General features: G+C 35.0%; 48 protein-coding genes, 4 long non-coding RNA genes and 3 pseudogenes across 96 annotated transcripts; 30 read left to right on the top strand and 25 right to left on the bottom strand.

Moving 5' to 3' along the window:
- Positions 1–42,683: 42,683 nt before the first annotated feature.
- On the top strand, positions 42,684–107,596 carry LOC145726156 (limbic system-associated membrane protein-like). Of its 2 annotated transcripts, XM_081975121.1 has the most exons (11): positions 42,684–42,839; positions 47,095–47,277; positions 73,894–74,019; positions 75,019–75,219; positions 75,620–75,892; positions 93,821–93,918; positions 99,173–99,347; positions 99,404–99,621; positions 104,121–104,361; positions 106,405–106,440; positions 106,504–107,596. In XM_081975121.1, exons 2-11 carry the CDS (start codon positions 47,232–47,234, stop codon positions 106,626–106,628), a joined length of 1,539 nt encoding a protein of 512 aa, XP_081831247.1. In that variant the 5' UTR covers positions 42,684–42,839; positions 47,095–47,231; the 3' UTR covers positions 106,629–107,596. The 2 variants fall into 2 exon arrangements, with proteins under 2 accessions (XP_081831247.1, XP_081831248.1); XM_081975122.1 differs by lacking the exon at positions 106,405–106,440.
- On the bottom strand, positions 68,784–70,336 carry LOC145726725 (uncharacterized). The gene is made up of 2 exons (XR_014177651.1): positions 69,643–70,336; positions 68,784–69,157 (listed from the first exon to the last, which is right to left on the bottom strand). It is a non-coding gene; the product is annotated as an uncharacterized LOC145726725 (long non-coding RNA).
- Positions 107,597–127,450: 19,854 nt separating the features above from the next.
- LOC145725940 (uncharacterized) lies at positions 127,451–127,927 on the bottom strand. The gene has a single exon (XM_081974863.1). It carries the CDS (start codon positions 127,925–127,927, stop codon positions 127,451–127,453), a length of 477 nt encoding a protein of 158 aa, XP_081830989.1.
- A 9,143-nt stretch (positions 127,928–137,070) lies between these two features.
- On the top strand, positions 137,071–138,177 carry LOC145727080 (vesicle transport protein GOT1B). Of its 3 annotated transcripts, none has more exons than XM_081976506.1 (5): positions 137,071–137,389; positions 137,443–137,534; positions 137,591–137,769; positions 137,826–137,907; positions 137,987–138,177. In XM_081976506.1, the coding sequence occupies exons 1-5, from the start codon at positions 137,365–137,367 to the stop codon at positions 138,005–138,007; spliced, it is 399 nt and encodes a 132-aa protein (XP_081832632.1). In that variant the 5' UTR covers positions 137,071–137,364; the 3' UTR covers positions 138,008–138,177. The 3 variants fall into 3 exon arrangements, with proteins under 3 accessions (XP_081832632.1, XP_081832630.1, XP_081832631.1); XM_081976504.1 differs by having other exon boundaries at positions 137,072–137,389; positions 138,008–138,177; XM_081976505.1 differs by having other exon boundaries at positions 137,074–137,389; positions 137,826–137,911; positions 138,008–138,177.
- Positions 138,178–138,454: 277 nt separating this feature from the next.
- LOC145727069 (ELMO domain-containing protein 2) lies at positions 138,455–139,951 on the bottom strand. Its single transcript, XM_081976489.1, has 3 exons — positions 139,510–139,951; positions 139,227–139,448; positions 138,455–139,012 (listed from the first exon to the last, which is right to left on the bottom strand). The coding sequence occupies exons 1-3, from the start codon at positions 139,760–139,762 to the stop codon at positions 138,552–138,554; spliced, it is 936 nt and encodes a 311-aa protein (XP_081832615.1). The 5' UTR covers positions 139,763–139,951; the 3' UTR covers positions 138,455–138,551.
- A 218-nt stretch (positions 139,952–140,169) lies between these two features.
- LOC145727067 (46 kDa FK506-binding nuclear protein-like) lies at positions 140,170–142,103 on the top strand. Its single transcript, XM_081976485.1, has 6 exons — positions 140,170–140,330; positions 140,685–140,881; positions 140,937–141,129; positions 141,179–141,534; positions 141,593–141,765; positions 141,824–142,103. The coding sequence occupies exons 1-6, from the start codon at positions 140,321–140,323 to the stop codon at positions 141,903–141,905; spliced, it is 1,011 nt and encodes a 336-aa protein (XP_081832611.1). The 5' UTR covers positions 140,170–140,320; the 3' UTR covers positions 141,906–142,103.
- Positions 142,104–142,948: 845 nt separating this feature from the next.
- Positions 142,949–166,117, top strand: fax (failed axon connections). Of its 3 annotated transcripts, none has more exons than XM_081976480.1 (7): positions 142,949–143,401; positions 162,238–162,452; positions 162,875–162,998; positions 163,183–163,329; positions 163,389–163,549; positions 163,611–163,731; positions 164,954–166,117. In XM_081976480.1, the coding sequence occupies exons 1-7, from the start codon at positions 143,111–143,113 to the stop codon at positions 165,026–165,028; spliced, it is 1,134 nt and encodes a 377-aa protein (XP_081832606.1). In that variant the 5' UTR covers positions 142,949–143,110; the 3' UTR covers positions 165,029–166,117. The 3 variants fall into 3 exon arrangements, with proteins under 3 accessions (XP_081832606.1, XP_081832607.1, XP_081832608.1); XM_081976481.1 differs by having other exon boundaries at positions 142,950–143,401; positions 163,192–163,329; XM_081976482.1 differs by lacking the exon at positions 142,949–143,401 and adding an exon at positions 158,055–158,073.
- A 1,148-nt stretch (positions 166,118–167,265) lies between these two features.
- LOC145727073 (N(G),N(G)-dimethylarginine dimethylaminohydrolase 1) lies at positions 167,266–171,130 on the bottom strand. The gene is made up of 5 exons (XM_081976493.1): positions 170,776–171,130; positions 168,761–168,863; positions 168,536–168,633; positions 168,220–168,444; positions 167,266–168,000 (listed from the first exon to the last, which is right to left on the bottom strand). The coding sequence occupies exons 1-5, from the start codon at positions 171,031–171,033 to the stop codon at positions 167,875–167,877; spliced, it is 810 nt and encodes a 269-aa protein (XP_081832619.1). The 5' UTR covers positions 171,034–171,130; the 3' UTR covers positions 167,266–167,874.
- Positions 171,131–171,726: 596 nt separating this feature from the next.
- Positions 171,727–172,625, bottom strand: LOC145727076 (protein lethal(2)essential for life pseudogene; annotated as a pseudogene).
- Positions 172,626–173,815: 1,190 nt separating this feature from the next.
- On the top strand, positions 173,816–174,723 carry LOC145727075 (alpha-crystallin A chain-like). The gene is made up of 3 exons (XM_081976500.1): positions 173,816–174,073; positions 174,125–174,334; positions 174,385–174,723. The coding sequence occupies exons 1-3, from the start codon at positions 173,955–173,957 to the stop codon at positions 174,611–174,613; spliced, it is 558 nt and encodes a 185-aa protein (XP_081832626.1). The 5' UTR covers positions 173,816–173,954; the 3' UTR covers positions 174,614–174,723.
- Positions 174,719–175,492, bottom strand: LOC145727078 (heat shock protein 27-like). The gene has a single exon (XM_081976502.1). The coding sequence runs from the start codon at positions 175,376–175,378 to the stop codon at positions 174,890–174,892; it is 489 nt and encodes a 162-aa protein (XP_081832628.1). The 5' UTR covers positions 175,379–175,492; the 3' UTR covers positions 174,719–174,889.
- Positions 175,493–176,540: 1,048 nt separating this feature from the next.
- On the top strand, positions 176,541–178,690 carry LOC145727061 (odorant receptor 10-like). The gene is made up of 8 exons (XM_081976478.1): positions 176,541–176,934; positions 176,989–177,348; positions 177,406–177,609; positions 177,736–177,974; positions 178,033–178,132; positions 178,188–178,292; positions 178,344–178,499; positions 178,553–178,690. The coding sequence occupies exons 1-8, from the start codon at positions 176,902–176,904 to the stop codon at positions 178,604–178,606; spliced, it is 1,251 nt and encodes a 416-aa protein (XP_081832604.1). The 5' UTR covers positions 176,541–176,901; the 3' UTR covers positions 178,607–178,690.
- A 36-nt stretch (positions 178,691–178,726) lies between these two features.
- LOC145727046 (fatty acid synthase-like) lies at positions 178,727–191,397 on the bottom strand. The gene is made up of 32 exons (XM_081976436.1): positions 191,242–191,397; positions 191,013–191,186; positions 190,742–190,946; positions 190,483–190,686; positions 190,265–190,430; positions 190,028–190,145; positions 189,829–189,971; positions 189,609–189,750; positions 189,294–189,507; positions 189,046–189,237; positions 188,652–188,989; positions 188,319–188,601; positions 188,032–188,261; positions 187,657–187,857; positions 186,618–186,771; positions 186,304–186,561; positions 186,016–186,245; positions 185,788–185,957; positions 185,557–185,736; positions 185,366–185,507; positions 185,031–185,314; positions 184,851–184,981; positions 184,637–184,793; positions 184,419–184,584; positions 184,135–184,362; positions 181,030–181,270; positions 180,821–180,976; positions 180,518–180,769; positions 180,309–180,462; positions 180,049–180,256; positions 179,263–179,993; positions 178,727–179,187 (listed from the first exon to the last, which is right to left on the bottom strand). Exons 1-32 carry the CDS (start codon positions 191,345–191,347, stop codon positions 178,768–178,770), a joined length of 6,978 nt encoding a protein of 2,325 aa, XP_081832562.1. The 5' UTR covers positions 191,348–191,397; the 3' UTR covers positions 178,727–178,767.
- A 1,805-nt stretch (positions 191,398–193,202) lies between these two features.
- Positions 193,203–195,832, top strand: LOC145727070 (sex-lethal homolog). The gene is made up of 5 exons (XM_081976490.1): positions 193,203–193,418; positions 193,509–193,801; positions 193,855–194,052; positions 194,103–194,269; positions 194,997–195,832. The coding sequence occupies exons 1-5, from the start codon at positions 193,341–193,343 to the stop codon at positions 195,158–195,160; spliced, it is 900 nt and encodes a 299-aa protein (XP_081832616.1). The 5' UTR covers positions 193,203–193,340; the 3' UTR covers positions 195,161–195,832.
- A 95-nt stretch (positions 195,833–195,927) lies between these two features.
- On the bottom strand, positions 195,928–202,184 carry LOC145727055 (cyclin-L1). Of its 3 annotated transcripts, XM_081976463.1 has the most exons (9): positions 201,855–202,180; positions 201,394–201,578; positions 200,313–200,635; positions 198,001–198,088; positions 197,757–197,877; positions 197,430–197,699; positions 197,215–197,372; positions 196,509–196,715; positions 195,928–196,398 (listed from the first exon to the last, which is right to left on the bottom strand). In XM_081976463.1, the coding sequence occupies exons 1-9, from the start codon at positions 202,074–202,076 to the stop codon at positions 196,188–196,190; spliced, it is 1,785 nt and encodes a 594-aa protein (XP_081832589.1). In that variant the 5' UTR covers positions 202,077–202,180; the 3' UTR covers positions 195,928–196,187. The 3 variants fall into 3 exon arrangements, with proteins under 3 accessions (XP_081832589.1, XP_081832590.1, XP_081832591.1); XM_081976464.1 differs by lacking the exon at positions 196,509–196,715 and having other exon boundaries at positions 201,855–202,184; XM_081976465.1 differs by lacking the exons at positions 198,001–198,088; positions 200,313–200,635 and having other exon boundaries at positions 201,855–202,177.
- Positions 202,185–202,424: 240 nt separating this feature from the next.
- Positions 202,425–208,012, bottom strand: LOC145727049 (RRP12-like protein). Its single transcript, XM_081976454.1, has 4 exons — positions 207,821–208,012; positions 205,663–207,057; positions 205,360–205,604; positions 202,425–204,917 (listed from the first exon to the last, which is right to left on the bottom strand). The coding sequence occupies exons 2-4, from the start codon at positions 207,034–207,036 to the stop codon at positions 202,529–202,531; spliced, it is 4,008 nt and encodes a 1,335-aa protein (XP_081832580.1). The 5' UTR covers positions 207,037–207,057; positions 207,821–208,012; the 3' UTR covers positions 202,425–202,528.
- A 160-nt stretch (positions 208,013–208,172) lies between these two features.
- Positions 208,173–210,399, top strand: not (ubiquitin carboxyl-terminal hydrolase nonstop). The gene has a single exon (XM_081976467.1). It carries the CDS (start codon positions 208,297–208,299, stop codon positions 209,737–209,739), a length of 1,443 nt encoding a protein of 480 aa, XP_081832593.1. The 5' UTR covers positions 208,173–208,296; the 3' UTR covers positions 209,740–210,399.
- A 248-nt stretch (positions 210,400–210,647) lies between these two features.
- On the top strand, positions 210,648–212,551 carry LOC145727074 (platelet-activating factor acetylhydrolase IB subunit beta homolog). Of its 5 annotated transcripts, none has more exons than XM_081976497.1 (5): positions 210,648–210,835; positions 210,923–211,023; positions 211,629–211,777; positions 211,836–212,019; positions 212,077–212,551. In XM_081976497.1, exons 2-5 carry the CDS (start codon positions 210,958–210,960, stop codon positions 212,356–212,358), a joined length of 681 nt encoding a protein of 226 aa, XP_081832623.1. In that variant the 5' UTR covers positions 210,648–210,835; positions 210,923–210,957; the 3' UTR covers positions 212,359–212,551. The 5 variants fall into 5 exon arrangements, with proteins under 5 accessions (XP_081832623.1, XP_081832622.1, XP_081832621.1 ...); XM_081976496.1 differs by having other exon boundaries at positions 210,648–210,846; positions 210,914–211,023; XM_081976495.1 differs by having other exon boundaries at positions 210,649–210,835; positions 210,914–211,023.
- Positions 212,552–213,218: 667 nt separating this feature from the next.
- On the top strand, positions 213,219–216,403 carry LOC145727054 (uncharacterized). Its single transcript, XM_081976462.1, has 11 exons — positions 213,219–213,435; positions 213,484–213,688; positions 213,741–213,891; positions 213,953–214,422; positions 214,475–214,619; positions 214,677–214,815; positions 214,871–214,979; positions 215,039–215,259; positions 215,316–215,433; positions 215,492–215,644; positions 216,246–216,403. The coding sequence occupies exons 1-11, from the start codon at positions 213,289–213,291 to the stop codon at positions 216,347–216,349; spliced, it is 1,962 nt and encodes a 653-aa protein (XP_081832588.1). The 5' UTR covers positions 213,219–213,288; the 3' UTR covers positions 216,350–216,403.
- Positions 216,404–218,543: 2,140 nt separating this feature from the next.
- On the top strand, positions 218,544–227,007 carry LOC145727050 (anoctamin-4-like). Of its 2 annotated transcripts, none has more exons than XM_081976456.1 (23): positions 218,544–218,854; positions 220,321–220,601; positions 221,584–221,760; positions 222,301–222,435; positions 222,495–222,671; positions 222,732–222,877; positions 222,935–223,034; positions 223,117–223,224; positions 223,338–223,543; positions 223,709–223,875; positions 223,932–224,027; positions 224,089–224,210; positions 224,890–225,054; positions 225,163–225,306; positions 225,366–225,535; positions 225,588–225,727; positions 225,789–225,994; positions 226,047–226,152; positions 226,206–226,286; positions 226,350–226,447; positions 226,501–226,560; positions 226,615–226,756; positions 226,820–227,007. In XM_081976456.1, the coding sequence occupies exons 1-23, from the start codon at positions 218,731–218,733 to the stop codon at positions 226,942–226,944; spliced, it is 3,276 nt and encodes a 1,091-aa protein (XP_081832582.1). In that variant the 5' UTR covers positions 218,544–218,730; the 3' UTR covers positions 226,945–227,007. The 2 variants fall into 2 exon arrangements, with proteins under 2 accessions (XP_081832582.1, XP_081832581.1); XM_081976455.1 differs by having other exon boundaries at positions 222,720–222,877.
- Positions 227,008–227,169: 162 nt separating this feature from the next.
- Positions 227,170–228,998, bottom strand: LOC145727072 (purine nucleoside phosphorylase-like). Its single transcript, XM_081976492.1, has 5 exons — positions 228,615–228,998; positions 228,467–228,561; positions 228,220–228,381; positions 227,766–228,149; positions 227,170–227,429 (listed from the first exon to the last, which is right to left on the bottom strand). The coding sequence occupies exons 1-5, from the start codon at positions 228,635–228,637 to the stop codon at positions 227,218–227,220; spliced, it is 876 nt and encodes a 291-aa protein (XP_081832618.1). The 5' UTR covers positions 228,638–228,998; the 3' UTR covers positions 227,170–227,217.
- Positions 228,999–229,149: 151 nt separating this feature from the next.
- Positions 229,150–229,855, top strand: LOC145727079 (cytochrome c oxidase subunit 5A, mitochondrial-like). The gene has a single exon (XM_081976503.1). The coding sequence runs from the start codon at positions 229,228–229,230 to the stop codon at positions 229,684–229,686; it is 459 nt and encodes a 152-aa protein (XP_081832629.1). The 5' UTR covers positions 229,150–229,227; the 3' UTR covers positions 229,687–229,855.
- Positions 229,856–230,055: 200 nt separating this feature from the next.
- Positions 230,056–237,229, top strand: Pp2C1 (protein phosphatase 2C). The gene is made up of 9 exons (XM_081976457.1): positions 230,056–230,329; positions 230,460–230,667; positions 231,025–231,144; positions 231,454–231,576; positions 231,635–232,004; positions 232,065–232,202; positions 232,260–233,278; positions 233,998–234,270; positions 236,327–237,229. The coding sequence occupies exons 1-9, from the start codon at positions 230,234–230,236 to the stop codon at positions 236,422–236,424; spliced, it is 2,445 nt and encodes an 814-aa protein (XP_081832583.1). The 5' UTR covers positions 230,056–230,233; the 3' UTR covers positions 236,425–237,229.
- LOC145727071 (alpha-tocopherol transfer protein-like) lies at positions 237,152–238,663 on the bottom strand. The gene is made up of 6 exons (XM_081976491.1): positions 238,423–238,663; positions 238,211–238,370; positions 237,905–238,157; positions 237,736–237,846; positions 237,571–237,673; positions 237,152–237,512 (listed from the first exon to the last, which is right to left on the bottom strand). Exons 1-6 carry the CDS (start codon positions 238,538–238,540, stop codon positions 237,361–237,363), a joined length of 897 nt encoding a protein of 298 aa, XP_081832617.1. The 5' UTR covers positions 238,541–238,663; the 3' UTR covers positions 237,152–237,360.
- Positions 238,664–239,004: 341 nt separating this feature from the next.
- Positions 239,005–240,484, bottom strand: LOC145727066 (GPN-loop GTPase 1). The gene is made up of 5 exons (XM_081976484.1): positions 240,000–240,484; positions 239,707–239,940; positions 239,490–239,649; positions 239,230–239,435; positions 239,005–239,176 (listed from the first exon to the last, which is right to left on the bottom strand). The coding sequence occupies exons 1-5, from the start codon at positions 240,373–240,375 to the stop codon at positions 239,049–239,051; spliced, it is 1,104 nt and encodes a 367-aa protein (XP_081832610.1). The 5' UTR covers positions 240,376–240,484; the 3' UTR covers positions 239,005–239,048.
- A 417-nt stretch (positions 240,485–240,901) lies between these two features.
- On the bottom strand, positions 240,902–246,525 carry LOC145727058 (TRAF-type zinc finger domain-containing protein 1-like). 6 transcript variants are annotated; one of them, XM_081976468.1, is made up of 9 exons: positions 246,383–246,525; positions 245,914–246,166; positions 245,652–245,853; positions 245,289–245,598; positions 245,065–245,238; positions 244,184–244,414; positions 243,998–244,126; positions 241,566–241,722; positions 240,902–241,510 (listed from the first exon to the last, which is right to left on the bottom strand). In XM_081976468.1, the coding sequence occupies exons 2-9, from the start codon at positions 245,949–245,951 to the stop codon at positions 241,330–241,332; spliced, it is 1,422 nt and encodes a 473-aa protein (XP_081832594.1). In that variant the 5' UTR covers positions 245,952–246,166; positions 246,383–246,525; the 3' UTR covers positions 240,902–241,329. The 6 variants fall into 6 exon arrangements, with proteins under 6 accessions (XP_081832594.1, XP_081832597.1, XP_081832596.1 ...); XM_081976471.1 differs by having other exon boundaries at positions 245,914–245,996; positions 246,440–246,457; XM_081976470.1 differs by having other exon boundaries at positions 245,914–245,996; positions 246,383–246,449.
- Positions 246,526–247,329: 804 nt separating this feature from the next.
- LOC145727065 (arrestin domain-containing protein 3-like) lies at positions 247,330–253,612 on the bottom strand. Its single transcript, XM_081976483.1, has 9 exons — positions 253,044–253,612; positions 252,262–252,407; positions 252,032–252,212; positions 251,814–251,982; positions 251,594–251,763; positions 251,458–251,541; positions 251,164–251,402; positions 248,899–248,989; positions 247,330–248,836 (listed from the first exon to the last, which is right to left on the bottom strand). The coding sequence occupies exons 2-9, from the start codon at positions 252,371–252,373 to the stop codon at positions 248,776–248,778; spliced, it is 1,107 nt and encodes a 368-aa protein (XP_081832609.1). The 5' UTR covers positions 252,374–252,407; positions 253,044–253,612; the 3' UTR covers positions 247,330–248,775.
- Positions 253,613–253,690: 78 nt separating this feature from the next.
- Positions 253,691–286,835, bottom strand: LOC145727048 (uncharacterized). 14 transcript variants are annotated; one of them, XM_081976440.1, is made up of 24 exons: positions 286,549–286,835; positions 277,575–277,610; positions 267,244–267,351; positions 265,751–267,154; positions 263,743–263,853; positions 263,553–263,609; positions 263,222–263,290; positions 263,054–263,143; positions 262,763–262,825; positions 262,340–262,435; positions 262,141–262,274; positions 261,984–262,078; positions 261,780–261,851; positions 261,272–261,431; positions 260,895–261,020; positions 260,693–260,840; positions 260,437–260,638; positions 260,269–260,381; positions 258,369–258,548; positions 258,009–258,171; positions 257,561–257,906; positions 257,428–257,509; positions 254,307–254,440; positions 253,691–254,251 (listed from the first exon to the last, which is right to left on the bottom strand). In XM_081976440.1, exons 3-24 carry the CDS (start codon positions 267,349–267,351, stop codon positions 254,098–254,100), a joined length of 4,107 nt encoding a protein of 1,368 aa, XP_081832566.1. In that variant the 5' UTR covers positions 277,575–277,610; positions 286,549–286,835; the 3' UTR covers positions 253,691–254,097. The 14 variants fall into 14 exon arrangements, with proteins under 14 accessions (XP_081832566.1, XP_081832568.1, XP_081832569.1 ...); XM_081976442.1 differs by lacking the exon at positions 277,575–277,610 and having other exon boundaries at positions 257,561–257,703; positions 257,758–257,906; positions 258,351–258,548; positions 286,549–286,827; XM_081976443.1 differs by lacking the exon at positions 277,575–277,610 and having other exon boundaries at positions 257,561–257,703; positions 257,758–257,906; positions 286,549–286,824.
- Positions 283,710–285,455, top strand: LOC145727083 (uncharacterized). Its single transcript, XR_014177773.1, has 3 exons — positions 283,710–283,869; positions 284,678–285,036; positions 285,100–285,455. It is a non-coding gene; the product is annotated as an uncharacterized LOC145727083 (long non-coding RNA).
- Positions 286,836–287,241: 406 nt separating the features above from the next.
- On the top strand, positions 287,242–289,343 carry LOC145727077 (protein phosphatase inhibitor 2-like). Its single transcript, XM_081976501.1, has 4 exons — positions 287,242–287,401; positions 287,745–287,915; positions 288,012–288,131; positions 288,218–289,343. The coding sequence occupies exons 1-4, from the start codon at positions 287,313–287,315 to the stop codon at positions 288,342–288,344; spliced, it is 507 nt and encodes a 168-aa protein (XP_081832627.1). The 5' UTR covers positions 287,242–287,312; the 3' UTR covers positions 288,345–289,343.
- Positions 289,344–289,468: 125 nt separating this feature from the next.
- On the top strand, positions 289,469–292,045 carry LOC145727062 (peptidyl-prolyl cis-trans isomerase-like 4). Its single transcript, XM_081976479.1, has 3 exons — positions 289,469–289,832; positions 290,978–291,354; positions 291,408–292,045. Exons 1-3 carry the CDS (start codon positions 289,606–289,608, stop codon positions 291,959–291,961), a joined length of 1,158 nt encoding a protein of 385 aa, XP_081832605.1. The 5' UTR covers positions 289,469–289,605; the 3' UTR covers positions 291,962–292,045.
- Positions 292,046–292,174: 129 nt separating this feature from the next.
- On the top strand, positions 292,175–294,916 carry LOC145727056 (peptidyl-prolyl cis-trans isomerase sig-7-like). The gene is made up of 3 exons (XM_081976466.1): positions 292,175–292,533; positions 293,350–293,726; positions 293,780–294,916. Exons 1-3 carry the CDS (start codon positions 292,307–292,309, stop codon positions 294,796–294,798), a joined length of 1,623 nt encoding a protein of 540 aa, XP_081832592.1. The 5' UTR covers positions 292,175–292,306; the 3' UTR covers positions 294,799–294,916.
- A 414-nt stretch (positions 294,917–295,330) lies between these two features.
- Positions 295,331–308,855, top strand: Chc (clathrin heavy chain). The gene is made up of 18 exons (XM_081976438.1): positions 295,331–295,567; positions 297,126–297,333; positions 297,386–297,584; positions 297,641–297,776; positions 297,833–297,961; positions 298,011–298,263; positions 298,316–298,512; positions 300,804–300,943; positions 300,998–301,295; positions 302,081–303,794; positions 305,015–305,430; positions 305,484–305,670; positions 305,728–306,127; positions 306,196–306,328; positions 306,383–306,507; positions 306,575–306,731; positions 306,785–307,013; positions 307,971–308,855. The coding sequence occupies exons 1-18, from the start codon at positions 295,520–295,522 to the stop codon at positions 308,066–308,068; spliced, it is 5,067 nt and encodes a 1,688-aa protein (XP_081832564.1). The 5' UTR covers positions 295,331–295,519; the 3' UTR covers positions 308,069–308,855.
- A 635-nt stretch (positions 308,856–309,490) lies between these two features.
- On the bottom strand, positions 309,491–310,603 carry RpLP2 (ribosomal protein LP2). Its single transcript, XM_081976507.1, has 4 exons — positions 310,452–310,603; positions 310,094–310,265; positions 309,815–309,913; positions 309,491–309,622 (listed from the first exon to the last, which is right to left on the bottom strand). The coding sequence occupies exons 2-4, from the start codon at positions 310,263–310,265 to the stop codon at positions 309,549–309,551; spliced, it is 345 nt and encodes a 114-aa protein (XP_081832633.1). The 5' UTR covers positions 310,452–310,603; the 3' UTR covers positions 309,491–309,548.
- Positions 310,604–310,696: 93 nt separating this feature from the next.
- On the bottom strand, positions 310,697–312,972 carry LOC145727068 (coiled-coil domain-containing protein 42 homolog). 2 transcript variants are annotated; one of them, XM_081976488.1, is made up of 6 exons: positions 312,768–312,953; positions 312,514–312,715; positions 312,225–312,463; positions 312,075–312,162; positions 311,084–311,248; positions 310,697–311,029 (listed from the first exon to the last, which is right to left on the bottom strand). In XM_081976488.1, the coding sequence occupies exons 1-6, from the start codon at positions 312,878–312,880 to the stop codon at positions 310,856–310,858; spliced, it is 981 nt and encodes a 326-aa protein (XP_081832614.1). In that variant the 5' UTR covers positions 312,881–312,953; the 3' UTR covers positions 310,697–310,855. The 2 variants fall into 2 exon arrangements, with proteins under 2 accessions (XP_081832614.1, XP_081832613.1); XM_081976487.1 differs by lacking the exons at positions 310,697–311,029; positions 311,084–311,248 and adding exons at positions 311,331–311,675; positions 311,734–311,892 and having other exon boundaries at positions 312,768–312,972.
- A 338-nt stretch (positions 312,973–313,310) lies between these two features.
- Positions 313,311–315,331, bottom strand: Hat1 (histone acetyltransferase 1). Of its 2 annotated transcripts, XM_081976477.1 has the most exons (8): positions 315,070–315,331; positions 314,913–315,014; positions 314,783–314,861; positions 314,470–314,729; positions 314,240–314,393; positions 313,968–314,185; positions 313,649–313,914; positions 313,311–313,595 (listed from the first exon to the last, which is right to left on the bottom strand). In XM_081976477.1, exons 2-8 carry the CDS (start codon positions 314,959–314,961, stop codon positions 313,407–313,409), a joined length of 1,215 nt encoding a protein of 404 aa, XP_081832603.1. In that variant the 5' UTR covers positions 314,962–315,014; positions 315,070–315,331; the 3' UTR covers positions 313,311–313,406. The 2 variants fall into 2 exon arrangements, with proteins under 2 accessions (XP_081832603.1, XP_081832602.1); XM_081976476.1 differs by having other exon boundaries at positions 314,913–315,331.
- Positions 315,332–315,986: 655 nt separating this feature from the next.
- Cul2 (cullin 2) lies at positions 315,987–321,303 on the top strand. Of its 3 annotated transcripts, XM_081976459.1 has the most exons (15): positions 315,987–316,033; positions 316,089–316,232; positions 316,305–316,504; positions 316,594–316,756; positions 316,811–316,937; positions 316,991–317,376; positions 317,430–317,621; positions 317,676–317,836; positions 317,890–317,989; positions 318,044–318,202; positions 318,261–318,482; positions 318,928–319,009; positions 319,062–319,246; positions 320,512–320,730; positions 320,785–321,303. In XM_081976459.1, the coding sequence occupies exons 3-15, from the start codon at positions 316,386–316,388 to the stop codon at positions 320,914–320,916; spliced, it is 2,247 nt and encodes a 748-aa protein (XP_081832585.1). In that variant the 5' UTR covers positions 315,987–316,033; positions 316,089–316,232; positions 316,305–316,385; the 3' UTR covers positions 320,917–321,303. The 3 variants fall into 3 exon arrangements, with proteins under 3 accessions (XP_081832585.1, XP_081832586.1, XP_081832584.1); XM_081976460.1 differs by lacking the exon at positions 315,987–316,033 and having other exon boundaries at positions 316,040–316,232; positions 316,315–316,504; XM_081976458.1 differs by lacking the exon at positions 315,987–316,033 and having other exon boundaries at positions 316,040–316,232.
- Positions 321,304–321,472: 169 nt separating this feature from the next.
- On the bottom strand, positions 321,473–324,152 carry LOC145727059 (bleomycin hydrolase). Of its 2 annotated transcripts, XM_081976475.1 has the most exons (8): positions 323,942–324,152; positions 323,568–323,725; positions 323,099–323,344; positions 322,906–323,043; positions 322,687–322,807; positions 322,278–322,632; positions 322,105–322,225; positions 321,473–322,050 (listed from the first exon to the last, which is right to left on the bottom strand). In XM_081976475.1, the coding sequence occupies exons 1-8, from the start codon at positions 323,955–323,957 to the stop codon at positions 321,835–321,837; spliced, it is 1,371 nt and encodes a 456-aa protein (XP_081832601.1). In that variant the 5' UTR covers positions 323,958–324,152; the 3' UTR covers positions 321,473–321,834. The 2 variants fall into 2 exon arrangements, with proteins under 2 accessions (XP_081832601.1, XP_081832600.1); XM_081976474.1 differs by lacking the exon at positions 323,942–324,152 and having other exon boundaries at positions 323,568–323,768.
- A 2,091-nt stretch (positions 324,153–326,243) lies between these two features.
- Positions 326,244–348,985, top strand: Gld (Glucose dehydrogenase). Its single transcript, XM_081975726.1, has 11 exons — positions 326,244–326,402; positions 343,846–343,973; positions 344,030–344,187; positions 344,248–344,393; positions 344,771–344,861; positions 344,913–345,080; positions 345,827–346,090; positions 346,145–346,375; positions 346,432–346,752; positions 346,807–346,994; positions 348,514–348,985. The coding sequence occupies exons 2-11, from the start codon at positions 343,867–343,869 to the stop codon at positions 348,727–348,729; spliced, it is 1,890 nt and encodes a 629-aa protein (XP_081831852.1). The 5' UTR covers positions 326,244–326,402; positions 343,846–343,866; the 3' UTR covers positions 348,730–348,985.
- On the bottom strand, positions 333,106–335,787 carry LOC145726833 (uncharacterized). Its single transcript, XR_014177695.1, has 2 exons — positions 335,518–335,787; positions 333,106–333,282 (listed from the first exon to the last, which is right to left on the bottom strand). It is a non-coding gene; the product is annotated as an uncharacterized LOC145726833 (long non-coding RNA).
- A 640-nt stretch (positions 348,986–349,625) lies between the features above and the next one.
- LOC145726583 (uncharacterized) lies at positions 349,626–354,157 on the top strand. Its single transcript, XM_081975745.1, has 4 exons — positions 349,626–349,785; positions 352,242–352,448; positions 352,507–352,711; positions 353,825–354,157. The coding sequence occupies exons 1-4, from the start codon at positions 349,738–349,740 to the stop codon at positions 353,929–353,931; spliced, it is 567 nt and encodes a 188-aa protein (XP_081831871.1). The 5' UTR covers positions 349,626–349,737; the 3' UTR covers positions 353,932–354,157.
- A 664-nt stretch (positions 354,158–354,821) lies between these two features.
- On the bottom strand, positions 354,822–355,425 carry LOC145726584 (uncharacterized). The gene is made up of 3 exons (XM_081975746.1): positions 355,265–355,425; positions 355,066–355,206; positions 354,822–355,005 (listed from the first exon to the last, which is right to left on the bottom strand). Exons 1-3 carry the CDS (start codon positions 355,313–355,315, stop codon positions 354,886–354,888), a joined length of 312 nt encoding a protein of 103 aa, XP_081831872.1. The 5' UTR covers positions 355,316–355,425; the 3' UTR covers positions 354,822–354,885.
- Positions 355,426–357,098: 1,673 nt separating this feature from the next.
- On the top strand, positions 357,099–358,208 carry LOC145726760 (uncharacterized). Its single transcript, XM_081975990.1, has 3 exons — positions 357,099–357,309; positions 357,359–357,423; positions 357,523–358,208. The coding sequence occupies exons 1-3, from the start codon at positions 357,211–357,213 to the stop codon at positions 357,719–357,721; spliced, it is 363 nt and encodes a 120-aa protein (XP_081832116.1). The 5' UTR covers positions 357,099–357,210; the 3' UTR covers positions 357,722–358,208.
- Positions 358,159–359,065, top strand: LOC145726758 (uncharacterized). 2 transcript variants are annotated; one of them, XM_081975989.1, is made up of 4 exons: positions 358,159–358,293; positions 358,348–358,391; positions 358,443–358,680; positions 358,736–359,065. In XM_081975989.1, exons 1-4 carry the CDS (start codon positions 358,243–358,245, stop codon positions 358,925–358,927), a joined length of 525 nt encoding a protein of 174 aa, XP_081832115.1. In that variant the 5' UTR covers positions 358,159–358,242; the 3' UTR covers positions 358,928–359,065. The 2 variants fall into 2 exon arrangements, with proteins under 2 accessions (XP_081832115.1, XP_081832114.1); XM_081975988.1 differs by having other exon boundaries at positions 358,348–358,680.
- Positions 359,066–361,332: 2,267 nt separating this feature from the next.
- Positions 361,333–367,738, top strand: LOC145727038 (uncharacterized). Its single transcript, XM_081976423.1, has one exon. It carries the CDS (start codon positions 361,680–361,682, stop codon positions 364,185–364,187), a length of 2,508 nt encoding a protein of 835 aa, XP_081832549.1. The 5' UTR covers positions 361,333–361,679; the 3' UTR covers positions 364,188–367,738.
- A 1-nt stretch (position 367,739) lies between these two features.
- LOC145727041 (uncharacterized) lies at positions 367,740–369,706 on the top strand. Its single transcript, XM_081976426.1, has 4 exons — positions 367,740–368,159; positions 368,213–368,477; positions 368,535–368,813; positions 368,873–369,706. The coding sequence occupies exons 1-4, from the start codon at positions 368,103–368,105 to the stop codon at positions 369,649–369,651; spliced, it is 1,380 nt and encodes a 459-aa protein (XP_081832552.1). The 5' UTR covers positions 367,740–368,102; the 3' UTR covers positions 369,652–369,706.
- Positions 369,707–370,569: 863 nt separating this feature from the next.
- LOC145727042 (alpha-tocopherol transfer protein-like) lies at positions 370,570–396,844 on the bottom strand. Of its 2 annotated transcripts, none has more exons than XM_081976428.1 (6): positions 396,750–396,844; positions 372,728–372,870; positions 371,612–371,771; positions 371,270–371,525; positions 370,994–371,207; positions 370,570–370,941 (listed from the first exon to the last, which is right to left on the bottom strand). In XM_081976428.1, the coding sequence occupies exons 2-6, from the start codon at positions 372,864–372,866 to the stop codon at positions 370,790–370,792; spliced, it is 921 nt and encodes a 306-aa protein (XP_081832554.1). In that variant the 5' UTR covers positions 372,867–372,870; positions 396,750–396,844; the 3' UTR covers positions 370,570–370,789. The 2 variants fall into 2 exon arrangements, with proteins under 2 accessions (XP_081832554.1, XP_081832553.1); XM_081976427.1 differs by lacking the exon at positions 396,750–396,844 and adding an exon at positions 378,124–378,283.
- Orco (odorant receptor co-receptor) lies at positions 383,082–388,042 on the top strand. Its single transcript, XM_081976425.1, has 12 exons — positions 383,082–383,233; positions 383,292–383,467; positions 384,341–384,475; positions 384,525–384,661; positions 384,716–384,870; positions 384,922–385,050; positions 385,106–385,202; positions 385,258–385,459; positions 385,708–385,807; positions 386,518–386,622; positions 386,678–386,833; positions 386,889–388,042. The coding sequence occupies exons 2-12, from the start codon at positions 383,292–383,294 to the stop codon at positions 386,937–386,939; spliced, it is 1,443 nt and encodes a 480-aa protein (XP_081832551.1). The 5' UTR covers positions 383,082–383,233; the 3' UTR covers positions 386,940–388,042.
- LOC145727043 (ras-like protein family member 10B) lies at positions 388,308–414,836 on the top strand. 6 transcript variants are annotated; one of them, XM_081976432.1, is made up of 5 exons: positions 396,042–396,665; positions 398,293–398,532; positions 408,918–409,084; positions 413,601–413,767; positions 413,824–414,836. In XM_081976432.1, exons 3-5 carry the CDS (start codon positions 409,022–409,024, stop codon positions 414,242–414,244), a joined length of 651 nt encoding a protein of 216 aa, XP_081832558.1. In that variant the 5' UTR covers positions 396,042–396,665; positions 398,293–398,532; positions 408,918–409,021; the 3' UTR covers positions 414,245–414,836. The 6 variants fall into 6 exon arrangements, with proteins under 6 accessions (XP_081832560.1, XP_081832558.1, XP_081832557.1 ...); XM_081976431.1 differs by having other exon boundaries at positions 396,042–396,722; XM_081976434.1 differs by lacking the exons at positions 396,042–396,665; positions 398,293–398,532 and adding an exon at positions 388,308–388,708.
- LOC145727045 (uncharacterized) lies at positions 409,365–410,136 on the top strand. Its single transcript, XR_014177770.1, has 2 exons — positions 409,365–409,697; positions 409,915–410,136. It is a non-coding gene; the product is annotated as an uncharacterized LOC145727045 (long non-coding RNA).
- Positions 410,464–411,191, bottom strand: LOC145727044 (cytochrome b-c1 complex subunit 7 pseudogene; annotated as a pseudogene). Its single transcript, XR_014177769.1, has 2 exons — positions 410,783–411,191; positions 410,464–410,725 (listed from the first exon to the last, which is right to left on the bottom strand). The product of XR_014177769.1 is annotated as a cytochrome b-c1 complex subunit 7 pseudogene (transcript).
- A 249-nt stretch (positions 414,837–415,085) lies between the features above and the next one.
- On the bottom strand, positions 415,086–419,832 carry Es2 (ess-2 splicing factor homolog). The gene is made up of 7 exons (XM_081976424.1): positions 419,627–419,832; positions 419,418–419,571; positions 419,031–419,367; positions 416,059–416,242; positions 415,820–416,007; positions 415,627–415,764; positions 415,086–415,569 (listed from the first exon to the last, which is right to left on the bottom strand). The coding sequence occupies exons 1-7, from the start codon at positions 419,771–419,773 to the stop codon at positions 415,266–415,268; spliced, it is 1,452 nt and encodes a 483-aa protein (XP_081832550.1). The 5' UTR covers positions 419,774–419,832; the 3' UTR covers positions 415,086–415,265.
- A 7,563-nt stretch (positions 419,833–427,395) lies between these two features.
- Positions 427,396–445,833, bottom strand: org-1 (T-box transcription factor 1). 2 transcript variants are annotated; one of them, XM_081975734.1, is made up of 9 exons: positions 445,583–445,833; positions 442,516–442,722; positions 439,636–439,768; positions 438,366–438,614; positions 438,152–438,308; positions 437,940–438,098; positions 437,767–437,834; positions 429,772–429,854; positions 427,396–428,118 (listed from the first exon to the last, which is right to left on the bottom strand). In XM_081975734.1, the coding sequence occupies exons 2-9, from the start codon at positions 442,667–442,669 to the stop codon at positions 427,727–427,729; spliced, it is 1,395 nt and encodes a 464-aa protein (XP_081831860.1). In that variant the 5' UTR covers positions 442,670–442,722; positions 445,583–445,833; the 3' UTR covers positions 427,396–427,726. The 2 variants fall into 2 exon arrangements, with proteins under 2 accessions (XP_081831860.1, XP_081831861.1); XM_081975735.1 differs by having other exon boundaries at positions 438,366–438,602; positions 445,583–445,831.
- On the top strand, positions 429,079–432,198 carry LOC145726576 (N-acetyl-D-glucosamine kinase-like). Its single transcript, XM_081975737.1, has 4 exons — positions 429,079–429,233; positions 429,629–429,719; positions 430,703–430,806; positions 430,891–432,198. The coding sequence occupies exon 4, from the start codon at positions 431,099–431,101 to the stop codon at positions 432,143–432,145; it is 1,047 nt and encodes a 348-aa protein (XP_081831863.1). The 5' UTR covers positions 429,079–429,233; positions 429,629–429,719; positions 430,703–430,806; positions 430,891–431,098; the 3' UTR covers positions 432,146–432,198.
- Positions 432,335–433,989, top strand: LOC145726577 (N-acetyl-D-glucosamine kinase pseudogene; annotated as a pseudogene).
- Positions 445,834–446,404: the final 571 nt, after the last annotated feature.

Below are 446,404 nucleotides of genomic sequence, written 5' to 3'. Positions count from 1 at the left end.
GGATTTCAGCAAGGCAAGTATCGTAAGCTTGTTACCGAGAAAATGAGATATTCAGAGCACTTAGTAACAAATTAGCTTTATATTTATGAAGGGGACATTTTATTAAACCCTAATGATCATTAAACACTTTAACGACTGGAACGTGCCTTGGATGCCTAAAATTCACATCTGGAATTAAGTTTATTGAGTTTTTAATCAAAGCTGGACAAAAGTTTTTACGAAAAGTCATCAAATTGTTCAATCCAGTGATTTAATACAATTTCTTAACAAATTAAGTTGATCATTTTTTATGCTGTGGTTCTGATGGCAGTAAATTACAATTAGCCAGACGACGGGAGTCTGTTACTGGACGATTTATAAACTTTTCTTTCATTGTTTTCTAGACCTCCCATACACCACATAAATATCAGGATTCCGCTTTTATTGCTCCTTCTCCGACATAATTTAGGATTTCGCGTTGACTTTCTTTTCACTGAAAACTTTCTCCAAGATTTTATTGTTTGTTGAGGATTCACCAAGTCTCAAAAAGCAATCCGCCCTATTAGTCCTACTCGAATTAAAGTATCGTTTAAAAGCCTGGAAAGGAAATCATTTCGAATGGGAAAAGATTAAAAGGGTTTTCGTTCGTATGGGTCGTTTATTTTTAATAGGATGTACAACGTTTTATGTGACGAAGAGTGGATCTTGCAGCATTAGGTTTTATGTTGCTTTTTATTGCGGATTTTAGAACTATTGCCCAGTTCAAGAGATTTTCTCAAACCTTATAACTTAATTACACAATTAATGTAATTATTGTAAAGCATGAAATTATATTTTAAACTAGTATAGAATTAGTGAAATAAAGTTTTAAATTAAAGTCATAATCATAATGAACAAAGTGCTTTAGTTTCGTCTAATTACGCTTGCCATCGTTGTAGGTGAAAAGAAAGCACACACTTCCGGTAAAAATAGAAACTCGAAAGCTTTGTTAATTGGATTAAAGACATTCAATTTAGGTTCCTTTATTGGTCCTCGGAGACCCTTAATGAGATCTATTATTTGCCTTAAGGCTTTGTTAAAGCTTGACTCGTCTGGCACAGAAGCCAATTCTGGAAATCAAATATTGGATACGGATAAAATTTGGAAAAAAACGGATAGCATGAGTAGTAGAATGTTGCAACAATTAGTGAAAACTGAAATGGTTCGCCTTTGATTTCAACCACGATCAAAGAGTCGCAAATTAGCATTCGGATACCAGGTTATCAGCTTTCGATATCCATGTCCGAATAATTGGTGCTTCCCGGTCAAAAATCAAAGAACATTTCAAACATTTATCGCTTTTAAGTTGGAAACGTGGTCGATAGGCAAATTTCCTGTATCCAGCGACGCATTTAATTCCAATTAAAAGTGTAGAACCAAACTCAAAAAAAAAAGTTCTAACAATAAAAAACCCGCGACTGATCAGCGTCAATGCAATAATAAAATAACTGGTGAAAAAACTTTCTGGATTTCGATCCAGTGCTTAGGTTGGAGTGCAATTTGCATACTGTATTGTGTTCACACCACGTCATCATTAGTTTTACGCTCTCTTTGTTCACTGGTGATAATTAGTGCGTAGCACAAAACCGGGAAATGTATTAGCCAAATTATGATATTGCGTGCCGACAGAGGCTTATAAAGGAAAAACAGTTTTATGTAACCGGTCGAATTGAAAAGCTGTTTTCCTTTACGGTTGATAAATGTGTGTTAATGTTTCTAATATACTAAAACAAAGACTGTAGTGATTTAGTTTTTCTTTTTGTGCTAATCTGAATTATTTATTCATCATTCAATGGTTTCTGGATTAAAAAGTAGTTTGTAGAATAAACCAAGTTTGGTTCTAAATTGTTGCTCCTCCTTAGTCATTAATTTCATTAAAGTAATTTTGGGTCGATATTGTCAAAATAAAATCCTAAAAAGTAACACCGAATGAAAGGCTGTTTTGATTTGTTATTTATTGTTTTAGGGATTTTGATTTATCAATAATAAAATAAATGAAGTAAAACTCTTCTGACAAAGTGATTCTTGTACCAATCTTATGAATTTGTTATGAAAAAAAAATGTTTTCGAAAAAAATACCATTTTCATCTTTTTGTCACTTTTCTTTATTACCTCCTGTTTAAATTATGGCAAATATTATGTTTTTGAGATGGCAAAAATGACGCGAATATGAAGATGGATAATCAAGTTTATTTAAACAATTTGTAATTTACATTTACAAACTGAAAATTGTCAAAATAACTATCATAAATCTCAGAAACACGTCTTGTTTCGAAACTGTGTTAAACTGTAATTCTTGCAAATTTTGACTGTTTTATCTTTAGTGACAGATTCCACGTGGTTTTTGAAGAATCATTTTTTTAGGCACTTACGTCACCACTGTCAAAATAACTGCTATAAATCTCAGAGCGTTTTTGTGTCAAATACTGCAAGAAAACTTCTCTAAACCCAATTTTTGCAACTTTTCAACACAGTTTGACAGTCAGAAACAAAATTGCTTGTCAAACCAACTTGGAGTGAGAAATTGAGTGTTTTAAGCACATTTTTGGAATCCTTATTAAATTTCTTATTCAGTAACATGAAAAAATCAACAAAGAACCATCAACTCGATGAATGCCCAGGAAGAACTTAATAAAGCTGAAGAGGAGCTGAGAGCAAAGCTCTGGTAAAGACTTCCAGGACTGAGGGAGGCCAAAGAACTCCTCGTCAACTTTAACCGAGCAATATGGAAGACACTGATTCACCTCAGCAAAATTAGTCTCAAAGCATTAACGGGGTTTCTAACGGATCATTGTCGACTCAGAGAACACCTAAGGAAGCTAGGCCTAGAAGAGGACAGTACCTGCAGGTTCTGCGGAGAAGAACCAGAAACACCCCACCACATCTTGCTTGAGTGTTATGCTGTACGCCACAGAAGATTAAACACACTGGGATTACCCCAGCTGGCTGTGGAAGAAATACCTTATCGAACAGATCCACTCAAGATCCTGAAATTCCTAAAGAAATTAAATCTTGAAGGGCTGCTATGAACAAGGAAACCTTGAGATAGTGTCACAAGTAGATTTTCGTTAATTACTTAGTCAGCAAATAATCGGCCACTGACCGAAACAAGTCGTAAATAGCAGAAGAAGATGGGGTACTATACATCTAATCAAGTCACAGTACAGAAAAGTGGTGTCAAAATTTGAACTGCCAGAAACACAGTTTGAAAAGACAGTCAAAGACAAAATCGCACATAAAACCTACTTGAAGTGTGAAAATGACTGTTTTAGGCACATTTTGGGAATCCTTTTTATATTTCCTATTCAATAACATGAGAAAACTCTACAAAATTTGGTACAGTCAGGGAGAAAAGTGGTGTCAAAATTTCAACTGCCACAAACACTGTTTGAAAGTACAGTCGGAATTAAAATCACTTGTAAAACTCTCTTAAAAAGAGAAAATGATAGTTTTAAGTGCATTTTTGGAATCCTCATTAAATTTTCTATCCAATAACCTGAAAAAACTACAAAATTTGGTGCACTCATGGAGAAAATCGATGTCAAAATTTGAACTGCCAAAAAACAGTTTGAAAAGACAGTCAAAGGCAAAATCGCACATAAAACCTACTTGAAGTGTGAAAATGACTGTTTTAGGCACATTTTGGGAATCCTTATTATATTTCCTATTCAATAACATGAGAAAACTCTACAAAATTTGGTATAGTCAGGGAGAAAAGTGGTGTCAAAATTTCAACTGCCACAAACACTGTTTGAAAGTACAGTCGGAATTAAAATCACTTGTAAAACTCTTTTAAAATGAGAAAATGATAGTTTTAAGGGCATTTTTGGTATCTTCATTAAATTTTCTATCCAATAACCTGAAAAAAAACTACAAAATTTCGTATAGTCAGGGAGAAAAGTGGTGTCAAAATTTGAACTGCCAGAAACACACTTTGAAAAGACAGTTAAAGACAAAATCGCATGTAAAACCTACTTGAAGTGAGAAAATGACTGTTTTAAGCACATTTTGGGAATCCTTATTATATTTCCTATTCAATAACATGAAAAACCACTACAAAATTTGGTACAGTCAGGGAGAAAAGTGGCGTCAAAATTTCAACTGCCACTACCACTGTTTGAAAATACAGTCAGAATTAAAATCACTTGTAAAACTCTCTTAAAGTGAGAAAATAATAGTTTTAAGTGCATTTTTGGAATCCTCATTAAATTTTCTATCCAATAACATGAAAAAACTACAAAATTTGGTGCAGTCAGGGAGAAAAACGATGAAAAATTTGAACTGCCAGAAACACAGTTTGAAAAGACAGTCAAAGACAAAATCGCATGTAAAACCTACTTGAAGTGAGAAAATGACTGTTTTAAGCACATTTTTGGAATCCTTATTAGATTTCCTATTCAGTAACATAAAAAAACACTACAAAATTTGGTATAGTAAGGGAGAAAAGTGGTGTCAAAATTTGAACTGCCAGAAACACAGTTTGAAAAGACAGTCAGAATTAAAATCACTTGTAAAACTCTCTTAAAATGAGAAAATTATAGTTTTAAGTGCATTTTTGGAAACATTTTACTTTTACCTGAAAGTTTATATCGAAACACAATTTGTTACTCTTGTTATGTTTATAAATTTAACCATACGCCGCTCTTTCTACTATCGTAACTGTTTGAAAGCTTGTTCTAAACCAGGATATAATTAAGTTTAGCCCTAAATTAATTCGCGTGTCATACACGGTAGCAAAATGGTGAAATTCCGACCGAAACTAAAAGCTTACCAAAACACGAACTTACCGGTTTTTTGCATCCTGTAATTAATTCAAAAACATAAAACGCATCCCCCGCGTCGTTTCAATGTTTCCACAGAGGCTTAACAGGCCCGACATTATGCGGTTTAATTTTTTTAAAGCTTCGGATTTATTACCGTAGGTGACCGTTTTATTTATAACAACCACGTTTAATGTGACATACACTGAAAAACATTTGCAGATAAAAATTACGTTACCCATTTTGTTAAGCGAGAAGTTTGGCAGTCAGAAAGCATCTTCGACGCTCAATTTGGCTTGTCAAAGTTGCTAGCAGAGATTTACATACCCTTTGTTAGAAGACGTCGACGGAACTAGTAAAGTGGAACTAAAATTAACTGCGTAATATGCCAAACTAAAGTAAATTGCCCTGTCGAAATTCGGGGCCCCAGTTATGTTGATTAAGTCGTTAGCGTAACGGTTTAACCGCCCTAAGTAACTCTAATCAGCGTTTGCCTTAACTTGTTTGCCCGTACAGGTCCTTGCAAATTCAATTATTTCGCATTGTATGTAAAACTCGTTTTTTCCATCTCTCGAACGAAAAAGCCATAATATTCATGAGACCGGGAATAAAATAAACTATCGCGCACATACATCAGTAAAATTCAACTATTCCGGAACGCTCTTTTTTACTTTTCGGATCTCTTCTATTGCCCGACCTCAAGGAGAGTTTTATTGTTTTGTTTGTGAGCGGCGAATCGTTTCCTGGATTGTATTTTCACGAAACCCCCTCCTGAAAGATATTGGAACCGGCGGTTTCCGTTTAATAATATTAAATGCGTGTCGTAAACTAGCAAGTTATGTTGTTAAGGAAAACTGGAAAGCTTTAGAAGCATTTTATTATTCAAAATATATGAAAACTATTGTAATGTCATTGCAGTTAAGCAAATTTAACACCGCAGTATGAGGTCAGTTTATGAAAAAGCAATAATTCAAAATTTTAGCATCTCAAATTTCAGTGATATTAAATTAGTTAAAACGTATTTAGCATTAGCTAAAAGCTGCATAAAGCTACAAATTCGTTAATTTTTGGTCCTGGAAACAGGAATAATAATTGTTCCATCCGCTCAAAGTAGCACAAAAGATCCGGCACCTTAAATTTCAATTACCGCAAAATCGGAATTTATTAAATATTAAGCGTCGGTTTTACAAGCAATTATTTTGTATCCTGGATTATGCCAGGCGTTAAATTTTATTTTCTCTTAACGTAATATGCCGTTTCCGGTGAGCGTCAAAACTCAATCTCGCCAAATTAACGCGCGCTGCGCTAGATGTGGATATTTTCCGAACGCGGTTATTCCTTGCCCGAAAATTCAAAAGCACCGCGGATAATTTAATTTGCAAGTCGGAGAGCCCTGAAATGATTAAAATTCCTTTGTGCAGGTTTAAACGTGCAAATCTAGCCGATTGTTTGCAGCAATTATGATCTAGTGCCATTGAAAGTCGAGCGGCCAGAATAACGCTAATTCCAAGAGCGTTTCTGCTCCTACGACTTATATTGAAAATTAGCGTTCCATTGAATAGGTTTTTGCGTGCCCGCGAAAACTGCCGGCGTCCGTTATTCAATTGCGAAAAATTTAAATTAAAAAGAGCCCACCCTAAAGGCGCTAATTCAATTTCATGCAAGCATAAACACCCGGTTGGTGGATGTTCCAGTTGTAAATCAATTGTAATAATTAAGGAAACGCGCCAGGCACTGCAAATTTCAAATTTAGATTTAGTTGATTACCACTGAAAAAAGCCAGCAATTTTATTTTGCGAAATACGTTTTAATTTTATTAGTAACTTTTTCGATTAAGATACATTATGCTTTAAGATGGACGTGAAAAAAGTATTTTTTCTTTTGATGAGAGAAAAAAAAATAGGTTAAAAATGGCCTCTGTAGCTCCTCATGTTACCGAGATATTGAATTTCAAAAAGTACCTAAAAAACCTCTCTAGTACCCCCCCATTCTTTAAATTTTTTTGAAAAGTGAAAATTTTTTTGTGCTTATTTCACCTAATTTAAGGTTCTTTTGTATAAATATGCCCTTTGCTGTACATTGGAACCCTTATAGAGCAAAATAAAAATTTGCCAAAATTGCAATTTTGACAAAAATTTAATTTTTTGACTTTTTGAAAAATCGTAGCTCTTTTATTTAAATTCGCAGGGAATTCGTTCCTACGCCATTTCGTTCCGCGCATAATTCCATAATAGTGAAGTGGAGTTTCCATAAAAAGTGAAGTTTTTTGATTTTACGATTTTGTGATATTGGACCTAGATCAAAACTACTGACAGTTCTTCACAGTAACTTTTACAGCTCGTTAAACAGTTTTTAAATTAGAAAAAAGTACATCCAAGTAAATTGCAACTAATGAGAAAACGCTGAAAATACTCTTTAAATCTTGTCAGGCAAAATTTCACATATCTTGAGAACGGATAATTATTAATAGCTCGCTCAAGAGTTTTTTTATTTTCAACCAGGTATGTAATAACGTTATTTCTTATGTGAAAACCAGGTGGAAAGATGAAAATTAGAAAGTGGAAAGAAGTACTCACTTTCCACCCGGGTAAATGTCACTTTCCACCCGGGTGAATGACAATATGCGTTTTGTCATATCTGGGCTTACTTTTTATAGTTAAGAGACTGTGTCGTCATCTCTGCAATCTGCAACAGCTCGCAGCTCAGGTGATGATGAGTAACATCTGCGTCTTCAGAAATCTCCATGTTAAAAGCAGTTTAAGAAACGTTTTAGCTCAAAATATTAAAGACGAAATAGCACAATAATGACGTTGTCAAGATTGTAAACAAATCATCAGTCGTTTATTGTGGTTGAAGTCATAACTACTCGTATCTATACTACCTTATTGTTAGAGACTGTTAGCAATCAATATTTCAACTGAATGATTTATTAGAAGATCGATGAGATTTTGATAAATGGTTGAAAATAAAATAGTATACAAACCACGGTAGAAAGTTTAATTTCTGTCTGAAGATAAAGTTTACCTCGACTTCGTCTCGGCAAAAACCTAATCTCTCGACAGAAATCAAACACTTTCCACCTGAGTATGTAATATACTATTTTTGCTCTATTCTCTGTATTTGGTCCATTACGCAGTTTATTTTAGTTGACCGACTAACTGCTAGAGAGCGCTTTTTATATTGCAACTTTTAGTGCAATTTTCTAAATGATTTTTAAGTGAAACTTTAATATATAGTGTGACCCATTTAGAATGGAAACACCCCTATAAAATTTTAGGTTATTAACCGATTTCAATGATTTTTTTTTTTAAATAATTAGGAATGAAATGTCTATTACGGGAGAAAATTAATAAAAAAAAAATTAAAAATTAATTTTTTAATTTTGGTCACAGCTATTTGAAAGCACTATAGATCCAGTGGCGTAGTAATTTTTTCAATAAAAAAATCGCTAATAAAAATTCTCCATTTTCTATCAAGAAAAAGTATCGTAATATGACCTGAAAACTGAAATAAATATTTAAAATTTTTTCCCGTAATAGACATTTCATTCCTAATTATTTAAAAAACAAATCATTGAAATCGGTTAATAACCTAAAATTTTATAGGGGTGTTTCCATTCTAAATGGGTCACACTGTATATAATGAACGATTTTACTGCACTAGTGCATTAATTAAAGTATTTTACTCTGTAACAAATCGTGCAAGTCGTAAATAAACAACTAATATAATTTTCTTGCAGTTTAATCTTATTCAGTGACTTTCCAGATTTAAAAGTTCTTATTGGGAGCAACTTATTCTCTGTCAATGTTAAGCTAAATACAATTTAGCAATACGAATCCGTTCAATCGAATGCTAAATCTTTATCGCATTGTAGATTCATTTCCTTCAAATACGAGGGTGCCGTCGAAATCTGCTCAAAATACATTAACTTAGATTGGATTCTCGTATTGGTGTCTGCGAGCTAGTAAAATGTTGAATACGAGTCACGTGAAAGTTATTGAATTCGGGTGTGAACGGGGGGATTATTTGGTAATTTCGAGTTTCTCACTTTACGTCCCGCAAAACAAAGAGACACCACAGTAAACCAATTATTAGTTCAAAATCACAATAAAACATTTTGATTTTTGGTGATATATTCAAAAAGTGGTTGGAATTAGTCACCACTCTATTGTTTACAGCCACCATAAATGGTAAATTTGCTTTTTATCGCGCCCAACAAATCCCGAGCAAAATAATAAAAAGGAGCTCCATTTTGGCAAGTACAAGCATAGCTTGGCAATTTAAGTTTACGAGCATTATAAATCCATGCCATGCACTTTAAGGAGGATCGTAAAATCATTGTTCATAACTGTTATGTAACCTCTAAGGCGTTTTCGCCACTTGGAGGGGTGCCATTCTAATTACCAAACAACTATTCTGTGGCAAATATTTTGAAATTCACCCGATGTCGAAATAAAAGAAAATAATGAGATTTTGAAGGGTTCGCCTGGCCGCAGCTTAGTTAACTTGTCCGGTCCCGCCTAAAATCTGAAAAACATGGTTTAACCTGGAATTACGTTAGTTTAACCAGGAAACCACAGCGAGTTAATTAAATAAACTCTGTCTAGGATCTCAAGCGACCACTTATTTTCAACAGAAGACGATTGTTAAATTAATTTAGTCACGTTTATTTCATTTTTGGCTTTACACTCTTATTCAAAATATAGTAACATTTTGGTAAGTAAATCATCTTGAACAACACTAATAAGAGTATATATAATAAAACGTCTTAACTAACGGTTTTCAATTTTTTTTTTACTGAAAACTGAAGGTTGTTTTTCAAGGGTTTACAACATTTTGTCAAATCAAGTCACGTGAATATGACACTAAAAGTGTCATAGTCACGTGTTGATCCCAGTTGGTATCCAAAAAATGGCTTTTTAAAATGACCGAAACCCGCTTATTTAAACTCTATTTTTGTCTAAGAGTAAAGTCTCAGAAGCTTCTATTACATTGAAGTAACGTTTCAGAGGCTTCTGCTATCTTCAAGTGGCTTATGGCACTTTCAAGTGGCTTCTGTCACTTTTTAGTGACGTTTCAGAGGTTTCCGACACTTTTAAGTGTCTTTTGCCACCCTCAAAGTGGCTTCTGGCACTTTGCAGTGACTTATGTCACTTTTAAGTAACCTCTCAGAAGCTTCTATTACATTGAAGTAACGTTTCAGAGGCTTCTGCCATCTTTAAGTGGCTTATGGCACTTTTCAAGTGGCTTTTGCCAGCGCCAGGAGGCTTCTGTCACTTTCTAGTGACGTTTCAGAGGTTTCTGGCACTTTTAAGTGCCTTTTGCCACTCTCCAAGTGGCTTCTGGCACTTTGCAGTGACTCATAACACTTTCAAGTAACCTCTCAAAAGCTTCTATTACATTGAAGTAAAATTTCAGAGGCTTCTGCCATCTTCAAGTTGTTTATGGCACTTTTAAGTGTCGTTTGCCACCGTTAAAGTGGCTTCTGGCACTTTGCAGTGACTTATATCAATTTCAGGGGACGTCTCAGAAGCTTCTATTACATTGAAGTAACGTTTCAGAGGCTTCTGCCATCTTTAAGTGGCTTATGGCACTTTTCAAGTGGCTTTTGCCATCGCCAGGTGGCTTCTGTCACTTCCTAGTGACGTTTCAGAGGTTTCTGGCACTTTTAAGTGCCTTTTGCCACTCTCCAAGTGGCTTCTGGCACTTTGCAGTGACTCATGACACTTTCAAGTAACCTCTCAAAAGCTTCTATTACATTGAAGTAAAATTTCAGAGGCTTCTGCCATCTTCAAGTTGTTTATGGCACTTTTAAGTGTCGTTTGCCACCGTCAAAGTGGCTTCTGGCACTTTGCAGTGACTCATGACACTTTCAAGTAACCTCTCAAAAGCTTCTATTACATTGAAGTAACGTTTCAGAGGCTTCTGCCATCTTTAAGTGGCTTATGGCACTTTTCAAGTGGCTTTTGCCATCGCCAGGAGGCTTCTGTCACTTTCTAGTGACGTTTCAGAGGTTTCTGGCACTTTTAAGTGCCTTTTGCCACTCTCCAAGTGGCTTCTGGCACTTTGCAGTGACTCATGACACTTTCAAGTAACCTCTCAAAAGCTTCTATTACATTGAAGTAAAATTTCAGAGGCTTCTGCCATCTTCAAGTTGTTTATGGCACTTTTAAGTGTCGTTTGCCACCGTCAAAGTGGCTTCTGGCACTTTGCAGTGACTTATGTCAATTTCAGGGAACGTCTCAGAAGCTTCTATTACATTGAAGTAACGTTTCAGAGGCCTTTGCCATGTTCAAGTGGTTTTTGCCACCGCCAGGAGGCTTCTGTCACTTTCTAGTGACGTTTCAGAGGTTTCTGCCTCTTTTAAGTGCCTTCTGCCATCCTCAAAGAGGCGTCTGATATTTGAAGTGTTTTTACTTATTTATATGAAATGAACGCATGCTAAAAATAAAAAAAAAATTGAATAACTTTCAGTAATTTCCCATTTAATAGATAACGTCATTTCCAGTCGGTTTTTAAATTTGAGTTTGTTAATTTTAATTAATAATACACTTTTTTAAGCATAAATCTGCTGATATTTGCGGCCTAATAAACGGCAAAATAAAATTTATATCCTTCTTCTGCTTGAGTCAGCAGCAATTTTTCAAGGAAACCAGATAATTTATCGGCTTCATTATTTCGGAAACAATTCGTGGCCCAGAGCGCCATCTGGCGCCTAGGATCTCCCATCCCAATTAGAGGGTAGAGTTATGTAATGATGCGCACTTTATCATCGATTTCTCGGAATCCGCCAGAGAAATATAGGATTCTGGATAGATGGCCTATTGGATTTACGTATCCTTAAAAGGTTCGTGTCTAGGTATATATAAAAGGTGTCAATTAGGATCTCGTACCGTAATTTCGTTCAGAAAATATAACAAAACAATAAAGCTGCCTTGTAAATCCAGACCCAATTTGTGAAAATGGCCACATAATCTTGACAAATGTGAGCATTAATGGAGTTGCCCGGAACGCACAGTTAAGCAAACCTGTTTACTTGAATACGGTAAGTTTTTCGTGGAAGCTTTTTTGCAAACAAAAGAGCCCGTTGTGTATATACGACCCGTTTTTTCCCCCTTCGGTCGTTCCGTAACGGACTAAACCGAATTTAAATAAAAGTCCAAAAGAGCGTGCTATGCTTCTTTAATGAAACCTCCCGCAGAGGACCCAAAAATAAGCGAATCATATTAAATTTCATTTGGAAAAGTTTTCGTATACACACACAAAACACGGGCAAACTAAAACTTCTTTATAGTTGAGTGTGCCATTAGCTAGGTGGTATCAGTTACTGCACTAAGTAACGTTCAACTTGCTTAATCTTAATAGGGCAAGACGGCGTGTTTGCATTTCAAATTTTCAACGCTTTAAATCATATTTACTGAGCTTCAACTGGTTTTGTGTTAATAAGAAACGTCTCAATGTTACAAGGAAAAATTTTGGGTTTTCACTCCCCAAAAAAAATATTTGCATTTTTACGCTAGAAAGCCCACGCTTAAGTGAAATTTAATCAAGTTGAAATATTGTAATACAAACTGTTAACGGGAGTAACATTATCCAAATTTTTGGGATATTAAATAGCGTATTTAGCAAGAATACAGTATGTCCAGAATAATAAAAAGACCATTATGATGATCTTGGAAACGGTTAGAGTAATCATCGCCCTAATAAAATAACATTTGAAAAACTTGCGTTACTTGTGTATAATAACTTTTGTGACGTTAACCTAACCTAACCTAGCATAAACATTACCAGTTTTTAATTTCGACGTTTCGTCTTTGTATCAACCTCAGGTTTATAAATGCTTATTTTTTAATTTGATATTCTGAAAGCACTTTTTATTAGTTAACTCTTTTTTGCATCAAAAAAACCTCCTTGAATAAATGAGGTTTGCAAAATAAAAAGCCTCTTTAAAATAGATTTAATTAAGAAAAAAGTGTCGGTAAGGGCTGAATTTATTTACGTCCAGCTTAAGCGTCTTCAATTAAATACTCTCCGGCGGTAATCCATTAAATCCTGACTGGGAAACATGCCAGCAACAGCGCTAAGTAATGAGCTAGGAAACTGGAAATATAAAAAAGTTATGAAGTCATTACCTTTAGGATGGCGGAGTCGAAAGGGCACTTTAAGACACCAGCGTCCAATAAAAACGCTGACATTTTACTTAAGCCCGGAAAACATTCTACATATAACTGGAAACAGTGAATATTATTTTTAACAATGTTGTCCGTAATGGCGGAAAGAAAAGATTAAAGTTCTGGTCGTTAGTCAAATGGCCAGTCAAAAATGGTGTTTAAAGGCGATTTTATTGCTGGTAATAAACGCCATTTTGTCTTTGTGTTGCTGATTTACAACATGTTGTTTGCTATCGCAAAATTAGCATTTTTCCTCTCCAACCAGAAAAAAGTTTGGATAAAGTCCCAGATGGAAAATTCCAGACAAAAGCTTCAAACCGAACGAATAATTTTTCTAATGAACCTTCTCACGTCTCTTTTAGAGTCTCGGACTGAACAGACGGAAATCCAGGAAATATGATTAGAATTCCGTATTTCAGTCACATTGTTACCTTTGCAAGTCAAAAGGTTTTTCTTTTTATTTCCCGGTCGCATTTGTCTAAAATTATTACGCCGCCGATAAATTTCCGAATGTATTCTTTGTTCGAAGCTACCGGATAAAACGTTTTTTTTGGTCGCGAAGTAGGTAGAGTTTTCGTTTTGTTGAACTAATAATTTAAACGTGAACCTTTGCGCGTGTTATAAATTTTAAATTTTATAGTCACATAAGATATACTTTTTTGTATCGATTTATTTAACACAGTAAAAAAACAGTAATGATATGTTTGATTAACCAATAAAACAAATTTTAATGAAAAATTTTATACAAACAATCTACTTCAATTAGAGAGCAATCCAAAGAAAATAATGTATCAGGCAGAAACGATCAACAAAATTGACATAGGCCATAGTCGCTTACTTTTAACCATAATTTTGGATTTGATAGCCACGTGACACTATGATTATAAAATAACACGGAGGTCACGTGATCTTTGGTTCATTTCGTGCATGGATTACAAAATGAGCCGAAACTGGCCTCTCTAGCTCTTCATGTTACCGAAATAATGTATTTCAAAAAGCAGTAAAAATTTTTTTTTTTTTGGAAAAATGAAAATTTGTCAAAATTGCACTTTTTGCAAAAATGACATTTTCTCAGTTGTAAAATAATTGTAATTTTTTTATTTAAACTTTTATAGATTTTACTAAAACTCCATTAGAAAAAGGATAAAAAATACTACAAAATGAGCTGAAACTGGCCTCTCTAGCTCTTCATGTTACCGAGATATTGAATTTCAAAAAGTAGTAAAAAAAGATCCCTACTACTCCCCCCCATTCTTTCAATTTCTTTGAAAAATAAAAAATTTTAAGGTACTTTTTTTGTACTTATTTTACCTAATTTGAGGTTCTTTGGTATAAATATGCCCTTTGCTGTGCATTGGAACCCTCCTGGAGCAACATTAATAATTGACAATATTGTACTTTTTGCAAAAACAGCATTTTTTAATTAAACTCTTATAAATTTTACTAAAACGCCATCAGAAAAAGGAAAAAAAATAGTTTCTTCACGTTCGATACCTAAATACCAGATCATACAGAATTTTGACAGTCTTTGTTTCTTTTTCTTTTTTTTGCCTGGTGTTTTAACTTTTTAGTTACATTTTTGTCTCCAAGTACAAAAAAAAAAATTATTTTCAACTAGGTATGTAATAACGTTATTTCTTATGTGTAAACCCGGTGGAAAGATGAAAATTACCTGCTTTTACTTTCCACCCGGGTAGAAAGTACTCACTTTCCAGCCGGGTGAATGTCAATATGCGTTTTGTCATATCTGGGCTTACTTTTTATAGTTAAGAGACAGAAATCAGAAATCAGAAATCTCCATGTTAAAAGCACTTTAAGAAACGTTTCAGCTCAAAATATTAAAGACGAAATAGCACAATAATGACGTTGTCAAGATTGTCAACAAATCACCAGTCGTTTATTATGGTTGAAGTACTCGTACACCTATACTACCTTATTGTTAGAGACTATTAGCAATCAATATTTCAACTGAATGATTTATTAAAAGTTCGATGAGATTTTGATAATGGTTGAAAATAAAATAGTATACAAACCACGGTAGAAAGTTTAATTTCTGTCTCGAGATAAATTTCTACTATTAAACTACCTAATCTCTCGACAGGAATCAAACACTTTCCACCTGAGTATGTAGTAATACTATTAGTTCTATATAAATAAAAATTTTCTCACTTAGAAATAGGCAATATTAAGCACATTCCTAATACATTGCCGTTTTATTCACGTTTCGCGCCTAATAAACTCTAAGAGGAAATTTATATAACGGCCCCCTTTTTAGATAAACATCGTTATTATTCAACGCCCCCCGCATACAAACAAAGCGTTTTGGAACAGTATAGTAGAGGGGGTAAGGGAGGAAAACCCAACTTGATACATAATAAAACTTTTTGCAAAAAACAACTTTTATATTCATAGCTGAGAGCGTGATAATGTATCGCTTTTTGTGAAACTTTGAGGGTCGAATGTATTGTCAGATTTACGGTTTTGGAATTCAACTTTCTACACTGAAATCCAGAAATACGTGTATTACTAATAAAACAATTAAACTTATTTCTAAATAAAACACGAATGTTTTGCCAGTTATCATCACCTGATTCAGGCTGAAGAAGTTTTCTTAATCACTTACTACTGTCTTAAAAAGAGTAAAAGCAGAAATCTTTTCACTTAAATAATTCATAACTATATCGAACTGTGAACAATAAAACCTTTAAATTTCTTCGGTTCATTTCAGGCTGAATAGAGTAGCAAATAAAACGCAGCTTTAGCTACGAAACAATTTCTCCTCGAAATTTCTGCCGGTGAAAATGACGAACGGGCCCACATTACGGAAGCACGTGAAAGTATTGCAGCTTTTCGCACTTTCAAACCGTCGAATTCCAGCCAAGACCCCCTCGAGTATTTATGGGGCTACTTTTAACGATTATAAATCAACCGCGTTTTATTTGATATCTAGGAATTTAGTGGATTGGCAAAGTTATCGCTTTATGCAGATTCCAATTCTAATTAAACCGAAGCAGTTGTAAATTGAAAATATTTTGTCTTAAGTAAGAAAAAGTTATGAATTTAAAATTTACTATAAAAACAAACAAGGTTTGTTGCTTCGAGCTTAAAGATAAACTAAGGGCCCCAAGCAATAAAATCGCTGTAAATCTTTTTAAGTATCAGCACATTTGCAATTCAGTACATACGTACTGGAAATAATGGCGAAAGTTGTGAAAGCTACCGGAAGCTAAAACGTATAATAGGCGCCCTTTTTCCCCCTTAGCTAGAGATGTTCTAATTTCCGGTTCCCATATTTGGAATGTGATGCTAGGCTGGTGTGTATCCATCTATCTTTTTTTGCCGAAGCAATAAACATAACTTTTCTCCCGCACAAAATCCAAATAAACCTCCATCTAACTACTAAAACAAACCTATGAACAAATCTCCCGGCATCAATTTTGTTTCAAATGAGTTTAAATGGTATGGGATTTCCTGTATGTAATTTTCAATCGTTATAGAACGGAAACTTTGCTGGGAAGAAGAGGAAATCATTATTTGTTTCCGCTGCCTTCGTAGATACTGCTGAAAGATGCAGCAGTTAGTTCGTGTACCTAAAAGTTGTCTGAAATGTGCCCGAACTTTTAAATTATTTACAATGCGTGGGTTTGCTTGTATTCTTCGACTGCTTTAGGCATTGTTCTAGATTTCCACTTCTATTTATTATAAATTATTTACAGGTTGTCAAATATTAAAATCAAGAAAGTTTTATTGAACGTGTTAAAAGGAAGATTTATTTACGTTAGCAGTTACGACACACATTTTGTTTTTTCTCAACAATTTTAAGTGAATGAAGATTTTGTGACGTTTCTGTAAGTTTTCCAATGTTGGTTTAATATGCAAACTTGGACCAAACTATGGGTTCTGCCATCAACCACTAAATACGAAAATTCCACATCTAGCAGCATCACCGCATATTAAACCAGAATACATGAGAACGAAATCGAATTATTATCGAAGACTCAATAAGCGTTCCGCTTATATGAGAGCGCATTCCAAAGGGGCCGATTAGACCCAATATCGGATTTTTGAGTTCTAAATATCCAACGGGGAATGATGATGGCTTTATTTAATGCCGACAACCAGTTCAAAGGGAAGAGTTTTATTGAATGGCGAAACTGCCAAACCAGACGGTTTCCACATCGGTGACCGGCAAACAATGTGTGTTTGTTCTTGTTTCGACAAGAAAGAAAATCGTTAAACGCACAATATTTATATTCGTAAAAGGGAAAACTAATGAATGTTTTAGCAAATGTAAAATAGATATTTATGTATTATGCGCAAAAAGTATGACTTTTATGCTCTAAGAGAGTCAACTCGTAATCATTCGAGAGCATAAAAGTCACATTTTTCCTACAAACATCGCTAAATATCTAATACAACTAAACTTACTGGGTAGGTACTCAAAAACAGGATCAAAACTATACACAATTGAATACTGACATCAAACTGGTGACACTGACATTTCCAATAATGGCATGCATTGTGGCCGTTGCTCTGGACAGCAAGCGAAAAAAAATTTTCGATAAAGTAAACTCCTCAGTAAAGGGTAACGTTTCGTTGAGATTTGGAAGCGAAAAATGCATCATTATTGAATGTTTGTAGAAAAACAATATTATACTCTGTATAACTTGATGTTGGAGAACAAAGAACCTCGCGAGCAATATCCGGAAAAGTTGCAACAAAAGTGCTTTTCATGACTATTGAGAGCGTCCTGCTCAATAATCCTTCTAATATTGGAGAATAAGGACGAAAGCAAACAGAAAGTCCGTAAAAGTCTTTTATTGCCTCTGACAGGATGAAAAAACCGTCCCAGCTTTATTATCGTCAGCGCTAGCGTCGATTTGAATAACTTAATTTTAATCTAGTTTGAAAGTAGTTTTCTGTAAGTTGTTTGCCCCAAATCACGTCTGCAACTTGCCCGGAAAGTTTTACGGTAGTAGCACATCTTTACTACCATTAACCTTGAAAGGTTATGTTGAATCCGGCTTGTTTGGTCTAATATTGGATGAAATAAATAGAAACCAGTGTGGCCAACAACCCAGCAGTAAATGTTTCACGATGCGCCCTCTATTTACCCGGGGCTTAACGTTTTTTTTTTTTGTTTGGTCTGTGTCTGATTTACTTTGACGTTGGGATTGTTTTGAACGGCAAATAACACTATTTTAAGCGGGGAAAAATCACCCTGCGGAAAATAGTTGCCTGTCGTGCCAACACCAAGCCCGAATCGTTCTATTTAGAAAGGGATCCGAGATTTATTTAACCGTGAATATATTGTTATTTATGTTTTTGCCTATTTCTTCTCCAAATTGAAATTGAGATTGGACTAGGACTAGCTTAACGCAATCTAACCTAAATGTTTCTCTTATAGAGTATTATTCTATGGGGTATACAGTGTGAAACTTTCCAGTTTCGTTTCGCCTTTCAGAGATACAGAATTAGAGATTTATGGGAATTGTTCATTGGAAACAGAAGAAACCAAAAATATTCAGATTTTTTGCATGCGGAAAGCGTTATTCCCGCCCTTTAACTGCTTGCCCGAAAATACCACTTTCCGCACTTGTTAGGTTAGGTTAGGTTAGGTTACATAACCTACATTTTTTAATTTCAGACTTTTTTAAGTCAGCTATCATTTTAGTCCTATTTATTTCGTTTTTAAATGAAACAATTTTGATTTAAATTGTTAACTTTATGATGGACCAGTCCAAAACTAACTTCTGATCCGATCAACTAACCAGATTGAAACTGTTCGAGGTCTGAAATAAGTTTAGAAATCACTATTTTATATAACTCATGTTGTTTGCGCAACTTAACTCGTTTCTCATTCATTTTTCCTTTTATCTGTTCGTTATAGGAAATCCAACTTATCTAACTGGTTACTGACAGACGAGAAATATGATGAGTAAAATAGCGATACACAGTTTTGAAAAAAAAATCAAATTTCTGGTTGAGAAGACAATATGCCCCGGAATCTCATACACTCGCTAATTGCTCCATCCTCTTCTTTCTCCCCCTTGAGAGCCTTTTGCCAGCCAACACAGAATGGCATCTCAATTTAATATCCATTGGAATTGAGCCACATGCTCTCTCTCTTGTCTCGGCATCCATTAAGCCGCCGCACAGGTATTCGGGCGCCAACTTCATTATGCTTCGCAATGATAAAACTGCTGATCCGCTTTTTCCCTCATCTTTATCATATTTTATTCGTTTGTCGGTCACGTAACACCCCCAGCTGGCACACTTTTCGCCCGAAGTATTCGGCGCTAGTTGATGTAGGCCAAAAACGGGGAGGCTGTTTGGATTTATCACCTTTTAACAAGTTTATCCCCGCTAGGTTTCTTTCTTGGTATTGGAGGAACAGATAAAAATAAAATTTGGTTAGCTGAGTTGAAGGTATCAAATTGCCAGCAACTGTTTTTATCCCAGTTTATGAAAACTAATGTCCAGTCCCGTCAGGGATTTACCTATTAACTTTATATTGCGCTTAGAGAGAATGCATCACGTTGAAAGTGTTTTTAATTTTGATGTTTCAAATCCACCAGGGGATTATAAAATATGAAGTTTTTAAAATTAATTAAATTCAGTAAAATGTTAAGGTTTAAGTTTGAAACACACACTTAATTTCCAAAATTTCCGTAGCAGATCCGTATACATCGCATCCGAAAAGTTTAAATGGTTTTCCACTGTTACTTGCCTCAATGTCCACCAGATACTTAAACACTTCATCGCTCTCAGACCCCGCTACCTCTCCGAAACAGTTCAAAGTTAAAGGTTTCTATTTAAAGTTTATTCTACACTTGTAAAAGCCATTTGAAACCTTGAAGTTTGTCAGTAACAGCTTCGGCCAACTTTCCAATTGTCTTCGTTTCCGGTATTATTGCCGTGGAGCATATTTTCCGTGTCTCAAGACGACACCATTTTCAATCAATGAATATTTTGATGGGATGTTTCGCGGGCAAAGCTGAACGGAACGCAATCCACGTTTACCGATACAAGAGACGTCTGAATTGCCATCAATTATTACACGCACCCTTTGCCTGGAATACGTCGGAAGTTGATAGAAGGGCTAAAGTGGATCAATCCGGGCCAAATCATCATGTACGTGACGGGCCCGAATTTACAATGGGTGTCAAGATCTCGAATTCTCTCTCGTTTTGATTACGATAATACGTTAAACATTGATCGAACACGTCGATGTGGGACTGTTTAAGCCCCGATTTAACCGCACTTTCCACAATCCGGTTTGCGAAAAAGAACTGCACAAACCTGGAGATTCAGTTTATTTAAAGCTAATCCCGACTGCGCTTGTTTCCGAACAATTGCTCAATTTTGAGTGGATACACCATCCAGACAGAGCAAACCGGTAGAGTTTTCAATTATAAGGCAATCTCTACAAACACAGATGGGCCACAGTTAATGGGAATCCTTAAGTGGGCCAATTTCAGTCAGACTGCTAACGGATGCCATTGATTGATTGATGACGTGGCTTTGTTCGGACAATTATTGCTATTTTTGTTAGCAAATTTACCACAACCATCAATATCCATCAAAATTATTTCATTTAATCGTATTATCAATTGGAAGAGGCTATTTGTATGGAAATAATTTCTAGTTTTAAAAGCCAATATGGTAGTTTTTCTTTTAAATGGTTACCAAATACCAGATTTTCAACTGGAAGAATCATGGATTGCACATACTATGCTAGTTATTTAATGCATTTGAAATAATTAAACCAGACTTATTAATTTCCAAACGACATTCAGTTTAAATTGGGCTTTTCATTTGAACCAAAAAACTGTTCTGATAATTGGTTGCCAATATACGCCTGCACAATTTAGAACCAAATTTATGAAATATTATCAATGCTAATTGTAAAATATTCCTCACAGGTTGGGTTAAATTCAGTCCCTGGGCCTATTTAAAATGTGAAACTCTGTTTAGTTACATATATTTTATTAATAATAATTCCAGCCCTGGCGGACTGCATATAATGCCGCATTGTACATTTAATTGATATTCATCCCAACAAACGTAACAGGGAAATTTAAACATTTCCCTCACGACTTGCGCAACGCATTTATTGTAATGATATTTCAAAATATAAAGTTCATTATCGTCCTCAATCACTTTGCAGGAAATTATACGGATGTACGTTCTAATGAGATATTATATTTAAACGTTGATTAACTAACGTATTATCCATTGTGTGTTCTCTCCAAATAAATTCCTGCCATATTATTGCTGGAAAAACCTCGAAGTAAAAGTATGTTATTAATAAAAAGGCATGATCGAGCACATATAGAGATTTAATACCTCTAAAAGCCCCCACAAACTTTCCGAATTTAATAATGTATTAAACAGAAACTCGTTTTTGATGGAATCCTGAAAATGGCGGCAAAGGTTTTTGGAGGAGAGGAGGAAATTCGTGACGCTAAACTTTTTCTATAAATAAGGGTCATGAATAAAATTTGTATGAGCTGCGAAAGGGTTTTCGTTAGTTTTTGGGGGAGAAGTTTAAAGTAATGCGGCGATTTACGGCAGTTAGCTGAAAACCATGTTGCGCAAAACTGGCTATTACCTAACGAAAGTTTCTTTTAAAGCACCGTCGGGGGTCTTGTACACAATAGGGTTTTGTAATAAAAATTGAGGCTTCAAAAGTACAGGTTACGCTATTTGTACTAGACATTCATATGTCTAAACTCTGGTGGTTAACTGGGTAAAACTTTCTCAAGTTCAAAAGTTGTGTTAGAAATTACGTCCAGTTTTGGCCTCTGTAACATACAGTTTGTCTGTGGCATAGTACAAGAATGGAGTTTTTAACTTTTGGAGGTAATATTGTAAGGACTTTTGTTAACCTCAAATTTGATCTCTGGATTTTCCCTTAGTACTAGGGTAAGAGTTCACTTCTACAACCTAATTGGAAATCGATTAATTTCAGTAAATTTTTCCTATCAACCGAAACTAAACAAGCAACCGAACCGGATGTTGTTTACACGACCGGTTTATTCCTACTTTAGTAGCGGACAACATCAGGCGCTAGATGCCCTAATTGCATCAAAATCCGAGGCACAGAGTGTACACACACACCGACCAATCCGAATTAGCGAAACGGACCACTAAAAGTTTAATTCGACCCTGTTTGTCAACACAAGGAGAAAATTAAATGTGACCTAACCAAACCCGATTGTTATTAAGTATCAATCGGTCCCTGCGTTTGTAGGCTAGTTATTAGCTCTAAATATTTCATTGAGTGCTAGATTATTAGTTATTAACAAAGCAGGAAAATAGAACACATGTTATTTTAATATTATTTATGAATAAAGCGTTTTGGGGAAAAAATAAACTAGTCCTTAGTGTTCCCATTCTACTAAAAAAATTGCCTTATAAGCTCTGAATAATTGCTGGAAGTATTAAAGAATAACAAACAGATGTCGTAATGCTAGAGACTTATCCAGCCTTCCCAGCTCTAGTTCTTCAAAGTTTTTTAGTTTTAAATTTAAATTTAATTTTATGTCATAAATAGTTTTAGACCAAGAGCTAAACTAATTAAAAGTGCCATAGGTGTACGTGGTGGCGTGATTAAAAAATCAATCAGATTGAAAAAACTTGTCAAGAGAAAAAATAGTAAAAGGAAAAGAAAAACTTGGAAGAAGCTCTGAAGAGGTTGGGAAACGTGTTCGACTGGTGGTATCTGTCTCCAAGTTTCTACTTCTCCCAGTAATTCAGACATTTGGACCGAAACTGGAAGGGCGTTGTTTGAGATGTTTTCCAAAAGGAGGAAGTTCAGGAAATTTGTCCTGATTAGGCAACTGACTGTTTGGAGCGATTTTCACTGATGTTTGGGCACTGAATTGACAGCAGAGGAGAATTCGACACACAGGCAAAGAAAAGATCTACTAGAGGTGATCTGCACATAAAGACTTTCAAGTTTCGCTTCTGGCAAATAGAATATTATTAGTTTTAAGTTTTGTAAATAAGTTAGCGTAGAAGATTGTCAAATCTATTTTATTTTTGTAAATTTTTCAAGATAATTAATAAAAAGTTTAAGAAAACTTAAAAGGAAATCCTATAACATTATTTGATACTACAATAAATATTGCTTTGAATTATTCTGATTTAAAATTGGTATTTTACCGGTCACAATATGATAATGTTTTAATCAAAGCTGTTGTCCCAAATAATTAAACATTCCATCGAGTGCAGATATTAATAAAACAATTTCCTCGCAACTCTATGTTATATTCACGTGATTTAATTTTCATTAAATAAACGCCATACGTCAACCTTTTCGGCTCAAAATTCGGTTTGTCGCTTTTATTCTAATGACACTTAAAATGTCGAATCCACTAAAACCCCACCCAAACACCTAACGAAATATTGTTTGGGCATTAGAACGCGGAAATTTTGTTAAAACGTTTCTCTATCCGTTTCAGAGCGCAAAAAGTGCGCTTACGAAACTGGAATCGTAAAAACGAACACATTTCGAGCAGCAGCCCGTATTTCAACGGAACAGCCCGAATTTCCCAAGGCAGTAATGTTAACAATTTACGACGTAAATTATGGATGCCATGCCAATTCAACAAGTGGCTGCCAACAAATATTTTACCTTTTTTGAACCGACAGTTTTCCGAACTTATTGCTAGCGAAACGGATTTTCGCTAGGCCAATTATTATAAGTGATTAATCGGTTTGATTTGATTGATTTGAATTTGCTGAAATACATATCTACAAAACTATTAAATATCAAGAGCTGAAAGAAGATTATGCCTGTGGTCGAAGGTGTATTTGACGAACTAATACGGGCATTTATTACTTTACCGACCGTTGTCCTGAGAGATATGGGCAGTAAAAATGATCGAAAGCCTTAGGGCGTAAAGTCATGGTTTGCGCTTTGGAAACCTAGGCGTAATCAAACATTACGAAACCATTTATGCGTAATAAAAATTTGCAAAACAAATTGAGACACTGTTTTCTTTACGACTTTAGTATCAGGAAAAAAACTGATACTGTGACTCTTAATTTTACTTTATATAACTGACTTGAGACTCAAATTTGTAGTTTTTGTTTTTAGTATTAGTATTAATAGACTTGTTTTATAAAAAAAATTAAACATAAATGAGCTGAATACAATGTAATTACCAGTAACCTAACCTACTTTATCTAAAGTAAAGCTAATTTATTTATTGTTTCATTACAAGTGTTTGCCATTAAGTTTGTCCTTGGTCATTTTCATGTATTGTCGGGGTCAATTCTTCATTTATACTGTCCCCAAGCAGTGACAACAACCTTTATTTGTCCTCGTACCATGTTCCTGACGGTCAACAATACATTCATAACCATTATTGCAGTCGTTAGAACTAATGCGTCCACATTTTATGTGCTGCAGATATAACTCTCCTAAAAGCTTATACAATGGTCGTTAGGGCGTTGCTTGAGGAACGCATTTAGGGACTAAAAGGACTTTACGGACGAACGAATTAATCTCGCGAGTTTATCCCCAAGTCAAACAATATCTTTCCCCCCCCTTCTTCTCCTTGTCCCCATACACGAGGAATTTTTAAATATTAAAGCCGGAGCCATAAATTCTAATATTTCAGCGACTCTCGCGATGATAACAATGCATATTCGCCGCTGAATTATAAATACTTTTTCGTATTTCACCTGGCTCGAGTGCACAATATTCCTAAAGGTCTCTGAATGATTTATGCAGTAAATACTGGGAGCATTATTCATGCAAACACTCGGTAGCGTTCAGACGCGTGACCCGCATGGAACTTCTAAATGGGCCTTAACCCATGTCGCTTTTGTTATTCTCTATCAGAAATACGACAAGGATTGGTTAGTTTAACTCATCTTTCAACAAAGTTAAAAGTTCAAAGGATTGCAAAACTCGCAGCCCTGGTCCATCTATTAAATACATATTTAAAAAACACTTTCTCATTTGAGGGTTGAAATTGTAACTTTTACTCCCTAGGGAGTCTCAAAGAACAAAATTAGATGCGCAACTCTGGAGTAAACTGCTTTTTACCAGTTGCAGTTTTCTCCCTAGTTGCATAAATAAGTATTTTATTTTCAACCAGGTATGCAATAACGTTATTTCTTAGGTGTAAGCCAGGTGGAAAGATGAAAATTACCGGCTTTTACTTTCCACCCGGGTGGAAAGTGAGTACTTTCCACCCGGGTGAATGTCAATACGCGTTTTGTCATATCTGGGCTTACGTTTTATAGTTAAGAGACTGTGCCGCCACCTCTGCAACAGCTCGCAGCTCAGGTGATGATGAGTAACATCTACGTCTTCAGAAATCTCCATGTTAAAAGCACTTTAAGAAACGTTTTAGCTCAAAATATTAAAGACAAAATAGCACAATAATGACGTTGTCAAGATTGTAAACAAATCAGCAGTCGTTTATTGTGGTTGAAGTCATAACTACTTGTACATACTACCCTATTGTGAGAGACTATTAGCAATCAATATTTCAACTGAATGATATTTATTAAAAATTCGATGAGATTTTGATAAATATTTGAAAATAAAATAGTATACAAACCACGGTAGAAAGTTTAATTTCTGTCTCAAGATAAACTACCTAATCTCTCGACAGGAATCAAACACTTTCCACCTGAGTATGTAATATACTATTGTTCAAAGGTGAATGAAATATTTTTGTGACTATGTTTTGGCCTATTTCATTTTCTTGGATCCTTATGAGAGAGATATACTTCTAAAAATTCAAAGGGTGACTCGTAAAATTTATCTCCGGCATTCGACGAAATTTTTTATGTATCTCAGTAAAACGGGGACCATATTTTCTTTTCTACTTTCAGCACATAAATAATCTGCTTCACTGATTATTATGTATTTTTTTTCTTATAGGACTGTTTTGTTTAGGATAAGAGTTATTTTATTCCGATTCGCAATTCCAACAAAATAATTTACACGACAAAGCATTGTTACGAGTCGGAAATTTGCCCCTGTAAGGCGTAAATCCTCTTAGCAAATAAGCCCAAGATCTAAATAATATATTCATATATGCGAATGAGGTTTATCACGTAGAATCGTTTATAGTGCACATCTAAGTTCATAAACAGAAATTTCGCCTTATCGTTCCATCTACTGGAACACTAATTTATACAAACAAAATATTACAGCATCAGCTTCGAGCGATTTCCTGCTGCACCTAGAAGCGGGAAAATGTGTAATGTTTCTGCCACAAAACGTCTCTATTTACACTAACTTGGTTATGTAATAGTATATAGAATGCAACGTTACCACTTAAGAAAATTAAATATATAACCCCAATAAAATTTATAATTTAACACGCCGGAAACTCCTTCACCTTCACCGCTAGATTAGGGTTCAGAGTCGATTATTAATTAGCATAAACATCGTGAATCCTTTATCACATAGTTGTACGCCGATAGGTTTCCGCTAGTTGATTGGGGCCTCGGGGAAATATGTCGATGTTGTATTTTCCCTGGGAGAATTTCCAAAATGGCATACAGCTCTCCCGTGACATGTAAAGGCAACGAGATTGTTGTAATGCCGTATACGAACAATCCAATACTCGGAGCATTGTGTAATTAACAAACCAGAATCGAAATCTAACGCCGGTAAATGGCTTTATAACACAGATTTAGTCTTTAATTGTTTTACTGTGTTAAATTAACCTTAAGTCTTTATATGTAAAGAAAATATTTGTTTTACGTGGAACTAATGGGAGCAGAAAACAAAAACAAAAAACAGATGTTGAAGCTAAATTATCACGATGCCAATCACAACCAAACAAATTATGTCGTGGCCAATTAATTTTTCCGTTTAACTGGCCAAATCCGGCGGGACGGTGTTCAGCCTACTCCACTGAAAGGTTTTTGAGTGATTTATAAGATAAACAACCAACTCCATTATTCATGCAAACTGACCGTGACGTTCATATACGCGCCGGACCTCGCCAAAGTTTGAATGTCCACAGAGTATTCTGAATGTTCTCAGTCATAACGTTATCCGGAAAATATGGTAACACTTGTCATTGCGAACACAAAACAAAATCCATAATTTCCTCGAGCGTTTCTAAATGATAGTTAGAGCCTTCGACCATCATCATTACCCGTAATGGGTCTTTTAGGAAAGCCGGCTGGTCGGAATAATTTCAAATAATAACAATGGGAAATGCTTAAAAATGACCCGGGAGATAATAATTCCACCTGCGGCGATTCCCACGATTAATAAAGTTATCAGCAACTTGTGGGATTAGTTTGAAAGTTTTTAATTGAAAAACTTCACGGCGTCGTAAATAGATAGTGAAGGAAAAGAGAATGGGCGGTAATATTTACTAGGGGCTCAAAGTTTGACTTTAAAATTATGTAAACGACTCGCTATTATATTCTCTTTGGGTCTGGATGGCGTATATCAAGTCCATGGCAGCTTTCCTTTAATACACACATAATTAATATACTCTTATTGTTCAAACAATATGCAGCCAAAAAAAAACTTAGAATATGTACTATACAGTTAGGTTATTAGCTTATAAATCTACTGTTAAATATTATGTGTCCAAGTGAAAATAGAATATTGTATACAGCTGTGGTAAATCCAAAACAGACCATAGGAAAATAGTGTAACGGAGAGAGACACATAGATGATTGCATGCGCGTGTCAAAGACAAAACACCTCTAAAAATTTTAAGTAAGCCATTTGCAGTGTTGTCAAACTGATTATAATTATTTAGATAACTTTGTTATTAGAACATTTCTAAATATTTCCATAACATATTTAGTTCGGTTTCTGTGTAATTTGTTTTAAAACTTGAATAATAATAATTAGTTTACTATTAGAACTCCCTATTGTGGCAAACTTCAACTGTCAAATACAATTACAATCTAATCTCAAAATGAACCTGCTTGTTTATTGATAATAGTGCCAAACCTAACATGTGGAGAGTTCACACCACATTGAGGCATCACATTAAATTTGAGATTTGAGGTTAGATTTTAATCGCAGATGACAGAGGAAATTTTACTACAATAAGGACTAGAGCAATTCGAAAAAAGCTAAAGGAAAAATAAGTAATTTCATTCGAATCGTTAACCAAATAGACAGAAATTGGACTAAATACAGCTCGCTGACCAAATACAGATTATACAAATGAATGGACATAAATTAGGAAAAATCCAACAACAAAATTTTGTCGACGGTGTCGGATACTTGGCGTTTGGCAACAGCGCGCCGAAAATGTGGTTTACTTGATGTTTTTCTCGTTTTCTGTCTTTGTCCAGCGCACGCAATTATCTACGTTTCTCTGTCCGTTACATGGTTTTCCTATGGTCGGTTTTGGATTTACCACACCTGTATGTATAAAGGAATTAGTTCAAAGTTTGTGGACAATTAGCCCACAAGCATTTCAACACATTTAGCTCTTCTTTTTTGTCCTATAATATGTTGGTGCAATCGATCCTTAATTCTGCACTTGTTTATGTTGGCTTTAGAAATCGATCAAATGTTTTCCAAAATTCTGGCCAGTAAGCCAGTTTAATCATTTCAACACATTTTTCCAGTCTTCTTTTCTCATGCTAAAATAATGTAGGTAATCCTTTTTTAGTATACAGATGTTTCTCAATTACTGTACAAAGTTAAAGGATGAATCTTTCAACAATTTTAGGCAAAAAATTAGGTTAAAGTTTATACAGGGTGGTCCGTTTACCTTAATGATCCCCAATAAAATAAAATCCCCATAGTAACCCTACTTATCCTGGATACACTGTATATGGGGTTTTGAAATCGATCAGGCAATTAGAAATCATTTTGAAAAGATTTTTTCGTTATTTTTTCATTCAGTCTTTCTTCATATACCCACCGTTAAAAAAACACAATAACCGTTTATGATGTTAAGCTTGCGTTAACCGTGGTTTACGCCAAAACTCGATTTAGAATTTCAAATCTTCTATATTGGATAAAGCCGTGCCGTGTAGGTAAACTGCCCCAAAGTGCGGCCGTATATCTTGGCCTGTATAATTTAGTATTATTGCTAGCGTCGTAACGAGGCAAAATTCATATTTATACACTCAGAAGGTGGTGCACTTTGAATTATTTAATACGATAAACCCATTCACATATATGAATATATTTAGGAGAGTCTGCCTTTATTAGGTAAATGGGTATGGGGGTTTTCTTTACAAAGTGATGAAACTTTTTTAATTCCCAAACCATCTTAACAACCTTAATTAGTGTATCACACACACATACGAACATTTTAGGCCTAGTTCTACACCCCGCCTCGTAAACGGGATAATGTCTAAGATTTCGCATTTCCTTTACGGGGATGAGCCACGTGTGTGTGTGTATCTCCTGGGGGCGCATCAATCATCATACATCATACCCAAAAGCAGATCAGTTTCAAGGGTAGTTCGGCCTAAAGCGCGATCACGATTTTTTCTTTGTCAAATTACTTGCGCGTGTGGGTTAGTAGAACAGTTGCTGAAAGGGCTTTAAAGTTGTTGAGGCTTTTAGGTATCAGGCAATCTTGGGATTTGTTGAAAACACCGCGAGATAGGTTAGGTGGTTTAACTCCAGGCTTTATGAAAAATTCAGTGTAGTTTTGTGTAAGTAACTGAGTAATAAACTAGAATTCAACTTTTTAGAAAAACTTAAGCTTAATCTAAAAGTTCGAAGAACCTCTTCGATAACTTAGTTTTTGAAGAAGTGTATGTAACCTTCTTCTTGGAGCGCAAAAGGACTGACAACATACGTTATTCGCTTTTCTTAGTCAAAACAGTATTCGTCCCTTGACGATCTTTTATAAACTTCTCCACACTTTGCCCTCGGCCCATAAATTTCCCGGATTTTTTTCTTGGCCAAATATCAAAAAGGGCGCGTTGTTACACGATAACTTGCGACTACCCGGAGACCGAGTTAAATCTGTTTCTGCTAACTCTGGGGAATTAAGTCCTTAAAAATTCCCCGGTTGGCGTAAAAAGGGCTCAAACCGGTGGATTTAAATGTGTATAAAAATGTATTTTTACGCGCCGACCTTAGCTGTTAAGAACCTTCTTGGGTCTGCTAAACCAAATTTCTTTCGGAATTTATCGGTTACAGTCAGCACGGTGCGGGGAGAAGCGCGCTTTTAGTTTACGTTTATCAGTACAAGAATCGGACAAACAATTCAGGAAATTACTGTTTAAAAAATTTAACTTGTGCTGGTAATTTCGGACAAATTAATGCTGGAAAAGCGCCCGGCGTTATTTTCCTTGTCAAGCTAATCGCAATCAATCTTTTCCCCTTTCCAGTCACAACAAGAGCTTTATCTACAAAAGAGTCACTCTTAACGGTTTAACCGTTCCGAATAATATTGCCATTATCGCTCGTTACACCGTTAAAATGCGACAAATCAATTTCATGCAGATACAATTTCATTAAATTGAGTCGGGCGTTATCGGCGTGCGACGGTCCCCGGTTTTTATTTGCGAACACAATAAAAATCCGATTTCGGTTTTGTCGTTTTCATCGTTTCGCAAAACGCTAATTCTGTAGCTACGTTGTTTTGATCGATGCACCCAATATTTTGAATTAATAGCCGAGTTGAGTCCGGCCACGTAAAAAACTGCAAAAAAAAATACCTCAAAAAAATACAAAAAAATTGGTTATTCTGATAATCTGCGATTTTTAGTTTAGAATTAAATACTATGCATTTTTTAGGGTTAAGTAATTTTAGTTGACAAAATAGCAATTTGTGGAGGTACTTAAACCAAAAAAAATGTCATTTACTCGATAAATGCGTATTTTGTTTGATAGAGAAGAGTTCAGTCAATATTGTTCTATCGGTCAACAAGTAAAATTATTTTTATACACTTTCTCAAACATTTTGTTGCGTTTAATTTAAAACCTTGTCAGTTTCTCATAAATGCATAATAATACCAAACTAAAGGACCAGGCAACATTAAACTGCAATTTCAACTCGATCTCGTAACAGCAATAAACTTTCACGTAATTACTGCTATTAAATTCGGTAGTTGCTAATTGTCATTTGTTGCTTACATGCATGCAGCAGGAGGTGGATATCTCTAAGTAATAGTGTCTTTGTTCGCATTAATTCACAGGAAATAGTCAATTTCCGGAGCGGAATATAATTTACGCGATGGATAAATTTCCATTAACCGGGAGTTGTTCTGCTGGTCGCCCATTATGTCTAAAACTAGATATAACCTCTAAATGCGGGCGTGCAAAGAACTTTTCGTACATTTTTCCATCGCCCAACTTCGCAACGGGAAAGTTAGCCAATGATGTAAGTTTGCAAAACTTTCGCAAAACATAATCAAACTTCTGTTTTATTGTGAAATTCAGCGGGCGACAAAGGGAAAGGTGTCATCTTTAATTTTGTTTTGAGGATCTCTGGACGTGACAGAGCTGCCGATAGTCCCTTAGTAAAATTCAACAGGCGACAAACATCACAGAAACTTTTTTAATTTTCCCGCCGTATTCGTGATGTTTTCCTGTACAGTTTTTCATCTTACCTGCCTTTCTCTCAGTAATGTCGTTACTTTCATTTTTCGGTGGTAAAACATTATTTATTTTAGTTAAAACTTCAAACGAGTTTCGAACAGTCAAAATTTTGTAATGGAATCAGCAATAATTTTTTTTTGTGTTTTTTTCATAAAAAATTTTCTCGAAGAAAATAAGTACAGGCAAAGAATAGCTACTTAACAAGTCAACGTACGTCACTTAACTAATGATGGCGTTAATTTCACAAAACAATATATTGACCAACTGTCAAATTACGTCATTGTGACGTTCGGTCGCCTGTAAATTACATTTAGAAAGTTGGAAAAGCTGAAATTGTAAAAGCACGTCACGCGATCGTGACAATTTAAGTTTGCAACTGGCAATACTCTAAAGTTAAGTTGAAACTTATCAACAACAGTCACGTGATTCGGAAAATGTCGTCTTTAACCTTAAAAAGCTTGTAAATTACATTTAAAAAGTTTTCTAATCGTGACAGTTTACATTTTCAGCTGGCAATACTGTTAAGTTGACACCTGTCAATAACAGTCATGTGATTCAAAGATGTCGCAAGCCGTATTAAAAACTGTTTAGAATCAATAACCCAAACAAAGCTATTATTTTATTTTATGTACAGGGTGTCCGGATTTAATGTTTTGACAGGAAAACCCCATTTCCCGGCTAGATAGGAAAAAACTAGTATACATGTCTGGAGCTCAATTTTTGAAAAAAGTTTAATGGCAAAAACCGTATTTCGATATCTTGTCAGTTTGCGGCGCTAGAGGGCGTTTTTCGAATTTTGCCCATTTTGAAAACTCTTCAAAACTTTTTTGTTTATGAAAATATCGGAGTGAAACACAAACATTTTCAAGGCACTTAGTTTTTTGCTGCAACCTTCCTTTTTCTCAATAATTAACTCGTAATCCGTCCCGCATAACTTTAAAAAATGTCCATTTTTAAACTAAACTCTATAGCTAGAACCCAATAATAAATTACTTTTTTTCAAAGTATTTTTACCTCGATTTTCACGCACATTACAGTAACTAACGACTAAACAACTAATTTTTAAATTAATGGTAGAAGATAATTAAAAATAAAATAAAGAAAAAAAATTAAACTTTGACTACAAAGTTAAAAACGCAGTAATTTTGAGGATGATAATTATTTTTGTGATAAACTTTGGTAGAAACAAACTTTTCTATTATCGTATAAAATGGAGTAAATGATACCCAATAACGTTCATAAATATTTAAGGAGAATCGAAGTCACAAAAATAAATGTGGTCCATCTAAAAAGTTGGCATTTCTGTTCGATGTTCTCATAATAATCATGGCGAATTGATGATTTCCAGTTGAGAAAACGAGCCTTCGTCCCAAAATTTTCTGTGGCAGTTATTGCCTTTATATGTCATCCTGTCGATGACTTAATTTGAAACTGTTAGTTCCAGACATTAAAAGAGATGATAAATGTCCGGACCGGAGGGATGAAGCAAACACGGGATAAGACCTCGAGCAAAAAAAGGGTGGAATTAATCAAATTGTTTCCGTTAAATAATATTTCGGTAATTGATGTTTGGCCAGGTTTGGTTAATTATATGTAAAACGCGTTAACGAGATCGGTTTTCAAAGAGGGAACGTCCCGGAAAATTGTTTAAAGGACTGTTTGTTTTGGAAAATTCAATTAACTTTCAACTTCACTACACACAGAAAATATGGCAGCTACGGAAAATTATATTTACTCAATAGCGAGTTCGCAGTTTAAAAACATTAGGTGCTTGGGAAAATTGCGAGAATTTTTGTTTTAAATAAAAATAGCAGACTCGTATTTTTACACCGGAGGCACACGGACCAATTGGAACGTTTACATATTTTTTCTTTCAAAGGTACTGTTTGAATCTGTTTTATTCGAGTTTAATTACCATTGGTTTTTTCTCTATGAAAAACTGCGGTGTTAATGACGTCTTATGGCTCGTTTAACAATTGGGAAAAAGAAAACGAACACAAATCAAGAAGAACCGAAAACGGCGGTTTTTTAACACTCCTGAACCAACAAAAACAAGTCATTCCATTAGGGATACACGGAAAGGATAAACAAATAACAAAGGAATATCGAGCCCTATTCATCACGTGGCCCAATGGGAGACTGTCGGCCTGAGCAGTGCTTATATACTTGCTGAATGGACGTCTTATTTCTTTTTCGGACGAGCCGTTAACGCGCTATGGCCTCTCTTAGGATTTCCTTTATCTATTTCCATCAGAAATACGGCTTTCGGAGATTTACGGACGACGAAATATTATTAAAAGCTTGTAAGTAGCACGGGATCCCATCATCTTTCCATCCTATAAAAAAACACTTAACGACCAAATGAGACAAGTCTCTACTTTACAACATTAGGAAGAGAATGCTGGAGGAAAATATGAGGAAAACACACGTACAATGTGAGACAATGTTGCCAATTTTGTTTAGTTAAAGTCACATAAAAACTACTTTAATATTGATGGGGTGGTTTTAGTAAAAACGAGATAGTCAATTATTGTTGCAGAGTGTGTGTAAACATTCATATTTAATAAACAATGCAGCGGTTTCCATTTAAATTTGCATATTGTAAAAAGTTGTGTAATATTGTTTTTCGGTTTTTTTGCACTGAAACTAATGTATAGCTAAACTGACATGAATGGCCATCAAGATCACCAGACATAATCTACGGTTAAGCATTTTAGTTCTAATTAGGGCACAAAATAACGCCTTGGTAAACATTTCCCAACTGCACGTTCCAATTTGTGAACAGTTGAGTGTAGAAAACACGCAAAGGTTTTGACGTTGTTCCCGTTTCTTTGTACGCCGTTTTTCCAGCCTAACGAACAAAACTTTTGCATCGATTTAAGCGAGAAGAACAATAGCGACTCCCAAGAGCAATTACACTTTTTTCTCGTGTTTTTGCATTCGCCCCCTCTAAACGAGAATTCTTCGAGAATTCTTGAGGCAATGTACTACGTAACGCCCCGGTTTTTGGTTCAGTAAACAACGTTCTTAAATATACTACTTCACTCGCAAAATTGATCGAAATATGGTTGTGCGGAGGCAGGATAACTTCTTTCCCGGCCGGGTTAATTGATTCGTTGGGCCGTTTCAATTTAGGAAAACAACAACTCTAAGAAACTAACATAAAATGAATCTCGGGAGACCATCGATAACGGCCTTTGTGGCAAAGTAAGAGGCATCTATTGAGTGGTTAAACCCGCAACAAGCCGCCTTTAAATCCCGCAGGACCACGTGATGAATAGGACTCGATATTCGGCCGTTATTTGTGTACTACCTCACTGTATTCCTGATGGACCGACTAGTTTACGAGGTATCTTTTATGGGAATTTGTTTACGAGCTGCCTTTGTTCAGTGAAGGTTTTTTGCGCTATTATTAAAAATTCAGTTTTTGGAAAAATAGAAAATTTTAAAGTGCTTTTTTTATGCTTATTTCACCTAATTTGAGGTCTTTTGGTATAAATATACCGTTTGCTGTGCATTGGAACCCTTCTGGGACAAAATAAAAAATTTTCAAAATTGCACTTTTGAAAGTTTGAGCTCCTATCAATTTCACTAAACCGCCATTAGAAAAAGAATTAAAAAATAGTACAAAATGAGCCACCATTCGCCTCTATCTAGTATCTTACAGAGAATTTTTTTTAATTTTTGTATCTATTTAATGTTGTCAGGTGAATCTGGTTGGCAATATCACCTGAGTTACGACGTGCAACTAAAGTTGTACTAGACTTCAAATTACATTCTTTTATACAGGGTGGTCCAGTTTTAAGTGTCAATAATTCACCATTTGATAGCTAATCAAAAAATAAGTTGACTTGCATTATGTAATTTTTCTGAAAAACGTTTCCTAAGGAAGATACAGTCCTCCAAATTTCAATTTAAAAAATCGTTTTATAGTTTAAAACTGAACATTCAAGACTTCTGAAAATCCAAATTTGTACTGAATAGTCTAAAAACTTTTTTACTACTAGGAATGGTCTTATGATTCGCCATCCTGGTTGAGTGTCTGAAACTGGCATTCAAGAACTAAAAAAAGTCCGGAAATGAAGACAAAGATTGTATTGTGCATGAAACTCATTTTTTACTACTAAAAATAATATAAAAGTTGACTTTTAAGACTAGAAGTGACTTTACTAAGACTAAAGAGAGTCCAAAAGAATATTTTCAAAACTTTAATTGGTGTAGTACTCAATTTTCTGTACTGGACAACAAGTCTAGAAGTAAATTAAATTTTCGGACTATTTTATTTCTAAAAATTAGGTACCAACATTTTGGTACCAACATTTTTTACTTTTATTACTGAAGAAACTTGACTTTTGGAAATAGTCTTAAACTCGATTTTTCAGTCTTAAAAACAGCACTAAAAACAGTCTGATTTTTTTAGAGATGCTACAATTTATTGCACCTATGAGTGTAAAAGTCAATTTAATAGTGAAGAGGCTTGAAATAACATTTTCAAGACTATGGTCAGTGGACACACTGGCTTTTAGGCCTGATAAGTCAAAAACTTTGTAAAGATAGTCTTGAAACTCGATTTGAGGCACTGAAAACAGCCTTAAAACACTAAAAACAGTCTAGTTTATTAAGAAATACCCGAATTTTTAGCACTGAGGTGTCTAGAAGTCGATTTAATAGTGACAAAGCTTGGAATGCTATTTTAAGTCTATGAAGTGTCAATAACTTGGTGAAGATAGTCCGGAAACTCGATTTTCCAAGCTGAAAGCAGTTTTGAAGCCCTAAAAATAGTCCAGAATTCGAAGAAAATTAAAAACAAAGTAAAAAGCACGAAAAGGTCGTTTTCAAGACAATTTTCATGAATCTAATGTTAATGTCCTGCATCTAAGACTATTTTCAAGACTAAAATATTGAAATTTGTCTTCAAATTATGAAAACTTACTTCAAATGCAAATTTTAAGCTTCTGATGTCACTTTTCATTAGTTCAGTCACATTTTGGGGTTCAAGTCAATTTTTAATGTTTAAATGTATGAATTTGTAGTAACAAATTCTTGAAAAAGTAGTTTTTATGTCTACAAGTCAATTTTTAGTATTAAAGTCTCTCGATTTGCATGAAAACTGGTTACAAACACAATTTTTAAGTTTCTGAAATTTGTATCTTTTCTAAGTCAATTTTCAAAACTAAAGTCTTTTAGTTTGTCTGGAAACTATGAAAACTGGCTACAATAATATTTTTTAAACTTCTTAAGTGAATTTTCCGTTTCCAATTTTTAAGTTGGGTTGGGTTAGTTTTGGATCTTTGACCGTAATAACGTGTAATAAAGTGCTTGTTCCAAATTTGATCAATATTGCTCCAACGGTCTGACAGTTATGACAAAAAAAAAACGATTTTTTAAACAGAAATTTGAAGGACTGTATTTGCCTTAGGAAACACTTTTCAGGAAAATGACATAATGAATGTCAACTTATTTTTTAATTGGCTATGGATTGGTGAATTATTGACATTTAAAACTGGACCACCCTGTATAAACATAATATGGTACTTATCTCATTGTGACAAAGTGAGAAGGTCAAATGCAATTTTTGCAGAATTTACAATAAAACGCGATTAAACGCGAATGATTGTTGGGTGTCACTTTTGTTACATAGCTATTTACCAATAGAAGTTTGGAATTAATTTTTAATTCAAATTCATTCATTGAGTAAAAAACTACTGTAATAATAAATAATAATTATTACTTGTCTAAGAAGTTAGCTTATACATGATAGCAAAATTAACTAAGACAAAACAAAAATCGATCCGGGCAATTAATTCAAAAGCTTACCAGTCGCAAATAAGTCTAATAACTCTGGACATTGTATTCAGCTCATTCAGGACCTCTTCCTAAATAGAACCCGGCATAAGTGAAATTTCTGCTTTGAAACTGGTTATTTGTTGCCGACTATTTAAAGGATCTGGCTGGTCTAGAGCTTGGCTATTCCATCGATGTTTGCCCTTTGCTGATGGTTTTAACGAACTTGGCGTAGGAAGAACTACATCTTTCTGGATTTTGCTTTGATGCCGTCCTGACTTTAATTAAAATTCTCTACGGTGTGCTGCTTATTTAAAATCGTATATTCCGTTACGGTCCACGCCTCGGCTCTTATTAACTTATTCCGGCATATTTTCAAAAGGTAAATGGATCCGCTGAAATTTTACTTTATTTTAATTAGATAAATCACAACCAAAAAAAAATTGTTTAAGGATTTTTTGGCTTTTAAAATTGAATCAGGCAAAAAATTTAAAAGGACCAAAATAGAAAGGGCCACATCAAAGGAAAGGTAGGGCTTTGTGCTGGCCGGACTCTTATTACTTACACTGAGGCTTACGTCATTTTTATTGAAATAGATGTCTGCGCCGAATGGATATCCCGGAGCTCTTTCCACTCCCGATTATCGGGAATCTGGAAAATGTTTATGTTTCATACATGCCGTGTTTTCCAGATGCGACGTCGAAGATTGCTTTCCAGCTAAAAAACCGGGTCACACAGTGCGTAAAAAAAGCCAAGAGCGAAATCAGTCCAAAGGACCAATTCCGGAATTTAATAACCAATCAAACTGGCTCGGCATTAAGCCTTTTCAGTCGCAGATAGACTTTCGTATTCCGCTTGATGCGAATTGAACAAAAGGAATTCATAATAGTGTAAGATTAGGTTTTCTTTTCAGGTTTGTATGAATGGAAATTTTCTATGTGCATATGAAGCAACTGCCTGATGAGGAGACAGAAAATCCAATTTAACAGAACAAAAGCCGGCTCATATATGCGTCCTAATCTTCAACTCGATGGATTTTCATTTTCTTCTTCGACGCTTTTCTCCTTCAAAACGTAATTTTAAAACCGCGAGAGCTAAAAGTTGGGTAATTCCGTAAATATCGTCTTTGGATCGGAATGGACTTTGATAGGACGGCACTTACAAAGCCGGTAGATTATGTTTAAGTCATTTTTGTTCTATAAGCTAACTTGAAATCCAGACGGAATAAAACTTGAGAACATTTTACCAGTCAAGTATTAGTTCTTCAAAATTGCATTAAATCATTAGCACAAAAGTCAGATCTTTCAAGTTTTTCTAAAGTAGTTAATTAAACATTAAAAATGCAGATTTAAATATAAAGAGCAATGAACTTTCTGGAATCATCTTCAACGAGAAAAAACTGAGATTTAAGCCAGTTTCAGGGCATAGAATTAAAATGCTCCAACTCTCCCTCCTTAAAGCCGTTTTAACAAGATTTAATTTCTATGAAAATTTTTCATTAAGCTGCGACGGGCCTGGATATTGAGGCACTTACTTAAGTTATTCATGAAGCCATTATCTCCTTTATCTCTTAACAGCGCAAAATACTGGCCTGTGGAGTTATTAAGAAACCTAATAAGGAATGGATTATAGTGCAGCACTCTGGACTGGAATTATCCTTAATATTTAATTATCCATAAATGCCATATAAACGTCAATCCAGTATTGAAAAAAACCTATAGTATTATGGAATGCACGTCAAAATCACACTTTCAGTCAGACAATAATCCTTTATTGTAGTGCTCAAAATGTTTGCAAATACCGTAATTATTACACATGCTGATTTTGACACCCACTACTGATTTAATAGTTTCTTTGTGTTTGCTTTATACGTCTACCATTGTTGTCATCAACTCGCTGTTTGTTTAATGTCTCTCGAAACGAACTTAAACGCTTTATGGGGTGATTATAACCAATTTCAGATTTATACTAAAAAAGCCCTGAAAGTCCGCTTTTATTACCATATAAATTTTAACGGGCACATTTTATTGCTCTGGTGCCCAGTTCTTATTAAACATACAGAACGTTTGGAGCGTATTTACTAATAAATTTCAGTTATTCAAAAAATAAAAATGCTTTATCGATGAATTTATGAATGTATTAAAATAGTATTATAACGTTTGTTTATAGGAGAAGTCGGAACCAAGGGGACTGGTGGTGCTAGGTTAGTTTTAGAAGGATTGTATGTAGTTATTAAGAAAATTAACGGTATTACTTGATGAACTTCAAATGAGGTGAAAAAGGTGGTACGTGGAGGTTGAAGGTGGGAAAAAAGGTTTTTTTTGTTTTTGGTTGTTGATTGTCAAGAGAACCTTTTAGTGAGAGCTGGAAAGTCAGTTTTCTAAAAAATTCGAGTAAAAATCAGACTATTGAAGATCAGGGGATCTTAGAACGCTGTTTCCTTCCGGAACGGAAGTTACTGAGTGTAATACCGAGTGCTACCAGCGGTTGTGGTTAAAAATCCACCTCAACGGAAAAGAAGAAAATTGGTCAACTGACGGTTTATTTTGGACAATTTGGACTCTTTGACGAAGAGTATTAGTTGTAAGTAGTTTGTAATTTTTTGTATTAAAGACATTTGTAGTTTCAATGATATATTTAGAAGCAGGATTTTTAGGTAGAAAGTAAGTTAGATATGTTTAGTTATTTACCTTAAAAATAACTTGGCATCCCTATTATAGAATTTTTATTCAAGCTTATTTATTTAAATTTTCTTCATTTACTAGATTATTAGAATGAATGGTCAGGGTGAATCTGATGCCAGTTATGATGATATTATCATGCAACTAGAAGGTGAGGGAGATTTGAGTAAATCTCATCTTCAGGATGATAATAATCATGACATCTTATTTTACTTAAGTTTACGTTTTTTAAAATTTTTTATACACTCTTTTATTCATTCGTAAATATCTTATTTGACTTATAATGTATGGACTTTTATATGTCGATAGATAGCTAATAAAATGGGCTTTTCAACGATATTGTCACGTTTAAATTAAAAAGCCCTTTTGGCCCAACAAGTTAAACGCGACGTGCGTTTATTACTTTGATAAACGCCTTTACCGAGATTTTGAGGTAGAATCAAACCACTTGGTAGAAGAATATAATTTAATGACAAAATAACAGTTAAAATTAATTGACAAAATAATCAGTTGAGTAAATCAGAATAAAATCATCAACATAACTCCCAAAGTAACACTTCAAACAGTACCTTTTACATGCACAAAATATTACAATAATAAATCCATACTTACATTTGTTAAACAATGATGAGTGCAGCTTTCTGAAGGGTTTGGCACTAGCGATTTATTATAATTTAAGGAATGGTTTACTATTCAATTAATTTACGAACCCGTACAGGTTGCATAATTCGGGACGACTATTTAATGGTGTTATGAGGCGGAGTCTCTGACCGTCTCCCTTACCGACGCATGTCAAGCTTAATTTATACCCGATTGATTGGCTGACGTATGTGCATTCTGACTGTAACCTTGCCTCGCGCATTTTATTCTTTTGCCATCTCCGACTATCTGCTTTAAATTGAATGAATTTATACTTTTAAATAATAAGTCCATCTTATAAATTAATGGATTTTCCATTCGTGACAATATGGCAACACTGGTTGGTAGCCGTTTGGCCGCTATAGAGCTTCAAACGTAACTAATTTCTCTTTCAACGAAAATCTAAGCAACTGAAAACAGTTTTCAAACTTCTGGTGACATTTTAAAGGATCAGAATTCACTCATGCCATTTTAATGTTTCTGACCTGCAAAAACTGTTTGAACACCTCTTGTAATACTTTCTCTTCTCTTTTGAAAGTTTCTAGTGACTTTTTTAAAGATCAGAAAACTCGAGAGCAGAATAAAATTAGGGATTTCTATGTTGTTAAATTTTGTATTTGAAGCCATTTGTAGCTTTCTGCGTCGCTAATGATAAAGAAAATACGAGAGAGGTCATATTTTAAAAATCACCCTGCAGCTCAGAAACGGGGGCAGCTGTGGAAGGGACGACTGGTTCATCGGTTCTTTCACCAAAATCAAACAATGTGCAGGGTGTCCAATTTTGGGACTCCTCCTGTTTTCTGTGGTTATAGAGTGTTTCACACAGTCCTTGGTAAACTAATCTTTTATCAAGGACTGTGTGCTTTTTGTTAGTTGTCAAGCTATTAGGACTGACCAACCATTCTTAAGTTTAATATTGAATAAGCAGCAAATTTGCATTTTATGAAATCCCTTCATTCTGATGACTCACCATATTAATACTAAACCTTTATTCAATTACAAAGGCATTTCGGATACTAAAAGGGGAAGAAAAGTTGATCCATTTCCCCTATACAACAACATCCTTCTAGACTGAATTAAAAGATTTATGTAGGACAAGCGGGGGCCTAATATTGATTTAATCGCCTTAATCATAGATAATAGGCCACAAGACCCGATCGAATAGTAGTGTAGTTTTCAGTCGATAAATCAATTCAAATCGGTCGTAAATGTCGCCTGTGCTTGCATTAGTATAATAAACCCATACATAACAATGTAGAAGGCTTCAAAAATTTCACTTTGTCAATAAAAATTGATGGGGCGAATACAAGGGCGGCAACGAAAGAAAAAACTTTTCCCACTCCCCAAGTTGTTTGGTTCGGAAAGTTTTTCAGACAATCATTTCCGCCTTACATATTATATAAATTTCGTGTTTGTTGTCAAATTTCAATGTTTGTAGTCAAATTTTGAAAGGTCTAAAAATTTTCCACAAAAGTCTTGACAGCTTTAGTCTTCCGAAATAATTAAACAGTAAAGGAATTGTTTGATTCGAGATACAAGAAATTTTCCGCACGGGGATTAAATCAGAATGCAGCAAAATCCACAAGAAGTTCGGACTCGACATTAACTTGTTAAAGGTCCGCGTTAGTGGAGCGAAATAGTTTCGAGTTATAATTTATTAGTCACCTGCCAAAAGTTACCGAAACTTGGTTACAGAGTTGGTGACAATAATGGTTCGGGTAAATAATGCAAACTTGAAAGAGTTGGAAATCTTTGGAGACAATTTCGGTCAAAAGACAAAGGGAACCGTAATGAGAGTTTCAAACTTTCAAAAATTGATTTGTGTAAAGTTACTTAACTGATCAACTTAGTGCAATGAGCTAACATGCATTCATACGCAAAAATAACCTATTCCATTAGGAAATAATTCTACGTCACCTCAAAAATGCCATCCGACACAGACCCACACATCCGGATCTAAATCGTCCAATTAACAGAGGAATTCCAATTATTGTCAACGTTTCTTTTCTTCCTGCCTTCGGTATCCCTCTATAACTGGAGGAATCCCACAGTTAGTTAAAGGATAGGGAGCTTGCGCCCTTTAAACCCAAGTCCGTTTTACGGTGTCGGTCGCAGTTTACCCGCGTTTCTCGTCCGATTCGGAGTGCCGACCCTGTATAGTGTCGATTCGGGAACCGCGCGAAATTTGTTTCCAAAGTTTTTGAGTGACTGTATGGTGCGCTATGTTATGTGACTGTGACTAGAGTGGATTTTAAAGGTAAGTTTTAGTAACATTCAAAACTTTAATCATTCAAAATGCAATTTTTGTTTGATATTTACCCAAATTCATACTGTTTTTAATTTTTGGCAATATGAAAAAATGTAAATAACAAAAATGAGTTTCCTTGTTTTAAATGTTGATTGGAGAAAATCCCAAATTTAGAACAAATTTTGTAAATACTTGCTACTTCTGTGCTTTATTAAAAAATATAAAAAACAAAAATTTAACGCCTAACTTTAAGATTGAATCACCCTATAACTGCTTTAATGAATAATACTAAAACTAGTGTAGTTTGAACTTCTTAATGTTCTCGACGAAACGGTCTTAAAACGTCAATATCAACTCCTGTCATTTGCTGTCAATTTTGACATTTTTGTCCATCTTGGTTTCAGGGCGTTATTTGCAATAAATGTTTATCTAACCTAAGTCAAACAAATAAATTCACATTTAAACAATAATAATGAAATATGCATAAAACAGATATCATACAGATATTAGAAATTTTTTGAAATGACACAATTTGAATCTTTTTTAGAATCACCAAAATTAAAATGTGATGCTGTATGAGATTTTTTGACCTTTAAAGTCCCTTCTAAATTTAGACGATGAAAATGGAATTGTGATGTAGGGAAGACATTTGCTTGGGTTTGCTTTGGAATTATTTAAATCAGAATAGTTACAGATTTTTTATTCGCGACTAATGAGTTTGTGCTGTAATTTTGTGTTTCATTTATTTCTATTCAAGCCACAAAACCTAAGAATTGATCTCTGCTTATAGTTTCTGTAACTACTTGGATTAAAATTCATTTTTCATGTCCACCAATTGTCATTATATAATAGTTTGGACTAATCCATCATATTTCCGGTTAATTAATGATATTTGATGATGTCTACCTGTTGAACGTATTCAGATCGAACATGCATGTAAAGCCTGATAGAAATTTATTAATTCGTAAGTAGCTTTATTTAGTGCATTGACCGTATATTTCAATTTCCTAATTGACATTTCAATTCGGAGTATTTACAATAATTGCAAAGTATATTAAATTTAATTATAGATTTGAGTTAACCTTCACAAAGATTAAAAATTGATGGTAAACTCAAACAACTAAGCTACAACAAGCTATTTCCTAAAGTGGAGGTAAATTTAAACCGCCTACATAAACGATTGTTTTAAAATGGGGACGGTCAAAAAAAAAAACAACCACGGAGGAAATTGCGCTTTGAAAAAATCTCGGTAACTATTTTTATCACGACCGCAGAGAAAAGCTTTCATAAGCCTAAATAATATGCCGAAAACTAGGTTGTGGGCGACAAAGTGGCTGAATATTTTTGTAGGGGCTTGCATCCAACTAATTCCACGTAAACCTAAAATATTTTTAATTAAATAAAAAAATGTAGACGGGATGCCGCAAAACGTTAGATTCCAATCTCTTTATTCAACGTCTAGAAAGTGACGTTTCGAACATCTGGGTTAAATTAAAGAACACAAAATAGCGCCAGGATCAGTTGAGAAATGAGTTCAAAGGCATGCGGCAGTATATCTGTCGTTTTCGGATGTTTTTACAATTCCATTCGTTTAATGCAGGATCAGCTTTCAGAAGGAAATGGCAATTTTTATGGTAATTAAAACAGTCAAATTGAGTTACACGATTTGAACGAATTTTTACACGAAATGTTATAAGAATTAATGATAAAAAAAAGGACTTCCTCAGGTTACCTGATTGCTTTTCCAAATTTTGAAGACCCAAAAGTTTAAAACTCATTTTTTGTTAAAGTCACGTGACAATTTTTAGGTTAGGTGACAACATAAAGATTTTTCCAAATTTTTGACACTTGGATTTGACCTTGTGCCGAAAGCTTGAACTTGATTTTCTAAAGTCAGGTAACTGTTTTTTCAAATTCTAACAAACAAAAATATTTTTTGTACGGTTGTCTGAAATTACGGGTTATATTTTGACGTTTAAACGAATCTTCTAATGGTCATAGTAACCAAGTTAGCACGTGTCAAATAAAAACACCTATCATTTAAAAAAACAGTTGAAAAATTAAATAGGTATATAGTATTTTAAATTTAGACAGTGGTAAAATTGTAAGAACGACGTCACGTGACTATGATAATTCAATTTTGAGCTGTAAATAACAATTGACATTGTCAAAAAGAGTGATGTGAGCTTCAAAACGCAATTTAAACTTTGGAAAATTGATAAATAAAATTTAGACAGTTGTAAAAACTTAATTCGCAAAATACTCGTCACGTGATTTGGATAATTAAACTTTTGAGCTTGCAACACTGTAAAGACCAGTTGACATTGTCAAAAACAGTAACGTGACTTGCAAAACGCAGTTAAACTTTGGAAAATTGATATATAAAATTTAGACAGTTGTAAAAACTTAAATCCCAAAATACTCGTCACGTGACTTGGATAATTAAACTTTTGAGCTTGCAACACTGTAAAGACCAGTTGACATTGTCAAAAACAGTAACGTAACTTGCAAAACGCAGTTTAAACTTTGGAAAATTGATAAATAAAATTTAGACAGTTGTAAAAACTTAAATCGCAAAATACAAGTCACGTGACTTGGATAATTCAATTTTTGAGCTTGCAACACTGTAAAGGCCGGTTGATATCTGTGAAAATAAATCACGTGACCGTTAAAATGTGGTTGAAACTTTAAAAACTTGGTAAATTAAATTTTAGACTATCTTAGACAGTTGTAAAAGCTGAAATTGTAAGAGACACATCATGTGACTTTGATTATGCAATTTTAGAGCTTGCAACACTGTAAAATCCAGTTGACACTTGTCAAAAACAGTCACGTGACCTTAAAAATGTAGTTTAAATGTTGAAAAATTGGTAAATTATTATAATAATTTGTAATGAATATTGTTTCAACTTAATATCATGTAGCAAAGATTTTACCATAATAATTACATGTGCGGTCAATTTTGTTATATTGCTACACTATAGGTATTGTCTTTTGCTTGGTCTACTACAATGTATTCCTTAAAATATCGCAAAAGATTTTGAAATATACAGTAAATAACTCAAAATCCTACGAAATGCCTCGTAATACCTTATAATACCTCAAAATGCTGGTAATATTGGCAAAGTTCCTCATAATACTTTGAATTACCTCGAGTGTGTACACGGCTATCTACCCCTCGAACAGTTACGACAAATTTTGATTTCCAAACTGATCAAAATTTGAAAAATGCCCTCTAGTGCTGTGGACTGAAATATATCGAAAAACTGTCAATAATCTTTTCTCTGTACTAGTTTTCCTGGCAAAAAACTCTCTAAATCAGGACACCCCCTACACTGAAAGCCACAAAATAATTTGGCAAAGCAATAAATTCATTTTATTCCTCTACTAAAATTCATATTTCCAGATCCTCGCCCTTCACACTTAACCCTTCTTCCTTGATTAAATCCAGAAACCGCTCCACTCTTTCCAGGTAATTAAAGCCAAATGAAAAATGTTTTTTCCGGCTATCAACTTGCCGCAATCGCTTCAGTCCCTCTTTGTAATTGTTTTTGTTTTTTGGGGTGAGGAGGACTCGTCCCTCTCTAATGAAATGTCTAACGGTAACCACAAAAGGTTTTCAAACTTTCTAGAGTAAGTCGATATTAAAAAAAAATGAAACTTTATAGGTATTGATGAAAAACCAATCGAAGAACACTTGAGGCATTCAAAAGCGAATTAAAATTGCCAAGTGGCGAATTAGTTTTTCCTCCCTGTTAGTTGTTTGAGTTTACCCAGTTAATGAAACCGCAAAGTCCCGGAGTTTCCAACTTTCATGAAGTGGGTGAACGGTGGGAAAAGGGGGCGGTTGAATTTTTCGTTTTGCGAGTAGTGCTACGTGTTGCGTAGAAATTTGTTGATTAGTTACGATTGAAGTTTAATGAACTCAGAGTAAACACAATTGAAGACCTAATTAAAAATTGTATTATGTTTTTTCTTTGAATTAGGGATTATTGTGTACGTAAGGATCCAATTAAGTTGTTTACTTGCGCCAGAAAGAAACATGAAAAAATGTATTAGAATTTTTTGTTTTATTAACTTTTTTTAAATTTCCACTAAGTAAAGGCAAATTGCTTTGTTACTCTGAACCTAGCTATTCCTTATCGCCTTCTTAATGAATAAAACTTGATTCTGGATTATCCTATTCCATCAGTTCAAATAACATTTTCTCGAATCGTTAAAACTAAAACAAACATTTCGAGCTCAACAAGTGTATTTTTTCCAGGTGTTCAGTTCGAGCAGGGATAATTAAAGACTGGTACGTGTGTTAGTGGGTGCTCGTGATGTCCCCTAATTGACTTCGGCACGCCATCCGGAAAATCAACACCAATTAGCAGACAAACTGAAAGTTGTTGGTTCAAGATGAAGTTTCTGTTGTCGATATTGATTGGCACTTCTTTATTAAAAGGTAGGTGTCAACCCTTTTTAGGTGTTACAATAATAATTATTATTAAAAGCTCCCACCGTTTTTCTACTCAAAGATTTAAGGTGCAACAATTTGGAGTAATTTTTATGGGGGCGACAATATTCTCGTTAAATTTACGAGAGAGCGAGAGCTCAAAAAGCTGGAGACAATCTAATTAACACGACGGCGAAAAAGTTTTTTAATAAGATCATAACAGTAAATTTTATCTCGGAGCTTTAAATTTTAAGACCCCGACTTTCGAGAAAGGCCTATGTGGGAGCTATTTTGTTAATTAATTTATTGGGCTCTATCTAAATGGGGGAACGTGGTTGGGAAAATATAAGATTTCCTTTTTTTATTTGGGCTTGATAGCTTTTTTAACTTTCTTGTTAACCAGTTTTAAAGTAATTTTGTAACTATGCTTATCTCTAGCAATGGAACAGAGCTTTGTAAGTTGTAGGGACTCGTGTTTAGGCCTCATTAATGTTTAGGATTTGCAACGTCTCTGGAGTAATTTATTATCAAGTCTAAAAATACCGGGATATTTCTGGCAAATTTTTTTCACAAAGTTACTTGAGCACGCATATCAAAACTTACATGGTGAACAGAAAGAAGACGGATTATAAAATAATTAAGAGAAAAAAGCATTTAATTTATTCATCATGCCTACTGTAGAAACAAAACAAAAATGACACTTATCGACAAAACAACATAAACATCGTAGGAAAGTATAGTCATAAACATAACGGTCCTGCTTGGGTCCCATAATTGTAAGCAATTTTTTCCTATCCTTGTAATTTTCTTTTTATCACCATTTCCACCCTCAGTTACGTTTAATAGGAAAGAATGGCAGTACGTAGTGTTTAAGCCGGAGCTTTAAGGGAGTAGAAAAGCAGTATCTTAGAATTGTATTACGTCTTGTAAATGCGTTCAATGAGTTATTAGTTTATGAGATAATTTTGCAGGGCATTGAGTAGTAAAAATGATGCAGGTTGTCTGAAGAAAGTCTCTTCCCTAGATAATATTTTGAAGATAGTATCTTTTTCAGTTATACCGGAAGTAGCAACTTATATATATATAGGCCGGTTTAGAACGTCTTTCGACGTTGTCCGACACCTAATTTCCAGCCTCTTCGGTCTTCACAATCTTCAGGTGTTAGATTTCTCTCACTCATGCATTTATGCATGGTTTTCTGCCACTCCTGTTTTGGTCTTCCTCGTTTTCTTCTGCCTGTTGGTTGCCAATGAAGTACTCTTTTAGGCCATCGGGTATTTGACATTCTTTCCACGTGTCCGTACCACGTAAGTTGCTTGTTTTCAATATCCTGTGTTATTGCGTCTTCTATTCCCATCCGTTGTTTTATGATGTCGTTTCTTATTCTTTCTCTTCGTGAAATGCGCATCGATCTCCTAATTGCATCCATTTCAACTGCCTCAACTCTTTTCTTGTGTCTATCTGAAATTCTCCAGGTTTCTGATCCATATAGGAGGGTGCTTTTTACCATTGCCTCATAGATATTAAATTTCCGCTTTTTGGTTATTTCTTTGCTCCATAGGATTCCATTCAGAGCTCCGATTACTTTTTTGGCTTTGACTATTCGCTTTCCGATTTCTTTTACATCTGTTCCTGTGTTGTCGAATGTAATGCCCAGATATTCATATTCCTGACACTGAAGGATTTCTTGGCCATTGTCCAGTTCCAAATTTCCGTCCTGAGTTCCCACACATAGATACTTTGTCTTGGCTATGTTGACTGTTAAGCCCCATTCTCTGTATTCCTTTATTAGCTTTCGCATCATGTACTGCACATCCTCTTTATCATTGGCTACTATGACTTGGTCGTCTGCGAACTGTAGGGTAAACAAGCAACCATCATCAATTTCTATTCCCATTCCCTGGACCTTTCTTTTCCAGTTTTTTAGTGCCATCGCTATGTATATTTTAAAAAGAGTGGGAGAGACACAGCATCCTTGACGCAATCCTTTATTCACCATAAGCTCTTCAGTGACACATTTGCCTACCCTAATTCTTGATTTTGATTCCCTATATAGTTCTTTAAGGGCTGTTACGTAGGTGTGATTAATGTTGGATTGCTCTAAGACCCTCCATAGTTTTGATACTGGGACTGTATCGTAGGCTTTTTGTAGGTCAACAAATGATAGGTGCGTTTCCAAGTTTCTAGCACTTCTCTTCTCTATAACTTGTTTTAGAGTAAACACGTTGTCTGTACATGATCTTCCTGCTCTGAAACCGCATTGTTCTTCCTCTTCTTTTCCTTTATAATCCTCTTCAATGAGATCACGTAGAATTCTACCATATAGTCTGCTCAATGTGCTTGTAACCGAGATGCCCCGATAGTTATTGCAGTCCAGTTTATTTCCTTTTTTGTGAATGGAGGAGATGAGAGCCATTTTCCATTCCTTAGGGACGGAATGTCGCAACTTGCTTCTTTTAAATAGAACACTCTTTACATAGTATATTTTTGAATTTTTTTAATCAAAGCTTTGGCAGTCCAAAATATAAATACACTCTTTAACCCAATATCTCGAAAACAGTTGAATGAACCGTCAGTAGCCGTTTTCACTATGAAAGTTTTTTTTTTCTGAAGTTGTACGATTAATCGGTTCTTTAATGAAAACTACTTTGATTTAGACACTTTCTAGTATATGTCTTGAAATCTCGGTATAAAAGTCTTTTGGCTGTGTCGTTTTCCGGAAAATTTGGAAAACGTCAGAAACTGCATTATAAATATCTCTGGCTTCTTAACCTTAGCAAATGTGACCATCTAATAGGCTAGATAAGCTTAAATCAAGTTATTCTAGTATCATTTTTTTGGAACACACTAAAATTGTTATCTTTGGTTGGATTTCAAAGTGCTTTAGTCTTTAACATAATCTTGATCTTTAATGTTATATCCTATAAAATGTAAATCAATTTCAACGACTTGGTTGGACTACATGGTTGAAGGTTGTCGACCAGATTGATAGGGTATACGCCCGAAACAAAAATCAATCACCTTATCTAAACCACATAAAACAAATGTTCCGAACGTAATCGAATTCGAAAATCGCCATGCGACAAATTCGTTTTTCCTTTCGACATGAAAAGCATTTGTAACGCATACCGCGTAGTTACGGCCCTTTGCCAGCTAAGGAAATGGGCTTTATCACGCGAATCTGGCAAATGAACCACCCACAGCTGCCTGAATGATAAATATTAAACTTCCAAGTCGTGACAAGATTTTTTTGAAATTTGTATACAAAATTGATTTTCGTTTCCATCATTATCGTGTTTGTAACAACACAGCGACCTTATTTCAACTCCGGTAACACAAACAGCGCTGCATAAAAGAAACAGGATGAGCAAGCGACATAAAACGAAATTACGCTTCTCGAACTTTAAATGTCAATCCATTTGTTCGGTTTTTTTTTGCCCTTTAGTCGAACTTGAGCAGGGCAAGTTTTACGTTTATAGGTAGTATACGAGTGGCAAAGTAATCGAAAAGTTATGAATAAGCCAACAAAGGCCGGCGACAGTAATCACATCGGGCTTCCTGTAATGATGAATTTTTAAAGTAGATTTGCCGCATTATTCGCCGCCACTTTCCGATATCATTAGCAGCAACGGCATAATGGTTTGATGATGGTTATTGATTAGAAACATAACCTTTTGTTGTCACCGAAATGAACACGGCAATAATCAGCCGAAAATGCCAGAGAAGACTTTACAAGCGGCAGACGTTAAGCCAAACGACGTTCAACATAAATTCAGCAAATTTCAGAACATCTAATTACCAATTAATCCGGATTTCTACAGTTTACGTTAATGCCTGTCTCAAGCTGAAATGTGAATGCCAAATTTACGTTTCATCCAGTGATGCTTCATCTGGATTTTATGGCAATAATTTTGGAAATCGTCAAATTAGGATAACGTGGTTTAATTTTCACATCTCACCTTAACTGACTTTGAAACAAAAACTTGACTTAGTGCTTAACCTTTTTTTTCTTTGTTTAAGTTGTTATGTTTTCTTTTTGCCTGCTTTTTCACAGTAGTCTCTTTTTAGTTTCACATTTTGCAGCACTTCTTTGTTACTTTTGCTGATATAACATTAAAGCAACTAAATATTTCAATTAGTAACATACTTACATAAATATAAAAAAAGCAATTTTGATAGATTGTGTAGTTATTTATAAAATACTCACGTTTACAAAAATGAGTGTGTCGCGTGACTTTTACGTTTAGTTAAAGTTTTTAATTATAACATGTTAATTTGGAGGAAACTAACCAAGCACGAATCCAGCTTTTTTTTGTTTGTCGAACAAAAATCATTCAAATTTTAATAATAAATAACGAGATAAAAAATGCAAATTAGTTAGAGAAAATCGAAGAAAGTTCTTATGCGTTGTATATATTTTACTGCACATTATTCTGACAGTAAACTTTGAAATTTCTGTGTAGAGTGTGAGTCAAATTTTATTTATTTTCATACAAGATACTAAGTCGGTGTTTTTTCAGAAGAAGTCGACCTTGCATCCATCATCTGTTTGGTCTACCCTGTAAATCTATACAAGTTGGTAGCACAGTCAACGTCCCAGAAATGACAAAAAATCACCAAAGAGAAGTGCCTGACAAAGTTTTCATTTCAGTTACCAAAATAAATTTTTTTTCCGTTGAAATAGAAATCAACACTAAAAAACCAATGGAATGCATTTTATCTATCAAATTTATACTCAGAGAGTAGTGGCAGCAATTTCTCAATGTTTGAACTAAAAAAAAACTACCACTATGTCACAGTTAGTTAACTTCCAACGTTACTTTCAACTTTTCTGAACGCGTAAAACGCGAAAATCCCTTCCAGACTTAGGAGGAGGAGGTTTGTATTATAATTCCTCCCCAAGGTATATTTTTCGCTTAAAACTTTGAACGTCGAAGATATAGTACTCGCTTTAAATTATGTCTTGCCGAAATAAGCTTTCGGATTTTATGATTCTGATAAAGTGATTTATGACTCGGTGGTTTTTTTTTGTTGGTTGATTAGAAGTTCGAGAGACAATAGCCAATACCGGGACTTAACAAAGACTCCCCTCGTTCCACATACCTTTAGCGATGACGAGAAAAAGCTTTCGACAGATAAGGGACGCGAGTTTTGTAATTTATGCCATTAAGGATGATCGATGGTTTTGATGTTGTGATGTTTTTGGAGACACTTTTTGAAGGACTGTTTCTTCAAAAATGTCCACTCGGATAAATACAAAAGCGACGAGAAAAGTTGGCAAGGAATAAATCACTCCGGATTGCGATTTAATCTAAACAGCGTCATATTCCCAGATTCTTTCTAAATCTGGCCCGACCCACCCTTATAAATCAAACTTCCGGGGTGTCAAATTTATAATGAAGCTAACCAGGAATTCGCGATTTAGAGCATATTTTTGCGATAAGAAGGCGCCGTTTAGCGTCTACAATGAAATACCTCGGTTTTATTCCGACGTTGCAGATTGCATTCTCTGTGTTTTCTAGCCTGTTTTAATGCTCCCTTGTGCTTATATGCTGGGAAGTGCCCGTGTGTGTTTTCAACCAGCGGAACGGAGCTTATTGTGCAGTGTAATTATGCATAAATAACTTAGCTTGAACGGTTTCAGAATTTCAAACGTCCCCTGTATTTTTATAACTCACTTAGTTTCGAGGTTAGGTGCATTTAGGTCAAGTAAACAACGTAACTTTTCAAACCTACTTTTATTATCTTTTCCTTCGTTTCGTTTTATTTGGTATTTAAATTTTAGTTTAATTCGTATATTTTAATAAGCTGGAATAGCATGTTGAGTGTTTTCACAATTTTGTCAAGTATGATACACATTTTGTTACCGCCAAAACTCGATACTGGTTTGTTGACATTTATAACATTATTTGTTATTTTTTTGTGCCTTTAATGTTAATGTATAGGATTGGTTCGTATATTTAGGCAGCTTGTGATTAATTTTGCAGATAAAAACTGTTAATACAAAAGTTATAAGGCTAATCCTAAATCACCAAAAAGTCTAAACGAGTAAATAGACCACGGCAAAGTTAAAAAAATTGAAAGTAGAACAACTTGTATATTTTCTGATTTCTTCTGATTCCAAAAATAACCAGTTGACATTTGGTTTAGCCATTTTCGAATTATTGCCATGGATTTGAATGATTTCAAGATTAAAGACGACATTTTCCGGGTCACGTGACTGTTGTTGACAGGTGTCATTTTAACTTTACGGTATTTCCAGCTGCAAATTTAAATTACCACGATCACGTGACTTGCTGTTGCAATTCTTGTCCAACTGTTTAAATGTAATTTACAGACTTTTTAAGGGTAAAGATGATATCTCCGGGTCACATGACTGTTGACAAGTTTCTACTTAACTTTACAGTGTGTGCAAATTTAAATTGTCACGATCACGTTACGTGCCTTTACAATTTTAGGTTTTCCAGCTGTTTAAATGTAATATACAGACTTTTCAAGGTGGCATTTTCCGTCATTAAGGGACCGAACGTCACGATGACGTAATTTGACAATTGGTCAATATATGGTTTTGTTTAAAGTATCATAGCATTGGTTTTCACGCTCTATGAAGCGAGCAGAGCTTTTTTGACGTCACAATGACATAATTTGAAAAATTGGCTAAATTATGGTTTTGCCAAATTACGTCATCGTGACGTCAAATCTTCTCTGCACACTGACATTGATTCATGACACCAAAAATGACACCCACCTGTGATTTAAAAAAAAAATTAAATTACAATTTTTGGAATCATCTAATCAGAAAAAATACAGGGTGTTCCTTAAGAAATTTATCTTTATTTCATTGTAGTCATGGCCTATTGTTTTAATCATTAATATTTTCTGGTAATTTAGGCCCTATAACTTTTTTATTAATAATTTTTGTTGTATCTGCAAAAATAAAGTTGCCACAAGCTGTCTAAATGTACGTACAATGAAATAAAGTGTTTTTCTATGTTTTTCCCAAAGAATTACCATAAAAGAGTGCGTGGTGTATAATGTCTTTGTGAAATACAAAAATATGTCTGGAAACACAGTTATTGTTTACAAACCCTTAATTGCATAATACGTTATTGAAGTAATGAATTATAAGGGAATAACCATTGTGGTGGTTTTTAAGGGGATCGATTTCATTATAAGGTGAACATAGTCAAAGCACGAAAACCCCATTACCTCTGAAATAACGAGACCGCATTAAAGTTTATATGCAAAATTGCTCGCTCGTACTTACAACTTTGACAAGGCTCTCGCGTAATTGATATCTCCTTTATATTAGAGTTGGTGTTCCTTCTTTATTAATACCACCTAACGTTACGCTTTTCGCTTCAAAAGCTCGGCCTCATTTTGTTACAACACAAAGATCCTTATGAACCCGCCGGGGAGTGAGAGGATTAGCTTCTGCAAAAAATCCATAAATCTCGAGATTCTCCGGACAAAATGAATCGTGAAAAGTTTTACCAATTTTTTAACGTTAAGCTTTTGTTCCAGTCCGGAGCTTTTAGCATCGGGGCACCCGAAACATCTCTCCAGAAAACGTAATACGAATGCAAAAGTTCGAAAGACTTAATAGGAGGAGATTGTCGAAAGGGCAAACTTCCGTCTGAGAGTTGAGAAGCGATGCTAAAAACGCACTGGGAAATGACACCCACTCGTTTCCGTTTGGATTTATTTTACTTGGAAACCCCCAACTTTCTAGACGTTGTTTTGATATGGAGGGTTTTTTTCACTTTATATCTTCGGTGAAGGGTAAAAAGTTACAGTTTGGAATTTTCAACTTTCAAAGTTATTTAAATGTTGAGAAACTTTAGCGAAGCTTAGCATACTAATCAACGAATCGAAGAGAATTGCAATATAAATGAGGTTATTCCAAAGTTGTAATTGTAATCTGTATTTTTTTAAAATTATTTGTAAAATGAACAGAACTATCTCAATTTACCTAAAGAAGTGTTTCTTACTTCTAAAAATAAGTTTTAACAACTAAACATCAAAATTGAGTTAACATACAGAAATATCCACCATTATTACTCCTTGTTTAAGTATTATATTACTCACATTTTCATTCATCGTTAAACGAAATAATACATTCTCTTACAAAGTGTAAAAGCATTCTGAATCACCAAATAACAGAAATGAAACAGTATACTCTTGTATAAGGACGCCTGTAAACTATTATTACGATTATGGTAATATTTACCTCAACAAAAGCACAGGGTTTCACATTTGCAGACACAAAGGGCAAAGGTGGTTAATAGCCCTATAAACTGAAAAAAGAAGCGTCGTTTTTTTTTAGTGTTATCGATATTGCCCGACCTTTAATCGTTTTTCATAATTTGTGTCCGTACGATACACCGTTCTTCTCAACCAACACTGGATTATTTTTGGTTTTAGTGTAGAGTTCACTCAATTTCGATAAACTTGAGACTAGAACTTGAATTGCAAGACGGGAAAAACTTGCATAGGCACTCAAAAGTTTCCAGAAACCGCATTCCAAAAAGTAGAGGATTTTTCTTGCATGTTGGTTGGACTTATAACAAGCTGCAAACTTGTATTAAAACGAGTTGCTTGATGGGTATTGGTTTTCTTTTATGACACAAAAGTTTTGTGATGCATAAATACATATGAAAAGTTTTTTTACCAACTCAGTCAATGTGAGTTTGAAGCATCAAGGGGCTGAAATACAAACAAACTCAATTTGTTGTGTGTGTCATAACTCAAATTAGAAACTGTTAGGGACTAGAACGAGTCCGAAACTTATTCGGCAAAAGAGGAAATATTGAGCAATAAATTCGAGGACCATCCGAACAGGAAATTTACTTCGCGAACTTTTATCGAAACGGGTTAATAATTTAGAAGGGCTTTTGCTTCAATAATTTCTAATCCAGACTTTCCAACTCCGCATCACTTAAGCGTCCCAACAAATTGATTTTGTGCCCGAAGATAGATCTTTGGAGATTTGCGGGACTGCTTGATCGATTTAGATTTTAAAGGAAATTAACTCCCGTGAGGGTGTGCGTAACGTATTCCATACGTTCATTAATAATTGGGTTAAAAACAAATTTATTTTCAAATAGCTGCGGGGTAAATTAGAACCCATGTAAAATAAATCTCCCCAAAAAGAAAAAAAAATAATTTAATCTATAACGGCATAATTTTTCTGCTATTGAATTTATCGAAATGGGGTGCAATTTTCCGGCGATAGTTAAAGCGTTTCGATCGGATTGAATCGGGGTAAAATTTATAGTTTTGCAGCTGCAAAACTTTTCAAAACGGTTTCTAATTAAGTTTTGAAACACTTAAAACTTAAATTAATAATATCGCCAGTGGCTGTGTCGAGTATTTCTAAGGGTAAAACTAACACACTGAACACCAAATAAGTTTGAAACATTTTCTCGTATTTTGGATAAAGCATTTTATTGCTCTTGAGAAAACCTACAAATAGTATATTATTCAACGAGCATGTAATAATAGCTATTACTCACAGAGATGTTTGACACTTACTACAGGTTTAGGACTCATAACTTTCAAAATTCTAGTCATAAAGCTATAAAACACGTTTGGTATTGTCTTTACTGGATTTTAAGAATGTTTTGTGGTTTTACAGCTTTATGAAGAGGATTCTGACGGTTGACGTATTTAAAAATAGACTTAAATTAAGTCAGAAACAGACTAGCAAATGTTACAAAAAGCAAAAATGCACTGACGAAAGTATGAAATCCATTCAACTGATTTCGTTACTTTTCAAGTATGTTTCGTTGTTTTGTTCTTCTATGGGATTGAATTTGACAGTTTTCAGGTTTAGGACAGAACTGTAACTGACGGCCAAATGTCATAACTGTCAAAATTCCACTCATAACGCTATAAAATATCTTTGGTACTACTTATATTGATTTCACTGGATTTTAAGACTGTGTTATGGTTTTACAGTATTTAAAAATATACTTTATTAAGTCAGAAACTGATTTCGTTATTTTTCAAGTATGTTTCGTTGTTTTGTACTTCTATGGGATTGAATTTGACAGTTTTCAGGTTTAGGACAGAACTGTAACTGACGGCCAAATGTCATAACTGTCAAAATTCCACTCATAACGCTATAAAATATCTTTGGTACTACTTATATTGATTTCACTGGATTTTAAGACTGTGTTATGGTTTTACAGTATTTAAAAATATACTTTATTAAGTCAGAAACTGATTTCGTTACTTTTCAAGTATGTTTCGTTGTTTTGTACTTCTATGGCATTGAATTTGACAGTTTTCAGGTTTAGGACAGAACTGTAACTGACAGCCAAATGTCATAACTGTCAAAATTCCACTCATAAAGCTATAAAATATCTTTGGTACTACTTACATTGATTTCACTGGATTTTAAGACTGTGTTATGGTTTTACAGTATTTAAAAATATACTTTAAGTCAGAAACTGATTTCGTTATTTTTCAAGTATGTTTCGATGTTTTGTACTTCTATGGGATTGAATTTGACAGTTTTCAGGTTTAGGACAGAACTGTAACTGACAGCCAAATGTCATAACTGTCAAAGTTCCACTCATAAAGCTATAAAATATCTTTGGTACTACTTATATTGATTTCACTGGATTTTAAGAATTTAGTATGGTTTTACAGTATTTAAAAATATACTTTATTAAGTCAGAAACTGATTTCGTTACTTTTCAAGTATGTTTCGTTGTTTTGTTCTTCTATGGGATTGAATTTGACAGTTTCCAGGTTTAGGACAGAACTGTAACTAATAGCCAAATGTCATAACTGTCAAAGTTCCACTCATAAAGCTATAAAATATCTTTGGTACTACTTATATTGATTTCACTGGATTTTAAGAATTTGTTATGGTTTTACAGTATTTAAAAATATACTTTATTAAGTCAGAAACTGATTTCGTTACTTTTCAAGTATGTTTCGTTGTTTTGTACTTCTATGGGATTGAATTTGACAGTTTTCAGATTTAGGACAGAACTGTAACTGACGGCCAAATGTCATAACTGTCAAAGTTCCACTCATAAAGCTATAAAATATCTTTGGTACTACTTATATTGATTTCACTGGATTTTAAGAATTTGTTATGGTTTTACAGTATTTAAAAATATACTTTATTAAGTCAGAAACTGATTTCGTTATTTTTCAAGTATGTTTCGTTGTTTTGTACTTCTATGGGTTTGAATTTGACAGTTTTCAGGTTTAGGACAGAACTGTAACTGACAGCCAAATGTCATAACTGTCAAAGTTCCACTCATAAAGCTATAAAATATCTTTGGTACTACTTATATTGATTTCACTGGATTTTAAGAATTTGTTATGGTTTTACAGTATTTAAAAATATACTTTATTAAGTCAGAAACTGATTTCGTTATTTTTCAAGTATGTTTCGTTGTTTTGTACTTCTATGGGTTTGAATTTGACAGTTTTCAGGTTTAGGACAGAACTGTAACTGACGGCCAAATGTCATAACTGTCAGAATTCCACTCATAAAGCTATAAAATATCTTTGGTACTACTTATATTGATTTCACTGGATTTTAAGACTGTGTTATGGTTTTACAGTATTTAAAAATATACTTTATTAAGTCAGAAACTGATTTCGTTACTTTTCAAGTATGTTTTGTAGTTCTATGGGATTAAATTTGACAGTTTCCAGGTTTAAAACAGGACAAAAGAAAGCTGTACTGACAGTCAAATGTCATCTAACAAAATAAGAAGAAATAATGTAATAGAAAAGAAAATCAAGATTTAGGAGTATAACTATGGATTTGGTCGCCACAGAAAGGTAAATATCTTAAATTTGACAAATGTGTGGGGGTCTATGATGGTCGAAATAATAACGTGATGAATTAATTTTACTTGGATTTAATCATAATTCTTGAAATTGCATCAAACAGTAAAATTCGTAAAACATAAGTGTGGTAAAAATCAAAATCTATCTCCCCCAATGACAGTAATGACATTTCTCTGTCAGTCCGCAATTGACATGACATTTACATTTATATGTTGCCATACCTCATAAGCAAACGACTACAAATGAAAATGCAAACATTCATAAATCTTACATTCAAAACGCTTCATGTTTCTATTAACTGTTACGTCATTCCATTTTACTTTGATTTTTGCTATATATTGATGGTGTCCGCGGATGGACTGAACCAACGAGTAATAGTGAGTAATGACTCCTTACTCACGAGTAATGGGTCTTATTATCTATTCAAAACTAGTGAGTAAAAAGCAGTCATAGAAGAAAAAAATAAATCTCAAAAGTAAATCAGTTTATTTTAAGCTTAAATAAACTCAATGAATTCAGATAGAGCAGTTAACACGTATCAGACTGTAAACCGTAAAACCTCACGTAATTTCCTCTCTCGATCTAATAAAACAACACTAATTACAAAACTACTCACTCATACTGTAGAAACGTTGGAAAAAAAACGAGAAAAACTCATCAAACGCTGGAAAAAAATTAGCAATCCAAGTTAATCCTCTATCCAAAAGTAAATTACCCCGTAACTAATTTGCGCACAGCACGGAAAAAATATTCAAATGTGCCTCAAGGAAAAATAACCCCAATTAATTTCCCTCAGGTAATGATCGTTGTTACAGGTATTTTCTCGGGAGGCTCATTTATTATTCGAAGCAAGAAAATATCGTTATCGTTCAATTATAGAATCTGAAACTTTTATCAGTTTCTAGGGCTCGCAGCAAGAACTGTCAATCTCGGTGAATTTTTCATCATTAGACGCGTGATATTGCGGCAAAGAAACAAATCACATGTCCGGTCCGACGGTTGATATTAAAAAGTTAACACCGAACTGACCCATTAGTTTGTAAACTCGGAATTTAATATAAAGTTCGGTGGAAACTTTAAGCGGCCATGAAGTTTCGAGTCAACGTCAAGAAGCAGTACATAAATTCATATACGGGCCTGAAATTATTTGAGTCGAAAAGGCATTCACTCAGTGTGCCAAAGGCTGCAATAGAGTGGTAAAGTCGGTTATAAACGAGGTTAAACTATGATTTTAATGTTGAGAATTCCAGTTATAATACGCGGTAATGTGTAAATCAGTTATTCAAGTTTAACTTCGAGTTTTGCCCAAACTATTTGAATAACTCGAGTGAATTGTGTTCCTTTTTCTTTTGGGACTGTTTAATCAAAGGCTTGCTCAATATTAGAGTTATAGAAGTGATTGCCAAGAGTAAATTATCCTAACATTATGTCTCCCATTACAATTATTAAACCCCTAGCAAATGTGCAAATTTCTAATTTATCTACTTTGTATTAGTATATTATAAAACGTGTTGTAAGAAGCATTTTTGGGCACTAATGAAACGTAAGTGCGTAATTGCTTCGATACTATACTTTATCTATGGAAATAAGCGTTTTCTTTACGCACGTGTTGAATCATAAATTGAACACTATTTTTTTAAAGCTTTGACATGGTTTACTCCTGTTCATATTAATCTTGTGGAATTGCTACAACTTTGCATCATTTTAAATAAAACACCTTGTATATTTTAGGATCAGTTGATTCCACTTACCCAAAGCTGCATTATGACTTATGTGCCTCACAAAAGATGAACTGTTTATGAGCCGTTTCTAACTAGGACACTCTGTATATTTTAGAATCAATCGATTCTGCTTGTCAATTCCACTTTGTGGTGTACCAAAAATGTACCGTTTCTAAGCTATTTCAGATCAAATTTGCTCTTTACCTTTGACCGTGTAACGGTATTATTAAACTTGTACAACACAGTGGTGATTTTTGGTCACCTTGTATAATCGGTATAATTTCTTAAATATCTTTCAGGTACGGTTTTCACGGTCACGTGACCCAATTTTTTAATTTTCAGCGCACGCAATGCAATTCTGTTCTAGAGTCGCGTGATACCACAGTGTTTTGTAATATGTGGTGGTCAAAAAAAATTACCGGGCTTACTTAGACATTCTGACTGATATATTACGTCATATCCACTTTGCCAAACTAACACAAAATAAGCTATTTCTATTCCTGTCGAGACCATTGGTTTTGTAATAGTTTTTTCGTCTTACCGCTGATACTATTCGAAAATTGCGCAAGTTGTCAAAAAAAATATATTTTTGATGATTGTACTTGAACTAATCAAACTAGCTGGCCACTGAAGAGTAAGTTTATACATATTTAATCCTCCGATTACCTCCCTTATTCCCTATCAAATACATAATATATCTAAATTAATAGATAATAGAACAGGACCCATCTAACTATCGATTAATTTCCTATGAGCGTTCCAGGAAGTCCCCAAGCTCGTCAGGATATCTGTCAAGGATAACAAAGTTTGGAATTTGTTACTCAACTATTTCGATATGCTGACTGTTTGAGACTTTCCGGTTTCGAAGCCGTAACACAGTAACACTGGAATCATTAAGCTCGCGTTAGCTTCAAATCCGAGCGAACGTAACAAGTAAACTTAATTAAAAGCAAAACTTTTTCACATTTTTGCGTTGTAAAACCGGCCAAAAATCTTGCTCTAAATTAAAATAGCGTAGTGAAAGTTTTCTATTTAATAACTCCTAACGAAGAACCAGAGCATTCCCTTCGTGAAACTTTTCATTTTGCCCACTGAAACTTTCTTAACAATTTCGGTCGACGGTTTCCGATTGTCTTAATTAGGACGAACAATTTCATAATTTCCCTAACTTTGGCTGAAACATCTCTATTATATTGTTTCCGAGCTGAATTGATTTCGTAATGTAATTAGTGGCTGATTGTGCATATTGATGTTACACGCCACAGCATTTGATTAGTTAATTATAACAAAAATTTGGCTCAACATACTCAACTTCCAGGCAATTCGTTTGGATACAAATCTACTGGGATCTAAGAAATGAAGACTAAAGACTCGCTTGATAGATATAAATGCCGCCAGCAGCTTTTTCTAGGTCTCCTTAATATATTTTTTTTAAAACTATTCCAAGAATGACAAAGAGTGGATCTTATTGCACTCATATATGGTTCACACGAAAAACGAAGACAATTAAAATCCTTTGAAGGGGAAGTGCTTAGAGTAATTGTTTCTTTCGAAATAGAGCTGACAAGGGCTTTTTCAGAAACAACGTACCTAACTGGAAATAGATGTTCTTTACCCATGTGTCATGTCCTCTTTATTTATCGACAAAAGAATTCGATGAGGCGTGAATCAGAAAAATTGATCGAGTAGAACAATTCGGTTTTATACAGTAATTGTTATTTTGTCAGACAATTGGTTATTGTTTTCAGATTATTAGTTTCCACATGCATTAGACCAGTAATTTTGATAGAACCAATTGAGTTTAGTTAAATAAATTATTTAGGTGGAAAAAAATCTCTAAATTTAAGAAAACTATGTTTTATAAAGGCATTTTAGTCATGATTCAGCATCCAACCTAAAATTGCTTTATAAAGACAAAACGTAACGGAGAAACTTAAACCGTCCTTCACGTTTAAACCAGATAATCCTCAAGTTGGAAATGCACTAGAAGCGATTCGCTTTGACACTAAACGTCTCAAAGATTTCAACGTTGCAAACTAAATAATTTTAATTAGAGAAAACATTTCATCCGTCTTACAACTCGAGCTTGACGAGCTCGTCTGCAGGAAATTCGCTTTTATGGAAAATTTGCCTTTCACGATAATAATTTGCGATATGTAAACGTTTTTTTCCGGAGATTCAGGGAGTACTTAGTTTAATTGTGTCGAGTTTGAAAACATCGAGAAAAAGCGACTGAAAATCTATGAAAACCAAATCCCATGCTCGATAGCTGTCCCTAAATGGGGGTCGGCTTAATCTTTTTTCAAAGCAGTGAGAGCCCGGATTTCATTTGTAACTTTTGCAGATTAGTAATTAAATCCCAGACTTTTTGCATGAACGATTGGCTGGCTCTCTTTTGATTAAGCCATTCCATCAATAGACCTGAGCAAGGTGTTTTTTTTTTGCTATTTGATCGAATAGAGAACCTGATTTACTCTGGATAGAACAACGTACTGCCTAACAAGGTTTTATTGTGGCGTTATACCAGCTCATAAAAACCAACTTTATGGCGCAGTTCAAACGTCTTGTTCACGTCATTTCTAAAGGGATTACCGATAACGATCCAAAAGTATCAAGTTTTATGTCGAAGAACCGGTTATTATTAAGTTATTTATTTTATATGGCGGACGTATTGGAGTTTGTCGTGTCGATCGTCGGACGTGACGAGTCACGAATAAAGGGGTGAAAAACGTTCGGTACAGTAATTGTCTCGAAGCTTTCGAACGGAAAGCTCAAAATATTGGAAAAGGAAGTTAAGTTCGACAGAATCGAACGAAACTGCTATAATATGATGTGTAGGGTGAGAGAGTTTGAAAGTTTAATAAAGTTGCTAACAATATGATAGAAGTAGACATTAAATATTATAATATTTATACAAAAATATACAAACAATTGTTTTAGGTGTAACTACACCATTTACACATGTAGTTTAGAAAGCGTCAGTTGAATTTTAGAAACCATAAGATGGATTTAAAAAATATCACTTGTATTTCAGATTAGTCACTTGTATTATAGAAAAGAGCAGTTGGATTTTAGACATGGTCATTTGTAATTTAGAAAATTAAAGTTGAGCAAAAAAAGTCAATAGTTTAACGAATATTTTTAATAACATTGTGGTTTAAGCAGTTCAATGAAAAATCGATTTATCTCGAAAACCGTTTATTTTATCGAAATAAAGGAAGAGTACAATTTTTCGATAAAAATGTCAAAAGTATATACATTAATGGCGTTTGCAGCTGAAAATAATGGCAGCTGTCAAAGTTTAAGCAAATTGTGTCTTAGGTCCAGTTAGTTCCTGCCTTTTGAAGACGAGATACCTGGTTTTCATCTCAAATAGAAACTATCTTTCAATAAAACATTAAATCCAATAATCCTTACAATATACAAAGTGTTTCAAAAGTTACGGCCAAAAACGTTAATTGGAAGGCAGTTCTTTGGGGCTCGATATTTTCCTTGAGAATGACTTTAAAAAAAATTATATGAACAAATCGTATTATTTTGACCTCCCCAGTAAGCCCCCGAGAGATTGTCATATAGTTACGGGACACCCTGTATATTTTATTTAAATTAACACTCCCGATGAGCGGGTTTTTTTGCTTAAAGTGATATTAAAAAAAAGACAATGAACTAATAACCACATAGAAACACAAAAAAATCTGAAATTGAAATATCGCGTTCTAAAATACAAGTGACCTTTTCTGAATTACAAGTGACGAATCTGAAATACAACTTACGTTTTCTAAAACCAAATTTACGATAATGAAATACGTTAAGTTATAGATTCTGAAATCCAACTTATATTTTTAAAATCCAAGTGATATTTTCTAAACTACATGTGAAAATGGTGTAGATGGAATGGAAAACAGTCTCTAAATGATGAAATAAATTTAATAAATATTCCTGCAGATTTAAATAAAGTAGATTCTGTTTTTTTTTGCGTAGAACTTGACTAGAGTCCTCCAGTATAACTTGAAGTACAAACTTCGGACTGGATTAAATTTCAAATTTAGTTAGCGAATGTTTTACTTATCTTCCAAATATTCGGAAAGTTTCCAGGCCCAACTGGAAGCGATAATTTTGGAAGTAATTTTAAAACAACCTGCTCTCGAAATAATTATAAATGCACTCCATCTCGGTGCTTTAGCATTGCTCTGAAAAAAATTAAGTGTTTTCCCTTTTTTGGAATGCATTTTTAAGAGTGTTTTACGGTCGACTGAATGATTAATGAACGTGGCAAACAAGAAAATTGTGGTCTTGTGAAAAACCCGAACGACAAACATTTCAATGTCATTAACTTAGATATAAGTCAGGCTTTGTGTAAATATGCAACCGCACCTGGATGCATATTACTCCCAGACACATGCTCATCATTAATCACACGCGGTTGAAAGCATGAGAGGAGATTAGGATGTAACCTGTTTATTTTCCTACCGAGCTCGTATTACCAGATAAAGGTGGATTATCGTTATTGATGAACTGGGAAAAACACTTTTATTTTTTGATGGTGTGTCTCTTTAGAAAATGCGAAAAAAGTGCTACCAGGCCGGACTTTTTGGCAAAAGTTTTGTAATGAAGATTTATAATAGAATCAGAAAAGTTGCATGCAAGGCGTCTGTAAATCGATTAACTGGGGTAAACATCAAGCCTCAGAACCGACTTTATTAAAACTTTACAAAAGTAATTTAAGTTGTTGGCTAGTTTCAGTGTCAAACTTAGATTAGGCTAAACGTGACAAAGTGCACAGACAACTGGAACTTGCTAATAACAAATTCAGAAATATCAGCATAAATTTCTTTAAAAAAATAATTTTTAAGGCGTTAATTAAGAAAAAACTTATTACCGCCTTCAATTTTCACTTTTGTACAGTACTGACCTACTTATTACCAAACCCTGGTGGAGGGCTACTATTTTTAAATGAAAGAACTGTAATCATTAGTTAGTTTGTCAAAAAAAGAGAATTTGTCCCTAATGTCTGTCATAAAAATATGAACCAAATTTAGACAGAGGCTGTTCGATGGAAATCAGTGTGAAGAGAAAAAAAATACAGCTATGTTTTCAAGGAACAGGGTACCAATGTAACGCAATCACAGTGATCGATAAGAAAGGTTATGACGAATAACTAGTGCATATAATTTGTTTAAAATACATAATAATTTGAAACTAAATGTTTATATTTTTTTTCAAAGTGACACCTATACCTTATTTTATTTCTTATTTTCTGACTGCAAAAACAAAATTTAAAAACTAGAGAGTATAATGCCAAATGATTTAATATTAACGTGTAATTAACGTTAAACGATCAAAGATCTGAAAGGTTTTTCAACGTTGCGAAAGCCTGTAGAACGTTCTGACTAGTTCTAGAAGCCTCATCAAAGATGTGAAAGAATTTGGAACGTTGCCAAAGCCTCTGTAACATTCTGACAAGTTCTAGAAGCTTCTGTCAAGGTTTGGGAACGTTGCCAAAGGCTCTAAAACATTCTGACTAGTTCTAGAGGCTTCAACAAAGATCTGAAAGAATTTGGAAAGTTGCCAAAGCCTCTGTAACATTCTGACAAGTTCTAGAATCTTCTGTCAAGGTCTGGAAGGTTTGGGAACGTTGCCAAGGCCTCTAAAACGTTCTGACTACTTCTAGAAGCTTCATCAAAGATCTGAATTTAGAACGTTGCCAAAGGCTCTAAAACTTTCTGACTAGTTCTAGAGGCTTCATCAAAGATCTGAATTTGGAACGTTGCCAAAGCCTCTGTAACATTCTGACAAGTTCTAGAAGCTTCTGTCAAGGTTTGGGAACGTTGCCAAAGGCTCTAAAACATTCTGACAAGTTCTAGAAGCTTTTGTCAAGGTTTGGGAACGTTGCCAAAGGCTCTAAAACATTCTGACTAGTTCTAGAGGCTTCATCAAAGATCTGAATTTGGAACGTGGCCAAAGCCTCTGTAACATTCTGACAAGTTCTAGAAGCTTCTGTCAAGGTTTGGGAACGTTGCCAAAGGCTCTAAAACATTCTGACAAGTTCTAGAATCTTCTGAAAAGGTCTGGAAGGTTTGAAAACAAAGTAGATATGTATAAAACAACGCACTTATTTGAGTAATAGTTGTCTGTTAATTTAAATTGTCTCGTAAATAATAGGGCAGTTGTAAGGATCGCGACGTGCTTAGAAGACTTGTAGCGTCTTTGCTTTCAAGGAAAATTAAAACAACAAATTAAGGGACATTTCTCACCGGAGAATTTCATTTGATCTGAGATAAATGCAAAAAAGCGGCTTTTTCCATTCCCCGAGGGAACAGATTTGCATCATTTTTTACATTGTATTTGACGACAGGAGCAAAAAATGGTCTCATTAGGTTAATGAGGGGGACACTCGCTTTAAAGTCGCGTTTCGTGTTTATCCTTTGGAAAAACTCGGAAAGTAATTAAGAAAGCAGACGGACGATTCTCCCGATTTACCGGCGGAGCAATTAAATAATTACGTTATAGAATAATCCTTTCGGTAAGAGAGAAGAAGCTTTAAAAGTGAACTTGTAAACCGGGAGCTTTTAAGCTTCGGTGGTGAGTCGGGCTCCCTCAAGGGCTTAAGGGTTGCGCCGATGACAAACAAGCCCTTCGGAAATGCTCCCTCCAGTTGAACCAACGTGCTCTTACAGCAGTTTAAAGGCCCCGATTAATTGGAAATGTATCTTGTAAGTAATTTGTGTTTGCTTATCCTACTCTAAACATAATGAGAGTCCAAGCTCTGTCACATTCATTGAAATAGTACATTTTATGTTAAAAACGAAAAGTTGATCTCTGATTATACTTTTTTTTATCAACAACTGGAGGTATTTGCTCATTTTTTGTAAATATTTTAAATGAGAGAACAAAAATGATGTAAAGTAAAATGAGGCTAAGTAAAGTGTTATAAAAGAAGGAATAATGGTCCATTTTCATTGTTTTGCGTCCCTTAGTAAATAAAAAAGCCCATACCCTTCATTTGGAACGTTTTATGCCCGTTTTTATCATTCCTCCTTACTGTTTGCAATAATACGGTTTTACGGTTTCGCGCCGAACCCTTTAAAGCGTTATCATACTTTACTGCCCGAAAATAAAAATATATCTCCGTTCGACTACAGAAGAGCAATGGATGCAGGTCCGGAAGAGAATTTTCGTTCGGGGGGCCCCGACCACATAATTTCCCGACAGTGTTTTGAACTCGTATCGTCCGGGTTTTTTTGCTCAAGTTCTAAAAGGAACGTAATAAAAATGTAAAGCGTCGATCCGTCAACATCATCTAAGGATTTCATTTGAAAGTGTAATGTTAAACCAGATTTTACCGAGCAACTCTGAATGGATTTTAGAGTGGCTACGCTAAAGGTTATGACATAAAGTATATAAATAGTCGGAGACCAGATGTAATTTTGATATATTTAGCTCACAAGCAAATGATGACGGAGAAAACTGAAAGAAATTGAATTTTTATCCTGGCCCATCGGACTATTTCCATAAATATTCAACTCGGAACTAATACACCCGCGACTCTCATATATCAGACGCTGGCAGGAATATTTGCTGCATCCTCCAGATACGACATATTGGAACAAAACGCATATAAGCAATGAATGCAAGGGAAAATAGAATTTTTCGCCCGCAAACTTTGATTTATTTTTGTTGCCCTTGGGACCGGATTGAATTGTAAAATCTGGCCGTGCCACGACTCGAATTCTGTTCCCAGGTCCCATGAAATATTCACTTACAGAGTATATTAACATTGACACTTGGTTCTGTTTTTATTTTAGTGTCACGTAAGCTTGTTGCCCATCGTATTATAAGTTCACTATGTCATAAAAGAGGAAAAGAATGACGTTTGGCAAGAAAATACAAACGAAAAGTTGCATGGATCAACGTAATTATTAAAATTTGTATTTGTTGGAAATGGTTTTTTCTTGGGGCTCAAAAAGTCATACGCAAGTTTTAACTACATTCATTTTACTTGTTTTATATACAAACCTAACCTAAAATAAATTTCAGAAAAATCTTTTTTCTTGTTCTTCTTCAGCCTTTCGCATCCATTTTTGGACAGCTCCTTTGGGACAGCCTGGGGTTATCCGAAATCAGCTTTGCCTGCCTTTGTGGCCTACCTCTACTTCTGATTGTTTCCTGAGACACCAAAATACAACCCTGATGGTCTATTTTTCACTGTTCTACCCAGCTCCACTTGAATTCAACCACTGGTAATATTACGTCTGTAACTCTGGTTTTTCTTCTAATTTCTTGATTTCTTACTTTATCTTTATCCCCAACATAGCTCTCTAAACCACCTTCAAGCCGTACGTTGTCACCTGCAAAATTATCATAGACCTCTCGTTTTAGGTTCATTTGGATGTGAGTGTCCATCACTTGTCTAGTTGATTCTGCTGTTTAATTTTCTTTTCTTAGTTTGATTGTATAACCCTACTCATCAAAAGTTTAAGTATAATTTCAATAGATAACTAACCAAACCTAAGTAACCTGACTAACTTTTATCTGCTTTTTGAAATAAGCTGATCTGTGATGTGCATTGAGGTCGAAAATATTAGGATCTGAGGGCGTTTTCTACCTTCATCGTTTTTCGGATATAGTGACAACATAAAGAACCCACTTAGGGCGGCTATCGTTTAACGAAATCAAAAAGCAATTCAATCCGAGGACAAGGGCCGATTCCCTAGGTGTCCTATTTCAACAGATGTAGAAACTACCCGTCGCGACAATATACCGAAATGTCCCCTTATGCACAATAAAAAAGATGGTGGAGATTGGCCCGCACAATTCAATGGTCTCCACTTACGTAATTATCGTTCCTTTTCTTCTCATTTCCCTTCCATTGACAGGTAATCGTACAAAGGGCATCTGTATTTGTTGTGACATTTAATTATTGTTCAATTGCACGTGAAAGCCCTACAAGGGTGGTCCCGGGAGGCGGAGCCCCAATTGGAAAGTGGGGTGGTTCCGATTAAAATACAATTTGGCCCTCCTTTTCAGTCATTAAAAAAACTTTTAAAACAAATTTTGTGATCAAACCTCAATCAATCAATCATTGTCTTAATGATTTTTGATGATGGAAATAGAGGGAAAGCTGTGAACTGTCATACTTGAAATTGCTAAATATTTTATGTTCCAAGTTTCCAAGCAATAAATAAAGTACAAAGTTTTCGAGTCATTATAACTTCCTTCTAGACTTTATGAATAAAGTTTGCGGTTTTAGTAATCTGGATATTTACCGTAATGTATTACCCACTTAGTGGCTGGGAATTACCTGTAGAGTGATTGAGAACAATGAGGAAATAAACTAAAAAGAACTTAAAAAACTATTTACATACACATTATAATAATTAAATGCCTGGTGCAGCTGACGCAACATTAATTAATAACAGTTTGTAAAATTCAAATTCAGTTTTCAATTTACAACATTATACAAATATATAAATGACCAGTAACTAAACAGCGTCGAATGTAAACAGGAGCGTTAAACAAACACAAATAGCATAAATTTCCAGTTTCCTGTATTCATTATGCAAAGGTGTCCTTGTTTAGTTTATTAACGATTCGTGAAGCGCTATGTATGAATTAAAAATCAGCATAGCAGGTCACCTGACAATCTATCACCGTCTTTTTGTTTTTCTGTCGCTAAATTTAATTATTCAAAGTGTCGAAGTCGAAAAGCTCCGGAGACTTTGGCTTTTAAAAGATTAATTCTGCTATGAAGAGTAGATAAAAAGCGAATTGTCAATATCATAAAGTGTATCGCAGTAAAGCTTTCTCAGTAAGTACTTAATTCAATTAACTACAAATTGATTAAAACTTTATATATATCTAGTTTTCGGTGAAAGTTCTTAATTCTAACAGGAAAATTATCAGTCAGGTTAGGTTAATAAAGTCAATACACTTCTCCAACACGTGTATTCTGTGTCCAACATGCACTAAACCGTTAAATTGTAAATACAATAGTATTTGCATCAAATTATTATTTGAAACATTTGTAGTATTATACTAATTTTTAGCTATGCTTGTTGTAATATTTAGATTGGCGAATCAAAGTATAAAATATTATAGTTCGTTTAAGGTTTATGCAAATATTACATGTGGACATCTCATTAATTTTTTCAACCTAACAATTTTACTCTCATGTACTGAAACCCATTCAATAATAATTCAAAATATCATAATTTAGTACAAAACTTGCTAATGAAAGCTACCTAAATAATGAAGCCGGTGTTTGTTTAGGATTCCTGATGGAATTTCAAAGTAAGCAAGTTACAGTGGAAAATCTACTACAAAACTAGTTTTGCTTTAGTTGCCGCTGTTTGCCGAACTTCCAGACGGCCATATTCGAGATTATCCATCGGAAGTTTCAACCGCACCTAATAAAAATCCGGACAATAAAACCGGCCGTAAAAGCGCACAAACTGTGTATCCTTGCAAATTTGCCTCTTTATGTTTCAAGTTCCGGATTTCTTGAAAACAATGTATTTTTAGCGTTCGGTGTTGCAGTGAATACGAATTGAAATTGGATTTTGGATTGAGTGGATGATCTCTTATCTAGAAATTTCAGAAATTTAGGTTTTCCTACGTTAAGCTCGGAAAAAGCTTTACGAGCCACGTGGGTGTGGTGATACATAAATTGATACGTTTAGAGCGTGTAGAGATGAATATCTCAGATAATGGAGCAATTATACCCGTCGGCCTTTTAAGATAAATAAAGGCTCAAATGAAAGAGTACACATACACACCCACAAGTGAAATGTGGCGTATAATTTGCTCCCTTATCTCTTCGGTGTTTGCCCGAATAAATTAAACCGCAGGACTGAAATTGCTGCAGTTTTACTGCCACAATCCTTTACATCACGCACTTGTGCAAGGAAAACAATAATAAACCATCTCCAGCCCGGGCAAACCTAACCAGAAACATAACTTCAATTTCAACTCCGCCCTTTGAATATTCATATTACGAATCAATTTAGTCCAACTGTCTTCAAAAACAACATGGCGTCTCTGGTTCGCGTAAAAGTTCCACCTTTTGTTCAGTATAATAAAAGATTCAGTTTCCAGTCATTTTAGGCGCAAGTAGTTGGGGAGAGGGGTAAAAGGGGTTGAAATCGAGGTGGATCTTAATGGTCCTTTCTAAAAGGGGAGCCACCCTAATATTAATTTATCAGTTATTAATATGGCGGTCGTATTATTGAATTAGAAGCCAGAAAACTCACTGAAGGATTGCTTTTGATTGGTCTTAATTTTTGGTGTGTGGTTTAATGGAATTTGAGTAGGTCAGTTTCTTATTACTGAAAAATGTAAGTATGTTCACCTAATATGTAAATATTTTGATTTAGGGGATGATGATATTGAATTTGTTTCCTAGGAGTTGAAACTAATAACAGTGCATTCCTCTTAATAACAACCTCTTCAAGTAAACCTACATACTTCACTGAAAGCTTTTGCACTGCAAATTGCTTCGCAAAATTATACAACAAATGTTTGCCTTTTAATATCCAAGAAGTGTTCTCGAGGTAATTTAATAACGTAGAGGTGAAAAATTGCTTTTCGCGATGCGTTTTGGTTTTAACAGCCGAGTCATCTCACATTCATTACTTTTGTAAAACTATGATGTAATTTTATATGTTTCTAGTAATTCCATAAAAGTGGTGCAAGCATTTCAAAATGTTAATTTATGATATAAATAAAGAAAGACATTTTGCTTAGATCTTGTCACCAGTTACTGTGTTGCCTAGATAACTTTCAACAATGTTTTGATTTAAAGTAAAGGTACATGTACAGAACAGTTAAATTCAGTAACTTCTCTTAAAAGAAACACATAAACTGCACGACCCTGTTTAACTTCTACATGGGCAGCATCTTCATAAATCATGAATTTGCAGCACTGTTTATAGTTTATGATTGGCCAAGAAAAACCAGCTGCTATTTTTTCATGACCAATCACAACCCATGAACAGGGTTGTGATAAAAAAAAAGTTTCTCATCTACTTGACTGTTGATCTCCCAAAGACTACGATAACTTATTAAACATTTTTTGAAAGTAACATATTTCTTTTTATGTAGTTTTTTATATAAAATAAGTCAGTTTTAAGTAGCAGATTATGGTACTTTGTGAATTACAAACAAAAACATTTTTTAATAGCAAAAACTGGTACTTTTACTTAATTAAAACTGTGGTTAGGTTAGATAAACTCTTTGTCCAAATAATACTTCACATACTACTTCAATTAACAAATGTTGAATTTAGTGTCAAATTATTTTTTTTTTAGTCAAGACGATTATGGAAATCAAACAAGTTAGTCCAGATATTGTTGAAATCTTATATCTTTCAATAACTAAATCAATATCAGCGTACAAAATAGCAGACCAAAACAACCTACAATTCTATAAAACTTTTTGATTGAATGAATCAATTTTGTGTGCGGCAATTTAGTAAAAATATAAAGTTTTATTGTAAAATCAACCGAGATAGTCAATCAATGACAGTAAAACAGGTGACACGTATACATAATAAAACGTAAACCGAAACAATGCAAGTCAAGATGGTACAGAAATGGTTTGCTATCTTATTTATACAGACCATAAAACATAAGGATAGCTTGCTCTAATAAAACCGGAGATATGTTTGTGAAATACGTCGTGTTTCCAGGCGAAATTGCTTAAATCCGTGCATTAGTTTGATGAATATTTGAAATTTGTTTTCCTAACGTTAGCCCTCGCTGACAAATGAGGCCATCGCGATAAGGTTTTCCCCATAAATGTTAAAAATTGCAAAACGAAATAAATTATTTGTATCAATATGTGTATAGCACAAAGCGGGTGCTCAGTGTGAAGCAAGAGGAAATGAAGAGTAATCGAAACCCGATAGGAAACTCGTTTTAAATAGTTTTCACGATGTTTTCCATTTGCTTGCGGCGATGGGTTTTAAGCGTTACATCTGCATGCTTTGCCTGTACCAGACAGGATGTAATTGCGTCGGCTATTTATATAGAAATTCCACCCCGATGCGAATTATAAAGAGAGTACATTAAAATATTATTGATTTCAGATTCGTGGCAGGCAGCAAAGATCAAAGTAGAACCCGCTGTTCAACCTAGTTTCATTACTCAGAGCCAAGTATTCAAAGTGAAGGACCAGGACACTGTAGTGCTGCCCTGTGAAGTTGCAAACCCAGGTAAAATTCATTTTATGTCAACGAAATTTTGTATTTAAATGGTGAGGGAATCCATACAATATCAACCTAATTAAAACTTACAGATTCTTTAATAAACCAAGTTTAGAAACTTTTCATTCAGTATTAGTAAGTACTTCAGCAATAAGATTATTATTTTTCCTCAATCTGAATATAGTGGAATAAGGACGGCTAAAAGTTTTCAGATTGAAAAGTCTTTAAAATTCGACGTTCATAAAGAGTTAAAAGTTGAAAATGTTACGGTAAGTTTTAGAGATTTTCTTGTCTGAAAATTTTATCTGTACTTTTATTTTAATTAATCTACTTTGGTGACTGTTCAGTTAAAAAGAAGTACTGCAAAGTGTAAATTTTGGATTATCATAGTTAATTTAATTCTGTTGTGCACATGTACGGCATTTGCGTAAATTACAGCAGAATGGGAAGTTTGTGTTTGGTCAAAAAAGCAGCTTTCAGCTTGCTGCTTTTTTTTGACCAATCACAAACTACAAACAAAGCTGCGAATTGGTTTCTGGCTAAGCTTAGTTGAAGTTAGTTAAACATTTGATTATAAGACGTAATCAATTATCCAAAAGCCCGATGCCTAAATTAACGCTTCGCATTTTACACATTTTCACCAGAACCGGGATGAAAATCCACATTTTATCCCCCGCATCGATTTATTTCGCATTTACATACCGGTTTCGAAAGGACAAAAGAATTACACCCGGAAATTTCAACCAAATAGTTGTCCGAAATGAATTACATTTCCCGAAAACGCAAGTATGTCAACAATGCAGATGTATATTTTTTGCAGTTGGAATATTTTAAATTGCGCAAACAGAAAGCGCTGATATAAAATTTGAGTGAAATTTATACAGTCTGTAAATGTACAAGTTTTTGTTGAAACGCCAATTTTGCTATCGAGAATACACTGGAGATAGCATTTTAAACTTTAAAATTGTTTACCTCCCGGCTGCATCGGAACAATTTTCTTTCTTTCAGGTCCCTACGTACTGGTGTGGAAAAAAGGAATAGCCGTTCTGTCAGCGGGAAAAACCCTGGTTTCTCCAGATTCCCGAGTAACTCTAAATCCAGATTACAGTTTGGAGATCAAAGAAGTAGGTCCGCAAGATGCCGGCGATTACGTTTGCCAAATAGGCACTTTACAACCCAAAGAAATCACCCACACCGTTGAGATTCTTGGTAAGTTTACATCAAATTCTATACTCATATTTACCAGGCGTTATTATTTCTGGAATTTAACAAGATTCTGAAAAGCAAAGCTCATTAATGCATTTTTTCCAACTCGTAAATTTCGTCCTAATTAAATCTTCTAATCATCGCTCATGCATTTCCAGAGGGATTTCCAGCTTAATTTCTTAACGGCCTTTTTGTTCATGCTATTTCTTGTTAACAGTAATGAGATTTCATATTTATTACCGACGATTTTTGTATGTAATTGTACTAGTTTTAATTAATAAAGATCTCAAAATCACAGAATCTACCCAGACATTTACCATAATCCCATCATTCAGTCTTTGTCGGTTACACGTCCGACCTTCACTGGCAAAAACACTTTTTCGCATTCCGTTCTCGGTTTCAGTTCCGCCAAGGATACATCACGTGTCGTCGAATGGACGTGTTGAAGTGAAAAAGGGATCGACCGTGCATCTGGAATGCAAATCGTCGGGGAATCCAGTTCCGAAAGTCACGTGGTCCAGAAAAAACAATATCCTGCCGGGGGGGGAACAGAGCGCCATCACCCAAGTGCTCACCTTCGACAAAGTCGATCGACATCACGCTGGAATATATGAATGTACGGCCGGAAATGGGGTGGGAACTGATGTAAAGGAACAGATTCACCTACATGTGTTATGTAAGTATTTTCTAAATTTAAACTTTCTTTAGAAACCCAAAATCCAGTTTCGAGTTACTGTGTATTGTATACCCTTCAGCTGCTATGAAACAGGTCTAAAGTTTCTTCTCAAATAACAAGCAAATATTATTAACTTCCAAGTTGAATCAAATTGAAGATCGTGTTCTACCATGTTTAACGGCAAATTGGAATAAATAATCGAATGTTTAGAAATCCTACACTTTAACTTTGCTATGTAAATTTCCGGGTGAAAATTTATACCTGCCAACGGGGATCTTAATGGAATATGATCAGGATTTGTTTAGCACTTTTAGGAAGTTCACTAATTAGCCTGTAAATACATTCATTTAGTAATTTATAGGTCAAAGGAATAATAAATAAATACGAGTATACATACATCGTAAATTCTTTAATATTCTGCTTTACAAGCTTATTGAAAGTTTAATAACTAGCAAGCCTCAGTTTTACCATATTTCAAAGCAGAGATTGTACGGTAAATTCCTAAATATCTGCAACCCTTAAACCTTTAGAAATAAATTTGACGTCATGTTCAGTTATATAAGAAAAGAGAAATTCTTAGACAGGAAACTGAAAGGTCGATGCTTATAGTTTCGATAAGGTTGATAGCGTATTTAATTTTAATATTTATAGAGTGAAATGTTTTGTTATGTAGATTAATTAAAAGCAAAACTTTTCATAGATAATTTTCAGTAAAAAGTGGCTTGAAGAATTTGCAGAGGCTTCTAGTACCATTTTGAAAGTTCCACAGACTTTTAAATGCCTCTGAGAACGGTTTTAAACCTTCCGGGAATTGTTTAATTGTTGGTATATAAACATTGATTTGGTTGGTCAGATACTATAATTTATTGTAGCCCCTGTCGTAAGTTATAAAACAGACAATACAGGGTGATTCCAAAGTTGGTGCTTTCCTTTCACCTGCGAATAGGGCTTCAAAAAATAAGGTTTTTTTTCCTTTGACGCTTTTTCGAAATATGAACAATAACGAAGATACAGGATGTCAAAGTTTTACTGAAAAAATAAAAATTTAATGATTTTGGCCAAACCACTTAAAGTAAATAACCAAGTAATTAAACAAAATTTTGTAGGTGTCAGTAGCTACGTGGAAAGCAAATTTTCCATAAAACAACAATTTTCTTGCGATTACCAGTGGCGCGCGTATAATTTTTTTAAAACATTTTCGAAAAAAAATAGTACCCTACTGGTTTTTTTTCAACATAAAATTTATTATTGAATTCGTTGTTCAATTCTAAAAATAAAACCCCTTTTATTATTTTTTTCTACGACGCACCGTTTCCCAGTATAAAAAATAAAAACCGTCTTAATGCGTGCCTAAAATTAAATGCTGTTTTAATTTAAAATGTCAAATTATTAAAACTTAGTTCAAAGGCGGCTGAAATCTTTTGTTTTTGTTTATGTCTGTTGATAAGGAATAACCTGTAGTTAGTTAAAATTAAACTTAAGTTATTTTTTCTACGAATGTTTGCAAATAAGCTACTTTGCATACGTAAAAGTGTGTGCAAAGTGGCACTTTCCCGCACACTATGCGGGAAAAATTTTTTCCCGCACACTTTTTAAAATGCTGATTATACCTTGCAACAGTGGTTTTATATAGACTATTATACATAAAATCTGCTTAGAATTTTGCGTAGAATTCAAAAATGTAATAATATTCAGGGGTTTCATATAAAAAACACGACTTTTTTCACATTATTCTTCCGTACAGTTTAGGTAAATAAACCACCTTGTCTCTGTCTTTGAAAATGAGGCTTGTTTCCTTAGAAACCAAAGCTCATTGTCAAACAACGCATTTATATGCAATTTAAAGTCTACAACAGTGTTTATTCTTACTTATTTAAGTTAAAAAAACTATTTTAATAATGGATATCACTGAAGATGAACTTCCGGAAGATGTTCTAAAAGCCGCCAACATGGCTAGTTTGCAATTGCTGCCTCTCAAATCGCGAGAAAAATACGAGAAACAGTACGAGTTGTTTACCCAATGGTGCGAACAAAAGGGGATAAAAACCTTAAAGGAAGAGGTACTTTTAGCGTATTTTGTTACTTTAAGCAAAGAATTCAAACCTAACACAATGTGGTCAAAGTATTCAATGCTCAAAAATGTAATAAAAATAAAAAGAGACATCGATATCGGTGAATTTTATAAGCTCACTGCATTTCTGAAAAAGCAGAATGTTGGTTTTAAACCTAAAAAGGCGAAAATTTTTACAAAAGAAGAAATATTCAGTTTTATGAACTCCGCACCAGATGAAATTTACCTGTTAATTAAAGTTGCCACTATATTCGGACTTGCTGGTGCATGTCGAAGGGAAGAGCTAGCGAATTTAACCACTACAGATATTGAAAACAAAGGAAACCTCATAATTGTTAAAATTAGGGATTCCAAAAATCATACAGCAAGAAACTTTATAATATCAGAAGAAGTTCATAACGGAACCTACCTGCAACTGTACAGAAGATACACCGGCCTACGTCCAAAAAAGTCAAACAATCGTTTTTTCCTAGTTTACAGAAAGGGTAAATGTTTTTCGCAAAGTGTTGGAGTAAACAGTTTTGGAAAAATGCCTTCTGAAATAGCTATTTTTTTGAAGTTGCCAAATCCAGAACTCTACACAGGGCACAGTTATCGTCGATCATCGGCAACGTTCCTGGCCGATTCTGGAGAAGGAATCACTGACATAAAACGCTTGGGGGGTTGGAAATCGACTACGGTAGCTGAAGAATACATTGATGAATCCACAAGTTATAAAAAAGGATTAAGTAACAAAATTCTGACCTTCAATCCTAAAGAAAGTGAAGCAGTTCCAAGTACCAGTATTTTACCTTCAGTTGCTCAATCTGCGATCAATTTAAAAAACGCGACCAACTGTACATTTAACATTAATGTTGTTAATAACAATAAATAGTTATAAGTTGTTGTTTTTAATATCAATAAAAATTAAAAACAAAATGTATAGATATTTCATTCGTAGAAAAAATATTGTTCCTAACACGTGTGCAAAGTAGTTTTCCCGCACTTGAAGCTATGTCTAACTGCTTTCGCGTGTGGGAAAACATAACTTTGCACACTGAATAGGAAAACTACTATTTTATTTTGTTTATTTTTCAGTAAAACTTTGACACCCTGTATCTTCGTTATTGTTCATATTTCGAAAAAGCGTCAAAGGAAAAAAAATCTTATTTTTTGAAGCCCTATTCGCAGGTGAAAGGAAGTCACCAACTTTGGAATCACCCTGTATATACAAAACAATACATACAAAACAGACAAAACACGATAATCATTTTGACAGTCAAAAATATCACATTTAATCACCGACATACGTTTTTGACTGGTGATTTTGACGCAACAATCAGAAGTCACTGAACAGCCTATATGTATAATTACAGTTATGTATTACATTTAAACTCTTTACAGTACATGTCCAAATATTAATTGAATGGAAAAACTGCATTAATCATTCTGTGATTGAAATCGTCAAAAGCCCTGTCGAATCTGATGCTCCGGATATTGGTTTCAATTTCAACTAAATGTTTTCAATCTACTGGCAAGTGGTACACAATCCATCCGCCACAAATCATAAAATTAAATTGCATTACACAATTTAGTAAAATAACTTTTTAGTGCAGATTGAGTTATTAGACGACAAAGGAATTGCATTCAAAAAAGAAGCGTGATGTTTGTAACCAAGTTTCTTGGCAAATCGCAATTTGCTGGCGAGCTTTTTGGTCTTTGAGTTCACGAACGCAAACGCGACGTATCAGCAATGAAAATCTGAGCTGGCCGCATGCCAAACCACATGCAAATATCCAAACTCGCTTTTTTTAATTGTTCAGTTATTTAACGGTGCCATGCTGAAATATTTCAAGTGGCCGTGGCCATTTGTACTTTTCACTTTCACATCACGGAACCGCAATTTTTCAGTAGAAATTCAGCTTTGACCTAGAAATTCCTGAAACTTAGGCCGGGTCTTCCGTGTTACAAATACTCATGTGCTAACTAAACCACAGAGCATAAATATTAGTACAATAATTGGATATTATACCTAAAGGGTAACACAGATTTTTATCTTAATAATCGCCGGCACGCGAAGCCACAAACCTGGAATAATGCCTTTCCAAACCATTGTTGGTAAATTAATAAATTTGCATTTGGCCCTTAAATTACCAAGCCAATGATTTAGGTTGTTAAACACTGACTTTTTTTGTTTCTATAAAACACAAAACTTGAAATTATACACCAAGTGTGGTTTTATGTCTTTTGGGATACATTCCCAGTTAATTCAAGCGCCTTTCTTTCGCTAAAGTTTGGATTATTTCCAGCTGTGACGATTCGTTCAGTAATTTGAAATCCTGGCGGATTAACCTGCCCTAAGAAAAGCAATAACATAAAAACTTAATCCAAACAAACAACGTCTTGGTGTAAGTGGTTAACCAGCGTACGCTGTGCAATTCAAGATAAACACCACATACACGTAACAACAAAGTTCGCTTCATTTTAATGCATATTACACGCCGTGGTGTTATTTTGTCTAAATGAAAAACATTTCAGACGAGGAGAACAAGCCAAATATACAAGATAGAAAATACTAAACGGCTTTTCGCGGCCGCTTTACTTAACAATATCCAAAGTTTAGTAGACAATGCCCCTGCCCTTATGCTTTAGTCGCTCAATCCCGGTTGTGGAAAATTTAACGGCTTGCGGGATTGCTTAACTAAAGCGATATTATGCGCTGGCAGCGGTGAAATTGCCTGTTTTAGGAATATTGGTATACGCGGCATCTTTAACGTATAACTAAAGTAATATTTAAATGTAAAACCAGGTGCCGGAATCGTGATTACGAAAACGTAATGACCGCCCTATACTGGCGATGGATAACAAGTTTCCGATGGTCCCGCGGGGAGGCGAGTGAGTGATGTTAAAGTTATAAAATTAGTTGCTTCAAAGCTTAATCGAAATTTTGCTCGTGAACGCGAAAAAGCTGTTAGCTGAAAATTGCGAGATTGCCATTTAATCTCGAGCTAATTCTGTTAACCTCTTCCTCTGGTGTGGTTTATTTTTAGTCCGCTCTTCGCAATAAACTAAAATGTTGCCCTTAGAAAATATTCACATAGAATGCAGCGATCATGGTAAGGAATTCCGTAACATTATTAACATTCTTAATATAGTAATCTTATCAATAATATGTTATATAAACTAAAATGTTTAATCTGTAAAGACTATACAAATAGTGATTCAAAATTCCATTCATGAAGCTATAAAATGCCCTTCAGCTTATTTATTATACTCATTTACATTGTTTTCAAGTAAGTTTCGTAGCTTTACAGCTTTATGAACAAGATTTTTGACAGTTTGTACGATCGTGACAGATCGAGTTACGTTCACAACTGACAGCTGTATGTCAAAAATGTCAAAATTCCATTCATGTAGCTGTAAAGTACCATTCAACTTATTTATACTCATTTACAGTGTTTTCAAATAGGTTTTGTCGTTTTTTTGTTCTACGAACAGGCTTCTTGACAGTTCTCGTTTATGACAGATAGACAGATCAATCTGCGTCTAAAATTAACATTTAAATGGCACAAATGTCGTCAAAATTCTAAGTGCCCTTCAGCTTATTTATACTCATTTACATTGTTTTCAAGTAATTTTCGTAGCTTTATAGCTTTATGAACAAGGTTTTTGACAGTTTCTACGATAGTGACAGATCGAGTTACTTTCATAACTGACAGTTACATGGCACAAATGCCAAAATTTCATTCATGAAGCTATAAAGTGTCATTCAGCTTATTTATACTTATTTACATTGTTTTCACGTAAGTTTTGTAGCTCCATGAACAGGGTTGTCACAGTTGCCACGTCCGTGACAGATTCTGATGAATCTAAGATTGACAGACAAATGTAAAATCTGTCAAAATATATATCTTAATACATATAGTCTTAATATTCTTGTATAATCTGTTAAGATTTAGGTTAGAGTGATTAAGGATGTGGATTTGTAATCTACTGCCCTATCTACAGTCAAAATTAGGGATTGTGTAAACATATTAAAAAAGGCCTTGTAAATGCAATTAGGTAAGGCCATTTAGGTAACCAGTCTGATAAATCCAAATTTTTTCGAATGAACCTCTCTTGACTCTGATGACTTGTCTCCTTTTCATGTTTCACTTTATTTTAGAAAGTCACAATTAATTACTCTTAATTGTGATTAAACTTTTTTCCATCATCAATCAAAAAACAAACAAAAATTTTAACCGACCTTTTATCTTGACGTTCCACTTTTTCCATCTTCTACAAAGTCCTAACCTAACCTAACTACGAAACATACTTATAACTATTCTCTGTCCCAGAAGAAGGGACAGTGACGACATAAACTGTGACGTCAAATTGAAATTCACTTAGATTAGTTCGTATAATTTTCTATGATATTTTGTGGTTTTTGTTGAACGAGACATCCAACAAGGTGCGTTTGTGGTAAAAATTTTAAACCTCTAACTTTAGGCATTCCTGGGATATTCAAGGAAAACAACGAATAGTTTTTTGAGTCAATTTGACGACCTCTAGCGGTTAAACGGTGTAACTTAGACCTGCCCGCTCAACGTCACGTGATATACCCATTAATTAGCTATTTTAATTAAAATATGGTGTATGGATACAGAATATTTCAAATAAGCAAATTATGGACGATTTTTTTGAAAAGTGAACGGAATTTTGACACAAATTTGCATTTTTGAGCCTGCTACATTGGATTTTGCTTAATTAAAATGACGTTTTTTACTAACTTCAAACTGGGGAACACAAACCTCCCGTCCATTCGTCCATTTTGCTCTAATTGGCACCGTTTCGGAAAAGACCCTTGAAAGTATGGCAATTTTGACAGTTTTTAGGGCGTGACACCCTTAAAAATTGACATTTTGACAAATGACACAGATGATAACGGTGAATTCAACTACCTTGCATTTAGGAATAAAAATGTCAACTACTGATGAACAACCAAAATATAAATCTTGTGAAACCTTTATTATGGAGCTTTCAAAAAAGTAGTATGAAACTTTTTTTATTGGTCGCACCATTTTCGAACATCCTGTATATTATAACGATCACCCGGTTTATTACCTACTTTTTGGCTACGCAGGTCTCAAAATTAAATGAGCACCTTATTTTAAAAGAAAAATAAATAAATGATAAGTCCTGGGAAGTAGCATTTTTGGGACGTTAACTGAGCTATTTTAATGAATATTTGTATCTTCTAAAATGGTGTCAGAATGTTTATTGTCAATATGTTTGAGCATATTAACCACACAAAAAAACAGTACAGTGGAACTTAACAAACATCAAAACGTTACGTCCAAACTATAGAGATTTTCTTAATTACAGTATTTTGAGTAAAGCTAAACGGCCGCCCACACCAAGACCGACTCTAATTTACAACACGTAAAGGCTTGATATCCTCTGGGGTGTGTACAAACGGTAACAAATCGTGTCCCGACACGGGAAAGGGTGGACATTTTATCCAGTGGAAAGTAGCAAGTGCGTGACGAGGCAAAAAACAGCAGGAAAAAAACCGGAGCAAAAGAATGGACTTTTAAATCATTCACATCGAACTTGACTTTTATGTCCGTTCCAAATGAAAAAAAGTGAACCGGACATTTTTTCCTACATGAACGTTCAAATGTTAATGCAATTATTGAATGTGACTGTAGAGAAAAATATGAGAGACATGGGTATAAACCCTTGAATAATTTCCACACTGGTTATTCGTGTATACCTTCGTCATGTCGCCGCAAATAATACTGTCACTCCCATCCTTCTAGCATCAGGGGATAATATTTTCGTAAAATTTACATTTCTTTATGACTAGCAAGAAATTAAGGTCTAAATGTATGTTCTTCTCTTATTCAATCCGCTGGTCATTTGTGAATGATATAAAATTAATTAATTCACCTATTGTCACCCACAGAACAATAACGGTTCGTAATTTTTTAAAGTGGCGGCCATACAACATCAAAACTTTGACCTATTAATTCAAATAACCGCATAAAATATGCAAAACAGACAGTCATGAAAATTAATGTAAAAACCTTTCACCGGACGCATAAATCGTTTAATTAAATTCGAATTAAATTGTACTTCACAGCAGTAATGATTATGGGGCATTATCTGTGTTTTTAAGGTAATAAATCAAACGGCGCGTTTTAGTGGTTCTGTATTCCGAAAATACGCTAAAACAGTTAATAGTTATTTGTTAATTGAATTTTCTGCCTCGCTTCAAACAATTATCGTGTTGTCGGGGAATTACCCCTGCTTCGGCATAGATGCGAGTGTAATTTTATATTAAAGGAAATTATGGCTGAGCGAAAATTACTTGTCACTCGGCGCAGCTTTAGCAAATTAAACAAAGTCGTTTGCATCCGGATCAATACGTTCCATTTGTGCGAGTATATCGGTCAAACGATGTTAGGAAGCATTTTGCAATATTATTGGCCGATAAACATCGCACTTCTCTTCGACCATACACGTCATGTTAATGTCGAACTACGACACAAATTCATACCTACAATGTTAAATTCTCTATGGGGATTTGCGAGAGACGGCTCAGAATGTTGAACGATCAAGAAAGTGTTGTTACACACTGTCGTACCTATTTAGTTTGCGTGGTTTATCAGAAAATTGTACAAAAAAATTGTTAAAAACTTTGAACTTATTTTTATTAAGGTCCTTTGGTATAAATATATCCTGTGCATTGGAACCCTTTTGCTTAATAACCCCAGTTTTTGAAAATCTGTAACTTTTTTATTTAAACATCAATCAATTTTGCTAAATAACCATTAGAAAAAGGATGAAAACACATACTACAAAATTAGCCAAAACTCGCCTCTCTAACTCTTCACGTTACCGAGATACTGTATCTCAAAACGACCCCTAATCCCCACCCATTTTTTCAATTTTTTTGAAAAATGAAAAATTGTGTGAAGTGTGAAAGTGCTTTTTTTTGCGCTTATTTCACCTAATTTAAGGTTCTTTGGTATAAATATGCCCCTTGCTGTGCATTAGAAGCCTTATGGAGCAAAATAAAAATTTGCCAAAATTGCACTTTTGACCAAAAATTTCATTTTTTCAATTTTTGAAAGGTTGGAACTTTTTATTTGAACTCCAATCAATTTCGCTAAATCGGCATAAGAAAGAGGATAAAAAATAATACAAATTGAGCCAAAACTCGCCTCTCTAGCTCTTCATGTTACCGAGATACTGTTTCTACTGCCAAAATTGCACTTTTGACCAAAAATTTCATTTTTTCAATTTTTGAAAGGTTGGAACTTTTTATTTGAACTCCAATCAATTTCACTAAATCGGCATAAGAAAGAGGATAAAAAATATTACAAATTGAGCCAAAACTCGCCTCTCTAGCTCTTCATGTTACCGAGATACTGTTTCTCAAAAATTAGCTAAAAAAGATTCCTAATATTAATTAATAATTCCCCCCCATTCTTTCAAATTTTTTGAAAAATGAAAAATTTTAAAGTGCTTTTATTGCCTATATTTCCCCTAATTTAAGGTTCTTTGGTATAATTATGCCCTTTGCTGTGCATTGGAACCGTTCTAGAGCAAAATGAAAATTTGCTAAAATTGCAATTTTAAACAAAAATTTCATTTTTTCAATTTTTGAAAGGTTGTAACTTTTTATTTGAACTCCAATCAATTTCGCTAAATCGCCATTAGAAAAAGGATAAAAAATACTTCAAAATGAGTTAAAACTCGCCTCTCTAGCTCTTCATGTTACCGGGATACTTATTTTACCTAATTTAATGTTATTGAATATAAATATGCCCTTTGCTGTGCATTGGAACCTTTAAAAGGGTTCCAAAAACAATTTATGACAAAAAATGCCATTTTTTTTCAAATTTCGAAACGTTCAAAATGGTTATTTCACCTAATTTAAGAATCAGAGAGCAAGTAAAAAACACAAATTGAGTTTTGACCGATAAAATTTACATTTACTGAATACAATCTTGTAGAGGATGAAATTTCCTACAACTTTCCTTATTTATACTTTTTTCTAACTCCTCAAAAAACAAAGCAAATGTTCACGTGATTGTTTTTTAAGATCAACACGGAAGAATCCTTGTAATCGTTTTTCAGTTGCATCTGCTATTTTGAAAATCACGTGACTCATTTTAAAGTGTAAATGGTTACGTAATTATTTTCAATTATCAAATTTAATTTTAAAAGTCACATGACTCTTTAAAGATTAAAAATGGAATTTGTAATGTATGTTAAGAATAAAATTTATCACCTGGCGGTGAATGAGTTAAATCCAGCACTGGCAACTAGAATATAATGATTATTAAAAAAATATAAAATTGAAGGGACCATTTAAATAAAATACACTCTAAAAATTAAACTATGGTCTACGAAATAAATAAACGAAGCATTTTGTATGGAAAAAATAAAGTGGAGGCCGAATCGGCAAACAATATAAGCCCCAATATGGAAAATGTCGGTTTCGATGAATCCAATTTTACAAATTTCACTTTTCTAGCAATCGGCAACATTTACGAATAACCAGGCTTTATTGTTTCATTCAATTATCTTTGTTTGAAAAACGATATTACAATACGAGCGCAAGTCAATTTTGAATAATTTATTACGATATAATTTCCGTATTGTTTAATGTATATTCGAAAAATTGCTCTCAGAACGTGGAAATTCAAAGTCTTTTGAACCTCCATTACAAACTCGAAATTTGTAATTTCATTGATATTTGGCAAATTAACAGTCACACTAATTAGGTTAACAAACAATAATGGCTACAGGCAGGATGTAACAGAAAATTAATTCAACAAATCCGGTTTTCAGGTTTAAATCGTATCCCGCGGTCCACAAACAATCCCATTCCTGGATTATCCAATGGCGATGTGTTGCGCTGTTTTCGATTTGTTTTTATTGTCCAGTACTGGAATTAATTCCTCGGCCTTAAACCAAGAATTCAAATGAACACCATTAATACGTAATACACCCGGTTATGGGTCCAAAACACAAAATGGACATACTTTGGGCATGGTTCCACCAATCTCTGTTTGCGTTAGACTGTTTTGCATGGTTAGTGGAATTTATGCATGCGGCATTCGGATCGGTCAATTATCGATGAAATATGTGACGGGCCAATGTTCAAATCGTATAATGATAAGTAACGTGTCACTATAAATTATTTACCTTTTGACTTGTTTGTACTTGTTTTTTCAGATCAAAAGTGGTTAGTTTGGTGCTGTAACATGTCCGTTTCAAGCGATAAACTGTGAATTATGATTTCGGGCAGTTTTTGTGTAAATTAGTGGATAATGTCATAAAACTTTATACCCACATGTGTGGTATTTGCGTAACTCACAACACTGTTCGTAGTTTGTGATTCACACACAATCACAAACTACCCACTGTACCACAGCATAAAATAATTTCACTGCAAGTCATTAAAATATCACTCACTAATCATAAATGAAATATTAATAACATTAATCATATACAGGGTGGTCCAGTTTTAAGTGTCAATAATTCACCATTTGATAGCTAATCAAAAAATAAGTTGACTTGCATTATGTCATTTTTCTAAAAAACATTTCCTAAGGAAGATACAGTCCTCCAAATTTCAATTTAAAAAATCGTTTTATAGTTTAAAACTGAACATCCAAGACTTGTGAAAGTCCAAATTTGTACTGAATAGTCTAAAAACTTTTTTACTATTAGGAATGGTCTTATGATTCGCTTTCTCAGACTGCCATCCTGGTTGAGTGTCTGAAACTGGCATTCAAGAACTAAAAAAAGTCCGGAAATCAAGACAATGATTGTCTTGTGCATGAAACTCATTTTTTACTACTAAAAATAATATAAAAGTTGACTTTTAATGCTAGTAACTGACTTTAGTCGTAGTAACTGACTTTACTACGACTAAAGAGAGTCCAAAAGTATATTTTCAAGACTTTAATTGGTGTACAACTGAATTTTCTTTACTGGACCACAAGTCTAGAAGTAAATTAAATTTTCGGACTATTTTATTTCTAAAAATTAGTTCTCAAAACTATTATTGTAGCATTTGGTACCAAAATTTTTTACTTTTATTACTGAAGAAACTTGACTTTTGGAAATAGTCTTAAACTCGATTTTTCAGTCTTAAAAACCGCTAAAAACAGTCTGAATTTCTTAGAGATGCTACAATTTATTGCACCTATGAGTGTAGAAAGCAATTTAATAGTGAAGAAGCTTGAAATAACATTTTCAAGATTATGTTCAGTGGACAAACTGGCTTTTAGGCCTGATAGTTCAAAAACTTTGTAATGATAGTCTTGAAACTCGATTTGAGGCACTAAAAACAGCCTTAAAACACTAAAAACAGTCTAGTTTATTAAGAAATACCCGAATTTTTAGCACTGAGGTGTCTAGAAGTCGATTAAATAGTGACAAAGCTTGGAATGCCATTTTAAGTCTATGAAGAATGTAAAAATTATTTTTTAGGTTTGCTATGTCAATAACTTGGTGAAGATAGTCTTGAAACTCGATTTTCCAAGCTGAAAGCAGTTTTGAAGCACTAAAAATAGTCCAGAATTCGATGAAAATGAAAAGTAAAGTAAAAAGCACGAAAAGTTAATTTTTAAGAAAATTTTCATGAATCTAATGTCAATGTTCTGCATCTAAGACTATTTTCAAGACTAAAATATTTAAATTTGTCTTCAAATTATGAAAACCTACTTCAAATACAAATTTTAAGCTTCTGGTGTCACTTTTCATTAGTTCAGACACATTTTGGGGTTCAAGTCAATTTTTAAGGTTTAAATGTATAAATTTGTAGTAACAAATTCTTGAAAAAGTAGTTTTTATGTCTACAAGTCAATTTTTAGTATTAAAGTCTCTCGATTTGCATGAAAAGTCAATTTTCAAAACTAAAGTCATTCAGTTTGTCTGGAAACTATGAAAACTGGCTACAATAATATTTTTTAAACTTCTTAAGTGAATTTTCCGTTTCCAAGACAATTTTTAAGTTGGGTTGGGTTAGTTTTGGGTCTTTGACCGTAATAACGTGTAATAAAGTGCTTGTTCCAAATTTGATCAATATTGCTCCAACGGTCTGACAGTTATGACAAAAAAAACGATTTTTTAAACAGAAATTTGAAGGACTGTATTTTCCTTAGGAAGCACTACTTATTTTTTAATTGGCTATGGATTGGTAAATTATTGACATTTAAAACTGGACCACCCTGTATAAAGTGCATCGTTTTATTTAAATTGCTTCATTCATTTATTAGGTTATTATTAAAGATTCATTTGAAATAATTACTACTTAAATGACCTACAACATGCATTAAACTTCGGTCGTTTTATAATTCTATTCACGTTCCATAAGCAACTTGCTAAACTCCCGACAATTTTCCTGCTAATCGTAACAAGGCCCAACTAATTACTCAGGTCTGCCGCATCATTTTCCATACAATGGCAATAATAATTGTGGCAGAAAATGGCGTATGGCCCGTAAAATATGCGCGACACTTAAAAACCGAGAGTGCATCTCGTGCAGTTATTCTACATTAAGCGTAAAATGATATACGTTAGAGTCCTTTGTCTCGGTTATTGTACGTTTTGCCATTTACTCATCTGATATTCACGTTTTGAAATAATAAAGATTTTTAAAGCCCGGTAAGCGGAACGATTTTAGCATTTCCAGAAAAAATCCCGATAAAAACTCGACGCGTTCCTTTTTCTGTCGTTCCCTGAATGGATTTGTAAGTGCAGCTGGCATTTTGTTTGCGCAACCGTTTTTGAAATTGTAAATTACCTAGTTTTTTTCCTTTGCCAGGTTTTATATCGCTGAATACTATAAGAGGATTACTCCCCGGGCAATATGTTTGTCAAATTAATTTAGATTACTCTAGCGCGCTTCCATTTACATAATTAAGCATTTTTTCTCGTTGTTGTTCAACCAAGAAAGTTTTGTTAGGTGTAAAGTAAACTTAGACAAAATTATAGAGCGTATCTCACAAATTGGCTTTCGCAAATTTCCCTCCGAGTCCCTAACGAAATTACGGACGCTTATAATCAAATTTGTTTGGTCTAACAAAATATACATGCAAATGCGGATTAGAGCTAATATTCAATCTAGAGCGAACGTCATCTCATCAGACTAGTTTTGTTTTAGGGCGTTTATTAGTTGTTGCTTAAAATTGCAGTTTGCTCGATTGTACCGTTATTAGTATGCACCAGTGCGACTGTAATTTTCGATTAGAAATGCACCCATAAAGCTATATTGTTGCGTCACATCGAAATTGCTCTAATTTACACAGTGATAGCCAATTTTGTAATTTATATTCAATTATTGTGTAAATTACAGCACTGTACCAATCACAAAATTGTCAGTTTTCAATCATATATAACATACTTTTTTAAAAAACAGTGACTCTTTTTGTTGAACTTTACCAACTTTAAAGTTATTGGTTATATTTCTTTTTTTATTTGCTGGAAAAACTAGGCAATTATCTAAATTAGTTTGTTGTTTATTTGCATCCATTCACCTAACTTTTATGGTGACCAACGAAACGGCAAGATAAAATAAATTTGCTTAATCGCAAACAGCTTGTAATTAGTTATGTAAAAAGGCCTTTACGTGCCGGTCGCAAATAAATAAAACTACCCTGCATAAATGAACTGAAATATGCAATGAACTGAAATATGATTCCGATTTAAAAAGAAATAAAAGGTTAACAAACTCGCATCCCTCGTCTGTTTGAAACTTTGTAGCTACCTGCACTAATGTGTGAACACTATACCGGGTGGTTCATTTAACTTGAAAAACTGTATATTTCAAAAATTCAACAAAAATATATTTCAAATAGTTATTGATTAGTGACGAAAAGTATGCAAAATGGTGTTGCAGTTTTTTAATCGTAATAAGGAACTCCTGGACAATGGGAAAGAGGATAATGCAGCGACTGGAAGCATTTGAAATGTGGATCTTCCGCAGACTTTTGAAGATACCATGGACCCGAAGAATAACAAATGAAAATGTTTTAAGAATGATGGGAACAGACAGGGAACTTTTACAACATGTGAAACAGCGCAAAACTGGATATCTGGGACATGTATACAGAGGAGAAAAATATCAACTTTTGAGACTGCTTATGGAAGGAAAGATAGAAGGCCGAAGAGGACTCGGAAGACGAAAATGCTCATGGCTGAAAAATATAAGGGAGTGGACAGGATTAGACACATGCACCCTATTGAGAGCAGCAAGAAATAGAGAGGAGTTTGCTGGTATTGTCGCCAACCTTCAGTAATGAAGAAAGCACTTGAAGAAGAAGAGAAGAAGAATAAGGAATTAACTGAACAAAGAGGTGACAGATTTAAATCCAACCAATTTTTAACAATTTTTGTGTTTTAGAGAGAATAGAATTATTTGAAAACATTGAAATTCTAGTAGTTTTACGCAGATGATGTTTACGTGCTTTTGCTATATTATATACAAACGACAGTCTTTTACAATGTGCGCAATTTCCATCACGTCCGTAATATTTCACTTTTATTACCAGACAGCCGTTGCGCAATTGTTGTGTAACGTAATGCAGTTCCGTCCTCCAGAAAGTGTACAAAACAAAAGATAAATCAGGATCCTTACACGGGGGTAATTTACAATATTATCAGTACGAAAATAGAGTGCCGAGTAAGGAATTTCCATCTATCGGCGCTTTCAATTTAAAGCGCACTTTTTCGAGTGAAAACGCGACATCAATCAGGTAAAATTCTTTCCCGAAATCCTATTACAGGACCGAAAACAAACCCGAAAAGAATTTTCCTTTACCTTCCTTCTAGAGCAGATGGATAAAGTAAAACCGCCAACAGCCAATTCGGCGGTCTGGTAAAAGCCATTACGGGTCTACCCGAGATTCACCTGACCTATTTTTTCTCTCAATAGTTTTAAAACAGTTGATTCACTTAATTTTCAAGCACAAATACGCCAGTCGAACCATTTATTGAATATATTGATTTAGGGCGAATTCTGCCTTCCTTTGTACTGTGGTAAATTGAACGTCAGTAACAGATTCTCCGTCATTCTACATTTTTTAAAAAGAAACGGACCGTTTTCGGAGTTACTTCAGTCATAAGTTAAAAGCAACACATACATTTTACACCTCGTAGTTTCAGCGAGCTAATAAATCTCTTAGACCGGTAACAAATGAATTTTAGATGATCCATAAACCGTGTTAGGAACGTTCCACGTAAGACTGTTATGGCAGTTTTATACCGCAATAAAATCGCCTGTCACCGACAGTTTACTTCTATTTGTGCTCGTTTAGACGCGAAAGTCACTAAATAAGAGATTTTCCACCATCGTGTACCGCCTGCATATACGCCCAGCTCGGTTTCTAATCGAATATTTGTCGTAGTTAACAAATCGCTTCGACTTTCGATTTAGTGGTTTCTTTAGAATAGACGTGCCTCGGTTATAACTCTTCGCTTTGGTCAGGTTAATGGGCAAATGCCCAATTTTCCGGTAAAATCAGCATTTTTCCTTAAGATGTTTTGATCAGATATTGCCATGTTATTTATGGACGCAATTTGCCAAGTACCGGTTCATAAATTTAATGAGAACATAAATTTGGCCGATAGTGGAATTTTAAATGGGAAGGTATAAATATGAATAGACCGATACATATGTATACTGTGTTGTTGTTGGATGGTTGAGACGCGAACAGAATTTTACATTTTCTTATAAATTAGTAAACAAAATGTTTACACTGAAATCACGGACTTATGTTTAAATGTGGCCCGCGATTTTCTTAGTCAACCAATTTTAGAATGATAGAGGCTACGATTTTTCTTTTCTCTCACCATTTAAACGTGACAATATCTAGGACACACTAGCAGTCAAACAAACGTTATAAATACGTAAACATAAATAATTAAACATTTTTCTAAACTCTTACGGATAAACAACACACTCACATTATTTTTATTAATATTTCAAAATCTTTCTTGTACAACTTTAAGCCATCAAAAAGTTTGAACAGCTCCACTCCCCGCAGATACTTTCAAAAGACACATGTTTCTGGTGTTATTTTTGAAAATAACAGGATTTAAAAATCAAAAGAACATTTTTTAAACGTCTATTCCAGAACCTTTTTGTTCCAAGAAATTTGAATATTTTTTACATAGTTCATTATTTCTTCGAAGATAAAATATTACCAAATGAGCAAAAATAAGTTTCCTACTAGGGTATATCGGTTATTCGATAAATTTCAATGTCAAGAGTGTCATGCTTAGTCTACATGATTATGCTGTATTTGCGTTTGAGTACCGTTTTCGAGATATTGACTATTAAACATTCGAATTTCCAATATTTGGTCCTGGAAGACTGTAGCAGGCGAACGGTTAAAGGTAGAGCAAAACGGTGTACATACATGTTCCTATCTTACTTTATTCAGATATATCTTATGATATTATTTTCGAAATTTTCAAAAAATTTTATATTTTGACTATTTTTTTTTTCAATCTTCAAACGTTCGCCTGCTACAGTCTTCCAAGTAGTGAAAAATCCAATTTTTAATAGTCAACATCTCGAAAACGACAACATATACAGGCAGAAGTCGATGAACAGACAGTATGTAGCTTTTTGCCGAGCTGTCAAAACGTAAAGCCCCCAATGTAACCGTCAAACCAAATATACAAATCGTCCAACTGACAGATAGGTTTGCACACAAATAAAACAGACAGGGACGAATATTTCAGGCCGGGAATCGGACGTAAATCACTTAACGAAAATTATTCCGGACAGCTTACATGAGAAGGCCCTATTTGTCCGAACATGGAAGCGGTAAATATTCAGGTACGGTAATTCTTAATTCTTGTTCCAGATCCGCCGGAAATAACTGTGGAAAGGCCGGTCGTGTACTCAGGCGAAGGCATGGAAGCCCAACTAGTTTGCGTCGTTCATGGAGAAAACCAACCGGAGGTGAGCTTTCTAACGAGTTTGTTCTAATTAGGACTGGGACAGAAATAGTGATTTTTTTCTTGTTTTATATGACCAACTCAGGATTTTCTCCTCTGTCGACTTTCAGCTGGAAAAATAATTAATCCCAGTGAACAGTTAATTCTTCATCAACTTGCTCGTGTTCTGTAATAGCAACACCACACAGGACAAAGCTTTTTAATTTAGCTAGAGAAATGCAGATTAAAATAACGATAAAACAAGGGCGGCAAATTACGTGATATTATTTTTCTTTCAGTATCAAAACGGCCTTACAGAGTGGGCTCGTTGTTTGTGAAATTAACACAGTGACTGATGGATAACCTGCGGCACACATGCACCACTACAACGAATAATAAAAACTGAGTGGCACGTTTGAATATTTCAACTTTTTTCCGCCGCTTTTAAAGCTTTCACATTCCATGCTCATAACTGAATTTAATTATAATTTATTAAAGTCTATTCAAATCAATTTTACTTTGTTTCCGCTTATTCCTTTCGGGATGGGATAATAAGCTGAAAACTCTACAATGTGCCTGTGTGTGTTTCTGGCACTGCACAGTACGGTGTAGTGTTAATTAAATGGAGAATTTTCCGTCACAAAAGGCATTTTTGTACATCAGTGTGTGTGAGTGGGGGAGGTCTGTAAATGTGCTCGTCCTGTTTGAATGCATTAGCAAACGCGTGGGTAGTGAAATGTTTAAGCCTGATTGAATTTTGAATTTAAAAGTCGTGGGAAAAAACACGAGTGCAGGTAAAGTTGTATTTTCCAAATGGGTACAAATTTAGATATTTTTTTACTTAAATTATGAAAGTTGTATGGTTTCAGTACAATTATCTTAAGGTGGTAATAAAGTTTTAGTTATTGACAGTTTACACAGTAGAACAAGAAAACTATATTTTTTTGCACTAAAAGTTGAAACCTGTGAAATTGTTATTTGTTTAGTAACTGTTTAATAGTATTCAAATCTAAAAAACCAAACGCAACAGAAAAATTAACTACGCCATTTGATTGAAAACCGTTTTTACCTTTTTTATAACTTTAATAGCAAATATTAATTTGTTCCATAAATTATAATAAAACAGTAATGTCTGAAACAAACGCCAAAATGACTAAACCTTGTTATGAATTAAAATTTTTGATCGCGACCGCTTATATTCAACAGCAATTTTAACTTTTGAAGTATTTTTGGGTAAAACGTCGGAAATTGGAACAAGAGATCATAATTGCACATTTAAGTGGAAAGTTGCACAAAAACCAATTAAGCCCTCATCGAAATCCGCAGAGAAAACACAGCAATTTCGAATTTATAGAGTGGCTGAGGCAATTCGGTTCCTTTGTATCTTTGCGCTCGCAAATAAAATGCAAAACAGTTGGGGGTAACGGCAGAAAAGGGGGGACTAGGGGTGGTTCGGAGATTGTCAATTAAGTCATTAAAAAAGTTGGAGGGATTGGAAACTCAAAAATTAGATACTCGATGCGACAAAAGCGACGAAACTCCCTCGGAGTTGAAAGTTTAATTCAGAAAACACATTATAATCGCAAATTTTAAGTGGAGAGCACTGCAAAAACTGATCGAGCTTTGCGTTCAAGTTGCATGGAATTATGAATTTATGGAATAGTTTACGAAATTGGGTTTCTTTGTTCCGTAATTGGAATTTTAATTTAAAATATACTAATTTTGCGTTTTAAATATTAAATAAACTTCTACTACTAGGGCAACAAATCTTAATATTCTGTCAGAGACAAAGATATTCTCAGAGAGTAAATTATATTTGGAAAATTGAATTAGCTTCAGTTCTTACACCGGGAAAATAAATTCGACGTCAAGTGTCCATCTCTCGAATAATAAATCTCGCAGATTAACTTCATGGAAAGTACTTTCTTTGAATTTTAAATCAGATTTTTCTGCCGATTTAAGAGTATTTAAAAATTCTCGCTGCGAATAGAATTCATTATTGAGACTGTAATTGAATATTGATTGTCGTCATCCCAAAGGCTTAAATAATAATTCTTTATTTTCATCTCTCTGTTTTGCGTCCGGTTATCATTACCATCCTTTTGACGTAGTTTTAGGGGGTCGTGCTTTAATGTGACTGTAATGTGTATTTGTAATTCAAATATGCCGTGCCTTTTAATTAAATTTACCCGTATAAAAGATCCGTCATAACCCAATTTTAAAAAAGGAAATCAAATGGGTTTTCTTCCCGATTGAACGATAAATATCAAATATTTGACTGAGGACCGTAAATTGGGAAGTGGGCCAGATAATTGGATATTTTTCATTTCTCGTCTGGTTATAAATTCAGAGTCATTCGAATTTCTGCTGGAAAATCATTTCAACGTCACTCTGAATATTGAATATCTTTCTTACCCTAACGAACTGCTATAAAAGGAATTCTTTGGAGAATATTAAACGAACTTAATCTGACCGCTTTGCTTATTGCATAGACGAAGGGATTGGTAAGAAGTGAACTCACAAAAAAAAACCAAAGAAAGATTACACGTACGAGTAATCAAGTGTAAGAGCTCCAATGCCTGTTTTATTTAGCACGAAATCCAATTAACTTTCCATCTCGATTTAACCGGAAATCCCGGAATACTCCTCGGCCATTATGCATGCGGGTTCAACGTCGTTTCGTTCCCTATTTTAGTTACGGAACAAACGGCACTTTTCACATTTGAATAAGTCTGCTTTGAACCTTAAATTCCAACTGTCCAAGAAAAACTAAAGGGAAAATTCAGTCCCTGGATCAACGACTATTAAAGCTCGGTTCTCATGTATCAGGAATTATAACGTAGCGCGGGGTGCGGAATGAATGCATTTTACGCACGGAAAACTACTTGTCGTTCACATGTGACGAGTGACACAGTTGCGGAATGGTTGACGGAATAGTGTTAATACAAGTGGGTTTTACAGGCGATTTTGTCCTTGACTGTCCTTTCAAACTGTGTTTCTAGCAGTTCAAATTTTGACACTGTTTTTCTAACTGACTATACTTGATTTTTTAGTGTTTTTTTAGACTATAGGATAGGAAATTTAATGAGGATTCCAAAAATGTGCTTAAAACTGTCATTTTCACACCACAAATAGGTTTTACAGGCGATTTTGTCCTTGACTGTCCTTTCAAACTGTGTTTCTAACAATTCAAACTTTGACACTATTTTTCACCATGACTGTACCGATATGTTTTTTGTTTTTTTTTTTGGCTATTGAATAGGAAATTTACTGAGGATTCCAAAAATGTACTTAAATCAAACATTTTCTTACTACAAGTGGGTTTCACCAGCGATTTTGTCCCTGACTGTCCTTCCAAACTGTGTTTCTTTTAGTTCAAAATTTGACACTGCTTTTCTCCCAGACTGTACCACATTTTATACGGTTTTTCCAAGTAACTGAATAGGAAATTTAACGAGGATTTCAAAAATGTGCTTAAAACTGTCATTTTCATACTACAAGTGGGTTTTACTGGCGATTTTGTCCTTTACTGTCCTTTCAAACTGTGTTTCTAGCAGTTCAAATTTTGACACTGTTTTTCTAACTGACTATACTTGATTTTTTAGTGTTTTTTTAGACTATAGGATAGGAAATTTAATGAGGATTCCAAAAATGTGTTTAAAACTGTCATTTTCACACTACAAGTGGGTTTTACTGGCGATTTTGTCCTTTACTGTCCTTTCAAACTGTGTTTCTAGCAGTTCAAATTTTGACACTGTTTTTCTAACTGACTATACTTGATTTTTTAGTGTTTTTTTAGACTATAGGATAGGAAATTTAATGAAGATTCCAAAAATGTGCTTAAAACTGTCATTTTCTCACTCCAAGTGAGTTTAACAGACGATTTTGTTGCTGACTCTTTTTTCAAACTGTGTTTCTGTCAGTTCAAACTTTGACAGCGCTTTTCTCTCTGACTGTACCGAATACCTATTGTTTTCATTCGATTGGCAATCTGAAGCCAAGCCTTCTTCAAGACATTATTATCCTTGTGCTGAGGGTGCTTAGAATCCCACAAAATGGGGTAACTTTGGACAAAATCAATTAGCGTAGTGTTAAAATCGTTTTCGTTCATCTCCACGGACATATTTGCTTTGCTGTTTCTGTTTTGGTTTCTGTCCCTGTCATGAATGTCATGATTACGACGTTTACGCGCGGAAAATATCAAAATATGCAATCCGGTCCGGATAGACGGACAGAACGCTTACGGAAGAACGCTGATTGGTTGAACGATTTTCCGCTGTCCGCATTCCGCGAATGTTCCGGATTCATGTGAACCAAGCTTAACTCGGAATTATTATTTGTAATCGAATAAGTCAAGATTTGGCATATTGTAAGAGTAGTTTTAGACATTTAGTTATTCGCCTAAGCATTTACTAAGTGCCACGGCAAACAGCAGAACAGTTCAAATTTTCTAAATTGCTATTTTTTTTAAGCCTACCGTCATTATACAAGATGTCCTAAAATGCATTTGTGTAATTTTAACAGCTGATTCTACATCAAAAAATAATGCTACTTTGATTTATAAACAGTACTAAACTATTTTATAGAAGTAGAGTGACTTCAAAGTTATATTTAACCTGAACCGTTATTGAATTATTAACCATAGAAGTCCATACGAATATAGTTATTTTCCTAACAAGTGCGGAATGCAATACTTTTCTATCTCAAAAAATTATACCTAGTTTTACCAAAAAATCAGTAATCTTTTACTGAAAAAAATAATTAGCTTGTAATAGCTGGGTAAATCTAATTTTTTCCTAGCTTCGTAGTACTTTGCAACACTTTGAAATGACAATGACAATTTGAAAATAATACGGTAATAAATCCAAATAATAATAACCTTTTTGTACTGTATCTCGTTGCCTATAAAAGTTAATAAACTAAAACGAATCAGCACAGTGAGTCTCTGAATATAACCAATCATACACTTTGAACAGTGCTGTTATTGTCGCAAATTCTGCACATGTAGACGTTGTTGAACTACAAAACAAATACCTTGTCAGCATACACCATACAATATACAAAATTTACTGACAAAAATATTTTAATAATCTACGTTTGTGTGCCACCCGGTGAACAAAATGTCTGCAACGCCGCCGTTCTCTTTGTATAGATAAAAGTAGGAGACGCATAAAGGGGATGGTCCTAAAATAGAGCACCTTTAGAAGTTTAGAATTCATAATGAAATTCCAGCTAAACAGGACGACTAAAGGAAGCTTTAAAGTAACGTGTTGTTGCAGGTCCTGTGGTATAGAGACACTATGCAGCTGGATACAACGGAGCGTCGTATAATGGAGTCGAGGGGCTCTCGACATACGCTCGTAATTAGAAAGGTGCAGCCCGATGATTTCGGAAATTATAGTTGTCTCGCCGACAATGCGATGGGTAAAAGTCGGAAGAGTATTCAGTTAACCGGTGAGTTATCCGGGAATTAAGATCGTAAATCGTTCAATTGTTAATTTGTGTTTCAGGCAGGCCGCATCCAGTTAAGTTTAACAGTCCTCCAACAAGCAAATCGCGGGATAACTACAACATTAGCTGGGAAGTCGAGTCCTTAAGTCCGATTCATGAGTACAAATTGCTTTATCGGAAAATTCCTGCTGGAAATAGTATAACCAGTGACAGCCAACCTCAACCACTGTCCTCGTATTCTAACGTTCAAGGAACAAAACGCACCAATCAACGCGGGGTAAGTAACTTATTTTTTCCACTACTAACATGATAAACATACCATTATTGACCGATTAGTAACTTGATAAATTAGTTTTCTCTACCTTAATGGTCATGGTTGACCTAGGTCAATAATAACGTCTAATCTCTAGTTCTAATCTGGCACAAACACAACAAAAAAGAAAATTTTATTGACCTAGGTAAATAATAATGTCAATGTCTAGTCTTCTTCTGCTTCTGCTGCATGTCCATTAATGGACGCATGGTATGGTATGCATTAGTTCTTGCCTTGTCCCTGTCCACTGCCTAACGTTGCGGAGCCATGACATCTTTTTCCTGCCGATTCCTTTCTTTCCCTCAATCTTCCTCTCAATTATCAATTGCAGGAATTGGTACCTCTTGTTGCGTATTACTCAGGTATGCTGTTTTTCGACGTTTCATGGTATCTAACAGTTCGCGGTGATTATTCTCAAGACCTCATCGTTGGTTCTTCTTGCAGTCCATGGAATCCTCAGTACGCGCCTATAGACCCACATCTCGAATGCTTCCAGCGTGTTCATAGTGCTCACCTACAGTGTCCATTCCTCCATGCCATAAAGCAACACTGTCCAGACATAGCATTTGACAAATTTAATTCTCAATCCAAGATCGAAATCAGTATTGGTGAGCACTTTTTTGAATTTCATGAATGTGTTGCGGGCATTTTCAATCCGGCATCTGATTTCTGTGTCTGATTCCCAGTTATATTTAAGTTTATTTACTCGCTCTATTGGTTGAAAAAATTTTAGGCTTGAGTTTTAAGATTCTTGTAGCTTTCGAGTCATTATCATGAATTTAGTCTTCTTGGTGTTAATATTGAGGCTCATGTTCTTACTGCATACCCCGACAGTCCCAAGCATATCCTGCAAATCCTCCATGTTATCTGCAATTAGAACTGTGTCGTCCGCATAACGAATATTGTTAACCCATACACCATTCACCTGCGTTCTTCTAGGGCTTCCTGAAAGATAGCTTCAGAATATAAATTGAAGAGAAGTGGAGAGAGAACACACCCTTGGTGACCCCTCTACAAATTGGTCTTGTTTCTGTGAGATCGTTACCAACTCTGACTTCAGCCATTTGGTTCCAGTATAGGCTTTGAATGCAACGGATGTCTTTCATGTCCAATCTGTTTAGGATTTGTATCAGTTTATTATGTTAGACTCCGTTGAACGCCTTTTCATAATCGATTATAACACTTCTCTGATCGTTGCAGTTCTGAATTAGTACTTAAGTCGCAACTAATGCTTCTCTCGTGCCTAAACCTCGTCTGAATCCAAATTGTGTGGATCCGACGTTTCTTTCGCACTAGATTGATATTCTGTAGTGGATAATCTTAAGGAATATCTTCAGTCAGTGTGTGACTCATGAGGCTGATTAGTCTGTGGTCCTATAATATCTAGTAAGACATATAAAATACAATTGACTTAACAGAGCCAGATAAATTATGTTGTTTCTTCATGCTGTTGTTTTGTTGTTATCCTGAATTTTGTTAATAGTAGTAAAAACGCTATATTATCCACGGTTTATAAAGCTTTTATTGACCTTATGTCTTAAATCCCTAGTCGCTTTGCTCGTCGGGATTTAATTTTTTTATACGGTCAATAAAAGCTTCTGTCTAAACCTTGGTTAATAATATACTGTTGTTCTAACCTGGAAAAAAACAATATTTAAAAATCCAGTACGTCAAGAAACGAGTTGTAAAAATCCAGGACAACAGTCAGTGGAGGTCGCTGTAATATTAAAAGCAAACAAAAGAACGGCCGAGAGCGATTTTTCTTTTATATTTACCGAGATGATGTTATTAGGGCTTTTATAACGTACGGGGCACAAACAAAGATATAGTATAGCCGGCTGCAGGAGACATATTTTATATCGCGACTTTGGCAAAAAGAAAACGAGTTTGCATTAAAATGCTGACGAGGATTAATCCGACCGATATAAATCTGCCACTTTTAAGTTTCTTACGTGGATCCGGTTTTAATCCTGACGTTGGATCGCCATTTAGTCGTGGCATAATTAAGTTTTTTTCGGCTCAACCGCGAAATGTTTTTACTTGAGCCAAAGGATAAGACAAATGGCATTTGAATTGAATTATTCATGCGAATTGGAAAAACCTCTCTGATTGTTTGTTTGTACAAAAAGCAAATTTAGCTTTGCAGTTTTTTTCCGGATGTCTAGATCTGGTACAGTCCTTGATGTCTGATTTGTTTGATTTTTGTACTGTACGCTCTTGACTATCTTGCCACAAAAAATAAACTTTATACATCGTTTAGAATGTGGGTTACGACCGTTTTGTGGTTCCAGTTTTTTTAAGGTTTTTTTAATTTTTAAGCCTGATACGGTCCGGTTTGCTTGATTTTTTTTCATTTTTAGACTGATTTCAATTTTTGCTTGGATTTTTAGGCTTGATACGCACTATGTCCCATGTTCCTGTTTTTTTACTGCCCATTTTGGTTGCTCCTGACTACCTTGATACAAAAGTAAATCTTATACGACGTTTAGAATGTATGTTAGGACGTTTTTGTCGTTCCAGGACAATATTTGTTTTGTCGATGATCTCGAAAACAAAACTTTCTAATTTAATAGTCATTTTTTGTTCTGTGTGAGTTATTTACTGGTAAGGTAAAGTAAAATTGGAAAAATAAAATTCAGTGTGACAGGAAAGTTTCTAATTGAAATTTGCTTGAAAAACATCATTTTAATGTCCTGGCTGTCATTAATTTCATTAAAGTCATTTTTGGCCAATATTGTTAAAAACCTGAAAAATAAAGACTGAATAAAAGACTGATGTGATGTGTGTGATGTTTTGATTTGTTATTTATTGTTTTAAATATTTTGGTTTATCAATAATAAAATAAATGAAGTAAAACTTTTCTGACAAAGTGATTCTTGTACCAACAAGTACCTTTGTTCTAATCTTATAACTTTTTTATGAGCAAGTAGCCTTTTCTAAAAAAAAGCATTTTTAACTCAAATATGGTCAAAAACTGTGTTAAATTGTAATTCTTGCAAATTCTGGTCAAATTTTGACAGTTTTGACATTAGTCACAAATATCACGGGGTTTTTTTAGGATAATTTAGCTAGGCAGTCACGTGACCACTGTCAAAATAACTGCCATAAATCTCAGAAACACGTTTCGTACCGAATACTAGAGAGAAAATTACTGTCAGAGACAAAATCGACTGTATAACCCACTTGGAATGAGAAGATGGCTGTTTTAAGCACATTTTTGGAATCCTTATTAACTTTTCCATCCAATAACCAGAAAAACACTAGAAAATTTAATATAGTCATAAAGAAAAGCGGTGTCAAAATTTTAACTGCCAAAAACACACTTTGAAATGACAGTCGGAGACAAAATCACCAGTAAAACCCTCTTGAAGTGAGAAAATGGCTATTTTAAGCACATTTTTGGAATCCTCATTAAATTTCCTATCCAATAACCTGAAAAACCTTTACAAAATTTGGTACAGTCAGAAAGAAAAGCTGTGTCAAAATTTAAACTGCCAGAAATACAGTATTTGTAATTTACCGGTCAAATTTTAATGGTAAAGTAAAATATTTATTCTACCGGTAATTTACCATTAACTAAATTTTTGTATACCTTTTTCCAATGCTTAATTCAAATAGTTTGCGAGTTATTAATTAGTTTTTATTTTTTTGCCCTCAAACATGGTTTCAGAAAACTCTTAATCCAGATTCTTCCCCGGTCAGCTTCAAATTGATCTTACCTATCAATTTATTCACATTCTTCATGTGCTTTAAGTACTCAAAAATATTACCATCTCGTTAGATTTTTAGATATGCTCTATTAAAATCAAATATGTTATTAAAAACGTCAATTGATGAGCCGCATTGTAATTCTGGAAAAAAACTAAATGGGAATTGTTTTCTGAAATCCGTTCCAAATTTACCCCATTCTCTAAAAGTATTAAAAAACCACTTCTGTGAAAGAACAAAAAATTATAACCTACATTAAGATATAAGTACACCTTGAAAACTTTTTTATTTTGTGAATTACGGGTTTAACCTTCATCGCGTCGAAGCATAAACCAAGATTTTTAGCCTGTAACGTTTTCAAAGGCATTAAACTTTCAAAAGGGGCCAAACCCAAGTGTCGTACCCAATTTAAAAATCGATACTTATATGGAATACACTCCATACAAAATCGAGGGGGTAGGTTCGAGTCCTTTTAAAATCCATACATATACGGTTCGAAACGACTTTGAGAATTTAGAGTTATATTATGTACTTTACGAGCTGGCGAGACAGTATACCCTCTAGCGATTTGCGGGGATCATTTTCCGTGTGCACCGGTCTTCTTAATGGCTTCCGCTCTGATTTACCTGACGGCAATTTTCCGCAGTTTTAGCTCTCGTTCTTATCGAAAAGGACTTCTTTTAAGCATTAGACAGAAACAAAACGAGTTTCCTTTAGGGAGAATGCCTAGTTTGAATTCGTTTATTCGATTGCAGGAGAACAGGACTTCATCCGCATACAATAGTTACGCTTACACCAGACCGATAAAGGATCGAAGAGAATGGAGGGATGTTATTTTGCCGGCTGTTCCAGCTCAACCTGTTGGAATGCAGTTTATGAGTTATCTAATTAGAGGATTGGAACCGGGACAACAGTACGAGGTTAAAGTGCAGGCCCGTAATAAGTTTGGATGGACACTAGAGGATCCATCTTTCACCTTTAAGACCACAGAGACAGGTTTGTTTCATAGTTATTTATAGTTTGCTGTAAATGTGCATTGTTACTTTCAAAACGGTTTAGTTACTTTTCAATATGTCAGTGAAGAAGCTTTTTTCTATAACCCCTGTAAAAAATAAAACTTTTCTCCTTCATTTTGAGAGGTGAAAATATCATTTTTATCACTAGGGAATGAACGTATTTTCCTCCTAAGGGTGTAAAAGTGCTACTAAGAAAAATGAAATCAATGCTGTGTCTCTGACATTTTCTTGACAAATTGACAAACACATCCTTTTTAATCTAGGTATCCAACATTATTAACATAGTATTTACAAAGAATACCTATTTAACAAGAAAAGAGTTGAAAAGAGAAAGCGAATTAGAGAGAGCTAGACTTTTCCTATCAAAGTTAAGATTGATCGTTGAATATCAGGAATTTCATTGGTTGGTCATTCAGGTTGTTGAACAACGTTGCCATATCTCACACCACAAATATTTGTTAAGATTAGAGACAACCGGAAACATGTTTCCTACCGAGGTAAGCCAAAAACATCACCCCAACATCAAAGGAATTATGACAGCTGTCCCTTCTTGTTAAATAGCTATTCTTTGGTATTTAACTGTCGCTTTTTTTTTCATAAAACATAACAGTGGTCGTAGAAAAAAAATAGATTCCCAACTCTGAAGTAAACTGCCTTTTGCACCCTCAAACTTTGAAACTTTCAGCTCTGCGTCGGGTCTCAAATTATTTGCGGGAGCAATAAATGCTCCATGGGTTGTGGTTTTTAGTTTCTCGACCATTATTTTGACAGTTCTCGCGTGACTATCTGAGCAAATAGTGTTTCAGTATCACGTGACAACTGTCATAAACATCAAAACCGATAAATTTTGCCCAATTTGGGCATATAGTTCTAAACATCACAGTATGGCACAATTTTCTTGAAGTATTTGAGACTAGTTGTGATTTTAAGCTTCTCCGTCATAATTTTGACAGTTGTCACGTGACTATGTAAAGAAAAGGTGTTCCAGTGTCACGTGACAACTGTCATAAACATCAAAACCGATAAACTTTGCCCAATTTGGGCATGAAGTTCTAAACATCACAGTATGGCACAGTTTTCTTGAAGTTTTTGAGACTAGTTGTGATTTTAAGCTTCTCGGTCATAATTTTGACAGTTGTCACGTGACTATGTAAAGAAAAGGTGTTTCAGTATCACGTGACAACTGTCATAAACATCAAAACCGATAAATTTTGCCCAATTTGGGCATATAGTTCTAAACATCACAGTATGGCACAATTTTCTTGAAGTATTTGAGACTAGTTGTGATTTTAATCTTCTCGGTCATAATTTTGACAGTTGTCACGTGACTATGTAAAGAAAAGGTGTTCCAGTGTCACGTGACAACTGTCATAAACATCAAAACCGGTAAACTTTGCCCAATTTGGGCATAAAGTTCTAAACATCACAGTATGGCACAATTTTCTTGAAGTATTTGAGACTAGTTGTGGTTTTAAGCTTCTCGGTCATAATTTTGACAGTTGTCACGTGACTATGTAAAGAAAAGGTGTTCCAGTATCACGTGACAACTGTCAAAAACATCAAAACACATAATGCATGTCAACTTATTTTTTGATGCTCTTTCGAATCGTGAATTGTTTACACTTAAAACTGTATGTTAAATGGAGAAATTCGATCAAAAATTGAAAGCACCTCTTTAAAACCCCTTTTTCGAGAGGCAATATAAAAATTAACAGTTGTCACGTAACTGAGTTAATAATCGTGATGTTTGTAAAATGTTTGTCAAAAAGGTCTCAAACTGCCCTTTTCTCTCTTGTAATGCAAATTACCATTACATCAAACTATTGTAGTTTAACTTATGTTTTTAATAAGTCGATAACTAAACAGCGAAAATGCTTAACGACAATTAAACATTTACGGCAAATAGATATTTTTTTCTGCATGTTTACTCCCTTTAAAGCACTGCCTGAGGTGTAACTGATTTTTTTTCCACGCATATTGTTCCTCTTACTTGCACTGGTTTGGTTTTGGTTGGACCTTGTAGAAGAGAGCACACCAGATAACCGTCATTTATTTGCTGGTAAGACTGTCCCAGGAAGTTTTTTTCTCTTGGACAGAAGTGTAATTTTTCTATTTTTTACAGATAACGCCATTGAAGATGTGATGCAAAGTGTGCGATCCAGAAATAGCGCTTCAGTTTGTCACATCGCTGGTCCCGTATTTAGTTTCTTATCTTTAATTATAAGTTTGTACTTTTCCAAACAGTAGATTTCTGTCCGGACCACGCCCAATTCCATGATATTATTTAAAAGCAAAGTTTATTACTTTAAGGACTAAACAGGAGATTATTTACATCCCAAATTTTGTGAGCCTAATTATTTTTTGAACCCTTGTAAATATCACTGTAAATAAGCATACAATTATATACGTGTAATTACGATTCAAAGCAGATAAATTACTTCCGTGCACTGGAGGTATTCTTTGTATATACAATATAATTACTACTCAAAAACATTTACAATGTCTGTGGTGTTAAAATAGGAATCAAACTAACTATATAATCAAGCTTGATGAAACTGAAGCGATCTCTGTTAGTTATACGTGCCAAAGTCTAGAAAACTGAGATAAAAAAAAGCAAAAAACATTCACTTCAGTTTCAGTAAAGCTCAATTTGGAGTTGTATTATGCACTAATATGGAAAAGAACCCTTTACATTATGTCCGCGTATTATTAGACCACAAGTGCATAATAGCAAACCGATTATATCTGCACAGAGCTCTTATTAGATAGGTACTAGTTTTAAGGAAAAGCTTTTTAATTATCGTAACTTTGTTCCAGTTAGACGGTTGTGACATTACCGCTTTTATTGTATTTATGCTAAGTCTGCATGTGCGGTATTTGGGTAAATTGCAGACTGTCATTGGTCAAATAGCAGCAAGCTGAAAGCTTGAAAACCACTTAGTTTTACGCAAATGTTGCTAATGTGGATTTATCATAAGTTTATATGTGCACTATTTGCATAACCGCCAACAAACTAACAGTTTTGTGATTTAGTCGAATACTGTGTATTCGGACTTACTATTATAGTATAGAATACCCCAGTTTTTGGTTTTTAGACCTTTTCGTAGTATACTTTTTTTGCTGGTGGCTTATACTATTTTTTCAAGTATATTTTGTATCCTTCCTGCCACTTTTAAATGTTTATGCAAATAAAATCTTGGTATGGAACTGCTCAACTGTTGTTTTAATTCCAACTTTGAAATGATATTCAATAGTTTTTTTTACCAATCTCAAACTACCCACTGTGTTCTAATTTATATGTCAGGTAAGTATAAGTTGCAGTTGCTTAATATCGTCAGGTCGAACTGTCATATAATCGGATTTATTAGTGTCTTAAGTGAACCATTAAAGAAGTTTGGGACAACGCCAGTCGGTCTAATTAAATCGCAGAGCGTTAGATCTCGGCCTGTCCGTAGTCTAAGATGATTAGCTAGTGACAAATTATCATCGTTAAAACTATTCCCGACCTTCGTTGTTGAAATTGGATTCCCTCTATTAATAAATTAATTATCACAGTTGATGAATAATTCCCCTTAACCAGCCTCTGCCGGTCCCCCGCAATGAAAGGATCATTTAACTCTATTTGATAAGATCAAATTAGTTTTGGAAAGTGGTGGTTTCAGTACTTGAAAATTGTTGAACGTTTATTTATTTCGATTAAAGTGCAATAAATCACAGTGAAAGTCAGAAGAAAAAAGGACCGACAGGAAACTAGATAGCAGTAAAGCGGAAGCACTCTTTCGCCCTTACAACGCTGACCACTTAACTTCAATTACATTGAATGTATTGGGCGTCTTCTATTATGGAACTTAAGTGTCTAAACGGGAAGTATTAAATGTCCCCAAAGAAACGGTTTCATAAAGAAAAAAACAGCAGCACAACAACAAGATCAAGAGAAATCATCCGGCATTGGGCAGGAAAATAAAAACAAGGGAAACTTGTGTAAAGTAGGCTAATCGCCAATCCAAATACCAAGAAGTATCGATAAAAGGGCGAAATACGATATTGGCAGGGCGAGCGTCCTATAAAGATTTCTAGTCCTCAGGGTTTTTAGGTTAAAAGCCCAAACTATAGTCTGTTCCAAACTAAAGTGACTAGATATTTAATCCAATACACATGATTTTTGTTAAGCATATCTGAGTTAGTATAATTAATTTTTTTGTGGTAAGTTTACGTATACTAAAAGCTGAATAGTAAACTGATAATGCCCAAATAGATTACCACGAGCCTACTAAGAGAATTTACATGTCATGGTAATGGCTTGCTACAGTATAATCGCCTTCCCAATATTGTAACAATTTTTAGTCCACATGTTTATAATATACAACAGTTTGTTGTTAAAGTGATTTGCATAATGTGAAGCTGTAAATTTAGTTGTACTGATCAAAAACATTAATAAGAACCACAAAAAAGAAGTTTATTGGTCGAACTATTCATTAGAGATCTTTAAGAAAGGAAAGGAATGTTAGAAAGTGCAACTGGTTATGTAGATTTAACATTAAAAGATGTTTTGTATGTGCCAGATTTAAAACATAATTTATTGTCAGTACAAAAAATTTAAAGATCTGGATTTGATGTATTGTTTAGAGCAGGGAAAGTGTTTATTAATAAAGGAGTGCAGAACATTGGCATTGGGAATAGAATTAATGGTTTATATGAATTAACAACATTCAAGTTGAGGAAGTTTGAAGTAATCAATTGTCAATGTTCAGCATTCGGTAAACCAGAACAAAAATTAGTAACTTTATTACAGTGGGAAGTGCATGATTTTATGCCTCGATTTTTTTTCAGTTATAGTTATACGTATACTATTTGCTTTCAATTGTTCCAGATATTTTAAAACAATTAAACACCATCCCCTTTAACTGCAGCATTAGGGAGAATGACCAGTCTATGTTTCTTAGAAAGATGTCACTCAGGAGTTATGTGAATTGTCAGCAAAAATAAAAAATAAGCATAGTAGTGGGATAATTACAATTTTTAACTTTACAAAACTATTTTATTCATTGTATTTCTTAATGACCTGATCAACATTCTGCTTTCAGAAAATGAGCATGTGACGTGTTATGCCGATGATACGAATTTATTGACAGGGGGAAGAAATGTAGAAAGCCTAGCACTATCGGGAGAAAACTTCTTTTGCAGAGCACAAGATTGGTTTAAAAGTAACAGATTATTACTTAATAATAATAAAACAAAGGTTCTACTCTTTAGAACAAAACAATTTAAAATTGAAAAACCTGGAACACTAACTTTTGGACAATCAAATACAGAGCTCGTAGAACATACTAAATTTCTTGGAATTCATTTGGATGAATTCCTAAACTGGTCAAATCATATTTTAGAGTTAAACAAAAAGCTTAGTTCAGTTTGCTATGGCATACATGAATAAAAGAACATTAGAAATCCTATATTACGCAAACTTTGAATCTGTGCTCAAGTATGGGATAATATTTTGGGGTTCTAATAGCTTAATGGAAAAAATTTTGGTTTTACAAAATCGAGCACTTAGAATAGTCAAGAAAATGGGATACAGGGAGAGCTGCAGGGGGGTTTTCAAAGCTAATGGCATTCTGACGGTGTAGGGACTATATACAGTGTGACCCATTTAGAATGGAAACACCCCTATAAAATTTTAGGTTATTAACCGATTTCAATGATTTTTTTTTTGAAATAATTAGGAATGAAATGTCTATTATGGGAGAAAATTTTAAATATTTATTTCAGTTTTCAGGTCATATTACGAGACTTTTTCTTGATAGAAAATGGAGAATTTTTATTAGCGATTTTTTTATTGAAAAAATTACTACGCCACTGGATCTATAGTGCTTTCAAATAGCTGTGACCAATTTTTTTTTTAATTTTTTTTTTTGATTTTTTTTTTGATTTTTTTTTTTTTTGATTTTTTTTAATTTTTTTTTTTTGATTTTTTTTTTTTAGAAATTAATTTATTAATAAGTAATAATAAACAAATAAATAGTAACACCATTTCTATGGCAACAGTTGATGCAGGGTGTTCTTTTGTGACCGTTAGCTTAGAGGATTTTTGAATTTTAATTTGTCATAACTTTGTTATTAATGAATGGATTTTCATGAAATTTTGGTCACAGCTATTTGAAAGCACTATAGATCCAGTGGCGTAGTAATTTTTTCAATAAAAAAATCGCTAATAAAAATTCTCCATTTTCTATCAAGAAAAAGTCTCGTAATATGACCTGAAAACTGAAATAAATATTTAAAATTTTCTCCCGTAATAGACATTTCATTCCTAATTATTTCAAAAAAAAAATCATTGAAATCGGTTAATAACCTAAAATTTTATAGGGGTGTTTCCATTCTAAATGGGTCACACTGTAGGTATTTATGAATGTATAGTTTTCTTTTTCAAAAACAAAAGTATGTTTGATCTGGAGGTGCATCATAGTTATAAAACTCGAAGCGTAAATGTAAATTATCCGATACACAGATTAACTGTAACCGAAAAAAATTCATACTATGCCTGTTTGAAGCTTTTTAATACATTACAAAATGATTTAAAATTAGAAAGAAATGAGAAACTTTTTAAAAGAAAGGTAAAACAGATGTTAATTAATTTAGAGCCATACTGCATCAGGGATTATGTAAGAGACTATTAGGTGTACGCTCACCTTAAAATGACGCTGTTTCTTTTTGTGTTTCATGTATGTTTTTTGTAGTTACAGGAAATGTATTGTGACCATAATTAGAAATAAAGAAGACTAACTAACTAACTAACTACTTCTATGGTTGACTTTTAAACTAAACAACCTAAACTAATAAATGCCAGTTTGCTTAATAAAAATTCTCTTAACTAAAATCGTCTTGCGTTCAATACACTTGAACTTTCATTGAACAAGGGCGTGAAACTGAAGCCTCAATACGGTCGGTTGAAAGCAATAGGCGAAAGCTTTAGTTTAGTGAGAAAGGGATCATTTCAATTTAATTTGAATACCGACGCTTTAGGGCCAGAAAGGCTTCGGGTGAACCGCCCTGTTTGCCAACCATGAAATGTGTATGAATGATTAACGCCGTGGAATACTAATCTTGATTTACACGGGCCCGTGTTTTATCTCTTTCCCTTTTGTATTTAATTCGTTTAATTGGCCTGTTCCTTTAATCAATCTAACTAGGGAATTTTTCGCTAAGAAGAAGAGTCGTGAAATCGATTGTACGAGCTGTCTTTGTACTACCATCATTATGTTCAACAGCTGTGGCAACTTTGTTTATACATATTACATATTCTAAAAAAAGTACATAAACGTACACGTGGTTCTGTATTCAAAGTGGTAAAGTATCAATTTTCCAACTTGTTAGGAAGCTATTAATATTTCACATCCTTTTATACTTAATGTCACTCTACGAATCGATAGGTCTGCTATTGTTTCCTTTTAGACTGACGTCCCAGTTTGAACTGCGACTGTATTTTATTGCTATATTATATTGCTGACAACGAAGAACTAGTATCGATAACAATGTTGACTACGAAAATTTGTTCTCTCTCCCTCAGTGAACCGGAGTTTAATGTTTAAGTGACAATTCTGGCACTGTAAACTGGAATCACCTGGGGCATGATAAATAATTTTAAAGTGCCACGGACCCTGACTGAAAGCATGAAATATCCAGTAAACCTGTACAAGACAGGCGAGAATACAATACTGTCTCAATTAGCCAAGTTAAATTCCATTGTCCGCGTCGTGTGCCTGCCCCGCACGACAGTACAAGTCCCGAGGGTGGTCAAGGGGTAGATTCGATGAATATTAATCGTCATTTACGGCCCTCAATTGCAAAGATATCGGCCGTCGTTTGCATACGAAATCCATTAAGTCTTATCATTCGGGCTAACGTGAACCTGCCAGCGACGAGTCCCCTTATTTTTCCCAACGGATGCTGCTTTACTTCTCTTTCTCTTCCTTTATTTTGTTACGCTTTGTCGACTAATTTGAACGACATTTTTATTCCGTTCTCGACTTTTTTTACTTTTACCATTGATCCAAACTAGATCTGACGTGAATTACAGAAATTGACTAAACTTACTCAAACCTATAAGGAATAACGTTTTTTTTTACTACTATTATATTATACAGGGTTTTTTCAATGAAAAGTAGCCACCCTGAATATCTTCCAAAATAATTTCTCTGTTAAAAAATGCTAAGACACGTCAACAAAGATTGCAAGGGGGACATCTTTTTACGTAGGATTTGAATTTTTGCCATCAGCCCCTTTGCCGCCATAGCCACCCCCACTAAGTTTTCAAATGGCACTATACCCTGTGTGGCACATCGTTGGAAAGGGTATTTCATAAGGAATTAATTGCACTATTTTATTTGTACATTTGCTATGAATTGTTATTTTGGTCAAACTGCTGATAACACTACCGAATACCTGTTTTCCATTCCATGTTTTTGCTTCAGTCGGTCAACTTGTAAGTTCGTTTTGAAGGAACATCGGCAATATGGTTTACACGACTGCCGAAAGAATATAGAAATTGTACGTTTTTATTTCAAACATAACGACGCGCGCTTTCTATGCAATCCATCCAGATAAATTAATTGGTCATCAGTATGTCTTAAAGTTGATGCAAAAATTCATGGAAACTGGTTCAGTGACAACACAAAACATCAACCTGAAAGACAAATTATTAATGAACCAATTGAAGTTGCTGTTTTGGGACACGTTGCAATGGATAATAATCAGTCTTTAAATCAAATTTCCCATGCATCGGGTGTTTCGACAAGCAGTGTATGGAGAATTTAAAAAAAACACAATTTTCATCCATATAAGGTAAAATTGGTTCAGGAATTAAACGAAGATGACTATGATAGAAGACTACAATTTTGTGAAATTATGTCTACTAATCTGACAAACAACGTGAACTTGTTGTACAATATTTGCTTCAGTGATGAGCGTATATTTTTTTTTGAATGGAGAAGTGAACAGGCATAACTGTAGGTATTGGTCAGACACGAATCCACATTGGTTTAGGGAAACCCATACCCAATATCCAGAAGAACTTAATGTTTAGGCAGGTATTCTAGGAAACCACATCATTGGTCCGTTTTTTATTGACGGTAATTTGAATGGCGCTACTTATCTTGAGCTTCTTGACACCACTGTTGATCCGACCATAACAGAGCTACTAGAAAATGATGAAAATTTATTTGAAAATCAACTAATTTTCCAACAAGACGGTGCACCTCCACATTATTCACTTCCCGTTCGAGAATATTTGGACAATCGATTTCCTGGAAGATGGATTGGTAGACGTGGTCCCATGGAATGGCCTGCGAGATCACCCGACCTCACTCCGTTGGACTTTTTTCTATGGGGGCATTTAAAATCTAAAGTCTATGCAACACAGCCGGTCAATATTGCAGACCTTAGGCAGAGAATAATACATGAATGCCGACAACTGACACCGCAAGTCCTCACAAATGTTCACGAACTCTTCCAAAGTCGCTTGTATTATTGTATGGAAGTTAACGGAGGTTATTTTGAGACATTAATTAAATGATAACCGCTATTTGCTATTATTTCTGCAGTTAACAAAAAATAAACACAAAACGTATTTTTTTTTTTTTTGGTCTCAATTCAAAGCAAAAGTACAAATAAAATAGTGCAATTAATTCCCTATGAAATACCCTTTCCAACGATGTGCCACACAGTGTATGGTGCCATTTGAAAACTTAGTGAGGGTGGCTATGGCGGCAAAGGGGCTGATGGCAGAAATTCAAATCCTACGTAAAAAGATGTCTCCCTTGCTATCTTTGTTGACGTGTCTTAGCATTTTTTAACAGAGAAATTATTTTGGAGGATATACAGAGTGGCTACTTTTCATTGAAAAACCCTGTATAGTAGATTATTCATGCTTTGATTGGGACGCAAAAAACTTCATAAAATTAAACAATTTAATTTTTGCTTCAAAAATGGTATTTTTATCAGATTAAAAAAAAAAGAAGGAAGAATTTAAAGGAGAGAAAAAAAGAAGAGTCACCAGAATTAGAGAACATATTTTTTGCGCCAAAAATGGTTTTTTTACCATATTTATAGAGAAAGAGTTGAAAGAAAAAAAAAAGACCATCAGATTAAAAGAAAAATAATTGAACGACGAGAAGAAAAAAAAGAAAAAAGGAAAAACCTCTCAAGTTAGACAGTAAATTTCAGTTTTGCGCTTATTTCACCTAATTTAGTCCTTTAAGTCCTTTGGTGTAAATATAACTTTTGCTGTGAATTGGAACCCTTGTGGAGCAAAATAAAAATTTGCCTAAATTTTATGTTACGTTATGTGGTTACGTTATCTTAGTTTGGGGTAAGCTGTTTTTACGCTCATTTTTTGTATTTTTTAGGAAATTTTAAAGTGATTTTTTTGTGCTTATATTACCTAATTTAAGGTTCTTTGATATTGGTACGCCCTTTCCTGTGGAATTGGAACCATAAATACCATGCATTGAATAAAAAGTAATCAGTTTTCAAAACATGTTGCGCCTGTAGTACCACTGATTAATCAACCAATCGATTTTAAGCAAATACCTGCTTTAAAGGAAATATCGTTTACTTAATGACATTTTTTTTATTTATTTAATTGTAAACTAATTTTGTCTCTTCTGTTTCCACATGCATCCCACGAATTCGACTCCTCATACGAGAGGGTGCCCGGTGTCAGCTGAAACCGCGTAACTAATGTCTTTCTATATCAGAAATGTAAATCAAACCGAATGGCTTTTAGGGCCGATTTGTTCTGTTGCATTTAAATGGAAAATGATTTCGTCTACGTTTCGCCACCATTAAGGGACGTGGATAAAACCGAGCCCCCCTAAACTGATAGAATCGGGTGCGAGGTTGCAAAGAAGAAGAATTTGCTGTTATTATCGTCGGTTATTTGTTTAGGTCCACTTTCTTTTGTACGAAAGTGGAACCGCAATTTTCGAAACGACGTGTATTCAGTATTAAGGTTATGGCCGGTAGTTTTTTTTCTCCAACATCGGGATGGAGGTAGTTTTGACCTAAGATAGCACCGATTTTCGTTTATAACGTTGCTAAACCTTTTTTCCACCAAACCAAACCAATTGAAACTCAGTCTATTAATTGCGGAAGTAGTATTTATGCTCATAATAATTAAGCAGTGCATTAACGGTGTGATAACGACTGCTACTAGGGGCACATTTAAAGTCGGATTATTAGGGAATGTATTGTGGTAGGTTTGCCGCTAATAATTTAAATGGGAGAGCGAGTGCCGCGCCATAATTGTGGCTAATAGCCAATTATTTATGGCCAAAGTTGCTAACCCTTTGGCTTTTGCCATCTCACCTAAGTACATTGTTTTGTCACGATCGTTACGTGTTAATTGAACTAGCGGCCATTAGTCGTTGACTGCATTCGCTTAAACTCTTGGGGCTGCTCTTAAAGATATTTATGCCATTAATGGAATCTGGAACCTGGAATTTGGTAAATCAAAATCTTAGTAGATGTTCCTGAAGAAGCCAGTTGTAGATGCCTAAGACATAGAGAAAAACCTACAAACACCAAAGAAAAATTCGTAAATAATTTCATCACTTGCTCGGGCAAGCACAAAAATGTCAAGACATGCTTAAACAAAAACTAAAGTCATCCAGTATGTAATACAAGTTACTAAAATCTAACATAATACCAGATTTTTTTTCGGTTAAAGTTGCGCTTTTCTATAAACTTCCCCTTTGCATTGAAACCAAAAAAAATTTAAAATTTTTACAAAAAAATTACATCTTTCCAATTTTCAAAAAGTTCAAATTGCTAATTTTACATTATTTAAGATCCTTTGGTATAAATATTTATAGAGCAAAATAAAAATTTACCAAAGTAGCATTTTTGAATTATAAACATAATTTCTGTTCTAACATCCAAGTTTAAGACATTTTCCATTAAAAAGTCGTTTAAACAAATTTTAAAATTGAGCAATCATAAAATAAATTTTCTTATATTGGCAAACATCTAAACTGGGTCGTAATATCGTGTTTTCCAGTTTTGAAAACAAGATCCTTCCGAACGGTCCATCGTGAGACAATAAGTACGAAACTATCGAAGCAATAAAACTTTTAACAACCTACAAGATTTTCTACTTGGACAATTGGGCCGGATCCCTCTCACGTTCCACGTACTTTTCTCTTTAAGTTTCCTCAAAAATGAACTTTCCTAGAACCGAAACGAACTTTTCCGACTATACCAGTTCGTGAAAGAAATCAGCTCAAAACTGTTAAGTAATAAAATATTCGAAATTGTAATGTTAGTTATTTTCTACTAGTTTCAATCCAAGTAAGTCGATTTTTATAGGATATTTTTTTGAATTTCTAGAAGTACATGCTGTAGATTTTTTGATTTTTTAAGTTGCATTTTATTAACCTTACCTAACCTTGTGTCGTATAAACGGGATCTCCAAAAAACACTATATATAAATTTGGCATAGAAATTTTATTTTGAGGTACAGACTATTGAAGTAAAACATGCTACTAACTGAATAGAATGAAAAGAAAGAAATATTTAAAAAATCGATGGTGTTTTGTTTTTTAGTACTAGTGAATTTACTCTACAATATTTTTTTTGTTTTTGAATTATAAAAACAATTAATAATTAGAACTACAGACCAACACATGTACTTAATCAAACTAGAGAAGTATTGCAAATGTTGAAAGTAAATAGTTTATGTAGATGTAAGAATTTTTCACGAGTGACATTCATATCAGCCGAATTCATGAATGCTCTTTCAATAGGACTGCACTTTTTAGCACGGTCGCATAGCTCTAGAATGCATTATGCGTCCTGCAAAAGCCCCAGGAAATCCTTTTCGGAGCGCAGAAAAGCAATATCGAATATTCAAGGCATATATTTACATTACGAGTGGCCGGAGTCGTTTCAGGTCTATTACACATGCGAATTTTATCTCCTTTCACTCGATTTTTGGTTTGAAATTACTTGTCAGTGATAATTAGCGACCGGAGCTCTTGCGAGAGTCTCGAGAGTCCTTTCAGTCGTACAAACACAATACGACATTCACGAGGATTTAGTCGGAGCCCTTAAGTAAATAGAATCCACACAAAGTTTGGCTCGCAGGCTAGTGCTTCTGGATTTCGTTCGGATCCTCCACGTTACTGTCTTAAGGCCCTGTCAAAGGCGGTTTTAGTCGAGGCCAGCTGAAACATCAGAAAGTGCTCGAAACTGTAACTCTTGTTTAAAGGAGACATGCAAATCTTTTGTGTACCGGGAATTGAAACTTCTAGGTTTATGAAAATGTTTACACAATATACTACACACTCTAAACTATATTGTCTAAAAAAAATGAACGGCCGAACTCTAAAACTAAATTTCTAGTGAATTTTCAAAATTTTAGTCCTCCAGTACTGAAAGAGCGATGAGGGTTAGGAGTTTTGTAACATTGTTTTGGTGCATTGACTTGCTTAATTTTTTGGAACTTCCAAATTTAGGAAAAAAGGTTTATGAAAATTTTTACACAATACACTATACACTCTAAACTATATTGTCTAAAAAAAATGAACGACCTAACTCTAAAACTAAATTCCTAGGGAATTTTCAAAATTTCAGTCCTGCAGGAAGTTAAAAGAGCGATGCGGGTTAAGAGTTTTGTAACATTGTTTTAGTGCATTGACTTCCAAATTTAGGGATAAAGATTTATGAAGATTTTATACAATCTTTGTTTTTCATCTTGGTTTTTAAACAAACTGAAATTTTTGTTTTACAAAAATGCTGGTTCTCTTAAAAAATGTGAAAAACTTTTTAGTGCAAAATTTATAAAAAATGCGATTTTTAAATTTAAGAAGGTGTCTGGTTGTCATTTTTAGAACTTGAAAATATTTTCTAGCGATTCTTCATGGTCAATTTACCCATTTTTTTACCCCAAATTCATACGACGAACGGTTCCCAAGATATGGTCGAGGAACAGTCTTATTGGGTCACCTGGTAGTCGTCTTAATACTGGATAAAAAATTGTGCAAATAGGAAACCATAGAACCAAAAACCAAAAGAACCATATATGTGTTTTCAAAAATTACACATTTGCTTTATTTTATGAGATATTTTACTTTTGAAGTTAAATCTCAGCCCAGTGGGTAGTTTGTGAAAAAGCAGCTTTCAACTTGCTGCTTTTACTTGACTAATCACAAACTAAGCAAATGCTACACATGCGGATTTAGTATTAAAAGTAACCTTTATGTCACTTTAAAATTAGTTAAGCAATGATTTTAAATTACAAAAATATATTTTATTCGGGTGTTATTCTAACCAGCAACATAGGTAGGCTAAATTTGATTGACACGAAACCATGAAAAACGAAAAACACGGTTTGTTCCAACTCCACCTGGACTCAAATCGGATTAAGGCCGTATTGTTCGGGTCTTTACTGTTGTTTTATTCGATCGTAACTGCCCAAAGAGGTCTAACCCTCTTTAACCGAATTCGAAAAGGGGGACGAAGTAGGTGGGTGGCTTTTAGATTGATTTACCCCCTCGTCATAGTTCGCTTGTAAAAGTAGGGGATTGTGGAAGCGTGCACGTTTTTTTGGAATAATTTGATGAAATTCCTTGCCCTCCCATTACTTCGATCCCAACAAACTCTCTGGAAACCGCCATTTTAATTTCAACGGAATCCTGACTTTCCGGTGGCATTAAGAAACTTCCAAAAATAAAAAAACCAGTTAACGGCCTATTTTTAATGGCATTCTCCGTCGTTTATCAAAAACCCGCAATAGCTTTGGGATCCAAAAAGACTGGCCCTTAATAAAAATGAATTTGGGAAGTGTAAGTGGATAAATTCCGATTAAGCGAAAGGGAAAATCTTCCCTTGTTTCAAAACTTAGGTTAGGAAGCTCGACGATGTAACTTAACTCATTTTTTAATTTTTATTGCAATTTTTATGAGCGCTATATTGAATATTTGAATTGTGCTGATTACAATGATGTGTCATATGTTATGATTCAATATTGTAAGTTAGTGAAAATAATTAAATTTATGTTTTAATAAAAAGTGCCTTAAAAATGTCAACTTAACTAATTACTACTACTAACTAACTCACTAACAGGTAGTCACGTGACACTATTGGCATTTTCAAACCGATGATCACGTGACTCACTGTCAAATGACCTCAACCACCCGGTTCTGACCTTCTAATTAATTGTTGGTTGATGCTATTTTATGACTGACTCTTTTGATTTTTTCCTGTTTTATTTGAAAATGCTTTACACTTTTCTGTTCCTATTTTGCCCCTTCTACAACGTGGCAATAATATCACAACGCTTCGGTCTTTGACAACCATCATTAGCTTTTTTGTTATTTTCTTATGGACGCCATATTAGAATTGCTGGAAGATTCCACTTTTTACGATGTTTCCTTTCGTGAGTATGGAGATATATCAAAAATTATAGTTCAAGAGTACCTCAAGTAACCTAACCTAAAATAACAAAAATTGTAGTGACACAAAGAGTGCCTTGGACATTGATTAAAAACGAGTTGACTATGTCATCATCTGACAGTTTCAGTCACATGATCATTTTGTTGAAAATGGCAATAATATCACCTGGGCAAGTGTCATTTAACTTATCGGAAGATTATTTTTAAAATGCTCTTTGTAGTAAACGTAGTCAGCGCACGTGCAGCATTTGCGTAGTTTTTGGACCAATCACAAACAAAGTTTTGTCAAAAATAAACGTCATTGGTCACTAGTTAAAAAGTGTGAATGTCACTTAAGCATCCAGCCAATAAAAGCTAACATTTCTTTGATTTCAACTAGAAATCAGTTAGGAAAAGATGAAGCTGGTTTCAATGACAAGAAATTGCGATCAACAGTAAAAAATATAATAATATGATGAATGGAAACCGTTTTTTCTAGAATGTTGTCTCATTTGTTTTGTTTTAACTACAAAGGGCATTCGGTTGCGTGACTGAATATGCACCGACAAAACGGTTTTAGCGCATTCTTATTTGCCCGGAGCAGCAATAACTCAGAAGAAAATTCCTTTGATTAAATTTAAAACGTATTTCAAGTTTTATTGTCACACTTTGTTGAGATAAGGAATGAATTTATTTCCTTTGTTCCGCCAGTAACACTGTATGGTTTTACTATAATATTTAAATGTTCGCCTTGAACAAAGAACGGTTACAGTTTTGCATTTAAATTTATAACTCGTTATCTGTTTGTCAATATCGAAATCGAAGTATTATTTCAGTGAACGTCAGATCATTTACAAGACTATTATTCCAGTTATAATACAAACTTCGTCCCTATTGAACCTTTCCTCGGCAGCACTAGAACTTCCTCTCTGGAAGTAAAGTAATTGACTGGATTCGAACAAAAGATTTCCGCAAAAGCACTCACCCATTATTTCCTTGTACTGTTACATATTTTATCATCTTTGTTAATCTACATTTGCCGTTTTATATTATTTAAGTAGTTATATAGCGTTCACGTGACATGATTTACATGCAAGGAAAGACATATATTAAATAAATTGAAAGTGATTCGAGGCTGGTGCTGAAGTTTATAACTTCCTTGGGAAAGTCGCGTTTCCATTTCGCCTGGCATTTCATAAAACCGGCTTTATTGCGCCGAATAGAGTTAATAAATGTGCAATAAATCCCTTCGAACATAAATCAGACGTTAGTTAAGGGAAAAAGCTGCCCCTGTATGCGCTTTTTTTTCGCTTCCACGAAAGTGCAATTATTTTAATTCGGACTGCGACATTTAACCTGAAACTAGGACAAGACTCGGTAATGATTATTTTATTACCTCCAATCCCGATTGTGTCTGCCGGGAACCATTACAATATGCCTTGTGTTGGGGGCTTTAATGCAACAGAAATTGATTTATTAGTTCTCAGAAACAATTCACTAATATTACAAAAAGTACATAAAGCTTTTGTGAGACGAATTGAGCAAAATTTTGATGGCTTTCATGCAATTTTTTTTATCACTTCCAGTTTATGGTTAAAAGCTAAAAAATAACCAAAAAACCACGTAAAACAACAGTTTTTCTAAAAGCCAGTTAGTTTTGTTACTTAAAGAACTTAAAGAAGTGTGTTTTAGGTCAATATCGAGGAACGTCTTTGGGTGTTTTTCTGGGCAAAAGTTTTTTTTGTTCTGTCTTAAACCTGAAAACTGTCTAATTCAATCTCATAAAAATAATATAAACCTACTTACCAAGTAATAAAATCAGTTTGATTTTGATTGAATGCATTTTATAGCTTCATGAATGCTATTTTGAGAGTTGTGGCGGTCAACTATCTTTGGTTCTGTTTTAAACCTAGAAACCGTCCAATTCAATCCCATAGAGGTACAAAACAACAGAACATACTTGCCAAGTAACAAAATCAATTTGACTTTCATTGAATGCATTTTATAGTTTCATGAATGATATTTTGAGAGTTGTGGCGTTTGGTTGTGAGTGTCAACTGTCTTTCGTTCTGTTCTGAACCTGGAGACTGTCAAATTCAATCCCATAGAGGTACAAAACAACAACGAAACGTACTTGCCAATTAACAAAATTAGTTTGACTTTGGTTGAATGCATTTTATAGTTTTATGAGTGCAGTTTTGACAGTTGTGACATTTGGCTGTGTAACTTCAGAACCAACTCCAATGTTTTGGGCGATTTTCAATGACATTTAGAGGCTTCTGCCAGTTTCTGGTCTCCAATGTTTCTAAAATAATTTTAGAGGTCTCTGGCAATTTCTAACCATTCTTAATAGTACGAAAGGAAGGAAATGACAAACAGTCTTCTCCACAATACTTTATTATGACCTTAGATGGTATTAAAGTTTCGGTCACATAAATGACCATCTTCAGGAGCTACAAGAATAACCTACTTTACTTGGTGTACCAGAAGTTAAATGTTAAAAAACGAGAAAACATACCTCAAATCAGTCGATCAATGTGACTACTGTCTTTTTACAAGGGGAGAGACAGAGAGACCCATGTTATACCGAATTAGTGAATTTAACATAGTTCAATCGGCGAACAAAGCTGTAAAATTTAACACATGTAACATGAATTAAAAAGATTATGGGAAATTTAATAGTTACCTCATTATGGAGAAAAAACTAACTCTAGCACATTAAATTAAAACAAAAAACTTAAACTCATTCTTAATAGGTTTAGGACATTTGTAGAAGCCTCTACCAATTTGAAAGAGATTTTCAGTGGTATTTCACATTATCAAAATGATTCCATCCATCCAAATTTTGTTTATTAATTTTCGGTACAGTTAAGAGAGAAAAATGATTAATCCAGTATAGTAAATTACCATAACAAACTAAAAGAGTGAAGATCAGATCAATCAAGAAAAAACCGTGGCTTAACATGCAATTTTATGGTTAAAATTTACACTTTTTTCACATTTTTTCCTCGGAGATAATAATAAGTTAACTTTTGATTAAAACTTACAATTTAACAATCTTTTAAAATTAGAGAGTATTTGTCATTAATTTAAAATTAATGAAGTAACTTCCTGACGTTTAATATTAACATCGACATTCTAGATTAGCTAAATGTACAAATACTTCATCGACACCCGTCAAGAACAAACTTTAATTAATTAATTAAACCGATATTAATATTAAATTGTCTTAGAACCGTCCCTTTTGTGCGGCACGCGAAAACTAGAGACATTTTCCCGAAATTACCCCACTCAAGGATATAAATTTATAGGCAAAACTCATTAGCGTTAGCCTACATTATCGTTATCAGTTCTGCCAGTATTTAACACCTCGGAACATTAGCCCATTAGACCAAATTCTGTTTCGCTGAACGTTAAAGACCCCTTATGGCTGAATCGCGGTCATTTCAGGAAATTCTAATCGTGATTTGTACTTGTGTACGGCCGATTACTATCTGATACTATCAGGGTAAAGGAAAATGTAGGTCGCAGCCAATCTTAATAATCCAGATCTAGCATTTTGTATGCTCGAAGAAAATGTTACAATAAATTCTAGTTCTAGAATAGATTTTAAATCCTCAAAACAAATTTCCAGTCATTTAGGAAAAGGCAACATCTGAGGATTCCATCTGCAATTATTCACATTAAATTTGTTGCTGGCAATGAATTGAGGGGATTGGAATTATTACTGAGACTCAAAGTTTAATAATTATGCTAAATGGCACATAAGTTGAAATTCTTGAGAGTTGTATTAATTAATTAGTTTTAAAAATAACAAATTCCCATAAACATACAATTAGAATTATTGACTAAACACACAACAAAACAAAAATAGCATTCATCTTTACAAAGAAGAGTAAAAAGCGCCTGCAGATTGGAACTATTGAAGCATCCATTTAAGGAATTTCCGTGCTTACCTCTGGAAACCGTCTAACAGAAAAGAATTGCTTAAAGAGAGTGCATTTATTTTCACTTTGCCCAATCAAACTGGAGCACCTCTAGGTTCTTGTCTGGAAGGTAATAGGAAAAGTTTAGATACTTTTCCACATTTCCACGGACCTCTCCCTATACATTCGCAACGAAGTTTGGTTCATTTTCGAGTGTCGGCTTCAAATAACGCAATTCTTTCTTGCTGGCAAATTAAAATAGCTAGAAAGTTTCAATCATTCGCATTGACCGGTTTAGATTCCTTTCAACTGCACAAACTGAAGAAAATCAGTTTAGAACAAATTGTTTTGTTTTGAAACACTTATACGTCTTTGGTACTTTCTGAATAAAAAATTATCAAGCAAACGTCTTTTGTAACAAATTCGTTTTCCTTCAAACGACATTCGAAATCATGAAAAGTACTACAAAATGGATCAAAACCTTTATAACACATTTTGCTAATATTTTATTTTACGTTACTACTTATAGCAATTTTATTGTTTCAGTATATTCACAGTATAACTGTCATAACTTGTGTCTAGGATTTTTTGTTTTATCTTATTTGAGGTTGTTTGGTATAAATATCTGTTACTTTTCAAGATGACATAAAACAGACTAAAATAGCATAAAACAACGTAAAGGAACAAACTAACCTAAAAAAATAACTAAAATAGCTGAAAATATCAAAATAAAAGAGCCTAAAGGACCATAAAACATCCTATAATATAAAAAGGGAGGTTAGGCTGTTTTCAGTCGGTTTACAATGTTGCCAGGTCTACCGTTAAAACGGTATATCTACCGTTTTTAATTACGCTATTGCCATTATGTTGGTTGTGAAACTTTTTATATACTTTTTCAGTTTATTGAATAGGAAATTTAATAAGGATTCTAAAAATGCGCTTAAAACAGTCATTTTCTTACTCCAAATTATTCTCTAAAACCACGTGATGTCTGTCACTATTGTCACAATTGTCAAAATTTTACTAGAATTTGCAAGAATTACATTTTAACACAGTTTTTGAAACAAGACGATTTTCTAAGATTTAACAGTTATTTTGACAATTGTCACTTCCTAGTCTAGTTAAATAGTCTTCTGAAATCACGGGACAACTGTCAATAATGTCAAAACTCTCAAACCATGCTCAAAAGTTGCAAAAATCAGGGTTTAGAAACGTACGTGTTCTTGCAGTATTTGATATAAAACGTGTTTCTGAGATTTATGACAATTATTTTGCCAATTGTCACGTGACCGTCTAGCTGAATAGTGTTCTACAATCACGTGACAACTGTCACTAATGTCAAAATTGTCAAACCATGCTCTAAAGTTACAAAAATCAGGGTTTAGAAATGTTTCCTTGCAGTATTTGATATAAAACGTGTTTCTGAGATTTATGACAATTATTTTGCCAATTGTCACGTGACCGTCTAGCTGAATAGTGTTCTACAATCACGTGACAACTGTCACTAATGCCAAAATTGTCAAACCATGCTCTAAAGTTGCAAAAATCAGGGCTTAGAAACGTTTTCTTGCAGTATTTGATATAAAACGTGTTTCTGAGAAATATGACAGTTATTTTGACAATTGTCACGTGACCTTCCAGCTAAATAGTGTTCTAAAATCACGTGACAACTGTCACTAACGTCAAAACTGTCAAACCATGCTCTAAAGTTGCAAAAATCAGGGTTTAGAAACGTTTTCTTGCAGTATTAGATATAAGTGTTTTTGAGATTTATGATTTTTGACAATGGTCACGTGACTGCCTAGCTAAATTATCCTTTAAAACCACGTGATATCTGTCACTAATGTCAAAATTGTTCGACAATTTTTGTTGGCGGTTGTGTTTATTTTAGGTTAGGTTAGGGTGTTTTTACGCTCTGTTAGACTTCTTTGTGCTATTTTGTGTTGTTATGTATTGTTATCAAGTTTAACAAAGAAACTGTAATTTTTATCATTTTTATGTAGATGTGTTTTAATATAATCGCTTTTCAAGAATTACCAGAAAAGAGGTATCTTTTTAAAGCTGCTTAAGTTAATGTTGGCAGTAAATCGCAAAAACCCCGGTTGAGTTAAGGCGAAGCACATTGCGGCCCTCCAGGCCCTTCGTACGCACACCAGGATCATAAACATTAATTTAAAATTCGAGGTGATTTATAAATTCACTTAGCGCCCGAGAAGCTGCTTGGAACTTTTAGTTAATTAAAAAAAGATGCAAATGCGTGCTTCCTTGCCGATCCTTTAAGTGCAGTTTTATTTCGTTATTAAATAATTACTCGCCGTTTAATATCCCAGTACAAACCGCAAATTAAGACGTTCTTTTCGACAATTTAAAGCTTTTTTGTTTTGGAAATTTTGAATTAAAAGAATAACTTGTTTTGTCGCACAAAATGCAATGTGTTCGGTCCGGAAAGTTGTCTGGCCAAAATCAATTGGGAATTTTCTTAGACAGGAAAATCGTCTGCTTTGAGGTTCCCCTTTCCACGAAAATCCCATCAGAGAACTTAGGGGTTGTCTATGATGGAAAAAGGCCAATCTCGCTTTCATCATATCGCACAAATTTAATATTTCTTTTTTGTCTGAGATTGAACGTGTATTTAAATGCAAAAATTCAACTTGCTTGTGATTATTGTCATTGATGTTCATGCTATTCTTACTTCGAGTAAGTTTGTGTCATGAAAAATGCGAGTCTTGATTTGGAAAACGTTTTATGGTCAATTTGAATTACTGATCTAAAAACACTCACTTTTGAAACATTATGAACATATACTTTTATATTAAAATATCGAAATACAATTTAGAGATATTTGATAACTTACGAGATGTAGATTGATGAAGAAAAGGAGTTTTAAAATAATTTAAAAATAACCAATACCGAGATTTACGCAAATGCTATCCAGATGAACTTACCATTAAACAAACCAGCAACCATGTTCTTATTAAAATTTGTTTTAAATACCGTTTTAGATGAAATTAAAACTACCGGTCACAATATTGTTCCCGAGTCAGGAATTTTAAAACTTAAAAATTCGAATTCAAATAAAACTGGTCTCGGGTGAAATTGTAGCTAGTCGCCTTTATTAGAATTTTTACCAAAGCTATAAAGCCCTTCCTAATACAAACTAAATGCAAATTTTGCTCCGGTTAAATATACTTTTTATTGGCCGGAGAATCCGAGCGTAACCTTTTCTAGTGGCACTTCACTGCAAGAAAGGTACAGCTAACGAGGCAATGAATATTTGAGTGGATGTTCGACGTACAGTGTGCGGAATAATCAAAAAATTCGGACATGAAACCTTTACTACATTATAGTTCAGTTGGTAAACTATGTAAAATTGCGAATTTTGATTTATATTTACTGTTCATTCTATGTATGATTTGAAATCAATTTTGATGTGCACCAATATCATTATCAAAATAGTCATATTTGAAGCGTCGTGATTTTATATTAATCTCATGTTGTGTTTTTAGCAGTTTCCCTTCATTTCTCTCTATCTGACGTGCTTCTAATGCTGTTTTGAAAAGATTTTCCTGTAAACTGCTTCACCTGGTCCAGCCATCGTTTTGAAAAACGTCTTCTAGGTCGTGTTCCCTCTACCTTCCCTTGGACCATAAGTTTTTCGAGATTGTCATCTTTCCTCCTGCTGACACGTCCAAAATACTTGAGAATCAGTTGTTTGATTTTAGTTGACAAAAAGTAGTCTTCTCCAGACCCACATCTCAAACGCATCCAACTTGGCGATATCTGTGGCTTTTAAGGTCCAGGATTCTGCTGCGTATAGCACAATTGGAAAAACGAGGGTGTTTACTAATTTGCATTTTGTTGTGGTTGTTATATGGCGATCTTTCCAAATTTTGTTGAGTTTGGTCGTGGCCGTTTTGGCAAGAGCTATCCTTCTTCTGATTTCTTGACTTGATTCGCCATTTCTGCTGATGTGGGCACCTAGATAAGTTATTTTCTCCACGTTCTCGATATCTTTAATATTAGGCATTTCTTCCATGCTGTGCGTGCGATCTATTAACATAAGTTTCGTTTTCTGACGGTTCAGTTGTAGACCGAACTCCAAGCTCACTCTCTCTACTCGCTCAATAAGACTCGTCATTTCCTGCTCATCTTTGGCGATAAGTGTGGTGTCATCAGCGTAGTGGAGATTATCCATCCTTCTGCCACCCACCACAACTCCTCCTTCCCAGCTGTCCAAGGCTTTCCATATGATATATTCTCCATATACGTTAAACAATAAGCAATAACACCACGTTCCACGTTGAAAGGTTCAGAGGTTCTTCCATCCACCTTCATTAGTGTTATGTTATTGTTATACTATAGTTCTTTTAGTAGGTGAATCAGAGTCTCCATCTACGACAGGACATCCCAAAGTCGTCTGCAGTTGACACAATCAAAAGCCTTGCTGTAATCCAGGAAACACAAGTATGCAATTTTGCCATATTCTCTTGTTTTTTCAATGATGAAAATAGTAATGATAAATTACCATTATCTATAGTATTGTTTGCAAATAATACAAAATCCGACCTATTACTATAATAGTTCAAGTATTGTTTGTTAAACTGAGTCAAGCTCACTGATTAAAAGTTGAATAAAGTAATAAAAGTAATTTTTCTTGCTCCACTGACATTTTAAACACAAATAGAAGAAAGAATAAGGAAAATATTGAAAAATAAATTAATCGCACCTTGATATATTCTTAAGAGTTGCCGAGCGCGTCTGGAAGCTTTAATTAAAGCCGCTAATATTCCAGAAAACTAATTAAATCTGGAAAGCCGTCTGCGCAAAGCCACCATCGCCTATTTCAACTTTATGAAGAGAATCATTTCTGATATTTCGTGGAAGAAAAATAGATTAATTACGTTAATTTACCGAAAGAGCCCTAATTCGAGTCGGGATTAATAATTAAAGAGGCCGATAAGACGAAAGAGGGCACCCCCGACCAGAGTTTAAGATAAAATTTACGTTGAAAGTAAATTAGTATAAATTGTTGTTGTTTTATTTCTTTCCATGTTCTTTGAGTGTTTTATTGGATCGTAAACATCGCGGCCGGGTCCCGTTTAAATTAAACTAAAAGCTTTTAAGAACAAGAAGGGATTATTTTGAATTAATCGCCAAAAACATCTGATTGCTTCCGTTAAAGTAACCTGCCCGAAACTTGAGGCAAACCTAATAAAATCTCAAGTCTAAACATCAATTTTACCTGGCAACTTTAGTGCTTTATTGGATAGTAAATGCTACGTAGTCTGACCTTATTTAAATGGAAACTAAAACGGTTAGGGCCTAAACCCGAGGGGAATATTTAATTTTTTTCCCGGACAATAAAATTAAAATGCATAAAGAACATGAACGAGTGGCTTATTTATAAAGTAAAAAAATGTGCGATTTTTTGTGTACCAACCGACATGGAGGTGGTAATTACACTTTACCGCACGGTCGTAGACCAAATAATTAAATTGCTACTTGGGGTGAGCAATATACTAATAAGCTGTAGGGATTCGAGCAATAACTAACACGCAAATTGGTTCTTGCTCTAGAACGTGTACTAATCCTAACCTTGTTCGAGTTTCCAATTTAATAAGACATAAATTACCGCTTGCACTTGCAGCGATATATTTTAGCAGTAATTGCTTGTACTTGACCTGACCGCCCTTAAATTTCCATAGAAATAAGTTATTTCTAAGCGAAATCATAATTATATTGTTTATTTTGGAATGTGATTATATGATTTGTTAACATACAGCATACCACAAATGTTTCACGTGTAAATTATAAGTCCATGTGCAATATTTGCGCAAATTACAGGATTGTTTATTAAGTTACTGAATAGGGGAGAAAATTATTGGTTTGAAAATATTTTAAAACTCCTTTTCTTCGTCAATCTACATATTTCGTATGTTACTAAAATTTTATAGAAAATTGAAACAGTAATTACACTATGTTTATGGTAAAAATCCAAAGTAAACTCAAGTGTGGTTAGCTAGTTTAGCTACTAAACTTGGCGCAAACCGCAATGTTGAACGAGGTCCTCGAATATCGAAAGATTAAGTAACTAGAAGCGACACAACGTGCTTACATGTGGTCAACTCACTAAATTAAGTCGGTTTGTGCAGTGCAAGTGTAAGGTTATCTCTCAGAGTACACTCGGGTCCTATTAATATAAATTACCCTCGACTGTTTACCCAGCAATAAGGTTCCACGCCCCTTTTAGTTTAGAAATCCTGCCCGCTTATAATGAGAGTTGTTTTGTCGTGCGCTAATTAAACACCTTTCTCCACTTGACCCTGTATAATTCGGATTAAAAAACCCTGTCTACTTTTCTTTTTTGTAAACCTTAGAAGGAACGGTAAAAGCGTCACCCCTCAACAACTTCATTTCCTAATCTCATTAGTGCGAATGCGTAAAAAGTAACGATATGAGGGCGCTTCTTTGTTGCTTGAAAACTTTCTTCTTAAGCAACTTCATGTGTTGTTTAACTTCCGAGCACGGTTATTGTTTGAAATAAACCTAAATGCCTTCTTTTTCCAGTTTTCGTTAAAGGAAACTTCTCAAACGGAAATTTAAACCAACTGATGATAGTTGTTAATAGCGTTATGCAAACTCATTAAATACATTTTGCCTTAGAGGGCGGAGTTGACTAACTAAATATTCTCGACGTATATACTTTCCTAGATTAAAATTAAAGTTCCGAAACGTCAGTCGTTTTAATTGAAATCCGAGGCACATAACCGAAAGCCTAAGATGAAGGATTAATAACCAATCTAAAGGGAATTTTGGAAGGAAACTCATCGTATATTAACAGAGAGAGTTAACTTTATTAAGACGACTTTTTTAGTGTTTTTCCAAATTTGATTACGACAATATAAGGCAGATACCAAAAATAAGCTTTCAGTCGTAAATAAATGTTTAGATAAAAATAATTTCTACCATAACTAATATCTCATCTAACCTAATCTAGTTCAGTTAGTTTCTATCAAAAATCAGCATTGTTTATCAATAACTTAAATGCTGTTCTGAATGATCTCCCCTCCTAAATTTGACAAAGTAAAGGATAATTTTATGTGAGCAACAATAAAAGACTCTCTCACCTTGAAATAATATGTATCAGTCGACAATTCAATAGAGGCTGCCGGCAGGCAGCAAATCCTCTCGAATGAATGTCTTTGAGAGATACCATTACCGCTGTCGACTTCATAAGACGCATAATAGAGAGGAAGCCGAGTATAGATATTTTAGCGAATAAATCCCTTCCTATTACCAGGCCATTTAATAGGAAAACTTTTGCTCGAGCTCGGGCTTATCGTTACGAAACAAACAGAGTGACGATTGACGTGATTCGACCTGCAATTTTAGCTATTTTCTGTCATTTTTTCGGATATCAAAGTGGCCGTCTAAAAAGGCACTCAAACTAGAAACGTGTTTGTCTTAAACCGAACAAAAGCTTTAGCGAGAAACGGTGAAATTCAAAGCAATATGCAAATGCACCTTGCAAGACGTAGCTCCAGATAATGAACCCCCCTAAATCGAAGCTTTGTAGGTCGGGATTCGAGAACAAACATTTAAATTTTACATTTCGTATTTACATAATTCCCAGCGCAGTTAGGCTTTGGGAAACAGAGATTGTCGAATATAATTGAAATCAACCACTCGTTCCATAAAATCGTCAATTTATATCGCTCCAGGCTATGTACGATTCATATCTGAAAACCGCCTAGACATAATTTGTTTTAGATCTATATTTAACTCATATTATGACTAAAAAAATCAATTATAATCAAAATCAGACAAAGTTAAAGTGATATCCCAAAAAGATTATTTACATGAAAATTAAGTACTCACTCACTCACAGAAAGTGACAGTGACGTCATATTCACTTTTGATTTTCTTTTTTTTTGTCACTCATAATTTTTTTGGGCGTGTGACAGTGCAGTTATGTTGTTTTTTACATGTCAATACAATTTCAACTTTGACACATTTCCGCAACATTTTCAAGTTCAAAACTACATTACTTGAGGTCACGTGACTGTTTTAATAATTCAAAAACTCATTTTTATTCAAGTTTCAACTTTACAGCTTCAATTCGACGTCCCAGACAATTTTCAAGTTCAAAATTGTATTTATTACAGTCACGTAACTGTTCTGACTAATTTTTAAACATCAATTTTTTATCCTGTTAACTATGACAGTTTCAATTTCATTTTTTTCAAAGGAAATTTCAACGTCCGCAACATTTTCAATTTTGAATCCATATTCATTAGGGTCACGTGAGTGTTTTGAATATTTTTTGAAACTAAATTTTCTCAATTTGAACTTTTACAGATAAAATTTGACGTCTGAGATAATTTTCAATGTCAAAACTGTATTATTTAAGGTTTGATGGTTTTTAAACACAATTTGATATTTGACAGTTTCATAGAGTTGAATGCCAGAGTTGAGCAGGTGTCAAATGTCAATAAGCGGTTATTAAATGGACATATTTGATGGACATACTTTAAAGATTGGTGTCACCTGCCACCTGCAACTTATTCTGACGTTATGAAAGCACTAAAATTATGTTTAAAAATGTAAAACATCAAAAATATAAAAATAAGGAACAGTTTTCGAAAAACTAGTTTTTGGCCAACCCTACTGGTAAACGTGCCACTTAGTTTTAAGTTTTAATGTAGTGTCGCGTTATTATTTTTGTTTTAATGTGTAGTTTTAAATCATTTTATCATCTAGCCCTGAAGATTGATGAAATAATGCATATTTAGTCCGAAAAAACTGCATCTTCCTTTCCCTTTGTAAGTACTATCACGGACGTGAAGATCTTTACCATTATAAGTAATGAATAATTTCAGTTTGATTATTTATTTATTGTTTAAACAGGGCTAGCTGCCATGTCATTAGTGTCATCTGTGTTTTCCCATCCCTAATTGTTGTCCAGTAAGTATGTCGTAGTACAAGCAATTATTACTTATCTAATCTGGCAACAATGCATGTATTTAGCAAAACTTATAAAATTTGTCCCATTTTCAAATTTTTACCCCTGTATAAATTGATACCAAATCTGGTAATATAAACATATTAGTCACGTGACCTGAAAAACCTTTAAAAGTCATAACGTTAATCATATGATAAATTTAATTTGTTTGTTTTTATAAAGTACAGTTTAAAATTCAAGAATAGCAGAAGAAATCAAAATCGTGTTGATTTTCGTAAAAAATTTCAATATCTTCACCAACTTAAAAACCAATGAAATAAAATTTGTTTTACACACAAACGAGTCACGTTAATTAACTATTTCTAGATCTTCTAGTTGTCTATTCTAACTTAATTTTGTTCTAGGTCCCATAAAAAACAGCTAATAACGGAAGAAATTTCAGATTTAAACAATGTCAGCAATTTCTTCTAATCTTAGTGGCGGTTCTATGCATAAATTAGAGTGGTTAGGTAAATTGGACTGAATCTCTATCTATGTAGCCATATAGCTTGACCGTGTCAATTTACATACTATCGTCCGGGTTATTTTGCATGTGTAACACCCCAAAGCATTAATACCGCCTTACTATGAAGGATTATCCACCACATGATATGCTCTCACGCGAAACGTGTTGGGGAAATTAATGGCAAAAACCAACCGTATTTGCATTCGGGAATTGCGTACACTTTAGCATTTGTGCATTTGAAGAAACCTAAATAATTACAAATTCATTTTGTTAATTGAAATTTTAACGAGGCTTAGTTGTTTGAGTTGTTTGGTGGGATGTGATAACTCATAAAACAACAAACACAGTTTGCTCAAAGAAAGTTTATTTTGAAGGCGCGGCTAAATCTTTATTTAAGAAGTTAAATCAAAGCGGTGAGGTTTCAAAGTACTATGTAAATGATTCGGGGAAGACGTCGCCCTGGATAATGTACTCCTTAAATTTAAACCTCGACGGTCCAAATTCAGTTTGAATTTGCATTTCGTATTTACATAACTAACCTCGTCAAAGAAAATTGTCTTCCAACGAGAGCTGCGCGATGAAGAGACAAATGAAAAACACTTTTATTAACCCAGCAAAACGTGTTCCACGCAACAGATTTCTCTTCTACCACCCATCGAGATATAGATAAACGTTTTTTAAAACTTATAAAACAGCGCTCCATTTCAATTCCCCTATCAATCTCACGGCTCTCCCCGAAAGCGAATAAATCTGATTTGTCCAATGCTATGTGGAATTCGTTTGAACAGCATAGGGAGATAAGACTTGCCCGCTTCGTGCATATAGATAATTTGGCTTCTTTTGGAAACCTGACAATACGAATAAATCTGATAAGACCTTCCCCGGTTTAAATATGTTTCGAAATAAAAGGGATTCGATTCGGCTGGAAGGGATCGGCCCTTAAGGATTTGCGACTAGTCCCGAACATATTAATACGAAAGAGGGGATTTTCCCTAAAGTGTGATACCTCGAATTTGTTCCTGTCGTTTAGGACGTTTAATTGAAAGGTATTAGCGCCAGTACTTTACATGACACGATATTTTTTTCGTTAAAGTTTGAAAAAAAGATTTGAGAATACCCTACTCATTTTTTCAACTAATTCATATTAGTATTTATTCAAGCGACGGGTTTAGATTATATATTTTAGAAATTTGAAAGCTGGATTTATCAAGTCAGATGAAAATTCGGGATTAGGAAACTTAAACCTGCTAGACGTTGCTCTTGGTTCATAATCTGACACTCTCATATCACTCACAAAACTCACAAACAACACAAATATGCAACTTTAACTTTACTATACCTTTTAGTACTTTAGTAAACGATATTCAAATTTTAAATTCAAAATAGATGTCACAGCGACAACAACAATGACAACTAGTAATTAGTCGTTTTCTTTCGGATCTAAACGCGATATGATCCAAAAATCACGTGGCCTGCGTATAATTTTGTAATCATGAGGTCATGTGATTTTTAGAAAAATATAAAGTGGCTCCCTCCTGCGGCGGATTTTATCGAAATAGCTTTTAATCAAATGTCAAATTTTGTATCTTCATGGCCTCCTATTTAAGATGGAAATCTAGATTTATAATGTTTTCTATGATTATTTCCCAAACGAATAAAAATTTAATTTAGGATATTAATTATTGTCAAGTTTATTGTTATCCTGAGACTTCCGTGAAATCAAAAGATTTTTCTTTACCAAAGTGGAGTTTATGTGCAACTTCCAAGCATTCCAAAAAGACTCCACCAATTGTAGAGACGTTTTCAACGAACATAAAGTTTACAATAACAGAGTTCGCCTGGCTGATTCCTCTTTCTTAAGCAAATAGATTGAAATAACATTCCGGTATAGGGAACCGAATCGATTTAAAATTTGTCATCGCAAAAGTCCTAAAACATTCAATCAAATGCCTGATGTTAACGACTGTTTAATTATAATATTACTTTACGTGCTTGAACAATAATATTTGAATAATTCGGTTACGGAAGAGCTCCCTAATATTCGCTTTATCTCCGGCAGATCCAGACACTTAATAACCTTTTGTTTTCCAGAAATATTCCCAGTCTCAGTAATATCAGGCGTCAGTTGCAACTAATCCCCGAAACGTCCCGGCATATTTATAAGATCTGACAAAGCATTGTTTTTGCTAAATTGTCACTAGGGCCTATTATGCCCGAATTACTAAAGTGCTGCTAGTCTCTTGACGGAAACTTTCGCGCCTCTTAATCTCTTACAAGCTCGTTTTCGAGATATTTGATAAACATCGTTCGTGCTGCGCACGTTTGCAGAAAAGTGATTGTAACAATCCAATTTCGAATTTTTACCCCAGGGCGGCGTTTTTAGGAAGTAAGAGGTCATGACCTCGTCGCTCCCCAAGTGAAACTTTCAACATTGTTTCAAAAACTCTCCGGTGAACAAGATATCTTTGGCTTGTCCTTTTGCGGAAATCGAGGCCAAAACTTCTATCGTAATCGATATTCATCGCACACGTATAATGGATTTATGTGCTAAGGACCACCTTGTGAGTTTTACGACTTAAAACACTTTTCTTAATGCACAGTTCTAATAAACATTAAGGATACGATAAGAAATGGTGTTTTTAAAATTACTGGTGATACGACTAAATTACCTTTAAATGGCATAAATAATCTTAACAATTTCGTCTTAACCCTACGTTAATCAAAGGCAAATACTGAATTTGCTGAAGGGCGCAAGATGTTCGATACCTGAAAGTTCCTACTTTTGGCCCTATCTACATACCTTAAGTAACGATTTGATTTTGCTAATGTACTCCATAATATGAGACGAACACGACACCAAACCCACTTTGACGAAGTACATCCATTAACTTTAAATAGTTTAAGGACTAATTTAGCATAATGTGTTTTAAGGTTCAATATTCTTCCTTGTCTAGGGATGGGTTATAAAGGGGGTACAGTAAATATAAATCAATACGTTGATGTCGAGATGAATTTTTAACTTCCAACCAACTGGAATTTATTTCAAAAATGTAAATTGAGTATTCGAGTAACTTCTCGTCTCGCTGAAGGAAAAAAAAACGTGGAACAACGAAACGCATTATTTTTCCGGACATAAAGAAACTCGAAAAGATTACCTTTGCGGAAATTTAAGGACTCCTCAATAACCAAAACTGTGGAAACTATACGAAAAGTATTTTTCCCGAAAGAGATGGGAGGAATATCGTCGGGAACTCCTATATAGGCCATTTATTTTGATTTTCTCAATAGCTGAACCAAGAATTTTCATCGCTTTATACCGCTTTGTAGTTTATGTTCTTTGTTGTTGAAACAGTGACGATACAAAGGGCCAATAAGGCGCAACTATTTCAGTAAAGTGAAACTTTTTTATTTCACTCACATTGCTATAACAAATTTTTGCTCGAATTATTAATGTTGTATTACATTTCTTGCATTAAGTTCTTCGAAGTGAGTCAACCGAAGTTTCAAATATCATTAGTCTCTAAAGTAACCAGTAGGGCCATCTGTGAGCATGTTCTCTCATTATGGCTAAAATCGATTTTATGTGGCTGTTACATCAAACCAATTCTTTGTCGTTATATTTTCCAATCTCATCATCATCATCATCAAAGTCTAAAGTTTATAAAGCGACAAAATTTAAAACTATCGATATCGTAACACATTGATCGAGTTCACACATCTCTACAACCAATAGAAAACCCAGGACAAAGGAAGTTAACACTGCTGACAGGTTCTAGACACTATTTATCCTTTTTTAACTACTCAAGTAAAGAGAGAGAGACATAGCAAATATTCACATCAAACACATCGAAATTATATGACATTGGTCTATTGGTCAACATCACTGTCACTTTAATGTATAGTAGGAATTTTTAAAAAAATTTCCTTATTTTTTATTTTTACTTTGTATTTAACAACAATTTAAAACATTTTTCTCACTGTTAACCATGCATTTCTTAGGTTTTTAAAGGGAGCACCTTTTCTATGACCGTAACTTAGCAGTAACCCCCTAAAACTTGCTCTAAACAGCTTCCAGTGACGTGGAACTATGTTCTAGGTTATATTTATGATTTGTTTAAAAAGTGTAAAATCCATTCAAAATCAAATTAACAAATAATTTGAAACCATGTTCGAAGTTACTGACACCCAAAGTGAGTTTGTGCTTTATTTACAAGGTTACGATACAGAAGGTTTTGATTTTTAGAGATTGGAGTGGGCCTGGCAGGCTTTGGCATATTTTTCCTGTTTCTAGGAATGATGATGCTGTTTGACAAAAGTCTTTTGGCATTAGGAAATGTATGACCCCAGTAGTTTATTACTTAAAGCATGTTGAACGTAAGATTTCTTTTCAGATACTATTTATTTCTGGATTAGGAGCAGTTATTGGCAGAGAAAGAACATTCAGATTCTTCTTCCAAAGGCACAAAATTAAAGGCAGTATAGCCTTTTTCGGTGGCATTATAATTGTTTTAGTGGGATGGCCTTTAGTGGGGATGATTTTTGAAGGCTATGGGTTTTTCTTACTATTCAGGTATCCACCCATATGAAAATCTAAAAGTGCAAAGTTATAATTTTTTGGGTTTGTAGTGGTTTCTTCCCAGTGGCCATAAACTTTCTAAGAAGAGTGCCATTATTAGGAACAATTTTAAATATGCCTGGGATAAGTAAGGTAGGTTGAGGACATTATCAAAGCACAAGAATTTGCTCAGTAAACTTTTCCTAAAGAAATGTTATATGTCTAGAACTAGTTTTGTCAACATTACAGGTAGTTGATAAGTTGGCTGGTGACTCACAGCGAACCAGAGTCTAGTTCAATGGAGTAAAAACTTAGGTACAAATGGTTGAAAGTACATTGGTGAAAGTGTTTTATGTAAAGCTTTGTCAGTGCAGTGCAAGTATTAATTTAAGGAATATCTGAAATAAAACTTTTTACATGTCAGGAATTTTTCATACAGCCTTTAAGTTGACTTTATTTAGTGCCTTAGATTTGTGAGTTAACTTACTTTTTCATTTCTAGTACAAGAAAAAGATCCTCAACTATCTACACATTTCCTACAAAGCATTATTTTCTGTGATCCCTTTACCCAATTGCTTCATGCATCAGGGAAAATCAAACTTTTAATCCTGCCTTTATTGAATATATAAATTGTTAAAAAATTTAAATTCAATTTGGACTGGTTGATAAGTTTATGCCTAAAAATGGTTCATATAAGAGGTTTTATGTACAGACAGATAAATGATTTTATTTTTAACAATAAATCACACTTAGTATACACAATAATAAATTAAACATACAGACACAATTGACTAGTTTTAAACATTTTCCACTTTCAAAGCAATTTTGAATTCAGCCTGTGGATTATCAAGCAATGCCCTTATTTTTTTCTCAAACCGTTCCCGAACCATAGAGAATTCCATAATGTTTTTAGGCTTGGATTCCTGCCAAAACTTATCAAATTGACAGAACAGGTAGCTGTAAAAGGAGTGAAACAATCGAATCGTCGGCAAACTTCTTGAAATGTTATAGAAGTAGGTTTTGGCGCTGCCGTCGCGCAGTAGCACTAGTGCCAGTGATGTTAGATTTATTCCCACTATAGCAAAGCAGTAGCCTTGTATGGGATGTTGAGAGTGGGAGAGCACATGTTGAGCAGGACCTCTGTATTCAGTGGCAAAAAATAAAAGATTTTCCAAGCTGAGTAAACCCATTCCCCGAAAATCTGTTTTAGGATCATCACCTTGGAAACCTATATCTTGCCACTGTTTTGTTACTCTACCTAAAATAAAACTTGTTAAATTGAATCATAGATGGAGTGCCTCTCCTTGAACTGTATCAATTAATTGCTGATTAAAACTAAAAAATTAGAAAAGAACAAGGTGATTATTTTAATGAATATAAGATTAAACAGTCAGTTTAAATTATAACCAACATAATTTTGTTACCACAGTTCAAAGATGGGCACCCTAATCTTTTGAAATTAAAGTTTTTACTTTCAAGTTTCTCATCCGGCATCAAACAATCCCACAAATCATATAATTTCCTCTCATGCTCAAAATTGTCACAGTCAAATTGAGTCTGCCTCAGGTACTCTGCTTCAGCCACCAACTGGCGATAGCCCCAGATTTGCTCCACACATTTTCCAAAAGACTTTACAAATTGAAAGTGAACTTTTGGATTAATTTTCTTCACTAACAGAACAGTACTGATTGCACCTTAAATTCATACTATCTGTAAACAACTAAACTATTTTCCTTGACTGAAAAATTATTTTACCTTTTAGAAGCTCTCTCTCATTTTCCACAAATCTTCTATGACTAGCTATATCATTTAAATGAGCCACCAACAGTTGAATTTCAGTCCTTCTGGACAAATTCAAAGACTGTTCCACCCCCTTGACTCGGGGTGCTCCACTAATTGAACCATAACAAATCCTCTGAAGCTCGCACAAACCTGTTGTCTTACGTAAGAACCATTTCAGTATGGGGCGCACGTAGTACGTAAATAGCCACCAAATTGAGAAACTCATTGTTCTAGTGGGGCCATATCCACTTTGACATTTTGCTAATAAAACTATACAGCTCGAAACAAATTACAAATTGGGAGCTAGTGTGGTGTTGTACAAAATTTCAAAACGCAAAGTTAATGAAAAGACAAAATCAATAAAAGCTAAATACAAACAAACAAAATGAAAATCCAAGAAAAAGTAAACAAACAATTGATTGTCAATTGTCAGTAGGATCATTTTTGTCCTGTCTTCTGTCGTTCAATTTTGATTTTATAGTTAATCACGTGGTCGCTAAATTCGAAATTCTGTTTTATGTCCCATGACTAACCCTTAGTTTTGACAGAAAATTGAAAAATATTTACTAATACAAGAAATGTCAAATTCAAATAAAACGTAACCAAGACATAACCCATCTTTTGTCATTTATCGCATCCATCGATCGTCATAAAGAGAGAAATCTGCCGCCATACCGCTAAACGGCCATTTTCTTTAAAATTTAGGTTTTAAACCGTCCGAAAAACGTTTTGTAATACTTAATTGTTTTAATTTCATAAATTTTAAATCACCACATAATCCAAGATGTTTTGGGGTAAGTTATTTGGCCAGGTTTAGCATTTTTGTACCTTAGTTCTGGTGCACATGGTTATTTATCACTTTACAAAAAACTGCATGCTTAATTGAATTCTGAGTTTTTTAACTGATTATTTTATGTTAGCAATGCATTATCTTAGCCTTCAGGCTATTATTAGGGGGTACCTTAAAAATTCAGGTAACCTTTGGTCAAAAGACTCAAAAAAACTCTGAATTCAGATGACCAAAAAACCATAGGTAGTCTGAATTGTGACTTTAGTCTATGCTAACTATAACTATGTTCCTTTTAAACAGCCAATAAGTTTCAATCTATTCCGTAAAATGTAGTAATGTAACATTAATATCCCTATAGGATTGATAATGGAGCCTAACAAGCGCTACAGCCAGAAAGTAAAAAAAGCTTTTCACATCTCTATGGCATCCCAAGATGTAAGCTCTGCAGATGAACAGCCTTCCCAGGTTTTATGTTCATATGAAGGTAGAAACTATTTACTGTGCACCCTACAATATCCAAGTGTTATTCAGTGTCCCTTAGATCTAAACTTTGATGTAAGTATTTAATATTCCAAAACCTGCAGGATTTTAAGATTCATATCTACTGTAGGTTGGGACTGAAGTGTCATTTGCAACAAATGGAAAAGGACACATTCATCTTACTGGGTATACAGTTGATGATGATGATGTGGATAGTCTCACAATGGATCAGTTGGCTGAGGAGGAAGAGTCAGAGGAGGAGGTAGTTGTGGAAAAAGAAACTAAAAAATCCAAGAAAAAAAAACAAAATTCAAGTCCAGAAGGTTTGTCTGTTTAGTTGACTTGAACAGTATTGCTACAACATAAGTTTAGTTCCAGCAAAGAAGGCTAAATTGGTAAATGGTTTTGCCAGTGAAGAGGAAGCAGAAGAGGAAGAGGATGATCCTGATTTTGAAGCAGATGAGGATGAAGAGAGTGGAGCGGAAGAGGCAGAGGAGGAGGAGGAGCAAGATGAAGAAGATGAAGATACAGATGATGACAATGAGGCAGCAGAAGAAGAGAGTGAAGCTAAAGCACCAGTAAAGCAGGAGAAGTCCAAAAAAGGCAAACAACCAAAAGAAGAACAGGAAGCTCCCAAATTCAAACCAAAAAGACGCCAATATGGAATAGTCTATGAAGACATTGTTTTAGGAACTGGTGCAGAAGCTAAACCTGGCCGTTTTGTGACAGTAAATCCTTTTTTTAATTATTTTTAAAGACAGAAATGTAAAATGAAATTTTCTTCAGATTTACTTTGAGGGAAGATTGCAAAAAAACAACAAAGTATTTGATTATTGCAACACAGGTCCTGGTTTCAAATACCGCATGGGCAAATGTGAAGTGATTCACGGATTAGATATTGGAGTTGAGGGAATGAAAGTAGGAGGAAAAAGGAAAATTATATGTCCACCTCCGGCGGCGTAAGATCAAATTACTTTATCTTTTAGATTTTTTCTTCATATTTATATATAATTCCAGATACGGCACCAGAGGATCATTACCAGCAGTTCCACCCAACGCCACCTTAGTGTTTACAGTTACTCTTAAAAAAGCAAAGTAAATTTTGTGTTTTTGTTTTTTTTTTATGTTGGAACATTAACATTTTTAAGTTGCGTAAAAAAATGTTGATTAAAACGGATTGCAACTTGGATAGGATTCCTCATGCAGGGGTTAAGTTAATGCATTTAAGTACATATTTATGTTCAATGTAAAATTTACTATGTTTTTTTCTCACTTTTTTTATAATAAATTTGTCTGATGTATTTTGGTTGGTTTGATTTATTCATATTTTTTGTTAGAATTTAAATTAGTGAGGTTACTGTGCTGGAAGTTTACAGAATACAATAGGTCTGTTCATAGAGAGAATCTCCAACTAGTAATGAGAGAAATAGATATATCCATTGGCCACAAGTCAGAAACCGTCATAGTCACGTGAGCATTCAACCAATGAAACTTGACATTTGCTGTTTTAGACTTGGAAACCAGTCAGGGATTGCCTCTGCGAACAGACTATTATATTAGCCAATTTAAGTCTGATAACTTTTATGTAATTAGTTATTTGCATTAAATTGGCTGTAATATTCTGTAAACTTTGGAATGCAAGCAATTTTTTTCAAAGATGGACATTTTAATTAAATTATGAAACGGAAGGAGTCTCAATGTGTTATCAAATAGAGTCTATAATCAGATTCGGCATTCGTTTTGACGCTTCATGGAGCGACTAGAGGAAATTTGACGTCACAATGACGTAGATTGACAGTTGCTTCAATTATTGTTTTGCTAAATCACGTCATCGTGACGTCAAAGTTCCATAGAGGATGGATGTCACGTGACTATAACTTTCTGTAATGAAGTTTATAATTTAAACTGTAAACTCATTAAAGAGTTTATAAACGGTCAATTGTCTGTACTAATAATGAAACTGAGGTTTGGCATAAGAATAAAGGCGTAAAGAAATTTTAGTTCGACCCTGGAATAGTAGGAAAAAATCAGAAAAACTCCCTGTGTCGTTTGCAGCAACATGGCAACAAGGCCTGTTCGTACTCCTTCCCCACAAGTTCATCCTTATACAGCGCTCTCTTTCTGTCGGTGCCGCTCTGCGTGCTCAATCCTCAATCGGCAATCGTGCATTCGTCGTCGGGCGGTGGTTGTAGTCGTACGTTTGTGCGTTTGTCCCTCTGTGTCCGTTTTTGTCTCTTTACACACGTTTGTTTGACTTGCAAGTCAGTGTCGGTTCTGTGCAGACCCTAAACAACGCTCAAAATAATGGCAACCGAAGCGGAAAATAACGCGCCGGCCGCGGAAACCAAGGAAATCAAAGAGGAAAAAGAAGCGCCCAAAGCGGAGGAAGCGAAAAAAGAAGAAGCCGGGGCGGGCGATGCTCCCAAAGAGAAAGAAAAGGAACCCGCTCCGCCCAAGGTTGTCGTGCACAAAACCAATTTTGAAACCGATATTGTATATTTGTATCAATTTTCGCGTACTCCTTTGTTGCCGTCGATGAGCCCTTACTGCCTTAAAGTCGAGACTTGGCTCCGACTGGCCGGGATCAAATACGAGGTAAGTTTCAGGTACAATTTCCCACCCAATCGTGGCGGTTTTTTATTGTACCTTCTGGTTTAACCAAATAAATGTACGGTTCATTGATCAGAAGGCCCCATTTGCCTTGGCAGTTCAATAAACTGGGGCTCAATATTCCACAGTCTTTTAAAATGACAGGCCGCCATGTTTTGTTCAATTGTTGACACAAAGGATAGTTCTTCTATCAGAGGCGGCCATGGCCCTAAACTTCTAAAGTACCTGCACATGAACCTTTTTTACAGAAATATCCATATTATCCATTAGTTACCTACAATTTAGTGCTTCATAGGTAATATTTATTATTTTTGGCTATTAACGTCAAATTTAGAGTGGTTTTAAAATATTTCTAAATACAGCTATAGTAGTTGGAGTGGATATGTCATTCCATTCTACAAAATTGATTTTTTTAAAGCCTAGATTGCACCAAAGTAATCAAGTCCATATGTACAGTGTTTGTGTAAATCACAGGATTTTTTAGTTTGTGATTGGTCAAAACACTCTAGACTCTACCTAGGCCGTATTCGTCACAATGACGTAATTTGACAATTGGTCAAACTTTGGTTTTGCTAAATTACGTCATATTTGTAATCATGACGTCAAAAACGCTCTGCTCGCTCTATGGAGCTTGAAAACGTATGCAGCCCTGGACTGTTGGGTTTTGACTATGACAGGTTATGGTATGCAGTAAGTGCAGAAATTCTGTACTTTATTTGTGCTCAACCCAGTGTTCAACTAAGATAAGAGGATGATTAAAGATAAGAAGAAGGCAAACAAGTTAATTACTTGTAGTGTTTGACACTTGTGTGCAAACACTGTTTATAGCATTGCTAAAAAGAAAGCATTGTTGTAAATTATCAGAGCACTAGCCAAGTGAATATTAGGTACCCTAGGTTAGTGAAGAGCGACATCTAAAATTTAAGCCACTTACACACACGCTATTTTGTTTGATCCTCCTACAAGCTGCATTTATGAATTGCTGGGGATAAACTAGTTTTAGGCTGCATCAGTTACTAAGTCTCAGCTTCTTGTAAATTACATATACCTGAGGGCATTTTCATACAAATACTCCCAAGTTCATTGGCAAATTGTGTTCGCGCCAAACCGGATAACCTTCGCGAGGTTAATGCTCCTTTAGCTATTTGATCTCGGCAAGTTGCATGTAGATGATGTATTTTATCGTTCAAAAATAGATAACTCTACTATTTGCCGTTGATTTTATGTGTTATTATTATTAGCAACTGGGGATGTGCATTGTTTTGTTGTTTGTTGTCGTTGCTGTGGTGCAGGAACAAACAGAACGCAGAGTCTAAAATTAAACTAATTTATTATGGAAACGGAGAGCATTAGACTGTTACTTAATTAACCCATTTTTAGCTTCAATCCAACTAAGAAATTTCAGTGTCAAGGTTCAAGATCTAACCAGGACAGTCGCTTGTTAACACCCAGCGTGGGAATTTGACTGTGCCATCAGCAAATTGTTAAGTAATATAATTTGTTGTACAACACTGATGGAGTAAATAATGCAATGAAGCAATTACGAGGATGCCTTCTAATTTGTTATTCTTATGCTGCATGGAAGTGATGACTAATGTGATAGGAACTTGTAATTTCCTTAATAGTATTAAATACGTTGTAAACAGGATATAATAGGAAGTGACTGATCACTGAAAGTTTTTAATTAATTGAGAAGTTTAAATAGTTGAGGCAGTAAATAAGTCAAAGATGACTGTTTCACAGTGTAATTTCTGCCAATCAAATCAAGGAATCATTTCCTAGGTTGGTCGTTTCGGTATTTCCTCTAACCGAGCTCAGGTTTGAGTGCTGTAACGTTACACCATGAAGGAATTGCACATCACGTTTGTCGAGTTTAATTTCAAACGTTAATACGAACCGAGTGACAGGAACTGTGCTTTAACAGCTCCCATCAATGCCAATTAGATTTCATTACTAGGCTATTGCGGATTTGTTCTATGTTCTACACCCAGATAGAGGGAGAAAACTGTTTCGTCTATTCGTATTGATGCAGTCAAAATCCCCTAGTAATTTTCTAGGTTTGCTTCCATTCCACCCCTTTCGAAATTATCTCTATCAACGTAGGTGTGTTCCAAGTTGATTGACTGGAAACACGCACTAGCAAACACGCATTAATGATCTTATAACACTTTACACGTCAGTCTGATTCTTTTCTGATAGCATATTTACGAAACTGTGTTTCGAGGACAGACGTACGGCAGATTTGGTAGTACCAACTGCAAAATTTGGGTTTTGGTTTCCTGTGTGTGAATACTAAAGATGTTACGGCGGAAGTCAGCGTTACTATTGATCTATTAACTTTTCTTTGGTCGTACACCGTATTTCCGGTAGTAAAACGTTAGAGAATAAGTTATTGCCGGTCAGTATTTTAATTAATGTAAGCGAAAAACCCCAGAATCTGAAATCAGGATAATTTGATCTGAGAATCTGCAAAATTCCAATAATCTTGATGCATCAGATATTTGACATCAGTTAGTTTTGATTTTTGTTAAAACAAGAAACCCTAATTTTCTTTTTGACTCCTCGTTTTTAGTTTCAAACAAACAAGTGCATTCTAAAACAGTATTTTCACTCTGTTATGGTCTTGGTGTTAATTTTTACTGGTGCTTATCAAGACTTAAATGAAACATTCATGAGAGATCCAACAAAACCTCTTGGATTTTAATTTTATCTCAGTACTTCTGAGAATCTGGTGAAAATTTAGTAAGATATTATACACTCTTCAAAAATTATCATGAAATAACTTACATTTGGTTTTGAAACAAATTGCTAAGGAATTTGTCAGAAAGATTGATGGAACGGAAGTAAGCTGTTGCTTTTCCGATTTGCCAATATTTCATCTTGGATTATATTCTGCCATTATTTACGAATACCGTTTTAATGATTTATTGAGCTGAATCTTTTTGATATTTGACGAAAAAGTCCTCCTTCTGATGTTACTTAAAGCTGGAGTTGGTTTGTTATACCATAAAAGTAGAAACTTGAATACAACCGAAGAATTCAGAAAGTAATAAGATAGAAGAAGAGGAACTGACAGTGAAACGTTTTGCCAAACCTTAAAGTGAAAGGATGAAAGTGTTTTTCTAAATAAAAAAAAAGAAGAAAACCCTGTATACAGTGTGGTCCAAATTGGTGGTGCATGGGGATATCCATTATCGTAAGAGATACAGGATTGGTTAAATAGGAAAAGTTTTAGGGAATTCAATGCCAAATTCATACCCGGTTTTGAAATCAGATTATCATTTGCCGTTTTTCGGGAAATTGGGAAAACGAAAATATAACGAAGATAAAAATGTGTTTTGAAAATGTTACCTTATTAGGGCACTTTCTGACGTAGAATACGATGATGTATTTAGAAATTTTTTATCGGCACTTGTTGGCGAAGTTATGCTTGACTACTTTGGAAAAATTTTATGGGCGCCATCTTAGATTTTTAAATTTTCGGAAAGCGCTTAAAAAGGCCTTTTCAATGATGTACCTATTGATGCCCTTGTGAGACTTACCAAGTACAAAATGGCGATTTTTCTATTTTCGACATAGTGGGCTTTGAACATTTGGGCAGCCATTATGAAAAAACAAAAGATAATCGTAGCGCCAAGAACCAAGTGTCAAAATTTAATCGTTTCGTTTAAAAAATGGCTTTAAATTATGATAATGAAGCAAAGTTTGATATGTTAAAAGTTAAACTGTATTCTGTGTCTGTAGATATCTACTTATTCCTTAATTTTTTTGCTTTAAGATTAATTTTTCGTACTAAATCGGAATAATGGTCAGTTTGACACCACTGTAAAAATGTGATTATAGTTTGTTTTTTACGAAAAGAGTCAATTTGGGAACCTTACAAAAATTCCGCACTTAAAAAAAATTGTCAGTTTGGCAACACTGTAAATATCCTACATGTCTACAGTATGATATAAACTGAAAATTGCTTTTTGTGGTAATTAGAAGTACTTCGGAAAAAAATATTTGACACCTATTTTCTCTTTTTTTATTTTAAAACGTTTAAAACACCACGTAGAAAGGAACCGTCGAGGGAAAAGGAACTGAAATTGTATAGGTTATGTTTTGTGTTTATTTTATAGTGATTCGTGTTTTGTTCTACTGGATCTTAAATTCCGCTATGGTTTACGACTCCATTCGTTATTACGAAAATGGTAGATTTGACAACGTTGCAGAAATGTAACTTTTGTTCGTTATTTCGAAAATGGACGATTTGGCAACGTTGCAAAAACTCCTTAGTAAATTAGAAAAATTATTAGTTTGGAAACACTACATAAATGTGATTATAGGGGGGAATGCTACATAAGTGTGATTATAGTACGTTTTTACGAAGACGATAAATGTAGCAACATTGCAAAAAACGCTTTAAGGGTTCTAACCTAAATTTTGAAATAATAACGATTTTCACTTAGCAGAAGCTAAATTAAGAATCTTGTAACGTCAGAGGAATTAATGGCTATCATAAAAAAAGCTCATTGAATAATATACTGTTATTGTAGTAATACACTGTAGATTTTTACTTTCATTTTGAATAAATGTTTCAGGTGAGATTGATTTAGAATCGATTTGGTTTATTTTATGTTGCAAGTGATTAGTTCGGCTTTAAGATTGAACTGAACAACAAAAGAGTATATTTAAAACGGTTTTTATAACAAATATCGACTTGTTTTTGTTTCACTATCGCGATTAACGATCCGTTGCAATAACATTTCAGTTGCAGTAGTGGATTTATCTCGAAAACCGAGCTTGTTTTTCCACTTCATTCTAGACCGTAATAAAAGTTTATGAATAACAACGCTGGGACAGCAACAAAATGCACGAAAGACAGAAAAAAAGACCCTGAGAGTCACTCAGGAAAAATAGAAACAAAAGATCCTCCAGAGTCGAGACATGTAATTAATAAAACAGCGACATCCGTCGAATAACAAAAGATGTTTTTAAATATTTAAAAGGATTGCGACTGCACATTTTCAACACCAAATACGTTCACTGGAATGCTGAAACCTATTACCATAATCGTTGAAGTGTAATAATTATTGATAGACGTAGGTGAATACCAAGTTTCATGTCATTTACAAGTCAGTATGGAGAGTGAAGACACCATTTGATTGGTAGTTAGGAATTCATCTATCAGAGGGAGGTTGCAATGGAATGAATAAGCCCACATGGGTTAGGGCATAAAATTCAATTAAAGCCACTTCGTCCAATCAGTTGTAATAAACTCAGTCTTATACACACAGCATCTCATTCAGTTGTAAAATCTCAATTTCAAAGTTTAATGAACGCAGACGGTGCATTACAACTATGGGTCGTTCAACTTTCTTTAAAATAATTTAGAATCGTCCGTAATAATTTTAATTGCTTCTAATACAATGGAGAGAGAGAGCAGCAGTTTGAGGGAAACTACCAGCACACTTTCCACAAGGATGTTTATAAATGCTATTAACTCGGTTTCAATTTCCTTGGTCCAGTGCAATATGAATGACATAAATATTTCCGGTTAACATTCCAGCCAGAATGATAAGATTGGAAATTTATTTTTGGAATCAGTCTCTTATCACCACAAAGTATGGTAGTGTTTACAAGAACACACGCGCACCCGTTTATAACAACTAGGCTGCGGAATGTCGTTATTATAAATATTTATTTCATGGGTTGAAACATTTTCTGGATATTTTTAGTTTGTGGATTTATCGCAACTGAACACTGCAACCAATTTTCTAATAACTTTGCCAGTCCCCCTTACGCACCATCGTGCGTAAAGGCCACCATAAAACCCGAGACTGCTTCGGGTAATAAACTGTTTCAAGGAGCTGTAACCAGAAACTTTTACAACCGGGCTACTTAAATCTGAGTAATGATGCATTAAAAAAACGACTCGCAAACAAAATGCCTCAGTAAATATAACACTTTATAGTCCAAATTTTGTTTTCTGCAACCTAAACAAACCCAAGTAATTTAAGAACATCAATAACTTTTAAGTAATGTTTAAACTAGCACATCCAAAAATTTACTAAGGTAATGATTCCAATAAATTGATGTAATGGCCGACAGATTCTTTTTTCAAATTTACAAGCAACTTGCAAGCCTGACTTGTTTGGAGTTGGTTTTAAAAATTCAAATTCAAACCGCTTTTAGGGTGTGCTAATGGAGGTATAAAGAATGTAAGGGAAAAGGCGTCTTAAGGCCTTAAATCCTCCTTTCCTCGGGCGAAATCTTTGAATTTTATTGCTTGGGCTAGACCTGAATGGTTGTAATTCCTTCTTTCAAATCACTAAGAAGTTCAAACCCGGTTGATGCTGATTTATACCATCATTTCATTTCAGGTATTATAATCTTAACCCTATTGTTCATCACATGAAGTATACAGTGTGGTCTTGGAAAATTCATTTAAACTTCAGTGTCCTTTTAACGTATGTCAATCGTTTTAAGTGTCCTTAAAAATAGTGCGACGTTGTTAAAATGATTTTTACAACATTTTTTTTTAAATGCCTTGGCAAAAATTTTCTTGGTTTTTACGAGAAAACTACACCAAATTTTCAAGAAGAAAATGTCCACAAACAGAAAGTTGCCTATTTTCGGCAATTTCTGGAAAAAGTGCGTGAACGTTTCGAAGTGCCGAAATGAGTTAATGCAAAACTGTGTAACGTTGCCAAACTTTACAAAACTGGAATGTTTCCATAAAAATGGAAGATATTTAAAGCAGCATTTAATTCAACCATCTTCAATACTCTGACATGATTATGACAAAAATCAAGATAAAATGGAATTACTGTTTTTTTTATTTGTCACATTCAAAACATTGTATACATTGTTACGCCATCCCACTTTACTTTGATTTGTGCTATGTATTGTGCGTTGAGCAGATCGTATTTTTTCGTTTATTCAAACCTTTGTAACATTAGAGTTTTGACATAGGACCAAAATATGTATGGTTTCTAAATGATACTCGTCGATTAGTACACATGTGAAGTATTTGCGTAAATTCTGCAGATTTCAACTTGCTGCTTTTTCTTGACCAATCACAAACTACGACTAGTGCTGGGATTTACACAAATCTGCAGGGAACCAACAAAATCAATATAACGTATTTTTGAAATGGTGGAAGAGAGTTGCCAAGAAAAAAAGTGACAAAAACCTGCCATTGTCAGCTTCTTCTGTCACATTCTATCCTATCAAAGCTTCTCTTGAGAGTTCTGCTCCCTGCTTTCAAGAACTCTCGCCCACTGACCGAAACCCATTTAAAAAAAAAGAGTAAACAAAAGATATTTATCCCGTTAATAAATCGTCCACCATTAAAAATAAATGCTTGTAGAAATGGTGTGTGTGTATACGCGAGCTATCCGGAGAAACCGACTTTCAACGAGAGAAAAAGAGCATTAAAAGTGGTGGAGAAAAGATTTATAATCGCAAATGGGGTTTATGGCCGACATGATATTTTAATGTTGCTTATTTTTCTGTGTGTGGCCGTAATTCAATAACCTCTACTGTACGGTTACGAAAAGATAGTCTGTCTTTTTAAGTTGACAGCTCGTGTGTCAAAAGCTTAATGTTAAGTCTATTGGCGTTTCAAGATAAGAGCTAATCCCTCTGGTGATCAGTTTTAAAAAAAATTTCACACATTCCAGGTGTCATTTCTCCGTTTGCTTACGTTGATTTCGGTTAGAAATTTACACACAACAGACAGTTTTGTTAGGTTAGGAACGAGTTGCTGATTTTAGTTCAAATGGTGCTGCGATCTCAACTTGAAACGCCAATAAGGTGCAGTGAATAGTTTGTGATTGGTCAAGCAAAGCAGCTTGTAGCTTGCTGCTTTTTCTTGACCAATCACAAGCTACGATACTGCTCATGTGGACTGATTCTGAAACGATAACATTATTTTGCTAAATTTGGTTTAAAGCTAAATAAGGCTTGTGATAACTCATTCCAACACTACAATGAATAATTGTACTGTATTTCCCGATTTTTACATGAGTTGCACATTGTTCTAACCTTGATACTTGCATTACTGATGTGTATGCGTTTTCAAGAAATATTTCCGGCTGTAAAGCATAATGATAACTAATAAGGAATTCATCTGCTATGGGGACAAACAGAAAAATCCGAGACGCAATAAAATATCGAATATTACATTACAATAACGTGTGTATCGGAGTCACGTTAAGCTCTGGAATGCATACAAATTAACTGGATAGTTTTCGCTTTATTAATTTTTAATTACACTAGCCATGATTCATTCCTTTAACATCTGTTTAATAGATGTGCGATAGTAATAACGTTCTGCCCTAAATTCCGCGCTGTTGTAAATAATCTTCCAGCGTAAATCAGTGGGAAACGCCACTGGTTTTGTGCACAAAAGAAACTTCCTTGAACAACTTTATGGAATTTTATCGATACTAATCCCATATTGCGGCTTGGTACGTTTAATTTAATCAAACAAGACCCCTCCCAGTCCATTTTGAAGAACTTGTTTATTGACTAAGTGACTGGTTTGACGGAAATTGCGGTCAATTTGTTTGCTCTGCATCATAATACAAAAATGTAACCTGTATGTTTTTTTTTTTCAGGTAAGATAATCCACTGTTTTGCTGCATTAAGCCCCCCCCTCTCAAGAGAAAAATGTAAGTAGGTAATCCATACAAACTCAACAAGGTGTGAAATTTACACTTATATTTTAATTAAACGATGTGCATGTAATAAGAGAGTAAAAGTCGAGGTAGTGGAAAATGTTAGACGTGAAAGTCTTCGTTTAAATCCGTAAATCTGTTATTCCGAAAAAAAAAGTCATCGAGTGACTAAACATGAAAAATAGGGGAGACGCAGTGTCAAAGAGAATTTCCATGATTCAGGATGATATTTCCCCTTTTGTCAGGATCTGGTCCAGTGTGTCTCCGGAGCAAGGACCTACGCAATTCGGTTGCCTTGACAACCAAACCCCTGCAGTGCACTGTTGCCAAATCGTACACCGGGTGGATGATCTTTTTCGGCCATTTAACTTGTTTTCCAGCCTCCGCCATTGATTTCCCAATAAAGTTGTTGTGAAAACAAGCTTTAACTAAATCTGGAAATTTTCGTCTTCCAGCAAAAGGTATAGAGTGACGTCAGCTCCTAAACACCTCTATAGAAAGTCGCATGCCAATTTTAATGGTTTTTGTTGGGTTAGACCTGGTTATAAATTCAGTTGTGGCGTGTTTGCGTGCCCGTTATTTAATCACCCTAAATATTTATAGGTCTAGAATAAAGTAAATCAAGAATGTACGAATTTGTGTCGAAGAAATGGCAGTTATCCATGTCACAGTGAACGTCCTTGTCCTAAACATAGGTGCTATAGCTCTATCAACAGAATATGAGTTAATCAATAAGTTTGCTAATTTTTTCCATTGGATTGGACGTGTATTAAGCGAATTTAAACTTTAGAGAGGTGTATGCCAAATATTTCCTTTCAGGGATCAGATAGGGCAAATCAGCAGCAATAGCTTTCTGGTAGGAAATTAAATTTTCTACCACTTTGTCCTCTCGTGATTTACTACCAATTTCTGACACAATTAATTGTCTTCAAGAAAGTGGTTTTAAATTGTGATGTTCATAAACAAAATTTAATTTTAACTGTAAATTTAGCTGTAACTGTTGGTCTTGGTTTTACATAAAATTCTAAATTTTCTTACAGCTAATACTAAAGTTAAATCTCCAATGTTTAAACGTCCTCTTAAAATTGAATTTTTGCTTAATTTATGAAATTTCTAAACAGAAATTCAAAGAATATCCTTTTGCTATTGATTTAGTGCAGTAATGTGGCGATAGGCAGCAAAACTTCAAAAAAATAACATTAAAGGTTACTTTTCAGAAAACTGTATGGTTAAATTAGAGGTTTTATAAACACCCTTCTTTTTTAGGGTTAATACTAAATTTATTACTAATGCTAAAGTTAAAATTTCTTTTATAAACTAGGCTAAAATTAAATTAATTGTTTGTATTTATAAACTCCTTCAGTCATAAGTATTCATTCTATTCTTAGTACTAATATGAATACTATTACTAAAATTAAATTTTGTTTTATAAAAATTGGTTCAAAAAAGCAGCTTGGTGGCCAATTACAAACTAGAACCCACTTTGAGGTTAATAATTGAGGTTATGATTAAATTCGCCAATATAAAACGTTCTTGACTTTCATCGTGATCATTTCCAGCACAATACTGGTATGACTCACGGTAATCCTTAATTAATCCACTTTCAACGAACCTGTAAAGGCGATCCAATTAGATCCCTCTAACTCTTTAGAATTTATATGGCGGGGACTTTTTCTTCGAATTAGGGACCCGCAAAATTCATTAATTAATTTACCGCTTTTTGACACGCAACCTAAAAATGATCACGTAAAATCGAATAATAGTGTTAATGTAGGTAGAAACGCTGAGTAGAGTTTGTAAATAACATTTTGAAATAGTTTGGGAAAAACTAACATTATTAGTATTATATTAAGAAGATTCAAAAGTGTCTTATTTAAAATGTGCATTCATTTAGATTAAAAAAAATATTCAGACAATTGAGTTCTTCTGGAAGAATGCTGGTGTTACTCTAGAGGGACCTTTGTGGTAAATATCAATTATTATTCTATCTCAGTGACGTCAAACTAAAATTACTAATGACAAGGGTCAGTTTTTTTTTTTTTGAAGGGCACACCCTATTTACAGGTTAATGACTTACGTAATTTTCCCAGAAATCCATTTTTTTCCATTTCCACGTTCTGTTAATCCATTAATCAATGCGGGTTCACACGCAATCTAAAAATTACTCCCAGATGAATTTTTCTCCAGGGTATCGTAGTTTAGCATTTAAAAAAGTGCATCGTTTCCTTTTATACCGTCTCACAATAATGTTTTAATAAACGACCCTTGAGTGTGGACAACTTAGGACCACCTACGCTCATTACTTCCACCTTATGCTTCCAAAGGGTCTGTTCAGTTAACTACTCCCTAAAGGGTCGCTCCCTTGACTCGTTCTTTGAGTGGCAATTTCCGTTAAGGACTTACGCTTCAAGTATGACTTAAGTTCTGAATGTTTTAGAAACAGGTAACATATGATGGATTGATGATTGAAAAAAATGCTTTTATGGTAGCTGTATAAAGCTGCTTTTTTGACCAATCACAAACTACTTACTATAGTGGTATGTGTGGAAAAATCCACTCAAAATGGCTGTCTTATGTAAAAAACTTTATGGTGAATCTTCTCTCTTTTCAAGGAGACGTTCAAGGCTATTGCTCCCTAAAGTGTGTAGTAAAATTTCTTATTGATATGAACCACGTTGCCAGATTGCACTTAAAACGACCGGTCATATTCCGAGCAGAAATGCTTGAAAAGGAGAAACGACAGTTAATTAAAAACCCATTAAACAGCGAATCAGGCAATAATTCCTCGTTTTTACTGCTGAGCTTAATTAATGGGAAACAAATCGGAGAAGTATTACCACATGTTTGCAACCCCCTAAAAACACTCTTTGGTGAGTTTAGATGAATTTGTTATGACAATTTTCAAAGAAATCTGTTGGACAAACAGGTGCATCCAATACGGCAATTAATAACGTGGTCATAGAAGCAAATTACAGATGGATGGAACTTAATGGTGTGTAAACGGGGGCCTTCCGCTATCGACAAAGAGTTGCACATGCGATTGCCCCCAAAAGGTACAAAACTAAATATTAATGACTTGGGTATGGTCATATCTAGAGCACGACCATTTATGTGCATTCTGACAAGCGGAGAAGAACCGATATTTTTAGGAAAGAATCAACAGGATGAGAAGGACGGACGAGGATAATTTTAAAAAGGGGCTAGTTTTCAAGGTTGTGCAAACACGACCATCAAGATGTTAATACATATTAAGATTAAGGTAGATGACGACTTTGTTTTTTCAAGAAAAGTTTAATCACTAATAAAAAAAAAACTAGTATTGAATATTAAGACCCCCAAAAATTTCACTTTTCACTCGTTCTCAATTTAAGCACGATTTGCTATTCAAAATCATCACGATTTACGTGAAGGAATTTCTGGTTAGGATATAGTAAACCGATATATTTATGAATGGACATATTACCTACCCACCTTATTGGAGTAACACGATCGGAAGTGAAGAAGATAGGCACTGGTACAAAGTATCACAGAGATTCTCAGAAGCGTAAATTTAAATTTTGGCTTGAGTGGACGGGGCATTAACATTCCGACACTCGACACATCGTCTAGAAATAGCCGTCAAGAACCCAGAAGTGGGTAGTCAGGAAATTGGGTTGATTGTTTGATGATACTTCAACGAGGCTTTGTACGTATTTATGTTCTGTAATGTACGCGGTGGAATTTAGCTTTAGTAATGCCTGCTTTATACCTCCCATTTAAGAATTAAATTAAATTTAAATTTCCACTAAAATTAATATTTAAACTAAGAAATCTTGTTTAGGTTTATACTACAAATTAATAATTAGAAAAATAAATGACTGTTTTGACTTACTGGACATTCGACGTTGATGTTTGACGTTGACGTTTCTAAAAAAATCAATCCAAAATACACCTCTTCATCCATTTTTTAAATTTTTGCAAGAATTTAATGAATCAAAAAAATATACACACCAGGAACCAACATTTGTTAGGATTATGATGCTTCACAGACTGACAGAAGACAGCAATTTACATCATGAGTGATGACAAGTATGACAGTGATAGTTCCGAAAGTCAACGAATTAAAAGTTGGTTTACTTTAATTTAAAATTAATTTTAGTTTAGTGTAAATTGAAAGTATAAATGGGCTCGCTTGTAAGTTCACTTTCAGCTTTGATAAATTAATTTTAGTTTAAATGAAAGTTTAATTGTTAATTGAGAGGTATAAAGCAGACATAACAGTTGCACCAAATCTATCAATTCGTTCATTAGTGAGTCCCATTAATAATTTTTCAATTGTTTTATGCACGATTCTATCATAGGCAACCAAATACGCTCATAGTATAGTTCCATCCTTCTTTATTTGAATTAAACAGAGAGAAATGGACGCACATTATTTAGTTGACAATCACCGACAGAACTAACTGTCACTGTCATTGTCAAGGGTGTCTATGATTTCGGTTTGCCGTGTTGTGTAGGACAACCAGGGGGTCTATTTTGACCATACGCAACTTTAAAAACGTATGATATATTATATCGTTTCTAAAGTTGCGTATGGTCAAAAATAGACCCCCAGTGGTGAAACCATGATGGATGGCCATGTACACCGCCTACTATACTAGAAAGCCTAGAAGGTGCTTGTCAAAAATTTCAATATGGCGGGAATAGTGGTGACAGTTTGTATGGTGGAAATTCAGTTTTTTAAGGATTAGATGAGTTTTTACGGTTTAAAATCAAGACTTGAGGTTATTTGCGTGTTATTTTTGTTTGCTGCCGTCCATAAGGTTTTTCAAGCCACATTGTAACTGCAATTCAGGAAAAAGCCCAACCCTGTCAGTTTTTTACTTTACAAAAAACCAGATCTAACTCAACAGTGGTTGAACACTTTGAAGTGGGATGATTTTACTTCAACACTGCACTCAATGGTAGGTACGAGTGCTTTCTAATACAATAAACTTATTAGGTACTTGTTACATGCACAGGTATGTGAGTTACATTTTAAAGCATCCTTCATTGTGAGGGCAACAAAAATAATTTTGAACGAATGTTCTTGGTAATAACATAAGAACCATTTACCAATTTTGCTTACCTAGTTTCAAGGATTTACAGATATTCTTACATTGAACAGTATTTAAACTAGTTTGCTGTGTGTTGTACTTTCCAGGACAAATGTTCTAACCAATTTGTTTAGGCTGGACTTGATTGTGTATAAAAAAGCTTTATCTATACATATCTGGAACCGGAATGAGCCTTTCTTTGATTTTTCACTCACAACTTGCAATCAGCTACAGAAAACAATTTAAAAAAAAACATATTTTTTACTGCATCTGCATAAGTTTGTGTATAAAACGAAAACCGCTAACGCCGCCATTAAAAGTGACATTTTAGGCTTTCTAGTATAGAGGGCGGTGCCGTGTAACATAAAAAACTTGACGGCCCGCTCAAATTTTGCGCTGTCAGATTTACTCATTGACTAGCAACGTCGCAATTGAAGTTGAAAGTTGCCAAAAATGTCAATAATTTTGACAATTGACATTGGCTTTGAAGTTTTTGTGTTGTGTTTTGTTCTTCAAATATTCAAAATAAAGAAAAACTTTTGTCCTTCCACTATGTACTGCAGCTAGTCCGAAAAAATAACGCAAGAAAGAAGAACCAGGATTTAAGATGGTTTTTTTAGCCAAATAAGGAGGAAGTACCGTGAGTTTTTTTGAAAGATACAACTGGCTTTCAGTAAATCATTTTTGCTAATATAATATTTTTAGGGAAGCCTTTTAAAGAAAGCAGCTTTCAGCTCATCACAAACTAAGTACTAAGTAAACTAAGGACTTATATTATCATTAGGCAATTGCTGGCACTGACTATATTAACCAAAAAATTATCTATGGCTGTGTAAATCAAAATAATATTCGTATATCGAGATGTAACATCGGTGAAGCCCACACGTTGCAGCTGGGTGATACATAATTTATGAGAGTAAGTCTCCGATTTCCTAGGTTTGTCTATTGTGTTGTCCCCCAGCTGTGGTGCCCATAGGCTCGGCAATCGCTCAAGTCTGATTGATTTTGTGTATAATTCTTAACATTATTTAATTGCTTACTGCACAAACACCGAAAAAAAAACACCCTAATGAAGTGCACGTTTTCTTTAAGTTAACGCGTTTTAGGCTCGTAACACTTTCGGTACCGCTGACATGTTTACAATAAACAAACCATCTGGTTTAAAATATTTAAGGCCCGACTGCAGCTACTGCCTCTTTATTTTCATATTTTTAGACCGACGAGGTTTTCAGTAGAGTTTTAACTCGTCTGAACCCTGCCTGGTACACTAAAGATGGTTTCTTTTACTGCCTCTGCTTCAGCCTCTCGTTGGATGGAATAAAACAATTTGTATGAGTGAGGGTGTGTTTGGCAGATGTTACATCCATTTCGTGCAGGAAGGAAACTTAAATTTTACACAAATTCTCTAATAAGTTCACTGAACTGGCGCATGAAATCACGTCACACTTTCACGTTAACAATTCCTAAAAGCTATTCCGTGTTGTTCGATGTAAGTAAGGGCCCTTAGTGTGTGTGTGTCAAGAATTTCTTTGTTAACATGGGTTAGGGCCATACCTACGCCACTGATTTGAAATTCTTAAATACCCGCATTGTTAGTCAGTATAAATGTTTCCATTAAGAAGACTGTATGATTCACCGTTATGAATTACCATAATTACTATTGAAAATTCACAGTGTAGGGGTGACTTCTCGCAACACATCATCCATGAAATACTTTCCCATCATTCGCACTATTGCAAGTACTTAATTATTTACACAGTAAACTAAATGTGATATAAAAATGGTCCACAAGAGCCAGAACAATCCAAACATGTCAAGTTTGGAGAGAAAAAACGCCAACTGAACAAATAACACCCAAAGGCGCACACAAACAAAAGCTGCATTAAACGTTTATTTATCTATCTAATAATAATGCAGAGGATTGGGTGTAGTTACTACTAAATCTTCAGTGAATTACAGCCGCGTAATTTTAGTTTTGCTTTGAATTACCGACAGGGCGTGGTTAGAATAAATCATGCTACCTGTCTCAGTAATTGAAATATAAACTGGTTCAGAGGCAAATGATGACCGTGTTAGTTCAGTTCTAGTTGTCATCTTATCACTACAAAAATTGTGGCAAGTTGAATTTACTAAATTGGCTATACCTGTAACTTAAACTGACCAGTAATATCGTATGTCTACAAATCGTGACTATTTTCATACATTTCAACCAATCTCTGGCCTATTTCGTTGGCATACACTAAATAAATCATGTCACTAATGTTTCGTTCGATACGCTCGATTTCTGTTGATTTTTCTACCTAGAAAGTATTTTGCACTAAGGCAATTTTGTAGGAAAGGTTTTAACCTCAAAGGTAATTTAGATTGTAAAATTTACCTAGTGGTCATTGTGGTGACATTCTTTAGAGAAGATATTAAGTAGCTTGGCCACTACATTTAAAAGACAACTTAGCAAATGATCACTTGTATAACTAGAAATTACCGATATACCGTGTGTTGAACAAGATTTAAAATTTCAAACTTGCAGTAAATCATGCAACGCTGTTGTATCTATAAAAATATGTTTAAAATTTAAATTAGAAACAATTGAAAATACAATCTTTTTTAGTCCTCCGGAACTTTTAATAAAAGTCTTTACCTTACCCCACACCCTGTATAAAACTAGAAACGTGTCTAATTTTCACTCTTTGAAAAAAAAACAATTCCCAATCAGTTTCCAGCAGAAAATCAGAGAAATGCATACTTTGATTGGTTGAATGTTACGTGACTTCTGGCCAATGACTGTTGTACTTTATACAGGGTGGTCCAGTTTTAAATGTCGATAATTCACCATTCTATAGCCCATCAAAAAATAAGTTAACATACATAATTCAGTCCATAAATGTTCAGTTTAAAAAATCAATTTCTTGTCATAACTGTCAGACTGCTGAAGCAGTTTTAATCAAATTTAGAACAAATTACATATGAAATTAATACTCATTATGTGATGTTAATGACGTTTGTCGAAACTGTCCAGTGGTGTAAATACAGAAAGATGGTTTTCATTTTTCTCTACGTCACTGAATATTTTTCAAAAATTTCAGTTTTTTTTACTTAATTTTTCAATTTGACAAAATAAGTATCTCTTACAAAATTCTGATTTGAAATTTCAAGAATTCATCCAACCAACCCAAAACCAACCCAACCCAACTTAAAAATTGTCTTGAAAACAGTGAAAATTGCGAGGAAAATTGACTTAAGAAACTAAAAAAATGTCTGTAAAAAGACTTAGTTAGTAGTTTTGAAAATTGACTTAGAAACCAGTAAATTTACTTTGAAACTGTGAAAATTCTTTGTAGTCAGTCGTTATAGTTTTCAGATAAGTTGAAAAACTTTAGTAGTGAAAATTGACTTGTAGCCATGAAAAACTGCTTTATCTAGAATTTTTTACAACAAATTCACACATTTCAACCCTGAAAATTGACTTTGACACCAAAAAGTGACTCTGAACTAATGAAAAGTGAGATCAAAAGCTTATATTTTGCATTTGAAGTAAGTTTTCATAATTTAAAAATACATTTCAATATTTTAGTCTTCAAAATAGTCTTAAATACAGAATATTGATATTAGATTCATGAAAATTGACTTGAAGACTAACTTTTCAGGGTTTTTTACTTTGCTTTTCATTTTCTTAGAACTCTGAACTATTTTTAGGGCTTTCGAAACTGCTTTCAGCTTGGGAAATTGAGTTTTAGGCTTATCTTCACCAAGTTTTTGACATAGCAGACTAAAAAAAACTATTTTTACATTTTTCGTAGGCTTAGGTATGCCATTTCATGCTTTGTCAGTATTAATTTGACTTCTACACGCTTCACTGTGCTTTAAGACTGAAAAATCGAATTTTAAACTATTTTTTATAGTAAAAGTTAAGTTTCAGACTCTTCATTGATGAAAGTAAACAATTTTGGCATTAAATGCTACAATATTAGTCTAAAACTTTAATTTTTAGAATAAAATTAGTCTGACTGTTTGACAGTTGTAGCAAAAAAAGATTTTCAAAACTGAATTTTGGAGGTCTGTGTTTTCCTTAGGAAGCGTTCTTCAGGAAAATGACATTGTGTCAACTTATTTTTTGATGGGCTATCGATTGGTGAATTATTGACATTTAAAACTGCACCACCCTGTATAGTTCTCTGATTACTAGTTACCAACAGAACTAATGTAACTAAACATAAACAATCAGAATTTACAAAATAATAATCTCTATTACTAGCATATACAGTGCATATCAGCATCGGGGTGCGGTCTCCCCCCACAAAATACACGCAATAAAACGAATTTAATTGAACCGTGCACATGCACTCCGCCACCCCCTTTGAAAGTGGTCACGTGACCAGAACACCCTCCCTCCACCCTGCGACCGTCCGAAATAAATTTACCATCAACATTTCGTCCCGTCGTTCATCCACCTCTTTGTCTGCGACGCGCCCATGAATTTTAACCTAAACTACAATGTTGCCAATCGTAACTACTTTTTGTAGTGTTTCGTTTCGGTGTTCAGCCGGTTTTAGGATGAGATTTGGCAACGTTGAGAACGTCGCACCCCCGCTCGCGGGCGTCTGGAGTTCACCCTCGTAGTCGTAGCAACCGTGGGTCCGTTGCACCCCTCACACCCTTGTGCTATGGTTGTTGGTAGCGCCGTCTGGTGGTCGTTGTATCAAGCGGCGTTGCCAGACTTTTTTTTTTAAAGTAAACAGTCGAGAAAACCAACATTGATTTTGGGCTGGTTTGTACAGGTCCGGATTCATGTACCGGTAGAGACTGTCGAAGTGCTCCTATTTTGAGAGCAGACGTTTACTATTGAAAAGATTTACGCCCGTCCGAGACATCTTCCATATGTCGAACACATTCTAAGCCAGCCGTTAACCGGTACTTATCGGTGTCGAAAGATGAGGATGTTTGCATTACCTGATTGGCCGAGCCGTTAACACAGATTACAAACTTCGATTTTTAGTGTTTTCCCCCATTAAACCGATAATAAGGTCGTTACGGTTTCGATTTTTTTTATGGACTGCCGTTGATTGGTTTGTTTTTATTACAGAATGTGGACCACAAGATGAAGTACCGTTCCAAAAAAGGGCTGTTGCCCTTCGTCGAGCTCAATGGGGAGGAAATCAACGACAGCGCCCTCATCATTAAGGAATTGTCCCAAAAGTTCAATAAGGACTTGGATGCCGACCTTACACCAGAACAGAAAGTGTTAGCCCATGCCACTATTAGTATGATTGAAAATCATCTTGTCTGGGTGGTTACGTGGTAGGTTAAGTTTTTTTAACTGACAATTTTACAGTCTTCTTCTATCAAAATTTTGCTAGAAACATTAATATTCAAAACTGTCCTCCAGCCGTCATTTTGACTAGCCGACGTTCACTCTGATTTATTAGCTTACTGGAGGACAAACAAACTTACAGTCTGTCAAGTAAAATTTCACATTAATTGACTTTGTTTCTCAAACACCTGCGGTTTTAGAAGTAAATGCTTATCAAACACTTTGTGTCTGTGTGTGTGTGTGTGCTATTTCTCAGAATCTCAAACATTCTGGTTGTTTCAAATGACAAATTAAAGTTTCTGTGTATTTAAATATCTAATCATTCTCTTCTAGTATTATTTTTTGGCTTTCTGAAAAGATTGCAATTTAAGCCTTATTTTGCTTAAATTATATACAATGTTATTTTTAGGTGGCGTTCCAAATACCCCGACAGCGTTCTGAAGGGTTACAAAGTGAATCTTCAGCACGCTCTAGGCACAAGAATACCCAACGGAATACTCAATTTCTTCTTTAAATTCGCGTACGGAAGAAAGGTAAAGCTTACTTTTGTTTGTATTAATCACTACCGCATGTATAGGGAAATAGACTTTGAGTGTACCCCTCCACTAGAATCACAGATAGTGTTAATCATCTTTAAGTGACTGAACGCATTAACGCATGTTCCCTTCCAGTGTTTTGTGTTCTTAGAACCGTTTTAACTTAATATTGACCGTTTAGTGGTTCCAGGGAACTAAGAAGGCAAAAGCCCACGGTATTGGCGTGCACACTCCCGAGGAAATCATCCAATTTGGTCAAGAGGATCTGAAGGTGCTTTCTGACGTTTTGGCTGACAAGCCATTCTTCTTTGGCGACGAACCCACCACCGTACGTTTACGTTCAGTTTAATAAATTACTTCAGACAAACTATATCCACAATATTTCAGTTGGACGTAGTGGCCTTCGCTCACGTAGCCCAGATTTACTTCTTGGACAAAGAAGTTGAATGGGCACTTCGCGACTACATGATTGAATCCTGTCCCAATTTGGTTGGACACGTTAGCAGAATGAAGGAACGGTGCTTTGCCGACTGGGATGACATCTGCAGGTCAGTTGACAACACTGACAATTTTTAGTGGAGTAGGACATGTAATTTTATGTGTTTTTAGCACATTGGACTTGAACTCTCACCTTCCTAAACCAGTGAAGGAAGACAAGGAGGCGGCCAAGGACGAAAAAGAAGGTGACAAGGAAAAGGAACCGGAAGAAAAGGACATTGAAAAAGAAAAGGTAGTGTAAAGATTATTTTAGAGTTAGAATTGGCAAAGGGAACAAAAACTACACGGTGATGGTATATGAGAGGTATCTAGAGAACAATTCAATATTTTTCAACTCTCTTTCCAAAATATTTGGAAAGAGATTTGGACTTAACGGTGTTGCCAGATCAGTCAAAAAGAACAGCAACTTTTGATTTTCAGATGGAACACCCTGTTTTTAATCTCATTTTTGAATTCCTCACAAGAAGGCTAGTAATTTCTTCTTCCCTATATCTATCTTGCGCCGTTTCTTAGATATTTTATAAAAATGGTGAATTTGTCAGCAGAACGGTGGTCTAAACTTTAATTAAATTCTCAAGTCCTGAAAGGTTTGCTTATGTGACCTTTAGTCCTCAGACAATACTACATGGTTGAGAAGCGCTGAGACAGAAAATGAAAAAAACCTTTTAGTCGGACAGATAAAAAAACTGCAAAAAGTCGGTTTTTTTAAATGGATCCATTGGTGTTTTATGGTTTGTAATAAAACAACATTAAATTTAGAACAAATCCATGTATACATTTCCTATACCTAACAGTTTTAATTGTAATCCATACTAATCTGAATACGGACACCTGCTTGGTCATAATGACTAGTTGTCGATTCCATAACTACAACATGTTGTGACAGATATTTGTCAAATTCAACACTGGTTCAAACTTAGCACAAGCAGGTGGGCGTATTCAGATTAGTATGGAGTACGATTTTATACGCACTTTAAGGAAAAACTGTTGATAAGTCAGAAACGGTTGAAGTTAGGTATAGGAAGAGCATACATAGAATTGTTCTATAAATGTTCTTTTATTACAAACCATAATATATTGGTGGTTTTTTCATTTTCAGATTTTGAACTTTTCAACCATGTGGTATTGTCTAACTGAGAACAAAAGGTACATAAATAAGCAAACCTTTCAGAACTTGAGAATTTAATTAATGTTTAGACTACCGTTTTGCGGACAAATTCACCATTTTTATGAAATATCTAAGAAACGGTGCAAGATAGGTATAGGGAAGTATCAACATTAATTACTACCCTTCTTGCAAAGAATTCAAAATATTAAGTCGTTCTCTAGATACTTCTAATATACCATCAGCGTGAAATCACCATGTATATTAGGTGGTAAACCTTCATCTTGTTGTCTTTTCTCATTTACGAACTGTATTAGTTTTAACTGAAACGAGTGGTTTTTTCTTACAGGAGGAAGCACAAGAAAAGGACAAGGCTGCCAACAAAGAGCCGGAAGAAAATAAAGAAAAAGAGGCCGCGAAATAAGTGATGATTTCGTTGTTTTGCCGCTGTCAGGGCAAAATCACACCACTTCGTAATCTCATCTTTCTCTATCTGTTTCAGTTTAGTGCGTTTTTATAATTTTTTACGATTTAATAGTCTGGTTCAAGTGCAACAATTAGTTTGTAAGTCTTCTTCTCATTCACTCATTTTCTGTAATGTATATGTAATAAATTATTTGACGAACAAAAAATGCATATAGTTAGAGTGCCATTAGCGTGGTAAATTACTACCAACTTTTCGACTAACACATTTTTTACTCAAAACAAAAAAATACCTTTTTGGAACTTTTTCGTACCGGGCAAGACTATTTTAGCTTTTTTATCGAATATAGTGGACGGTTTTTAATAATATGTAATAATAATAGCAAAAAAAGAAATATATTAACTGCTAGTTAAGCATTAACGATTATTATTGTTTGTATAAATATTTTTAGCTAGGTTTTTTGAATATAAACATAAATGTATGTCTGGTAAGTTCGCTTTGCGCCACTTCCCTTCGCTTTAAGGGGTGGCAGCGCAAAACGCCTTTAAAACGCTTGCAATTGCAGTTTTCTTTGAGAAAGTTTTTTGTTTTTTCTGTTTCCAAAAAATGTCCAGGCTCAGTGTGGAACCTTTCTCAAATAAAAAAAAAAGTCCGCTCGCGAGTTTACATGTTAGTGCATCAGTCTTTTAATATATGTACGGATATATTAATAGTGTAACGTATAGTAAGTAATCATTAAACTGTAGGTAGTGCATTTATTCATTGATTATATCCATTCCACGTGTTTTTTCTTGTGGACCTTACTAGAAAAGTGTCCGGTGTAAACATACTCATTGATTGATATATGGATTCTCTCATCAAACACCCTCATAATGTTGGGTTTTGTCACGGCCGCTCAGGATTTTAAAACCACGCTCCACCATGACTAAGTGCGTTTAATTCGGCCGTTTTAGAACCGTCGAATTTTCGCGAATGAGAACGGCTCAAACGTAATAATATGTTTTTTTTTTTTCTTTAGTTAAGCTTAGGTTCGACTTTCAAAACTGTGTTGTATGCTATGATGATTTAAATATATGAGTTCATATTTTATGTGTTTTGTTTGTTTTAATTCTGGCAAGTGATCCAGTGATTGTGATTGGTCAAGAAAAAGCAGCAAGCTAAAAGTTATGATTATAATTATCATGAAGCTGAAGATGAGATTCAGCCAAATCCACCTCTTTTCCAATCTGCATGACAATACCATATTAACTGGCATAAGATTCACCCTGACCATTCATTCTGATGCAGTAAATAAAGAAAATTTAAATAAATAAAAAAAATATATATTTGAATAAAAACCTATCTAACTAAACTTACTTTCTTACTCTTCTCTATATGAAAATACAATTGTTTTTTATAAACAAAATACAAACTACTTACACCTTCCATAACACCCCGCCAGTTGACCAACCACTTCTGGAACCGACCCTCTTCAAAATCGGCTTCACTAAACAACGTGCAATAATTTTGGTACAGGAGCTGGTAGCACTTGATATTACTCCCAGTAACTCCGGATCCGGAAGGAAATAGCTTTCCAAGATCTCCTGATGTTCAATACTGTGATTTTTCTCGAACTTTTAGAAAATTGACTTTCCAGCTCTCATTAAAAGTCTGTCTTGACAATCAACAACCAAAAGCAAAAAAAAACTTTTATCCCACCTTCTACCTCCACATACCACCTTTTTTCACTCCCTTTAAAGTTTATGAAGTAATAGTTACTATTAATATACTAATGACTACATATACAACTCTACTAAAGTTAACTATAATGATGGAAAACACTTGACATCCCTACAAAAGTTTATATTTTCTATTAAAAAAAATAAAATTCTTTATTTTCAAGAAAAGTTGCTTTGTTTGACTAATTACATGTTACTCACCGTACTAAGATTTTATCATAAAAATACAGTGACGTTTTTGGTTAGAATACACAGGGGATAGTTTCTGATTGCTGCATTTTTGACCAACACCCTGAATCTCCAATCTAAAACACTCTGTATCTCCAATCATTATTGTAACATGTCTCATATTGCCTATAAATTTGTATTAAAGTATTTTGAGACACTCTGTATATATGACTTCACAATGTTGAAAATACCAAAGGCAGTGGACAGTAAAGGATTGCTCAATGTCATAAGTGCCACACGTTGTCCGTATTTGCTTCGACTATTTTTACTCACATGAAATAAAACTCATAATTTCAGATCTAGTACTTTATTACGTTGCTTTGGGATTCAACATTACTCTTGGTTTTGCTAGTAAATCAGAAAAAAAACATACAGACTTCTAGAAAAATACATATAAATATATAACTCTTTGACAAATAAAACAATAAAAACAAATTCAAAAGTAAATAAAAATGGATTACAATATAATACTTGAATAAGGAATGATTAAGAAAATGTTTATTAGAGACAAAATTTGTGCTTTGTCTAGTAGTTGCCAATTAGCAGGAACTAAAATTTTTTGAGTCATGGAATGGCTAAAAGTTGAACAAAATGTAAATTGAGAAAGCTGCCTTTAAAAGTGTATCCTTAAATTACAAATACAATATAATATCATGGTGGAAGGGAAGTTCACTTGGTCTATACATATTATTGCTACACATACACCACATTCAAATTCTATACATCAAGTGGTTGTCAGAGTACTAAACAACAAAACTATATCTCACTCAAAAACATAATTAAAATTCTAACAACTTTCTATACATCAGTTATTAAAATGGATTTTTTTTTTGAGTCAGTAGCACCAACCTGACATTTTCAGACTTGAAGACAAAGAATAGGTGGTCAAAATTTGGCAATTTAAAGGCTTCGTATATGTTTCGCTCTTTTCACCAACAAACAACTGGACGACAGACCGCTGGACAAACGGGACAGTTGCGTACACTTGATCGCACGTCTCGGGTATGTGATTTTGTCATCCAGTAACTTTTCACAAAGAAAAAATTAAGAATTATTTTACATTAGCAAGAAACAGAAAAGTCCACATGGATAGTATTTGCGTAAATCCCAGCACTGTGCGTATAGTTTGTGATTGGCTGAAAGTTGCTTTTTTTGACCAATGAGCTGAGATTTATTCAAATCCTCCACATATGAACTCATCATTAGTGCTAATAATAAACGTCATCTAAATTTACTACAACTTACCTTGCAGGACAATGGAATTTCTTCCGGTGTCCGATGGACTAGAGTACCATTGAGGTATAAAACATTAGCGGCTTGGTCTTCTGGTAGTGTGAGTGTTTGGTAACTGAACGTAGCTTCGCGTTCCATTCTTTTCAGAACTTCTTGAGATTCTTTGCCCACTCCAATGCATAATAAGTCGGGTCCCGCCATTGTGATGTATGATTTTAGATGTCTTTGTTCAGGAACCTAAAAATTGCGATTATTTATAGCACAAGGCGTAATAATGTAGGGAAATACAAATTTGTTAATTTAAGCTTGATTTTTGATTGAAATGTACCTTTATAGGAGTGCAAGGATATTCGGGAAAAGCGGCAGCTACAGCCCTAGCTCCGCCTTCATTGGTCCAATATGAAATTCCAACAAAGAATTCTCTACCTAAAAAATAAATAATAAGAAGTTGTATGTTTGTGTATAAACATCATTAATTTGTTTCTGGTTACATAAATAAAGCTCTATTAACTTCTTGCTATTCTAAATTTACCAGCCAGTTATTTTAACTCACCCGTAAATAGGACATCACCGCCGTCAAGTCTGGCACTTTTATCCGACATTTCTATTATCGGTATGTCCAGTTCCTTTTTTAACACCACTCGTATCGTTTCCACCTAAAGGCAATTTGTACTTTAGTTTTACAACAAATATACAGGGTGTTCTAGAACTCTATCCTACCATTACATATTTTAGTTGCACTCAAACTGTCATTCTGAAAGCAACAATATAAATAGGGTGTACTGCAAGTGACGTCACAATCAGTCCAGCAAACTCACAGGTCTACACATTAAGCACCTTCATTTTGACAGCAGAGCAAATGTGACGTAATTTGACAAAAATTTTATCATTTAATCATCTAACTACGTCATCATGACGGCAATATCATTATTCGTTCATAGAAAACATTATAAATCTAGATCTCCATCTTAAATAGGAGGCCATGAAGACACAAGTGAATCCGCCGACAGAGGGAACCACTTTATTTTTTTCTAAAAATCACGTGACCCCATGATTACAAAATTATACGCAGGCCACCTGACCTTTGGATCATATCGCGTTTAGATCCGAAAGAAAACGACTAATTTCCTAGTTGTCATTGTTGTTGTCACTATGACAGCTATTTTGAATTTAAAATTTGAATATTTTTTACTAAAGTGCTAAAAGGTATTAAAAGTAAAATTAAAGTTGCATATTTGTGTTATTCGTAAGTTTTGTGAGTGATATGAGGGTGTCAGATTATGAACCAAGAGCAGCAGCAGGTTTAAGTTTCCTAATTCCGAAAGAAACCCCAACTTATGAAAACCTTGTTGGAAATGGCCTAGTTTCTAAACTCTTGCTATGGAAATATTTATCAAGTGCATATTAATGTATTACTTTTATGTTAATAAATAACTTATTACCTATACAATGTAAAATAGCATATTCTAGAGTTTCTGTTATTTAATGTGAAAGCACACCAAATATAACCGGCTTAGCAAAACATATCTAGTGTGCTATGCAAAGCGCCCTCTCGCGGAGAAATTATCGTAATAGCTAGGTGCAGCCTGTCAAAACGTGACTTCAAACAGTTCCATTGACATGTAAATCTAGATTTACAATGTTTTCTATGTATTCGTTTTGCACTCCATTGAGGGCGTGAAATGGGAACATTGTTAAAGAAGAATACGGTACAAGTATGAAGTACATTTTCTCAACAAACCAAAACTTTGTCACATTCCGCACAGAAAATTCAGTGAAAAAACGTGTCACGTGTGCTAGTAAAAGGTCAAATCGCTTAACAACAACAACAATGGTTTGTTCGTGCTCTATGCCTACATTCTACAGTTACAAACGCCTGTTTTCATCTATTTTCGCAAAGTATTGTAGCAATTTAAATAAAACTTCCTGCAGCTGTTGTACATGAATAATTTTGTGGGATAGATCAACGATCGCAAATTCTTGCGTAATCGTAAACAATCATGAAACCGAATTGGATGTCGTAAAATTGTTGGTTTGACTGCGATTTGTAATTAACCGCAGGAAATTTGGATGTCTAATTATACAAAGTTGTTGGCTAAAAGTCTAAAAGTCTAAACATCCTTGTGTAGTCGATATAGTTCCAGAAAGAGGTTTAAAATTGTAACTGTGTCAATAAGAAGGACGTTAACAGTTTAATTTGATTTGAAATGATATTTTTATTTCTATAGTTGACCTAGTTGCTCTTAACGAATTTAATCATAAACTATTGTTGACTGACTAGCTGATCTAGTAGCCTCTATATGCCTGCGTTTAACTTGGACAATTGTCACGTGATCATTTGAAGACACAGTCAAATGAGCACCACGTGATACCTGTCAACATTATAGTTTCTGATTATAAAACTACAGCATGTTAAATTTAATAACAAAATGGCAAATGCGTTCTAATGAAATGTTCTAAAATCATATAACGTGATGAAAACATTCACCACACAACACAGTTAATTTAATCAAAAATACATTCACCACTTTGTTTACAAAATTGATTATTGTGCCAAAAGGTTCTTACTTCTTTTTGTCGATGCGGAGCCCCAGGTCGAGCGATTAGCGCGGCCCCATTGCAAACAACAGCGCAGTCCTCCACGAAAACGCACTCGGGCAACGTTTCGTCCGGTGGTAATTCGATGACGTCAATGCCCAGCTCCCTCAGCGTCCTCACGTACGTTTCGTGTTCCTTCTTGGCCTCTTCCAGGTCGATTTCGCCCCGGGTTCTCAACGAGAGCGGGATTCGGCTCACCACGGCGTGCGTATAGCGAAACGCCGCCATGTTGGCGTGCCCACTAATCCCAAAACCTGTTTATGCACTGATCAAAATGAAAAACGTTCGTTGATATTTCCCTGGGGCTGTTGCTTGATAAAGTAGATTCGCTAGTTTAAATTGTACTGGAGTGTATGCGCGCTGTGTAGAAATACGTTGTACTAAATTGTGTACATTTAGTTAGGTAAGTCTCCCGGACTAATATGTGTCGGTTCGATTCTGAATCTGTTGGTGGTTCTTCGCTTGACCAGCTGCGTAGGTTTAGGTAGGGACAATTTACATACAAAAAGGGTGCGTGTAATAATATACTGGATCGAAGACGTGTATAGATCAAAAAATATGCTACATGGTCCATTATATTTTACTTCAGTTATTTATTCTTTACTCAATTGGATTTACCAACAAACGTTTTGCAGTTGGTGCAAGCTTTCTTGACATCCAGGTGAAGCCATCACAGTGCTTTTAATTCAAGGCAATGTTTCCATATTTCAGTAAACTACAATAAATGTTAAGGACAAGTATATTTTTTGCCAAAAATGAAAATAATAAGCAGACCTTTATGCAATTAAATTATTGAACTTATTGTGTTTTATAAATTAACTTGAATTTCATGTCAACTTTTGAAAATTTTAAGTTCACTTTATATTGATTGAAAACTAACAACAGAAACAATTTCTTATTTGAAACTTAAATAAAAAAATCTTGTTTACTGAACCAAAGAATTTATTTCAAACTACCCACTAAATACAAAATAGATCACAAAAAAATCAGTGCTACATTCCAAAAGAGGAATTTAAGAGATATTCTATAAACTACACTTACATTTACCTAAACAAGGTAAACCTAAGAAAATATTAATTATTAAAGGAAGAAACTTAATCATTATTAAAAAATGCAAAATTAATACTGATGAACAGTGGCAGTTTACTTCTTTTGTTCCACAGCCCTGGCTGGTTCCCCAGTATGGGTGATTGGAATTTCCTTATGCTCCACTTCCATCTTTTCATGAGTAGGAGCAGTGATGGTGAGCACACCATCCGAAGACAGTTTGGATTCAATTTTATCCATGTGGCAGTTCTTTGGCAGCACATACCTCCCTCTGGATATATCCATGTTCATCCTCCTTTTCCTCGTGCTTTCCTTCCACGGTGATGACGTTGTCCGCAGTCACTTTCACGGTAATCTCCTCAGGCTTGAACTGCTGCACGTCCAAGCTAGCCTGGAATCGATTGTGGTCCAGGTGGACGGTAGACCCGGCGTCCTGGTGTCCGGCACTGGATCGCCAATTTCGCAGGTAGCCCGCAGGAGTTCTGGTCAGAAGCCGGTTGTTCAAGTTCAGCGGTTGGAACAAGTCGTCATGGCCCAATCCAAGCCCGAAGTGCTGGTCTAAGATTCTGGACGGGCGATGCGCTGGATAATCAAGTTCGCCGAGTAACAAAGGCAATAGAGACATTTTGTTGGTTTTTTTAGTGAAAACGTTGAGAAAACGACTTTAAACTTTGAAATTGACGCTCAAACAACAACGAAATTTCACAGAATGGCGCGATTTTGCGCGCGTTGTCTTTTATAACTGGTGGGCCGATTATACTCGAAGCCGCCAGAAGGCACTGATGTCGCAAAATGGCAGTCTGGAACACACGCGAAACTTCCACACAACTGTTCACAGAATATAGCAAACCCAGGCTATCGTTTAATGTATCATAAAACCATACAAATTTTCTTGAGTCAGTCTGGAGTTATCCTACAGACAGTTCAGTGCTAAAAACACAGTAATGGACATTTATTTATTTTTTAATGAACTTACAGTAGAAAAAAATATATTTGCAAAAATAAGCACAACATTCAATGAACACTGAACTGAACACAATTTTTGGCGGAATAGCGGTGATAGGTGGCGCGATATGTTTCAAACCGAGCTAGGTCCAGGGTTGCCATACTTCCATACTATCAAGTTTGGCAACACTGGCTGGGTCAACAATTATCGATATTAGTTTATAGTTTATGTTTATAATACTATTTCACTTATTTCCATTTTCCTGTAGGTGGAGGAGAAACAAAATACATACTAGTACTTGTCTATGACTCTACAACCAGATTTTACAAAAATGTCAGTAAGTTTTGATCAAAACGCCTGCAGCGGGTTAAAAACAAATTGCATTTTTTGCATTGCCCTTTTGGTGACCTTGTCTGGGGCATATGGGCACATCGACCTTTCATCCATGTTCGCTGAAAACCTGTAGCAACAGAGTATTTACAAGTGCAATATGTTTTCGGTTGTATTTTGCATTTATTTTATATGAACACCATGTTAATTACTACAGACAGCAGAGCACAGAAGTTTTAATTAGATAACTAACTGCATTTCTAATATGTGGTTGAAATTTGTAAAAACCATATTTCGGTAGTTATTAATTTTGATTTGAAGTTATTATTTAGTAGTTATCGCTATTTTCGCAATTTGTCGATAAATGTTGCTCATGCTCAGTTTTTGTTCTATCACTCCTATCATCTTATGTCTTTGTCTGCTATGCTATAATACGATTCTACCTTTTACTAGGTTTATTGGCGTTTAACATTTAACGTTATTATAGGTCTTAAAGCATAGAAAATGTTCATTTTCTATAATATTATTAATCTAGAGTGTTTTTATCTACAATCTACATATACATACATAAAAAATTATATTAAAAAAACCACAGTGCTTGAAATCTTTGGACTATATCTGTTTCACTCTTTCGTATGCGTGGAAATTACACTCTCCCACTTTCCAACGCGCACCAACACTTTTTGACATCTGACAGATGTTTTTATTTTGATATTTTGATTTTGTCGGTGTATTGATCGTTCACCGGCTCCTTGTACTAGTTCAAACGTTCTTCAACGTTACAAGCTACTTACGAACCGTATTTCACTCCTTTAAAAGAAGAAACATGGCTCTTTTACCATTCTTGTCGTTTGACTCAGATCCAGTGCCCTTCAGACACCGTAGCTTGTCTCATATCCTGGAGCCAGACACTTTTCATGAATGGCCTATGATGCTTCCAACCAGGTGAGATACTATATAAAATTCTTCCAAACAGTATAAATGGTTGAAATGTAGGACTGTGGATCATTTGCGCGACTTACGAAACCAGCTGGCTCACTTTGATCAAGGGGCCACTGTGACCCTGGACAAAGATCATTTCCAAGCAAACATTGATGTACAACAGTTCAGACCTGAAGAAATTTCAGTTCGACTGCTTGATGACCATTCTATTAAAGTTGAAGCCAAACATGAAGAGCAACAAGATGATCATGGATTGATTTCCAGGTATGCAACAGTGATATTTAGGGACAACACTTTAATAAGTCTGTTTAAAGGCATTTTGTGAGGCGCTATTTGCTTCCCAAAGACTGTGACACTACAAAACTGAAATCCAAGCTGTCTGCTGATGGAATTTTAGTGATTACTGCCCCAAAAAAGAAGGAGGATGATGAGGAAGAAGGGCAGGAAATTCCTATTTTACACACTAGACCATTTTTCCGTAGACCTCATTTGTGGCCTAGTCATCATACTGAGCGCAAAAGAAAGCTAAGCTCCACCAACTAAATCATGTAACAAAATAAACAGCAGTTTAGTATTTAGATTTTTAAGCACCTTTGTTATAAATTTAACCAGCACCTCCAGTATTAATGTTTAAAATAAAACAGCAGATTCAAGTTGATGTTTACTTTATTATAATAATGAAGGAATATTAAAAAAATAACTTAAAACAGTAAACAGCCAGTCTTAATACACATAACTTTCCTAGTAAGTTCTAATCTAGTAACTAGTAAAAAAAGTAGGTAAATGCAAAACTTATGTGTTAAACAAATAATGACAGATTTAACCTTCTTTTGGAGCAGGCTTATTCTCATTCCTTACAACAGGACCAGTCCTAATGATCGGGATCTGTTTGTAGGACACCTGCTTCACATCAGGCTTCTTGGGAGCAGAGATGCTCAATACTCCATCACTGGACAGCGACGATTGAATTTTCTGCACATCACAATCTTCAGGAAGAACGTATTTCCTTACAAAATGCCTGGAGATGAATCCGTGCTCATCCGGCTTCTCTTCATGTTTGCCCTCAATAGTGACGGTGTTATCATCATTGACTTTCACAGTCAACTCCTCAGGTTTAAACTGCTGAACGTCCAGTTTGGCTTGGAAGTGGTCTTTGTCCACGGTGATGGAAGTGTCCTTCTCGACCTGAGGAATATGGCTGAGCAGCTTGGACAACGTGTGGAGAGCAGCCTGCTCGGGGTGGAAAAACGGATCCCTCCGAGCCACCGTTGCTGGATGATCATCCAATACAAAAGAGAGCAAAGACATTTTTCTTGATTTGAACACAAATATTGAACACTGTTGGGTGCGCGCTCGATATCGATTGACTGATACACCACTACAGCGTAATCGTGCTTTTATCTGCACAGCACAGCTCTAGAATAATCTCGATATTGTTGGACAGGTTCTGGACCGCGTATGCGCCAAATTCCAGCGATTTATTACAGTGGGTTAGTAGTCCTCTAGAGTATCTAGCAGTGGACAAAGATTGTTTTTAGTGTTTTATTTATTTGACATGTTGAATAAGTTAAATAAATATGTTAGAAATTCAATCCAAATATTAAAAAAGTATGGCTTGCTTGAAATCGCTTACAACCTAAAGGACTACTGTGCTGGTGACAGAACTTTTAGAAGTAACATCTAGAAACAGTAATACCTAAAGACACAGAAAAATAGCCGTTATGTTCAGGCAAAACATGTAAAATCAAGTTGTAGATTTAATTCTCCAGTAAAAAATAGTTTTCTCAAACGATTTGTTGCATTTTTATTAAATCCATTTGTCTTGATTGTCGTTTATTATCATCATTACATTAGGACAGGTAGTCAAAGTGTGTGAATTAAACTAATTTGCGTATAAGACTTTATAGTCCGACACTACATTTTACCCAAAAACTGAAAAACAGGACAATATTCTGCAAAAACTGTAAATTAAAAGGTTTTTTATTTTGTCTGATATAACGGCATGTCGAACCACTGTGCGTTTTCCCGAACTGTCTAGATGTTCCGCGTGAGTAGCGCTGTTGTCAGATTGCGCAAACTTGTTCAATTTGATTGGATAATTATTTATTTTTTTTTTACTTAATGAACTGCTCGATTTTTTTCTAAAGAATGAGACAGGCTGAGCCAAAAATGGGCATTACAACTTATATTTCCTTTAAAATGTTTTTTCATGAAACCAACGACACATTAACATGCATAATTTTCTATGTAAAAATATGATGAAAATTTCAAAATTATACAGGGTGTTACAAATTCGATCCATTAGCATATTGCTCTCTCAAAAACTATACTTGGAGCTTTAATTAAATGGAGGCAAATTGCGCATTTTATTGATAAATAATTTGGTAATAAAATTAAAATTTATTTTTTTACCACTTTATTATTGAGTAATTTTCAGCTCCGACGTTTTGTTTTCTAGATACCCTTCATCAATTTACTATTTATCAACTTTTTATTTTGCTTTTTAGTGCAATGATGTGCCACACTTGTATGAGTATGGGATATTGATAGGTTTCCTCTATTTAATGTGTTATAGTGTATAAGACAAAAACTCTACATATATGAAAAAATAAAAATGAGGAAATACCTAAAAAGTACGTTTTTATACAATAATTAACTTTCTCATTATTGTGAATACATGTATAATTATTAGAAAAGTATCCTAAATATAATTGGGGCTTTGTGATCTATAACGGCAATCATATGATTAATTTTTTTAACCATATAATTTAAGGGATAATTATTTTTGGAACATCATTTTTGTATCACACTATTTTGGAGTACACGTGACAATGTCAACGCAAAATTCCAAACCCAACGATTCAGTAAAAAGTTCAAAAACCAATTTAAATAAAAATCGTTATTTCAAACTGTTTTAGGTTTTTCCAAAATCGGAATTTCTGGAATTTACAGCCAAATACACTTCTCACATTGGAATGTTTCCCAGCCAGTTATTGTTCAAGGACCGTTTAACCCTTCAATCCATTTACGAGAATTACTCTAAGATCGTTGTAGTCTACTACGTTTACATTACAGCGGCTATGTTTGCCGCCTTGATTGGACTGCTACAAGAACAGCCTTTGAGAATGGGAGAGATTTTCAAAAATGTCGCCACCACTTTGTTGTGCAGCGTTTCGTTAGGCCGAATGTTGGTACTGAGGCTAAATCCGGCTTTTGTCAAGAATGTCCAGTATATGATTGAGTTTGAAAGAATTATCCAGTCGACCGAAGATGATCAAGTAGATAGATGATAAAATTGTAGAATTTCAGTTTTAAAAAAGTAGATTTTGTTGCAGGTTAAACAGATATACAAAGCGTACGGCAAGCGAACCAACTTGATTGCTTATTCTTATATAGTTACGGTGTTTTTTATGACATTTTTTTATATTTTGAGACCGTTTCTGTTGGGAAATTCCGATTCTGATGTCTTGATAGATGGTGACTATAAAAGTTTTCCAATGTCCATGTGGTTCCCGTTTGACAGCGAAACATATTACTGGGTGAGATACATATAGAAATTATGTGAAGAAGTAGCTAGTTTGTGATTGGTCAAAAAAAGCAGCTTTCAGCTTGCTGCTTTTTCTTGACCAATCACAAACCACGCACATGTGTTACATCAATTTTAGGGTGCGTTGACATGGAGTTGCGTCAACACCATAGTCATGGCATCCAGTGTGACTTCAAACGATCTTTTCACTTATCTCTTATTAATCCACCCTGTAAGCCAGCTGAAAATTCTCCATCACGTTCTACGCAACTTTGACGTTTACCTGAAAAAAATGAATGAGTTGTACAGGGTGGACGGTGTGAATATGGACGCTTTCACTTTAAAGGCTTGCGATGATGTCTACAGAAATATCATTGAGTATTAAGAAGCATTTTCAATTACTCCTCTGATGTAGTTGTTAATGGTGATTTTTAAGGTATACCAACAATCTGAATGCCTGTCTTGGGGTTTTTATGATTATTGATTTTCTACAAAGCTCTGCAGTATTTGCCTCTGTTATAGCTCAGTTATTTTGGGTATGTTTTGCAAAAAAAACTCAATTACACTGTAAATTAAGGTGATTTCTTGCAGAATCAACCGTCATTCAAGTTTTATGCTTACGTTTTCTTATATCTTTTATATTTGAATCAAAGAACTTTTGTGAACTACTATTATTCAAATGAAATATGGTATTTGGTAGGTTTTAGAGTAAACACCCCAACAAATTAAGTGATTGAGGTGTTTTAGAGTGAAAACTTAAGTTTTTCCTTGTGGTCCAATGATTGGTATAAATTTTCTTGGGAAGCAAAATACATAATGAGATTTTTTCTGTTGAGAACCAAAAAACCTTTGAAAATTAATATTGGATCTTTCGGTTTTATGAGTCTATCCACTTATCTTGCAGTAAGTATAATTACGTAAAAAAAACTGGTTTTAGGTAAGTTTTACTTATTCAGATTCTCAAAGCAACTTATTCCTACATTACACTGCTTTCCAGTGTAAAAGAATAATAAATGAAGTATAGTGTGGAAATACGTAGTCACTTTTTGAACACCTCTCTACAAACATGTAGTAATAAATGATTATTAATAGCACTAGAAGGTTTTTAATTACTTGGTTAAGGGGTAATCCAAGGTATCAATACGTTTATTTAAGAAACTTATAAAATTTGTCACAGTTTAGTATAAACGACTTCTTCAGGTATTTTCTCAATTTCAATTAACAATTTGTTGCCTTTACTTCCGGACTCTTGTACGCTAAAGTAACCATTAACAGCCTCAGCCAAATCTGGATTTGCCAACACGCTTACGTGGTTTCCTTCGAAAGCCCTAACTTCCACAGGATCACAGCAAAACCTGGATAAGCCGTAGTCTTCTTCAGACAATTCCATGCTGGGTAAATAGGGTTTGAAGAGCACAATTTTAGAACGAAGCTTCATATTCGGTTCCCATTCTACGACCGCTTTGAGCCTTTTATAGAGACCGATTGCTACCGAACGTTGGTGCTCAGCTGAGTAATTAGTTTTGTTGCCCACAATTTTTTGAGCTAGCTTAATGCGATCTTCTAAGGTTGGCAGTTTTAGTAAGGATTCCTAAAAGTATGACATTATTCAAAATGACTAACAGAGAAGTCCTTGGAAAATGGTAAAAATTGTAATAAAACTTACCACATGTTTAGATATGACCTCATAAGAAACTTGCATAGACATCAAATGTACTAATAAACTAACTTGGAACTTGTCGTCAGACTCCACTTCCAGCATTTTGGTTAAGCTTTTTAAATAATCCGGAGCCGAATCAATGCAAATTATTTTTCCCAAATATCCTTTTTCTTCCAGTAATGCGGCTACCTCCAAGGCAACCACGCCACCAAACGAATAACAGACCATGTTGAAAGTTTTAGACTGTTTCAACTTGTTTTTGATCAACGGTAGGTAAAAAGCAGCCATTTCCCTTATGCTCTCCTTCTGAGTATCATTAGGGTATTGCAACCCCACTAAATTGGCTTTAAGGTTTTTGTACAAAGGTTCCATAACGGTTATCACTCCCTCCACACCAGGGAATAGCACTACAGTGGGGCATTTTAGGTTTTCAAGTCGGGTGATCGGTAATTCTGGTAGGTTGGCGGTGGCTTCGTTCCCCATGTTACGCAGAATGACGTCCATCCCTCTTAAAGCTCTTTCTGTTTTCCTAACGCCTTGGTTATCATCAGCATTTTGGTCTCGTTCAGCCTGGATTTCCATAAGTTTCGCGAAAGTCATGGTTTTGATATCAGATCCTGTGAGAAACACGTCGTATTCCCTTTCTAGTGTTTGTTTAATTTCCACGGCGGTCATAGAGTCCATTCCTACTTCAGCTAATGTGGCTTGCAGTGAAATTGCTTTTAAGTCTTTCACTCCTAAAATATTATAATACTGAGTGATGCTGGTAGACTGTTTTTAGAAAATTACTACCAAGTATGTGGGCTACAGCTTCTACAACATTATCAAGTCCGCTTGCGGACTGTCGTTTTTCAGCCACAACCATACTGGACACTACCGCCGACTCGTTTTGTCTTAACAAAACGTCCAAAACTTGAAAACAGTTCGATATTCTTTGCAGTAAAGTTCCCCCGATCGCTCTTTCACATGTATCGTTTTGAAGTTCAGCAACTAAACCAACCTAAAACAATCTTAAAAGTCCAGAAAATTATAACAATTTAGCTTCAATTTACATCTCCTATTGCACCCCATTGAATAGCTAAACCAGGCAAACCATCACTCCTCCTCTTCTCGCATATCCGTTCCATTACGGAATTTGACATTCCGTAATTGCTTTGCCCAGCATTGCCTCTTCCACACGAGACCGAGGAAAAGACCACAAAGTCCCTGTAAACAACTAATTGATTACTAAAAAAAAAACAACTATAAGTAAAAGAAAAACCTTAATTGTAAACAAAGTAGCCTAGAAGCTTTGTCAAGAAACCGCGTGGCAATAGCCTTAGGTTCAAACGATTTTTTGAATGTCTCTGCACTCTGATTGGTTAATAGGCCATCTTTCAAAATAACGGCCAAATTAAAGATGGCGTGCACAGGTCCTAGTCTGCTGGCAGCACTCAACAGTTCCACACAGCCTTGGTATGTTGTAATGTCTTTTGTGGTTATATCCAGCTCACAACCGTACGATTTCCATATTCTATAACAGTAAAATCTAAAACAGACCGTCATGACTGTGGAGAAAACTTACGCAGTTCTGTAAGCCTGGTAACCGGTTCTAAGTCCGGTCCTGGATGTTAAAACTAGTTTCCTGCAACCACGTAAAACCAACCAATCTGCCAGTTCCAGACCAAATCCTCCCAGTCCTCCGCATATAATGTAAACCTTATCACTATCGCAACTATACCTAAACCTTTAAGTGTGAAAACAGTGACAGAAATTAGCGTTAAAGTAGTGTACTTAGGTAATGCTGGAAACAAAGACACTGTTGGTTTAAATTCCTCCTGGCGGGTTTGTATCAAAACTTTTCCAGTGTGCTGTCCAGTGCTCATGTACCGGAAAGCTTCTTCAACCTGATTCATCGCGAACACTGTCCGGTTTAAAGGGCGTACAGTCCCACTTTGCATACCTTGCCTCAAAAGGTTGAGCACTTCGAGCTTGACATGGGAATTGTATTGGAATAAATCGTCTAACATGACTCCTAAAAAAATAAGTTATGCTATGACTGTGACAAGTCATGTGCAAAATGTCACAGCCAAATGATAACTTAGCTGCTTAGGGTGTCTATAAATATATCGGCGCAAATAGCCTTAAAACACTTGTACAAGCCTCTGGCAAATTTCAATGACTTTAGAGGCCTCTGGCACTTTTTAGAAGGCTTTCAGTGCCATTTAGAAGCCACTAGCCTCTGGCACCTTTTAAAAGGTTGTCAGTATCATTTAGAGGTCTATGGAACTTTCAAAATGGTTCTAGAGACCTCTGACAATTTAAAACAACTATAAGCGAGTTATGGACGATTTTCTGGAAAAGTGCACTGAAATTTAGTCTAAATTAGGGATTTTTTGGGCCTACTATACTAAAGGCGATCATTTTAAATTTTGCTCCAAGTGACTTTTTTAACTAATTTCAACCTGGGGAACACAAATCTGACGTTCATTTTGCTCTAACTGACACCGTTTCGGAGGTGACCTTGAAATTATGTCAATTTTGACACTTTTTAGGGCGTGGCACCTTTGCATGATGACATTTTGACAAATGACACTTTACGTTATTTTTGTACTATTAACCTGAAGGTATTTAGGCAGTTGAGGTTAATTTTAGAAATAAAAAATTTTCTGAAAAAAATCAGAAGGTGGTGTCACCCTTGAAATTTCTTGACAATTAATATTTTTTATTTTTCAAGGTCAAACGGTGCATGATACCAAAAAAGTGTATTGAAGAGAAAAGTTGCATCCCATCGGTGTGCATTTGGGGTAAAATTTTCAAACCTCTAACCTAAAACGTTCCTGAGATATTGAGCAAAAACTGCAAAAAAAAGAGAGTCAACTTTGACGTCCTCTAGCGGCTAAACGGGGCAACTTAGCCGTGCCCGCTGAACGTCACGTGTTAGCATCATTCATAAGCTTTCTTTTGTTATCCGGTGGTTTTATACAGGGTGTTTCAAATAAGCGAGTTATGGACGATTTTCTGGAAAAGTGCACGGAAATTTAGTCCAAATTAGGGATTTTTTGGGCCTACTATACTAAAGGCGATCATTTTAAATTTTGCTCCAAGTGACTTTTTTAACTAATTTCAACCTGGAGAACACAAATCTGTCGTTCATTTTGCTCTAACTGACACCGTTTCGGGGGTGACCTTGAAATTATGTCAATTTTGACACTTTAGGGCGTGGCACCCTTGCGAAATAACATTTTGACAAATGACACTTTACGTTATTTTTGTATTATTAACTTGAAGGTATTTAGGCAGTTGAGGTTAATTTTGAAAATAAAAAATTTTCTGAAAAAAATCAGAAGATATCACCCTTAAAGTTTCTTGACATTTCTAGTTTTTAATTTTTCAAAGTCAAACGTTGCATGGTACCAAAAAAGTGTAAAGAAGGTTAAAGTTGCATCCCATCGAGGTGCATTTGTGGTAAAATTTTCAAACCTCTAGCCTAAAACGTTCCTGAGATATTGAGCAAAAACTGCAAAAAAAAGAGAGTCAACTTTGACGTCCTCTAGCGGCTAAACGGGGCAACTTAGCCGTGCCCGCTCAACGTCACGTGATAACCTCATTCATAATCTTTCTTTTGTTATCCGGTGGTTTTATACAGGGTGTTTCAAGTAAGCGAGTTATGGGCGATTTTCTGGAAAAATGCACTGAAATTTTGTCTAAATTAGGGATTTTTTGGGCCTACTATACTAACGGCGACCATTTTAGATTTTGCTCAATCAAAGTGGCTTTTTTAACTAATTTCAACCTGGGGAACACAAATCTGACGTTCATTTTGCTCTAACTGACACCGTTTTGGAGGTGACCTTAAAATTATGTCAATTTTGACACTTTTTAGGGCGTGGCACCTTTGCATGATGACATTTTGACAAATGACACTTTACGTTATTTTCGTACTATTAACCTGAAGGTATTTAGGCAGTTGAGGTTAATTTTGAAAATAAAAAATTTTATGAAAAAAATCAGAAGGTATCACCCTTAAAATTTCTTGACATTTCTAGTTTTTTATTTTTCAAAGTCAAACGATGCATGGTACCAAAAAAGTGTAGAGAAGGTTAAAGTTGCATCCCATTGAGGTGCATTTGTGGTAAAATTTTCAAACCTCTAACCTAAAACGTTCCGGAGATATTGGACAAAAACTGCAAAAAAACGAGAGTCAACTTTGACGCTCTCTAGCGGCTAAACGGGACAACTTAGCCGTGCCCGCTCAACGTCACGTGATAGCCCCATTCATTAGTTTTCTTTTGTTATACGGTGTGTTTACACAGGGTTTTTCAAATAAGCGAGTTATGGACGATTTTGGGGAAAAGTGCACCAAAATTTCGCTCAAATTGGAAATTTCTGCTTTCGAGGGGGATGGTCAAAGTAAGGCTGCTAGAGCAAAAACAATTGAATATCGATACCGACATTTTACATCAAGTAGGCCTAGAATTTGACGTAGATTCCAAAAATCAAATAAAAAATTGGTCACCCCATATGAAAAATTATAAGTTTGGTTTGTTGCTCAAATTTGGGACACCCTGTATACTGATCTAGGAATAAAGTGGACGCAAATATCTACAAGATTCATATTTGGTAATTTTTTGATAAAATGAAAGTTAAACAAGTTACGAGGTGGTTAAAAATTCAATGAATGAAAAGGTTTAAGATGCTTGTAGAAGGCCTTCAAAATGGCCGTAGAGGCTTCTGGTATTTTTTTCTGTGTATAGAACTGAAAATAGCTTCGTCTAATGAAATGAAATAACAGTCAGAAGTCACTGAACAGAGTATATGTGTTACAGAAAATGTGCTACTGTTTAATCTCTCTCTCTCTCTGTATAGTAATAAAAGAATTTAAATAATCAGACTTACCATGAAAGCTGGCCCCTTTACTCAATAACAAACCTTGCAATCTGTTATTGTTCGCCAAATCAAATTTGCCAATTTCCATAAAACGTCCCCCATGTGCCAAACACCTGACAGAAGCAATCAACTTTTCCTCGGCTAAAGAGTTCAGCACCACGTCCACTCCTCTACCTCCAGTCTGGCTCATTATAACCCCCTCAAAATAAGTGTTCCTAGAGCTAGCTATATGACTATCTGCAATGCAATTCTGAACGTAACACTTTTTCAGTTGTTTTTACTTTGTTAGTTACCGGTAAGTTGAGGAAACCTCTTCTTTAGAAACTCTCGTTTTTCTTTAGTGCCTACAGTGGTGTAAACGGTGCAACCGGCGTGGAGGGCTAAAGTAATGGCAGCTTGTCCCACTCCTCCAGTTCCCGAGTGGACTAGCACCGACTCACCGGCTTTGAGTTTACCTCTCTAAAACCCACCTCAAATTAAAAGCATGCATAAACAAGATGAACAACAAAACCTTGAACAAAGCCAAGTAACTGGTGCAATAGACCACTGGAATAGTGGCTGCTTCTTCTAAAGTTATGAAATCTGGGATTTCTACGATGGATTCGGCCTCAACGTTCAATAAAGTGGCACATGCGCCTTTAGTAACAATTCCAAAAACTCGTTTTCCGCTGTAACATAAAAACAGTCAAAATAAGCTAGATATTAGCATTAACAGAGATAATCACCATTGAGTAATTCCTGAAAACTCTAAACCTAGTAAGCATTCCTGTTCTCTTCTATCCCTGTTGATAGTATCCACACGAATTCTTCCAGAAGCAATCATTAAGTCTTTGAAGTTCAAGGAGGCGTAATACACCTAATATGCAACATGGTGAAAAATAAAATAAAAAATAATTATTTATTACCGAAACCAGAACTCGTCCAGGCTGAAGCTTGTCGTTCCAACTTAAAGGTCCTTCCAACCATCTCAAACTGGATAAATCACCGGGCACAACCGAATTCATATAGCAGTGTTCCAGTAGGTTATCTCCGTTATTTTCCAGCAATAAATGTCGGTAAGTCCCCCATTGACCATTTTTCAAGATATTAACAGCCAAATTTTTGCTTAGCTGCTCTTTATAAAACGGATGAAAGATATCAAACTTTGGAGATGAATCTGGCAGAAACACCAACTTGGTGTTGTGGCCGCCTAAACAGCTTTCCTTACAGAGTGACCAACCAGACTAACAGTTAATCTCACCAGGTTCCCTTCTAACACATGCCACCAAACCAAGGAGACCACTAAGAGGTTCTCCTTGAGCATAGGCTATGACTACTTCATCTTGGTTTAGAGCTTCTTGTAGTTTAGGTAGCCAGTCAAAGTCTTTAGCAGACACTTTAACCTGAAAAAAGTTGTGAGAAGAAATGTTGATGATATAAAACCGTTTCTACCAGTATTGGTGTATGCAACTCGCTTTTCTTCCGAAGAAACACCAGTTGTTCTTGACCAATGAAGAAGGTGGTAACTACGACCAATTGATCGTTACTAAAAGAGTTCAGGTCAAAGTCTAGTGACTCTCTGGAGAGAATAAAGCCGTTGATTTTAGTAGCTATCAAGGCCGTACTGAGTATCTGTGGAGTTTGATAGTAATTTTTTTGATGAAAATGTAGTGTAATACCAACATTAGGTCTTTGCAGTAGTTGAGAGGCTACTACTAGGTCACAGTCGACTTCAGTGAAGAGTTTCTTGTCTTCCACCTTAACATTGTTAAATTTCAGCGGTTTTTTGCTTAAAATTGTGATTTCTGGTTGGATTAAGGGTTGATCAGCGAATGCTTGGTAAAGGCTCTGCCCTATAAGGATGTTTTTTAATTTTATTTATGTTTGTGTGAAGGAGGGATCACTCATCACCTAAAGGTAAACATTCTTCCTGGGTGCTTTCATCAATGAGTTCCACTGCTTTAACGTGGATAGACTGTATATTTTCCAATACAATTTGCGAGTTAACTCTAGTGGCTTGCTCTAAAGTCAATTTAGCCCGATTAGGAACAAATACGTGTTTTTCCAGTACTGGAACCGCCAGGTACTTGCGTCTAGGTATAGAGCTGGCTTTCAGTCCTCTAATTTCAATCCCACCACACCTTTAAGTGGGTAAATTACTTTAAAACAAAAATTTGTTATGGGAAAACAAATATTAACCTAACAATGCCGGAAGTTTTGTACAAATAAACCGGAAGTTCCGGTCTCTCTTCTTTCAAGCTTTTGGCCAAATGCATATGCTTTTTAGGGTCGATATATAACCGGTCGATACCAACTGGAACGTAGAGCAGTCTGGTGTCTGATTCCAGAATCTTCAGTTGGAGCATATTGTCGATAAAGGTGATCCAGTTGCCGTTCCACGTGATTTGACCGACTTGGACACTGCTGTCGTAACTTTGGATGCAACGAAAGTCGTCTCTAGAAGTAACACCAAAAAGTGATTAGTGACTTAATACAGCATATGTTTTACTCACTTATAGTTGTAACCTCTTAGTTTGAGTTCCTTGTACACGTCTTTAGAGTTTAAAATTGGAGTCACGTGATTGGGCACCCCTGTAGGTAAAGGAAAGGGAGCCATTTCTTCCTTGGGCTCTAGTCTGATAATACCAGTTACTACAGGCATACCACCTAAAAAGTTTAATTACGGTTATTTATATACAGTGCGTTTTTTTTAACGCGCAACATAGGATTTCACGTGTTAAATTTTTAAGCCCATGTTAGACCATGTTGTTTTGGAACTACAAGTATAAAACTTGACGGGTGGCTGTTTCGTACCCTGAAGCTTAAGTAAGTTTACCAATTCGGCCTAAAAAGTGATTAAAAACTTGCAAAAAATCATCTTTTTTCGAAAAGATTTTATCTTTCCATACTCCCTGTATGTATGATAGGTGCTTGTTGTTTTTGATACTGGCACGGCAGGTAGCAGGTAAAATTTGGCGTAGAAAGTAAAACAAGTTGATCATTAACTTTGTATGAAGAAAGTTAAGAACAAAAGAAGTATTTTTATAAGTGAATTGTTCAAAGTGACCTCCGTTTGAAGCCAAACAGTATTCCAAACAATCATAAAATGCCTTTTTGACGTTCAAAAGATGTCAGGTCTTGATGCAGTCAAAATATGTCACTCTACCTGCTACCCGCCCTGCCAATATCAAAAACAACAATGCATACAGGAAGTATGAAACGATAAAATCTTTTCGAAAAAAATGATTTTTTGCCAGTTTTTAATTACTTTTTAGACCAAATTGGTTAACTTACTTAAGCTTCAGGGTACTAAAGACACACCCGTCAAGTTTTAGACCTGTAGTTCCAAAATAACATGGTCTAACAGGGGCTTAAAAATTTAACACGTAAAATCCTATGTTGCGCGTTAAAAAAAACGCACTGTAGAAAGATCATTACCGTAGCTGAATAACAAATAAAATATTGGAAATTGTATGTTTTGTCTTAATATCTCTGTGATACTCCACTGGTTTTTTAACTATTTTTCGGAAATTACTATTTAACTCAACTCACTTTCGACTACTTCAAATTGTCCACTGCCTCTCTGGATCATAACTGCCAATTCTAATTTATGATTTTCCTGCACTGAACACGCTCTAATAAATTTGCAATTCTCCAGCACCACTTTAGTGTCAACTATCATAAGTCCATGGACGTTCGCCAGAGTCTGCCAGACTAGTTGCAAATAACCAGTGGCGGGAAACAGAATCCTTCCTGCAAGTATTCATTTATACAAAAACGTTTTTACGGCTGTTATATACTAGCATGATATCGTTTCATTACATAGTTCCCTTTAAATTACGCTGCGATCATAATTTCCCACTTGTGCATGACTAGACAAATGCTCATATCACACTAGAAATATAACAAAAACATTTTGATTATTACCATCAATCACGTGACCACTCAGAAAGCTATAGCCCGGATCATTCAACATCACTTTGACACTGGCCTCTTCCAAATCGAGTTGATCGTCGCATTTATACAGGGTGACCCACCAATCTTTGTGATGTTTCCATATAATTTTGGGTGAGATCATTGGCGTGCCGCGACATACTGGGAATTCTACCGTGGGGTAAATATTGTGCAACTGAGGACTGAATCCTTTTTCGTACAACCTAAAAAGCACAATTTGCGTAATTAGATAATTCTTTTGTGGATCCTAATTTAATTACCATCCTAAAGACTTGAAAAAGTCGTTTATTGTGGAGCCAGTATTATTGGTCCACAACTTTGAGGGTGCTTGTTGTATAAGTGAGATCACATTTCCAACTCCAACTTCCAAAATGGCGTCATTTCTACTCAAACTAGCCTGGAGATGTTCAATAACTACTTTCAAAGAGCTGAAAGAGCTTATAAAAGAGTCTGAAGACAGTTCTGATGAAGTCACCACAACTTTTTTACTAAATCTTTTAGGTCGATTCAGAATACACCTCAAATTTTGCTGGAGTTGTGACGCTACAAATCAGAAAGTGATTATCGCTTCGTATAAAGAGTTAAGATCATACCAATACTGTCAGTTTTGGAGAATATAACCGATATATCTTCACATTCAATACCATGGGTGTTTTGGGCTATATTAGCGGCCCACGCTATACTAATTGCGCAATCTACAGCTTCCTTGAGGCTAACAACATCGTCCCAATACGCAGCCACCAACAGCCCTAAAGACAATTGATAGTTCAGTCCGACAACTTTTTCCGGCACAATATCGCAAGCTTTGATAAGATCAGCTAGTACGACGTGAAGGAAGAAGTTTGACAAGATTTTTTCCATCAGAGTTTCATTGGGTTTTGTCAACACATCCAGTACTGTAGGTCCTTTGGTTGTTAAACACTTTTGGAGTCTACAGTGATTGAAAAAATTAAACGTTTGCATTAAGTACGGTTGTAGCAAAAATACTTGTCTATTGTTTGTAGCACTACAGGCAAGTTGATCAAGGTACCAACACTGTGCTTTAATTTATCACTCACAGGTCCAAAGCACAAAACCAAATGTGGAGTTTTGGAAGCTGTAAAAGAGCATAAACGGGTAATTTCTCCGGTTTTACTGGCCAGTATGTATCCTCTGTATAAATGGCCTGGAATGTTTATCCTTGCAAAGCATAAGTGATATTAGAATGGAGAATCTCCAGATTTAATTCTATTTACTTAAAAATTTGATGGAGTAGTCCAACATGCTCCACGTCCACTTTATTAGCAATAACATCATCTAGGAGAACCTCGACAGCCTCTTTGGTTCTTCCGCTGACGCAAACCAATCGGGTGACGCCATCTTTGGATTTCGAATGGTTTGGTTTTACCTTGGGGTGGTGTTTTAAGAGAATGTGACAGTTGCCTCCTCCGAACCCGAAACTGTTTATTCCTGTCAATAAATGTTATACAGGGTGGTTAGTCCTTTGTTGAAATGACGATCAACAGCTGAAATAGCTCAATTTTGAACGCCTCTAATTTTGAATCACATACCAATTAGTCCTCTATCATCATTAAAGGGAGTATTTTCAGTCACTACTTTGAGTCTCCCATCCTGCAAAGCTTTGGATTCGGATCTCGGCTGGTTAAAATGGATGTTTGGAGTTATAAATCCACTTTCCATAGCCAATATCACCTAAACATTTCTCATAGTAAGTCCACATGGGCAGTATTTACATAAATCTTTTGCACACATATGGTATCTAAATATTACCTTTGTAATAGAGCAAAGACCGGAAGTCGGTTCAGAATGTCCGATATTCGACTTAACGGAACCGATCAGTAAAGGTGTCGATCTTCCAGGAAGAAAAATTTCTTCGATGGCTTGCAATTCTTCCGGATCACCCACCTTAGTGCCTGCATCCATAAAAAAAGTTGAGAATATAGTAAATGAGCAGATTGCTGAAGATTACCGGTGCCGTGTGCTTCCAGAAAACTAAGATCTGCAGGTCTGACAGACGAGCACTCTCGATAAAATTCCTTGAGAAGTTTTACCTGCATTTCACCCGACGGATAAGTAATGCCGGAATTCTGACAATAAAATGCAAGTTGAACATTAAATTGATACATCCTGTATATGTTGATAACATCATATTAGAGCCACATTTGGTTAGTGTTAGCAGTGTTCACTGTGAGTTAAAATCACTTACCTTATACCCGTCACAGTTAGTTTTAGCATGCAAAATAGTGCAATAAATCCGTTTCGACTGTTTAGCTTTTTGAAGTAGAATCGCAGAAATTGCTTCTGATCGGGTGTATCCGTTACCAAGTTTATCAAACACCTTGCAAGTACCGTCCATACTTAAAACTCCCAATCTAAATCAGTGTGCTTATAAAATTTTACCAAATTTTTTTTTATGTAAAATACCTGGCAAACTGTAAAGACACAAAAGGATGCAAACAAAGATTAGTACCGGCAACGATAGCCTGATCACATTTGCCCATTCTTATTGTTTTGTAGGCATATTCCAGTGCATACAAAGAGCTACTGCAGGCTGTATCACAGATAAATGACGGCCCTTTCAGCTTCAAAAAGTAGCTAACCCTATTAGCTAGCATAGATCTCTGACACCTAAAATTAAATCGTTAAAACTTCTCGTTCATAATAAATGATTCTATATGTATACCCAGTAAGGGCAAACCCTTGAGGAATTAATTTATCTAAAAACCAACATTTTTCACTTTCGCTAAAACAGGAACCCACAAATACTCCAGTATTGGAACCTTCCAATTCTGACGGGTTCAATCCGGCATCTAAAATGGCGGAAATTACTGTTTCCAGTAGAATTCTCAACATCGGATCAGCTGAGTTGGCTTGACGATGATGAATCCCTTTTTAAATCAAAAACCGGGTATAGAGAATATTTAATTAAAATAACAGTAGCGCAGAGAACAAACCGAAAAATCCAGCATCAAACTTGGAAATATCCGGCAGCTTTCCAGTTCTTTGGGGTATTTCCGGATGTCCTGGTTCCCATCTACGAGTATCGTCGCTCACCATGTCCACTTTATTGATCAAGTTGTCCCGGAATTCGTAAACGTCCTTTGAGTTTGGATATTGTCCAGACAATCCTAAATTTGTTAATATAATAGTTATATGTAATAGAAAAAATAACGGACTTCTTACCAGTAATCACTACTTCTTCTCCAGGTTTTGGATTAGCCAACATTCGTCCGAACTCAATAGATTTATCCACCATTTCTTCTCCATGACCCGGAATTTGGGATGTCATAACGAATAAACCGAACTGAACTAAGGAAATTTCAATACAAACTGAAAATTTGAAAACATCTCTGACCTCTTATATTCTTGGAAGAAAATTTATTTAAAGTCAAAACTGAAAGAATTGATGAGCAGCTCAATTTTTACACTTATTATACAGGGTTTCCAGAAAACTTTTAGCACCTTTTATTACTATATATTGGTTGCCCGTTTGCAAGCACTCAGAGGTTTTTTAACTCACATTTCTTAAGTGATGTTAGTTAAAAGTAAGTGATATAAAACCAAAACAATTTTCCAGATTTCTAAAATCTTCTTCAAATAATATGTCGCTGAATTCACACCAACTCTGTATATAAGGATTATTTTTCAGATATTCAGTGACAACGGATAATTAAGAAGTAAACTGTCCTATCACAACAATAAATAACCGGAAACTTTTAAATTAACACATATGTTTGTGTTTATGCTTGACCTCTACACAATGCAGGAAGAGCAAATAATTTTACTTTTAGATGCAATTAATTGGAATTGGATTTTTGGTAAAACAACACACAGTTCTTTGTTATGTGCTTAAAAATGTAGATATTTGAATCGATTGTAGTTCCGGAAGAGCTGGAAACATGAAATGTTAAGCGGCAGCTGAAATACATGTGCAGTATTTGCGTAAATCTCAGTGAGTAGTTTGTGATTGGTAAAAAAAGCAGACCAATCACAAACTACACAAACAGTGCTCAGATTTACGTAAATGATGCATAATATTGAAATTTTTATGATTTGATATCAATCAATGTGACTTTAACATTGTCATTTTTATTATAAAACATGTCTGAAGCTCCTGATGAATGCAAAAAACCCTTTTTGCTGTTTAATATTTGTTTTAGTTTACCCGATTTTATTGAGTTCTTTTATATGGCATTATGTTTTGCAGCTTTCTGTTATGACTCGACTTTTTAATTATTTATTTTAATTGAGGTAAGTATAAAACATACTTTATTTTCGTATTCATTTAATGTCAGCTAACACTGTTTTTCTTTCAAAAACTACAAATAAGCGAGATTTACCGGGAAACAGAGCATGTGTCATAATTTGACAGCCACTTGGTCCCTGTGACAGTTAGAAGATTCGTTCAAACGTCAAAATTTAGCCCCAAACTTCTGCTTCCCTTTTCAAAAATAGATTTTCTTGGAAAAAACGCTAACATCTGAGAAATCTGGCCTAGAATACTGTTGTGTGCACGCTAAAGTTAAATACAAAACTGTAGCGTTTTCCAATAATTGGAAATAAATGATAAATTAAAATTTAAAAATTAATTTTTAATGATAGTGAGTTTTTGATACATATTCATAATATGTATGTACATAACTAAAATATAACAGAGCACATTAAAAATATTAAGTAGAAAAATAAAACTTTATTAAAACCTACGAACTTGATTACCAGAAATGTGATGAATTACCTCTAATCTACTTTTGTTACTAATATTAATAATAAAATGATTGAATTATATGGAATAATAATTTTGAATATAATACATAAATTAACATAATTAAATTTTTCCACCCTAGTGCGGAAGAATAATTTCTTTACGCACTAGTGCGGGAAAGTCTATATTTCGAAAACAAAAAGTGCGGAAACGTTTTGATCCCGGAGAAATCCCCTGAAAAAATATTCACTATTTTTTTGTAAAAAATCCCCAAATCTGGCAACCCTGAGCCCTACCATAATAAATTCGAAAACGATTCACTGATTTTAAAATGCAAGACAACTCATCACGTGACAAAGCCTTCCTACCTACAGGAGATAGTCACGTGGAACTTGCACCACATCGTCGCTGTTTTGGAAATGATCATAATTGTCAATTACACATAACGTTAACCTCACTTTTTTGTTGTTAAATTGTTGAATTAATTAAAAATTAAAAACAAAAATACTAACTGAATAAAATAAGTGTAACAGAAAACGTAATTTCTGTGGTATACATTTGTCTCGAAAATTCGTCTAAAATGGCAAAATCGAATAATTTCTATTTTGATCAACACTTCGGCAATCCCAATATAATCAACCTGGGCCATGAAAGTCAGGTAATGCAAAAAAAACAAATGAACTTCTACCATCAACTTCAGTTTTGTCAAAAAAAAATACCATTTTCGTAAAAAAACAATATTTTTCAGTTTGATTTAAATCCTCACATAACATTTCCTGGGGATTTGGGCATGGAGCAGAACAATGGGGCTGGAGACTGCTCTCAGGGTATTGACAAGACCAAACTTATCGTAAATTATATACCCCAGTTTGCCACTGATGAGGATTTGGCGCAAATCTTTTCACCACTGGGACAGATTGAGAGTATTAAAATTATGCGTGATTACAAGACTGGTTACAGCTATGGCTTTGGATTTGTCAAGTATTTCAATGAGCAGGACGCCGCCAAAGCTATAGATGTGTTGAATGGCTTCAGTTTCCGGTAATTTTTAGTATACACGGTTGTTTAGCAACTCTACTTTTTAAAATCCATAGAAATAAAAGGTTAAAAGTTTCATACTCAAGACCTCCAGGCACTGACATGAAAGATTCAAACTTATACATAACCAATCTCCCCAAAGATGTAACTGAACAAGATGTAGAGAATTTATTTAAACAGTATGGTGAAATAGTTCAGAGGACTGTACTGAAAGACAAACACACTGGAATGCCTAGAGGAGTTGCATTTGTCAGGTAATGTACTGTTTATGCTCATTTAAAGTTGTTGAATAGTGTTGTGGCAGATTTTCAAAAGGCGAGGAAGCCCAAGCTGCAATAGCAGATCTGGATGGTAAAATGCTGGAAAATGCCATGTTGCCACTTAGTGTAAGAGTGGCAGAAGATCATGGCAGGCAGAAGGCTCAGTATTTAGAAGCCTGGAACCCATTAGGCGGTGCTTTAGGGACCAGGGGTAAGAGACGACGTTTGTAGTTTTTTACTTCATGCAATTTTGATGCTGGATTTTGATAAGAAAACCTGGAATCTGTCATTTAAAAAATAGCTTTAACATGCATTAGAAATGTGCAAGAAAAGTATTTAGAGTAGGAGAGAGATAGTTTTAGAAGTTTTAGTTCCATGCATTTTTATTTTTCTAATTCTTTTTTTTTTTCATTTCAAATTTGGTAGAACTGTTGTAGTGAACACTGATAAGCTGTGGAAGTCTTCAATAGAAATGGTTTATTTTATTCTACCAATGCTCTTATTGAAATATTTCATCAATAGCAAAGGAAGAAACAAATAAACAATAAATCTGCTTGCATTTCACACTAAATTCACTACAGTCTTAAGTTAGTCATCTTTTGGAATAAAAGATTGGATTGAAATATCTTTTTATAACTTGTACATATACCCTGTATGCTGCAAATACCAAATTTGAGAACTAGTTAGGAAAATTTCTTATATAAATCCAGCAAAGATTTAACAATACAACTTGAAATTTGAAAAAAACTACAAAATGATATTAATAGAGATTTGTGATTTGTATAGTGACACACTATTTATGTATTTTTATTTTCTGGTTAGGCATGTAATTATTTATTTTTGTATATAAAATGTTGTAATTTATAACCGTTTAGGGTCGCTCCGTCGACGATTCTAGCCGAATGAGGTATTCCGAATATTGATTTGCAATTTTCTAGGGTTTCCGGCCTTAAGAACCGCCTTAATGCCATTCAGAGATTTAACCGTACCTGCGAGACCCATCCTGCCCAGTAGATTTCCCCGATTTCCCACGTTTCCGAATCCCAACGTGCGAAATTTGGGGGCCGGGGATACATTTTTCCAAAATCCATTTTACTATTAAGCTTTTCACCTCGGATGTTTTTGTTAATTTAACGGTTTTTGTTGATATGACTTTTCGTCTCGGAAAACCTGATTGGGCCCGGATCTGGTGCAACTTGTTGGAATTTTGTGTTTTGTTGTATATTGTAAGTTTTTTTTTGTTTATCCATCTTTTCCAGTAAGGGGTTTTCGAGGCGTAAAAGGAACTGATTTTTGTTTTTTTTTTCTTAAAGAAAGACTGTTTGTTTTCGTGCTGGCACAGTACATATGAGTTGTCCTTGAATTTAACTGGTAAAAACCCATAACTATTAAAACTAACTGGACTCTAATAAACACAACCTAAAAAGCATAAATAATATCTGATTTGTCTTAAAGGTATGCTAGTTTTTGCCCTTTACATTTAAGGACATCCCTTAACAATCCCTATACCCATTTCTACCTAGAACGTTGCAAAAAAAATCCCGTTATCTAGAGTCTATTTTTTAAGTAAGATAAGAAACAAATCGACATTTTTTTCCCACCGATTTGGTTTTAAAAATCGTTTAAAGCAAAAAATGTACGCAGCAAATTAGAGCTGAATTTAGGGTTTTCTAGCAGCTGTCGATTTTTTCTTAGAACTTAGAGAAAAAATACTTGTATAATTTTACTTTTTAATTGACGTAAGTAAAGAAATGTGAATATAAGTTGTTGATAATACACTGTTTTATTAGTCTATCAAATAAAAGTTGCAAATAAGCATTGAATGTCTTCAATCCCACCTTAGGTAAACTGGTAATATTTAAAAATAACTTATTTACTGAAAATATGTTTAATTAAAGATTTGTACAACTCATCGAGTTAAAAGATACATAAGAACAATCACTACCGGCATTATATACATAATTCCTATATAAAATAAAACCTTAATTATATAATCGCTCCTCTTCATAAGCATTTCGACTGAAGCTGTTTAATTACGAAAAAAAAACATAAAACGTCAAGGAGTGCGACATTTGCTTATAAAATGAAAAACGTACAAAAACCGACGTAGTACAAAAGTTCGTTTATTTTTATCTGTAATACCTATTTCTTCTATTTTTGTGCGGGGAATTGCTCCTCGATCGGGAGTAGCTTTTCCTCTTATGGGATTTCTTGTGGTTTTTAGGCGATCTGCTGCGAGACCGGTGTTTTTTAGACTTTTTGTGACGTCTTTCCGGCGATTCCGATCTGGAACGGGACCGTTTTTCCGTAACCGGAGGCGGCATATGATTTCCGGAACGACTAAAATATGAAAACAAACCACTTAGATTAAATTGTATACTACTTTTGTAAAGTAGAAATTAACCTAGCCTGCCTAATGATTTTACATTGAAATGAATCTAGTGTAGTACCTATTTTTCCGATTTTTGTGCGGTGAATTACTCCTCGACCTGGAGTAACTCCGTCTTTTGTGGGTTTTCTTGTGATTTTTGGGCGATCTGCTTCTGGATCGGTATTTTTTCGATTTTTTAGTGTGTCGTCTTTCGGGCGATCTAGTTTCCGAGCGAGATCGTGACCGTTTCTCCGTCACTGGCGGCGGCATATGACTACCCGAACGACTGAAAACCATTTGTTTTTCGATTTTGTGTTCGCACAAGTTTAACATTCTACTATACACGCTGTCTCAATTATAAAGTAACTTGAGTGAGTACTTAACTACACAGAAAATCAAGGTAAATCATGATGACATCACAAATTCTTCTGCTACCACCAGACATCACTGTTGGGTTCTTGTCAAACTTATTAATCAAAAATTTCACTCTTGACGCGTGTTTAAGCTCTTGGAAAAAAACGGATGCATTGAAAATAAACATTAATACAGTGGGCTGGTGTTTTATTTCTTCAAGGTAAAAATCGCGTCCCAACAAAGCACCAGTTAGAAACGAAAGACTTGAATATGCAGTTTTTCAAACTTTAATGCTACATGCGTAAATCTCAGCACAGTGGGTTGTTTGTCATGACAGAAACTACCAACACTGCTGTGATTTACGCAAATATGTTGCAGATTCGGACTATAATTATTAATTTTTGTTGAAAAGTTTAAAAAGTGATAATTACCTAATAAATCCACCCCAAGCATTATGCGCTGAAGTCTTCTGGTCCTGATTATTGTTATTCGGTGAATTGCTCCCGCTCACTCCTTTCGCTTTGGCTCTCAAGTCTTTGTATTTCTCGCATAGTTGATCCACTTGCTTCTCTAATTCTTCGATGTTGGGCTGTAATCAGAAGACAATTTGTTAATTACAAAACATTATCAGAGACGTAGAACAAACCTTTGGTCTGTTGTAAAGCTTTAAGATTCTAATGCAAATATCCCGGATTTCGCCTTCTGTAGCACCGAAAATTGTGTACCAGTGGGGATTTTTGGGTAAAGGTAACTTGAGCTTTCTGGAGGTGAGGTAGATGCATGCGCAGGCTACAGTTTCAGGTTGGTACCGTACGAACACATCCGTTCTAAGCGAATCGTTCATGTAATTCCAGGAATACTGCATCAGTTTCTGGTTGTTTTGGAATCCTAAGACTTGCAGATACATTACGATGATCTGGAAAGAAATCAATTTTGGTGATATACGGCAATTACTTAAATAAAACTAGAGTACCTTATGCGGATGTTTGATGTGTACACAAAAACCTAACTCCTTCAGGACCCGCCGTTCCGCTTTAATAACCAAATTTTTCAAGTGGATATAATTCTGATCCAATATCACAGGTTGAATAGGTCTGCGAAGAAAGTAAAACAAATGGTTGGGGGCAACAAAAAACGCGAACTAACAACACAAAGTAGTTTTAAACTTTTTGAAGCACAACCTTTTTTGCTATATCGACTTATTTGACTAGTGTTACCTCATCCGGTTTGAAAGAGTCCTATTTTTTGGGTAGAATCTAGATGGTTGCCTGGACAAGACTGAGACTTTGTTCCTTTTAGAACCACCTACAAAAAAAGCTTTCCGTGTTAGTAGATATTGAAATAATAAAAACAAATTCTGAATGGAAGGCTAGTGAACTTCTCTCAGTGGAATGCGAGTTTCCGACGATGTCCTTCTCATCCAATTTCTTGTCGGTGAACAAGACGTTCGACACTTTTTGGTTAATTCAGGGTGAGAGAAGTATTAGGTTATTAAGGCAGTTTACAAATTGGAAAAGTTTTTGAATTTTATGGTAAGACCACATGTTTAATTTGTGATTAGTCAAGATAATGCTGCTTTTTTTGGCGATTTTGCACAGAAACTGCAAGTAACGATAATGAGAACATTCAGTCAACTTATACAATTATTAGTATGACCTTCCAAGAAATTGCAGAACTGTTTTACGTCATTAAAAGAAGTTGAAAGAGTTGTTTTTGTAAGAAAATAAACCAAAAGTGAACTGGCTTGAAAATGTCAACAAGATAAAAACAACAAGCATTGCTGAAATATACTGTCTTTGTCAATACCATTTTAACAGATGCTTCTTTTTTATTACTTAAAAAAACAGAGATTTCCTGTTTATCACTTAAAAATATATTTAAACATCATTAAATTTTTAAGAAGTCTTCAATAAGTTGTGATAAATTACTACTAGAGTACTAACAAATAAACAGATTGATAGATGACTAATTTTTTGAATATTAGGAATGATTTGAAAAAGAACATAGCCTTACAAATTTGATATTTTAACCTCTATTTGCACCGTCGTGTTTAAACTTTCATTAAACCAAGTACAAGCTAAATGTGGTTCAGACTGTGAATTTTTTTTTCCCTATTGTTCAGTCTGAATCACCCTTAACTTAAACTTGGATTAAAGTAAGCTGTTTAATACCCCTTAAGGCGACAAAAGACCAGTACTTTAATTTGTAACCAAGGCTTAACCCAATAGAAATTGTATACTATCAATAACAAATTGGTCTCTTTAAAGTGATTTTTAAATCATTCTATACTTTGATTAAAGCTATGCCAGACAATTTCTGTTAAATAAGGAATAAAATAGAACCAAAATGTGACTTTTTCTTAAAAAATTACATCAAACAATAGGAAAATATGTAGTAAAATAAGAATTGTAACAAACCCAGTATCTGTAGATAAAATTTACAGCTTATTGTAATATAAAAGGAGCCTTAATGACATTATTACGCCTCTTATCTAGCATTTAAGAAAAGAGTATCAATTTACCATAGCTCTGATGTTAAAAGCAAGAAATACATTGTGTCATGTTTTTTTATAACTATTTGCCATATTAGACAATTTCAAAGAAATGTTGTCCGAAAAAAGCTTTATTGGCTATACATGCTATAATTTGCAACTGATCAGATCAATTTTGGCATACATATTGTTAAAAAACGTTCTGCCTCAATTTTTTTCAATTTACGTTATGTAAAGCTTGATCAAGACTGCAAATTAGGTGGAATGAGTAAAATTATTAATTAAAAACTTAACATATGTAACAAAAAGTCCAACAGAAAATTGTGAAACATTAACTTGAAGAGGAAAAGGTTGCCAAAAAACTGGAAGTTTTATTTCTTGTCATATTTTGCCAAAATCACTATTATCATTTTTGACCTAATTCTGCTCTATCAATTTGTAAGTTATGTAGACAATTGCTTTGCAGATAAACTGGTTATTTGGTCTAAACAAGCTAAAACAATTAACTTTATTAACAAGTTTACATTGTTGATTTGCTGTTCCATAATATTGAAAATATGCACAAAAAAAATTGTAAAATCAAAATAATAGTGTGGACTAAAAAAATCAATTGGCCATCCTAAACTACTCCTTACTACATGTCTAGGATGGAAACGGTTATTTTTGGCCAAATTTAAAGGGTAGGCCAGGGCTTCATTTTGAGCACAAAACCTGAAACTCAACTATAAAAAGACAACATGTTGCAATATACAAAGTGTTTCTGAGTAATTGTAAGATTTTACACTAAAAGTGGCCACAAACTCCAACCACACAAGTATTACCTTAATTTATTTAGAAATTAAGAAAAGTGTCTCTAGAGTTTCAGTAGATTTAACCAGCTAAAATATACGGTCTTACAAGATTAACCAATATCATTTTCTTACCATATTTTCCAGTAAATATTAATCATTACACCACCATTTATAAAAAATGTTTAAACAAGAGTTTGAAAAGAAATCTGTGGCAAAATGCACTTCTCCAGCTCCTAATCTTACTTACCAAACATAAAACTGTTACTTTTCCAATCTGTAAACCTTAGCAGGAGAATCAATAATCTAAAATAACAAGGATTAATAATACCTTTAACAGCAAAAAAAAAAACATTCACAATAATTATACTGCTTGACAGTAATAACCTAATACAAACCTTGTTTAGTATTTGTTCAATCCAACTAGGACTTAATGTAAAAATTCCAAAAAATGTCGAACCACTTGCACTTAGAATGCTCACCCAGAGTGACAAGACTCTATATAGAGCCGACTCCTTGGGCTTCTGGTTTTGGTGTTTTTTTGACACACCCAGTACAATTTTTGGGGAGCCTCTGTAATAACAATATCACTTGAGTACCATTTTTATTGGAATCCAATAAGAAACAAAACCGATAGAGGAATTTTAGTTTAAAATTGGGGTGTAATCAAGTTTTCAGGCGATCCAACTTCTAGTTTAGTTACTCACTGATTTCAATGATCAGCCCTCCCCTACATGATTTGGGGGTTACTAATTGTAACTATGAACAATGCCACATGAATGGGAGCTAAATTTTTCTCAACTACAAAAGTTTAGCTGCCCCACTGGATTATTAGATGACCTGCTAATTTTTTAGGTTATTTTTACCAGTCTTGTTAGAAATGAGATTAATTTTATTCAAGAACTTAAACATTACATATGAGAAATTAAAGCAAAAAAGAAGTTAATAAATATTAGCATACACCAAATAAATTTTTTAAGACTGAAACTAGAAAAATTACATTTTAATGTATGTTTCTCATATAATTAGTAATTAGATCACAAAAATTGTTTTAATAAATTCTGCAGAAAATGTGATTTACATTATCTGTCATTGTATGAATAAAAATAATCAAAATATACAGCAAACATTTCCAAACTCACAAAAATAAACTCCTGAAATGAAAATTAGCTTGTAATACAACAAATAATAATCAGCACAAATTGTCCAGAAATTTAGTAAAAAAAGTTATGCTTCAAATAGTTTTAGTGATGACTTCCAAAGTACAAATCTTTAACAGTGAAATCATCACACATAAAAATTGAGTTAGTAGAAATAAATGTGATACTTACTTTCCAGAGTTGACCTGCCGAATGTGGGTAAAGACATTAACAACATCTCTAACCCTTCTGGGTGCCTCTTCAATTTTAGAGGCCAAACACACACAAGCCATAGCTGTGTGCTCAATAGGGTGACGAACCAGGCTTTTTGAATAATAGAACCGCTGTAGCAGCACTTGCCCAGTCGCCATTGCAACCTAGAAGAATGCGGCCAAAATGTGTGTTAAAAAGTGTTCGGGGGTAGGGTGTTCAGACTTTAGAATTTATTATAGAAATCAATTAAATGAAAACCAAGCTGCAACTCAAATTAGCAAAACGTAAATATAACAGATTTGGATTGGAAAATAATATTTTTACACATCACTACAGGAAAAATCAAAGTTCAGGGTTAGGACAATGACACACTTTAAGTAGTGTTAAAAAGGCAGCAACAGGATTTTTTTTTATAAAAGCTAAATAGTAGTGGGACTTACCTGTGGCAATTTAAGTAATATCCCCGCTGTTTGTATCAATTCACAACCATAAATCCGTAAATCGGTTTCAGCATCCACACTCAGGCCATCATTTTGTGATGGCGTGTTTAGGATTTTATCTTCTGGCAGTAATTGGTTTTTTAACGTCAGTAAAACTTTACCGTACGGTTTAGCATTGTTCTTAACAGGATTTACTTCCTTTTTCTCGTCCTTTACACTCATAATTTACGAAAAAATCAATTTTTTTCGTAAAAAAAGCACTGCAAAATGCACACTCGACGAGGAGCAACAGCAAAGACGACGCACTCGCACAAAATGGCGAACCATAATGACAACGTCACGTCAGGAGTGACAATGACAATCTAACTGGCTAAATTTGACAGCTGACAAAAAGGTTACGTTCGTTGTAAATGATGGAAGCTCTGCTGCAACTGAATATACACAAACATAAAAGAAAAAGCATATTTTCTAAAATTCAATATAGTACTAAGCATTGAAACATTCAAAATTTGCCCTATTTTATTGAGATAGCCTCAGCAATATACAAATTTGCAAAAAAAAACAAAAAAATTATTAACTCACTGTGTATTTATTGTTATAAACTGTACATAATAAATTGTCTGTGTTTTTTCAATATAAATAACAACATATTATTATTTTCTACACTTAAGAACTTACAAAGTGTTCTTTCTATTTCGCTTCGCCTTGGCTCCTTTAAGCGCCCCCTTACGGGCCCCTTTAACTATACCTCTCAGCTGACCCACACCTTTAGCCTTTTTCCTCTTATTTAACACACCTCTCTGCAAGGGCACGTAGGCGTAAGGGTCAAATTGTTTTCCCTTTCTCTTGATGTCCCCTGAAGCTTTTTTGCTCTTATACTCGCTGCCCAAAGACACCCCGCTTTTGATTGATGCAGCTGACGAGACCGGCCTATGTATACCAACGCCGCCTGCTTTATACTTGGTTAAAGGCGCCGATGACGTACTAAATCCGCTTTTCGTGGACGAAGCCCTTTTTCGTTTCCGGTTGGCTATGAGCAAAGTTTCGGCCACGCTAGCAGCCTCGTCTTCAGTGTCTGAGCTGTCCGAATTGAAGCTGATTTTATCCTTTTTGGATTTTTTGTCATCGTCGCTGTCACTACAATTGTCATCTTTAATTATCAATCGTCCATCTGAGGTCGTTTTGAAACCCCTATTTTTCTCAGTAGGGTTTTTCTTCTGAGTTTGGACTGGAGCTTGTCCAGGCTTGGTGGCTGTGATTTTGCTCACTGTGGAAGGATCAGTAAAGTCTACAATACTTTCTGGATCTTCTTCAATCCAAGTGTTTGGCTGCTTTTTGTTTTTCTGTTGAACATTAGACTCGGTTTCATCTTCCAACTCTGAATCGCTATCAGCTAATATCTCCTCCATGGTTTTGGGCTTGGATTTTACAATGAAATCTTCCATGGTAGCTGAGTCATCCACTTCTTCGGCACTGTTCTTCTTTTCATTCTTCGATCTCTTCTTCCTATCGTTTAATTTTCGTAGGTTCTTGATTCTTTTGAGCATTACTTCATCTGTCTTAGGCACAAATTGAGTGACAATATCGGCTCCAAATTTCCTGACTAATCTATCAAGAATATCGCGGACTTTCAGTCTGAAATGTCTTTTACAATCCTCAGTCATCCCAGTTAAAGCTTTTACAACATACTCCATAGAGACTTGCACCATCAAGGTAGGTAAAGTGGTGCAATAGACTTTAATAAAACTCAAACACGAAGCCACAATTTCTCGAGTTGGACATCCGGCCAAAGCTACGATATTCTCCAAAATCAGTCTTATATTTGGCTGTCCGAGGGCTCCAGAAAAGTTATGCAAAGCCGATGCCAAAGCTAGGATGGTGCTGCACGTCATTTGTGGTGTACCGACCAAACCTGTAGACAGCATTACCACATAGTCGTTCATTTGATCGTGATCCATCAAAGTTTCTCCAATTGTATTCAAAAGATCGTAAGCGGTTTGTCGACATTTTTCGTTAATATCCTTGCAACACAACACTGCTTCAGGGATGACATTTTTGATTAGTTTACTATCACGGTCCAACTGAGGCTGAGCTTTAATCAAGTAATTGTAGCATCTAAGTCGAGCTCCTTTACTGGACGTCGCGGCAGTTTCCAGACTTTTCATCAATAAATGTTGTACAGCTTTTCTGTTGTTCTTCACAAATGTCTTGCAACCTTCCGAGTTGCCTGACACAATCTCTTCCAAAATTCTATACGCTTTTTTCTGCTCTTTGTTGTTTTTTATTTCAGGTAGAGTTTTAACGCACTGGTGGTATACTGTTCCGATACTGTCACAGTCCTGGTATGGTATTAAAGCTCTGATTAAGTCGAGAATTGATTCTTTAATAAAATGGTCTTCTGGTTCATCACTTGACGCGTTCAATCTCTCTACAGCGTTGGTGAAAAGCTCTCGGTTTAACTCTGGACGAGAAATTGTCAGATACAATTTAATTGTTTCTAAACAAGCCAATCGCTGTCCCTCCTCGTCTGACCCTATGGGTTTAGTGGTGTACAGATTGAACAAAATCGGAAGGTAATTTTTGTCGAATCTAGCCAGTTCTTTCAAGTCTTCGTCATTCTCATTCTCTTTGGCACTCTGTACTAATCTTCTTAGTGAAGCCATAACAGCCAAACGCAACTCCTTACGATCGGAAATGGCCATGCCTAGTAGTTTGGCAAGACTTTTAAATTCGCTTTTAATGTCGGTGGGATGGTTGCAGAAACACGGCAGCAAACTCCATAATTGCAAGTACAATAATTCGCTGCTGTGAGCCCCAATGCCGTTATTGGCTTGTGCTAACTGTGTGGCTCTTTGCTGACAGAATTTTGCTAAAGGAAATATTCCTTCGCGAAAGTATCGTAATGTAGAACATTTAATGTTTTCTTTCAATACCGGAAGTAGCCATGATCGATCGATGTTCAAGTCGCCGTTGTCTTTGCTAAGAGGTACAATGGATAGGACTTTTTCAGGACCCATGGAACGAATGGCCGCACCCACAGCATACTCTAATTCATTGTTGTAACTGGCAAATAAATGTGATTCAGCTTTCATAGTTGTATTGTTTATAGTCTCTGTTGAGTGACTTCTGAATGTTGCGTCACATTTGAAAGCTCCATAGACCTATGGAGCACCTTCTAAAAAGTGCCAGAGGCCTTTACAAGTGTCTTAAACCTGCCCAGGGTTATTTTAAATTGTCAGAGGCCTCTAGGACCATTTTGAATGTGCTAAACACCACTAAATGCTACTGAGAACTTTCGTGCCACAGCTCTCTAAATAATATTGCAAACCTTCTAGAAATTGCCAGTGACTTAAACCTTCCAAGAATAATTGTTTTAAATTGTTGGTTGGCAATCATTTTAACCAACGACATACTACGTTTTTTGCTGGTAATTGTGATGCAACAGACTCAGAAATCACTGAACAGACATACAAGTTACACCAAAAGAATTTTTTTGGCTACTCACCTGAACTTATAAGAGTCTCTCAGCTCTGCTAGACTTCTCAAAGTATCTTCGAACATATCGGCGCAACTTGTCCCAGCTACGTCAAACATTACGCCTATAACATGCAACACCTGATTCCAGGCTGTGTTATATTGATAGCTGAGACATAGATGAATTATATTGAAGCATTTCTCTAGTTTAGACCTGTGCTGATTGACTAGTTCTTCAGATTCACATGCCGGGCCTAAAGCGTCTTTTAAGAGAACCTGTTGAAAATCTCATTTTTGTTGTCAACACGAAAAGCAAGTTTTAATTCTCACTTACCTCTAAAGTTTGTGTGGCTCCGCTCATAATTTCACTTTTTCCGCACAACCACATTTGTGAGATTATTGTAAAGAATCTAGGCAACATCATCACAGCTAGAGACAAATCGGTGTCAGCCAAGTGCACAAAGGCTTCCCGCATTACGAGCAGCCAGGCTAAACTGGGTTGGACGTCTGCATTCCCAGGTTGGTACTCATACAATGCACTAATCAGTTTAGAGTTTAAATCGCTGGTCATCACAGATTGTTGTGCGGAAAACAAGGAGTGTAACACTTGCAGGCCACAAGCTGTTACTATAGGATAATTCAGCGTCATCAATCTCAGTATAATCTCGGCACTTTTCTTTATGTGAGACTTTGAAAAGTGCTGTATAGTTTCTTTAAGTAAGCCCAAAGTATGCAAAATGGTGGTTTGACCTGACTGTACTGAACTCAAAGCCACTTTTCCTGAAGCCCCTCCAATACAATTATCTAAAAGTCCTTCACAGAACTCTGCACATTTTTCAGCTGCTGGATTGTGATTGGCTGGAATTTTATCAAAACATGGTGATCTCACTATAGCTACTACAGCATGCTGGGCTGCCTTTCGCCATTTTGGTTTTCCGTGTATGGAAAATGGATTAAGTATAGCAGCAAACACCTGTTTAGTGACATCATGACTCCAAGCTGCTAACTCTTGAGCCCGTAATACAGTAGCAATAACACCCAAAATTGACTTTACAATTACATTATTATCACCTGAGGCAAAGTCTTTTAAAATGTGAAGCATTTTAGCTGTGACGTCATTAAAATGTTTCCTCAGTACTGCCTCAGGCACCGTTTTAACACCCATATTAAGCAAAGCCAAAACTGCAGTCACTTGATCTTCATTCTTTTCTTCCATGTTATAGATAGTATCCAAAGTTGTTAACAAAGAGCAATAATACTCAGTAGATGACTCAGTGCCACCATTTTGCTTAATAACCTCAGTTATTGCTGCAAGAATTGCCAACATTTCTTTATGCAAAGCTGAGTTAGCATGGAAAGTTTTCATAAACTTCCCAAATGACATGTTACTACACTCAGACCACTCAGAAGCAAATGATTGCATAGAACCGTAAGAGGAGCCTCCATAACTACTTTCAGATTCCATTTCATAATTTATCTCAGCTGATTCTTCAGGCTCCTTTGTTTGAGGAACTTTAAGCAGCTGTAAAGCATCATGTTTTTTTAAAGAATCAGTAGTTAAAGAACTAGGGCCAAGATTTTCTTGAAAAAATCTGGACTTTGCTTGATCTCTGTATTTGTGAATTTCAGGGTTTGAGCTTGAACTCTGCCCTTTGGGCCATCTTTTGCCTTTAGTTTGGCCTTTTAGTTTACTGCGAAATTTTCCCATTTTTCTGGTTTTGAAACAGACCTGTAATAATAGATCAAAAAAATTAAATTTACAAAAAATCAGATTGGTAATAAATACACTATTGTGTAATTAATGGATACTACTTGTGATTGCAAAAAACTTTTACTTTCTTAGTTGAATGCTTGAAATGTCCGGCTGAGCTTAAAACTTAGTGGCTGAACCCCATTAGTAAATTCCAAAGATACATTCAAAATATTATTTTAGTTTAGTACCTATCATCTATTATTTCTGGTTTTGGGCAATGTAACAGCAAAAGATGATAAAATTGAAAACCACTAAACCAATCTACTAAGAATTTGAAGGAATTTTTGCAACTTGCAGATTATTCCACAAGTTCCTATTTAGGTTACCACTTATATACCTCAAAATCAAGTAAGTAGTAACTTGCTTGGTAGTTTCTGTGCCACCATTCACAAATTAAAGTTAACTTACTAAATTTCAGAATATACAATAAACACAGAAAAAGGCAATTTTGGATTTTGATGGCTCTGCTAAACTGAAAAAATTTTTGTACAAAACTACAATTATAAATACTCCGCCTTGTCTTTGTTTAATCTTTAATTGGATTTTACAAACTTGTGACCTATAAGTAGCTTTTTTGAGCTGAGTTGACTGGGTAAGAGCCAGGTTATAACAAACAACAAACTATTGTTAGCATGTAGGAGCACCTACCCTTAATTTAATGTAATTAATATACTAAAGAAGCACACACTACTACATTTTTAGAAAACTTTTAATAATAGTCCCTGTGTGAACAACTTACCTGCTAAAGTTTTGTCTCTTTATCGTAAAAAAACTGGGCACCACAGAAGTAAATAAGCTTTTTTGTCGGTTTTAATGTTTTCCACTAATCCACTAGTAGAAAGTATTATTTATAAATATAAATGAACCCATTAAAAAGGCAAAGCAACACACAATTTACCTTTTGATTCAAAACTGCATGCTTTTATAAGGTTAGGTTTACGGAAAAACTTCTTAACACTTATGTTATGAAACTATCTTCAGATCAGTGAAGACTTTAGTTAGATGACACGTGATTATCTTCATATCAGATTAGTAGAAACCACGTGGTACGCTTGACTTGACCTTCACAGCATTTTCTATTCACGTCATCATATTCCTAACCTAAACAACTCAAAATAATATTTTTTTTTACAAAACAAAAATATATAAACAAAAAACTGTATTGTGATAGACTGTTAAGTTTACTGTACTATTACCGGCTCTTGAAATCGAATCATGGCAGCCAAAGGCTGCAAACACTTGGACGTCTACAAAGAAGACTCTTCAAATGTGGAAAATCTCCAGTGGATCCACTCAGTTTTTGTAGTTGGGGGCCCATCGGAATTTAAAGAGATGAGGTTGTGCAACACGTATTGCCGCACGTGCAGAAAACGCGGCCCTTTCATGCATGCCTGCTTAGAATGTGTTTTTTTTGGTTGTCACAAACATATCAGAGAACATATGCATGATGAGGAGCATAATTTGTCTGTAGAGTTTACTTATGGTCAGTTGCATTGCTTTAGTTGTGGTGATTATATCTATGATGCTGACTTTGAGCGAATTGCTTTTAAAAACAAAATGGAGTGTAAAATTTTTCAAAAAAGATTGTTTGAGTGTGTTTCTTGGGATCCAACTGAAGAGGAGAGACAGTTGTTATCAAGTAGAACAAAGAAGGTCTGTATAAGCCCTGAGACTACTATAGGTTTACGAGGTTTGATTAATTTAGGGTCAACATGTTACATGAATTGTATAGTCCAAGCTCTAATGCACACACCTTTATTAAGGGACTATTTTTTAACAGAGCACCACTATTGCAAATGGGTTCAAGGCGCCTGTTTAGTGTGTGCAGTCTCAAAACTGTTCCAAGAATTTTACAATGGAGATAAAGCTCCTTTAGCTTTACATGATTTACTTCATTTGACCTGGACACAGGCACCACATCTGTGTGGTTTTAAGCAACATGATGCTCATGAATTTTTTATGGCAGCACTAGATTTGTTGCATAAACACTATTCTGAAAGCATGCCCCACCAAAATAAAACAACAAACCACAACTCAGCAAACTGCACCTGTATAATTCATCAAATATTTACTGGTGGACTCCAAAGTGATGTGGTGTGCCAAAACTGCAATGGAGTCTCTACAACTACAGATCCCACATGGGATTTTGCTCTAGACCTTGGTTCAGTTACAGAAGGAGGCCGATCTCCATGCTCCTTAATGGACTGTTTGGAAAGCTTCACCAAAGCTGAACACTTGGGTAGAGAAAAAATCATGTGTGAGAATTGTGGTTCCAAACAAGAAAGCACCAAACAGTTAACTATTAAAAAACTGCCAATTGTGGCTACATTTCACTTGAAGAGATTCTCACACTCAGATGCAGGGATTAAAATAGCAACAGCCATTTCTTTTCCTAATATGATTGACATGACCCCATTTATGAGTAAAAAAACTAAGAATGATCCATTTCCTCTGGATAACAGATATTCCTTGTTTGCAGTAATTAATCATTCTGGTAATTCAGCAAATGAGGGCCATTACATTGCTTTTGTTAGGCAACATTATGAGTACTGGTACAAATGTAATGATGAGATTATAACTCCTGTCCATTTAAAAGATGTTCTGGCCTCTGAAGGTTACATATTGTTTTATCATAAGCAGGTATTAGCTTATGACTAAATTGATAATTAGCTTCTATATGATATAGTTGGATCTCAGTAGCAGTAAACTTATTCAAAAAGAAAACATATTGTATATGTTTAGATTTATTTATTAGTTTAATTGAATCAATTAGTGTCATTATTATTAGTAAGGAACACTTTTAGTGATAGTATTTTTGTAAGAAACTTTCTTGTGAATTGTAATTTGAAGGTATGTTGCAGGTAATTACAATACAATTTCAATTGCACTATTTTAATATCCAGCAACATATTGTGTGGCATTTTTTTTTAAATTCTATTTTCTTGTTATTTTGCAATTATACATGAATTATTTCTGAAAATCATTTATGTACATACAGTTTCAATATATTTAGACATATAAGTATTTATTGTAAAAAATTGGTTTGTACAAGTCAATCAGTGTTGTATATTGAATAAGACCTATAAATGTTTAGTAGTATTCGTATGTTATGGTTTATGGGCTGAACTAAAAATGTGTAGTTACATTTCTTAGTTTTACAGGAAAAAATGCTATAAGCTATTTTTTTGTCAAGATAAAAAGTCATATACACTTTTAAAATTTAGTTTTACTTTTAAGTGCTTAAGGACTGAAAATTATCAACAGTGACTGTAGATAGAAAAAGAAATATAATTAATCAAGTCATCAAGAGGGATATAATAGTTTTTTTATTGATTTAGCTCCATTCTAAAACTCAATTTACTGTAAGTCAACCACCCTGTATTCTTATTGAATTTTTGAACGCGATCCCGGTTTTCTTTATATTGGCTATGGTCACGTGGTCACATTAAAGAAATGTTTCAAAATAGTCACGTGATCACAGCATCTTAACATCCAAAGCCGTTTCTGTCATTCAATGCGTTGTTGCCACCATAACTTATGTCACAATTCCGCAATTTGATTGGTGCGACTAAAACGTAAACAAAACAAATAGGTTAGGTTGCACTTATACAAATTAATACAAAACACTAACCAGCAATATTAAATTTATAAACTGTTTCCAGTTGAATTAGCGGTAATTTGTAGGCCACTTATTTAATATAGCAATACGACGTTTAGGTACTTTTTAAAGTGGGACGATTGTAAGACGACAGCGGTAAGTTTTTTGCTAACTAGTTTGAGTGATAGTTTAGGATTTTTTTGCTTTTGCACTAACTGTGCGTTTTTTTTTCAGTTTATCTAGTTGAACATCTCTCTGTGAATCCGAGATAAACCGTTATGAATCCCTGCGTGATTCCAACTCCTCCCCAAGATATTGTCGGAGATGGGAGATGGATGTCCATGGTAAGTCTAATAGCAAATAAAACTATCAGTATGTTTTTAAAGCCATTCATTTAGTCTTATGTTTTTTTACCACCAACATAAAATCAGCAAGCATTTTGGTTTTGATATTGTTGTCACAAGTGCATGGTGAATGGAATGTATTAAGTTTTTTTTTCAAAATGTATGTTTAGTAGATAACTTTAGGTACAAATGTTTGATTAAGAGGGTAAAATGCCTATTTATATTAAAGAAAGATTTGGTTTTAATCAAATCAGGTGAATGTGTTTGCCAGCTGCTCTTAATACTTCTGACTCATTGTGCATTCAATCAAAATTCTGTTTCTAATCATTACTACATAAAGATGTATGTAGGTTTGATCTATGAGGTACATGGATGAAGCACAGCTCATAAACCCCAACCAAAAAAATAATAAATAAAACACTTAAATAATTTGTGTTAACTAGTGATTTTGCCTGGATGAGGACAATTGACCAGTCAAACACATTTCCTGATTATTAAGATGATAAAGCATTTTCAGGTGATTAATACTAACAATCTTGATTTATTTCTGCTTCTTGTTTATTGTGAATCAATTATATTTGTCTGTTAATTCTTGTATTATTTAGCACAACAGATATGTACAACAGGCAAAAACGAGCGAACCGGAAGTGGTGCTGATAGGAGACAGCATAATACAACAGCTACAGTTCAGCTCTTTGTGGACGGAGAAACTCAGCTCTTTACACTGTCTAAATTTTGGTATTGGTGGTGACAGGTTGGAAAACTGTAAAAAATACATCACAGACTATTAAAATTGTTCTTTATGTGCACAGGGTGGAGAATGTGCTGTGGCGCATCAAAAACGGCGAATTCGATTTCAACTGCAGGGTAAAAGCTGTGGTGCTCTTTGTGGGCACCAATAACACTGACTGCACCCCCCACGAGATTTTTGAAGGGATTTTAGAGATCATTAAAGAGATCAAACAGCGGCTAGGCAATGTTATTATTATGATACCAGTAAAATGATTTGAATCAAATTGTATACAAAGCGTTTTAATACTAACGTATTTGCAGACTTTATTGCCTAGAGGACAATTTCCCAATCCGTACCGAGAACGAAACGACCACGTCAACACCTTCCTGGTGGATAAATTTTCCAATGAAGCCAACAAGGACGAGGTGACGGAAAACGTGTACGTGGTGAAAATCCACGAAAACATCGTCGAAAACGACCAAACAATCAGTCATCACATTATGCACGATTATTTGCATTTAACCAATAACGGGTACACGAGAACATTTGGTAAAGTTTATGATAAGTTGTGCCAACTGCTGAAAACGGAATCTGTTAAATAGATCACGCTGTTCCATTATTGATAAGGATTAAGAAAACCTATAATGCTCATTTTACCGATCATAAAAGTTTGGTCGCGTGCTTTATTAAGTCTTTTTTGTACCTAAATTTCCTTATTTTTAAGTATATGAAGCAGCTATTATGCGAGTATTATACATGCTTGAACTATTTTTAATAAAGTATTTGTTACAAAAATATATTCTCTTTAGTTCGGGTCGATAAAGTCAGCACCCACACATTGCCCTATATAAAACGCTTTAATTACACACGCGAATACAGGATCCGATAAGTCGCCTAACCTTCCGTAATAGAGCTCCTTAAAAATGCATGAAGTAGCAGGAACCTCTACAAATGTCAGGACCATGATTTTCTATTTTCGTTTCCCTCTATTAAATTTAATAACTGTGTTTGCGGACAATAAGAGATTGTATCTTTTGGGGTTTGATATCAAAAAGTAATTACTAGAAAGCGCAAACGAAGAAATGCATTATTTTGTCTGTTTATTTGATAAATGATGTATTGTGTGTTCTCACACACTTTGCGGGTGACCTTAGCATTAAAATTGGTTCCGCATTTTTAGTTTCGGAACAAACTAGCTGAAGATTTACGCTCTGGTAAACCAAAGAGTTTTCGCGTTAAGAATGGTTTTTCTAGTTAAAATGTTTGAACTTTATTTCATTCATTACTAATAAGTGTTTTAAATGTATGTTGGAATTATTGAGACAAACCAGGGTTCCATAATATTAATTTATAGTAAAGTAACAAGTGTGTATAGTATTCAAAAGGAGCTTCTGCACTTACTCTCACACTTTCCGAGCAATTTCACGCAATGATTGTCAACGTTACACCCAGTTTACAGAAAAATGCGATATCAAATTTATTAAACCCATTATCTCTTTGTTTTTCATTTTAGACGATCCTTATCTACGAAAATGTTCTATTCCGTAGTGTTAGCTGTTTCGGCCTTAATTTTTTCCAAACTTGTTTTTGCTCACAATGGGGATAGTTTGTATTTTGATTTTTTTGACCGCGACTATAGGAATTCGAGAAGCTGGAGCGACGAGGATTTTACTGAAACGGTAATTATTCAAAATAGTTGCAGTGTTAGTCTCAAAACAAATTTTTAGAAAGTCGAAGAAGGCCCAGGTGATGAGTTTCCTCAACCCAACCAACCAAATTTCAGAACGTCCAAGTTTCTAACCAGCAGAAAAACCGCAGACGGAATCAATGCAAGAAACGACGAGTTAACCTTCCCAAATATTGAACACCTGTTTGCAACCAGTGATGTAAATGAATTCGATACGGCTGCCTCAACTACAACTTTCCACTCTAGTGAGTTGTTGATTTTGTTTGTTGCTACAGCTAAGTGTTTTTGGTATTACAGACCTAAATGACTACGTTTACAACCATCACGAACCCATCAATAAAGTAGGAAATTTAAACAAACCGAATTTTGTAACGCACAACTCTCCCGGAGTAGTGAAAATTCCTTCCTATGTGGCCTACGTAGAAAAAATTGACTTGCCTAGAAAAGAGTAATAGAAAATCAGTTATTAACTATTAACAGACTTTTTTAATCAAGACGTTTTAATTAAGGAGAACGTCTTCAACTTCCTCTACCCTAAAACCACTAGAATTGGACACAACCCGCTACCAAGAGGTGGTTTTAACCACCACCAAAAAGCAATCCACCAGAACCACACCTCGTACAGGCAGCAACAAACGTGTTGAAGAAATGTTGAAAAACTACCTCACTTCATTCATAATAAACAGGTATGGAGCGAAAAAAAAGACCACCTTTTTGAACAACAAGCACTGGAAGTATGACGAGCAAGAGAGCAAGTTCTTACTCGGTGACGCTTTATGGGAGTTAAAGAACAAAACAATCACGAAAATCAAACAGTTTTTGAGCATTTTTACGGTGGTCAAGTTTAACAACACCGAATGCAACTCAACTAATTGGTCTGGGACTTGGCAAGGCGTTTGCCTGACCAATTCTGAGTGCACCCAAGCCAAAGGGCTGGCACTTGGTGATTGCGCAAGCGGATATGGGGTTTGCTGCGTATGTGAGTACTTCCTGGTTCTCAACCTTCAAGAGTATTGTAAATGTCATGTTAGTTCGAGGTTCATGCGGAGATTCTTCCAGTAGGAACTGTAGTTATTTTAAAAGTCCTAATTACCCTGATTACTACCCGAGTAACGGTGGAGTCGTTCCTCCTACTACCACAACAATACCAACTACAGGAGCTACACCAGATCCCAGGTAAATTAGTTGTGGTATCAAAAGAACTATTGTGTTTGTTAAAAACGCAATTTTCAGGAAAACGTGGTGGCATTACAGAGGAGATTTGGCCTTATCCAGACAAAGTACCACGTCAGACACCACATCATGTGTGTACTCCGTTTACAAGACCAATTCTGATGTTCAGAGGTTTCGAATTGATTTCATCGACTTGGATGTGAGTTTTTATTTTTTTTTTTGGAAATTAATTTAACACTGCAGAACTTCCACAGTTGACCGGTCCTACTAATGGGAGTTGCGTTAGCGAGATGCTAGTGATATCCGGACAAAACACCAATGATCAAATTCCAGTTTTGTGCGGATACAATACTGGACAACATGGTAAATGTTGTCAATAAATTGCAACTTATTCTCATTTTTAGTACTGCTTTCTTTCTTAGTTTATATTGATGTTTCTGAACTAACCGGACCACTACAAATCATGGTATTATCGACCACTGGTACTCGAAAACGCTTCAAAATAAGAATTTGCCAGTACACCGATTCCTGCTTAACATCCCAAAGTAACTGCCTACAGTACTACACTGGAGTCAGTGGTGTGATCCAGAGCTTTAATTACGACCAGGCCGTCATGTTTAATAGGAGCGTTCCCGGATATTTTGTATGTACACCCATATGAGTCACGCGATCAAAAATCAAATTTCTAACATTCTGCAGAATAATTTAAACTACGCGATCTGTATTAGACGCGAGCCTGGATACTGTTCGGTGACGTTTACTAATAGTGGTACCGCAGGTCAAGTGTACCCTTTTCAGTTGGTCAACAGTTTACCCAGTTAGTACCCACAGTCCAGAGTTTTGTATGTGATTTATTAAAATTTTGAGTGTTGTAGATGGGCAATTAACGGTACCAGCTGGTCAAGCCGGAGTGGACGTATTGAACTGTCCAGACGATTACGTGATAATTGACGGTACCCGATTGTGCGGTGATCGATTTAATGACGGTTCCACCGTCCCTAATTTTTCTATGAATGCCCCAGTAGTTGGTACGTAATGCTTAGAGTTAAGCCTGGTTTATAAAACAAAATTTAAATTTAGCTGTAACTCTAAAAAAATATGGCGTTCATAAAAGAAATATTTTAAGTCTTAAATCACTGACTGCTAAACGCCAAAGTTGTCATTTGCGCTCGTTTGACATAGGTCAACTGTCAAAAATATTAAGTGACATCCGGGATTCCCACATACCCAGTGTTGTGATTTTGGAATACACAAACACAAAAATTGAAATTGGAAAAACCAAATATTACTAGGCTTCAGTTTAACCGTTTAACCGTAACCTTTAGCTGCCAGGAAAAACCTTAACCAAATATTCAAATTCAAAACACAAATCAGCTGATTGTGTCGTTGGGGACGCTTGCGCAGTAGCAAGATGATTTAACTTTAAGAGAATTTAGAATTTTAAGTAAATCCACGGTCAGGAGATACAGCTAAATTTAAGGTTAAAGTTAAATTTCATTTATGAACGTCTTCATTTAAAACCACTAGTCCTATTCTTAAAGTTAATACTAAATTTAATGCCAAATTTAAATTTTCTTTAATAATTCAGGCTTTATAAGCCATTATAAAAAAGTTAAATGATTGTTGCAGATACCAGTGCAGGTCCTATAATAGTGACAGTCAGAACTAATGGAAACGTGACAGGTCTTGGTTTCAAATTAACTTACAACCAGAACCGTTGTGCTGATACTTAAACTATTATGCTTTGTATTTATTTATTTATTTATTCACGTTTAATATACCATGTATTATAATATTTCATTTGTTCCTAATGATACTTATGTTTGTCTTCTTCCAACCATTATACTATAAACCGATCAGGAAAACGAGTTTTATAACAGTCAATGGGATAAGTATTGCTATGAATTATTTTACAGGACTATACAGGTGTGGTAAATCCAAAACCGACCATAGGAAAACCGCGTAACGGACAGAGAAACGTACATTATTGCATGCGCGGGACTAAGACAGAAAACGAAAAAAAAAACCAGGTAGGCCATATTTTCAGCGCGCTGTTGCCAAACGCCAAGTATCACTCAAATACCGTCGACAAAATAACTTGGCGTTTGGCTACAGCGCGCTGAAAATATGGCCTACTTGATATTTTTTTCGTTTTCTGTCTTAGTCCCGCGCATGCAATAATGTACGTTTCTCTGTCCGTTACGCGGTTTTCCTGTGGTCGGTTTTGGATTTACCACACCTGTATACAAATTATAGTGCAAATGGTCCAAACTCATTTCAAAACAGTTTAGAATCAATAACCCAAACCCAAACCAAATGTGATAGTTTGTCTCTTTACTAATAGAGGGGATAAGTTGACAACCGTTTTTTGCGCAATAACGTCTTACATCTGCGTCTCGTTTGCTCTCTGACGTTTAGTCAGTTTAGTGTTTTTAAATTATTTTTTCTTATTTTTTGTGTAGAAACACAGAGTGGCCAATTACTGGAATAAAATATACCTACCTAAGATCCTTGTAATTATCCACTCTGATCCATTAACCGTGTTTTAGTAAAGCACGTTGTTTCCTCATTTTTTCACAAGCAATACTTGAGTTATAAGAGAAAATAGTGTGGTTAGATAAAATTTGAGAAATTTAACCACAAAAATTGATGATCAATCACTGACTTTCTTAAAATAGAAAAAGAAAACTCAAACAAGAAAGCATTTGTTAAAAGAAGAAAAACTCAGAAACTTTGCAAATATAAGAAAAATAATAACAAGAAATATAAAAATGGTAGAGGATATAATGGTAATAGTTAGAAGATTTTGACACTTCTGACACCTGACACTGATGATAAACAAAAAGCTAGTTAAACTTCTTTTGGTCAATTCTTAGACTTTTAGTACTTTTTCTTTTTATTAATTTATTCTTTCTATAAGGTTACAAAGGACTTTTTATTTAAATGTTTTTTAAGTAAAAAATTTGCATTTGCATAAAACTCTCTCTAAAAGCAGCTTTCAGCTTACTGCTTTTTTGGCCAATCACAAACCACCAACAATGGCTGTTATTCACGGAAATACTGCACATGTAAACTCAGTGAGTTTTTCTTCTTTTGAATTTCTCTAAACTTAAATTTAATACTTTTTCTTTGACGTCACTTAGCTGTTACATGCGTAAGCGATTTACGTTCATTGTTTGCTATTTAATAAGAAACGTGACGTCACGTGAGTGTGGTTATTTTTGTGTTTCATTTGCCCTTTAAATTGCTTTCTTTGTTCGTTTACGTTGAATTTACCGAAACTATTCAAAAAAAATACTAACTAAGCTAAACCTGTCGTGTTATATTCCGGTGGATATAACATCAAAAAGCAATCGTGAACCGATATGAGACCGATAATTCAGGACTATTTAAAATAGTATGTGGGAAAACGTGCACGTTTTCTCGGTTAGTTTGACATCAAATATTTAGCTTGACAAGATACGTGGGAGGTCCACGTTCCTCTTGGATTTAGGCCTTAATTATCGTACAACCCCTAAAAGCTTAATCTTTTAAATTTGCTATATCAGGCCAGCTGATATACTAGATATTTGTTGAAAATCTAAAATTTTTTGATAAAATCATAAAAAGGTGTTAAAAAACGTGCCCTAGAGTAAAACGTTATCGCACCCCTCATACGTGAAACATCGTTCAACGAAAAGTAATAAATAGGTTAAAATTGATTTCCGTTTGTTTGATATGACGCCGTTTCTATGGCAGTTTATCAATTATACATTTATCTTTTATAGAATAGACGTTGCCAACCATGTACGTATTCAACTCCCAATCGAAATTTTCCAATGACTGTATTCACGACCGAATAGTTTTCCACTAGCGCGTTATACCTCTATGGTTTGAGGCCATCCAATACCTTTTAAGTACGTCATAATGGGGTTGTCGCTCTATCATCTAGAGCAGAAGCGCCAGTAACTCTTTGAGCCTCGACCAGGGTTGTTAATCGATTTTAGTACATACGTGACTTTCTAAATACCTACAGAAAATAAAACATGTCGAAAAGATGATATTCATCTTCACCCCGCAGTATTTAAAACGCAACCGTTGTCACATTTTGTTATTGATACGTTAATAAGTCTACATGACTTTGTTGAAAATTGTTAGTGTTCAGCAAGCGAAAATGGATTATAATTATGTGAACGGTAAAGATCCGAAAAACGCGAGTCAAATGTTTATAGAGAATGAAACTCTCCCAGTGTCCGGTGGTAAGTAAATTCATAAACTTTCAGATCTAGGTAAGTTTGAAAAAAAGTTAAAAAAAATGTCTAGTAAGCGTAAAAAAGCTTTAAAAAAATAGCAAAAAGTGCTTTCAAGCCTTTCAACATATCCGGAAGTTAATATGTACGTGCGGTACATTCTAATGATGTTTTGACTTATTTAGAGCTGAATATACTTATTTGATTACTAATTGTGCTATCAATCGCAAAGCAATCTGATAAAGGAGGTTAACTAAACTAGAAGTAAAAGTTATATTTTATAGCTTCATTGGAGTAGATTTTGACAGTTATGTGTCTTTGCATTTATAGCGTTTAGTGAAAATTTAGTGTGCTTTTGCAGAATTATTTCATTGATATGTGATAAAGCAGATAAACTAGTTTTTCCGATTGTATAATCAGTTTGACTTTAATCTTTTAATACAAAAAGCATTGCTGTCAAAGCGATGTTTCTAACAAACCGAGTTTGAAAATTAAGCCGCCATTATAACGGGTGTTCAATAATTGTTATGGTCGGGTTATAGTCTTAGATAACGTTGCAAACAATTATTATATGACAGCTGTCAATCCGCCGGCTTGATTTCAAACCATATACGTGCCAACCATACACATGCTAGAACGAACCATATACAGGTGTGGTAAATCCAAAACCGACCATAGGAAAACCGTGTAACTGACAGAGAAACGTAGATAATTGCATGCGCGGGACAAAGACAGAAAACGAACAAAATATCAAGTAGGCCATATTTTCAGCGCGCTGTTGCCAAAATCCAGCACCGTCGACAAAATTAATTTTGTTCTTGGATTATTCCATGGAAAACATTATAAATCTAGATCTCCATCTTAAATAGGAGGCCATGAAGACACAAAATTTGACATTTGATTAAAAGCTATTTCAAATATCCAAAATAAAAATCCAAGAACAAAATTAATTTTGTCGACGGTGCTGGATTTTGGCAACAGCGCGCTGAAAATATGGCCTACTTGATATTTTTTTCGTTTTCTGTCTTTGTCCCGCGCATGCAATTATCTACGTTTCTCTGTCAGTTACACGGTTTTCCTATGGTCGGTTTTAGATTTACCACACCTGTACATGCTAGAACGAGAGAACCACAGCCAACTACAACCATAACAATTATTGAACACCCCTTAGAACCGGGTTATAGTTGTTAATAAAAGGCGTATTTTGGCAAAAGTATTACCCTGAGTTTTAAGCTGTAGTAACATAGGCCATCTCGTTTTGTCAGAATGAGATAGAACGAGATAGACACTGTAAACACTGACGCCAAAATACGTAAGGATCCATGGTTAACGTCAATGTCAAAAACGATATGGCGATCAACAAAGATGGCTGCGTTTTTCTCGAAATCTTTGAAACCTCCCTTAAAACACTTACATTTTTGTCAAACACAAAAAATGTTAATAATCTGTTTCTAAGTGAAGGTAAAAATTCACAGCATCGTCGAGACGTCCGAGCAACGAAAGCGTAAAAAGCATCAATCTACCCCTAGAGCATCATCGGCACTTCGAACGAAAACACACCCCGCATCCGCAAAGCGATTCGGCTTCGGTCAATTACGTCGAAAACACCACGAAAATCAGGTCCAAATCGTTGGTAAACATTCCCAGAAGGAACAGGAGTCCCAGCAAGGACAGGGACCTGTTGGACAATATTGAGGAAAGCCCCATTTACTCTGAATATCGAAGAGGATCTTTGCAACAAGACGTTTCGGAAAAGGTAACTAGACTGCCATAGTGGCATTGAGTTTGTTTTGATGCTCCGTACAGTGAACAAAGCAAATGTCAATCAAGTTGGTCACATGACCTTTTTAGACAAAATTTTTTTATGCCCAACCAGCTTCAACTCAAATGGGGCTACGAATTGTTACGTTCACCTCTCACAATGTAATGACTAATCAAAATCTTTACTTTAATAAATAAATTAATAATTCTACTTACAATCAAGTATTCCTCGTTTAAAGCTCCAAACTGCTCATACTGGATACCATTTTTAAACTAATCAAATATGCAAATTGCAAGTACACTGTAAAACCAAACAATAAATAACAGCAAAAGGATACAATAAGAAATAATTATTAATAGAATATAAACCCATGTTCCATTAAGAACGACTTGAAGGACAACTAAATAAATGTCATTATGTTGAAACGTCACTGTCGTTTGTCAAATCAAGCGTTGCTGTCACATCTTCAATGTAGTGATAATGACTGGTTGCCTATTTCAGCCAGTTTCTCACGCACAATTTCAAAACGGCAAATATCGAAAGAAAAACGATATTATATTTTATTAACCAATTTACGTTAAACATGATTGAACTCTATTTACCTTCAATAATATCCTTACACGACCTTTACAGGGTCTCCGATAGACAAATATAGTCGGAAAAGTTAGTTTATTTACGTCGGAAGGGTCTAAAAATACGCCCCTTTATCTGTACAACATAGAATAGTAATAAACTGATTGATTTATGTGAGAACTTTTTACGGTTGCTGACGTCAAATGTGTGGCAAAAGAACTACGAAGTTAAATTATTTTAATTATTAGTCTTTGACGGGAATCATTTAGAGACACTTAAAACAATGATTATTTACGAGTATTGCGTAATGCTAAATAGGTCAAACAAGACTTCCTTTTTATAGCTTACAGTAAACTGTCAACAAATTTAAATTCTGAAAGCTATGTACACGACTAATTCACAGCCAATCTTCTTCAATATCTTCTCAATAAAGAATGCTTTTGGAGCTCGTTTGGAGGACGAGGAACATGTAACTCTGCCTGGAACTCCTTTGCCCTCACTGGTGCAAAACTTTGAGCCGGATGACGTCAGTCCTACAACGGAGACCCAACCTCCAACACCTCTTGCCGAAAAATCTCAGGTACGTTCAATATGTAGTAGGATTGTATTGATTAGGAGAAAGGATCATCACATTTAATATTTACGAATCGACCAAGAATAACGAAAATGTTTTGCGGAAAATCGGAGGAAATAATAATTGTTTTATCAAATCGATGGCTAAATGATCATTTTTGTCTAAATTATCATTTGGGTCAAGTAAATCGATCAATATCTTTAACTTTCTAAATGGATCATACAATTTTAATAGGTCTGTTCGCAGAGAGAATCTCCAATTAGTAATCAGAGAAATAGATACGTCCATTGGTCACAAGTCAGAAAACGTCATAGTCACGTGAGCATTCAACCAATGAAACTTGACATTTACTGTTTCTGAGTTGGAAACCAGTCAGGGATTGTCTCTGCGAACAGACCTAATGACACCTGATAAAACAAAATGCAAATCATTATAGACTTGCCAATAGAAAATAAATAAACTGTTACACGTGATCAATAATGACATCTGAAAATGTGACAGTTGACTCAAAGGTGGAAGGAGTGTAAAAAGTTTGTTGATTTTCAGAATTTAAATCCGGACAGTTTGTATTTTCGAGACGGTCGAAGAAAAATCGATATGGTCTTGGTGTACGAAGAAGAGGAATTGGGCGTGATGACGGAAGCTGAAGCGAAACGTCGTGACAACCGGAAAGTTTTCCAGGTTCGAATTTTCCATTTTCTTATATTTTACAAACCAACATTAATGATAAAAATACACAGGAAAACTTGGTGAAAGAAGGTTTAGAGTTGGAATTGGAACACAAGGATCTGTCTTTCGACGGTAAAACTTGGTTTCTGAAAATCCATTTACCATGGAAAACTAAAATCCGTTACGCCACTTTGATGGGCTTAAAACTACCTGTGAAACGTTTTATTACTATTTCCGTTAAAGCCTGGGTGAGAGTTATGATTTACTGCTTCAAATCTAGTTTTTTTTGACATTAGGAAAAATTACAGGACGACAAAAAAGACCAAAACAAAGGACTGACGTGGTGGCAAAAGTACCAGAAAATCTGTCGGGAATTTTTGGAGTACGACCACGAATTAATACCGAAAGAACCGTCGTTTTACGACGCTACAGAGGGTCGAGATAGGGAGGAACAGTTTAGTTTAACCACTTTTATTAATAAATAACTATATAACAACTAAAAAAATTGCAGATTTGTTGTTAAAGATCGCGCCACTAATTATTCGAGTGCACAGAGAAGCTTAATTGTTATGCAAATATTATTACGAGCCAAATTTGATGACACTGATAAGGTTTGGTTTTTATTTTTGTAAAAGTGGTTTTAACGCTTCAATCTAGTCTGTGTGATTGTGATACGAAACAAAGCAATTTCAGGTTGGAATCAGAAGACTGATAAATAATGGCACATTCATATCAGGTTTTCCACTACACGAAGGCAGATGGGAACGATCAGAAAGTGACGGAACTTTACTTCAAAGAAGGGTAATGCTATAAGCCTACATGTTCAAATTTTAGCACAGTGGGTACTTTGTGCTTTTTTTGACCAATCACAGTTAAGAATAAAATAGAAGAAAATCTTCTCTTTAAAATTCTAGTTATTGTACCTACAATGGGCAAACTTTGGTAAAATGTTCAAACGTCAGCCATTAAACCTGGTCAGGAAATATTTTGGAGACAAAATTGGACTATACTTTTGCTGGTTGGGATTCTACACCAAAATGCTCATATCACCAGCAATCGTGGGTACTTTATGCTTCATGTACGGAGTTTTGACCATGGAAGGCGAAGACAATACAGCAACGTAAGCCGGTTTACAAATCTGTGTCCGTCTCTCTTGTTTGCGTGTTTTATCTGCACCTGGTTTGTCTTTTTCTCTATGTCGTGCACCCATTTTGCAGCCGTTAAGTAAGTTGATTTGTCCTTTGTACTAGTCGAATTAAGGTTGACGATGTGATTTTGACTTTAGACACGAAATTTGCAACGCTACCGGCCCCGGAAACATCACTTTATGTCCCTTGTGCGATAAAGCCTGTACATACACTAAGCTCATAGACAGCTGCAAATTTGCTAAGCTTACCTATCTGTTCGACAATCCGGCGACCGTGTTTTTCGCCATTTTTATGAGTTTGTGGGGTAGGTATGACGTTGGGTCACTCACTATATGAAAATTAAGCTTATTTTTGTTACAGCCACCGTATTTTTGGAGCTGTGGAGACGGAAACAGAGCGTTATACAGTGGGAGTGGGATTTACAAGGAACGGAACAGGACGAAGAACCGAGACCAGGTAAAAACAACAACAATTTTCGATTATTCGTGGGTGGTACTGATTGACTGACCCTCGTCAGAATTTGAAACCAGCGTGAAAACGTTTAGAACCAACCCGGTAACTAGAGAAAAAGAACCGTATCTACCTACTTCTCAAAAGGCTTGGCGAATGGTTATAACTGGTAGTGCTGTCTTTTTTATGGTAAGCAATACATAATTTGTTAGAGTATGACACACGTTTTATAATATACAGGTGTGGTAAATCCAAAAGCGAGAAACGTAGGTAATTGCATGCGCGGGAGAAAGACAGAAAACGAAAAAAATATCAAGTAGGCCATATTTTTAGCGCGCTGTTGCCAAACGCCGTAAGTAAGTTTGTCGAGGGTATTGAATACTTACGGCGTTTGGCAACAGCGCGCTAAAAATATGGCCTACTTGATATTTTTTTCGTTTTCTGTCTTTCTCCCGCGCATGCAATTACCTACGTTTCTCTGTCCGTTACACGGTTTTCCTATGGTCGCTTTTGGATTTACCACACCTGTATAATTTTATTTATTGAGATGACTGGAAAGTTATCACAGCACTGAAAGTAGTTTGTGATTGGTCCAAAAAAAGCAGTAGCAGACCAATCATAAACGACAGAGACAACAATGTCAAATGGGATTATATTCAATTCGACTGTTGCAAAAAAAGTTTTTTATATCTTTGTCTAGAGCATTGATTTGCAATAGATTTTTTAGTGTTGTTCAATTTTATAAACGGTTATTAAGACATCCACTTACACTGGCCAGTTTGAGAACAGTTCGGTGAATGCAGGGCCTTAAATGAAATTTTTCTCTCCTTTTCTAACATGTGTTCTAAATTATCCAACTCTATTACAGATATTTGTAGTGCTGGGCGTTGTGCTAGGAACAATAATTTACCGGTTATCGTTGGTCACCATCATCTACGGCAGTCAAAATTTGTTTTTAAAAAACCACGCCAAAATCGTCACTTCCGTTAGTGCCGCTCTTATTAATCTCGTTTTCATCATGTCACTAACCAGGGTAAGTTCCCCATATTAATCAGGGTGTTCTAGTACAAAGTGTAGTAGAGAAATTAGCTCAAGTTTTGCCTTTATACACTACTGCATTAACTCATACGATGATTTTCAGGGTTACCATAAACTGGCAATTTACCTAACCAACCTGGAAAGTCCTAGAACAACCACAGAATACGAAGACTCGTACACGTTTAAAATATTTCTTTTCGAATTCATTAACTTTTACTCCTCCTTAATTTATATTGCTTTTTTCAAGGTTGGTAAAAACATGTGACCACTCAGTAAAATGGTTTTTCAACAAATTTTACCACACAGGGTAGATTTTTCGACTACCCCGGCGACACTATAACGAGAAAATCCGAATTTTTTCGAGTTAAGGGCGACATTTGCGATCCAGCCGGATGTCTCAGCGAACTTTGCATTCAACTGGCCATCATCATGATAGGAAAACAAATGTTGAACAATTTCGTGGAGATTTTCAATCCGTAATGCTTCATTTCAGTATATTTTGTAAATTTATTAATTGAATGAGTTTAGGAAATTCTATAATTGGTGGAGATACCGGACACATCGGTCCAACACTAAGGATTTGACCAGGAAACACACCAGATGGGAGGAAGATTATCATTTGCAAGATCCTGGCAGATTGGCTTTATTTGATGAATACTTAGAAATGAGTAAGTATTGTGATCACAAACTTCTCACAGTGTTGTAATTTACAACTTATCATCATTTTAGTATTGCAATACGGTTTTATCACCCTATTCGTCGCTGCTTTTCCATTGGCTCCCTTGTGCGCCCTTATCAACAATATAGCCGAAATCCGATTGGACGCTTACAAAATGGTGACGCAGGCCAGACGCCCATTGGCTGAGCGAGTGGAGGACATCGGGGCTTGGTATGGAATCCTCCGGGCCATCACCTATGCTGCTGTAGTTTCAAACGTAAACCTGTCACTTTACCGAACAAGTGCGGAAGAAAATTATGGTTTTTCAGGCTTTCGTAATTGCCTACACTAGTGATTTTATACCCAGGATGGTCTATAAGTATAAGTACTCGCAGACCGAGACCTTGGAGGGATACATTGATTCATCTTTGTCCGGTATGTTTTTTTTTGTGTGTTAAAAAAAGTGTACAGGAAGGAATTGGTTGCAGTTTTTAATACGTCACACTACCATGAAAATATGGGACCAGAAGATCGTGACATTGTACCACCTGATATTTGCCAGTATCGAGGTAATCTTTTTAGTCCTTCTAAACTCTTAATTCTCAATCAATAATTTTTTGTTTACGTAACAGGATACAGAAATGCTCCAAATGAAACCAATCCATACGGTTTAAGTCCTCAGTATTGGCACGTGTTTGCTGCTCGTTTAGCTTTTGTTGTAATTTTTGAGGTAAACTACCTGCTAAATTAAATATTATAATTTAAATCATTTAATTTTGACAGCACGTGGTGTTTGCTCTAGTGGGAATAATGCAATACGTTATTCCTGATGTACCCACTGAGGTAAATTGCTTTTGCCTCTATTCGTAACGTTCGTTAACAGTTTTTAATTTAAAGCTGAAAACCCAAATCCAAAGAGAAATGCTTCTAGCTAAAGAGGCAAAGTTTGAACATGGCCTCAACAAGACCGAATACGACTACGAGGATGTCATGAATACTATCAGGGAGAACGATTTAAGAAACAACGACTCAAAAATCGGTAAGTTTTGAGTATAAAACAGAAAAAGGAATAAAACACAAATTTTTTTCGGTAAATTTACAGGTATTAAAGGTTCATGGGCCAGAAGAATCAGTAGATTGTCGGATGGGTTGGATGCCCACGTGGAAGTAGTCAGTCGAACTAAGAAAAACTCAATAACCACTTCAACAGTGTGGGAGTGTTCATAATGTAATATAAAGTGCCTTTTTTTAAATTTATCCACTGATTTATCAATAAATAATTATTGATTGGATGAGCTTTTAAAATGTAATTAATTTTTTTATTGTTATCTCATCTATGATAAGCTTGTATTCTGACATTTTAAATCTGTAAATTACAAATAATTTTTTTACTACACTAACGATCTTCAACCACCCTATTTTCCCCTTGAAACAGAACAAAAAAAACCAAAATCACGTTTTCAAAAAATATTAATTAGCTACAAAAATACTTCAATTAATTTATGTCCATTTGTGTCGACTGTCTTCCACAAATTTTTGTACAAACTCCTTGATTTTCAGGGCTTTCGTATTGACAACGTCCAATATATTACCGTGGTTTGGTTCCTCACATTCGTCGTATGAGTTTATACAACGATTTGTAATGAAACTGAACCCGAAAACTGACATTCCGCAATGCCGGGCTACTAACACTTCGGGGATAGTGGACATACCTAAAAAAAATCCATTTAAATACCCATAATTTGTGTTTGAAATTTGAAATTTTAAACTGGATTTGGAAGCGTAGACCATCCAGTAAACATTGCCATTTCATTGATTCTGTTGTTGACAGTAATCGATGACGTCTTAAAACGACGCATCAGTTGCATTCTTTTTTTTGATATGCAAAACGATGTAATTTGTTTTATAGTTGCATGCTGAGATTACTTAAACAAGTCTTTACCAAGGTAAGAATGAATTTAAACTGATTCTCTTATAAATAGTAGAGTAGGTTGTATAGTGGCGTGTCATTTTGGGGTCTTAATTATAAAACAATTAAAAACTTCTACCTGCTGCGTCTACTCCCAATACCTCCAACACCTTCACCTCGGCAATGGTTTCGTAGTTGGGGCCCGCGTACAACCCATAAACGCCCTCGTGGAAATCATCGGTGAATCCCACTTTTTCGGCCACTTTCCGCGCAATCTGGATCAGATCTTTGTCGTACGCTTTGTTCATCGGGAAAAATCGGTCCCCAAAATAAGGGTCGTTTGGTCCCCTTAAAGGATGTTGCCCACCAAAGGCCAAAAAGTTTACGTGGTCTTTGATGACCATCAAGTCTCCTGGTTTATATTTTGAGTTCACTCCACCAGCGGCGTTTGTTATAATTAGGCCTTTGACGCCCAGTAGTTTCATTATTCGAATTGGAGATGTGATTGTTTGAAGAGAGTATCCTGGAATAAACCAGAAAATTGTGAATTTATGAAGATTTAGATAATAATTATCCTCTTTATATAAACTGACCTTCGAAATAATGAAATCGTCCTTTCATACAGACTACAGGCACACTGGATAATAACCCGAATATCAGTTGTCCTGCATGTCCTTCCACTGTACTTTTTGGAAAATTGGGTATATCTTCATAATTAATTGTAATAGGATCTTCTACAGCGTCTACTAATCCTCCTAAAAAAATTAATTGTACATTAGTGCAAAACTTGTGGAAAAATACAGTGCTAGCCTGAATATGGCGGCCGCTGTCAAAACTCACCAAGACCGGAACCGCATATAATCAAAAGTTTTGGAGGTAAAGAGATCCGGTTTTGAATATAATCCGCTGTTGTTTGTAATAATTTGTGATCAAACCTGAAAAATAACCCAAAAGTTAAATGCTCCGAATAATTGAAATTACGACTCACTCTTCATTTTTTAAGTTGTTCATTTTGCTACATCACCTAAAGTAACTGAGCTTAACAAAATACTACTTAACATTTCTCTTGATTTGATTGTGAAGTGGTTGATATTTCAGTGTCTATCAATCGGAGATTAATAAAGTAAATAATACATAATGTGTTTAAAATTCGATACAACTCGAGTGAAAAGTAATTAAATTACAATTCATATAATTTGCAGTATTTGTACTATGTAATTTGTTTACATATTATCGGTTTTACGCATCTTCTATCTCTAGTTGTATCTATCTCATTTAGTACGTTGTTTAAATATAAAACATGTATTTCACATTTTAACTTAAGTTTCATGATTGTTTTGGTTGTTATTAAGCCATTTTTAAAACTTTAAATTAACGTTGCAGAAACTCACGAGACGCGGTTTGAACGTTCTCAATATTCTCGTCTTCATTGGTAAATCTGTCATCTGCCAAACTGCGTGTAGGTCTGTTTTGTCATTTTTGTGGTCAAATAATATGAAAGAAAAGAAACTTAACAAGTGAGGTTAGGAACACTAAACTCATTTACGTAACTTTTGGACCATTTCAAAGGTCGCAGCAAAAAAAACTTTCCTCGAATAATTATGTTCCGTAGTGCTGTCGTGCGGGCTCAAAGCCTAATTAAACCAGCCCTTCAGCCAGCCCTTTCCAGAAATATAGCCACCACCACCCAACTGCTCAGCAAACACTCCACCGAAACTGACGAACAATTCGATCAAAGGTACGAAAACTACTTCAATCAGCCTAATTTAGACGGCTGGGACCTACGCGCTGGAATCACCGACTTGTGGGGCCACGATTTGGTGCCGGAGCCCCGCATTTTGATCGCCGCCCTTAAAGCCTGCCGTCGAGTCAATGACTTTTCCTTGGCTGTCAGGATCCTGGAAGCGGTGAAGGACAAGTGTGGCAAGAAGGAGAAAGAAATTTATCCATGGATTATTCAGGAACTGAGGCCTACATTGACAGAGCTTGGTATCAGCACCCCTGAAGAATTGGGTTATGAGAAACCCGAACTGTACACTCCTTCAGTGTATGATCTATAGATCTGCCTGTAATGTAATTGTGTAGGCTTAAATTTATTTATTTCAATGACATAATACTCTAGAGCTCTCTATTTTGGTTGTGTTTTTATTTTCTATGTGGTTTAATTTATACCTCCAGCTGTAGTAACCAAATATTAATAGCACACAATAATAAATAGTTGTTTCACAATTTTTGTGTAATTTTCTTTACTAAAATAAAATCCAAACACCAGTGTTGAATATTGCGCCAAGCTTTGCTCAGGCGATACAATCGCACACTTCTTTACCGACAGTGGTAGAACGCCATTTTTAATTACCCAAGCAGTCTAGTACAGACGTAACCTCTTAACTATCTCTGTCTAATGCACACACGTTGAAGTGACATAACCATTTTTATGAGATCGAAGCATCTGACACAGTTACAAAAAGTCATTTATGACAGTTAAGCCTAAACATTTTATGGAATTTAAAATAAATAAAGACCTTTTAGAAAGTGGAATTCTGCAAAAAATAGCAAAAAAACATTCAAAAGCCTTTAAACAATCGAATAAATGTAAAGGAAGTCAAGATGCCAGCGTCCATTGGCGTTAACCTTCGGGTAACTGGGAACTGCCGCCAAGGTGGTCGTAAATATATGGAAGATTGTTTTTCTGTTGCTTACCAGGTAATTGGTTGCTATTTTAGCTATTTAAATACGTGCAACAGCTAAAGGAGTCGAGTTAACATCATTTTACAACTCTCAAAGCCAACTGAAGCTATTAACATATTACTAAAAATGCTTTCGATGCTTCCAGCAAACTGAAGATGAAAAAGACTTGGAATATGCCTTTTTCGGCATTTACGATGGACATGGAGGTGTGGAGGCTGCTGTGTTTGCCAAAGAGCATCTCATGGAGACCATCATTAAGCACAAAAACTTCTGGAGTGATAATGATGAAGATGTGTTACGAGCCATTAAAGATGGGTACATAGCCACACACTATGCTATGTGGAGGGAGCAGTGTAAGTTGGTTATTTTTACCTGCAGTTGCAGTTGTATGAATCACTTAAACTAAGATTGAAACTGCAAGTTTACTTTTGTAGGTTTTTATCAGTTTAGATGGGTCACAGATAATAAGTAATGAAATATGAACCATGTCACATTTGTTCTGTTTTTTATGTTTTAGATGATAAAGATAACAAACATGACACCTCTCTGATATTGGTTATTTGGTGGATGTAAGCTGTGGTGGTTATAAATATATCACTCAAAAGCCATGCTATTTTCTGAAAATCAGAGAATTTTTTAATATGTTTTGTTGATTAATTTTCTTTGAATGAGCTTTGTGTATATTTTATTATTTTAATTATTATATCCAGATAAGTGGCCGAAAACCAGTTCAGGACTTCCCAGTACTGCTGGAACCACTGCCTCAGTTGCTTTTATAAGGAGAGGCAAAATTTACATTGGCCATGTTGGTGATTCTGGAATTATTTTGGGTAAGATAACATATTGTTATTTTTTTTAATATAAAGGGAGTAATTTGAATTTTGATGTAAGTAACTATTGTTTTTTTGTGGCTTGTACATGAAAGTATTTGTCAACCGTTTAAATGTTGCTTTGTTGCAATTTCTTTCTTGGAGAGTAGTTTCAGATGGGGTGATAAGGATTGTTCACATTTTTAATAATTTACAAATAAAAAAATTAGACAGTTTCAATTAAGAGAGTGAGACTTGACTAAGGATTGATTTGTATTAATAAATGACACTTAAGAATGATTAAGTTTTGGGTGTTTTGAATTTCCTTAGGCTATCAAGAGCCAGGCTCTCAAGAGTGGAAGGCTAAACAACTGACAAAAGACCACAAACCAGAGAATCCAGAAGAAATGAAAAGGATTGAAAGTTGTGGTGGTAAAGTTGTAGCCAAGTCAGGTAATATTGTCTATTTCATTCAAACCATCATCACTACAACCTTGAACTATTTGAAAAGGTGTACCTCGCGTTGTATGGAATCGACCGAAAATCGGCCATCAAGGTCCTGTCAGACGATCCACACTAATTGACGAGATACCTTTTTTGGCTGTGGCCCGTAGCCTGGGAGATTTGTGGTCGTACAACTCTCAAATCGATCAGTTTGTGGTATCGCCCGATCCTGACTGTTCAGTTCTCACCATCGATACTAACGTTCATAGGTGCCTCATTTTCGGTACCGACGGCTTGTTCAATATGTTAACCGCCGCTCAGGCGGTGCATATAGTTCAACAGGCAGAACGTCATAACGAGTCAGAGGCACTGAGCGACGATTATAATAAAGTTTGGCTCAATCCTAGTAAATTGTTGGTTGAGAAAGCTTTGGATAGGTAAGTTCAGTCAACTCATTTATGAAGGGTTTATAGGCAATTTTATCTTGGAAATTATAGGTGGCATGCAACCAAAATGAGAGCTGATAATACTTCAGCTGTGACTTTAATGTTGGATCCTCCAGGGCCGCCTCGTGCTCAAGTGTTGAAAGACCGTAAAAAGAATCTTCCTGCAAGTGGCCTTAAAATTATGACCAGGTAAGATTTTTTACTAATCATCACACTATACAAGTTTAGTCTTGCTTTTAATTTCAGATATGATACCGAAGCTTCCCAACAACCACCCTGTCATCAAGAAAACAATTTGACATCAAAATCAGAAACAGACACCCCAAAAGATGCCTCCCCCTGTGCTAAACCAGAATTGCCTTTGGTCACACCAGAAACAGTGCCTCAAACTACGGTGCTTTGCGAGAAAAGCAAAAAAGACGCCGAACCCAGCGATATCTCCACGTCTTCCGAAAACATTTCGAGCAATTACCCATTAAAAGAACGGAATTTCATACCCAAACTGCGCGAAAGTACCAGTTTCGACCCGCGCGAACCTCATCGGCCATCGGACGTGGGCAAGGAAAATAACACGCTAACTCCAGACGACAACTCCATTCAAATTCACGAAATATCGAGCAGCAATATTGAAGAAACCTTGCACGAAGAAGAAACTAACACTACAATAGTACAAAACCCTGATGAGGAACTCACAAAAAAATCATCAAATAAACGTAAATTTGAAAATGAAGACGGGCAACAGCATCAGCAGAGGAAAAGTCTACGTTTGAGTTCTACTCAAAAAACTACGGAAGAATCAAAAAAGCCGGCACCGTGCACTTTAGCCGAAGAAAAACTAAAAAGACTCGCTGAAGCTGCCGAAAAGTTAAAGTTAGCGGACGCGCAGCCGGCTGTTACAAATACCACAGAAACAGTGGAAGACACTAAGAACGAGACGAAAGAAACGAGTTTAACGCAAAAAATTCTGCGAAGCAAACAGATCGGGGTAAAGAAGAAAGGTTTAGTGAAGCGGCCGCTGAATAGACGAAAGTTGAAAGTTATGTTGGAGACCATGATACCACGGAGCAGCAGGAGCAAAACCGCTAGTAACAAAGTGGGTGATATTCCTGCCAATTTGACGGTAGCCAACAAACGCCCTGTGGAGGTGATGAAAAGCAAGAAAAATACGGAGAAACCGGTGAAAAGTCAGGAGAATCGGGAAGCATCTTTGCAAGACAAAAATACGGAAGTCAGCGAGAAACGAAGCAAAAAAGTTGTTATTGCTGGTAAGTGTTATTTGCTATTTAAATCTGGTGTCTTTGAGTATTTAAAAAAATATGAATTTAACATACTTTTTCATCTCTCTATAGGTAAATAACTTATTCAAAGTCAAAAGGCATTTATTTCAAAACATATTTGAGTAAAACACAAAGTTTGGAACAGGTCACATCAAACAAAAGATAACAAATACAAATGTACAGTAAAAATCAGTAGATGAAGTATCAAGTTTAGTACATAATCGTCAAGTATAACATCTTAAGAGCAAAACATTACACTTAAAATTTTTTTTATGGGCATGCACTGGTGGGGCCTATTAAATTCATGTATTCCTTTAAAGAGTATAGCTCCATATTACAGAGGTATAAATATAAGGATGTTGTAAAGCTATTTGAACCTGTTAATATTTTTAATGATAAAGGCAGCCCATTGTATAGAGTAAGACATGAGTAGGTACAGTTTCTCTCGCTTCGAGTCAAATGATGTTTAGGGTAATTATGGTTATATAATTTGTTTCTAGTGTCAAAACCATGTGTTATTTCAAGACGGGAAAACTTTTCCTCAAAAAACCAATACACTCATAAATGTATAATGCTGGGGTGGTTAAGAATCCAATTTTTCTAAAAACACCGGGACAAGATTCTCGATATTGCATTTTAAATATAATTCTTATATCCAATTTCTACTAACTATTCATCATATCATGAGTTTATTTATTTTACTGCAGGAAAACTGAGCAATTTCAAAAGGCAATCGATGAGAAACGCCTCGCAAAAATTGAAAGACGTCCCCACTAAGGTTCAGAGCGACGCGCAATTTAAGAAACCCGCCGAGGTACCGAAAAAAGAGGTCAAAAACGCCGAAGACAGCCCGAGAAAAGGCAGATTGCAGGTTCTAAACACAGTGAGGGAAACTAGAAGATCGACCGCCACAATTCCGCCAACTCTAGTAGGCAACAAAAGCGATACCAAAGAGAACATCAAACAGGTGATTAAAAAAGGTAAGTGAAACTTTAATACACATTAGACAGTTTTTTTCGGAAACGTACAGCAAACAACCGGTAACCATATAACTTGTACGTTAACGTAAACGATATTTGACAAATTTTAAAATCGGATTTTTTGGATCGATAGCTCCCCTAACGTCACGAGACGGGTGCCGGGCAGAGATGTAATTTTCGAGTCGGAAAATTTTTATTTTTGGAAATTTACCGGAAAATTACTTCATGGTGACATGACACTAACAGCATAGCTTAAGTTAAGTGTGGTTTAGAGCGTGACTTTTCACTTATACTGTCACAATCTGACCTACACTTAAATTAAGCTTGGCTTACAAAACGACTATGCAAACGGGGCTAAATGATTAAAAGTACATTAAACTTTATTTGAATTGATATTGGATTGTTCTGCAATTATTATAATTAAAAAACGAATTATTTTGGAATTTTCAGATTTTCCAATTTTTTTCGGAAAATTACCGGAAACTTTCCGAAAAATGTTGTATACCTAACCTCAACACTTTTCAAAATAATATGATTTTTTTTATCCCTTCTGGACAACAATGGTATACAGGGTGATCAAAAGACAATTTCAAGGGCTACAAATTGGTATATTGAACCACCCTGTAACAGTCAAAATAACAGAGTTATGGACTGTCACAGTAAAAACTGCCAAAACCAAACAACTCAGTTTTAACAGTAAATAACTCTTACTTACTTATTCGACGTTTTAGGTAAAAACGCTATACAGGGTGGTCAAAAGAGAATTTCAAGGGCTACAAATTGGTATATTGTACCACCCTATACTTGTCAGAATAATCAAGTTATTGACAATACAATGGAGTAGTTTACAGGGTGATTTAATGAATTTTTAACATCTTGTTTAATTTTCATTTTATAAAAAAATACCAAATATGAATCTTGTAGATATTTTGCATATACTTTATTCCTAGATAATCCATCAGTATACAGGGTGTCACAAATTTGAGCAACAAACCAAACTTATAATTTTTTATTTGATTTTTGTAATCGAACGTCAAATTCTAGACCTACTTGATGTAAAATGTTTGTATCGATATTCAATTGTTTTTGCTCTAGCAGCCTTACTTTAACCACCCTCCTCGAAAGCAGAAATTCCCAATTTGAGCAAAATTCTGGTGCACTTTTCCAGAAAATCGTCCATAACTCGCTTATTTGAAACACCCTGTATAGACACACCGTATACCGTATAAGAAAAGAAAGCTAATGAACGTGACGTTGAGCGGGCACGACTATGTTGTCCCGTTTAGCCGCTAGAGGGCGTCAAATTTGACTCTCGTTTTTTGCAGTTTTTGCTCAATATCTCAGGAACGTTTCAGGTTAAAGGTCTGTAATTTTTGCCACAAATGCACCTGCGACGGGATACAACTTTTACCTTCTATACACTTTTTTGGTAACACGCACCGTTTGACTTTTATCCTTAAAAAAATAAAAACTAGAATTGTCAAGAAATTTCAACTAAAAATTTTTTATTTTTAAAATTAACCTCAACTGCCTAAATACCTTCAAGTTAATAGTACAAAAATGTAAAAAACTAATTATTTTTGAATTTTCAGATTTTCCAATTTTTCCGGAAAATTACAATTTTCTGGAAAAATTTTCATAAATTTAATTTTCCTGAAATTTTACATCCCTGGTGCCAGGTATGCATTTGTAATTTTAAGAAGTGTCAAACAATTAGAAACATTCAAACTGGACCAGAATAAATGAGGTTAGAACTCAGACATATAGGGCCAATTGTACCAACATATTTAAGGGCACCCTGGCCTAGGTTTTAATTTGACTGTGACAGTTTGCACATGAACAGCCTAAGTGCCCTAGGGTGCCCTTAATTACGTCGATTCAATCCGACATTAACCACTAAAATAATAAATGACTATACCGTCCATAACGTATCGGCTAAGATAAACGTTAATCGACATTTCATATGTCAAAATTGTCAAATATCGTTAAACGGATTAAGATTTAACCGTCTATTACATAAACTTTACCGGTAGAGTTAACTATTATTTTTGTTCAGGTGAGAAAAAGTTGCCAGGCTCTAGAAACTCGTTGAGACAAAGAATACAGGACAAAACCAAAACTTTAAAACGTTCGGTTTTGAAACGATCCAGATAATTATAGTTTTTAAAAAGGCTCATATTTTGATTAGAAGAAAAATTGAATGATTTTTTATTTTATCAATATCAGTTGCCTGCATAGCATAGCTCCAAATTGGGTCTCAGTTTATTTACATAGAACGTATGTATATTGATATGGTTTTAGCGACAGTGGGGCGATTGTACTGCTGTGTTTACGGTTCAGGGAGTTTAGTGTTAATTCAGAGAAAAAAAATTGTTTTATTAGTGAAAAGAAAATTTCACCCTTTTGTTGATTGTCTTTGCCGTTAACTATTCACATATTTTTAGTAACGGTAGTGATATATTCTAATTAATTTTACGTTTACAGAGTGTTCAATTGTAATTAATTTCAGGGTTAAGTCAAGAAGGCTTAATTTGACTCGCCTTGTTTATAATTTGTGGATCTTATTTAAATGGTGTTTTTGCCCCCCGCCCCCAACCCTCTAACTTATGATTAATGTATTTCGGATATAACGTAATGCATGGGTACCTGCTAAGTTTTAAGAAACTTTTATTTTCCTTATCACGTCTTGAATAACAAATACAGTTTTAAAATTACTAATTTGTTTTTACTGTTAGTGGGGCAGATTTTATAACCGTTAAATACTTATAGAATGGTAGTGTATTTGCGCGTTTTATTTTACATATCTCTATAAGGAACGTTATTAGAGTCATTCGTGCCTTTGTTACCAAAAACAAAAAAAATATGAAAGTAATACAAAACGTTTAAAGCAACTGCGAAATAACTATATTTGTAAGAGATTTATTATTTTCTCATCGGAAATAAACTTTACATAATTAAATACGGGGTAGTTTTTTTTATCTTTGTTCCAAATCAATTATCCAGAATATTTGGAACAATGAAAATTCTAATATATCCTGTAATCCTAGTGTAATCTCTGTATTTCTATTACACAGTAAATACATAATTGGGTCAATCTACTGACAATTTTTTAAAACTACCATCAAACCCGAACAAGCTGTCTGCATTCTTTCTAGGTCCGATTCTTTTGCTTTCGTCTGTCACCATGGTATCCTGAAGTTCGTAGAACCACTGATTATCGTAAATTGCTTTCTTTGACTTTTCTAAAATATGGAAGTTTCAAAATAGCTTGCCACGAAAAAGTTGCAACATTAATTTTACCGACTAGAACCTCAATGGAATCTGCACTTCCGCCGTAATCTACAGGCATACATTCCAAAGGAACGTAATTATATAAATTGTCGTTGTTCGTGTGTACAATCAACTACAAAAGTGATCAATTAGTAGATTGTTACCGCCGACTAAAGTCCCATATAGCAAAAATACCTTCTGAAACATGGGTTTATTGATAAATGGTTTAACAAGGGCCAGTATTTTATCCATGAAGGGCACCACATTAATGAAATGCACTGCTATTAATCTCATTGGCATTGCAGTCTAAATTTTTACAAATCCCTATAATTTACACTATCTTGGTGGTTAAAATTTCACTAACCTGGAGATACACCAAATACTTTTTAAACTCGCCCAGGTTAAGTTTGGTGACGTGTCCAAAGACACTCCCTTTCATATCCATTATATAAATTATTCCTTCACCAGGCCCGTTCACGTGAACATGCCTCAAAACTTGCATATCAAACAGCTTGCTGCCAACTTGCGGGTTGTAAACGTCCGGATTGGTGTCTATTAACCTACCCAGGACTATGTGGTAACCTTCTGTGGTCTTTTCTGGCAACACTGTCAAAAGTCTTGGGAATTTTGGTAAGGTATAAGTAAGATAATTTTATGGAATACCACTTACGCAGTGTGGAGTGCAAGCTTCAACGCGGGATCTTTGTCAGGATTTCCATTAGCAAATGCCTCCCTACACATGCTTCGTATGGTAAAGTAGTTTTCCAAGCAGTGTTTCGCCTGTTCCAGACTGTAGTGACAGGCGTGAAAAGCTAAGGCCACCTGTAATTCTGTGTCAAAGTTGAAAATTTGCTGCATTTTGGTGAATTAGTTTGGTTTTACCGAATACTTTAGGAAAATGTCGTTGTTGATTACACCATGTTAAAAGCATCTCAACTTCATCTTTCTTTAATTTCTTGTCTTGCTGGTATAATACGTTTACGTCCAGACATTTGTCCATCTTGCCTACCAGTGCACTTGGAATAAACTGCTTTCAGACGACGTGTATTTTTCCTTCCCGTAATCACGTTTTAATAACCGGTTTCAATTAAAGACGTACACTTATTATATGTCTATGCAAATTGAAAACTAATCTAAGTGGTACACACGATTTATTAACTTTTAAATAGGTCTCCCAAGTCACGGTAATTATTATTTAATTAACGACACAAAATTGCAGATAATTTAATTGAAATTAACCTTTAAACTTTTGCTATAAAAAAAGGGGTAAAGTATTCATTGTTTATTATGTGTTTGTTACACGTGTTTGATAAAATGTAACATACAAATAACTATATGAAGTGTTTTTTGCGGAGGTCTAAAAGCAAATTAGTACAGGCCTGGTTTTCTATTGAATAAGACCAATTGGTGCTACTTTTCAGAAAATAAGCCACTTTTGCTATTTACAACAATAAACCAAAAACATTAGATATTCAAAACTTTATTGTATCATTCTACATTTTATTGGATCATCCCCCAGAAGTTTGGGCATTTTGCTTCTTTTTCTCTTCAGCCTCCTTGGCTCTTTTCAACTGCAGTTCTTTTTGTTGTTGCACAACTTTTTTGAATGCATTTTCCTCCTCTATGTCCACCACATCTAAATAATAAAATTTATTACTTTGTTAGTTTTTTTTTTAGCAAGAAATTTACTTGAGTAAGGTTCCTCTTCTCCTTCACTGTCTTCTGAGCTTTCTCCTGCTGGATTTCTTAGGTAAACGTCAGCCAGCTCGACGCCAATTGGAACTGAGGTAATTAGGGAGTTTTTGTCTTCTTCCAGTTCTGTATTCAACTGTGCTTCTTCTAGTTTCTTTTTTTCTATCTCCTCTTTGATTCTCTGCCACTCAACCCGATAATCTCTGATAAATAAACCCCCTTTATAAGCTGCTAATCAAGTTTAGTATCTAACATACGTCTCATATTCAATACGGCATTCATCAACCAGTTTAAATAGCTCATCCATGCCTTGACCTGTTGCTGCACTTACACCACATACTTTTAAGTTTTGATAAAATTCATCTAAAGCTAAAGCCATAGATCTGGTTAAGTTACTAACATAACTGTCATCAGCTTCTGAAAGTTTTTAAACAAACTTTAGTACTTAATTATATCAGGAGTGGTGCTAGTTACCCAGGGCTTCTTGGAAACTTTCAAAATCAGTCATCCAGTCCTTGGCATAACCTGCATCCACTATATCCACTTTATTCATACATACTATGAAGGGCAGCCGGGTTTTGTAAAGAATAGAGCAAGCATATAACATGTTTGACATAAAAGTAACTGGTGAAGTGCTGCGCACACAGTCAACCACATATAGAATCACAGTTGGGTAAGTGGAAGCCAGAGTTTCCGTAATTATAGATCCTAGTTAAGCCACAGTATTTAGTTAGTAAAAATACTTCAAGGAAAAAAGTTAATATTACCTGAAACACTCCAAGCAAACACCTCAATCTGTCCAGGTGTATCCAAAACACAGTGCTCCTGCCCGGATTTACCTATAAAATCGATCACCTCCGGGAATTTAGTGGAGAACAAATTGAGACTGGTAACAATAGCCCCATTTGGGCCCAGCTTGTATTGCTTCATAACCTCTTTGTAGTTGACTGTGTCTCGTATATCAATGTTTGCAAAATAGGGTAGATTTATGCAGGCGGGATCCAGATTTACCACGTAGGGCTTCTTGCCTTCATGACCGTCGGCGAGCCGGGTAGCTAAAGAAGTTTTTCCACTTCCAGCCATGCCCAATACTAAAAGGCACACAGGTGTTTTTGGGGTTTCTGGTGTATCGGACGTCGACATTATCGAAACAGTGATTTGGATTTAGTCAACAATTATAAATCAGTTACTAAAGCAATAAATAGGGTAATTTTATTTTTTGTTATGTTTACAACAAAAAAAAAAACACAAATGTAATTTTTTAACCCAACTTTTTTTTAGGTTAGTAGTAGGCACGTAACACGTAACCGGTCATCACGTGATCATATGACTAAAATCCACACAGAAAGACCTGTATATCACCTGACCTGAATTAATTTCAAAACTGGTAGCAGATTTATTACTTACCAAAATGTCGTTATTAACTTTTTTTGTTTTATTTTTTGCATAATACCTTAGTAATAAAGGGTTTATGAATATCAAACGTAAGTGGGATTGATGGAAAAACCAGTTGAAAACAGAGGGAAACTGTACTCTGCAGTACTACAAAGTACAACCTGCGGCCATATTTGTTTGTCCGTAATTTGACATTTCCGATTTTTGTAATTTATGCAAAAATACACAATTATGATTCCAAGTGTTTTGCAAAAAGGAGAAAATAGAAAGTCGGTTTAATAATTCTATCTATATTGAAGGCACTTTCGGTAATAAACACAGCAGTAAAGAATTTTTGTTTAACATTTAAATAAAAATTAGATAAGAACCTGATCAGAGAGTACATTCAAAATTGAAGTTTTGCTTTAGCAAATAGCTCAATTTCAATACTAAAACTCTCCAAATGTTTTTAATGAACACCACCACTACTAACTGAGCAATGTTCGCATTTCCTAACAACTAGGTATCTTAAAACTAGAGCATAAAAAATGGCGCAAATTATAACAAAATAAAAAAATTACCCAAACATCTCATTAATAATGAGCGTACTTATATCACCCTGAGGGTGAAAACGACAACAAAATCTCAGCGAAAAAAAAATGATCTGGTAATAAATAACTAATATAGTAATAAATATTATTATGTGTTTAGTGGAGAATAGGCTTAAGCTGCCGCGGTGCAAGTTAGCTGATGCCGCCACAACTGCGAAGCTGGCACCATATTGGCGCAAAACTCGCACGGTAACTCTTCACTATCGGGACTATCAGCCCTTGGTGGGGTCCTCATACGTGGGGCTTCGTAGACCGGAGTGTAATCGTCTTCGTCCGCCAACGGAATTTGAGTCCTTCAATAAGTTATTAGTTGTATTAAGCTCAATGGAACAGTGGTTCGGAATTTACCTGCTTCGACGAGGATTGAATCTGGCTAAATCCGGCCGGCATCCAGTTTCATGTTGGATAAGGTCCTCGTGAGGTATGGGAGTGTCGCAAAACTCGCAAGGAATCGTCAATTCGGTGGGAGGATTGCGACGTCTACGCGCTGACTGAGGTGATGGACCTGCAGTTTCAGTTATTTTAAATACTGAGGAAATGGGCTCGTCCTACATAACCTAAAACTGCGTTTTAATGCATATAAATCAGGAAGCTTAGTCTGAAATGTCATTTACAAAAAAGAGGTTTTTTTTGGTAATTTATAGGACTTTGAAAATGCGTAAATAAATTTGTGTATATGACGTAGACGACTTGCAGCAGTTTTATTGGCTGTGGCTGTCTGATGGTTGACAGCGGCTGCATTCGTTTTCAGGCTCCATGCAGCGAGCAGAGCTTTTTTGACGTCACAATGACGTAGTTTGACAATTGGTCAATCTATGGTTTGGCCAAATTACGTCATCGTGACGTCAAAAACGCTATGCTCGCTCTCTGAAATGAATGCGACTAGCATCTTCCGATCAGCCACCGCCCGCCTAAAATATCACTTCTAATGACGTTCGTTTTATACACAAACCTATTCAGATGTAGTAAAAAATATGTTGTTTTCTTATTATTTCGTGTAGTTGATTGCAAGTTGTGAGTGAAAAATCAAAGAAAGGTTCATTCCTAATCCAGATATGTATAGATAGAGCTTTTTATACACAATCAAGTCCAGCCTACACAAATTTGTTCTGGAAAGTACAACACACAGCAAACTAGTTTAAACACTGTTCAATACAAGAAAATTTGTAATTTTTTGAAACTAGGTAAGCAGAACTGGTAAATGCTTCTTATGTTATTACCAAGAACATTCATTCAAAATTATTTTTGTTGCCCTCACAATGAAGGATGCTTTAAAATGTAACTCACATACCTGTGCATGTAACAAGTACCTAATAAGTTTACTGTACTAGAAACCACTTGTACCTACCATTGAGTAAAGTGGTTGGAGTAAAATCATCCCACTTCAAAGTGTTCAACCACTGTTGAGTTAGATCCGGTTTTTGGTAAAGTAAAAAACTGACAGGGTTGGGCTTTTTCCTGAGTTGCTGTTACAATGTGGCTTGGAAAACTTATGAACGGCAGCCAACAAAAATTACTTACGCGATTAACCTCAAGTTTTGATTTTAAACCGTAAAAATGCATCTAATCCTGAAAAAACTCAATTTCCACAATACAAACAAACGCAAACTGTCACCACTATTTCCGCCATATTGGAATTTTTGACAAACACCTTCTAGGCTTTCTAGTATAGTAGGCGGTGGATCAGCTAATTTTTAACCTCAAAGTCGAGTCACGAGTGAAGTCCACAAGAGTGCAGTGTTGCCAAATAACATGTTTGCCACGACAACTCTTTTATTTCACTGGACAAAAAGTAATTGGACGTAGTGTGTCTGTTTAGTGTTATTGTCAGAAACTTAAAAACTGTAAACACCGAGATGGTTATAGAAATAAAGACCGTCTTTTATCGTTTCTAATTTGTCAGGATTAATTTGATTCGGTAAAAGCTTACAACCTGGCAACACAAAAGCGGGCCTAGAAAAAGCTGTTGATAGAAGTTGCTCCCCGCGCCTAATTGGTTGAAAACCGTCTACGTCATATCTAGCGGGCGTTTTAATTGTTACTATAAAATTTGAAGCTTTTTATTTAATTTTTGTTAAGTTAGACAGTATTTTGAAAAATAATACAATACGCATTTCATATTTTTTTGCGTCCTAATCAAATATGGAATAAAAAAAATGAGCCCATTGTTAAAAGTTGTCATTTTAGCCTACTTAACTTTGACTTAAAAGACGAATATTATTGATTTAATTTGTAATCGTAATAAATGACAAATTTCGATAATGCTTACGCACTTATAACTGCGCGGAAAAAAGTTATAAAAACCTCTATTTAATTAAAGAAAACAGTTTTGAGATCATGTTTCAAACGAGCCTGTACTGTGAGGTTTATAACAAATAAGTATCACTCTCAAATTTAGAAACGTCAAACCGCCCATATAAGTTCAAAAGTATTAAAACCCACGTTGTAACCATTAAACGTGGCTATTAATTCGGAAGGTAACAAACTCGGCGCCTTTACAAGCATGGAAAGGTGCCAATCTAGCTGCGTTAACGTTAGAATCGGACAAATTTCACTCGTTACATGCACAAATGTTTAGCGTAGAAAATACGTTTTTTTCTTTGTAAAAATAGACACTGATAACATTGAACGCTGGCAAGGAAACGTTGTTTTTCATTTTTTTTTTCGTTTCACTCAGCCTTCATGCACATACACATCTAGGCAACACGTCAAAGCGCTGCATTTGGTGTCACACACACACAGAAGCGGGTCACACTAAAACAAATACGAAACTGGCATACTTGACAAGAAACTGGGCCCTTTATCGTGAACCGAACTGAAATAATTCCTAGGGGCGGTCGCGCTAGTTCTTAGAGGAATAGTTATACTAGCTGAATCATGCAGAAGGTTCCTAATGTATTCAGTTTTGCCTGGACAACAAATCATTACATAACAAAATTTTCAATTTGAGGAACCAGTCAACTTACAGTCCAATCTTCTGGAAATCTCTTTGGAACTTTCACCTTCCTTCTTTTTTCGCAAACCACCGCCGGGCTGGTAAGCCGCCGGCAAATACGGCATTGGGTCATAATCAATGCCGCTCAATCTGAATCTATCTAAACGTCTTCGAGAAGTGGAGGTTTCCACTTCAGAAGCGGAACGTTGAATTGATTCTGAGCGTTGAGTGGTTGAATCCCATGATGGTTGCGGATTTCGGTCTAAAGATAATTGTTCGTTTGTTACATTTAAGTAATCTCAAAACTCTTGTTAGTATCATATGTCCGCCAAGCCTCTTTCTGTGTTAGTAACGTGATTTTTTCAATATTTGCTAGTGTGTATTGACAGAACTACAAAACTGTGACAATTACACTTTTATTTATTATTTATTTATTAAACGCATGTATATCTTCCACCAAACATGTTTATTACTGTGACAGATTGCCAATCAAGTTTGAGGTCAAAAATAACTAAAAAAGGTCAAGTAAAATTCTCCAAAAACCTTAAACTCAATGAGTATTTTAGTCAAGGTTTTTCCACTTCCTAACATAATATATCAGCAACGCGTGGCACAATTTTAAACAATAAACTGTTGGATCAACATACAATAAAACCGAAATGTCCTTTTCAACTATTTGACCGCAAATATTTAAAATCGTCATAAAAAGCATACAAAATTCCAACACACACCCAGACAACATGTGTACTAGACACACTCAGGCCTCTAAAAATAACCAAAGGTGACTGATCAAGGAAAGTGGCCTGGCCAATTAGAGCCAGTTTAATGAATGACAAAAGGAGTACTTTAGATAAAGAGTGTATTACCCCCGTATAATGTCAGTCAACTTTGTTTTGTACACTTTTAACTCACCATCTCTGGACTTGACAAAGCCATGATTGGAGTCCCAGTGGGACTGTTTGTTCTTGAACATAACTAACTCGCCGCATTCTAAACATTTATCAGTACGACTGCCGCAGTAATTTTCGTGTTCCTCTAAATCCAACTTGGGCAGTTCCAAGTCACAGTACTGGCATGGTAACAATCCTATGAAAAAACCATCTTAACTAAGTCTTTAAAGAACTGTCGATAACCACCTTGAGGTCCTTTAGGCCTTGGCGTATCGTCCAGGCGAGGAATTAGTGGCGGTTTCTTTATAGCTCCATTATTAGTGGGAGGATTGGACACTGGAGGTTTGACATTCTCATTGGTTGTGGACGAGTCTGATGATTGGCTAGATGAACTCTCATTGTGATGTGACAGTCCAGGATTCAGGCTGAACCTTGAAGAACTTCCATAACCATTTGTTCTAACAGTTTCATTTAACTTGAAACCAGTGTCTAAAAGGTGCTCATGCTTTTTAAGGTATGCTTCCCTACGATTGGTGGCTTTCTGATCTTCAATTGCCTAAAATTTAACACATAATATGATAATTTGATAGTTATCTAAACAGACCTAACCTTTCTTTGTCTAAAGTATGAACTGTTTTCAATTGAAGTAGGTGGTGGACTGGGTTTAACAACCACAGGCTTACGACACTTCTCTCTGTGGTCTTCATACTCAATTTTGGGAATGGGTTCATTGCACACTTTGCACAGTGTGATATTCCTTGCACAATGCATTGTGTGCATCACATAGTTTTGCTGGGGTATTTCTTTTTTGCTTCAAATCATAATCAACCGTAAGCACACAAAACCAAGAAAACCAGTAGCCACAACTTACCAGTTATTGCACATTTCTTTTTCCACATTTGCATCCATTTTGTAGCAACACTTAGTGAAAGTCTATCAACACAGAACACAACACTATTTAAGTAAAGTTGTAACTGCACTCAATCAATGGATAATATTAGTGACTGGTGCAGAGATATGTTTTTATCGCGGACTTATTACGTGGACTGATATTAAGAACAAAAGCTTTTGAATTTTCGGTATTTTTAGAAAGCTGGATTGAGCATATGAGTAGACTATGGACTCTAAATTTAGATAATTATTATTAGAAATGTATTCAGTCCGGCAGTGATTCCCGTGTGCCGCGGTATATTAAACTGGGCTCCCACTTCACCTTCTAGGAGATTTGGGAGGTTTAATATTCCCCACAGTCCACAGATTTGTTAAAAATGTGTTTGATGTTTTTTTTTTTACATTGTTGACATTTTGCTTGTGTTTATATTTGTATAAGCAATACAAACCTGGAGAAGATATAACTACTCAAAACACTTAAATATTGATATTAATAATGCACGTACCCCACAATAATGTTTACAATCAAAAACAAATTAAAGATAAAATTACTAATACCCGGGGAATTACTTAAATTTGAAAATGATCAAGAGGCCGAATATGTTTCTCTTTGTCTAGCTTTAAAAAAGGAATTAACGAAAACTGAAAGAAACAAAAGACTAGAGCCAGATTCCGAAATATTGACGTATTTGATCGATCTAGTATTGGCTATGTTGCCGGTTTTTTTCTGGGTGGTACCTTGGTTAACAAACATTTGAGGTTCTTTGGCGTTAAATTTAGTGAAAGTGAATGTACAATTAGAATGGAATCTATATAACTCGGCTAAGCTCAACTATCTTCGCAACCCACAAGCTTGTTAGCCCGTTAAATAACTCATAAAATATCCAGAAAACGGTGGAGCATATGGCAACAATGCGGTTAAACAAATGTCAGATGTCATTAATGTGGCCATGTCATTTTTTGTGACATTTCATAGTCCTGTCAGTCATGATTTAAATTCAAATCATTTCAAACATTTTTAAATTTTAGTATTCAAATTTTATGTTTATTGTTTGTTGTGTGTTTATTATAGTTTAGTTTCATGGTATTTCGCTAACTACAGTAACATGGTAAGGTGTGTTAAAATAAAAAAATAAAGCCCCCCTATTGTGTACAAATTAACTCCTCTTAAGTTGGCATGTGACCCCTACACATGAAAACCCAACTAACTCAAAAAAACTTTATATTTACTTTACCCCCTCTTGTTCTGAGACCCTAAAAATGATTGAAAACCTTTGGCCCTAAAGTCATTTTTTCCACCATAAAAACCAGACATTATACAGAGCAATTAGTGCAAAAAATTGATTTCTTTTGAGTTATGCCGGTTTTCTTGGGTTAAAAAAAAAACTTAACTAAATATAACTTAAAAATGTTTATTTATACCTAGATTATAATAATAGACAACCATCAACAATAATATACTTCACACTATCAGTTTTCTTAAATCTATACATATAATTTTTATTTTCTTTATATTAAATGTTATACCATACAATTAAATAAAAATAATGGTCATTATTTATTTTATCTGTAGTTTAAAAATTAAAAGTGAAATTTATACATTTTTTTTGTATGGAATGTATTTTCTACTCTGTATATTATAACATTCTATACAATGATCTGTGGGATCTTATTTAACTCTTTTAATAGAAAATTATGTTGAGCTTGTTTAAAAAATACATATTTTAGTAGAAAAACATTATTTTTTTTGTAAATCTGTATAATAAAGAAATACAATTATCAATTAACAACAAACACTACTTATACTTACATCTAGATAAAAAACCTTGAAAAATATGGTATCTCTGATTGAGGCTGTTTTAAAAACATTTTGAAAAAAAAACAAAAGAAAAATGTCTGTATTTTGAAAATATGTGCCATTTGAGCAATAAATTATGTCATGGACACATTACAATCTAAAACCAGACAAAGTGGTTATGCATATACTGTCAAGAAGCCAGCTCCTTGTTTGTGTCTGGTTTTAAAATTATTTGTGCCATGAAAGTAACAGGTTATATTCTATTTTATGTGGTGTCGCTGTTGTCGTTGTTCTTTTCTTTTATACAGGTATTTGAGTTAATTAAATACACATTCAAAATTAGAACATAATTGCATCAGTGGTGGCTTGATATACAAACGCGAAACAATCACAGAACAACAACGAAATTAACGTTTAATATTGTCTCTATGTACTTATTTACTTCACAGAATGTTTTATTATGCACTTTGTTTATTATTTATAATTTAATGAAAAACATTTAATACACATTAATTATACTAAGAATTTTTAATAGAAAAAGACAAAAAAAGTTGACTTTTTTCAAATTGCTTCATTTTAAGACGTATGTTTCAGGTCTGAGCAGAGTTCACAGGAAATGCCATTGGATGCAGGGTGGTCTATTGTACAGATGGGATGGAAAATGTCAGAACAATATGTGCAATAGAGATAGAAAAAGTGGACATCTTGCAAAAAGAGGTAAAAGTATTATTATTCTGTCACGGTCTTGAAATTTCACTCAGAAATTGATTATAGATAAAGCTTTAATTTCTTTACAATTTTTGGCACATAATTTTGGTGTAAGTAGTATATAAAAGGAATGTAGGTTTCTGCTCATATTTTGACAAATTCTAGACCTGTTAAACAGCATGGATTACGACTAAATATAAATTAGTTTTATGTACCTTATTCAGTCTTGGTGAATTACTTTGTAGGGAAGCGTGTACAAAAAACGTAAAGCCGACTTTTTAATATACCCTGTGTAATACTGACGAAATTAACTAGTAAATTATTGCCTTCAGGGAGTTACTTTTCCTCGGTTTTGTCCACGGTAACGTACACCGGCTTGTAGAGTACTATCGGTTCCCTATAACAAAAAAACAAATATAGAGTTACTGTACTAAATCATGAGGAAAATATGAGAATAACCTTAAATAGTGCTCGTTTCCGTCATAAACTTGACCTAGTAGAAAATCGGGAGCTAAATATTGGCCACCCTCTACGTGAGATGCTGCATGTTCTGAAATTATTAATTTTTTTTTAGTTTGGGTTATTTTCGAGGGGTAAACCGCTACACTAATTCCTTGTAATGCCCAGTAATTCCTAATAACTAACCTAACAATACCCACTAATTTTTTGAATTACCTCGACTGGAGAAACTAAAAAAACCTTTTTTAATAAAAAAAAAAGAAAAAATATGCGTGCAACGATTTAACCGGAAGTAGATATCAACTGCTGCTTAGTTTAAATGGGTCATCTTGTATATTATTGCATTTTTGGATTCTACATCAACTATCCGTTTCTGAGATATTTACCGTTCTATGTGAGGGAACGTTTTTTCTTGGTTTTTGTGTTTTGTCGTGTTATACAAGGTTTGTTTTAAGAATGGTTGAAGAAAAACGATAAAATATATTATACAGGATGGTCAAAAAAAGAGCGTGGATGGTCAAAAAAAGAGGTCAGTTCTAAAAAAGACGTTTTCCAAATAAAACACTCCTTATTCTTATAACTTTGTCTGATTCTCTGTTCAAAATTAAGGTAAGTTTGTGTTAGGTCACTTATTTAAAAATGTATTCTTTAAATTGATATATTGAACCACCCTGTAACTGTCAAAATAATCGAGTTATTGAAGATTAAAGTAGTAGCTGTCAAATTTAGTCAAAACTGTCAAACAACTGGTTTATTTGCAACACTTTGTATAGACTTTTATACAGGTGTGGTAAATCCAAACCCGACCATAGGAAAACCGCGCGTAACGGACAGAGAAACGTACATTATTGCATGCGCGGGACTAAGACAGAAAACGAAAAAAATATCAAGTAGGCCATATTTTCAGCGCGCTGTTGCCAAACGCCAACTATCACTCAAATACCGTCGACAAAATAACTTGGCGTTTGGCAACAGCGCGCTCTTAAATCAGTCAGGTACGGCCCTGATATTTGGCACAAACCTATCACAGTGAGTGTCAAATTTAGAGCCGTAGCAAAACTGTAGAAATAAAGTCGATTTTCGCTTGCACTAAGTGGCCAACACAACGCAAAACCCATTGGAATAGTGGTGGTGTTTCAGGCAAATTTGACCCTTACGAAAATTGTCATTTCCAAAATTGGTTTTTCAAGAAATTTCTATGCATTACATCGTAGTAGACCTAGTAGCTCATGTAACCGTGTTTTCTTAAACTGTCAGGGTCAAATTAGCCCTAACCAGTCAAAAAATGTTTCTGGGGCACCCTGTCTGTAAACCGTAAATAACACTTTTATATGTCGATGGACAGCCAATGAAATCAGCTTTATATTGACGTACAAAAGTCGGTTGGTTAGTGGTACCGTTTACCCACTAGAGGGCATCAATTTTGACCAATTTTTTTGGTGTATCCTTTTGTTTAATATTCAAAAACCCGCTTAATTGCACTATTTTTGCTAGAGTTTTACACGTCAATAGAGAGCCAATGGAATTACCTTTCTAAACAGTTCCCAACATGGATTGATAGGTTAGATGGTTTGGCCACTAGAGAGCGTCAAAGTTGACTATTTTTTTTATGACTTTTTTCGTGCATCCTTTTGTTCAATCTTCAATAACTCCTTTATTAGCACAATTTTTAGTAGTGTTTTATACGTCAATGGATAGCCAATGAAGTTAGCTTTCTAACAGTTTCCCAATTTGAAAGGATAGGTTAGACGGTTTGGCCGCTAGAGGGAGTCAAAATTGACTAATTTTTTCATGACTTTGTTGGTGCATTCTTTCGTTAAATCATCAATAACTAGCTTATTTGCCACTCTTTGAATAAACTTTTATATGCCAATGGATAGCCAATGAAATAAGCTTTCTATTGACGTATAAAAGTTGATGGGTTAGGGGTACGGTTTTGTCGCTAGAGAACGTGAAAATTTTTAAAAGTAAGTTTTATTCCAACGGAATTCATTGAAATTACCAAACTTTATTTATGTTTAAATTTGAATGGTAAAGAAAAAATTATTTAATGATTTCTTTTCTTCAATTCTATTAATAGTTTTCAAAATACCAATGTACCTCCATTAATTCCTAAAGTTTGTACACCATAATGCCCCAGCGGTTTACCCCTCGGTTATTATTTTAGAGTTAAGGCGGTTCTACACAATATGACTATGCTGGTTTAACTGTCATTAAACATTCTAGTGACAGAACATTGTGTAGTGCCGGCTTTAATTTACAAACCATATTTAATTATTGGATGTCGGTCACTGTTTGGTATCCTGAATGGTACTGTACCAACGGTTAGCGGCATACTAATTGATACAAGGTCAGCCTCCTTTTCTGTATCCAGACTTACGGTTAGAATATAATAAATTTGTATTATACGGCAGATATTCAGTAAAGTGGTTGGCACTGTAGGAATAACTAGCACGTTGCCGCTGTCCCACTTGATGCGTTTTTGAGCTTTTACAGGATTACCCCTTAAAGTCAGCGTAACATAATTTATTAGAGTGTGACTCGCATTTTATTACTTACTTGTATTCTAGCACCAAATTTTTAACGTCTTTAGATACTCCTAGTACGCCTCGATCGATGAAAAATTCGCATATTTGCTCTAGTCTGCAAGCCGTTTAGTGTAAAAAAAACCATGATGACGTCGTTTTCATTTTACCTGACTCTCAATCCTACTTCTTCTTCCCCTTGATTGTCAATGGTGGCTTTTAATTTTATACTTTCTTTGCATACGTACGCCGATCGTTCTAAGATGCATTTCAATGAGACGGTGCCCTTTTTGCAACACCAGCAACATGTAGATCGGCGATTTTCTAGGATTGTAGGTTTCTGAAATTTAAATTAATCAATAGTTTTTAAAGAATACTAATAAAACTCACCAAATAGTGTTCGTCCATACAGTCAATATGAGGACCAATAACTGTGAAATACTTCATACCCTGAGGTGGACTAGCATAAGGTATATCGATGGTGACCTTAAAAAAGTACCGTATTTGACCCACGCGACTTTCAAAGGAGCATGGTAGGGCTGATTCTGGCAGATTAAACCTACAAAAATCATTCAAAAACGGATCAAAAATTGCACGAAAACACTTACTTGAAAGGAAACTTATGAACCCCTCTAGGCAATATCGGTATGGTAGAATTGAGGTTCTTCTCGCCCCATATGGTTTGCCGCTGATCCAAAAAGTATTGGTCACCTTTTACGGTTCTCCGATCTCCTGATAGCATAACTTTCCATTCGGCGTGTGCTTTTCCTCTTAAAACCACCCTGATAGCTACAATTTCAAAAATTAACTTTCGTACATTAGGAAAACAGGAGCGTACTTCGTAATTTGAAATTCTCGACAGTATCCAAGATGACGTTTCCGCACACTGTTTCTCCAGCATAGAAATGTTCTCTTTCAAGTTGGATGTCGAATTCACGAATGTAGTCCATGGTTGAAGATTGATTTCAGTGTTTCATGCTAGGCCTACATGATCAAATTTCAGTACAGTGTGGTCAAAAAAAGATGATGATTTTAAATTCTAATTTGTTCTGTTAAATGTCATTTGATATTTTGGTAAACACTCTCACCAGTGATAAATAGCTATTTACAACACGTGTCAATTAAACCATCTACAGAAACGTGTGGCTTATATACTGAAAGTTTTCATTTGCGTACATTTCCAATCAGTTTTGTTTATTCAAATTTTATTTAGAAATAAAACACGTAACTAATCGACAAGAAAAATAAACTGAATCTGCGGTCTGGTGCCGTTTTAACGATAAACTTGAGCCGTCGGTAATAAAGTGAAAGAAATTCAATTACATAGTTGGCTTGCATTCTTTTGTTGTTACTAACTTGGGGGAACTCCCATTAGCAGCTTTCAAATTAATTTTTGAGTGTTTATAGCACACTGACCTAGTTTTAATGACGTTTCCACCCCCTACTATTGGTCAGTATGAATAATGTATTACGTAACCGCCCCCACTTTTGTTTTCAGTGGACTTTTTGATGAGTTTGTAAGAAGAAAAAGGTGTGACCTGCAATTTAGTTCCCAACTCTCACCTGTCTCACCCACACTCCCACTAACTTTGCTAAACTTTTGGACAACAAAACACTCACCTATAACATTTGTAAACACTTCGCCCATGTTATTCCCTTTACGCCCACGCGTTTTTGGCCACCAATTTTGGGCAAACGACGCAAAGAGGCAAATTTTTGTTAACGAAACGTCACTGCCACGTTACAAAAAAATCTAAATTAGTCGGCCGCACCGAATTTTCCGGTACGAATTTTGCGCGGAAATCAAATTAAGTCTGTTGGAAATTAAGTTATCTCTGTGTCAGCTGTTTTTCGCGAAAGTATTGATCTGTGGAAAAACGCATGCCTATTCTCGATTGGTTACACCGCGGACCAAGGATCAACTTTCGGTGTTCAACTTTGTACGGAAGAAACACGTTAAAAGCGAGATTGTGTTAGTTACTTTTGCATTGCCGCAAATCTACTGAATGAATTTTTGTTCGGTACATTACCGGGCGTAATTGATATGAGTAATATGGACCACCGCATTTTGCAATAATAAACAAATCCGTAAAGTAAACGAGTGCAACCCAAATTAAAACGGTTTATTAGAATCGTAGTTTGTATATACAAATATTCAGCGGTTCGTCCTAAAAATGTCGAATGCAAATGGATTTTTTTGTGTTATAAAGTAGTCATAATGGAAATTTTAAAACAAAACTCAGTTATAGAGATTAAAACAAATAAAATGACAAAACGTTTGTTTATTTTCAAATTTTTAAATACATTGTGGTAAAACCCAGGAAAAATAGTAGTAGTTATAATTCAAAACTTAAACTCTAGAAAAATATTTGTATACATAAAACTTTAAGAGTATATTACTGTAATACAATAATAGTAAAAAATGCTATAAAACGGCAGTAAGATTTAATATATTTTACATTAAAAAAGAAAAAGCTGAAGCTCTTAGTCAATAAAAAAATATACAACAAAGGCTTCTTAGAGCCTTACCTCTTTAAGTACGACAATTATTCGTGTTTTTTAGAGCCCTATAAAGTGCAATAGAATCTCAATCTACTAGAAGGTCATGATAATAATAAATCAAGGCAATATTCGGGGCTTAACTATCACAACTTTGATTTTTTTTTTTGGCCCGTTACGCCATCGTCATGTTGTTTACTCCATTTTGCCACTTTTCCTTGTGCTGGTCTAAGCCAAAAGCCGAGTCGTAGTTTCCTTTTGAGATAAAGAGTCGCTTAAAGTGTGGGGTGCAGTACAGCAAACCTTGATTGTAGGAATACGAATCCATCCTTTGAACAAAAAACTTATTAGTAACCATTTACAATAACTTTTCTTTGCATTTACCTTAAAACACAGGAGCATTCCATGCATTTGAAACAACTTTTATGATAAATATTGCCGTGAATTGACAATTTTTCCAGTGGATAGACCCTCTCACTGCAACTCTGACAATTTTCCGTTAACGTCGTGGATATATCCTTAAAATAGCCTTACATTACTTTTCACTCAACGTGTGATTAATAACCTAGGCGTGTGTTGTACGTTTGTCTTTTTGCCATTTTTCAAGAGGGTGGAAATCAACACTCCACTGCTGTTAAATAAGTTTTATTAAAATCATTCAACGTTTTAAAAAATTGGCACAATAACACTATCAGCTAAAACATCGATAAAAATTTGTAAAAATCTAACGCAAAAGAGATTCCGGTGGTACGGGCTGTGTTCACTCCTTGATGCTTTAATAAACAATTATTACGACCATTAAAATATAGTAACAAACCTTAAAGACAGCATAAACGAACAAATATTTGCTGACAATTCTTAGATAAGCGCGTAAACACAATAATTATCAGCTCAGCTAGAAAACATTATAGAAAACACAGATATAAAAACTGCCTGTCAATATTTTAAAATTTTATACAAACTAGGGGGGGAAGGACAAATTTGTAAATGTGCGCGTAACTACCCCCCTGTAAGGGTCAGTTTCATAAAGTTGAATAATCCTTCAATCCAAGGTAAACTGGAAAGAATTGCATGTAATTTTTCCTAGATATCTGAGAATCTCTGGTTAACTCAACTCTACAGAACCTCAATTCCTATAAACTAAATTAACGGACCACTAAACTATTTTGGGCTAAATTAGACATAAAAAACAATAATAAGTCTTATACTGACACTATAGAAGAACCTCTACTATAAGTTAAAAGATAAAAATTAGAAATTTGCTATTGCTTCATTTGATTTACTGTACACTAAGAAACGCTTAAATTGTAGATAAAACGGCCATCAGATTTAGCCTTTAAATACATCTAAATTTATAGAAAAAGTCGTAAAAAACTCAGATCTCGAAAACCACACTTTTCCAGCTCTGATACTAGACCTCAAACTGTCTTGGTGTTGTATATTACACTAGAAAAGGTCTCTCTTAAAGGAGAGTTTATCAGCTACAATCTAAACGTACGGTAAAAAGGAGGAAGGACGTTGATTACTTCTTTTACAGTGTTTCGATGTTTTACTGCAAAAAAAACGGCGATAGTTAATATAAAATTAACTATCTACAGGGTGGTCCAGTTTTAAATGTCAATAATTCACCAATCCATAGCCAATTAAAAAATAAGTTGACATTCATTATTTGAAAATTGAATTAGAAAAGATAAAAATTTCAGAAGCCTAAATATTGTGTTTGTAACCAGTTTTCATGCAAATCGATAGACTTTAATACTAAAAATTGACTTGTAGACATAAAAACTACTTTTTCAAGAATTTGTTACTACAAATTCATACATTTAAACCTTAAAATTTGCTTTTGAAGTAAGTTTTCATAATTTGAAGACAAATTTCAATATTTTGGTCTTGAAAATAGTCTTAGATGCAGGACATTAACATTAGATTCATGAAAATTGTCTTGAAAACGAACTTTTCGTGCTTTTTACTTTGCTTTTCATTTTCTTCGAATTCTGGACTATTTTTAGTGCTTCAAAACTGCTTTCAGCTTGGAAAATCGAGTTTCAAGATTATCTTTACCAAGTTATTGACATAGAAAACTTAAAAAACAATTTTTACATTCTTCATAGACTTAAAATAGCATTCCAAGCTTTGTCACTATTAAATCGACTTCTAGACACCTCAGTGCTAAAAATTCGGGTATTTCTTAATAAACTAGACTGTTTTTAGTGTTTTAAGGCTGTTTTCAGGGCCTCAAATCGAGTTTCAAGACTATCTTTACAAAGTTTTTGACTTATCAGGCCTAAAAGCCAGTTTGTCCACTGACCATAATCTTGAAAATGTTATTTCAAGCTTCTTCACTATTAAATTGACTTATACACTCATAGGTGCACTAAATTGTAGCACCTCTAAGAAATTCAGACAGAGAGTTTTTAGTGCTTTTTAAGACTGAAAAATCGAGTTTAAGACTATTTCCAAAAGTCAAGTTTCTTCAGTAATAAAAGTAAAAAATTGTGGTACCAAATGCTACAATAATAGTCTTGAGAACTAATTTTTAGAAATAAATATTCCGAAAATTTAATTTACTTCTAGACTTGTTGTCCAGTCCAGAAAATTGAGTTGTACACCAATTAAGTCTTCAAAATATACTTTTGGACTCTCTTTAGTCCTAGTAAAGTCAGTTCTAGCATTAAAAGTCAACTTTTATATTATTTTTAGTAGTAAAAAATGAGTTTCATGCACAATACAATCTTTGTCTTGATTTCCGGACTTTTTTTAGTTCTTGAATGCCAGTTTCAGACACTCAACCAGTCTGAGAAAGCGAATCATAAGACCATTCCTAGTAGCAAAAAAGTTTTTAGACTATTCAGTACAAATTTGGACTTTCACAAGTCTTGGATGTTCAGTTTTAAACTATAAAACGCTTTTTTAAATTGAAATTTGGAGGACTGTATCTTCCTTAGGAAACCTTTTTCATTTTTTGATTAGCTATCAAATGGTGAATTATTGACACTTAAAACTGGACCACCCTGTATAACTATATTTTTTAGAGTCAAAAGAGATGATTTTCTGTAAAAGTTGAATTCAGAACAAGAAAATAAGATGGTAGTCAAAATGTTAACTTTTACACTATAATCCTATTTTGGCTCTTTTTAACACCCAAAATAATTGAAAAAATGGCAAATCCAAGCTTTTCAAAATATTGGCTTGTTTACACAACATAACGAGCAGCAACGACACATTTCATGCAAAATAAAAAAGTGTTTGATTGAACCGCAGCTAGGCAAAAATAAAAAGACAAAAGACAAACATAAAACACACACAAAATAAGGTGAAAATAAAACCCAAGAAATAAATAATATAAAGCTTCACAGCTGGCTTATACAGTGGTTGCAAATTAGTATACATATTGTGAAAAGTCCAATTTACACATGTCCAACTTGGACATTGAAAACTGGACCTGCACGTCAATACCAGAATAAAACCGCAAGAGCCAAAAAATTGACATGCTTAAAAAACTTACCACAAATCGATTTGGCTTGACGCGTGGTGATTTGGGTCCTTCAGTACTCGAATCCCTCATTTGTTCGAATTTTGCCCTCAACCTGAAAGTCCAACATTATGACAATCCAGTAGCTAAATATTTTAATTCTTACACTCTGGTGGATTCGATTTGGGACTGTTCCTCGCCGAACTCCTCCACGACATTTACGGAATTTTGTTGTTCTCGTTTGATTTCACTGGCTTCCCACTTTTCAAATTTGGCCCTCAATTGTTTCGCCCTCGCCGCTTTTTGAGCCTGAAACCGACATAATTTATTTAGGAGAAACCACGAGAGTGGGAGAAAACAAACCTCTATCACATCTTCAGGTAACTTTCCGCTTTGGTCAACTTCCTCCTCCTCTTCTTCTTCTTCGTATTCGGACGATTCTTCTTCGTCGCTGCGCGCCTCTTGTCTCGCAGGCTCAGGAGGGGGAGTGAAACATTTCAGTGGTTTAGGACCTACTCATAATACAAATTAAAAAACAATCTAATGTATTCTTCTCGAGAAAGTTGGCATTAATAATTATAAACTTTCCACACTTGTAAAAACGTTAAACTAACCTAAATTTTCAGGTTCCCTGGTCATGTTCTCTTCCATTTGCCTGAACTTGTTCAACATTTTGGAGGCGGTGTGCGACTCCTTGGCCACGTTCGAGTCATCGGTGTACTCTTCGGCCCGTACCACGTCAGGATCTCGATAGATCTCCCGGTCGGGCGTTTCAGTCTGGAAAAACGATTCAGCATTTTAACTAAAGTAAGTAAGACTTTCAATGAAATTGAACGTCTATTACAAACTGAAAACACCTAGTTATTAGTGGGATATATTAAATCAACCAGATACGCAACATCCAACAATTTGATGAGTAACTGTTAATAGGGAGGACTTTTTGTAATTTCACACACACGAGGCCTTAGGACAACCTTCACTTGCGATGGATCCCGGGGTGGCGTAATTCTGAACTGTCTCCTCTCTTGTTCCGGTTCTTTGTACAATTCAAAAAATTTAAATTTTTCCTGGATATCCGCAGTGCGAACTTCGACTTCTTCGATTTGTTCCGAGGATTTTACGGTGTCTTCTCTCGACGTCCTTTCCAAATAGGCCTTGAATAATTTTCACTCAGTTGAAAAATTTATTTCATTTATTTGTATACAGTACATTTTAACAACTGTTTGTAATGTTACAACTTTTACGTTATGTTTGTAACAACTGTTGTGTGTTGTTGTAAATTTTGAAATTTCCACACCTCTATGCACATTTTTATTAATATACACACACCGGCAAAATTAGGGAAACGATCAGTATTTAGACTTAGTTTAACATCAATTTCTTCTTCTATCCTTTGCTCCATTTTGATGATCTTTTGTAGCTTGATTTTTCATGAAGACATCTGTCTTATTACTATTTTTAAATGGTTCGTTTTTATGTCATATACAGGGACGAAAAGAAAGTAAGAAATTTTCTGTGCTCTTTGAGACACCCTGTGGAGAGAAGAACTGAGAATTAAAAACAGTTTATAACATCAAATTGTAGCCCGTTATTTTCTGAACATTTTCTTTTTTATTCCCTCTGATATCTCAATTATTAAAGAAAATACATTTGAAGAAAATGTGAATATTGATCTCATTTTTCCACACCTGTTTTGGAGGTAATCTATTGCCACGAGTCAAGAACATCCATCATTTTGATTCTTAAAAATCCAACATGGCTGATATGGCTTCTACTTATGAGCCAAAGCAGCGTTGATTGAAATTGGTACAAGTTACAGCTATGTTGCTGACATGTTAGGAAAATCAAAATCTACGGTATATCGTAATGTAAGACGTTGGAGACAAATGGGAGAGTACGTGAGGAGATGAGGTCAAGGAAGAAAATGGTCAACCACGGCTAGAGATGACAGATTCATAGTGTAAGATGAGATAGAACTAAGAAGCGAACTGAAAGAAGTACGTGGAAGAAGAACAACAAGCACAAGGCTTAAGAAAGTTGGTTTGAAGGTCTATAGAACAAAAAAGCGCCATTACTCCAGCGACGTCATCGTGTGGCCTGACTAGGCTTTGCTAGGGAGCACAAAAATTGGGAAAATGATCAGTGGAGCCAATGTTTTGTTCACAGATGAGTCGATTTTGTGTTAATTCTTTGGAAACCCTGTATTTTTTCTAATAATTGAGATATCAGAGCGAATAAAAAAATAAAATGTTCAGAAATGAACGGATCACAATTTGATGTTATAAAGTGACATCAATTGTTCAATCCGCAGGGTGTCTCAAAAAATACCGAAAATTTCTTACTTCCTTTGTCTCTGTATATGTCATAAAGACAAACCATTTAAAAATGGTAATAAGACAGATATATACAGGTGTGGTAAATCCAAAACCGACCATAGGAAAACCGTGTAACGGACGGAGAAACGTACATTATTGCATGCGCGGGACTAAGACAGAAAACGAAAAAAATATCAAGTAGGCCATATTTTCAGCGCGCTGTTGCCAAACGCCAAGTATTCAATACCGTCGGCAAAATTAATTTTTTTAAATTTAAATACTTGGCGCTTGGCAACAGCGCGCTGAAAATATGGCCTACTTGATATTTTTTTCGTTTTCTGTCTTAGTCCCGCGCATGGATTTACCACACCTGTACATTCATGAAGAATCAAGCTTCAATACATACAAGCGAGCGAAGAGTTTCAGAGAAAATTAATCTTAAACTAAGTGTAAATTTTGACCGTTCCCCTAATTTTGCCGGTATGTGCATTTAGCAAATATTCCATAAAAAAGAAAAGACAACAAATTACATTTAAAAAAATCAAATTTTTAACTTTACCTCTCTAGCTTTTTTTACTTCTAACTTGGGCGGAGTAACTGGAGATATTTGAGGAGGTTTAGACGCGCTTGCATCCAACTCTAGGAACATTGATCTGGACTTTTTGCTCATTTCTGTAAATCCACTTACAATGAAAACAAAATTACTGAACCACTTTTTTCAACTTACCGCTTTCGTAGACTTCTTCCTCTTCGTTACGACTGTCCCTATCTAATCGCTCGTTGGCGACCTCTCCCTTTTCGAACCTTTCCTTAATCGACTTAGTATCACAGATCTCAATTTTTTCAGAGACATTTTTCTTTAGATTCGAGCTCGATTCGCTTTCCATCACCGCTTGCTGGTACGCTTCCTTCATTTTCTCTTGCTTTCCCTGCAAAAACGCCAATTTAATATAAGTCAACTTTAAGCAGCAGATTGGATGTACCATAAACAGTTTGGTCCGAATGTTTTGGATTTCCTGTTTAGTTTCTTCGCGCCTTTCTTCGCGGGCGTGATCACCTTGTTCCCATCTCTTTTTAACGTCAGACATTCCGGTGAAGTGGAATGGTTTTTCTTTTTGTACCCGTTTAGCCCTAAAGCATATTAAGGTTCACCTATGCATTTAAAGTGTAGGGGTGAATCTGTACCTAACCAAATCTGGATCTTCCCCTTCGGGAATTTCTTCCTCCTCTTCCTCGGATTCGGATTCTTCAATTGGGATGCCATCTAAAGCTTCGTTCGATACGCCAATGTTCATACCGTGTTTTTGGAATCTACAATGATTTTAATAATATTTTCAAGAGTGTCATCTGCGGTTTACTTATTAATTTCTGTCACAAGAAGCACAAGTTTTTCTACATCTTTACTCTTTTCAAGTACGCCACAGATTTTAACTAAGCAACTTTGAAAAGGAGTGTGTGGAAATAAAAATGCTAAATCTATCACTTATTTAACTTTTTCTAAAACAGTGATGGTGGTTCCCCTAGAAGAACTACTGTAAAATAATCTGTCATTTTCTACTTACTTGGCCAACTTGGACAAAATACTTGGTGAACGTTTTACGTTAGCTTTTTCCAATTCATTGGTCTCGGTTTGTTGAGACTGATACTGTTCGAACACCTGGAAGCGCTCTTTGACATTGAGACTTTGTAATTCCTCCAATCCTAAATCGGGCTTGTCGCTGGCTAAAACCATAGAAAAACAAAACTGATAATCTTCCCAACACTCTGACGTTAGATTATTAGCCGTCATTGGTTAGTCGATAATTGTTTATTTAAGGGAAAAACCACACTACAATTAACTAAAACACCAAAAACTGTTAGGGCACGTCAATAGAAAAACGAGCAGTGCAGATTCACACTGCTGGCTGAAGCACAGTAACTTTCGAGCAATCGGTAGAATCTATTAAATACGTAAAGCTGTTAAGAAAACCCGTTAAATGGGGTAAAACGGTTCGAAGCGAGGCTTAAGAATGAAGGTTAAGTGGTCCGAAATCAAATATTAGCCGACACGACACACAACTGACTATCTACCTCTCACGACATCGGGGGGCAATTCTAGTGGCTGGTTTTCGCGGATTATGAGCTCTGGCCTCCGTGGTTTTGCTGTAAAATTATGATCAACAATTCGTTTACAAAATATGATCCAACGTAAGGTCTTATTTTGTAATTTGAGTCTAGATTAGATGTTTTTCTCCAATTTGTGCATTTCATTACTCAATCATCAAAACAACTTACGAGAGGCATCTTCCTCCACAGCTTTCGGCGCAAACAGGGCTTTAAAGTGAGGCTTACAATACAGAGTACCGTCGTTGCTTTCGTACGTGTCCACCCTGTAAATTTGCAGATTTTATGAAACTTGTCCACTTTTTATAGGCAATTTAAAACTACTTACGTCAACTGTTTGCTGCACTCGGTGCATCTGAAGCAATTTTTATGCCACAACGCTCTCTCCGCCTTGATCTGTTCCATTTGGAAAACTTGTTTTCCGCAAGCCTTGCAATTGGTCGATAGTTCGATTTGGGCGCCCTAAAAAATACGATTTGTAGAATAAGTTACGGGCTAAAATTAACATTTTTTAGGTAAATACTTACATTGCTGAACTTTTCCTGGGCTTTGGCGGAATCAGATGAGCGCACATGCAAGATGTTCTTTTTCTGGAGGGCATCAAACTTGGAGAAACTCGATTTCTAAAAAAACATTTTGGTTAATTTACATGGTAATTAGTTTGGTGGTCGTCCACTAACCAAACACCATATTATAAAGTATTTCATACTGTAATTTGCATTTAGAGTAGGCTGGTTTGTTTTAAAGGTAGAAAAATCATATTCTACAGTATGAAACACTTTCTAACTTAAAAGCCTCCCCCTAGAAGTCATACTTGAAAGTGAAAATGTTACTTACCATTCTGTAAATTTTAGAGTAATTTTCACGTTCAAGACCCAACTAAATAGTTTCAACCCCCCCTAACCCTTAAAGCCTTTAAGTAAAACTTACGCAAATGCTGTTGCACTTACCCCTTTCCACTTTTCGAATCGGCAACTATTATTGTTAGTTCCAGCGCCGTTAAACCTTTCTTTCTACATATTGGCATACATACAAAAAAACATGCAAACTATCAGGGGTTAGTAACTAAATAAACAAATAAATAAATAGCACACAATTTGAACTAGAAAAGCCTTCGTGATAGTATTGGATCGAGACGTTACTTCCCTATAGTTTGATTGTAATTTTGCTTAATTTAGCAAGGAAGAACAGATAAGTAAGTTACGATCCAACAATTCAAGAAATCTAAGTGTTATCCTTACCAAAGTTCTCACTGAAACTCCAGAAAAGACGTTTTCGATGTTGTTTTTATTGTTAGAATGATTTACCACCTCTGTCAATGATTTAGTACGCTACAAAATGTAAAAAAGCATTCAATGATTGCATGCATGTTCCTCGTATACGAATATCGCAAAAATTATCAATCTTACCGTTCGATCGAAATTCTTTCTATTATTTCTATCCTTCTCTAATTTTGTTAAATCGCCAAACGATCTACACTGAATAAAACAAAAAAAAAAATAGCGTTAGTAAACAAAATCACAGCCATGCAAAAATAAGGCCGATAATATTTAAAAAAAAATTAGTTAACTAGAAATCTGGCAAGGCAAAACGAGAGAACAAAATAAACAAAGTTATTTTAAGAAGCTTATGTTATTTCCAGTTCAAGTGCAAATATATCAGGATTTTTGTTGAATTTATGTTTATGACAGTAATTTTGCCAAAGCAATAAATATAATAAAAAAAAAGTGCAAATCTTACCAAACTTTTGACGCTAACATTGTAAAAGTACTCCCCGTCTACGTTTCCATTCTCAGTCTAAAATTAGTACACACAATCTCAATAGCAACAAGCAAATCTTCGACAAAAAAATCAAAAAAGAAGAAAAAATAAAAGGAAAACAAAACACAAACACACCAACCAACCAAAAACAACACAAACAAAAACTTACAACTGAAATGTTCTCTTTCTCTTCTTTCCTGGTCTTTTTCACTTTTTTCTTTTTTATTGTGTGTTCGCCAGGCGCGCTGGTCTCTACAATAGTTTCTGAATATTCAGAACTCTAAAGAAAAGAAAAATATTGAAATACTTTCCACTTTGTAATCGTATATTTAAATTGTGTGAGCAGTGTAATTATGAAAGAAGCTAATGGCTGTTCTCTTTTATCTAATTTAATCAAAAGTGTTAAAACTAATTTTGATGGTGATGATTTACACAAGAAAAACAGAATTGCCACTGTTTTTGCTTAGTAGTGTCATTTATATTTGTCTTTTTTTTTTTCTGTTTCATACCACCATGGGTTCTCATCTAATACCTGGCAGACATTTTCACTCAATCTTAAATTCAGTTTGTTCAGGCCCACTAATCTCAAATAGGCAATGTGAAGCCTTGTTTTGGATTCTTTCGAGACCCAGGGGGAGCCACTGTATTGTTTTTACATCTAGGATCTAGATGGTTTTGTGGTTAAGCAAAACAAAATGAAAAGGATGTAAACAACTTTTGACAAATTTTTTTTGACAAGTCAATAGGTTTTTTTAGTATCGTTTTTTAGCTTTTGGCTGGGTTTTACAAAGAATTTTGTCACTATGGGCAAGGCAGGATGTACCACAAAGGGGTGCATGTTCTATGTTCTTTATGGAAATTTTTATGGTTTACTTATGGTTCTAATATGGAAATTTATAGCAGGTAAGTTGTCAAGTAAAGTTTATTTTTATTCGATATAATGTTAAGGTAGTAAGAGGATTACTATAAGAGGTTTTCAAGGAGGCAAAAGAAAATAGGTTTAATGAATTGTAGAAGTCAATATCTAGCTTCTTAGTTAATGACGATTATTTTGGTAAGTATAGTGGAAAACTAATGTATTCTTTTGTATAGTGTAAGTGCGTTTAAACCACTATGACTTCAAAGTTAATAATTGTATTTGTTTTAATATCCTAGTTTTGCACTACCTAGGTACTACTAATAATAGTACTTAATAGAAATAATGTATAAAGTATGTGTATGTTTTATGTACAAAGTATAGCTTTATGATCTATTCTTAACTATAGTCTTGGGTTTTGCACCAACTTACTAACCAAAAGCTTATTATTTTTGTAGAGTATATGTTTTGTATGTTCATTTCCTTAAAATACATATAATATATTTTGTATACACTGGACTTTGTTTTATTTACCTGTTTATTGAACCAAAACCATGAAATAAGGACTTAATTTAATTCAAAAAGCGCGCCAATACCAGTTTATGCAACTCTACCAACAGATGGCGCTTTTAAAAATCTGTCATGACAATAGAAACGTAAAAATGACATCTGACGACCATCAAATGTGAACATGTGGCGACCCCTGGGACTCGAAAGAATTCATACATACACTGCTTCACCTTATTAACAGGGATATTAACATGTTAATGTCACTTTCAATTATTACAAGAAAAATTCTTTATTGTATTACAACCCCTGTAAATGTCTATATGAATTTAATTTTACTTAATAGCACCAACCAACTCATTAGTTTGCCATAATTTTTAATTAAGCATAAACTAGCGTAAAGGGAGAATAAGGGAAAATTAAGAGCTCACTTGTAAAGCCCACATTAATTTTGAATTTCAATATGAACTTTAAAGGAAGTCCTATCCTATTACCACATTGTAAATGAACTTGAAGGCGAGTAATTAACGTGAAACAACCTTCGAACGTAACTCTAATTCTAAACGCTTGAGAAGTTAAAAATAGTCACAAAAAGTGAATTTATAGTTTCTACCCAGCCAACTTACATGTTAAATGCGCAACTTGATTAAGTCAACAAAGAAACTAAAGCAAAAAACAACACACGCAACTCTAAACGGAAACATGCATCTACTACATTCAGTGTGTATACCTTTGGATTGACTTTTTTTTTCAAATAATACCACCCTCTTCATTCTAATAAAATACGGTTGCATCGTAAATAAAGTCCACTTACATCTTCCGTAGTGTTTCCTTCATCTGTTGATCCTTCAAAACGAGTTTTGATTTGGTTAATCAAATTAGGAGCAGTTTTGGTGTCTTGGTCTTTTTTGGCTGTGATTGTTTTGTGACTTTCCACCGTTTTATTCAAAAACTGACTTTTTAAGTTCTTGACAATTTCAGCTGGTACGGTTTCAGTATCTTTCTCTCTATTCCCAATCGAGTCGCTTCGTTTGGATACCACCTCGGTGTACTTTTCGTAGTAATTCGAGCTGGTTTCAGATTTGTGGTGATAAATCAGCTCTTTGTAGGTTTCAGTGGTTATTTTTGCAGTGGCCGTTTCGTCCTTAGTTTTGTCAGCCTCAGGATTTTTGCAGATTAAACTGTCTTCGACTATTGTTACGGGAACTTTATCCACTACATCTTCGCTTTCCAAAACTTCACGTTCAGTTCTGATAAACTCTTCTAAGCTGGTGTCGTCTGTATCTTGACTCTTAGCGTTTTGCTTCTGCAAGCTTTCATCAGTCCCCAGCACTTCTTCAATGTTTTGATAGACATCTTCAGTAACGGCAGTTTCTTCCGGTTTGTCTCTAACAATTTCTAGGTGCTCGTAAATACCTTCATCCGGGTCTGGGTCATTAACTCTGCTCTCTTCCGCTAATACCAAATTTTCATAAGTGTTTTCTGGGGTGGTGTTTTTGTAAAATTCGGTGTTTTCGTAGAAATTATCTGGGGCTTTTTCGTCTTCTAAGGTTTCTGAAACATCAGGGCTACCGGTGTTGGGTTCTTTAGGAGGTGAGCTGGTGCTGTCTGATACAGTACTTTCTCTCTGGAAGCCTTTGAGGAAGTCGATGTTCTCCTCACTGGGAGTTAGCATGGGGGACGTGACCGTTTGCGTAAAAAGCAATGTGGAAGTTTCGTCGCAGCTCAGCAACATTCGATCTTTTACTGAAGAATTTTTCGTTTCTTTGTCAGGCGACTTTTCTTCGCTACAATCCGTGAAGCACGTGGTGGGAAGATTTAACGTAGGAGTTACTCTCTGGTTCAAAGGTTCCTCTGGTAATTTTAGTTCCACACTTTCGTAGAGATTCGAAGTAGCGTCTTCTGACATGCCTAAGGTTTCGTACTCCTGATGAACAATACTTGAACTTAAATCTATTTGCTCGACCTTAGTAGCTACCATTTCGACATAATTTTGGTCCAAAAATTCAGTCTTCTCTGGAATACATTCGTAAATTTGTTCTTCGTTCCCGTTTTGTTCGACGGGTTTTGGAACTTCGTAATAGTTTTCCTGTTTTTCGGTTTGTACGAATGTTTGCGTGTCCGTAATGTGTTTTTTGGGTGAAAAAGTCTGTGGCGGGGAGACGTTTTCGTAGGTATTGTCTGGCTCCGGTTGGTCTCCTTCAATTTGAAGATCGTCCTGGAAATTAGGGTTAGTAACACACACAACGCTGCTGAGGGTTAGAAAAATTGAGGAACGTTTTTCAGTTCCACATCGAAAATACACACTTGGCTCATGCAGTTTTTTAGCCTGATGTTAAACTCTTCCAGTAAAGCTTCTTCCAAGTCTTTCTCTTCATCACTTACTATTCGGGACTTTTTCACCGTTTCAGCCATCTGAAAGACGACAAAAACATTAGTCCGAAATTTGAATAGGAATAGTTAAATCGTTTTAGATACCAAACATCTTTTAATAATGGGTAGTCAGTCCAGTTTGTGCCGCGGTTAAATACATTTCTTTGGTTTTGCAATGTCTGTGTTTAAATGAATAATCAAGTACGAAACGTTACGGTAAAGTAAATTAGCGGTAATTTTTTCCACACTAGAAACATTTTACGTTATTACAATGGAAACGGGCGAAAATAAATACAGAACCGTGCGTAACGAACAATTTTGCTGATCTCAGGTAACAGGAACTTTATTCTCTGCTTACATTATGACTGTCAAGTCTGTTTCATTAACGCAATCGTTTAAAAACTCCATCTTTGCAGTATTTGCGTAAATCAGAGCATCGTTTGTGGTAGGTGATTGGTCAAGAAAAAGCAACAAACTCATGCTTTTTAGGAGATAAGTGACGTATGTGTCAGAGGTGACGTCATTGGACAGTTGGTCAAATGATTCACCGCCCTCTATATTAGAAAGCCTAAAATGTCACTTTTAATGGCGGCGTTAGCGGTTTTCTTTAGTTAGCTTTATCCTGAAATGCTGTTACAATGTGAACTGTGAAAATATCTTACGCAAATAACCTCAAGTCTTGATTTTAAACGGTAGAAATTCATCTAATCCTCAAAAAACTGAATTTCCACAATACAAACTGTCACTACTATTTCCGCCATATTGGAATTTTTGACAAGCACCTTCTAGGCTTTCTAGTATAGTAGGCGGTGCTTTAGCAGAAAGCACAGTTGATTTCTGGTGACCAACTGTCAAATAAACAGTGTTGGTGCCATGAATACTAAAACAACTCAATTATTTGACTATTATTTAATGTCAACTGGCCTTTACAGTACTGCAAACTCAAAATGACATTATCAACGTCACGTGACATGTTTCTTACAATTCAGTTTTTTGCAACTGTCTAAATTTCATTTACCCAATTTTCCACATTTAAACTTAATTTGAAATAATCAAAAGTGTGTGGGCAACGTTGCCAACTCTAAGCATTGGTTGGGTGTGGGTCTAAAAATTAAATTAATACGCACACCTTATACGAACTAATCTAAAGTGGAAGTCTTGTACAACAATAAATTTTATAATCCATATTGTTTAACGCACGTTGGAACTTTCAATTGTATTACAATCACAAATTGGTAATGTTATGATTGCGCGTAACCGTCTTGCATATTAAGCGTTAAAATGCATTCGGTATTTGTTTTGGTTTTGTGAGGTGGCGCAATTTTGTTAATATTAAAATTCGATGAACCATTTGATGAGTTTTCACTTTTATATTTGCGCCCCGCTTTTTTTGTAACTCTTTACGCACTTGAGCGGGCCTTGACATGGTACCGAGGCGAAAACCCATTACAATTCATTCCGTTTAACATATTTGCTCATTAGCGATTTATTAACATGTAGAGCTCGAATCAGATGAGAAAAGGCCACCGCATCATCAATGACGCAGTTTTTAAAACTATTTCTTTCTCCTTCTACAGTTGCCGTCGCATTAGATATAATCAGAGGCGTCCTATTAAAATATTCCCGAAAATATATTGTTAAGCGGTCAAAAAGCCACTTGGCAACGTAGTACGGTTTTTACTTGGACACAATTAAAACAGATGCGGCAGCGGCCAGGTACATTTGGACCTTTTTATATGCTTTTACTAGCCGGCACTCTAAACGGTGTTGCCAAGTTTAAAAAAATGTAGTGGCGGACAGGGAGACTTAGGGGGTTAGGTTAGGTTCCGTTTTAGTCTGGTGTTTTGGTTGTATTGTTGATGGTCGCAGTTGAAGTTCACATAGTGTTATGAATAAAAAACGTTATTTTGTCAAAATGTCTTTCAAAAAGGTTGGAAAGAAAGGTGTTATCATATACAGCCAAGGCCGTGAAATCGTCAGTAACGTCTTACAATTTATGAAGAAAGAAGCAGAAGGAGTTTCCTGACTGGCTGCAACAACTTGGAAAGTAACGAGAGCAGCAATATTTAAAGCGAGACGTACAGAGATCGTGACATCATCGTTTGATGACGCCTGTGGCCTTTTCTTAGCTGATTCGAGCTCTAGAACATTAGGATACATTCGCGTTCCCTCGTATAAAATGACACTGAAAAACGACACCATGACCGAGAACCGGGTTCAAGGTGAAACGCGCGTGTGAAGAGGAGAGAAAAGAACAACAAAAAAGAACCATTATAACTGGTTACCGTAATATAAATAATTTGAATAGTGAAAATAATAGTCAGTCGGTAATTAGCTTTGATTGTTTATTAAAAGGGGGCTTTGCGACCGCAGCGAATCCTTCACAGGTGGGCATTCTGATTACCTGTAATGGGGCCGTTAAAGTTGTTACTGGAAAAAAACTGCGGTTTTTGTTTACTTCGCTATCCTATTAATTTTACTGGCGAAGCCCACCATTTCACTATTAAACACAACTTGTAGCCGTTTTTACGTTTAAATCCTGTATTTTTAATTAATAAAACAACTACACAAAATTTCTAACAAAAAACCCCCACATACTGTCAACATTCACACTCTCTTGTCAACTGTCTTTTGCACGTCAGATGATGCACGGCAACCCGCGTTACCACTGTATGTTCGGCGGGCTGCATACCCTGTCGCTACAAACTGTTTAAAAAGAACGTCATTCTCTTCAAATTGTGTCATGTCTACGACCGTGTGAAAACGGACTTTATTCACTCTGCTCAATGATTCGTTTATCGGTCTTTAACGAGTTACTTTTTATCACTAAAGTAATTATTTCGATTAGTTTTCAAAATTTGTTCCCAACTATTTATTGAATTATTTTCGGCAGAAGTGTGTGACCGGTTTAGTTTAGTACTTATGAGATAAATTAAGACGTTTACTTGACAATCTTTAAACTTTCAAATGAGAGCTACACGACATGGTCAAGCTGGACCAAGGTGTCTTCCACCTCCAAACGACCAATATTAGCAGATGTATCACAAAATGACAGACTTATAATCCACACAAGGTTGGCAAAAATGCTGAATTTCCACTCGTTATTTATGTAAAAGTCCTAGAAAATATTAAGCAAAACTACCTCAATAAATTGTTGAGTGGCTAACATAAAGAGATTCGTACCATGTACATTTTTAACGTCGAGCAGGCGAGTAAACACCCATTAAACGTCCAATAAAACCATTTTATCGATTTTTACCGGAATTCTATTGCGGTTTTTATGATTGCACATTGCTAGCGATAAAGCGAGTCTGTAACTGTGAGAGCTCCCTATACAGTATGGATAATAGGTATATTAAAATTGTCCCTGGGAAATCAATGACAAAAAGAGACATTTCCAAACTAGAGCTACAGACGAAGATGGCAAAAAGCTTCATAAGTGACATGTGTCAAGTCAGACAGATTATCACATTTTTTATGAAGTTTTTTGCTATTTTTGACTGAAGCATTAGTTTCAAAATAATTAGTATGGTTTCATTGATATTAAAACATTGACCACAAGTGTCAATAGCAAGAGAGGAAATTTTTTTTGACCAATCAGAAATGTGGCACATGTTGACTTACCATTAGTTTGAACACCGCCCTCTATACTAGAAAGCCTAAAATTCGTTTTATACACAAACGTATGCAGATGCAGTAAGAAATATGTATTTTTTTTATTATTTCGTGTAGTTGATTGCAAGTTGTGAGTAAAAAATCAAAAAAAAGGTTCATTCCTGATCTAGATATGTATAGATAGAGATTTTTATACACAATCAAGTCCAGCCTAAACAAATTGGTTAGAACATTTGTCCTGGAAAGTACAACTAGTTTAAACACTGTTAAATGTAAGAAAATCTGTAAATCCTTGAAACTAGGTAAGCCAAATTGGTAAATGCTTCTATGTTATTACCAAGAACATTCATTGAAAATTATTTTTGTTGCTCTCACAATGAAGGATGCTTTAAAATGAAACTCACATACCTGTGCATGTAACAAGTACCTAATAAGTTTACTGTACTAGAAAGCACTTGTACCTACCATTTGAGTATAGTGTTGGAGTAAAATCATCCCACTTCAAAGTGTTCAACCACTGTTGAGTTAGCTCCGGTTTTTTGTAAAGTAAAAAACTGACACCGTTGGGCTTTTTCCTGAATTGCTGTTACAATGTGGCTTGAAAAACTTATGAACGGCAGCAAACAAGCATAACTTAACGCAAATAACCTCAAGTCTTGATTTTAAACCGTAAAAATTAATCTAATCCTTAAAAACTCAATTTCCATAATACAAACTGTCACCATTATTCCCGCCATATTGGAATTTTTGACAAGCACCTTCTAGTATAGTAGGCGGTGGTTTGAAACATCAAACAATTGACATTTCGATCTGACGGTTTGACACACAGAGCACGTTCATCTATTTTATTAGCAGGGTTGTGTTCAGAAATACCGTTGTATCACGTAACACCGGTTCTTTTTTTTTTTTACTAAAAAGATCAGATGATGAACATTGTAAAATTACGTCACAGAAGAAGTTCTGGCTGAAGTTACAAATTTCTGTTTCTCATAAAATCCAAACTACTCTAATTCTTAACATAGGGACCACCATGCATGAATGTCTTATGGTAGAGCAAGGCAATCTTCAACTATTGTAAGAAGCATCAAAGTAACGTGAAACGGAAATGCACAACATGTGTTTGAACTAGAAAATGAAACGTTTTACGTCCTTCAACTTTGTAATACTTGTTCAGCGTCTTCTTTATGCGTATATCGTCCGACTTTCCTAATAAACTTTCATCACTACTGGAACTAGTAGAAACAATAAAATCAATATTTATAAGTCCAGTGGTATAGCTCCTCAAATTCTCAATCTTCATCAAATTAGCTTTTCTCCGAAGGTTTAACAACTATAAACCACCGATTAAATATGTAAAAATTGCGGTTTTAAAAATCAGAGATGAATCAGCCTGAGTCACGGATTCTAGGAACGTAGCTTACCCTTTGAAGATGACGTGGACGAGACAACAATAAGAAAAACGGTACCGCCGCATCTTCTCCACTTGGCTCGCGACAAATTGATCGAGTACGGACCGTAATAATATACTTCTTGCTCAAAGCGCATCTGGTCCCAAATCGTTGAATTATAAATGAAGCGTGACGCTGTCGAGCGAGAAAAAAATTCTAAAAGCTCATTTAAAGTTATGATTATCGAATTTGTTGATCGGTCATTCGTTACGAATAACGCCATTAGGGTCACGGAGGTCTGAACCTATACGAATTGATACAATAACCCGTACCGAGCCAGTAAACCCGAAACGCTTCGGCGCTTCGAAAATTGACAGTTTCCAACTACCAATCAGGATTGCGGATTTAAGACGAAACTATCCTGAAGGTTGAAATTAAATCATATAGCCTGGTGAACTTTGTTGGTTTATTTCTATATCGGCTTCTGTGATTTATAAATAGACGGCAGGAATGCAAGTTTGGAAGGCATTATGCAACTCTCTCGTTACGAAATCTTTTAATGCGGATCTGAGAAAGCACAAAGTGCTCTTGAAGTAGTCTATAAAAAAAAACTGAACCGTGGAATGCTAAACGGAAGGCTTAAAGCTAACCAATATGAGTGAAATAAATCCTCTCGTTTTACTATAACGACACCAATTTAACAAATTCCAACAAGACAGCTCAGAATATCGGCTCATCCTATCGCGATAATCAGGATTATGACATGCCTCACTTTAAAACGGCCATTCTTAAATCGCTGTATGATTACCGCTGGCATTCTTCGGACCTTTTTAAGGAGAGGCGCTTCTGCATAATATCCTTTTGATCATCTGCATACAATCTGTTAGGAATCTTAGGAGTTCGAGAAACATACATATTCAATAAAGCGTTCGTAAAAATTTAGATTCTAGTTCATTGCTTTCCATTTGAGTAGTTTCTTATGACTTGACAATGTTAACCACTAGCTTTTGTACAAATTACGGAAAGGTATGTGAATTATCACTATTATAAAGTGAACTACAAATTTGTACGTAGTGTAAAACAATTTTAATTGTGATTATTGTTGTTCTATTTATTGACTGCCAGGTGCACTTTATGCAATTCTCTGAACTACACTTTGGATCTATTCCAAAGTATTCTTTTGTATTGGATTTCCTTGTTGCTGAATAATTGCATTTAGTCGTCTATCAATCGAGTTTAAAAAAAACTTTAGTCTAGATTCTCTTTAACTACACTCCACAGAATGTTTTTGTAACCGAAATTTAACTAAACTAACCCAACCCACTCTAACCTAACCTAACCCAAAAATAAGCCTAGTTTTTGAATTTTAACCTAATTTTTTTACAATGGCAATTGGCGTTTTAAGATAAGAGATACTCCCTCTGGTGATCAGTTTTGAAAACAGTTTCGGGCATTCTAGCTGTCATTTCTCCGTTTGTTTACGTTGATTTTGATTAGGAATTTAGAACTGTCCTTTCAACTTTTTTGAAAAATGCAAAATTTTAAAGCTTTTTTTGTACTTATTTCTCTTAATTTAAGGTCCTTTGGTATAAATATGTCCTTTGCTGTGCATTGGAACCGTCCTGGAGCAAATAAAAAATTTGCCAAAATCGCACTTTTTATAAAAATAGCATATTTTTTGACACACTTTGACCCTAAATTACTCCCTTACTTGACAAGATACGTACATGTCATAGAAAAGAGCAGATTTTAAGCTTTCTAAAAATAACCCCACATGATTTGAGTGATAACTCCATTTGGACACTAGAGGGCGTTAAAATTCTTTCACCATAACATCACATATTTTGTGACACTCGTTGCTTTGACCCTAAATTATTCCTTTATTTGACAAGTTACGTCAAAATGTCATAGAAAACAAAAGATAGATCAGATTTCAAGGTTTCCAAAAATATTCCCACATCAGTTGCTTGATAACACCGTTTGGCCGCTAGAGGGCGTCAAATTTCCTTTACCCTTTAGATTTCAGTCAGATTTCATGTATCTCTTAATCCGGCCGAGTTCGTGGCAAAGAAATGGTTAAAATGTTAAATTTTAGGTCTAACTCTGTTAGTTTTTGAGATATCAAAAAACCGACTGCACCAGCGTCTCTTCTGGGAAATTTTAACATAAAATGACACCGAGACGTCAACTGTAACTTGACAAATAAAAAAGTTGTATTTTTTGACGGTTCCAGGCCGCCATTTTGAATTTTCTGTCAAAATATTGACTTGCACCTCGTTATAAAGGAAATTTCACGTAGTTTCAAGAAATGACAGACAAAATGGCTTTCCAGGCCGCCATTTTGAATTCCCTGTCAAAATATTGACTTGCACCTTGCACCTCATTGTAAAGGAAATTTCACGTAGTTTCAAGACATGACAGACAAAATGGCTTTCCAGGCCGCCATTTTGAATTTTTTGCCAAAATATTGACTTGCACCTTGCACCTCATTGTAAAGGAAATTTCACGTAGTTTCAAGACATGACAGACAAAATGGCTTTCCAGGCCGCCATTTTGAATTTCCTGTCAAAATATTGACTTGCACCTCATTCTGAAGGAAATTTCAAGTAGTTTCAAGAAATGACAGACAAAATGGCGTTCCAGGCCTCTATTTTGAATTTCCTGTCAAAATATTGACTTGCACCTCATTGTAAAGGAAATTTCACGTAGTTTCAAGAAATGGCAGACAATACGGCGTCGCAGGCCGCCATTTTGAATTTTCTGTCAAAATATTGACTCGCACCTTATTTTAAAGGAAATATTGCGTAGTTTCAAGAAATGACAGACAAAATGGCGTTCCAGGCCGTCATTTTGAATTTTCTGTAAAAAGTATGTAAACCATTTTTGAATGATTGTAACTTTTTTATTTGAACTCTTATAGATTTCACTAAAACGCCATTAGAAAGAGGGTAAAAAATACTAAAAAATGCTTTTTTGTAATTATTTTACCTAATTTAAGGTCCTTTGGTATAAATATGTCCTTTGCTGTGCATTGGAACCGTCCTGGAGCAAAATAAAAATTTGCCAAAATTGCACTTTTTGCAAAAATATAATTTTTCCAATTTTTTATTGATTGTTAGAGCTCGAATCAGATGAGAAAAGGCCACCGCATCATCAATGACGCAGTTTTTAAAACTATTTCTTTCTCCTTCTACAGTTGCCGTCGCATTAGATATAATCAGAGGCGTCCTATTAAAATATTCCCGAAAATATATTGTTAAGCGGTCAAAAAGCCACTTGGCAACGTAGTACGGTTTTTACTTGGACACAATTAAAACAGATGCGGCAGCGGCCAGGTATATTTGGACCTTTTTATATGCTTTTACTAGCCGGCACTCTAAACGGTGTTGCCAAGTTTAAAAAAATGTAGTGGCGGACAGGGAGACTTAGGGGGTTAGGTTAGGTTCCGTTTTAGTCTGGTGTTTTGGTTGTATTGTTGATGGTCGCAGTTGAAGTTCACATAGTGTTATGAATAAAAAACGTTATTTTGTCAAAATGTCTTTCAAAAAGGTTGGAAAGAAAGGTGTTATCATATACAGCCAAGGCCGTGAAATCGTCAGTAACGTCTTACAATTTATGAAGAAAGAAGCAGAAGGAGTTTCCATTCCTTTGAAAAACTTGTTGTCTTTTATTTTCTTTATTAAAAACGACGAAAATGTTTCATTTTACTGATAAAATAATAGCACGCCACTGACTGGCTGCAACAACTTGGAAAGTAACGAGAGCAGCAATATTTAAAGCGAGACGTACAGAGATCGTGACATCATCGTTTGATGACGCCTGTGGCCTTTTCTTAGCTGATTCGAGCTCTAACTGTGTATCATTTCTAACTTTATGGAAAGGCAAACAAATTTTTTGACATTTAAATTTTCCGCTTTACCTGTGTGAAATTCTAAACGAGTTTCCATTTCTAATAAACCAACTGGTATAAAATTTTCGATTTTATTATTCCGGGTTTTACGAGTTGGTTCATGTGCCGACTTTCCTTTCTCTATTTACCAATAAACGCTGTTTATTTTCCGCCCTTGAGCAAAAGTAAAAAAATCAGTTTTGCAATACGAAACTATCCAATTACAATCGCTTACTGAATCTGAAATTTCAATTTGTGCGCTCGCTTTCTTATGGTGATGGGTTTTCTGTCCGGTCCGGCTAATTCGTACGTTTGCGATGTTTATCTACTTCCGCTCCCAATTCATTTTGGTGTGTAGTTTTTGACGGAACGGGCCATAATAAACACTTTAATTAGCTAGATTGTTGCATCCAAAATATCTTTAAAAGCCAGATCTACATGGTACTTTTACTGAAATCCGGCAACGTCGCCTGGTTTATCAACCGGGCGTACGAATAAAAAAAAGTGAAGAATAAAAGAACCAAACAGGTTTCTTCTGCTCTTTCCCATTTTATACATTTTTGTTCCTTTTGTTGTACTGCTTGGACTACGACTTGGCTTAACAACGTTCGAGCAATTATTTATGTAGGTTTTGGATAAAAGGGTTTCGCGCCAACCTGTATTTACGTTCGGAAATATTTTTACGCCCGACTGTTTTCAGTCATATCTTCTCGAGTGACACTTTTATTAGACAAGTCCGATAAACAGAGAGAAGAAATAAATAAACAGCCGACCAAAGAGGACAAATGAACCAATCGCTGTTTACATTGATTAATTGTTGTCTTTAGACCGCTTTCGAACTGGTACTACTGCGCGATAAAAGCTTATTATTGTCTTTATGAGTCAATATGAACAATGGTACCACCGATAAGCGAAGAATGCTGTTATGGCCTTATCGCGTTTTGCACTTCTACGAATTTTTGTAACGGTGCGAGTTTCGTACGAAAACAGGAACTGATGTTAAAAGATCATTTGTATGATTTCAACATATTTTTAGAAATCGAAATTATTGAATAGTTACAGAGGATTAAAGGGAAACTACTTAATCTACTGTTAATTAATAGTTAATAATGCGACGGGTGTTCAATAATTGTTATATCAGGTCGCCTATGGATGGCAATTGTTGCAAACAATTATTATATGACAGCTGTCATTTCAAACCATTATACGAACTTATCAACGGCCCTACGTTCATGCTAGAACCACAGCCAACTACGACCATAACAATTATTGAACACCCGTTAGTTGATTCATGTTTTATGGGGTTGTAAGTTCAATTAGAAATAAATTTTTAAAGTGCATAAAATACATTGTTACCTATAAAAAGTACTTACGGCACTCCAAGGATTAAAAAGTCAACACGTCCTCACCTGAAAGGAAAAAAATATTAGTGACTGCACTGTATATTCATTCAATGCTGCCGGGAAAGATTAGTGCGGGTGTGACATTTGTCAGTCTGCTAAAAGAAAAGTAATTTGACAGTTGATGACTGAGAAATGTCACTTGCAAAGTGTTTCTCCACCGTTGCCGAGAGCATTGACCCCATATTTAACATCTGTATCCCCCTTTGGCATGTTTTAAAAATTGTTTACACACATAATACCTAATAGAACTATAAATATACATAAAAATAAATGTTTTTGAATAATCTGTCAAACTATAGTAATAAATTACCTTATCCACCAAAAATAAACTGAAAACAACACTGCGTCTTTTAGACAGACAAATAGGCATCACTTTTTGTCGACGCATAGTCAAAACTGGACAGGCATCAACAAGGAATCAGACGTTTAGATAATGAAAAACATTTTTTCCTGCTTCAATAACCGAAAACCGAGCTTTTTACATGGCAAAATCGCCGAAAATGCGGCAAAAATCGTAGATAGACATTCACGGCCAACATGGATAAAACCGACAACTGTCAAAGACGACTGCTTGTCGAGTCTGTCACTTCAGGAAACCATTGAAATGATCACAATGATCTGTGCTTGGAGAGGTCATGTCTTGCTTATTAGTTTTACAAAATTTTTTTTACCGCTTTCGATTAAAGTCTGTTTAAAATTAGTAAGTAAATTATTAAGTCACTGTATTTTTTGTTTAATGAATACTAAATGTAATTTCTGAATTAATTTATTTTTTTATATTTTCTAGTTATCCTATAAAACTGGCTTAACGTAGCGATGGCTTCTTTGCTGGATTTATATGATGGACAGGACACTAAGAAATAAAAATAAAGATGTCAGAAAGAACACACTGGCAACAGTGGCAACGCTGGAAACTTGGAAAATGTCCTGGACAAACTTATTTTATTGAAAAGACTCTCGTTTATTTTAGTGAGTTACCGCAAATACCACGCTGTTAACGTGATCATGGCATTTACACAATTTACTTGTAACATCTGCACAACTTTAATTTTCACAGGGAAAATAAAGTTTCTTAAGATGTTTTTTAGCAAATAATTTAGTTTCCCAGAAACAATGCTAAACACATTTACTGATTTTTCATAGCAAATTTACTCCAAAAAAATAAACACAACTTATTTATAAGAGTAGTTGGCTACGTTTACAAAGCTTGGATTTCAGTGTCTCATTTATTCGATTTATGTGAGCTTTGCTGCTGGATAATAAGCTTTTACAAAGATTGTTTAGTATCATAGTTCATTTGTTAATATCCTGTCCGAAAAAAGGTCATGTAAACATTGCTAATTTGTAACTTACACGTAGGTAATTATGGTAAAATTTTTTGTCAAGTTGCCAGTGATTCTTTGCTGTACTATTTTCTGTGTGATTGAGCGTAATTCACGTCCTTCGTATTATCCGGTATCCTTTATACGGCTTATTAAACGGCAATTTTCAGTTTCCCTTGGTCGAAACTGGAAAAGCCGGCTAGTTAGCGATTTAATGAGCCTCGCGTACATCGGATGGTGAAAAGATAAATCAAGATGGGGAATAAGTAAGGCTGTACCTTCTACTTTGTACTTTGTATGTGTGTATAAAACGGTTTTGCACTTTTATTGAGTTAATGATACTAAACCGTACGTTGATGATCTATTGAGTACAATACGAGATTGGCGTACCAAATACCTATAACACTTTTTTTTTAAGTTGTTTAGTTGGTTTTAATCAACACGAGTGGTACCACTTTCACGTATATAGGGAAATGGGGCCAGTTTAAGAAAAAAAAACGAGGCGTCTAGTCAGATGACCACGAAGGCCGCATATCCATATTAAATACATTATTTGTAAATTGTGTGTACAGAACACATGTTTTTACTTGCTGGATATTATTTCCAATTACCATTTAAGCGTTGCATGCCAGTTTACTGTCAGAACTGGATGATTTTAAGACACATAATTTGGTCGTCTGGCGATTTTTCGCATTGCCCGAATTCCAACGAATTTATTTCGGGAAGAAGCCGGAAATCGTGAGCTCTTTGAAGTTGTAACTTTACTTTTGAGCCCGAGTATTTCAAGCATTCTCGCTCACAATATGATTTCATTTGCGGTTTACGAGCAGCCAGTTCGTGCTTCATCACGTGGTTTTTTTCTGCGCTCTTAACACTAAAAATACAGTCCTGGTCGACATGTCTCTCTGTATATTTATTGGCCATTTCGCTTAGTGTCAAACTGGGAGCTGAGTCATTTTCACTTAGTCACAAGTTTAAGTAAAGTAAGATGAAAATGAAGTCGTAAGAATTTTTTTCACCCGACCTCAATCCTTTTAACGATCGTCAAGCACAATCGGTACGTGATTTGCACTAGAATTTCCAAGTTTAATCGGATTACTAACAAAGAAAACGGAATAAAATGGCTGTTTTTAGAGACGTGCAGTTATGTTTAAATAATGCATTATAAATACACAATACGAGAAAGGTTTACCAGATTGATTCCCGTTAATCGATAATTTATACGACTCCAAGTGAAATTCTGTTATTGTTCCCGTAATTACGCGATTGATCTACGACTACGTTTACTTTCTGTTTTGTGAAATACTTATGGGCAGCATCACCACTTAGACACGAATGAATGTTGTATTTATTCCCAGTAGGAGCTTTAAAGACAGTCATCAATCTTGATGTGATTAAAATTTATTAATTGTAACTTTTCTAATTGTTTTTATTGGTATTAATGAGTTTTAACGCATATATTCATCATAATAATAACAAGCGCGTTAACAATCCACATGTGCAGGATTTCTGTAAATCACAGCACACTGACCGAGTAGTTTGTGATTGGTCAAACCACCGCCTACTATACCAGAAAGCCTAGAAGATGCTTGTCAAAAATTCCAATATGGCGGAAATAGTGGTGACAGTTTGCGTTTGTTTGTATTGTGGAAATTGAGTTTTTTGAGGATTAAATGAATGTTTTCAAAGCCACACTGTAACAGCAATTCAGGAAAAAGCCCAACCGTGTCAGTTTTTTACTTTACAAAAAACCGGATCTAACTCAACAGTGGTTGAACACTTTGAAGTGGGACGATTTTACTCCAACACTACACTCAATGGTAGGTACAAGTGCTTTCTAATACAATAAACTTATTAGGAACTTGTTACATGCACAGGTATGTGAGTTACATTTTAAAGCATCCTTTATTGTGAGAGCAACAAAAATAATTTTGAATGAATGTTCTTGGTAATAACATAAGAACTATTTACCAGTTTTTCTTGTTCGAACCGTTTGTCCAATGATATTTTGACAGGTCATGCTGATCTGGCATGAATAATCTTAAATTTTCCACACTTTTAAAAGTATATTGAAGCTAGACTTTCCAGCAATTTCCTGAAAAAGATTACTTCCTGAACGTAAATAAAACCCAATTTTGCTGCTATAAATTACCTAACCTAGAAGATTTGAATAGTTTCAAATTTCCGGAAGAAAATCGTCTCAAAAGTAACACACGATTACACTAACAACATAATAAGTAAATCCAATCTCATTGATGAAGATTAAATGTATGAAAGAACTGAAAGTAGTTTTTTAAGAATTTTTTTTAATATTTCCGTTTCACAATGGGAGCGATGCACGTCATCAGTGAGTTTGACGTTTTGAAAATGCATTCGTATTGCTTAGCGATTAGGTGCGATCTATAGCGCTCTCTTTCTCGCACGCGCTTATTAACTGAGCGCAATTCTGATACAAACCTTCTCGATCTCGGCGTTTAACGAGTTGTGTGCGTTGTTGCCAGATTGCTAGTTGACCGTTTGCTGTTTTTGTTGTTGATGACTTGACTAAAAACTGCTTACAGAGAGACAAAAAAAAACCTCAATATTGACTAATATTGTTATTCAAAATTCTCTGTTAAAAAACTGCGTCGACTTCTATATAAGAAGTAAAATGTATGTAAAATTCGGGTTTTAATGAAAAAACTTAACATCTGGCAACGTGGCGCATTAAACGTCAAATTTTTTTGACCAATCACAAACTAGGAACAGTGCTGCTGATTTACGCAAAACATTAAGGTTAACATGTGACCCAATGCTTTAGAAATCTGTTTTACTATCTGTGTTCCGTGTGCTTTGAGTGCCGGCACAAGTGGCTTTGTCATTTCATTCTACTTTTTTAAAATAGATTGCGACAGTTTGCCAATTAATTTATGCGAATTTGGCTTGAAGCGTTCGATTACTTTCACCCACCCAACGCCAAATCTACCGATCTTTCACTAATAGTAGGTGACTGTTACACTTTATTTGCGCCTTCTATTTTTAAACCCGGTTTTTCGACTGGCCTTTAACTACCGGTTTATTTTTAACGTTAAGTTGCATTTTTTTCCAGCAAGTTAATCGGTTTCAGTTCGATTTGTTTCGACCGGCAATTTTCTAAATGGGCTTAGTTAAAGTAGCTCAAAGTCACGAATAATTTCACACACCCTCGGGTGTTTTGTTATTCATCTAGCGATGGATTAACATAAATTCGAAACGACTAACTCGGCACAGTGGGAACAGACTGGTCGTTAATGATTGAGAGCCAGCCGACTGTAAATTTTCCGACGTTTCGCACTTACTTCAGTTTTTCAATGTTGTAAAGGACCTTCAACTCTTGCTCGAGACGGAAATAAAGAATACTACTAAAATTCTGGTTTTTTTTTTCCCACCCAGTTACTTAAAAAACTTCAAGATATACTTTATAGCTCCATGGAGCTTTATTGACAAGTGTGAGAAACTATACTGTATTTTCTATCTTGCTCTAATACACTAAATTAGTGACACTTGACAACCTAACACACTCAAACTACTAAATTTTGAATAGACTGGCTGTCAAGACCTCGTTCTTAACGAGATGGCACAACGATCGCATTGGCTGGTAACCGATTCAAATGTCAAAAAGCTAAAAATGGCCGACCTCCACATTGCCATGACACATCAGGAGCGAGCGATCGCGATTGTTGTGCATACGCACTCTGGTCGTTCTTGACCACAAAACAATGGACGGGACAGACCGAGACAATTGAACGAGCATCGGTCAAGGGCCGCACTATTATTGTTGCCGTTTTAATAAACAGCATAATTATAATAATTGTCGATAATAGACGTTAATCGTTTGATGATGATTTTTAAAGAAGCTGCGTGTGTATCATTTTGGAATGGGGTGTTCGACTTGTTTGTTTATTCTGTGAACAGATGAACAGAACAACGTTCCCCAGTAGTTTAAATAGGTTTTTAAGTTACTTTGTTTATGTGTATAGTGGCACGAGATTAAAGTTCCTTCACCAGCTAAAACGTTATTGCCGATTACGTCACTTTATGAATGTTTCGATACAGATTACAGGCGAAACAAGACTTTTGTTTTGGTCGATGATTTGGAAAGCTTTGATTTATTTTACTACAAAAATAGAATTTGACGATTTTAAGTAGGCAATATAAATAAATCTTCACCAGTCGAAATATTAGAAATGCCATTATGGCGCATTCATCATAACGTCATTATAAAGCTCAGACAAATTTTTTGACTCAGCATATTTCCTTAAAATAACAATTAAGTTAATAAAACATATTTTTTTAGCTCCCTCTATGTCTAAAAATAAGCAACTTTTTGTCCAGGCATGCACTCTTCAGTTTCATCATTCTTGACATCAATTCAAAGTTAGTAGGTTAACTAACCAATAAAGCACCATTGACTTATTAAAGTGCGTTTCTGATTCATTTCTATGGTGCCGTCGGCCGAGCTTAAAATTGAGTTTGGTTTTGACTGTGACAGAACGAGTGAACAAAGTCACAGTTTGAATTACACTAATAAGCTTGGATTAAAGCACGTCGATGTAGCACATCCCTAGTGCTAGTACATCACTAGTTTTAAGAAGTAGAATTAGTGAGGTTAAAAAAAGAAGAATTCCTTAAAAACGTCATTGTCACTTGACACTTCAAATGCGTGCCGCCATGTTTTTTGGAGGCACGCTGTTCAGACAGTTTTATTATTTACACTGCTTTTAAGTCAAATTTAACTGTTTTGCGGAAATATTTTAGTGCTAACCAGTTAACCTGAACTAATAGTGTGATAGCAATACATGCTTGTATGTAAAAATTCAAGAACCAGTGAAGGAAATAGTGTGAACTGTGAACACCACATACAACCCCCATTTTTCACCTTGATTGAAGAGGGAATTCCTGAAGGAAAGAAACCCCAGTGAAAGGTAAATAGTAAACATACAAAATTAAGTTCATATGTGCAGTATTTGTCTTGAGATTTGCGAAAATGCTGCACATGTAGACAACAAAGAAAAATATACCGTTTAACCTCGAAAAACCCTGTAGAAATCTAGCCTGGCCTGTTGTACAAATATTGCAGTTAATAAAGACGAACCAACGCCTATATGTTGCAATAAAATACGTTTGTTGCCAGCAAACCCAGTGAGCCATTGTAAACAAATACACGGTTCGTATTTCCAGACAGTATAAATAATAAAACGCGAGTTTCGTAACTTACGTACCCACTTTTTCCGAGTCCAACCAAAACAATTTCGGTCGTAATTCAGAAGGCGTTCCGCTGAACCAATCAGGTGCCATTTTAAGCAAAAAATAATTGAGCTATCTAGGAGAACCGGAAAAGTCCCACTTCCTTCTTTGGGAAAGCGACACCACGCTCAATTATAATACTTTAGCTATACAGTCCGAGAAAAACTCTGCCTTAGCCGAGAATTCTGTTAATGCTTTTGCTATAGACGGATCGAAAAAGTGGTTCTGTGTTTATCGGCGACATCCTGTACACGTCTTGTAATTTTATCACAGCCAATTACCAAGTTTTACTGTAAATGATAGATTGTTAATGCCTACATCAACCTCATTTGGGACGGTTTTAAAACTATATTAACCGTCAATTATTCGAGTTTTTTTCTCTAGGAATGCTAATTTTCAGGTTGTTGTCCGCCGGATAATGTATAAATAAGTTACGGCATAACAGTATTCTAGTAAAAGAAGGTTCTTACTGATTTTTTTTTTCAGGCAAAAACTACTCTCCCATTTCGATGGTTTCTCGTGCGAAAATGACCTCATATCCACCCTAGTTGTGCAATACACTATCTTGCTCAATTTCCAATCTTGTAAAAAGGGTACCGAGGCCGAGACAAAGAAGACGTTTTCGACTTGAGTACTCGAACCGAGGTTGCGCAAAAAGGATTAAAACGGCCGTAACGCGAAAAGTGAAGAGGGACTATAAAACGTAAAGAGCTGCTTCGGGTTCAAGGCTTGGTTAGGTCATTATTTCAGCGGAACCACTTTGAATAGTTAGTTAACGCCGAGGTTAAAACCCGCGGACGATGGTGATTTTTCATGGGATGCGTTTGCAGTCTAGACTAATGAGGGTTTGTATTTATAAAGCTGTTTTCCTTTACAGAACCATTTGCTCAACGTTGCTTTTTTTGTAGATTCAAATCGGCAACCGTTTTGATTTTTTTTTTGCTCATGGCACAAACAGGTAGTGATGAATTGCTGTCATGCTTTTAATGCAGCAACAATTAGAGGTAATTAAGCCACTTTGCATAACACAGGAAGCTTCTTGTGGGGTCAAATGACGTCAATCAACAGCTGCCTTGTGTTGGTGAACTCTAGAAAAAACTAGATTCCAGACACATATTCTTATACCATAAAGTGTAACAGAATATTATAAGTGAAACTTAGAATGATTGATTATTTTAAAGAATTAAAAAAAAAATAAAATACTGTTTGTAGGTAACTAAATTCTTCAAGAATAACCAAGTAATAGATGATCGTAAAAATCTCAGGTGGCATTGTTTGTTGTTTAATTAGTAAGGCGACTTTGTTTGCAACATAATTATCAGGCTGCTTTCTTAAGCTCACTTTGTTAACATTTGGAAAAAATTACCCAGTTCAAGCATTAGGTAAGTAGGGAAGTTTTAGGGTTTATTAAAATTTCCTAAAAAAACTTAGGAGTTTCCAAATCTACTAGGACTAGTTAAACAACTTAAGTGATTTTTGTACTATTTGAACAATCCTTCATCAAAACGTATAGGAATCCAAACAAAGATCTTAGGAAACAGTAGACAAGTTAATTCTACCTCTAATAATTAATTTGATATCGTTTTGGTGGACGATGAAGCAGAGCAGCAACAATTACATCATTACGGCTTTATTTGACAGCATAGTCACGTGACCGGCTTGTTGCCTAAACGGGCCTTATCACGTGATCTAAGCAAATACATTTTTAAATGTAACTGAATTAGAAAAATAAGTGAGCCATGGCCAAAAAAAGCCTACGCACAATAAAAGGCTGAATAATGCACTTCTAAACTGAACAAATTCCAAAATACAGATGAAACACCACACGGGCAGCATTTCGATTCTTCGAATAATTGTTTATTTTTAGATAGGATACAGGTATTGGACAAATTCCAAAAAAATTCATTTTTACTACTTTAGTTTTTAATTCTGGTCCGTGATTGCGCATTTATCTCTCGGCCTTTTTGGAACAATAAATACAGTCAGCTTTTGGATGGACAATTCAAAGTTACACATTTCTTTTAAACCGTTGAAAATTAATAAAGAACCGAATTTTACACTCATTAAGCAAAATTTTACACCAAACTAATCAAGTAAAAGGAAACCTGCCTAAAAGGGTTTCCGCCCCAATTAATCCTTATACTGGCGTTAAGAACCACTAAATCCAGCCGTATTTAATCGAAACGATTGGAACTGTCTGCAATTCCAACTTAATTTAAACACACCTGCAAGGTGCACTTGCTTTTTTTTATTAACGAGCGGCTGCAACTGCGTTCCGACCCTTAAACGCCCTTCCCATAACTGAACCGTCCCTTGACCCTACCCTCCCATACTAATTAAGAACGGATTTCACTCACCTTTAAGCTGGATTGTTTCGGAATTCTCTAGTGTAAAGGGCACTGCACTGTTTACGGACGCGCGCGTAACAACACAACCTCGCGTACAACGAAGCCAGACTGGCTGAAAATTTTCAAGAAATTTGATAGCTGAAAACGGGCTAAGAATAAACTAGCGCTTGCGCGCCGCCGGCCGTTTTCCGAAGCCGATGCCGCTACAGTTGCAGGGAGACGTGGTTCGTTTACTTTGTTTTTCGATTCGTAATAGAAATGCATCAGTTTTGATGACCAAAAAGTGGGATTTTTAGATGATACAAACGATGAAATTACACAAACACTGATTTTTTTAAATTTAAATTATCGCCATTTTGTGTATCTGTCAGAGTCCGCCAGGGAACCGGAAAGGAGATCACTTGGCCAGAGTACTCTGTGTGGGTCATATGCACGTGACACATTATACTCAGAAGATGGTTCAGCCACGTGACCAACTATCAAATTTTCAAACTAAATTATTCAACGCCTCTCTTGATCCTACGTTCAGTGCGTTTCTTGTTTTTTTAGATATTACTGGGTGTTGGATACGGTGTAGGTCTCAAAATAGACCAAAAACACTGAACGCATAAATTCTACATAAAAAAACGAACAAAAAATGTATTGTTTATTTCATTTCCTATTCTGCCTTAACCACTCCCCCACTAATTTAAAGTGACACAAATGACAGGATCGTCACCTGACATTGACGTGTAGTTAACGCGTTTGACAGTACGATTTTCTTCCATCAAAAAATGTCGGAAAATCTACAAAAACGTCCTGCAAAAGGCATTTTAAAAAATTCCAGTAGTTTCGATAAACAGGAAAGTCAGCCGTCAGCCAAGTAAGCTATGTTAACTCCTCTCTCGTTTAGCCATTTAAACACCTTTTGCAAGTAGTTTAGAAAGTTTTTTTAGGTTGGGTAAACTAAACACAAGTGCATTGCATCCAAATAGGTGCCTTAAAATGACTCATTTTCTGCAATTTTGTCTATTAATCACATAGTTTACTTCTGATTCATGTCTACCTACCAACTACTTTAACAGAATAGATTTACTAATTGTATTTTTTAGTGACCTATTTATTTCTGCTAACCATCTATTTATGCTTTTAACTGATTAAATCACCTCAAATCAGTACTCATCATACAAACTAAGAGTCTAAGCAAACAAATCTTAACTTTCCAGGCGAACAAAAGAGACAAAATGGGATGAAATGAACATTATAGCCACATATCATCCCCCAGGCAAAGACTATGGTCATATGAAAATTGACGAACCAAAAACACCATACAATTATGATGTTGACATGGTAGATGGTAATGTGGCCTCCCTTAATCCTGAAGACTTGGCAGAACGGTAAGTCACTTATAAGTTGACCAGTTGTTGATGTATTAAAAGTATTAGTCATTCTAGTTGGCACTAGATGCAATTTAAGTTTATTTGCTTTTTAAGAATAAAAATTGCGGCAGAAAAGCCTCCCAGAATTTTAGAGGCTGACTCTGATAGTTCAGATGATGAGCCTGAATTGACAGAAGAAGAGAAGCAGAAACGTAAAGAATTTGAGCTTAAGAGGTATTAATTATTTATTATTTTTTTCACAACATAAAAAAATTATTTTTTTTTTCCTTGTATGCTTAATTAAATAATTCTTCTTTTAGAAAAAAACATTACAATGAATTCCAAGCTCTTCAACTAGCCAGAAAACTTCTAGAAGAAGAAGAAGACGACGATGACGATGAAGCAGGAAGTGCAGGAGTAAAAAGCTGTTCTGGTTCAGCAGTTTAAGTAGAAAGTATAATTATATTATTTATGATTCTTATGGTAAAAAATAGCCACCCTAGCAAAAATTAACAATCTATATTTTTATAATAATTCTTGATTTTCTAATCATAATCTTTGTGATCCTTTTAAGTGCTTTGACCATTGACAGAAACTCAAGCAATTCACTAAGATCACCCATTAACAGGTGCTCAAAAAACATATGAGAGAAATCATTTAATAGGGGTTCTGATTTTATTTCTGTGGAAATTATTTTTTAATTAAATAATTTTTTTGATACTTCTTTAAATTTCAGATGGCTATAAAGTAGGAGAAAGCATAAATATATTCTTCCAATTGAAGTAATAATAAATGTCTAATATGTATGTCAAATTTTAATATAGTTATTTCAGAAGTCTGTAGTTTTTAGGAGTTAGTAAGTAAAATTGTTTTTTCACTACTGTTAAGCATATTTTCTCTTCTCATTTGTTGGGGAGAGGACTTTAAAAAACAATTTAAAACTACCTGAGTATTTCAGTTTTTAGTATTATTCAAAATTGCTTATTGCATAATTTTCTTGTTAAAGGGGGGCGAGGGGGGTTGCCAAAAAAAATTACTCTAATTTTTCCTTCCATTGTCTTTCTCTTTCTAGCTTTAGCCCCTTATTCAGCTTGGGCAAAAAATAACTGAATGTGATTTAATTAAGTGGGCAGCCCTTTTTTATAAAGTATAATATTTTTAATATGTTTAAGATAATAACATATTCGGCTGTGCCTATATATTAGCCTAGCTTTTACTGAATAGAATTTTGTAGCAAAATAATTTTATTTAAAACGTTTTAAGTATGATTGCTTTTTCATTTGAAATATGCAGGCAGAGTATTTTTTTTATTGTTGCCACTAAAAGGTTATAAAATTGTGCGACATTTTTAGTTGACTTTTGAATGTTCTGTTGTGAGAATAATGTACAACAGAGCTGCAAATAGCAATGTTGTCTTTAAAAAAAAAATAAAGTTAAGTTGGACAATTTATTGTTTTATTTTGGAAATAATATTCTAAATCTGAGAGAAAACTGAAATTGTGTTAACGCATGCGCAACTGGTATAGGACATTTGACAGTAAACAGCCAGAAATAAATCAAAGGAAGAAAAGTTTTTGTGGTTATGTTTGTTAGAGACTTCCCAAGGGAAAACAAAACAAACATTTTTTATCAAAACTTAGTACTTAAAACTATTTCCCTTTGCAAAAACAGATTGTAGTGAAAATAATCAAGTAATTTGCCGGTGAAAATGTCGGTGGTCGTAGAAACCACCCTAGGCGATATTACAGTGGATTTGTTTCTGGCTGATCGTCCTAGGGCTTGTTTAAACTTTTTGAAACTATGTAAACTGAAGTACTACAACTTTAATCTGTTTCACACGATCAGCAGAGGTTTTATAGCACAAACTGGAGACCCTACAGGCACAAGGACTGGGGGTGAGTCGATCTTTGGAGTGTTGGATGGTATTTCCAAAAGGTAAGCAGTTTGTTGTTATTTATATCTTATGTGTTACTTACATCTTACATTTAATCAGGGTGAGTATTGGTGAGGGGTATGTAGCTCATAGAAAATTACATTTTAAATTTTAGTCTCATAATATTCATTTTTAAGTTCATATTAAAATTACTTTACTATCTGGATTTTCTCAGTATCCTTTTATGTAAAATGATGGCATAACAATTCTCAAAAGGTCTAAAAACTAATAATCTCTTAACAGTTGATATACATTCAACAAATGATCATTTTTTAAAGGTAAGTGCATTCAGTGATTTCCTTCCTTCTTGCTTGGATTTTCATCATCTGTATTATATGACTCCTTTGTTCAAAGTCATTGACATAAATGACACTTTAGCTTGATTTTTAACCAATAGGGAATCATATAGAACTCCCAGATTTCATGACTTGTTTCTGTAAATTGGCAAGTGGAAATAAAATTTTTGAGAATGTTTAACAAAACATGGATGGTTTGAGATATCTATATTAAGTTTTTTACTCAATTTATCTTAAATTGCCGACTTACCTTCATCCAAAGCAACTTTCAGTTGGAGTTTCTGACCAAATTGTACCATGTAGTTTTGTCCTTTCTTCTTATTATCAACTCTAATTACTTATTATGTTTACTTTGGCGCTGAGAAAAAAAATGTAACCGAAAAGACCAACTGAAAATCATTTAAATGTGAGGCGATTTTCTCACTCAACACTCCAACCAAACATGGCGCTTGCGTTTTGGTTGATTAGGTCAGTTTGCGCTAGATGGAGCCAGTATAGAAGGCAATTTTGACAATGTCAATGAAATCAGATATTACCAAACTGGACTAGAGTAACATTTGAGTTTTTGTTTATGGATAGGGACTAGGGACTAGAAGGAAAAGAAAAAAACATATAATACTTTTTATAGATAGCTACCATAGCTTGTACACTGTAAATTGTTCCCCTAGTTCTAATTTTGCATAATCTAGTACTACATTGTTGGAAGCCCAGTATAATTCCCTCACATTCTACTTTTATATTGTAATGTTTCAGATACTAATGTGTTACCAGGTGTTACTCTCATTTTTATTTAAACTGCCTAAGAAAGAAGGCAAACAAAGTCAGCTCAAAGACAAACATTTTTATTTCAGGTTTTTTGAAGCTGAAAATGAACCTAGAATCAAACACACGCGTCCTGGATTAATATCTTTTGTGGGCGGCGAAGAAAATATGATTGGTTCGCAATTTTTCCTTACCCTCGGTGAAGATCTCACTTACTTAGACGAGAAACATTGTGTGTTTGGGGAAGTTGTGGAAGGATTCGACATTCTAGAAATCATCAATGAAGTTATTTGTGACAAAGATGATCGACCTTATCAGGATGTTCGGATTACTCACACTGTTATATTGGATGATCCGTATCCCGATCCGGACCGGTTTAGGGCGCCTTCTAGGTCTCCTTCGCCTAGCGCTGAGAGGCTGGCAGGAGGGAGAATTGCTCCGGATGAGGAAGTGGATGAAACAACCGGTATGACTTGAATCTCAATTATAACAGTGCTGCTCATGCTTTTTTTTTTTCAGGTAAAACTACTCGAGAAATTGAAGAAATGCAAGCAGAAAGAGAAGCCAAAGCCAGAGCTACCATTTTGGAAATGGTAGGAGATATCCCTGATGCCGATATAGCTCCTCCTGAAAACGTCCTCTTTGTATGCAAACTAAACCCCGTAACCACAGACGATGACTTGGAAATTATTTTCAGTCGATTTGGAAAAATCAAATCATGTGAAGTGATCCGCGATCGGAAATCGGGAGATTCTCTGCAGTACGCTTTCATAGAATTTGAGAATCAAAAGTCCTGCGAAGACGCCTACTTTAAAATGGCTAATGTTTTAATCGATGACCGGAGAATTCATGTCGATTTCAGTCAAAGTGTGTCCAAAGTGAAGTGGTTAGGCAAAGGAAGAGTTACTCATTATGATGAGAAAGGTAACAGAAGCAAGAATGGAGGAAACAGAGAAATAGGCAAAGGAAACTATAAAGTGGATGATAGAAAACGAAGACTCTCCCCTTTAGAAGATAAACGTCGGAGAAAAAGTAGACCACAAAGAAGCAGGACATTTTTAGTTGACTTTTGAATGTTCTGTTGTCAGAATAATGTACAACAGAGCTGCAAATAGCAATGTTGTCTTTAAAAAAAATAATAAAGTTAAGTTGGACAATTTATTGTTTTATTTTGGACATAATATTCTAACTCAGAGAAAACTGAAATGGTGTTAACGCATGCGCAACCTGGTATAGGACATTTGACAGTAAACAGCCAGAAATAAATCAAAGGAAGAAAAGTTTTTGAGGTTATGTTTGTTAGAGACTTCCCAAGGGAAAACAAAACAAACATTTTTGATCAAAACTTAGTACTGAAAACTATTTCCTTTTGCAAAAACGGATTGTAGTGAAAAAAATCAAGTAATTTGCCGGTGAAAATGTCGGTGGTCGTAGAAACCACCCTAGGAGATATTACAGTGGATTTGTTTCTGTCTGATCGTCCTAGGGCTTGTTTAAACTTTTTGAAACTATGTAAACTGAAGTACTACAACTTTAATCTGTTTCACACGATCAGCAGAGGTTTTATAGCACAAACTGGAGACCCTACAGGCACCAGGACTGGGGGTGAGTCGATCTTTGGAGTGTTGGATGGTATTTCTAAAAGGTAAGTAGTTTGTTGTTATTTATGTGTTACTTACATCTTACATTTAATCAGGGTGATTATTGGTGAGGGGTATGTAGCTCATAGAAAATTACATTTTAAATTTTAGTTTCATAATATTCATTTTTAAGTTCATATTAAAATTACTTTACTGTCTGGATTTTCTCAGTATCCTTTTATGGAAAATGATGGCATAATGATTCTCAAAAGGTCTAAAAACTAATAATCCCTTAACAGTTGAGATACATTCAATAAATGATCATTTTTTAAAGGGAAGTGCATTCAGTGATTTCCTTCCTTCTTGCTTGGATTTTCATCATCTGTATTATGGTATTATATGACTCCTGATTATTATTAATAATAATATATCCTGAAAATCATTTAAATGTGAGGCGATTTTCTCACTCAACACTCCAACCAAACATGGCGCTTGCGTTTTGGTCACATGGTTGATTAGGTCAGTTTGCGCTAGATGGAGCCAGTATAGAAGGCAATTTTGACAATGTCAATGAAATCAGATATTACCAAACTGGACTGGAGTAGCATTTGAGTTTTTGTTTATAGATAGGGACTAGAAGGAAAAGAAAAAAACATATAATACTTTTTATAGATAGCTACCATAGCTTGTACACTGTTGACAAATTGTTCTCCTAGTTCTAACTTTGCATTGTTGGAAGCTCAGAATAATTCCCTCACATTCTACTTTTATATTGTAATGTTTCAGATACTGTGTTGCCGGGTGTTACTCTCATTTTTATTTAAACTGCCTAAGAAAGAAGGCAAACAAAGTCAGCTCAAAGACAAACATTTTTATTTCAGGTTTTTTGAAGCTGAAAATGAACCTAGAATCAAACACACGCGTCCTGGATTAATATCTTTTGTGGGAGGCGAAGAAAATATGATTGGTTCGCAATTTTTTCTCACCCTCGGTGAAGATCTCACTTACTTAGACGAGAAACATTGTGTGTTTGGGGAAGTTGTGGAAGGATTTGACGTTCTAGAAATCATCAATGAAGTTATTTGTGACAAAGATGATCGACCTTATCAGGATGTTCGGATTACTCACACTGTTATATTGGATGATCCGTATCCCGATCCGGACCGGTTTAGGGCGCCTTCTAGGTCTCCTTCGCCTAGCGCTGAGAGGCTGGCAGGAGGGAGAATTGCTCCGGATGAGGAAGTGGATGAAACAACCGGTATGACTTGAATCTCAATTATAACAGTGCTGCTCATGCTTTTTTTTTTTCAGGTAAAACTACTCGAGAAATTGAAGAAATGCAAGCAGAAAGAGAAGCCAAAGCCAGAGCTACCATTTTGGAAATGGTAGGAGATATCCCTGATGCCGATATAGCTCCTCCTGAAAACGTCCTCTTTGTATGCAAACTAAACCCCGTAACCACAGACGATGACTTGGAAATTATTTTCAGTCGATTTGGAAAAATCAAATCATGTGAAGTGATCCGCGATCGGAAATCGGGAGATTCTCTGCAGTACGCTTTCATAGAATTTGAGAATCAAAAGTCCTGCGAAGACGCCTACTTTAAAATGGCTAATGTTTTAATCGATGACCGGAGAATTCATGTCGATTTCAGTCAAAGTGTGTCCAAAGTGAAGTGGTTAGGCAAAGGAAGAGTTACTCATTATGATGAGAAAGGTAACAGAAGCAAGAATGGAGGAAACAGAGAAATAGGCAAAGGAAACTATAAAGTGGATGATAGAAAACGAAGACTTTCCCCTTTAGAAGATAAACGTCGGAGAAAAAGTAGATCACCACAAAGAAGCAGGACACCTAAATCAAGAGACAATTTCAGAAGAGATTACAAAGACTCTAGAAGAAGAGAGTATCCAGATCGTCGTCAACATCGCAGAAAACTGGACGAGGAACACCACCTATCAAGACGAACAAAAGAAAGGGACGGTAGATCACCCAGACGATCTAGGTCGCCGAGAAGAAGGTCTAGATCGCGAAGACAATACAGTCCATCCAGGTCTCCACAAAGAAGGAACAAATCTAGAGACAATAAACATTCTGAGGTGGTACGAAGCCAGAGTGACAGAAAGCCTAAAAATAAACGCTCCGGAAGCACATCTTCGAGTGAGTCGGAGAAAAAAGGCAAACTTAACAAAAAACCGACTAAACTGGACAAGAAAGAGGGCAGAAGGACAAAAAAGCAGGCAAGTGAAAGTTCAAGTACTGAAAGTGACAGTTCAAGTGACGACGACAGAAGCAAAAAGAAAAAACGGACTGAAACGAAACGACGGAAATAAATTTTATTAATAAAGAATTTATATTATTTTGTTTTGTTTAAAGTCAAACTGTAGTAAATTAACTAAAAAGTGTTTGAATTGGCAACAAAGCAATAAAATAGTAGGGGTTTGAAGTTAATGGCGTTTTCGATTGGCATTTTTAGTGCAAAACCAGTGTATTGCCACATTGTTTCAATGACATTTGATAGAGCAGGAGTTAGTTTTGCACTAAACTTGCCAATCGAAAACGCCATAAATGAAAACGTGACGTCATCTGACACTTGGTCATGTGATTGCTTTGCCAACAAACCAGCTTGATTACTTGTAACCAATTGACAGATTACGTCACACTTGGTCAGCTCGCTGAATGAAACTAAAAATTTCAAGTATTTTTAAGTAAATAAGCAGTGTTTTAATTCATATCAGTAATCAAAAACAAATCAAACTGATTAGCTAACTTCACGTATGTAAACAAAACATGGCATATTGAAACAAAACGGATTTTGACATATGGCAAAGCGCAAGCCTGCCAACGTCGACGACGTTTCATTCATGAAAAATTGGCGTCGGCCATGTTTGTTGGGTGTCGCATTTTGATCTGTCAACTAGCCAGCAGTGGCTGTTTGTCGTGAGAAAAACGAGAAAAATCGTCCAGAAAATTGTGTGAAAAATCGGCCCGTCAATTCCGGGCTCGTTTTCAGTTTGTATCCGTGTGCCGTAACTGAAAGGAAACAACGTAAAAATGGCGCAGACCACCCTGCTTCCGATCAAGTTCCAAGAGCATTTACAGGTAACAAAATAACAGGAAAAGTACGCCCCCCTTGTTGGTCACGTATGTCCGGGTTTTGTCCCCCTCGGGGCGAAGCAGTTTCGACTGTTCGCTTGGTTTATTCCCGTTAAAACCCAGTAATATTGGGGCCGATATTACTAGTAAAGGAAAATCAATTTTTTTGTTCCTTTGAGCCGGCAGTGTTTGACATTTAAGTGTTTGCAGGGATTTCTGCGGGGGCGGATGTTAAAAACGTTTCCAAGCACCTTTTTGTAAGGCTTTTTTTCGAAAACTACGCCTTAAAATGACCCATTAAATCATTGAATGGGTTCTTGTAAAAAAAATATATTTAATTAGGTCATGAGATGTCATCCACAGAATTGCTGATTGGGGGGGTAGTTTATAGGCTTTTTTCTGACTAGGTCTATTGATTTTCCCTAATATTAATAAGATTTCCTGTGATTATTCTAGTAAATAAAATTAGTGAACAGAAAAATAAATGTTGGATTGGGAGAAGTGAGCAAACACAAAGATGTGATTTGCTGACTCACTCAAGTTTGTACAGTTTTGTTTAATGGTGGTGGAGCTAAAATACACTGTCAAAGCCCTTTTGTTTTATTGTTATACAATCATTGACAATTAGATTAAAGAAATGATAAAGAAAACACAGTATAAGGACCCAAACACTACTACTAATGTAAAGAAATGTTTCTGATTAAAACTGTTCTAAATCTAGAGGTGTTGATTTATTATTGTTTTCCATTTCCTCTCAGAGATACAGTTTCTTTGGGATTTTGCCAATATGTTTTTTAAGGATATAACAATGTTCATTGTTAATAAAGAATTATGATTAGATTATTATGTATGCAAATTATTTAGATAAAGTTTTTTACTCCCTTTTTCTTATTATCAGTAGAATATTTTGAGGATGATAATACTAAATGAAGTGATATTTTTAACTGTTTTTAACAAATTGTAAGGTGAGTTCACAGTTGGTGATTGGTCAGCAACAAGTTGAAAGCTGCTTTCTTGACCAATCGCAAACTAGGAACAGTGTTGCAATTTAAACAAATGTTATAAATGTACCCTACTCTCATAATAATACATAGTTGGAAATTCAAATGACTGTTCAAGTGCATAATTTTTTAGCAGATTCAGACTAATAAATAATTTAGTGGATAAAACCGTATACCTAACTAAGGTAGCCCTTCTTCAGTTTATTATAGCATCCTACAATCTAATAGTAATAAAGTTAAATAACCCAGAGTAGCTGCAATTGTGTAAAATCGGAAGAGCGTAAATTTGACTGCACTGTTGAACAATATTTTAGTTCTTATACAATGGTTGGATACCCTGCAGTAAACTAGGTCCACACTCTTGATTTTTATTAACTGTTGCAAAAAAGGTTATGAATATGACAATCAGCTTTCATGAAGTAATTTTTCAATTTTTCTCAACTCAAACAGGCATAATGTAAGGTTATACTGCATTTGCATAGCAGTTTGTGATTGGTCAAGAAAAAACTCATGCAAATACTTTCTGACACTTACAGAAGCAATTGACATATTTTAACTTGCAGTTAACAAATATTGGCATCAATGTCGCCAACATTTCATTCGCCACCCTTACAATGGAGAGCGACAAATTCATTTGCGTACGCGAAAAAGTCGGTGACACTTCCCAAGTGGTTATCGTCGATATGGCAGACTCTGCCAATCCGATACGTCGTCCAATCACGGCTGAAAGCGCCATCATGAACCCCGCATCCAAAGTGATCGCCTTAAAAGGTTTGACTTGTCCATGTCACCTGACTGAGCCTGTAAGAGATGTTAATTACAGGAAAAGCAGGAGTTGAAGCCCAGAAAACTTTACAAATCTTCAATATTGAAATGAAGTCAAAAATGAAAGCGCACACGATGACCGATGATGTGATTTTCTGGAAGTGGATCAGTCCCAACACTCTAGCTTTAGTTACAGAGTCTTCAGTGTTTCATTGGTCGATGGAAGGCGATTCGCAGCCAGTAAAAATGTTTGACAGGTTTGAAGTTGTTTTTGTGTTGATTGTTTCCGGTTTTTAATTAGTACCTTGTACAGGCATTCTTCATTGAACGGTTGCCAAATTATTAACTATCGAACGGATCCGAAACAAAATTGGCTGTTGCTAGTTGGTATCAGTGCTCAGCAGAGTAGGGTGGCTGGGGCTATGCAGCTGTTTTCAGTAGAAAGAAAAGTCAGTATACACCTTTCCTAGTTTGTTGTTAGATTAATTTGTGATTGCTGTTGTAGTGTTCTCAACCAATTGAAGGTCATGCAGCCTCATTTGCCACCTTTAAAATGGAAGGTAATCCAGAACCATCCACATTATTTTGCTTTGCAGTGAGGAACGTACAAGGCGCTAAACTTCACATCATTGAGGTAGTGATTAATTTTAGTTTCTTGAAAGTTTGATTAACTGTTTACTTAGGTGGGACAAAGCCCTCCAGGTAATCAACCTTTTACCAAAAAAGCGGTGGACGTTTTCTTTCCTCCGGAGGCTCAGAACGATTTTCCAGTGGCTATGCAAGTGTCCAGCAAATACGACGTTATTTATTTAATCACCAAATATGGTTACTTCCATATGTACGACATTGAAAGCGCTGTTTGTATTTACATGAACAGAATTTCTAGCGAAACTATTTTTGTTACCGCTCCTCACGAAGCAACCGGAGGCATTATAGGTAACTGCTGTAAATGCATTTAGTTGGACAGGATTTTTGAATAGCGTTTCAGGGGTAAATCGACGGGGTCAAGTATTGTCAGTATCAGTTGATGAAGAGAGCATTATTCGCTATGTCAATCAAGTGCTTCACAACTCGGACTTGGCATTAAGATTAGCGACGAGAAACAACCTTTCTGGAGCCGAGGAATTGTTTGTGAACAAGTTTCAAGTGTTGTTCCAAAATGGTCAATATGCAGAAGCTGCTAAGGTAGAGCTCGAATCAGCTAAGAAAAGGCCACAGGCGTCATCAAACGATGATGTCACGATCTCTGTACGTCTCGCTTTAAATATTGCTGCTCTCGTTACTTTCCAAGTTGTTGCAGCCAGTCAGTGGCGTGCTATTATTTTATCAGTAAAATGAAACATTTTCGTCGTTTTTAATAAAGAAAATAAAAGACAACAAGTTTTTCAAAGGAATGGAAACTCCTTCTGCTTCTTTCTTCATAAATTGTAAGACGTTACTGACGATTTCACGGCCTTGGCTGTATATGATAACACCTTTCTTTCCAACCTTTTTGAAAGACATTTTGACAAAATAACGTTTTTTATTCATAACACTATGTGAACTTCAACTGCGACCATCAACAATACAACCAAAACACCAGACTAAAACGGAACCTAACCTAACCCCCTAAGTCTCCCTGTCCGCCACTACATTTTTTTAAACTTGGCAACACCGTTTAGAGTGCCGGCTAGTAAAAGCATATAAAAAGGTCCAAATGTCCCTGGCCGCTGCCGCATCTGTTTTAATTGTGTCCAAGTAAAAACCGTACTACGTTGCCAAGTGGCTTTTTGACCGCTTAACAATATATTTTCGGGAATATTTTAATAGGACGCCTCTGATTATATCTAATGCGACGGCAACTGTAGAAGGAGAAAGAAATAGTTTTAAAAACTGCGTCATTGATGATGCGGTGGCCTTTTCTCATCTGATTCGAGCTCTATGTACTGTTCTCGCGGAGTGAGTTTACCCGTGCGTCACGAAGGCTACGTCATTTATAATCATATGAATCAAATCAAGTTTTCGTCAACAAACCTGTTGTGTTCATATTGTAGAAAAGGGGGTGTCTAAAGCTTCGTCACGTTTAAAATTTTGCATGTATTGTCAGTCAGAAAGTAGAGATCTTTGGCTGTAAATTTGCACTAAAACAACCTTATACCAAAGCAAATCAAAAATATCTTGACCGAAATAACATTTTTTATTTATGAGAAGTCTCCGTTTGGATCATAGAATTACGTCTAAATTTGAAACTTAATTTATTTACCAAAATTCGCAGAGATATATCACCAATATGTAGTATTTCTTTAACTTTAAGCTCTTGATTTAGGTTCTGGATAGTTACACGTTTCTCTAAAATAAATACAACAAATTAAAAATTCAATAAGACATTCTGAGTGATGCTGTAGTATCTCATATCTCATTTTCAGGTTGCAATCCACTTATTTTATTTTAATCCCGCTGGAAAACATTTTAGACGCTTATTTTATTTTTTCTGACTTTATTATTAATATGTTTCAAGAAATTTTTATGAAAAATCTATAATGCAACCCAAAAATCTCAGTCTCTGGAAATAATGAAATGTTAATAGATGTTTCTTACAAAAGTAGATATATTTTACTATTACTAACGTACTATCGTTGTACATATCATATAATGTATTTCGAACATCCATTTTAATGCTTTCAGATAAATCAGTGGTCTTGGCCCGTCGATAACGTCTCGATTTACGTTTTCTAGGTGAGGAAATCATAAGATTACTTGCTTGCTTTTCCCGAATCGAATAAACAGGTTTGCGGGAAATTTTCAAAGCAGCTGCAACCTTCTAGTATCAAAAAATACATCAGTAAGAATATGTAAGGTCTTAAAATTTCTTATTTTCTTCCTGAACAGATGATAAAGCTTCTAAAGGTCCTCCATGGGTTTTTTCCAATTCAAAATATTCACAAAGGTTAAGAATTAACTGCTGGGCTTGTCTGTGGAGAATTTTTCCAGGCATTTTCTAAAAAAATACTGTAATAGTAAGTAATTCCGAATTTAGGAAAACCAAATGGCTAAATAAAAACCATAATAGACACTCCCACTTTTTTTTCAAAACAGGTTAGTAATTGTGCCAATTTTGGTTAGATCGTGACAGCCGACATAAAAATATTAATAATAATATTATGAAAGTACTTACAGAATGTTAAAAGCGTAGAAACAATAGCTCTTAAAAGAACTGTGGTGGTGTGGTAAATAGAAAACTTTATAAATGATTAACAACACAAAGAAACGGAAAATAATTAATAGTAAACAAATCAAATAAATTTCGATGGTTGTCAAACTGACAATGACTGAAATAGAAGCACTAATCAGTAAATGTTTTTTTTTGGAAGACATTCACTTAGATATTTACCCTTTCTGAAAGTGAACAATAGACAAGGATGAAGTTAATATATTATATTATAGTTAATTTATTATAGTATTGTGTTCTAACCTAACTAATTGTGTGTGTTTTGTAGGTTGCCGCCAATGCACCCAAAGGAATTTTACGTACACCGGCCACTATTCAAATGTTCCAGCAGGTACCAACTCAACCCGGTCAGAACAGTCCGTTGTTGCAATATTTTGGAATCCTTTTGGATCAAGGTCAATTAAATAGGTTAGTTTTTTAGTTACACTTTTTGGAATTGCGTAAAACCCACACAAATTGCAGATACGAATCATTGGAGCTGTGCAAACCTGTGTTGGTGCAGGGCCGTAAACAACTGCTCGAAAAATGGATCAAAGAGGAGAAACTGGAGTGTTCAGAAGAGCTGGGAGATCTGGTCAAGCAAGTGGATCCCACTTTAGCTCTGTCGGTCTACTTAAGGGCAAATGTACCTGCTAAGGTTATACAAAGTTTTGCTGAGACAGGGCAATTCCAGAAAATCGTACTCTATGCCAAGAAAGTGTCGTATACGCCCGACTATGTGTTTTTGCTTAGGCAGGTTATGCGGACAAATCCTGAACAGGTAAGTCAAAGAAAGGACATTCGAGTTTTTGTTAAGACAAGATTGGTTAAGTCAATGTGTAGTATTATTATTATGCTTTATTTCATAATTACATTGAGTTACACAAAGATGTATAAAACAAAAATAAAATGAAATGACGTCACAAAAACATTACCCACACAAAAAAGAACTACCCCAATTTTATGTGCCTAACTAAAATAATCCTGAAGACTATATGGTTCGAGATCTATAAGAAACGTTTTTAATTTTCTTTTAAAAATTTTTTCTACAGTAATCTTCTTAATATCAACATTTAATTTATTATAACATTTGATGCCCATATAATATACACCTTTTTCAAACAATGCTAGCCTATGTTTCGGATAAGGAATGTCACTTGTGCGAGTAGGATAATTGTGATTGACATTTGATACAAATTCAGCTTGGTTTTTAAAAACGAACATAACTATTTCATATATGTATAAAGCGTAAACAGTAAGCAGTCTTTTAGACTTAAATACTCCTCCGCAAGATTGTAATGGTGACATTTTATAAATTATTCTTAATATTCGCTTTTGAGTAACGAAAATGTTTTGAGCTTTAAAGTTTATTCCCCAAAAAATAATACCATATTTCATTGCTCCTTCGAAATTTGCAAAGTAGAGTGTTCGTTGGTAGTATTTACGTAAATAACAGCCCTGACCCTACCTTCATTGTGGATTTATTAAATAGCAAAAATATGAATTAACAATGCCATAAAAACATATGAAACATTACCACTGTTTGTCATTTTTTTGGTTTTGTAGGGTGCCACATTTGCCAGCATGCTGGTGGCAGATGAAGAACCTCTGGCCGACATCAATCAAATCGTAGACATTTTCATGGAACAGAACATGGTTCAACAATGTACCGCGTTTCTTTTGGATGCTTTGAAGAATAACAGACCCACCGAGGGTCACCTCCAAACGAGACTGTTGGAGATGAATCTAATGTCGGCTCCTCAAGTGGCCGACGCCATTTTGGGCAACAACATGTTCACTCACTACGATCGGGCTCACATTGCTCAACTGTGCGAAAAAGCTGGATTGCTTCAAAGAGCCTTAGAGCATTACACTGACTTGTACGACATTAAGAGGGCGGTGGTTCATACGCATTTGCTACCTGTCGATTGGCTGGTTGGTTTTTTCGGAACGTTGAGTGTGGAAGACAGTCTGGAATGTCTCAAAGCAATGTTGACCGCTAACATTAGACAGAACTTACAAATTTGCGTGCAAATTGCTACTAAATACCATGAACAACTGACTACAAAGGCTCTGATTGATTTGTTTGAGAGTTTTAAGAGCTATGAGGGTCTGTTTTATTTCTTGGGATCCATTGTGAACTTTTCACAAGATCAGGAAGTGCACTTTAAATACATTCAAGCAGCTTGTAAGACTGGTCAAATCAAAGAAGTGGAACGTATTTGCAGAGAATCAAACTGTTACAATCCTGAACGTGTAAAGAACTTTTTAAAGGAAGCGAAACTGACTGATCAACTTCCTTTGATTATTGTTTGCGACCGTTTCGATTTCGTTCACGACTTAGTTTTGTACTTGTACAGAAACTCATTGCAAAAATACATCGAAATTTACGTGCAAAAAGTCAATCCGAGCCGTTTGCCTGTGGTTATCGGTGGTTTACTGGATGTAGACTGTTCAGAAGACATCATTAAGAATTTAATTCTAGTAGTGCGTGGACAGTTTTCCACGGATGAGTTAGTGGAAGAAGTCGAGAAGCGTAATCGTTTAAAGCTGTTGTTACCCTGGCTGGAAAGCCGAGTTCATGAAGGATGCGTTGAACCAGCAACACACAACGCATTGGCAAAGATTTACATTGATTCAAACAACAACGCGGAACGCTTTTTAAAAGAAAACCAATGGTATGACTCTAGAGTGGTGGGTCGTTACTGCGAAAAACGTGATCCCCATTTGGCTTGCGTCGCCTATGAACGAGGATCATGCGATCGGGAATTAATCGCAGTCTGCAATGAAAACTCTCTCTTTAAAAGTGAAGCCAGATACCTGGTGCGCAGACGCGATCCCGAGCTCTGGGCCGAGGTTCTGCAGGAATCAAACCCCTACAGACGTCAGCTGATCGATCAGGTGGTGCAAACGGCCTTGAACGAAACACAAGACCCTGAAGACATCTCAGTGACCGTTAAAGCTTTCATGACGGCCGATTTGCCGAACGAGCTTATCGAACTGTTGGAGAAAATCGTTTTGGACAATTCGGTGTTTTCAGATCACAGAAATTTGCAAAATTTGCTGATTTTGACCGCGATTAAGGCGGACGCTACCCGAGTCATGGACTACATAAACCGTTTGGATAATTACGATGCTCCTGACATTGCAAATATCGCAATTAACAATCATTTGTACGAGGAGGCTTTTGCTATTTTCAAGAAGTTTGACGTCAACACTTCTGCTATTCAAGTACTTATTGAACAAGTCAACAACTTGGACAGAGCCTACGAGTTTGCTGGTAAGTTTTCAATGTTGCGCTTACACATGTTCTGTAAAGTAACATTCGATAAAATAAAGATGATTCAATAATAATAATAATAATAATCTTTATTTTCAAGTAATGTTTTACAAACATGAAATGAAAATGACGTCATAAATAAACTGTACACGACACAAATTTACAACTGGTTACATAGGTCTTCTAAGCTATATGGCTTTTAACCGTTTTTTAAACACTTTAAAAACCTTAATTTTTTTTAACTGTTTTGGTAGTACATTAAATAATTTTAAGCACATATACTGTGGGCACTTTTCTGTAAGCTTGAGTCTGTGAGCCGGATAGAGGACTTCTAATCGTCTGGTTTCATACTTATTTTGGAATTGTATGTCAAAACGATCCTTATGCTTAATGTAAAATAGGAGACATTCATAAACATAAATTGCATGTACTGTCATTATACCCAGACTCCTAAACTCACCCCTACAGCTTTCCACGAACTTTTTTTTCTTAATTATTCATACAGCACGTTTTTGTGCTACAAAAACGTTCTGTATCAGTGAATGTCGTCCCCAAAAAATTATACCATACTTCATAACAGACTCAAAGTTTGCCAGGTACACCATTTTCAGTATTTTCTCTTCCATGTATTTGCCAATGACCCGCATACCATAACAAACTGAATTTAGTTTTTTAACAGTGTCGTTTATATGGACTGACCAATCTAAAAATTCATTAATGTAAATACCTAGAAATGTTACACTTTCGGATACGGTGATGTTTGCATCATTTATTTTAAAAGTTTCTGGTTTAGCGGTTGTCGATTGTTTGGTTCTGAAAACAATGGCATTTGTTTTTTCTTTGTTCAGAATAAGTTTGTTTTTTGAAAACCAGTCGCTTCAAAGAAAATTCTTGATTTCAAAATTGCGCTATCCAAATGTTTACATCCTGTAAGCAAGTTAGTGTCGTCTGCAAAATTTATAATGTATTGAGAGGGATCTCCAATTATGGAAGACAGATCATTAACAAACACTATAAACAGAAGTGGCAATAATGTTTGAGGATGATTCATGTATAATAAAAATTTGGTTCTCCTTCAGGTCAGAAAGCAATGTTTTTTAGTAAGCATTATACATAAATATGTTTATTTAATATCTGTTGTAATAAAGCCATCAAAACTTTAAAATGATAACTAGTTTTTGCATCAACTAGCTCTATCAAGTTGTAATTTATTATTTTAGAGCGTTGTAACGAACCTGCTGTTTGGAGTCAACTAGCCAAAGCTCAACTAAATCAAGGTTTGGTAAAAGAAGCCATTGATTCGTACATCAAAGCGGACGATCCTTCAGCCTACATGGCCGTGGTGGAAACCGCCTCTAAAAACGACAGTTGGGAAGATCTCGTGCGATACTTGCAAATGGCTAGAAAGAAAGCTCGTGAAAGCTACATCGAATCGGAACTGATTTACGCTTACGCACGCACCGGTCGTTTGGCCGACTTGGAGGAGTTTATTTCCGGACCGAACCACGCCGACATACAGAAAATTGGTGATCGTTGCTTCGACGATGGCATGTACGATGCGGCCAAACTGCTCTACAACAACGTTTCGAACTTTGCCAGACTGGCCATCACTTTGGTGCATCTTAAAGAGTTTCAGGTAAGTTTGGCTGAGCTATCGTTGACTTCCAGCACGCTTGATTGTTTTACTAGGGAGCTGTGGACAGTGCCCGGAAAGCCAACAGCACCAGGACATGGAAGGAGGTTTGTTTTGCTTGCGTGGACGCTGAAGAGTTTCGTCTGGCCCAGATGTGCGGCATGCATATTGTGGTACACGCTGACGAGCTTCAGGATCTTATCGATTACTACCAAGACCGCGGATACTTTGAGGAACTAATCGGTATTGCGTTAATACCTGTTTTTAAATCGAAACCAATGCGAGCTGCGTAATTTTCAGGCCTTCTTGAAGCTGCTCTGGGCTTGGAAAGAGCTCACATGGGAATGTTCACCGAACTGGCTATTTTATACTCGAAATATAAGCCAGCGAAAATGCGTGAACACTTGGAGTTGTTCTGGTCTCGTGTAAACATCCCGAAAGTATTGAGGGCAGCAGAACAGGCGCACTTATGGGCCGAGCTGGTGTTTCTCTTCGACAAATACGAGGAGTATGACAATGCGGTGTTGGCAATGATGGCCCATCCGACTGAAGCGTGGCGGGAAGGTCACTTTAAGGATATTATCACCAAAGTGGCTAATATTGAGCTTTACTATAAGGCAATTCAGTTTTATTTGGATTATAAACCGTTGCTGTTGAACGATTTACTGTTGGTATTGGCACCTAGAATGGATCACACCAGGTGAGAATTATCCAGTTGTGCGAGTAAATTTTCTAGTTTAAGTTAATTGATTCTTATTATTTTTATAGAGCTGTATCATTCTTCACCAAAACCAATCATCTCCAATTAGTGAAATCGTACTTGCGTTCAGTACAAAATCTCAACAACAAGGCCATCAACGAAGCTCTAAATTCACTGTTAATTGAAGAAGAAGACTTCCAGGTAATAATTTTGAAGGTTCTGTTAATTCCAAGAGTTAGTTGATCATTTTGATAGGGTTTGCGAACGTCTATCGACGCTTTCGACAACTTCGATAACATAGGTTTAGCCCAGCGGCTGGAAAAACACGAACTGACCGAATTCAGACGAATTGCCGCGTACTTGTACAAAGGAAACAACAGGTGAAGCTGTTTAGTTCTAGTGAAGTTTTGCTTCCATTACTAAAATCTCTGTTATATGATCTCATAGGTGGAAACAAAGCGTTGAATTGTGCAAAAAGGACCGATTATTCAGGGACGCGATGGAGTACACCGCAGAAAGTCGCAACCAAGAACTGGCCGAGGAGTTGCTGGCCTGGTTTTTGGAGAGAAAGGCCTACGATTGTTTTGCTGCTTGTCTATATCAAGTACGTTTTCTAGTTTCTGATTTGTTAAGTAGCTATAAACGTGTGGGTTTAAGTGCTACGATCTGCTCCGTCCCGACGTTATCATGGAATTGGCCTGGCGTCATCAAATCATGGACTTTGCCATGCCCTATTTGATTCAAGTCACGCGGGAATTGACTATGAAAGTCGACCGATTGGAAAAATCAGACGCCGAACGACAAACAGAGGCCGCTGAACAAGATGCCAAACAACCGATGATGATCCCAGAACCCCAACTGATGTTGACAGCCGGTCCTGGAATGGGTAAGAATCTTTTTGTGTAAAGTTTTAAAATATTTGCAGGATGGTAGCACAACTTGCTTATTTTAAATGGAACACACCTGTATGTTATTACATTTTTGAATTCTACTACAAATTCTAGACACATTTCATGTATAATGTTGTACCTATCTGTAGCCGTTTTTATTTAACATTTTATATAAAATTTGACATTTGCAATCATTTCACCGGTTTTCGCTTCTCTCTATCATAACCTAAAATTTCAGCTCCGTCTGTCTCTCTCGCCGTTTGTGCCCGGTTGACGTTTCCTTAAAATTGATATTAGACATACTCTCATGCATTCCGCCTCACTCAACTAATATAATTAAACAGAAGAGAGATAGGGCACATGGACCTTTCCTAGGTCACAGATATATGGTGTACCAAATAAGTATGGTTTTCACTGACGTTTTTTTCGCAGTAAAATGTTGCGTTGTTAAAAAAGAAAAAATACCTGTCAAATATTTTTCTGAGTACTTCTAATTAGAGCAAAACAAATTTTTTGGTAGGCGACCCCATTTGTAATTTTTACATACCAAAAAAACGTTTTTAACGTGGTTTTTGTGGTTGGGTCAAGAGTGGTTAAAACGTCAAAAATTGGACTCAAAAAATGAAATTTTATCATCAAGTGGGCAGTGCGAATTTGACGTTACAATGACGTAATTTGACATAATATTATTTTGTTCAATTACATCATCGTGACGTCAGTTTTGCCATCTTTAATATGTTAAATGCATGTTCCGCCTACTTTCAAACCTTTAACGCGTATGTAGCATCGAAATTCATTTGAAAAACTTGACTTTTTGCACTTTTTAAAGTTCATTTTTTTGACCACCCCGTATAATAATTTTTGACGTTTTTCTGCACTAACCCTTAGGCTACAAGGCACACAAATAGTTTGGGACACATATTTCTGAAACAAACAACAAACTCTTGTTTTAGGAATTCCTCCACAGGCTTACGTGCCACCACAGGCCTACCCGCAAGCGGGTTACGCTCCTCAAATGCCGTACCAAGGGGGTTATCCGGGGGCTATGTAGGGCGCGGCCCCCATGTACGGGACGCCTCCGCAACAGTTCCATAGGAAATTCTTTTAGCAGCCTTTCGGCGGGCCGTAACTACGTTTAAACTGACTTTTAACCCAGGACGCCAAAATCTGCGTATTAGTTCCCGGATTAATCGCGGTTTATCCACATAATGCAATTTCTTCGTTCTCTCATGCTGGTTTATTTTGATCGTGTTAAATAAGGAAAAATGTATTCTTGCACAGAACAGAAAACAAAATATTAAATATTACTTGTGTTAAATCGTACGTACTATTAGATGTTAATAGCGAGCGAGCATTGACGATGCAAAACCGCACGGTTTTGCCAGTTAATGGTCCGGTTCAGAACCTAACCGCTTTATAGAGTTGTAAATATTTATCTGCTAATGAAATACAACAGAAGATGGGTTTAAAAATATGTTAGGAAAATAATTTGCTAGTTTAGGGAACGGACATCCGTACACATGTATATAATATTGTTTCGCATGCAAAAAAACCTTTGTAGCCTAGGCAAATCGAGTTTATATCATTCCCTCATTTTTTTTATAATTACTAGTGGTTATTCTTATATTCAGTTATATGTATTTATAGGATATATGCTGTTTTTAACTTATTTTAGTTAGCTCTGTTTGTGGCAATTTGCTTTCTTAACCACACATTTCCCCACAACCAAATTGAGTAGATAAACGTAATTTAAAAAGAGTACATTTTTAGCAAATTGCCTAAGTACACGGTTAAGTTTTCTCTGTATTTAATGAGCTAATTAAACTGATTATTGAATATTTAATTCAATCTCCAACCCCAAAATTATTTTCTAGGTTTTTATTAATACCTCATAGAAAATTAAATTTTTACAGAAAACCAGGCATATCAGGAGCAGAAACCAAATTAAGTAAATTTTAGTTGCTTCTAAATAGGCACATTCGCCAATTGTTAAGAAAACTAAATTTACTTTCTGCTACTTCTATTCCAAATTTTTTTTCTCATAGACCACTTTATAAATTTTGCTGATTGTGGTGGACTCTCTGAACATGGTGAATGCTCTAATTAGAGATTTTATGTGTCAAGATTTCTGTACGGGTAACCAAACTCTATTCCTGGATAGATTGTTCACAAAAAAAGGGTGTATGCTTTAGCAACCCCTTTGTCTATTCCTGGATATTCAACAATGCTGAAACTCTGTTTTGCAGTAGCTAATGAACCACTTTAGGATCCCAGGCACCTAAAATTTAAACTGCATTTTCAAAAAAGTTGAATTTTATGATCAAAAAAGTAAGTAGTGTGAGCAAGTCAGGTATAGATTGCCGGACACAGAAAGTTGTCTCAATGATTTTACATGTGTTTTCATAGCAACAAAGGGACTGTACAAAGGAGTTATCAACTTGATAACATATTGGTGAATATAATGGCTAGGCTATTTGTACTTTCTTACTTTTTATTAAAAATAAGTGTTAAACTTATAAAATAAAAAACTCTTAGTCGAACAAAGCAAAACCCATATCATCATCCTCTGATTCGGATTCTTCTTTCTTCTCTTCTTTTTTGGCCTCTGAAAGTGCAAAGAAAAAACAAATTAACCACTACCAAGTTTTTGCACATTAACAGCACAAAGCAGAAAAAGTAATCAGACAAATAATTGTGTTGCATCAAACTAAGAATCAGTCGAAAGATGGTGATAAAAAAACATCATTTTTACTAGGTAAATGCTTTACAATTTGTCTAGGTAAATGTGGTAGCTCACCTTTCTTTTCTTCGGCGGCGGGTGCTGCAGCTCCACCGGCAGCAGCAGCTGCTGGGACAGCTCCACCACCAGCTGGCATAGAGCTCAACTTCTCACGGCCTGAAATATGAAAAAAATCAAATTGAAAAAGCAATTATACAAAGTTGGTTAACAGAATTTGTTCAATTCCATCAGATTAAAAATTATGCATCACATTTTTCAGACGAAAGATGGTATGATTGAAATCATCACTGAAACTTGTCTCAAAACGAAGCACACACGGAAAAAAGGGGCCCTTACCTTGAGCGATGACTTCGTCAATGGACTTGCCATTAAGTTCCGAAATCACTTTTTTGAGTTTTTCGGCATCGGCCTCAATACCCACGGAGCCAAGGATTTTTTCCAGGTCAGCGGAGGCGGGAGAGGCTTTTCCGCCCAAAACAGCCAAAAGGTAAGCAGCCACGTAACGCATCTAAAACAAAATTCACTTATTTTGAAAATGTTGCCCTTTAGTTTTCTAACCTATAAAAAATGTAATCTTAATTTATATCCGGAATCCTGAGATTCTAGCTCTTGAAACGTACATACAAATAAATGTAACGTATCTAGTTACAGGATAAAGGTAATATTTAGGGCTTTAATGTTTGTTTTTACTTACTTTTAAGTCGTAAGACACGAAACGCGTCTACTCACAACAGTGCACAACTTGCGAAGAAGTCAAAAAAAAAATGAAACGAACTGAAGCTTTTTTGCGTCGTCTTCCCCTAACCTGACATTCTGGTAACGTCACAAATGACAGACTTCATATAAAAGTCAAATACATTAGAGGTTAGGTTCATAAATCTACACTCTGTTCTACATGTTGACCGTTATTTATTATTACATTTATTTAGTTTCAGAATATAATTTCCAAATTGCTTTTTATTCAACTTTACAAAGGAAGTGTTTTGTATCAGTTGGTTTGGTAAAAGTATTTTCAGAACAAGGTTATAAAACGTACATTTGTGAAAACATTATTTTACTGAAAAACTATATATTTTTTGAATTAATGTGTTCCAGACATTAAGAAGGCTTTCCTTTGGTCTTTTTCTTTACCAGTTTGATAACTTTAGACAATTCCGTCAAGGTGCGATTAATGTACATCATCTGCTCCTCCAAGTTTTCCCGTTTGATTTTAATCGGGTGTTTTTTGGAAGTGGCCATGTGCACGTACACGTTCCAAATCGAATGTTTCACCTAAATAGCAAATAAATTCAAATATCAGGAAAACTAAATTTTGATAGGAAAAACCGTGTCAATTTCGCCCAGCTGCTTAACAGCGTTGTTTTTAATTTGCGTCACCAAATCTTCGGATTCCAACGCTTTGATGTTTGCGTGCTCGTAACGCGCCTGCAAATTCGCTATCTGGTTGTTCAAACCCATTATAACAAAGTTTTTTTCTTCAACCAGTTTCATCTGTAAAGATTTTTCAGTAGTTTCTAGTAAAATACCTTTAAAAAATTATGTTGGTAGTAGGATCAGTTTTGCCAACACCAGGTTGTTTGTGTGGTTTTTAATAATGCTAATACATGAGAAACTTTAAAGCGGACATATTTAGCTAATAAAATTGTAAATTAACTATCTTAACAATAATATTACAAATACATACTACTAGACAGTTGCTACTTAATTATTACGATTTATTCGATACTTGAGGTTTAACTGAGTCTTTGAAAGAATTGTCAGCAATTTGTTTGGATCGTTCATTGATTATTTCGTATTCTCCTAAAGCTTGCTTAATAACCAGCAATTGTTCGGCAAAATCGTCAAGGAAAACCGGCTTCATCTTCTTCCTTTGACATATTTGAGTGTACATTTTAGCACAACACTCCTTGACAGCAACCTATAAAACCGTTTCACTCAGTTCCCAAAAGTTTCTCAAAACTCAGCAGCAATCGTACCGTAACGATAATCTGTTCTGTTGCCTCTGATTTGATGCTTTTAATAACCTTTTCCCATTTTTCACAGTTCTTCCTGGCTATGTCGTATTTGGCTTCCAGCTGGTTGATGCGGTTGTTCATGGTGGCGATTTTAATTAAATTACTGTCCACAAAATGCCTCTAAAAGCGTTATTTTATATAAATACACACATTGCAAGATAATATGCCAGATAAACTTACCTTCATCACTATTTTGTTATTCTACTAATTTTTACTCTATAACCACACACACAGAGTGAGACTCACTAATAATACATGCAACTTTGAAAAAACATGCAAAACCAAAAATAATATAGTCTTACCAAATTGGTTTTGGCCTTTTCCAGTTTCATCATATCGCGTTGTTGGATGTCGTTCAGATCTTTTCTAGCACTTACCAAAGCTTCATATCTATTGAATCAATAAAACCTGTTTTAATGTGTTATTTAATTCCTTATTAAACATTTCTTCACCTTTTGAGCAGATCGTTAATGCTCTGCATGGATGGTTCTCTTTCGATCACTTGCTGTAAAAAATCCTCGTAAATTTTGTATTGACCGATCACTTTATCCATTTTATTTTTAGTGTTTGCTATGTTTTCGCATTTCACCAACAGTTCCTCCATGCGTTTGTGCCTCTCCTCCTTTAGTTGGTTTTGTTCGATTATTTTGTTAGCCGCCCTGTCTTTTTTCTCTTGGTTTTCTTTCACAAACTGAAATTCTCCTAGTACTACACGAAACCGTTACTAAACTAACAGCAAACCTTGTTAAATCTGACAAAGTTTTGTCGCAAAGTTGATTCCTTTTGCTTCAAATCCGACCATTGTTCCTGTACAATTTTCCGTTTGTCGTTGTAGTCTTTCCGTTTCCTTTCCAGTTTTTTCGTGGTTTTGGCCAGTTGTCCTCTGACCAAGTAATTGGTTATTTCAACGTTCCGTTCAATGTTGTCTCCATTATTGTATCTCCTATAATTCTGGTGTCAATTATAAACTTACTTCTGAAAGGTCATAAACGTACCCTAAAGCTTGTTGTGTATTGCTGGCCTTAGAAGCAAAATATTCGGGAGTATATTCGTAGTTGGGTTTTTTAGGAAAATAGAGCTTATCAAATACGGTTGTATTTTTTGCCATTTTGGCTAGAAACTCGATATTTTTGGTTTGTAAAGCGATTACTGGCAGTTAAAGTTATGTCAATAATATTGTCTGGGCAACCGCAACTTACGCAAATATACAGGATGTTTATTAAATACACAGTTTAGGGCCACATTTGTGTACATTACAGACAACCAGCGCAATGTAATTAAAGTGGCATCCAAAGAGGATGCCCTTTACGCTTCAAGGGCTTCCTAATGTAACGGCTGTTCAATAATTGTTTTGACAGTTGGTTAAATTACGTCATCGTGACGTCAAAAACGCGCTGCTCGCTCCATGGAGCTCGAAAACGAATGCGGCCTCTGTCTATGTGGCAGCACTGTTTGTGATTGGTCATTTTGATCAATTACAATCTCTACCTAGTGTGCTGAGATTGACGCAAATGTCTTACAGTACAAAAAAACAAACGTTAAGAAAATAGTTTATTAAAAATTGATAAAGTAGAACTAAATTTAAAAAGTAGTAATTAAACAAAAATGTAAGACAACACAACAATTTTTTTAAATCAGGCCTCAGGCTTATTCCTTTCCAGCCACAGATCTAATTTAACCTTTAAATACTCAACAGAGGGCTCAATTTTGTCGCAATACTTGATAAACGCCGCCTGTCCCTCCTCTTTTTTATTCACAATTTCCTTAGTAAGGCTTGCCTTGCTGTCTATTTTGCGAAACATTTTACCAGGAGAGCCTTGTCGCTAAAATTACAAACGTGATTACCTTAAGTTAACAATCGAGGATTGCAACTCACATCAATCTCATTAAAAATGCGAGTTTTTATGCTTTCCAACACTTTCTTGTAATGAACGGCGCCCTTTTGTGATGCATAGTACAGCGTTAAGATATCATAGACGCGTTGAATTTGCCTTCTGCCTATTTTCAATTGTTGTGCTATTGAGAAAATTTTCTTTGAACTTGTACTCGCTAAACTTAAGTTTTCTTTCACTAGTTTTAAATGCAGTAAGCCACAGTCTTCCAGGTCTCTAATTTTCTCAAAACACGGGGTTGGTTCTTCAACTAAAAACGCTCAGTTAGAATCTGTTGGTTGTTTTCTCAATGAGTGTTAAAACCTGCTAGATCAATCACACTATCATCTGCTCGAAGAAGTCTGGCTACAGTTTCAAACAATTTAGTGCCAATGCCTTTCCTTTGGTGAGATGGCAGAACAAAAAATTGACTTATTCTTGGTCTTATTTTATCAGGATAAGCATAGAATTTATAAATTGTACAAAAAGCGACTGGAGTTCGACACAGGCATTTTTTTACTGGATGTTTGAGTTCTTCATAACTGAAATTACCCACCATATTAAGGCAAAACAAATTCTACCACTCCACAACTTACACATAAAATATTAGCCACTTTTCATCATCAAGATCAATGTAATTGGCTGCATCAATAAACCATATAATATAAGTTTCAAATCTAGCATGAAAGTCTTGAAATTCTTTATTGCTGGTATCATTTTTAGTTATCAAATAAGTGGAGGTTGTACAATCTAAAATTAGCTTTTTATTTCAACTGGATTTTCCAAGCAATAAAAGCCTGCTGATAGATTAAAAAAAACCATTTACCTTTTCCTATTCCTTCAAAACTCTTCACAACATCACCATAGATAACATCATGTTTTTCCTCTTTAACCCACTGAAGAAACTCATCAGAACTTTGTGTAAAGTTGCTAGGCAGCCAAGGATTTAAGGCTTTTAATACATCATCAGCCTTCATGCCTGGCTTATTGATTTTCCCTAAAGTTTGCAAATCCAAGTAACACTGGCATGAGTTGTGCAGCAAGCTAATTGTAATACTAACATCCCGATATCCAAATATGGATTCACTGTCAATTTAGAAAAGTTTGAAATAATTTTATCAAATATGTACCACCTGTACCTTTCCCCAAATATTTGATGAGCCATTTCAGGTCTAAAGGAAAGTGTATCACGAGACTTCAAGTCATTCTCATCATAAACTGAAACATGTAAATCATTTTATGTTGCAACAGTCTGAAATATTAACTTACTTATTTGGAAAGTTATCACTTTGCAGGCATTTTTTTTATAAACCATCATTTCTTCTTCACTCTCTTCAGTACAGTGGTCACTGTTGGAGCTTCCTGCAATGGCTTCAGACATATTGCAACTTTATTTTAAAAGTTAATGAAAATAATGCCAAATTACTTATACTTAAAACCACTCCAGGAGGTGTTGAGGTACAGGGAAAAAGGTGGTAGGTTATTTCATTAGGAATGGGGCTCAGACTCAAAATAACTGCAAAACAGTAGCAGTCTAGACAGCTAGCGAGATCAGTGTAGCTAAATTTGTGCTATTTTTCTCTTTGAACACTAAATCTCAAGCTAATTAAGAAATAATCTAATTAAAACAAAAAAAACACTCCAGAGCCTAGACAATTTTTACACATTTGACTAAAATGGCGCGCAATTCTGACGTTGACATGTTTAATGATTTTCAGTTGTCAGATTTTTCAATAAAGAAAGTATCACGTGACCCGGCATTTTTAAAGGTGAAACAAGTATCATAAATTACCGAATTAACGTTATGTTTAAACATCCTTAAATGTAAGACCCATTAACATTTCAAAAATAACTGAAACATTTTCATAAAATCATAATAAGTAAGGATAAAATGCGTTTAAAAGAAATACGACCACGTGATCATTACAACAAACTCGTCTGCGCTGTTGCCACTTTATACAATATCTTGTCTGGTTGATTTGAATTTTACCAGACATTTTACGATTTTTTTCTCCTTTACACAGTGGTTAATTATAACTATCAGTTTTTAATTGATTTTGAACACAGAAATGCTCAGGTAACAAACACAATGGTAACATGTGTAGCATTTGCGTAAATCCCAGTTTGAGATTCGATCAGAATCACAAACCACAAACAGTGCTTTGATTTATGCACATATAAACTTACCATAACAATAAATCAATTAATGGTGTTTAAAAAATATAAATTAAAACCCAAAAACGTGTTTTTTATTATTTTTGTCAACTGCAGGTTGTAGTGCGTTCAGTGTCAAATTTTGCGATCTGGCAATGCTGCTTGTATCATCTCACCTAGTTCTGACATTAGTGACACTACTGACAACAAACAGGTAAAAGTCAAAATAAAAATAGGTTACTACTTTGGAGAGATTTTGCGTGTTTTGAAAATTAATTTGGGGCTTTGCAGTTTTCAACACCTGCCTTTTGCGTTGCAGACCTAGTAGCCCCTAATCGACATGTCTACTTAACATAACCGCGAGCCTGGATCATCCACAGTCAATTAAAGAGTCGTAGAACCCCCTCCACGGACACAAGCCAAGAGCAATCCAAGGCAAGTTATTTATATACTTTTTTGAATTTTGTGTGGTCAATACTGATTATTGTTGATTTTGAATATACAAAGGTATTTTTAGCGAGAAAAACCGCACTGTCATTTAACCGTAGAACACTGGTCTCATAGTGGTTTAGTTTGATTCACAAAGAAATGTCTCTTAAGCCCAGGCCTGTTGATTTCAATGCCACATGGGGGGCTATCAGAGAGACAATTACAGGGGTTATCACCTTAAATCATGTACCTAGAACTGTGTGGAATGACAGATTTTCGTAAGTTAAGTTTGTTTTGAATCAAACACAAAGTTCAACATTTTTTTTGTAAATATGCCATTTGAGCTTTGAACATGTTTTGTTTATAGTGATGTATATTCTTTATGTGTCGCCTATCCTGAGCCTCTGGCTGACCGTTTGTATGGTGAAACAAAGCAGTATTTAATTGATCATGTAGCTCAACTACTTAACAAAGTACAGGAAGATGGGGAACAAAATTTGGTTAAGAACTATTTCCACTATTGGTCACAAGTATGTTCTGAACTCATTAGATTGACAAAAGTTATGGTGTTTTATTTCTTTTAGTATTCAGTTGGGAGTCAATTTCTGCATAGTCTTTATCTGTACCTAAACCATCAACATATAAAATCCCAAAAAATGTCTGATGCTGAAATCATATATGGTAGTACAGACCCATCCAACACTGCTCAAGGTATTTAACTGTAATTTTTTTTATTTTTAAAATCCCTAAACAAATTGTTGTAGACCAAATGGAAATTGGGGAGTTGGCCTTACAAGTGTGGCAATCTAATATGATTTGGCCTTTAGGCCATCAACTTGTAAGGCTTTTGTTGGAAGCCATAGACTTGGACAGAGCTGGTAAACCACCTTCTATTCCTTTAGAGGCTGTCAGAGGAACAATTCTAAGTTTTGTTGAGGTGCAAATTTACAAGAAAAAGTCTCAACTGCAGCTGTACATTGAACTGTTTGAGCAACCATTTTTGAATGCCAGTGGGGAGCATTTTAAAAGGGATGCAGCTTTGCTGCTACAAGAAAAGGATGTTAGCTTGTATATGGAACGGGTTAAAGCTAAAATTGAGGAGGAATTGTTTAGAGCAAGGAGATTTTTACATAGTAGTTCACTACCAAAGGTGTGATTTTTTTTTTTGCACTAAACTTAAAAATTATTGGGTAATGTTCTTAGGTGGCACACAGATGTGAACTTCACATGGTTGCTGAGCATCTCCAGTTCCTTTACAGTGAATGTCAGAATATGGTGAAGTATGAAAAGAAAAAGGACCTGTCTAACATGTATGATTTGCTCAAAAGTGTTCCTAATGCTTTGGTTGCCTTGGTTGACACTGTGTTTGATCACATTAAGAATCAAGGATTGTCTGTAGGTTTTCTCACTTGTTTGTTGACGGTTTTTATTAAAAGCTGTTTTTAACAGGCTATTCACAATCTCCAAGGTGATTCAATACATATAAACTTTGTGGAAAACTTGTTGGCTGTTTACAAAAAGTACAAAGAACTTATCAAGGAAGTGTTCAAGTCTGATCAGAATTTTATGGGTGCCTTGGATAAGGCTTGTAATTCAGTTATAAATCACAGGTACCAAAGTCAAATGTTTAGATGGGAGATTTTTTGATTTTGTTTGTTTACAGGCCTAATGATGGTAGGTCACCATGCAGAAGTCCTGAATTACTGGCTAAATACTGTGATACATTATTGAAAAAAAGTAGTAAAGGCATCTCTGAGACTGAGGTAGTAAAAGATTGCCTTTTAGTTTCAATTTAAATTGTATTTTATTTGAAACAGGTTGATGAAAAGCTATCAGAGAGTATAATAATCTTCAAATACATAGATGATAAAGACATATTCCAAAAGTTTTACTCACGGTCATTGGCTAAGAGACTAATTCATCAACAAACTCAAAGCATGGACGCTGAAGAGGCTATGATAAATAGGCTTAAACAGGTATGTATTGTGACATTGATTTGTCAAGCAACTGATAAAAAAAAAGTGAAATTTCAAGGCTTGCGGCTATGAATTTACAAGCAAGTTACACAGAATGTTTACTGATATGTCAGTGTCGGCGGATCTCAATAATAAGTTCCAAGCCTTTATCAAGCAAGGCGATTTGGATTTAGGAATCAATTTTGGAATTTACGTATTGCAAGCGGGGGCTTGGCCTTTAGGCCAGGCTGTCGTAACCCCCTTTGCTCTACCACAGCAACTGGAAAAAAGTGTTCAAATGGTGAGAGTTTATTTTTTTGTATTTGATCAATTAATAGCTATTTATGTAACCAGTTACGAAAAGATCGATTTTAGGATCTTAGGATCTCTCTGCGCTCGCCCTACAAACATTCATTCGTTACACAATAAGACATTTTCGAAACGTGTTGCATACATAATTTTTTCTAATTTTGACCAAAAAGCGGTAAAAACCATCTTTTAAAGTGATTTAACACAAATATTCACTTTCATAGCACCTTGTATAAACTGTGACAACGACATGTTATGATGGATGTCGCCCATATGTTTCTATGGAAATGCATAAAAACAGGGAGTGATGAAATGAACTTTTCATAACTAGTTACATAAAGTAAAACGTTTCGTCACTCTAATCAGTTTTGAAAAGTGTCACTTTATATGCCAAAATTAGAAAAAACTATAGTTTTGTGTAATTTTGTTTGTTCCAGTTTGAAAGATTTTACCACGACAAGTTTAACGGTCGCAAGCTGACTTGGTTACATCATTTGTGCCAGGCTGAACTGAAATTAGGTAGCATAACCAATATGTCACTCTTATCTGAAATTAATTAGGGTTTTTCCAGGGTATTTAAAAAGGCCGTACGTGGTGACCGTTCAAACGTTTCAAATGGCCGTACTGCTGCTCTTCGAAAAGACTGACCAGCTGTCCTGTAAAGAGATCAGGGAAACGTTGCAGCTTAATTCTGAACAGTTTAAAAGGCACGCCATCAGTTTGATTGATTCCAAGTTACTTCTTGCTGATACTGAGGTAAGATGTGATAGTTGGATTACTTTTCAAAATAGGAAAGTTTAGTGAGCGCAAATTGTCTCTTTGTCTACTTACGGAGGAAGCGTAACTCAGCCACATGTGACAATGTTACAGGACAAAAATTGTAGGAAGTTTAATTTTCTATGATCTAATCACGTGGTTTTAAAGGATAATTTAGCTGAGCAGTCACGTGACCAGTGCCAATATCATAAATCTCAAAATCTTTTATATAGCGATTACTAAAAGGAAACATTTCTAATCCCTGATTTTTGCAACTTTAGAGCATAGTTTGACAGTTTTGACGTTAGTGACAGTTGTCACGTGATCGTAGAACACTCTTTGGCTAGACGGTCACGTGACAATTGTCAAAATAACTGTCATAAATCTCAAAACAAGTTTTATATCTAATACTGCAAGAAAACGTTTCTAAACCCTGATTTTTGCAACTTTAGAGCATAGTTTGACAGTTTTGACGTTAGTGACAGTTGTCACGTGATTGTAGAACACTATTTAGCTAGAAGGTAACGTGATAATTTTCAAAATAACTGTCATAATTTTCAGAAACACGTTTTATATCAACTACTGCAAGAAAACGTTTTTAAATTCTGATTTTTGCAACTTTTGAGCATGGTTTGACAGATTTGATGTTAGTAACAGTTGTCACGTGATTGTAGAACACTATTCAGTTAGACGGTCACGTGACAATTGTCAAAGTAACTGTCATAAATCTCAAAAACACGTTTTATATGAAATACTACAAGAATTTTAAATACTTGTTTCTAAATACTGATTTTTGCAACTTTTGAGCATGGTTGGACAGTATTGACAATTGTCACGTGATTGTAGAACACTATTTAGCTAGACGGTAACGTGACAATTGTCAAAATAACTGTTAAATCTCATACTCAACTTACTATAAACAGAAGAGAGATAGGGCACATGGACCTTTCCTACGTCACAGATATATGGTGTACCAAATAAGTATGTATTTTCACGTTTTTTTCGCAGTAAAATGTTGCGTTGTTAAAAAACCCACTGACGACCCCATTGAGATTGAAAGGTTTGGACTTTTTTTGAGTAATTGCAACAGCTCTGGATATGATAAACTCCCAGAGGGTTAACACTTGTTTGACATTTCTGGTCCGTCTTTGTGTCCCACCAAATTTCAGTTTATAAGTTGTTCTTTGGATAGTTCAGGGCTTGCTAGTCCTGTCACATAATTTCGACTCAATTGAACAAAAAAACTAAAATGTGTTGCTTACCAGGAATTGGACGAAACAGAAACCATTTTGAGATTGAACATGGATTATTCGAATAAACGAACGAAATTCAGAATAACGGCGGCGATTCAAAAAGAGACGCCGCACGAAGTGGAGCAGACAATGAATTCAGTGGAGGAGGATCGTAAAATGTACTTGCAAGCGGCCATAGTCAGAATAATGAAGTCGAGAAAGGTGCTGAAACACAACTTGTTGATCCAAGAGGTAGGTTTCAATTATCTTGTAAAAAAAAAACCGTTTTCTAATGAGTGTTTTTAGGTATATGCCCAGTCTAAAGTGTCCTTCGCGCCCAGCGTACAACTTATTAAGAAATGTATCGAATCGCTTATCGATAAACAGTATATAGAACGGACTCCCCACTCTAGTGAAGAGTACAGTTATGTGGCTTAGTTTATTTACTTTTTATTTAGTTCGATTTTTTTGTTGGAGAGGTTTACTATTTTTTCTCTCGCAGTTGCTGATTAATCAATTTTTGCTCCTCTCCTGTATAATATACATTGTAAATATATTATTACTATAATTATATTTATGTAGAAGTTGTTTTAAGGATTCTTCCAAATTTTTATACAGTTTTTGGTATAGAAAAATGGTTTATCAAATTTTTATTTTCGTTATTAAAGTGAGAATTTGAGGAAGCATTTTTCTGATTAATTATTTGACAAAAAAAGATTTCATTTGTTACTTTGAACTCATAAATCAAAGGTTATTATTAATTGTATCTTGTTTTATTGACACGGTTTAGTAAAAAAAATAAATAAATAAACTGTTTTTATTAAATGTATTATGTAATGTACAACTTTACCCAAAAAGCATGGGAATCACAGTAGTGTTAAAACACTTCACAGTTTATAATTGGTCAAGAAAACCAGCTTTCAGCTTCTTCTTGACCAATCACAGATAAATATCTCTCAAGCCTGAACTAGTTTGTGAGTAACAAAAAATACAATCCATATACAAAATGTTTATTTACGTAGACCAAGACAAATCTGTATTCAAATTAATTCATGTACATACAATAAACACGATAAAACCAGCTAATATATCATATACGGCAAGCTAACAAACTAAGTAAACTGAAGCATTGGTAACTTCTGTAAGTTGAGTATCCAATTCAAGCATGCTTGAACCCATAAAAAGAAAATTTACTGAAAAAGTTCTTGATATATATTTTGTACCACCAACAATAATTATTATCGACGTTTTCACAAAAGCAAACGGCTAAAATTACGTTATAAACACCCAAAATAACGATATACACAATATTCAGAGTTGATTAAATGTTCGCTTGAGCAATGCAAAAGACAAAAATTAGCAGGCTAAAGTGCCCATAGGATCCCAGGCGGGCAACACTATCGGCTCCTGATTAAACACGTCCAAAATGTCTTGAGGAACGTATTTTTTGTCCACGACCACTTCAAAAGTGAATTCGTTAAACCAATCGGCGGTCATCAGTAGATAGCCTTTTTCGCCTCGTTCCTCGCCCCAGGAGTTTTCCACGCGTAGTTTTTGTACTTTTCCTTGTTCCTAAATTATTAAGTTAGACCAAAGTAGGGGTGATATGTGTAAAGGACTACTTACGTCAATATGTACGGCTGTAAAGACCATGGCGTGCGTCATAGCACTTTCACCGTAAAGAAGACGATCGCCTTTACTCATCGTTGTTTGGATATCCACGCCGAACAGTAAAGGAAAATCATGACTAGATTCAACAAAATATTACCAAAATAACTATTTTCATACAATAAACTCACATTTTTAAATCTTGAACACCTAATTTAGCAGCCATTCGCTTACTAACTTCACACCCAAACCAAACTGCTTCACCTTCCTTGATACTCTTAGCAGTCAGTTCCAGTAACAGTTCGACAGGTTGATTGTTGTAAATACAACCTCTACCACCCACCATGTTTCCCAAACAGTCCACAGTGTAGGCTTTTCCATAACTGTTGGTAGACCTGGGATCAGTCACCAGACAAACCTTGTCCTCCACATTGAATAAAGGCTTCACATGCTCGTCGTAAAACTCTTTTGGAGTCAAAGGTCCAACGCTATGGAATGCCTTGTTTTTGTCGTAATAATTCCAGGTAAATGTTTCATTAGGAATACCTGTTCAAGAATTTATGTTAATTGTTGTTTTTATGAAATGAACCAAGTTCTGACCTAAGCAAATGCCAACAATGCGATAAATATTGGTCATTTGTTCTTCTATTAAGCTTTGAACGTCACCGTCACTTCCACCTTTTTGGATTAAATCTCTAATGGCTTTGGCATATTCTCTGAGCTAAACCAACACACTTTTTAGAAACAGCAGTTCAATATTATACACAAGAAAACAGATCCACTTAACAAAACTCCAAAGCTAAGCAGCACCTAACTTACTTTACTCTTTAAAACTTGATTCATTCTAGCACTGGCTTCACAGCTGTAAGATTCAGGAAAATTCTTTTTGGGCATCAATCCATGTTTATTAATTAAATTAACAATCATGTCCCATTGGCCACCATCACAAGTTGGATCCTGCATAAACCCAAATAATCAGTTTTCTGACCAATTTTCAAGCCCAACAACTCACATATAACAGAAAAGAAACCAGTCTGCTGTCCACCGGTTCATTCCGTTTGGCAGTTTCAACAATGTTGTGCAAAAAAAAGTTACACCTTTCAATCTTATCCCAGTAAAACAGGTAACCTTGGGAAAATTCAAAATCTTCTAAGTTGAAGTGTTTGATTACAGGTAGACGAATTACATTTAGGGCTGCAAATAACCAGCATCTACCTGAACTTTTCTGATTGGTTAGTGGTTTAGCCTCTGCATCAATCTGTAGAAGAGCATTCTATTTTTATCCAGATAATTATGGTTGTCAAGTGTGAATTTCTCATACAATGCTTGTAACTTGTTTATGTGATTAATTGCTTGTTTAAATATTAACATTAACCAGACAGGCAAAGGCAATACAAACATTTTGCACAAGGATTAAATTCAATGCTATAATAACTACATAAAACTTTATGCAGGTTAATAGAAACAAAAGAAAGTTTTACCTTAGTGTTGAATACATGTTGGGTGTCTTCTACCACTTTCCTACTTAAGGCCAGCTCGAATGGGTCTTGTTTTGTACAAACATTTTGGGCTAGAATATTCTTCTCCTCGGCCAAAAAAGACTTTTTAAACTTGTCAAAAACTTCCTTAGTTAGTACACCTTTAAAGAAAGAGCTTAATTTAGACATTTTTTTTTTGGTGGCACAATAAAAAAAATGGGTGTTTAATTGCACTTAAAATTTTCCAAGATGACAGTGACAGGTGATAATTTAATTTAAATAGCTGGATAAATGTTTTCTTCAAAAATGGTGCAATCCAGCGAAGATATTTCAGATATTAGTGCAGAAATTAGTTTTAAATTTTCTGACCAACTTACCAGGTTTAGAAGACATTTTCAAATTGTTTTAAACGCACTTTTCCGATAGGACAGTCAGCAAAGCACAGGAGAAAGTGCGAAATGGGAACTGTGAGCTTTCCTTTTTGTATATCAGCTTAAAAGTTTGTTTGGATTACACGACACACACAAGTTCCAAGATAGAAATTAAAATAGAAGCAGTTTTGTTTTTTTTTTTTGTTAGTTCTGACAGTCACCGTGGCGTAGGTCGTTGATTGATTTGCATGTACATTTTTCCATATGCCAACCGATGTCATTTGTCAAAAAATTGTCAAAATAAACTTGCATACGTCGTGGTTTGACTCGTTTTTAAAAACGAGAAACATTGTTAATTGTCACGTGACTGTGTTTATTAAGTTGTGGATAATGTCACGTGATGATCACGATCAGGGATGTGAAATTTCCAGAAAATTAAATTTACGGAAATTGGAAATTCTGAAAATTCAAAAATAATTACATTTTTGTACTATTAACTTGAAGGTATTTAGGCAGTTGAAGTTAATTTTGAAAATAAAAAATTTTTACTTGAAATTTCTTGACAATTCTAGTTTTTAATTTTTCAAAGTCAAACGATGTATGATACCAAAAAAGTGTATAGAATGTAAAAGTTGGATCCCATCAAGATGCATGTGTGATCAAAATTTCAGACCTCTAACCTGAAACGTTCCTGAGATATTGAGCAAAAACTGCAAAAAACGAGAGTCAAATTTGACGCCTTCTAGCGGCTAAACGGGACAACGTAGTCGTGCGCGTTAACGTCACGTGATAACCCCGTTCATTAGCTTTCATATACGGTGTGTTTATACAGTGTGTTTCAAATAAGCGAGATGGACGATTTTCTGGAAAAGTGCACCAAAATTTCGCTCAAATTGGGAATTTCTGCTTTCGAGGTGGTCAAGCTGCTAAATCAAAAACAATTGAATATCGATACAAACATTTTACATCAAGTAGGCATAGAATTTGACGTAGATTCCAAAAATCGAAGTGCAAACTCAGCAAAGTAGTTTTGATTAGTTTTCTCTATGAAATATTTTTTTGCTATAAAGTAAAGTAAACGCGGCTATACATAACCAAATTTTGCTGACGTTGCATACGTCGGCCATATTTGACAAATCAGACTAGACAATTACTAACCTGTAAAGTTCTGGTAAAAAAATCTTCTCGATTTCGTTAGGTGATTGGAAAAATCATCGATAAACTCGGGTATTGGAGTTTTATTTGGTTCTGGTCTATACCTACGTGAATTCGTAAATTTTTCTAAGCAAACAAGTGACAAGAGCGATCGATAATAGTGATAATACATTTCGTTTGACAGTTCGAATGACAGTTAAAAGAACTAACAGAACCATTAAGTAAAAAAGTGAATAGAGAGGATAGGGAGATAACCCTTAAGATAATTTTTTTTTTAATATTGGTGTATTTTGAGCATTAATTGTGGTAAAACCATAATTTGTGATATTAAATTAGAAAATTACCACATAAAAACTTATAAATACAAATTGTTTCCGTTACGTATTATAGAATGAAACAATAAAAGAGCGCCATGAGAACAAACCCAACAGCTTCTGAAGAAATACACGCCAAGACTACTTTACGAGCTTAGATAGTATCAAAATAAGGCTAACCAGAGCGAATTTTGTAAACTTGATCTACTTATTTCTCTTCTATTATGTTTTTATTGTTAATGCGGTTGTACCGTCAAGAAATTTTCCAAATTATATCAACAACAATAAGAACGCCAATTAAACTGTTATCATGCGATATAAATCTTAATGGGGTGGGTGGTTTCGTTTGCAACATTTGTTTTTGTTACTTTGAGATGATTATGTTGACACCCACTGATGAAGTTCGTGATTGGTCAAAAAAATGGAGCAACTGCTTTTTTGACCAATTACAAACTACTCTGCTGACTTAACCAACTTTGAGGCTTAACCTTCTTGACAATAAGGACTAATCACCCTGAATGAACCTGTCAGTATATCCTCATTAATCCATTATAACTGCGTCATTCATTGTCGTAGGTTTGGCATCGAAAAAAAAAAAAAGTCCAATTCACTACCGACTTGATTCGGTAATTTTTTCGTCCAAATCGATTGTTGGCAAAATTATAGGCGCGACAAGGCCAAGTACCCACCGGTACTCTCTTTTTAAATCAAATTGGTTACGTTCAGTAAATAACCCCTAAACTTGCAATGATTAGACGATTAAAAGTACCATCAAAACTATATGGTACCATCTCATGCAAATGAATTCGCGGTACTCCTACCATAAGCATTTTGCCATAGGCTCGTCTGGTATCGTGTCTGCATGGCACGCGAATCGAAGAATTAAAAGAACCAGTTGATTTGCGGTACTCCTGCGGTACTAATACGGATTTAATTCGCTGCAGATTGGAGCGATCGGTTGTCAAACAAAAGTTTTTTTTCACAGTGATTCTTCTCAGGTGAGTACTTTGCTTTTTTTATACGCACAAGTAAATAATTTTTGGACCAAAAAGTGCATGGGTGATTTGCTGACCACACAATTACCCAAGAAAATGTTTTAAAGTCTAATTTTATGCGGCAACCCAATTTTTTGCATTTTGGTGCACTTCGAAATGCACGTGACGCAACATTTTTATGCATTTTCTATAATTATTTATTAAAGGCTTTATTATCGATTAAGCCGGCGTTTTTACAGTCTTGAATTGATTATTGTGAGATTGCCAATCCGGTTACGTAAAACGCGTCTTCCTTCCTGTTTGTTATTATTATTATTAATTCTTTTCTTCCTGTCGGTTGTTACAAAAATTGATCCATTTTTTTCCTAACTCAAGGTGACTGTGTTCTTTACCTTTCCAAGTCTTCAATTATTAGTTAATAGAGTCGTGACACAAAATGACTACAAGACGAAAAAATAATTATTATTATAAGACTGCGTTTAGGTAAATTTGTCTACATTGTAGATCATGGTCTTTCTATTCAATACCCTGACCTTTGTGTCGTACCCTGTACACGACATTTCGTTTGTTATAATATTTCACACAAGGTTAATATTGTTCCCGGATATTTTCGGCCATTATAAACCAATCAGTCTAGATAAACTTTCCTTATAAGATCCTATAGATTATTACAATATCGGTCCATATTAAGCGACAAAAGCGTGCACTTTCACTTTTAAGCTTATCTTTCTAAAGAATTTTCTTTCGAGGGATTGGCGTTAAGTAACTGTCCTTATAAGATAAGAAGGGAAAGAGGAAATGTGTCGCACACCTGCATTATTCTGTTTTTTTTTTCTTGAATATTGATTGAATAATGATGGTTAAAGTCGTGAGTGAAACTTGACTGGTAAGGTAATTTTGTCTTATATTGGAAAGCACAAAATTTCTTCTACACTGAAAATTAGCCGACATTTGAATAGTACACAAATATTACTGAAAATTGGATAATAATACTAAACAGGTAATAAATTACAATCAATTCAATGCATTTACAAATCTAGACATTATACTCACTTGGAGAACGTAATTCGACATTCTCAATGATCTTTACTTTTACAATGATATATCCCATTTAACCATATGTAGCGAAAACTGAATTTTGCAATAAACAATTTTGATCGACGTTATAATGAATCGAATAATTTAACCATTATATTTAACGGCTTTATTTATTAGAAATTGCCTTAAAATAAGCCTGTCCCACATTTTTCACTTAATGAACCATTAAAAGGTTTGTTTTGGTCATATACATTTACAAGAACAATTGAAACGTGACACTTAACTGGTAAATTGTGAATATGCTCCTACATTACATATCATAAATGTGATGGATGAATGATTTTTCTCACACTTGTTATAATATCTATTAATGGTAAATATTTGAACGCTTATTTGCCCTATTTGTTAACAGTTTAGGCTATGCAAATTTCTATTTTGTGATAGCCTACTACACAGTGTTAGAGATAAGAGCAACTTATTTTAACATTGAAAATTGGTGTAAATAAGGTCCAAATTTGCATGTCATCAATTTCCTTTACTACCTTTGAATATTTTATTGTGCTTTATAGCAATTTCGGCCTGAAATACCTCTTCATAGATCTTAACTTGGTTCCTGTGGTAGAAAATTCGTTCCAACGTCAAAATGTAGCTTAAAACTTCCACTTTTATAAAAACAACACTAACTGAGAAAATTAGCCTAGAACTTTGTTGTGCACCCCAAACTAGAGTATACTCCCTTCCACAGTGAAAGTACCGTGAATTCCTCATAAACCCCAACTGTCCCCAAAAAGCATAATATTTAGGCAAATTGCTGTAATTGCATTACAATTGATATGTATACTCGATTCCACCAATTTTTTGTGTTTTCCTACTCTTTTCAAATTCTTTCTTCTTTACCTATCTAGTTTGCTTTCTTTAACTGTCATTGCTCTTGAAACTGCCATCTTTCTTCTGTTTGTTTAAAGATGACAGGTATCCTTACATGACAACAGTGTAACTGTTCTCAAAATATTGAAGGTGTCACAAATTGACAGCCCCTCACGTGGTTCCTATGACAGTTAGGACGTTTAATCAAATGTCAAAATATAGCTCGTAATTTCAGCTTCCTTTTACCTCAAGAAAAATTACAAAAAAACCGAAATACAGGTGTGGTAAATCCAAAACCGACCATAGGAAAACCGTGTAACTGACAGAGAAACGTAAATAATTGCATGCGCGGGACAAAGACAGAAAACGAAAAAAATACCAAGTAGGCCATATTTTCAGTACGCTGTTGCCAAAATCCAATACCAATCCAATACATTTTGTCGACGGTATTGGATTTTGGCAACAGCGTACCGAAAATATGGCCTACTTGGTATTTTTTTCGTTTTCTGTCTTTGTCCCACGCATGCAATTATCTACGTTTCTCTGTCAGTTAGGAGGTTTGTTCTAACGTAAAAATATAACTTTAAGTTTTGGCTGTCTTTTAACTAAATAGAGTTTTCTTTCAAAAATCACAAATAACCAAGATTTTAGACGGAAAACAGAGCAGTGCAGTTGAACTCACAATGGACAGCGCTTAACTTAATTCCTATGACAGTTAGGAGATTCGTTCCAACGTCAAAATGAAGCCCAAAACTTCTGCTTTCTTTTATCAAGATAGAGTTTTTATGAAAAAAACACTAATAACTGAGAAAACTTGCCTAGAACACTGTTGTGCACTCCAAGCGTATAGGGCGTTTCTCATAAACTCAAACTGTCCCAAAAGGGTGAGATTTGAGTAGTCAATGTCAGATTTGAAATCTCTAAAAAATAATATCTCCAAAAACGACTCCAACAAATTTTTTATTTTTATTTTTTGATATAAACCCCCTAATCTGACAACTAGTGTTTACGAAAATTGACAGCAGTGACAGATGTCAATCAGAAACTAGAGCTGTCAAACAGCCATTACATTTATAACCACTTTTGACTTAATTTTCCTTCAAAAAGGGATTCTTTTGAAATATAGGAAAAACAAATTATTGATATCCAGTAAGTTGAAAGCTGCTTTTGTTGGCCTACATTTTTAAGGATTTTTCTTTTTTCTAAAATCAAAAATAAGAAAGTTAAAGGGATGATCAACCATTTGGGAAATGTCCAAACTGTCCATAGGAAGAAAGAGAACCATTACAAATCATTAAACCCGACAAAGATAAAGAAAAACTTTGTGAGTGTCAGTCTGCCAAAGTGAATATGGCGATAATATCAGAGTTGGCCACATGACCACATTACACATGTTACTTTAGAAGTTTTAAGTTTTTCCATCTTTATCTAGCCCATTGGTTTGTAATGGTTGTCTCCAATCACTATTTTCTATAAACAATTTTGAAACTTGTATAGCAACATAGCTACAAAGATATTATATAATCTAGGACGCATTTGGCTTCAAGCGCCATGGCCAAACATACAGTCTTGTATGTTTGGTTGCATAACTGATCAGAGTGATGGTTCAATCATGATTGGTTCAAAAAATGGCATTTTTGTGACCAATCACAAATGTGAGCATCAAAATCCTGAAAAAAAGTGTAATGACGACATGCTATTGATGTTAGGTCTGCACGTTATTTAACATGGATATTTCACAAAAACTTGATTTGACGAGACATATGCAATACCCACATTAAACATTCTAATTTCGAGAAGAAAAAAACCACGAAATTCGTGATCGCATCTCTTCTTCCTTCGATTGTTCTGTCTATAATTACTCTGACGTTAATCGGAACGATCATCAGGTCATCAAGAACCGGTAAAAGTTCAATGTCAGCTATATTGCTAAGTAATGCGGCAAATGATGAAACCAGCAGCGGTTTAGTAGTCATTTACCTGTTTGTTTATGAACCAATACGTACTGAAAACGGTGCGATAATTGATATCGGATTTACATTATAATGAGATTTGCTCGGTGACAGTTTTTTCATCATAGTTTTTCCAGTACAATTTCTATAATATTACATAGAAATAACGTACTATTGTTATTTTGTCTCACGCAAAAGTGTTACTAACAAAAAATTGCTAAATAATTGCCTAGTTCGTGTAAAAATAGAAAAAGTCTGATTGTGCTATAGAACACCCATCAGAGATAAAAAAAGGTATTTAAAATATTATGTTTTCTTGAATAAAATCTGAATGTAAGATGAGTGAAGGTGATGTGGCAATTACTAGGAAAATGTAATTTAATTACCATGTTAATGCTTTTTTTATGGACGATTGCACCAACGTAATTAAGCTGAAATGTGACAGATAAAATGCAAAATATCACAGTTAAAACAAGCCTTAGTTTTAAAATTGTCCTTGTTGGAACACCCAACAGCAACCCAAGTAAACCCAGTCAAAACTCAAATAAAAGTACTCGTATTCTGCTGGTTGTCAAACCAGTTCTGTTGTTTATGACTACGTTCACACCATCTCTAAGACAGTCAACTGGAATGTACATGATTAGTAAACAGTTTAAGCAAACATTGAAGGCAAAAAGTAGCACTTTAGTAACTGATGCCATTTTAGGTACTAGTGCTTTGATCATTCACCATTTTGTTATTAATCTCTAAAAAGTTTAATTACATAAACAACTGTTACAAACATAAATATTTAGTTCTCAACTAGGAGAATGGTATAAAGATCATTTTCAAAGCACAACTTATTTGAGGCTGTATCTCAAGTAAACATATTAGTCAAAATCAATTATCTTTGTCTGTCAAATTAAGACTACAGTGACGTCTACTCTCTCTCTGTTTACAATAGTTATGCAACCACGCATACACTCTTGACAATATACACTTGTTCATATGACAGGTGTGTGTGCTTAAAGTGTGATTTTTTCGTTCTCAATTGACTCATTCCACTATCACCCTGTAGTTTAGAAACACGGGCATCGTGACTCATAAAAATAGAGCATAGACAGAGGGTAGTTTGTGATTTTGTGACAAAAAAAGCAGTTTTCAGCTTGTTGCTTTTTGTTTGACCAATCACAAACTACAAACAGTGGTCTGGTGTGGATCTGGAGTATTCTTACCATATAACAGACCATTCCAGAGCACGTGACTTTGACACATGTAGCTGCGGTGGCAAACAATTTAAATTCCCTTATTATAATAGAAACAAATTAATAATCAAGTCAAAAAGTGTTGCAACAAGTGATATTCTTTGCATATTTTCGCAATGTCGCGTTAATGGTACAGTTTCACTGACTTCTTTATACAGCTATTTACGTACCATACATATTCAATGAAATTAATTAATAATATATAATCAATAAAAGTGATTTTCCCATGGTGGTAGTTTACATTAAAATATCAACAATATAACGAAACGGTGTCGGCCGCATTTTTACTGATTTTTATTACAAGCAAACCGATATTCGATACTGGTTAATGCCGAGGGAAAAAAAAGTAGATTTATATCTGCGTATTGGCCAACTAACAACTTTTCGCAAAAATTGTTAATAATTCGAGATAAGCACATGTGCTTTTCGTTGGCGAGTACCAGTTCTTTTACGTAATTCTTCGCTAACTTAAAAAGCGGAAACTTAAAGGATTTTTCGATGCCTCCGGCTGTCCATTTAGCAATCATTTTCTTCTTCAATGGCTTTATTTGAATAACCGCGAAACAAACACAAAAGAAGATCCTTCTGCCATCGAAAAAAATGTACTATACACGTAACCAGTTACCACATCCTTCTCAATACAATTGAATTGCTTTGGGGCATATACAAGCCGGTCACGAATAATCTTTAAAGCCGAATTAAAGATGAAAATCTTTCTTTGATTGTTTTTTAAATTATGGTGCTTTGTTCGTTTGTGGGTTTTACTGGAATGACCATATTTTGGATGTTAGACGTAACAATTTCTAAATCAAACGGCAACCGATTGGAATTTATTGAATCAATCCCAATAGCCGGAAGTGTGGTTTTGATGCATGTCCGAGTAATTCAAGGTTTTGGCTCTAAATTTACTACTATAACAGAGCCGGATTTGCGGTACATTTTTGATAAAAACCGACACTGAATCACGGGAATTTTTTTCTATTAAAAAAAAACAGTATTGCTTAACCCCATATGAGCAACCGTTTTGTAAATCACAGCACTGTGTGCTGAAAACTGCTTTTTTAACCAATCACAAACTACCTCCGTTCCAGGACTAGTGACAGTGACGTTATTATTGTCGTTCCTTTTCTATTACATGTGAACTGAGCGAGATATAATTACATTTGTACAATGGTCAACATACAGGTGTGGTAAATCCAAAACCGACCATAGGAAAACCGCGTAACGGACAGAGAAACTTACATTATTGCATGCGCGGGACTAATACAGAAAACGAAAAAAATATCAAGTAGGCCATATTTTCAGCACGCTGTTGCCAAACGCCAAGATATTTTGTCGACGGTATTTGAGTGATACTTGGCGTTTGACAACAGCGCGCTGAAAATATGGCCTACTTGATATTTTTTTCGTTTTCTGTCTTAGTCCCGCGCATGCAATAATGTACGTTTCTCTGTCCGTTACGCGGTTTTCCTATGGTCGGTTTTGGATTTACCACACCTATACTGAATTGATGGAGTATTTTCAGGTGTGCATAAACTTCTATTTTACCCTTAAGGGTCGTTTTAAACGAATTGTATGCATTTTCAAATGAATCTTACAATACTTACCATATTACTATATTACTTACTGTGTCCTAGAGACATTTTTGACAGTTGCACCTGGTATGGTTTCATTTCGGTCGCACGTGACTAACAGAACAGAAACACCTCCTCTACGCCCCCTAGTGACAGAAAACCCAACGTATAATAAAATGAGCGGGTTAGTCATCACCGGAAATAGGCTCTGAAACAAAAAAAAAATACTAGAAAAATCCCTAAGTTTACAGACAATTTGTCAAGATTGCGGTGGATAAGTAGGTTTGAAATAAAAGCACTGAATTTGATGGAAACGTCATATTTGACTGTCAAGGTTTATTACGGTCGCAGCTGTCAAAACCTTCTGATTTTTTTGAGAAAACTTTTTATTTTCAAAATTAACCTCGACTGCTTAAATACCTTCAGGTTAATAGTACAAAAATGACGTGTCATTTGTCAAAAGTCATTTTCCAAGGGTGCCACGCCCTAATGTGTCAAAATTGATATAATTTGAATGTCATCACCGAAACGGTGCCACTTAGAATAAAATGGACGTCAGATTTGTGTTCGCCAGGTTTAAATTAGTTAAAAAATCACTTTGATTAAGGAAAATTCAAAATAGTCGCCGTTAGTATAGTAAGACCAAAAACTCCCTAATTTAGATTAAAATTCCGTGCACTTTTCCAGAAAATCGTTCATAACTCGCTTATTTGAAACACCCTGTATAAACATACCGTATAACAAAATAAAGCTAATGAATGGAGCTACCACGTGACGTTGAGTGGGCACGGCTAAGTAGCCCCGTTTAGCCGCTAAAGGGCGTCAAAGTTGACTCTCGTTTTTTGCTCAATATCTCAGGATCGTTTCAGGTTAGAGTCTATACACTTTTTTGGTACCATGCACCGTTTGACCTTGGAAAATTAGAAACTGGAAATGTCAAGAAATTTTAAGTAAAAAATTTTTTATTTTCAAAATTTACCTCAACTGCCTTAATACCTTCAAGTTAATAGCACAAAAATGTAAAAAACGATTTATTTTTGAATTTTCAAATTTTCTAATTTTTTCGGAAAATTACCGAAAAATTTCCATAAATTTAATTTTCCGGAAATTTTACATCCCTGGAAAATATGAAACATGTTTGAAAGTCAAAAAAAAAAAACAGTATAAAGTGGTATAAGTGGTACAATTGAAATGCGTGCAAATCTTCTTCATTACCTCATTTGTTTCCAAATATACACAAAATTGAAAGTTGTGACAATGCTACTTGTCAACTGTCACTGAAAGTCATAGTTCTGTGAAAAATGTTCGAGAGAGAGAGAAAAAGAGAATATTTAGATATGATAAGATTACGAGATCTGTTATTAATCCTGTTAAAGGCCCAAAAATTCGATTTCAAGGACATGGATGTCCTGTGCAGCATAATTGAACTATTTACCTCCCAAAGGCTGTACACGAATGACAGCAACTATCACGTGACTAACACTTCTCAATCTCTGACAGCTGTCAATGCTAGAGCCTAGTTGACTTGATAAAAACTTTGATTTGTTTGTTTTCCCGACCCTTCGTCGATTTTAATAACTACTTAAGCTGAGATTTGAATGTGACCGATTAGGTACAAAATAACATAGTCTAAACTAAATGTTGGGGAAACGGACATAAACTTTCCAATTAGGACCAAATTAGGATGAAAAAAAAAAACAATTACTAATCCAAAAAGTTTCATTTGTTGTGCTTGAGTTTATTTGAAAATAGTTACAACCGAACTAATTATACTGCCACACAGCAATTTTTTAATTATTATTATTAATTATTGCCAACTTGCTAATAATTAACATTCTGAACACCAAAAATTTAAAGTGCGTATACTTACTATACTACAGTTAACTTAACCACGGTAATTGGAGCAATATTAAGCCCCAAAACTGGCGTTATTTTTTTTACAACTTCCATCAGTTACTTCACGTTTAATTTGATCGATAATTAAACACATTTTGTAACCAACAGGATTAAAACTAGTCCACAGTCTTTTTTTTTTAATATTATCGAATAATTTCCATCTGAGAAGTGCTGGCGGTAATTGGCCTGATCCCACAATGAGTACGTAATTAGTAAAAGAGTTTCGACCTCGAAATTATCACCGTATTTACTCGATAAATCGTTTGTTTTACTGCTTTAAAGTGTCAACATAATTGACTAATACTGTATAGGCAATAAATGATGAAATTGATGGTTTTTCAAGTCAAAGCCCAAATCGAAACACACAAGACGTGTGAAACTAGGTAAGCAAAACTGGTAAATGGTTCTTATGTTATTACCAAGAACATTCATTCAAAATTATTTTTGTTGCTCTCACAATGAAGGATGCTTTAAAATGTAACTCACATACCTGTGCATGTAACAAGTACCTAATAAGTTTACTGTACTAGCAACCACTTGTACCTACCATTGAGTATAGTGTTGGAGTAAAATCATTCCACTTCAAAGTGTTCAACCACTGTTGAGTTAGATCCGGTTTCTTGTAAAGTAAGAAACTGACACGGTTGGGCTTTTTCCTGAATTGCTGTTACAATGTGGCTTGAAAAACTTATGAACGGCAGCAAACAAAAATAACTTACGCAAATAACCTCAAGTTTTGATTTTAAACAGTAAAAATTCATCTAATCCTCAAAAAACTCAATTTCCACAATACAAACAAACGCAAACTGTCACCAGTATTTCCGCGTTCCGCCATATTGGAATTTTTGACAAGCCCCCCCAATGACAGTAATGACATTTCTCTGTCAGTCCGCAATTGACATGATATTTACAAAGCAGTGTTGCCATACCTCGTAAGCAAAAGACTACATAACTAACCTTCAAAACTGAAAAAACGAAGAGGGCAATCTTCAGGTTAAAGTAAAAACGTTGCACCGATGAAAATGCAACGATTTTCGTCATCCACACATCCCATTGTGTTGCACACGGCGAAAAAAACTGAGAAACCAACAAAAGCATAGCGAAATTGCTGTAAGGCCGTTGTACATCATTGTCTTCAACACTTTCTGTTTATTTAAAGTCATTAGCCACGATTTTTTCTATGGCTTGATACGCTAAAATGATCTTTGTAGCTTTCGCAGTTGATTTAACACCGAAGAATGTTCATTTAGACGTCAAATTAAGTGTTAATTTAATTTTCAAACCTTTTAATTAAAATTATTACACTCTTTATAAGTCCAGATGAGCAGCATTCTCTTAAAACACAGTATTGTTTGTGATCGGTTAAGAAAAAGCAGCAAGCTGTTTTTAGTCAATCACAAACTAGAAACAATGCTAAGACTTACGTAAAGTTTGTTCTATTTAAAAAAAAAACTAATATTTTATCTGCCACGCCTTTATGCGACACTAGATAGAGGTGTGGGAAAATTAAAACCGGCTATAGAAAAACTGTGCTACAGACAGAGAAACATATATAATTGCATGCGTGAGATGGAGACAGAAAACCTAATAAAACATCTAGTAGGCAAAAACTTCGGGGCAATGTTGCCAGAATGTTATCTGAATTCATTTATTTGATTAGTTTTTAAACAAAATGTATACAGAGACACTTATCGCAAATAAAAAAGTTTTGGTTTTTTTCTGAGTTTTGAAAAATCTAAAGGAAGAAAAATTCATCAAAAAGGAAACAAAAACGAATGACAGCTAATGACACAAATTACTATTTGGCTACTTATACAACGTGGTTTACAGAATTATTAAAAATTGTGTTAATAATTTGAGCAAATTTATCAACAATTTCATTATACTTTTAAGATAAAACCAAACTGCTTCACTTTAAGCCTTTTTCAGTAATTGTTACTGTAATTTCAATGGTGTAAAAAAAACAATTAATACCGACAAATCAACATTATTATCACCTTTTAGGTGAACGGTTCACAATGTAAAATTAATTAATATGTCGAGTAGTAAAAGCAAGTTCATTCATACATTTCATAAATAACGAAATACCATATGGGTGTTTGTTGTTGTCCTCGGTTTCTTCAAGCTTGATTGCACTCTAGTTTTTGTAACGGAACCATTTCGGTTCCACGAAGAAGTACCATCCCATTAACAACAATCACTATTGTTTCACCAAAACCATAGGGTTCACATTATTTATTTTTCGAACGGTTTCATAGATCTTTAATCACTTTCTAAGGTGTTCCTATTGCATTTAATTGCTGTTATTTTACGATTATGAAAGCAGTTTTGAATGTGCATTTCATGGAAGACTTTCGTTTGGTCTTTCTACCGTTTTTGATGATTATCAAAGCTGGTTTCCCAATTCGATTAATATCTATCGTTTCAAGTCCTAAATGCATTGTGCAATGGAAAAAAAGTGAAACCAACCGGAAATTAAATGCATTAATTGACCAATACGATTTTTCCTAATACGTTTTCTGGTCGAAACAATAATAATTTATCTCGAAAAGCTTGTAATACAGTCGATATTGTTTATATCGACGTTGCTCGAATGGGGAAATTTGTCCAATCATTTTAATTAACTCGAAAGAAGTTGACAAATTTAAATTACCGAACCCCATTAACCAGAGCGGTTAACATGTTCTAATTCAGGCTACAGGTGCGTTTCAGTCGGCCGTTATATCAATTAAACGATTTCGCATTATGGCTGACCCCTGACAAATTTATTAGTAATATGTTAGTGGGTTTAAAAGCCAGTTGTTGCAAAATTAGGACCTGAATTTTTCTTTGAAGGTCCCCCCCCGTATATTACTAATATTCGGCCAACACCCAATAAGTTTTTGTTCTTGTAAATATATCTACTTTCAAACCATTCTTTGTTTAGTGTTGTCAGAATAATCTTAAAGTTCAAAAATACGCAAAGTTGAATACAAAAAAATTAAACTAAATTAGGATGACGGATGATTAGTAGCAATAAAACAGTATTCAATAACACGTGATTGAACAAACACTTATTTGTTTGTCCTCCAGAAGGTTAGTGACAATTACCATTGATAGATGGGATAAACGTTGAGCGATCAAAATAACGGCTGGAGGACAACTTAAAATGGTTCGTACTGACATAAAAACAGTTTGACTTTTCCAATTTTGTTTGGCTACTTTTTGACTGAATCTTAGATACATTCAAGGTCTAATTCCAAACATGACTGCGATTTTTTCGAGAGGATATACCGCAACGCCAATTTGCACATTATTGATCGTTAATTGGGAAAGCAGAACAAAATAGTAAAACCCTTGAAATCAATTAATTTGCTTGATTGGACAAAAACCAAAACAGGGTGGTATTGACCTAATATCAAACAACAATATAAAATAAAAACAATGCACCAGTCTCTAATCTCTATTGTATTATTTGATGTGCAAATGAATAATAATTTTATTTATGTAAAGGTCGTCCAGGGACGGCTTTAAATTATCCACACGCTATAGATTAGTCATGCGTTATGTTAAGCCGTGTTTACACGCCAACGTTTAATTAGAGGCCTAATTATATTGATTGCTGAAACAACATCCCTTGTATGCTCGTAGAGAAACGATTAAAGAATTTCTTTAATTTCCTAGGAAAGTGCTTATTTCACCTCATTTAAGATCTTTTGATATAAATATACCCTTTTGCTATGCCTTGGAACTATTCTGGAGCAAAATAAATAAATAATTTCACTTTTTTGAAAGGTTTATGATTTTTTGCATTTTATACTACCTTTTGATCTGTTTTTTGTAGCAAAAAATCAACATAAAGTGACCTAGATAGGATACAATAATTGTCCAACAAACACTATAGTATTTGTCTTTATACAGGGTGATTCCAATTGCCTGAATAGGGCTTCAAAAAATCATGCTTTTTTCGTTTGACGCAATAACGAAGATACAGGGTGTCAAAGTTAATTTTTTTTAATCGGATAAGTTTTAATAATTTGACATTTTAAATTAAAACAGCATTTAATTTTAGGCACAAATAATAAAAGGGGTTTATTTTTTAGCATTGAACAAGGAATTCAATAACAATTTTTATTTTGGAAAAAAAACACTAGCGTACTATTTTTTTTTTAATATTTAAAAAAAATTAAACTATGACAGATGTCATGAAGCTATAAAGCAATAAAACATACTTGAAATTTGTAAATGAGTATAAATCAACTGAATTGCATTTTATAGGTGCATGAGTGGCATTTTGACCTATGTGACACTTAGTTGTTTGTTTTGCACGTATTTTGTATTATAGTGTCAAAATTTCCCCCAATAGTTATAACATCAGAAAAACGCACATAAAAGCATTGCCAATGAGAAAAAATCAACAAAATTTAATTTCATAGGTTCATAAGTGTTATTTTGACAGTTCAGTGACATTTCAGTGTTTGTTCCAAACGTATTTTGAACTAACGTTGACAGTTGTCGTAAACCTGACAACTGTCAAAATCTGTCTCAATTCAATTAGAGTAAAAAGTCCCCTGTTTTGATAAATATCTTAGAAACCGGTGATTTTACCCAAAAAAGCCTAATTGAGTAAAAGTTTCCTAGTGGTCCATATTGTCGCGTGACAAAGTTTCATTTTTGACTTCTTGGACGGTTTGTGAGGTATGCACCAAAACGTCACTGCATCACTACGTTAACTAAAGCAAAATGTATTTTTTTTGCTAAAAAGCCTAACTTGGTAAACCAAGGTTTACTTGAATTGATTGAATGACAAAATTAGGTTTAATTACTTCAAGTGGTTTGGCCAAAATTATTAAATTTTTTTCAGTAAAACTTTGACACCCTATCTTCGTTATTGTTCATATTTCGAAAAAGAGTCAAACGAAAGAAAACTTTTGGAACCTTTGGAATCACCCTGTATATTCTACTTTAATGTATTCTGTTCAGTTTTGATTGATTTGTACCGTTAATGTTTTTATTCATTATTGTTATTTCCACTGTGTTAGTTGAGAAAATTGCAAAAAACTGCCTGCGAAACGTCTTAATGGGTTATGGTACAAACCCAGCGTAATTGTTAGTTTGATCGAAGAATAGAAATCTAATTACGGTCTAGTTTGGTGAATCGTACAGAATTTTGCTGCAATAAGTCCATATAAAGCTTTTTCAAACAAAAAAGTTGTAAATTTCATTTAATTATTTATTGACGAATTGGTGAAGTACAAAACATGTTAGTCCAGTTGTTACGATTCTTGGTATCTAACCAAACAACCAATTTGGCTCAAAACCAATCTACAAAAAGGAAAACAGGACCGTACTTTAACTAGTTTTGGTTTTCAAGTGTACACCTGTCAAAATCAGTCAGGTGACTTTTAAAATGAGGTTTAACTGTTGAAAATATGGTAAATTTAGACAATAATTGCAAAAGTATCACTTGACTTTGATAATTCAATTTTTAAGCTTACAACACTGTAAAGTCCGGTTGACATCTATCAATCAGAAGCTGTGCATTGTGAATGCTTCCTGAAACCAAACTAGGGTCAATTCAAAAAAATCACGTCGAAATGGAGTAGGATAGAAAACTGACATTTTCAGAATTAGTACAGAAAAGCATGTTTTACAAATGTGCCAAGTTTCGATCAGATTAGAAGCAGAGCTGTACCATAAATATTTTCATGTTGTTTTGCGTACAAAAATATAAATACGGTTCATATTGGCTCGAAACCAATCGTTTACTCAATGAGATTTTCCATTAAGCATTAAAAAAATAACAAGCAAAAATAATCCATAATGTCGTTCAAAATGTTTACTATGGAAACATTGGAAACCTACATTACTGGCAAAGCGTACAGGGTGATCAATGTAAACAACACTGCGAATTAAATAAAACAATTTTACGATAACAAAATGGTTAGTTAAATTGTTAAAAAATCGCTATTTGGTTACTCATCATTAAGACCAAAGTGCGCTCTTTTATCTTCGTGCATTTCGCAACCGTAATATGTTATTGCGGTCGCGTTGCCTTAACCAGATTTACCTTCTTCCCATGAAAGAATGTGTGTGTTTTCAGCTGTAATTTTCAACATAAACCGTTTATGTCGTTTTTGGTATTGTTGCGTGATTTATCGCTGAAAGTGAAGAGCTAAATTTACGTAAAAATGATCGATGGCCACTTGGAGGAACTTTGGGTTCAACGAGTGCTGTAATGCAATAAAAACCACTTATTTGGTTTGACTTAAAATAAAATTACTACATCTGTGAAGATTGGCAATTAAATTATTAGCATGTAATTGACAAATCTATAGTATATAATACATTTTTATTGTGTGATAGATGATAAGATTTTGTAAACCAAATCAGGTTTATAGGATTATGTTAATAGAAATTAAAGCGGATGCGTTAAAGTTCAAGATAAATGAGTATTTCGTATTCTGTTCGCGAAGGTTGCATGGCTTTTAGGCAGTAAATGTCAGCCATGATTTTGAAATCCCCTCGTGTCGTCTTTAAACCAGTTTGAGTGATTTTCACCCGTTACAAGACGACTTAACCCACGATCACAAAATCCACAATTAAATTAGGAATTTTCCATTGAATGGGCTTAACATAATAAAGGTCAAGTTAAGCCTTAAAATTCTGCATTTTCTAGTCTAGAATTTATGAAGTAACTTTTAAGCTACGGTTGGACGGGTTTCATGATTCATTGATTCTTCGGTTTTTTTTCTTCGAATGGTCTTAATACCGCATTTTTTTGTACAATTTCACGCTAAAGCAAAGAAAGCCGCAATGTAAACAATTCTAATATGTTATTTTGTCCAATATTGGGCCATTCTGACAATTTGCAATTTAAAATGTGGAAAAGTTAGGAATTACAATTGTGTACTATTTTAAATTCAGTATTTACATAAATCCCAGAACGGTCAAAAGTTTCTGATTGGTCAAAAAAGCAAAAAGCTCTCTCAAACTACCAAAAGTGTTGTGATTCAGACATGTGGGTAGTTTGTGATGAAACAATCACAGTTGTGTGACCAATCTCGAAAGGTTTAAAGTGGTTATTTCACCTAATGTAAGGTCCTCTGGTATAAATATATCCTTTGCATTAGAACCCTTATGGAACAAAATAAAAGTTTTCACCAAAATGGTAATTTTTTCAATTTTTGAAATGTTGTAACTTTTTTATTTGAACTCCAATCAATTTGTGCTATTAAGTCTTGCTTTTCAATATTAAATCGCCAGTATTTTAATAAAAAGCTTAAATAAAATGTTAAATTGAGCCTGGCACGGCATAGGGCATTGTTGCCAAAGTTATTAACACTTGCCCAAATAATGTCTTGTATCAATCAACTAATTTTGGTTAATTTGAGTGTTCAGTTGGAGTATGGACGATTGCAGAACCTAAAACGTAAGAAGCTGCAAAAATATTTTTTTTGTGATTTTAATTAACACTGAAATTAAAAAACAAACATTCTGTATTTTAAAGTGAATATGGCAACCTGCAACGACATTAGAATGACAGTTGACACTTTGAAAGTTGAGAAAAATTCATATGACATACGTCACCGCCTACTATACTAGAAATAATAGAAGGTGCTTGTCAAAAATTCCAATATGGCGAGAACCGTGGTGACAGTTTGTATTGTGGAAATTGAGTTTTTTGAGGATTAGATGAATTTTTACGGTTTAAAGTCAAGACTTGAGGTTATTTGCGTAAGTTATTTTTGTTTGCTGCCGTTCATAAGTTTATCAAGCCACATTATAACAGCAATTCAGGAAAAAGCCCAACCGTGTCATTTTTTTACTTTACAAAAAATCGGATCTAACTCAACAGTGGTTGAACACTTTGAAGTGGGCTGTTTTTACTCCAACACTATACTCAAATGGTAGGTACAAGTGGTTTCTAGTACAGTAAACTTATTAGGTACTTGTTACATGCACAGGTATGTGAGTTTCATTTTAAAGCATCCTTCATTGTGAGAGCAACAAAAATAATTTTGAATGAATGTTCTTGGTAATAACATAAGAACCATTTACCAATTTTGCTTACCTAGTTTGAAGAACTTACAGACTCTCTTATATTGAACAGTGTTTAAACTAGTTTGCTGTGTGTTGTACTTTCCAGGACAAATGTTCTAACCAATTTGTTTAGGCTGGCCTTGATTGTGTATAAAAAAGCTCTATCTATACATATCAGAACAGGGAAACTGGTCTTTTCTACGTCACACTTTTTCGTATATAGGTGTACCAAATAAGTGTGGTTTTTACCAATTTGTTTTGCAGTTAAACGTATCTAGACCAGAAAAGAAAAAAAAACAAGTGTGCCATTTGTTTTCCAGTACTACTCATTACCACAAAAAAATTTTTTGGCAGACTACCCCTTTGTCGTTACGTTGAAATTGAAATGTCAAACGTCAAATTGAAAATGCATACGTCAACTTTCTGCGGAGTTGCCGGTTTGTGTCACATTTGACGGTTTACGTTCATGTCGACGTCGAAATGTATCAGAATCCAGAATAATACCAAATTTAAAGGTATAAATCAAAACACTAGTTATTTCATTTTAGAGTTTTATATTCACATTGTCTAGTTGTTTTATTCAGTTTTCTGAAATTGCCTGAAAATATTAGCCTCTTCATCATATTGATCATTCTCGTTTTTGGGACACCCTGTACCTATAGTGGAACTTTGGTATAAACCCTAATAAAAAATCAACCTTTTTTTAGTGACTCTTATAAATCTCAGACACCTGGTCCGATTAAAGGAACAAGGGTACCCATTTTATATTTTGTGGGGGATGATAAATAGCGCTATTTTAAAGAAACCCTGAGAACGATCATTATCATACAAATTACTGTTTTTTTTTTAATAGGGGTTGAAACCACCACAAAAAATGTCTACCTGCAACTGCCCGGTTACGCAACCAGGGCCGACTTTAGCCTCCACCTGTGGCGGGGTACCATTTATGCTTTTTATGGGACTTTTAGAAGTTTTCTTAAGGTTTTTGTTCTGCTAAAAACGTTTTACGATTGTACTTTGAAATGGACATTTTGCAGGTCTCAGTGCGATTTGGAGGATCCTTGCGGACGTCCCAAAACTACGCCCCTTCTGCCCGAATACGATTTCATCGTGGTGGGGGCAGGAAGTGCTGGATCTGTGGTGGCCAGTAGATTATCCGAAGTTCCAGAATGGAATGTACTACTTATTGAAGCAGGTATATTATATTAGTAGATTTTAGAGATTAACTAATCTACTTTTTTGGGGGTTTAAACAGGTAATGACGAACCAACCGGAACCCAAGTTCCGTCAATGTTCCTCAACTTTATCGGTTCCGACATTGATTGGGCTTACCAAACTGAACCAGAGCAACAGGCATGTTTGGGTGAAACTGGGCAAAGCTGTTACTGGCCTAGAGGAAAGGTATATTTAATAGTTATTTATACAACATATTTCCATCGACTGTACTCTATAATAAACGTTTATTATCCTAAATTGTATACGCAATACGCAATATATAAACCGAAATCATAGACACCCTTGACAATGACAGTGACAGTTAGTTCTGTCGGTAATGGTGGATGTCAACTAAATAATGCATGTCTATTTCTCTCTGTTTAATACAAATAAAGAAGGATGGAACTATACTATGCGCGAATTTGGTTGCCTATAATAAAATCGTGCATTAAAATAAACCAATTGAAAAATCATGAATCATTTTGCATTCGTCTATTAAAAATGCTGTTATAGCTGTTAAAAGAAAAAATGACATTTTACAAAATTTGTGACTATTTGAGCAGGTAATGGGTGGCACTTCAGTGATGAACGGAATGATGTACATGAGAGGTTCCCGAAAAGATTACGATGACTGGGAGGCTTTAGGAAACAACGGTATTTCATACAGGCTGAGAATTTATATTTTTCACTAATCGTAACGTTCAGGTTGGAATTACAACGATGTTCTACCGTACTTTCTGAAAAGTGAAGACAACAAACAGCTGGACAAAATGGACAGTGGATATCATTCAGAAGGAGGTCCTTTACAAGTGTCCCAGTTTCCTTATCATCCTCCTCTGTCTAAGGCCATAATCAAAGCCGCTGAAGAGTTAGGTTAGTATCTGTCACAAAATGGTATCTTTGATGCAGTAGAGTGACTAGAGCGAATTGGGTTCAATTCAAGGATTGTAAACAGTACAGGAGTGCTTAATCCCATAAGCGCAATCTTGCCGGTATCGGCTCGGACCGGTGACGATTTTTACGTCACCATGGGGTCGGAGTAAACCGAAATCACAGGCACCCTTGACAATCTCGTACATAGCGTCTCGGGCGAATATTTAGCGTATTGTGCGCCCGAAGGCCCACTGTGACGTCAGAATTCATTCGCCGCCGGGAAACAAAATCGGCCGATCGAGCAATCCTGTACTGTTTACCGTCCTTGGGTTCAATTATGGTTTTATTAAATTACGTCATCGTGACGTCAAATTCAATCTGGGGAACGTCAAAACGAATGCGGCCCGAAACAGGGACCAAGTTAGGAACTGTCAAACATTTTCAATAAAACTTGTTTCGTTGTACTACTTTATTTCCCGGTCAATATCTTGGTTATTTGTAAGAAAATTGCGTTTAGTTAATGAAAGCCAAAATTACGAGCTACATTTTGACGTTTGAACGAACCTTCTAGCTGTCATAATAACCATGTTAGCACGTGTCAAATAAGGACACATGCCATTTTAAAAGAAACGTGACAGTCTGGAATGACAACCCTGTTTTACTGCCTCATTAGTGTCGTTTTTACATTTTTAGTTAGTACTGAAAGTTTATTCATTGTATTCACTAAAACTGACTTAATATTTAAGGTCATCCAATCAGAGACATCAACGGAATCTACCATACGGGTTTCCAAATCGCCCAAACCACCAATAAGAACGGTTCCAGGCTGAGCAGTGCCAGAGCATTTATCCGACCGTTCAAAAATCGTAAAAATTTAGATATTTTGATGAACGCCACTGTCACCAAAGTGCTGATTAGTCCCCAGACGAAAGAGGCTTACGGAGTGGAGGTTTTGAAGGACGGTACCACTCAAGTACTCTACTCCACTAAGGAGGTTATAGTATCGGGAGGTAGGGTTGGGTTAGTAAGGGAAAATTCTAGTTGGTTGATTTATGTGTGTACAGGGGCTGTAAACTCTCCACAAATTTTGTTGTTGTCTGGGATTGGTCCTAAGCAGGAACTGGCCAGTGTGAACGTACCAGTTGTTCACGATCTTCCTGGAGTGGGGAAGAATTTGCAGAATCACGTGGCTTATTTTGTTAATTTTCATATTAACGACACTAATACTGCTCCTCTTAATTGGGCGACTGCAATGGAGTATTTACTATTCAGGGATGGACTTATGAGTGGAACAGGTTTGGGTTTTTACTCAATTAACTACAAATTTGATAATTGATATTTTTGAACTTAGGAATTTCGGAAGTGACTGGCTTCATAAACAGCAAATACAACGACCCGAACCTGGATCATCCGGACCTGCAATTCTTTTTCGGCGGTTTTCTGGCAAACTGCGCCAGAACTGGAATGGTGGGCGAAAAAATCGACAACAACCTCCGGCAAATCCAAATCATACCGACGGTACTGCATCCAAAATCGCGCGGTGAAATTCGATTAAGGGACAACAACGCCCTCAATCATCCAATGATATTCGCCAACTACCTGTCCAATCCCGACGACGTCAAAGTTTTGATCGAAGGAATCAGATTTGCGTTACGATTGGCCGAAACCAAAGGTTCGGATTCATTTTCACAGCTCTCCAATTGGTTGAACCAATGAATCGTTTCAGCTCTGCGAAGGTATGGATTCCAGTTGGATAAAACGCCAGTTTCTGGCTGTCAAACCTTCACTTTTGGTTCTGACAAATACTGGGAATGCGCCGTACGCAGACAAACTGGCCCGGAAAACCATCAAGCTGGAAGTTGCAAAATGGGCCCTAAAGATGATCCAATGGCTGTCGTAGACCCACAATTACGAGTAGGTTTGATTCTTTACACGCCCAATATTTGCGCAAATCTCAGTTCTGCTTGGTATTTCCATTTGCTAATAAAGTAGCAAATAACTATTTGGCAACAAAGTGTATTCCAAAGATTAATTGTCGAGTAAGTTGCCTATTTCGTTGCAAATTGTTATTTGATGGATTGAAATTCAAAAAAATGTCTTGTCATTGTCAGATGAGTTTGATTTGTCATTTCTTTGGAATCTGTGGCTGTTATTTAGGCCCTTTAAAAGCAATCTGTTTGAATAAGCAGAAGGGACGTATTTGGTGATCAGCAAAGGTCAGCAATAGTAGATTATGATTAGGTGCCTCTGGGTCCGCCTTTAAAAAGTTGCTAATAACTATTTGGCCACTAAAGTGTATTCCAAGGATTTGATTCCCAAATTTCAAGGCAAGTTTATTTGTCGAATATTTTGGTGAATTGGTATTAAAAAGGAGGTTCTTTTTGTCCTCCAAAGACAATTTATTAAAAAAAGACTAAATTATACAATGGAAAAGCCAAGAAAGACAATATAGGATCATTATCAGGTGTCTCTATCTAATTATTAAAGACACAGTACTTGTCCAAAACGGATGCAGTAACTTGCAAGCAAAAACACAAAGCTTGAGGGATCTTTTCTATTCCCGTACATTGTTCCACAGCAGTTCTCAAAAATTTCCAATAATTTCACATTTATTATCTTACTGAATTATTGTAACATTTTGAGTCACAACTAACTGAGGTACTTAATTTCTGGGGTAATTTATTGCTGACTTGACTGCTAATACAGTTTTTTTTCACGAAAAGCTTACTTTCAACGAACACGATCCGCAAACAAACGTTTCCATAGCAATAAATGACAACAGTTAAGCACTTATTGTGTTGAAGCTTTCCAAGGTAAAAACTGAAAAACATTTTTGTTTGCCTGCTTTTAGCGATAGTGAAAATGACGATTGTAGCTGTAAGAAAAAACTATACAATGTATAATTTTGGAAAACTGAAACTATCATTGATATTGCCTGATCTTAGGGTTTTCATTTGCTACTTTTGAGTATAGTTTGACAGTCAGAGACAAAATTGCTTGTCAAATCCACTTGGAGTGAGAAAGTGACTGTTTTAAGCACATTTTTAATTTCTGGAAAGAAAGTATCTAATGTATTAAAGAGGGAAATAACCCTTTTTTAATAGAAAAAATGTAGCAACAAATTAGGTTACTATAAAACCAAAAGAGGAGTGACATCCATTCTCACAAACCTTCTTCCATGTATCTTAAAAATATTCTTTAAATTTCTATATTATTTGTCCGAATTTGTTCAGTGCAATAAAAAAATCAAACCTTCAAATAAACTGGGTTATTATTGGTCGAATAAAGTATGTTTAGCTATTGATATACACAACTAAGTTTTATTTATTTAATATATTTACAAGGACGTTTATTAGCAGATGGAAATACTGGCCCTTAGTGTGATTTACGCAAGCATGTAAACATACAACGATAACTTTTAAAATCAAAATAGGTTCACGGAGTTGACAGGCTGAGAGTGATTGACACTAGCATTATGCCAAAAGTGACGTCAGGAAACACCAACGCCCCCGCCATAATGATAGGGGAAAAAGGTGCTGACATGATTAAAGCAAGATGGCTGACGCCCCCCACCTTCTATTTCACCAGTCCCCAACCTAACCAAAGGGTTAGCAGGGCTTGGGCGGGGATAGGCATATGGAGGAGATAGTTATGTAGTTATTATCCATATTTTGTGCAAAGAAAAAGTGTCATCATCAAGACACAATAATCTTAATAGAGAAAAAAGTGTACAAGTCCTTAAAAAGCAGACATATGCCAGTTTTCCTAGCGCTAACGCACATAGTTTTAGTAGTTCCTTTCTAGAAAAATGTGTAAATATTTTTATTAATTCATATAGTTTATTGTATTTATTATTTTAATTTGAATTGCTAAGGTCTGATAGTGAATAAATATCGTATCTAGAATTTTGCTTTAATAACCTCCATGTTGTGGTTTTGTACTTTTCAAGTCAGTTATTATTTAGATTAACAGAAATAATTAAATTTTCCTCCTTGACTGTTTTGAACTTAGAAACTGAAAAAGCAGGTAGTATAACTATGATACCCTTTTATTCTAGATATTTACCTGGGAATTGTGGACATAAACCCTCTGTCTCTTAAAAAAAAGCCAATAATATGGGTGTAAATAGTCTGAGATTTGACTTTTCGTGGGGCTGATAAAACTTTTATGGTTAGAAGCACTTTACTTTTATCTCAAAACCTAACCAACCTAATGGACCATAAATTTTACATCAGGGGGTTGGTTTTAACTTATCAAAACCGGATTTGGCCTTAAATTGGCCAGAAAACCGTAACAGGAATTTAACAACATTTTATCTGCATAATTCCAATAATAATTACACTACGAGATTAAGCATTTGTCAGAGGTTATTGATCAGGCTCTAATCTGCTTAATTTTAAACAACTCAAGTGTAACCTATATTGACATATTAGCATCAAACAATCCATTTTGGGTGATTAGTGGAATTGGACGGCGAACAGAAAGGGCCAGTCCGGTCCAGTAAACGGATCTCCATTATCAATTCAGGGGTTAAGGGTGGACGAAAACACCCGCAAAGTACCGCGAACCCATGCGGTGCAGTTGGCTACCATATAAAAGGTACCCGAAGTAGGTTCGAACTTAGTCGATTGTGGGTTGTTGTTCTAGAAACGTCAAAATGTACAAGTTTTTGATCGCGTCTGTTGTTGCCCTTTTGGTCATCCAGGTATGATTTATTTATTTTTAAAAGATTATATTTAAAAGTAAATAGTTTTACTCGAAATTTTATCATCAAATTGTCCTATTTACTAAAGATTTCAAATATAGAAAAAAGTATATTTGCTTGTGAAAAGATCTAGCCTCTACTTTGAATCATCCTGTATATAAGGCATTAATAAATTAGGTTAATATAGAAATAATTTCCCTTTTGTTAACTAGGATGTTAAATGCTTTTAATCTATTTTTGTCTTGCTTTAATATTCTCGAAATTCCTCTTTAATTTTCCTACTCTTTGTTTTGTCATTATTTGTGTTTTCTCTTCACTGTTCTGTGTCACTGTCTTTGTAATTATTTGTCATGTATTACTTAATTATGTTGTTTTTAATTTTACTCTACTTAAAAGTGGGCTGCTTTTTACATAAACATTATCCATACAATAATTAGGCTCGTTTTATAGTTTCATGGCATAAATCTTGACATTTAATAGCGCCCTGTTTATACTTTGATAGTAGCAAAATTTTCGACACAGACTGTTTAAAAAGTTGACCAATATTTTCTATTAACACTTTTTCTCTCTCTGTCTTTTGATCTACAATTGAGACAAAAGAGAAACAAACCTTTAAGTCTGCTAATACAATTTATTATAATCAAACGTAGGGTCCTGTGTGACGCTCCGAGAGTGTCTAGCACTTTTATAGCTTTATGGAACCAATTTTGACACATAGTTCTTTTCGGATATTCCTCGTTGGATCACGTGTTACACTCCATTGTGTACCATTAAGGCAGTCACGGGATAACTGTCAGATTATCGTCTGACTCATGAAAAAAGGAATAACCGAGTTATGTTTATTAGTAAAGGTTGTCACAGTTTTTTATTGAAACTTGCTGTGGTTTAATATTTCAGAAACTGTAACAATATTGGGTCACTGTGTAGCTTTGATAAAATATACAGGGTGTACCATTTGATATTTACGACTTTTACCATTTGAAACGCAACGCTGTTTTTCAAAACAGTCCTCTCTGGTTTGGTTAACACCAACTTTAATCGAAAATATCTCAGAAACTGTAACAACTTTGTAGGGATCATATTGGGTCACTGTGTAGCTAGGAGTGTGCGCAATTCAACGGTACTAAAATATACAGGGTGTCCCATTTGATATTTACGACTTTTACCATTTGAAACGCAACGCTGTTTTTTAAAACAGTCCTCTCTGGTTTGGTTAACACCAACTTTAATCGAAAATATCTCAGAAATTGTAACAATTTTGTAGGGATCATATTGGGTCACTGTGTAGCTAGGAGTGTGCGCAATTCAACGGTACTAAAATATACAGGGTGTCCCATTTGAAATTTCAACTTTTTTCCCTTGAAACGTAAATATCACATATTGTAATATTACCAAATTTGTAACCACCAAATATCTGTCAGTTATGGTTTTGACATTGACAACATCCCCTAAATTCGTAGGTATTTACGGTAAATAAAAAGTGACCAATGGCTGTACACATTTCTCTGATTATTAGTTGAGGATTTTCTCTAAAAAAAGATCTATAATAAGTACTATAAAGTTTTTGTTAAATCTAGCAAGTATTCGTAAACAATCATTTTTTTAGAAAAATGGGGGTTTGCATGCAAAACAATGTGCAATACTTTGGTTTATCGTTCTTTGTCTACACAATTTAATATTAAGGTCAACAGAGGGGCACGATTAATCAGAAGAACGATTAAAGCCCAGTAAACAAAAGTATTTAAAAATGACTTGCTAAAAACAGAATCCTTCTCCTGATTATTTAGTATTTTCTGTGAGTTAATCAAAATAGAATTTACATACAATTTGCAATTTTATAATAACATTACATCAGCAAATATAATTTAAGCGTGTCGGATTCATTATTTGTTTTCTTGATGAGCTTAGCTGAATGAAAATCGAGACTTCCCGTCAGCTTAATTATATCGAATGCACCTTGAAATACAGGTGTGGTAAATCCAAAACCGACCATAGGAAAACCGTGTAACGGACAGAGAAACGTAGATAATTGCATGCGCGGGAAAAAGACAGAAAACGAAAAAAATATCAAGTAGGCCATATTTTCAGTGCGCTGTTGCCAAAATCCAAAACCGTCGACAAAATTAATTTGGTTCTTTGATTATTCTGAAGCGAGTTGTGTCAGGGATTACTCAAATTTACACTAACATAACACACTACTTTATTGTTGAATAGTAAACTTAATAAAATACCAATTAGAGTAACAAAAAAAATTAATTTTGTCGACGGTATTGGATTTTGGCAACAGCGCACTGAAAATATGGCCTACTTGATATTTTTTTCGTTTTCTGTCTTTTTCCCGCGCATGCAATTATCTACGTTTCTCTGTCCGTTACACGGTTTTCCTATGGTCGGTTTTGGATTTACCACACCTGTATTTTAGACTGATTACTAATTAAACACGTTTTTACTTGCAGGGCATTGTCTGTAAACCATCGGCCAAACCTAAAGCCGACTCAACCATTGACGATTTGGCCAAAAACGCTCAAAATCTCGTTCGCAACGTCAGTCAAGCCATCGATGGACAACTTCCTGATGCTTCCAAAGTGGCTCAAACTCTGACCGAAACCTCCCAACAATTGGCCTCAAAAGTCAAAGAAGTGGTGGACAACCTGAACAGCCAAGTGGGTTTTTCTGGGGTTATTAACAAAAAAAAAATATATAGAAATGTTGTTAATTTAGGCTCAGGAGCACAAAGGAGACGTTGAACAAGTCATTGCTCAAATCAAGACCAGTCTGACCAACACCGCCCAAAAATTGCAGGCAGCTATCGGACCGGAGGCCGTGAACAAAGCTAAAGAACTGAAAAGCAACCTGGACGAGGGTTTGAACAAAGCCATCGCTCAAGCTCAGAACTTGGCCAAAGCCGCTGAACCTGAAGCTGAAAGTAAGTAAACTTTCTGAAAAAGTGACATTTTGACAACATGGCATTCATTCAATTACTACATGAAGAAAAGTGTTCTAGTATTCAAACTCGTGTTTGTACGGTCGAATTTTGCTTCCAACCAGTAACAAGACTTGCAGCAAAAAAAATGCAACTAAAAGAACAAGAGAAAAACATCTAAATCCAGACTGGCCATATCCACATGAAATCAGTGGCAACAACGGATTTTTCGTCGTAATTCTAATAACGGTTATTAGTAAAACACTTTAATACAATCTTGTAGAGGATCAAATTTTCTACAACTTTTCTTATTTACACTTTTCTGTAGCTCCTCAAATAACAGAACTTACCTCCAGTCAAAATAGAGTTAGTTTGAAGAAAACAGTTTAGTGCACTTTGTCATATTTTGCCTTTGAACTCCTGAAGGAGGCCCTTAAAGGCCAAAATACTTTTATACAGTCTCGTAGAGGATGAAATTTCCTACAACTTTCCTTATTTACACTTTTCTGTAGCTCCTCAAATAACGGAGTTTACCTCAATCGAAATGGAGTTATAGTTTTAAAAAAGCAATTTGGTGCTCCTTGTCATTGTTTGTCTTGTAACTTCTGAAAGAAACTTTTAAGGGCAAAAATACATGCAATTTTGTTGAGAATGAATTTCCTACAACTTTTTCAGTTCAGCTACTTCAACTCGACATGTTTTGTTCTGTATAGTTTGTCTCTAAATTTGTCGTTTTAGAGATATTTACCATTAAACACTGTTTCAATATTTGGAAGTTTGTAGAAGGCAAACAGTTAATGTTAGGGCAAAACGGTTTGCATGTTTACATCTCACTTTTCTGAAATCTGTATTATGAGCAAATTATCAAGATTTTTTTTTTAAATTTTTTAAATAAACTTGCTAAAGCCTAAAAAATTGAAATAATATCTCAAAAATGACAAAATTTAGAGAGAAAATTGTCATTTCTAAATAATATAATTCTACTGGCAAATTTCATTGGATTCTGTTACTGGTTGGAAGCTTATTTTAATAGGAAATATCAAACTCAAAGCTTTGTTGCCAAATTTCCTTAAGAATCCCAGAATAAATGTGATTAATCACGTATTTGAATTGCAGAAGTGAAAACTGACTTGACCAACACGGCCAAAACCCTCCTCGACCAGATCGTGCAAATCAGCAAAAACCTGAAGACGGAATTGGAGAAAAACGTCGCCCAATCCTAAATTAGGGGCGTGAAACGTTTTAGTTAAGTTACAAAATGACAAATTTTCTTTGAATCAGATATTATATGTTATTCGCATAACGTTAAGATGCCTGTAGATTTTGTGATTTTAGGGTTGTATAAACCCTGTTTGTTTTACTAATCAACTATTTTTGTAGTGTAAAGAAGTACCTGTGAGAGTTTCTGTACTGATTTGTGACTTAATAAAGAAATTCAGTTTGAACACATACATGTAATTTTTTTTATACTTTTTAGACAATTTTCAAAAAAATTTATCTGCGAGTGATGTATCAAATCAAAACCATAAATTTATTTTCCTCTTTAGAACAATGATATGAAATAATAAACTTTTAGTAGTGTCTACAGGTGTGGTAAATCCAAAAGCGACCATAGGAAAACCGTGTAACGGACAGAGAAACGTAGGTAATTGCATGCGCGGGAGAAAGACAGAAAACGAAAAAAATATCAAGTAGGCCATATTTTTAGCGCGCTGTTGTCAAACGCCGTAAGTATTCAATACCCTCGACAAACTTACTTACGGCGTTTGGCAACAGCGCGCTAAAAATATGGCCTACTTGATATTTTCTTCGTTTTCTGTCTTTCTCCCGCGCATGCAATTACCTACGTTTCTCTGTCCGTTACACGGTTTTCCTATGGTCGCTTTTGGATCTACCACACCTGTATAGTCTAAATCAAAGCAAAATAAGATGACGTAGCAATATGACATAGAAATGCTTTGAATGTGATGTTGCTTCTTTATCTGTCACATACGTCATAACTTTTTGATTCAAATTTTTGGCATAAGTATCTTGAAAGAAGCAATGTGGGCAGTGGTCTGAAAACTGTTGGAAAACTTACTTTATTCAATTTAACGTAACTAAAAAACACATGAACGTATTTAAATAAATACTTTTATTACCTATTCCAATACATAATCAAACGAATAAACTATATTTTAGGTGGCAGGAGTTTGGGTGCCATTGGTGACTTTGGCCAATAATTCGTCACCAGTTGCTTTCACCTTTTTACCAAATTCGTCAAACACTTTGGTGGCGTTTTGGTACAATTCACTGGACTAAATTTCACAAAAAAATATCCTCAAACACCAAATTACAAAAAAAAAACATTCAATTACCTGAATTTTGGATACAAACTCGTCCAAACTATGTTTGGCCGAATCTAAAAGCTCTTCCAGGTCATTCTTTTGATTACCAGCTGGGGCCTCTCGACGTTCACGGAACGTTACCACATTAGCTTCGGATTGAAGAGCGAAAAACTGCCAAAAAATGCCAAACTTTGTTGAGATACAGAGGAAATTGACGGGAAAAACTTACGTGGAACAAGCAGACTGCTACCACAAAAATCAGTGCCAGTTTAGCTGCCATTGCTGTATTGGGTGGTTTAGAGAGCAAAGTGTTACTATCGAATAAAATTAGAAATTGTGGATTTTTAAATATTAATAACCTTTTATCTCAGTAAACACCCGTATCAACCCGTATTGTAGACAGAAACCGATTTGCTTTTAACATAGTTTATTCCATTTGATTGTTACAGTCAGAGAGGATACTGAAAAAGTGCAAATCATAACTGACATTTTTGAAGTTACTTTGACAGTTGCAACTTTATACTTTACCACAGTGGGTTTTGGCTTGTGATGGTCAAAAAAGCAGCTTTTAGTTTGCTGCTTTTGTAGTAATGGAGAAAGTAAATATTTTACTTTACCGAGAAAATTTGACCAGTAAATTACAAATATTGTGTTTCTGGCAGTTCAAATTTTGGTACAGCTTTTCTGCTTGACTGTACCAAGTTTTGAAGGGTTTTTTCACGCTATCAAATAGGAAATTTAATGAGGATTCCAAAAATGTGCTTAAAACAGTCATTTTCTTACTCCAAGTGGGTTTTACAGGCATTTTGTCTCTGACTGTCCTTTCAAAATTTGTTTCTGACAGTTCAAATTTTGGCACAGCTTTTCTCCTCGACTGTACCAAATTTTGTACGGGTTTTCACGCTAACAAATAGGAAATTTAATGAGGATTCCAAAAATGTGCTTAAAACAGTAATTTTCTTACTCCAAGTGGGTTTTACAGGCATTTTGTCTCTGACTGTCCTTTCAAAATTTGTTTCTGGCAGTTCAAATTTTGGCATAGCTTTTCTCCTTGACTGTACCAAGTTTTGTACGGGTTTTTCACGCTATCAAATAGGAAATTTAATGAGGATTCCAAAAATCTGCTTAAAACAGTCATTTTCTTACTCCAAGTGGGTTTTACAGGCATTTTCTCTGTGACTGTCCTTTCAAAATTTGTTTCTGACAGTTCAAATTTTGGTACAGCTTTTCTCCTTGACTGTACGAAATTTTATACTGGTTTTTTACGCTATCAAATAGATAATTTAATGAGGATTCCAAAAATGTGCTTAAAACAGTAATTTTCTTACTCCAAGTGGGTTTTACAGGCATTTTGTCTCTGACTGTCCTTTCAAAATTTGTTTCTGACAGTTCAAATTTTGGTACAGCTTTTCTCCTTGACTGTACCAAGTTTTGTAAGAGTTTTTCACGCTATCACATAGGAAATTTAATGAGGATTCCAAAAATATGCTTAAAACAGTCATTTTCTTACTCCAAGTGTGTTTAACAAGCAATTTTGTCTCTGACTGTCAAACTGTGCTCAAAAGTTGCAAAATTCAGAGTTTAAAAAAGCTTTTTTGCAGTATTCGAAACCAAACGTGCTTTTGGGATTTATGACAGTCACGTGACTGAGTAGTTAATTATCCTCCAATAACCACGTGATATCTGTCACTAATAACAAAACTGTCAAAATTAATGATAGTCGTATCATCAGAAAAATGATATATTTCAATTATGTCCGTTTCTCCATCATTGGCTAAGTTGTGTTTAGTTAGGACAGCTTAGATAAGTTTAGTTTAGACTGTGTTATTTTGCACCTGATCTGTCACATTCAAACCTCAACTTAATTTTTTTTTACACCTTACCGGTTATAATTATTTTTTTAACTTTTTAAAGAAATTGTTATTGTTAGTAAAAATGTACGGAAGAAAGTGTACAAAAGCCATCGACCTTGATGGTCAACTGATTCCCATTAGGTCCTGATAAGAGGTCAAATATCTGTACTCTTATCAAAGATTATAGTCCAAATGACCAAATTTGGTTGCATAAAACCGGCACGCCACTGATCACATAATGCTTATTAAAATTCGCATAAAGAAAAATGTCGTGTCAACCATTTTTCTCTAATGTACCACTCGAATATGGGACAATGTTAACATGGCAAAAACAACAGTTTACACTCTAGAAGTGGTGTTAAACACCATGGACTTTGATTGCCTTTCCGTTTACGCGTTTTTCCTTATTTCCACCGTTTTAGTAAGTTTTAAAACAGGTTTCAGATCAGTTTTTCAAACATTTTTTGCAGTTATGCAGTGCTGCTAACATTGAAGATGATTCCTTCGATCGGTCCTTTGAAATATCACCAGTCAGGTAAATATTTTCAAAGCAATAAACTCTACATATTACAGTAGATATACCATAGACAATGCGGGTTATTAACCAGTAGAAAGTTTGTAATTTGTTTTTTAGGAAACCCCCCGAAGATCAGTTTCTAGGGTTTATAAACAGGCTAGTAAATACTGGGTACACTTCGTCCAAAATTGCTTTGAACAGAATTGAAAAAGCAACCAAAAAACGCAAGGAATTTGGGAAACAATTGAGCGAACTTCTGTCCAATCTACCTTCTTACCACACTCAGAGGTTAATTGAGGAGAACCAAATAACTTAAAATGCTACCAAGAGGATTTACCTACGTTCTAATGGCCGCTTTAACCGTTATAGGCAATGTTTCTATTTTTTTAATTATGTTTAAAATTTACCAAATGTACCACAATTAACTCGATAATGTGCAGTATTTGCGTACAAAAAAAAGCTGGTTTTAAGTGTCATATTTGCTTGCCATTACATTCATTAACAATGGTAAATTTCGTTAAAACGCTAGTTTGTTTCAAGCTAATTTCGACCTTATAAACGTTGATTTTTCAAAGTAAAATTTTATGATGTCTGAATTTAGTTGCTGTTACGTTGTAAAGTTTATCATTGTCAGGCCCGTATTTAAAATATTTATAAAACAATATTAAAAAAAAAATTTGTTTAAATTATTAAGTGACTGTTAATTTTAACTTATTACAAACAGGAAGTTGAAATTAATAACAAATTTACTGTGGAAAGTGAGAGTGACCGACACAATGTAAATAAAACACTGCAAATCCAAACTTTTATTATTATAGTTTCCATTCATATACCACAATGCATAAATTATCTTTTTTTGTACTTATTGGTTTATTGTTTGTAGAGACGGTAAGTTTAGTTGAATACATATTAAACAATGCAAATAACACAACTTTCCTATAGGGCAGATCAGAATACTCAAAAAATCCTTCAGGCAGTTGTTCCAGGTTACTTTGTTCATTTTATGGAAATCCGTTAGGAAAACCAGCAGTTTTTAGGTCACAAAACGTGCAGATTAGACAGAAAAACGCTAAATTAGCTGCTGCCATAGCTGCAGCAGCCCAGTATTTTGCCCAACAGCAATCACCTGGTGCCCTTCCAGCTCCACCAGCTGACTTAGTATCCATAGCTTTAGCCTGTCAGCAACCTCGGAATGGTTACCCTACAGTACCAGAAGACCGGTTGGCTTACGGTTTCACCAAAATCCCAGTTGAAAATCCTTGTTACAAGTCTCAGGTGATGCATTTTTTTGTTTTTAAAATTCTCAGCATGATGGGGATGTCACCAGCAGGTCTGTCAAGCTGCTCTGGAAGAAGCTAGTTTACACACGATTAACGGTGAAGTGATGGAGCTAAATCAGAAAAAAGCACAAGAAAACGATTTGGTGGACCAAGTTTTGAGGCAGTTTTCCAGACATCCAACCCTTTCTGATTTAGGTTATGTTCCTGCAAAAAATTCTGAGCCAAATTTGTCTCCCTTTTGATGCCAGTGGAAATTTTGTGATTATTGTACAAATTAGAGTGTCAACTAATTTTTGTGTTTTTATTAAAAATTGGCTGGATTGGATGTTTTTGTTGGGTCTGTAGTAATTTTCAGAAAAATTAAAACAATTTGTACTAAATTAGAAAAATGATTAATTTAGCAACAATGCAAACATTTGACACTAAATTAGGAAAGTGGTCAGTTTGAAAGCAATGCTGATATGTGATTAAAAATCATTTATGAGTAATTTGAAGTTACACTGCTTCATCCAAGTGACTGCACCAAAACAAATATTCTTAGTAAAATTGGGCAACACGCTAACAAATAGGAAATTTAATGAGAATTCCAAAAGTGTGCTTAAAACAGTCATTTTCTTACTCCAAGTGGGTTTTACAGGCATTTTGTCTCTGACTGTATTTTCAAAATTTGTTTCTGGCAGTTCAAAATTTGGCACCGCTCTTCTCCCTGACTGTACCAAGTTTTGTACGGATTTTTTACGCTATCAAATAGGAAATTTAATGAGAATTCTAAAAGTGTGCTTAAAACAGTCATTTTCATACTCCAAGTGGGTTTTACAGGCATTTTGTCTCGGACTGTCCTTTCAAAATTTGTTTCTGGTAGTTCAAATTTTGGTATAGCTTTTCTCCTTGACTGTACCAAGTTTTGTACGGGTTTTCACGCTAACAAATAGGAAATTTAATGTGAATTCCAAAAGTGTGCTTAAAACAGTCATTTTCTTACTCCTACTGGGTTTTACAGGAATTTTTCTCTGACTGTCCTTTCAAAATTTGTTTCTGGCAGTTCAAATTTTGGCACAGCTTTTCTCCTTGACTGTACCAAATTTTGTACGGGTTTTCACGCTAACAAATAGGAAATTTAATGAGAATTCCAAAAGTGTGCTTAAAACAGTCATTTTCTTACTCCAAGTGGGTTTTACAGGGATTTTGTCTCTGACTGTCCTTTCAAAATTTGTTTCTGGCAGTTCAAATTTTGGTACAGCTTTTCTCCTTGACTGTACCAAAATTTGTACGGGTTTCTCACCCTATCAAATAGGAAATTTAATGAGGATTTCAAAAATGTGCTTAAAACAGTCATTTTCTTACTCCAAGTGTGTTTAACAAGCAATTTCGTCTTTGACTGTCAAACTGTGCTCAAAAGTTGCAAAATTCAGAGTTTAAAAAAGTTTTTTGCAGTATTCGAAACCAAACGTGCTTTTGAGATTTATGACAGTGGTCACGTGACTGAGTAGTTAAATTATCCTCCAATAACCACGTGATATCTGTCACTAATAATAAAACTGTCAAAATTAATGATAGCCGTATCATCAGAAAAATGATATATTTCAATTATGTCCGTTTCCCCATCAAGTTGTGTTTAAGGACAGCTTAGATAAGTATTTTGTCTTTGACTGTCCTTTCAAAATATGTTTCTTGCAGTTCAAATTTTGACACAGCTTTTCTCCTTGACTGTACCAAATTTTGTACGGGTTTTCACGCTAACAAATTTGGCAACAATGCGAATATTTGACTTTGAATGCTGAAATGTGATCAAAAATCATTTATGAGTAATTTGAAGTTACACTGCTTCATCCAAGTGACTGCACCAAAACAAATATTCTTAGTCAAATTGGGCAACACAACAAACTTTGAACTAGACTAAATAGAAATTAAATAATGAAGAAAAGTGAAAGTAGGAAAAAAACCGCAAATACATAGTGAAAAATACAAAAATAAGGAAGGATATAGTTTAGTCTGAAAAATCACATGCAATACAAAAGTATTGAAGAAACAAATAAAAAAAACGAAAAGTATAAACAAAGTTGAAAACTAGAAAAATAATAAAACATATGAAGAACAAAAGTAGTCAAACAGAAAACAAGAAAACAGTTTAATATTCTGTTTGGCTTGATTTAAGATTCGACAGGCGTTTAATTGGTTGCCTACCACAAACCGTCCATCAAGACTGGAATTTTTTCACGAATGACTACATTTACATCAACAGAAACCCATTTATTCCAAGGATAAGCACATAAGAAAAATTATTAGAGACTTAATTTAGTAAATACCAAAATGAGGAAGTAATAATTCGTATGGGACAAGTTCGATAACCAAAACAGTTCGTTCACACACATTTGAGCATGTTTACACGAAACAATTTAAAACAATCCACTGACAGCTACTCGGTAAAGTATAAATAAAATTAAAATTGTTTCCTGCCGGACTGTTGAACGGCAAAAGCTACGGGGTGATTAAAAAAAAACCATGAAATATTTTTTTCTTTTAATTGTACTGTTTTGCCGGTCCATTAGTGCTGATTGCGGCTGTTCACAAGTAAGACATCCCCTTAGTTTTGCAAACAAATACATTACAAGTTATTTTACAGTGTTTGCAAAATATTCAAGTGCCTGGAAGTGGAATGATTGTAGACCAAAATTGTGGCTGTACTGCCACCTACAGTCAAAACGTTGCGGTAAAAGAAAGTCCTCCACTAGTTAGAAGAAGAAAAATCTATAAGGTAAGTTAGTGATTCATAAACACACCCACTCTTCTGCACATGTAGACGTGAATGTTTTTATATTGTAGATTAGACGATTGCGCCCTAAGACTTGCTATAGACAGGAAGTGTTTCCAGAACATTCTCTTATACAAAACTGCAACACTGAAGCTGCGGCTCCACCAACTTGTCAAGGTAAGCTGGACTAATAATAAATAAAAAGTTTCATAAAAAAATTTGTAGAACTTCCTGAAGAAGCTATGTGCAACTGGTTCAGCACACCTTGCGCATGCGGCTTTGAGGAGCATTCAAGTTGCTGTTGCAACAGAAATAAGCGTGACACTTTTAGTAGACAGCAACGTGACATAGCTAAAAATAGCTACAATTTGTTGCTGCACATGCTTCCTCAATCCGTTCGAGAACCTTTGCACCACAGTATTGAAGGTGTGCGATCCAATCCGGGGGAAAATTGGAATCGAAAAATTGAAAAGCTGTTAAGGCAAAAAGCTGATGATTTACGAAAAGGTTTTCAAGTTCAAGAACCTAAACCGGTTAGTTGGATAGATAAGTTAAAGCGACAGCCAGAAAACGACCAGACACAACCAAACTTTGCGTCAACTCGACTAAACAAACCTCTACAACCAAAAACTGTATTTGAAACTCCACCCAAAGATGGTGCAGAAGAAGCTACACTGCTCAGAAAACTGAAACGACTGAACAACAATCCTTTTTCTGGTGACCTAGAAGAGCAAGCCACCACTTTTGTTAAAACCCTCCTTCAACCAGATAAATTGAGCCGTAAAAAGAGAACCATCATACTTGGCAGTGACGAGCTGGACTTACCACCACGTTACCAAGTGGAAGTGGTGAGCGCTGAAGATGACGGTTATAACAACCTTCCACTGTCTGAAGAAGAAGAAGAGGACTGCGATCCTGTTGTAGGACAATCATTCTACAGATCACCTTCGAGAATGTACACCCCAAATCGGATGGACACTTTAATCGGAAAGAACGTAATTCAGAAAGCGGTTAGGGACGAACTGAATGCGTTTCAGAGAAAACAGCAACAAGAGCAGAAAATTAAAGAATTAAAAACCAATCTTCAGGCCAAAAGAAGTCCAGTCCCCCACAATCCCATATTTATGTTGCTAACAGCTCCAATGCAATTCTTAAAACATTTCAGTGATCTCAACAAGGGAGCCAATCCGGTTATAACAACTTTACCAAAAATGGTGTACACTGCCAAGAAGTACTTTAAAGATTTTGGCAAAAACTTCCACAAACACTGCCTCAATTTGGCTAGTGATATCGTAGGAGATTTCGATCAGGTCCAACCGAATGTGATCCAACAAATTCCAGTTCTGTCAGGTAGACAAAACTTCCAAGAGCATCAGGATTTTCGGAAGGTTCTGGACGACCACGTAAGGAAGAAACGTTACGTGGTTAAAGTGGTGGACGACGACGATATGCAACGTGAAATTGAACATTACCTGACAGAAAAAATGGACGATAAATTCAGTTACCTGAAACCGTTGCAAGATTACTACGACAAAGTTGCAGATTTATTCACCAAGCTGCAAGAACCTGTAGCCCAGGAAACAGAAAAGAAACCGTACAACAAAAAAGTGGTGGTGAAAGAAGTTAAACCCAAAATAATTATCGACAATAAAGGATGGCCTTTTATGGAACACGACGGTTTTAAACGTCCTTTACTGCTCAACCGTAGGAAACCATCTAAATCAACAAGCAATAACAAGGAAAAATCCTCGGAAGAAAACCAAGACCGAATCACCTCAATCATTGCTAGGGTGAAAGAAAATTCTGAAGTGGTTGGTAAAGCCCCTCAAAACATGATGCCTAAACAAATAATAAAAGAACGTGTGCATTCCCTTTTGGAGGAAATTGATCAATTAGTTGATTTAAACCCAGAAGACTACGACCACATTTTTGAAAACCTAATGAAGGTGCAACAGATCAAAAACTCCATAGAACAAGACTGGAAACGATTGCTGATAAACCACAAAATCGATGATGTCAACTCAAAGATTGCTATATTAAGCAAATTCAGGGACCTTCAGCAGATTAAAGATGAAAGTGTCAAAAACATTGCAGAGAAACTTGAAGAAACTAACAACGAATTCGTTAGAAAACAATTAGTGCACAGCTTGATACGTCTACAAAAACTCCAGTGCTTGATAAACAACGTGGTGGAAGATTTCGACCATACACTACAAATGAAAACCACTTTCAACCCAAAAAAAGAAATTAAATTTGTCGACTACCTGTCAGAATTAAAATTCGTGTATCAAGCCACTAAAACCAGAAACGACTTGCTGAAGAAATTGTGTCAAGATCGCGACAACGAAGGCCAGAAACACATCGAAGTGTTAAACAAACTGAAGAAACTCCTGATGATGTCGCACACAGATTCTTCAGACAAGATGGAAACCGTAGCCAAATCAATATGGGAGCTGAAAAACTTGGAGAAGCTGCAAAGCCAAACCATCAAAGATTTGAACAAGAAACTGTCCAATAACCAGAAAATCAAAAAGGAGCTGAAGATTTTGTTTGACTTGCAGAAGAGATTTGAGGAGTGCGAGGGGGAGTTGAATCAAACTTTAGGAACTGGTGCGGTGAAAAGTGGAGGTAGTAAAAATACGGCCAAGAAGGATGTCAAAGATATAGTGGCCGAAATTAAGAGAAGACACGAAGAAATGTTACAGAAAGCTAAAGATAAAGGAGGAGGTTGGCAACAATACAAATTTTAGTTTTGTTTGTGTTATTATTATATTATATTGTAATTTTATGTTAAGGGAATAAAATCAGCTTGTTATTGGATCTCTTATATGTACAAAAAATAAAAACTATTTTTTTTTTATTGTGTTTTATAATTTTTTATCCGTACAATAACGTTTAGTTAGCATAATGTCAAGAAACCCAATCAGCAAATATTGCTGGTAATGAACTTGAAATTAAATTTAAACATTTGCCCGTACGTTATTATTAAACATTTCCGGTGTTGCACAAATTTAATAAGTTAATTACGGATCCAATAATTTAATTTATAGCGACATTCTAATAAATTGGATTCAATTTAGATAATTTTTTAAACATTTCTAGTTTAAAATGATGTGTGTGTTCCGTGTTTTCAAGAATTAGAGCCCCGATGTGTTACTGACCAGTTTGTCATACTAAATTACAAAAAATCAAATTTTTGAATGTTATAATTTGAAATTTTGACACTGAAACTTGACACCAAATGTTTTAATTTGACAAGATAAGCAACTATTCTAGCCTAACGCTTTTAGGCCTGTTTTCCCAACACTTTCAAGTCGATTATAAGTACAATTTAAGGCTAAGTTGAGGTTTGAATGTGACAGGTGAAAACAAAACAGTGCAAAATTACACAGTCTAAACTAAACTTATCTAAGCTGTACTTAAACACAACTTAGCCAATGTTCAATTGATTGTAAAACGTACTTGGAGTTAGAAAATGACAGTTTTAAGCACATTTTTGGAATCCTCATTAAATTTCCTATCCATTAACCTAAAAAACACTACAAAGTTTGGTACAGTCAAGGAGAAAAGCGGCGTCAAAGTTTGACCTGTCAGGAAGACAGTTTTAAAAGACAGTCAGGAACAAAATTGCTTGTAAAATCCACTTAGAGTGAGAAAATGACAGATTTAAGTACATTTTTGGAATCTTCATGAAATTTCCTATCTAAAGACATAAAAAACACTACAAAATTTAGTACAGTCAGGGAGAAAAACGCTGTCAAAATTTGACCTGTCAGGAAGGCAGTTTTAAAGGACAGTCAGGGACAAAATTGATTGTGAAACCTACTTGGAGTTAGAAAATGACAGTTTTAAGCACATTTTTGGAATCCTCATTAAATTTCCTATCCATTAACCTAAAAAAGACTACAAAGTTTGGTACAGTCAAGGAGAAAAGCGGCGTCAAAGTTTGACCTGTCAGGAAGACAGTTTTAAAAGACAGTCAGGAACAAAATTGCTTGTAAAACCCACTTGGAGTGAGAAAATGACAGATTTAAGTACATTTTTGGAATCTTCATGAAATTTCCTATCTAACGACATAAAAAACACTACAAAATTTAGTACAGTCAGGGAGAAAAACGCTGTCAAAATTTGACCTGTGAGGAAAGCAGTTTTAAAGGACAGTCAGGGACAAAATTGATTGTAAAACCTACTTGGAGTTAGAAAATGACAGTTTTAAGCACATTTTTGGAATCCTCATTAAATTTCCTATCCATTAACCTAAAAAACACTACAAAGTTTGGTACAGTCAAGGAGAAAAGCGGCGTCAAAGTTTGACCTGTCAGGAAGACAGTTTTAAAAGACAGTCAGGAACAAAATTGCTTGTAAAATCCACTTAGAGTGAGAAAATTACAGATTTAAGTACATTTTTGGAATCTTCATGAAATTTCCTATCTAACGACATGAAAAACAATACAAAATTTAGTACAGTCAGAGAGAAAAACGCTGTCAAAATTTAACTTGTCAGGAAGGCAGTTTTAAAGGACAGTCAGGGACAAAATTGATTGTAAAACCTACTTGGAGTTAGAAAATGACAGTTTTAAGCACATTTTTGGAATCCTCATTAAATTTCCTATCCATTAACCTAAAAAACACTACAAAGTTTGGTACAGTCAAGGAGAAAAGCGGCGTCAAAGTTTGACCTGTCAGGAAGACAGTTTTAAAAGACAGTCAGGAACAAAATTCCGTAAAACCCACTTGGAGTGAGAAAATGACAGATTTAAGTACACTTTTGGAATCTTCATGAAATTTCCTATCTAACGACATGAAAAACAATACAAAATTTAGTACAGTCAGGGAGAAAAACGCTGTCAAAATTTGACCTGTCAGGAAGGCAGTTTTAAAGGACAGTCAGGGACAAAATTGATTGTAAAACCTACTTGGAGTTAGAAAATGACAGTTTTAAGCACATTTTTGGAATCCTCATTAAATTTCCTATCCATTAACCTAAAAAACACTACAAAGTTTGGTACAGTCAAGGAGAAAAGCGGCGTCAAAGTTTGACCTGTCAGGAAGACAGTTTTAAAAGACAGTCAGGAACAAAATTGCTTGTAAAACCCACTTGGAGTGAGAAAATGACAGATTTAAGTACATTTTTGGAATCTTCATGAAATTTCCTATCTAAAGACATAAAAAACACTACAAAATTTAGTACAGTCAGGGAGAAAAACGCTGTCAAAATTTGACCTGTCAGAAAGGCAGTTTTAAAGGACAGTCAGGGACAAAATTGATTGTGAAACCTACTTGGAGTTAGAAAATGACAGTTTTAAGCACATTTTTGGAATCCTCATTAAATTTCCTATCCATTAACCTAAAAAACACTACAAAGTTTGGTACAGTCAAGGAGAAAAGCGGCGTCAAAGTTTGACCTGTCAGGAAGACAGTTTTAAAAGACAGTCAGGAACAAAATTGCTTGTAAAACCCACTTGGAGTGAGAAAATGACATATTTAAGTACACTTTTGGAATCTTCATAAAATTTCCTATCTAACGACATAAAAAACAATACAAAATTTAGTACAGTCAGGGAGAAAAACGCTGTCAAAATTTGACCTGTCAGGAAGGCAGTTTTAAAGGACAGTCAGGGACAAAATTGATTGTAAAACCTACTTGGAGTTATCAAATGACAGTTTTAAGCATATTTTTGGAATCATTAAATTTCCTATCCATTAACCTAAAAAACACTACAAAGTTTGGTACAGTCAAGGAGAAAAGCGGCGTCAAAGTTTGACCTGTCAGGAAGACAGTTTTAAAAGACAGTCAGGAACAAAATTGCTTGTAAAACCCACTTGGAGGGAGAAAATGACAGAACTATGTACATTTTTGGAATCCTCATGAAATTTCCTATCTAATGATATGTGTGTTTGTTAGTGCTTAGACTTGTTTATACAGTGTGGTCCAAATTGTCCAAAATGTGGTCCAAAAACAAAGCCAAAGAGAGTTTCGAAACTAAGACATTATTAAGGCACTTTTTTATGACGTAATTAGAAAAAAATCTATCGTCATTGGTTTCCGAGATAGATAACTTTGTAAGCCATCTTGGCCATAAGAATTAAATACAAAGTTATCATCCATCTCTCGGAAACCAATGACGAAGTTTCAAAACTCTCTTTGGCTTTGTTAAAAAGTGTTTAAAATGCAGCCTCTGACGTTTTCCAAATTTTCCGGAAAACGGAGAAAGATAATTTAATTTGGAAACCGGAAATAAGTTTCACATAAATTTCTCTAAAATTTTCCCCATTTAACCGACTTTGTAACCGTTTTCGAGATCCCAATACTTGCATCACCAATTTGGGACACACTGTATAGTAAAAAAATTTACTTCCTAACTTGATCCCTTTGGGAAAATTTAAAATAACTTCACCTACGTGAGTAATAGCTATCATTACATACTCCTTGAGTAATTTACTATTACAACTCCATTTAGTCTACAAAAAATATGCACATAAATGAGGAAATAACATTTTCCAGGAACATTAACCTTAAATAAATGTCAACCAACTTAAAACAACCTCAAACGCACAACATGTTTATATTTTTAATTTAACTGGTCGACATTCTTCAACAACCAATCTGTTTATATAACTAACTGCATTACTTTATTAATTTAGTGTTTCATTGTAGTTTAACAATGATTACTTGTAAACCAGTGTTGATTGTGTGTTTAACATCCGTTACATTTTTAAAGGTAAATAAGTGTTCACATTATTTGATATTAATGATTTCTAATGTTTGGTTTAGGCTGCAGAATGCAACTTGGAGAAAGTTTACCGTACCCCTAAAGACAGGACCAGAATCAACTTTGACCATCTTGAATTAGTTGAAAGGGCTGGATTTGAACCCTTGGAAACCACCACCAAACCTACCACGACCACTGAATTACCCTTGACATCCAGGAAAGATGGTATTGCTCATGCACAGGTTTCAATTCGGTTTGGTGGGAATGACGTCCATGGTAGTCACAATCACATCATGAAAATACCACCCCAAGCTCGAAATCACGGTTGTGAGTTTTGAAAACCAGTCAATTTTACCAGATAGTGTTATGAATTTGAATTTTTAGGTCCTAACGAACTGTTCTACCCACCTCCACAGCACCGTTATGATCATCCCCACTACTACCATCCCTACCCACCTCCTGTACCATTTAATTTTCCCAATTACTATTTTTGCAATTACGGACCTGGCGGTCACACTTTACCACCTCAGCTAAGGGAGTATTTTGGTAGACACCCCGAATTTTTTGATGGTTCCTACCCAAGACGAAAGGAGCAGGTTTTTGTATGGGGTCGTCCTCTGAAGAAAGAGGACCTCGTCGATCATGTTGCTCGTGCTGTGAATGGTAACTATCATTTTAACTGCTAGTTTGTGATTGGTGGATTTAATACATTATTTTGACAGCAACAAACGTAGAAAAAAGTCACGAAAATCTAAGCAATTTGGCAGAAATGGTAAACGCAACCCTAAAACTGAACAACGAGAAAATCGAAGAGGACGTGAATCAGATCGAAAAAACGGTTCAAAAAAAAGAAAAAACAACCACAACAGATAAGGTAGAACACAAAATTCACGTTACCCACCGACATAAAAAGAGTGGGAAAAGAAAGAGCAAACATTCAAATTCAAGCTATGACCAAGACTTGAAAGAATTGGAACACTTACTGGAAAAAGCTTTAGAAACTTTCAAGTGTGATGAAAGCACTGAAGAATCGACCGAAAAAACCTTTGTAACTTATCCGGTTACCGGCAAAAAAAATCACCAGAGTATTGCGGACTTTGACAACTCAATCACCGATGAAAATTGCGGATGCAATTCTACCAAGTCTGATGGGAAAAAGTTCTCCAACGATCTGGACGATTTAGTAACTGTGGTTATTGGCGTGATAGATCAACCTGAAGCAGAAACAAAAAGTCCCATTTTACCATCAAATCAGGAAACAGAAGTGCAGGAAAACAGTAGGTGGTTTCCAACCAACTGGATTATGGTACCTTTCAGAGGCGGTTCACCATCAATACCGCCATATTTGGACAATTCCAAAGGAAAACAACTGGGTTTGCATGGTTTCTGCCATAAATGCGGACGTAAACACTTGGGCGGCAATTTTTGCTCCCATTGTGGCTCTCCCGTTCATCATCACTCTCCTTCTTTTTGTCCTCTATGCAAGAAGTTAGATGATTAATTATGTTATAGTGTCATTTGTTTTTGTTTTGTAATATATTTATACTTTTTTGCAAGTTATCGTCTATTATTTACTTGGTTCAGCATTGATGACTGTAGAGTCCGGATTAAAAAGTAATAAAAGCGGGAAAAAAACATTAAAATCTGTAAAAAAAGCACAAAACTCTTCCAGAGATAGCAAAACTTTAATTTTTTTTTTGAGGACAAGTTCTAGAAATGTTTTGAAGCTTTTAAACTGTTTTAGAAGCATACGGAGGATTTTAAAATGTTGTGAAAATTTTCTTTGGGCTACTTGGCGAGTTTGGAAGGTTGTTGGACAGTTTTAAGAGCATATTGAAGGTTCCTGGAATGCTTTAGATGCATTTGGATATTTTTAGACTTTGTTTTAGAATTTTTTGGAAGCTTCTAGACTGTTTTGACACCTTTTGGGAGCTTCTAGAGTAGTTGAAGAGCATTTGGAATTTTTTAAACTGTTCGTAACATTTTTGGAAACTTTTAGACCGTTTTGGAAGGCTTGGGAAGCATTTGAAAACTTATGGAAGCTTTTAAACTGCTTTAGAAGCATACGGAAGCTTTTAGACTGCCTTGAAATTAATTGAGAGCTTCTAGACTAGTTGAAGATCATTTGGAAGCCTTTAGAGTGTTCGAAAAGCTTTTAGACTGTTTTGGAAGGCTTCCGAAACAGTTTTGGAGTTTCCGTAGTGTTTTAAAACATTTTTAGACTACTTTAGGAGCATTTGGAAAGTGTTTGAACAGTTTAAAGGGCATTCAAGGTTTTAGACTGCTTTTAAGGCATTTGAAACCTTGTAGACGGTTCTAGAAACTTTTGGAAGCTATTTCACTGCTCTAGAAGCATACGGAAGCTTTTAAACTGTTCTAAAAACTTTAAATACTAAATTAAGCACTAAAAGAAACAAAATTCATGAAAAAATCTGTCAAATGACGTGTTTTTGTTGACAACATTACTAATTAATAGTTTACATTAATATTATATTGTACTACTACAATTATTTGATATATAAAATGTGCCATACAAAAAAGTAGTTTTGTAACAAAAATTATAAGTATTAATGAGCAAACAGAATAAAAACAAGAATCATACCTAAAAAAATTTAAAGTGATTCTATCAAAAATTATGATTAATCGATTGCCAATTGTCTGAAACTACCGTCAATCCCGAATAAGTCATCGTAATTGGTCGGTTTGCCTGGACGTTTCGATTCGTCGGCCTTTAAATCTTCCTGAGCCTTGAACCAGGGACCGTATTCTTCAAGTTTCTTCATCCAAGCATCTACAAAAAAATCATTAGTGTGATTTAGGGTGGTTATAGTGGCAAAACTCACCGTGAAATTCTTGTATTTTCCCAGCAGTACCACCATATTCTTCAGGCAAAATATCCTTAGGAATCATTTGGTGTAATGACTCAAAACTGGAATGCAAATGAATACGATTCCGGATCTTCTCCTTTATAAACGGTTTGACGAATTGCACTATGGTGTCCACTAGAGGTGACACGTTCACCACGTGAACCTCCTTCAGTTTAACTGGATAAGCTTCCTACAGAAAAATCAACCAATCACAACCGCACGTGAAAAAAAAATTATACGGAGCAAACCAACCTGGACGCAAACTAAGAACTTCTTGGCAAGAGAGGGCGACACTTTCGAAAAATGACTGGCACTGGCCACACTTGCGTCCAGAATATATACGTCACCGGCCACGCCCGTTTCCTCAGCAGCCAATCGCACGTCGCCAATCATCAGCACCAACTTGGCCACGTCAGCAAGGGGCGGAGTTTCGATGTCCTTGTCTTTACCGCGCATGACGATTATACGTTTACCGTCCGGCGTTAGACCTGGCAACGGTGGAATATGCCTAAAAATATTTTATATTTGCTAATTAGTGAATATAATAAAAAAAACTCTTGTATTTAGATTAGAAAACAAATTGATATTACTTACGCTAACTGGGCGATATGTTGCAATTCCGGTCTGGTGACGTCACGATTGGAGAAAAACTCGGGACAAGCGGTTCGCATCGTAAAGTACATGTCCAGTTTTCTTTTGGTTTTCTCCAAAGAAAATTTGCATCCCCGCAGGAAAGTCATGATCCTTTCATCATCTAAAAATCATCATTTCTAGGTAATTCATTTAAATGATTGGTAATTATGTGTCAAATAAGATAGCGCAAATTGTTCATTTAAATTATGAGTTTAATCAACAATGTAAACAAACAAAATTACGTTTTTTTTTCCTCCCTGAGGTTCTTGGATGCAGATAGGAAGTTTACACAACAGTGGCAACACCGGCAATATCGAAGCAATTGCTTTGTTTCCAGTGTTGCCACCATTAACTAAATATGCATCCGACAGAGATTTTTTTGAAAGAAGAACCTCAAGTATACAGGTGTGGTAAATCCAAAAGCGACCATAGCAAAAACCGTGTAACGGACAGAGAAACGTAGGTAATTGCATGCGCGGGAGAAAGACATAAAACGAAAAAAATATCAAGTAGGCCATGTTTTAAGCGCGCTGTTGCCAAACGCCGTAAGTAATTTTGTCGAGGGTATTGAATACTTACGGCGTTTGGCAACAGCGCGCTAAAAATATGGCCTACTTGATATTTTTTTCGTTTTCTGTCTTTCTCCCGCGCATGCAATTACCTACGTTTCTCTGTCCGTTACACGGTTTTCCTATGGTCGCTTTTGGATTTACCACACCTGTATATTTAGGTTAGAAGAAATTTCCTCATTTAGTCGTTTTGTTTTTTGTAGTTCACAAATACCAGTTAAACAATTTTCTCATAATACTTCAATATTTTTCTGGGTTATTTTTCTTATTATATCACACAAATACAATAAATTTGACTTTGAAACAAGGTAATTAAAAAAATTTAATGTTTTTTTTTTATTAATAACCATCGAACTTGTTATTTCAAACATATGTTACGTTTTACACCGTAAAATATTCACGGATGTTTGCCCTTCACGATTACTTGTTTCCATCCTGTTTAACTAAACTATTAAGTTTTTTTACGGTTTTTAACACATTGAAATAGTAGCAAAATGCAAAATCTTACCCCAGGAATCGGGTAAATGGGGCTGTTTCGTTAACCATTCCTTGATGTGCTCCAGGTCAGACTGTCTGCGGTCCACGTCCTCGTTCAGGGCTTTTCTGATGTGAATTTGCATTTCGGGGGATGGCTGGACTAAAGTCATGTTTCTGCAAGTTAAAATAATTCAATTATCATCTTTGGTTGTTAGAAAAATATTGGAAAATTAATCAGAAAATAATTCTGTAGAATAGAGCAAAACACGAGAGTTTATAATCATCTATCTTTCTCTGACTGAAATGTCAATAAAGCTCGTTCATTTTGTATAGTTATCGAGTAAACAGACCAAATTTAATATCACGTGGCAGTTGATTTTGACTGAGATGTTACGATCAACTGTCAAACAAGATCAAAACCAACGAGTTCTAACCATTGACATTTAAAGGAATGTTCCAGTTTAATACCATGGCGGGATGTGCGACTTATTAAAGAGAGAGAGAGAGATCCGAATATTCTGCAACGTTTTTCGAGATATATTGACGTTTGAAAAATGACATTTTCAGATTTTGGGATGTCATAGCTTCTAACCAGAATGAGATAGAGAAAATCGGTTTGCATATTGAACATTCTGTTTGGTTATTCCAGTTTAACGACTACCAAGATGTTTTCTGAAAATTAGTCAGTACGTACGAAGGCGTAGAAGGGCCACAAACATTTTTTCTCTCAAATTCCGACTTCAAATCTCAGAATTTACATTGTTACATTGCAAAAGCTCTTCGAACCAAATTAGACAAAATTTTTCAGTTTGGCAACATTGCAAACATTCTTCGAAGCAAATTAGTAAAGTTTGTTAACTTTGGCTACATTGCAAACACACTTCAAAGAAATTAGTCGGACTTGTCAGTTCGGTTACATTACAAACACTCTTCGAACCAAAATTGTAGAATTTGTTAGTTTGATAACATTGCAAGGACACTTTTGAACCAAATTACCAAATTTTGTCAGTTAGGCAACATTGCAAACAGTCTTCGATCTAAATTAGGAGAGTTTGTTAATTTGGCAACATTGCAAGCAAACACACATCAAAGAAATTAGTTGAACTTGTCAGTTTGGATAAATTGGAAACACTCTTCAAACCAAAATTGTAAAATTTGTCAGTTTGATAACATTGCATATACTCTTCAACCCAAATTAGTAAAATTAGTCAGTTTGGCAACATTGCAAACACTCTTTGATCTTAATTAGTAGAATTTGTTAATTTGTCAACATTGCAAAAACACTTTTTGAACCAAAATAGTAGAATTTGTCAGTTTGACAACATTGCAACTAAATTCCGAGTTTGAAGTCGGAATTTAGTTAATTTCTGAGTTTGAAGTAAAAATTTAAGAAAAATAACGTCTTCTACGGCCCTTCTACGCCTTCGTAAGTACGTCAGTGGTTTCAAATTTAATTTACCAGCCCCAGTAAAAATTTCAGGCCCGTAATTGCCCAAATACCTAACCTATGGGCCAAATTGTGTTTCTAGTCGGTTGAGTGTGTTTTCTGTTCAGTTTAACAAAACCCAGGATTTTTTTCCACAAAAACTTTTCTTACGGCCCTGGTTATGAGATTCAAATTTCTAACTGTGAAAATAAAAGTTTCAGGTCCGTAACTGCCCAAATAGTTAAATTTTGGACCAAATAGTATTTCATGTTCAATGTAATCATTCTTCCAGTAGCAGATAATTCCAAGTGCCCTAGAATTTATTTGAAATGTAAATCATCATCTTTTCTCCTCTTTTGTACGCATTTACAATTCCTATTATTTTTCTTTTACGTTGATGTGTGAAAAATTAGCAACATTTTCTAAAATAATATCACATTACTAACTTTATCAAGACGTTGCGGAATGTAATTTCCATTTCTTTTTTTGGACCACACCCCACTAAATTATCTAAAGAAAAACAAGCATATTGAAATATTTAAATAGTCTATTTCCCAGGGTTATTTTAGGAAACGATATAAGTTGTTAAATGTTGTACTTCCTATACTTTTTATTTACTATTTCACACACAACATACATTGGATTTTAATTGGATAATAAGTAGCTTCTTATTGGTAGCAAATTAAACTGAATATACCACAATACCTTGTCCTTGGCGTTTTAAGAGAAAGTTTAATTGGAAAGGCAATCACTTTAGCAGACCTTTGTAACTTTTTGCTACAATTGTCCGATATCAGACTAAGTTGATGTCATAATAAAACCTTGCCAGAGAACCCTGACTTTTACTTTTCTTTTACAAATCTCTCAGTGAAAATCAAGAGAGTTTCCTTTTACGCAATACGATAATCATAAATCTGGGTGACTAAGAAGTAATTATGTGCTACATTTCAAAACTGATTATTACAAAACGCAATTTTCAGTTTGCAATCAAAACCATCAAACGCGCAACCATATTTTTGGTGTGTTTCGCAATACTAACGTCATATTAATGATTTTGTTTTTCGTTAATCATTTTATAGTTTGTTTGTCCCATGGAAATGACCCCGACCATCGATCAACCCAATAATATTTTATTAATCGTCACGTTCCGAGGTGGTCGATTTGCCATCATTTATTTATCTGCTATAGATATGGCCTGTACCTTCAATCCAAAGGTCTCACAGGTATTAATATTTTAATTAGACAGTTTTTTCAATGACGCAAAACCCTCAGGTTATTATTTTGCCAACGACGTTTTGTTTACTTTGTCTTTTTTCGCGAGCTGACATTTTGAACGGAAAATATCGGAAAATGCCCGGAGCAAGTACACATAATAGATTTTTTCTGAAAAAGTGTTTTCAGTTGTTTTAATGGAGTCTTTCAAGTATACAAAGTAAACACGTATTTTTTTTGAGGCCTGAAAAACAAGATAAATCCAAGAAGATTTTATATTTTGTATTCAGTGGTTACATTACTTTTTCTTGTACTCATTTGTTAAACTAATTTTTTTTTGGTAACACATTAGATTCTGGCAATTTTCTTACTTCTCAAACTCATTCGTAAACTTACACAAAAACACAAAAAATGCCCACAAAACTTGACCATAATCATGGCGCCTTAAATTTTGTTTAAGTTACTCATTTTTTACTTTTATTTATTTCTCTATACATATTGTCTTTTCCTAAAAATTAGCAATGATCTGTTTGCATTTTTGCACATTTTTTCAGATTATTCTTCTTTTTAATTAATTTTTTACTTTTCTAACTACATTTTTAACTTTGTTTTTTATTTTAGTGTGGAAAATATCTTGTCTCGCATTTGAACACCTTTTTTTTATTCAGATTTTTGTGCTATTTTCTTCCATCTTTTTTAAACTTCCCATTTCCTCTTTCTTCACCTCATTCTATTCGTTTTCCGAAAATGTACAATATGTTGAATGGTGACGTGTATCTGTTGATTTTTATCATATTTTTATAAACTTAAAAACTGTCAAACACCACTCCATGGAGCTAAAAAATTACAAAACTTGTTTAAAACAAGTACAATCAGTGTAAATCATATTATTATGCCTTTTATAGTTTTATGAGTTATTTTTTGGTAGTTGTGACTGCCTATGCCGGATATATTTCAATCTGTCACAATGGTGGTAACTGTCAAATACAAATCCATGAAGGTATCAGATTATAAAACACTAACAGGCAGTACAATCAGTTACAAATCATTGTTAATGCTTGTTTATAGGTCTATAAATACAAGTTTGACAGTTCTGACAATTGGAAACACCTAAAAAATTTTATAAAAAATAAAAAATATCAATAAAGTGTAATAAGAAGAGTTGTAGCGAATTAAATTCTCTACAAGATTGCTTCAGGGCACTTTTGCCCTAAAAGGTCATTTAAGGGAAGATATTCCTCCAAAACTGTTTTAAAAAACAAAACGAGTGCATAACTCCATTATTTGGAAAAAATATCAAAAATTTTTACTCTGTTAAAAACGTATTAACTTGCAAAATCGGATCGGACCCATAGAGCTATTAAACTAAAACAATCCCTTGAGCCTTTACAGCTTCAGAAGTGAAATTTTCACAGTTCACGCACCTATTTTGGACATATTCAAATGTCACGTGGTAACTGTCAAATAACCATAAAGCTATAAAACTACAAAACCTGCTTAAAGGCACTGTTATAGTTAATATAGTTCTAAATCAAATGAAATGCTTGTTTATAAGTCCATGAGTAGAAACTGAACAGTCGTGACGTGTTTATTTTGAGCATATTTCAATCTGTCAGAAACTTGGAAACTATCAAAATATTCTCCATGAAGCTATGAAATGACAAATTTTTCTTAAAAATCAGTTAAAATTTACATGTGAAGTAAAGCTGTTTTTTTCAACTTTCCTCTTTTTCTGTCCAAAAAATATGTTTTCTTAAAAACTACTTAAAAAGGCTCTTAATTCTTTCAATTTTTTAGAAAAATTTTAGAGTGCTTTTTTTGCGCTTATTTTACCTAATTTAATGTCCTTTGTTATAAACAGGCCCTTTGCTGTGCATTGGAACCCTCCTGGAGCAAAATAAAAAATTGTCAAAATTGCACTTTTTGCAAAAATGGCATTTTTTCAATTTTTTAATGATTGTAATTTTTATATTTGAGCTCTTATAAATTTCACTAAAACGCCATTAGAAAAACGATAAAAAAAAGTACAAAATGAACCAAGACTGGCATCTCTAGCTATAATATTTATTTTTCAAAAAATAATGGATTAACTTAAACTTTTCTGAAATTTTTCTTTTTACTCTTCAGTTTATTTTATTTTCTGTTTTGCAAATTTATTTCCATTCAGCAGTCCAAAACATCATCTTCAAGGTGTTGACAATTTTAAAGTTAACATTTCTTGCTTTTTGGTGGTAATAAATCTAAGTCCACGTCATTGTTAGGGCAGTATAAGAATAATAAAAAAATATTTTTACATTCTGTATCATTTACACCAAAAAAGTGGATTTTCGCTTTTAAACCACTATGTACAGTAGAATACAGAGTGGCTCACAAAAAAAAATCAATTATTATTAACGTTTCGTTTTTTCAGAAAACTAAATGCAAGGTTGCCACAGTGTGAAAAAATCCAAAAAGACGTAAACGATAACTACTAAAAAACCGTTAAACTACCTAATTTTGGCTTTTTGCAACACACGCACTGTAGCAACTGTGGAAAACTTTCACCGTGGATGGTTCCACCGAAATTTACTAAAACCGCGTCTTATTACCGCAACCATTCTGATTATATAACCATCACAGCGATTTGGCAATTGCATTATGGTACTCGTTTCTTTACTTTCGATGACCTGGTTTATGGTAGAGTCCACACCAATGACCGCGATACAAACACGCGTTAGTTGAAGAATTCGTCTTGTTTACTTTGATTACATAGTTGCCACATTTTTTTTGCAAACAATGGTAGTACCTACCTGGTAGTTTGGTATCCGCACAACCCTTTAAAATTTAAAGCACAAGAACTAACCACGAACGGACTTATTGCGACTGTACAAACCTGCCGAACCAGCTTGTCTTATACTAAAACTGCGTTCAGGTGTATGAGTCCACTTGCACCAATTGGAACCCGTTCGAGTGGGTAGCCGACCAATCGGGTTTGAGATGGTTTCAGTCAGCTGAGGTGCTTTCTTCTGTTTTTTCCTGTCGCATTCTTTGACTGCGAATCCACAAAAACCGGTATAGTTTAGAAGGTTGATGATCAGGTTTTTGCTGGTCATTGTTGGTGTTAAATTAATATTCAAATTTTAATTACTCGTTTGAAAGAGTGTTAATTTTTTTACAAAATTGAAAAAAAAATTTTACTCTGATTTTGCCTTTTAATGTCTTAGTAAAAAAAAATACTTTCATAAAATAAAAACTACTGTATTTACGGAAAGGGTAATGTCCCTGGGTAATTATGATAAATGTTTCAATAAGTAAGGAAATTATCCTAAATTTATTTAATGGAGTAAAACCAGTTTAATAATGCAAGTTAGAACCTTGTTTCTGGGGAATATCGAACGATTAATGTACGTCATTACTAACAAAATGGGAAAAAATAACGTAAATTTTTGTTGTTAACCAAAACACTAAATGTATTTTTTCAAATAGAGACCCTTCCATTTTATTTCATTTTTGAATTTCTAATCCATTTTTTGCGTAAATTTTATATCTATGTCCAAATGTCCTATACCTAACCTCAACAGTTCTCGAGATATCTGCGACAAATCATATCAACGTATCTTTGTAGGCACTGCAAAACTTTCCTTATTTGGGACATCCTGTATACAAATAATAAGTGGGTATAATATGTGCGAATAAATTGCCAAACTATACAACGAGTTTACTATAAATTTTGGTAAATAAAAATAATTTAAGTGCAAAAAGTAAACAACAATTCATTTAGTTTAGTTTAGGCTTAGTTTTGCTTACCATCAAGTGCAATTAGAGGAGTGAATTGCTTTGGGTTGCCATTTTTTTTTCAAGCCAAATTCGACTTTATTGACTTATGCTGCTATTACTAAAATTATTTAAATTATATAAAATGTCCACAATAATTTAGTGTCTGTAACTAATTTGAAAAGTAATTTTTGGTCAATATTTTTCCAAATAAAATTCTGAAAAATTTAAACACTGAATAAAAGACATATTGGTCACAGATATCACGTGGTTTTTGGAGCATAATTTTAATTGTGTCACGTGACTAAAACAGTCACGTGACCACCGTCAAAATAACTCTCATAAATTTCAGAAACACGTTTTGTATCGGATACTGCAAGAAAACTTTCTAAACCCTGATTTTTGCAACTTTTGCTACAATTTGACAGTCAAAAACACTACAAGATTTGGTACAGTCAGGGCACAGGCGGTGTCAAAATTTGAACTGACAGAAACACAGTTTGAAAGGACAGTCAGAGACAAAATCGCCTGTAAAACCCACTTGTAGTAAGAAAATGACTGTTTTAAGCACATTTTTGAAATCTTTATTAAATTTTCTAGCCAATTCTAAATTAAATGCGCAAGATCTGTCACCAGGTGTTTTAGGTTAGGTTAGGTTAGGTTTCGGTTTCGAATTCTTGAATTTCGAATCCAAGGCATCATTAGACACTAATTAGTGTTATGGTAATTTTTTCGAAAAATTCGACAAAAACTCAGATTTTAAGGAATTTAGGTTAGGGTAACCCTAGTTTAGGTCTTCTTCAAGAAAACTTCAGCTTGTAAGTCATATTAAGCATGTAATTCTGATAAATTTGAACTGTCAGAAGTGTCAAACATTTCCTACATTAAGTCAAATGTTTAAAAATTTCCAGACCAATTTTAAAAGCAACTACAAAGATTAGGACTTCAGTAATAATTTTAATTTTGTCACGTAACTAAAACAGTCACGTGACCACAGTCAAAATGACTCTTATAAATTTCAGAGACACGTTTTGTATCGGATACTGCAAGAAAACTTTCTAAACCCTGATTTTTGCAACTTTTGCTAGAATTTGACAGTCAAAAACACTACAAGATTTGGTACAGGCAGTGTCAAAGTTTGAACTGACAGAAACACAGTTTGAAAGGACAGTCAGAGACAAAATCACCTGTAAAACCCACTTGTAGTAAGAAAATGATTGTTTTAAACATATTTTTGAAATCTTCATTAAATTTTCTAGCCAATTCCAAATTAAATGCGCAAGATCTGTCACCAGATGTTTTAGGTTAGGTTAGGTTTGGTTTTCGAACTGTTGAATTTCGAATCCAAAGCATTACTAGACACTAATTAGTGTTATGGTAATTTTTTCGAAAAATTCGGAAAAACTTAGATTTTAAGGAATTTAGGTTAGGGTAACCCTAGTTTAGGTCTTCTTCAAGAAAACTTCAGCTTGTAAGTCATATTAAGCATGTAATTCTGTTAAATTTGAACTGTCAGAAGTGTCAAACATTTCCTACATTAAGTCAAATGTTTAAAAATTTCCAGATCAATTTTAAAAGCAACTACAAAGATTAAAACTTCAGTAATAATTTTAATTTTGTCACGTGACTAAAACAGTCACGTGACCACCGTCAAAATAACTCTTATACATTTCAGAAACACGTTTTGTATCAGATACTGCAAGAAAACTTTCTAAACCTGGATTTTTGCAACTTTTGCTAGAATTTGACAGTCAAAAACACTACAAGATTTGGTACAGGCAGTGTCAAAGTTTGAACTGACAGAAACACAGTTTGAAAGGACAGTCAGAGACAAAATCGCCTGTAAAACCCACTTGTAGTAAGAAAATTACTGTTTTAAGCATATTTTCGAAATCTTCATTAAATTTTCTAGCCAATTCCAAATTAAATGCGCAAGATCTGTCACCAGATGTTTTAGGTTAGGTTAGGTTTGGTTTTCGAATTCTTGAATTTCGAATCCAAAGCATCATTAGATACTAATTAGTGTTATGATAATTTTTTCGAAAAATTCGGAAAAAACTCAGATTTTAAGGAATTTAGGTTAGGGTAACCCTAGTTTAGGCCTTCTTCAAGAAAACTTCAGTTTGTAAGTCATATTAAGCATGTAATTCTGTTAAATTTGAACTGTCAGAAATATCACACATTTTCTACATTAAGTCAAATGTTTAAAAATTTCCAGATCAATTTTAAAAGCAACTACAAAGACGAAAAATAAATTCAAATAAAATTCGGTTATAGATTAAATCAATTAAAGATGTAATTAAATTTTGATTGACGAAATGTATGAAAAACTTTGGTTACACGTGTATCGTTTGATTTACAAATCAAATTATCTAATTTTGTGGATTTGATGATGGCAATTTAGGCAAAACACTGAACAGTGACTAAATACACCAAATTGATAGATAGATAGATGTTTTTATTGATGCATTAATAACAGGATTGTTTTGCACACGTCAGACACTAGATAAAAAAAATAATTAAAATACAAATACAAAAATGACAGCAAAGAAAGCAGAGAGAAAGAAACAGATAGAGTATGTATAAAACTAAAACTGGCCATAGGAAAACCGTGTGACAGAGAAACATAGATGATTGTCTGTGCGAGACGAAGCCAGAAAACCTAATAAAATATCTAATAGGCGAAAACTTCGGAGCAATGTTGCCAGATTCATCCAGTTAGTTACATAATTTTACACTTATCGCAAATACATTATCAAAATTCTAGTCGACGAGTTCAGAGAGACGTTTGACAACATCGCAGCAAAATTTCTGCCTTCTTGGACTTATTTTAGGTTCTCTGTCTTCGTCTCGCGCATGCAATTTGGTTTTTTTCTTTTCCACATGCAGATTGTAGTCAAAAACTCTCTATTTAGAAAAATCTAATTCCAGCACAGTGGATAACTTGTGATTGGTCAGGCTTTCAGCTGCTTTTACTTGACCACCAATAACAATGCTATAATTTACTGAAATACTGCATCAATTCTAATTATTTTGATTCATTCTGTATTAGGTTGAAAGCACCACAACCCTCATTATTTGTTCATTAAACTGATGCGCCCAAATTTTCACCGATGCGATTAAACCACAAGCCCATATGTTATTTTTAAATAAATCAGAACATTTACTAATTGCGGAAACATACGAGAAATCTGTGCAATGAATTTTACATTATCTAATTTAGTAAAATTTAATTAACGTTGCATAATAATTCTAAATAAAGAATTTTCTATTTTTTTAACTTATTATTAATTATCGTTTATGATTCATCGATGGGTTACTTACGTGAATACGCTGAAAACATTATCGTTAATAATTTTTTTGATGCAGTCTAATAAACGCCATTAATTAAAAAAAAAATTAAAACACAATTAGCTTCGTTATTAGCGATTCTTTTCGGCGAACGACACATGCAATAAACGGTGACAAGGCAAAAAGATGGAAACTTTTACAGAAAAAATCCATATTTTCTGCTAATTAGAAAGTGGGACGTGATGGATAATTTAAAACTACAAAAATATTTTATATAAGCCAGCACGGAATTCATCAGCATGTTCCGAACCACTGAACTGATGCTCTTTTGTGCATGTGATTATCTAATTTTTAATTTAATTATTATTTTGTTGTGTATTTGAAGAAGAAAAATTATAAAACAGGTTGTGTTTTCCATTCGAAACATTACTTTGTCCTAGAATGGTAATGGAGGAATATCGAAAAAACATTAAAGACAAGGTGAAACTATGAACTATAAACGTTAATATTCGATATCTGTAAATAATTAAATCGGTTAAAATTACACAGCTCATCCCCAACTAGTAAGAAAACGACTGATGGCTGTATTTACCCCATTTCAGGGGCGTAACGTCCTCGATAGTGGCCTTGCTAGGTCACCCTCAAAGCGAAATCAACCGACGCCACTGACTCGACAATCCAGAACTCAAGCCCCACCTTAAAAACTCTGAAAAAAAAACACTAGAAAGGTTTCTCATTGGTCCACGACAACCATTCGTTGACCTAAACCTTCAACGGCCTCAAAACCTGAAAATGGTCGTTGTAGTCATTGTGATGTGGCCGGTACTGTAATCGGTGATTTTGGAAAATTTCAAGGTGTGAACATCGTCATTTTCTTTTTTGGAAAGGCGTTTTGATTCTATTTGGTTTGCAGATGATGAACAAATTCAAAGTGGCCGGCCTGGTGGCCGATCTGATGCCCAACATCAGATTGATCCAGGCCTCTGGCCACTTCATGTTCAATTATTACGCGGACGATTCGGGTTCTTTACATATATTGAGATTGGCCTACAGTTGTATGCATTTGTTTCTTGTTTTACTCCAGTATGGGTGAGTTTACATTGTCTAAAATTAAACGAAAAGATCCTAAAAAATGGTACTTATTTCAAAGTCTACATGTGCAGAATTGTTTGTGATTGGTCAAAAAAAGAAAAAACTTTCCTAATGATTTAACAAAAAATAGTATTGTAAGCCTTATAACCGAGTGCATCAACATATTTTTAAAAACATTACACTAAGTGAAAATTCAATTAATCCGCAAATTTGTGTCAAAGAAATTTAGTCTTTACGGACATTTCTTACAAATATCTTGCCAACAAATTGAAATGTCCTAAAAACTATTAAGATAAAAACATTTTTTTTTCTAAAGTACCAAAAAAATCTTAAATCAACTGTTTGTTGTCCTCCACAAGTTGTCCTCCAGCCGTTATTTTGATCAGGCGACGTTCACTCCATCTATCCAACTATAACGGTCACTAATCACCTGGAGGACAAACAAAAGTTGCTTATTAGTCTGTTTAATCAAGTGATCAGGCTGCATTTTAAACACCTCGACAATTTTTAAGTATTGTGTGACTCTGCTGCTTGCTTAAATTGTGTGGGTAGTTGGAACACAATGAAAATTTGCACTTTTTTCCAAAAATAGGCATTTTTCCAATTTTTTAAGGGTTTTAAAATACTTTTTTTGTGTTTATGTCACCTAATATGAGGTTATTTGGGATAAATATGCCTTTTGCTGCACATTGGAACCCTTCTTTTTGCTTAAGTGTAAAAGTCTTGTCTCAAAGAAACCTAAAAGGTAATCTTTGTCATAAATGCTTATTTCAGGCTTGTTAATCTCAGAAAAATCATTTTAAGCTTTTTAGAACAAATTTTTATCATATAACACTTTTTTAGTATTACTCAAAGGTAAACTGATTTCAGGTGTATTTTTGGAAATCTGGTCCGAGAAAAAGACAATGTAAACTACCTAGCTGCCAACACCATAACCATTCTGTTTTTCACGCATTGCCTGACCAAATTCATCTATTTTGCCGTGCAATCCAAGCTGTTTTACAGGTAAATCCGTAAATATTGACTTTTAAGCTTTGAAAACGAACGTTTTAAGAACTTTGGGAATATGGAACCAGTCAAACAGCCATCCGATCTTTCTGGAATCGAACAACCGCTACCACGCTCTAGCTTTGAAGAAAATGAGAAATCTTCTCTACATCATCATTGTCGGAACTATTATATCCGCTTGTGGTATTTTTTTTTTAATTTTGGTTAATTAAATGAGTAAAAGTAACAAAAACACAGCTTGGACTGCCATAACTTTTGTGGAGGATAGCGTCCACGAAATTCCAGATCCGGACAACGAAAACTCTACCATAGTGGAAGCGATTCCACGATTGCTGATCAAGTCCTGGTATCCTTTCAATGCAATGTCTGGGATGACCTACTATATTGCCTTGGTATGACCCAGTTTGATGGTTTTTTAGCCTGTAACCTAACATTTATTCAAGGTGTACCAAATTTACTATGTGTTCTTCTCAATGTTTCATTCCAATTTACTGGACAGCCTGTTTTGTTCTTGGTTGATTTTTGCTTGCGAACAATTGCAACACTTGAAAGAAATTCTGAAGCCTTTAATGGTAAGTTTGTTAATTGTTTTCTGGTAGTACATTATCGAAAACAACCTTGTAACAGGAATTATCAGCCTCTTTGGACACTTACGTCCCCAAATCTGCTGACTTATTTAAATCACCTGGAAGTGCCACATCGCAAGATAATTTAGTAGATAATGGTGAACCATTTAAAAAAAAAACGCTAAACCATAATGAAGTTAAAATTTTGTGCAGATTTTAATGCCAAATCGGATGATCTAAAAGGCGTTTACAGCACTAGACAAGAGTTAGGCAATTTGCACTTTCGAAGCGGTGCTTTGCAGACCTTCGGTCAAGGGGGAGGGGGCGTGGGCCCTAATGGTTTGACCAAAAAGCAGGAACTGTTGGTTAGGTCCGCTATCAAGTACTGGGTTGAACGACATAAGCACGTGGTCAGGTGAGTAGAGTGAGAGTAGGTCACATGATCATTTCGTTAGTATGACAAACTGACACAAAAGCTATGTCAATCAAGCATTAAGAAAAAAAATTAAATTCACTAAAAAATACCATAATGACACTTTACAACCCCTTCATCTTCTCCCTTTGACATTTGATTGGTCTAACAGTTAATCAAAATGGTTATACACACATTTTTTTTAATTATGACTAAAACACAATAATTATAGTGACGGTTTTGTTTTACAGATTGGTAACAGCAATTGGTGATGCTTATGGTGTAGCTTTATTGCTTCACATGTTGACCGCTACTATTATGCTAACTCTGTTGGCTTATCAAGCTACAAAGGTAAATGATTTACTAACTTAAATGTAGCTTTATATTTGTATAGTCAAAAAACTTGCAAATTTTGGGATATTTGACCACCTGTCAAAAGGCTGAAATCAGTAAATTTGACAGCGTTTCAAATCTGAATTGAAAATGAGTAGATTTGATCTGAGGAGTCGAAAGTTGCCAAAATTTTTCTAGGGTGGTCCCCAGGTAGTCCGCAAAGTAATGTGTAGGGCTTTCGACTGAAATTTGATGAGAATTCTTAGAAGTGTGTCCAAAAAAACTATATCAGTAGATTAAGCAACAACGGCTAGATACGAAAAACTGGACTCACATCGAAAAAGTGTCTTAGGAATGTATTTATTTTACTTCGATATTTCAATAAACAAATAAGTTGTGAGGAGTCTTCAAAATGGGCGAAATTTAAAAAACGCTTAAAATCTACTTAATCTACATTGTTGTTAGTCTAGAACAGAAATATTGCAACATTGTGTTTAGGAAAAGAATTATTTAACGGTAAGTTAGAACAACTTCAACAAGTTCTAAATTCGTTTGAAACATGTGGAAAAAGTAATGGTATTTACGCTTAATACAACGCTTAGTAACGAGCGAAAGTAGTCCATAATGATAATACACTGTGAGTAGTTTTTGGACCAATCACAAACTACCATGATTATTGAAAAAGCAAGGTTGCCATCTCTTTTCCACAATAAAGTTCTATGTTTTAGATTAATGGTATTAACCCTTACGCTGCTACAACTTTGGGTTATTTAATCTACTCTCTGGCTCAAGTTTTTCACTTTTGCATTTTCGGCAACAGACTCATTGAAGAGGTAACTATAATTTCTTAGCACTCGTCACAATTTCGACGAAAAACTAAATTTGCAGAGTTCTTCGGTGATGGAGGCAGCCTACAGCTGTCATTGGTACGACGGATCCGAAGAAGCGAAAACATTCGTTCAAATCGTATGCCAGCAATGCCAAAAAGCACTTTCGATTTCCGGAGCCAAGTTTTTCACCATTTCCTTGGATCTCTTTGCTTCGGTACGGTTTAATCTTCAAATTTTTGAAGAATTTTTCAGTAAAATGTGATTTTCAGGTTCTCGGCGCTACGGTCACCTACTTTATGGTGTTGGTGCAGCTCAAGTAAGGTCTTTGAAGTTGGTTTTTTTATTATACCGTCACAACTAGTACAAATTTTCTGTTTTTAATCTGTGATAACTTCAGTAATGCATACTCATTGCTTCTTTATCAGTTTGTACTGTTTTAATTAATGTGTAGCCCAGGTGAGCTTTCAAATTAAAATTCTACTGAAAAGTTCTGATTATTACAATATTTTTCATTTTGCAGAGTAATTAATAATTAGTACTGTTTCAGAGCAAATTTGAAAGTTGTTTAAACTCGTAAAAGTTTCGTAATTAAAATAAAAGTTGGATTAAGCCTAATCAAAGCGCTTTTCGCTTAAATACAGGTAACTTTTATGAGTTTTCAGGTTGCGAATTATTATATACAGGGACTTAAAATGTCAGTCTAAGCTTTAGCGTAGTCAATACAAAGCATCTAAAATTGTGAATAAGGTTTAGTTAAGAGTCTCTGTTATTTAGAGCACAAAGTTTTTAGATGAACTGATGATTTGAATCTACATGTACAGCATTTGCGTAAATCCCAGTCAAATCTGCTGTTTTTGACCAATCACAAACTGCTCACTGTGCTGAGAGTAAGCAAATGCTGTACATGTAAATTTAGACTTTCTGATAGAGTGGTCACGGGACAAACACACCTGTATACAAGTAATTATTTACGATCAATGCAATACGATAAGTTTATATTTAAGTTAATAAAAGTGTAATTATTAATGATTGAAATTTAATATCAGGCATTCACAGGGCGCCTTTTACTATATTACTAATTACTACTATTAAATTTGTCACTTAATTAGGAATTTAAGTATTTTTTTAGTTGGGAAAATTAACGCTGTAGGTTTACTGTAGTACAAATATAATTAATCTATTCTATTCAGATTAATTAAGGTAATTTTTCTTATGTATTTTTAAGCAAACGTATTTTGGCTAAGTTTACATGTGTAGTAGCATTTGCTCACTCTCAGCACAGTGGCTAGTTTGTGATTGGTCAAAAAAAAGCAGCTTTTTTTGACCAATCACAACGCAGTGCTGTGATTTATGCAAATACAGAAAATTGGCAACGGTTGGTTGCTTTGTATTGAAAAATGTTTTCAATATATTTTCATCCAATTCTGGAATTATTAATGGGTTCCCATCCACGTTCAAGTGATTTATGAAGCGTCAAAATGGTTATTGACAAAATACATGACATGATGAAAACTTCAATTTACAATAACCTGCTCTTTCAACCAGCACCTAAATCTTTCCTTGTTCCTAATCCCTGATCAATCTAAATGGAAGTTCCCAGGTCGAGCAGCCTTTTTGCAGAAGGGCAAAATCGATAATTTGCACATTCAAACCTGTGGCTCCATCTGACGTCGTTCTTGTCAAACGCTCAAACCCCATTCAGCCCGGACACAATCATAAGCAATATTACCTAACCTTATTATGAATGTTTTAATTTGTTAAAAACTCGTTTAATTAACCGTGTAAGAGTAGTTTTGAATGTGCAACGTGACTTTTTAACGTGTTTTAGTCCGAGTTTTAGTGATCACTTTTAACGTAACCAGTGATACCAGGATATATTCGCAAAAGTGTCTGTTATAATTATAGCACAAAATCAATTCAAATTGCTCAACTAGATTTAGGAATTCCTATTATTGGCCAATCTAACTGCCCTATTTAGATTTGTGTATTATTCAAATTAACTGTTGCTGCTGATCAACCAATGTGATTTGATGAAAAAAAGCAATATTCTAGGTTAAAAGCAAATTTCAAACTTAATTTACCCTTCAAGGTAAGTCGAAAACTCCCTAGAGTAGAAGCAAGTAATTTCCTCAGTAAAACCTTATTTAGTCCCTGCAAATTTAACCCTAAAATAATTTATGACCTAATCCAAGTAAATTAGTTTTAGCTGGAGGCTAATTTACGTAACTTTGACGAAAGTTTGTGGAAAAAAAGTTTTAACAAAAATATATTTTTATCCACAAGGCAGTATTTTCATTAACTCTCAGCATTGTTTCTAGGGTGTGATTGGTCAAAAAAAGCAGCAAGCTGAAAGCTGCTTTTTTGACCAATCTCAAACTACCCACTGTGTGGAAATTTACGCAAATTCTGTTCTCCAGCATACTTTCTCTTTGTTGGACAACTGTAGGGCCAATTAGTTAGTCATGTCCAAAAGCGCAACGATATTTTCCAGCAAATTACACAAACTAACACTAACTACCCTTCCCAAAGGTTAGACGGAAAATAATTTGAAACTTAACCGAGCTAGGCGGGTAGAGCTCGAATCAGCTAAGAAAAGGCCACAGGCGTCATCAAACGATGATGTCACGATCTCTGTACGTCTCGCTTTAAATATTGCTGCTCTCGTTACTTTCCAAGTTGTTGCAGCCAGTCAGTGGCGTGCTATTATTTTATCAGTAAAATGAAACATTTTCGTCGTTTTTAATAAAGAAAATAAAAGACAACAAGTTTTTCAAAGGAATGGAAACTCCTTCTGCTTCTTTCTTCATAAATTGTAAGACGTTACTGACGATTTCACGGCCTTGGCTGTATATGATAACACCTTTCTTTCCAACCTTTTTGAAAGACATTTTGACAAAATAACGTTTTTTATTCATAACACTATGTGAACTTCAACTGCGACCATCAACAATACAACCAAAACACCAGACTAAAACGGAACCTAACCTAACCTAACCCCCTAAGTCTCCCTGTCCGCCACTACATTTTTTTAAACTTGGCAACACCGTTTAGAGTGCCGGCTAGTAAAAGCATATAAAAAGGTCCAAATGTACCTGGCCGCTGCCGCATCTGTTTTAATTGTGTCCAAGTAAAAACCGTACTACGTTGCCAAGTGGCTTTTTGACCGCTTAACAATATATTTTCGGGAATATTTTAATAGGACGCCTCTGATTATATCTAATGCGACGGCAACTGTAGAAGGAGAAAGAAATAGTTTTAAAAACTGCGTCATTGATGATGCGGTGGCCTTTTCTCATCTGATTCGAGCTCTACTCCATGTTGATTTAAAGCCAATCCACTAATGGACCTTGCATTACGTAAGGGCCGACAAGTTTCCAACTACGTGTTTTGGTTAATTGCGTGTAAATGTGCCATATATGTTCAATAATGTCTGTAGGAATGAAAGAAATCAGTTCTTTGTTAAAAACACTGATTATGTAGAGCAACGAGGGAAACGAGTTTTCTAATCAAATAGTTAAAAAAACTGGTTAGGATGGTAACTTCAAATTAAACAGGGCTGTATTTAGTGGTAAACGAATTTGTCAGTCACTTTGTATTATTACGTCAAATATGCTGCCGTCTAAATGGAAAAAAAACAAAAATCTTTTTCAGGGAGCTATAAAATGACAAAACTTTCTTAAAACTGGTAAATCTGTTAACATTCACAATAAATGTTTTTTAGAGCTCGATGAGCAGGGTTTTTGACAGATGTGACGTGATGCTGTTTCATTTGGAGCTAGTCCCATACGTCCAAATGCTGCAATACCACTCTATGAAGCTATAAAAGTAAAAAAAAAACATACTCAAAAGCAATACAATTCAAGCGCAATTTAAATAATTTTTGTAGGTTCTTGAGTTGAATTTGGCCAGTTGTGACTTATTCAAATTTTTTTTTAAATTTTAAGACAAAATTCTGTTTGTTTTAAGATCAGAAAATCCATGTTAAGTAGACGTAATTATAGCATTTTCTAGCAAATTATAGCAAAATTACAAAAAACCAAAAAAAAAATCTGAAAGATCTAGTAAACTTTTTAAAAAACTACTCACAGTGTATTATCATTATGGACTACTTTCGCTCGTTACTAAGTGTTGTATTAAGCGTAAATACCATTACTTTTTCCACATGTCTCAAACGAGTTTAGGACTTGTTGAAGTTTTTCTAACTTACCGTTAAATAGTTCTTTTCCTAAACACAATGTTGCAATATTTCTGTTCTAGACTAATAACAATGTAGATTGAGTAGATTTTAAGCGTTTTTCAAATTTCATCCATTTTGAAGACTCCTCGCAACTTATTTGATTATTAAAATATCGAAGTAAAACAAACACATTCCTAAGACACTTTTTCGATATGATTCCAGTTTTTCGTATCTAGCCGGGAAATGGGGTTTTCCTGTCAAAAAACTGTGTACTTCCTGACATTGCGGAGTTGAAGAGATTAAAATCTAAACTTTAATTAAAATCTACCAAGTTGCTTAATCTACTGATATAGTTTTTTTGGACACACATTCCCATCAAATTTCAGTCAAAATCCCTACAAATTACTTTATGGACTACCTGGAGACCACCCTAGGAATATTTTGGCAACTTTCGACTCCTCAGATCAAATCTACTGATTTTCAATTCAGATTTGAAACGCTGTCAAATTTACTGATTTCAGCCTTTTGACAGGTGGTCAAATATCTTGCGAGTTTTTTGATTGGTTGATCACCAATTGCTGTCGCTAATCTGTAAAACAAAACCATCAGTATAATTATTGTATTTTAGTCATAATTAAAAAAATGCGTGTATTACCATTTTGATTAACTGTTAGACCAATCAGATAGAAGTCAAAAATCTTTTTCAGGGAGCTATAAAATGACAAAACTTTCTTAACACTGGTAAATCTGTTAACATTCACAATAAATGTTTTTTAGAGCTCGATGAGCAGGGTTTTTGACAGATGTGACGTGATGCTGTTTCCTTTGGAGCTAGTTCCATACGTCAAAATGCTGCAATACCACTCTATGAAGCTATAAAAGTAAAAAAAGCAATACAATTCCAGTGTAATTTAAATAATTTTTATAGGTTATTGAGTTGTATTTGGCCAGTTGTGACTTCAGAAGAATTATGTTGACGTAATTATAGCATTTTCTAGCAAATTATCAGAAAGTAGAATTTAAAAAAATCTAGAAGATTCTAGTGACGTTTTTTTAGAAAAATTATATTATTTAAGGGTTGGCAACACTGGCTGCAATAATAGTGTGAAAGTGTTGCCATTATAAGTTTGATTAGTTGGGTGGTTACGTCGAAAAGTTGGGTCAGATTAGTCACGTGACTCCGTTTAGCTTTACTGTGACAGCAACACTAGAAAAACAAGCACGCTCTGCATGACAGTTTGTGATTGGTCAAAAAAAAAACAGCAAGCTAAAATCTGATTTTTCTTACCAATCACAAACTACGAATGCATTACGCAAATACTGATATTATCATGATTTTTCATTCAAGAGCAGGAAGGTTTTTTACCTTGGAAATTGTAGTCGACATCCAATTTCACACCCAACTTTAATACTCCGAGAATTTTAATGAATATTTCCCTCATGTGTTAAATGTCCCATATGAGCAGTGCATTTTCACCAGAATGACAGCGATAATTGCATTCTAAAGTGATAATTGCATTTCGATAATTGCACTGTACGTATCTATAACGACTGCATTGTTGTATAGCTTATTGCTAGTACACTAATTGTTGTCCTTGCGCAGTTTTTTGACTTTTTGTAACCAAAAAATGTCAAACGCGATGTCAACAAAAATTAATGAACGGTTTGGAACTTGCTCAATGAGCTCCATTGAGCAATCTATAGTGGCAGCAAATCCAAAACGTATTCTTTATTCGGGAAATATTCCCCAAAATTACATTCGTGCCTTAAAAACGACCTGATAATTCTGCGTTCAAACTTGTTATCTTTGCAAACTTCTTTCGCCAAAAAAATATGAAAATAAACTCATGCAGTTAAGAGATAACAAGTTTTCATGCAAAATTATCGGTAATTTTTATGCACTTGTGCAATTACCCCCGATAAATGTACGGTGTTAAAGTTATAAGGGATTTTCTAGATCCGGTTGCTTTCTAACGTCTGCAATTTACTTCCCCCATCATTTATCATAGAAGTTTTTTAATGGATCGGAAAAATTTTAGAGGCAATCCCCACTAATAATTCCTTTACTTATTTGACAAGGTTAATTGGAAATTTGATAATGCTCATTTAAAAAACTTTTCATAAATTAAATTACATCGTAAACCAGTGGAATTACTAAAAAGTTCAATTGCGGTTTTACTTTATAATAAACTGATCTGAACAACTTTCAGCGATATCGGAAACTTATTAAAGGACTGAGGTATGAGTTTCCTTCCGGCGTTGCTCTTTTGCATATTTTAGCACAAACTTCTCGTATAAAATTTCCATGGAAAATCCACGAAAGTTCCAGAGCACCGCGTGGATATCTCCAGGAAGTTTGCGTTGCAAGTACAAGGTACTGAATGAGATATAATTGGATTAGTTTTCGAAAAGTTTACGGTCGTGTTAAAGGGAAAATCTCTTGAAAGATGGACAGTTTCGTTTTAAAGGCAATTTGTGGTTTTATACTGCCGGCTTTGATGCTACCTGACAACAGTTCTAGTGGGAAAACTTTCCAAATTAATATAGTAATTTAATCTAAATTAGACAACAATCCCGTTTATCCGCTTCGGGGCTGTCAGCAACTTAACAGACCCGAGTTCGGAAAGTCAAAAATTTTAATTAAAACATTGAAATATTCATAGCGTATAGCTAACGATCTTATCCCAAACCAAATGGATTTGCATGCCTAAGTTTCTGGTCTGAAACTTTGCGCATAACTTTAACGAAAAAAAGTTTTTACAAATCTTACCACTTAGTTTGAATAATGATTTAATTCAACTGAAAAAAGTGTAAAAACAAAAAGTATGCAACCCATAATACACGGTAGTGTAACGTGGGTTGCATTACTTGACTGATTCCTTGGTTAATTGTAGATGACTACTGAATGAATTTATTTGCATTGTTGCCAATTTTAACAAAAAAATTAATTAAACAAGAAAACACCCTCAAACTAAGGACGGGTTGAAACGATTTTAATCTAGAAGTACTGCAAACCCTCTACAATGCTAAAGTTGTCTAATATAATTAAATCCTAAATTCCACGTCTTTGACAACATGTTTACTAAATTTAGCTGCTTAAAGGAATGCTACAGCCCTAACATACCAACGGAATATGTTAATTAAATTTATAAAGAATTTACAACACGTTCTTAACCCCACAAAACTTCAAAGTATTTTGCTCGGCTATCTGAAAGCTCTCTTGTTGAAGTTTGTGTCTATCTTACTTGAAACTTTGTAGATAAAAGACATAGTTTTGTAACCGAAACTAGAGAGGAGGGAGAAATAAAGTGTTTTTTTGGTTTTGGAAGCTCTTAAGAGCAGTAAATAGTGTCAATCTGCATGGTAGTGAAGAGAATATCGATTCAAAATAGCGCAATTCCATCCAATTAAGATTACTAGAAACTATTTTGACTGAATTCTCGAGAAGAGAATTATTCGTAAATTGCAGCACTGTTTATAGTTTGTGATTGACAAAGATTGAAAAATTGACAAAGCTGCTTAGTAACCATTGATAATAACATTCAAAAATAACGTGACACTGGTAATATCAACGGTTTGCCTAAACATGGCGGATCTCTGTTTGTCCTCCAGAATATTTGTTTAGGGCTTTTGTCAGGGTCAATGAATAAAAAAAATATAGCAGGAAGGAGCAATAGCAAACAAAGGGGGTGACAGAAACAAGGGGGAGAGGGGGAGTAATATGGCGGCCGTCAACTTTCGGTTGGCACTATAAAACACTATTATTATTGTCCACTGTACAACTTAATTTAAATTTGCAAAACTCAACTGTTAAAGAACCACAAACAAACAAAACAAATTAACACTAAATACAAACAACAAATTTTTGCGGGTTTGAAACTCCAAACTGACAATGACTTTGCATCAATTCAACTGCGCAGTAGGCAAATGCGCAATCAACTTCCGTCCCCCTCGCTTAATGCACAAACGGGTTATAATTTGTATTATTGTTACCTCCTGATACTTGTTCTTTTTCCTCATTGGTCAGGGTTAAGTCAGCGCCCTCTGGTGGACATCATTTGGAACCTAGAAAGTGAGTTCTCTTATCTCTCTTATAATGGGTTAATATAGTTAAAATAATCGATTTATTGTATGTGTTCTCTAACCTTTAAGGTTCTATGGTATAAATATACCCTTTGCTTCGCATTGGAACCCTTATGGAGCAAAATAAAAAATTGCCAAATTTTCACTTTTGACCAAAACTTAATGAAAATTTCCTGTCACTGTCAAATTTAATGGTTACATATGCAGCATTTGCGTAATTGTTAGTACAGTGAGTAGTTTGTGATTGATCAAGAAAAGCAGCTTTCAGCTTGCTGCTTTTTCTTGACCAATCGCAAATTATCAATCCTGGATTTTCTGTACTTTTTTGGTCCACTCGATATAGTCTTTTATATGTCTGTGGATAGCTGATGAAATGGGCTTTCCATAGACATATAAAAATCCGTTGGTTATTGATATGGTTTGGCCGTTAGAGGGCGTCAAAGTTAACTACTTTTTTCTGCACTTTTTATTCATATTTTTATTTGGTCCACTTGGTATACACTTTTGTGAACTTGTAAACTTACCACTGGAGTGATGAGAAATTGTAACAATATAAACAAAAAACTCGTTATTTTCAAACTTTTAATTGGAAGCCTTTGAAGATAAAATTAAAATGAAATTTAAAACTCTACGAGAACTAGTATAACGAAACTAAACTCTGGTCGAACAAAAGAGTTAATTGTAAAAGGGATATTAAACTGCAAGCTAATTTAATAGTAAAATTGACGGTAATTGAGCAAACTTCACCGTTCACTAAACCGAATTTAAAGGGCAATATTTGAAGTTTAAATTAAATTTGCCTGCGTTACAAATTAAACTAAATTATGTATCAAACTTTGTTCGACTCTGTATGACCACTCATCGAAACGTTAAGCGAACCGTCAACTTACCACCGTGAAATATGCGATTTTCATGGAAAGTTACAGCAAAAAGGTTTCTAGGAATGATGGATGGATGAGAAACTCTCCGGAGATTGTTCGGAGGTGAGTGAAAAGTTCATTATACCTACCTGTCGGATCATATAGCTATAATTTAAGGAAACAGGTGTAGGATTATATTAGGTGAATTCTAGTTTTGTCAGGATATTTCAGTCACTCAGATACTAAGCAAAATAATGATTTTTTTTTAGTTTTGCCTTAATAACCTGGTTTTATGCATTTTAAGAATCACCTTTTACAATCTTGTTTTCAAGTTTCTACTTTCACCAAAATTACTGCAAACGCCAAAACTTTCGTGACAGATGTTACCATTTCCACTCGAAAGTAACAATAATCAAAAGTTTGTTCACTAACTGAGGCGTTAAATCAACAAAATCCAAGCCTAACGACAACTTCTTAATAACACTCCAAAAGACTGGATCAGTTTGTTTTCCAGACTGGCAAATGGATTATTTCCGAACGATTTAGCGTTTCCGATCATCAATTAACTAGTTCCTGTCTGTTTTCTTTTTTGCCATACGCGCAGCGTTGCCATTTCTTGATTTTGTACAAAATTATCTTCATGTTGGCAATACTGAAAAACTTGATCAACTTATTGGATCAACAGTGGATCGGATTTCCCGATCGTCCTAACGGCCGATTATCCGGAATGGAAAAGCGCGCACACGCAATTTGAGATAAAGTTGGTGCCGGGAAAGTGGAAATTTCGAGTTTCGCCAGTAAATCGGGCGCTTTTCACGTGCCGGCATCGTCTTGTCGCGATTTTACGACGCGAGCACGTGCTCGACGTGATCCGAATTCTCGTAAAATTTTGTTTGTTTTACAGAGTGTTTTTAAATGGTCAAACTGTAATACCTTTAGCTGACACACTAGTTTTTTAGCCAAAATTATTGTGGTAGAGTCTGGTAAATGTGAACAATGCAATTTCCTACCTGAATTTGTTAGTGTCCTTGCTTGAAAGGGCTAAACATGTCACCCAAGTTTGAGAAACGTCTTGAACTACTTAAAACACTGAGAGGGCCCCAAAGTGTGCACACCAAACTGGAAAACCACATTTTTTTAGTAATTTCTATAATTTTTTGATAAAAAAAAGTAAATTTACTTGCAAACTGTTTGGCAACTGACGTTTGGTCTGAAAGTGAGGTTAAGTTCATTTTGACGCGCATCAATGAAATTGTCCTACGTGACTATAGATGGGACACGCCGTGTTTCAGTTAATACGCTAGAAAGTTTTTGAGTTTGAAACTCGAAATTTAAATTGTTAGACTCAAACTGTGACTTGAAAACTCAACGGTTTGTGCCAAGACTGTTGCCAAAATTTGCCTAATTATGGAGTTTCCTAGTTCTGCAAACTAAAGCAACAGTTTTCCCAAAGTACGCTAACTTAGGTAAAGCTGAAATTTAATTTCTTTGCGACAGGGAAAAAAACTGAAATGGATTTATAATGCTGTGCAGGTATATAACGGGAGCCTGGTTATTATTCAAGAAATATACCAAATATGTGCTCCGATACAGCGTATCAAAGAAAAGCCGCCTTGACGAAAGAAATTCCTTTCTTGAATTCATAAAATATAGGTTACCTTTGTTGCTCACATGTTCTGTTTGTCAAAAAAGATTTCATCTCTTTTTTTTTGTCAGATCACATGATTTTTTACTGGCAACATAAATAAGTGTCACGTGATCAACTGAACTTAAACTTGACAGAGCTAAGTTATTTTTGTGTATTCGGACAATTTTAATTTTTAAAAACGTATTTTTCTAAACAAAGGAACAAATTTTTAAAGCTACCACGTGATTGCATTGTTTATTTTAATATATTATGTCACCTGTTATATTCTACTTTGATTGCTCATTGCTTGTAAAGTTCACTTTACAACTATATAATACCATGAAATTATTAAGTTCAGAATAATGAATTGTTATACACATTTACGGTTTTTTTTTTCGGTAAATACCTTTAATTTAATGAAAAAAATTCTGTAAAAGTACTGTTTCTTCAAGAATTTACTAAGAAATCCTCACATTTTTGCACTAACAAACCGAGGTGTGGGGAAAAGTGATAAATTCCTTTTGCAAAGTCGACGAAATTGCTTTTAAGGTTTTTGCCGTGTCCAAATTGTTGGGGGAGCAAAAAATTGCGAGGTTGAATTATCTGAAAACCGGAAGGAACTGGAGTCGAGACTTCATTACGAAACCGCAATTTGAGTATTAACCCAACAAGGGCCTCGGCCAAAAGGAGTAATCCGATTAGGGCGCATTTTACCGCCAGTGATTAGGGTAGCTAAAATCCAGCTGTTAGCTTTTTTAATTCATGTTTTACACAGATTTTTTTGCATTTTTCTAAAAAATTTAAAATTCCTGTGAAAAGCGGCTCCAGTTTCTTAATCCAAACGTTTAATTTCAATCTCGTTGCCCGGGGAATTTGAACTGGGTAACTTGATAACGGTTTAATTAATAACTTTTTCTTGGAACAAGTGAAATATTGCACCAAATCACGGCCTTTAGACTAAAGAAAATTTTAGAAGGCATTCACAGAATTAGAATACAATGTAATGCTTCTAAAAAACAAATAGACAGTATGAGCTTTATTAAGGCCAAAGTTAGTGAGGTAATGTAGTGAGTTTTCAAAACCCGAAGAATTTTAATTAGTCAAAGTGGCAGACGCACCAGAACCCTCACAACCGGTGATAACACCAAACTCAAAAAGACACCTTGGTAAGTACTTTGCAAGTATTAATAACAATTTTGATACATTACGGCCTGATTATCAACTCTAGTAGGCCGAAATTTACATGTTTAAGCTGCCTGATTGGTCGTAATAAGTTTCACCTACTACAACTACAACCTGGCCAGAGTAACACTGAAACTTGACTTTCTGATTTGGTGCCATAAATGGGAAATCATGTTGGTGGCATTGAAATGAATTGCAAATTTTTTGATGGGGAAAAATGAAAATTTGAAAGGTAATTCCCCGCGGAATTTGTTTTTCAAAGGGGCTGAAACGGTAACGAACCGAATTTGCCCTCGACCGACAAATTGGGAGGGTTGTTTTACGACAGCCGCATTTTTCGTTTCCTTTTTTGCTGCCATAAAGGATGGAAACAAACTAAGTGTAAGATTATTCTACCTCCTTTACAGTTAACAAAAAACACGGTTAATAAGAGCAGGTTTAACAAACACATAGAGTAATATATCCACACTGAGTAGCTTGTGATTGGTCAAAAAAGTAGATTTTGACCAATCACAATTAACAATTCTCTGAATATGTTTTGTGCCTAATGTAACTCTAAAAGTAAGTTTTCGTGACGTACCCAAATTAAAAACTCAACGCGAAACATTAATTATAAACTTTTAATTGCTCGCGTTTATTTCGGAAAGTGTTAACGTCAATCCAGATATCGCGACGAAAGTTCAAAGTTAATTTCGAAAACTGTCAACGTCGTAAACCAACCCGACGAAATTCTATTCATTGCCCGGCTATACGACGTTGCAAACCTGCCCTTAACCGAATATTAAGGGTGGCAAAGCCCCATTCAAAAGTTCTGTGATACTCATTTATATAATTTTAATTAATTAGGTAATAGAAGTGAAAACTGAACCAACTTTACTACTTGTCAAGTAGTTTATAACACAAAAAATTGTTTATGGAGTGTGATGGATGACAAGATAATAGAACTTAAGATTCACGCTTGAATTTAATTTAAAAAAGCTGTACAGGGTGATTTGAGACGAATATAAATCATATTTATCGTAAAACAACTTCATAAAGTGTCTCGTCACAATTTGAAAGAGTATGATTGCCATTTTACTAAACTAGGTTCAGGCCCTGGCAGTAAACACAAAAACTTTCAATAATCACAGTAACAGGGACGTAATGAGGCCAAATGCAAGTTTGTACCTTCAAAGCCCAAACTCCAGTCACAGACTTCTATTTTCTCAACCAGCTGGAGTCCAGCCCTGATTTTTCTACTACAACAATCTACAAACCAGAGCAGTAGGGGTTTCTACACAAAGTTTTAAAAAATCATTTCTTCTGAACCAGTGGGAGTACGGACCTGATTTTTTTAATTAATTCCATTCCACTTACAGGGCCGAACCAGCCACTGAATCCAAACAGATTTTTTAAAATTTCAGACTGATGAAGGAAAAGAGTTGTTTAACTGTTTTTACAAACCAATTTAGGTTGTGAATTTTGACTGACACAAGCTGGTAGTACCTATCAAATTATAAAACTAACAAGTTTTATTCGATCTTTGTCTAATAAAGCGAGATGATGAATGTGAAGGACTAGTCAAATGTTACTCAAATTTTCGGACAAAAACGTCAAACTATTTTTTCAAATTAACTTAAATTGTTTATTTTTTTGCAGTCACGTGATAACTAATTATCATCCATCCTCACACAATAATTTAATCAGCAAGATCACCTGACAGTTTTGGAAACGCCTCCTGTGATAGTTATTGAAGGTCACGTGATATATTTCATATACAGGTGTGGTAAATCCAAACGCGACCATAGGAAAACCGTGTAACGGACAGAGAAACGTAGGTAATTGCATGCGCGGGAGAAAGACAGAAAACGAAAAAAATATCAAGTAGGCCATATTTTTAGCGCGCTGTTGCCAAACGCCGTAAGTAAGTTTGTCGAGGGTATTGAATACTTACGGCGTTTGGCAACAGCGCGCTAAAAATATGGCCTACTTGATATTTTTTTCGTTTTCTGTCTTTCTCTCGCGCATGCAATTACCTACGTTTCTCTGTCCGTTACACGGTTTTCCTATGGTCGCTTTTGGATTTACCACACCTGTATGCTAATTTCAGGCTGACTTTTTCTGCTCATTTTTTAGTTTTTGAACCAATTTTCATCTTCTGAATTATTTTTTTGATCCATAATAATTGTCATTGTCTAAAATCACGTGACTATTTTAATTTTTATTAGGAATTTAATGATTAAACCAAACTATTATTTTATATTACGAAACACGGAGAGTTTCTCCTTCTTCTTGTCAATATTTGTGATTGGAATTGATAAGTATTACACACACTAGGCCTGATAATAACAAACAGAACTGGCACGGATGACAGCGTAAACCGTTTCCGTCTTCGCATAATGGATTCTGGGGTCCCATCATTCACAGACGGTCGGACACGAATCGATATAGCAATTTCGGAATTATTCAGTTCCGACATAAATGGGCGCATCTGTGCGGAAAACTCACGTTTCACCTATAACATCTTTGGAAAAGTCAATGGAATAAGAATTCGCAGAAAAATTCTGAACCAAAAACTGAAAGACCGTTTTTCCAACTTAAATAATTCATTATGAATGAGCCGGAAAGATGAAAACTACTGTCTTAATAACATGACATAGTCGTACAATATAACATTTCAGACACCAAAAAGGCACTCAAGTAATACAAATTTCAGATTCAATTAAACCAGACAAGAAATGCAAAATTTGCACTTTAGAACCACTTTTTATGCTTGCGGCTCTAAAATTTTTAGTTGGACGTTCAACGCTTTCCAACTTAATTGAAAGAGGCGACAAAAGATAAAAGGAGTTCTATGAGTAGAGACTGTAATTGCGTTTAAATCCTTTTATGATCTGAGGTGTGAGAAATTTGCATATAGGTACTCTATTATAGGTTATGTTTTCAAAAAAGACGAAAAATGCAATTATCTTAGGTTAGGTTAGACCAGAATTTTACCATTGAGTTTGTATTACTTTTCTTTATCCTGATTAGTTTAGCATATTGGCAAAATGGCAAAATAAAGAACCTCAAAGGAACAAACTCCTGATTTTACTGTATTCAGACCAATCTCGTTAGGATTTCAAAGCAATTTAAATTATACCGATCGCGTTCATTAACGAACTTTAATTATTGACTATCTTTATCCTTTATCTCTAACGAACATTCGTTAAAGTTGAGGTTTTGTAGTTCGGTGCAGAACTCATTTTGTCTCTACGCATATTTTTTAGCTTCTCGAATATTTCTTAATGGAATATCAATAAGAAAGCACTTCTGGTTGATGCCATAATTGAAAAAAAAAATCTATTAGGGTGTAAAGTTTTCAGGCTCGATTAAATTTCCATAGTAATTGCCACTTGAAACTGAGCTTTAATTAAGAACTTGTTAATTTTAGATTTTAGAAAAAATCTGCAAAAATATTAAATGTAATTTCAGTATAATAACAGATTTCTCGTTTTCCACACAAAGATAAATTTATCATAGAACTTAAGCTTCGTTGACATCTTTGATCTTGAAATTCGAGAGAATATTTGCGATGCCTGTTCGAAACAGAGAACAAGCAATTTAGCAGGAAACTGATGTCAAAAGCTTTCTAGTTCCGTTTATTACCACGAAAATTGGGTATTTAGAGGTGGGAATTGTTAAGATTTAGTGATTATAATTAATCTAAACTTTAAACCAAATAACGTCATAATTTAGTTGTAAAAAAATGAATGTGGAATTTCTAAAACAGAGTCTTTTGCAAAAAAGCAATTTCCGATAAGTTTCCAGACTTTTATTAAATTTTCAGCTGCCAAAAGGGGGGGGGGGTTCTATCAGCCCAGTTTGGGGCCAGGATGCAAGTGCAATGCAGATGTGATTTGCATACATCGGATATAAAGGAACGGAATGCGTTCTGGATTAAAATGTATGCCAAGTATTAGCATTTGGTTTGGCTGAATGTTGATTTTTCTTATAGGTTACTTATTATTAAATGCAAACTAGCCCATCAGATGCGATATTGAATTCTGTTTGTGAAAAAAAGTCACTAAAAAAATAGATTTCAAACGAGTTTTCTGCATGGATTAAAGTGTTGAAAGCACACACAATACGGTCAAAACCATTAATTATAAAAACTCGGACATTCCACACGGTTTGTTATAATTAATTATGGGAATACGTTACATATAAGCCGAAAGTAAATAAAATAATGTTTTGATGATGTTAATCAAGCTTTGTGTAATAAAAAATACTATCATTAAAAAAGTGAGAAATAAATAATGCCCAAAATGATCACATTTTTGACAAAACAATATCACAAATTAGCTAGAAATGTCCATTAGAAGTAAGAATGTCATTCTCAAATCGACAGTTAGGAATGTTCTTAATATATAGGTGTGGTAAATCCAAAAGCGACCATAGGAAAACCGTGTAACGAACAGAGAAACGTAGGTAATTGCATGCGCGGGAGAAAGACAGAAAACGAAAAAAATATCAAGTAGGCCATATTTTTAGCGCGCTGTTGCCAAACGCCGTGAGTATTCAATACCCTCGACAAACTTACTTACGGCGTTTGGCAACAGCGCGCTAAAAATATGGCCTACTTGATATTTTTTTCGTTTTCTGTCTTTCTCCCGCGCATGCAATTACCTACGTTTCTCTGTCCGTTACACGGTTTTCCTATGGTCGCATTCGGATTTATCACACCTGTATAATCATGAAAATGGAAATGTCACATCTACAAACTAAAATAGACAAAAGAAAGCCATAAGTACAGGGTGTCTGGATTTTAGTGTGTTTTGACAGGAAAACCCCATTTCCCGGCTAGATAGGAAAAAACTAGTAACATGCTTAATGGCAAAAACCGTATTTTGATATCTTGTCAATCATATCAAAAATGTGATAATATTCTATAAAAGAACGTTTTTTAAAAAAATTGATACAAATAAACCTTAGAGCAAAAGACCAACAGGAAGAGCAAAGTAAAGATGGAAGAACAACCTACTGACAACAACAACAGAAACAGAATAAAAGGCAGACAAACAGGAGCAATCCTACAGACGAAGAAGAAGAAGTGTTATTATAGTTCATTTTTGCTTGCTACTGCTAGTAGTTCTTATGAAAAAAGCAATTAATACGTGGCTCTGTTTGAAGCATATTTGATCCGAAATAACATCTGTTACGTTTGTTTTAAAGCTACAACAATCAATTCAACACATTCTTCCGCTCTTTTCTTGAAAATTTTAGACAATTAACCAGCATAATCATTGCAACACATTCTTCTACTCTTGTTCGTTAAATAAAGGTTATATAGTATTTGTTCTTTAACTCTGATGCATCATTACAGTTTTAACTGAATAAACATTAAATTAACCGTTCGTACTCTAACAATAGAAATCCCGGTATAAAGTTTGTTGCAATTAAGTTAGAAAGCTTGAGACAATCCGCTTTAAACATGCAACTTAAATTCGTTAATGAACTTGCCGAAGCGTAACTGTAAAATGCAAATTTAGCAGTCTTTTAAAAACAACTTTTGTTCTTCTTAAATGATAGGAAATATTATGGTCCCACTGATTTGAATTTCCTCCTAGTTTTGAATTGTATTATTCAACATTAAAACAATTTGAATTGTTTCACGTTAACGGTTTAAAATTTAATACCAACTGCATGCCACTGCATAATTGCTTTTGGCACCCGAATAACCAGTCCAGCCTCACATCGAAACTGAAATCGAATTTTTAATCGTGTCCCATAACTTTGTGAATCGTTATAATGGCAGAAAATGCATTTCGATGTGGGATTTGTGTCGCAATAATTAACGCAAGCTTTGGCTTTTATTCCCGTGTGCCGTTATTTTTCGGTAAAATTGATGTTGTGACCATTTTCTCCAATAGCCGGTTAAATTCAGCATAAAAAAATTCAACGTTTAATTGTAATTTACGGAGAGTGTGCGGTGAAACCCTTATCTCGTTTAACTTTAATTTATTTCCAGTTAGCTTTCTGGGTTATCAGGGATTAGATGTGCTGGGGTCTTCTATTTAACTAAACCCGATTGAAATTCTCTCCTTTATTGACGCCAATTTTTGTTTTAAGGAATTTAACCCATTATGTTACCCCTCTCTACTTCTGATTAACTTTTTCAATTCGCAGTAATGAATTAAACTCGGAGAATCAAACAAAAAGGGTTTTTTTATAATAACAGTAAAATTGTGGATAAAACAAGGGGTCGATTTTTTCTGGGTCGAAACGACTTTATCCCAAGCATTTTGACATTGAGGCGGAAGTTACGGGAAAATGGTTTTCCGATGGGTTTTCCATGTTTTTCCTAACCAGCTAAAACAGTATATTTTTTCACTAACCAGATCTAAAATTATTGGAGAAGACAATAACAGATTGCTTCCTTGGCGGATTTACCAATAATTCAAAAAAGAAATTCCTTAACAGATTCTGAGCTATTAGTCCTTTGGGTGATTGTTTTATACAGGGTAATTCAAATTTGACCCTCACCATTAAAACCCTCACCAAATTGGGGCAACGTTTCGCAAATTAAAACTGAACCAATTGCCGTTTTAAAAATTACCGAGAAAATTACTGTATTTTTTTCCGGTGGCGGTTACGTCATCATTTGCCTTTCTTGTCTATTACATGCGTTCCGAGCGCGATAGAAATTTTCAGTTGAACTAAAATCGGGCAACACGTTCCTAACCTAACATTATAAATAATATGACACTGTCACTGTCAAAATAACTGTAAACAAAGGGAGAAATGACAGCTGGAATGCCCGAAACTGTTTTCAAAACTGATCACCAGAGGGAGAATCTCTTACCTTGAAACGCCATTTGCCAAATGTAAACAAATTTTTTATTTTTGATGTAAATTTTACAATATTTTAAGGAGTATTTTGATTTAACTGCGATACTACGTGTGAGACTGGATAATGTGTGTGTGTTTCGGTAGTAAGTTTTGAAAATGCCACCTTCTTAATACACTTTACAACTATCAACGGGCCCAGTGAAACATTCTGAAGGAACTACAGTTTGTGGAACAGAAAACGATGCCTTTTCTAATAGAAAACAGTGTCACAATGAAACAGCCCATATATTTTCTTACTCCCAAGAAGAGTTTTTACAAGAACACTACAAAAACCAAGTTTATTCAAGCCAGTGGTTCTCAAAGAAACATGGATATAGAGTAAAGGTGTATTTAGCAGAAGCTGACAAGGTGATTTACATAATACTATAAAAAGGACTCTGGTAGAGGTATTAATGAGCTGCTAATACTAAATAGCTTATGTTTCAGGTACTTTTATTTGCCTAATCTGGAGTTTGCTTATCATGCTTTGAAAGGGTCCAAATTTAAAAAGTCCTATTATCAATTGCTCTAAAAGACTCTGAACAAATGACAAGTCAATGATAAAATGGCGGCAGTTATAGCAAAACGGACACCAGATTCATGTTTTCCATGCCAAAATTAGTTAAAAATGGCCCCTTCACACGTCTAAATCCAATATGGCGGCGGTCAGTGTAGTAGGCCAAGAAAATGTCGGTGCATTTTTCCAAAAATGAATCGATTATTTGAAACATTCCGTAGACATATCATATGATCGTAGGTAGCTAATGAATGGAGTTATCACGTGACGTTAAGTTGCTTCGTTTGGCCGCTAGAGGGCGTCAAATTTGATTACCTTTTGGAGGTTACATCCAAGAAGAGGGGAATGACGTAGTAATGTGTGTTTCGTCCCAGGAGCTGCCTTTGGACTCGTCAGTAAGGCGTGGCAGCCCCTTGCCTTATACACACGTCAGTATGCGACGTGGAACTTATATAAGTACTTATCTACTGTGTTGGAATGACGGCGTGATATTGGAGAATTAGAACTGTATTGCTGGTTGCATATTTGTGAGAGACAGTATTTGCAAGGCATGTCGCCCACAACCTTTTTACGGACATTTTGCTAAATCTCTCGAAAACGGTTTGAGTTAGCAGTGTGAAATTTTTAATATGTATGCCGCTCAAAAAGACGCTTTTTTTATTAAATATGAAATTTGTTCGTACAAGTCACCGGTTGACCTTAAAAAATAAAAAAACAGATTTTTTGACAGTATTTGGTTTAACTTTAACTTGAGCAACTTTGCCTTAATTTAAACTTTCTCGTATCCCCAATTGTGAGGGTCGAATTTGAATTACCCTGTATAGCAAAAATCAAAGTAATTTGCATTGTTATCTTTTAACTTTTATACATATTGGTGGTGTTTTTTTATAGAATATAGAGTTATAAAACTAAATTGCTTTTATGTCACACTATGCAAAGAACTCTTCAAATTAAATACTTTTGCCTCTTCCAAAACGTTTTAATCCGAAAAGAAGCCCCCAAGCGCTTTTCTACGCCTCGTTCGCTATTTAGTGTTGCACATTTTTGTTCGGTGGAGATTTTCAAGCGTCCAGTACGAATCAATAGTCGTGTCGAGTTTCTGCAAACGACAAAACTCCATCGAGACAGCTTTTCAATAAAAGAATCCGTGCTGCGACTTGGTAAAAAGCTGTTTGTCCCTTGTCCATACGTATCGAGAAGTCAATACGTTACCCTGACTTTGCACGTCCTTAACAAGGACCTTTTGCTTCGCTTTCTAACCAAAGAGACTCCTTAAATTCAAAGCAACACTCAGGAATTGCCTTTTCCGACGCCCTCGACGTTTTCTTCGAATCCCCGGGCTTTTACCGCAAATTCTTTCTCTCCGGAGTCACATTATCATTTCCTTTTTATTTGGTTTGCCCGGTGTGTTTTAGCATAACTTTGTTGATAAATTATCAGTCTAAGACAGAAATTACGAATGTTTTTGGCAAATCCCTAAACGGGCTAAACTGCTGTCAAACAATTAAGTCACGACAAACTTCTCAGAATTTTGGTAATTGAGTCATTATGGAAACATCGTTGGAATTCAGTTCAATTGAGGGTAACAGTAAAATAGTTAATAAGAAAGACTTGGACCAGTACAGTGGATAATTTCTGATTCTATCTTCTAATTATCAACTAAGAAAACGTTTTCGGTTATTTGTTAGTCTACCCTATGGTTATACCAACCAACTATATTAAACTGTGCCTGAACAAACAATCTAGAAGAGAATGCAAATATTAGTCCTATTTGCCTTATTACAAATTCTTGTTTGGCTAAATTTCTAACAAGAATTCAGTCTCTATACTTTAGCTAAATAATTAGAAATGCACAAAGAAAAGCATATTTTTTTACCTAAAGTCAGCTTAAGTACACAAAAACTCCCCTCTTATTCAAAATTGTACTTAAAACATCATCTACCCTTCCCCCCTTTTAAGGCAATTTTTCTAAATCCTAAAAGTTAGGATTGGGGAAATCTGAAAATAACCGTATCTTCCATTCAGGAAATACGTTTTGCCAAATTGGCATTGTTAACGATCCTATACAAAAAGCAGGTGAATTTTAAATTGAATTTTGTACATGACGAATTCCGTAAGCTTTTATACTTTCTCAAGGATCATCCACGGAATTGCTTTTTAAGTACGCCAATAATTCTGTTTTGCCGTTTCTCAGGGGACGCAAAATACGTATATTTTTTGAATGCGATTTGTATTGAAATGGGATTTTAATGGTTTTTCAGCGTTGTCAGTTTATTTAACAATAAGATTAAAATGTTCCAAAAAAAATGATTAAGGACACCACTGGTACCCAAATGATGACGTTTCCCATTAACATGATCGGTGCGAAACTATTTGTGTCCTACTCTATAAAACGTCATTAAAAGAGTATAGCAATTGTTTTACACTACACGTTTCAATAGAAAACACACGAGAATGCCTCCTTCATCCTAATTGGTTAAAAATCACGTGATAAATTACAAATCATTTTTTAACCAATCAGAAAGCTGCGCATACTAGCTGTCTGTAGTTATGTCAAAAACTACAAACTAAAGAGCTTAATTATCATTTTCTAAAGCTAAAGAACAATTTTCTATGACTAAAAATACTCTCAGTAAAAAACTTACCTTTTAAAAGCACTTTAAGACTATTTTCACTGTCACCAGAAGCGGCTAATTTCACTTTGATTTACCACGCACATCTTGATAATTTCCCTATAATCATACTCAATATTGATTAAATTAAAACCAAAAGCAACAAAATCGCCTGTTTTTACTAACTTTTTAACCCAAGAACACCTAGAAGACCAATAAAAGCAAAGTATTTTAACAAAACCATAATTTCATGTCAACTTACGTCAACTACCATTTTGTTGCGCGGTTAATCAAGTCTTCTTTGACTTTCTGCCTGTCAGCTGTCAGTTAAACTCATCTAATGGCGCAGCACAGAATTCAATTCAAACTTACAATATAATTTTGATTGTAGAGTTGGATCTGGATTTTCTTGAGAGGCGTCACCATCAACAAAATGCCACCACGAACGACGTCAAGGGGGAAACATGTTCGCCTGTTGAAACCAGTCCAGAGTACATGGACCTCATCAAAATTATTCTCCTGGGAGCTCCCGCCGTGGGAAAGACTAGTATAATACAGGTAAAACCAACTAAAAATGTATGTTTTTTTAAATATTTTTTTGATTTACAAATTACACGCCCTCGCACAGTTTAAAGCCGTTGTTTCAGAAGAATTCATTTTAAGGGGAAATAAGACACCTTTGTGAACGATAAAATATTGAGCTTTATAAGTCCTGAATAGGAAAGCAATTTAGTGAATGTTCTTCTCTGGGGTATACTAAAACCGGAAAAAGCCTATAAAAGTCTGATTGTTGATGTCAAGATAGGATTATTATTTCAAAGGTTGGTATTACTACTAGTGTGCGTGGAGTTTCCATTTTATCTAGTGACTTAAATTTGATAATTATCACGTGACACTCCATTGTGTACGATTAGCACAGTCACGTGATTTTCTTCAATTTGTCGTTCACGAAAGCAACCGAGATTTCAGAACAAATAGAACCACAACATTTTAAGCCTTTACTACGGAAACCGTAATAATTGGCAAAACAAAAGTGTAATTTATCAAAACCCTAGTAATACGTGAGCAAACTTGAAACCTGTGTATGTCATAAAGACAAGTCGTTAAGGGTGGAAGGAACGTGCTTTGAAAATAAAATTAATTTCCCACCTTTCCAACATTGTTAGCACAGGTGAGAAAGTGTACTTTAACAACTTTCTAGCGTGACAAAATACAATAAAGATTTAAGTTTAGTGTGTATACATTTACTAGATTATTGGGAAAGGTATTATTTTTCATTTCTCTAGTCATCAGATGTGAATTTTAATAAAGATTTCTGTGTATTATTTGTTTGGAAAATGAGCGTCAACTAAAGGAAACCCCTCCTACACTTTGGAACCTAATTTTAGATGCAGTTCTGATTTAAGAAGCGAAAAATTGCATTATGCAATGCTTTCTGCACAATTTGCGAGTAAATTGCCTTGAAGTTGCGATTCATTCCAGCTGGCTCTTGGGGTAATGTGTGGTGTTTAATAAAGCCGACTCACCGCGGATGGCATTATGGATAAAACCCACATTTGCATCGTCAAATTTCTGTATTTTGTTAATATTAATATATGAAGTTTTAAGGTTTTGACTTACGTCTAGTTTGTTAACAAAAAACCAGAAATAAAAACACAGTTTAAGCCATTCTCTACGAGAATACTTATACAATTCATGAATGAGAATTCAAAGCAAACATCCTAAAACAATAATAATGCGAAATGGGGACAGACTGGCGCCTGAATCCTTCGCTACACTGCTTTTTGTCTAGATTTTGGATAGCTGACTGCGGATTAGGTGTTTCTGGAGCATCCAGTTTGAATATATGGGTCAAATGTGGATTACTACCGCAGAATTTTACATGCTTGTATAGTGAAAATATATTACTAAATTAATTAAAATGGTTAGACAGTATATTTCAACTAGTTTAGTATAATTTGCAAAGCAATCGAAAAACTACAAAAACAGTTACAAATTATAGGTTAGTTTGGTTAAATGGCGTAACCTTTCCATTTATATTGAGTGAATTCAATGGTTTCTCGACAGACTGATGGATGAACATCAACAACTAATTTTTATTACCATAAAAAAATTGATTTACCAAATTTGTCCACATGTGCAGTATTTGCGTACGTTTGACCAATCACAAACTACTCCCTGTACTGTTTTACACAAATGCTGCATATAAAAGTGACTATCATATCGCAACAAGTAATGAAAACCAAAACATCTTACACTATTGATTAAACTACAAAATGTTAGTGATTATTGTTCCATTCAGCCTCTTCCTGTTTCTCTTTCATCACTTCCTCTATGTAGGGAGTCAAATAGAGTTTATCGTCTTCCAGTTTGGTCCAGCACTCCTTCGGCAGTACCTCGTTTTGTACGGACAATTGTACGGCCCGTAAAATTCGAAAATTCCGTTCTTCCAACAATTTCGGTGGTAGTCTTTGCAGTGCGACTCGGACATTTTCGTCGAAAGCCTCGTTATGTAAATCGTCTCTCCATAAACCGTATTTGTTGAAACCGGACAGTTTATAAGCCCATTCTTGTAGGCCTGAAGAGTAGAAACGTTTTAATACAATAGATGACATGATGATGATTATTAGCAATTTTAATAAGTTTTGTTTGCTGTCAGAGAAACGCAATTGTGACAGCAACTGTCAAAGTTTTAGTCTAGTCTAGAGTATTACCATACTCTTTCAATGTCATTAGATAGAGCAAGATCGAAATACACCATAGTTTTCACTTATATCATTTACTGACAGCTGTAAATAGTATTCGTTTTAATTTTCGTGGTATTCAGCTGCAATTTTCTAACTGACATTTGATAAGTCAGTCACATGATCCCAATTCTACATTTCTGATAAACTATCAAATCACGCCACTTACTGATAACTACATAATAATTTTTAAATTTTTGTATCGAAGAATTTACATGTTAAAAACATTACGAGAATCCTTGGAATTCATTAATAATTCTCGTCTATAATTTTGAAACATATGCTAGAAACCAGATAAGCGGCAATTTAATATAAATATTAAAACCGCCGCTATAATTAATTTCCGCCCTTAAGTATGGAAATTCAGTACAGGCGGTAAATAGTTTCACGTATAAGGGGTGGAATTAATAAATATTTCGCTTACCGCTTTGGCTTGGCTTAACAGGACCGTAATAAGGATTTACACACAGGTATGGAAATTTTGAAATTACGTATCAAATTATTATATTCATTACAAATCAATGATGGCTTAGTTTGGTTCAGTTGGTCTCATGACCTCGATATGTTCATCTAAATAATACTGTCAAATATCAGTCAAAAACATTGTTGCCAAACGTTTACTTAAACAAGTAGCGCTCTTTAAATTGAAATTAACTCATCTGATTCTTTTTCAATCCAAACCTGAAGTTTAATATTAATTCTCGATTCAGCATCGTTGAAAGATGCCTTCAATCGTTAGCTTTATGAGGCTTTATTTTAATAATGCACAGTGTTCTCAACAGCTCATTGACAATGTGAAAAACTACGACTCGACTAAAATTTGAACCAGAGTGAGTACATCTCTATGAAATATTAAGCATTTTCTCGTCGTTTTCATAACCTGAAGTGTGTCATGAATAATTTCAGCTTAATTTTCCGGCTTAAACGTTTTGGAATAATAAATGCTGCGTCAACATGTCATTTACTACCCGCACGTGAAAGCTTTTTGAATCACTCTATATAAGGTTAACTGTCACCACACGGTACAGAAAGCTGTTGGTAGCAAGCTGAAAGCAGCTTTTTTGTCCAATCATAAACCAGCCACTGTGCTGGGATTTATGCAAATGTCACATGTGGACTTATTACCATTACAGGATTGTCTTAAAGCAGATGGGTTTCAAAAACATTTTCTGTATTTTGCCTGTGAAATGTAAACTTGCTAAAACAACTTTGAACACACAAGGATTATCTATATAGTGACTTATCGTCTAGAATAAAAGGGATTGCCCACACCCTTCACCGTATTCGACGACCCTTTCCAGGGTCTCGTAAAGTCGTGTGAAGGATTTTAGCATTATCAAAAGCCCCCAAACTTCATGTTAACGCGTTATTCCAGAAAATCGCCTTGTAATGAATATAAAGGCTCTAACATCCAATGTCCTTAGGGACGGCAGGATAATATGCTGTTAGTTCAGCAGTTTAAGAAAAATGCAATTTTCTTTCATCGTGAAAAACTTTCAGCGTGTGGGAAGACAATTAAAGAACTAATCTTTGACAGGTTTAAAATTGCATTTAACTCTGGTTGTCTTATATTCGGTGCATTTTGCCCTTTTCACATCGGCACGATCAAACCCAAGAACAACGTTCTAGACTTTCTTGGCGTGAAATTCCATGTCAGATTAAATTACGGTTAGATGATCATTAATGTCCGGTCACGTTCCAACTTTTAGGACGTAACCGGAAGAAGTTTACGTGAAGGTAACAATATAATGTAAGAGTAAAGTTTAATAGCAGTTAGATCCTAAGAAAGACGCGGGAAAACCTTTATATTGCTTTTGTTCGTTCTTGTCAGCGATGCTGAGCTTTGTGGAAACGTCTCGAACAAAAAGCAATAGTCTCCGCTAGTATCACCGAAAAGGATGCTGAAATTGAGAAGTTCCAGGCATGTGAAACGCGTGACCTGAAAGAATGGAAAAACGCACGTACGTGATCCACCCTCAAATTCTTTTAACAAAGACTTCAGTAATTTTTGTATGAGAAAATTTCGTTTAGGACCATTATGATCCGTTTCATCCTGCTCTTCTAAAATGTCTTTAATAGAGTATTAACTCTGCTCAATAAAAAATGCCATTGCTCAAACCAATAATGCTTTCAACAAAAATAGAAACGTTTGTTAATCTGGTATTATGATGTGATTTGACAGTTGATCAGAAATACTGATAAAAAGGTGATATATGTGATCCACTATCAGATGACCTCACAACCGCTTCTGAAGACTGACACACACATACAATTTTGCGCAACATTGTCAAAAGCTTTGATATGCTTTTAATTTGAAATTATTGTTGTAGCAATTCGTTTTAAACCAGTTCCAAGAAGACTACATACCTACAGACCGAAAATATACGTATTACCCAACAGTGATCACCAACGAAAGATGGTACAAAGTAAAAATCTCCGACCTACCTGTCATACCCTACTTTCCAGTAAACTCATTCTACGAATGGGCTAATTACAGGTAAGTGCAACCTAGCATCCTACATCAAATAGATAAGCATCTGGTGGTTCTTGCAGGTACTATGGTCTTCGCAGTGCCACCGCCTACATTTTAGTGTTCGATCTTAGCAACATAGACACCTTCCAGTACATTAAAACGTTAAGGGAACAAATCTGCGAGAGTCGCAACATGCAAAACGTGCCACTGCTAGTCGTGGGCAATAAAGAGGATCTCGTCGTGCCTGAGGACGTCGCCGCGTCCAGTTCGAAACCTGCCCTGATAACGACCAGCGAGGAGAAACGTCGCGACATCGTCAATCTGGTCAAGAAACATTGGAAGTGCGGCTACATCGAATGTAGCGCGAAATACAATTGGCGCGTCATGCACGTGTTCAAAGAACTGATGAACATGATCGAGAACATTTCCAGCCGGGATCAGAGCCCTATGCTGGATAACATCCAGGAAGCCCTGGATCGAAACAAATGCGTGGTTATTTAGGGGTTGCATAATTTTAAAACATTTTTGAGAAACTGGTACAAATCAGTTTGAAATGTCGTCAAAATTGCTATAAAAAAATAATCGTTCTTTTCGATTAATTTTATAGCTGACATAACTGTCATTTTTCTAACAAATAGGTGTAAACTACTTAAGGTTGTCATGTGACAACTATCATACCTGATACATGTCACTTTTATGAAGGTTTTTTTTAACAAAATCTTTGGTTCGTAATGATCTCTTTCTACCGTTGTTTTTATATTAATAATTTTAAATTTTCCACGCTTTTTATACAAAGTAACTACTCCTGTAAATTTTTATTTTTCAACTAGTCAGTGTTGTTAGATTTAATGAGGTTTTACAATCTTATAGACAGAATCATATATGGCAATACACTTTTATAAACTCTATTTATACTTCCGAAAATCTTTTAGGCCACGCTAGTTAATAACTTATACAAACAGTATTCAAATTGTAGAACTCTTTTGGGTTGTGATTAGTGACGTATATAAAAGCGCGTGACTAAAAATGCCAAATTTGTAGTTACACGGTTATAAGTTCTAATAAATAAACGTCTGTAAGGACTTTTGTTGAATGTGGGGGTTTTACTGAACAATCCAAAGAAGTTACAAACAGACCTAACAAGGTTTTTTCACTATATGGAAACGTTAACAATATAAAAGTGTTTTGGTAATATGGTGAACTTAATAAATGCAAGTTTTCTATTTGATTTAAATTGAATTGGATCTGGTAGAGATTGATGCATTTGCATTTAGTAGAAACAAGAAAGATGATCTGGTTCTCACATCCCAAAATGCAAAAACAAGTTTAAATCAACAATAAGTGCACTTAAAAAAACAGATAATTTATTAGTCAAACATCTTAAAATTCTCTTGAAAAGTATGTATGACAAATTTCAGATAATTTACAAAAACTAATTTAATTTTCCAATATTTAGTCAAGTTAAAGTAACTAAGTGTGCTAGTATACAATTTATACATAAAAACTATCAGTATGTAAACTTCTAAAAAAAATCTGAAGCCGTTTTCCTAGTAGGCAGCCTGATTCTCAACAAATCATCGGTAGACACTTTTTCTGGTGCTTTTTTAATGCCCAGATTCAATTTGGGAGTATCCGTACGTTTCGGTGTTGTTAACCTCTTTGGTGTAGGAGTTTTGGCCACAATTCCTACACTTTTTGGAGTTCTCGGGCTGGGAACGGGCGATCTAAAATCAGACAGTTTTAAATGGGCGGAAGCCAGTCGTCTGGCAGCGGGAGACATCGTCGCCAATCTGTCGATTGTAGAAGAGTTCGGACGTGGTGAGGGCCTGAAATTGTCATAAACATCAAAAATATTCGGTTTGTGCGAAAAGTTGAGATCTCACGAGCTAAATTGTCGTCTTTGTGCTTCTAAAGCTCGTTTTTTCTGGTCGCGATTTTTTTCTCCAACTTTCTCAGCCAGAGCTAGTGCGATTAATTCACGCTGCGGTGGTTCTGCCATTTTGAAAGACGGACCTTGCGATCTGCAATCCAATTCACATGTCACATGGTTCAAACTCAGTTCTATTGCTTAATTACCTTGGCAATGGTGTATCACTACCGTCCAGGCGAAAAGGTGTGCCATCAATCTCACCCCAAGTCATTAAAGGAGTGCCAATCAAACTGGGAGATGGTGAAGGAGTTCTTACTAACCTAAAGCCTCCAATTTTGGGGGTTTCAGGCTTTATCAACTCTTTACCGTCCATTCCAATTTTACCATCCAACACCTGTAATCAAAATGTATGAGCCAAGACTTATCACACTGAAAACCTACCTACTTTGGCCTGAGTCTTGGCCAACTCATTGATAGTTTCTTTACTTTGATTTTCATTGAATGGATTTGCTCTCAGTCTGGTATTCTCATGAACAATCTCTTGTTTGTTTTTAATTACTTCCATTTGCTGTTCAGGGGTTAGTTCCACTCCTTCTGGGTTATACATTAGAGTGTTGCGGTTTTTATAACTGAAAATAATAAGTGTTATTAATAAATTTTAAATTGAAATCAATTTTAAAAATTATTTTTAATAGGGTCAGAGTCACTTCTCACAGCAAAACTGTTATAGTCTGTTCAGTGACTTCTGACTGTTCTCAGTAGCATTTAGAAGTTTCAAACACTTTCAAAATGGTTCTAGAGGCCTCTGGCAATTGAAAAAGGTTTAAGTAAAGGGCTCTGGTACTTTGTAGAAGGTTCTGAGTAGCCTTTAGAGGTTTTTGGCATATTCAAAATGGTCCCAAAGACCTACGGCAATTTAAAATAATTCTTGAAAATTTTAAACACTTGTAGATTCTTCTAGTACTTTTTAACAGGTTTTCTATATCATTTAAAAGTCTATGGAACTTTCAAAATGGTCCTAGAGGCCTGTGGCAATTTAAAACAGTTATGGGATGGTTTAAGACAATTGTTAAGGACCGAGGCACTTTTCAGCAGGTTTTCAGTAGCATTTAGAAGTCTCTGACACTCAAAATGGCTATAGAGGCCTCTGGCAGCTTAAGACAGTTAAGGAAAGGTTTAAAACACTTTTTTAACTCCCTGATACTGAGAAGTAAAGTGCTGTTGTTAAATTGATACATTGAACCGTCAAAATAACCGAATTAATGAAGGTTAAAGTAGTAGAAAATGGTGAGGTTTTGTTTTTTGTTTATCAATCCCAATCCTCTGACCGTTTTCGCCGTATTACGGCTCATCAGAGAGGCTATAGGGCTTGATAACCAAAGAACAAAACCTTCGTTCCAGTATAGTCAACTGGATGCCAGAAATGATAGTTGTGTGCAACATCTGGTGACATCTGTACTCAACTCTATGAGTTAGAAAGTACAGATGGCGTTCCAAAATCTAGGAACAGCACCATTAATGCCGCATCATTCGGTAAACACCGATCTGATTGGTTGAAAATGGTGAGGTTTTGTTTTTTGTTTATCAATCCCAATCCTCTGACCGGTTTCGCCGTATTACGGCTCATCAGAGAGATGAGCCTTTGGTTATCAAGCCCTATAGCCTCTCTGATGAGCCGTAATACGGCGAAACCGGTCAGAGGATTGGGATTGATAAACAAAAAACAAAACCTCACCATTTTCAACCAATCAGATCGGTGTTTACCGAATGATGCGGCATTAATGGTGCTGTTCCTAGATTTTGGAACGCCATCTGTACTTTCTAACTCATAGAGTTGAGTACAGATGTCACCAGATGTTGCACACAACTATCGTTAAAGTAGTAGTTGTCAAATTTAGTCAAAATTGTCTTTATTGTTACACACAACACTTTGTATAGACTTTTCTATGTCAATGGACAGAAAATAAAATGGGTTTTCAAAAAAATATGGCCGCCTGTGTTGATAGGTTGCTTTGTTTATCCGCCAGAGGGCTCCAAAGCTAACTAAATGTTTTCCTTGACTGTTACGGCTCTAATCTTTAAAGGATTTTTTTTTAAATCGGGCGGATACGTCCCTGATATTTGGCACAAACATAGCACAATGATTGCCAAATCTAGGGTAGTAGCAAAAATGTAGAAATACAATCATTCGGTCGATTTTCGCTTGCACTAACTCACCAACCTAATGCGCAAAACCCATTAGGATAGTGGCGGTGTTTCTGGCAAATTTGACCCTTACGAAAATTATCATTTGCAAAAACTGTTTTTCAAAAAATTTCCAACCATTAGGTCGTGGTAGATCTAGTAAGTCACGTGACCGTGTTTTCCTAATTTTCTATAGTCAAATTAGCCTTTAACCAGTCAAAAAATGTTTGTGGTGCACCCTGTCACTAAACCGTAAATAACACACGTGTATTTGTAGCACTTTGTATATACTTTTATATGTCGATGGACAGCCAATGAAATGAGCTTTCCATTGACGTATAAAAATCGATTGGTTAGCGTTTGCCCGCTAGAAGGCGTCAACGTTGACCAATTTCTTTAGGGTATCTTTTTGTTAAATCCTTAAAATCTCGCTTAATTGCACTACTTTTAGTAGAGTTTTATACGTCAATGGATAGCCAATGAAATGAGCTTTCTAAAAATGTCCCTATTTGGGTTGACAGGTTAGACGGTTAGGCCGCTAGAGGGCGTCAAATTTGATCAATTTTTTTATTACTTTTTTGGTGCATCCTTTTGTCTAATCCTCAAAAACTCGCTTAATTGCACTATTTTTGGTAGAGTTTTATACGTCAATGGATAGCCAATGAAACGAGCTTTCTAAAAATACCCTAACTGGGGTTAATAGGTTGGATGGTTTGGCCACTAGAAGACGTCAAAGTTGACTCATTTTTTTATGACTTTTTTTGGTGCATTTTTTTGTTCAATCCTCTATAACTAGCTTATTTACTACACTTTTGTAAAAGCGTATATATGTCAATGGATAGCTAATAAAATGAGCTTTTTATTGACGTATAAAGTTGATTAATTAGTTGTAGGGTTTCGCCACTTGAGACAGTCAAAATTTTTGAAAGTAAAATTACAAAATTCATATTTTTTCATTGAAATTACCAAACTTTATTTTATTTATGTTTATATTTCAATGGTAGATGTATAGAAAAAAATATTGTATGATAATTTTTTTTTAGACCTTTACAATTTTATTCATAATAATAATTTAATGCCCACTAATTCCTACAGTTTGTACACTATAATGCCCCAGTGGTTTACCCCTTGCCTGACACACACACAAGAAGGGTTCTGTAGTAAATAAATTCAATAATTTTGAGACAAACTGATTCTCTCAACCTAATTTAAATTGTATGCAACAAGACTTACCCCCATGTGTCAACATTAAAAGGTTTTTCTGGTAAAGCTGCTTGTTGCTCCACTGAAGGAAGTGCCAACATTGCATCCAGTCTCCCTTTACTATTATCCTCCACTTGGTACAAGTATTTGTATTTGTCTCTATGTTTCTCATGACTAACATCTAAAATTTCTTCAAAACTCTCATTGTCTTGCGAGGTGTGAGAGTTTAAGTATTGGTCTAAACTGAGCTTGTTTTCTGGCTCTTCAGTTAAATCTTCCACTTTTTTATTATCTTTGCCAAACTGCAAAATGTCTTCTTGTGTGGCATGAATGTTAGCTGGTGTATCAAATGTTGCAGGACTGGGCACTAAAAGTGTTGCTTAGTCTAGTGTCTTCTAGGGTTTTAAAGTTACTTACTTCTGTTTACTGTAGGTTTGTTGCCACTGTACTTCATGTACAGCTCTCGCATTCTTATGGTGTCATTGCATTCAATTGCATCTAAATACTCACTTTGAGCTTTAATTTTTTCCAAATCTGGGAAGAAATCACGTTGAATAATCTTGTCTATTTCCTGTAAAACTCAGTGCTAGAATTTTAAGGCAAAGGCAAGAATTTACAAACAGTACCTGAACATAAGTTTCCTCATCCAACACTTTTCGCTTAAGCCGTTTTCTAGGGAGTCCGGACGGTTTCTTGAAAATCAGCTGTTTGTGTACGTTTTCCATTACTTGAATTGCCATACGGCCTGGCGTATTTTCAACCGAATCACCCATAATAATTATTTTTTCAATGGACAAAAATACAATTTGTAACTAATACTTTGTGAAAGAAATGTTTTGACACTTGGTTAAAGTTAGGTTAGTTCCCTGGTCTGTCAGTTGTCAATTAGTCACGTGGCCAATGTTGGAGTGGGCGTTGAATTCTCATGTGACTGGTTAGCAGATGGCGCACATGTGTGAAGGTAGAGATGGGTTCGTCATATAGGAATGTGTTGTCCGATTTTATTCCAAAGTGAATTTTCAAATTTTCTTTATGGGAAGACTAAACATGATTCTTTTTAAAATCTTTTCATTTAGGGCTGACAGTTAACTCTGATTTTATATTAAATATTTTTTTAATCTAATCAATCAGCCCCCAGCTATGAGCTACCGTAAAAGAGTTCAACAACGAAACGGGAACAAGTACAGTTTTGTTCTGTAATAAAAGACCGAAAGGAAAGTTATGGCTCTTCGCCGTCGAACAAACTCGCGGATGTCGCGGTCGTTTGTCTTTCAAGGGTCCCTTACGAGGTGCGAAGAAAATGTTTAGAGTTTACTCTAGATCCTGAAATGTTCGTTTTATGGAAATTTATGTGAGCCGAGACACACAGGATACCACGTGTGAACATTTTCAGTATTCCACATAATTTGTTTATTTCAAATTGCATGTTTTGGTTATACTTTGTGGATGGTTGTTTCAAGATGATTTTTATTAAGAATTTTTCCATAAACTGGGGTGTCCCACTAGCTTCACGTTAAAACTTTTAGGTAACATTATTGGTTTTCTCAAAATTATAATAAATTTCTTTATTAGTAAAAAAAAGTATGAAAAAAATTATCCAAAACTCAAGTGTGGCACTTGGTTACAGACGTGGGAATTTTTTTCCTATTTTCAAGTGGTTGTAAAGGCATTTAAGAGAACAAATTAAGGGGCGCTTTTGTTGTTCTAACTGGATAAGATTAGTCAAGTGGCCCTATATAACATTGGAAATTGAAGAAGTGGGTGAAGGTGGGCCTGTGGTGATACCATTTAATTGATTCCTCTATTAATATCAAGTCATTTATCAGCGTCTATCAATACGGTGCAGTTATAGAGTGACAAACGAGCAAAAAAAAATGTGTAGACTCCTCCACTATTTGAAAATCACTAGATAAATCACCATCTAATCGAGTGGGTTATTCGTAAAGACGAGTTATTTTGCTAGCGCAAAATGGTAACTTTGTCAATCATCGAGTGGCCTGTCTGAAAGCTACACGTAGTATATTTCTGGCCGGTGTCACTCCAAAATAAACAGATAATTTGAAACCCATTAAGCAATGATCCGTTTTAAAGCGTTTCTCATCTATTTACTTCACTTTAAACGCAATTTATGTCCGTTCAATGTTTATTGTTATACGGTTGGCAGGCTGAATCTTTTAGATCCGCCCCGGTAAAGTTTTAATATCAATTTGTCCGATTTTTTTTTTAAATCAAATGATGATACATCACCTGTTTTGACTGGACCTGTTACGGCCCCCCGATAATGATTTATAAAATACCCTCAATCTTGAGCGTAAAGAAAACAATAAGAACCGTAAAATATTGTCTTCTTTGAAGCCGGACGAACGTGTATAAACACTGAGTTGGGAGAGATTTAAAGCGAAAACAATCGGATAAATGGATATAAATTTAATAAATTTGTCATTAGCTTTCTGGAAAGCTGTTTGAAGTTTGTGAAACGGTGAAAAATATTTGAAAAAATATCGTTTTTCTTCTTTGATGGATCGGGTTTGATGGGATGATGGCGAATTGGGCGTTGAAAGGGATTTCTATTTCTGTTTATTGAGTAATTGATGTTTGTGCAGAAATAACACAGAATATGTCTAGATTCCTTCAGTTCCAAGCTGGAAAATGTCGAAAGTGAACCATCACTAATATATTTCGTATCTGATGATGATGGTTTGACATTTTTGTGATGAGTGACCAATGTTGCCAGGTCTACCGTTAAAACGGTATATCTACCGTTTTTGTGGTTCTTCTACATTTTCCTATTTTTATTTTCAATCTACCGTTTTTAACAGGCAGTTCAAACTTTGCCACCGATTTTTGCCCTAATTATACTAAATTTTGGTATGTTTTTGCAGGTTATTGGATAGGAAATTTAATAAGAATTCCGAAAATGTGCTTAAAACAATCTTTTTCTTATTCCAAGTGGGTTTTATCAGCGATTTTCTCCTTGACTGTCCTTTCATAACGTGTTTCTGGCAATTCAAACTTTGACATGATTTTAATTTTGACTGTACTAAATTTTGTAGGTTATTGAATAGGAAATTTAATGAGGATTCCAAAAAAGGGTTTAGAACTGTCATTTTCTCACTCCAAGTGGGTTTTACAGGCAGTTTTATCCCTGACTGCCTTTTCAAACCCTATTTTAGGTCAAAACTTGGCAGTTCAGAGTTTGACACCGCTTTTCTACCTGACTGTACCAAAACTTGAAGTTTTTTTATGTTATTGGATAGGAAATTTAATAAGAATTCCGAAAATTTGCTTAAAACAGTCTTTTTCTTATTCCAAGTGGGTTTTATCAGCGATTTTCTCCTTGACTGTCATTTCCTAACGTGTTTCTATCAGTTCATACTTTGACCCCAATTTTCTCCATGACTGTACCAAAACTCGTAGTTGTTTTATGTTATTGGATAGGAAATTTAATAAGAATTCCGAAAATGTGCTTAAAACAATCTTTTTCTTATTTCAAGTGGGTTTTACCAGCGATTTTGTCCTTGACTGTCTTTTCATAACGTGTTTCTGGCAATTCAAACTTTGACCCCGATTTTCTCCATGACTGTACCAAAACTCGTAGTTTTTTTTATGTTATTGGATAGGAAATTTAATAAGAATTCCGAAAATGTGCTTAAACAGTCTTTTTCTTATTTCAAGTGGGTTTTACCAGCGATTTTCTCCTTGACTGTCCTTTCATAACGTGTTTCTGGCAATTCAAACTTCAACAAGCTTTTATTTTTGACTGTACTAAATCTTGTAGGTTATATTGAATAGGAAATTTAATGAGGATTCCAAAAAAGTGCTTGAAACTGTCATTTTCTCCCTGCAAGTTGGTTTTACAGGCAATTTTATCCCTGACTGCCTTTTCAAACCGTGTTTGAAGTCAAAATTTGACAGTTCAGACTTTGACACCGCTTTTCTACTTGACTGTACCAAATTTTGTAATGTTTTTTCGGGTTATTGAATAGAAAATCTAATAAGGTTTCCAAAAATGTACCTAAAACAGATTGCCATTTTCTGTGGATCACGTGACTGCTTAAATTATCCTCTAAGACCAAATTTGTCTAAAATCTACAAGAATTATAGTTTAACACAGTTATCAAAACGAGACGTGCTTCTCAGATTTAAGACAGTTATTTTAACAATTATCACGTGACCGTTTAGCTAAATAGTGTACTAAAACCACGTGATAATTGTCACTAACGTCAAACGGTGCTAAAAGGTGGAAAAGTCAAGGTTTAGAATAGTTTTCTTGTAGCATGTGTTATAAAACGTGTTTCTGAGATTTATGACAGATATTTTGACTGTTATTGTCACGTGACTGCCTAACTGAATTATCTTTTAAAACTTTGTATTTTTGAAGTATGTATATGGTTTATACAGCAAATTAATATTATTTTTCAATGTGGATAATTAAAATTTTTCGCAATCATTAAAAAAAAATCCTGCATAATAATGTAAAAAAAATTAAAATTTTTTCTTATGTAAATTGTTTATTTTTTGATATACTGATTAATTTACCGCTATTAAATATTTCGACTTGGCAACACTGTGACTAAAGTATATTAAATACAATTTGTTGAACTATTATTCCAATTACATTATAGTATATTATTTAACTAACATAAGGCGAGTGTCCTAAATCATCGAGTTAATAGTCATTACATGCATGTAGAATGCTTTTTCTTCAACTCGCTCTAGTGAACTCGTGAGTAATAGCCGCGAGTTATGATTCACAATAGCTCAACCATTAATCTGGCAAAGTTGGAACTATTCTGTACTAATTTATACCGATTAATGGTTTAAAGCTAGTCTAGAGAGTCTAGGAGTTTCAGACCTTCCTAAGGTCAATTTAACCCAACTTTGACCACCCAGACTAAAAAGCAATCAATTTTTCTGTCAATCTGAGCGAAAACGTTTTATTCCCAATGTGAGATCCAAAAAAAAAATATTTAACGTACGACCCAAGCTAGAGTGTCATTAGGGAAGTTGTTTGTCTAAACAGGGTAGGAAAATGATAGATTACAAGGAAGAAACTGGATACACCCGTGTTTGCCATGCCCTATTTCATTTTCAATGTTTCTTCCTTTTTGTCTCATACAAAAGAATATTTCAGTCAAATGACTCACTTTCAGGACAAATTTAAAACTTCAAAATGTAACAGACATATGGAACTTTTTGAAAAAAAATCAAACGGTTCATTAGCAAACCTTATCTTGTACCTACACAAGCATCTATGTATGTCAAACATTTCAAGTGGTCCTATTACATAGCTCCATAATCGGATAATTTATTACAAACTATGTCAAAGTTTTTCAAACAAAGTAAACAATAAATAAATCTTGTAAGTTCAAGTGCTCTGGCACTGTTTTGGGTTCGTGGCCCACCTATGTTGTGACAATTCCGACCGAAACTGAAACGACCCTCGAGAACCTCATAAATTTCCAGTAGCGTATCGTAGGAAGGGACCAAAATACATTAAAAAGATCTATAGTTTTCATTCAGTTGAAGATCAGATCTAGTTTTGGAAATTCCCCAGTGGTGTGTAACCTGTGAATGTTCTGCCAAAAATTAACGCTATATTTAGGAGACACTTTTGAACACTCTGTATACTACGAAATCAGGAACTTTTTGGTACATTCTGTAGATAAAACTCCGGCCGAAACTGTTGACTTCTGGCAATTTTAAGAAATCCTTAGTCAATTAAGAAACTTTGTAGAGGATTCTGGCAGTTTTACAAAATTCTGAGTAGGTTCAGGACCTTCTGGCAAATTTAAAAAAATCTGAGATTGTTCAGAACTTTCTTAGAGACTTTTGTCAATTTTAAAATATTCTTTGATAGTTCAGGTCCTTTTTAGAAGCTTCTGGAAGTTTCAAAAAAATTCTGAGACAGTTCAGAACCTTCTCAGAGGTTTCTGGCAGTTTTAAAAAAAATCTGAAACAGTTTAAGATCTTTTTAGAGGCTTATGGCAGCTTTAAACAGTTTCAAACTTTCTTAGAGGCTTCTGGCAACTTTAGAAAAATTCTGAGACAGTTCAGGACCTTCTTAGAAGTTTCTAGAAGTTTTAAAAAATTCTGAAACAATTCAGAACCTACTTGGAGGATTCTGGCAGTTTTAAAAAAAATCTGAAACAGTTTAGGATCTTTTTAGAGGCTTATGGCAGCTTTAAACAGTTTCAAACTTTATTAGAGGCTTCTGGGAGTTTTAAAAAATTCTGAGACAGTTCAGAACTTTCTTAGAGACATCTAGCAATTTTAAAATATTGTTAGGTAGTTCAGAAACTTCTTAGATGCTTCTGGCAACTTTAGAAAAATTCTGAGATAGTTCAGGACCTCCTTGGAGGATTCTGGCAGTTTTAAAAAAATCTGAAACAGTTTAGGACCATTTTAGAGGCTTATGGCAGCTTTAAAAAAATTCTGAGATGGTTCAGGACTTTCTTAGAGACTTTTGGCAATTTAAAAATATGGTTAGGTAGTTCAGAAACTCCTTAGACGCTTCTGGCAACTTTAGAAACATTCTGAGATAGTTCAGGACCTTCTTAGAAGCCTCTAGAAGTTTTAAAAAAATCTGAGATAGTTCAAGACTTTCTTAAGGACTTCTGGAAATTTTAAAATATTGTTAGGTAGTTCAGAAACTTCTTAAACGCTTCTGGCAACTTTAGAAAAATTCTGAGACAGTTCAGGACCTTCTTAGAAGCTTCTAGAAGTTTTAAAAAAATCTGAGACAGTTCAAGACTTCCTTGGAGAATTCTGGCAGTTTCTAAAAAAAATCTGAACAGTTTAGGACTTTCTTAGAGACTTCTGGCAATTTTAAAATATTGTTAGATAGTTCAAAAACTTCTTAGATGCTTCTGGCAACTTTTGAAAAATTCTTAAACATATCATCTTATAAGGTTTTGGCAATTTAAATCAATTTTGATTAGATTAAAAAACAAATGACTACGTCACTGATTCGATAATTACAGACCCCCTTAATGATTTATAGGGCTCCAAAATTTGGTGGGCCATGTGTTGAAGTTCACAGCCGGCCCAGATTCCAAATGCACTTTTAAAAGCCAAAAATTTGTAAAACAGATTATGACCTGTCTGCGGTACCATTTTTTTGGTAAATTTGGTGCTGCCAAAAATTAAGCGCTTTAAAAATAACCGCGGATATTGATAAATTCAGTTTGCATATGGCGTCAGCCTGGCCACATATGGCAACAGTTAATCAATGTCCTGATGAGAAGACCCCAAATGCATTATAATAGTGGGTTTTTAAGTGTTTTTCGTGGCGTTTCCAAGTCGAAAAGTGCATTGCTAGACTGTATTAGCAATAAACTGGTCGTAAAAAAGATCAGAAAGACAATCGCAAGCATTAAAAGTCAAAAAAGTAAAACGTGCCTGTCGTCTGCATCTATCTATAAAGCCTTTGTCTGACTGAATTGGTTGCCAAAAATTTTACTGGATCATTAAAATCATTCATGGTCATAAAAGTACCATCTGAAAGAATTCTCTATGTGTGTACTGCTCGAGACTCATTTATGTTGAAATATACCTTTTAATAGACCACCTATATCCGAAAAGTCCGGGTCACGGGCTATTTGGCACCCTGTATGTAGCCATCAATCAAACGAAATGACACGTGACAACTCGTCACACGCTCACTTTTAAACGTCTCCTTCGCTAATTAATCATTAGGGAAACATCAAGGAGTATAGTGGAGTTGCTGGTTTTTTTCTTTGCAGACGACCCTGCTCTGGTGTCACTTTCGTTCAGATTTATTGCATTTAGATGACTATTTACCGGGGAGGCCCAAATTGTAGAAGATTCAAACAGCAGATAGAGCAAAAATCAGTTTTGAGAATTGTGAGAGTCAAAAACTATATACGTTTGGTTGTCAAGAAGTTTAAGATCCAATCGTAGATATATCAGAGACAAGGATATACAGGTGTGGTAAATCCAAAAGCGACCATAGGAAAACCGTGTAACGGACAGAGAAACGTAGGTAATTGCATGCGGGGGAGAAAGACAGAAAACGAAAAAAATATCAAGTAGGCCATATTGTTAGCGCGCTGTTGCCTGACGCCGTAAGTATTCAATACCCTCGACAAACTTACTTACGGCGTTTGGCAACAGCGCGCTAAAAATATGGCCTACTTGATATTTTTTTCGTTTTCTGTCTTTCTCCCGCGCATGCAATTACCTACGTTTCTCTGTCCGTTACACGGTTTTCCTATGGTCGCTTTTGGATTTACCACACCTGTATATGAGAAAAAAACAAAATTTCTATTTCGTTCAGTTAACATGTAACAGAAAAGGAACGTCAATTATTACGTCACTGCTCTGGGATGGACTTTAGGTACTACTAAATCTACAGTATGATCAAAACACCAAGTTTCCTTATATACATATATTTAATAAATAAATAAATTCGATTTCAATAAAGACATATGTTGCTGCTATAAAGTACTAGAAATTCGAATATATTGCACCACAATAAGGCACATTTTTCTAGTCTAGTAACACAGAAATGTACATTAACTATATTGTAACCTGTAAGGCACTTTTATATTCTTATCGTATCAACAACTCTACCAGTCTACAAAAACTATAATTCTAGCAATATTTGGCAAAAACTTTTTGGATTACCTGAACCCTGTACATAATACTTCTTTGGTTTCTCATATTGTCAAAAATCCTCACACTGTATAAAGTCATTCAACATTTTATCTGGGAGTAAAATCATAACCATTTTGATGAGTCCCTGTAAGAGTAGCGCTTCGGAAACTTCCATTATTTGAATAAAATCCTTGATATCCCCCATACACCCCGCGACTAAAATTCGGACTTCGCATTCCCTTATCGTTACTATACACGGTGTTGTAGTTGTGTAGAATATTGTGGGGATGATACACAGGTCCGTAATTGCATATTTCAGCCGAATAGGGCTGGGCTATCGTATTCAGTCCGGCGCTGAGTATGTTGGACTGAAGTAGGGATGAGGCAGTAGTTTGATTGGTGGTTTGGTAGCGATTCTGGAATATCATGGAAGTGTGCGGATTGTGTAGGGAGTCAGGTTGATGGTGCGCTTGCGCTGATGTGTCTATTGACTCGTCATCTGAAACAAAAATGCACAGAAAATAAATCAGTACGGTTCTGTAAAGAGCCGTAATTAAAATTATAAACAAATCTCTTAAGTCGGAGGCATTTGTGTTTACGAATTGGGCACATGTAAAATAAAATAACTAAAACCAAACTGTAAACACTGATTCGGTTATTACGCTTCTGGGAGCAGTAAAAAAGCCGCGCCCTGACGGAGAGTTAGTTTAAATGTCAGTTACTTAACTGTCGATTTTGACAAGTTAATTTGAAGATTGGACGGGACCGGTTTGATTTCAAAGTTTGTTTATACGTTTGTAATTGCCCGTCGGAGTTTTACGAGATTCCTCTGGTTGCCGTTTTCCGAGTGATGCAGTTAAACTTGTTGTAAACAAGCGTTAATATGCGGCAAACGGAGGGAGGAGTTATTTTTTTAAATTGACTGGCATTCTTACAAACCTTGACCGGTAGAAATACAAATTAGGAAAACAACAATAATTTTCATATTCCTTTGATGAACAATAAAAACTATTTTTTTCTCGAAAACAAAACATTATCCCGCTGTGTTTACACGAAAACCGCTCTGAACGCGATGGAAATTGGCTACTCTTAATGAAATAATTACGTTTCGATTTGTACACAAGACGGAATTTACGATTTGAAACGTTTCCGATTGGGCTTTCCGTCGAACTTTTCGAGCTCTTTGAACGATATTTCGGGTAATTTACGAAGCTTAGGCAATAACACACATGGCGTTGTCTGTTGTAAACATATGCAACAGTGAAATTATAGAGTTTCTATGCTGTGTCCAGGTTAGAACTTTGTTGCTCAATGACCGTACCGTTCAGGCAACTGTCAAAGGACGGAAAAAGTTTTTAGGTTAGGTCCTTCAGTCCTGCTGCGCTAGCTAGAGTTACGACATCCTTTTTTATCACTGTTGTGTAGTAAAGGATAGATTGATTTATTTTCAAGTGTAGTTTGAAAATACGTTTTTGTTGTCATTTTTTATGGTGTTTACTGTTTATTAACTTTTGGTTTTTTTTTTAAAGTTGTTTTAGCATTTATCGGTTGTTTCTTTGCGGCAAAGCTTCCAACGCGTGTTAATTAAAACATAAACTACAATCAGCTACCACGGTAAGAATCATTATTGTGTTAGGTTTTCCATCCTGCTAAAAATGAATTTATAACCTTACTTTTTCAAATTTAAGATTTAGGCTGAATTTCTTGTTTTCATCATTTTTTAACGTTATAATACCAATAAAAACTAAATAGACTTTCATTTTCTTGAAATCTATTTGCTCCCTGCCGTAATTTGCCCTAAATCTTAACCTGATTTATTATGAACCTAGGGCCTAGTGGATATCAGGTTTAGTGCTTCATTAATAGTTTCTACAGTTATAACACTATCTGTTAATAACCATATCCCATCAGTTATCTGAGGAACAAAAAGATTGAAGAAGAGGGCTAAGAAGATAAAAGAAAAACATTAACACAATCAAATCATTCTGATGCTAATATTTTTGTTCTAGGTATCTGGACAGTTAAATGAACTCCCTCAACCTCAAATAAAAACAATCACCAACAATTCAAAAAAAATGGTTTTAACTCGATACTAGGATGGTAAGTATATGTCATAAGATAATAAAGACTTAGTGGTATTTAGAAATCTTACCTTTGGTTCCACAACTGTTAGGTGTTGATCTTGACGTTGTTCTTTGCCGTTGTTGATTGGACGGGCTAGGAACATCAGCAGAGCTGAAATGAAAACAAAAAAATACATTTTTTTGAAGAGTTAATAAACATCTAAATCCCTGATTATTTAGTCAAACGGATCTAATTGTGTGACAGAAAATTGCCTTCTTAATTCGAGGAATACGACCCCTTAATTGCAAAAGCCCGACACCGGGTCGTAAAACGGGACCGTAAACTTCGCCGGGTTTCCCAATATTTTCAGTTAATTTGATAATAAACACTCCAGAAAGTGAATTCGTTGTGACAAATTTAAGCGGGGACGTCGTCTTAAATCTGGCGGAAGCCGCGGTGAATAAGAATTGTGGAAAACAGGCCACGGTACGAACGATATTTCTGGATAATTTAGGATTGCCGCCCCTGTTCCTCAATTTTTTTTTCACCGCACTGCTTCTATTGTCTGGTGACTTGAGTAATTACCAGTTTTTTGTTGTTAAAAACAGTATATTTTTCTGTTTGGTGTTAAGTTTTCTTTTTATATTAAAACTCGGTCTATTTTAGTACCTGCCAAGCGAGACCGAATTAATAACCCTCAAGTATTCAGTCGCATCCATCTTTTTGTGACGCGCGGCGTCTCCCTTACAAATAGTTTCCTTCTCCCAGGCGTTTATTACAGCATTTTTCGAATAATGTTTTGTCCTAATTGTCACTGATTAGATATATGACTGGATATTAGCCCACACTAATTCCTTTTCATTTTGCTTTTGTCGAAAATTTCTCAGAATTTTATTTCAGTCTATCAAACGTGGTAAATAGGATTATTATAATTACAATGTCTTTCATTAATAAAATATTATATTGTCTGCGTATTTGGTACATTATTGATACTATAACTGGTCAATCTTGTTTTTCAGGTTTGCGATCAAGTTAAAAAAGCATTTGCAAGTACAGAGCGAACACAGTTCCGACTGAAGAAAACGATTTACAACCAACCAACCTTTTATCAGTGCCAATCATGGTAAGTACTATTATCTCTACAATTTCTTTATCAGCGAACGACCTCCAAACACCAACAAATGACGTTACTATTGTCGTTTTTTAGATTCATAACGCAAGGGCACCACAATTTAATTCATAACTCCGAGAGACGGGGGGGAACTTCGAACAGTCAGCTCGATTTAATACCGTTTTCAGTTTGGGATTCGTACTTTCACCGACAACGTTGTTATGTCGACTACTACTTGATTTTAGTGTGTGTGTGCGTGACGTGGTACCAACAACAAATTGCAACTAAAATTCCTTATACAATAATGGCGAATAGTAGCGAAGTTGTTGCAGGGATTGAAGGGGGAGCCTCCAACTCCACTGCAGTCCTCATGAATCCTCAAGGAGAAATTATTGCGGTTGCAAAAGGTTCGGGTACTAATCATCACCTGATCGGCATGGAAGAATGCCGCAAGAAGATTGCGGAACTTATTAATGAGGCGAAACAGAAAGCTGGGATTCCTTTGGATACCCCAATCGGAGCTATTGGTTTGTCTTTAAGCGGTTGCGAACTGGAAGAATCCAATCAAGAGCTGTTGAAAGGGCTGATTGAAAACTATCCCAAGTTAGCACTTCAGTACGCCGTAGGCTCGGACACTGAAGGTTCCATAGCAACCTTAAGCAAAGTGGGTGGTGTCGTTTGCATTGCAGGAACCGGTTCGAACACTCTGTTGATCAACCCTGATGGGGAAAAAATTCAATGCGGCGGTTGGGGTTATTTATTGGGCGACGAGGGTAGTGCCTGGCATATCAGTTTCAGAGCAGTCAAGTATTGTTTCAATCACTTGGATAAATTTGAAGAACCTCCCCATCCCACAGACAAAGTATGGGATTTGATTAAAGACTTCTTCAAAATTCAATCTCAAGCCGATATATTGGACTCTTTCTACGTGAATTTCAACAAGTCTCAAATAGCTTTGTTGTGCCGAAGTCTCAGTGATCTAGCTAGAACGCAGGGCGATCCACTGGCCAGCCACCTTTTCAAAGAAGCGGGAATTCATCTAGCTAGGAGCATATCAGCAGTGGTCAACAAGGCGGCCAAAGAACTCACCGACAGAGATGGAGGCCTGCACGTGATTTGCGTGGGTTCAGTGTGGTTGAGTTGGGACCTCTTACAATCCGGATTTAGTTCCTATTTACGAGAAAACACCACGATCGAAAAGCTGACTTTGCTGAGACTCAAAACGGAGTTGGGAGTGGGGGCTGCTTTGATGGCCGCTGATAGGCTTAATTTACGATTGGACAGGGATTATTCCAAGAACTTTGATGTGTTTGCTGTGTTTGATAGGGCGGAGAAAATAGATAGAACTTAGAGAGAACCCTAATTTTTTATACAACACGATGGAATATTATTATTTAATAAGTTTGTAGTTGTTGTTATTACCCCTTTCCCATTTTAGTTCTTAGAAGGAATGAAGTTGTTGAGGAATGAAAAAAGAACATATATGTGGAACTTTGTTTGCGAATTTGGTTTGCCATAAATAGATCATTATATAGACGGTTCTGATTGATATGCGATACTCTCAATTTTGAAACAACCTGAAGTGTTTTATATGATTAATCATTAGGTGTAAAGTGGATAATTCAAACGATAAGTTTTGTAATAACCTCTGATTACGTTTGCGATTCTAGGATCAGTTTGATAAGCTAATGAATGATGGTTAGGACGAGCCTATATTACTAAAATTGTAGACTTAAGTTTAGATTCTAAAAAAAACTTTTCCCTACTTCAGTTGAAGTATACTTTAAATATCTTCATTCACAAAATCTAAAAAAATATTACAATGGAAACAATATTTAGAAGGAAATTAATAAGTAAGTACACCAGTATTTCTCAAACATAATTAAGAATAATAATGTCATACTATAATAAGATGACAAATGGACGTCCCTGACCAACAATTTAAATAATTCCAACTCACACTCTTATTGGATTAGTACTACTTAAACGGGTATTCAGGTCAATTCGTATCATGTCGTCCAGTGAATTTATAGGAGGAATCGAAGGTGGAGCAACTAACTCTTTTGCCGTTCTAATAAATCCCCAAGGTAAAGTGATTGCAACTGCTCAAGGACCTAATACTGCCTATCCATTAATTGGTATGGACCAGTGTAGAGCAAACATCGCAAATCTGATTAACACCGTTAAATCTAGAGCTCTTATACCTTTAGATATTCCATTAAAAGCTGTTGGATTATCATTGAGTGGATGTGAAAGAGACGAATCCAATATGGAACTAATTCATGGTCTACTAAAGCAGTACCCCAAGCTGGCGCTTAAGTTTGCTATAGGTTCAGATAGTGAAGGATCCATCGCTGCCGTAAGCAATAAAGGAGGTGTCGTCTGCATATCAGGAACTGGGTCAAATACCCTACTGATCAATGGTGGAGGTGAAAAGTTTCAGTGCGGAGGATGGGGTCATTTGCTAGGAGACGAAGCCAGCGCCTGGGGAATCAGTTTGAGAGCTGTTAAAATTTGTCTTGACGATTTGGACGGTTTCAAAGCACCTTATCCTACAAGTGGAGTTTGGAGGGTGATTAAGAGGTTTTTTAAACTGCAAACACGACAAGACGTTTTAGATTTGTTTTACACCAACTTTGATAAGTCACAGATAGCGTTGTTGTGCTGTAAGTTAGCTGATTTAGCTAGAAACGAGGAAGATTCTCTAGCTAAATACTTATTTCAACAGGCTGGAGCTCAGTTAGGACGATCGATTTTAGCTGTAGCTACCAGAGCTTCAGTGGAATCAATTGATGTGGTTTGTGTAGGTTCATTGTGGTTGAGTTGGGACTTATTGCAGCCTGGATTTAGTGCCTGTGTACACAAATCTTCCCAATTGAAGCAACTAACTTTACTGCAACTAACAGTTGATAAAGGTGTTGGGGGTGCTTTAATGGCTGCTGACCAGTTTGGTCTAAGATTGGATAGAGAGTATTCCAAAAATTTTACCGTTTTTAAACGGTATGAACTTCACGAATTATGATTCCAAGTTGTAATTTCCAGCCTGTATAGAAACGATTTTAGCGAACATAAATAGAGAATGTAAAGTGATGTTTTGAAACGCTAAGCTGTATATTTTATCGACTTAATTATGTTAATAAATTCGATAAAATTATATATACTATTCCGTTAATAAACTTCGGGAGTTCAAATTTACATTTGGCGTATATTTTTCGGATCGCATATATCTGAAAACTAATCGGTTCTAGGCCGTTTCAAAATTCCGGACCGATTTTAAACTGCCGTTCCACGACGATTGATTTTATTTATTTTATCGTTTTTCCTTTCGTAAACGATGGGGAATTTATTGATAACGGTAGGCTCTTTGAAATGTTCTTGATTGAAAACAGATTACGGGATTCTATCGGCAGCGACCGCCTTCTTTTCATAAACTATTTGTTTTGTTTCAGTTGTGAATTAGTTTCATTATTGTTTTCTGATGAAGTTTTTATTTAGAATTTTTGTCCTGGAAGGTCCACATGTGCAGTATTTGCGTAACTACTCAGCAGCGTTTGAAATGTGTGATTGGTCAAGAAAAATCAATAAATTTAAATTGGGACAAAGTTGCGCAATTTGGAATTAAATAAAAACTGAAAAGTTCGGATTATTTTGGGTCAAATCCGACAAAATACGAAATGTTGGGGTGTCTAACACGATTTTTTTTATTTTATCTTTAAGAACATCAAAAAAGTAATACACGTTTTTTTTTTGACAATGCTCAGAGATTTAATAGATTTGAAACAAATTCAGCAAACAAAAAAAAGCTTATACAGTTAATTTCAATGAAATAACCGAGAGTAAGAGGAAGTTTGCTTTTAAAGTTTAAGTTATAGAATAATTTTGATAACTAACGTAAACAAATAATTACTCTTTTTTGATGCTTTTGGCAACATTGTAAAGCACTTTTCGAGGTGACGTCACAAACGTCAAACGTAAGTCAGCCATATTGCCGGGGGGGCATACTGACCCACTAGCTAAATGTAAACCATAGAAATTTTCGATTGAGTTCAGAAGATTGTAAAAAAATGCCGTCGTTTTGTTGTCGTGCGTTGTGGAAATAGAGCAGAAAGGGATAAAGTTCGATTTTTCAAGATTTCCAAAGCGTTGAAGAACCGGGGAGAACAACTAAACGCCTTGTCAAAAGAACGTCGACTTAAATGGGTTGCCGCTTCAAAACGTGGGGATTTAAGTAAAACCTTCCTTAATAATGCACGAATTTGTGCAAATCACTATCCCAGGTATCTATTATTTGTCAGTAGTACAGCATATAACAAAGTATGGTTAAATAAAATATTGTTTTAATTTTAGTGTATTGTGTCAGTTTTGTTTGGTTTTTTTAGGCAAACCAGCTAAATTGGAAGATAAGGACAATCCTGACTGGGTTCCTTCTGTAAATATGGGATATATATTATTACCAAAACCCAAATCAAAAAATTATACATTGCAAGAAAAACTAAAATCGTCTGGCTTGTCAGAAGAGTCATTTAAAGATAATGATTCAAAAACATATTTTACAGGCTTTCCAAAAGCACAGATGATGTTTTTAGTTTTTAACAGTGTCTCTCCCTACATATCAACTAAATGTACTCTGCTTCCTTTTAAACAGTTTATTAAACACCAGGAGATCACAAATAACAATGAAAATCCATACAGCAAAATTCAGTTGTCTGCCCCCCCGGCAATATGGCTGCCGTCGAAAGCCAGTGTCAAAACCAGGTGACTCAAAATGATCTATTCGTTTTTCATTTAGTGTATGTGTATTCTTTTCTATCAAACGTCAGTGAAACGGTATAGAAATACTCAATGAGTAAAAAGAACAAGTATCAGGAGGTAACAATAATACAAATTATAACCCGTTTGTGCATTAAGGGAGGGGGACGGAAGTTGATTGCGCATTCGCCTACTGCGCAGTTGAATTGACGCAGTCATTGAAAGTTTGGAGTTTCAAACCCGCAAAAATTTGTTGTTTGTATTTGTTGTAGTATAGTGTTAGTTTGTTTTGTTTGTTTGTGGTTCTTTAACAGTTGAGTTTTACAAATTTAAATTAAGTTGTACAGTGGACAAGATTAAATTTAGATCTGATAGTGCCAACCGGAAGTTGACGGCCGCCATATTACTCCCCCCGCCTCCCCCTTGTTTCTGTCCCCCTCTTTGATTGCTATTGCTCGTTCCTGCTATGTTTACATTTTTTTTATTCATTGGAAATACTCTAGTTTTGAATCTAACTCTACAAAAATCGACAATTCTCTGTTACGTATTTGACACGTACTCACGTGACATCATGATCATTTTCAAATCTGTAATCATGTGATACGCTATCAAGTGACGTCACGGTGACCGTCGGGACCTTTTAGTCGATTGTTGTTATTTTTATTGAACTCTTTTGACTTTTTCTTGATTTATTTGACAAAATTTTTCTTCTCTACATCGTGGCAAGATCCTGAATGAGATACAACGTATTTTTAATAAATCTTTTAATTTTAATAAATTCTGAGGTAAAATATTAAAAATAAAACTAAAATAACAAAAATTGTATTTTTATAAAGATGAGTGTCTTGGACATTGATTAGAGCAGAGTGCTCTCCGCGTATCTGATAATCGGTCACATGATCATTACGTTGCAAATGCAAATAGTATCACGTGGTTAAGTGCCATTTGACCTTTATCTCAAGAAATGAAACTTACAAAAAAAATTAAAATCAATTTTTTTGTGTGATTTTGGAAGTGTTCGGAATTTTAAAGGCAGATCAAGATTTCAGTGATGGGCCTGGAAAAACGGACACCCTGTATATCCATACTAAAAAGTATAGTTTTGAAAATTTGATTTGGACTCCGTTCGTTTTGAGGCTCCACAGAGAATATCGACGTCACGATGATGTAATGTGACAGTTGACCAAAATATTGTTTTATTAACTTACGTCATCGCGACGTCCAATTTGCTCGGCAGGCTCTGTGGAGCGGCCATAATGGTGCTCTGTCACCTGTCACCATAGCAATCATGGCGTCCCCTGCTATCAGTCTGTTTTAGACAATAAATTGACAGGAGAAAACAATCGGTAGGTAAACAGGAAACCATCGGGTCTCTGCGTAAATATAAAAAAGACAAGCGATTAATTAGTTCCACGGTGGTGGTGTTTTGATTTCGTGGATCGCCCTAAAATAATCAAAACTCGGTCCAAATATTTGCCGCCCATAAATCTGGCCAGATCTCGAAAATCCTATTAAGAATATGAAGTGTTTATTTTGATTCCGGTCGACTTTTTAAATTTCGCTCCGTTCCGCCGCGCTATTTCGGTTCAAGACCAATAAACACATCACTAAGGAGCGATTTTTAAATAAATATAAATTGTCCAGATCTCCGAGATCTTACGGGATGATTACGTTTATGTTTTTGTTTTATTTTGATTTAATTGTATCGACTTCTATCAATGGGCCTATCCCACATATCATAAATTTTTGTTTTAATGACTGGAATCGAAAGAATAGGATCAAAAAACTAATTTTTCATATTCTTGAAGAAAAAATTATGGTCGTAAATGTTCCTACATTAGTTTGAATTTGTCCATTAAATTTAAAAGATCTGTTTTGGCGCGCATGTGACGTACGTAATTCTGGGCGATTTTATTGGCTGTTGCACGCCAACTGTTTCACTTCTTGTCGCTGATTGGTTGATAGTGTAGTACGTCACCGGCGGCGGGCGTTTAAAACATGAGATTAATGTAGTTTTTATCATCATTTTTTTTCTATTTAGACTTAATATTTTTGAAAACAAAAAAATACGGGTATAATATTTTCAATCCGTCTTTGTAGTTATGAAATAAAAAAAAATTGTGGGACAGGCCCATTTAACGAACACAGTATGGCAATAAGCTTGAGGTAGGGAGGGGTCCTGACAAACGACTTGATTTTTTTTCGATAGTTTTACACACTTACCCGTCATCTGGATCGCAGTCTCTAAAACCCTTAGCAAATGGATTACTCGCTATTTTTAGCTGGGTTATCTGAAAAATAACGATAGAGCCAATTAGAAATTTAAAATTAACGAGCTGCCAGAGTGTGTGCTTATTTGATAAGAGTTTTTATAGTTGAGATAGGGGGAGACTTACCCTGTGGTTTTGGTAGGCAGTCACCGCAGTGAAGGACGTTTCAGGAAATACGAAAGTCTTAAAGTTGTCATTGCAGGTTTCTTCGTTTTGCGCGTTTTTCGGTGGTAGATAAACCACATGAAACCTCGGCTGGTATCGGTGCATTGAGTTTAAAATTATCTGAATTGAAATATGCTTAATAACTAACTTTGTCACAAAGTGGTGTAACCTACATGTCCGTTATCGTCCAACTGGTTATTAGTCAACTTAAGTTTATCAAACGACACTGTTTGTTTCATCCACTGGGCCCCAGTGGCGGGGCTGTCGGGGTGGACGTGGATTCTGGGCGGTGACACTGGATCTGCTTTGCCCGCCACAACCCAACTAGAACTGCAATATTCAAATTAATTAACAGGATAAAAGAAATGGGTCATTCAACTAATTCACCTGTGAAAAGCGTATCGATATCTTTTATCATCTACAGGGACAAAGTCCATCATTAGCATATATTCGGAATGCAAGTCAAGGCCACAAAGCTTCACCTGGAAAGTGGGAAACATTCGACGTCCAGCCTTGGTCACTATCATTTCCGTGCCGAGGGCATAAAACTCATCCCAAAGATGTTTCATTTCCAAAATGGCGCTACAGTTTGCCAAAGCCGGCGATATTGATGTTGTTATGTTACTGGAAATCAAACTAAAATTAATCTAATGACTGTGACCATTTACGTTCATTTGACTTATTAATAGTTATTTAACCAACGAGTGTATTAATGAAAGTGATTAATAATCGAAATGGTTTAACGCGTGAACGCAGTGAAAAAACTAGTTGTCAGTTGTATACGCAACACGGCAAACCGAAATCACAGGCACCTTTGACAATGACAGTGACAGTTAGTTCTGTCGGAAACGACGGATGGTGAACTAACCTAGTGGTTTTAAAATACGTCTATTTCCGTCTGTCTAATTCAGTTACAAAAAAGATAATAATAATAATAATAATTCATTTATTTCATCAATTAAGCATGAACACTAAGAACATACAACTGTTGAAAACGTCAAAAAAATAATTAAAAATACAATACATAAGACGGGCATACAATATTTTATAAAAATTCTTGAATTGAATAGTATGCCCTACCAGTCAAAAAGCGCTTTATACTAGATTTAAAACTATATAAATTAGGCGAGGCTCTAATGGAGTCCGAAAGGATATTATAGAATTTGCAAGCGTTGAAGAAAATATTTTTTTGGTAGAGAGCAGTACGATGTGAACCGGGCACCAACAAATTTCTGCCACGAGTGTTGTGCTCATGGGATCCGCGATATGCCTCAAACATTGTTTTATTTTTATAAACAAAAACACAGGCCTCATAAATGTAGATACTAGCTAAGGGAAGAATTTTATGTTGTTTGAAGATTTCTCTACAAGACTGACGTGGGCCTAAGCCCATGAGTATTCTGATGGCATACTTTTGTAACAAAAATACTCGTTGCACATGAGCACTAAGTCCCCAATTTAAAATTCCATAACGCAAATGGGAATGGGAATGGAAGGATAGAACTACTATGAGTGTATATTTGGTTGCCTATGATAAAATCGTGCATTAAAGTAAAACAATTGAAAAATCATGCATTAATGGGACTCAAATTGAACATTATCCATAAATTTGTAATTTTCTGAGCGTCAAAATGGTTTGATATAAAATGTTACTCACTTGTGATTTTTATTATGCGTGTTATTTCTATTGTTGTTTTCTGGACGTTCATTTTCTTGTTCCAAAGATAGAGCGTCGGCTTGGTCCAGTGGCGAATAGGCTTTTCTGTCTTTTCCAGCACTTTGCAGACATGCTAAAAAACCATTTAGATTGTCAGGATTTTATTTATTAATAATAATTACAACAAAAAGCTTGACTAAAATTGTTAAAAATATTTTATTACACTTACTCATCAGTGAACACCATGAGAAATTAAAGTATCTGCACACACTTAATTTCCCAGATACACTGAGATCAAATTTGATATTACATTACTTGTATATTTTTCTTATATAGAAATCAAAGCATTTGCTAGCATACATACCTATATGATGACATTCATTATGACACTAATTCTATATAACCTCTCATTACGCAACTAAAAAGATGGAGTGTAAAAAAGTCAAGTTCTGCCTAGTTTGTCAACTGTCAAAAAAAATCACTTAACGCAACATCAATTAAGCTGAAACTGCTCTACTTCTGTCAAAAAACAATCTTAAAAATTTGCTTAAAGCTTAAAACAACTGGAATTAATCAACTAATTAATTAATTTGTTGTTTAACTTAGCTTAACTGTCAACATTTTACGGGAAAAAACAGTTTAACCTAACCTAACTCTCAAAAAACGGTCAAAAAATGAAAAAGACAGTTGAATCTAATCTAATACAGTGTTGTCGTGTTGCTTGAATATCTCCCAAACCGGTGGAAGGAAATTTATGAAAAAATACTATTTGACCTTCAAGGTCATGGCTACGTTGACCCAAAAAAACAAGGTCGTAACGAAGAAACTGACAGTTGGACGCCATTTTGGATTTTGCATTATTCCACAAAGTGTCTAGTTGGCTAAGAGCGCCATTGTGTTTGAATATTTCCTGAACCAAAAAATCAAGGTTGTAACTTCAAAATGGCTGGTTTGACAGTCCGTCAAACGTGGCAACAACTTGATTTTATATACTTACATCGTGCAGTTCCGTTTCTCTGAAACTAATCATCAAACGATTGTAGTATTTTGTTCGACAGCTGTCAACTGTCAATTTTGTGAATTCCGGTGCGTTTAAATGCCAAACAGTGGGAATTCCGTGTTATTTTCTATTGAGACTTGTATATCAGCAGACTGTCAAGTAGGCCATGACAAGTTTAATCGAATGACGTAATAATATACAGGGTGCTTCAATCAAAATAGTGCATATTTTGAAATTTTCCATCATACTGTACATCATTTAGGAACACTCTGTATAGTCAAATGACAGGGTGTGATTTATGATGATACAGGGTGGTTTCATACACACTATTGGTATTACATTCCATTAGTTTTTCGCCATCTTTTTACAACATAACCGTCTGTGTACGCCACTGATTTACAGCTAATAATCATTGATGCAATAATTTTTGCGAGACATGTGAAAAAGACTCAAAAGTAACATGTGTCAGTCTTTAACATCGTTTAACTTTATTCACGATTTTTTGGAAAAGTTATTTTGACAGTTTAGATATTGAAAATCAATTGAACTGAATGTGACAGCTTTCAATTTAACAGTGCATAACTCGGTTATTTTGACAGATACGTCAAAATGACAAATAAACAGTTTTGTAGAGCAGATTTCAAGCTTTCCGAAATGAAGAAGAAAAAAATGTCCAAAAATCGGGTGGTAGTGGTACAAATAACGCTGCTAGAGGGCGTCAAATTTGCTCGTACATTTTTAGGAAAAATCTCAAATTTGAACAGGTTGTCACCTCGCTTCAACCGGCTGTAACTCGGTTATTATGACAGACACGTCAAAATGACAAATACACAGTTTTGTAGAGCAGATTTCAAGCTTTCCGAAAATGTCCAAAAATCGGGTGGTAGTGGTACAAATAACGCCGCTAGAGGGCGTCAAAGTTGCTCGTACATTTTTAGCAAAAAATCTCAAATTTGAACAGGTTGTCACCTCGCTTCAACCGGCTGTAACTCGGTTATTATGACAGATACTTCAAAAGGACAAATAAACATTTTTGTAGAGCAGATTTCAAGCTTTCCGAAAATGTCCAAAAATCGGGTGGTAGTGGTACAAATAACGCCGCTAGAGGGCGACAAAGTTGCTGGTACATTTTACAGGGGAGACCCTTTAGGACTTTAGGGCAAAAGCATCCTACTAATGCAAACTGGTAGAGAATAAAATTCCAATTTTTTGGCAAGGTTTTTACGTCAATTAAACATTAAACATTTGAAGGCACTGAATGCGAAATTCTTAGCAATTCTGGCGTCAGCAGCAGAATGCCCTAATTTGAGGTTAGTGACATAATGGTGGCAGTTAGAGCAAAACCGACATTAAATTCGTGTTCTCCAGGTTAAATTTAGTGGAAAAAGTCACTTTGACAGGCTAAAATCCAATATGGCCGCGGTCAGTATAGTAGGCCCAGAAAGCTTCGTTTTAAGCAAAATTTTGATGCACTTTTTCAAAAAATCGTAAAATTTTGCGTAATTTTTGTCAAGATTATTGATTTCGAGGGATCTTATTAATTTGCGATGCTTTGTAATAATAATAATGAGATACCTAAACTTAAAACATGTTTTCCAAAATTGTATACTTTCCAAATTTAGTTTTCTTTAAAATCCAATTTTAACGTGTGTTCCAGTTCATCCGCGTCATTTTTATCGCCCATAAATTTATTTCTCGCATGGAATAAATCAAAGTAACCGCTACAAATAGGCATATATGCTTAACTAATGAGACCGCTTGATTTACGTTTCTTGCAAAAGAAGCATCGACTGGGTTTAACGCGTCGAGACGCCGCCGACGCCTTCCATTCCCAATTAGTTCCAAATTAGCCCAATTTCCAAAAAAAAAAAAAACCATACCTTCAATTTGCTTCATGGGTGTCACACCGGTATGTCCGTATGTCCAATTGTCGTTTGCCCCGTAGCTAAACTGCGAATGATACGTCACTGACGTGTTGTCTAAAGGCGCGATTACACTACCGTCTTTTGGACCGAATTGCTGTTGATGATGCATTATTGTTCAACACTAAACACAACACTAGTCCTGATTTTCTTGGCGTTTCAATCCTGCAACAAAACAAACGTTATGAAACCAACTTTACATAAAAAAAAAGTGTTATATTGTTGGGATAGGACCTTAACTCTCCAAGTTTCCATCGTCAGTCAACCTGACCGATTAATTTATAAGTTTATTAGCGTAGTCGAGCGCTGACAATGATAAGTTCCATGTCGGCCGTATCCATTATAAATTCCGTATCATTTCCAAGGGTGACGATATGTGAAAATTAACATGGCGATGAAAGGCGACTGTTCGCGTTTGCTTTGAAAATATTTAATCAACTATGCGGCTTTCCCGCTTTTCTGATTCACTTATTTCCCAGCTGATTTATGCGGATATTCAACTGTTGAGGAAAATGTTTTGGTTTGAATTTAGACCGTGCAGAGATGTTGTATTTTAGTGAGAGAAAAGTGCATTATTCGGTTAGCCAGCTGTAGATGCTGATCACAGCAGTGTTTGTAATTTGTGATTGGTCAAGAAAAAGCAGCAAGCTGAAAGCTGCTTTCCTTGACCAATCAGAACCTATAGAATCCACTGTGATGTGATTTACGCAAAAGCTGCACATGTCGAAAAAAATGTATGACGTAAAAAGTTGGTTATCTGAATTTCAGCCAAAAATATTTTATTTTGGTCAGAGAATATCCCTGTTTCAGTCGACATTACAACTCTAAAACACTCTGTATAATTGGTTAGGTTAAACATCTAGGTTAGGTAGTGAAATACTGTTTTTCTTTCAGGCTTTGCTACTTTAAACTAAATTAATCGAAAAAAATATTTGGAATTTATACACAAGTTGTTGATCAATTTTGTTGATTTTCTCTATCTCTATTTTACTTCAAAATTTGCAAATTATTGAAAATGTACAGGAAATTCATTTTTTAGTGGTCGTCGTGTTCCTTTTTTTTATCCAGAGTATCTCATACATAGTATGATGCTAAACTTTCAGGTAGTGATGGGTAAATTACCAGTAAATGACAAATATACTGTGTTTCTGACAGTTCAAAGTTTCTCCTGGACTGCACCAAGTTTCGTAGTGTTTTTTTATGTTATTGGGTAGGAAATTTAATGAGGATTTCAAAAATTTGCTTAAAACTGCTATTTTCTCACTCCAAGTGGGTTTGCCACGCAATTTGGTCTCTGACTGTCAAACTCAAAAGTTGCAAAAATCAGGGTTGAGAAAAGTTTTCTTGCAGCATTCGATACAAGACAATGGTCACGTGACTGCCTAGCTAAATTATCCTCCAAAAACCACGTGATATTTCTTACTAACGTCGAAACAATTTTGTCACACTGAAATGTACTTTTCCAATTTTATTTAAATTCACGCCCATTATTACTTTCAGAACACATTCGTTTCTATGCTACAGATGTTGAAATTTCAGGAAAAAAAGGGTGGATGTCAAGAAAATTACATGAAAAATGTATCTTCGAAATAAGATTGGAACTTACAAAATGTGTTACTTCTTTGTGCTAATAATATAACAAGTTGTTTGGTCAGGAATTTCTGTATCAAATCACTCAAAATCTCCTGATTTGTTTTTGTATCTATTTAAAAAGTAATTTTGCTAAATTTCTACACCCTGTAAATCCCAGAAATAACGCTTGGGATTGATGATTGGATGATTGGTTTGACGTCTTCTGTAACTTTTTGTTTTTCGGTATATGTATAATATTTATAGGATCCCCTGTATATGTAATATTAAAACTAAAAGTACAAAGTTTTACAATCACAATTTTTGTTACAACCAGTTACCAAAAGTGTAATTTTTGCACGACGAGCAAAGTTTTTTCAATTTTATTCCATATACGAGTTTCTGTTATTTTTCGTAATTTAACTTACTTATCTATTTGCGGTTTCGTACACCCTGTATTGGTTAATATAACTTTGAAAATGATACTTGGATATTAGTCAAGTAGTCGTTTGAACTCTGGATATTCCCAAATAAGTTTAAATCTTCCAAAAACGAGGACAGTTTAGTTGTACAGGGTGTATACATTTTTTTTGTTAGGATTTCAGGATATCTCAGTTATTGTTACGGTGCTCTATTTATGTCAAACGAACCTTGGTAATGTCGAACACACGGTGTTTCCATCTTGGTTCCGCAGATCCGACAAACCCTGACCAGAAATCTTATTTTAACAAATTTTTTAATTTAAATTTTAGTTTTAGACATCAAATGTAACGCTAATAGTGTGCAAGTGACAAAACTTGAGAAAACAGTCACGTGATTAAATATGTAATTTTGACTAAAATAACAATTCGGTCATGTGACCGACAACTGTTAAAGACATTGTATGATCTCGTGACCATATAACTTATATTTTAATATTTCTTGAATTTCTGTCTCAATTGCAAAAAGTGTCAGAATGAAAACTAGGGTACTTTAACTTAAATAACATAACTGAGATGACCATGCAGTCCTAACAAAAAATTAACCCTGTACAAACTTTGAAAACGTGTGTATTTTAAAATACTTGTCAAAATTCTTTTAATATAACTTTGTCGTCATCTACGGGAGAGTGAAATGTAAATTCTGAGAAAGAAAAATGTGTTATTAAATTTATACAAAATTCAATTTTTGAAGAATTAATTACAATTTTTTGATTCGAATTTGCTGTTCTAGATGTCGCATCTATTTCGATCAATAGTATTGAAAAACAGATCATCAAATCAAACATCACTGATATGAAAGTTCTTGGAAATCACAATAAAATAATCCATGACTTTAACTTACATTTCCTTACATTACTCTAACGGGTTAAATTGATTTTAAACCTGGATCATTAATTTGAAAGTTTAGGCAAATAGTCCGTCACTCAAACTTTGCGGTACCATCCATAACTCAAACATAACGAATATTTACGTACCTTTCGAAAAGCCCACCACGTTCCTAAATCATCGAAACTATTAATAATAATAATATATTTTACGAATGCATCGCCGCGAAAAACTAATCACCCGGTTGACATCGGCTTTTCGTTACGCCAACCGAAAAGTACGACTTTTCCGCACGCCCTCGGATCGAACAGGAAAAACGTCGATTTTCGCGGCCTGCCCGATTTTAATGAACTATGTTGATGGACTGAAAGTTTTCACACATGTTGTCAACGTAAGCCATGACAGTGTCTTGAATCTTCCAGGTTTTTGGAGGGAAGGTACTATACGACCACCCCCCCCCCCCCACTCGTTCCTTGTTCTCCCTTTTAAGTGACGGGTGCGAGAAGGATGCGGTACCAAAGTCGCTCAAGTAGGCGTAGCCCAAGCCGTTTCAGTGTATTTTCAGCTGAAAAGTACAGTCCGGGATTTGTCGGGAGGCTGGCCTGGACCAGTCCCTGGCTTTTGCAGGTAAGGGATTTTGAGATTTTGCCAGCCGCAGCATTGTTGTAGGGTCGTTAGTGATGAAATTCGCGGAATTTTATTGTCCCGAGGTGTGATGTAATTGTTTGGATGGTGATATAGGTCGTACCTGTTGTGAACCTTTGTTTGCCTCACCTGGATTCTTGATTCGGTTTGTTGGAATAGCGTTACTGAATTGAAATTTTTCTATCTGAGCAGCTTCGTTTTGAAGAAAATTAGTTACCAGGTTAACTTACTTTTCAGTTAAAACTCTTTAGACAAAATTTAAAACCAATCAATTTTTGTCATTATAGTTTGAACATTGGTAGGTTACCTAATGAAATCACAGTCTA

This window comes from Ips typographus, linkage group LG3, assembly GCF_016097725.1.
Source record: "Ips typographus isolate SLU linkage group LG3, UJ_Ityp_2.0, whole genome shotgun sequence".
NCBI lineage: Eukaryota > Metazoa > Arthropoda > Insecta > Coleoptera > Curculionidae > Ips > Ips typographus.
This window is presented reverse-complemented; position numbering and strand designations above follow the sequence as displayed.

Excerpts from the sequence above, each read along its gene's own strand:
- LOC145726156 (XM_081975121.1), top strand. The coding sequence starts at position 47,232 with ATGAAGTTTCTGTTGTCGATATTGATTGGCACTTCTTTATTAAAAG. Across the intron at positions 47,278-73,893 it reads TGGCACTTCTTTATTAAAAG|ATTCGTGGCAGGCAGCAAAG; the intron begins GTAGGTGTCAAC and ends TATTGATTTCAG. Across the intron at positions 106,441-106,503 it reads TAACCGTCATTTATTTGCTG|ATAACGCCATTGAAGATGTG; the intron begins GTAAGACTGTCC and ends TATTTTTTACAG.
- LOC145725940 (XM_081974863.1), bottom strand. The coding sequence starts at position 127,927 with ATGGATAATCTCCACTACGCTGATGACACCACACTTATCGCCAAAGAT.
- LOC145727080 (XM_081976504.1), top strand. The coding sequence starts at position 137,365 with ATGTTCGAAGTTACTGACACCCAAA. Across the intron at positions 137,535-137,590 it reads GTCTTTTGGCATTAGGAAAT|ATACTATTTATTTCTGGATT; the intron begins GTATGACCCCAG and ends ATTTCTTTTCAG. Across the intron at positions 137,770-137,825 it reads GGGTTTTTCTTACTATTCAG|TGGTTTCTTCCCAGTGGCCA; the intron begins GTATCCACCCAT and ends TTGGGTTTGTAG.
- LOC145727069 (XM_081976489.1), bottom strand. The coding sequence starts at position 139,762 with ATGAGTTTCTCAATTTGGTGGCTATTTACGTACTACGTGCGCCCCATA. Across the intron at positions 139,449-139,509 it reads TGAGAGAGAGCTTCTAAAAG|GTGCAATCAGTACTGTTCTG; the intron begins GTAAAATAATTT and ends TATGAATTTAAG. Across the intron at positions 139,013-139,226 it reads GCCGGATGAGAAACTTGAAA|GTAGAGTAACAAAACAGTGG; the intron begins GTAAAAACTTTA and ends GTTTTATTTTAG.
- LOC145727067 (XM_081976485.1), top strand. Across the intron at positions 141,535-141,592 it reads AACCTGGCCGTTTTGTGACA|ATTTACTTTGAGGGAAGATT; the intron begins GTAAATCCTTTT and ends AATTTTCTTCAG. Across the intron at positions 141,766-141,823 it reads ATATGTCCACCTCCGGCGGC|ATACGGCACCAGAGGATCAT; the intron begins GTAAGATCAAAT and ends ATATAATTCCAG.
- fax (XM_081976480.1), top strand. The coding sequence starts at position 143,111 with ATGGCAACCGAAGCGGAAAATAACGCGCCGGCCGCGGAAACCAAGGAA. Across the intron at positions 162,453-162,874 it reads CTTGTCTGGGTGGTTACGTG|GTGGCGTTCCAAATACCCCG; the intron begins GTAGGTTAAGTT and ends TGTTATTTTTAG. Across the intron at positions 162,999-163,182 it reads AATTCGCGTACGGAAGAAAG|TGGTTCCAGGGAACTAAGAA; the intron begins GTAAAGCTTACT and ends TTGACCGTTTAG.
- LOC145727073 (XM_081976493.1), bottom strand. The coding sequence starts at position 171,033 with ATGGCGGCGTTTCGCTATACGCACGCCGTGGTGAGCCGAATCCCGCTC. Across the intron at positions 168,864-170,775 it reads CTCCGCATCGACAAAAAGAA|GTGGAAACGATACGAGTGGT; the intron begins GTAAGAACCTTT and ends AATTGCCTTTAG. Across the intron at positions 168,001-168,219 it reads AAATTCCATTGTCCTGCAAG|TTACTGGATGACAAAATCAC; the intron begins GTAAGTTGTAGT and ends CTTTGTGAAAAG.
- LOC145727075 (XM_081976500.1), top strand. The coding sequence starts at position 173,955 with ATGGCTCTTTTACCATTCTTGTCGTTTGACTCAGATCCAGTGCCCTTC. Across the intron at positions 174,074-174,124 it reads CCTATGATGCTTCCAACCAG|GACTGTGGATCATTTGCGCG; the intron begins GTGAGATACTAT and ends GTTGAAATGTAG. Across the intron at positions 174,335-174,384 it reads GATCATGGATTGATTTCCAG|GCATTTTGTGAGGCGCTATT; the intron begins GTATGCAACAGT and ends GTCTGTTTAAAG.
- LOC145727078 (XM_081976502.1), bottom strand. The coding sequence starts at position 175,378 with ATGTCTTTGCTCTCTTTTGTATTGGATGATCATCCAGCAACGGTGGCT.
- LOC145727061 (XM_081976478.1), top strand. The coding sequence starts at position 176,902 with ATGTCAACGCAAAATTCCAAACCCAACGATTCA. Across the intron at positions 177,975-178,032 it reads GTCTACAGAAATATCATTGA|GTATACCAACAATCTGAATG; the intron begins GTATTAAGAAGC and ends GTGATTTTTAAG. Across the intron at positions 178,133-178,187 it reads TTATAGCTCAGTTATTTTGG|AATCAACCGTCATTCAAGTT; the intron begins GTATGTTTTGCA and ends GATTTCTTGCAG.
- LOC145727046 (XM_081976436.1), bottom strand. The coding sequence starts at position 191,347 with ATGACATCCCAAATTCCGGGTCATGGAGAAGAAATGGTGGATAAATCT. Across the intron at positions 190,947-191,012 it reads GTTTGATGCTGGATTTTTCG|GGATTCATCATCGTCAAGCC; the intron begins GTTTGTTCTCTG and ends TGATTTAAAAAG. Across the intron at positions 180,770-180,820 it reads TACCAGGCTTACAGAACTGC|AATATGGAAATCGTACGGTT; the intron begins GTAAGTTTTCTC and ends TTACTGTTATAG.
- LOC145727070 (XM_081976490.1), top strand. The coding sequence starts at position 193,341 with ATGGCAAAATCGAATAATTTCTATTTTGATCAACACTTCGGCAATCCC. Across the intron at positions 194,053-194,102 it reads AGAGGAGTTGCATTTGTCAG|ATTTTCAAAAGGCGAGGAAG; the intron begins GTAATGTACTGT and ends GTGTTGTGGCAG. Across the intron at positions 194,270-194,996 it reads CGGTGCTTTAGGGACCAGGG|GGTTTCCGGCCTTAAGAACC; the intron begins GTAAGAGACGAC and ends GCAATTTTCTAG.
- LOC145727055 (XM_081976463.1), bottom strand. The coding sequence starts at position 202,076 with ATGAGTGTAAAGGACGAGAAAAAGGAAGTAAATCCTGTTAAGAACAAT. Across the intron at positions 201,579-201,854 it reads TATTACTTAAATTGCCACAG|GTTGCAATGGCGACTGGGCA; the intron begins GTAAGTCCCACT and ends GCATTCTTCTAG. Across the intron at positions 197,700-197,756 it reads ACATCAAACATCCGCATAAG|ATCATCGTAATGTATCTGCA; the intron begins GTACTCTAGTTT and ends ATTTCTTTCCAG.
- LOC145727049 (XM_081976454.1), bottom strand. The coding sequence starts at position 207,036 with ATGGGAAAATTTCGCAGTAAACTAAAAGGCCAAACTAAAGGCAAAAGA. Across the intron at positions 205,605-205,662 it reads GAGCCACACAAACTTTAGAG|GTTCTCTTAAAAGACGCTTT; the intron begins GTAAGTGAGAAT and ends GATTTTCAACAG. Across the intron at positions 204,918-205,359 it reads AGAGACTCTTATAAGTTCAG|TTACAACAATGAATTAGAGT; the intron begins GTGAGTAGCCAA and ends TTTATTTGCCAG.
- not (XM_081976467.1), top strand. The coding sequence starts at position 208,297 with ATGGCAGCCAAAGGCTGCAAACACTTGGACGTCTACAAAGAAGACTCT.
- LOC145727074 (XM_081976494.1), top strand. The coding sequence starts at position 211,154 with ATGGAATGTATTAAGTTTTTTTTTCAAAATGTATGTTTAGTAGATAAC. Across the intron at positions 211,229-211,628 it reads ACAAATGTTTGATTAAGAGG|CACAACAGATATGTACAACA; the intron begins GTAAAATGCCTA and ends TGTATTATTTAG. Across the intron at positions 211,778-211,835 it reads TTTGGTATTGGTGGTGACAG|GGTGGAGAATGTGCTGTGGC; the intron begins GTTGGAAAACTG and ends TTATGTGCACAG.
- LOC145727054 (XM_081976462.1), top strand. The coding sequence starts at position 213,289 with ATGTTCTATTCCGTAGTGTTAGCTGTTTCGGCCTTAATTTTTTCCAAA. Across the intron at positions 214,423-214,474 it reads ATATGGGGTTTGCTGCGTAT|TTCGAGGTTCATGCGGAGAT; the intron begins GTGAGTACTTCC and ends ATGTCATGTTAG. Across the intron at positions 215,434-215,491 it reads GTTGGTCAACAGTTTACCCA|ATGGGCAATTAACGGTACCA; the intron begins GTTAGTACCCAC and ends TGAGTGTTGTAG.
- LOC145727050 (XM_081976455.1), top strand. The coding sequence starts at position 218,731 with ATGACTTTGTTGAAAATTGTTAGTGTTCAGCAAGCGAAAATGGATTAT. Across the intron at positions 222,672-222,719 it reads CTATTTCCGTTAAAGCCTGG|GAAAAATTACAGGACGACAA; the intron begins GTGAGAGTTATG and ends TTTTGACATTAG. Across the intron at positions 224,028-224,088 it reads GGACGAAGAACCGAGACCAG|AATTTGAAACCAGCGTGAAA; the intron begins GTAAAAACAACA and ends GACCCTCGTCAG.
- LOC145727072 (XM_081976492.1), bottom strand. The coding sequence starts at position 228,637 with ATGAACAACTTAAAAAATGAAGA. Across the intron at positions 228,382-228,466 it reads TATATGCGGTTCCGGTCTTG|GAGGATTAGTAGACGCTGTA; the intron begins GTGAGTTTTGAC and ends TAATTTTTTTAG. Across the intron at positions 228,150-228,219 it reads ACGATTTCATTATTTCGAAG|GATACTCTCTTCAAACAATC; the intron begins GTCAGTTTATAT and ends GGTTTATTCCAG.
- LOC145727079 (XM_081976503.1), top strand. The coding sequence starts at position 229,228 with ATGTTCCGTAGTGCTGTCGTGCGGGCTCAAAGCCTAATTAAACCAGCC.
- Pp2C1 (XM_081976457.1), top strand. The coding sequence starts at position 230,234 with ATGCCAGCGTCCATTGGCGTTAACCTTCGGGTAACTGGGAACTGCCGC. Across the intron at positions 231,145-231,453 it reads TGATTCTGGAATTATTTTGG|GCTATCAAGAGCCAGGCTCT; the intron begins GTAAGATAACAT and ends GAATTTCCTTAG. Across the intron at positions 232,203-232,259 it reads GGCCTTAAAATTATGACCAG|ATATGATACCGAAGCTTCCC; the intron begins GTAAGATTTTTT and ends TTTTAATTTCAG.
- LOC145727071 (XM_081976491.1), bottom strand. The coding sequence starts at position 238,540 with ATGGACAAATGTCTGGACGTAAACGTATTATACCAGCAAGACAAGAAA. Across the intron at positions 238,158-238,210 it reads AAGCTTGCACTCCACACTGC|ACTTTTGACAGTGTTGCCAG; the intron begins GTAAGTGGTATT and ends AAAATTCCCAAG. Across the intron at positions 237,847-237,904 it reads AGTATTTGGTGTATCTCCAG|ACTGCAATGCCAATGAGATT; the intron begins GTTAGTGAAATT and ends GTAAAAATTTAG.
- LOC145727066 (XM_081976484.1), bottom strand. The coding sequence starts at position 240,375 with ATGTCGACGTCCGATACACCAGAAACCCCAAAAACACCTGTGTGCCTT. Across the intron at positions 239,650-239,706 it reads AAGTTTCCAAGAAGCCCTGG|AAGCTGATGACAGTTATGTT; the intron begins GTAACTAGCACC and ends AAAAACTTTCAG. Across the intron at positions 239,177-239,229 it reads AGAAGAGGAACCTTACTCAA|ATGTGGTGGACATAGAGGAG; the intron begins GTAAATTTCTTG and ends TTTATTATTTAG.
- LOC145727058 (XM_081976468.1), bottom strand. The coding sequence starts at position 245,951 with ATGGATGCAAATGTGGAAAAAGAAATGTGCAATAACTG. Across the intron at positions 244,127-244,183 it reads GATTTCCAGAAGATTGGACT|GCAAAACTGAATACATTAGG; the intron begins GTAAGTTGACTG and ends TTTGTTGTCCAG. Across the intron at positions 241,723-243,997 it reads AGGGCCCAGTTTCTTGTCAA|GTCCATCACCTCAGTCAGCG; the intron begins GTATGCCAGTTT and ends CTGAAACTGCAG.
- LOC145727065 (XM_081976483.1), bottom strand. The coding sequence starts at position 252,373 with ATGGACTACATTCGTGAATTCGACATCCAACTTGAAAGAGAACATTTC. Across the intron at positions 252,213-252,261 it reads CGAGAATTTCAAATTACGAA|CTATCAGGGTGGTTTTAAGA; the intron begins GTACGCTCCTGT and ends TTGAAATTGTAG. Across the intron at positions 248,990-251,163 it reads ACATCCAATAATTAAATATG|AACATGCAGCATCTCACGTA; the intron begins GTTTGTAAATTA and ends TAATAATTTCAG.
- LOC145727048 (XM_081976440.1), bottom strand. The coding sequence starts at position 267,351 with ATGGCTGAAACGGTGAAAAAGTCCCGAATAGTAAGTGATGAAGAGAAA. Across the intron at positions 260,382-260,436 it reads GGAAGAAGTCTACGAAAGCG|AAATGAGCAAAAAGTCCAGA; the intron begins GTAAGTTGAAAA and ends GTGGATTTACAG. Across the intron at positions 257,907-258,008 it reads CAGGGAACCTGAAAATTTAG|GTCCTAAACCACTGAAATGT; the intron begins GTTAGTTTAACG and ends TATTATGAGTAG.
- LOC145727077 (XM_081976501.1), top strand. The coding sequence starts at position 287,313 with ATGTCGGAAAATCTACAAAAACGTCCTGCAAAAGGCATTTTAAAAAAT. Across the intron at positions 287,402-287,744 it reads GAAAGTCAGCCGTCAGCCAA|GCGAACAAAAGAGACAAAAT; the intron begins GTAAGCTATGTT and ends TTAACTTTCCAG. Across the intron at positions 288,132-288,217 it reads AAAGAATTTGAGCTTAAGAG|AAAAAAACATTACAATGAAT; the intron begins GTATTAATTATT and ends TTCTTCTTTTAG.
- LOC145727062 (XM_081976479.1), top strand. The coding sequence starts at position 289,606 with ATGTCGGTGGTCGTAGAAACCACCCTAGGCGATATTACAGTGGATTTG. Across the intron at positions 289,833-290,977 it reads TTGGATGGTATTTCCAAAAG|GTTTTTTGAAGCTGAAAATG; the intron begins GTAAGCAGTTTG and ends TTTTTATTTCAG. Across the intron at positions 291,355-291,407 it reads GGAAGTGGATGAAACAACCG|GTAAAACTACTCGAGAAATT; the intron begins GTATGACTTGAA and ends TTTTTTTTTCAG.
- LOC145727056 (XM_081976466.1), top strand. The coding sequence starts at position 292,307 with ATGTCGGTGGTCGTAGAAACCACCCTAGGAGATATTACAGTGGATTTG. Across the intron at positions 292,534-293,349 it reads TTGGATGGTATTTCTAAAAG|GTTTTTTGAAGCTGAAAATG; the intron begins GTAAGTAGTTTG and ends TTTTTATTTCAG. Across the intron at positions 293,727-293,779 it reads GGAAGTGGATGAAACAACCG|GTAAAACTACTCGAGAAATT; the intron begins GTATGACTTGAA and ends TTTTTTTTTCAG.
- Chc (XM_081976438.1), top strand. The coding sequence starts at position 295,520 with ATGGCGCAGACCACCCTGCTTCCGATCAAGTTCCAAGAGCATTTACAG. Across the intron at positions 301,296-302,080 it reads TGCGGACAAATCCTGAACAG|GGTGCCACATTTGCCAGCAT; the intron begins GTAAGTCAAAGA and ends TTGGTTTTGTAG. Across the intron at positions 306,128-306,195 it reads CCTAGAATGGATCACACCAG|AGCTGTATCATTCTTCACCA; the intron begins GTGAGAATTATC and ends TTATTTTTATAG.
- RpLP2 (XM_081976507.1), bottom strand. The coding sequence starts at position 310,265 with ATGCGTTACGTGGCTGCTTACCTTTTGGCTGTTTTGGGCGGAAAAGCC. Across the intron at positions 309,914-310,093 it reads TGACGAAGTCATCGCTCAAG|GCCGTGAGAAGTTGAGCTCT; the intron begins GTAAGGGCCCCT and ends TTCATATTTCAG. Across the intron at positions 309,623-309,814 it reads CGCCGCCGAAGAAAAGAAAG|AGGCCAAAAAAGAAGAGAAG; the intron begins GTGAGCTACCAC and ends TTGCACTTTCAG.
- LOC145727068 (XM_081976487.1), bottom strand. The coding sequence starts at position 312,880 with ATGGCAAAAAATACAACCGTATTTGATAAGCTCTATTTTCCTAAAAAA. Across the intron at positions 312,716-312,767 it reads AATACACAACAAGCTTTAGG|GAGATACAATAATGGAGACA; the intron begins GTACGTTTATGA and ends CCAGAATTATAG. Across the intron at positions 311,676-311,733 it reads CAGAACAGATTATCGTTACG|GTTGCTGTCAAGGAGTGTTG; the intron begins GTACGATTGCTG and ends ACGGTTTTATAG.
- Hat1 (XM_081976476.1), bottom strand. The coding sequence starts at position 315,024 with ATGTCTGAAGCCATTGCAGGAAGCTCCAACAGTGACCACTGTACTGAA. Across the intron at positions 314,730-314,782 it reads CATCAAATATTTGGGGAAAG|TGAATCCATATTTGGATATC; the intron begins GTACAGGTGGTA and ends CTAAATTGACAG. Across the intron at positions 314,394-314,469 it reads TTTTGAAGGAATAGGAAAAG|ATTGTACAACCTCCACTTAT; the intron begins GTAAATGGTTTT and ends AGCTAATTTTAG.
- Cul2 (XM_081976459.1), top strand. The coding sequence starts at position 316,386 with ATGTCTCTTAAGCCCAGGCCTGTTGATTTCAATGCCACATGGGGGGCT. Across the intron at positions 317,377-317,429 it reads ATAGTAGTTCACTACCAAAG|GTGGCACACAGATGTGAACT; the intron begins GTGTGATTTTTT and ends TAATGTTCTTAG. Across the intron at positions 317,990-318,043 it reads AAGGCATCTCTGAGACTGAG|GTTGATGAAAAGCTATCAGA; the intron begins GTAGTAAAAGAT and ends TATTTGAAACAG.
- LOC145727059 (XM_081976474.1), bottom strand. The coding sequence starts at position 323,753 with ATGTCTAAATTAAGCTCTTTCTTTAAAGGTGTACTAACTAAGGAAGTT. Across the intron at positions 322,226-322,277 it reads GGTGTTCAAGATTTAAAAAT|TCATGATTTTCCTTTACTGT; the intron begins GTGAGTTTATTG and ends TGTTGAATCTAG. Across the intron at positions 322,051-322,104 it reads TTACAGCCGTACATATTGAC|GAACAAGGAAAAGTACAAAA; the intron begins GTAAGTAGTCCT and ends TTAATAATTTAG.
- Gld (XM_081975726.1), top strand. The coding sequence starts at position 343,867 with ATGTCTACCTGCAACTGCCCGGTTACGCAACCAGGGCCGACTTTAGCC. Across the intron at positions 343,974-344,029 it reads CTTTTAGAAGTTTTCTTAAG|GTCTCAGTGCGATTTGGAGG; the intron begins GTTTTTGTTCTG and ends GACATTTTGCAG. Across the intron at positions 346,376-346,431 it reads TGGACTTATGAGTGGAACAG|GAATTTCGGAAGTGACTGGC; the intron begins GTTTGGGTTTTT and ends TTTTGAACTTAG.
- LOC145726583 (XM_081975745.1), top strand. The coding sequence starts at position 349,738 with ATGTACAAGTTTTTGATCGCGTCTGTTGTTGCCCTTTTGGTCATCCAG. Across the intron at positions 352,449-352,506 it reads TGGACAACCTGAACAGCCAA|GCTCAGGAGCACAAAGGAGA; the intron begins GTGGGTTTTTCT and ends TTGTTAATTTAG. Across the intron at positions 352,712-353,824 it reads CGCTGAACCTGAAGCTGAAA|AAGTGAAAACTGACTTGACC; the intron begins GTAAGTAAACTT and ends TTTGAATTGCAG.
- LOC145726584 (XM_081975746.1), bottom strand. The coding sequence starts at position 355,315 with ATGGCAGCTAAACTGGCACTGATTTTTGTGGTAGCAGTCTGCTTGTTC. Across the intron at positions 355,207-355,264 it reads TAGCAGTCTGCTTGTTCCAC|TTTTTCGCTCTTCAATCCGA; the intron begins GTAAGTTTTTCC and ends ATTTTTTGGCAG. Across the intron at positions 355,006-355,065 it reads AGTTTGTATCCAAAATTCAG|TCCAGTGAATTGTACCAAAA; the intron begins GTAATTGAATGT and ends TGTGAAATTTAG.
- LOC145726760 (XM_081975990.1), top strand. The coding sequence starts at position 357,211 with ATGGCAAAAACAACAGTTTACACTCTAGAAGTGGTGTTAAACACCATG. Across the intron at positions 357,310-357,358 it reads TCCTTATTTCCACCGTTTTA|TTATGCAGTGCTGCTAACAT; the intron begins GTAAGTTTTAAA and ends CATTTTTTGCAG. Across the intron at positions 357,424-357,522 it reads TTTGAAATATCACCAGTCAG|GAAACCCCCCGAAGATCAGT; the intron begins GTAAATATTTTC and ends TTTGTTTTTTAG.
- LOC145726758 (XM_081975988.1), top strand. The coding sequence starts at position 358,243 with ATGCATAAATTATCTTTTTTTGTACTTATTGGTTTATTGTTTGTAGAG. Across the intron at positions 358,294-358,347 it reads GTTTATTGTTTGTAGAGACG|GGCAGATCAGAATACTCAAA; the intron begins GTAAGTTTAGTT and ends ACTTTCCTATAG. Across the intron at positions 358,681-358,735 it reads ATCCTTGTTACAAGTCTCAG|GTCTGTCAAGCTGCTCTGGA; the intron begins GTGATGCATTTT and ends TGTCACCAGCAG.
- LOC145727038 (XM_081976423.1), top strand. The coding sequence starts at position 361,680 with ATGTGCAACTGGTTCAGCACACCTTGCGCATGCGGCTTTGAGGAGCAT.
- LOC145727041 (XM_081976426.1), top strand. The coding sequence starts at position 368,103 with ATGATTACTTGTAAACCAGTGTTGATTGTGTGTTTAACATCCGTTACA. Across the intron at positions 368,160-368,212 it reads CATCCGTTACATTTTTAAAG|GCTGCAGAATGCAACTTGGA; the intron begins GTAAATAAGTGT and ends TGTTTGGTTTAG. Across the intron at positions 368,478-368,534 it reads CCAAGCTCGAAATCACGGTT|GTCCTAACGAACTGTTCTAC; the intron begins GTGAGTTTTGAA and ends TTGAATTTTTAG.
- LOC145727042 (XM_081976428.1), bottom strand. The coding sequence starts at position 372,866 with ATGACTTTAGTCCAGCCATCCCCCGAAATGCAAATTCACATCAGAAAA. Across the intron at positions 371,772-372,727 it reads CCATTTACCCGATTCCTGGG|ATGATGAAAGGATCATGACT; the intron begins GTAAGATTTTGC and ends GATGATTTTTAG. Across the intron at positions 371,526-371,611 it reads CAACATATCGCCCAGTTAGC|GCATATTCCACCGTTGCCAG; the intron begins GTAAGTAATATC and ends AAATATTTTTAG.
- Orco (XM_081976425.1), top strand. The coding sequence starts at position 383,292 with ATGATGAACAAATTCAAAGTGGCCGGCCTGGTGGCCGATCTGATGCCC. Across the intron at positions 384,476-384,524 it reads CAATCCAAGCTGTTTTACAG|AACTTTGGGAATATGGAACC; the intron begins GTAAATCCGTAA and ends GAACGTTTTAAG. Across the intron at positions 385,051-385,105 it reads AAATTCTGAAGCCTTTAATG|GAATTATCAGCCTCTTTGGA; the intron begins GTAAGTTTGTTA and ends ACCTTGTAACAG.
- LOC145727043 (XM_081976429.1), top strand. The coding sequence starts at position 398,756 with ATGGGGAAAAATGAAAATTTGAAAG. Across the intron at positions 398,781-408,917 it reads GAAAAATGAAAATTTGAAAG|AGTTGGATCTGGATTTTCTT; the intron begins GTAATTCCCCGC and ends TTTTGATTGTAG. Across the intron at positions 409,085-413,600 it reads GAAAGACTAGTATAATACAG|CAATTCGTTTTAAACCAGTT; the intron begins GTAAAACCAACT and ends TTATTGTTGTAG.
- Es2 (XM_081976424.1), bottom strand. The coding sequence starts at position 419,773 with ATGGGTGATTCGGTTGAAAATACGCCAGGCCGTATGGCAATTCAAGTA. Across the intron at positions 415,765-415,819 it reads AGTGATACACCATTGCCAAG|ATCGCAAGGTCCGTCTTTCA; the intron begins GTAATTAAGCAA and ends ATTGGATTGCAG. Across the intron at positions 415,570-415,626 it reads CAAAGACGACAATTTAGCTC|GCCCTCACCACGTCCGAACT; the intron begins GTGAGATCTCAA and ends TGACAATTTCAG.
- LOC145726576 (XM_081975737.1), top strand. The coding sequence starts at position 431,099 with ATGGCGAATAGTAGCGAAGTTGTTGCAGGGATTGAAGGGGGAGCCTCC.
- org-1 (XM_081975734.1), bottom strand. The coding sequence starts at position 442,669 with ATGCATCATCAACAGCAATTCGGTCCAAAAGACGGTAGTGTAATCGCG. Across the intron at positions 438,309-438,365 it reads TATCGATACGCTTTTCACAG|TTCTAGTTGGGTTGTGGCGG; the intron begins GTGAATTAGTTG and ends TGAATATTGCAG. Across the intron at positions 437,835-437,939 it reads CTGCCTACCAAAACCACAGG|ATAACCCAGCTAAAAATAGC; the intron begins GTAAGTCTCCCC and ends GTTATTTTTCAG.